A 576,716-nucleotide genomic window follows, 5' to 3' on the forward strand; every position below is an offset into this window, starting at 1 on the left:
GGGTGTGTGGCTGTTTGTAGAGAGAGTGGGGTAGGGTGACTGGGGAAGGGTGAGTGGGTGGAGGTAGGCAGGCTGGGGCTACGGTGTGGGTGGGGGTAGAGTGGATTTGGGTAATGTGGGTGGAGTAGAGAGAGTGGGTGGGTGTAGAGTGGGTGGGTGATGGAAGCTGAGAAGGGGGCAACAAATATGAAGAACAAAGCAGCTTTGGGAAGACTTGTCAAAAGTAGCCCAAAATAGACCAAACACAATCCAACCAGCTCATGTGGGAGTGGGGTGGGTTGGGGTCAGGGAGGAGAGTGTGCGGTGGGTGGTTGTAGAAAGGCAGTCTCAGGAGGACCAACAAACTGATCTGCCTTCCATTTAAGCCCAAAAATAGCTCACGTGTCAGTGACAAATAGCCCAATATGAAATCACTGTGCAGCTGGGAAATGGAAAGCCAGACACCCGACTTGCTTCTTACAAGGCTGCTGATTGGAGCAAATAGTGGGTAGTGCGGCAGAGGAAGCTTTAAAGAGATTTTTGTAATTTGGCAGTTTCATATCGTGGTCTTGCCTGCTATGCCAACCAGATATTCCCAGCTCAGAACCCCCATTCCCACTCACTTCTGTAACAATGGTTTAGTCCATTTTGTGGCACAAATGCCACACAAAATTGCCAAAATCAAAAAGACTGCCACTAAAGTAATAGGGAACCCTAGTACGCAGTCTGGAATTCTGCCGATTTTACATTTTATATGCACTGCCCGTCAATATGTTTCACTTTAAGATTTTTGCAAATAAATCTGTGACTATAAGACTTAGACGACTATGTCTGGGTGGCATTCTTGAGGATATGGCTGGCGGAGCTTAGTTTCCCTGTGTACCCCTTACTGGGGAGGGGAGATACACGGAAGGCCTGACTGCATGGGTAGAAGGTGGGGTGCCTGCATTGAGGGGGTGAGGACCTGCCTACATACAGGAAAAGCTGAGGGTGGGGGGTGTTCCCAGCTGTGGGAATGGGTGACAGGCGTGAAAGAGAACGCAGCTTGAAAGTCATTTAAAGGCACTGAAGGACCAATATGAGATAATGCCGGGGGCAGAGTAGGCTGCAGCAGATATAACCTCTGAAAGTACAGGATAAGAGAGACGGGGAAGGGAACAGCGTCTGGGAACGATATGAGGGCAATAGTCGAATGCGGGGGGTCTATGTGCCATCCACCCCTACTGTTACACGCTCATGGCTGATCGTTCAAAAGGGGTTAAAAGGTTTGCTTCTAATTAAATCGTCACCATACATAAATCTGCAGCTGGACTCACCATCCGAAGGCTTTGGGTGCATCAGTGTGAGTGGCAGCTCCACCGCGACGTCACTAAGAGAGAGATAAGAACAGTCGGTCACAAGCACGACAATCTATACACACTGCTGAACTTCAGAAGAGACTAAAGACCCTCGTAATGTCTGACAACGAAACCCAGCCATCGAGTGACCGCCGGAAGACCACACTGCTCTTCTAAAATCTGCCAAGTGATTCCAGAGACTGTGCACAGTGTGGGTGCTCTCACGCACTGCGGCCGCCATCTAAGCAACCTCATCATATTTGTCTACGGGAGACTGCGCCATCTGCTTTGCTTGTATGGTTGAAATGCCCTTAAATATGGTGTTAGCAGTGCAAAGGCCCACAGATATTGGTGCGTTCACCGTAATTCAGGGGTACTAAAAGCATTTTTTTTCTGTTCCGAAATGGCGAAAAACTTTCAAAAATGGCCGCCTGGGAAGGGAAAACAAAGTCCATTTTCCCTTTCCATGGCGGCCATTAAAAATAAGTGTGAAAAAGTAAATAAACAAAATGGCCACCATGGAAAGGGAGAAGGGAATACAAGTAGTGCCTTCTCCCTTTACTTGGCGGTAATTTAAAAGATTGGGAAAAATGTAAACAAAAAAATGGTGCCATGGAAAGAAGAGAAGGGACCTTATGTAGTCCCTTCTTCCTTTCCATGATGGCCTATCGCGGATCAGGAGCAGATGAGCTGGGGACAGACGTGTTCCCAGTGTGTCCGCTCCCGAAATGGACACCAAAGAAGGTAAGTGGGGTTGGGAGGGTGGGGAGGGAATTCCGTGGAATGAGGGAGTGGGGGTTGGGGGTGGAGGGATGGAACAACACTCGATCCCCGGCGGCAGAAGAAGGCAGCCTCCAGCCGTGTGGTGGCTCGGAGCGGGGGATTACCCCATCCATTCTGAGCCTCCTCATTGGCTGAGTGGCTGCCACACACCCCCACCAGGGACAGAAGGGAAGGAACATTGTGGGGGTGAGGGATTCCCGGTCGGATAATCCCCACATCGCAGCAGATCAAATGCGTGTTTAGAAAACACGTGACCCCTGTGCAGGTTACTAATACTGAAAAAAATACAGAAAATGTGTTAGTAAATTATATATGGTTAAATTTTGTAATATTTAAATGACTGCATTGTCTTTATAATGTAAGCATTTTCACTTGTAAAATTGGTTGAACTGGAACAATTTCAGCATAAACTCGCATGAGGTGCATTGTTTAAGTGAAAGGCTATTCCTTAGAAAAGTGAAAGCATGGTTCCATGTTTTAGTTTTCATTCTAAATAAGGTTGGATTGTCTTGCTGAAGGAAATCTTGCTTGGAAATTGAATTGCTATTTTTTTAAAGGTAGCGAAATGGCTTCGGCTATTTTCTGGCTGCTTCCGAACGTACAATGGCTCAAATGAAGTCAATATTGGTAGTTATTGACTGCATTCCGAGCATGCTGATTGGCTGAGAAGAGGTCAGTAATGACTTCCATGTGCTAATAATATTCACAGAAAAAATGTGCGTTACCTGGAAGTGAGGTCTCCAAGAATGCTGCAAGGAAATAAAAAGTCAGGTCATAAGAGGTAACCTCAATAAAAGAATGGTCGAGGGAAGATGGACATTACAGTTGACAAATGCTTATTGTTCTCTTTCTCACAGCTTTTTAGTTCTCTTGTTTTCCTTCTCTCCTTTGCACACTTGCACATCACTTTTACTTGGCCTTAGGCACAGCTCTGCCGTTTGGTCTCGCAATCCCTAGTATGAACTCACTAATGGTGCCTGGTGCCTGCTATACAGGTGCAAGCACTGAGGATAGGATAAGCCTACCTCCTTTCATCAATAAGAACACACAGGCACTTTTCACGCACTTTGCACACACTTTGCACACACTTCGCACACACTTTGCACACATTCCGCACACACTTCGCACACACTTTGCACACATTTTGCACTCTTCGCACCCACATAGTAAATGTTCACAGTAATGTTGGCGGAGTGCGCGACTATCATTAGGCACCTTCTGGACGGTCGCATGAGCAGGTTGAGCGTGTATCATGTTGTAAATTGTGATAAACTAATGAAAGTGGATGGAAGCATTGCTTAAAAAGAAAGAATGCAGGAGAGCCTCTTCCAAGCACTGACTTAGAACAACAGCTGGACACATGTTCTTGTCTTGAAGCTTTGCAGGAGATGGTAGGCCTAGGCCAACCACGGGAAGGGTATCTGGGATTGACTGAACTCACACAGGCTGATCCCTGTCTTCACATTCATCCGAAAGTTGAACCCTCTCAAGTGAGGAACACAGTCTTGCTTCTTTAGTGGCGTAGTCGGCAGGATGCGGAACTGCATGGACACACACCAATGGATTTTCTATTGTTATTATGCCATCCCATCCGCGTCGCCACTGTTGTATCTCATAAATGAAAGTGAAGGCTCACACAGGAGGCTAGCGGCTGGTATAAAAGATACTCCCTTGCTCATGATTCTTCAGCCAATCAGGTTATATTGAGCTATAATCATGATAAGAGGCACAGCCACTGGATCACGGACCAGCAGACTCTCCAGATCACTGACGCTTAACATACACACAGAGTTTCAGCCATCATCCCTCCTATCCGGGCTGAAAACCTGCCCTCACCACTAGCCACTAGCTAATGATAATTGACTCCTGGCCAGTAAGAAATGGCGTGCTCTGTGTAAGTGTAAAACCGAGGTGGAAAGTGACTTTGTATGGCTGGCTATCAGCTTGCAACTGGAAATGTTGACCTCTTCCTACTATAACATCTCTCACGCTGTCAATCACATATGTGCATGCAATGAGGATTGGACAGATTGCAAGGTAATCTATCAGCACTTTACTGACTGTTCCAAACACCTGCTGCTACATGGAAGGAGGCAGACACTTCTCTAATGGAGCTACAAAAAAATGGAATTGACTACCAAGCCACATTCCAGTAGCAGGACCAGCGCCAAAGCCATTGGGAACTTCCTTGAAACTGTACAAGTGTATACCTGGTGCACCAGTGTGTAGTTGCACATCCTTTTAAGGCTGTTCCTTTTCCATTGTTTGGTTTACAATTATTTCTACTCACGTACCCTGTGGCCATTTGGGGACAGCAAAAATGGGGAATCATGACGTATTCCGAGGACTTTATGCTACCTAAAGAAGGCGGCCTTTCAATGGTTGGATATCATTTGAGTTGTGGGGCGGGGGTTGTAGGTTTACAAGATCCGATTCCTTGAATGTTGGAGGACCATTGCCTAATACCGTAGGCAAGACTCAGTTGAAGTGTGTGAGGCTCTTCCTATGGTTAGTCTAGTAAGTGGGAATGAATCGGAGTCTTGGGCATTGAGCCCAGTGGTCCTGGAATGTGTGTGAGGCCATTCATATGGTTAGTCTAGTAAGTGTGAATGAATCGGAGTCTTGGGCATTGTGCCCAGTGGTCCTGGTTTGTGTTGAGGCCATTCATATGGTTTGTCTTGTACGTGTGAATGAATCGGAGTCTTGGGCATTGTGCCCAGTGGTCCTGGAATGTGTTGAGGCCATTCCTATGGTTAGTCTTGTACGTGTGAATGAATCGGAGTCTTGGGCATTGAGCCCAGTGGTCCTGGAATGCGTTGAGGCCATTCCTATGGTTAGTCTAGTAAGTGGGAATGAATCGGAGTCTTGGCCATTGAGCCCAGTGGTCCTGGAATGTGTTGAGGCCATTCCTATGGTTAGTCTAGTAAGTGGGAATGAATCGGAGTCTTGGCCATTGAGCCCAGTGGTTCTGGAATGTGTTGAGGCCATTCCTATGGTTAGTCTAGTAAGTGGGAATGAATCAGAGTCTTGGCCATTGAGCCCAGTGGTTCTGGAATGTGTGTGAGGCCATTCCTATGGTTAGTCTAGTAAGTGGGAATGAATCAGAGTCTTGGACATTGAGGCCAGTGGTCCTGGAATGGGTGTGAGGCCAAACCTATGGTTAGTCTAGTAAGTGGGAATGAATCGGAGTCTTGGGCATTGAGCCCAGTGGTCCTGGAATGTGTTGAGGCCATTCCTATTGTTAGTCTAGTAAGTGGGAATGAATCACAGTCTTGGACATTGAGCCCAGTGGTCCTGGAATGTGTGTGAGGCCATTCCTATGGTTAGTCTATTAATCCGGAATTAATCAGAGTCTTCGACATTGAGCCAGGTGGTTCTGGAATGTGTGTGAGGCCATTCCTATGGTTAGTCTAGTAAGTGGGAATGAATCAGAGTCTTGGACATTGAGCCCAGTGGTTCTGGAATGTGTGCGAGGCCATTCCCATGGTTAGTCTAGTAAGTGCAAATGAATCAGAGTCTTGGACATTGTGCCCAGTGGTTCTGGAATGTGTGTGAGGCCATTCCTATGGTTAGTCTAGTAAGTGGGAATGAATGGGAGTCTTGGACATTGAGCCCAGTGGTTCTGGAATGTGTGTGAGGCCATTCTTATGGTTAGTCTAGTAAGTGGGAATGAATTGGAGTCTTGGACATTGAGCCCAGTGGTCCTGGAATGTGTGTGAGGCCATTCCTATGGTTAGTCTATTAAGTCGGAATGAATCGGAGTCTTGGACATTGAGCCCAGTGGTTCTGGAATGTGTGTGAGGCCATTCCTATGGTTAGTCTATTAAGTGGGAATGAATCGGAGTCTTGGCCATTGAGCCCAGTGGTTCTGGAATGTGTGTGAGGCCATTCCTATGGTTAGTCTAGTAATTGGGAATGAATCAGAGTCTTGGACATTGAGTGCAGTGGTTCTGGAATGTGTGTGAGGCCATTCCTATGGTTTGATTTTGATTTTGATTTTGATTCATTTCTTACATGCACCAAGCAGCAATTGCATTCGGGCGCAGATGTTAACTATATGTTATGTTTAGCTGTGGAGGCTTAGGGTCACCATGGTTACTTAAGTTCATTTGAATAGGAATGTTTTTAATTCTTTTCTGAACGCTGCCAGTGTAGTACATGAACGAATGCCAAAAGGCAGCTGATTCCACAGCTTGGGGCCGAACACGGAGAACCTCCTGTCTCCTTTAGAGGTGTATTTTGTCCGAGGGACACATAGCAGGAGTTTGTCTCCTGAACGGAGGTCTCTGGTAGGCTAATGCTGGTGGATTCTCGTGTTCAGGTATCTGGGTGTGAGTTTGTGGTAACATTTCTAGACCAGACACGCCACCTTGAATTTAATACGGTCCTCCACCATCAGCCAGTTGAGTGCTTTCCGAGATGTGGAAACGTGGTCTCTTTTGCCCAGGTGGGCAGTTAACCTCACTCCGCATTCTGGGCCTTTTGTAGTCTTGACATTTGTTTCATAGGAATCCCTCTCATGAGACTGTTACAATAGTCAAGATGAGCATTTATCAAGGCTCCCACCACCACTGGCTGATCTTGGGGTGTTAAAAAAGGAAGTACGTTCCTAAGCAGGCGCAGGGCATAATAGACTGCTTTTATTTTTGCCCCAACTTGTGCTTCACTGGCCAAGTTTTCTTGCCAGATATAACCAAGATTTTTTACTTTCCTAGAGAATGGACGTTTTCACCTAAGATCTGTAGAGTTATGTGGGTTCCTTCCTCTCTATTTTTGTTCTCTGATCTGAACAGGATTACCTCCGTTTTGGCTGAATCCATTTTTTGGCATCTTGCATACACCGATCTATCCTTTCAAATCCTTCTGGCAGATTATCTGTCTCCACATAGATCTGCGTATCGTCGGCATAAGAGTGGAAACGTAGCCCGTGTTTCCTCAGGATGTCAAACAGTGGTCGAATATATAGGTTGAAAATCAGAGGTGAAAGCGCTGAGCCTTGGGGGACTCCACATCTCAGTTGTATTAACTCTGAGAGGAAGGCTCCCAGGGCCACCTGTTGAGATCTGTCTTGTAGGAAGGAATCAAACCAATCCACCACAACTTTTGCTGCCCTGCTTATACTTCCAATCCGTTGGAGTATAATTTTGTGGTTGATTGTGTCGAATGCTGCCGACAAATCGAGCATCAACAATATTGTGTTACTTCCTCTGTCCGTGGCTTCTAGTAGATCATCCTGGACTGCCAGTAAGGCAGTCTCTGTCCCATGATTCGGGCGAAATCCTGATTGGTGTTCGTCCAGAATGTCTCTATTGTCGACAAACTGCTGGAATTGGTTACAAACATTTTTTCAAGGATTTTAGTGGGCCAGCATAGATTAGCCACAGGACGGTAATTTTTTAGTATCATGGGGTCCAACTTGGGCTTTTTTTAGTAGCGGTTTTACCACCGCTTGCTTAAGTGAGCAAGGAACATAGCCCTCTGATAGGGATTTATTTACAAAAGTTGTTAAAAAAAAGGAGTGAGGTTGGCTGCTAAGCGAATGGCGGCACATGCTGGTATAGGAAAAGCCAAGTCCTTAGTGGGTTTTAATTTAAGTATTAAAGCTTCTATGTCTTCCTTCTCAATGGGTTGGAAGCGAAAGTTCTCCTCGGTTTATGGCTTTCTACCACTTCTCCCTCTTCTTCAGATTCTCCCCATTCTTCCACAGTTATCAATTCAGTTAGTCTAGTAAGTGGGAATGAATTAGAGTCTTGGACATTGAGCCCAGTGGTTCTGGAATTAGTGCCGCTCCGTCTGTTTCGACAGTGACGGGGAAGACTATTGAAGTCAATGAGGTCAGAAATCTGGAAATCAGTGAGCCCGACGGAAATGTGTAAGACCATTCATTTGGGGGAGAAGTGGTGCTCCTTGAAACCTATGAGGCCAGTAATGGAGACTGACAGTGACTCTATTGAAGTGTACATGGCTACTGATTGAGTGAGATCGATATCATTGTATACGAGGTTGGTGATGCGTAAGGAGTGATTGCCAAAAAAACCTAAGGGGGCTGTAATATGAGAATGGGTGCGACCCGTAGACGGGCATCAAGCAATAATCATGACATGATTGTGGCGTCTGAGGTCCAGGATGTGGCATTTCACTGGACCTCTCATTGTTCACCCTTCTTTACTGACAGCCGAGCTCCTACCCAAGCAGCAGAGCTAAGGTTGGCACTTACCCTCCTCTGGCCACCACCAGGTGCACCTTCACTTTGTAAGACACGAGGATACCCAGCACCTCCTTGTCCATGCCCGGCCGGATGCTGCAGGAGAGAAGGAGGCAAGGACATACATCATAAGGAGATGCACAGACAAGACCCACTCATCAGATCATCAGATCTTCCTCAGCTACTCAACTGTTCCCAAGAGCATTGCAACAGTGCACAGAAAGGTCTGATTGGCCGAAAAGATCCCTCGCCCCAAAAGCAGATATTCTTCAGCCACTCAGCTGTTCCTAAGAGCATCACAACAGGGTGCAGAAAGTTCTGATTGGCCGAAAAGATCCCTCGCCCCGAAAGCAGATATTCTTTAGCCACTCAGCTGTTCCTAAGAGCATCGCAACAGGGCACAGAAAGGTCTGATTGGCCAAAAAGATCCCTCGCCCAGAAAGCAGATATTCTTCAGCCACTCAGCTGCTGACAAGAGCACCGCAACAGTGCACGAAAGGTCTGATTGGCCGAAAGGATCCCTCGCCAAGATACCCACAGGGAATACACACAGAATCAAGAATTCAAGGCACTTGTCAAATTACCAACCGAGGAAGAAAGGGCTTCTAGGACTGTGGTGGGCCGAGAGATGGAACATGGGATTACGGAGTGGGATGGGCTGGTACACCGGGTTGAAGGTGTCTAGGAGAAGGTGGTGCACCGTTGAAGGAGCAACTCATGGGCCTATGGAACAATACTGCAGTAAAGGCTTTTCATACTTTATTTCCAGATTGGTGGTTCTGTAGAGTCATACAGTACTGCAATAAAGGCTTTAATTACATAGTGATTGGGGGTGTAGGGTAGCATGGTACTGTGGTTAAGGTTTTACTAGGGGGTGGAGGGTGGGACAGTACTGCAGTGAAAGCTTTACTTACAAAGTGAGGAAGCAAGTGTGCGATAGGACATTACATTGATTTGTGTATATCGTTCTTCATGCTGGGGACTAGCCTCTAAGTGTGGTACCTGGATTCAAACCTGTGACGCTCTGTATTGTCTTGCTTCCAAGACAAACACGTTGCCCCTGAGCTATCCTCCCACCCAACAGTACAACAGTGAATGGTCAATTTACTGAGTGATGGAAGTGGGGGAATAGACAGTACCACAGCAAATGGTAAACACTGGAGAAGGTGTGGGGTGGGGCACTACTACACCACAAGTGTGGTATGGGAAATGGTTACACTGAGGGCATCATTCATACGGTGGTGGTCTGTAGGGTAGCACAGACCTGCAAGGAAGGCTTTGGATAAACACTGGTGCAGATGTGAGCTGACGATGCACTGCAGAAATCGGTTGTCTCGGGAGGATAGCTCAAGGGCAACATACTCGCCTTGGATGTAAGACGACACGGGGCAACATAGGTTCGATCCCCAGGTCCGCGCTTAGAAACGTCTGGGTATTAAGCATGTTATAAATAACATATCATATCATATATTTATAATGGTGAGGTATGGCGTGGGGCATTACTTTAGTGAACACTTTATTTAAAGAGGGGTGTGTGTGGGGTGGAGCAGTACAGCAGTGAATGTTTTATCCAGCAGCAGAGGGAGGCAGCACTGTAGTAAAGTCTTCACGTGCACAGTAGTGGAGTTATGGGTCTATAGTGCAAGAAAGGCTTCACTTACACAGTGGTGGAGGCCAGATTTGTGTCTTCATGCTTGAGTTTGCCATCCAGAGCCAGTCCACGCTTTTCACGGTTGTTCGCCAGCATCGGTGTGACAGAAAAGGTCTTTGACAAGGTGGAGTTGGCAGCCACAGTATCACTGAAAGGAGCAGAAGGACAGCATTATTCCAAAACAACTCAGCATGATAGCTTGATGTAGAGAGGAAGTGGTGAAATTATAGCTTGAAGCAAGCAGGAAGTGGTGAAATGATAGTTTGATGCAGACAGGAAGTGGTGAAATGGTAACATGATGCAGAGAGGAAGTGGTGAAATGATAGCTTGATTTAGAGAGGAAGTGGTGAAATGACAGCTTGATGCAGAGAGGAATGGTGAAATATTAGCTTGATGCAGAGAGGAAGTGGTGAAATGACAGCTTGATGCAGAGAGGAAGTGGTGAAATGATAGCTCGATGCAGAGAGGAATGGTGAAATGATAGCTTGATGGAGAGAGGAATGTTGAAATGATAGTTTGATGGAGAGAGGAATGGTGAAATGATAGCTTGATGCAGAGAGGCAGTGGTGAAATGATAGCTTGATGCAGAGAGGAAGTGGTGAAATGATAGCTTGATGCAGAGAGGAAGTGGTGAAATGATAGCTTGATGGAGAGAGGAATGTTGAAATGATAGTTTGATGGAGAGAGGAATGGTGAAATGATAGCTTGATGCAGAGAGGCAGTGGTGAAATGATAGCTTGATGCAGAGAGGAAGTGGTGAAATGACAGCCTGAAGCAGAGAGGAAGTGGTGAAATTACAGCTTGATGCAGAGAGGAAGTGGTGAAATGATACCTTGACCAGAGAGGAATGATGAAATGATAGCTTGATGCAGAGAGGAATGGTGAAATGGTAGATTGATGCAGAGAGGAAGTGGTGAAATGATAGCTTGATGCAGGGAGGCAGTGGTGAAATGATAGCTTGATGCAGAGAGGAAGTGGTGAAATGACAGCCTGAAGCAGAGAGAAAGTGGTGAAATTACAGCTTGATGCAGAGAGGAAGTGGTGAAATGATACCTTGACGCAGAGAGGAATGGTGAAATGATAGCTTGATGCAGGGAGGAATGGTGAAATCATAGCTCGATGCAGAGAGGAAGTGGTGAAATGACAGCTTGATGCAGAGAGGAAGTGGTGAAATGATAGCTCGATGCAGAGAGGAATGGTGAAATGATAACTTGATGCAGAGAGGAAGTGGTGAAATGACAGCTTGATGCAGAGAGGAAGTGGTGAAATGATAGCTCGATGCAGAGAGGAATGGTGAAATGATAGCTTGATGCAGAGAGGAAGTGGTGAAATGAAAGCTTGATGGAGAGAGGAATGTTGAAATGATAGTTTGATGGAGAGAGGAATGGTGAAATGATAGCTTGATGCAGAGAGGCAGTGGTGAAATGATAGCTTGATGCAGAGAGGAAGTGGTGAAATGACAGCCTGAAGCAGAGAGGAAGTGGTGAAATTAAAGCTTGATGCAGAGAGGAAGTGGTGAAATGATACCTTGACGCAGAGAGGAATGGTGAAATGATAGCTTGATGCAGAGAGGAATGGTGAAATGGTAGATTGATGCAGAGAGGAAGTGGTGAAATTATAGCTTGATGCAGGGAGGCAGTGGTGAAATGATAGCTTGATGCAGAGAGGAAGTGGTGAAATGACAGCCTGAAGCAGAGAGAAAGTGGTGAAATTACAGCTTGATGCAGAGAGGAAGTGGTGAAATGATACCTTGACGCAGAGAGGAATGGTGAAATGATAGCTTGATGCAGGGAGGAATGGTGAAATGATAGCTCGATGCAGAGAGGAATGGTGAAATGATAACTTGATGCAGAGAGGAAGTGGTGAAATGATAGCTTGATGGAGAGAGTAATGTTGAAATGATAGTCTGATGCAGAGAGGAAGTGGTGAAATGACAGCTTGATGCTGATAGGAAGTGGTGAAATGATAGCGTGATGCAGAGAGGAAGTGGTGAAATGATAGCTTGATGGAGAGGAATGTTGAAATGATAGTTTGATGGAGAGAGGAATGGTGAAATGATAGCTTGATGCAGAGAGGCAGTGGTGAAATGATAGCTTGATGCAGAGAGGAAGTGGTGAAATGACAGCCTGAAGCAGAGAGGAAGTGGTGAAATTACAGCTTGATGCAGAGAGGAAGTGGTGAAATGATACCTTGACGCAGAGAGGAATGGTGAAATGATAGCTTGATGCAGAGAGGAATGGTGAAATGGTAGATTGATGCAGAGTGGAAGTGGTGAAATGATAGCTTGATGCAGAGAGGCAGTGGTGAAATGATAGCTTGATGCAGAGAGGAAGTGGTGAAATTACAGCTTGACGCAGAGAGGAATGGTGAAATGATAGCTTGATGCAGAGAGGAAGTGGTGAAATGATAGTTTGATGCAGAGAGGAATGTTGAAATGATAGTTTGATGGAGAGAGGAATGTTGAAATGATAGTTTGATGGAGAGAGGAATGGTGAAATGATAGCTTGATTTAGAGAGGAAGTGGTGAAATGACAGCTTGATGCAGAGAGGAATGGTGAAATGATAGCTTGATGCAGAGAGGAAGTGGTGAAATGACAGCTTGATGCAGAGAGGAAGTGGTGAAATGATAGCTCGATGCAGAGAGGAATGGTGAAATGATAGCTTGATGCAGAGAGGAAGTGGTGAAATGATAGTTTGATGCAGAGAGGAATGTTGAAATGATAGTCTGATGCAGAGAGGAACTGGTGAAATGACAGCTTGATGCTGAGAGGAAGTGGTGAAATGATAGCTTGATGCAGAGAGGAAGTGGTGAAATGATAGCTTGATGGAGAGAGGAATGTTGAAATGATAGTTTGATGGAGAGAGGAATGGTGAAATGATAGCTTGATGCAGAGAGGCAGTGGTGAAATGATAGCTTGATGCAGAGAAGAAGTGGTGAAATGACAGCCTGAAGCAGAGAGGAAGTGGTGAAATTACAGCTTGATGCAGAGAGGAAGTGGTGAAATGATACCTTGACGCAGAGAGGAATGGTGAAATGGTAGATTGATGCAGAGAGGAAGTGGTGAAATGATAGCTTGATGCAGAGAGGCAGTGGTGAAATGATAGCTTGATGCAGAGAGGAAGTGGTGAAATGATAGCTTGATGCAGAGAGGAAGTGGTGAAATGATAGCTCGATGCAGAGAGGAAGTGGTGAAATGATAGCTCGATGCACAGAGGAAGTGGTGAAATGATAGCTCGATGCAGAGAGGAAGTGGTGAAATGATAGCTCGATGCAGAGAGGAAGTGGTAAATGATAGCTCGATGCAGAGAGGAAGTGGTGAAATGATAGCTCGATGCAGAGAGGAAGTGGTGAAATGATAGCTTGATGCAGAGAGGAAGTGGTAAATGATAGCTCGATGCAGAGAGGAAGTGGTGAAATGATAGCTCGATGCAGAGAGGAAGTGGTGAAATGATAGCTCGATGCAGAGAGGAAGTGGTGAAATGATAGCTTGATGCAAAGAGGAAGTGGTGCAATGACAGCTTGTTGCAGAGAGGAAGTGGTGAGCAGCATCATTATGCGTTACTATTCAGGATTTTATCTTCCAGATCCCAGTGACCTGTAAACCTGCAACTGCTTACCCACAGACGCCCAGCTACACTGACGCAAACTATGTGACTATCTGCAAGTGTACCCTACTTATCCCCATACACCCCCAGCTATTAATATCATGGCCTCGATTTCGAGTTTAGGATGAAAGGCTCATTTTTAAATCACTTTGGGACAATGCACACAACTACAGATCAAACTCGACCGTGGATGGTTGGCGAAGGCGGTTTGTTTAGGGGGTTTTCAGACTGCCCACTGTTTTTAGATTGACTGTACCTCCATCAGAGGGTATTTCAAGAGTGCATTGCTGGAAAGGGGGTTGACACCCCTCACCTATGTCCAGCTGTGTGCCTGTAGACACTTGTGTATAGGCGCGTTATAAATGCCATATCATATCATATCATGCCATATCATATCATATCATATCAGTGAGTGAGTTCAGCCTAGTTGGGTTTCTTAGCACCTCGCTACTCACCCAATAGGTGGAAATAATGAGGACTGAGGACGTACCTGCAGAACTAGCAGCTGCTCTGATGTTTTGGGCAACCCCCCTTAGCCTATCACGACCACTCCCCCAGTACTCACTTGGTAAGCCTGATCTATATAGAAAGTTTGTGGCCAATTTGCTCCGTGTTAAGTATGAACTTTGCCTGAGACAGTGACGTCCACACTCCCTTCTACGCCATCTTGTACCTAGACGTAGGCACTTAAAGTAACGACAGATGCTGTGACCTCATATTGGCAGGTGGACCATGGTCAGAAGGTGTTAATAGAAGCACTGAACTGATAACGGCCTGGGTAGGATACTTGAAGCCCCGCAGAAACACATGAGTGTCTTCAGGTGTATAACTCTGAGCCCAGTATTGCCCGCACTTCTAAAAGCCTCACACTAAGGGACTGGATCCCATTGGTCGTTAGATCACATCCCCTCACCAGGTGGAGGGAAATTCACAATGATTAGAAAATGCTCCAAGTGAAGTGGCCTGCCTGGCCTGGGGTGACTTGCAGAGACTTTAGCAAGCAGCTTAAGTCCTATTGAGTTGTGGCCAGTCTCCCTGATTGTCTGGCCATTTCCCAGGCTCTGACGTCATTGCAACATCTCTGGAATATGGTTTATCCTGTCTGCTGGACTCCTCTTAGGGACAAATCCTAGCAGCCGTCCGCCTCGGCAGAAGCTGAGAATCCTATGGAAAATATTTTTACCTGATTTGAATTTTGATATGATTTCAATTTGGTTGTTTCGCGCTCCGGACGAACCAAAGCGTATGTAGGCGCCGATGGAAGAACCGATAGCTATATGCAAGCAGAAGCCCTAAAATGCAGAAAGAGCAACCGACAGACCCCTGAACAGTCAAAGATCCTAACTCACATGTGAATCAAATACCTGGCATCCAGTGCAGCGAAAATCACAAGAATCTCAATCAGCAAATAGCCACCGGGGGCCGGGATAGCCCTCTGAGTACTGCTACGGTGTGTGATGTGAAATACTGCTGTCCAGTGCAATATCACCACCGACAGTGTCCTTCTGGCCCTGAAGAACCTCAACATGACTGTGTCTTCTCAAAAGGTCACCATAGTCAGGAAATGATCCAACTTTCTTAAACATATCAGCCTGAAATAGCCAGGCCAGAGAGGTTCACACGTATCCCCAGGGATAATATCATTGAAACATTGACACCCAAACTGTGGACTATGGCCGGGGAAGTCCCTCAGCACTATAAATAGGGCCTTCCCCTTGCAGTCAGTGGAATGATCACAGTGGACACATATGGCCATGTCATTCCAGCTTTTGCGGGGCAGCTGGCACAGTCCTTTGATGTGTCATGCTGCAGCATGTACTACACATCTCAGGGGTGCCACAGTAGTCGCCGGAAGGCTTTCCAGAAGGGCATTGCCACCATCCAGGTTGGAGAAGACTAGGCTTGGACAGCAGATCTGAAGTACCTTTCTGGGATGAAGAGCTGGATTTTTCACCGTTGGTACCAAGCTGTTTGTGTCTTCCTTGCTCTATGCTGCTTGAAGGAGTGGTGTCTGTCAAAGCCATATGCAAGGGACTGTGTGCAGGTGTCCAGCTAGGGCGTGAAGCACTCACAGTTCATAGCCAAGAGCCAGAGCAGGATGTCAGGGTATTCTGTCTTGTTGGTTAGCAGTAGGAATTCGGGAGGGGTTAAGGTAGAGGTCAGCACTGCATATCAACGACTGGATCAATGTGAGTCAGGCTTTGAACCTATGGATGTTCTGTTATGTGGAGCCATCATGGATCAGAGCAGTTCCATGTAAAGGTTGAAGATCTCATGGTGAGAGGATACATCCTTGCAGGGACTCCAGAGGTGATTGGTAAAGTTGATGATCTGGGGTAATCTATTTGGACAAATTGGAGGTGGATAGCTAGACAGGATTTGTACTAGCTGAGGACGACCACACTGATCCCCATGCAGTGATGTGGATTGTCAGTGAGTGTCTGCTGGTGTACTGTGTTGAATGGTGCTGAAATGTCAAGGAGAATCAGGAGGCAAGAATAGCCATCATCGAGGATGTTAAGGGCACCTTCGATCACCTTGATGGTAGCTGTTTCCATGTGTGCATCTGCGTCTGAAGCCATTTTGGTAGTATTGAAGGAGGTTGTTGGCTTCGGTGGAGCAGTTGCGTGGCTACTGCTTTCTCAAGGATCTTACATAGGAAAGGAAGATGGGCGATGGGATAGTTGATGAGATTGTCAGGGTCCAGTGTTTTTAATGAAAAGTGCAAGGGTTTGTCTGGTCTTGAGGGTCTAGAGAAAGGTGCTTTGTAAGGGAGCTGTTGATGATTGTCAGTTAAGGGAGGAGTGCTTTAGTCAGAAGGGTCTTAAATATGTAGCACTAGAGGATGTCATCCCCATACAATGTGGCCATTAGGGATGCGAGAGTGGCAGTGAGTTCTTCCATAGTGAGTCTCCTGAGCGTTTTCCAGGTAGTAGTGGTTCTGCGAAATGGGATGTGTAGTGTTCTGTCAGTTGTAGCGCTGATGTCTGTGGGCTGAACTTGCTGATGAAGAAACAGTTGCAGTGAATATCTCGATGGAGCGTGGCACAGGTGGGTCGGGCAGAGGGTTGATGCAATGCTGTATGCATTGAAGCTGGCTCGGCTTTCATTGTTGGACTTGGCTATGTTTTTTCATGTTAGTTTGCTTTGGAGGTGGTAATCAGTCACTTTTTCTGATGGTTCTTTTGTTGAAATTGAGTGCTTGAGTGCGCTAGCGTGCGCAAGGTTTGAGGGTGCGTTGTTTCACTGCGGCATAGCAGTTGATGTTGGTTGTGAGGGTGGGGTTGAGTTCTTGGAGAAGCGAGTCGCAGTCCTACGAGATGTACAACTTTAGTGGCACAATCAACCAATCAGTGGCCTGCATGCAAAAGTGAGCATTGCCTAGTTGCTCACAGAAGAAACAGATCGTTCATTCTAATCTTATTTTTATTTATTTATTTTATTGTTAATTTATAACACGCTTAATACCAGTGAGTGGTTTCTAAGCGCGGGATCGAGATTCAAACCTTTGTTGCGCCACGTTATTTGAGCATAATCCTTTCCAAGACGGAAAGATATTTTGAGAATCAAAATGGCAAAATGGTTTGGATTCTAGCCAAAAGAAGCTCTAAAAAAGGAAATAATTTAATTCATCTAGCAATTTAAATTTGCATTTCCTTGGAGCTTTGTTTTGCAGTTTGAACTCTACCCTGCTATTCACAGCATTGCGAGCTGCATATAGCTCTTGCTGTGGCCCCCTCTACTTCCTGGAGGAGGCGGAGCCACGCTGCAACACGTGACGGATCAAGTGACTTATCCGGACCTTTTATTCAGCCGTGAGTCACCCTCGCGGCGTTAAGCCCAGCGGGGAAAAGCCCATCAGCTGTTGTGCGGCTGTTAGGCGCTGGTGGTGCCAGATTCACTCGGGAAGTGCGCCTATGTGCAGACTGTGGCAGGGAGACAAGAAGGCAGCAAGGTAACTGCAAGCTCTATTTATTCTGAAAAGACCTGTATATCAACCTGGTACTTCTGAAATCTTAGTAATTCGGCCTGGTCTTACTGACTAACTGTTCACAATGGCGGACTCCCCGCTCTCAAAGCTCTCGCCATATAGGACAGGGGTGGGCTGCTACCCCGAGGTAGCCATTATATGCAGCACTGCCTCATTCGAAAATATTTTACAAACAAATGTGGAAACGGCTGAGGAGGTGGTGAACGGATCAAGTATAGGAGAAGGGGAAGGCTCCCACACACAGCTTCACCTACAGCCCCAACAGTCTTCCAAGACCCCGGATACATCAGTGCCCCCCATAGAAATTGAAAATCGGGGACTTTTAAATAGCACGGTGGTCATTGACGATAGGGGCCAGAACGCGAAACCACAAATAGGACTGTCCCCCAAGGACACAGTGCGGGAGGTTTCGCCCAATTCGATTACCTTAAATTCTACTCTCTCCTCCCCAAAGGACTTGGGCGCAACTTATGATGATGAGACGGGTTCTCTAAGGCCAACCGCACCTCCTGTTGTGAACCCCTTTGTCTTCGGTTCCTTAAATGGGAACAAAAGAGATCAGCCTCCAGCAAAAAAATCGGACAACGGTTGGAAACCCTTTGGGATTTCCTTACTGAACACCGATTTCCACACAAACTATTCAAGTACGAACCAGCAAAACAGGGTGACTATTCGAGAGTGTCTTCTGGACCCCTCTACGCCACGGTCTAGATCCCAACAAATGACCACCCCAGGGTCGTACACATTTATCCCTGAGCGTAAGGGGTCATCACCAAATAAATGGGGGGGGTCTCTTGCCTCAGTCAACAAAAATTTACCTCAGGGACCCCCACAAAGATTCCATAAAGGAGTATTCCCCCAGCAAGCGCCGTTTCCAAGTAAACGGCAAAGAAGACAACCCTCTCCCACAGACGAGGATCTCTTGTCCGTCTTGGAATCAACTCAAGGAGATGCTCCTTCTAAAAAGGATCCCCAAATCGAGCCTGGAATGATCACAGCTTTTGCTCTTGTAATGGCCCCCTTTATGAAACTTATTGAGTCGCAAAATGATCAGCTTCGGGACTATACGACAACAATCGCAATGATGTTGTCTAAAATGATCTTTATAGAAGGCTTTGTTTCGGCAATTCAGTCGAAACTCGAAAAAAATGACGAACATACAACAAACATTTTGAAAAGTATCATCGAGCCAATCATAAAAGAAAAAGAAATAAGAAGATCGGAAAGGACAAGTCTCAGGTTAGGGAGTGCAGGTGGCCCGGAGAGTGGTCCGACTTCCCTGGAACAGACTCATAACCAGCAGGTGGTTCTGTCTACAAAGAGTACTTTTGAGGAACTTTCCACTACTAAATACAAGGACAGTTCTACCAACACAGACCCTCCTGTGTGGGCAATTAGCCCAGCAATGAAGGAGGGTAGGCTAGCACCGAAGGAAGGATGTTCAGCATCTTCCATTGCAACTAATACTCTGCCCCTGGTTACACGGGATCAGCTCGAGGCTCCAGTGCCAACTAGCAACATCAAATTATTTGACTTATTTAAGAAACCAAAATCAGGTTTATCCCTAATGAAGGAAGGTCTACTTAAAGTAAACAAGAAAGGCGACAAAAACTATGGGAAAATAGTCATACCAACAGACAAACCTATAGGACAGAGACCTTTGCCTACAAGAAAACCCACATTGAGATCTAAAATTGCAACTGGTCTATCCCTTCCAAGGAACTTGGCACTTACGTGCAAACTGCCAACTCATGAGAGACCAGTAATAAAAAAAACAGAAATTGCTCCTGCTGCCCGCCTAAAAGTAACTCCTGATGAGTCCCCTCGCCCACTGGACATCACGTCGACATATGACAACATGGACATCTCTCTCATGGACTTATCTGTTTATTCAGACATAAACACCACACGGGAGGGGGAGTCAGGATCGAATACCTCCGGAACAGAAAGTGGTATCGAGGAAGAAGATCCAGAAATATACAGCAAGATATAAGAAGTCGACCTTAAAGGGGAGATGAAGGCTCAGACAATAATAGACAGGGCGGTGCGGCTAGTGTCCTTCAAAAAGCCCTCAATGCCCACGTTATCGATTCCGAACTCGGTTTTCGATAAAAAACTGAAGTGGAAAACTAGAGAGTAGAGAAATATCGGCCAGCCCCACAGAAAAAGAGAGGGCAGACATACATCCATCTAACGCCTTGGTTTACACAACACTGGGAGACAGACAGAACATTCTTGTCCAGAGATCCCTGGAAACTACCAGTAATAAAGGAGTCAGCCCTGACGCGTCAAAGGAAACAAAAAGAACAGTGTCATGGGCAGAAACGATTGAGAGAAAACCGGCATGTGGGCCCAACAATCACAATGCCCACAATGGACCGGGGGCAAAAAATGCCAAGGAACATTACAGAATACTATTGGAAAGAACTCTAGGCTACGAAGACAACTTAATTATGAATCGGGCTAACGTTATGAGGCTCTTACAATCCCTGGATCTTCTGGAGGAATTAAAATCGAGGGATTTAGACTGGATCAAATTTCATAATGAACAGCGACACGACAGTGTGATTCTTCACACAAGTGATCAAAACACTAAAAATGTACTCTTAGAGTTGGGCCCAAAACTTAACTTATGTGGATTTGTGCTTGGGGAGTTGGAGGAGGAAAACAGATCCGACCGTGTAGCTACTCGGAAACATCTACTACACAACCACCGAAGTACCACTACCAAACCCTATAAGGATCATCCGATGAAAGCAGGAAATAGTGGTAGAGGGACCCGAGAGGTTGATAGTGGAGGAGACCAAGTGCATATTCAATCAGAAAAAGCAGGACCAAACTTGGTGAATAGTCAAGACGACTGGAGTTGGCTGGCTGGGGTCCTATCTGCTAAGTCATAACGCCAACACCCATCTATGAGTGCCCACTCCAACTCCAAACCAAAAGGGATAAAGATCATGAGTTGGAACACAAGGGGTTATGTGCATTTACTTGGCAATTCAGCAACACACCTGTCCTCTTACGACCTATTTTGCTTGCAAGAAACCTGGTTGTGTGATCTACCTCTTCTGGACAGGTTTGAGCTATATCTAAACCCCGCAACAAAGGGCACAAAAGGCAGACCGAGCTCGGGTTTACTGTTGGGGGTAAAGCGCACCAGTGGCATAAAAGTGTTCTCTTCTCTAAACAGAAACCCTTGGATCCAACTTACTAGGATTTCATCCACGTCAGAACCAGCTTCACTTACTTCAGACTGGCAGTTGCTTATATGCAACGTATACTGGGGCCCGACAGCCCGAGATGAGGACAAACTCATGGAAGTCCTACTGGAAGCCATGGACGACGCCGGGATTGAATGCCCACTACTTGAAATTCTGCTATGTGGTGACTTGAACATGGAATGTTACGACAAGAATCAGAGGAAAATAGAGTTCCTGCCTTTGAACGCCTCAAAAAAAATAACGAGAGGCGTGGTCATGGAGAAGGAACTACTAGCCAGAAATATACACTTGGTAAACGGTAACTTGGCGGGCGACAAACCAGCCGCCCGCACATGGAAACGGGGTGCCCAAACAAGTACACTGGACTATATGTTTGCATCAGAAAATCTCTTTGGCAAATGAATATCGTTGGAAGTGATCCCCACGATCCAGAGTGATCACAACATCCTGGAACTCAAATCTGAGGCCTGGAACAAGCTCTCGTCTGTACCAGGCAAACATCTACCAAACCAATTTCTTGAGTCAACTCCTGGTGGCAATAGACTACGCATGGGAAGAAAAGAGATGGCCCTGGTGCTGGATTCCTTAATCAAGGACCAAGGTCCCAACCTGATAGAATATGCTGAAACACTGAAGATCTTTCGCCCAAAAGTAGTCGCCAAGGAAATTCACCAATGCAAGCGGTACCACTATGATCACCAAGTAGTGACAAAAAAAAACTGGTAAAAAAAGCCAGGAGATTATGTGTTAAAACCAGAGCACCAGCTGACTTAGTCCTGTATACTAAAGCTAGAAACACCTACAGGAACTGGCTTAAGCAACACAAACATCAAATAATGCAACAAGACAGTGAGAAGATGCTTCACCTACTATCTACTAAAAACATCACTGGTATTTGGAAGTTGATCAATGAAATAAACATCCCTTCCGACTCAAAAATGGTAAATCCAATAGCCTCAGAAGTTTGGGAAACTCACTTTCGGAACCTTTACTCTATGGGGAAAATATGTGGTCCTGCCCCATTCTTACCATCGAATGAGCCCTGGGACTTTAAATTTGGAAAACAAGATATTCTAGACCTTATTAAACAATCCGATTCTTCAAGGGCTGCAGGACCTGATGGTCTCACCAACGACATCCTCAAAAGGGACCCGGAAAAATGGGCTTCGTTCATGCTGGATTTGTATAACAACATAACAAGACTAAAAAAATTACCTAAATCTTGGACGACGTCCATAATTGTGCCAATCTTTAAGAAGGGAGATAGGTCCGTGCCCACTAACTACAGACCGATTGCCCTTTTGGATGTCGTCGGCAAAATATTTGCAGCACTAATCTTGAAACATCTAAATGATTGGAGTCGGCTGGCAGACCATCTGGACCCTTGGCAATCAGGCTTTCGAAAGGGCATTGGAACATCCTTAAATGTGCTACTCATCAATATAATCAAATGCATGGTTAAGGCCAAGAAATATAAGAACATTTATATCGCGTCAATAGACTTGGAACAGGCATTCGATTCTGTTGATCGCGGAATGCTATGGCACAAATTAAGGAAATGGGGATGTCCGACCAACCTGAGAGAACCTCTCGAAGCACTACACACGGGGACAACCCTCAGAGTAAGGTTGGACAGACAGGGCAACCTCTCAAACAATGTGGTGGCCATGCACGGTCTTAAACAGGGCTGTCGGTTGGCTCCCGCTGTTTTTTGCCTTTTTATATCCGACATGCAGGAAGCTTTCGAAGCAGTGAGGTGTTTCCCCCCAAAAATCGCAGAGACCGTCGTGGGAAGGCTGTTATTTGCGGAAGATCTTCTGTTGCTAGACCAAACGGCCATCGGACTTCAGCGGCAACTAAAGGCACTCGAGTCATACACACAAGGAAACGGCCTCCGTATAAATCCAAAAAAATCAAAGATCCTGAGGCTAGGACCTATCATCGGCATGAAAAATCTAAGGTGGTACCTTTCCGGGGAAGAAGTACCAGTGGTTTCGTCCATGATATACCTTGGAGTAACCTTAAACAACAGCATCCAAGATGGTCCAGGTATCTGCAGGCCTAGAAGTAAAGTTACGAACTTAGCTTAGAAAGCTTTGTTAATCAAGCAACGATACTGTTCTTTTTCCCTTCGTCCTCTGATAGATTTCTACAAACTGAAAGTTGTGCCAATTCTCACTTACGCAGCAGAGGCGAATTTCTTCATCAATTCAGATGTTTGGAAACTGTTGGAGGGCCCATTCTGGAAAAGAGTATTGGGCTTACCGACATCAACTCCAATGGAAAGTGTGCGTAAGGAACTAGGCCTATCGTCCCTTTACATATCTACGGTCTGGAAATCCCTGACACTCCTCTGCAAATGTCTGCACCCCCAGGAAAGAAGTGGATTTGTGGCAATTAATGAAGCAATCAAAAGACAATTGATTCCGGTCCTAACCAAGTGGCAATTAATTTGTTTAGAAATCCTGAATACCATAGCACTAAAACCAGACAATCTCATGTTAAATCCGCTCATGGTAAAGAGAAAACTCTTGGACTGGGACTGGATAGCCACCCTGGACAGGCTCAGTGCTTTGCCATCAATCACCCAAGGCATGGACGAGCACTATTGCAGAGGCACATTCCACCCTTACTTGGATAAATTTCCCTCAAATACGGAAAGACAGCGGTTCTTAAAATTCCGACTAAACCTCTTCCACACAAGAGAAGTCTTAGGGAGAAGAACCAAAAAAGAGGAAAAACCCAGTTTGCTGTGTCAAGGCTGTGGGCAAGAGGCTGAAACCTTACAGCACCTAGTGATGAATTGTGTTACCTTAACTAAGTTCAGAGGGAAATGGTTGGGGACGCACCTTTCAAATTTAAGCACTTTAACCTTGCAGGACAGGTGGATAATTCTGAGAAGGGGGGAAAAAGTATCTACGACCCTGGCTATGTTGAACTTTATGAGAGAAACTTTTACAATTCTGGACATTTAGTTATTTTTCTTGAGTTATACTGTTCCCCCCCTATATATATATATATAATTGATGTAACTGTGTTTTTTTTTTCTTCTTCCTTTTTTTCAATTCTTTTCTTTTCTTTTTATCTCCACAATGCATTTAAAGTTTCCTTTGGTAACTAATTGATGCAATAAAATAAAAAAAATAAAAAATGTGCCCTTTTCAAAATGTTACAATGCCTATTTCTTATGATCAATTTCATTATATATTGTAGTCATAATAAGACTGTTACACTATTTTACTGAGCAAACACCATTATGAAAACCTATGATAAGCATATACATTATTTTACGATAGAAAGGTATCATTTCAAGATGGACGGTCTCGCACTCTTCTATCTTACTCTTTGGAAAGACCTTTAAGGGAAATGGGGCGAATGACAGCAGTGATGGTTCTTGGCTGCTTTGCATAATAGTAAAGAGTATTTTGGGAGCAAAGGAATTACAGCGTATCTTTATATTTGATTACTATGTCTTGCGATATAAGGGTTGTATGCTTGAGCCACTAAGCACAATGCCCAGTTGGCATTGTTACATTTTCCACATCACTCTCACTAGTGTGTTTATGAGGCCGGGCACATGCGCATTCACCCCGAGAGAATTTGATGAATTGGAATTGAAATACCAAGTGCAATATTGTAGCAGAATTTACTTTATAGATTGATTTCTACATGCAAGGTTCACTCCAACTCAAAGATGTCAATGTAGAAGGCTGTCTTCAGACAACCACTCACCTAATTTCCCAAGTCTGGATTTATGTCAAGAATAGCAATAACAATCATTTTGAAAATGGCCTCCTAAGGAATTTATTGATTGAATTATGGACATCAGTGTATAGAATTTTCTTCTCTGTATAAACTTGAGAATAAATACCATTGAAGACATTCAAACATCTGGAGTATTATGTGTTCTCCTGCAGGATGTCCCCCTTCACAAAGCTTTATTGGCTACATCTGGGGCAGATCTGTCCACTTTGGAGGAAATTTGGCTACAAGAGCTGAAGGTGATTTGTATCATCCTGCCCAGTGCCTCTTTTTCTGTTTTTGTTTTGTCTACCTGTAGCTTACTCTTTCGCGCTAAGTGTCTGTCCGCGCCCTTTTCTGACATGCTCTCTTAGTCTACCTGCCTCTCCATTTCTGATTCTCTGCTTCCAATTCACTTCTCACACTTTCTCTTCTGTCTCCATATCACTGTTTCTGTGTCTGTCTCTCATCCTTTGAATCCATCTTTTCTTGTCGGCATATCTCCCTCTTCTACTGTCTGACTGAGGTCTACATGCGACTGACCTGAAGGATTCACTGATGACTTCAAGGCCCACAGGTGCCTTTCAAAGGGCACTGAATTGGGGCATTTGCATTTCACTTTCCATCTGTCCCGTGATTGGTTCTAACCCACCCTACTGGATTTTGAGAGGCACCTCCCTATTGGTGATTCTTTTCCATCTCTTGTTGGTCTCTCTCCTCCCCTGTTTTGACCTTCGGCTCTCCTGACGGGCCGGTTAATCTCTAAACCTGTTGAGATCATGAATAGCGGCATAAGATGTGTTTTGAGGGTGACCTCTTTGCAGTCAAAAGTTGTGAACAATCCTTTGGAGGGTGATGGAAGCTTGCATAGAAGCTGATCACAGTGAGGTCTAGGGGGCACCAATTAGCAGTTTGGAGGGTGAAGATCATTTCAAGAAGGGTTACACCCTCTAAATAAGGGTGAGTTGAGCAGTATGTCTGTGGTCTCTTCTTTTCCTGAGGGCATATTCCCTTGACGGCCATGTTCCCTACCATCTTGGTAGCTTAGTCTAGCAACTTTTACTCACTTTGTCTCCTCGGCACACACAGTCTTGACGTATTTATCCAGGGAGAAGAGGACAACGTCTGTGACCTGCTCAACTGTAATGTAAAAATAAAGATATTAGCAATGACCAAAATACACATGACACATACAGGGAAGCTATACGGAAGCATCATTTGGACACTTCTGAATTTAGACAGAGACACCAATCAAGGGCCTCACTGTTGACTCATGGATTGGGTAAATGCCTTGCTGCATATTGCGCACGGCCAGGGGTTTTGTCTCAGCGCCCACTGCCTTTATTAGCTGCCCCCTACTTGTTGGTGCTATTGGGAAGGCCATGGCACAAGCAAGAGCACTTGGTTCTGAGTGTTTCCAAAATGGTTGGAATGTCCTGCAATTGTGCCGTTAACAGCATGCACTCCTACTCTGCATGCCCACACTCCATACCTCGCCACGTGTAACACGGCACATGGACTTCTGCTCTGTATGCCCTCACTCCATACCTCTCGACGTGTAACAAGCCACATTCACTCCTGCTCTGCATACCCACACTCCATACCTCGCCACGTGTAACACGGCACATGCACTCATACTCTGCATGCCCACACTCCATACCTCTCGACGTGTAACATGCCACATGCATTCCCGCTCTGCATACCCACACTCCATACTTCTCCACGTGTACCACGCCACAGGCACTCATACTCTGCATGCCCACACTCCATACCTCTCCACGTGTAACACGCTGCATGCACTCATGCTTTGCATGCCCACACTCCATACTTCTCCACGTGTAACACGCTGCATGCACTCATACTTTGCATGCCCACACTCCATACCTCTCGACGTGTAACACGCCACAGGCACTCATACTCTGCATGCCCACACTCCATACCTCTCCACGTGTAACACGCTGCATGCACTCCTGCTCTATTGACATGCTTGGTGGGATTCATTAGGGAGATATGGCTGTGATTTAATGTATCAGGGATGTGGCCTGGCATGCTTAATTGCCCTTCTTTGTTCAAGTTTAGGTGTATGGGCATGGGTATGGGGCAAGCTTAAGTGTATGGGTATGAGCATGTGGGGCGAGTTTAGGTGTATGGGCATGAGTATGTGGGACAATGTTAGGTGTATGGGCATGAGTATATGGGGCAAGCTTAGGTGTATGGGTATGAGCATGTGGGGCGAGTTTAGGTGTATGGGCATGAGTATGTGGGACAATGTTAGGTGTATGGGCATGAGTATATGGGGCAAGCTTAGGTGTATGGGCATGAGTGTGTGGGGCAAGCTTAGGTGTATGGACATGAGCATGTTGGGCAAGTCTAGGTGTATGGGCATGAGTATGTGGGGCAAGCTTAGGTGTATGGGCATGAGTATGTGGGGCAATCTTAGGTGTATGGGCATGAGTATGCAGGGCAGGCTTAGGTGTATAGGCATGGGTATGTGGGGCAAGCTTAGGTGTATGGCACATGAGTATGTGGGGAAAGCTTAGGTGTATGGGCATGAGTATGTGGGGCAAGGTAAGGTGTGTGGGCACGAGTATCTGGGGCAGGCTTAGGTGTGTGGGCATGAGCATGTGGGGCAAGCTTAGGTTTATGGGCATGAGTATGTGGGGCAGGCTTAGGTTTATGGGCATGAGTATGTGGGGCAGGCTTAGGTGTATGAGCATAAGTATGTGGGGCACACTTTGATGTATGAGCATGAGTATGTGGGGCACACTTAGGTGTATGGGCATGAGTATGTGGGGCAAGCTTAGGTGTATGGACATGAGCATGTGGGGCAAGCTTAGGTGTATGGGCATGAGTATGTGGGCCAAGCTTAGGTGTATGGGCATGAGGGTGTGGGGCAAGTTTAGGTGTATGGGCATGAGTATGCAGGGCAGGCTTAGGTGCATAGGCATGGGTATGTGGGGCAAGCTTAGGTGTGTGGGCATGAGTATGTGGGTCAAGCTTAGGTGTATGGCACATGAGTATGTGGGGAAAGCTTAGTTGTATGGCACATGAGTATGTGGGGAAACTTAGGTGTATGGGCATGAGTATGTGGGGCAAGGTAAGGTGTGTGGGCATGAGTATCTGGGGCAGGCTTAGGTGTATGGGCATGAGTATGTGGGGGAAGCTTAGGTGTGTGGGCATGAGTATGTGGGGCAAGACTAGGTGTATGGGCATGAGTATGTGGGGCAAGATTAGGTGTATGGGCATGAGTATGTGAGGCAAGCTTAAGTGTATGGGCATGAGTATGTGGGGCACACTTAGATGTATGGGCATGAGTACGTGGGGCAAGCTTAGGTGTGTGGGCATGTGTATGTGGGGCAAGCTTAGGTGTATGGGCATGAGTATGTTGGGCAAGCCTAGGTGTATGGGCATGAGTATGTGGACCAAGCTTAGGTGTATGGGCATGAGTGTGTGGGGCAAGCTTAGGTATATGGACATGAGTATGTTGGGCAAGCTTAGGTGTATGGGCATGAGTATGTGGGACAATGTTAGGTGTATGGGCATGAGTATGTGGGGCATGCTTAGGTGTATGGGCATGAGTATGTGGGCCAAGCTTAGGTGTGTGGGCATGAGCATGTGGGTCAAGCTTAGGTGTATGGCACATGAGTATGTGGGGAAAGCTTAGGTGTATTGGCATGAGTATGTGGGGCAAGCTTAGGTGTATGGGTATGAGTATGCGGGGCAGGCTTAGGTGTATGAGCATGAGTATGTAGGGCAAGATTAGGTGTATGGGCATGAGTATGTGGGGCAAGGTAAGGTGTGTGGGCACGAGTATCTGGGGCAAGCTTAGGTGTATGGGTATGAGTATGCGGGGCAGGCTTAGGTGTATGGGCATGAGTATGTGGGGCAAGATTAGGTGTATGGGCATAAGTATGTGGGGAAAGCTTAGGTTTATGGGCATGAGTATGTTGGGCACACATAGGTGTATGGGCATGTGGGTGTGGGGCAAGTTTAGGTGTATGAGCATGAGTATGTGGGGCACACTTTGATGTATGAGCATGAGTATGTGGGGCACACTTTGATGTATGAGCATGAGTATGTGGGGCACACTTTGATGTATGAGCATGAGTATGTGGGGCACACTTAGATGTATGGGCATGAGTATGTGGGGCAAGCTTAGGTGTGTGGGCATGTGCATGTGGGGCAAGCTTAGGTGTATGGACATGAGCATGTGGGGCAAGCTTAGGTGTATGGGCATGAGTATGTGGGCCAAGCTTAGGTGCATGGGCATGAGTGTGTGGGGCAAGCTTAGGTGTATGGACATGAGTATGTTGGGCAAGCCTAGGTGTATGGGCATGAGGGTGTGGGGCAAGTTTAGGTGTATGGGCATGAGTATGCAGGGCAGGCTTAGGTGTATAGGCATGGGTATGTGGGGCAAGCTTAGGTGTGTGGGCATAAGTATGTGGGTCAAGCTTAGGTGTATGGCACATGAGTATGTGGGGAAAGCTTAGGTGTATGGGCATGAGTATGTGGGGCAAGGTAAGGTGTGTGGGCATGAGTATCTGGGGCAAGCTTAGGTGTATGGGCATGAGTATGCAGGGCAGGCTTAGGTGTATGGGCATGAGTATGTGGGGCAAGCTTAGGTGTGTGGGCATGAGTATGTGGGGCAAGACTAGGTGTATGAGCATGAGTATGTGGGGCACACTTAGGTGTGTGGGCATGAGTATGTGAGGCAAGCTTAAGTGTATGGGCATGAGTATGTGGGGCACACTTAGATGTATGGGCATGAGTACGTGGGGCAAGCTTAGGTGTGTGGGCATGTGTATGTGGGGCAAGCTTAGGTGTATGGACATGAGTATGTGGGGCAAGCTTAGGTGTATGGGCATGAGTATGTGGGGCAAGCTTAGGTGTATGGGCATGAGTATGTGTTGCAAGCTTAGGTGTGTGGGCCTGAGTTTGCAGGGCAAGATTAGGTGTATGGGCATGAGTATGTGGGGCAAGCTTAAGTGTATGGGCATAAGTATGTGGGGCAAGCTTAGGTGTATGGGCATGAGTATGTGGGGCACACTTCGATGTATGAGCATGAGTACGTGGGGTAAGCTTAGGTGTGTGGGCATGTGTATGTGGGGCAGGTTTAGGTGTATGGGCATGAGTATGTGGGGCAAGCTTAGGTGTATGGGCATGAGTATGTGTGGCAAGCTTAGGCGTGTGGGCATGAATATGCGGGGCAAGCTTAGGTGTATGGGCATGAGTATGTGGGGCAAGCTTAAGTGTATGGGCATGAGTATGTGGGGCACACTTAGATGTATGGGCATGAGTATGTGGGGCAAGCTTAGGTGTATGGGCATGAGTATGTGTGGCAAGCTTAGGCGTGTGGGCATGAATATGCGGGGCGAGCTTATGTGTATGGATATGAGTATGTGGGGCAAGCTTAGGTGTATGGGCATGAGTATGTGGGGCACACTTAGATGTATGAGCATGAGTATGTGGGGCACACTTAGGTGTGTGGGCATGAGTATGTGGGGCAAGCTTAAGTCTATGGGCATAAGTATGTGGGACACACTTAGATGTAAGGGCATGAGTACGTGGGGCAAGCTTTGGTGTGTGGGCATGTGTATGTGGGGCAAGCTTAGGTGTGTGGGCATGTGTATGTGAGGTACCCTTCAATGTATGGGCATGAGTACGTGGGGCAATCTTAGGTGTGTGGCCATGAGTATGTGGGACAAGCTTAAGTGTATGGGCATGAGTATGTGGGGCACACTTAGATGTATGGGCATGAGTACATGGGGCAAGCTTTTGTGTGTGGGCATGAGCATGTGGGGCAAGCTTAGGTGTGTGGGCATGAGTATGTGGGGCAAGGTAAGGTGTGTGGGCACGAGTATCTGGGGCAAGCTTAGGTCTATGGGTATGAGTATGCGGGGCAGGCTTAGGTGTATGGGCATGAGTATGTGGGGCAAGATTAGGTGTATGGACATGAGTATGTGGGGCAAGGTAACGTGTGTGGGCACGAGTATCTGGGGCAAGCTTAGGTGTATGAGTATGAGTATGCGGGGCAGGCTTAGGTGTATGGGCATGAGTATGTGGGGCAAGATTAGGTCTATGGGCATGAGTATGTGGGGCATGCTTAGATGTATGGGCATGAGTAAGTGGGGCAAGTTTAGGTGTGTGGGCATGTGTATGTGGGGCACGCTTAGGTGTATGGACATGAGCATGTGGGGCAAGCTTAGGTGTATGGGCATGAGTATGTGGGCCAAGCTTAGGTGTATGGGCATGAGTGTGTGGGGCAAGCTTAGGTGTATGGACATGAGTGTGTTGGGCAAGCCTAGGTGTATGGGCATGAGGGTGTGGGGCAAGTTTAGGTGTATGGGCATGAGTATGCAGGGCAGGCTTAGGTGTATAGGCATGAGTATGTGGGGCAAGCTTAGGTGTGTGGGCATGAGTATGTGGGTCAAGCTTAGGTGTATGGCACATGAGTATGTGGGGAAAGCTTAGGTGCATGGCACATGAGTATGTGGGGAAAGCTCAGGTGTATGGGCATGAGTATGTGGGGCAAGGTAAGGTGTGTGGGCATGAGTGTCTGGGGCAAGCTTAGGTGTATGGGCATGAGTATGTGGGCTAAGCTTAGGTGTATGGGCATAAGTGTGTGGGGCAAGCTTAGGTGTATGGACATGAGTATGTTGGGCAAGCCTAGGTGTATGGGCATGAGGGTGTGGGGCAAGTTTAGGTGTATGGGCATGAGTATGCAGGGCAGGCTTAGGTGTATAGGCATGGGTATGTGGGGCAAGCTTAGGTGTGTGGGCATGAGTATGTGGGTCAGGTTTAGGTGTATGGCACATGAGTATGTGGGGAAAGCTTAGGTGTATGGCACATGAGTATGTGGGGAAAGCTTAGGTGTATGGGCATGAGTATGTGGGGCAAGGTAAGGTGTGTGGGCATGAGTATCTGGGGCAAGCTTAGGTGTATGGGCATGAGTATGCAGGGCAGGCTTAGGTGTATGGGCATGAGTATGTGGGGCAAGCTTAGGTGTGTGGGCATGAGTATGTGGGGCAAGATTAGGTGTATGGGCATGAGTATGTTGGGCAGGCTTAGGTGTATGGGCATAAGTATGTGGGGCACACTTTGATGTATGAGCATGAGTATGTGGGGCACACTTAGGTGTGTGGGCATGAGTATGTGAGGCAAGCTTAAGTGTATGGGCATGAGTATGTGGGGCACACTTAGATGTATGGGCATGAGTACGTGGGGCAAGCTTAGGTGTGTGGGCATGTGTATGTGGGGCAAGCTTAGGTGTATGGACATGAGTATGTGGCAAAGCTTAGGTGTATGGGCATGAGTATGTGGGGCAAGCTTAGGTGTATGGGCATGAGTATGTGGGGCAAGATTAGGTGTATGGGCATGAGTATGTTGGGCAGGCTTAGGTGTATGGGCATGAGGGTGTGGGGCAAGTTTAGGTGTATGAGCATAAGTATGTGGGGCACACTTTGATGTATGAGTATGTGGGGCACACTTAGATGTATGCGCATGAGTATGTGGGGCAAGCTTAGGTGTGTGGGCATGTGTATGTGGGGCACGCTTAGGTGTATGGGCATGAGTGTGTGGGGCAAGCTTAGGTGTATGGACATGAGTATGTTGGGCAAGCCTAGGTGTATGGGCATGAGTATGCAGGGCAGGCTTAGGTGTGTGGGCATGAGTATGTGGGTCAAGCTTAGGTGTATGGCACATGAGTATGTGGGGAAAGCTTAGGTGTATGGCACATGAGTATGTGGGGAAAGCTTAGGTGTATGGGCATGAGTATGTGGGGCAAGGTAAGGTGTGTGGGCATGAGTATCTGGAGCAAGCTTAGGTGTATGGGCATGAGTGTGTGGGGCAAGCTTAGGTGTATGGACATGAGTATGTTGGGCAAGCCTAGGTGTATGGGCATGAGGGTGTGGGGCAAGTTTAGGTGTATGGGCATGAGTATGCAGGGCAGGCTTAGGTGTATAGGCATGGTTATGTTGGGCAAGCTTAGGTGTGTGGACATGAGTATGTGGGTCAAGCTTAGGTGTATGGCACATGAGTATGTGGGGAAAGCTTAGGTGTATGGCACATGAGTATGTGGGGAAAGCCTAGGTGTATGGGCATGAGTATGTGGGGCAAGGTAAGGTGTGTGGGCATGAGTATCTGGGGCAAGCTTAGGTGTATGGGCATGAGTATGCAGGGCAGGCTTAGGTGTATGGGCATGCGTATGTGGGGCAAGCTTAGGTGTGTGGGCATGAGTATGTGGGGCAAGATTAGGTGTATGGGCATGAGTATGTTGGGCAGGCTTCGGTGTATGAGCATAAGTATGTGGGGCACACTTTGATGTATGAGCATGAGTATGTGGGGCACACTTAGGTGTGTGGGCATGAGTATGTGAGGCAAGCTTAGGTGTATGGACATGAGTATGTGGGGTAAGCTTAGGTGTATGGGCATGAGTACGTGGGGCAAGCTTAGGTGTGTGGGCATGTGTATGTGGGGCAAGCTTAGGTGTATGGACATGAGTATGTGTTGCAAGCTTAGGTGTGTGGGCCTGAGTTTGCAGGGCAAGATTAGGTGTATGGGCATGAGTATGTTGGGCAAGCTTAAGTGTATGGGCATGAGTATGTGGGGCAAGCTTAGGTGTATGGGCATGAGTATGTGGGGCACACTTCGATGTATGAGCATGAGTATGTGGGGCACACTTTGATGTATGAGCATGAGTATGTGGGGCACACTTAGATGTATGGGCATGAGTATGTGGGGCAAGCTTAGGTGTGTGGGCATGTGTATGTGGGGCAAGCTTAGGTGTATGGACATGAGCATGTGGGGCAAGCTTAGGTGTATGGGCATGAGTATGTGGGCCAAGCTTAGGTGCATGGGCATGAGTGTGTGGGGCAAGCTTAGGTGTATGGACATGAGTATGTTGGGCAAGCCTAGGTGTATGGGCATGAGGGTGTGGGGCAAGTTTAGGTGTATGGCCATGAGTATGCAGGGCAGGCTTAGGTGTATAGGCATGGGTATGTGGGGCAAGCTTAGGTGTGTGGGCATGAGTATGTGGGTCAAGCTTAGGTGTATGGCACACGAGTATGTGGGGAAAGCTTAGGTGTATGGGCATGAGTATGTGGGGCAAGGTAAGATGTGTGGGCATGAGTATCTGGGGAAAGTTTAGGTGTATGGGCATGAGTATGCAGGGCAGACTTAGGTATATGGGCATGAGTATGTGGGGCAAGCTTAGGTGTGTGGGCATGAGTATGTGGGGCAAGACTAGGTGTATGGGCATGAGTATGTTGGGCAGGCTTAGGTGTATGGGCATGAGTATGTTGGGCAGGCTTAGGTGTAGGAGCATAAGTATGTGGGGCACACTGATGTATGAGCATGAGTATGTGGGGCACACTTAGGTGTGTGGGCATGAGTATGTGAGGCAAGCGTAAGTGTATGGGCATGAGTATGTGGGGCACACTTAGATGTATGGGCATGAGTACGTGGGGCAAGCTTAGGTGTGTGGGCATGTGTATGTGGGGCAAGCTTAGGTGTATGGACATGAGTATGTGGGGCAAGCTTAGGTGTATGGGCATGAGTATGTGGGGCAAGCTTAGGTGTATGGGCATGAGTATGTGTTGCAAGCTTAGGTGTGTGGGCCTGAGTTTGCAGGGCAAGATTAGGTGTATGGGCATGGGTATGTGGGGCAAGCTTAAGTGTATGGGCATGAGTATGTGGGGCAAGCTTAGGTGTATGGGCATGAGTGTGTGGGGCACACTTCGATGTATGAGCATGAGTACGTGGGGTAAGCTTAGGTGTGTGGGCATGTGTATGTGGGGCAGGTTTAGGTGTATGGGCATGAGTATGTGGGGCAAGCTTAGGTGTATGGGCATGAGTATGTGTGGCAAGCTTAGGCGTGTGGGAATGAATATGCGGGGCAAGCTTAGGTGTATGGGCATGAGTATGTGGGGCAAGCTTAAGTGTATGGGTATGAGCATGCGGGGCGAGCTTATGTGTATGGATATGAGTATGTGGGGCAAGCTTAGGTGTATGGGCATGAGTATGTGGGGCACACTTAGATGTATGAGCATGAGTATGTGGGGCACACTTAGGTGTGTGGGCATGAGTATGTGGGGCAAGCTTAAGTCTATGGGCATAAGTATGTGGGACACACTTAGATGTAAGGGCATGAGTACGTGGGGAAAGCTTTGGTGTGTGGGCATGTGTATGTGGGGCAAGCTTAGGTGTGTGGGCATGTGTATGTGAGGTACCCTTCAATGTATGGGCATGAGTACGGCAAGGTAAGGTGTGTGGGCATGAGTACGTGGGGCACACTTAGATGTATGGGCATGAGTACATGGGGCAAGCTTTTGTGTGTGGGCATGAGCATGTCGGGCAAGCTTAGGTGTGTGGGCATGAGTATGTGGGGCAAGGTAAGGTGTGTGGGCACGAGTATCTGGGGCAAGCTTAGGTGTATGGGTATGAGTATGCGGGGCAGGCTTAGGTGTATGGGAATGAGTATGTGGGGCAAGATTAGGTGTATGGACATGAGTATGTGGGGCAAGGTAAGGTGTGTGGGCACGAGTATCTGGGGCAAGCTTAGGTGTATGAGTATGAGTATGCGGGGCAGGCTTAGGTGTATGGGCATGAGTATGTGGGGCAAGATTAGGTGTATGGGCATGAGTATGTGGGGCACGCTTAGATGTATGGGCATGAGTAAGTGGGGCAAGCTTAGGTGTGTGGGCATGTGTATGTGGGGCACGCTTAGGTGTATGGACATGAGCATGTGGGGCAAGCTTAGGTGTATGGGCATGAGTATGTGGGCCAAGCTTAGGTGTATGGGCATGAGTGTGTGGGGCAAGCTTAGGTGTATGGACATGAGTGCGTTGGGCAAGCCTAGGTGTATGGGCATGAGGGTGTGGGGCAAGTTTAGGTGTATGGGCATGAGTATGCAGGGCAGGCTTAGGTGCATGGCACATGAGTATGTGGGGAAAGCTTAGGTGCATGGCACATGAGTATGTGGGGAAAGCTCAGGTGTATAGGCATGGGTATGTGGGGCAAGCTTAGGTGTGTGGGCATGAGTATGTGGGTCAAGCTTAGGTGTATGGCACATGAGTATGTGGGGAAAGCTTAGGTGCATGGCACATGAGTATGTGGGGAAAGCTCAGGTGTATGGGCATGAGTATGTGGGGCAAGGTAAGGTATGTGGGCATGAGTGTCTGGGGCAAGCTTAGGTGTATGGGCATGAGTATGTGGGCTAAGCTTAGGTGTACGGGCATGAGTGTTTGGGGAAAGCTTAGGTGTATGGACATGAGTATGTTGGGCAAGCCTAGGTGTATGGGCATGAGGGTGTGGGGCAAGTTTAGGTGTATGGGCATGAGTATGCAGGGCAGGCTTAGGTGTATAGGCATGGGTATGTGGGGCAAGCTTAGGTGTGTGGGCATGAGTATGTGGGTCAAGTTTAGGTGTATGGCACATGAGTATGTGGGGAAAGCTTAGGTGTATGGCACATGAGTATGTGGGGAAAGCTTAGGTGTATGGGCATGAGTATGTGGGGCAAGGTAAGGTGTGTGGGCATGAGTATCTGGGGCAAGCTTAGATGTATGGGCATAAGTATGCAGGGCAGGCTTAGGTGTAGGGGCATGAGTATGTGGGGCAAGCTTAGGTGTGTGGACATGAGTATGTGGGGCAAGATTAGGTGTATGGGCATGAGTATGTTGGGCAGGCTTAGGTGTATGGGCATAAGTATGTGGGGCACACTTTGATGTATGAGCATGAGTATGTGGGGCACACTTAGGTGTGTGGGCATGAGTATGTGAGGCAAGCTTAAGTGTATGGGCATGAGTATGTGGGGCACACTTAGATGTATGGGCATGAGTACGTGGGGCAAGCTTAGGTGTGTGGGCATGTGTATGTGGGGCAAGCTTAGGTGTATGGACATGAGTATGTGGGGCAAGCTTAGGTGTATGGGCATGAGTATGTGGGGCAAGCTTAGGTGTATGGGTATGAGTATGCAGGGCAGGCATAGGTGTATGGGCATGAGTATGTGGGGCAAGGTAAGGTGTGTGGGCACGAGTATCTGGGGCAAGCTTAGGTGTATGGGTATGAGTATGCGGGGCAGGCTTAGGTGTATGGGCATGAGTATGTGGGGCAAGATTAGGTGTATGGGCATGAGTATGTTGGGCAGGCTTAGGTGTATGGGCATGAGGGTGTGGGGCAAGTTTAGGTGTATGAGCATAAGTATGTGGGGCACACTTTGATGTATGAGCATGAGTATGTGGGGCACACTTAGATGTATGGGCATGAGTATGTGGGGCAAGCTTAGGTGTGTGGGCATGTGTATGTGGGGTACGCTTAGGTGTATGGGCATGAGTGTGTGGGGCAAGCTTAGGTGTATGGACATGAGTATGTTGGGCAAGCCTAGGCGTATGGGCATGAGGGTGTGGGGCAAGTTTAGGTGTATGGGCATGAGTATGCAGGGCAGGCTTAGGTGTGTGGGCATGAGTATGTGGGTCAAGCTTAGGTGTATGGCACATGAGTATGTGGGGAAAGCTTAGGTGTATGGGCATGAGTATGTGGGGCAAGGTAAGGTGTGTGGGAATGAGTATCTGGGGCAAGCTTAGGTGTATGGGCATGAGTATGTGGGCCAAGCTTAGGTGTATGGGCATGAGTGTGTGGGGCAAGCTTAGGTGTATGGACATGAGTATGTTGGGCAAGCCTAGGTGTATGGGCATGAGGGTGTGGGGCAAGTTTAGGTGTATGGGCATGAGTATGCAGGGCAGGCTTAGGTGTATAGGCATGGGTATGTGGGGCAAGCTTAGGTGTGTGGGCATGAGTATGTGGGTCAAGCTTAGGTGTATGGCACATGAGTATGTGGGGAAAGCTTAGGTGTATGGCACATGAGTATGTGGGGAAAGCCTAGGTGTATGGGCATGAGTATGTGGGGCAAGGTAAGGTGTGTGGGCATGAGTATCTGGGGCAAGCTTAGGTGTATGGGCATGAGTATGCAGGGCAGGCTTAGGTGTATGGGCATGAGTATGTGGGGCAAGCTTAGGTGTGTGGGCATGAGTATGTGGGGCAAGATTAGGTGTATGGGCATGAGTATGTTGGGCAGGCTTAGGTGTATGAGCATAAGTATGTGGGGCACACTTTGATGTATGAGCATGAGTATGTGGGGCACACTTAGGTGTGTGGGCATGAGTATGTGAGGCAAGCTTAAGTGTATGGGCATGAGTATGTGGGGCACACTTAGATGTATGGGCATGAGTACGTGGGGCAAGCTTAGGTGTGTGGGCATGTGTATGTGGGGCAAGCTTAGGTGTATGGACATGAGTATGTGGGGTAAGCTTAGGTGTATGGGCATGAGTACGTGGGGCAAGCTTAGGTGTGTGGGCATGTGTATGTGGGGCAAGCTTAGGTGTATGGACATGAGTATGTGTTGCAAGCTTAGGTGTGTGGGCCTGAGTTTGCAGGGCAAGATTAGGTGTATGGGCATGAGTATGTGGGGCAAGCTTAGGTGTATGGGCATGAGTATGTGGGACAAGCTTAGGTGTATGGGCATGAGTATGTGGGGCACACTTCGATGTATGAGCATGAGTACGTGGGGTAAGCTTAGGTGTGTGGGCATGTGTATGCGGGGCAGGCTTAGGTGTATGGGCATGAGTATGTGGGGCAAGCTTAGGTGTATGGGCATGAGTATGTGTGGCAAGCTTAGGCGTGTGGGCATGAATATGCGGGGCAAGCTTAGGTGTATGGGCATGAGTATGTGGGGCAAGCTTAAGTGTATGGGTATGAGCATGTGGGGCGAGCTTATGTGTATGGATATGGGTATGTGGGGCAAGCTTAGGTGTATGTGCATGAGTATGTGGGGCACACTTAGATGTATGAGCATGAGTATGTGGGGCACACTTAGGTGTGTGGGCATGAGTATGTGGGGCAAGCTTAAGTCTATGGGCATAAGTATGTGGGACACACTTAGATGTAAGGGCATGAGTATGTGGGCAAGCTTTGGTGTGTGGGTATGTGTATGTGGGGCAAGCTTAGGTGTGTGGGCATGTGTATGTGAGGTACCCTTCAATGTATGGGCATGAGTACGTGGTGCAAGCTTAGGTGTGTGGCCATGAGTATGTGGGACAAGCTTAAGTGTATGGGCATGAGTATGTGGGGCACACTTAGATGTATGGGCATGAGTACATGGGGCAAGCTTTTGTGTGTGGGCATGAGTATGTGGGGCAAGCTTAGGTGTGTGGGCATGAGTATGTGGGGCAAGCTTAAGTGTATGGGCATGTGTATGTGGGGTACCCTTCAATGTATGAGCATGAGTATGTGGGCACACTTAGGTGTATAGGCATGAGTATGTGGGGCACACTTAGATGTATGGGCATGAGTACGTGGGGCAAGCTTAGGTGTGTGGGCATGTGTATGTGGGGCAAGCTTAGGTGTGTGGGCATGAGCATGTGGGGCAAGCTTATGTGTGTGGGCATGAGTATGTGGGGCAAGCTTAAGTGTATGGGCATGTGTATGTGGGGTACCCTTCAATGTATGAGCATGAGTATGTGGGCACACTTAGGTGTATAGGCATGAGTATGTGGGGCACACTTAGATGTATGGGCATGAGTACGTGGGGCAAGCTTAGGTGTGTGGGCATGTGTATGTGGGGCAAGCTTAGGTGTGTGGGCATGAGCATGTGGGGCAAGCTTATGTGTGTGGGCATGAGTATGTGGGGCAAGCTTAAGTGTATGGGCATGTGTATGTGGGGTACCCTTCAATGTATGAGCATGAGTATGTGGGCACACTTAGGTGTATTGGCATGAGTATGTGGGCCACACTTAGATGTATGGGCCTGGGTTTGCGGGGCAAGCATAGGTGTGTGGGCATGTGTATGTGGGGCAAGCGTAGGTGTGTGGGCATGAGTATGTGGGGCACACTTAGATGTATGGGCATGAGTACGTGGGGCAAGCTTAGGTGTGTGGGCATGTGTATGTGGGGCAAGCGTAGGTGTGTGGGCATGTGTATGTGGGGCAAGCATAGGTGTGTGGGCATGAGCATGTGGGGCAAGCTTAGGTGTATCGGCATGGGTATGTTGGGTGACCAAGTGTTTGTGCATCTACTGTATGCTCTCTCCACCGGTTGGTGTGTTGGTGGTGAATCTGTGGTAGCAAATCTGAGTGGCAGGTCAGAGATGGACGTTTTTATAGGGGTCATTGGGGAAGAGGTACTGGTGGATGTTTATGAGCACCTGGTCTGACATGGGGCGGGGCCTGGCCCTCCAAAGTGTGCACAGTCTATGCATCAGACTGATCACTAGATGAGTGGGGTGTTGGTGACCATTGGTGTTTACTGGCAGATGGGGCAAAAGGACTTAATATTGTCAAAGTTTCAGTGCTCTTTATAATTTGGAAGGGTTGGAACTGGTGTGTGATTATGAAGAAGTAATCTTAGCTTCTGGGGGGTTGCCGCCACATTAGAGGAGGGACTGTCAACTTGGCTGCATGGTTATGTATTTAGGGTTGCTTACACAATGACCACATTAGGTTTGAGGTCATTGTTCAAACCAGGATTTTAATGTTGTTCTTTGCTTGTGGGCATCTCTAACACGCATCACAACTAACATTTTCCACCAATTTAACTGGATCCTCATGTCAGCCCTGTTTATGCGGCTTAAAAAGTAGCATGATGCACTAGGTTAATCACGACAAATCTGGGCTTTGTGACCAGCAAACGTTGTGTGGTGTTTATTGTGGCGCTCCAGTGCTACGGGTCTACTTTTGTGGGCTCCTTATGGCTTGCTTTTTTATTTATTTGTTTCTATGTGAAACCTGGCTAGACCACAACCAAGGTACTGTTCCTTTTGTGCTACTACCTGTTCACTCATAGTGGGTGGGCCCAGGCAAGTGGTCTACAGCCACCTGGGGAATCTACTGTGGTGGCACAATTTCTTTAATGAAGGAACCCCCTTATATTCAGATAAAGAAGTATAAGTATGGTAAGTGTTTAATGAGAGCTTAGAGGTTTTAATTGGATGAATTCTATATCTTAGGAGAGCTTAGAGGTTTTACCTGGGCGAGTGATATATCCTACGAGAGCTTAGTGGTTTGAAGTGGATGAGTGATATATCTTAGGAGAGCTTAGAGGTTTTACCTGGGTGAGTGATATATTTTAGGAGAGCTTAAAGGTTTTAAGTGGATGAGTGATATATCTTACGAAAGCTTAGAGGCTTAAACTGGATGAGTGATATATCTTAGGAGAGCTTAGACATTTTAAGTGGATGAGTGATATATCTTTGGAGAGTTTAGAGGTTTTACCTGGGTGAGTGATATATCTTAAGAGAGCTTAGAGGTTTTACCTGGCTGAGTGATATATTTTAGGAGAGCTTAGAGGTTTAAAGTGGATGAGTGATATATCTTAAGAGAGTTTTTTGCTTGGATTGGATCTCGTTTGTACATTGGCGCTGGATCGGCTGATAGCCCGTTGTCCGATCACTGCGAGACCACAAGACCTCACTGAAACCAACCGGGTGCAGATACTAATTAGCAGTCCACTCCCAAACATCATCATTGAGACCTGCATGGGATATCCCCAAATATTCAACTGCCTTGAGAAAAACCATTGGTTGAAACACGTGTCGGCACTCCCAAATCATAGGCATGTAGCTTGATGACTTGCATTGTGAACATCGCACACATTAGAATATATGTCACACAAGTGACAACCAATGTTAACCAAGGAACATGCGTGACCAATTGACATAATTATAAATAAACCAAATCTTCTCAAATCTAAAAAGTGTTGGATAGTCATTGAAGAAGAAACCAATGTGCTGTCGTTGACAACGGGCTATCAGCCGATCCAGCGCCAACGTACAAAATAGTTCCAATCCCAGCAAAAAATGTATACTTAAACCTTGGATTGCAGGAGCTCTGTCCATTTAGAAACTCATATACAGGCTGCAGGACCCAACCAGTCTACCCCCAAACAAACAATCACCAACACGGAATCACAACCGAGCGCAGAGATCCACAGTTGCTACAAGCTCCAACTCCTTCTCACGTACATATCTTAAGAGAGATCAGAGGTTTTACCTGGGTGATTGTTATATCTTACGAGAGCTTAGAGGTTTTACCTCGGTGAGTGATATATCTTAAGAGAGCTTAGAGGTTTTACCTGGGTGATTGATATATCTCGCGAGAGCTTAGAGGTTTTACCTCAGTGTCTGACATATCTTAAGAGAGCTTAGAGGTTTTACCTGGGTGATTGATATATCTTACGAGAGCTTAGAGGTTTTACCTGGGTGATTGATATATCATACGAGAGCTTAGAGGTTTTACCTCAGTGAGTGATATATCTTGCGAGAGCTTAGAGGTTTTACCTGGGTGATTGATATATCTCATGAGAGCTTAGAGGTTTTACCTCAGTGAGTGATATATCTTAAGAGAGCTTAGAGGTTTTACCTGGGTGATTGATATATCTTGCGAGAGCTCAGAGGTTTTACCTCGGTGAGTGATATATCTTAAGAGAGCTTAGAGGTTTTACCTGGGTGATTGATATATCTTACGAGAGCTTAGAGGTTTTACCTCGGTGAGTGATATATCTTAAGAGAGCTTAGAGGTTTTACCTGGGTGATTGATATATCTTGCGAGAGCTCAGAGGTTTTACCTCGGTGAGTGATATATCTTAAGAGAGCTTAGAGGTTTTACCTGGGTGATTGATATATCTTACGAGAGCTTAGAGGTTTTACCTGGGTGATTGATATATCTTACGAGAGCTTAGAGATTTTACCTTGGTGAGTGATATATCTTAAGATAGCTTAGAGGTTATATCTGGATAATTGGAGTGTCTCAAGTGAGGTCAGAGATCTTCTGTCCCAGAATAGTTTAGATTGTGTGTAGATAATGGAATTGTCTCATGAGTGCTTAAAGAGTTAATTCCAAAGAGAGCGGGGCCTAATGAAGACCCAGAAACTCTACGTAGGTGAGTGACCCTGAGCTGGAAGAAGATATTGGTCTTCATACTTCATGCTCATTCAATCCTTGGCCCTTTCTGCCGATATTCCCAGAAGAAGTCAGAGAATCCTATAAGACTCTTGGCATTTTTAAGGAAAATATGACCTAAAACGGGAAAGCTGTGTTTTCAGAATCTGGACCCTAGGGAGAGATCAGAGATTTCATGGAAAACACACATGTTTAACCGACAGCCTTTGGAAAACTTGAGAGCGTCTAAGAATGGCATCTAATTTGGAACAGAGTGTGTCTCAAATTAGCAGAGACCTCTAGGCCCCATGGAAAATTAAAGGCTGCTATTTAAAGGGTATTATTAGGGTGACTAATTTAGTATGTGGCGGACACCTACAGGAGCACGTAGTTTGATACAAGGTTCCTAAGGAATCCGAGGAAATCTGCAAAGAATTCAAAAGCGCATCAGGGCTCAGGAGCAACTGCGTAACCACTGCCAATCCCAGAATGCATCCTAATATGAACTTTCTAAGAGGATGAACACGGCTCCTGAATCCCCTGTGGTGCAGAACGCTTTCTTCTTTTTACCTATTATTTTGATCTTCTTTACGATCTTGCCGGTGGTGTTGTTGATTTTCACATTGACGTTGATGGGCTCTCCATGATAATAGATCTATGGATCGCAAGGGAGGAAAACCAGAAGAAGCAGAGTGAGCAGCAAGAATAGGACGCAGGAAATAATGGACCTGATCTCCAGGGAAAGCCACAGGTCTGGTCCTATCTGGTAATGAGTTAGGCCAGAAGACGGCACGACCGTTACTCACCTCTTTATCCAGCGATGCCTCCAGGTGCAGGGGTCTGTCAGACAACATGAACTGGCGGGTGATCTCTGTCTTGGGGGCTACACCCAGGTTGGCTGGAGCAAATTGGACCTTTCGAATGACCAGCTGTACTGAGTTCCTTTGGAAAACGGAAACAGTGCTTGTATTAAGATTATGATCCCTGAGAAGGACACACAACACATACACAAATATATTGTGTCATCCCCAACACTTCATAGCCAATTATATGTACATGAGCACCCTAGGATCTTCAAAGCCACACACGTACTTATATGTCATGTAATTATCATTGTTTTTTATAACACGCTTAATAGAACCTGTGTTTCTCTGCATTGTCTTGCTTCCAAGACGAGCGCATTGCCACTACCTGTGTCGAATTTGTTTGTATGATACCTGTGCAGTGTGATGATGCACAGAATATGGGGACAGAGTCAGTTGGAGGTGGGCCTAGTTTGGGGATATATTTCTATATGTTCTGTTAATAAATCGTTCATTTAATCTGAAGTGGACCTTCTGTCCATGGAGGACCTGGCATTTATTGAGAAACTGTTAGGAAAGGGAATGTTATACGAAGGAAATATTGGCATATGAACATCTGCTATTAGCAAGCAATGAGATTCATCTTGAAAGGGGAGAAATTGGAAAGAGCAGCAAGAGTGCTGTCTCCCGAAGGTCTGTGGAGTAAAGTAACCAATCCAGGAAGTGAAAGATGTCAAGGGATACATAAAATGAAACAGAGGGTGTGATATCGGTGGCCAGGGGTTAAGAAGGATAGTGAAAGTAAAATTAGAGAGTGTATAATCCTGTCAAGTAAGCAAGAAATGAAAAGTACAACAAAGTCCCCAGTGACCTTTGAATGTACCAAGTATGTTGTGTGCGCGAATACGCGTTATAAGCTTGGAAAGGCCGATGAAAACGCCATTTCAGAACATTGCATAGCTCTGTGCATTCATTTGTTGAAATTGACTCATGTCATCTTGTATCCTGATAGAAAACGAAGAAATGACATAACGTTCATGGACAGCATTGTTCAGAGAGAAGGCTTCCCTAATACTTGACTTCTAGACAACTGTGTTCAGCTCTGCTATAATGAGGCGAGGCAATGCCTACAAGTTCATGGAAATAACATACAATGAGTCATCTATACCAGCCAGGCCCCAACAGAGATGTTCAAAAATGAAATAGGATAATTACACAGATGGCAAGAAATAAAGGAATGACGTGGACAGAGATTGCCAATGACACCGATGCTGCAATAGGTTTACAGCTCTCGCCAAAACAGGGGACATTTAAAGGGGCAGGACACACATGGAATAGATGAAAAATAGACAAGACCCGCCTTGATGATCTCATGAGCAAGTTAACAAACAAAAAAATACTAATAAGGAAATGTACTAAACACTGTGGGCATTAAGGCAGATGATATTAAGAAAAAAACTGAAAACCTTTTAAAATCACAAGGTTTCAAATAGCCATAATCATTGAATGTGGTCGAGAAACATCAACCAGTAACCACCTTAGACTGGAGGATATAGAATGTACGCAGTGCAGTTAAAAATACTTATCGAGCGATTCATCAATGTTGGCGCATCAGATTATCTTCAGGGCTTTAGTGTCTCTCTCTCTCTCTCTCTCTCTCTCTCTCTCTCTCTCTCTCTCTCTCTCTCTCTGTCTCTCTTTCCCTCCCTTATGCTTCTTCTAGCAGTCATGGGGATTTAACCTTTAAAATGCAAAAGAACACCATGGGACGAGTCCAAGCAAGTAGGAGTCATGTTCCCATAATTGGTGACTTGGATTATACCAATGGGCAAGGTCATTTCATTTCATGGAGCGGTGGCCATCCTGAGGACTCCATGAAGAGTCAAAAGGCGCTCGAATGTATCAGAACCTGAATGTTGATATAGAGCCACATCCCATCTCAGTGAGTTAAAGCAGATGAAGTACCAACCATAGTTGCCTTGGGGCCATTCGAAAGGAGCGCTGGCCATCTGAGGGAAAGTAGAAATTAGCGGTGGCCCCCATAAGGGCCTTAGAAAGGAACAGAGGCCACAGAAAAGAGTGATAGCCATCCTGGGGGACAATAGAAAAGAGCAGGGACCACACTAAGGGGCCATTAGAAAGGAGCGTTGGCCACCTTGAGGGCCATTAGAAGGAGTAGGGGCCATCCTGAGGGACATTAGAAAGGAGCAGGGGCCATTGGAAAAGAGCAGGTGTAATCCTGAGGGCCATTGGAAAGGAGCAGTGGCCATCCTGAGGGCCATTAGAAAGGAGTGGTGCCATCCTGAGGACCATTACAAAGGAGCAGTGGCCACCTTGAGGGCCATTACAAAGGAGCAGGGGCCATACTTAGGGCCATTAGGAAGAAGCAGGGGCCATTCTGAGGGTCATTGGAAAGGAGCTGTGGCCAACCTGAGGGCCATTTCAAAGGAGTGATGACCATCCTGAGGGACATTAGAAATGAGCAGTATCCGTCCCAAGGGCCAGTAAAAAAGGATCAGGGGCCATCCTGAGGGCCAATAGAAATGAGCGGTGGCCATCACGAGGGCCATTAGAAATGAGCGCTGGCCATCCTGAGGGCCAGTAAAAAGCATCAGGGGCCATCCCGAGGGCCAATATAAAAGGAGCGGTGGCCATCCTAAGGGCCATTAGAAATGAGCGGTGGCCATCCCAAGAGCCAGTTAAAAGGATCAGGGGCCATCCTGAGGGCCATTAGAAAGTAGCGGTGGCCGGGGGCGGTGTTGAGCAGCCTGCAAGATGGCTGCCTAGCTTTCAAGCTCCGTGCCCGACTGCTGTATATCCACCTTTATCAGCGGTTCCCTGTACCATCCGTCGATGGGAGTGAGCCCATCATCTTGGCTGCCCTCGGAACGACATTTTGATCCAAGTCGTGGTGAAAACCGTGACCTTTTCACCAAGCAGGGCTCTTTTTCCTCCCGACCCGGCTCCCCGCTCGCTGAGGCCTACTGCATCACGTGACGCTGCGGCGGGCTTGGCCCTAGCGTGCTGCTGTGACTGCGACTTCCTAAGCCTGGCGAAGCGGCTTCCTACCTCTGGTGACCTATGGAGCCGTGCAATATTGTCAGGGGGGAGGCCCCACCTGCGCACTTGACCCTCCAAAAACCGCCCGGGCGGTGCCCTCCTCCCGAGCCTCTCCTTATGGGCTGACCGGTGCCTGGAGCGGTTCCTATCCTGTGCGCCTCCTGGTTGCTTGCTGGCCCGCGGCTTAAAGATCCGAGCTACGCCCCTGCGGGTGAGGAGGTTGGGGGCTGTGGTTGTGGCGCGGCGCCCCTCCGGCTCTGGGGCCCTTATACTCGTCAACTGCTGTGGGGCTGCAGCCCTGGGGCGATAAACTGAACTGCTGGGGATCCAGCCCGACCATTGCGGACCCACCGCCCTTGAGGCCTACCCTGATTACATTGGGCCGCTCACACGAGGTGCCGGAGTTGCGGCCTACGTCCGAGCCTCCGTCTGAGCCTTTTCTGCCGCTGCAACTACCGGGACCTGTGATCCAGCTCTGGAACGGTGTCGCCCGGTGAGCAGTTCAGCACTACCCGTACACCGAATTTAGACTCCTGCTGGCAAAGGGGTGGGACTCCCCTGCCTGTCCCGATACTACTGCACCAAAGGGGCCCAAGGATTACGGTCCTAACAATTGGCAGGAGCTGCCCCGTGGTGCTTCATTGCACTCCCGTAGCATGCCAAGTAAATCACGCGGAACCGACAAGGCGGGAGCAATGGACAAATACGCTAAGTCGCTCCCCAGACAGGAGCAGGGGAGGTCACCTCTGAGCTGGGACGACTCTGACCCACCATCCAGACCCCTGCAGCCTGACCTCACCACCCTGATGGAAACTATGGCGAAAAACCTCACCTCATTTCACAAAGAATTGGACGACATAAATGCAAGTGTTGCTTCTATGCGAGCCAAATTGGACCAGTATGGCACCAGACTGGCGGAGGCCGAGACACGCATTGGGACCACCGAGGATGGCGTGCACACTCTTCAAAACACTGTTTCTGAACTAGTGCGGGATATGAGGCAAGTCAAGGCAAAGTGCGACGACTTGGAATCCAGGTGTCGCCGGAATAATCTCCGTATCGTGGGGGACCCGGAGTCCGCACTAAAGGGTAAGAAGGAGCAGGCAGTTGAGGATCTACTGAGAGAACTCTTGGGCAACCCCCAACTCTCCCCGTTCTTCACGATTGAACGCGCCCATCGGGCGCTTGCCCCACGTCCCAAACCGGGAGACTTCCCCAGGCCGATCATTGCCAAGGTTCTGAGCTTTCGGGACAGAGACCACATACTACGCTTGGCCCGGGAGAAAGGGGAACTGAAATTTGAATCCCAAACCATCAGAGTTTTCCCAGACTTTTCCATGGGTGTGCAAATGGAGCGTAGGCAGTTCAACGGTGTGAAAAAACTGCTCAGAGAAAAGAAAATTGAATACGCCATGCTATTTCAGGCACGCCTGAAGCTTACTCATCGCAACAAGTTGTACTTCTTCACGGTACCTGAGGAGGCAGTGAAATTCATCGAAGCCCACATTCCTCTCCCCGACCCACTCGAGGAGCCAGCAGCGGGTGACTGAAGAGGTGAACATTGACCCATACATGTGGGCCGCCATGGGCGCTACTTAAGCGCGCCCTTTACGCTTCCTTTGTGGTACTTATGAATCTCGCATCATCTATATCCTTTGTTAAGTGTAACCTATTGTTAAAGCTCCCGTAATGTACTAATTGTTACCGCTGCATAATACACGGTGCGCCGCACCAATCTCACATTCAAGTTGGGTTTACAGCAACAGTGACCCCCGTTGCAGCTGCAATGCCGAGTTTGACATGTTACGGCCGTTGTACGCGCCCCAGTTGGGCACGCAGCTGGGTGCAACCTTGTTCCGCAGGGCGTGCTCCTGCTGGGTATTGGGATGGGGTCTTATACACTGCTTGGTTGGGGAGGGCAGTGAGGGTGGGGGGTGGTAACGTTGAGGGATGTTATTGTGAAAATGGCAAGGAGCGTGTGGCTTGGAGGGTGGAAGATGGTGGCCCTGCATTGAAGATTACTACATGGTCAACAATCAATGCTACGCGGTGCTGGGATGTTCCTTAAGCTTGTAACATAGCTATTAGGCTAATGTCGTGGAATGTGCGGGGGCTCAGTAATTTCCCCAAGGCTCGTAGGATAACTGCATACCCATGCACTTGCGCACCTTTCTGCCTCCCTGGCGCCGGCATGGGGAGGCAATACATTCTACACAGTGTACTCCTCTCAATCCAGGGGGGTGCTAACCTTAATTCATAAATCAGTGGAGTTTACCTTACGTACTAGCCACATAGATCGAGAGGGTAGATATGTTATCCTCCACTGCCTGTTGGCTAACACGGAATGCCTACTGGTCAACACTTATGCCCCGAGTACAGACACCCCCGACTTTTTCGATGATATCAATACCCTACTTTCGAGATACATAGGGATCCCGGTTATCTGGGGGGGGGGAGGGGACATGAACCTCATACTGAACAATGAGCTAGACAGATTGGGCACTGCACACAGGACACTGTCTAGAGCCGCTCGTCGGCTCCAAGCACACATGGGCCCGGCTGGCCTAATAGATGTCTGGCGAGCACTCAACCCAATAGCTAGGGAATACACGTTTTATTCCTCTGCACACGACAGCCATTCCAGAATCGATCTCTTTCTCCTGTCAGCCGGGCTGATGGGGAGGAACCTCAGCATGCAGATCTTGCCACGCACAGTCTCAGATCACTCCCCAGTGACACTCGATATTACCCTACAACACACGCTACCTCGCCACTCCGGCTGGCGCTTCAAATCTGAGGCACTACATGACATAGTGTTCAAGGCCGACATCCTCGCAGACATCAACACCTTTTTTGACACCAATAAACGTCATGACACAACAGACGGGGTCCAGTGGGAGGCTTTCAAGGTGTACATCAGAGGGATGTGTATTTCTAGGGAAGCAGGGGTCCTGAAAGACATCAAGAACTCTCTACAAAGATCTGAATCAAAACTCAAGGAACTAGAGCATGAATACGCCTCTGCTCCCTCCCTGCCCAAGTTGGCACAGATACGGGCGGAATTGGAAAGCTTCGAGGCGCATGCCCTCAGGGAAATAAGATATTACGCATGACCCATTGCGGCTCGCAAATACGGCGAGGGGGAAAGACCCGGTCGAACTCTGGCCAGGCTGGCCCGAATGGAGGGGGGCAGAACCTGTATTGATAGCATTAGGGGCGAGGATGGCGTATGTCACTGGGCTGACCAACCCATTCTGGAGGCCTTTTGCGACTTTTATGCAACCCTTTACGCCCCGCAGAGTGAGCACAGTCCTCAGGATCTGGATCTTCTCCTCGATAATATCCCCATGTCCTATATATCTCCCGCCACCAAAGAGCAGCTTGACGCTCCCATCTCCCTAGATGAAATCACTGAGGCTATTTCCGCCCTCCCAAAAGGCAAGGCCCCCGGACCGGACGGCCTGACCGCTGAATTTTACCAAGAGCATGTCGCCCTACTGGCCCCGCGCTTGCATGAAGTATGGGACAATTCCCTTCGCCTTGCCACTCTCCCCCAGTCCCTGCGCGAGGCTATAATCACTGTACTCCCAAAGCCAGGCAAGCCCCCGGAGGAATGTGGCCCCTACAGACCTCTTTCCCTTATTAACACAGACACGAAAATGTTCGCCAAGATAATTGCGAACAGGTAGAGCGGCTTTGTCCCTGCCCGCTCTACCTCCTTAAATATCCGACGCCTCTTCAACGTCATGTCTAGATTTGGCCCTAACGCTAATGCGGTCGTGGTGACACTGGATGCCCAAAAGGCGTTCGACATGGTGTCATGGCAATACCTGTGGGCCGTGCTGGAAAAGATGGAAATTGGCCCACGCATGCTCTCCTATATCAAGCTACTGTACACAAACCCAATGGCCAGAGTCCTGGTTAATTCCCATATTTGGGCTCCCTTTGCCCTCCACAGAGGGACGAGCCAGGTGTGTCCATTCTCCCCCCTTCTATTTGCGATGGCTATCGAGCCAATTGCGGACAGTGTCAGAGACAAACACACTCGTAAGGGGATTCGTCTGCATGACACACCTGAAATTAAATCTTTGTACGCAGATGACGTGCTTCTGTATGTCAGGGACCCCTCGGTCCACTTAGATCCAATCATCCGAGAGATCATCAAAATGGGCACATTTTCGGGCTTCACTATAAACTACACCAAATCAGACATCTTCCCCCTCACACCGGCAACCCCCCAACCATCATGCGAATTCCCACTCAGGTGGGCCCCAGATGGCATCAAATACCTTGGGGTCCCTGGCTAGGGCTTCCCTCTTGGCAGACAACTACGGTGCTGCAGCGCAGTACGCGGAGGCAAAAATGGAGAGGTGGCGTAATCTCCCCCTGTCCTTAGCGGGAAGACTGTCCCTAATCAAAATGATTATAGTTCCAAAGCTCCTATACATATTCACCAACGTCCCACTCTGGCCCGGGAAGCACTATTTCACAAACTTGCACGCAGGGTTCGCCCGGTTCCTGTGGCATGCTGAGGCCGGTCGCAGGAAGTGGCAGCATATCACCTTACCATACGAGAGAGGGGGACTCAATGCGTCGGACATAGCACAATACTGGATAGCCGCACAGGCCCAACACGCGACCCATTGGTACAAACACCAAGACCCACCTCTGCATGTCAAACTCGAGATCCTGGCAACTGAGGAGATAAATGTTATGTCATTGATCCTCTTCCACTCGTACCAGTCTGACGCCCCGGCAGATCCAGTGTCCACCACTATCAGGGCATGGAGACATATGCTGCAACCCCATTCTAACCTCCGTCCGTACTATAAATGGCTTCCCATATGGTCATTCCCAGGCCTTGCCCCCACGCAGGATAGGCTCCTCATGCAACACTGGCAGGACTTGGGGTATCGGGCGCTCTCTGACCTGTTCCCAGAGGGGAAATTCATCACCCTGCAGACATGGAGCCCAGGACACTCAGGCTCACCACTGGAGTTGCTGCAGTACTTTAGGCTCAGAGCGGCTGTGCAGGACATGTGGCCCTCATGCCCGGACGAACCCCAAGAGTCCACCGAAATTTGCTACATTGCTAATTCAGCGGGGGATAGGGGCATGATATCCGCACTTTATAAAATGTTGGCTGAGCGCTCTGCGGAACCATCTTGCAAAGTTTGCGACGCTTGGAGCCAGGAACTGGGGTTGGTAATCACTGACGAGATGTGGGTCAAGGTGTGTGCGCACACGCGTAAGGTTTCCCTCAACTCTAGATTTAGATGCATACAATTCAAACTCCTTAATCGTCTGTACTACACTCCTCAAGCGGTTGGGAGGTTCGCACGGGATCAACCCCATGTTTGTCAGAGATGCAAATCCAGCGAGGCGGATCACGCCCACATGTTTTGGGCCTGCAGGGCGTTGGCCCCGTTCTGGGAGGCTGTGCTGGAGGCCCTCTCAGAGATGGTGGGATTCCGCATAGATCCTGACCCCTTGGCTGTGTTGTTTGGGAAGTGGGAGGGTGAGGGGGCTAGACGGGTTGTAAAATTCTTGAACATGGGAGCCATAGTGGCCAAGAGATGCATACTGCAGTGCTGGAAGCGGCGATCCCCCATACACTAGAAATGTGGCTTAAGGCTCTCACCTGGACACAGGTGTGTGAGGAGGACTATATCAACACATTGCCTGTGAATGCTCGCCCTAAAAACATATGGACTGAGTTTTGTAGCTACCTGAACGCTAAAGCTGATCTGGAACTTTTATCCTCGCCTCCAACGCCGGATCAGGCAGAGGTGGAGGCTGTACTGTGACTCTTCCCACGAGACTCGATCTGCTTTCTTTGAATGTGCCCGGTCTGACGCTTATGTATTGATTGTCTGTCCATACCCTTGTTTATGCAATATGCTTTTGTTGATGTAATATGTGATCCACCTGCTACTGCTTCTTGCCAATAAAGAGAAGTTTAAAAAAAACAGAAAGTAGCGGTGGCCATCCTGAGGGCCATTAGGAAGGAGCAGTGGTCATCCTGAGGGGCTTTAGAAAGGAGCAGTGGCCATTGTGAGGGGCTTTAGAAAGGAGCAGTGGCCATCCTGAGGGGCTTTAGAAAGGAGCGATGGCCATCTTGCCGGGCTTTAGAAAGGAGCAGTGGCCATCCTGAGGGGCTTTAGAAAGGAGCAGTGGCCATCCTGAGGGGCTTTAGAAAGGAGCAGTGGCCATCCTGAGGGGCTTTAGAAAGGAGCGGTGGCCATCCTGAGGGGCATTAGAAAGGAGCGGTGGCCATCCGGAGGGCCAGTAAACAGGAGCAGGGGCCATACTTGGGGCCATTAGGAAGGAGCAGGGGCCATCCTGAGGACTAAGAGAAAGGGGCAGTGGCCATCCTGAGGACTAACAGAAAGGAGCAGTGGCCATCCTAGAGCCACGAAGCCATGTAAATGGAGAAGCTGAAAGGAAGCAGGTCATTGGTTTGAGAGCGACCCTTAGCAAGAAGGAAGAGCATCTGAGAGACCAATTGCTATGTATTCTTGGCAAGAGAAGCTATTAAAAAGGTACATTTTTTAATTGTGGTAACATTGTAAACTGGCTATTTTTCAAAATATTACAAGGTGTAGTTCCAATGATCCCTTCCAGTGTATCTTGTATTAGTGAGGAAAGCACCTTATCAAAACCTGCAATGACCATAGAATTATCTTCTGATAGAAGGCCATCGTTCCAAGATGGACGCATCTAACGAATGTTGGCGCCAGTGTGGCTGGGGGAGGGGGGTGGTCCCTTAAACGCACCAGCAGATCCTGCATCGAGGGTCACAGTGTTCTGGGCCGTTCTCAAAGTTTCGGGAAGTCGGGGGATGTCTCTAGCGTGCCTTCCTCACTCAGAGCACTCTCATAGCTCGGACGCTCAACTGGTGCTGCACAATGACCCAGTGTGTCTTTTTCTAAGATAAGCTAGGGGATTTATCATGCATGCATGAACCACACTGGAACATTGCAGGGAAATAAAAGGACCACACACGCCCCTTATTTCGTAGAAAAGGAGTGCGTGCATGGTACTTCATGCAGTATCTTTGAAGACAGGTAGGGGAGCCTTCTCAGAGTGACTCCAAGAATCTCAAAGCTCCAGCAACTAATAGTATCTGGAAGATCTCGCTCTCTCTCTTTCACTCTCTCTCTCTTCCCCCCCTCCCCAGTGGCCACCCGGATGAGTAGCCAGGAGCGCTCCGGAATCTAAGGTATGAATCGACGTGCAAGCATTACCTCTTGTGAATCTTCTCCTCCAGGTTCTCCGCACAGAAGGCCTTCACCTCAAAGTCAACACCGCAAGACTGTGAAAGAAATGAAAGGCAAACTTCAGTGACTCGTAAAGATTAGAAAATGGGGTGTGCGGCAGCTGTGCCAATGGGATCCCACTTGGACACTCCCCCATGACTTGGGATCGGGGAATCAAAATAAGCCGGAATCTGAAGAGTACCAACGGATAGGTGGACCCAACGCAATTTCTACACACGTCCCGGCATCTGGCAGTTCACAAAGAGGAAGTCATATGGTAAAGTCATGGGCCTTCTCCATGAAAGGGCTGCACCAGCATCATCATTTCACCTGCTTCCTTTTAGCTGATTAACAAAGAACTAAGACTGGAGCAAACCCTGAGCTGCCTGCATCCCCACTGAGATGCCCACATCACCCCTGAGATGCCCGCATCACCCCTCAGATGCCCACATCACCCATCAGATGCCCACATCACCACTGAGATGCCCACATCACCCCTGAGATGCCCGCATCACCCCTCAGATGCCCGCATCACCACTGAGATGCCCACATCACCACTGAGATGCATCACCCCTGAGATGCCCACATCACCACTGAGATGCATCACCTCTGAGATGCCTGCATCACCCCTGAGATGCCCGCATCACCCCTCAGATGCCCGCATCTCCCTGAGATGCCCACATCACCCCTGAGATGCTCGCATAACCCCTGAGATGTCCGCATCACCCCTCAGATGCCCGCATCACCCTGAGATGCCAGCATCACCACTGAGATGCCCACATCACCACTGAGATGCATCACTCCTGAGATGCCCACATCACCACTGAGATGCATCACCTCTGAGATGCCCGCATCACCCCTGAGATGCCCGCATCCCCACTGAGATGCCCGCATCACCCTTGAGATGCCCACATCCCCACTGAGATGCCCGCATCCCCACTGAGATGCCCGCATCACCCTTGAGATGCCCGCATCACCCCTGAGATGCTCGCATCACCCCTGAGATGCCCGCATCACCACTGAGATGCATCACCCCTGAGATGCCCGCATCACCACTGAGATGCATCACCCCTGAGATGCCCACATCACCAATGAGATGCATCACCTCTGAGATGCCCACATCACCCCTGAGCTACCCGCATCACCCCTGAGCTGCTCGCATCATCCCTGAGATGCCCGCATCACCCCTGAGATGCCCGCATCACCCCTGAGCTGCCCGCATCACCCCTGAGATGCTCGCATCAGCCCTGAGATGCCCGCATCACCCCTGAGATGCTCGCATCACCCCTGAGATGCCCGCATCCCCACTGAGATGCCTGCATCACCCTTGAGATGCCCGCATCCCCACTGAGATGCCCGCATCACCCCTGAGATGCCCGCATCCCCACTGAGATGCCCGCATCACCCCTGAGATGCCCCCATTCCCACTGAGATGCCCACATCACCACTGAGATGCATCACCCCTGAGATGCCCGCATCACCCCTGAGATGCCCGCATCACCACTGAGATGCATCACCCCTGAGATGCCCACATCACCACTGAGATGCATCACCTCTAAGATGCCGGCATCACCCCTGAGATGCCCACATCACCCCTGAGCTGCTCACATCATCCCTGAGATGCCCGCATCACCCCTGTGATGCCCCCATCACCTCTGAGATGCCCACATCACCACTGAGATGCATCACCCCTGAGATGCCCACATCACCCCTGAGCTGCCCGCATCACCCCTGAGATGCTCGCATCAGCCCTGAGATGCCCACTTCACCCCTGAGATGCTCGCATCACCTCTGAGATGCCCGCATCACCCTTGAGATGCTCGCATCACCCCTGAGCTGCCCGCATCACCCCTGAGATGCTCGCATCACCCCCAAGCGGCCCGCATTACCCCTGAGATGCTCGCATCACCCCCGAGCTGCCCGCATCACCCCTGAGATGCCCGCATCACCACTGAGATGCATCACCTCTGAGATGCCCGCATCACCCCTGAGATGCCTGCATTACCCCTCAGATGCTCGCATCACCCCCGAGCTGCCCGCATCACCCCTGAGATGCCCACATCCCCACTGAGATGCCCACATCACCCCTGAGATGCCCACATCCCCACTGAGATGCCCGCATCACCCTTGAGATGCCCGCATCCCCACTGAGATGCCCGCTTCACCCCTGAGATGCTCGCATCACCCCTGAGATGCATCACCTCTGAGATGCCCTATCACCCCTGAGATGCCTGCATCACCCCTGAGCTGCTCGCATCATCCCTGAGATGCCCGCATCACCCCTGTGATGCCCCCATCACCTCTGAGATGCCCACATCACCACTGAGATGCATCACCCCTGAGATGCCCACATCACCCCTGAGCTGCCCGCATCACCCCTGAGATGCTCGCATCAGCCCTGAGATGCTTGCATCACCCCTGAGATGCTCGCATCCCCACTGAGATGCCCGCATCACCCTTGAGACACCTGCATCCCCACTGAGACGCCCGCATCACCCCTGAGATACCCACATCCCCACTGAGATGCCCGCAACACCCTTGAGATGCCCGCATCCCCACTGAGATGCCCGCATCACCCCTGAGATGCTCGCATCACCCCTGAGATGCCCACATCACCACTGAGATGCATCACCCCTGAGATGCCCGCATCACCCCTGAGATGCCCGCATCACCACTGAGATGCATCACCCCTGGGATTTCCCACACGCCCACTGAGATGCATCACCTCTGAGATGCCCGCATCACCCCTGAGATGCCCACATCACCCCTGAGCTGCCCGCATCACCCCTGAGCTGCTTGCATCATCCCTGAGATGCCTGTATCACCCCTGTGATGCCCCCATCACCCCTGAGATGCCCACATCACCACTGAGATAAATCACCCCTGAGATGCCCACATCACCCCTGAGCTGCCCGCATCACCCCTGAGATGCTCACATCAGCCCTGAGATGCCCGCATCACCCCTGAGATGCTCGCATCACCCCTGAGCTGCCCGCATCACCCCGAGCTGCCCGCATCACCATTGAGATGCTCGTATCACCCCCGAGCGGCCCGCATCACCCCTGAGATGCTCGTATCACCCCCGAGCTTCCCGCATCACCCCTGAGATGCTCGTATCACCCCCGAGCGGCCCGCATCACCCCTGAGATGCCCGCATTACCCCTGAGATGTTCACATCACCCCCGAGCTGCCCGCATCACCCCTGAGATGCTCATATCACCCCTGAGATGCCCGCATCACCCCTCAGATGCCCACATCACCCCTGAGATGCATCACCCCTGAGATGCCCACATCACCACTGAGATGCATAACCCCTGAGCTGCCCGCATCACCCCTGAGATGCCCGCATCACCCCTGACATGCTCGCATCACCCTTGAGATGCCCGCATCACCCCTGAGATGCCCGTATCACCACTGAGATGCATCACCCCTGAGATGCCCGCATCACCCCTGAGATGCCCGCATCACCACTGAGATGCATCACCCCTGAGATGCCCACATCACCACTGAGATGCATCACCTCTGAGATGCCCGCATCACCTCTGAGATGCCCACATCACCCCTGAGCTGCCTGCATTACCCCTGAGCTGCTCGCATCATCCCTGAGAGGCCTGCATCACCCCTGTGATGCCCCCATCCCCCCTGAGATGCCACCATCACCACTGAGATGCATCACCCCTGAGCTGCCTGCATCACCCCTGAGATGCTCACAAAAGCCCTCAGATGCTCGCATCACCCCCGAGCTGCCCGCATCACCCCTGAGATGCCCACATCCCCACTGAGATGCCCACATCCCCACTGAGATGCCCGCATCACCCTTGAGATGCCCGCATCCCCACTGAGATGCCCGCTTCACCCCTGAGATGCTCGCATCACCCCTGAGATGCATCACCTCTGAGATGCCCTATCACCCCTGAGATGCCTGCATCACCCCTGAGCTGCTCGCATCATCCCTGAGATGCCCGCATCACCCCTGTGATGCCCCCATCACCTCTGAGATGCCCACATCACCACTGAGATGCATCACCCCTGAGATGCCCACATCACCCCTGAGCTGCCCGCATCACCCCTGAGATGCTCGCATCAGCCCTGAGATGCTTGCATCACCCCTGAGATGCTCGCATCCCCACTGAGATGCCCGCATCACCCTTGAGACACCTGCATCCCCACTGAGACGCCCGCATCACCCCTGAGATACCCACATCCCCACTGAGATGCCCGCAACACCCTTGAGATGCCCGCATCCCCACTGAGATGCCCGCATCACCCCTGAGATGCTCGCATCACCCCTGAGATGCCCACATCACCACTGAGATGCATCACCCCTGAGATGCCCGCATCACCCCTGAGATGCCCGCATCACCACTGAGATGCATCACCCCTGGGATTTCCCACACGCCCACTGAGATGCATCACCTCTGAGATGCCCGCATCACCCCTGAGATGCCCACATCACCCCTGAGCTGCCCGCATCACCCCTGAGCTGCTTGCATCATCCCTGAGATGCCTGTATCACCCCTGTGATGCCCCCATCACCCCTGAGATGCCCACATCACCACTGAGATAAATCACCCCTGAGATGCCCACATCACCCCTGAGCTGCCCGCATCACCCCTGAGATGCTCACATCAGCCCTGAGATGCCCGCATCACCCCTGAGATGCTCGCATCACCCCTGAGCTGCCCGCATCACCCCCGAGCTGCCCGCATCACCATTGAGATGCTCGTATCACCCCCGAGCGGCCCGCATCACCCCTGAGATGCTCGTATCACCCCCGAGCTGCCCGCATCACCCCTGAGATGCTCGTATCACCCCCGAGCGGCCCGCATCACCCCTGAGATGCCCGCATTACCCCTGAGATGTTCACATCACCCCCGAGCTGCCCGCATCACCCCTGAGATGCTCATATCACCCCTGAGATGCCCGCATCACCCCTCAGATGCCCACATCACCCCTGAGATGCATCACCCCTGAGATGCCCACATCACCACTGAGATGCATAACCCCTGAGCTGCCCGCATCACCCCTGAGATGCCCGCATCACCCCTGACATGCTCGCATCACCCTTGAGATGCCCGCATCACCCCTGAGATGCCCGTATCACCACTGAGATGCATCACCCCTGAGATGCCCGCATCACCCCTGAGATGCCCGCATCACCACTGAGATGCATCACCCCTGAGATGCCCACATCACCACTGAGATGCATCACCTCTGAGATGCCCGCATCACCTCTGAGATGCCCACATCACCCCTGAGCTGCCTGCATTACCCCTGAGCTGCTCGCATCATCCCTGAGAGGCCTGCATCACCCCTGTGATGCCCCCATCCCCCCTGAGATGCCACCATCACCACTGAGATGCATCACCCCTGAGCTGCCTGCATCACCCCTGAGATGCTCACAAAAGCCCTGAGATGCCCGCATCACCCTTGAGATGCTCACATCAGCCCTGAGATGCCCGCATCACCCCTGAGATGCTTGCAACACCCCCAAGCTGCCCGCATCACCCCCGAGCTGCCCGCATCACCCCTGAGATGCCCACATCCCCACTGAGATGCCCGCATCACCCCTGACATGCCCGCATCACCCCTGAGATGCCCGCATCCCCAATGAGATGCCCGCATCACCCTTGAGATGCCCACATCCCCACTGAGATGCCCGCATCACCCTTGAGATGCCCGCATCCCCACTGAGATGCCCACATCACCCCTGAGATGCCCGCATCACCACTGAGATGCATCACCCCTGAGATGCCCACATCACCAAAGAGATGCATCACCTCTGAGATGCCCGCATCACCCCTGAGATGCCCGCATCACCCCTGAGCTACCTGCATCACCCCTGAGCTGCTCGCATCATCCCTGAGATGCCCGCATCACCCCTGTGATGCCCCATCACCCCTGAGATGCCCACATCACCACTGAGATGCATCACCCCTGAGATGCCCACATCACCCCTGAGCTGCCCGCATCACCCCTGAGATGCTCGCATGACCCCTGAGCTGCCCGCATCACCCCTGAGATGCTCGCATCACCCCTGACATGCCTGCATCACCCTTGAGATGCCCGCATCCCCACTGAGATGCCCGGATCACCCCTGAGATGCCCACATCCCCACTGAGATGCCCGCATCACCCCTGAGATGCCCCCATCCCCACTGAGATGCCCGCATCACCCCTGAGATGCTCACATCACCCCTGAGATGGCCGCATCACCACTGAGATGCATCACCCCTGAGATGCCCGCATCACCCCTGAGCTGCCCGCATCACCACTGAGATGCATCACCCCTGAGATGCCCGCATCACCCCTGAGATGCCCGCATCACCACTGAGATGCATCACCCCTGAGATGCCCACATCACCACTGAGATGCATAACCTCTGAGATGCCGGCATCACCCCTGAGATGCCCGCATCACCCCTGAGCTGCTCGTATCATCCCTGAGATGCCCGCATCACCCCTGTGATGCCCCCATCACCCCTCAGATGCACACATCACCCCTGAGATGTCCACATCACAACTGAGATGCCCACATCACCACTGAGATGCATCATCCCTGAGATGCCCACATCACCACTGAGATGCATCACCTCTGAGATGCCCACATCACCCCTGAGCTGCCCGCATCACCCCTGAGATGCCTGCATCACCCCTGACATGCCCGCATCACCCCTGAGATGCCCGCATCCCCACTGAGATGCCCGCATCACCCTTGAGATGCCCACATCCCCACTGAGATGCCCGCATCACCCCTCAGATGCCCACATCCCCACTGAGATGCCCGCATCACCCTTGAGATGCCCGCATCCCCACTGAGATGCCCGCATCACCCCTGAGATGCCCACATCACCACTGAGATGCATCACCCCTGAGATGTCCACATCACCCCTGAGCTGCCCGCATCCCCCTTGAGATGCTCGCATCAGCCCTGAGATGCCCGCATCACCCCTGAGATGCTCGCATCACCCCTGAGATGCTCGCATCCCCACTGAGATGCCCGCATCCCCACTGAGATGCCCGCATCACCCTTGAGATGCCCACATCCCCACTGAGACGCCCGCATCACCCCTGAGATACCCACATCCCCACTGAGATGCCCGCATCATCCTTGAGATCCCCGCATCCCCACTGAGATGCCCGCATCACCCCTGAGATGCCCACATCACCACTAAGATGCATCACCCCTGAGAGGCCCGCATCACCCCTGAGATGCCCGCATCACCACTGAGATGCATCACCCCTGGGATTTCCCACACGCCCACTGAGATGTATCACCTCTGAGATGCCCGCATCACCCCTGAGATGCCCACATCACCCCTGAGCTGCCCGCATCACCCCTGAGCTGCTCGCATCATCACTCCGATGCCTGCATCACCCCTGTGATGCCCCCATCACCCCTGAGATGCCCACATCACCACTGAGATACATCACAACTGAGAGGCCCGCATCACCCCTGAGATGCCCGCATCACCCCTGAGATGCTCACATCAGCCCTGAGATGCCCGCATCACCCCTGAGATGCTTGCAACACCCCCAAGCTGCCCGCATCACCCCCGAGCTGCCCGCATCACCCCTGAGCTGCCCACATCCCCACTGAGATGCCCGCATCACCCCTGACATGCCCGCATCACCCCTGAGATGCCCGCATCCCCACTGAGATGCCCGCATCACCCTTGAGATGCCCACATCCCCACTGAGATGCCCGCATCCCCACTGAGATGCCCGCATGACCCTTGAGATGCCCGCATCCACACTGAGATGCCCACATCACCCCTGAGATGCTCGCATCACCCCTGAGATGCCCGCATCACCACTGAGATGCATCACCCCTGAGATGCCCACATCACCAATGAGATGCATCACCTCTGAGATGCCCGCATCACCCCTGAGATGCCCGCATCACCACTGAGATGCATCACCCCTGGGATTTCCCACACTCCCACTGAGATGCATCACCTCTGAGATGCCTGCATCACCCCTGAGATGCCCACATCACCCCTGAGCTGCCCGCATCACCCCTGAGCTGCTCGCATCATCCCTGAGATGCCCGCATCACCCCGTGATGCCCCATCACCCCTGAGATGCCCACATCACCACTGAGATGCATCACCCCTGAGATGCCCACATCACCCCTGAGCTGCCCGCATCACCCCTGAGATGCTCGCATCAGCCCTGAGATGCCCGCATGACCCCTGAGATACCCGCATCCCCTCTGAGATGCCTGCATCACCCTTGAGATGCCCGCATCCCCACTGAGATGCCCGGATCACCCCTGAGATGCCCACATCCCCACTGAGATGCCCGCATCACCCCCGAGATGCCCCCATCCCCACTGAGATGCCCGCATCACCCCTGAGATGCTCACATCACCCCTGAGATGGCCGCATCACCACTGAGATGCATCACCCCTGAGATGCCCGCATCACCCCTGAGCTGCCCGCATCACCACTGAGATGCATCACCCCTGAGATGCCCGCATCACCCCTGAGATGCCCGCATCACCACTGAGATGCATCACCCCTGAGATGCCCACATCACCACTGAGATGCATAACCTCTGAGATGCCGGCATCACCCCTGAGATGCCCGCATCACCCCTGAGCTGCTCGTATCATCCCTGAGATGCCCGCATCACCCCTGTGATGCCCCCATCACCCCTCAGATGCACACATCACCCCTGAGATGTCCACATCACAACTGAGATGCCCACATCACCACTGAGATGCATCATCCCTGAGATGCCCACATCACCACTGAGATGCATCACCTCTGAGATGCCCACATCACCCCTGAGCTGCCCGCATCACCCCTGAGATGCCTGCATCACCCCTGACATGCCCGCATCACCCCTGAGATGCCCGCATCCCCACTGAGATGCCCGCATCACCCTTGAGATGCCCACATCCCCACTGAGATGCCCGCATCACCCCTCAGATGCCCACATCCCCACTGAGATGCCCGCATCACCCTTGAGATGCCTGCATCCCCACTGAGATGCCCGCATCACCCCTGAGATGCCCACATCACCACTGAGATGCATCACCCCTGAGATGTCCACATCACCCCTGAGCTGCCCGCATCAGCCCTGAGATGCTCGCATCACCCCTGAGATGCTCGCATCCCCACTGAGATGCCCGCATCCCCACTGAGATGCCCGCATCACCCTTGAGATGCCCACATCCCCACTGAGACGCCCGCATCACCCCTGAGATACCCACATCCCCACTGAGATGCCCGCATCATCCTTGAGATGCCCGCATCCCCACTGAGATGCCCGCATCACCCCTGAGATGGCCACATCACCACTGAGATGCATCACCCCTGAGAGGCCCGCATCACCCCTGAGATGCCCGCATCACCACTGAGATGCATCACCCCTGGGATTTCCCACACGCCCACTGAGATGTATCACCTCTGAGATGCCCGCATCACCCCTGAGATGCCCACATCACCCCTGAGCTGCCCGCATCACCCCTGAGCTGCTCGCATCATCCCTCCGATGCCTGCATCACCCCTGTGATGCCCCCATCACCCCTGAGATGCCCACATCACCACTGAGATACATCACCCCTGAGAGGCCCGCATCACCCCTGAGATGCCCGCATCACCCCTGAGATGCTCACATCAGCCCTGAGATGCCCGCATCACCCCTGAGATGCTCGCATCACCCCTGAGCTGCCCGCATCACCACCGAGCTGCCCGCATCACCCCTGAGATGCCCGCATTACCCCCGAGATGCTCACATCACCCCCGAGCTGCCGGCATCACCCCTGAGATGCTCGCATCACCCCTGAGATGCCCGCATCACCCCTCAGATGCCCACATCACCCCTCAGATGCATCACCCCTGAGATGCCCACATCACCACTGAGATGCATCACCCCTGAGCTGCCCGCATCACCCCTGAGATGCCCGCATCACCCCTGACATGCCCGCATCACCCCTGACATGCTCGCATCACCCTTGAGATGCCCGCATCACCCCTGAGATGCTCGCATCACCCCTGAGATGCCCGCATCACCACTGAGATGCATCACCCCTGAGATGCCCGCATCACCCCTGAGATGCCCGCATCACCACTGAGATGCATCACCCCTGAGATGCCCACATCACCACTGAGATGCATCACCTCTGAGATGCCCGCATCACCCCTGAGATGCCCACATCACCCCTGAGCTGCCCGCATCACCCCTGAGCTGCTCGCATCATCCCTGAGATGCCCCCATCACCCCTGAGATGCCCACATCACCACTGAGATGCATCACCCCTGAGATGCCCACATCACCCCTGAGCTGCCCGCATCACCCCTGAGATGCTCGCATCAGCCCTGAGATGCCCGCATCACCCCTGAAATGCTCACATCAGCCCTGAGATGCCCGCATCACCCCTGAGATGCTCGCAACACCCCCGAGCTGCCCCCATCACCCCCGAGCTGCCCGCATCACCCCTGAGATGCCCACATCCCCACTGAGATGCCTGCATCACCCCTGACATGCCCGCATCACCCCTGAGATGCCCGCATCCCCACTGAGATGCCCGCATCACCCTTGAGATGCCCACATCCCCACTGAGATGCCCGCATCCCCACTGAGATGCCCGCATCACCCTTGAGATGCCCGCATCCCCACTGAGATGCCCGCATCACCCCTGAGATGCTCGCATCACCCCTGAGATGCCCGCATCACCCCCAAGCTGCCCGCATCACCCCCGAGATGCTCGTATCACCCCCGAGCAGCCCGCATCACCCCTAAGATGCCCGCATTACCCCTGAGATGCTCACATCACCCCCGAGCTGCCCGCATCACCCCTGAGATGCTTGCATCACCACTGAGATGCCCGCATCACCCCTCAGATGCCCGCATCACCCCTGAGATGCCCACATCACCACTGAGATGCATCACCCCTGAGCTGCCCGCATCACCCCTGAGATGCTCACATCACCCCTGACATGCCCGCATCACCCCTGAGATGCTCGCATTACCCTTGAGATGCCCGCATCACCCCTGAGATGCTCGCATCACCCCTGAGATGCCCGCATCACCACTGAGATGCATCACCCCTGAGATGCCCGCATCACCCCTGAGATGCCAGCATCACCACTGAGATGCATCACCCCTGAGATGCCCACATCACCACTGAGATGCATCACCTCTGAGATGCCCGCATCACACCTGAGATGCCCACATCACGCCTGAGCTGCCCGCATCACCCCTGAGCTGCTCGCATCATCCCTGAGATGCCCGCATCACCCTTGTGATGCCCCCATCACCGCTGAGATGCCCACATCACCCCTGAGCTGTCCGCATCACCCCTGAGATTCCTGCATAACCACTGCGATGCATCACCCCTGAGATGCCCGCATCACCCCTGAGATACCCGCATCACCACTGAGATGCATCACCCCTGGGATTTCCCACACTCCCACTGAGATGCATCACCTCTGAGATGCCCGCATCACCCCTGAGATGCCCACATCACCCCTGAGCTGCCCGCATCACCCCTGAGCTGCTCACATCATCCCTGAGATGCCCGCATCACCCCTGTGATGCCCCCATCACCCCTGAGATGCCCACATCACCACTGAGATGCATCACCCCTGAGATGCCCACATCACCCCTGTGCTGCCCGCATCACCCCTGAGATGCTCGCATCACCCTTGAGATGCCCACATCCCCACTGAGACGCCCGCATCACCCCTGAGATGCCCACATCCCCACTGAGATGCCCGCATCACCCTTGAGATGCCCGCATCCCCACTGAGATGCTCGCATCACCCCTGAGATGCCCGCATCACCACTGAGATGCCTGCATCACCCTTGAGATGCCTGCATCCCCACTGAGATGCCCGGATCACCCTTGAGATGCCCACATCCCCACTGAGATGCCCGCATCACCCCTGAGATGCCCCCATCCCCACTGAGATGCCCGCATCACCCCTGAGATGCTCGCATCACCCCTGAGATTGCTGCATCACCACTGAGATGCATCACCCCTGAGCTGCCCGCATCACCACTGAGATGCATCACCCCTGAGATGCCCGCATCACCCCTGAGATGCCCGCATCACCACTGAGATGCATCACCCCTGAGATGCCCACATCACCACTGAGATGCATAACCTCTGAGATGCCGGCATCACCCATGACATGCCCGCATCACCCCTGAGATGCCCGCATCCCCACTGAGATGCCCGCATCACCCTTGAGATGCCCACATCCCCACTGAGATGCCCGCATCACCCCTCAGATGCCCACATCCCCACTGAGATGCCCGCATCACCCTTGAGATGCCTGCATCCCCACTGAGATGCCCGCATCACCCCTGAGATGCCCACATCACCACTGAGATGCATCACCCCTGAGATGTCCACATCACCCCTGAGCTGCCCGCATCACCCCTGAGATGCTCGCATCAGCCCTGAGATGCCCGCATCACCCCTGAGATGCTCGCATCACCCCTGAGATGCTCGCATCCCCACTGAGATGCCCGCATCCCCACTGAGATGCCCGCATCACCCTTGAGATGCCCACATCCCCACTGAGACGCCTGTATCACCCCTGAGATACCCACATCCCCACTGAGATGCCCGCATCATCCTTGAGATGCCCGCATCCCCACTGAGATGCCCGCATCACCCCTGAGATGCCCACATCACCACTGAGATGCATCACCCCTGAGAGGCCCGCATCACCCCTGAGATGCCCGCATCACCACTGAGCTGCCCGCATCACCCCTGAGCTGCTCGCATCATCCCTCCGATGCCTGCATCACCCCTGTGATGCCCCCATCACCCCTGAGATGCCCACATCACCACTGAGATACATCACCCCTGAGAGGCCCGCATCACCCCTGAGATGCCCGCATCACCCCTGAGATGCTCACATCAGCCCTGAGATGCCCGCATCACCCCTGAGATGCTCGCATCACCCCTGAGCTGCCCACATCACCACCGAGCTGCCCGCATCACCCATGAGATGCTCGTATCACCCCCGAGCGGCCCGCATCACCCCTGAGATGCTCGTATCACCCCCGAGCTGCCCGCATCACCCCTGAGATGCTCGTATCACCCCCGAGCAGCCCGCATCACCCCTGAGATGCCCGCATTACCCCCGAGATGCTCACATCACCCCCGAGCTGCCCGCATCACCCCTGAGATGCTCGCATCACCCCTGAGATGCCCGCATCACCCCTCAGATGCCCACATCACCCCTCAGATGCATCACCCCTGAGATGCCCACATCACCACTGAGATGCCCGCATCACCACTGAGATGCATCACCCCTGAGATGCCCACATCACCACTGAGATGCATCACCTCTGAGATGCCCGCATCACCCCTGAGATGCCCACATCACCCCTGAGCTGCCCGCATCACCCCTGAGCTGCTCGCATCATCCCTGAGATGCCTGCATCACCCCTGTGATGCCCCCATCACCCGTGAGATGCCCACATCACCACTGAGATGCATCACCCCTGAGATGCCCACATCACCCCTGAGCTGCCCGCATCACCCCTGAGATGCTCGCATCAGCCCTGAGATGCCCGCATCACCCCTGAGATGCTCACATCAGCCCTGAGATGCCTGCATCACCCCTGAGATGCTCGCAACACCCCCGAGCTGCCCGCACCACCCCCGAGCTGCCCGCATCACCCCTGAGATGCCCACATCCCCACTGAGATGCCTGCATCACCCCTGACATGCCCGCATAACCCCTGAGATGCCCGCATCCCCACTGAGATGCCCGCATCACCCTTGAGATGCCCACATCCCCACTGAGATGCCCGCATCCCCACTGAGATGCCGCATCACCCTTGAGATGCCCGCATCCCCACTGAGATGCCCGCATCACCCCTGAGATGCTCGCATCACCCCTGAGATGCCCGCATCACCACTGAGATGCATCACCCCTGAGATGCCCACATCACCAATGAGATGCATCACCTCTGAGATGCCCGCATCACCCCTGAGATGCCCGCATCGCCCCTGAGCTACCCGCATCAGCCCTGAGCTGCTCGCATCATCCCTGAGATGCCCGCATCACCCCTGTGATGCCCCATCACCCCTGAGATGCCCACATCACCCCTGAGCTGCCCGCATCACCCCTGAGATGCTCGCATCAGCCCTGAGATGCCCGCATCACCCCTGAGATGCTCGCATGACCCCTGAGATGCCCGCATCCCCACTGAGATGCCTGCATCACCCTTGAGATGCCCGCATCCCCACTGAGATGCCCAGATCACCCCTGAGATGTCCACATCCCCACTGAGATGCCCGCATCACCCCTGAGATGCCCCCATCCTCACTGAGATGCCCACATCACCCCTGAGATGCTCGCATCACCCCTGAGATGCATCACCCCTGAGATGCCCGCATCACCCCTGAGATGCCCGCATCACCACTGAGATGCATCACCCCTGAGATGCCCACATCACCACTGAGATGCATCACCCCTGAGATGCCCGCATCACCCCTGAGATGCCCGCATCACCCCTGAGATGCATCACCCCTGAGATGCCTGCATCACCCCTGAGATGCCCGCATCACCACTGAGATGCATCACCCCTGAGATGCCCACATCACCACTGAGATGCATCACCTCTGAGATGCCGGCATCACCCCTGAGATGCCCACATCACCCCTGAGCTGCTCGCATCATCCCTGAGATGCCCCCATCACCCCTGTGATGCCCCCATCACCCCTGAGATGCCCACATCACCACTGAGATGCATCACCCCTGAGCTGCCCGCATCACCCCTGAGATGCTCGCATCAGCCCTGATATGCCCGCATCACCCCTGAGATCGCCCCTGAGCTACCCGCATCAGCCCTGAGCTGCTCGCATCATCCCTGAGATGCCCGCATCACCCCTGTGATGCCCCATCACCCCTGAGATGCCCACATCACCCCTGAGCTGCCCGCATCACCCCTGAGATGCTCGCATCAGCCCTGAGATGCCCGCATCACCCCTGAGATGCTCGCATGACCCCTGAGATGCCCGCATCCCCACTGAGATGCCTGAATCACCCTTGAGATGCCCGCATCCCCACTGAGATGCCCAGATCACCCCTGAGATGCCCACATCCCCACTGAGATGCCCGCATCACCCCTGAGATGCCCCCATCCCCACTGAGATGCCCACATCACCCCTGAGATGCTCGCATCACCCCTGAGATGCATCACCCCTGAGATGCCCGCATCACCCCTGAGATGCCCGCATCACCACTGAGATGCATCACCCCTGAGATGCCCACATCACCACTGAGATGCATCACCCCTGAGATGCCCGCATCACCCCTGAGATGCCCGCATCACCACTGAGATGCATCACCCCTGAGATGCCTGCATCACCCCTGAGATGCCCGCATCACCACTGAGATGCATCACCCCTGAGATGCCCACATCACCACTGAGATGCATCACCCCTGAGATGCCCACATCACCCCTGAGCTGCTCGCATCATCCCTGAGATGCCCGCATCACCCCTGTGATGCCCCCATCACCCCTGAGATGCCCACATCACCACTGAGATGCATCACCCCTGAGCTGCCCACATCACCCCTGAGATGCTCGCATCAGCCCTGATATGCCCGCATCACCCCTGAGATGCTCGCATCACCTCTGAGATGCCCGCATCACCCTTGAGATGCTCGCATCACCCCTGAGCTGACCGCATCACCCCCGAGCTACCCGCATCACCCCTGAGATGCTCGCATCACCCCCAAGCGGCCCGCATCACCCCTGAGATGCCCGCATTACCCCTGAGATGCTCGCATCACCCCGAGCTGCCCGCATCACCCCTGAGATGCCCGCATCACCACTGAGATGCCCACATCACCCCTCAGATGCACGCATCACCCCTGAGATGTCCACATCACAACTGAGATGCCCACATCACCACAGAGATGCATCACCCCTGAGATGCCCAAATCAACACTGAGATGCATCACCTCTGAGATGCCCACATCACCCCTCAGCTGCCCGCATCACCCCTGAGATGCCCGCATCACCCCTGACATGCCTGCATCACCCCTGAGATGCCCGCATCCCCACTGAGATGCCCGCATCACCCTTGAGATGCCCACATCCCCACTGAGATGCCCGCATCACCCCTGAGATGCCCACATCCCCACTGAGATGCCCGCATCACCCTTGAGATGCCTGCATCCCCACTGAGATGCCCGCATCACCCCTGAGATGCTTGCATCACCCCTGAGATGCATTACCTCTGAGATGCCCGCATCACCCCTGAGATGCCCGCATCACCCCTGAGCTGCTCGCATCATCCCTGAGATGCCCGCATCACCCCTGTGATGCCCCCATCACCCCTGAGATGCCCACATCACCACTGAGATGCATCACCCCTGAGATGCCCACATCACCCCTGAGCTGCCCGCATCACCCCTGAGATGCTCGCATCAGCCCTGAGTTGCCCGCATCACCCCTGAGATGCTCGCATCACCCTTGAGATGCCCACATCCCCACTGAGACGCCCGCATCACCCCTGAGATGCCCACATCCCCACTGAGATGCCCGCATCACCCTTGAGATGCCCGCATCCCCACTGAGATGCTCGCATCACCCCTGAGATGCCCGCATCACCACTGAGATGCATCACCCCTGAGATGCCCGCATCACCCCTGAGATGCCCGCATCACCACTGAGATGCATCACCCCTGGGATTTCCCACACTCCCACTGAGATGCATCACCTCTGAGATGCCCGCATCACCCCTGAGATGCCCACATCACCCCTGAGCTGCCCGCATCACCCCTGAGCTGCTCGCATCATCCCTGAGATGCCCGCATCACCCCTGTGATGCCCCCATCACCCCTGAGATGCCCACATCACCACTGAGATGCATCACCCCTGAGATGCCCACATCAACCCTGAGCTGCCCGCATCACCCCTGAGATGCTCGCATCAGCCCTGAGATGCCCGCATCACCCCTGAGATGCTCACATGAGCCCTGAGATGCCCGCATCACCCCTGAGATGCTCGCAACACCCCCGAGCTGCCCGCACCACCCCCGAGCTGCCCGCATCACCCCTGAGATGCCCACATCCCCACTGAGATGCCCGCATCACCCCTGACATGCCCGCATCACCCCTGAGATGCCCGCATCCCCACTGAGATGCCCGCATCACCCTGGAGATGCCCGCATCCCCACTGAGATGCCCGCATCACCCCTGAGATGCTCGCATCACCCCTGAGATGCCCGCATCACCCCTGAGATGCATCACCCCTGAGATGCCCACATCACCAATGAGATGCATCACCTCTGAGATGCCCACATCACCCCTGAGATGCCCGCATCGCCCCTGAGCTACCCGCATCAGCCCTGAGCTGCTCGCATCATCCCTGAGATGCCCGCATCACCCCTGTGATGCCCCATCACCCCTGAGATGCCCACATCACCCCTGAGCTGCCCGCATCACCCCTGAGATGCTCGCATCAGCCCTGAGATGCCCGCATCACCCCTGAGATGCTCGCATGACCCCTGAGATGCCCGCATCCCCACTGAGATGCCTGCATCACCCTTGAGATGCCCGCATCCCCACTGAGATGCCCGGATCACCCCTGAGATGCCCACATCCCCACTGAGATGCCCGCATCACCCCTGAGATGCCCCTATCCCCACTGAGATGCCCACATCACCCCTGAGATGCTCGCATCACCCCTGAGATGCATCACCCCTGAGATGCCCGCATCACCCCTGAGATGCCCGCATCACCACTGAGATGCATCACCCCTGAGATGCCCACATCACCACTGAGATGCATCACCCCTGAGATGCCCGCATCACCCCTGAGATGCCCGCATCACCACTGAGATGCATCAACCCTGAGATGCCCGCATCACCCCTGAGATGCCCGCATCACCACTGAGATGCATCACCCCTGAGATGCCCACATCACCACTGAGATGCATCACCTCTGAGATGCCGGCATCACCCCTGAGATGCCCACATCACCCCTGAGCTGCTCGCATCATCCCTGAGATGCCCGCATCACCCCTGTGATGCCCCCATCACCCCTGAGATGCCCACATCACCACTGAGATGCATCACCCCTGAGCTGCCCGCATCACCCCTGAGTTGCTCGCATCAGCCCTGATATGCCCGCATCACCCCTGAGATGCTCGCATCACCTCTGAGATGCCCGCATCACCCTTGAGATGCCCGCATCACCCCTGAGATGCCCGCATCACCACTGAGATGCATCACCCCTGAGATGCCCACATCACCACTGAGATGCATAACCTCTGAGATGCCGGCATCACCCATGACATGCCCGCATCACCCCTGAGATGCCCGCATCCCCACTGAGATGCCCGCATCACCCTTGAGATGCCCACATCCCCACTGAGATGCCCGCATCACCCCTCAGATGCCCACATCCCCACTGAGATGCCCGCATCACCCTTGAGATGCCTGCATCCCCACTGAGATGCCCGCATCACCCCTGAGATGCCCACATCACCACTGAGATGCATCACCCCTGAGATGTCCACATCACCCCTGAGCTGCCCGCATCACCCCTGAGATGCTCGCATCAGCCCTGAGATGCCCGCATCACCCCTGAGATGCTCGCATCACCCCTGAGATGCTCGCATCCCCACTGAGATGCCCGCATCCCCACTGAGATGCCCGCATCACCCTTGAGATGCCCACATCCCCACTGAGACGCCTGTATCACCCCTGAGATACCCACATCCCCACTGAGATGCCCGCATCATCCTTGAGATGCCCGCATCCCCACTGAGATGCCCGCATCACCCCTGAGATGCCCACATCACCACTGAGATGCATCACCCCTGAGAGGCCCGCATCACCCCTGAGATGCCCGCATCACCACTGAGCTGCCCGCATCACCCCTGAGCTGCTCGCATCATCCCTCCGATGCCTGCATCACCCCTGTGATGCCCCCATCACCCCTGAGATGCCCACATCACCACTGAGATACATCACCCCTGAGAGGCCCGCATCACCCCTGAGATGCCCGCATCACCCCTGAGATGCTCACATCAGCCCTGAGATGCCCGCATCACCCCTGAGATGCTCGCATCACCCCTGAGCTGCCCACATCACCACCGAGCTGCCCGCATCACCCATGAGATGCTCGTATCACCCCCGAGCGGCCCGCATCACCCCTGAGATGCTCGTATCACCCCCGAGCTGCCCGCATCACCCCTGAGATGCTCGTATCACCCCCGAGCAGCCCGCATCACCCCTGAGATGCCCGCATTACCCCCGAGATGCTCACATCACCCCCGAGCTGCCCGCATCACCCCTGAGATGCTCGCATCACCCCTGAGATGCCCGCATCACCCCTCAGATGCCCACATCACCCCTCAGATGCATCACCCCTGAGATGCCCACATCACCACTGAGATGCCCGCATCACCACTGAGATGCATCACCCCTGAGATGCCCACATCACCACTGAGATGCATCACCTCTGAGATGCCCGCATCACCCCTGAGATGCCCACATCACCCCTGAGCTGCCCGCATCACCCCTGAGCTGCTCGCATCATCCCTGAGATGCCTGCATCACCCCTGTGATGCCCCCATCACCCGTGAGATGCCCACATCACCACTGAGATGCATCACCCCTGAGATGCCCACATCACCCCTGAGCTGCCCGCATCACCCCTGAGATGCTCGCATCAGCCCTGAGATGCCCGCATCACCCCTGAGATGCTCACATCAGCCCTGAGATGCCTGCATCACCCCTGAGATGCTCGCAACACCCCCGAGCTGCCCGCACCACCCCCGAGCTGCCCGCATCACCCCTGAGATGCCCACATCCCCACTGAGATGCCTGCATCACCCCTGACATGCCCGCATAACCCCTGAGATGCCCGCATCCCCACTGAGATGCCCGCATCACCCTTGAGATGCCCACATCCCCACTGAGATGCCCGCATCCCCACTGAGATGCCGCATCACCCTTGAGATGCCCGCATCCCCACTGAGATGCCCGCATCACCCCTGAGATGCTCGCATCACCCCTGAGATGCCCGCATCACCACTGAGATGCATCACCCCTGAGATGCCCACATCACCAATGAGATGCATCACCTCTGAGATGCCCGCATCACCCCTGAGATGCCCGCATCGCCCCTGAGCTACCCGCATCAGCCCTGAGCTGCTCGCATCATCCCTGAGATGCCCGCATCACCCCTGTGATGCCCCATCACCCCTGAGATGCCCACATCACCCCTGAGCTGCCCGCATCACCCCTGAGATGCTCGCATCAGCCCTGAGATGCCCGCATCACCCCTGAGATGCTCGCATGACCCCTGAGATGCCCGCATCCCCACTGAGATGCCTGCATCACCCTTGAGATGCCCGCATCCCCACTGAGATGCCCAGATCACCCCTGAGATGTCCACATCCCCACTGAGATGCCCGCATCACCCCTGAGATGCCCCCATCCTCACTGAGATGCCCACATCACCCCTGAGATGCTCGCATCACCCCTGAGATGCATCACCCCTGAGATGCCCGCATCACCCCTGAGATGCCCGCATCACCACTGAGATGCATCACCCCTGAGATGCCCACATCACCACTGAGATGCATCACCCCTGAGATGCCCGCATCACCCCTGAGATGCCCGCATCACCCCTGAGATGCATCACCCCTGAGATGCCTGCATCACCCCTGAGATGCCCGCATCACCACTGAGATGCATCACCCCTGAGATGCCCACATCACCACTGAGATGCATCACCTCTGAGATGCCGGCATCACCCCTGAGATGCCCACATCACCCCTGAGCTGCTCGCATCATCCCTGAGATGCCCCCATCACCCCTGTGATGCCCCCATCACCCCTGAGATGCCCACATCACCACTGAGATGCATCACCCCTGAGCTGCCCGCATCACCCCTGAGATGCTCGCATCAGCCCTGATATGCCCGCATCACCCCTGAGATCGCCCCTGAGCTACCCGCATCAGCCCTGAGCTGCTCGCATCATCCCTGAGATGCCCGCATCACCCCTGTGATGCCCCATCACCCCTGAGATGCCCACATCACCCCTGAGCTGCCCGCATCACCCCTGAGATGCTCGCATCAGCCCTGAGATGCCCGCATCACCCCTGAGATGCTCGCATGACCCCTGAGATGCCCGCATCCCCACTGAGATGCCTGAATCACCCTTGAGATGCCCGCATCCCCACTGAGATGCCCAGATCACCCCTGAGATGCCCACATCCCCACTGAGATGCCCGCATCACCCCTGAGATGCCCCCATCCCCACTGAGATGCCCACATCACCCCTGAGATGCTCGCATCACCCCTGAGATGCATCACCCCTGAGATGCCCGCATCACCCCTGAGATGCCCGCATCACCACTGAGATGCATCACCCCTGAGATGCCCACATCACCACTGAGATGCATCACCCCTGAGATGCCCGCATCACCCCTGAGATGCCCGCATCACCACTGAGATGCATCACCCCTGAGATGCCTGCATCACCCCTGAGATGCCCGCATCACCACTGAGATGCATCACCCCTGAGATGCCCACATCACCACTGAGATGCATCACCCCTGAGATGCCCACATCACCCCTGAGCTGCTCGCATCATCCCTGAGATGCCCGCATCACCCCTGTGATGCCCCCATCACCCCTGAGATGCCCACATCACCACTGAGATGCATCACCCCTGAGCTGCCCACATCACCCCTGAGATGCTCGCATCAGCCCTGATATGCCCGCATCACCCCTGAGATGCTCGCATCACCTCTGAGATGCCCGCATCACCCTTGAGATGCTCGCATCACCCCTGAGCTGACCGCATCACCCCCGAGCTACCCGCATCACCCCTGAGATGCTCGCATCACCCCCAAGCGGCCCGCATCACCCCTGAGATGCCCGCATTACCCCTGAGATGCTCGCATCACCCCGAGCTGCCCGCATCACCCCTGAGATGCCCGCATCACCACTGAGATGCCCACATCACCCCTCAGATGCACGCATCACCCCTGAGATGTCCACATCACAACTGAGATGCCCACATCACCACAGAGATGCATCACCCCTGAGATGCCCAAATCAACACTGAGATGCATCACCTCTGAGATGCCCACATCACCCCTCAGCTGCCCGCATCACCCCTGAGATGCCCGCATCACCCCTGACATGCCTGCATCACCCCTGAGATGCCCGCATCCCCACTGAGATGCCCGCATCACCCTTGAGATGCCCACATCCCCACTGAGATGCCCGCATCACCCCTGAGATGCCCACATCCCCACTGAGATGCCCGCATCACCCTTGAGATGCCTGCATCCCCACTGAGATGCCCGCATCACCCCTGAGATGCTTGCATCACCCCTGAGATGCATTACCTCTGAGATGCCCGCATCACCCCTGAGATGCCCGCATCACCCCTGAGCTGCTCGCATCATCCCTGAGATGCCCGCATCACCCCTGTGATGCCCCCATCACCCCTGAGATGCCCACATCACCACTGAGATGCATCACCCCTGAGATGCCCACATCACCCCTGAGCTGCCCGCATCACCCCTGAGATGCTCGCATCAGCCCTGAGTTGCCCGCATCACCCCTGAGATGCTCGCATCACCCTTGAGATGCCCACATCCCCACTGAGACGCCCGCATCACCCCTGAGATGCCCACATCCCCACTGAGATGCCCGCATCACCCTTGAGATGCCCGCATCCCCACTGAGATGCTCGCATCACCCCTGAGATGCCCGCATCACCACTGAGATGCATCACCCCTGAGATGCCCGCATCACCCCTGAGATGCCCGCATCACCACTGAGATGCATCACCCCTGGGATTTCCCACACTCCCACTGAGATGCATCACCTCTGAGATGCCCGCATCACCCCTGAGATGCCCACATCACCCCTGAGCTGCCCGCATCACCCCTGAGCTGCTCGCATCATCCCTGAGATGCCCGCATCACCCCTGTGATGCCCCCATCACCCCTGAGATGCCCACATCACCACTGAGATGCATCACCCCTGAGATGCCCACATCAACCCTGAGCTGCCCGCATCACCCCTGAGATGCTCGCATCAGCCCTGAGATGCCCGCATCACCCCTGAGATGCTCACATGAGCCCTGAGATGCCCGCATCACCCCTGAGATGCTCGCAACACCCCCGAGCTGCCCGCACCACCCCCGAGCTGCCCGCATCACCCCTGAGATGCCCACATCCCCACTGAGATGCCCGCATCACCCCTGACATGCCCGCATCACCCCTGAGATGCCCGCATCCCCACTGAGATGCCCGCATCACCCTGGAGATGCCCGCATCCCCACTGAGATGCCCGCATCACCCCTGAGATGCTCGCATCACCCCTGAGATGCCCGCATCACCCCTGAGATGCATCACCCCTGAGATGCCCACATCACCAATGAGATGCATCACCTCTGAGATGCCCACATCACCCCTGAGATGCCCGCATCGCCCCTGAGCTACCCGCATCAGCCCTGAGCTGCTCGCATCATCCCTGAGATGCCCGCATCACCCCTGTGATGCCCCATCACCCCTGAGATGCCCACATCACCCCTGAGCTGCCCGCATCACCCCTGAGATGCTCGCATCAGCCCTGAGATGCCCGCATCACCCCTGAGATGCTCGCATGACCCCTGAGATGCCCGCATCCCCACTGAGATGCCTGCATCACCCTTGAGATGCCCGCATCCCCACTGAGATGCCCGGATCACCCCTGAGATGCCCACATCCCCACTGAGATGCCCGCATCACCCCTGAGATGCCCCTATCCCCACTGAGATGCCCACATCACCCCTGAGATGCTCGCATCACCCCTGAGATGCATCACCCCTGAGATGCCCGCATCACCCCTGAGATGCCCGCATCACCACTGAGATGCATCACCCCTGAGATGCCCACATCACCACTGAGATGCATCACCCCTGAGATGCCCGCATCACCCCTGAGATGCCCGCATCACCACTGAGATGCATCAACCCTGAGATGCCCGCATCACCCCTGAGATGCCCGCATCACCACTGAGATGCATCACCCCTGAGATGCCCACATCACCACTGAGATGCATCACCTCTGAGATGCCGGCATCACCCCTGAGATGCCCACATCACCCCTGAGCTGCTCGCATCATCCCTGAGATGCCCGCATCACCCCTGTGATGCCCCCATCACCCCTGAGATGCCCACATCACCACTGAGATGCATCACCCCTGAGCTGCCCGCATCACCCCTGAGTTGCTCGCATCAGCCCTGATATGCCCGCATCACCCCTGAGATGCTCGCATCACCTCTGAGATGCCCGCATCACCCTTGAGATGCTCGCATCACCCCTGAGCTGCCCGCATCACCCCCGAGCTACCCGCATCACCCCTGAGATGCTCGCATCACCCCAAGCGGCCCGCATCACCCCTGAGATGCCCGCATTACCCCTGAGATGCTCGCATCACCCCGAGCTGCCCGCATCACCCCAGAGATGCCCGCATCACCACTGAGATGCCCGCATCACCCCTCAGATGCACGCATCACCCCTGAGATGTCCACATCACAACTGAGATGCCCACATCACCACAGAGATGCATCACCCCTGAGATGCCCAAATCACCACTGAGATGCATCACATCTGAGATGCCCACATCACCCCTGAGCTGCCCGCATCACCCCTGAGATGCCCGCATCACCCCTGACATGCTTGCATCACCCCTGAGATGCCCACATCCCCACTGAGATGCCCGCATCACCCTTGAGATGCCCACATCCCCACTGAGATGCCCGCATCACCCCTGAGATGCCCACATCCCCACTGAGATGCCCGCATCACCCTTGAGATGCCTGCATCCCCACTGAGATGCCCGCATCACCCCTGAGATGCTTGCATCACCCCTGAGATGCATTACCTCTGAGATGCCCGCATCACCCCTGAGATGCCCGCATCACCCCTGAGCTGCTTGCATAATCCCTGAGATGCCCGCATCACCCCTGTGATGCCCCCATCACCCCTGAGATGCCCACATCACCACTGAGATGCATCACCCCTGAGATGCCCACATCACCCCTGAGCTGCCCGCATCACCCCTGAGATGCTCGCATCAGCCCTGAGTTGCCCGCATTACCCCTGAGATGCTCGCATCACCCTTGAGATGCCCACATCCCCACTGAGACGCCCGCATCACCCCTGAGATGCCCACATCCCCACTGAGATGCCCGCATCACCCTTGAGATGCCCGCATCCCCACTGAGATGCTCGCATCACCCCTGAGATGCCCGCATCACCACTGAGATGCATCACCCCTGAGATGCCCGCATCACCCCTGAGATGCCCGCATCACCACTGAGATGCATCACCCCTGGGATTTCCCACACTCCCACTGAGAAGCATCACCTCTGAGATGCCCGCATCACCCCTGAGATGCCCACATCACCCCTGAGCTGCCCGCATCACCCCTGAGCTGCTCGCATCATCCCTGAGATGCCCACATCACCCCTGTGATGCCCCTATCACCCCTGAGATGCCCACATCACCACTGAGATGCATCACCCCTGAGATGCCCACATCACCCCTGAGCTGCCCGCATCACCCCTGAGATGCTCGCATGACCCCTGAGATGCCCGCATCCCCACTGAGATGCCTGCATCACCCTTGAGATGCCCGCATCCCCACTGAGATGCCCGGATCACCCCTGAGATGCCCACATCCCCACTGAGATGCCCGCATCACCCCTGAGATGCCCCCATCCCCACTGAGATGCCCACATCACCCCTGAGATGCTCGCATCACCCCTGAGATGCATCACCCCTGAGATGCCCGCATCACCCCTGAGATGCCCGCATCACCACTGAGATGCATCACCCCTGAGATGCCCACATCACCACTGAGATGCATCACCCCTGAGATGCCCGCATCACCCCTGAGATGCCCGCATCACCACTGAGATGCATCACCCCTGAGATGCCCGCATCACCCCTGAGATGCCCGCATCACCACTGAGATGCATCACCCCTGAGATGCCCACATCACCACTGAGATGCATCACCTCTGAGATGCCGGCATCACCCCTGAGATGCCCACATCACCCCTGAGCTGCTCGCATCATCCCTGAGATGCCCGCATCACCCCTGTGATGCCCCCATCACCCCTGAGATGCCCACATCACTACTGAGATGCATCACCCCTGAGATGCCCACATCACCCCTGAGATGCCCGCATCACCCCTGAGCTGCTCGCATCATCCCTGAGATGCCCGCATCACCCCTGTGATGCCCCCATCACCCCTGAGATGCCCACATCACCACTGAGATGCATCACCCCTGAGATGCCCACATCACCCCTCAGCTGCCCGCATCACCCCTGAGATGCTCGCATCAGCCCTGAGTTGCCCGCATCACCCCTGAGATGCTCGCATCACCCTTGAGATGCCCACATCCCCACTGAGACGCCCGCATCACCCCTGAGATGCCCACATCCCTACTGAGATGCCCGCATCACCCTTGAGATGCCCGCATCCCCACTGAGATGCTCGCATCACCCCTGAGATGCCCGCATCACCACTGAGATGCATCACCACTGAGATGCATCACCCCTGAGATGCCCGCATCACCCCTGAGATGCCCGCATCACCACTGAGATGCATCACCCCTGGGATTTCCCACACTCCCACTGAGATGCATCACCTCTGAGATGCCCGCATCACCCCTGAGATGCCCACATCACCCCTGAGCTGCCCGCATCACCCCTGAGCTGCTCGCATCATCCCTGAGATGCCCGCATCACCCCTGTGATGCCCCCATCACCCCTGAGATGCCCACATCACCACTGAGATGCATCACCCCTGAGATGCCCACATCACCCCTGAGCTGCCTGCATCACCCCTGAGATGCTTGCATCACCCCTGAGCTGCCCGCATCACCCCCAAGCTGCCCGCATCACCCCCGAGATGCTCGTATCACCCCCGAGCAGCCCGCATCACCCCCGAGATGCCCGCATTACCCCTGAGATGCTCACATCACCCCCGAGCTGCCCGCATCACCCCTGAGATGCTTGCATCACCACTGAGATGCCCGCATCACCCCTCAGATGCCCACATCACCCCTGAGATGCCCACATCACCACTGAGATGCATCACCCCTGAGCTGCCCGCATCACCCCTGAGATGCTCACATCACCCCTGGAATGCCCGCATCACCCCTGAGATGCTCGCATTACCCTTGAGATGCCCACATCACCCCTGAGATGCTCGCATCACCCCTGAGATGCCCGCATCACCACTGAGATGCATCACCCCTGAGAATCCCGCATCACCCCTGAGATGCCAGCATCACCACTGAGATGCATCACCCCTGAGATGCCCACATCACCACTGAGATGCATCACCTCTGAGATGCCCGCATCACACCTGAGATGCCCACATCACGCCTGAGCTGCCCGCATCACCCCTGAGCTGCTCGCATCATCCCTGAGATGCCTGCATCACCCTTGTGATGCCCCCATCACCGCTGAGATGCCCACATCACCCCTGAGCTGTCCGCATCACCCCTGAGATTCCTGCATCACCACTGCGATGCATCACCCCTGAGATGCCCGCATCACCCCTGAGATACCCGCATCACCACTGAGATGCATCACCCCTGGGATTTCCCACACTCCCACTGAGATGCATCACCTCTGAGATGCCCGCATCACCCCTGAGATGCCCACATCACCCCTGAGCTGCCCGCATCACCCCTGAGCTGCTCACATCATCCCTGAGATGCCCGCATCACCCCTGTGATGCCCCCATCACCCCTGAGATGCCCACATCACCACTGCGATGCATCACCCCTGAGATGCCCACATCACCCCTGAGATGCTCGCATCACCCTTGAGATGCCCACATCCCCACTGAGACGCCCGCATCACCCCTGAGATGCCCACATCCCCACTGAGATGCCCGCATCACCCTTGAGATGCCCGCATCCCCCCTGAGATGCTCGCATCACCCCTGAGATGCCCGCATCACCACTGAGATGCATCACCCCTGAGATGCCCGCATCACCCCTGAGATGCCCGCATCACCCCTGAGATGCATCACCCCTGAGATGCCCGCATCACCCCTGAGATGCTCGCATCACCCCTGAGATGCCCGCATCACGACTGAGATGCATCACCCCTGAGATGCTCGCATCAGCCCTGAGATGCCCGCATGACCCCTGAGATGCCCGCATCCCCACTGAGATGCCTGCATCACCCTTGAGATGCCCGCATCCCCACTGAGATGCCCGGATCACCCCTGAGATGCCCACATCCCCACTGAGATGCCCGCATCACCCCTGAGATGCCCCCATCCCCACTGAGATGCCCGCATCACCCCTGAGATGCTCACATCACCCCTGAGATGGCCGCATCACCACTGAGATGCATCACCCCTGAGATGCCCGCATCACCCCTGAGCTGCCCGCATCACCACTGAGATGCATCACCCCTGAGATGCCCGCATCACCCCTGAGATGCCCGCATCACCACTGAGATGCATCACCCCTGAGATGCCCACATCACCACTGAGATGCATAACCTCTGAGATGCCGGCATCACCCCTGAGATGCCCGCATCACCCCTGAGCTGCTCGTATCATCCCTGAGATGCCCACATCACCCCTGTGATGCCCCCATCACCCATCAGATGCACACATCACCCCTGAGATGTCCACATCACAACTGAGATGCCCACATCACCACTGAGATGCATCATCCCTGAGATGCCCACATCACCACTGAGATGCATCACCTCTGAGATGCCCACATCACCCCTGAGCTGCCCGTATCACCCCTGAGATGCCTGCATCACCCCTGACATGCCCGCATCACCCCTGAGATGCCCGCATCCCCACTGAGATGCCCGCATCACCCTTGAGATGCCCACATCCCCACTGAGATGCCCGCATCACCCCTCAGATGCCCACATCCCCACTGAGATGCCCGCATCACCCTTGAGATGCCTGCATCCCCACTGAGATGCCCGCATCACCCCTGAGATGCCCACATCACCACTGAGATGCATCACCCCTGAGATGTCCACATCACCCCTGAGCTGCCCGCATCACCCCTGAGATGCTCGCATCAGCCCTGAGATGCCCGCATCACCCCTGAGATGCTCGCATCACCCCTGAGATGCTCGCATCCCCACTGAGATGCCCGCATCCCCACTGAGATGCCCGCATCACCCTTGAGATGCCCACATCCCCACTGAGACGCCCGCATCACCCCTGAGATACCCACATCCCCACTGAGATGCCCGCATCATCCTTGAGATGCCCGCATCCCCACTGAGATGCCCGCATCACCCCTGAGATGCCCACATCACCACTGAGATGCATCACCCCTGAGAGGCCCGCATCACCCCTGAGATGCCCGCATCACCACTGAGATGCATCACCCCTGGGATTTCCCACACGCCCACTGAGATGTATCACCTCTGAGATGCCCACATCACCCCTGAGATGCCCACATCACCCCTGAGCTGCCCGCATCACCCCTGAGCTGCTCGCATCATCCCTCCGATGCCTGCATCACCCCTGTGATGCCCCCATCACCCCTGAGATGCCCACATCACCACTGAGATACATCACCCCTGAGAGGCCCGCATCACCCCTGAGATGCTCACATCAGCCCTGAGATGCCCGCATCACCCCTGAGATGCTCGCATCACCCCTGAGCTGCCCGCATCACCACCGAGCTGCCCGCATCACCCCTGAGATGCTCGTATCACCCCCGAGTGGCCCGCATCACCCCTGAGATGCTCGTATCACCCCCGAGCTGCCCGCATCACCCCTGAGATGCTCGTATCACCCCCGAGCGGCCCGCATCACCCCTGAGATGCCCGCATTACCCCCGAGATGCTCACATCACCCCCGAGCTGCCCGCATCACCCCTGAGATGCTCGCATCACCCCTGAGATGCCCGCATCACCCCTCAGATGCCCACATCACCCCTCAGATGCATCACCCCTGAGATGCCCACATCACCACTGAGATGCATCACCCCTGAGCTGCCCGCATCACCCCTGAGATGCCCGCATCACCCCTGACATGCCCGCATCACCCCTGAGATGCTCGCATCACCCCTGAGATGCCCGCATCACCCCTCAGATGCCCACATCACCCCTCAGATGCATCACCCCTGAGATGCCCACATCACCACTGAGATGCATCACCCCTGAGATGCTCGCATCACCCCTGAGATGCCCGCATCACCACTGAGATGCATCACCCCTGAGATGCCCGCATCACCCCTGAGATGCCCGCATCACCACTGAGATGCATCACCCCTGAGATGCCCACATCACCACTGAGATGCATCACCTCTGAGATGCCCGCATCACCCCTGAGATGCCCACATCACCCCTGAGCTGCCCGCATCACCCCTGAGCTGCTCGCATCATCCCTGAGATGCCTGCATCACCCCTGTGATGCCCCCATCACCCCTAAGATGCCCACATCACCACTGAGATGCATCACCCCTGAGATGCCCACATCACCCCTGAGCTGCCCGCATCACCCCTGAGATGCTCGCATCATCCCTGAGATGCCCGCATCACCCCTGTGATGCCCCATCACCCCTGAGATGCCCACATCACCCCTGAGCTGCCCGCATCACCCCTGAGATGCTCGCATCAGCCCTGAGATGCCCGCATCACCCCTGAGATGCTCGCATGACCCCTGAGATGCCCGCATCCCCACTGAGATGCCTGCATCACCCTTGAGATGCCCGCATCCCCACTGAGATGCCCGGATCACCCCTGAGATGCCCGCATCACCACTGAGATGCATCACCCCTGAGATGCCCACATCACCACTGAGATGCATCACCTCTGAGATGCCGGCATCACCCCTGAGATGCCCACATCACCCCTGAGCTGCTCGCATCATCCCTGAGATGCCCGCATCACCCCTGTGATGCCCCCATCACCCCTGAAATGCCCACATCACCACTGAGATGCATCACCCCTGAGCTGCCCGCATCACCCCTGAGATGCTCGCATCAGCCCTGATATGCCCGCATCACCCCTGAGATGCTCGCATCACCTCTGAGATGCCCGCATCACCCTTGAGATGCTCGCATCACCCCTGAGCTGCCCGCATCACCCCCGAGCTACCCGCATCACCCCTGAGATGCTCGCATCACCCCCAAGCGGCCCGCATCACCCCTGAGATGCCCGCATTACCCCTGAGATGCTCGCATCACCCCGAGCTGCCCGCATCACCACTGAGATGCCCGCATCACCCCTCAGATGCACGCATCACCCCTGAGATGTCCACATCACAACTGAGATGCCCACATCACCACAGAGATGCATCACCCCTGAGATGCCCAAATCACCACTGAGATGCATCACCTCTGAGAGGCCCACATCACCCCTGAGCTGCCCGCATCACCGCTGAGATGCCCGCATCACCCCTGACATGCCTGCATTACCCCTGAGATGCCCACATCCCCACTGAGATGCCCGCATCACCCTTGAGATGCCCACATCCCCACTGAGATGCCCGCATCACCCCTGAGATGCCCACATCCCCACTGAGATGCCCGCATCACCCTTGAGATGCCTGCATCCCCACTGAGATGCCCGCATCACCCCTGAGATGCTTGCATCACCCCTGAGATGCATTACCTCTGAGATGCCCGCATCACCCCTGAGATGCCCGCATCACCCCTGAGCTGCTCGCATCATCCCTGAGATGCCCGCATCACCCCTGTGATGCCCCCATCACCCCTGAGATGCCCACATCACCACTGAGATGCATCACCCCTGAGATGCCCACATCACCCCTGAGCTGCCCGCATCACCCCTGAGATGCTCGCATCAGCCCTGAGTTGCCCGCATCACCCCTGAGATGCTCGCATCACCCTTGAGATGCCCACATCCCCACTGAGACGCCCGCATCACCCCTGAGATGCCCACATCCCCACTGAGATGCCCGCATCACCCTTGAGATGCCCGCATCCCCACTGAGATGCTCGCATCACCCCTGAGATGCCCGCATCACCACTGAGATGCATCACCCCTGAGATGCCCGCATCACCCCTGAGATGCCCGCATCACCACTGAGATGCATCACCCCTGGGATTTCCCACACTCCCACTGAGATGCATCACCTCTGAGATGCCCGCATCACCCCTGAGATGCCCACATCACCCCTGAGATGCCCGCATCACCCCTGAGCTGCTCGCATCATCCCTGAGATGCCCGCATCACCCCTATGATGCCCCCATCACCCCTGAGATGCCCACATCACCACTGAGATGCATCACCCCTGAGATGCCCACATCACCCCTGAGCTGCCCGCATCACCCCTGAGATGCTTGCATCACCCCTGAGCTGCCCGCATCACCCCCAAGCTGCCCGCATCACCCCCGAGATGCTCGTATCACCCCCGAGCAGCCCGCATCACCCCTAAGATGCCCGCATTACCCCTGAGATGCTCACATCACCCCCGAGCTGCCCGCATCACCCCTGAGATGCTTGCATCACCACTGAGATGCCCGCATCACCCCTCAGATGCCCACATCACCCCTGAGATGCCCACATCACCACTGAGATGCATCACCCCTGAGCTGCCCGCATCACCCCTGAGATGCTCACATCACCCCTGACATGCCCGCATCACCCCTGAGATGCTCGCATTACCCTTGAGATGCCCGCATCACCCCTGAGATGCTCGCATCACCCCTGAGATGCCCGCATCACCACTGAGATGCATCACCCCTGAGATGCCCGCATCACCCCTGAGATGCCAGCATCACCACTGAGATGCATCACCCCTGAGATGCCCACATCACCACTGAGATGCATCACCTCTGAGATGCCCGCATCACACCTGAGATGCCCACATCACGCCTGAGCTGCCCGCATCACCCATGAGCTGCTCGCATCATCCCTGAGATGCCCGCATCACCCTTGTGATGCCCCCATCACCGCTGAGATGCCCACATCACCCCTGAGCTGTCTGCATCAACCCTGAGATTCCTGCATCACCACTGCGATGCATCACCCCTGAGATGCCCGCATCACCCCTGAGATACCCGCATCACCACTGAGATGCATCACCCCTGGGATTTCCCACACTCCCACTGAGATGCATCACCTCTGAGATGCACGCATCACCCCTGAGATGCCCACATCACCCCTGAGCTGCCCGCATCACCCCTGAGCTGCTCACATCATCCCTGAGATGCCCGCATCACCCCTGTGATGCCCCCATCACCCCTGAGATGCCCACATCACCACTGAGATGCATCACCCCTGAGATGCCCACATCACCCCTGAGCTGCCCGCATCACCCCTGAGATGCTCGCATCACCCTTGAGATGCCCACATCCCCACTGAGATGCCCGCATCACCCCTGAGATGCCCACATCCCCACTGAGATGCCCGCATCACCCTTGAGATGCCCGCATCCCCACTGAGATGCTCGCATCACCCCTTAGATGCCTGCATCACCACTGAGATGCATCACCCCTGAGATGCCCGCATCACCCCTGAGATGCCTGCATCACCACTGAGATGCATCACCCCAGGAATTTCCCACACTCCCACTGAGATGCATCACCTCTGAGATGCCCGCATCACCCCTGAGCTGCCCGCATCACCCCTGAGCTGCTCGCATCATCCCTGAGATGCCCGCATCACCCCTGTGATGCCCCCATCACCCCTGAGATGCCCACATCACCACTGAGATGCATCACCCCTGAGATGCCCACATCACCCCTGAGCTGCCCGCATCACCCCTGAGATGCTTGCATCACCCCTGAGCTGCCCGCATCACCCCCAAGCTGCCCGCATCACCCCCGAGATGCTCGTATCACCCCCGAGCAGCCCGCATCACCCCTAAGATGCCCGCATTACCCCTGAGATGCTCACATCACCCCCGAGCTGCCCGCATCACCCCTGAGCTCTTGCATCACCACTGAGATGCCCGCATCACCCCTCAGATGCCCACATCACCCCTGAGATGCCCACATCACCACTGAGATGCATCACCCCTGAGCTGCCCGCATCACCCCTGAGATGCTCACATCACCCCTGACATGCCCGCATCACCCCTGAGATGCTCGCATTACCCTTGAGATGCCCGCATCACCCCTGAGATGCTCGCATCACCCCTGAGATGCCCGCATCACCACTGAGATGCATCACCCCTGAGATGCCCGCATCACCCCTGAGATGCCAGCATCACCACTGAGATGCATCACCCCTGAGATGCCCACATCACCACTGAGATGCATCACCTCTGAGATGCCCGCATCACACCTGAGATGCCCACATCACGCCTGAGCTGCCCGCATCACCCCTGAGCTGCTCGCATCATCCCTGAGATGCCCGCATCACCCTTGTGATGCCCCCATCACCGCTGAGATGCCCACATCACCCCTGAGCTGTCCGCATCACCCCTGAGATTCCCGCATCACCACTGCGATGCATCACCCCTGAGATGCCCGCATCACCCCTGAGATACCCGCATCACCACTGAGATGCATCACCCCTGGGATTTCCCACACTCCCACTGAGATGCATCACCTCTGAGATGCCCGCATCACCCCTGAGATGCCCACATCACCCCTGAGCTGCCCGCATCACCCCTGAGCTGCTCACATCATCCCTGAGATGCCCGCATCACCCCTGTGATGCCCCCATCACCCCTGAGATGCCCACATCACCACTGAGATGCATCACCCCTGAGATGCCCACATCACCCCTGAGCTGCCCGCATCACCCCTGAGATGCTTGCATCAGCCCTGAGATGCCCGCATCACCCCTGAGATGCTCGCATCACCTCTGAGATGCCCGCATCACCCCTGAGATGCTCGCATCACCCCTGAGCTGCCCGCATCACCCCCAAGCTGCCCGCATCACCCCTGAGATGCTTGCATCACCCCAGAGCGGCCCGCATCACCCCTGAGATGCCCGCATTACCCCTGAGATGCTCGCATCACCCCCGAGCTGCCCGCATCACCCCTGAGATGCTCGCATGACCCCTGAGATGCGCGCATCCCCACTGAGATGCTCGCATCACCCTTGAGATGCCCGCATCCCCACTGAGACGCCCGGATCACCCCTGAGATGCCCACATCCCCACTGAGATGCCCGCATCACCCTTGAGATGCCCACATCCCCACTGAGATGCCCGCATCACCCCTGAGATGCTCGCATCACCCCTGAGATGCCCGCATCACCACTGAGATGCATCACCCCTGGGATTTCCCACACTCCCACTGAGATGCATCACCTCTGAGATGCCTGCATCACCCCTGAGATGCCCACATCACCCCTGAGCTGCCCGCATCACCCCTGAGCTGCTCGCATCATCCCTGAGATACCCGCATCACCCCTGGGATGCCCCCATCACCCCTGAGATGCCCACATCACCACTGAGATGCATCACCCCTGAGATGCCCACATCACCCCTGAGCTGCCCGCATCACCCCTGAGATGCTCACATCAGCCCTGAGATGCCCGCATCACCCCTGAGATGCTCGCATCACCTCTGAGATGCCTGCATCACCTCTGAGATGCTCGCATCACCCCTGAGCTGCCCGCATCACCACGAGCTGCCCGCATCACCCCTGAGATGCTTGCATCACCCCCGAGCGGCCCGCATCACCCCTGAGATGCCCGCATTACCCCTGAGATGCTCGCATCACCCCCGAGCGGCCCACATCACCCCTCAGATGCCCACATCACCCCTGAGATGTCCACATCACCACTGAGATGCCCACATCACCACTGAGATGCATCACCCCTGAGATGCCCACATCACCACTGAGATGCATCACCTCTGAGATGCCTGCATCACCCCTGAGCTGCCCGCATCACCCCTGAGATGCCCGCATCACCCCTGACATGCCCGCATCACCCCTGAGATGCCCGCATCCCCACTGAGATGCCCGCATCACCCTTGAGATGCCCGCATCCCCACTGAGATGCCCACATCACCCCTGAGATGCCCACATCCCCACTGAGATGCCCGCATCACCCTTGAGATGCCCGCATCCCCACTGAGATGCTCACATCACCCCTGAGATGCCCGCATCACTACTGAGATGCATCACCCCTGAGATGCCCGCATCACCCCGGAGATGCCCGCATCACCACTGAGATGCATCACCCCTTAGATGCCCACATCACCATTGAGATGCATCACCTCTGAGATGCCCGCATCACCCCTGAGATGCCCACATCACCCCTGAGCTGCTCGCATCATCCCTGAGATGCCCGCATCACCCCTGTGATGCCCCCATTACCCCTGAGATGCCCAAATCAATACTGAGATGCAACACCCCTGAGATGCCCACATCACCCCTGAGCTGCCCGCATCACCCCTGAGATGCTCACATCAGCCCTGAGATGCTCGCATCACCTCTGAGATGCCTGCATCACCCCTGAGATGCTCGCATCACCCCTGAGCTGCCCGCATCACCCCTGAGATGCTTGCATCACCCCTGAGATTCCCACATCACCACTGAGATGCATCGACCCTGAGATGCCCGCATCACCCCTGAGATGCTCACATCACCACTGAGATGCTCTCATCACCACTGAGATGCTCGCATCACCCCTGAGATGCCACATCACCCCTGAGATGCTCGCATCACCTCCGAGATGCCTGCATCACCCCTGAGATGCCCGCATCACCACTGAGATGCATCACCCCTGGGATTTCCCACACTCCCACTGAGATGCATCTCCTCTGAGATGCCCGCATCACCCCTGAGATGCCCACATCACCCCTGAGCTGCCCGCATCACCCCTGAGATGCTCGCATCACCTCTGAGATGCCCGCATCACCTCTGAGATGCTCGCATCACCCCTGAGCTGCCCGCATCACCCCCGAGCTGCCCGCATCACCCCTGAGATGCTTGCATCACCCCCGAGCGGCCCGCATCACCCCTGAGATGCCCGCATTACCCCTGAGATGCTCGCATCACCCCCGAGCAGCCCGCATCGCCCCTCAGATGCCCACATCACCCCTGAGATGTCCACATCACCACTGAGATGCCCACATCACCACTGAGATGCATCAACCCTGAGATGCCCACATCACCACTGAGATGCATCACCTCTGAGATGCCTGCATCACCCCTGAGCTGCCCGCATCACCCCTGAGATGCCCGCATCACCCCTGACATGCCCGCATCACCCCTGAGATGCCTGCATCCCCACTGAGATGCCCGCATCACCCTTGAGATGCCCACATCCCCACTGAGATGCCCACATCACCCCTGAGATGCCCACATCCCCACTGAGATGCCCGCATCACCCTTGAGATGCCCGCATCCCCACTGAGATGCTCACATCACCCGTGAGATGCCCGCATCACTACTGAGATGCATCACCCCTGAGATGCCCGCATCACCCCTGAGATGCCCGCATCACCACTGAGATGCATCACCCCTGAGATGCCCACATCACCACTGAGATGCATCACCTCTGAGATGCCCGCATCACCCCTGAGATGCCCACATCACCCCTGAGCTGCTCGCATCATCCCTGAGATGCCCGCATCACCCCTGTGATGCCCCCATTACCCCTGAGATGCCCAAATCAATACTGAGATGCATCACCCCTGAGATGCCCACATCACCCCTGAGCTGCCCGCATCACCCCTGAGATGCTCACATCAGCCCTGAGATGCTCGCATCATCTCTGAGATGCCCGCATCACCCCTGAGATGCTCGCATCACCCCTGAGCTGCCCGCATCACCCCAGAGATGCTTGCATCACCCCTGAGATTCCCACATCACCACTGAGATGCATCGACCCTGAGATGCCCGCATCACCGCTGAGATGCTCACATCACCACTGAGATGCTCTCATCACCACTGAGATGCCACATCACCCCTGAGATGCTCGCATCACCTCCGAGATGCCTGCATCACCCCTGAGATGCCCGCATCACCACTGAGATGCATCACCCCTGGGATTTCCCACACTCCCACTGAGATGCATCACCTCTGAGATGCCCGCATCACCACTGAGATGCCCACATCACCCCTGAGCTGCCCGCATCACCCCTGAGCTGCTTGCATCATCCCTGAGATGCCCGCATCACCCCTGTGATGCCCCCATCACCCCTGAGATGCCCACATCACCACTGAGATGCATCACCCCTGAGATGCTCGCATCACCCCTGAGCTGCCCGCATTACCCCTGAGATGCCTGCATCACCCCTGAGATGCTTGCATCACCCCGAGCGACCCGCATCACCCCTGAGATGCCCGCAATCACCCCTGAGATGCCCGCATTACCCCTGAGATGCTCGCATCACCCCCGAGCTACCCGCATCACCCCTGAGATGCTCGCATCACCCCTGAGATGCCCGCATCACCCCTCAGATGCCCACATCACCCCTGAGATGCCCACATCACCACTGAGATGCATCACCTCTGAGATGCCCGCATCACCCCTGAGCTGCCCGCATCACCCCTGAGATGCCCGCATCACCCCTGACATGCCCGCATCACCACTGAGATGCCCGCATCACCCTTGAGATGCCCACATCCCCACTGAGATGCCCGCATCACCCCTGAGATGCCCACATCCCCACTGAGATGCCCGCATCACCCTTGAGATGCCCGCATCCCAATGAGATGCCCACATCACCCCTGAGATGCTCACATCACCCCTGAGATGCCCGCATCACCACTGAGATGCATCACCCCCGAGATGCCTGCATCACCCCTGAGATGCCCGCATCACCACTGAGATGCATCACCCCTGAGATGCCCACATCACCACTGAGATGCATCACCTCTGAGATGCCCGCATCACCCCTGAGAAGCCCACATCACGCCTGAGCTGCCCGCATCACCCCTGAGCTGCTCGCATCATCCCTGAGATGCCCGCATCACCCCTGTGATGCCCCATCACCCCTGAGATGCCCACATCACCACTGAGATGCATCACCCCTGAGATGCCCACATCACCCCTGAGCTGCCCGCATCACCCCTGAGATGCTCACATCAGCCCTGAGATGCTCGCATCACCTCTGAGATGCCCACATCACCCCTGAGATGCTCGCATCACCCCTGAGCTGCCCGCATCACCCCTGAGATGCTCGCATCACCCCCGAGCGGCCCACATCACCCCTGAGATGCCCGCATTACCCCTGAGATGCTTGTATCACTCCCGACCTGCTCGCATCACCCCTGAGATGCCCGCATCACCCCTGAGATGCTTGCATCACCCCTGAGATGCCCGCATCACCACTGAGATGCATCACCCCTGAGATGCCTGCATCACCCCTGAGATGCTCACATCACCACTGAGATGCTCTCATCACCACTGAGATGCTCGCATAACCCCTGAGATGCCCACATCACCCCTGAGATGCTTGCATCACCTCCGAGATGCTTGCATCACCCCTGAGATGCTCGCATCACCCCTGAGATGCTCACATCACCACTGAGATGCATCACTCCTGAGATGCCCACATCACCCCTGAGCTGCCCGCATCACCCCTGAGATTCCCACATCACCACTGAGATGCATCACCTCTGAGATGCCCGCATCACCCCTGAGATGCCCACATCACCCCTGAGCTGCCCGCATCACCCCTGAGCTGCTCGCATCATCCCTGAGATGCCCGCATCACCCCTGTGATGCCCCCATCACCGCTGAGATGCCCACATCACCACTGAGATGCATCACCCCTGAGATGCCCACATCACCCCTGAACTGCCCTCATCACCCCTGAGATGCTCGCATCAGCCCTGAGATGCCGGCATCACCTCTGAGATGCCCGCATCACCCCTGAGATGCTCGCATCACCCCTGAGCTGCCCACATCACCCCCGAGATGCTCGCATCACCCCCGAGCGGCTGCATCAGCCCTGAGTTGCCCGCATTACCCCGAGCTGCCCGCATTACCCCCGAGCTGCCCCCATGACCCCTGAGCTGCCCGCATCACTCCTGAGCTGCCCGCATCACCCCTGAGATGCTCGCATCACCACTGAGATGCTCGCATCACCCCTGAGATTCCCGCATCACCCCTGAGATGCCCGCATCTCCGCTGAGCTGCCCGCATCACCCCTGAGATGCTCGCATCACCCCTGAGATTCCCGCATCACCCCTGAGATGCCCGCATCACCACTGAGCTGCCCGCATCACTCCTGAGCTGCCCGCATCACCCCTGAGATGCTCGCATCACCCCTGAGATTCCCGCATCACCCCTGAGATTCCCGCATCACCCCTGAGATGCTCGCATCACTCCTGAGCTGCCCGCATCACCCCTGAGATGCTCGCATCATCCCTGAGATGCTCGCATCACCCCTGAGATTCCCGCATCACCCCTGAGATGCCCGCATCACCACTGAGATGCATCACCCCTGAGATGCCCGCATCACCCCTGAGATGCTCGCATCACCACTGAGATGCTCGCATCACCCCTGAGATGCCTGCATCACCCTGAGATGCTCACATCACCCCTGAGATGCTCGCATCACCCCTGAGATGCTTGCATCACCTCTGAGATGTCCGCATCACCTCTGAGATGTCCGCATCACCCCTGAGCTGCCCACATCACCCCTGAGCTGCTCGCATCACCACTGAGATGCTCGCAATACCCCTAAGATGCCCGCATCACCCCTGAGATGCTCGCATCACCTCTGAGATGCCTGCATCACCCCTGAGATGCTTGCATCACCCCCGAGTGGCCCGCATCAGCCCTCAGTTGCCCGCATTAGCCCCGAGCTGCCCGCATCACCCCTGAGCTGCCCGCATTACCCCTGAGATTCCCGCATCACCCCTGAGATGCCCGCATCACCGCTGAGCTGCCCGCATCACCCCTGAGATGCTTGCATCACCCCGGAGTGGCCCGCATCAGCCCTGAGTTGCCCGCATTACCCCCGAGCTGCCCGCATCACCCCTGAGCTGCCCGCATCACCCCTGAGATGCTCGCATCACCACTGAGATGCTCGCATCACCCCTGAGATTCCCGCATCACCCCTGAGATGCTCGCATCACCACTGAGATGCTCGCATCACCCCTGAGATTCCCGCATCACCCCTGAGATGCCCGCATCACCGCTGAGCTGCCCGCATCACCCCTGAGATGCTCGCATCACCCCTGAGCTGCCCGCATCACCCCTGAGATGCTCGCATCACCCCTGAGATTCCCGCATCACCCCTGAGATGCCCGCATCACCACTGAGATGCTCGCATCACCCCTGAGATGCCCGCATCACCGCTGAGCTGCCCGCATCACCCCTGAGATGCTCGCATCACCATGCCCTTGAGCAACTCTTTGCGAATTGCATTTGCATGTGAGTCCCTCAAAGAAATTCCAGGCTCCAATTCAGGCGGGCTCCAATGTTAAGATTTGTGAATCAGCTATGCAGTAAGAATGCCACCTGGGGTATGTTTCACTGGTGGTATTCCACTGATAGCAATATGACCTAAAACTGGCAAAACCTATGTGTGGCTCTAAATCATTGATTCCAAGTATTGGCACCATTCTGCCAGTAGTAGTTTATGGTGCTGAGTGATGTGGTCAAGAACCCATCTCAGCAAAGAAGATGCAAGTAAAGGCTTTGAAAATCAAGTCAAATCCAAGCCGTACAATAAGACATTGGAATGGTCCCAATAGGTCAGAGGTCTGCAACCTTTGACTCTTCAGATGTTTTGGTCACTGGCCGCCCCAATCTCTCACTATTGACTATGCTGGTTAAGGCTGATGGGAGATGTAGTCCAAAACATATAACTTGCAGACCCCCAATAGACATGTGTAAGGGAGCGGATGCTCCATGGAGACTATGCCTTAGAGTGCACGTTTATTCATCAGAGACAAATGAGGGTTATCCCCAACAATGCACCTATACCTGAGACCAAATAAATGTACACACCCCGCTAGGGAATGAGACTGAGAGAATAATTGCAAGTAAAACAAATGTATATTAGGTAAATGCAAGCAGAGGAATCTGCTGCCCAAGAGTGCTCTGCCAAACAATACACGGGCAGCACATTATGAACCAATTCTCTCATGAGAATTGGGTGGACCATTTCTCTTTAGCAGTAGTGGAAGATGAGTGTAAACCTATAATGAAAGGGACGGGGAAGGATCTGATTCCACAGTGATATATGCCACTCTTCCTCGAACAGGGAATTCTACCACCATATGCCCTTGGCACTGCACAACGAGGGAGCCACATTATATCATGAAATGATCAACAAAGTTCCTTGCCCTGGCATTGTCCAGCGCCCAGATGCCTTTGGGTTGGGTGCGCTTTACAAACTGAAATAAATAAATAAATACATACATACATACATACATACATACATACATACATACATACATACATACATAAATAAATAAATAAATGGTCAGGACAACTGTGATGAGAAGCCGGTCCACACATGCACTGAAGAGGTGGTGAAAAGGGAGGAGACTGAAAGGCACCCAATAAAACTCGCCGTTGGATGTCAGTGGTGGAATGTCGCACCACGAGGGAGGTTCTGTGGTGAGCTTTGTCTTGTGGCACTCAAAATTTCCAAATAGGGAGCCCGGCCATAGTCATATCGGAAACACTTAAATAGACTAGCCCTGCTATCTTAGGAAACATGCAACGCACTAGTGAGGGCAGGACTGTAAACAACTCTGACACGGAAGCAGCACCTTCTGAATGCCAAGCCGGGTTTTAGATACCTCTGCCCCATCAATGGATGAGGTGCCTCACCCGGGCAACACAGAATAGGAGCAAAGAGGTTGAATATCTATTATCTAACGTATGCCAAAGGAAGGACATGTTCTGCAATCACAGGTGCAACCAATAACGCTGCTGAAGATCTGATCACACGTGGCATCGTTTATCACAGTAGAGGCAGAATGCTGGGCTAGCATTAGCACACCTCTACCAACCTACAGCCACGAAGTCCTCCCGACGGGAGACATTATTGTATGGGACATTAACACATAGGGCAGGCAGCTCACAGATGCAGGAGGCAAGCCTTCAGGCCCAGGATTTCGACCTAGTTATGAGAAGGCCACCTCACACAGCCCTCCACATTATAATCCTTATCACCCTTGAGATGCCCACATCCCCACTGAGATGCCCGCATCACCCCTGAGATGCTCGCATCACCCCTGAGATGCCCGCATCACCACTGAGATGCATCACCCCTGGGATTTCCCACACTCCCACTGAGATGCATCACCTCTGAGATGCCTGCATCACCCCTGAGATGCCCACATCACCCCTGAGCTGCCCGCATCACCCCTGAGCTGCTCGCATCATCCCTGAGATACCCGCATCACCCCTGGGATGCCCCCATCACCCTGAGATGCCCACATCACCACTGAGATGCATCACCCCTGAGATGCCCACATCACCCCTGAGCTGCCCGCATCACCCCTGAGATGCTCACATCAGCCCTGAGATGCCCGCATCACCCCTGAGATGCTCGCATCACCTCTGAGATGCCTGCATCACCTCTGAGATGCTCGCATCACCCCTGAGCTGCCCGCATCACCACGAGCTGCCCGCATCACCCCTGAGATGCTTGCATCACCCCCGAGCGGCCCGCATCACCCCTGAGATGCCCGCATTACCCCTGAGATGCTCGCATCACCCCCGAGCGGCCCACATCACCCCTCAGATGCCCACATCACCCCTGAGATGTCCACATCACCACTGAGATGCCCACATCACCACTGAGATGCATCACCCCTGAGATGCCCACATCACCACTGAGATGCATCACCTCTGAGATGCCTGCATCACCCCTGAGCTGCCCGCATCACCCCTGAGATGCCCGCATCACCCCTGACATGCCCGCATCACCCCTGAGATGCCCGCATCCCCACTGAGATGCCCGCATCACCCTTGAGATGCCCGCATCCCCACTGAGATGCCCACATCACCCCTGAGATGCCCACATCCCCACTGAGATGCCCGCATCACCCTTGAGATGCCCGCATCCCCACTGAGATGCTCACATCACCCCTGAGATGCCCGCATCACTACTGAGATGCATCACCCCTGAGATGCCCGCATCACCCCGGAGATGCCCGCATCACCACTGAGATGCATCACCCCTTAGATGCCCACATCACCATTGAGATGCATCACCTCTGAGATGCCCGCATCACCCCTGAGATGCCCACATCACCCCTGAGCTGCTCGCATCATCCCTGAGATGCCCGCATCACCCCTGTGATGCCCCCATTACCCCTGAGATGCCCAAATCAATACTGAGATGCAACACCCCTGAGATGCCCACATCACCCCTGAGCTGCCCGCATCACCCCTGAGATGCTCACATCAGCCCTGAGATGCTCGCATCACCTCTGAGATGCCTGCATCACCCCTGAGATGCTCGCATCACCCCTGAGCTGCCCGCATCACCCCTGAGATGCTTGCATCACCCCTGAGATTCCCACATCACCACTGAGATGCATCGACCCTGAGATGCCCGCATCACCCCTGAGATGCTCACATCACCACTGAGATGCTCTCATCACCACTGAGATGCTCGCATCACCCCTGAGATGCCACATCACCCCTGAGATGCTCGCATCACCTCCGAGATGCCTGCATCACCCCTGAGATGCCCGCATCACCACTGAGATGCATCACCCCTGGGATTTCCCACACTCCCACTGAGATGCATCTCCTCTGAGATGCCCGCATCACCCCTGAGATGCCCACATCACCCCTGAGCTGCCCGCATCACCCCTGAGATGCTCGCATCACCTCTGAGATGCCCGCATCACCTCTGAGATGCTCGCATCACCCCTGAGCTGCCCGCATCACCCCCGAGCTGCCCGCATCACCCCTGAGATGCTTGCATCACCCCCGAGCGGCCCGCATCACCCCTGAGATGCCCGCATTACCCCTGAGATGCTCGCATCACCCCCGAGCAGCCCGCATCGCCCCTCAGATGCCCACATCACCCCTGAGATGTCCACATCACCACTGAGATGCCCACATCACCACTGAGATGCATCAACCCTGAGATGCCCACATCACCACTGAGATGCATCACCTCTGAGATGCCTGCATCACCCCTGAGCTGCCCGCATCACCCCTGAGATGCCCGCATCACCCCTGACATGCCCGCATCACCCCTGAGATGCCTGCATCCCCACTGAGATGCCCGCATCACCCTTGAGATGCCCACATCCCCACTGAGATGCCCACATCACCCCTGAGATGCCCACATCCCCACTGAGATGCCCGCATCACCCTTGAGATGCCCGCATCCCCACTGAGATGCTCACATCACCCGTGAGATGCCCGCATCACTACTGAGATGCATCACCCCTGAGATGCCCGCATCACCCCTGAGATGCCCGCATCACCACTGAGATGCATCACCCCTGAGATGCCCACATCACCACTGAGATGCATCACCTCTGAGATGCCCGCATCACCCCTGAGATGCCCACATCACCCCTGAGCTGCTCGCATCATCCCTGAGATGCCCGCATCACCCCTGTGATGCCCCCATTACCCCTGAGATGCCCAAATCAATACTGAGATGCATCACCCCTGAGATGCCCACATCACCCCTGAGCTGCCCGCATCACCCCTGAGATGCTCACATCAGCCCTGAGATGCTCGCATCATCTCTGAGATGCCCGCATCACCCCTGAGATGCTCGCATCACCCCTGAGCTGCCCGCATCACCCCAGAGATGCTTGCATCACCCCTGAGATTCCCACATCACCACTGAGATGCATCGACCCTGAGATGCCCGCATCACCGCTGAGATGCTCACATCACCACTGAGATGCTCTCATCACCACTGAGATGCCACATCACCCCTGAGATGCTCGCATCACCTCCGAGATGCCTGCATCACCCCTGAGATGCCCGCATCACCACTGAGATGCATCACCCCTGGGATTTCCCACACTCCCACTGAGATGCATCACCTCTGAGATGCCCGCATCACCACTGAGATGCCCACATCACCCCTGAGCTGCCCACATCACCCCTGAGCTGCTTGCATCATCCCTGAGATGCCCGCATCACCCCTGTGATGCCCCCATCACCCCTGAGATGCCCACATCACCACTGAGATGCATCACCCCTGAGATGCTCGCATCACCCCTGAGCTGCCCGCATTACCCCTGAGATGCCTGCATCACCCCTGAGATGCTTGCATCACCCCGAGCGACCCGCATCACCCCTGAGATGCCCGCAATCACCCCTGAGATGCCCGCATTACCCCTGAGATGCTCGCATCACCCCCGAGCTACCCGCATCACCCCTGAGATGCTCGCATCACCCCTGAGATGCCCGCATCACCCCTCAGATGCCCACATCACCCCTGAGATGCCCACATCACCACTGAGATGCATCACCTCTGAGATGCCCGCATCACCCCTGAGCTGCCCGCATCACCCCTGAGATGCCCGCATCACCCTGACATGCCCGCATCACCACTGAGATGCCCGCATCACCCTTGAGATGCCCACATCCCCACTGAGATGCCCGCATCACCCCTGAGATGCCCACATCCCCACTGAGATGCCCGCATCACCCTTGAGATGCCCGCATCCCAATGAGATGCCCACATCACCCCTGAGATGCTCACATCACCCCTGAGATGCCCGCATCACCACTGAGATGCATCACCCCCGAGATGCCTGCATCACCCCTGAGATGCCCGCATCACCACTGAGATGCATCACCCCTGAGATGCCCACATCACCACTGAGATGCATCACCTCTGAGATGCCCGCATCACCCCTGAGAAGCCCACATCACGCCTGAGCTGCCCGCATCACCCCTGAGCTGCTCGCATCATCCCTGAGATGCCCGCATCACCCCTGTGATGCCCCATCACCCCTGAGATGCCCACATCACCACTGAGATGCATCACCCCTGAGATGCCCACATCACCCCTGAGCTGCCTGCATCACCCCTGAGATGCTCACATCAGCCCTGAGATGCTCGCATCACCTCTGAGATGCCCACATCACCCCTGAGATGCTCGCATCACCCCTGAGCTGCCCGCATCACCCCTGAGATGCTCGCATCACCCCCGAGCGGCCCACATCACCCCTGAGATGCCCGCATTACCCCTGAGATGCTTGTATCACTCCCGACCTGCTCGCATCACCCCTGAGATGCCCGCATCACCCCTGAGATGCTTGCATCACCCCTGAGATGCCCGCATCACCACTGAGATGCATCACCCCTGAGATGCCTGCATCACCCCTGAGATGCTCACATCACCACTGAGATGCTCTCATCACCACTGAGATGCTCGCATAACCCCTGAGATGCCCACATCACCCCTGAGATGCTTGCATCACCTCCGAGATGCTTGCATCACCCCTGAGATGCTCGCATCACCCCTGAGATGCTCACATCACCACTGAGATGCATCACTCCTGAGATGCCCACATCACCCCTGAGCTGCCCGCATCACCCCTGAGATTCCCACATCACCACTGAGATGCATCACCTCTGAGATGCCCGCATCACCCCTGAGATGCCCACATCACCCCTGAGCTGCCCGCATCACCCCTGAGCTGCTCGCATCATCCCTGAGATGCCCGCATCACCCCTGTGATGCCCCCATCACCGCTGAGATGCCCACATCACCACTGAGATGCATCACCCCTGAGATGCCCACATCACCCCTGAACTGCCCTCATCACCCCTGAGATGCTCGCATCAGCCCTGAGATGCCGGCATCACCTCTGAGATGCCCGCATCACCCCTGAGATGCTCGCATCACCCCTGAGCTGCCCGCATCACCCCCGAGATGCTCGCATCACCCCCGAGCGGCTGCATCAGCCCTGAGTTGCCCGCATTACCCCGAGCTGCCCGCATTACCCCCGAGCTGCCCCCATGACCCCTGAGCTGCCCGCATCACTCCTGAGCTGCCCGCATCACCCCTGAGATGCTCGCATCACCACTGAGATGCTCGCATCACCCCTGAGATTCCCGCATCACCCCTGAGATGCCCGCATCTCCGCTGAGCTGCCCGCATCACCCCTGAGATGCTCGCATCACCCCTGAGATTCCCGCATCACCCCTGAGATGCCCGCATCACCACTGAGCTGCCCGCATCACTCCTGAGCTGCCCGCATCACCCCTGAGATGCTCGCATCACCCCTGAGATTCCCGCATCACCCCTGAGATTCCCGCATCACCCCTGAGATGCTCGCATCACTCCTGAGCTGCCCGCATCACCCCTGAGATGCTCGCATCATCCCTGAGATGCTCGCATCACCCCTGAGATTCCCGCATCACCCCTGAGATGCCCGCATCACCACTGAGATGCATCACCCCTGAGATGCCCGCATCACCCCTGAGATGCTCGCATCACCACTGAGATGCTCGCATCACCCCTGAGATGCCTGCATCACCCTGAGATGCTCACATCACCCCTGAGATGCTCGCATCACCCCTGAGATGCTTGCATCACCTCTGAGATGTCCGCATCACCTCTGAGATGTCCGCATCACCCCTGAGCTGCCCACATCACCCCTGAGCTGCTCGCATCACCACTGAGATGCTCGCAATACCCCTAAGATGCCCGCATCACCCCTGAGATGCTCGCATCACCTCTGAGATGCCTGCATCACCCCTGAGATGCTTGCATCACCCCCGAGTGGCCCGCATCAGCCCTCAGTTGCCCGCATTAGCCCCGAGCTGCCCGCATCACCCCTGAGCTGCCCGCATTACCCCTGAGATTCCCGCATCACCCCTGAGATGCCCGCATCACCGCTGAGCTGCCCGCATCACCCCTGAGATGCTTGCATCACCCCGGAGTGGCCCGCATCAGCCCTGAGTTGCCCGCATTACCCCCGAGCTGCCCGCATCACCCCTGAGCTGCCCGCATCACCCCTGAGATGCTCGCATCACCACTGAGATGCTCGCATCACCCCTGAGATTCCCGCATCACCCCTGAGATGCTCGCATCACCACTGAGATGCTCGCATCACCCCTGAGATTCCCGCATCACCCCTGAGATGCCCGCATCACCGCTGAGCTGCCCGCATCACCCCTGAGATGCTCGCATCACCCCTGAGCTGCCCGCATCACCCCTGAGATGCTCGCATCACCCCTGAGATTCCCGCATCACCCCTGAGATGCCCGCATCACCACTGAGATGCTCGCATCACCCCTGAGATGCCCGCATCACCGCTGAGCTGCCCGCATCACCCCTGAGATGCTCGCATCACCATGCCCTTGAGCAACTCTTTGCGAATTGCATTTGCATGTGAGTCCCTCAAAGAAATTCCAGGCTCCAATTCAGGCGGGCTCCAATGTTAAGATTTGTGAATCAGCTATGCAGTAAGAATGCCACCTGGGGTATGTTTCACTGGTGGTATTCCACTGATAGCAATATGACCTAAAACTGGCAAAACCTATGTGTGGCTCTAAATCATTGATTCCAAGTATTGGCACCATTCTGCCAGTAGTAGTTTATGGTGCTGAGTGATGTGGTCAAGAACCCATCTCAGCAAAGAAGATGCAAGTAAAGGCTTTGAAAATCAAGTCAAATCCAAGCCGTACAATAAGACATTGGAATGGTCCCAATAGGTCAGAGGTCTGCAACCTTTGACTCTTCAGATGTTTTGGTCACTGGCCGCCCCAATCTCTCACTATTGACTATGCTGGTTAAGGCTGATGGGAGATGTAGTCCAAAACATATAACTTGCAGACCCCCAATAGACATGTGTAAGGGAGCGGATGCTCCATGGAGACTATGCCTTAGAGTGCACGTTTATTCATCAGAGACAAATGAGGGTTATCCCCAACAATGCACCTATACCTGAGACCAAATAAATGTACACACCCCGCTAGGGAATGAGACTGAGAGAATAATTGCAAGTAAAACAAATGTATATTAGGTAAATGCAAGCAGAGGAATCTGCTGCCCAAGAGTGCTCTGCCAAACAATACACGGGCAGCACATTATGAACCAATTCTCTCATGAGAATTGGGTGGACCATTTCTCTTTAGCAGTAGTGGAAGATGAGTGTAAACCTATAATGAAAGGGACGGGGAAGGATCTGATTCCACAGTGATATATGCCACTCTTCCTCGAACAGGGAATTCTACCACCATATGCCCTTGGCACTGCACAACGAGGGAGCCACATTATATCATGAAATGATCAACAAAGTTCCTTGCCCTGGCATTGTCCAGCGCCCAGATGCCTTTGGGTTGGGTGCGCTTTACAAACTGAAATAAATAAATAAATACATACATACATACATACATACATACATACATACATACATACATAAATAAATAAATGGTCAGGACAACTGTGATGAGAAGCCGGTCCACACATGCACTGAAGAGGTGGTGAAAAGGGAGGAGACTGAAAGGCACCCAATAAAACTCGCCGTTGGATGTCAGTGGTGGAATGTCGCACCACGAGGGAGGTTCTGTGGTGAGCTTTGTCTTGTGGCACTCAAAATTTCCAAATAGGGAGCCCGGCCATAGTCATATCGGAAACACTTAAATAGACTAGCCCTGCTATCTTAGGAAACATGCAACGCACTAGTGAGGGCAGGACTGTAAACAACTCTGACACGGAAGCAGCACCTTCTGAATGCCAAGCCGGGTTTTAGATACCTCTGCCCCATCAATGGATGAGGTGCCTCACCCGGGCAACACAGAATAGGAGCAAAGAGGTTGAATATCTATTATCTAACGTATGCCAAAGGAAGGACATGTTCTGCAATCACAGGTGCAACCAATAACGCTGCTGAAGATCTGATCACACGTGGCATCGTTTATCACAGTAGAGGCAGAATGCTGGGCTAGCATTAGCACACCTCTACCAACCTACAGCCACGAAGTCCTCCCGACGGGAGACATTATTGTATGGGACATTAACACATAGGGCAGGCAGCTCACAGATGCAGGAGGCAAGCCTTCAGGCCCAGGATTTCGACCTAGTTATGAGAAGGCCACCTCACACAGCCCTCCACATTATAATCCTTAAAGGGACACACTGTGCATGTATTCCTAAGTGCCACAAATGAATGATTTTCATATGGTTTAGGTATATTTATTTGTACAAAACAAGTAGTCAAAAATAGAAAGAGGGATACACATCTAGTCCAAGCACTACATAGCCCAAGTTTTCATATGAAAGATGCTTGGTATCCTTTGTAAACACTTTTAATAATGGCCGACACATGTTTCGCACCACTTGTTTATAAAATTATGCTTCTTCAGGGACTAATATCCTGTAATGTAATCCTTTAGCAGTTCTGTATTTCTTTCTCATCTATAATGCAATCTGACTGCATCTGCATAGACTCTGGCACAGCAAGCCACACCAGACTGGTATCTGCTCCCCTTGACCTAGGGAAGGAGCTGAAGACTCTGGCCTTCAAAGTACACCCCCATCTTCTGCCAATTACTGAATCACAGAAAACACTGCCCACCCCCACCACCCTCAAATTTCTCTACGTACCCCTTTTCTGATTAATATTCACTTTCTGTCTAGATCGGTGTGCGCTGTCTATGTATTTCTGAATTTACCATGATTCGATTTTTATATTTGATGGATTATAGATTGTATATTCTACAGAATAAATTGACATTTTCCACCTAGCCCTAGTATAGTGTGCTTCTGAAGACAGAAAGGGAACACCACCAAAGGCACAACAATTCTTTCTGTTCCCCTTCTTGATGTTCTGTTTTCTTCTTGCCTTCCCGCATTTGCTTGTTTCAGTCTCTTTTTGTTTTTTCTCCCTTTTCTTTGTCATTTTGTGCATCACCCTTCATTGCTCTTTTCTTAGAGGAAGGTAAGGTAGCGGGGGTTTCTGTGCGAAGCCACATACTCACAGCAGCCAACGGTTAGCATTTAGGCAACTAACATGTCTTGTGGACTACAACCCCCATCAACCCTAGCCAGCGTAGTGAAGGGTCAGGGGTCATGGGAGTCCATTCCAAAACATCTGGAGAGCTACAAGTTGAAGACACCTGGTTTAGAAGAACCCAAGACCTTATCTGCATCAGTGACCACATCCTGCACGCTTTCTTACCTTCCCCGTGTCGTCTGGACCCGGCTGCAGAGTGACCGAACATGGCAGGTTTGTTCCCATCTAGGAGAGAGAGAGAATGCAAACTGAAGAAATGTCCTCATAGGCGTCAACATAGCACACACCCTGGTGATCATCATCCATGTAGACCTGCTAAGAATGGCAAGGTTTCCCAGCAACAAGTCTACTATGCTCAAAAGAAGGCTTCCCTGCTAGCAGCCAGGATCTGAGTGTTCCAGTGCACGCATGGTGTCTAGGCTTCAGAGTATAGGCCTGCCAGTGTTCACACAGGGTCTAGGTGTTCCTGTACAGGCACATGTCCAGGCAGGGTCAAGACATACATGTCCTTGCAGATGCCTTCCTTCACCTTGGTGTGACCTAGATCTCCCTGTGTGCGCATCTCCTAGGCATGTCTGTTGTATGTGCACAGTCCAATGTTGCCTGTGTATGTCTTTTATATGTGCACAGTCCAATGTTGCCTGTGTATGTCTTTTGTACATGCATAGTCCAGTATTGCCTGTGTATGTCTTTTGTACGTGCATAGTGTGGTGTTGCCTGTGTATGTCTTTTGTACGTGCATAGTCTGGTGTTGCCTGTGTATGACTTTTGTAAGTGCACAGTCCAGTGTTGCCTGTGTATCTCTTTTGTACGTGCATACTCCAGTGTTGCCTGAGCATGTCTTTTGTATGTGCATAGTCTGGTGTTGCCTGTGTATGTCTTTTGTATGTGCACAGTCCAATGTTGCCTGTGTATGTCTTTTGTACGTGCATAGTCCAGTGTTGCCGGTGTATGTCTTTTGTACGTGCATAGTCCAGAGTTGCCTGTGTATGTCTTTTGTATGTGCATATTCCAGTGTTGCCTGTGTATGTCTTTTGTATGTGGAAAGTCCAGCGTTGCCTGTGTATGCTAGGAACTGGAAATGGCTCTCTACACCAGGAGTGCCTGTGTATGGACCGGGTCTGGGCGCATATACCTTGATGCTTGTGTACCTGTGTGCACCTCAGGTTCAGACCCCTTGTGAAAGAACACCACATAGTCCAGGTTTGTAGGTAATATGCCCTTGAAGGCGTGCTAATTATTTTCTTGTCCTACCTACATGGGACTCAGACTCCATTGGATAGAAGGTCCAATTCAGGCTTTTTTCTGCATGGTGCAGAGTGATATTTTCCTAACGCTGCAGCAATATCATGCTAGTACCAGGTATTTATGGGGAAGATTTGTGTAGCACATGTGTGCCATGTTATATGACATGTGTGTGACTGCGAGTCACAGCTGTTGGGTTATGCCGGAGCCTGCTTTTTTGCATAGTTCAGGAATTTGGAAAAATAACCCCATCGGTGGCACTGTTAGTGTTTGGAGATATGAGAGCACCCGGAGACCGCCCTTGGGTGGTAGCGATGCGCGGTATACATCAACATAACATAACGTAACATATGCATTTCGCCCTCAGGCTTAGACCTGCAGAACCAACCTTTTTGGTTTTCTTTAAGGAAATGCTGATTTTGGGGTAACCATACAGTACAGAGATCTTATGAACACACACTCAGTACACACATACTTTTTTGCGGACTATCTTCAGCATTCCCAAAATGTGGACTGGAGTGATCTGTGGTGAAGCTCCATGTATTGGTCTTAGGCCCCCGCGCCATGGGTGCTGAAATCCTTTAACAGCGGCGCCCCCATACTTCATCCCCTTGTCGCAGGTTATTGTTCATCTGTAGATTATGGTAAGAAGATGGTGCAGCAGTGGTCCTTACCCATTGTCAATTGCGACCATTCCGTTTTTAAATTAAATTTTGGGGGTGGATGCCAGGGGGCGAAAGGTAACCTTTCAGACGGGAAAGGGGAGGGTGAACGTTCTAATGAATTCTTTTGGGGGTAATTGATGGAATGCTGGCCTCTGCAGGGGAAGGGTGGACCTTACTGGGCTTAATGTATGAAACTTTCTTTGCCTTCTGGTTTTAGTATGTTTGATTTTGGATGTTAAGATAAAGGTTTAAGTAATTTAACCATATATCTTAAATAAAAACATAGAAATGATGCTGAGAAGTCTTGCATGGTGGCTTCTTTGGAGACCCACCTCCCGGGGGAAGGATCGACTTTTCAGATGTTCGTCCATGCCTGATCGTGATATCTGTATTTGTATTTATTTTACTTGTGTTGCGCACCTTGCCCTGGGGCATCTGGGCACAGAATTTGAAGGAAGTGGTTACAAGAGGTTTCTGGGCTGCTTCATTGCTGGTGGGGTGTCATACGGCTAAGGGTATATCACAGCTCTGTTACTGCCTCTGGTATCACACCTGCTCTTCACTGTGTATACTTTGCATTGGTGATCTAAGTGCCGCAGGATGGCCCATGTTACACTCTGCTGTATGAGGTGCACCTCCCTGTCCTGGGGGCTTCATAGAATATGGAACCCTTGCTTCTGCATTCATGGGAGGACCTCACGACCCTCCTAGCCAACACCTAGGTCCACTTGACATGTGACTGGATGACCTATCCGACCCCCTAGTTCCTCTCCTAGTTCCCTGTAGATCCACTGAGGCTAAATGTCACCCCATCCCCTGTCCCCATTGGAAGCTCCCCGGTCCCTTGTCTCTCTGCTTCCCTCACCATGTAGTTCACCTTATGACTTGTAAAGCGCTCCATTGCTTGCCGATGCTATGTGCACGTTCAATAAATATCCTAATAATAATACTAATAATTAAGAAGGGTGAAGGATTCCAGTGTGTTGTGAGTGAGAAGGTCCTAACTCTGAAAACACTGAAGAGAGAGGAACTTTTACTTCACTTTAGAATACCTGTAGAAGTAGGTAAATGTCCCTGCACAGACTCTAACTGTCCCTATGTGCGGGCGCACTGTCCCTAGTGGGCGGTGGTGGGCCGCCTATCTAGGTGAAAGACAGACAGAGGGCTGTGCCTATCTATGCCACCTGGTTAATACAAAACCAACCATTCGGATTCTATTTTTCAAAGATTTGATGGTTCTCAACTGGTCAAACTCAATTTTTAGTCTCGGCTGTTGTACCAACATCTAAAAAACCAATCTAAAAAGTCTTGGGAGGATAGCTCAGTGGCAACATGCTCGCCGTGGAAGCAAGACGGCACAAAGCCACACAGATTCGATCCCCGGGTCCGTGCTTAGAAACCTCTGGGTATTAAGCGCCTTATAAATAACCTATCATATCATATATCATACTGCTTTATTTTTCAGATGTGGGCGAGGGCTATTACATCTATTCGTATTCGCCCCTATGGGTTAATAGGTTGCTGAATAGCGTGATAGGGACACACTGTCTCGCGATGCTTGGGAACACTGGGATGTGGCAGCGTCTATACATGTTGGGCTCCACTGTCACGTGCCTGTGCCAGCTTGAACGGACCTTGATATCAGCGTCCCGATGTCATGGAAATGGAAGTGGGGCACTATACAAATTCCACTTAACATTACAGATCTGGCGAAACCCCAAGCTCATGCCCAACCTGCCGCACAACATTTACACTGCTCTTCCCAGCACACAGAGAACCACATTCCGACCGCTGCTCTGGTGTGTCTTTCTATGTGTTTTGCTTTGTTGGAAAGACACATCCAACGTAGTGAGTGGTGTCCATTAAGGTTTGGAAATGTTGGGTCATTAGAAATGGAAAGACTGCATAAGACTGCATGTTGTGTGGTACATTCACTACAAGCATGTAATCATACGCTTTTTCTTTCACTATTTCTTTAAGACTTGTCTTAACACTACCGAGTTAAAACCAAGATATTTCCTTAGGATACTATCACATTACTTTGCATGATGGTAATTGTAGGCGTGTGATTCCGGATGGGGGAAATGAAGCTACAAACATACTCCTTATGCTTAACACGTTACTATTACTATAGTTGGGTTGTTTCATTAAGTGATTTGTGTACCTTTCAAACCATATCTATAAAATGGGCTGTTATTTTAGTCATGTGTTTTTTTAAAACTTTCTTTACAAGCATATCACGTTCCTGCTATGGCTCTACCACATCTCTTCCCCCCCTCACTCCCGACAACTCCCCCTCCCCGAAACTCCTGTTGGAGAAGATATCCCAGAGTAAATGTTTCCCCTTTGGCAGTACCTTGAAGCAGAAAGGGTAGGCATGGGCTCCCAACTTCTTCATCAGCTTCTCTTGCAGTGGAGTGAGGGGTTCCTTGGTCTCTGGGGGGTACACCTGGGTAGCCAAGGAATAAAGATCCTTCCGGAAGCTCATCCCAATGAGGTCCAAGTCATCGCGGCCATAGCGGAAGGCACAGGTCAGAGTGACAAAAACTGGGGATAGGTGGGGAAGACGGGTCAAAGGAAAGATACAGGATGAGAAGAAAGGCTTGCCTTCTGAGAAGGTCACTGTATCAAACGCCAGGATTAGTATTTTATTATGACTGTTTCTCTTGATCCAGAGGTTTGTCGTATCCTGTACTTTCCCCAGTTCCAGGTACCTCTAGTTTCTGCTATGCTTCTAATATTGCCATACATTCGCCCAAAGAGCCCGATTCCTCTGGCACATTGCCCGTTCTTCTCGACGCTCCCACTCTTGGACCTCCCGCTCTGCTCTCCCACACATTATGTTTCTCGGTTTCTCCTGCATGTTCAAAGACTTATCCCTCTTGCTCTCTCTCCCTCTTCACAAAACTCTTCATGACTTAAGCCTCCCAACTTTCAGGGTAATTCATAGAATTTCGCAGAAAAGTGTCGCAAGCGGCTGGCGCAGAGTGTCCGCGTGCGATTGTCTGCGCCAGGCACGTGCGCTAAAACCGATTTCCGCGCACAGCGTATTCATGGATTTTAGGCTCCCAAACCAGCCGTGGCGCAGAGTATCGCAGCGACCCTGCAGCAGCGCCAGTAACGCCCCCAAGAACGCCCTCGCGCAAGGAAAAGCCATCAAAATCGCTAAATCATCGCAAAGGGCTGCGCTAACCCTGGACCAGTTCACAGGGCTGCCAAACAAGGAACGCAAAGCGGGTAACGTACATATCAGGGGTACGCGGGAAGTTTGACACGCGATTAGCCAGGGTACGTGTATTACAGGGGTACGCGGGAAGTTTAACACGCGATTGGCCAGGGTACGTGTATTAGAGGGGTACGCGTGAAGTTTTACACGCGATTAGCCATGGTACGTGTATTACAGGGGTACGCGGGAAGTTTAACACGCGATTAGCCAGGGCACGTGTATTACAGGGGTACGCGGGAATGATCACACGCGATTTGGCTGGGTAGGTGTATTACAGGGGTACACAGGAAGTTTTACACGCGATTTGGCTGGGTACGTGTATTACAGGGGTGCGCTGGAATTATCACACGCGATTTGGCCAGGTACGTGTATTACAGGGGTGCGCGGGAATTATCACACGCGATTTGGCTGGGTACGTGTATTACAGGGGTGCGTGGGAAGTTACACACGCGATTAGGCTGGGTGGGTCCTCACAGGTGTTCCCTGTACACCCTCCACGGCCCCTGCAGGCAGCCCACAAAACAGGGGACTACCCTGCACACCTGCTCATGTCTACCACCCCACCCCCACCCCCCAGCAGTGCAGGGGCACCCTCCACCAGGCCCCCACTCATGTCCCCTATCACCCCCACCCCCCAGCCACCAGGGGCAGCCTCCACCAGGCCCCCACTCATGTCTACCACCCCACCCCCACCCCCCAGCAGTGCAGGGGCACCCTCCACCAGGCCCCCACTCATGTCCCCTATCACCCCCACCCCCCAGCCACCAGGGGCAGCCTCCACCAGGCCCCCACTCATGTCTACCACCCCACCCCCACCCCCCAGCCACCAGGGGAAGCCTCCACCAGGCGCCCACCCATGTCCCCCTGCACCCCCACCCCCCAGCCACCAGGGGAAGCCTCCACCAGGCCCCCACCCATGTCTACCACCCTTCCCACCCCCCAGCAGTGCAGGGGCACCCTCCACCAGGCCCCCACTCATGTCTCCCAGCGTGCTACGTGTATTTCAGGGGTGCGCGGGAAGTCCCACTCGCGAATAGCCAGGGCGCGTGTATTTCAGGGGTGCGCGGGAAGTTCCACACGCGAATAGTCTGGGCGCATGCATTTCAGGGGTGCGCGGGAAGTTTTACACGCGACTTCAGCAGGGTACGTGTATTTCAGGTATGCGCGGGAATTCTCACACGCGATTTGGCTGGGTACGTGTATTACAGGGGTGCGTGGGAAGTTACACACGCGATTAGGCTGGGTGGGTCCTCACAGGTGTTCCCTGTACACCCTCCACGCTCCCCTGCAGGCAGCCCACAAAACAGGGGACTACCCTGCACACCTGCTCATGTCCCCCTGCACCCCCACCCCCCAGCCACCAGGGGCAGCCTCCACCAGGCACCCACCCATGTCTACCACCACCCCCACCCCCCAGCCACCAGGGGCAGCCTCCACCAGGCCCCCACTCATGTCTCCCACCACCCCCACACCCCAGCCACCAGGGGCACCCTCCACCAGGCCCCCACTCATGTCCCCTATCACCCCCACCCCCCAGCAGTGCAGGGGCAGCAGGCAGTCAGGCAGCAGCAGGTGGGAGCGTGCTCGGGCTCTGGGGGGCAGTAGTTCGGCCTTCCGGGCAGGAGCGTGGTATTCCGTGTGCGTACGCGTGGCCAGCTTGGTACGGAGTGATTTTGCACGTGAAAATCCTGCACGTCAGCGTGAAAACTGAGGAAAGGCCCTCAGCGCGTAAGCGCTTCTGTGACGTGACCCGCACAGGTGTTTCCCACACAGCACGTGATGACAGAGCACACGTGGAAAGACTGCACGTCAGAGTGTAATCGCGTGTGATTGGTGGAAATGGCCCTACACGCAGAAGTGACAAAGCGTGTAATTGGTGGAAATAGCCCTACACGCAGAAGTGACAAAGCATGTAATAGGTGGAAATGGCCCTAGCGCGTACACGCCGCGTAAGTGACGCTGGACGTGTGGGCCTGTATAAAAGGTACGTGTAGAACACGTTTTCCTTGTACGTGCTTTTCGTGGAGAGCGAGTGGGTGAATTCTGTACTTCTTGTCGTTTCACACGCGATTTACTTCACGGCGTTTCTAGTTCGTATTCCCTGTTACCTCTGACAGCTTTTTCCCTTTTTTCTCTTTTACTGGTTTACCTGGGCCTGTTCCCTCAAACAGTGTTCCCTTCTACTGTTGTCCTGTCTCCTCAGACAGCGTACAAATCTTCTTTTGGCGGGGGTGTTGCCAACCAAACGTGCTCCTTTTACACGCTCGTTTACCAGGCAGACGGTGAGTCACGCACGTATCTAACATCTGTGCTTGCCCCGTGTGTAGCCTACCCCTTCAGAGGTCATTCTAGGCTGCGTGTGACACGCATACGTTCATTCTTGTGTTTCTGGGTGCCACAGCGTAGTGCAGGTTTTTCTTTCTGCACACGTGGTCTAGGAGGGGTTGCGTGCACGTCATCTCCCTTTTTTGGGCCTCCTGTGCGTTGCGTGACCCGTCATCTTTCCCTAGGGGTTACATTCAGCCTTGCTAGAGCACTAGGGTACAATTACCATCTGGTACCCAACCCCTTTGACCCCCAATTGCCCAGGACAATAGTCTACATCCACTCCCATACGCACATTAACATCAGTGCCATGGCTGGGAGGCGAGGATACCGTAAGGGTGGCAAAGGTGGAAGAGCCACAAGTGGTGGCCGTGGTGGATCCGGTAGGGGACGTGGTCGTAACTTGCAGGGTGAGCCTGTCCCCCCATGTGTGGAGGACCAGTCAAGGGCACCCATCATCCCCCCCTCCCCCCCCACCCCCCTCCCGTTGAGGCTGAAGTGGCTGACACCATCCATGCTCAGCCCTTGTTGGACCAGCCCATTGTGGCACCAGACCAGGCTGACTCCATGGCTGACTTCCAGGTCAGCAGGGCTACGACACGTGCGCTGGTGCACGTTGATGCCATCATGCCACGTGGATCTGGGGCAGCAAGGTAATCTGCTGCACCAAGGAGGCAGGGCGGAGAGGCTGCAGGGGCAGCTGCGGCTCCATCCACCCCAGCCCTCACACACCCAGCCAGGACAGTGTCGGTCCTAGTCCATGCTGCTGACATTCCCCCTGACACCATCACACTAGAGCCAATGCCTGCACCAACTCCCATGCTGAGTGTGCAATCCCACACTCCTGATACAGAGTCCACCAGGGCTCCTGCCCCTAGTGTCCAGAGCGGCGCAGGACACTCAGGATCACCACCACCTTCCAAGCGGAAGAGGAAGAGTGCTCGTCCCGCACAGGCTGATGCCCCAGACACGGCTACACAGTCCGGCCCGTCCAGGAAGCCCAGCTTCACGGATGACGAACTGAATGCACTTGTCGAGTATGTGTCCGGACATGACAACGAGATGGTCATTGTTGCAGGATCCAAGACCACACCTGCACAACGCCAGGCACACTGGCAGACCGTTGCGGACATCGTAAGTGCCCTTGGAATCGTGAGGCGCACAGCCAATGATTGCTATAAGCGCTGGAATGACCTAAAGCGCAGGGCAAAGAGTAAGCTGGCCTCAAGTCATGCCGCAACTCTAGTGACTGGAGGTGGGTCTCCAGTAGTAGACATGGAACTCACTCCACATGAGTCAGTCGCTGGGACCTACGTCACGGAGGAACAGATCCAAGGCGTGGGAGATCTGGCTGATTACGAGGCATTGTCCGGTGAGTGCACATGCATGTGTGTGTCATCCATGTGCATGGTGTGTGTGTGAGGGCTTCTGTTCGGGTGCCAGGTGAGAGTGTGTGCGCCTGAGTCGTATGGGTCAGCCATGTGCTTCATGCAATCCTTCCTGCGCAGCTGCATTTGGCCATAGCAGTATCCCTTCTGCCAACAGTAGACATCTAGCACAACTGCACGCCAGTTGCCCTTGAAGTGTCACCTTGACACAACATATTTGCTTATTTTTCACTGTTCATTCAGTCTGTTTGTTTGCATTCCACCACTTTCACTAGGCATGTCGCTGTCCACTAGTCACATGTCTGACATGGGTATGGTAAAGTGGAGTGACTTTGTTACCTGGATATCATTTGTACACACATGTCCCTGTGCAATTTGACCATTTCAGACTGGCAGCTCCAGGTGAAAAATCTGACCTGTTAGAATTAGAAAAGCTATTACATGCGGGAACTGGACTGAATGAATAGGTGCTGCCCTCCTCTCCATCTTCACTCAATAGCAATGGTACATGCCATCTGTGTGATGGCATGTGTGTCTCACCTGCCAATCACAGGCCAATGTGTGATGCCACTGCCAGGCAGCATGCAGAAAATTTGTTCATCTTCCATCTTGGTGTCATCAGTGTGTGCCATTTGCCTGCACTACATACGCAGTGAGGGTGCATGCATGGGAGGGTTTTAGTCATGTGGGACATGTGTCAATCAAGTACTGGTTCTCTTGCTTCTCAGCCCTCAATGTGTGCCATGGTGCTAATGCCTGTTTCCATTTCTTTCTTTTCATGTCTTTGCAGGGGAAGACGCACCTGATACTGCTGGGGTTGTGGAGATGGTGCAGACCCAGGAGGTGTCCCAGGGCCGACCAACCACCAGTGAGGGACGTGGTGTGGTGGTGGGGGAAAACCCACAAGTGCTGCAGGTCGTGCTCTCAAGGGGTGTCTCTGGCTGCACCTCCCCCGAGCTGTACTCAGGTGTTGATTCGGATGAGACCTACGTGCCGTCGCAGGTGAGTGTTCCAGGGAGGGATTCTGTTCTGTCTCACCCACCTGCACCAGGGTCAGTACCCTCCATGGGGATGTCAGTGTTGGCAGCTACGCCTTCGGTGGTTACGGATGCAGGGTCACACTCCGCGACATCTGATCCTGTTCCTGGGCCAGCAGATCAGAGGGGGAATGCAGTCCTGCAGCCTCAGGCAGTGCCGGCACAGCAAGGCGCAGTTCGCCTTGCCCCAGACAGGTGTGGTGCCCGCCGACGTGGTGGCCGTACGCCACCCGGCAATACCGCATGGGAGCAATCCATTTACGGTATGGCTACCCAACAGGCTGCATCATCCGAGATGATGGCTCAGGCCATGGATAGGGTGGCCACTTCCATTGTCCCCCCAGAAAGGCTGATGGAGCGACTAGAGCAGGCAACCGACTCCATCTGCCAGTCACACAGGGAGGACATGTTGGGGTCCAACAGGGACAGGCGGGCGGCACTGGCGACTCTGCAGGAGGCCATCTCCATTGAGTCCCAGGGCCACAGGGAAGCCCTGAGGCAGGAGCTCCTACACCTCAGGACGACTCTTGTTGAGCTTGAGGCTTCAACACACCAAAGGACAGAACAGCAGCTGGAGCGTCTCACCCGTACGCTCTCAGCTGAGATGCAGGCAACGAGGGCGGAGGTCCGGGCATCCCGTGAGTTGTTGCATGGGGACCTCCGCACACTCATCCTCCAGAACCAGACCTACCACACCCGCATGCTTGCAGCCATGGAGGAGCAGACTAGGGCCTTGCGTGGGCTGCCTCCCATAGTGCAACCACCTCCGGATGCAGCTGCACAGGGTGATAATAGCGACAGCAGTGATACTCCCACAATAGGGTAGCCGTGTGGGCCATGAGCCCATGGAGGTGTTTTATCTTCCCAGGATCCACGCAGGTGGGTTCTGGTGTGCATCCTGTCCTCGGACCTCCTGGGTGGCCTCCCCAACCCCCCCGGGCCCATCAATGGCCATTTTTGATTGTTTCTTATTTTTATTTTTATTTTGATTTCTTTTATTCCCAATTTTTTTGGGACGATCTGTTGGCTTCGATCTGTTGGCTTCGATCTGTTGGCTCCGATCTGTTGGCTCCGATCTGTTTGCTCCGATCTGTTGGCTCCGATCTGTTGGCTTCGATGTGTTGGCTCCGATGTGTTGGCTTCGATGTGTTGGCTCCGATCTGTTGGCTCCGATCTGTTGGCTTCCGTGGTTCCTGTGGGCATACGCTGCATTGTGGCTGGGCACATGCAGGCTTGTAATGTATTTGGTTCAGATGCTTGGGTTTGAGTCACACACACCCCTCCTGCTTCCCGTTACCATGGGCTTGCAAAGGGTGTGCCCAAGTGACAGTGAATTACACAGTGACGTTGGACTCCCATGAGCTGTGTGGCCAGTCTGTAGTCAATACTGTGTATACATTCATAGTGCATATTGCTGTTGTGTTGTACACTGCATGTTGCATTGATGTGTAACTCTTCTTCTGTGTCTACCTCCCAATTTGCAGGTCCCTTCCTCAAGTCCACACAAGGACCTCTAGTCTGGAGATGGGGACCATGTTGGCAGCAGTGCACCTACAACTCTACATGGCGCCAACACTGCACAGTTGGTAGTGGTGGGAGTGCAGGCATTTCCAGGTGGTGAGACTACTAATATGTAACATTTGTGATGTCATGTTAATGGTACTACGTGCTCAAGTATGTTGTTGGTCCGGCATTGCTGTGAGCATATCAGGTGTTGCAGGTTTCTAATAGTGCCACTGTACATAGTGAGAGTGATGTCATGTTGTGGGGATTACTTTGTTTCCCTGCAATTAGCATGACATGGCACGGTGTGTCGTGTGGCAGTGCTGGGGTTGGGTTGGCTGACATGGCACTGTCCTCTTGTTGCATTTTGCAAGTGGGTATTCATTTTAGCTGCTTCAATGTGTAACTTCACAAAACTGCATTGGTGGTGTCTGTGTGGGTAGGGATGCACACATTGTGACACTTCCAGGTGAACAATCTCAGGCTGACATGGTATTCCCGGTTCATTCTCCAGACATTCATGATCAGTGTCAGGTTGAGTCATCATTGATTGTCAGATGGAATGTGCCAGGGCAGTGTGCACTCCACAGGGGTGTGATTTCTATGTGAAGTAATTAGCCACTAGCTGTGTACGGGCTGCCTCCCCCCGTGCCCTTTCCCCTCCCATGCGCAGCGGCTGTGCATGTGGTTGGGGATGTGGGGCCACCACCATGTCCACGGCCAGGCCCCGGCGTGTTGCAACGTTGTGCAGGACACATGCTGCCACTATGATCCTGCACACTACTGGGGGAGCGTATAACAGCTGCCCGTCAGAACGGTCAAGGGAGCGAAAGCGTGACTTTAGCACTCCGAATGTGCGCTCCACTATGCCCCTGGTTGTAATGTGGGCTGTGTTATATCTTACCTGGGGTGGCGTGGTGGGGTTCCGAATTGGCGTCATCATGTGGGGGCTGAGAGGGTAGGCACTGTCCCCTGTGGAGGTGGGGATTGGTATCATTGGTGAGGTTGTGACCTTGCTCAGTATCCAACATGCATGCATGTGCAGTGGCATACATACTCACCAAGCAGCCATGTATCGCCATGCCGCCCAGCTTCTAGGTCCCGGCTTAGGGTGGACATTCGGTAAATGAAGCTGTCGTGGGTGGAGCCGGGATAGTTGGCATATACTGAGGTGATGATTCCCTTGGCATTACATGCTACCTGCACGTTGATGGAATGCCAGTGCTTGCGGTTCCTATAGATGTGCTCAGATGCCCTGGGGGGACGTAGAGCCACATGGGTGCAGTCGATGGCACCTAGCACTTTGGGGAATCGTGCCACAGCGTAAAAATCCAGGGCGGCAGCATGCCTTTCTGCAGGTGTTCTGGGCAGGTATATGTGCCTGCGGACTGATGGCCGTGCAGTGATGATGTTCAAGACCTGGTGTAGGCAGCGTGACTGGGTGGCCTGTGACACCCCACCCACTATGGCACTTGTTCGCTGAAATGATCCAGTGGCTAAGAAGTGCAGTACATTGAGGACCTTCTCCAGGGGGCTGAGTGCTTGGGAGCACAGGGTGGGTGATGTGAGGTCATCCTCCCACTCACTCACCAGGTCCAGTATGATGTGTGGTGGAAACCTGTACCTCCCATACACCTGGTCATCAGGCATCCCGAAAAGGCTGGTTCTGTGTGTGAATATTCTGGCCCTGACTATCCTCCTCCTCCTTTGGTAGTCCACTGCCACTGCTGCTAGGAACGGTATGTTCATCCTGGCGTCTGAGCTTGTTATTGTTATAGTGCGCAAATTTATGCTTTGCGCGTGTTCTAGGCGAGCGTGTGACCCGCGCACCCCTGGAATCCAGTTCCCAGTCCAATAGCGTGTGGAAATTCACACGCACCACGGGATACAGCGTGTGACCCGCGCACCCCTGGAATCCAGTTCCCAGTCCAATAGCGTGTGGAAATTCACACGCACCACGGGATACAGGTTCGCTGACGTACTTGCGTGTGTAAGTGCCCGCGCACCCATTGAATACACGTACATAGGCCAATCGCGTGTACGCGCACTTTTGTCCAATTACACGCGATGACACTCTGACGTGCAGTATCTCCACGTGTGCCCCGTCATCACGTGCTGAGTGGGGAACACCCGTGCGGGTCACGTCACAGACGCGCTTACGCGCTGAGGGACTCTGGTCCAATAGAATCGCGTATGCGTGCTGACGCGCTTACGCGCTAAGGGCCTTTCCTCGGATTTCACGCTGACGTGCAGGATTTTCACGTGCCAAATCACTCCGTATCAAGCTGGCTATGCGAAAACACACGGAAAGACCACGCTCCTGCCCAGAAGGCCGAGTTACTGCCCCCCGTGCCCCGAGCAGCCTCCCACGTGCCATCTGCTGCTGCCTGCCTGCCTGCCTGCCTGCTGCCACCGTGCCCTGCCATTTGGTGCCTGCACATCAGCCATCTGCAGGGGTCCAGTTGCTGTGTCCACCCCTGCTGGAACTGAAGACTCCCGACTGGGATTACATCGCTCCACAGCCCAGCCCCAGGACCCAGTTGCCCACCCACACCTGCCTCTGGGGTTGCCATGTCGGGCACTTCCACATCTGGCACCAGTGGCAACCCCAGGCCAGAGGGGCAGAGGGGCACCAGCTTCACTGTCACCGAAGTTGGTGTCCTGGTGGAGCATGTCCTGGGGCAGTATGATGCCCTCTTTGGATCGTCCCGCGCCAGCAAGGAAGGACGGCAGAGGATCTGGGCCGACTGTGTGGTTGCCATCAACGCGGAGGGGGTGGCAACCCGCGACGTCCTGAAGATCAAGAAGCGCTGGGAGGACTTGAGGTCCAGGACCCTTGTGAAGGCCCGGCGCCTCGTGGAGGGGGGCCGGGGCCGCATGAGTTCCATCCAGATGAGGGTCCTGGAACGCGTACGCCCAGCGCTCCACGCCCAGATCCTTGAGAGGGAGGCCCGTCTGGAGTTGAGCGGTAAGTGTCCATGCATTACTGTGTGAGACAGGGCATGTTGCGGTGTGCTGGTTCTATGATACTTGCCTGTATGTGTGCCATAGGCCATGTATGCATGTATGTGTGCAGGGACATCATGGTAATGCATGTGCGAGCAGTGATGTGTGACCCACATGGTTGTTGCATGTGTTGAAATGCCGCATGGGGAGCCCTATGCAAATTTTGAACATGAGAGCATGCCAGTCTCTGTACCTGGACATGGGTGGGGGTGAGGGATGGGTGCTGATGCCAGGTACATATATGGTAGCCATGTCTGTGTGCCTGACCTGCGTGTCTGTGACTTGTGCATGCCATGGATGCATGACACATATGTGTGACAATGCACAGATTCAGTAAAGCAGCCAAATGACCCTTGTATCCGCTGTGTTTGGTGTGTTTGGGGCCAGATGGATGTGACTGAGGTGAAGTGTGTGCATGTGATAGGCATGAGCCATGATGCATGTGAGTTACATATCATTGAATGTTCCAAGAGTCCATTGGACATGCATGGAAATGTCCATGGCATGCACCATGCCTGTTACTGTGTGTGTATTGCCTGGACTGACCCATGTGTTGTGGAGGGACATGATGGAAGTGTACTTTGACAGTGGTGCTCATCTGCTATTGCTTCCTGTCTAGGGGACCATTGTACAGTGCCCTGATGCTTGTGTTCTTTGTCTCCCTCTACGCAGCGGCTAGTGAAGAGGAGGGCGGAGACGGCGCTGTGGAGCAAGGCGGCGGGGATGCCCCCACGGCTGCAGCGGAAGGGGTGGGTGAGCCCCCACAGGGGCCTGCTACGGTGGGAGACGGTGAGGAGCCATCCAGGTTGGTGGTTTGCACAGAGGAGGAGGAGGCCGCCACTGGGGCACACATGGGGCCTGGTGGGGGCATCCCTGCTGGTGCAAGTGGTGCAGTCCAGGGCCAGGGGCAGGAGGCAGCACAGGTCACCGTGGAGGGGCCTGTGCATGTCGCTGTCCCTGACCCTGTGAGTGCACCACCATGCACCAGCAGGGATGCCCCGTCCCAGGCCTGTCCGCAGGTAGAGGGGATGTCCATGTCACCTGACTCCCCTCCACCTGCGGACGTGGGAACCCCTGGCCGTGCGGAGAAGGTCCTGATTGGGGTCGCGATGCGCACGGCTGTGATTCGTGATGCCGTGCGTGCTTCCCGGGAGGAGCACGCACGGCATCACGAAGTGCACCGTGCCGACGTGGCCCAATTGGGATCGGCCATGTTCGGGGGTTTCCTGCATGTGTTGGCCAATGTGGCGGCCCTCTCCTCCTCTGTGCAGGCTATCCACCAGTCGTTCTCCTTGCCGTCTTCCAGCCCAGATGCCACCAGGGCCCCCTGTGGACCTGCCCCGACCAATGCAGCCAGCTCGGTGGGGATCCCATCCCTGCCACAGTCGGGAGTCAGTGATCCAGCAGGGGTGGACACCAGAGCAACTGGACCCCAGCAGATGGAGGATGTGACGGCATCATCGGGCAGGGCACGTGCACGACGGCGTCGGTGGTTTCCATCAGCCGTGATGCCGTCGTGCTGGCACAGGCAGTTGCGTCGGAGGCAGCAGCAGGCTCAACGTGGGAGGCATCATGGCTCGGGGCCATCAACATCAGGGGTGCAGGCATCGGCCAGAGGGCAGGAGAACCCTGGAATGGGAGTGGCTTCCGTGTGGGAGCGGTTGTGCCAGCGGATAGGTGCGGAGCGGCAGCGGGCAGAGGAGGAACGGCTCACGATGGTCAGGGCGGAGGACTCCATGCGGAGGGCGCTGAGGCGGGCTGAGTGCCTCGAGGGTCTTCGCAGGGAGTTTGAGCTTGACACTGCGTTAACCCTGCGGGACCTCGGGGCCAGGGAACATGTCCGCCTCCAAGCCATTGACCAGGAGTTCGATGATGCCCTGGCCCATGACAACAACCAGTGAGCCGTCCGAATAGCCCGCTGCCTTTGTATATAGTTGTATAGTTAGGTTTAGGTTTCCTTTGTTTTTTTGATTTTTTTTGGTAGCGATTGGACAATGCACCACTTTTTTGTATATAGTTCAGTTTTTAGTTAGTAGTCATAGTTAGGTTTAATTTGGTTGGGCTCATGGACCCAGGATGATCTTCTTCATGGTTCTTCGTTGGCTTATTTTTATTTTTCAGATTATTTTCTTGGACATTCATCTTGTTTTGTTTGATTTGCTTTGTATTTTTTCTTATTTCATTTCCATTATACTTGCTGTTCAATACATTATTTTTTTTATTCTTCAATGTGTCGTATCATCTCATTGCTTTCAGGCATGTCATGTTGGGTGTTTTGTCATTCACTTGCAGCCATTGTGTGTGACAGACATGTGTTCAATTGCATTATTTAAATTGGGGGTGTAACATGTAATTGCCTTTGATATGTGGGTGGGTGTGATAGTTGGTTGGGCCTTTTGGCAGGGGAGGATGGGCATTACGGACATGATTGGGGAATGTTGGGACCCAGGTGCAGGGGGGCATGGATTGGACATGGGTGGGGGCCTGCTGGCAGGTGCCCCACAGTGCTGGGGGGTGGGGGTGGTGGGAGACATGAGTGGGGGCCTGGTGGAGGGTGCCCCTGGTGGCTGGGGGGTGGGGGTGGTGGGAGACATGAGTGGGGGCCTGGTGGAGGGTGACCCCACAGTGCTGGGGGGTGGGGGTGGTGGGAGACATGAGTGGGGGCCTGGTGGAGGGTGCCCCTGGTGGCTGGGGGGTGGGGGTGGTGGGAGACATGAGTGGGGGCCTGGTGGAGGGTGACCCCACAGTGCTGGGGGGTGGGGGTGGTGGGAGACATGAGTGGGGGCCTGGTGGAGGGTGCCCCTGGTGGCTGGGGGGTGGGGGTGGTGGGAGACATGAGTGGGGGCCTGGTGGAGGGTGACCCTGCACTGCTGGGGTTTGGGGGTGGTGGGAGACATGAGTGGGGGCCTGGTGGAGGGTGACCCTGGTGGCTGGGGGGTGGGGGTGGTGGGAGACATGAGTGGGGGCCTGGTGGAGGGTGCCCCTGGTGGCTGGGGGGTGGGGGTGGTGGGAGACATGAGTGGGGGCCTGGTGGAGGGTGACCCCACAGTGCTGGGGGGTGGGGGTGGTGGGAGACATGAGTGGGGGCCTGGTGGAGGGTGCCCCTGGTGGCTGGGGGGTGGGGGTGGTGGGAGACATGAGTGGGGGCCTGGTGGAGGGTGCCCCTGGTGGCTGGGGGGTGGGGGTGGTGGGAGACATGAGTGGGGGCCTGGTGGAGGGTGACCCCACAGTGCTGGGGGGTGGGGGTGGTGGGAGACATGAGTGGGGGCCTGGTGGAGGGTGCCCCTGGTGGCTGGGGGGTGGGGGTGGTGGGAGACATGAGTGGGGGCCTGGTGGAGGGTGACCCCACAGTGCTGGGGGGTGGGGGTGGTGGGAGACATGAGTGGGGGCCTGGTGGAGGGTGCCCCTGGGGGGTGGGGGTGGTGGGAGACATGAGTGGGGGCCTGGTGGAGGGTGACCCTGCACTGCTGGGGTGTGGGGGTGGTGGGTGACATGAGTGGGGGCCTGGTGGAGGCTGCCCCTGCACTGCTGGGGTGTGGGGGTGGTGGGTGACATGAGTGGGGGCCTGGTGGAGGCTGCCCCTGCACTGCTGGGGTTTGGGGGTGGTGGGAGACATGAGTGGGGGCCTGGTGGAGGGTGCCCCTGGTGGCTGGGGGGTGGGGGTGGTGGGAGACATGAGTGGGGGCCTGGTGGAGGGTGACCCCACAGTGCTGGGGGGTGGGGGTGGTGGGAGACATGAGTGGGGGCCTGGTGGAGGGTGCCCCTGGTGGCTGGGGGGTGGGGGTGGTGGGAGACATGAGTGGGGGCCTGGTGGAGGGTGACCCTGGTGGCTGGGGGGTGGGGGTGGTGGGAGACATGAGTGGGGGCCTGGTGGAGGGTGACCCTGGTGGCTGGGGGGTGGGGGTGGTGGGAGACATGAGGGGGGCCTGGTGGAGGGTGACCCTGGTGGCTGGGGGGTGGGGGTGGTGGGAGACATGAGTGGGGGCCTGGTGGAGGGTGCCCCTGGTGGCTGGGGGGTGGGGGTGGTGGGAGACATGAGTGGGGGCCTGGTGGAGGGTGACCCTGGTGGCTGGGGGGTGGGGGTGGTGGGAGACATGAGTGGGGGCCTGGTGGAGGGTGCCCCTGGGGGGTGGGGGTGGTGGGAGACATGAGTGGGGGCCTGGTGGAGGGTGACCCTGCACTGCTGGGGTGTGGGGGTGGTGGGTGACATGAGTGGGGGCCTGGTGGAGGCTGCCCCTGCACTGCTGGGGTGTGGGGGTGGTGGGTGACATGAGTGGGGGCCTGGTGGAGGCTGCCTCTGCACTGCTGGGGTTTGGGGGTGGTGGGAGACATGAGTGGGGGCCTGGTGGAGGGTGCCCCTGGTGGCTGGGGGGTGGGGGTGGTGGGAGACATGAGTGGGGGCCTGGTGGAGGCTGCCCCTGCACTGCTGGGGTTTGGGGGTGGTGGGAGACATGAGTGGGGGCCTGGTGGAGGGTGACCCTGGTGGCTGGGGGGTGGGGGTGGTGGGGGACATGAGTTGGACATGGGTGGGGGCCTGCTGGCAGGTGCCCCACAGTGCTGGGGGGTGGGGGTGGTGGGAGACATGAGTGGGGGCCTGGTGGAGGGTGCCCCTGGTGGCTGGGGGGTGGGGGTGGTGGGAGACATGAGTGGGGGCCTGGTGGAGGGTGACCCCACAGTGCTGGGGGGTGGGGGTGGTGGGAGACATGAGTGGGGGCCTGGTGGAGGGTGCCCCTGGTGGCTGGGGGGTGGGGGTGGTGGGAGACATGAGTGGGGGCCTGGTGGAGGGTGCCCCTGGTGGCTGGGGGGTGGGGGTGGTGGGAGACATGAGTGGGGGCCTGGTGGAGGGTGACCCCACAGTGCTGGGGGGTGGGGGTGGTGGGAGACATGAGTGGGGGCCTGGTGGAGGGTGACCCTGCACTGCTGGGGTTTGGGGGTGGTGGGAGACATGAGTGGGGGCCTGGTGGAGGGTGACCCTGGTGGCTGGGGGGTGGGGGTGGTGGGAGACATGAGTGGGGGCCTGGTGGAGTGTGCCCCTGGGGGGTGGGGGTGGTGGGAGACATGAGTGGGGGCCTGGTGGAGGCTGCCCCTGCACTGCTGGGGTGTGGGGGTGGTGGGTGACATGAGTGGGGGCCTGGTGGAGGCTGCCCCTGCACTGCTGGGGTGTGGGGGTGGTGGGTGACATGAGTGGGGGCCTGGTGGAGGCTGCCCCTGCACTGCTGGGGTTTGGGGGTGGTGGGAGACATGAGTGGGGGCCTGGTGGAGGGTGCCCCTGGTGGCTGGGGGGTGGGGGTGGTGGGAGACATGAGTGGGGGCCTGGTGGAGGCTGCCCCTGCACTGCTGGGGTTTGGGGGTGGTGGGAGACATGAGTGGGGGCCTGGTGGAGGGTGACCCTGGTGGCTGGGGGGTGGGGGTGGTGGGGGACATGAGTTGGACATGGGTGGGGGCCTGCTGGCAGGTGCCCCACAGTGCTGGGGGGTGGGGGTGGTGGGAGACATGAGTGGGGGCCTGGTGGAGGGTGCCCCTGGTGGCTGGGGGGTGGGGGTGGTGGGAGACATGAGTGGGGGCCTGGTGGAGGGTGACCCCACAGTGCTGGGGGGTGGGGGTGGTGGGAGACATGAGTGGGGGCCTGGTGGAGGGTGCCCCTGGTGGCTGGGGGGTGGGGGTGGTGGGAGACATGAGTGGGGGCCTGGTGGAGGGTGCCCCTGGTGGCTGGGGGGTGGGGGTGGTGGGAGACATGAGTGGGGGCCTGGTGGAGGGTGACCCCACAGTGCTGGGGGGTGGGGGTGGTGGGAGACATGAGTGGGGGCCTGGTGGAGGGTGCCCCTGGTGGCTGGGGGGTGGGGGTGGTGGGAGACATGAGTGGGGGCCTGGTGGAGGGTGACCCTGCACTGCTGGGGTTTGGGGGTGGTGGGAGACATGAGTGGGGGCCTGGTGGAGGGTGACCCTGGTGGCTGGGGGGTGGGGGTGGTGGGAGACATGAGTGGGGGCCTGGTGGAGGGTGACCCTGGTGGCTGGGGGGTGGGGGTGGTGGGAGACATGAGTGGGGGCCTGGTGGAGGGTGCCCCTGGTGGCTGGGGGGTGGGGGTGGTGGGAGACATGAGTGGGGGCCTGGTGGAGGCTGCCCCTGCACTGCTGGGGTTTGGGGGTGGTGGGAGACATGAGTGGGGGCCTGGTGGAGGGTGACCCTGGTGGCTGGGGGGTGGGGGTGCTGGGGGACATGAGTTGGACATGGGTGGGGGCCTGCTGGCAGGTGCCCCACAGTGCTGGGGGGTGGGGGTGCAAGGGGACATGAGTTGGTGTTCATTAGTTCAAGGAGACATGTGCCTTTGCTGGGGGGCATGCCCATGGTGGGTGGGCTGCCTGCGGGACATGACCAGGGATGCAGGGTAGTCCCCTGTGGTGTGGGCTGCCTGCAGGGGCCGTGGAGGGTGTACAGGGTACACCCGGGAGGACCCACACTGTCAAATCACATGTGGAACTTCCTGCGCACCCCTGAAATACACGCGCCCAGGCTATTCGCGTGTGGAACTTCCCGCGCACCCCTGAAATATACGCGCCCAGGCTATTCGCGTGTGGAACTTCCCGCGCACCCCTGAAATACACGCGCCCAGGCTATTCGCGTGTGGAACTTCCCGCGCACCCCTGAAATACACGCGCGCCCAGGCTATTCGCGTGTGGTACTTCCCGCGCACCCCTGAAATACACGCGCCCAGGCTATTCGCGTGTGGAACTTCCCGCGCACCCCTGAAATACACGCGCCCAGGCTATTCGCGTGTGGAACTTCCCGCGCACCCCTGAAATACACGCGCCCAGGCTATTCGCGTGTGGAACTTCCCGCGCACCCCTGAAATACACGCCCCCAGGCTATTCGCGTGTGGAACTTCACGCGCACCCCTGAAATACACGCGCCCAGGCTATTCGCGCGTGGAACTTCACGCGCACCCCTGGAATACACGTAGCCCGCTCCCCCAGGCCCGATCGCGTGAGGAACTTCACGCGAACCCCTGTAATACACGTAGCCCGCTCCCCCAGGCCCGATCACGTGTGAAACTTCACGCGAACCCCTGAAATACACGTAGCACGCTCCCCCAGGCCCGATCGCGTGAGGAACTTCACGCGAACCCCTGTGATGCACGTACCCTGCTGAAATCGCGTGTTAGACTTCCCGCGCACCCCGGTATACACGCACACGTAATTTTTTGTCAGCGGGTGTCCGTGTTTGTGGGTACCCCTTTGCACGTCATTTTTCCTGGAGGGCCACAGTATGGGACATTCATCATGGCAGTATATAGGTGCTATTTGTTGGCGCACCTTTTGGCGCACATTTCTTACAGCCGCAGGGACGCTACCGCCTGCTTTCTTGTGGCGGTCGTGTTTGTGCCTGTGCGCTGGTTTGAGCGTGCGCTTTTTTGCCCTATTCTATTCCATGAATACGAGTTTTAGGCGAGCGTGTGGGCGTTCCGCGCACTTGTGCCCTGTACTTCCCCCGTGACGCCCACGTTTTGGCAAGTTGTTCCCCATTCCGAGTGTTACGCCCGTGTTCCGCCTACTTTTGTTGCGTGCGCCGCGCTATGTGCGAATTTCGCTGTGGCCTGTGCGATTTTCGCTGTGACCTGGCGCACGCTGTTAGATGGCCTGTGCGCCAACGTGCGCCGCGCACTTTTTTATCGCGCATCCGCTGGTTTTCTCGCGCACGGCCTTCCATGAATCGACGTGCGCTGCTTTTCGTGCGATTTTCGCAATTGCACTGCGATTTTCGCTATTCCACTGCGATTTTCGCTATTCCACTGCGAATCGCACGTTTTTGGCCACTTGCGCCGCGCTAATTATTCCATGAATCGGCCTGCAAATCTCTTTGCTGTGAGCTTTTTTCCCAGCACTTCGCAAAGAACGCAGAAATATTCAGATTGTGCGTAATTTGGTGGTAGTACTATATCTAAGTGCTGTTGATGATATTATTATGAAAACCACTTGTCCGCTGTGGTCACGGTTTATTCTTTGAATGGAGCTACCTATATCGGCCCCCACCCCCACCCCGCAAACTATAGCAATGCTATTCACATACGAAGCTTGTAATATTTTGGAACGTACCTTTCCTGTCCTTCAGGTATTCTGGGTCAATCAGGACGACGCCATCTGCAAAGGAACAGAAGAGGGGACACATGGGTGCTTGAATGACCATTTCACGCATACCCTTTGGGTGCACACAGATCTATAGCTCTAGACACTCAACAGGGTTATAGTTTCAATTTCATGCCTACTCTATCCCTGCCCTCTTTCTATGTTTTCCTCCTCTCCTGCTTTTCCATATTTTTGATAAGATTACTGAGTCCTCCCCTTTTTTCAAACTACTTTCTATGATTGGCTTTTTTTAAGCTCCTTTTGTCCTATTACTCTCTATGGTATCACATATAAGCTCCTAACTATGGTTTTAGCTCCACTTCTTCAGTCCGCCTCTCTCTATGGTTTCACCTCCAGCTTCATCAGTCAGCTCCTTTCTATGGTTTCACTTTCAGCTTCTTCCATCTTCCCCAACTCTATGGTTTCGCCTCCAGCTTTTTCAGTCTTCCCCGTCTATGGTATCACCTGCAGCTTCTTCAGTCAGCCCCCTCTCTATGGTTTCACCTCCAGCTTCTTCAGTCAGCCCCTCTCTATGGTTTAACACCAAGCTTCTTCAGTCAGCTCCTCTCTATGGTTTCACCTCCAGCTTCTTCAGTCTGCCCCGTCTATGGTTTCACCTCCAGCTTCTTCAGTCAGTTCCTCTCTATGGTTTCACTTTCAGCTTCTTCCATCTTCCCCAACTCTATGGTTTCGCCTCCAGCTTTTTCAGTCTTCCGCGTCTATGGTATCACCTGCAGCTTCTTTAGTCAGCCCCCTCTCTATGGTTTCACCTCCAGCTTCTTCAGTCAGCCCCTCTCTATTGTTTAACACCAAGCTTCTTCAGTCAGCTCCTCTCTATGGTTTCACCTCCAGCTTCTTCAGTCTGCCCCGTCTATGGTTTCACCTCCAGCTTCTTCAGTCAGTTCCTCTCTATGGTTTCACCTCCAGCTTCTTGAGTCCACCTCCTCTCTATGGTTTCACCTCCAGCTTCTTCAGTAAGCTCCTCTCTATGGTTTCACCCCCAGCTTCTTCCATCTGCCCCAAATCTATGGTTTCGCCTCCAGCTTCTTCAGTCTGCCTCATCTATGGTTTCACCTCCAGCTTCTTCAGTCTGCCTCCTATCTATGAATTCACCTCAAGATTCTGCAGTCAGCTCCTCAGTATGGTTTCACCACCAGCTTCTTTAGTCAGCCCCCTCTCTATGGTTTCACCTCCAGCTTCTTCAGTCAGCCCCTCTCTATTGTTTCACACTAAGCTTCTTCAGTCAGCTCCTCTCTATGGTTTCACCTCCAGCTTCTTCAGTCAGCCCCGTCTATGGTTTCACCTCCAGCTTCTTCAGTCAGTTTCTCTCCATGGTTTCACCTCCAGCTTCTTGAGTCCACCTCCTCGCTATGGTTTCTCCTCCAGCTTCTTCAGTAAGCTCCTCTCTATGGTTTCACCCCCAGCTTCTTCCATCTGCCCCAAATCTATGGTTTTGCCTCCAGCTTCTTCAGTCTGCCTCGTCTATGTTTTCACCTCCAGCTTCTTCAGTCTTCCTCCTATCTATGGATTCACCTCCAGATTCTTTGGTCAGCTCCTCAGTATGGTTTCACTACCAGCTTCTTCAGTCTGCCCCATATCTATGGTTTCACCTCCAGCTTCTTCATTCTGCCTCATAGCTATGGTTTCACCTCCAGCTTCTTCAGTCTGCCTCCTATCTATGGTTTCACCTCCAGCTTCTTCAGTCTGCCTCCTATCTATGGATTCACCTCCAGCTTCTTTAGTCTGCCCCCTCTTTATGGTTTCACTTCCAGCTTCTTCAGTCACCTTCCTCTCTATGGTTTTACCTCCAGCTTCTTAAATCAGCACCTATCTTTGGTTTCACCTCCAGCTTATTCAGTCTGCCCCTGTCTGTGGTTTCACCTCCAGCTTCTTCAGTCAGCCCTTCTCTATTGTTTCACATCCAGCATCTTCAGTCATCCACTCTCCATGGTTTCACATCCAGCTTCTTTAGTTTGCCACAACTCTATGGTTCTGATATGATATGATATTTTATTTGTATCGCGCTCATACACAAGTGTTTCAGAGCTTGACATTTTGCCACCAGCATCTTCAGTCAGCCCCTCTCTATTGTTTCACACCGAGCTTCTTCAGTCAGCTCCTCTCTATGGTTTCACCTCCAGCTTCTTCCATCTGCCCCAACTCTATGGTTTCACCTTCAGCTTCTTCAGTCTGCCCCGTCTATGGTTTCACCTCCAGCTTCTTCAGTCTGCTCCTCTCTATAGTTTCACCTCCAGCTTTTTGAGTCCACCCCCTCTCTATGATTTCATCTCCAGCTTCTTCAGTCAGCTCCTCTCTATAGTTTTACCTCCAGCTTCTTCCATCTGCCCCAACTCTATGGTTTCACCTCCAGCTTTTTCAGTCTGCCCCGCCTATGGTTTCACCTGCAGCTTCTTCAGTCAGCCCCCTCTCTATGGTTTCACCTCCAGCTTCTTCAGTCAGCCCCCTCTCTATGGTTTCACCTCCAGCTTCTTCCGTCTGCCCCCTCTCTATGGTTTCACCTCCAGCTTCTTCAGTCAGCCCCTCTCTATTGTTCCACACCAAGCTTCTTCAGTCAGCTTCTCGCTATGGTTTCACCTCCAGCATCTTCAGTCTGCCCCCTCTCTATGGTTTCACCTCCAGCTTCTTCAGTCAGCCCCTCTCTATTGTTTCACACCAAGCTTCTTTAGTCAGCTCCTCGCTATGGTTTCACCTCCAGCATCTTCAGTCTGCCCCCTCTCTATGGTTTCACCTCCAGCTTCTTCAGTCAGCCCCTCTCTATTGTTCCACACCAAGCTTCTTCAGTCAGCTCCTCTCCATGGTTTCACCTCCAGCTTCTTCAGTCTGCCACGTCTATGGTTTCACCTCCAGCTTCTTCAGTCAGCCCTTCTCTATTGTTTCACATCCAGCATCTTCAGTCATCCACTCTCCATGGTTTCACATCCAGCTTCTTTAGTTTGCCACAACTCTATGGTTCTGATATGATATGATATTTTATTTGTATCGCGCTCATACACAAGTGTTTCAGAGCTTGACATTTTGCCACCAGCATCTTCAGTCAGCCCCTCTCTATTGTTTCACACCGAGCTTCTTCAGTCAGCTCCTCTCTATGGTTTCACCTCCAGCTTCTTCCATCTGCCCCAACTCTATGGTTTCACCTTCAGCTTCTTCAGTCTGCCCCGTCTATGGTTTCACCTCCAGCTTCTTCAGTCTGCTCCTCTCTATAGTTTCACCTCCAGCTTTTTGAGTCCACCCCCTCTCTATGGTTTCATCTCCAGCTTCTTCAGTCAGCTCCTCTCTATAGTTTTACCTCCAGCTTCTTCCATCTGCCCCAACTCTATGGTTTCACCTCCAGCTTTTTCAGTCTGCCCCGCCTATGGTTTCACCTGCAGCTTCTTCAGTCAGCCCCCTCTCTATGGTTTCACCTCCAGCTTCTTCAGTCAGCCCCCTCACTATGGTTTCCCCTCCAGCTTCTTCCGTCTGCCCCCTCTCTATGGTTTCACCTCCAGCTTCTTCAGTCAGCCCCTCTCTATTGTTCCACACCAAGCTTCTTCAGTCAGCTTCTCGCTATGGTTTCACCTCCAGCATCTTCAGTCTGCCCCCTCTCTATGGTTTCACCTCCAGCTTCTTCAGTCAGCCCCTCTCTATTGTTTCACACCAAGCTTCTTTAGTCAGCTCCTCGCTATGGTTTCACCTCCAGCATCTTCAGTCTGCCCCCTCTCTATGGTTTCACCTCCAGCTTCTTCAGTCAGCCCCTCTCTATTGTTCCACACCAAGCTTCTTCAGTCAGCTCCTCTCCATGGTTTCACCTCCAGCTTCTTCAGTCTGCCACGTCTATGGTTTCACCTCCAGCTTCTTCAGTCATCCCCTCTCTATGTTTTCACCTCCAGCTTCTTCAGTGAGCCCCCTCTCTATGGTTTCACCTCCAGCTTCTTCAGTCAGCCCCTCTCTATTGTTTCACACCAAGCTTCCTCAGTCAGCTCCTCGCTATGGTTTCACCTCCAGCATCTTCATTCTGCCCCCTCTCTATGGTTTCACCTCCAGCTTCTTCAGTCAGCCCCTCTCTATTGTTCCACACCAAGCTTCTTCAGTCAGCTCCTCTCCATGGTTTCACCTCCAGCTTCTTCAGTCTGCCCCGTCTATGGTTTCACCTCCAGCTTCTTCAGTCATCCCCTCTCTATGTTTTCACCTCCAGCTTCTTCAGTGAGCCCCCTCTCTATGGTTTCACCTCCAGCTTCTTCAGTCAGCCCCTCTCTATTGTTTCACACCAAGCCTCCTCAGTCAGCTCCTCGCTATGGTTTCACCTCCAGCATCTTCAGTCTGCCCCCTCTCTATGGTTTCACCTCCAGCTTCTTCAGTCAGCCCCTCTCTATTGTTTCACACCAAGCTTCTTTAGTCAGCTCCTCGCTATGGTTTCACCTCCAGCTTCTTCCATCTGCCCCAACTCTATGGTTTCACCTTCAGCATCTTCAGTCTGCCCCGTCTATGGTTTCACCTCCAGCTTCTTCAGTCTGCTCCTCTCTATAGTTTCACCTCCAGCTTTTTGAGTCCACCCCCTCTCTATGGTTTCATCTCCAGCTTCTTCAGTCAGCTCCTCTCTATAGTTTCACCTCCAGCTTCTTCCATCTGCCCCAACTCTATGGTTTCACCTCCAGCTTTTTCAGTCTGCCCCGCCTATGGTTTCACCTGCAGCTTCTTCAGTCAGCCCCCTCTCTATGGTTTCACCTCCAGCTTCTTCAGTCAGCCCCCTCTCTATGGTTTCACCTCCAGCTTCTTCCGTCTGCCCCCTCTCTATGGTTTCACCTCCAGCTTCTTCAGTCAGCCCCTCTCTATTGTTCCACACCAAGCTTCTTCAGTCAGCTTCTCGCTATGGTTTCACCTCCAGCATCTTCAGTCTGCCCCCTCTCTATGGTTTCACCTCCAGCTTCTTCAGTCAGCCCCTCTCTATTGTTTCACACCAAGCTTCTTTAGTCAGCTCCTCGCTATGGTTTCACCTCCAGCATCTTCAGTCTGCCCCCTCTCTATGCTTTCACCTCCAGCTTCTTCAGTCAGCCCCTCTCTATTGTTCCACACCAAGCTTCTTCAGTCAGCTCCTCTCCATGGTTTCACCTCCAGCTTCTTCAGTCTGCCACGTCTATGGTTTCACCTCCAGCTTCTTCAGTCATCCCCTCTCTATGTTTTCACCTCCAGCTTCTTCAGTGAGCCCCCTCTCTATGGTTTCACCTCCAGCTTCTTCAGTCAGCCCCTCTCTATTGTTTCACACCAAGCTTCCTCAGTCAGCTCCTCGCTATGGTTTCACCTCCAGCATCTTCATTCTGCCCCCTCTCTATGGTTTCACCTCCAGCTTCTTCAGTCAGCCCCTCTCTATTGTTCCACACCAAGCTTCTTCAGTCAGCTCCTCTCCATGGTTTCACCTCCAGCTTCTTCAGTCTGCCCCGTCTATGGTTTCACCTCCAGCTTCTTCAGTCATCCCCTCTCTATGTTTTCACCTCCAGCTTCTTCAGTGAGCCCCCTCTCTATGGTTTCACCTCCAGCTTCTTCAGTCAGCCCCTCTCTATTGTTTCACACCAAGCCTCCTCAGTCAGCTCCTCGCTATGGTTTCACCTCCAGCATCTTCAGTCTGCCCCTCTCTATGGTTTCACCTCCAGCTTTTTTCAGTCAGCCCCTCTCTATTGTTCCACACCAAGCTTCTTCAGTCAGCTCCTCGCTATGGTTTCACCTCCAGCATCTTCAGTCTGCCCCCTCTCTATGGTTTCACCTCCAGCTTCTTCAGTCAGCCCCTCTCTATTGTTCCACACCAAGCTTCTTCAGTCAGCTCCTCGCTATGGTTTCACCTCCAGCATCTTCAGTCTGCCCCCTCTCTATGGTTTCACCTCCAGCTTCTTCAGTCAGCCCCTCTCTATTGTTTCACACCATGCTTCTTCAGTCAGCTCCTCTCTATGGTTTAACCTCCAGCTTCTTCAGTCTCCCTCATCTATGGTTTCACGTCCAGCTTCTTCAGTCAGTTCCTCTCTATGGTTGCACCTCCAGCTTCTTGAATCCACCTCCTCTCTATGGTTTCACCTCCAGCTTCTTCAGTAAGCTCCTCTCTATGGTGTCACCTCTAGCTTTTTCAGTCAGCTACTCTCTATGATTTCACATTCAGCTTCTTCAGCCAGGTCCTAAGTTCGGTTTCGCCTGCAGCTTCTTCAGTCAGCTCCTCTTTATGGTTTTGCCTCCAGCATCTTCAGTCTGCCCCCTCTCTACGGTTTCACCTCCAGCTTCTTCCATCTGCCCCAACTCTATGGTTTCGCCTCCAGCTTCTTCAGTCTGCCCCGTCTATGGTTTTTTCCTGCAGCTTCTTCAGTCAGCTCCTCGCTATGGTTTCTCCTCCAGCTTTTCGAGTCCACTCCCTCTCTATGGTTTCACCTGCAGCTTCTTCAGTCATCCACTCTCTGTGGTTTCACATCCAGCTTCTTCAGTCAGCTCCTCTCTACAGTTTCACCTCCAGCTTCTTCAGTCAGCTCCTCTCTATGGTTTCACCTCCAGCTTCTTGAGTCTACCCCCTCTCTATGATATCACCTTCAGCTTCTTCAGTCATCCCCTGTCTATGGTTTCACATCCACCTTCTTCAGTCAGTCCCTCTCTATGGTTTCACCTCCAGCTTCTTCAGTCAGCTCCTCTCTACGGTTTCACCTCCAGCTTCTTCCATCAGCCCCAACTCTATGGTTTCACCTCCATCTTCTTCACTCTGCCCCGCCTATGGTTTTTTCCTGCAGCTTCTTCAGTCAGCTCCTCGCTATGGTTTCACCTCCAGCTTCTTGAGTCCACTCCCTCTTTATGGTTTCGTCTTCAGCTTCTTTAGTCAGCTCCTCTCTATGATTTCACCTCCAGCTTCTTCAGTCATCCCCTCTCTATGGTTTCACATCCACTTTCTTCAGTCAGTCCCTCTCTATGGTTTCACATCCACCTTCTTCAGTCAGTCCCTCTCTATGGTTTCGCATCCAGCTTCTTCAGTCAGTCCCTCTCTATGGTTTCACCTCCAGCTTCTTCAGTCAGCTCCTCTCTACGGTTTCACCTCCAGCTTCTTCCATCTGCCCCAACTCTATGGTTTCGCCTCCAGCTTCTTCAGTCTGCCCCGTCTATGGTTTTTTCCTGCAGCTTCTTCATTCATCTCGTCGCTATGGTTTCACCTCCAACTTCTTGAGTCCACTGCCTCTCTATGTTTTCGCCTGCAGCTTCTTCAGTCATCCACTCTCTGTGGTTTCATATCCAGCTTCTTCAGTCAGCTCCTCTCTATAGTTTCACCTCCAGCTTCTTCAGTCAGCTCCTCTCTATGATTTCACCTCCGCCTTCTTGAGTCTACCCCCTCTCTATGATTTCACCTCCAGCTTCTTCAGTCATCCCCTGTCTATGGTTTCACATCCACCTTCTTCAGTCAGTCCCTTTCTATGGTTTCACATCCAGCTTCTTCAGTCAGTCCCTCTCTATGGTTTCGCATCCAACTTCTTCAGTATTGCCCCTCTCTATGTTTTCACCTCCAGCTTTTCAGTCAGTCCCTCTCTATGGTTTCATCTCCAGCTTCTTGAGTCTACCCCCCTCTCTATGATTTCACCTACAGCTTCTTCAGTCATCCCCTGTCTATGGTTTCACATCCACCTTCTTCAGTCAGTCCCTCTCTATGGTTTCACATCCAGCTTCCTCAGTCTGCCCCCTCTCTATGGTTTCACCTCCAGCTTCTTCAGTCAGCTCCTCTCTATTGTTTCACATCCATATTCTTCAGTCAGCCCCTCTCTATGGTTTCACATTCAGCTTCTTCAGTCAGCCCCTCTCTATGGTTTCACATCCAGCTTCCTCAGTCTGCCCCAACTCTATGGTTTCCCATCCAGCTTCTTCAGTCAGCTCCTCTCTATGGTTTCACTCCAGCTTCTTCAGTCTGCCCCTCTCTATGGTTTCACATTCAGCTTCTTCAGTCAGCTCCTCTGTATGGTTTCATATCCAGCTTCTTCAGTCAGCCCCTCTCTATGGTTTCACATCAAGCTTCTTCAGTCAGCTCCTCTCTATGGTTTCACATTCAGCTTCTTCAGCCAGCTCCTCTATAAGCTTTCTCCCCCAGCTTCTTCAGCCAGCTCCACTCTAAGCTTTCTCCTCCAGCTTCTTCAGTCAGCTCCTCTCTATGGTTTCATCTTCAGCTTTCTGAGACCACCCCCTTTCAATGGTTTTGCCTGCAGCTTCTTGGGTCGCCCCTCTCTATGGTTTCACATCCAGCTTATTCAGTATGCTCCCTGTCTGTGGTTTCACCTCCAGCTTCTTCAGTCAGCCCCTCTCTATGGTTTCACCTCCAGCTTCTTCAGTCAGCTCCTCTCTATGGTGTCACCTCCAGCTTCTTCTGTGGGCCCCCTCTATGATTTCACAGCCAGCTTCTTCAGTCAGCCCCTCTCTATGGTTTCACCTCCAGGTTCTTGATCCACCCACTTTCTATGGTTTCACCTGCAGTGTCTGCAGTCAGCCACTCTCTATGGTTTCACATCCAGCTTCTTCAGCCATCCACTCTCTATGGTTTCGCCTCCAGCTTCTTCAGTGAGCCCCTCTCTATGGTTTCACCTCCAGCTTCTTCAGTCAGCCCCTCTCTTTGGTTTCACACCCAGCTTCTTCAGTCTTCCCCAACTCTATGGTTTTGCCTCCAGCTTCTTCAGTCAGCCCCTCTCTATGGTTTCACCCCCAGCTTCTTCAGTCTGCTCCCTCTCTACGGTTCCACCCCCAGCTTCTTCAGTCAGCCCCTCTCTATGGTTTCACACCCAGCTTCTTCAGTCTTCCCCAACTCTATGGTTTCGCCTCCAGCTTCTTCAGTCTGCCCCCTCTCTATGGTTTCGCCTCCAGCTTCTTCAGTCTTCCCCAACTCTATGGTTTCGCCTCCGGCTTTTTCAGTCTGCCCCCTCGCTATGGTTTCGCCTCCAGCTTCTTCAGTCTGCCCCCTCTCTATGGTTTCGCCTCCAGCTTCTTCAGTCTGCTCCCTCTCTATGGTTTCGCCTCCAGCTTCTTCAGTCTTCCCCAACTCTACGGTTTCGCCTCCAGCTTCTTCAGTCTGCTCCCTCTCTATGGTTTCACCCCCGGCTTCTTTACTATGCTCTGTTCTCGGGGTTTAGTACCCTATATTCTTTGTCCTGCACCATCTCTATAGTTTCTCTTCCCAGCTTATTTCCACTGCTCTCTGTGATAAGGTCTTCTATTTGTGTTTTGTTTGTGCTCGATGGGGTGGTCACAGTCTGTAGTGTAAGGCTGGGTCCAGAGGCAGTATAACGGGGGACTTGCCTGTCCCATTAAGGGATCGCCCAGTGTGTTGTGCAGTGGTGGTCTCATGCCAGTATTCTTTTGCACTATGTACTCTGAGCAGTGGGGTAAGAAAGGCATGTCTAAAGGACTCCCCATCGCTGGTTTGGCTGCTTGAGTCCGGTTCTGAAGCATGGAGGGTGGTGTGGATGCCGCATACTGTTAGAAGAGCGTTGCAGGAGCACTGACTGCCTACTAGCACTTGATCCACACATGCCAATTACAAGATGGCATGCAAGGATTATGAAGGCTCGTCCAATTATGCAGCAGGGCTGTGGGCCCACGGCTTTTCCAGCTGTACACAATCAAGCAACCCCAATGAACCAGTCACCACTTGTGGAAGAAGGCTGGGTGGCCCGGAGAAAGGAAAATGGGCAGGCGAGGGTACAAGAAGGAAGGCTGGAGGGAACATCAAGGAGCTTCTGAGAACTTGGGAAGAGGAGGTGGGCCGAGGTTGTGAGGAAGAGAGGGGGGGTTGGCAGGAGTTGCAAGGTGGTGGTGGTGGAAAGAACATCCGAAAAGGGATTGACTGGAGTTTTGATAGTTGTGAGAAGAGGGTTCAGAGAAGTTGTGAGGAGGGAGAGAATTACAGTGGACGTTGCATGGAAAACCAGGGGAAAGACGAGAGGAGTATAGTAGAGGAGACAATAGGAATCCAGGAGAAGAATATGGGAAAGATTGAAGATAGGGCCGCGGTGGTACACTCGTAGAGAAAGAAGAGTAAGGAGGAGAGAGGAGGAGAAGGACAGGGCCCTTAGGAACCACACTGTTGTGAATCGTTGATTAGGAAGGGGAGATCAGGGATTTCGTGGGACCAACCTAGGGTGCAAGGCCCGGGAAAGATAACAGAGAGACCCAGGCTTGAAGCCAGAGTAAGAGAAGTAACTGAGACACAGCAAGGGCAAAGCGGAAGAGAGGCCCCTCTCAGTGTGAACTCATTTCTGGTCATTTGGGAAGTAGATGGGGTCAGAATGGTGGGGAACAGAGCCAGTCTGTGGCTGAGATGTGCTGAACAAGCCAAAGGAACGCCGGCTAGTCTAACAATTCCCGGGTGCAATTGTTCATCTTTCCCGAACCCCAGATCCAGACCGTGCAAGGACTGGTGTGCAGGTAAGCATGCACCTGGAGGGCCTTGTGATAGGCCCTCTGCATTAACTAGAATGAGAAGTAGATGAGAAGACCCTCCAGAACCAGATCACATGAAAGAAGCTAAAACCCCATGAATCTGGGTGACTTTGAAAGCACTGGTCTCCCCGGGAAGGCAAACGAGATTGGATCCCACGGAAGGATCCCCAATTGGTGTTGTTGTCTATTGTGTTGATTTCCACAAGAGCCTCTGCAGTGGGTGTTGTTGAACTCTATTGCATTGAGCTTAAAGGAAGCGTATCCCGTGTTAGGCTGAGCTCATGGATAAGTTGCCCTTTGGCTATTGAGAAATTTAATTAAGTTAGGAAATACGAGAAGCCATCCTCCCGCTGTTGTTGGAAAGTGTTTTACGTTGCCTTGTATCAGTTATTTGGCCACAGCCTGTTAATCTATTGCATTCTTCCATCTTGCCTTGCCTTGCCTTCCCTCCATCTTGCCTTCCCTTCCCTCCATCTTGCCTTGCCTTGCATTCCCTCTATCTTGCCTTGCCTTCCCTCTATCTTGCCTTACCTTGCCTTCGCTCCATCTTGCCTTCCCGTCCCTCCATCTTGCCTTACCTTGCCTTCCCTCCATCTTGCCTTGCCTTCCCTCCATCTTGCCTTGCTTTGCCTTCCCTCCATCTTGCCTTGCCTTCCCTACATCTTGCCTTGCTTTCCCTCGATCTTGCCTTGCTTTGCCTTCCCCCCAGCTTGCCTTGCCTCCCCTCCATCTTGCCTTGCCTTGCCTTCCCTCCATCTTGCCTTCCCTTCCCTCCATCTTGCCTTGCCTTGCATTCCCTCTATCTTGCCTTGCCTTCCCTCTATCTTGCCTTACCTTGCCTTCGCTCCATCTTGCCTTCCCGTCCCTCCATCTTGCCTTCCCCCCATCTTGCCTTGCATTCCTTCCATCTTGCCTTGCTTTGCCTTCCCTCCAACTTGCCTTGCCTTCCCTCCATCTTGCCTTGCTTTGCCTTCCCTCCATCTTGCCTTGCCTTCCCTACATCTTGCCTTGCTTTCCCTTGATCTTGCCTTGCTTTGCCTTCCCCCCAGCTTGCCTTGCCTCCCCTCCATCTTGCCTGGCCTTGCCTTCCCTCCATTTTGCCTTGCCTTCCCTCCACCTCGCCTTGCCTTCCCTCCATCTTGCCTTGCTTTGCCTTCCCTCCATCTTGCCTTGCCTTCCATTCGTCTTGCCTTGCCTTCCCTCCATCTTGCCCTGCCTTCCTTCCATCTCGCCTTGCCTTCCCTCCATGTTGCCTTGCCTTGCTTTCACTCCATCTTGCCTTGACTTCCCTCCATCTGGCCTTCCTTCCTATTCCCTTCTTGAAGGAACTTGTTTCAGTCATTTGGCCACAGCCTGTTAATCTATTGCCTTCTTCCATCTTGCCTTGCCTTCCCTCCATCTTGCCTTTCCTTGCCTTCCCTCCATCTTGCCTTACCTTCCCTCCATCTTGCCTTACTTTGCCTTCCCTCCATCTTGCCTTCCCTTTCCTCCATCTTGCCTTACCTTGCCTTCCCTCCATCTTGCCATCCCACCATCTTGCCTTGCCTTGCCTTCTTGCCTTCCCTCCATTTTGCATTCCCTTCCCTCCATCTTGCCTTACCGTCCCTCCATCTTGCCTTGCCTTCCCTCCATCTTGCCTTGCTTTGCCTTCCCTCCAGCTTGCCTTGCCTTCCCTCCATCTTGGCTTGCCTTGCCTTCCCTCCATTTTGCCTTGCCCTCCCTCCATCTTACCTTGCCTTCCCTCCATCTCGCATTGCCTTCCCTCCATCTTGCCTTGCTTTGCCTTCCCTCCATCTTGCCTTGCCTTCCATTCATCTTGCCTTGCCTTCCCTCCATCTTGCCTTGACTTCCATTCATCTTGCCTTGCCTCCATCTTGCCTTGCCTTCCTTCCATCTCGCCTTGCCTTCCCTCCATCTTGCCTTGCCTTGCTTTCCCTCCATCTCGCCTTGACTTCCTTCCATCTTGCCTTCCCTCCTATTCCCTTCTTGAAGGAACTTGTTTGACATGCTCCATAGGAAACACATTTTAGATACTGACCCACAGGTTCCACATGGTCCACGTGGTCGACGAAATCTCTCTTTCCCAAGTAGATAGATAGCTGATTGGCGCGCAAACAAAAACACAATCCAAAACTGTTAGTGCGATTACAAGGGCACACTGCACAAAAACATAGCACACATGTTCTTCTAAGAACACACATTCTCTTGTAAGGATGCACATTTTCTTCTAAGATCGTGCATTGTCTCTAGTTTTCTTCTAGACCCTCACACTATACTCTCTATTGTTCATAAACCATGCCCTGTGTTCTCAGAGCATATATTCTAGTCTAAGAGCACTTGTTCTAGTCAAATAACACCTGCACTCTTCTAAGAATGCAGATCTTCTTTTAAGAATGCACATTGTGTTCGAAGATTGCACATCCTCTTCTAAGACCACATATTGCAATCAAAGAGCACACATTGCAGTCTAAGACCACACATTGCAATCTAAGAGCACACATTGCAATCAAAGAGCACACATTGCAGTCTAAGAGCACACATTGCAATCTAAGACCACACATTGCAATCTAAGACCACATATTGCAATCTAAGAGCACACATTGCAATCTAAGAGCACACATTGCAGTCTAAGACCACACATTGCAATCTAAGACCACGCATTGCAATCTAAGAGCACACATTGCAATCTAACAGCACACATTGCAATCTAAGACCACACATTGCAATCTAAGAGCACACATTGCAATCAAAGAGCACACATTGCAGTCTAAGAGCACACATTGCAATCTAAGAGCACACATTGCAGTCTAAGACCACACATTGCAATCTAAGACCACGCATTGCAATCTAAGAGCACACATTGCAATCTAACAGCACACATTGCAGTCTAAGACCACGCATTGCAATCTAAGACCACGCATTGCAATCTAAGAGCACACATTGCAATCTAAGAGCACACATTGCAGTCTAAGACCACACATTGCAATCTAAGACCACGCATTGCAATCTAAGAGCACACATTGCAATCTAACAGCACACATTGCAATCTAAGACCACACATTGCAATCTAAGAGCACACATTGCAATCAAAGAGCACACATTGCAGTCTAAGAGCACACATTGCAATCTAAGAGCACACATTGCAGTCTAAGACCACACATTGCAATCTAAGACCACGCATTGCAATCTAAGAGCACACATTGCAATCTAACAGCACACATTGCAGTCTAAGACCACGCATTGCAATCTAAGACCACGCATTGCAATCTAAGAGCACACATTGCAATCTAACAGCACACATTGCAGTCTAAGACCACACATTGCAATCTAAGACCACGCATTGCAATCTAAGAGCACACATTGCAATCTAACAGCACACATTGCAGTCTAAGACCACACATTGCAATCTAAGACCACGCATTGCAATCTAAGAGCACACATTGCAATCTAACAGCACACATTGCAGTCTAAGACCACACATTGCAATCTAAGACCATGCATTGCAATCTAAGAGCACACATTGCAATCTAACAGCACACATTGCAGTCTAAGACCACGCATTGCAATCTAAGACCACGCATTGCAATCTAAGAGCACACATTGCAATAATAGAGCACCCCTGCTCGTCCAGGGGCTCCTATTCTATGGCAAGATGCAATGTCTTCTTTTAGGCTCTCCTGCTCCATTCTATCAATCTTCTCCTCGGGTGCATTTTACAATGGTAAATTAAGGCTTTTCATTAGTGCCTGTAGCGCCTCCCTGCACAGAAGCAGCCCTAGTGACTAGCGCCTTCTTCTATGTACAAGAAGGTTCGAGATTATCCTGCTAAAATAAAGGTTCTCTGTAAAGTGCCCTACTTCTGTTGAGAGGTAGAGCCATGCTACATTTTATGTCATATTAATGGCCATTTCTATAGCGCCTTTCACCATTGACATGGTCTCAACGTACTGTATCACCTACTTACAACATGAACACAAATGCAGCGAGTAAAGAGATCAGGTTGGAGCCATTTTTTTGTCAACTTTCCACCAGATCTCGTTTGTATCTTTTTTGTGCCAAGTACCTTCAACCTCCAGAAAGCTAAACACATTCTCCATAGAAGGAAGAGCATGGCTGCGATATGCACAAGAGTCTGTTTGGGCAGCAGGAGAAAGGGCACAAGCTAAATATAACCACATGTTTTTATTTAGTGCTTCGTACGAGCTTCCAAGCGCTGTAATTATAAGAGTTATCACTGCCCCATTTAATGGCACACACGTGATCGCCTTTGGAGGGGTGGAGGGATGAAGACAGCTGTCTGGTGCGAGTGCTTGAACCCCTGATCTCTCTTGCCTGATAGGTCAAGGTGTGCGATTCACCATCTTGTGCACAATTCCCAGACATGGAAGGCACTCACCTTTGCATTTGGACATGTCTTCTTGTAAACTCTGCACAGAAAAAGAAAAAGAAATGCAGACTTCATCAGTTATGGAGAGCGTGAGTGAGAAAAGGCATGCAACTCCAGATCGCCATCTGCTAGCACGGGTGGACTGGGACCCAAAAGGGGCCCTGGAAATGTATTTCATAGTGGCCCCATATTACACTGGGGGAGCGAATACAGGGAGCCCCCTCCCGAAGAAAGGTTTGAAAAAATGTGTCCAAACGGTGACTTTCAAAGCAAATGTGTCCCAATACATCAATTAAATAGGTCTTGAACACAACACAAACATGACAAAAGATCTGTTAAAAGTCAGGAGTGACACACTGGAAGCTTGATATCGAATTCTTCACTTCAATACAGATGTGGGGAGAAGGTGAAATGGAAGGAAGGATATGGTGTGGGCAGGAGAGCGGATCAGGGTACCCTCACAATAGATGGCCATGGTGCAGAGGCCCACCGGGCAACCCCTACAGCTCCCTGTAGGCCACTCCACCACTACCTGCTAACAGCCGAGAGGTAACCGACCCTAATGACACCTCGAGGTGTAACCATGTCCTGCAGGAGGTCCTCAGAAGGTGTTCTGGTGTCAGCCATCTTGATGAACGGTTCCCAGAAAGCCGCACTGCTCTTCAAAATGGACACGTCAGAGTGTGGCAGACTCCTGTCAGAGGCTGGACGCGCTCGATCGGGGTGATTTGGGAGACAGATGGATGAATGGGCGGATAGAGGGATCCGTGAGAGGCGGAGAACGTGGGTGGCAGTGGGCATGAGATGCAGAAGTGCTTTATGAGTTGGTAGATGGCTGGGGGAGTGAGGGGGTTGCTGGATGAGTGGGTGAGTGAAGAGTGAATGAATGTGTGCTCGATGACATACTATATGGCTAGAAGTGTAGATGGAGTGCTGTTAGGTAAGAATTGGTTCAGTCACAATGTGTGAGACTACACAACACTTATCTGCTTGGTATTAGGTAACCCACCTTTTAGTATAGGTCTGTACTACACAAGATGGTAGAGTGACTGAGCAGCCAGGCCTATCTCAAGAGGGGTAAATGTGAGTTGTAGAGCTGTACAAATGAAATCCGTAACTACAAGTAACCAAGTAACACTTACACCCAAGGTTTCTGTTATAAATAGTTATTTATTTAATTAACATCAGTTTTTATATAAGCATTCTTTAAAAAGGCAATTTGTGTAACAAAGTAAATAGACTTAAAATTACTTTTCAGAATCAAAACATGTTAGTGGATAATCTTTGGATATTTTTTTATTACGAGTATATAATCACCGAAGTGTAAAAATCACTTCGGTGAATATATACTCGTAATAAAAAAAATAAAAAATAAAAAAAATAAAAAATAATAATCTTTGGATATGCTTCTTACACACTTCCTACACCCTGAGGTGACTTCAATCACAAGGACAGTAATGGCATTTATATATCACACTAGTACACTTTGCAGATTCCGAGGTTGTAGAAAGGAAAATCTTAGGGAACTAAAAGGGTTAGAACAGCTTCTCTGTTAATGCGAGGATAACTAAATCATCCAATGAAGTCTAGATACGCTTTTCCCAGCAGTGTCAGTAAACAACAAGCCAGCACCTATGAGGGACAAACAATATTAAAGTCAATGGAGATAGAGGTCTTCAGGGAGCCAGGACAGCTAAAGTCGTTTGTGAAACAGTCTATGGATCTGATGCACTTCTTAGATCAAAGTCCTGGAAGAGTGTCTGAAGTGCTGGAGAGTCCATGCTCACCTGCCAGAGTGTGCAATGGGCTGGATAAGTGCATGAATGTCAGGAAGAGTGTGTAAAGTGCTGGAGAGTCCATGATCACCTGCAAGAGTGTGCAATGGGCTGGATAAGTACACAAAGGTCTGGAAGAGTGTGTTAAGTGCTAGATACGTACATGAAGGTCTGCCAGAATGTGCAATGGGATGGATAAGTGCATGAAGGTCTGGAAGAGTGTGTAAAGTGCTGCAGAGTCCATGCTCACCTGCCAGAGTGTGCAATGGGCTGGATAAGTGCATGAATGTCAGTAAGAGTGTGTAAAGTGCTGGAGAGTCCATGGTCGCCTGCAAGAGTGTCCAATGGGCTGGATAAGTGCATGAATGTCAGGAAGAGTGTGTAAAGTGCTGGAGAGTCCATGATCGCCTGCAAGAGTGTGGAATGGGCTGGATAAGTACATTAAGGTGTGGAAGAGTGTGTAAAGTGCTGGAGAGTCCATGATCGCCTGCAAGAGTGTGGAATGGGCTGGATAAGTACATTAAGGTGTGGAAGAGTGTGTAAAGTGCTGGAGAGTCCATGATCGCCTGCAAGAGTGTGCAATGGGCTGGATAAGTACATTAAGGTGTGGAAGAGTGTGTAAAGTGCTGGAGAGTCCATGATCGCCTGCAAGAGTGTGGAATGAGCTGGATAAGTACATTAAGGTGTGGAAGAGTGTGTAAAGTGCTGGAGAGTCCATGATCGCCTGCAAGAGTGTGCAATGGGCTGGATAAGTACATGACGGCCTGGAAGAGTGTGTAACGTTCTGGGTGATTGCAAGAACATTTGGAAGAGCTTGCAAAGTTCTGGATCAGAGCAGAAAGGCCAGGTAGTGGTGACATTGACATTGGTGTCTGAAGGAATAGAAAAAGTGCCCTGATGAAGACCTGGTTAAAGGTCAAAACAAGTGTTGGCTGTTGAATTAAATATTGTGTGTGTGATCAGGAATATTAGTTCTGTGTTCATTGGATCAAATGAAAGACATTTGGGTGTGGCGCAGGTGGCTCATTGGCGCATCATGGAAAGTGCCTTAATGTAAGACTTTGGCTTTGAGTCTCACACCAACTTAAGCCTCTGATTGCCACCACTGTATATATATATTTGAATAATTGTCTGCATAAGAAAGAACATTTAATTCATAACCAAGGTTAGGTAGAGTGCAACTTGGTCTCAGCCCTCATTCTATGCCATAATAAAATATGTAAGAGTTTAGGAAAGGTTAGAAAAATACCTCTGTGTTCTCAGGAGAAGATGAGGTTTGGGGGACAAGCATCAGGAAAAGTGTTTGTGCACTGACCCATTGGATTGCAGGCCACGGGAATGTATACATTACATGAGATATCATGGTTCAAGTATGTCAGAAAACTATGTGGAATAGGGAGGTGAGTCCGTTGAAAGGCCCTTGTGGCAGCCCTGCCTCTACAGACTGTTTGGACCCAGGCCATCCTTATATGGTTGCACTTGGTAGCTTCGTCACAGATTCATCCATGCCAGTACCTCTGCGCTCAGTGTCCGCGCTGTGCCTTGCGTCATCACGGTATGCTGTGAATGATGCGTCGCAAGCCACAGAGTGGCACGGGTGTGCCACAGCAGCAGAAAGGAGTGCAGAGACAGGAGAGAGGGTCGTCTCTCCTGCGGCTCGGCCACAAATTGATTTTCATACTCCAGTTGTCTGCGCAGGAATTCACTACAAATATATACGTTCAAGAGCATAAGTAGTGCGCCATCTTTCCTTGGTGTTACCCCAGTACACCACATGTTTTCTACAGTGGTGATGAGGATGGGATTAAGAGGTTCAGCATTAGTTTCTCTCTCACGATCCGACAACCAAAGACACACCAACACGGAGAGGACAGACAGACAGTTATATCATCTCAAGACAACATGCAAAGAATCACTTTGCCGCCTACGTTTCTACAGACTGCCGGTGAGTCAGCCATCCCCTGGGCCCAATGGAAGTCCCAGCTCTGTACATATCTAGAAGCAATAGATGGGACTGAGTCTGCCTCAGAAAGAAAGTCTCTGCTGCTAAGAAACGCACTAGGCATCGAAGACAAGGAATTTTTGCATTGGCGGAAGTAGGCAGAACCCCGATGGGTCAGCACTATGTGGAAACACCAGCCAGATCAGAAACCAAATTGAGAAAGGTCCCAAAAATAGTCCCTGAACGCCAGAACTTGTACACCAGGCTGCAATCTGCACCTGAATCAATAGCTGATTACGTCAGTACACTCAAGCAATTGTAGCACCGTTTTTTCCAGACAGGTAAGGACGGATCTACTGGAGCAATCTTGAACGAACGCACAGGGAGCTCATCAGTGCACTGGTGTGAAAATCCATAGTCAGGGAGTCTAGTGTTACACCCAGAGTCTCATCATTCCGAAAAGGTATTTATGGTACAACCATCAATGCAAAACTGATTGTGATCCTGTTTTATCCTTGCTAATTTTCACAGAGAAGCCACCAACATCAACTCTGTTTTAGCACCATTTAAACCCACCCAGTTACCACACATCCAAGATTCGATCAGGCAGTAAGTATTATTGATCTTTTCTTGATCCGTAATAAAATCGCAAGATAGTTCAATCAATAACTGTGTATCGCCTGCAAAGTTGGAAGATAAGATATTATGTTCAGACAATAGGTAAAAAAGTGGCTTCATTTCTACATTGAAAAGAGAAGGTGACAAGCAGGTACCCTGGGGAACTCTGCTAGTCAGAGTCTCTTCCTCTGACGCTTTGCCTCCTCAGCAGATTTTAGATAGCCTGTTTGACAGGAATGATGAAATACAGGATACAGAGTTGGCAGTGAACCCCAGGTTTTTGCTTAATCTATTGAGCAAGATCTCGTGGCCCAAAAGATCAAATGCTGCAGATAGATCCGACAGCATAAGAATCCCCCTCTGTCAATGATGTCAAACATCTGTGACTGGAGGTCAAACAAGGTGACTCTGTACCATGACCAGGATGAAATCCTGACTGACGATGGTGAAGGCTATTAGGCTCTTCAATACAATGCTGAAATTGGCGTGTAGCCATTTTGTCCACCACTTTAAGTAAAATCAGACTTTCATGGCTTGCTGTGAAGCTACAGGAGTTCTCATTCAGAGTTAAATATGTACCTGGGTGAATCACTCCGCAGGCTGACTGTCCATCCAGACTCCCACTGCTTTACAAACCTGATGATGAGTGGGACGCAAATGACTATGTAGTAGCATTCATTTAGGATGCAGAAGAGCACACCATTACAGCAAGTCAATGGCTACAGCAGACCAGAGAAGACAGCATTCTGTGGCAAGTAGCTGAATATGTAAAAACTGGTTGGGCGACTGAAAATAATCTTCCAGTAAAGCTAGGTCGGTACAGCAAGGCCCAAACAGAGATCACAGAGAAAGGGGGACCAAAACGCACAATTGGCACGCTAATTCCACTCTAATGCTCCCGTGTAAGTTGTTATGATTAGTTGATAAAGGGCTCTTGTGCAGTACACTATCCAAATGCAGGCTTTGGGAATAATATTGGTGGCTGGGCATGGATGGTAGTTAAAGAAAATGTTGGTTAGGAGTATGCCCGACTTTCGGTGTACTCTAGTCCTAGAATTCTGGTGTTGAGTGGGCAGCGTAGCTAGTACTCCTGACCCCATGAAATACAAGAAATAACAGGTTGTGTTAGTTAATTGTGCTCGCCCCAACACATTGTTGCAAGTGCAATTGTCCAGTACTCTTTTTTTCAGTGTGCTAGCTTTACTTTAGTCCACTCTTAAGAAAATACAGCCAACACGTGTTTGGACATTATGGCCCTGATTCATGGAATTATTTGCGTGTAAAACGGAGATTTGCGTGCCATTCTGTCCGCAAATCCCCATTTGTCAAAAAGGAATTTGCAAATGCCCGTTTTACATGCAAATAATTCCATGAATCAGGGTCTAAGTCTTTTTCAAGGCAATGGTCACTGAATGGATGTCCCCATCTACCTTGGCGAGTTCTTTAAATTGTTGCCTGAGCTAGCGAAACGTTTGTCTGCTTATATGCTTGTAATTTCAGTAAGTAGTGCTAGTGTTTGTACAGATTAGCACAAGTCTATAATCCTTAAGTGGATTGGATTCCCGATTAAGGGGACCCTTGGCTTTGCCAAGACTTAATGTCGAAACACGTGTAGGCTGTATTTTCTTAAGAGTGGATTGCAATAAAGCTAGAGCCCTGAAAAAGAGAATACTGGACAATTTCACTTGCAGCAATTTGTTGTGGCGCGCACGATTAACTAGCACAACCTTTTATACTTTGGGCATGGATGTGACATGGACAGATACATAGCATTTTGTACAGCATGCAAAGAAGATGAAAAACACCTCACAACTCACACACCACTCATGAAGCCGGTGGAATGGAATGGGAGACTTGGGAGAAGATAGGCATCGATTTCATCAGCTCATGGAACAAATTCTATGGAACAAGAGCATCTGCTAGCGTAGCACTGACGGACTATGGAACAAGAGCATCTGCTAGCGTAGCACTGACGGACTATGGAACAAGAGCATCTGCTAGCGTAGCACTGACGGACTATGGAACAAGAGCATCTGCTAGCGTAGCACTGACGGACTATGGAACAAGAGCATCTGCTAGCGTAGCACTGACGGACTATGGAACAAGAGCATCTGCTAGCGTAGCACTGACGGACTATGGAACAAGAGCATCTGCTAGCGTAGCACTGACGGACTATGGAACAAGAGCATCTGCTAGCGTAGCACTGACGGACTATGGAACAAGAGCATCTGCTAGCGTAGCACTGACGGACTATGGAACAAGAGCATCTGCTAGCGTAGCACTGACGGACTATGGAACAAGAGCATCTGCTAGCGTAGCACTGACAGACTATGGAACAAGAGCATCTGCTAGCATAGCACTGATGGACTATGGAACAAGAGCATCTGCTAGCGTAGCACTGATGGACTATGCATCCAAACGGATTCAAGCTAAATGTATAGGTTGGTCTCCGACAACGTCCAATTCGTCTCAAATGAAATGATCAGCTTTTTGAGCCATAACACTATAAAACATCTTCATTCAGCTCTCACCCACGAACAAATGGACAGATAGAAAGACAAAACAGAATGATAAAAGAGGCAATCCAAGAGGCCGAAGCTAGCAGAACTGATTGTTATGAAGCAGTCCAGAAATCAATATCGGCTCACAGAATCACAATCAACTGCACCACAGGAGCCACTCCATTCCAAATGATGAGATGATGAAAGGCAAATTCCAAATTAAACCCAGCCTGGACACATTAGAGACACGATAATCAAGGGATAAATGTCTCAGAAATACAAAACAAGGTGCTTCACATTCATCAATGATAGAAAGAATCATTCAACAGACAAAGTGCTGAAACTTCCAGGAATATCAATGTTGGAGACCTAGTGAAGACACGAATGCCCCAAAAGGACAAGACGCTTCTTTGAAGTACAGCAACCCTGTAATCCTCAATGGAGTACACCAGGACACTGTAACCACAGAAGGAGGCGGGAAGTGGTTCTGATTAGCAGTGTACCAAAGAACAAGGAGAAATGAAACTACAGCAAGAAGCTCCCAACCAGAAACTGCCAACGATACTCAACCAGAGAGAGTAGGGAACAGCAGATCACAGACTAAAAGAGGTGAGGTTGAACAGGACAAAAGTAACGAATCGGGAGAAGTCAGAGGGAATGCAAGAGAGGAAGAGGGAATAGCTGATCCTCAACCAGAAATAGACAGACCAAGAAGAAGATGCATGCCTGAACCTTTTAGTCAGTATGAACTTTAGTTAGTGACTATTGGGGATGATGCAGCATTATGCTCCGCGTCTGCACTGTGGGTCATCCCGGCACATTGTGGGTGACACAGCATGAGGCGTGGTTGGTGCAGGCATCTCGCAGCATCAGAAAGGTGTGTGGTGACAGCAGAGAAGAGAGTCCCTCCCGCGCTCCTCCACCAATTGATTTTGTACGCTAGGTGTTGGCGCAGGCGATCAGTAAAAAATAAATATGTTTAAGAGGTTAAGCAGTTTATCATCTTTGCTTGGTGTTACCCCAGTAAACCACCAGTTTTCTACAATTACCCAGACGCCCCGGGATGTGCCGAAATGGTATGTTTTTATACAGAAGACATCTGCTAGTGCGAGCGCTCCTCAGTGAGTCCTTGTAGCATTCCTGCAAAAATGAGTGTGCTTAAAAGTGCGTCCCATTTATTTTCCCACTCCGTGCCTTCTCTACTTATTTCTTGTTCTTTTCTTTCCTTTGAGCCTGCTGTCATCACACCACGTCCCCCTCCCCTTCATTCCTTGACCTGAAATCCTGGATTTGCTATGAGGTTTGAACCTGCACCGCTCCCCTCTGCACCTTTTTGGAATTTTGCTGGGTCATGATTTGTCGTAACAAACATATGTTTCTCTTGAACTGTGATTAGATCTTCCCTGGACATTTTGTCATTATATGCTGAGGCTGTAATTTAAGAACTATAGACTCTGGAGTGTGATGTTCGGTGTGTCCTCTCAGTTTGGTGGGGTGTGAGAGTTCAATCCACCTGGACCGTCTCCCCGTCTCCATTCCACTGCTGTTCTCCTCTCTCCAGTTCAATCATCCACCTGGAGCAGCTCCCTCTGCAGACCAACAGCCTTGGGGTTGGCCTATAGTTCTTGTTATTACTCGCCGTTTTTTCTTGTGGTGGACATCCCCTTATTTTTGCCACTCCAAAAGAGATTGGGAAAGGTCTGTGAGGGTTGGCCTTGCACTGCACCTAGATAACATTCCTGGCAGTTTGAGGAGCCAGTGTGCCATCATTCCCCAGGTACAAGGCCCCAGACACGTGGCTGCTATTGCCATGCCGTTAGATGCATGATAAACTGCAATCATGAATATGAACTTCTCCACCCCTCCTCTTCTTCCGGTTCGGATAGACATATGAAACAAACCCCACCTCCTTTAGGGGAGTTGATGAATGAGCTCTGTTACAGTGTGAGTTATGGGTACGCATGCGCGAGCCTCGTTTGGGCTCACGCATGCGTGTTGGCAGTAAACGCGTCCCGAACGGCAGTCACCGCCGGGACCTCATCAGCACAAGACACGTCTCCGCGTATCATTAGTATGCGTGCGTGTGTATGTGTATGAATGAGGCGGCCCGAGGCACCAGCTGACCATCACATTGGCGACGAGGACGGTCGCTCGAGGGAGGATTACTATTGCGCACGCGAGCACAAGCAACATCTATCTTTCATTGACGCGGCCCGAATCCGACGCTGACACGATCGTCGGCCATCTTGAATCGACCTGTGATGCAGTTGCGGCCCGCGAGTGTGCTCGTGCGCTGCCCACAGGTTAGCAAAGGAACAATTTTTGGAACTTTCGTGGTTCTCCTAGGAAGGGAGCCACGATCTTGGCCTGAAGGGCACATCTCTTCACGACAGCCATAATGAGCCAGCAACCCATGTCTGATGGCCCAGCTTGAGGGGGCTACTGAAGGAAGAGCCTGCTTTCCACACAATCAAGACATCCAGGTCAGTGGTTAGCAGTGAGGGGTCTAACCAGAAGAACAGGTTTGCGGCCTCAGTCATGTGTGTGAGGTGCCTGTGCGACCAGCGACAATGAGTGTCTCAGACGAGGAGACTGCATCACCTGCGTGAGGAGCACGTCGGCAGAATGGCACTCTGGCGCCCATGCCCAAGTTCAACACATCAGGCCCGCCCTCGAAGTTGGGGCCCAAGTGGATCGTATGGATTGAGAAGTTAGACATGTTCTTCAGAGCGACTGGGGAAGATGACGACGACGCCAAGGTCGCCACGCTGCTGTATTCAGCAGGAACTGAGGTGCTACGCATCTATGAGTCACTAAATATCCAAGTGGTAACGTATGCTACCGTCAAGACTGCTCTACAGAACCACTTCATCCCACTTTCGAATGTAGACTTTGACAGGTTCATGATGTGTGCGGAAAAGCAACACAACGATGAGTCCCTGGACCAGTTCTGTGCACGGCTGCGTCAGCTATCGAGCACGTGTAGGTGGGTCAATGAGGAGGTGATGATCAGGAACCAGCTGATACAAGGATGCAGCTCAAGTAAGTTACGGTGGCAAATTCTGCGAGAACCAGGGATGACTTTAGTCCAGATATTAGATAATGGCAGAATATATGAACTAGCAGAAAGCAGGGGAGCGAAAATGGACGCTGCCGTACGCCTGAGCAAAGGGGAGGAGGCATTCGCCCTAGGGAAATCCACCCCATCCAAGGCCCGCTGGAGCCAGAAGCGCCAGGATACGTCTCCTGCCCAGGGATCCCCTGCAGTGTGCCAATATTGCGGATATGACCTGCCGCACGCTGAGGACTGCCCTGTGAAGTCGAGGGCATGTGGGAGGTGCAACACACCAGGGCACTACACAATGTGCTGAGCTGCAGCTCCAGTGACAACACACAGGGGTCCTGCGAGGGTGAGTGGGAGCAACTTCAGGAGGCCGCGGAGCATAGCCACACTAGAGCAGGACACACAGAGCCTAAATATTGCTGAGGAGGAAGAAGATGACAATGACATTTTCTTCATATCGAATATTGCCACGGGAGCCAAGAAAAGGAGGCAACCCACCTATGTAGTGGACATTAAGGGCACCCCTACACCAGTCCTCATAGACACAGGGGCGTCGGTGTGTGTTCTGGCCACGGAGCACTACATGGCCATCCCGGGCCCACCGCAGCTGGACCAGTCAAAAGATAGGATTTACACATTCGGAGCCGACACGCCCCTGCCAATTCAAGGAGTATTCGTCGCGCCAGTTACACACGGCCCCAATGCAATCAAGGCTCGTTTTTATGTAACCGACGTCAGTCCCCACTCTCTCTCCTGAACTGCGCAGCGTCAGAGGCCCTCAACATCGTCCACTTTACGCTGGCAGTATACCCGGCGGACATTGAACAGCTCCTGAGCAGGTTTGAGAGCATTTTTCAAGGGGTGGCCAAACTCAAAGCGGCACCGGTTCGTCTACACATCGACGAGTCTATAAGACCTACCGCACTCAAACACCAGAGGATACCCTTTCACCTCAGACCGCAGGTGGAAAAAGAACTGCAGTCTCTAATTAAGATGGATATCATCGAGAGAGTTGAAGGGCCCACGCCCTGGGTTTCACGAATCGTAGCAGTGCCCAAACCAAAGCAAACGGGTGCTGTCCGCATCTGTGTGGCCATGCGGCTGCCCAAAGCGGCGATAAAGAGAGAGCACCACATTACCCCAACGTTGGATGATATCGTAAGCGAGTTGCAGGGGGCCAAAGTCAAGCGACACAGTTTTGGCGTGTCCTCTGCCGCTGAAGTGTTTCAGAACACGATAAGGGGTGCCCTGGCAAGCCTGCATGGGGTGCTCAACATGAGCGATGGCATTTTGGGGTTCGCGTCATCGCAGATGGAGCATATGAAGCGGCTGGAACTGACACTGCATAGACTGAATGAGCTAGGCCTGATGCTGCACCGCAGTAAGTGCAAATTCTTTAGGGATCGCATAGAATTCTTCATGTTCATTTTTCATGCTGGGGGGATCTCGCCAGACCCGGAAAAGGTTTGGGACATTCTCAAGGCCGCTGCTCCTGAGTCGGCGGCAGAAGTACGCAGCTTTATCGGAATGGTGAACTACTGCGGCCGCTTTATAAAAGGACTGGCGTCACTCTCGGAACCCCTCCGTGCTCTAACAAAGAACGACGTGCCGTGGACGTGGGACAGAAAAGAACAAGAAGAGTTCCATGACATCAAGAAGGCATTATCGGATCAGGACACCATGGCATACTTCGATCTCAACGTTGAGTCCGAAATTGTAGTGGACGCCAGCCCCGTGGGTTGGGAGCTGTACTGATACAGGTGGACGTACAAGGAAGTATGCGCCCAATTGTGTATGCAAGCAAGGCACTGTCAGAGACTGAAAGAAGATATTCCCAAATCAAGAGAGAGGCGCTGGCGATCTTGTGGGGCTGCCGGCATTTCCGCCTCTATATCCTTGGAAAGCCGGTGGTCGTGGTCACCGATCACAAACCGCTGATCCCGATCATGGCCGGGGCGTCATCAAAACCCCCACCACGCATTGAACACTGGATGCTGTCACTCATAGAATATGGAGTGAAACTACTCTACAGGCCCGGGACTAACAACCCCGCAGACTACCTGTCCCGCCACCCAAATAGCAAGCGGGAGCAAGGCCAAGGGGAAATTGTAGCATGCCAGGAGATCATACATAACATCGTGGAAGTGGCCATGCCGGTGGCGCTGTCGAGAGAGCGTCCAACGAAGATGAAATCTTCATGGTAATTCAGTCAGCCATCCGGAGTGGGGAGTGGAAGGAGGTCCTGAACAACAACGCGAGAAGGGAGGCAAGAGCCCAGAGATCTGCAGGCGCTGTGGAAGGTGAGAGACGAGCTATCCATCTCAGAAGAAGGCCTACTCCTACGAGGCAGACAGATAGTAATTCCCCATGCACTGGTCCCCAGAGTCCTCTAACTGGCACATACAGGCCATCAGGATTCCGTGAAAATGAAGGCGAGGTTGTGGCCAAAGGTGTGGTTTCCCGACCTTGAGGACCGGGTGGAAGGACATGTGCGGAGATGTTTACCGTGCCAAGCTGCAAGCCCGTCAGAAAGGGCCCCGCCCAAAGAGTTTATGGACAGGAGCGAACACCCCTGGGGGACAGTACACGCAAATTTTGGCTCAACTGGCAGAGGGATGTATTTCTTGGCCGTTGTAGACCAGTGGTCGAGGTACCCTGAAGTAGAGCTATTGGACTCCACTGCATGCGATCACACCCTTTTGGCCCTCGAGAAAATATTTGCGACCCATGGGTTCCCGACCTTCCTGTGTTCAGACAATGGGCCCCCGTTCATGGGGAACCAGTTTGCAAGATACCTGGAGGAAAGGGGGATGCAACACAGGAAGGTAACATCATTATGGCCCAGGGTGAACGGGGAAGCAGAGCGATTTATGAGGACACTGAACAAGGTATTTCGCATCTCAGCGAATGGAAAGGGCGAACTGAGAAGACATCTGTTCGAGTTCCTACGGGAATACAGGACCACTCCCCACCATTCAACAGGAGTTTCCCCAGCTGAAGCCCTGTTTGGACGCTGCCTAAGAGGAATAATTCCTGAAATGGAGGGACGAGCACCAGGCGTAATCAACAACGCCAGGGTACGGCAAGAAAGAGTGACCAGGAATGAGAAGGAGAGTGAGAGGAGAGGCCTATAGGAAAGAGAGGTAACGGTGGGTGACTCTGTGCTGGTCAAGAACCGCCACCCAGAGGGGAAACTGTCGCTTACATATGAGCCACAACCCTGGACAGTCACTCACGTAAAAGGAGCGATGGCAACAGCAGCCAGTGAAAGAGGAACCGTAACCCGAAACAAATCCTTCTTCAAGAAAGTAGATTTGAGTCCCAGGGAAAGGTCACCAGAGGAGACGTTAAGAGCAGAAGCAAGTGGAGGTGTCCCCGAGGCCGACATGCAGGTGGAACAACCGCAAAATGAAGTTGTACGCTGCCGACCTCCGGGAGCAGCAGCCGGTACCCGACGAGACAGGGGCGACAGCCCTCGGTACGATTCAAGGACTACATCATGGACTCAGGAGACTGAGCCTTTAGCAAACTAAAGTGAACGACCCCCGTTGAGTCCTGGTTAAGTTACATATGGTTAATTGTTTCTGTTTAAAGAAAAGGAGGGATGTTGCAGTGTTAGTTATGGGTACGCATGCGCGAGCCTCGTTTGGGCTCACGCCTGCGCGTTGACAATAAACGCGTCCCGAACGGCAGTCGCCGCCGGGACCTCATCAAGACAAGACACGTATCTGCGTATCATTAGTATGCGTGTGTATGTGTATGATTGAGGCGGCCTGAGGCACCAGCTGACCATCACCATCTCCACGTCTTGTGCTTCCTCCATGTATATTTCATTTTCTATGCTGCCAGGCGGCCTTCTTGCATTGTGTTTCTGACATGGTGTTCCTCCAGTCTTAGCTAATTGGATGGCAGCCGATTGGGCCAATCCATTGTTAAAAAATAATGACACCATGCTATACTGTTTTCACAACTTAACAGCAGCACTAGCTCCAGTTTTTGAACACTGTTATCAGACGCAAGCCTATTATAAGGAGCTATTGGAAATACCACAAGGAAATAAATACCTTCATTCACAGACAACATCTCCTGCTGTTAGTCACTTCTCGCTCTTGCTGTTCCTCTATCACCTTCCTGCTTACGTTATGCCACGCCGCAGGGTCCTTTACTTGTGCACTTCCCAATATGCTATCAATATGAAACTTTCCTGCTGATTACTCGCTACAGCACTGCGTAACTTTCACAGTTTCCAAAGAGAACGTTGGCACCCTGCATTCTTTCATGTCGCCAACTCTCCACTATCTTCATATTACGTCATAATTTGCTGTGGGGTTCCGGAGCTGTGCTGAGCTCCTTCTTTACTAAGCCGCCAACGGCCATCCACACCAACGCCCCCACTGGCTTTCAGTATGGATGACAACACTGTCCCATACATGTCAGATTTCCTGGGAGTTATTCCTGGGACTTGTTCTCAGCGATCCTCTCCTATGATAAAACCATTGTTGCTAACTATGCTTAACAACCATCAGCATCTTCAATTTACTTCCCCCTTTTCTTTGCACCCTTGGGTGATGCTGGCACTCTTCCCTCTTCTCTCCATTGGGGCTTTACTTCCCATTTTGGGGCTCCGCTTTTCCTTAAAATCTTCCCCCTCTTTCTTTACTTGTACCCCGAGTCAGCGCTGAGGCTTTCTTTCACAGCATTTCCACCTGCGCCTTGCCTCTGCTCCAAACTTCTCCTTTCTGGGGGCCTGCTTCACATTTGGGGCTTTTCTGCACTTGCCCCTGGTTTAACCCTCTGCCTTTGGGGCTGCCTCTACTTCACACTTCTGCTCTCTGGGCATGCTTCACTTTTGGGGCTTTTCTGCGCCCAGCCCCTGATTCAAATTTCACTTTTGGGGCTTCACTTCACTTCCCCATTCTGCTTCTGCTTCTAATTAAAACCTTCATGCCCCTTGTCTCTGAGCAGGTGCTTCCCCCTTCTCCTTGCCCTGGGTTGAGCTTCTACCCCTGGTTGGCGCAGACACCCCTGCTATGGGCTGCCCTGGGTGATGGGACTTACTTCTCTCTCCTTGGGGGGCAGTGGTTCCTCTCCTTCTTCTGCTGCTCCCCCCTCAGCAGTCTTCTTCTTCCTCTTTATCAGCACACGTGCCTTGTCGCCAGTGTAATAATGGTACATCTGTACATTCTTGTAGCTTATTAACAGGCTTTATTGTAAGTTACATTAAGCTAACAAGTAAGGGAACCACTGGGTCCCATCACCCAGGCATAACTGACATAAGGTAGAACACTCACGAGGCATTCACACATCAACATTCCACATGACATCACAGGGTCTCTCATTCACAAGCACGCACTTCACAACAGATTTCTTCCTGACCTTTCGACCTGAAATGATACAAACCAAATCAGTTGCTCTTCCATTGAGTAAGACAGTATGGGGGGCATTTTACAGTAATTGCAAATTGCAAATTGCATGCAGGGGATCGCCAACGTTAGCACTTGTGTGGTTTTGGGGTCCCTGTATGCAATTTTCTACATTTACAAAGTGTGGTGTAATTGTGAAAAGCAAAACAAGGCGAAAACGCTGTGTTTCCAAAACATTTTAACGCTGCCTGTGGTTTTTGCTTTGCAATTGGGGTTTTCTGATGGATTCCTAAGGAATCATCCTACTGTTTTGCCGGTGCATAGCGAGACACATTCCATACGAATCTATTGGGTTTTCACCCGAATTAAAATCTCATGCAGGCATAAAACTGGGTGCTCTTCGAAGATGGAGGAGGAAAGCCAAGCAGAGACGCAAACTCCACTTTGTGTACCTCCTACAACTGGAAAGGGGACGAAAATGGGCCACACTGTTAAATGGAGGCGGACACGTATTACGCCTCACTTTTAGACATCCTTTGAACAAACCACCCCGTAGAAAGTGGCCTCTCACGGATTGGTTCTACTCTCCTTTATCCTCTGCAGGCCTTACAAAATGTATGTAATACCCATAAGAAGGATCCTGAATTATGTGCTTCCCCACTTTTTCTGGGGTTCTGCCTTTCGATCAGGCACTATTGTACTTGATCGATCGTTCCATGTGAGAAGCAGCTATCTCTTGATGCCAAGATGGTGGCAGCTGCACCGTTCGAAAGACACACGTATCAATGACATGATATGTATAACTTGTGCCCAAGCCAAGACACAAGGATTATTACAGCCCATTCCTGTATCCAAAGAACCTTGGCATTATGCCTTACCAAGATAGTGCCTTTAATTTCCTGTGTAGGGTTACTAAATGCCATACAACCTGTTGCCTTAAATGTGTGTCATCTCTTCAGATTCCATGTTATTCCCTCTGCACTAATCTCAGAAAGAGGTTCTCAATTCACTTCTCGAATTGGGCGTGCACTCTCCTCTTACTTGGACATTGATGTGCGACTAGCCACTGCCTATCATCTGCTAAGTGACGGACAGACTAAAAGGCTAAACAAGACCTCTAGACCAATACCTTAGTTATTGTGCTCACCAGCTTCTGGGACGTTGCTATCCAGAATTCACATACAATAATGCTGTCAACACTTCTTATGTGACATCCCCTTTTTATGCCACATATGGCTGACATCCCCATAAGTTGTCTTTCCAGGTCCTGGCATCTTCTCTGGTAGCCACCTCACTTGAGATTGTAACTATTATAGCTTAAGTACATAAACCGGTCAGCTACAATCTAATATGCACCCAAGAAGTGTACAAGGGACAAGCCAGCAATCATCGTATGCCTTCTGCTAAATTGTCCATTGCAGACTGGGAATAGCTGTCCACACGATTCCTACAATTGCCGGTTCATTGCAAAATTTCGCCACAATATGTCGGACCATTCAAGGTTGCGAGGATCAAAAATCCGATTGCACTGGTCCTACAGTCATCATCCTGTTGGGGAAAACATAGTATTTCCTGTTTCCTTGCGGAAATACATAGACCTGGCATGTGCTTGCTTAAACGGTCTATCCCTGTGTCTGTTCCCTCCCAAGTGGATAATCAAGTGGTGGGCATTCTGGACTCACTTTGGGAATGAAATCAACTCCAATGCGTCATTGATCGGAAAGGTTATGGACCGGAAGAACATTTTGGGAAACGTACCAGAAAGGTTTTTGGTTTTACCACCATCATTCTGAGTGCCCTGACCCAGAGAAATCATTAGATGGGTGCTGTCTGGAAACTATGAAGATTAATGCCTCTGCAGATTACCTGCTATGTATGGTGGCATGGTGGCACTGAGCAGTTTTATCACAGCTTTGTTCGGGCTGTTTAGAGGGGACGACATTACCGAAAAAAACATGCTACGTGGAGAATATACACAGAAGACATCTGCCACCGAGACCATGACTCAACGACTCCTTGTAGGGTTGATGCACAGGATTGGGTTTGCTTGAAAGTGCCTCCCATTTTGGTTACTCTCCAACTCGCGACTGTTTTACCTTTTCTTGGTTATTTTCTTTTCTCTTTTCTCGTCCACTTTACCCCGTCGCTCCCTGTGATTGCTCGATCTGAACTCCTAGATCGACCTTTTGGTTTTGAACTCAGACTGCTCTTCCCTGCTCCATTTTGGAACTGTGCTGGGACTTGTTTTGTGGTAATGAATTTGGTACCTTTCCCTCGGGCTGTGATTGGACCTTCCCTTGGTTTTGTGTCATTATAAATCGGGGCTGAACATCAGGAATGTGGACCACCACCAGCGTTTGGAGCATCCATGTTTCTGCCTTGCGCAGAGTGTTCATCCACTCCTATCCATTTGGACCATCTCCCCACCTTTGTTCTATGGCTCTTCACCACTCGCCGGTTCAGTCTTCTGCCTGGAGTAGCACGCTCTGCAGATCAATAGCTTTGGGGATGGTCCTTGGTTATTGTTACACTCTGCTGTTTCCTTTCTTGTTGCGGCAGGTATCTGCTCATTGCTGCCGCTACGAAAAACATTGGGAACATTTTGTCAGAACTGACGTCGGACACCAATATCACACTGTGATAATAGACTCTGTTAGTGATTTTCGTTACTATGCCTGGATGAAGAGAAAGATAATTAATGTCTGCAACAGGGATGGCTAAAGTCTTGGTATGATGAAGAGCTATCATCACTGACAGTACACCCTCCATCCGGCAAGTTGGCTTTGGATCTTGCAAGAAAGATCGAATATCATCAACCGAGTTGTTCCATGGTTTCCGCTTTCTGCTTTCTGTTTTCCACTCCCCTGTTGATGTACCTGACTGCTCCGCGTACCGGTCACCTGGATACCCTCTGAACTAGGGCCCAGGCTCTTGCATGTACAGCTGCCCTCGCACTGCCTCTGGGCTCCCCCAGCACTTATGGGTCTGTATCTGCAACCCTACAGTCCCTTCCCTTTGCACTTATGAGCCATTGTTGGTTGCACTTATTGAGTTACCTGCACTTACCATTGTCTCACTAACCAAGGAATCACAGGCGAAACAAGGAGGCATCTCTTCCTAGTGTCTCACTTCTCAAAGGATCACAGGAGCAAGAAGGAGGCATCGCCTCACAGTGTCTTACTACAAAAGAGATTGCAGTAGAATCGTGGAGGCATCACTTCCCAGTGTCTCACTTCTCAACGGGATCCCATTACTAACAAGGAGGCATTATAACTCAATGGATTACAGAAGAATCACGGACGAATCACCGCCCTGTGTCTTGCTACTCGTATGATCATAGGAGCAAAAAGGAGGCAGGACCTCCCAGTGTCTCACTACAGAGGGGATCACAGGATTAACAAGGTTGTATTGCCTTGGGTGTTGCACTATTCAAGAAAAGTAGTAGAAGGGGTCCCCTTTTGCACAAGTCATAATTTTGACAGGTGGCCACGCCCCCTGCTTCTGGTCTTAGTCCCGCCCTCTTTTGATAGGCTTTGATATGAACTTAATATATATTTGATATAAAAAGGATATAAAAAATGTTTTATATTGATTTTATAGCCAATGTATATTGGAAATAAAGTGTTTTCTAATTTATATCTGTTTTGATATAAAGTGAATATAAATTTGATATAAAATCTATATATAGATGGGAGCAGCTGGGAGCGGCGCTCATCAATGTTGCTCGTTCAAGCTATGAGAACGAAGTGAGCTCTGAAGACAGGGACAGTGAATCTAGAGTTTTGCAGAGTGACGAATGATGATGTCACATAGGTGTTCCACCCACTGTGATAGGATGTGGTAAATGATATCAAGCAATTTTGATACCTGTTTAATATAAAAATTAATATTTCTTGATATAAACAATTACATACAAATTATAAAACATATTTTTTGATATACACATGTATATAAAAATAATATAAAATTTCATATTTTTTATATGAAATTCTGTATAAAAAATAGGTTATAGAATATACAATTTATTAAAAATCATTTTTATCGTGAATGCTATATAAAAATTAATATTGTTTTGTTATAAAATATTTTATATTTTTTATATAAACTTCCCCTAAAATGTTCATATAAAAATGTTTTTGATATACGGTTTGATATAAAAATGTATATCAATCTTATATGAACTGGGTCTGATACAGAGTATAAATAATGAAAAGCAGTTTGCTTCATAAGTAAAATGTGCTTACCAAAGCCTGTACAAAAGTTCAAACTATTGGCTTTGAAATAACTAAAGCAGTTGACATTATAAGTTAAGTGTGTTCACCAGACACCGCATCAGCAGAAAACACAGATCGTATTTATATTTAGCTCGCCGGAATACAGGATGTTCTGTGCCAACTGTATAAACACACCACCCATGAAAATACACACAAACATTGTTTAATATTAGATGTTGCTATGAGGATACAGAAAGCTAACTATTCTCAATATACAGTGCCACTCTGCAATTCCTGCCACGTATGCATGAAATCTGTGTGTTTTTATAAGAAAAAGTGGCACTGGGCCCGGGAACAGCTCGGACCCATGAAACAGCTCAAATTTGATTTGTTACAAAACTCATACATGAGTTCGTGAAATCTGTGGGTATTGATAGGAAAAAGTGGCACTGGGCCCAGGGAAACAGCTTGGACCCAGGAAACAGCTAAAATTAGATTTGTTACAAAACCCATACAGGGGTTCGGGAAATCTATGTGTGTTGATAAGAAAAGGTGGCACTGGGCCCAAGAAAACAGCTTGGGCCCCAGGAAACAGTTAAAATCAGATTTGTTACAAACCCTGTGCATGAGTTCATGAAATATGTGTGTGTTGATAATGAAACAACATTAAGCTTTCACTCTTTAAAAGCAATTATCTAAGACCAGCAGGGGTACTGTCAACCACAGTGTCAGAACGCCTGCCCGATGATCCCCTGCAGTGGCAACTAATTGATCTGGGACACTTGATTGCAACTCTGCCCAGGGCAGACTTGCTTTCGTCTGGATTTGATAATGGATCTGTAAACACTGGGAGAACCCCCTGCAAAGCCTGCTGATTAGAAACTGGGCCTGCTGTTTATTCTGAGTTTATTTCAACAACAGCAAAAAAGTGACTTTTGGGGATATTTCAATACTTTAATGTATTGTTTTTGTGGTTTGTACAATTTATGTGGTGTTATTCAAGCTTGATCAGGCTTTTGTTTTACTGTATTTATCGATAGGCAGTCCCTTTTTGTGACAGGCCATGAGGCAGGCAATGAGGCCGGCCCTTTCTGAGACAGATCATGAGGCATGACATGAGGCAGGCCCTTTCTGAGGCAGGCTGTGGATTTTTAAACTAAACATGTGCTTTTAATGACGTGTTTGAAAATGTATAGTTTGCTAAGAATGCTCTGTGGTCATGCATGTTGGCTAGGATAGCACATAGATGGATTCTATTTCTATGTGTGAAGCTTATTTTAAAGGACTGTTTTGGGGATTTTCAATATAGTGCTTTGGAAGAAGTTGAAAATGCGTGTAGATGGTTTTCAAAGTGTTTATGGCACCGCTACACAATCATTCAGACACTCACAGGATCAATCAGACACGTGTACAATCGTTCAGACACTTCAACATTAAAGATTGGAGCCTGCAACCCTTATTGCTGTTCCAAACATTAAATTAAACATTAAATAAACCCAGACTACACTTTTGGTGCACTTGTCTTTTTCTGATGCAGCATATTTGTATGCACAATGCCTTGTCTCAGCTTCACAGCTCCGATAGAGTTGATGAAATATTTCAAATACGTGCAATGTGATGTTGGTATTTGAGTATTTGAGTTTCTGCCAAAGATCACACATGTTGCGCAAATGGTACAGCCGTGATTTAGCGGTACAAAGTACTAGAGTTGATGATATTTTAAGGGTGGCAATATCAGGGTGTTATTCAGGGCTCAAGATGTTTGGGGATGTGTACTCTGTCTGCAAGGAAAGTGCAGAGTGCTGGCCCACATCTTTACATGTGAAAACTGCAATGTGTACTTTTAAAACACAAATGCGAGTTAGAAGTGTGCTAGGATTTTTAAATTATGGCTCGAATTTTTGCAGTATTTTATACAAACCTGACACGCCCCAAGATGCAGTGGATTCAATTTTATTTTTCTTTTGCCAAAGGTCACACCTTTGATGAAGTGGTGTAGCCACGATTCTTTTATATAAACAAATTGAAATTTCAATTTCTTGGGGACCATTATTTGGTTGGTACATTGGATTTAATATGTTGATGCTGACATTGCAACACACTGTATGTTGATACAGTAGTAACATTGTTTGTGAATATTGTAATGCGCTGATGTTCGCTGAGTGAAAGGTGATCTATCTTGATTCTATATTAAAAATGTTTTCCAACAACTGGATGTTACAGCAGGCCGCCCCTGAAAATAACAGCCTGCAGAGCTCAGCATTCGATGCCCATTAAATTTATGAACATTTCTACACCTAATTCAACAATTTCTGGATGTTTTGAGGGCCCGAGAATGGTGTTTGGGGGCCGGACAAACCATCATGGTCTCTGTGCTGTTCACGCGCTGTGTGTGGCATGTCGCATCTTGCAACCAACATACGCCGATGCCATGGATCTATGGTTGCCCATGGATATGGCTGATGGGTTCACGCAATCATCGAGGCTGGATCTGTGTAGCAAGAATTTGTGGAATGTGTCGCCGGAAGGGGCTGTTTTTCGGGGGCTTCAACCACAAAGGCCTGGGTTTGCCTCCGACAATGGAGAAAGGCTTTTGGGGTAGTTCAAGGACCTCCAGCAACAAGTGTCTTGGGAAGCCAGAGAGCCTGTAATTGCCCCATATTGTTTCGTTATTACCAAAGGACATGCAGCTGTGAGAATGCCACAGCCATCAAGATATCAATCATGGGACGATATAGATTCTGACCGCAAGAACCGGCACTACAGGATGTGATGATGCCACTACAGTATTTAAGTGTGAAGCATTGTCCTGTAGGTTTCAACCCCCTCACTATTTCACAGCGCCCTTGCCGTCTCTACCTTTAAATCATCTAGGTCATACAGGCGATGTACCTGTCTTAGCATCATCTAGGTCACATAGGCAATGTATCTTTCCTAGCATCATCTAGGCCACACAGGCGATGTACCCATCATAGCATCCTCAAGGCCACACAGGCAATGTACCCATCCTAGCATCATCTAGGTCACACAGGCGATGTACCCGTGGTGGTATAATCTAGGCCACAGAGGCGATGTACCCATCTGAGCATCATCCAGGCCACACAGGCAATGTACCTGTCCTAGCATCATCTAGGTCACACACGCGATGTACCCGTGCTAGCATCATGTAGGCCGCACAGACGATGTACTCGTCTTAGCATCATCTAGGTCACAGAGGCGATGTACCTATCCTAGCATCATCTAGACTACACAGGCAATGTATCCATCCTTGCATCATCTAGGCCACACAGGCAATGTACCCATCCGAGCATCATCCAGGCCACACAGGCAATGTACCCGTCCGAGCATCATCTAGGTCACACAGGCGATGTACCCGTGGTAGCATCATCTAGGCCACACAGGCGATGTATCCGTCCTAGTATCATTTAGGTCACAGGGGCGATGTACCCGTCCTAGTATCATCTAGGTCACACAGGCGATGTACCCGTGCTAGCATCATCTAGGCCACACAGGCAATGTACTCGTCCTAGCATCATCTAGGTTACAGAGGCGATGTACCCATCCCAGCATCATCTAGGTCACATAGGCGATGTACCCGTGCTAGCATCATCTAGGCCACACAGTCGATATACCCGTCCTTGCATCATCTAGGTCACATAGGCGATGTTCCTGTCCTAGCATCATCTAGGCCACACAGGCGATGTATCCGTCCTAGTTTCATTTAGGTCACAGGGGCGATGTACCCGTCCTAGTATCATCTAGGTCACACGGGCGATGTACCCGTGCTAGCATCATCTAGGCCACACAGGCGATGTACTCGTCCTAGCATCATCTAGGTTACAGAGGCGATGTACCCATCCCAGCATCATCTAGGTCACATAGGCGATGTACCCGTGCTAGCATCATCCAGGGCCACACAGTCGATATACCCGTCCTTGCATCATCTAGGTCACATAGGCGATGTTCCTGTCCTAGCATCATCTAGGCCACACAGGCGATGTATCCGTCCTAGTATCATTTAGGTCACAGGGGCGATGTACCCATCCTAGTATCATCTAGGTCACACAGGCGATGTACCCGTGCTAGCATCATCTAGGCCACACAGGCGATGTACTCGTCCTAGCATCATCTAGGTTACAGAGGCGATGTACCCATCCCAGCATCATCTAGGCGACACAGGAGATGTACCCGTGCTAGCATCATCTAGGCCACACAGGCGATGTACTCGTCCTAGCATCATCTAGGTTACAGAGGTGATGTACCCATCCCAGCATCATCTAGGTCACATAGGCGATGTACCCGTGCTAGCATCATATAGGCCACACAGTCGATATGCCCGTCCTTGCATCATCTAGGTCACATAGGCAATGTTCCTGTCCTAGCATCATCTAGGCCACACAGGCGATGTATCCGTCCTAGTATCATTTAGGTCACAGGGGCGATGTACCCGTCCTAGTATCATCTAGGTCACACAGGCGATGTACCCGTGCTAGCATCATCTAGGCCACACAGGCGATGTACTCGTCCTAGCATCATCTAGGTTACAGAGGCGATGTACCCATCCCAGCATCATCTAGGTCACATAGGCGATGTACCCGTGCTAGCATCATCTAGGCCACATAGTCGATATACCCGTCCTTGCATCATCTAGGTCACATAGGCGATGTTCCTGTCCTAGCATCATCTAGGCCACACAGGCGATGTATCCGTCCTAGTTTCATTTAGGTCACAGGGGCGATGCACCCGTCCTAGTATCATCTAGGTCACACAGGCGATGTACCCGTGCTAGCATCATCTAGGCCACACAGGCGATGTACTCGTCCTAGCATCATCTAGGTTACAGAGGCGATGTACCCATCCCAGCATCATCTAGGCGACACAGGAGATGTACCCGTGCTAGCATCATCTAGGCCACACAGGCGATGTACTCGTCCTAGCATCATCTAGGTTACAGAGGCGATGTACCCATCCCAGCATCATCTAGGTCACATAGGCGATGTACCCGTGCTAGCATCATCTAGGCCACACAGTCGATATACCCGTCCTTGCATCATCTAGGTCACATAGGCAATGTTCCTGTCCTAGCATCATCTAGGCCACACAGGCGATGTATCCGTCCTAGTATCATTTAGGTCACAGGGGCGATGTACCCGTCCTAGTATCATCGAGGTCACACAGGCGATGTACCCGTGCTAGCATCATCTAGGCCACACAGGCGATGTACTCGTCCTAGCATCATCTAGGTTACAGAGGCGATGTACCCATCCCAGCATCATCTAGGTCACATAGGCGATGTACCCGTGCTAGCATCATCTAGGCCACATAGTCGATATACCCGTCCTTGCATCATCTAGGTCACATAGGCGATGTTCCTGTCCTAGCATCATCTAGGCCACACAGGCGATGTATCCGTCCTAGTTTCATTTAGGTCACAGGGGCGATGTACCCGTCCTAGTATCATCTAGGTCACACAGGCGATGTACCCGTGCTAGCATCATCTAGGCCACACAGGCGATGTACTCGTCCTAGCATCATCTAGGTTACAGAGGCGATGTACCCATCCCAGCATCATCTAGGTCACATAGGCGATGTACCCGTGCTAGCATCATCTAGGCCACATAGTCGATATACCCGTCCTTGCATCATCTAGGTCACATAGGCGATGTTCCTGTCCTAGCATCATCTAGGCCACACAGGCGATGTATCCGTCCTAGTATCATATAGGTCACAGGGGCGATGTACCCGTCCTAGTATCATCTAGGTCACACAGGCGATGTACCCGTGCTAGCATCATCTAGGCCACACAGGCGATGTACTCGTCCTAGCATCATCTAGGTTACAGAGGCGATGTACCCATCCCAGCATCATCTAGGCGACACAGGAGATGTACCCGTGCTAGCATCATCCAGGCCACACAGGCGATGTACTCGTCCTAGCATCATCTAGGTTACAGAGGCGATGTACCCATCCCAGCATCATCTAGGTCACATAGGCGATGTACCCGTGCTAGCATCACCTAGGCCACACAGTCGATATACCCGTCCTTGCATCATCTAGGTCACATAGGCGATGTTCCTGTCCTAGCATCATCTAGGCCACACAGGCGATGTATCCGTCCTAGTATCATTTAGGTCACAGGGGCGATGTACCCGTCCTAGTATCATCTAGGTCACACAGGCGATGCACCCGTGCTAACATCATCTAGGCCACACAGGCGATGTACTCGTCCTAGCATCATCTAGGTTACAGAGGCGATGTACCCATCCCAGCATCATCTAGGTCACATAGGCGATGTACCTGTGCTAGCATCATCTAGGCCACACAGTCGATATACCCGTCCTTGCATCATCTAGGTCACATAGGCGATGTTCCTGTCCTAGCATCATCTAGGCCACACAGGCGATGTATCCGTCCTAGTATCATTTAGGTCACAGGGGCGATGTACCCGTCCTAGTATCATCTAGGTCACACAGGCGATGTACCCGTGCTAGCATCATCTAGGCCACACAGGCGATGTACTCGTCCTAGCATCATCTAGGTTACAGAGGCGATGTACCCATCCCAGCATCATCTAGGCGACACAGGAGATGTACCCATCCTTGAATCATGTAGGCCACACAGGTGATGCACCCATCCTTGAATCATCTAGGCCACACAGGCGATGCACCCGTCCTAGCATCATCTAGGCCACACAGGCGTTGCACCCATCCTTGAATCATGTAGGCCACACAAGTGATGCACCCGTCCGAGCTGAGTGTCTGAGAGCTGGTTGTTTGAATCTACATATTTATTCTTTGTTGCATTAAAACATTTGCTCTCTGCATTACCTGATTGTGCACAATCTTTTTTCCTTTCTGTATTAAATATGTCCTTCTATATAAATGTAATATTTGGTTCAACATCATCAAATGGATTGGCTCTTTATTACGTATTCCTTTTTATTATGTATAATAAAACCCATCACTGGTTGATTTTTTTAAAGTTATTGCATTCGGAGGGGTAACGCGAGGAAGTGCTGGGGGACAGCAATCTGATACGTGCTAGAGAAATAGTTTCTATGTTTTTAATCACACGTTGTAAGTTAAAACACAGGTCCTCATCACGAGTTGGGCAGTAGCCCTTAAATGCAGCGGTAACGCATTTAAGGGTCCGCCCAAACATGAGATGGCAGCATTTACCCCCAGCTGTAAGCTGGGGGTAAATGTGCTGGAAAAATGCTGATTTTTGTCACAATTACTGCACGGTAATATCGCCATTGGGCATTGTGCCGAAAATTGCCCATTGGGTCCAATGGACCCAATGGGGGAATACCATTACCGCCCAAACTTTTATCCGGGTGGCGGTAACGCTATTAGCCCCAGCAGTATCCCAGCGGTAATACTCGTGATGAGGCCTACAGAGTAGAACTCTGTTGCTTTTTTAGATGCTGGATTTTTTATTTTCACAGCTGATGCTACAAGCTCTTACCAGCCTTTAGTACATGTCAACGCCCCTTTTGTCTTAATATTTTTCAAACAACTTCATGCCCGCGTATGTTCGCCGATAACAGCTGAATATAAAGACACACAAATTGAAGCAACAATTTTAATTAAGATTTTATACACAATAGTTTGGGTTATCAGATGTTGTCCGAAGATCTGGTCTTCAACAAAATGGGCGGTAGCAGCCACTACATGGCATGTTCCTGCTGCACGTTAATTTTGGAAAAGCCAACCTTTTTGACAATTATAAGGCCTTGTTCATCTTACTAGGCTGCAAAATAAGTTGAGAACTCTAAACTTTTACAAGAATGCACACGTGAAATGGGTGCATTTTCTGCAAACTGGTGCTGAGAGGTAATTGTGCATGCAAACGCATCCTCCTATACATTGGCATTGTGAGACGGTAACAAGTTTGGGGCAGGAGGCCTGGGTCCATACGAAATAACACATAGTAATTATACATGTACAGCATATATGTAACTCTTAGGATGTGTGAGCTATGGGTGCTGGGGATGTTCACAATGAGAGCCAGGACTTTTTATTCTAATACTCTCCAGCCATCGAAAGCAAACACGATCAAATATTTCATAATCTTTTAATCTCAGAGGCAAAACCTTGAGCTGTTCGAATGAGTACAGGTGGTCATGTTCATGGTGACAAACCTTTATAAAGCTTTGGAGAGTGTTGTGCAAACAAAGTATACAACTCTATTAGCGCAGACTATAACGTGACAGGCCGAGTGATGCCATGTGCCACGGTAAAGCATATGTTTCATTTATTAAACATAGTGGTGATTTGTAATTGATATCAACCAATTTTTAAATCCTTTTTATATCAAAATATATTAAATTAAAATCAAAAAATGTCAAAAGGGGGCGGGCTAAGACCGGAAGCAGGGTACGTCAACATTTTGACTTGTGCAAAAGGGAACCCTGTCTACTAGTATGGGATCACAGATTATAAATGAGGCACCATCTGCCAGGCTCACTACTAAAGAGATCACAGAATCCTCAAGATGGCATTGCTTCCTGTTGACTCAGCACTGAAGAGATTGCATCATGGCGGCAGGACCTTGGGGGCCACACTATTCACTGGATCGCAGGACTATGTAGACGGCAGCATCTCCCATTATTCAACGCATTAATTTGTTTTCATGACCATGTTCAATATGCACCAGGTTGAGGGCAAGTTTCTTACAAATAACCCTCTTATCTTTTTTGGTAAAACTTGTTTATGGCTCATTTCTCACTGAGCAGCACCAAAGTGCCTGGAGTTCTTGCCAGTGGATTTTGCTTTTTGTTCTCTAATGTCTCCGCTGATTCCCTGGGCAGCCAGAATAAAACCCCCAGTGACGGTAGACCGGGATATCCTTATTCCCTGGATTATCCACTCACATGGTTGAAATCCAGTAAGAGTTTAGCAGTAACTGTGAAACCTGCTGTAATTCCCAATAGTGCATGTGTTAATGCTCCCCCAAAGTAAGAACTTCAACCATGCAACTCACCTGATTGGCCTGCTTTTGTGCGGAGGAAATTATGTAAATTTTTTTTTTGTGTTTGGGTTCAAACAATAAGTGTAAAAACCTTTCACTATTGCATAAAAAAGAGAATTAAAATACAATTTATCATTATATATATACTGCAGTAAATAAATAATTTCACAGCTTTTAAATCAATTTTCTCATCATCAACATTTCTTTCGTTAAAACCATAATCTATTAGATCATCCGTTGGATTGAGCATATTTGAGGTAGTTCTTAACATTTCAATGTTGCTCCATAATATGGCCAGGAACCCACATAGTGCAAGTATAAGACGTTGTCCTTGTCCCCCCATGAATGCATAGCATCACTCACAGTTAGTGTCCGAAGGTGTATTTTCATTTCCTCCTCCAGCGCTTGAATAAACCCTTAACAGATGTTTAATGGTTTCCCTGGTAAAACCTACATGTCAGTTTTCCCAAAACCATTTTCCCACGTATTCGTTCTTTCTAACTTAGGAAATTGATTGGTTTGGAAACGTAGGTACATAGCCTGCATTTTTGGGGATGGAAAAATTAGAATGTTTTTGAAATCTCCTCCCCTTTGGCGTGCAATTATGCATACTCTCTGTTAGGAACGATTTTATTTTATATGTAATTTTCTCTCCAGTGGTGTAACCCCCCAACTTTTTACTGCTGTTTAAATCCATTAGTCTGACTTTGCCAGGGGAGCATAGCCTTCTGCTGCACTCCTCTGGGCTTTCGCTCACTTTTTATGGGGAAACTGACATGCCCTTAAGACAGTCAGTGCTGGGAGACTTTGTTTCCCTTAGTCCTTTTTCAATGTTACAACTTTTCTGCAACATGTAACAAGTGTGGGTCTCATAGTCATTTCCAAAGGCCCTAGATACTCTGGAAGGATTTTTTAGGAGATGTGCAGATGTGTCATGGACAGGGCTGGGGGCAGCCATCTTTTTGCATTTTTTTTAACCCTTTCCTGCCAGGTAAACAGTGATTACCGCGTTTGGCACGAATAGGTCGCCTTGCTCAAAATGGCCATGCCACGAGGTTCTTTGTCCTGTCCTTTGGCCATCCTGCCCCTTCCCTAGGTCGAGCTGATCTGGGTCTGTCCTTATTTGGTCATGCATTTTCCCACAAAACGCCAACCTTTCGCAGGCTTCTGCATGCCTTGTGTGTGCCTCCAGGATGTGGACTGGGGTGTCTGTCCCTAATACACATCCTGGGTACCAGAGAGTCTGGAGTGCTGTGAATGCCTGGGACCACTGTGGTCCGTGATTGGTCCACGTATGGAGTGTGTGTTTGTGAGCAGATCTCCCACTGGATCCTCTTTGTTTTGGCACGAAGAAGAAGAGGCCCCAAACACCCATACCATGTCGATCTCTGGAGTTCTCACTGAACAAAGGATAGGATCCAAGTATCCTGAAACTAAGAATCCGAGTTGAGGAACCGCTGGTGACCCGCTGGACGGATTGGCACCCTGATCCCTCTGTCGTCCCGTGGGACCCCTCTGCATCTGGTCATCATAGAAGGTCTGCGAAGATGCTTCGACCCATTGGAATAGTGGGACCAACTATTCTCCGCACCTTCATCAAAACCTGCAAGTAAGCCTTCTCGGAAGTGTCCCTGGGCCAACCAGTGAGCTGACCAGCTTACACAGGACTTTTGCTCTGTCTCCGCTGCCATTTCGAGAAGGCCCTCAAAACCTGGTAAACTGCTAGCCCTTTGTCCGCAGCACCCTCGCACCCAATTTCGAACACTTGGCATTCCCAGGTCTGAAGTGAGACGAGAGCGCCAGGACCGGAGCCGACACGGTTACCGTGTTGCCCATCCGCGGTAACGATCTTTGCAGGTGCATTGCATTTGTGACCCTCTTGCCCCTGAAGCCTGCTGCAGTGAAACTGGCCTGATCCATCCATCAGGAGCAGAGAAATTGCCACTGACCCGTTTGGGAATCATCACTGTATCTTGGGCCTAAAAGCTGCAGAGCCGTCGCCGCATTTGAACCTGCAACCGAAGTGGACTCGACTGGCAAAGTTTGGTCCGGAGTGTGCCAGGGGTCGGTGAGTAATCGCAACCCTAACCGGTGGCCCCTAGCGCCTCCATCCATTTTTACGCACGAGTGGCCACTGAGGTCCCCTCTCCTTTCCACTGCTAGTGCAAACTAGTGAACTATTCCCGAACCTTGGAATCACCTCTGCCTTCAAGTGGAGGCCCTACTGGAAAAGTGGAAAAGTGGGAATCTATTCTTCATCGCCTCACCCACCTTCCTGAGCTGCTAGAGACCCCTGAAGAGACCCCGTTTTGCCCACTGGATCAACAGCGTGCGATTTCATTGGATGTAATATTGAGCATAAGGCTCCTCTCTTCTTAGGGCTTGGGCTGCCTCTTAGTTAGGTGTGTGTTCAATATGTTGAAGGGGACTAAAGACTATCTGCACTGCCTGTTTCTTTCCCTTCTAGGTTGTGGACATATTTCATACCTTTAACCCTTTAGACCCCATTGGTCCTGTATTGATAGTGTTGTGTTGGTTTGGTAGTATTGCTGTGATTCTTTTACTGTGTGTTGAGTTACAAAGGCCTTGTAATAAATGTGTTTATATTTTTGTTATATACACCTGTCTGGGTGTAATTCGTGTCCTTGCTCTTTGTGCTTAGTGAGGCCCTTCAGTCAACCTGAGACCTGGTCTTGACCGCAGACCATAGCTAACTTGATTGGTCTGACTTGTCCAAAAGGTTACCCTGTTCCATGAAACTAGGCTGGCCTTGAACATCTGCCCACCAGTTCAGATTTCAGAAATACATCTTAACACTATCCATAAAGAGAATACGTGCCCATCTGATCAGTAGTTTCAGGCAAGTCGTATTTGAAGAGCTTTTTCTTTACTGTAGCCATGTTAGTAATGAGCTCTTCCCTAGAAAAGCCAATGACTAGAAGTGTTTCAGTCATCTGTGCCTTACATTCTGTAATGGTAGAACATGAGCTTCTAATCTGGTCTTCCCCCAAATCTGGTAGAGGGACGTTGATGGCGGATTTAGTAATTTGGCAAACTCTGCCAGTTTCCTCCACTTGGCTCTAATGGCCAGGGAGATTAAACCAAACTCATGTCTGATAATGAAGTTTGGTACTGAGTTTGCCAATCCCAACGTTGTTTTCCAGAACATGTCTTGCATAGAAGTAATGTAAAGCCCCAGATCGCATAATGAAATGCCTAATTCATACAGCACAGTAGGTTCCACACTTAATAAGTAATATTGTAGCAAGGGTTTTAAAGAAAAATGTCACAACTAAGGGAACACCCGCTTCATTTTTGCCAACAGTAGAGTACATTTCTCCCAGAGAGAGTGTTTCCAACCCTCCCTAGAGCTTGTATTTCTGATGTTATAGCCCAAGTATCTCATAGACTGAACCCTCTCCAGGGGAGTTTCTCCCACGTGCCATAGCATGGTCATCGGCCTCCGCCTTGTGGTGAAGATCATAAACTTTGACTTTTGTCCATTCACATTAAGATTGTTCTCTACTGCATAGTTGTAGAAGAGGGTTAATTTCCTTTGCAGCCCAATTGGTGTCAAGTCAAACAAGACGATGTCATCTGCAAAGGCAATACAGTCAAGGGCTACGGAGCCTAATCTTACTGAATTGGTGGTAACTCCCTCCCAGACCTTTTTAAGGTCAGCCATGTAAAGATTGAACAGGGTTGGCGCCACAACACAGCCCTGCCGCAGACCAACATATGTGGACATGGGGTCTGTCCTGGCCCCTTCCCTGCTCAACCTGACCCTTAGTGTCATGTCAGTGTGTAGTAGTGCCAAGAGTTGTACCAGTCTGGTTGGAATGTTTGCTGCCAGAAGTCTCTTCCACAAGCTTGATCTACTTACAGTATCAAAGGCATTCGACATGTTGATCAATGCCATATAGTCTGTACCCACCGTTTGCCTTTTCACAGCTGCTAGCATGTGCGACATAGTCAGGGCATTTATGGAGGTCCCCATTCCAGCTCGAAACCCTATCTGATATTGAGATAGCAAGTTTTGTGATGCACTATGTCCCTCAATAGGAGGGTTCCAAATATTTTACTAGAGGAGTCTAAGAGAGCTATGGGTCTAAAATGATTTGGGTCCCTCTTGTCTCCCTGTTTCAAAACTGGAATAATGAGTGATTGTTTCCACATCTTTGGAACTGTGAGTGTTAGATTGACGTGTTTGAACAAGTCCCATAAGGGGTGGGCCCAGGCCTCCGGGTTGCTTTTAATTAACTCTGGAGGAATATTATCTGGCCGGGAGCCCTCGATGGTTTTGCTTTACTAATGGCTCATAAAACGTCTTCTACCTCCCAGGAAAGCTCAATCTGTTCTAACCCCACTTTGTCTAGCTGTAACTGGTCTACGTCGGCCTTGGGCAAAGAGTATTCTTTTGTACGTAATTCACTCATACTTGAGCCGTGATATTGCAATCTATGCAGTCCTGCAGCCCTTTGGTAGGACCCCCCATCAAACTCCAAAACTTGGGTGAGAGATTTGAGGGTATGTTTATACTCTAATGAGGTTTGTCTCTTTGCCTGTTGTAATGCAGGCGCGCTGATTGTGTTTTTAAGAGCGGTTTTAATAGCCTTCCTCTGAGGCTGCTTAGCCTCCCTAACCCTCATCTCATAGACCTGACTGTGTGTTTTAGTTCCCATCTTTTGACCCCTAGTAGAGAGAAGTTTCAGACACTCTAATGGTCTTTGATTGTAGTATTTTGCGTTTATTCTATCTCCCACTGGTTCCATCTTTGTTATCTCGCGTTCACTTATGGTCATGAAGCGTCTACACACCTTAGCATTCCATTTTACCAACAATCCGCCCCTCGCAGGTGTAGTGAATGCTACCCCATATTCCAGATGATGAGTGGAATCTGGTAAACCCATATTAAGGATTATTGGGAAATGGTCACTGCCAAGAGCGCCCCCACTCACCAAAGCATATGCTACCCAGGTCAGTGGACACATAAAGGTAATTGATCCAAGATCTCCCAGTTCCTCTACACCATGTGTAAAACTCAACTCAAATAGAGATTGATCCCCTGGCAAGCAAACCTGAATGTCCCGTGGTGATAAATATTGGCCCCACACTACCCCCTGCTGCACAGTTTGAGAGCTGCTCTTGTCAGTAGAGGGGAACACTCCTGGAGGCTGTGCTTGAACACAGGTTGCATTTATGTCCCCTGCCACAAGCACATACTCGTTATTACCCCTCCATAGCCATTCTGTAAACAGGACGTCTTGTTCCAAGTGTAAGTCAGAGAGTTGAGTTTTTGATTGACTCCAATATACGTTCACAACTAACAGGTTTGCTTTTAGACATGGGAGATAGATGTTAATAGCCATCAGATCTTTCGACCTAACCTCTATCTCAAAATGGGTACAGTTTAAATCGATAGCAATTGAGAGGCCACCTTTAGGTCGACCCCTGGGACCTCTATTTGCTGACTTGCAGTAAATGTGGTAGCCTTCCAGCTCAAAGGTTTTTAAGGCTGTAGTTGCTTGTAGTAGGATCACGCTAGCCGTCTTCAAGTCCGTTCCCGAGTGTCCATTTAATTTACATGTTCCAAGACATAGGGCCTCATTACAAGGTTGCCGGTCCGGTAAAATATATGCCGGTACGGAAATACCGGCATCAATTATCGGACCGGATCATTACGACCCGTGAGGGCGTAATCACCGGCACAGGAACCTCCATGAGCAGCATCCCAGATGCCGGTAGCAGCCTTGACAGACGCCTGCCGTGCCTTCAACACCAGCATGCCGCAGACCAGTTCACATTTCGAGGTGCACGGACATGCAAATACCGGCATGTGCATACCACTGATAACGGCAAGAATGATGCCATAAATACCGGCATCGTGGGGCTGTCGTTAACATGGATCAGGTGAGCAGAAACCTGCCACAGGTGTACCAAATCAGCACAGGTGCACACCATTCAACTCAGCCACAGTACAAAGACAGCACACCCACACACCACACCCCTCACAAAGCAAAAAGGCTACCCCTAGCACTAGCCCTGCTTGAGGTGGAGTACATGCAGGAACAGCTACTTTATGAGGAGGCAGTGAGACAGGCCATGCAGCAAATGCACAGGAGGAGGAGGAGGGCTAGAAGGGGACAGCACATGCCCAATGTGCAGGCCATTGCGCCCCGCAGGCGCCCAACAATCCCCCATCAACATGTCAGCCCATTCTCCCTAACCTCATCACAAATCCACTGGACAAGGACACCATCATCACACTAGTGAACCTCATACACGATGACCTTGTGAGTGTCATCAACATACGGACAGCCACCTCCCACCCCCTGCTTAAGGTTGTGTGCGTGCTACACTTTCTGGCAACCGGAACCTATCAGCACACAGTGGGGCAACTGCACGGGATTTCACAACCCTGCTTCTCCCATGTGCTGACGCAGGTACTTGAGGCACTCCTCAAACATGTAGGTGACCACATCAGCATGCCATGGACTGCAGCTGAGATCAATGCAGCCAAAGTCGCATTCCATGCCAAAGCAGGCCTGCCAAACGTCCTAGGTGCGATAGACTGCACACATGTAGAGTTGGTGGTGTGGTATGCCGTTGAGGTGGTATAACGCAACAGGAAGCAGTTCCATTAGATAAACGTCCAAATGGTGTGTGATGCCAGCAAAATCATCCCACACTGCTGTGCCTGATACCCAGGGTCGACACACGACGCACTGGTCCTGCGGAACTCAACGCTGCCCTGCTACATGGAGCGACATGCTGGACCCCACACATGGCAGCTGGGTGAGTGTGACCACAGGGGTAGACGCATTGATGTATTGATGATGGGAGGGGGGGGGTCATTTGCCAGCACTGGGAAGCTGCCTGCTGGGTGGGCCATGTGGGGGAAAATTGGGGGTTGGGGGTCATTTGCCAGCACTGGGAAGCTGCCTGCTGGGTGGGCCATGTGGGGTAAAATTGGGAGGCGGGGTCATTTGCCAGCACTGGGAAGCTGCTTGCTGGGTGGGCCATGTGGGGCAAAATTGGGGAGGGGTCATTTGCCAGCACTGGGAAGCTGCCTGCTGGGTGGGCCATGTGGGGCGTGTGTACAGATCACAGCATACCACCATGCTGGAGCACTGGTGCAGAAAAATTGAATCCCTGTCATTCCTGGCTGAACACAATAGACACAATCATGTTTGTCAAATGATGCAAATCATCACAGGTACCCTTTCTCTTGCCTACATGCAGGTGATGCTGGGTATCCACTGATGGGCTGGCTGCTGACCCCAATCAGACGTCCACGTAACCGACATGAAGAGGCATACAATCGTTCACATGCACGGACTCGCATGACTATCGAACAGACATTTGGGCTACTGAAGAGTTGGTTTCGCTGCTTGAGCAGGTCTGGTAGGGGCCCTCATCTATGGTCCTGAGAGGGTGGGGCATATCGTGAGGGCCTGTGCAATACTGCTCAACATGTGCATCCATCGCAATGTGCCCCTGCCCCAGGACATGGACATGTTGCCACAGGACGATGATGACGATGATCATGATGAGGATGCTGGCATCCCTCAGAATCACCATGGCCATGACGGACAGGTTACACGACAGGCATTAGTTGCAGAATATTTTGGATGAATACATCAGACATGGATATGGTTGTGGTACAAACTGAATGATGTGCACTGTGTTACATTACATACTTACAAACTCATTGAAAAATGGACGAACAAATGTATTTTCTTCAGACATAAGTGTATTGTTGTATGGTGAACTATTTACAAAATGTGAGGGATTGATCATGCATCTCTGTCCAATCATGATTGGTACAACTCCCAAAACAAACTTCCCCCCAAACAATGGCCCAACACACCCCACCCGAGTAACTCACATTTGCACCCACCCACCCCACAAAGTCCAACACAAAATCCAATTTGAACAGGAAATTACCAACAACATCCCTTCACCAATAGCTTTCCACTACCATGCAATGTCATGCAAGGCCTACTTGTGCCCCCTCTTCGGTGCTGGTGTTTGAGGCCCCATCAGCCTCGTTAGCCTCACTGAGCGTCGCATGGAGCTGCCATGTGCAGATGGGGTAGGTGTAGCACTTGCTGACTCAACCAGTGGCGTAATGATGTGCCGCTGTTCAGCAATGGCCGTGACGAGGAGGTTAATGGATTCAGCCATGGTGGACATTACCTTGTTGCCCTCACGCATCCTTCTGGCCAGTTGGTACACCACCTCAGTTGCCGGGTTTAGCATCCGTGAAGTGTTTCTGGTATTGTCCTGCATGGTCTGCTCGTGAGTTCGGCCTTGTTGATGTATCTGTTGAGAAGGACATACATCGCTTCCTGGCGCTCCTCGGTATGGGTGAGGCGGGTCTCGATGTTTCGTGTGTACACCATTCCGGGAAGGGGCAAGGGTGGTGGGCTGCATGGGCCGGGTGGGCTGAACCCAGGTTCCGCTTCATGGTGGACATTTGCCTCATCTCCAGGACCAGTGGCCTCCGTGCCGCTGCGTGCAGCTGTGAGACCACGTGCACTCCGCATGTCTGGGGTATGTGTTGGTGTGCCAGAATCCTCCAGGTCAGACATGCTTCCTATTGGTGGTAGGGGATTGGCAGGCATGCTCATTGTTGGTGACAGTGGTGTATCCACCATTTCCATTTGTGGAGATGCTGCTTCTGCCTCCTCTGTAGCTTCATCCATGCCTTGCATACTGGTGCATCGTGGCGGGTTGGCCACTGATTCTGGGCTGTGTTGCTGCTGCCACAGGCCTGCGGGTGTCTTAGCATGCTTTTTGAGGCTGGCAGGTGTGCGAGGGTGACAGGCGGGATGCACAGTGGAGGAAGTTGAGCCTTGTCTGCTGTCACAGCATGCTTTTTCCTGGCTGTTGGGGGCTTTTTCCTGGCTGCTGGTGGCTTTTTCCTGGCTGCTGCTGGCTTTTTCCTGGCTGCTGTTTTTTTTCTTGCTGCTGGTGGCTTTTTCCTGGATGCTGGTGGCTTTTTCCTGGCGGCTGGGGGTTTTTTCAAGCTGCGGCGACGTGCAGCAGTGGTGGGTGTAGTGGCGAGCTCGCCCTCGCTGCCGGAAGAGGTGCCTGTGGGCGACAATGCAGGGGTACCTTGTTGTTGTGTCATCATGCATGTGACGACCATCACACTTCGTTCAATTCATTGACATGTGCTTCCTTTGGTACATGGTGGGGCTAGTATGGAGCAGCACATATGTGTAGGGGTGGAGGGGTATTGGTACATCATGATATGTGTGCACGGTTTGGCATGTGCATGTTGTTTGGGTTGTTGTTGGGTTCCGTGATTGGTGTTGTGTATATGCAGCCCTGGGTTGTGCGCATGTGTGACCTGGCTGTGAGGGGGGGTAGAGTTATGCTTGTGTGGGTAGGGTCATTGGTATGCCGTCGGCCTGAATGAGGTAGGGGTGGGCGCACATGAATGGTGGCAATGGTGCATGCATTGTGGAAATGGGTTGTTGGTGCCATGCTGACACATGTCACAGGGGCCCTGTTGCGCTCAGTGGTGTGTGTTGACGCATGCTAACCATGGGTCTGTCTGCATGACAATGTACATGTGGCCTGTGCCTGTGGTGCACGTTGACATTCTCCGTAGTGTGATGATGTTTCGGTATGAGGGTCTGGTTGGTGTCTTGCAGGGCGGCAGATATCTGGTTTCAGTCATGCACAAGGCACTATTGGCAATAAGGGGTCATTAGTGGGTATGGGATGTTGGTCATAATCACTCAGCTGCAGCTCCAGACGTTGTTGAACCATGCTCGGCATCACTGACTCCCTCAATGCTGGCCATGTTCACGATGGAGGCACATCTTTCCTTCCATGGGTGGAGTTTCAGGGGTGAACGTGGTCCTTCACCAGTGGCCTGCCCCTGGCTGTGCTCGGCTGCGAGTAGATTGCGGACTCTGAGACGCAGGTCGTCCCATCTTTTGCCACAGTCCCTTATTGACCTCTGTGTAGTGCCCACCGCCTGACACTTTGTTGGCTGCTTCGTTCAAGATCTCCTTCTTGCGCAGCTCTGCTGCCCTGCGCAGGTCACCTCCAAATACCTTGTCCGCATTCTCAACAAGTGTGTCAGCAAGCATGTTGAGTTCTGGCTCACTGTACCTCGGTTTGCGGCGTCAGACGTTCCCCCGTGTAGCACACATGTCCCTTTGTGATCCTTCACTTCCAGCTCCTGTGTTCGACTCCTGTGTTTGGAGGATTGTAATGGATTGTGTTTTTAAAGATGACCGCCAGTGCATTTCCTGTTCCATCGCGATGACGTTATTTCCGTTTCCGGTATTGCCGGTAGCGTTATTTACAAATTGTAGGTGCCGGTGTCGGTGTGGACGGCATTGTTGGTGCCATTATGTGGGTTTTTGGTTCCTTTACCGTATGCCGTTGCTACTGTTACCGGCATGCCGTTTGGTACGGCTAGGACTGCTTGGAATCAACTGTTGATTCCTCTGGCAGTGCATGCTGGTATCGGTAGCTACGGCATGCCGTTAATAAGGAATGTTTACCTCCAAACTCGTAATGAAGGCCATAACTTTCAGGGGATCTCCATCAAAGACTTGCGTGCTTAGATTTGTTTTTCTTAAACATTTCAATTGCGGCTTCAAGCCAAGACCAGTCCTCCAAATCTGTTCTTGTTTCTACTGAACTCCCATTCTTTTTTCGATGTAACAGTCACCAGCTCTTGTACCAAAGGCGCGGGGGTCAGAAAAGCCTCAACATCCTCTGGTGTTTGTAGTTGTTCCGGATGATAGCCCAGGGTTTTTAGGGCTTCTCTATTGTTCCATAGGGTTTGAGCAAACAGGTTTGAGGCATAGTAACACACTGATCTCTCCGTGCCTTTTTTCGGGAAGGCTACCTTTTGGATGTCATCCGATCTCAAGGCTTGAAGCTCAGAAATAGCTTGAAATCCATTGATCATTTGGCCCCTGTTTCTGTGTAGTCGACTGCATATTCGTGGATCAATTTCTCACATTCTGATTGTTGCAGGACGGGACCCAACTTCTGATGCGGTTGACATATGGAAGCGAATGACCACTGGATCTAGATTAGGCTCAGCCAATGAAGTAGCAGGCAAACACGTCAGCACATTTTATTTTTGTTTTGATTCATTTATAAACGCGCACAAAGCCGAACTAAATCGTATAGAGGCGCCGATGGTATCGGAGAATGAGCACACAATACATAGAGAATTGGGAAAAAAAAGGAGGGCTGGAGAGGGGGGACAGAAGATTGGTCAGCTAAAGGTCACATTATCTAAAAAGAAAGGTTTTCGGAGCCCTATGAAACTTACAGACCGATTCCAAGGTCTTGATTTCTATGTGAATGCTATTCCAGAGCCGAGGGCAATAGACAGCAAATCTCCTGTCATCCCCCATCGAGAGCGGGAAATATTCAGCAGCAATTGAGCCCCTGAACGCAGAGGTCTGGACGGTTGATGGCGGCTAAGCTTATTTACCAAATAGGAAGGGCTAATCCCATTAAGGCTCTTATACATAAGGCATGCGATCTTAAGTTAATCCTGTCTTCCACTGCCAACCAGTGAAGAGAGCGGCGTGCATCAGAGACATGATCGTATTATTTGTTCAGGCCACAAGTTAATCTAACTGATGCATTCTGGGCCCTTTGCAATCTCTGGGGTTGTTTGGCGGAAATTCCAGCAAGGAGACTGTTACAATAGTGCAGATGTGGGTTTACCGGTGACCCCACCACCATGGCGTGGTCGCTGCTCGGAACATATGGCAGGACTTGTCGTAGCATACATAAGGAGTAAAAAAATGCCTGAATCTTGCACTAACCAGGATTCCACGTCCAAGGTTATTTTGCCACATACAACCAAGATTTTTTTTATCTTGTGGGCACATTTAAGATCAGCCCCCAACCAGTGAAACTCCTGGGGTCAATTTCCTGCCCTGAGAAGATGCTGTGGTCCAAACAGGGCAACCTCAGTCTTGGCTGGATTTAATTGCAGCTGGTTTGCATACATCCATTGGCTAACCTCCTCTAAACAGTGATTGATCCTAAGAAATGTCTGTTCTATATCCCTCAATTTGATGAAGACCTGAGTATCATCGGCATATGAAGGAAAATTAATCTGATGCATTCTCAGAATATTCAACAAAGGCTACGGGTAGAGATTAAAAAGTAAAGGCGAGAGGGAAGAGCCCTGAGGTACCGCACATCCAATGTAAGTGAGGTCAAAAAGAAAGCCCCCCATTTTCACCTGCTGATAGCGATCAGACAGAAAGCAAGCAAACCATTTCAAGGCATGATCGGAAATGATGCCAATTTCCTTCAAGCGGCTGAGAAATATAGAATGGCCGACAGCGTTGAAAGCTGTGGGGAGATCCAGCATTACAAGTAGTGAAAGATCTCCATTATCTGTGGCCTCCAACAAGCCATCCTGCACTGCCAGGAGTTCTGTCTCGGTCCCAAATCTAGGTCTAAAGCCCGACTCGAAAGAGTCCAGTAGAAGCTCCTTTTCCACAAAGGTCTGCAATTGATTAGCACCAACCTTCTCCAATAGTTTGCCCGGCCATGGAATACCAGCGATTGGGCGATAATTCTGCAAAAATGATATATCTAAATTTGACTTTTTCTGGAGTGGTGAGATAACATTTATTTTTAGATCTATAGGCACAGATCCTTGCTCTAGTGATTTGTTAGTAAAAGATATTATAAAAGGACCAATCTCAAATGCCAGCCCTTTAGTTGCGCAAGCTGGCAGTGGAAATAACAAATCATTTGTAGGTTTTATACTGAACGATCAATCCCACCACTTCGTCCTCCGACACTGTTTTGAACTCATAAGGCACTGAGCCCTCGGAAATCATCAACACTTCCAATGAGCCCTGTCCACCGGATCAGGGTTCTTATCAAAGGATAAGAGGCTGGTAGAGATGTCTCTTTGAATCTTTTCTATATTCTTCTTAAAGAATACGTTGAATATAATGGCCTGCCTCAACGATGGTTCCAGGGAAGAGGAGGTGCTTCTAGGATGACAGGGATTGGAGACAAGGTGATAGAGCTCTCTAGGATGATTCTCCGCAGCCTCAGTTTCTGCACGGGTATAATCTGATTTATCTCAAAGAAATTGCCTGCTTCTATACTTTTAATGCCATTTTGACCTGTGATGACTATCCTGAGTACTAGCCTCTCTCCATTTCCGCTCAGTAATTCTACTTTGTCTCTGTAAAGGCAGTAAATCCTGAGTAAACCATGGTTTGGTTTTTCTTGATTTAAGGATTTTCAGTGGGGCTGCTGTGGAACAAATATTTTCCAGATTGGCAGCACCGCAAGCAAGAAACTCATCGCAATGCAATGTCGTACCAATAGTAGCTAATGCTCGCCGTACTTCCACACCCAAGATGTTTGCTAAATGCCTAGCACTGCCAACTAGCGCTTTGGGAGGGTCATTTAAAGGCCGTGAGTGCTCAGCTTCAACACAAACAGCCGAGCATAGTGGTCTGACCAGTGAACTGGAACTGTATCCTCCAGGGTCACCATATTTCCACGTAGCAGTAAAATGGCAAGGCATTGGCCCATGGGAAGAGGAGGACGTCAAAGAGAGAAAGCAATGATTATCAATAATCTCCCACAATCACCCGGCACCCAAATTGGTTTGATTATCCAGACAGATATTAAAGTCTCCCAAAAACAAAATAACAAAATATCTTTGTATTTACTTCCATGTGTAGCAAGGAACAGATCTAGCTGTTCTAAAATAACATTTGCCGGGCCAGGGGGTCTATAACCAAAGACCACTTTCAGGGAAGAAGAGGGGTTAGTCCATATACCCCACTGACCCACTTGATATGATATGATTAATACCCAGAGGTTTCTAAGTGCAGAGATGGGGGTCGAACCTGTGTTGCTCTGTGTGTCTTGCTTCCAAGGAGAGCACGTTGCCGTTGAGCTATCCTCCCGAGACACCCCATCCCAGTGAAGTAACTCTAAGTGAGAAATCCATAGTGAGGACTTATATACGACAGCTATGCCTCCCCCTGGGTGTTCTGTGCCGTGAGCCATTGGCGACCTGGCATTAATCAAGGCAACCCTAATAGTTCCCTTGCCAACGCGTATCACGGGCTGTCCCTCACCCATTCTCAAAATCCCCAGCGTGTGTAATTTATCAACCGCGCAAAGGGGAAAAAGCCTTTGTCACATCATGACAAAACATAATAGTCAACACAATTTTAAAAAAGAGGCTATAGTTAGAAACTGTCTGGCCACAGGAGACCGGAGCGGTAAACCCTTCTCCAAACCACCAGCGTTTCTGGCCAACGGCCAACTTAGGCCACAACAGGCCAAAACAGGTGTTGCACAGTCCTGTTATGCATCGGCGCGGAGTGCTGACGTCGCAGGGTGCGCGCCCGCCCAGTCACTGCTGGGAAATGAAGTCCCCCGGGTCACGGAGTAGGTAGAAGGGGAAACGTTTACACGCAGGTGAACAATAAATCAAAGTGGCACCACAAGCATTAAGAGCACTAAATAGTTATGCGGTTAAAAGCCTAACTCTAATTTAAAATGCTAACATCACTAAAAGCAAACTAATTTCAACGTTAGAGCGAAAGCTGATAAGAACTCCTGTCAATTCATGCACATTGTGTAACAAAAGAACTAAGACGGTCCAGGCTCATTTGCGCTGTTGTTAGATGCAGGGGCATTCTGTGAGGGCATGGAATCTATGTTAGGTGCGTTAGGGTGCTCAAAAATACTGTTATTTTGGATAGCTTTTTCTTGTTCGTTGTTTTAGGAGCGACTCCCTTGGTACCTGAATTTATCGCCGGCGAGTTGCGGGCTGGCTCCCCTTGCTCTGTGGCCTCGCCTGATAGGGCTTTAAAGAAATGTTTTGAGTTATTTCGTTTATTGCCATTTGGGGCTGGAAGGTTTTTGGGGTTTTTCTTCTTTTGGAGTTTGCCTTTTCTTTTCTGTCTGCTCACTCTTATACATGGTCTCAGCCACTTCCCTCTTCTACTGAATTACTGATGGTGTGTACCTCCCTTTCCCCCACCAAACTGGGTACGCCCAATGAGGTTCCCTTTCCTTGAGACATAACCCAACTAACGGTGTCGGGCTGTCTGGGGATTCATTCATTGATGATCTTACAGTATCTTGTGACTCTATCTGGCCACCCCGTATTTCCACCCATGCCGTCTCTTGATGTTGGATTTCAGACCACTTCCTTTATCCATGCGGCAGACTTATGGTCAAGACCCCGAGTCGTGCAGTTACAGGTGGTTTCTGCATGAATAGCCAACACTTTTCTCAGCCCCTGGTCCCGTGAATGTAGCTTTAGGGCGTTTTCTTGCACCCCCTCTTTCACGTTGTCATATAGCCTCAGCAGAGATGCCAGTCCGAGATGGAGTGCCGTGATTTGTTCAGAGTTTATGTCACACTGTATTCCTCCCTTAGCTACCTTCTCCGTGCCATAGCAGGTTCCCTTCGGCGTTCATTGGTGTGAGGTTCCACTTCAGTGGGGGCGGCATTTAGATCTTCCATTTGGGGCTGCAGTCCCTCCTTCATCCCTCCAGACTCCTCAGTTGCACGGAGAGCTGCGCGCCCCTCTTCAGTTATGCTTAGTTTTTTATTTCGTAGTTTAGACATGTGTGTTGCTGCTCCGGCTGTAGTCACCGTGGTCTAGGCTCAAAGGGAAGAAAGTCAACCCTGCAGTCGCCCACTCACAATCAGTTGAGCTGTCAATAGACGCGGCGTGATTTTTTCCGTAGGCATTTTGTTGGAGCGTCTTGGTTTAAAGATCTGAAAAAACAGATCTGGGGAAGTCAACGTCTCTTACCCTTGGCTGAGAGCTGCAGAACAGGGTCCGCTTCCTACGCTCAACGAAGACCACCAAAGACCACGACTCTGCCACAACTCCGCGAATGCTCCGCGTTGTGAATGAGTCTTTATGGTATTGCTGCTCCTCTTCACTTTGCACTGTGAAAGTACTGCTCTCTGCGATGAAAGACCACCAAAGACCGCGACTCTGCCACGACTCCGCGAATGCTCCGCGTTGTGAATGAGTCTTTATGGTATTGCTGCTCCTCTTCACTTTGCACTGTGAAAGTACTGCTCTCTGCGATGAAAGACCGCCAAAGACTGCGACTCTGCCACGACTCCGCAAAATGCTCCGCGTTGTGAATGAGTCTTTATGGTATTGCCACTCCTCTTCAGTTTACACTGTGAAAGTACTGCTCTCTGCGATGCAAGACCGCCAAAGACCGCGACTCTGCCACGACTCCGCGAATGCTCCGCGTTGTGAATGAGTCTTTATGGTATTGCTGCTTCTCTTCAGTTTACACTGTGAAAGTACTGTTCTCTGCGATGCAAGACCGCCAACGACCGCGACTCTGCCACGACTCCGCGAATGCTCCGCGTTGTGAATGAGTCTTTATGGTATTGCTGCTTCTCTTCAGTTTACACTGTGAAAGTACTGTTCTCTGCGATGCAAGACCGCCAACGACCGCGACTCTGCCACGACTCCGCGAATGCTCCGCGTTGTGAATGAGTCTTTATGGTATTGCTGCTTCTCTTCAGTTTACACTGTGAAAGTACTGTTCTCTGCGATGCAAGACCGCCAACGACCGCGACTCTGCCACGACTCCGCGAATGCTCCGCGTTGTGAATGAGTCTTTATGGTATTGCTGCTTCTCTTCAGTTTACACTGTGAAAGTACTGTTCTCTGCGATGCAAGACCGCCAACGACCGCGACTCTGCCACGACTCCGCGAATGCTCCGCGTTGTGAATGAGTCTTTATGGTATTGCTGCTCCTCTTCAGTTTGCAGTGTGAAAGTACTGCTCTCTGCGATGCAAGACCGCCAAAGACCGCGACTCTGCCACGACTCCGCGAATGCTCCGCGTTGTGAATGAGTCTTTATGATATTGCCACTCCTCTTCAGTTTACACTGTGAAAGTACTGCTCTCTGCGATGCAAGACCGCCAAAGACCGCGACTCTGCCACGACTCCGCGAATGCTCCGCGTTGTGAATGAGTCTTTATGGTATTGCTGCTCCTCATCAGTTTGCAGTGTGAAAGTACTGTTCTCTGCGATGCAAGACCGCCAAAGACCACGACTCTATCACAAGGACAGTTCTATATGTGCTTTTACTGATAGTATTGCACGTGGTAATCCTGCATGCAATAGCATGACATTTCCTCATGGTGTCCTATTGGACTCCACAATGGGGTCTGCATGACTCCGGATCATGCATACCCTTACAGTTACTGCATGCTTACTGCATGCATGCCATAATGTGGTTTCAGTTTGACGATATTTCCAAAGGCAATGATCACCCTGGACCTATTGCACGAAAGACGCACAGGTTCCATACGGTCGCTCTTCACAGAAAGGGCCGTCACTGCAAGAGGTCTCAGTAAGAACTGTGTGTATTGCCTTTGTAAATACCTCCAAACTCAAATAAGGTAACAGCACACAGTAGGTGTTGCATGAGGAAAAGGGACGCCGGCAGGAGAGAATTGAATGCACCGGTCCTGTGTGATTTCATCAAATTCGTTTTATCGAAGTTGATTTCGGAGAATTCCTATTTTATGGTTGATTTTGCAGAAAATATATGTGCCCCCCCCCTGCACCCACCCCCTGCAACTCCCCCTTAATCCCGTACATTCATTATTATCCTAAAACCACCGCCCAGATATATTTACAGAAAAATACGAATAAACAATTCGACAAAATCCTCCTCAACGAATTCTGCTGCGGCCAAAACTGCTGTTACCTCTGCACTCAAAACTCAACTTGGCCCCTATTTTGCTCATGGTGCAAGCTTTGCCTTAAAGGCACCAAAGTATCAGAAGACAGCGGACCCAACATCACAGGTAATGCTTGAAGGATGCACTAGCAGAAGAGTATGCCATGAGCCAGTCCCACCTCACCCCAGCTGTACCCAGAGGGAAAGAGAACTACACCGTCCACGCTGATAAGCCATTGTGGAGGGGAGGGGGTTCCATGCAAGAAGTCTTGTGTTTCTATAAATGTGAGGAAGGAATCATCGGGAACAGCCCAACTCCCCGAGTGCATGAAGGACATGTTTATCAGGGGAGATCTATCTGCCCATTGCTACAGACCACGGCTTTTGAGATGTCCAACCCGATGAAGCAGTGTTCCTTGTCCAAGCTCCTGGTGTGCTGTGTTCTTATCGATGAAGCGGGGTTCCTTGTCCAAGCTCCTGGTGTGCTGTGTTCTTATCGATGAAGCGGGGTTCCTTGTCCAAGCTCCTGGTGGGCTGTGTCCTTATCGATGAAGCGGTGTGCCTTGTCCAAGCTCCTGGTGTGCTGTGCCCTTATCGATGAAGCGGTGTTCTTTGTCCAAGCTCCGGGTATGCTGTGTCTTTATCGATGAAGCGGTGTTCCTTGTACAAGCTCCTGGTGTGCTGTGTCTTTATCGATGAAGCGGTGTTCCTTGTCCAAGCTCCTGGTGTGCTGTGTCCTTATCGATGAAGCGGTGTTCCTTGTCCAAGCTCCTGGTGTGCTGTGTCCTTATTGATGAAGCAGTGTTCCTTCTCCAAGCTCCTGGTGTGCTGTGTCCTTATCGATGAAGCAGTGTTCCTTGTCCAAGCTCCTGGTGTGCTGTGTCCTTATCGATGAAGCAGTGTTCCTTGTCCAAGCTCCGGGTGTGCTGTGTCTTTATCGATGAAGCGGTGTTCCTTGTCCAAACTCCTGGTGTGCTGTGTCCTTATCGATGAAGCGGTGTTCCTTGTCCAAGCTCCTGGTGTGCTGCATCCTTATCGATGAAGCGGTGTTCTTTGTCCAAGCTCCGGATGTGCTGCGTCCTTATCGAAGAAGCGGTGTTCCTTGTCCGAGCTCCTGGTGTGCTGCATCCTTATCGATGAAGCGGTGTTCTTTGTCCAAGCTCCGGATGTGCTGCGTCCTTATCGATGAAGCGGTGTTCCTTGTCCGAGCTCCTGGTGTGCTGTGTCTTTATCGATGAAGCGGTGTTCCTTGTCCGAGCTCCTGGTGTGCTGTGTCCTTATCGATGAAGCGGTGTTCCTTGTCCAAGCTCCTGGTGTGCTGTGTCCTTATCGATGAAGCAGTGTTCCTTGTCCAAGCTCCTGGTGTGCTGTGTCCTTATCGATGAAGCGGTGTTCCTTCTCCAAGCTCCTGGTGTGCTGTGTCCTTATCGATGAAGCAGTGTTCCTTGTCCAAGCTCCGGGTGCGCTGTATCTTTATCGATGAAGCGGTGTTCCTTGTCCAAGCTCCTGGTATGCTGTGTCCTTATCAATGAAGCAGTGTTCCTTGTCCAAGCTCCTGGTGTGCTGCGTCCTTATCGATGAAGCAGTGTTCCTTGTCCAAGCTCCGGGTGTGCTGTGTCTTTATCGATGAAGCGGTGTTCCTTGTCCGAGCTCCTGGTGTGCTGCGTCCTTATCGATGAAGCAGTGTTCCTTGTCCAAGCTTCGGGTGTGCTGTGTCTTTATCGATGAAGCAGTGTTCCTTGTCCGAGCTCCTGGTGTGCTGTGTCCTTATCGATGAAGCAGTCTTCCTTGTCCAAGCTCCTGGTGTGGTGTGTCCTTATCGATGAAGCAGTGTTCCTTGTCAAGCTCCTGGTGTGCTGTGTCCTTATTTTGGGTTGTACCTGGGGTTCCTCCAAGAGGGAGGTGGGCAAATTCATCTAGGCCAACAGTAGGCATGTGGTGATGGTAAGGGTTCCCATGAACCCATTCAGAAACATGCAGACCATTCACTTAGTCCCCATTTTGGAACCCATAGGACTGCATGGGGAAATGCCACACTGCCGCATGCAGGATTCCCGCACGAGGTGATGCGGCACACAGTAACGCTTCTGTGCAGAGAACATTTCGTCCACATAAAATCAGGTGGTGTCGAAGAGTTTCAGAAATACAGGATCTTTTACTGTTGCCGACAACTCTTAATGAAGCCCAGGGAGTTTTCGTCTAGCCGAGGGGCTTGTGGCCATATCAGTACATTAATTCAATATTAGCCAGGTACAGACACAAGGGAGACGCAAGGGCAGAGGATGGGCAATTATAGCAAGCAAGCCAGTGCCCAGAAAGGGCAGTGCTGGATTAAACCCTGTAGGCAGTCGAAATTTCGGGGGCCCCTCGCAAATGATCTCCTAATACACTTTTAATTACCAGACAACAATTTTAATAACCAATTTTATTACAGTCTGTACATTACAGGTACGTAGTTTGCAACAGAATGGGCTCCTTACGGGTCTGGTGGTAACCGTGCAGGTGCTACCAGGGGGTTGCCGCCAGACCGGTAACAAATGACTGGCGCCTGACTTCCAGGTGCCATCGGGCTATTCCAAGTCCGGCGGCTGGGAAGTCAGGTGCCGGTATTTTCGTTAATCCCCATTCCCACTTCACGGGAATGGGGACACAGAAGTACCAGCATCGTTGTGAACGGTGCCGGTGCTTCCGTGATAGGTCTGCCTACATTGGCCGATGTGCCCAGCAGGGTCAGACCTGTTGGACATGGCGGCCCCGGCAGGCACACCTATAATATGCCGATCCACAAACAACTTTGCCGGTAAGCTTACATGCACCATTGTTCCCGGACCGGCATAGTCAGAATGAGCCCCGAATTGTTATGTGAATCTAATGTCTCTGGTTTATGTACTTTAAGTTGTTAATGGGCACATTAGATGAATGCAGTATTTTCTCTATAGAGTCTTTAATGTAAAGTTTTCGTTTCTTTTAGTTAAATCATTTTTTTCTATCTTTTGGAAACTATTTACAAACACTTGATTGTCATTTTCTTTCAAGAGCAAATCAATGTTATTTTGATCCATTGTCGGAGGGCCCAAAGAGGAGCGGGGCCCATAGGTTGGTGCCTGCTTTGCCTATTTGGTAATCTGGGACCGAAAGGGTCTATATGCCAAAGCAGGAAGGAATTGGGCAGATTGGTTGAGGCCAGTGGACCTTATCTGGAGTTGCATGTTATGCTTGCAGAATTGGGCATTAGGTAGATATTATGGTATTGAAATTAGCCTAGAAACAGGCAGCTGGCGGCCATTATCTGCCTACAGTCTCTATACGTATCATTGTTATAATAGTCGATTTATGCCCCCTGTAGATAAAGCAGCCCGCCCAGGCCTGCATTCTATGTGTACCCTTGATTAACGCAACTAAGGTTAAAGTCAAAAGACTCTTTTTTCTTTGAAACATAAAGTGTGGGTTTTCCTGGTTACTTATTAGCTCAGCCACCACCATCTGATGAAGAACTCTATATGACTTTGAAAGCTAATGCATTGTACCTTCTCAGCATGATATTTCAGTTAGTGCAATAAAGATATGAAGACTTGGATTTTTTGCATTAAGAAACAGAGAGAAAGGACAAGGAGCAGCGAGAAGAAAGTAGCAGAGAAAAGGTGGGGTCTCTGTGAGTATGTTAAAGTTATTCTTGTTCAAGTGCAGTCTAGACCTTACCGACATAGCTGGCTGTGTGTGGTCTCCTCGTGCCTTAATGCACAAGTGCTCGCGTGGCGCATTAAAGGGGCAGTGATTAATGAAAAGCTGGGACCACTGAGACCAGGAAGGCGGGCGAGGCGGGCGCACAGTCCAGGGTAAGCAGGAAACAGAAGGGAGGGCAAAGAAAGAAAGAAACACAGCGATGAGTAGGATAGGAGAGTTGGAAGGGTGGGCATGAGAAAGGGGAGCAAATACATATTAGAATCTACAAAAAGTAAGAGTTGCACACAGCAGTGCTTAGCTGGTGCCAGCGTTAAAGCAATACTTGTGATTGAGTCCAGTTAGGCTGAGCTGCCAATAGGGAAGCAGAATGGGACAGCTCTGGCTCTGTCACCCTAGGAGAGTAGACTTTGTGAGAGGATGGGGGTCCAAGCGTAAGTGGTGGGGTGTCCCACCCATCATTATAGGCACGGTGTGTGTCGCAGTCAATTCGCGGTGTGATGTTTGATATGTACTAGGAGGCCCTGCTCTGTCAAGATGGCTTCATCTCCACCTTCACAAAGGAGCAAGGGAAGCAGTTCAAGGGAATTCCACATGTTCACCCGAGAACAATAGTGTCTGTTCGTCTTTCCTGACACGCTCAGTGCTCTTGCTGGGCACAGCACTGATCTATAATCATTCTTTATAAAATATTTAGATGTAAAGACTGCATACCCAGACCGATCCCCTACTGAACCCAATAGTGATGTCACTGTATGTGGCGCATGATGGTGTACTTGTGTGAGCTCACTTGCGGTGCTGTAGCTAGCATTATAAAGGGACGACCTGTTAATCGGTGGGCGAAGGCACACCCCTGTGTAGATTGTGGCAGCATGGCTGTGACAGTGCAAGGTAGAGGACCTAGCAGCACAAACCTTATAAGGTTTTCAGGTGGACCCAGTGGACAGACTTTAATAAGTTGGGTCTACCGTTGGTTTTAAAACTGACCATATAGGCCTTGGCAATATGATGGACAAAGGTAGTGGATAACCCAGGAACAGCAGATGGGGAGAGGTTTTGATGTGGTCCAATGCTATTGGGAGCTGGACTGGGTTGTGTGGACAATTATTGCCTTTGTGTTTATTCTTGAATGTCCTCCTCTTGCTGGGTAGCTGAGACAGGAAAACCTGAATTTAGGGTCTTTTCCCAGCCTATTCTCATCTCTATCCAACTTGTTCATATAATGTTGCTTGCAGTCCAGTTTAAATCTACAATCGGATGCAGTGTCTCTATTGTGTCTTTGTCCAAGTTATTTCATGCTCTCAAGATTTTGGATGGTCATGAACCCTGAGAGCATCATGAAAGAATTTGGGACAGGAGGCGTAGCATGCCGCTCTCTTCCATCCATTCACAGTGCACTGTATGCGTAGGCATCCAGCCTGGGGGATGTTTTTGTGGATGGGTGCAAGGAAAGAGAAATGGAGGCAGACGGGCCCGTCCACCTCATGGCGCATATTTCTGTAGGGTGGTGTCACATCTTTAGAGAGTGCCACAGCTGTTTTTATAGGTTTCTATGCACCCCACCTGGCTGTTTGGGCAATAGACCAGAGCATACTTGTCTGTTATTACCACAGTCTCCCATTAGAACTATTTTAGCAGTGGCTATTAATAAAACCTTAACATTGATTAGGCATCTCTGTGGTGCAAAAAATACATAATGTTATATTTCAAAACACATTTTTTTAATATAAATTATTTTATTGTTTTATAGGTGCAAACAAACATAACATCGATTAATTAACACTTAGTCAATACATTAAACACACAGGTATACACTTCTTCACAAATCTTGAGTTCTTTCTCCTTTCCTTTTATACTGTAGATCTGTTATGCTCGGTGGCTTTTAGGATCGTCTCGACCGCATGCATGAGTTCTATTCTGGTAGTTCATCAGATTCTAGGCTCCTTTTTTCATGCCTTCAAGTGTCTTCCCATCTTTGCCATATCTTGGCTGCTTTCTCTGGGCATCCTCTTGTGGTGTACACTCTCGTTTCCATCGGTACACACATGTCCACATCCGTTACCCATTTCTCATATTGTGGGGGTAAGGCCGAGCCCCATAATTGGGCTAGGTTCCTCTTTGCAAGTCCAGGGGATGTTGCAAACATGAGTTTTTCGTATCGAGATAGCTCTATCTCTGCATCGATCCCTAGTATCAGGAGTTTGGGGTCCATCGGTATCTCGCGGCCAACCACCATTGATAGCCTGTCGCAGCATTTTTGCCAGTAGTCTTGTATTTGTGGACATTCCCACAGGATATGGAAGAAGGTCCCTCTCGTTAGATGGCATCATAGACAGTTGGGATCAGTCGCCCTTCCCCATTGATGCAAAGCCTCTCTGGGATAATATATTCTGTGCAAGACTTTTAGTTGGATCAACCTGATTCTGGAAGAGATTGCTGTCTCTTTGGGGTACACGAGGGCAGTAGTCCAGTCCTCTGATTGAATTGGGCCCACATCTCTCTCCCATTTCTCGTTAAATTCTGTGAGTTCCATTGTAGCGAATGAGTTGATTGCATTGTACATTGTAGATGTTATTTTATGATCAATTCACTCCATCACTATGTTCCTCTCGATCGGGGTACACTCTGGTACATTAGGGAGGTCTATCTCGCTTGTGATAAGGGCGTGTCTCATTTGCCTGTAGTGGAAGTATTCTGAAGCAGGGAGATTGAATTTGTCTTTTAGAGCTTGGAATGATTTTTTTTTTTAATTATTATTTGTATTTAACCAAATTGATTTTTACAAAAAAAAGAAATTGTAGGTCCACACTTCGTAGAAGTAGAAGAAAAAATTTCGCAATTTTGCCGTTTTGGTACTTTAGGACACCACTATTGATCAAGGTAGGGTCATTGGGCTAGAACCTAAGGGCTGGAGACTTACTCCCCAGAGTTCAGAGTTAGGTGAAGTGCTGCGAATTAGCTGTTTTTAAAGCCACAGTTAAAAATGTAGCTACCATCAGGCGGGACCAAACAGTCTCTTCTTCTAAAACAGAAAAGTCTGAAGTTAGTGGTGCTAAGTACGAGTGCCTTTCGGCTGTTAGAGCTGGACAGGATAAAAGGAGATGGCGAATAGTTTCGACCTGATCTGTGACTCCACACAGTCGGCAATTTGATCCCGTTGAACAAGCACGAATAGCCAGAATTTCCCTTGTGTGGAGGATGTTCAGTCGTGCACGCATAAAAGTTTTCCTGAGTTCTTTCTCTGGAAATTTTCAACGTACTTCAGTGGGACCTTTAACTGATTGAAAGCCAGAGGTAGATGATGTAGAGACTTGTAAAGTAATGTTTTTTCATTTGTATTTATCCAATCCTGGAGCTCTAGCTTCTTTTTAACCCGTCCAGGGTTCGTGAGTAAAGTTTCTTCTGAGCAGGCGATATCTTCTAGTGTTTTCTGCACTTTTTCCACCAATGCAGCTAATGGTTTGCAAGAGCCTTTCTTGATTTCAAGTGCCACAACCTGAAAAATTGGTAGCGAGCTTGGATCCAAAATTTTTCTGTATAACTGGACTGCGCTTTGAGCCACCACCGAGGCTAAGGACGGAAGACCCAAGTCCCGTCGAATAGCTGACATGGGGACAGATTTGGGCAAGCCCAATACTGATTTCCAAAAGAAACCCTCTAACTTGACCCAGATCTCTGGGGGCAAGTTTAAGTTCGCTGCCATACCATAAGTCATTGCTGGGATAACTTTCGCTTTGTAAAATTGGAGTGCCGGTGACCAAGAAAACTTTCCAAATTTAAGATCCAAAGCACGGGTTTGGGCCGTCAGATTTCTTATCTTCTCCCATAGTGAGTCCTGAAGGGATTTGGCATTTGGAGAATTGTCAAATTGAATACCCAAGTAATTAAAGTCTTTTACGACTTCGATTTTAGTCTTTTCCAAAAACCAAGATGGCTTGTTCTGGGTTTCTTTAATTGATTTCGAGAATGTCAGAATTTTTGTTTTCTTTTTATTGATTTGCAAGTTGTTTTGTTCCATATATGTGGTTAGGTTGGTCAATTGTCTCTGCAGTCCTACGGCCGTCTGATCGATAAGGACTAGATCATCGGCGTACCATAGTCTACACACTTTGCAATCAACAAGATGATCTTCGTGCTGGTGCGCTTTTTTGTGTGCTGCTGTCCAGCTCAGGATTTCACCTCTCAGGGTTGCCTTGTATGCTTCCCATATTATCCCCGCGTCCTCCACTGAGTCCTGGTTCAGCTCAAAGTATGCTGCGGTTGCTTCCTGAATTTTTTCTGTTAGTTCCGGGAATCCCAGGTAGTATGCATTCATTCGCCACCTCGGTGGCGGCTGAGGTCTCTCTGTCTCAAGCAGCATCGTGAGTGGGGAGTGATGTGAGATCCCTCGGGGTTGTAGTGTTGCCTCTATTACTCTATGTATGCTTTCGCCGGGGAGGAAAAAGTAGTCCAGTCTGGACATTGACGCATGTGCGCCCGAGTGGAAAGAGAATTGCCTCTCCTCTGGGTGAAGATCTCTCCATGCATGCTTCAGGCCCAGTGCCGCCGTGAAGGTAGCAAGCTTGGTTGGTAGTGCCGGGTTTCTACCCTTTGTATGCGTGCAGTCCTCACTGATGTTCATTACCTCATTGAAGTCTCCGCCCATTAACCAAGTATCCGTTGGACTGTTTACTATTATCAGTGTAATCTCCTCAATTAAAGCTGCCATGAGTGTCGGGGGTGAATAGACTGCCAGTATGGCTATGGTTTGGTTCCATAGTGTGCCTTGTATGAAAACAAATCTGCCTCCAGGGTCTTGGATTACTTTAGTTATGTCCATCGGGGTCCTTTTGTTTATCAGTATTAGCACACCCCTCGAGCCCATGGAGAACCCTGTGTGAATTGCTGTCCTATACATGGTTCTCTTGAAGAATCGGCAGTTGGTGCCCGCCAAATGTGTTTCAGTGAGCATTACTATATCTGGGTCTTGCCGCTTTATGTATTGCATCACTAGCCTTCGTTTTATGCTGTTTCCCAGGCCGTTCACATTCCATGTCATAAAGGCTAACTTTTTTGTATTATTTCTTGATGTGGCCCTTACTCCTTGGGTTTGGTGTTATGTACGAATGTCCTTCCCTTGCGATCTTCATGCATGCTGTGATGGTTGCAGCCTTGCTGGGCCATGTGGTTAGCGAATACCTGTGTAACACCCAACGCCCCCTCCCCATACCCTACCCCCAACTGAAGCATCTGTCGCCCATTGAACAAAACAATTAACCAATCAACCTAATCGCAAGTGCGTAGCTCTCTTTGGTATTGGAAATACCTCGGTGTGCACTTGCTGCTGTGGGGGGGTGTCGTGCTGGTCTGTGGTCCACCAGCATTCATTTTCCGGTTGCAATATGTGTCGACCAAAGTTCGTTTGATTTCATGCCGTATCTGTTTTCATCTTTCATCCGCCTTCATGGGGTGGCCTTTCTGGTGGTTCGTTTAGCCGTGACCTGTTTCTTCTCCACTCTTGGCGTTTGCGTGGATTCCAGTCTCCTTCCATATTTCTCTCTGCCCAGGTCCATGCCTCTTTAGGGTCAGTGAAGTGTATTGTCGTGCCATTGTGGTATATCTTCAGCTGAGCTGGGAACAGGAGACCATATTTCACATTCAGTGTTTGAAGGCGCTTTTTGAGGGGGTCAAAGGATTGCCTCATTTTCTGCACTTCGCTAGTGAAGTCTGTGAAGAAGCCGATCTTGGAGCCGTTATACGTTATGTCCCCCTTTGCCCTGGCCATTTGCAGCACTGCATCGCGGTCTCTGTAGTTAAACATCTTCGCTACTACTGTTCGTGGTTGCCCACCAGGTAGCGGCCTGCCCGTCGGAACTCGATGTGCCCTTTCTATCGAGAACAGTTTCGACAAAGTCTTGGGTTCAAATAGATTGGCAATCCATTGTTCTAGGAAGAGTTCCATGCTCTCCCCCTCAGCCTTTTCGGGCAGGCCAAGTATGCGGATGTTATTCCGCCTTGACCTGCCTTCACCCTCTTCCACCCTGCTCTCTAATACCTTTATGCGTTCCAGTGCTCTATTCATTTGCTGACCCATGCCTCTCAGTTCGTCTTCTGCAACCGATATACGGGTCTCCGCCTCTCCAGTGCGGGATGAGAGCTTTTGAAGATCGTGGCGTAATAGGGAGACTTCTGTGGAAATGCCATCCATTTTGACCTCCATAGAGGTACGTGAGTTGGAGATGGCGTTCATCACATCCCTTAGGGACAGATTTTCTTCAGGATTTTGTACATCCTCAGATCTGCCCGCTTCCGTTGGTGGAAGCATGGTGGCGGTTGTGAATTGCTCCATCGTGCTCTGATTGGTCCCTTTTTTCGTTGTCGTTCTATCTTTGCCCATTGCAGTTGTCGGCTGTTGGCTTGCTCTTGCTGTGTAAGGTGCAGGCTTTAGTGTTCCGAGTCAGCTTGCGGGGTAGCCTGCGCAGTGGCACTCGTGTTTGTGGGAGAGTTAGGAACCAAAGCGTGTTGCGCTCCTGTGGGGCTCTTTGTTATCTATGTAAGGACTCTCCTTATTGTGTGCCACCGGCTGCTGGGTTGGCTCGTGGGTCTTGCCTTCCTTTCCCCCCCCCTTGGTTATAGGGATTGTAGCAGTTCGAGTTCCGCTTGGAGGCTGAGCCCGGGGAAGTCCTGTTCAGTTGGATTGGTTGGGGGGGTTTCCTCCCTAAGTTTCCCTTCTACGGCTTGTATGGGCTTGTATGACCTCCCCTGTCCTCTTAGCTTTTGTTGGGGCTCTTTCCCCCGCGTTGCTTCTTGATGTGCTGGCAGCGCGTAGTGGGGTTTGGTTTCTTATAGTTTTTATCCTTTAATTCAGGATCTACCTTCTGCACCCCTCCCTGTCCAGTTCTTGTATGGCCAGTGTTGTAGTTCGTGTTGGGGAGGGAGGGATGCCCTGCCCTTATCATCCACCCGCCCCCACTCCAAACCGGCTTGATTATGCAGGATGTCAGCGGGCGCTCAACGTTGTACGGAGCGCCCGCAAGCCGCGGTTTGGAGCGGGAGGCTGTGTTCCGGGTGCGGTCATTCTCTCCAGGCGCCAGTCGCTGAGCAGGGGATCAGGTTGCAGCTGCTCGCTTCCACCGCAGGGCTGCCGAGCCCCGGATCGGGCTCCCTTGTCCGCCCCTTCTGTTTACGAGGGACACTCGTTTCGGGCGTCTGTTGGTCGCTTCAGGAGTGGCGATGCGGGACGCCTCCAACTTCTCCAGGTCTCCCAGCGCTCCGGCGTTGTTCTTCTCCGAGAGTGCTAGTCCGTTACAACCGCTCCTCTGACTTGGCGCGTAGCGGGCATCTTGGATTCACTTCAGTGCCGGTCGCGAAATTCTTTCCCCACAAATTTCTCAATATCTGTTCAGCGGAATGCTTCCCAGTTTCAGTCTATTGTAGCGACAAATGTCTACTTTTATTTGCTGTGACTGTTCGCCTTCGTTTCAACAGTTTTCTTCAGGATTTTGGAGGATTCTGCTGGCGGCCCGGGAGCTCACACGGATCACGTCTCCATGCTGAGCCCGCTGGCCACGCCCCCCTCAAAACACATTTTTGAATTAAATTCTTGTCAGGACAATCAATACCTTTCTTTCATTTTTATTGTTTTCTTTCATTTGCTGACACGTGTTTCGAGCACTCAGATCTTCATCAGGGCATATAATCATGTGGGATTAGTAACAATAAGTGCTTCTCATTATTTAACCTTGTCTTTCTTCTTTGTTGAATATTTAGAGAAGTGTCTTTGTATGTGTATACTTGCAGTATGTATAGGCACTAGTGTAGTGGGCAGTTTATTTCCTTTCTCTAAATGTATCTGCTTAGCAGTGGTATTGTAAATCTGTCATCTGTATGAAAGGAAGTTGGTGCCACTTGGTCTCTGAGAAGAGGGGCATCACTGTGGGAAGTGCAAGCAACCCGAATTGGAATGGCAACTTGAATGCTCAAATTGGCTACACTGATTGTTCTACCCAGGGAGGTGAGTGAAGGGCATGGTAGTGTTTTGATATAATTGGAAGGAGGCCCTCCACCCTGCACTTTCCGCTAGTACTAGTCACATTGACCGTGCTCAAGGCTCCCGGGATATTCCTGGTCTCCTTCTGTTCTCACATGGCACCAATGAGAGGGAGGATAAATGATCTTTGTTCATGTTCATTCAACCTAGGACTGCCCCCTCCTCTTCTGCCCACCCTGCTCCCCATGCCGTCTGGCTAATTCCACCCCACATGATCTTGGCGACATCACATCCCCCTCTTTTTAAACAAACAGTCAACTTTCAATCAATTTCTTCAATAAGTCTATGAGGTCTGTTCCTGGTCCTCTGGGGTCAACCAGGATGACTCACCTGGACTCTCACCGGGCTGGGGCCAGCCGAGGGGGTCCCAGATGCCGTTGCCAGACTCTTCTCTGTCTCCTTCACGTGGATCTTCGGAGTCTTCTGGGTCTGTCTCCTGGCGCTCTGTTCATAGCTCCACTGTTCAAGTGGTCTTCCTGAAATCTGAGGAGTTTTGAGTTATTTGGCAGTGTCCATCACCTGCAGTTATCAGAGATCGTAATTGTTAGTAGGGAAGTGTTGAACGCTGCAGTGTGCTTGTGGGTGCGAGGCTGTCTCACTATTACAGGCTTCTCGAGCTTGTCTCTTGGCATCAGCCTGGTACTTCATCCTTTCTTTGGCTTGGGCATCCAGGTCTCTCGTTTTCTGATCCTCTCGGTACACTTCCACCGGCCGAGTGACATGGGGCAGTCGTGTTCTGATGTTACGCAAACAGGATTTCTGAGGGAGCTTTTCCTCTGGTGCTGTTGGGTGTGTTTCTGTAGTCCCTCAGGTGTTGGTAGAGCACCTTTTCAACCGGTTCTCCTGTCCGGTGCGTGGTCTGGTAGTCCTTTTGATGTTGCTCATGAAGCGCTCCACCGTTCCATTAGCTTGGGGCCATAAAGGTGTTATTCTCCGGTGTTTGAAGCCCATATATTCAGTGAAAGTTGTAAAGTTTTGTCCTGTAAATGGGGGTCCACTTCCAGACTTCACTATTCGTGGGACGCCGTATGTTGTGAACTTCCTGTCAAGGGCTGGGATGGTATGATAGGCTGCTGTGGGGGTCACTGTTTGTATCTCTGAATATCTGGATTCATCCATGGCTACGAGTACATAGTCACCTCCATCGATGGGCCCAAAGAAATCAATGACATTCTCATCCCACGCTTTCTCTCGTAGCTCTTTCATTTCTAGGGGTGAAGGTCTGGTGTGTGGGTTCATGACCATGCACATGGGACAGTCCTGGGACAGTCCTTGAGAAGTGCTTGAACTTGGCCATTGAGATGAGGGAACCAGACATTCTGTCATAGGAATGCTTCGTGGATATTATGCATCTATGTCCCTCATGTGCAAGCTCTAGAATCTTCAGTCTTAGGGTTTGCAGTATTATCTTGGTTCCCTTCGAGAGTAAGCCTTCTTCTGCCCACGTTATTTCTTCCTTAACAAGCAGAAATCTCTCAATGTCCTGCCACACTTCAGGGGCAGGCACCCTCCCCCACAAGTCTAGCATGTTTCCACCTTCCTGACTTCAGACACTGCTGGATGATCTGAATTGCCTGGTCGTTCTCTAACTCATGAGCAATCTTAGTGATGTCATCTCCTTGCGGAGCAGCTGCCTGGACCACATAATGAATGTACTGGTCCACTATCGTGGGTCTCGTCTCTGCCGGGGGATGATCGTGAGGCGAGAGAGAATGTCTGCAGGATTTTCCTCTTTTCCAGGTCGATGTTTAATGCGTAAATGATAATCCTGGAGTCATAGACCCCATCTTGCAATTCTGGGAGACGTTTTGGCCTGGGGATTTAGGAATATGAACAGAAGGGACTGATGATCAGTCATAATGGTAAATGGCTTTCCACATAGAAATAAATGAAAGTGTTTGCAGGCCCATACCACGGCCAAGCCTTCCTTCTCGGCCTGGGAATAGGCCTGCTCCATTTTGGAGATGCTCCTGCTAGCGTATGAAAAGATGTGTTGTTTGTTGGGCGCCTCTGAATCCACTTGGGCCAAAATGGCCCCTACCCCCCACCGGGCTGTCATCGACCGTGAGCTCAATGTCTCTAGCAGTATTGAAATAAGCCATGTTTTCTGTTGACGAAATTCACTGACGAATGGCCTCGAAAGCTTCCTGGCAGGCCTCAGACCATATAAACGGGACCTGTTTCTTCATGAGCACGTGGAGGGGGTATCTCACTGACACAAAATACTGTATGTAGCGGGTGAAGTAACTCGCCAGTCCCAAGAACGAATGCATGTTGGATACGTTAGTAGGCGGAGTTGCGTTAGTGAGTGCGGACACCTTTTCCGGGTCTGATGTCATACCTTGGGCTGAGAACACATGTCAAAAACATTTTAGGGTTCCTTTGCAGAATTTACCCTTTTCCTTGTTGAGGGTGAGGTGGGTGGCTTCTAGTACCATGTATACTCTTGCCAGTGTGTTGCCGTGCTGGTCCTGATCCTTTCCAAACACCAGTCTATCATCACTGTAGGTCAGGCTGTTGGAAATGTGTTTGATGATGTTATAGATCTATCCCTGGAAGATTTTGGCAGCTGAGGACACCCCAAAACTGAGATGCTTATATCTGAAAAGCCCTAGGATGGCGACAAATGTTGTTATATATCGGGATTCCTCACATAATTCTAACAGGTGATATCCCTTGTTTAGGTCTTGCTTGGACAAGATCTAAGCTCCATTCAAGAGGTGGATCATGTCAGCGATTCTTCGCGTGTGGTGTCTTTCCCTCATGATCGCCTCATTTGGCATCCACACGTTGACACAAATCCTGATGTCGTCAGAATGCTTTTTAGGGACCCATGGAGGGGGTCCTGTTTCCGGTCCAATAATGTCGCATATAAGGGCACCAGCTCTATCGCCGGCCTGCCACTTTCTGACGTGTCCTTGGGCCATGTTTTCTACTGCAGCCACCAGGAAAACGACGAGCGGGTTCTCCACTCCTTCGTCGCCAGTGTCGGGTTGCCGGTGCTCAAGGCTCCCGTTATATTTATGGTCTCCCCCTGTACACACACTGTGCCACATGAAATAAGGCACAGACACAGTGAGAGGGATGATAAACGATCTTTAGTCATCTCCATTCAACCTAGGACTGCCACCTCCTCTTTCACCCACCCCGCTCACTGTGCCTTCCGGCTAGAACCGGTCAGCGTGATCTTTGAGACCACAGTACTTACTGCTGTCCGCCTCGAACAGTGTGGCAGTGCTGGCGTTGGCTCCCTTCTCTTGCTATCTGCCGTCAACCTGTAACAGCTGCATGGAACATGAAGTAACGCTCTAGGCTTCCTCCAACATGGCAACAACGCGCTGTAACATACTTTGCGTCTGACGTCATCAAAGATGGCGGCAATTACTTTGAGAACCAGGATCTTCATAAAAGGATTCTGTGAACAGTAAGCCTTGCGTTGCAACTCTCTTGTTGCTCTGACGTTCCTTCTCTCCATGTACACAGTCTCTACTGTGTTCTACTGTTCCTTCCCTACTGGTTTCAGCTCCCTCTCTTCCTATCTCCTCCCACTTCCACTCGTCATGATTCTCTCTCTTCTCCAAGTTACTCTCCGCAAGGATTCCTCCAAGGACAAGATTGTTCTCCTTCTTCATCCGTATTCAAGACTCTATGCAAGAGGTTTATTTATTTATTTATTTTTTTTATTGAATTTAGCTGAGAAACTCAACTTTTATCAAATACAAAGCTTAATTCATTAAATCTTCATTTCAAAGAACAGTACAGTTAAGAAAGAAATTTTACAAATTACTAAATCAAGAACACCTACATAAGCACATATTAAAAAAGAGGACGACATGTCCAGGCTTTGGATATTAACATAATATAAGACATCAATACGTTAAAAGTAAGATAAAATAAAATGCAGGTGGACTAACACATTTCCCCTTCTCTTAACCCTATATAGCTTCTGCGCATCAAAGTTTAAAGACCCTGCAACCAACCTATTTTTCACTGTGCAGTTCACAGCCTTACATTTAGGTCAGTATTCAATTTTAAGGCATTCAGAAAGTTATATGTTGCAATGCGGATACTAATGATTCTTGTAGCTAGAATAGTAGTCCATCTGTGCTCTTCTGCCATCCAGCCAAAAAGGGTTAGATGTTTCCAAAAACACTTGGCTCTGAGATCTATTAATGCTGGACATTCTACTATTAGATGTTCTAATGATTCTTTAATGCTTTTATTTGTGCAGAATCTACAAAAATTCAACTCATTCTCAATTTGTCGCCTCCTTAGCAACACTTCTCTTGTTGGAAACAAATTAAAGCGGAGACGTAAGATGCAAGATCGCACTTGCGGCGTTGGAGACCTGAATAAATAACTTTCTAGTTCTCCCAACTTTTTATTAGAAAAGGCACTGCTATTGAAGTCCTTATATCTAAGGCAGGGATTTTGGGTCTCAATCCAATCCCTCTTATGGATTTTATCTTTAGCCTTGGTTGGATTCATAATAAGGAGCTCTATGCTTATGTCAGCGTTGGCTAAGATTCGCAAAATGTATTTTGTCCAGGTAGTCGCAAATTTATGTGACGATGTTAACATATACTTGGACAAAATGGTAAGATTATCCATTTGTGTATGTACCAAACATTTGCGAAACAGGGCACATAATCGCCACTCATATTCCGCTAACAGCGACGTGAGGACCAGCTCGTGTCTTACCCACGGGCCTGGAACGCATGGAGGTAAACTTAACACGGCTCTCCAAAATTTAGATTCTAATGTTATTAAGAAGGCAGATTTAATTATGTTCAACGTTTCCAGACCATATAATAATTTGGGCAACACTTTTTGTCTCCAGAAAATAATTACACAACTGATTGAGAACTTGCCATATTTATATAGTAGAATTCTGGACTGAGAGATTGCTGACACCAGTTTATTCTCAAGGGCTCTCATCTGGGAATCCATTTGTGTGGTTCCATCAACCAAAATGCCCAAGTATGGATAGTTCACAGCCACCTCAACACTGATACCCTTAATCATCCAGTTCATTCTCGTCCTTTTAGTCGCTCTGGGTGCATAGTACACAATTTGTGTTTTCTTCATATTTATAATCAATTCATTATCATCCAAATATGATCCCACAGCGGTTAAGAGACGTTGTAAACCTATCAGTGTTTTAGAAATTAAGACTAGATCGTCAGCATACCATAAGGCCCTAAAAGCAAGGCCGTTCAACTTCGGGGAATCAGATGCAACATGATTAATGGTGTGCATCACATCATGTATAAAAAAGTTGAAAAGGGCAGATGCAAGAATACAACCTTGCTTTAAGCCTCTGAAGGTATTGATGGCAGCTGACAGCAAGCCTAATACCGATAGCCTCACCTTAATGGATGTCTGGGAGTGTAGATCATAAATAATGTCGCACAAAGTAGCGGGACAATTTGCAGTTTGAAGTTTTTCAAAAAGCTTGACACGAGACACCGAGTCAAAGGCTGAGCTGAGATCAATAAATGCAAAATAAATTGGTTGATTGAGGGTTTGGGCCTGCGTCTTCAAGGCATTCAGAACCTGTCTGGCTCGGATCGCGATGATGGAAATCTAACGTCCATTTGACAAAGTCTCTCAAGACCAGCCGAGAGAAGATTTTTCCCGGAGCGTCAAGAAGAGCAATAGGACGATAACTGGATGGAGAGCCTCTATCTCCCTTTTTAAAAATTGGCACAATCAAAGAAGTTTTCCAAGAAGTTGGAACTTCCCTGGAAAGTAGAATTTTTTGAAAGGTATTATTCAGAATGGCGGCCCATCTCGATGGGTTGTCCTTGAACATGGCATTACTCAAACCATCTGGGCCCACTGCTCTTGAAGAGGATGATTTTCTGATAAGATCTTCAACTATATTCTCAGAGCACTCTAATTGCCATGAACCTGAGCACTGTTGCACATAATTATGTTCATCAAATTTGGCGTCTGCATAAAGCTTTGTGAAGTGAGCCAGCCATGCAACTTGAGTCACCCCACTCAATTGGTCATTATTTCGGGTAGAAGTTGTCGTTTTATTCAAGAGTGCCCATATTTGTCCAGAATTTTTATTCTGGATGGTTTGCATAAACGACTCGCAGTCGGACTGGAAGAGCGTCGCTTTCCTCGCCCTCATCCAGTTACGGTAGCGGCATTTAACGCGCTTCTGAATTTCTCTGCGCTCTTTCGATGGTAATCTGAGACAGGCCTTCAGGTCTCGTCTATAACGAGCTCTGGTTTGTTGGACAACCCGATCAAAAGTATGCCGATGCGGATACTTTAGATTTTTATCAGTGTGGATGTTTTTCATACTGGATAACACCTCCACATATGACTCCATCCCGTTGCCCAAACACTCTCTCGTGCCCTTCTCAAGGTCATCAAGCGCCTTCCTAGACCATCTAAGTCGGGTTTTTTTAACATTGGTATCAAGAGAGTGTCGATACCACTGTTGTTTTTGCTCTGGCTCGTTTCGATTCTCCTGCCATACTACAGTTAATGGCAGGTGGTCACTTTCTTTTTGCTCTACAATCTTGAAATCCAAAATTTTAGAGAACAGTTCTTTTGTAACAAAGAGATAATCAATGATAGATTTAGATGTTCCTCTTTCCCACGTATGGTGAGGCGGGATATCTCTGGGAAACGCCCCATTTACCATAAACAGATTGTGGTCTAGTGTGAATTTTAACCATCGTGCTTGAGCAACAGAGATCTTCTTTACAGAAAAACAATCAAGGTTCAAACCCCCTACCACAATTGTAGCAATCACATTTTGATCTTGTGCAACCTTTTCTAGGATACTTACTAAATCTCTATAAAATAGATCATCAGAAATACCCACAGGGTTACGATACACATTAATTAGAGCAAAGGTAATGTTGGAGTCGGAGATCTTAACCAATTGAGAGAAATTATTAGGATCAGCCCATCTGTTTACACTCAAACCTTTGCTTGTCTTAACAGCCACCATAAGACCAGATGTCGGTCTTCCTTTGTTTCCCCCACGGCTGGCAAAAGTACAATATCATGATCATCCCATAAAGGCGGTTTTAAGAGCCAGGTTTCCTGAAGGACCACTATATCAAACTGATTTAAAAAAAGGTTTGAGGACCATTGAAGATGAGTATGTCCCCTTGTATTCCAGCTAACCAGAGTCAGGGGACTATAGTTAGGTTCTATTAATGGTTATGTCCTCGCATGTATCACGTCTACTTGGCGTGGTTTCTCAGTAGGACCACAGTAAGAACAAGAGCAGACGGCCAAGCATCCTTCAACTTCATACGCAGCTCGGCCTTTACGTTCTTCTATTAGACGTTTGGGGTCTTGAGCTATCAAGAAGCCCATCTTAAACAAATCCATTTTGGCCTTCCAAATCGAGTTCAAAACCAAGCCTGACTTAATGCACAAACGAATAATCAACAGATTCTGATCACATACAAATTCCACTTGATCAATATCATTTGACGACACATCTTGTAAATCATGCACATCCCCAAAAATATTAAGAACACTGGTTCTACATAAGTCGTATTTTTCAAAGGGCTCATCTCTACATTTCATGATCAAAGAATGACAATTTGCAAAGGTGTTTTTGTGTTGACGGGACCCTGATTTTTTGAACTGATTTTCTTGAAAACGTACTGATTTTGGTGTAGCCAGCATGTCAGTTTTATCGTGCGAAGCTGAGGTTACATGTGAACCTTGCGCGACAGCCAGATGATTATTAGTGCTAACAGACACTGTTGCTTTTGTGCAGTTCATTTGTCCAGCTTGCGAGATATCTTTTTTTGAATGTGTTGCTTCATATTTAGTTTTTACTAGGGCTCTAGATTCCATGTCATAGCACTCATCATGCTTTCTCATAGTTGCTACAGGTTCGCTTGTAGTAGCCTCTATGAATCTAGTATTTAGGTAAGCATCAACCGCTGCTCTAATTGAGGTCATTTGCCCCTGAATATGTGATTCTTCAGCAGTTTTGTGCCGAAGAAGTTGTTGGTCATGAGAATTGATTTGTGACAGAGATTGCGCTTGGCTATTCAGCGCAGAGGAGCTTACTTGCACCACTTTCCTAACGGGCTGAACCGGAATGGAATCAATTAAGTCAACGATTTCGTTAAGCGGGGCGTAATTCACATTATTTTTGTGATGACTATAAAGTGCATCATTCCTAGTTTCACCTCGATTGTTCCCAGCCCGAGTCTCTGTTGATTTAGAGGGTAGGCAATTCAAATCTTGTGACAATGCTGCAGCAGGAGTAGTGTCAGAAATTAATGTGGGTTGTGTTAGTACTTCACTCACAAAATCCCTTGAATCAGCTGTCCTCAGTGTTTTGGTGTTCGTTTTGCTTATAGACGCAACTCTTTTCGTGCGGGCTAGAGAAGTGGTTTTGTGATTGACATTCTCCACTCGTGATGTTGATCTAATATTACGAGGTTTTTTTCTCTTTACACTTCGATCTAAACTAATCCAAGAATCATTTATATTAATAGCCTCTGAGGAGAGCTGTTCTATCGGACATATTACATGTTCAAACAATGGGACGGCTGATACAAACTCATCTTGTTTAGAGCAGGTCATTTTTTTTGTTGTGCTTCATGTTGATTACCACTATTTTTAGTTGATGCCAAATCTAATGACATAGAGGAAGTCCATTCAAAGATTTGTTGTATTTGTTTAGCCTGGGACGTGATTTTTGAATCCAAGCCTTCAAAAAGCTTGAACAAGCTAGCCAATGTTGTGTTAACAGCAGCTAGTGTAATTTCTATAAGAGCAAGATTCTCCGTCCTATTCTCATGGTGACTTAGTTGAATTTGCCGACGAGGTGTTGGATATGCAAAGGAATCAGATATAGCCTTATGAGGGATTTCCACAATTTCTTCAAAGCTATCATGTTGATAGGAGTTTCCATGTATTGTGCTAATTTTACTGGTGCTAGCATGAATGGAGATATTTGGTATATCCATGATTGATTCATTATGTTCATTTACCGGCGAAAGTAATTGATTTTTAATAACTTGCTTACTCGGTGAATGAACCACAGTCAACAAGGTATTATCAGATATACTTAATATCGTACCATTACTATTAGCAGCCGGAGACAAAATTTGTGGTGAAACTAAAGATAGAGGTGTTTTTTCGTTCAAGTTGGAAAGGTGAGAACTAGTTCCCACCCCATCTGTCTCATGAATGGTTGGTCGAGTAGATAAGACCTGACTTGCTAAAGCGGATAAAGTTACCATTTTTGAAATATGATTGTTCTTGGGGCATTGGGATGTAGCTGAGGGCCCCTCTGGCTGAACAGTTGTCTTGCCAATAGATGGTTTTTTAGTTTCACACTGCCCAACATCAGACATGCATGCTTTCCGTTTAGCACAGAAAGCTCGAATGTCTCTATTTGGAAATGGAATGCGTTGAGCCGGTGTTAAAACTATTGTTTTTTTCGATAATCGGGATTGCGGTGTAACTTTCACACCCGCCGGTGTATTCATTAGGCCAATTGTTTCCGGCATATTTGTTTTTAAAGTATATATATTGGAACTCATACGGGGACTGAAGATGTCCGAGGAGAGAAAATAAAAATAAAAATAAAAAAATAAAATAAAACAAAACAAGTAAAAACAAGTAAAGAAAAAAGTAAGATGAAATTAGGTTTCAGAAAAATCACTCAAGATTCAGCAATCATGAATTAAAAAAACAAACAAGCAGCAAACAGGTTGAATTGAATTAAACTGCAAAACCTGTTATAGAGGCGTAGCTAAGGCAACCCGTACTCTCTGGATTGAGAGCACAATCTACACATAGAGTGTCTCCCCACGCCTCCCGCCGCACCGCGGTAAAGCGGGTCAAGCGGTACTTCAGCAAGGTACTTCTTGCTAGGTGCGCGCGCGCTGGTGCGCGTGCACTTTCAATATATAGCCAAGTCCAGCCCCTATAGTGGGCGAGTCCAAGTGAAGCAGGGAGTTCTGGTAAATGGAGTTCAGTCACATACAAACAGCGTGCCGAAAGCAGCGTTCCGAAGCGGGTCAAGCGGTACTTCAGCAAGGTACTTCTTGCAAGAGGTTTATGTATCCCCCCTTTTGGAGTTTTTTCCTTGGGGTTTTGCCTTCTACTGGCATTTTATCATTCCCATTGTCAGCTGTGGCTGCACGGGGGGTTCGGCCCTATCTCTTCTCCGACAAGAGCCGCTCAACAGGGCAGGTAAGGTTTGTTGCCGGGACCTTCCCTGATGTACGTGATCTTGGTGAAGAGTGCAGATGAGTGCAGATGAGTGCAGACAGGTGAACCAAGCTTGAGGGGCTTTCCCCCATCTCTTGATAAAAGGTCCGTTCCTGCCTTTTTGGATTCCAACGTGAGGTTTAGAGTTTTTTAGGCATGAGTCCACATTATTTCATGCCTTCAAGTTTCTGTCTGTGAGTGAACATTACATCTATCCTGCAGGGGGAGACTGAGTGGGCGTCTTCTTGTCTTCCCATCTCAAAGTTCTATGCTGGACCCTACCTTCTCCCATGTACACACCAGGCTTTTCCCTTTATATATGATTTGTCCTTTTTTTGTAATGAATATGTATTTAAATAGAGATCAATAACTGGCTGTAACTGGCATATCCCACGCCAATCTCGCACTCTCTTTACGCTCTTTGTATCTCTCTCTCTGATTCTCTATTTCTCACTCTTTGTCCCTCTCTATTTCTCTGGGCAAGAGTTCTGTTGTGATGTGCACATTTGCTAGAGCCACGCCAGCCCTTTCTGACAGCAGCGCAACCAGGGGGGATGACAACACATATATGGAAGGAGGTGAGGGACAGTGTGTTTAATGGTTGAATGGAAGCAGCAGCGCCAGAGGCCTACCTCGAGCTGGGGACTGGCCTGGTATTTGGAGAATGTATCACCTGGTACATTGCCTTTGCGTGCGTCCTGCAGGATTGTCACAACCACTCATAGGGTGCATTTTCCATACAGGGAGCAGCGAGGGAAAAGGTGGATAGGCTATGCTGGGGGCGCTGCACTTCTGACAGATCTTGCAAGAGATCAGGGGTGAATGTCTATTGCCAGCAAAAGGTGCTATTAAAACAAAGTCAAATGCATTTGTGGCACAATACGCTTACAATAAGGTAGTATAATTTTTAACAGAGTGGAGGATGTGAGTCCTTGAAAATGGAGGAGAGAATTTAATTTGAGGACTGGATGTTGTAGCGGAAGATAGGACCATAAGCCAGGGATGTGGACAGGACAGACGAGTAAAGGAATGGAAAAGTGGAGGAAGTGCAATTTGTAGGATTGGGGGAGGGGGAGAGGTGCAGTATGATTATCCAGGATGAGAGGGATAGAGGGAAGCTGGGTGATAGGAGTGACATGTGTGCTAGGCCATCAATTCTTCCCAGAAGGAGGAGGGCTTTCAGGTTGGATTGAAATGCAGGCAGAGTAGGAGTGGTACTTAGATGGAGAGGAAGAGCATTCTAGAGTAGAGGAGCGAGGAGAAGGAGAGAGCGGAAACGAGAGGGAGCGCAAGGGGCTCGAGTAGTGGCAAGGAGCTGAGCCGAGGATGACTGTAGTGTGCGAGGGGGAGAGTAGGGAGTGAGGTGAGCTGAGAGGTAAGTCCCTCTATAGATTTAAAGATGATGAGAAGGGGTTTGTACTTGGATCTTTGTTTCACGGTTAGCCAGCCGATTTGGTGACTGGCATGGGAGGTAGGAATGAAGCGAGGAAGGTTGAAAAGAGTGTGAACCGTGAAATTGAGGGCTTTGTCTAGTGGTAAAAAAGCGTAGTCGGGAAGGCCACATAGGAGACTGGCACAGTAGTCAATTTGAAAAAGGACCAAGGAGGAGATGAGAATAACATTTCTACTGTCTTAGTGAGCAAAGCACAGTATCAAAACCTAGAATATCCATATACATTATTTTCTGGTATGAGATTATCATTCTAAGATAGAGAGTCTGTTCATGGCTACTGTACTCTTTCGACAAATCCCTATGAAAAAGAGCAAGTGGAAAAATATCACCAATGAGGGTTTCTGGCTGCTTGGCATAAAATATTTCAGAAACATAAGAACGACCACAAATGTGTATACTTGGCAAATATATCTGTGGTAAAGAGGTTGCATGTTCGAATCACTAAGAGAATTATGCACATTGGGCTTGGTGCTCATTTCATTTTTCACAACACTCAACCTAATAATAAAGTATTTATACCATGCAGCGTACATACTCATTGAGAAAGCATGGATGTGAGGGTAAAATGGCTGCAACATCTGCCACACCATTGGGGCCCAAAGGCAGTTCTGCTTCTCATTTCCATAGATAAAGATCCCGGGGAACCACACTGTATTTAGGTTGCCAGGCAACAGTTTAGGTGGGGCTGTGCACATGCAAAGAAATGCCATGAAAATAACCACTTCCCATTGAATACAGTACATATGGACTTGTTCTTCTGAGCCCACAGAATCGGGTGAACAAGCATGATGTTTGAGAAGCATGACATCGGTGGAGTTGCGCTGTTTCACCCAGATTCTGGTGATTTCATGCATGCAGTGCTGAATAGCAGACTATCCTGACATGGCAACCTGCATCAAATCCAATGGAATACTGTGCATTAACAGCTCGCCACCCTGTGCCTACCCAGAGACAAAGTAGTGGAGCAATTAACAGACATCAATCCATTTTGTATCTGGGTGCCAAATGGCTTATCCCTCACTCCCATAGATCAATGTAGTACAATTCTGGCCCTCATTAAGAATTTGCCGGTACCCGGCGGGATATCCCGGCAAACTGCCTTTATTGTCTCTGCCGCCCGATATCCTGGTATTACAGGGAACAACAAAATAAACCACAAATAGCCTTGCACAACAGCACATGACGGCTATGCACCGAAAAACACACCTAAGCTCAGCGAACCTCCCTCACCCTCTTACCTTACAGATCCACCAGAGCTCCAAGGGACCATGCAGGTGGTGACAGTGCGTGGTATAAGAATCTTTAACATAACATAACATGTTAGGGGTGGCAGCGAGCCAGTAAGTTCCCATTCCCATGGAGTCCTCTTGGGATGGGATTGCCCGAATCACCCGCCCCCGGCATTACCGGGGCCGGTGATTCAGGCATTTCTTTTCCGGTAGGGGCCTGATCTACCGGCAGCACAGGCCTGCTGGGAGATCCGTGGCCCCAACTGGCAAACTTGAAGTGTGCCAGTCTGGAAGAAATGCCAGAGCCAGAATTACCGGCATTTTTCCCGGAATTGTGTCTAGACCGGCACACTTTTAATGAGGCCCGTCTTAATTCTACCACAGCATGTTTCTGGTTTTGAGAATTAGGGTATGAGCACTTGTCATCAGGAAGGGACTGTGAATGCCACATGCAAAAAAGGCTGAACACTCATGTCTCTCACACTTTAGTTTTCCAAGTCCCAGTTGTGTTCAATGTTTTGAAAGTACTTGTGAGCAGTGGAGATTTAAGGGTGTCTGATGGTGAATATGGATCTCAAGCAGAACTTCCCTGCTCATTGATTGTTGAGGTATCCAGGCATACTTTCGAAAACATAGTTCCGAATGACAAAAGTTTTGAAAAAAATGCATCGAAAAAATGCATTTTTTTGTAGGTAAAGTTTTTTCTTTTTACTAAAATGGGTTTTAAGGGGTAAAAAAACAGGGATTGGGGGCCCCATTAATTATTTTGTTTTAAATGCATTTTTTCGACGCATTTTTGTACGAAACTTTGCCATTCCAAACTTTGCCATTCCAAACTATGGCATTCGAAACTATCACTAGGAACCATTGTTGCAATGACCGATAAGGGAGCTAACAAACATGATCACTTTTTTCAAAGGATGTGATAGTTATCAGTAGAAATATACACCTACAAAACACTTCTATCATTTCTGGCATCACAATCACCTATAGATGAACTATAGATGTGAGTGACCCTGGAGTGTACGGCTGGAAGCACAGGAGTGTGGATGAAACTGAGAACATGAACTCTCACATTGAGATTGGACCGGAATCCTTGAGACTTGGGGTGAACACACGGTAACCTCTCAATAATGGGAGAAGCCTCTCATCAGATCTTGAGCTAAGATCTGCAACCTTGCAATGTATTTTTCTCAAGTCAACGACCACTGATCCCCAGGCCGCCAGCTGCCATGGTGTTTTCCCACATCTCCTGCTGTTTTTATTTATTTATTTATATAGCGCTGAAAGCCCGCGGGCATCAGAGCGCTTACGAGAAGACAAGACAACAGAGATTTAGGACGGGACACGATGTGTGATGGCCAGTTTTACATTATAATTCAGTAAGGAATGTTTCCAGGATTTATTTAAAAAGTAGTGTTTTCAGTTTTTTCCTGAAGAGGAGGTAGTTGGGTTCGATTTTCAGTGAAGTGGGAAGTTCATTCCATTTTTCAATACTCAGGGTCGGAAAGGCCTTGCCAAGGCCGTGCTTCTTTTGCGTTTTGGTGGTTTGCAGTTTACCTATGTTAGAAGATCTAAGCTGTCGGGGTGGCTCGTACCACTTGAATTGTTTCTTAAGGTAGACCGGAGCTTTTCCATATAAACAGCGATGAACCATGGTGAGAGATTTGAAGGAGATTCTCTCCTTCATAGCCAACCAATGGAGAGCCTTCCTTTCACCGGTGATGTGTTCTCTCCAAGTTCTTCCTGTGATCGTTCTGACGGCATTGTTTTGGATTGTTTGGCATCTTTTCAGACATTTATTGTTGGCTCCTAAAAGAAGCGAGTTACCATAATCTAGTCTAGACAGTATAGTGGCTCTAGCGATGGTCGTGCTGTTTTTTTGATCTAGTAATGGTCTGATTTTTTTTAGGAGAATTTGGTGGTAATGACAGTTTTTCTTAAGGTAGGCAGTGTGAGCTTCAGCCCCCAATGAAGCTTGAAGATACACTCCTAGGGTCTTCACTTTTACTGATATAGGAATTTGGATGTTCTTGATAGAGAACGAGGAGTAAGATGGACTCAATTTCTTTCTGGCCTGTGTAGAGCCGAATATCATAAGCTCGGTCTTGGAGCCGTTCAAGCACATCCAGTTTTCTTTCATCCAACACTCAATGGTGTTGTATAGGGATGAGAGTCTGTCGTTGTCCAATTTGTAGTCCCCACTGAGTTCAAACACCAGTTGGGTATCATCGGCAAAATTGGTAAAGAAAATACCCACCATAACATGGTGCAAAGGCAGCACATGTAGAGATTAAAGAGCAAAGGGTAAAAACTGGCCCCTTGAGGGACACCGCAGTCAACCAGTTTAGTGTTTGATGCTTTGTCTCCCCAGACAATCCTGGATTGCCTGTTTTGCAAGAATTAAGCAATCCATTCAATTGCCCCTGGTGAACAATTGCCTGAGTTTTCAAGGGCCTCCCAGAGCTTGGTGTGATCTAGCAGATCAAATGCTGCCGAGAGGTCCAATAATATTAATAGTCCTGATTTGCCTTTGTCCAAGATAGACAGCATTTCGGTCTGGAGGTCTAATGGCGCGGACTCGGTACTATGGCTGGATCTGAATCCGGACTGCTGTTGGTGTAGTAAGTTGTTTTCATCTACATAGCTTTGGAGTTGTTCAGTAGCTATTTTATCCATAATCTTTAATAGAAAGTTGCAGTTCGTGATAGGTCTGAGATTGGCTGGGTCCTGTTGGTTTAGTTCAGGTTTTTTTGGTAAAGGAGTGACCGTGACCGTTTTAATGATGTTAGGTACAGTTCGATCCCTGAATGATGCATTTACCATTCTTGTGAAGAAAGGGGCAAAGATGTCAGGGTTTTCTAGAATAAATTTAGGTGGTAGGACATTTTGCGAATATGAAGTGCGCCTCATAGAATAGTGTTTTCTTCATTACATCGAGTGTGATGGACCTGAATTGAAATTTTGGGATTTCTGTCTAGTTTTTGTTTTCTTTAAGGTGGGTTTTAAATGAAGTGTTTGTGGTCAGGCAGTTAATGATGGTTTCTCTGGCTTTAGCAATTTTGTTTTGGAATGCAGTGGAAACTAGTACTCACTTTGATCCGTCCGCCATGTTTCTCTGGAAAATTCAGGAGATTTCCTGGAGACGAAAAGAAAAAATGGAAGCGATGAGTCATGGCGGCAAGACAGGCAATAACTGCAAAAAATAGGTACTAGGTACAATACAGTCACCTTACCAAGGCATACATTAAATATTCTACTTGCCCCAATTTAGGATCAGGGGAACTGCAATAATACTTAGACATATTGTCCACAGTGCCAGTCTTCAATGAACGCCAGCACATCTGAGAATATTGTATAGTGTATCATGCCATACTGTAGTTTGGAATAAAATTATGATATGTGGGATGGTGGGGTGTGATGTGGCATGTCGTTATGTGGAATTACATGTTATGCTATGGTATGTCGTAGCATGATTTGGTGTAATGTAGAATGGTTTGATGTGGCAATGTATGTTATGCCCTGGCATTGGGCCTCACTACAAGTACAGCGGTGCATTACTGCACTGCCATACTACAATGTTGGCGTTGAAGTGGAGGATTTACCAAAAGGCTGGAGGTGAATCTGGTGCTTTACTGTTGAAAATTGGCAAAATCGGCAGAAAAACTCCCATGGCGTACTATGGACACCAATAAATGGGGACTAACACCGCCTTTACGACAAATACTGCACAGTAATACCACTGATGGTAATTGCGCCAAAAATTCCCCATTGGGTACAATGGACCCAATGGGGAATGGGGAGTTACTGTTACTGTCAAACCTGTTATCCAGCACTAATAGTGCCGGAGGTTCTGGCGCTAACACTATTAGCCCAGGTGGTATCCCGGCGGTAATACTGCCGGGCTGCCGCCCAACTCGTGATGAGGCCCCTGGTATTTAAAAATGATCAGGTCTGAACATGAATGTCATATAGCTATGAGAAAAATCCCAGTTGTACTGTCAGCCATTATTGTACCTTTAATAGGTGTGTGCTAGGACTCGATAGGAAACCACCTTCACTATCAGGAAACAAGTGTGTTCTACTGTTGGACTTGTCCTTAGACTACTTAGTCTAGTAAAGAGTCTGTCTGTGTTAATGAGCGCTGACCGGTACCAAAGGAGCTGCCAGTTGACTTGTTTTGCAGCTATTAGTTAATGCAGGACCACTTTTAGTGTATGGGTGCAGCTTTTGTGCAGGTAATGCTCTAAATCTTCCTCTTTACTGCTGAAATTCCACCAAACCTGTAATGATGTTTGGTAAGTTATGATTTGGTATGGTGTGGTATTGCATGGGATAGTATGTTATGTTATAGTGTGGTAACGTGTGGTGTGTAATGATGTGACATGGTATAACAGAATATGGGATTATGTGATGCACGGTGTGGTGACACATGGCCTTGTATGTTATGCTGTGGTTATGATATGGTATGGTGTGCTATTGTTGATGTGGCATCGCATGGTAAAGTTTGGTGTGGTGAGGTTTGGTATGTTAATTTATAGTGGAGTGAGCTGTCATTTGGTATGGTGCAAATGGGATGATGTGATGCATGGTGTGGTTTGTTGTGGCATGGTGTGTTGTGGCATGGTGTGTTGTGGTGTGGTATGGTGTGGTAAGTTATAGCATGGTATGGTGAGGCATGGCAATAGGTTATTTGGCTGTTTTGAGGCTTCATAGAGGGCTGAATATGGGAGGAGCTGGATTTACTCCAGAGAAGGAAGCCAAGGTTCACCTTACAGCAGGTGATTACCCCACTGTTGGCATCTTCTGCCAGCGTGCATTAAATAATGCCTTAAGGCACTGAATTCTTTTCAACATATAAACAAATGCTGGCCTGCATGCTTAAGCCTCGTGATGCTCTCATGGGGGTGTCCACCCAGGACAGAGTGCAAGTGGTCGATCCAGGCAGAGGCACTGTACCCACTCCAAGGGGCTACTCAGACAACAGTGCAGTGGCAGGTGCCCCAATAAGAACCAACCCAAAAGGGCCCACTGCACCACGAGGAGCCCAGTGTAAGGTATTCCCCATTGTCATATCTCCCCCACTTTCATTTGCCCTCCTCAGGGTCCTTAGTTTGCTCCTAGGTATTTCCCCCACTGTGATTGGCTCCAAGGTGCTCCGGCTGTAATTGGTCTCCTGCACGCCGCCAGCACCCTCCTGTGTTTCGGTGAAAAGGTGCTCCCCACGCAGACTCGCTTGCAGTGGAACTCTGCCCTTGACCGTTCCTGCTCACTTCGACCACTGACTCTGATCCTAGGCACATCCTTATGAGGACGCCCACAGAGGTGCTGTGGATAGACTACCCCAAATGCCAGCCTGTTTATCTTGCTAACCCCCTCACGAACTACTTTCCACATGCTCCATACATCGACTAAGCCACCCACTCATGCTACTTGAACAGCCATTGCCGACACACTAAAACCAGCAGAACTCCACACCTCTCCCACCAACTTGGACACAACATGTTCCCAACCAACCAATGCACCCTCACGCTCGGCGTGTACTCACACTATCTGAATCCAGGTAAGTCAAGTGCCCAAGACCCAAATCACCTAAAAACATACCCGCAAGCAGAATCCTGCATGCACAACACAACAGAGTTATGTTGCATTTTTCCTCTGTCCCTACTAACTAAACCTAACCCACCATTCTTGCTGCATATCGCATAGAGCCAAGAGGCTATGCAAATAGCAGCAAAGTGTAGTTTAAAACCGAATAACACATGTTCGAATCCCGATCTCGCGCTTAGAAGCCACTCGCAAGTATTAAGCGTGTTATAAATGAACAATTGAATAAATACTTTAGCTATTCAGCCCATGCTCAGATGCCAAGTGCCATTTTATGACAGGGGAATGCCTCATAGGCCTGCCAGAGAGTCCATGTGCCTATCAACCAAATCATAACGCACCTGTTGATGCAGTGCCCCTTGAAACTACGAAACATCATGGTCAGCCCTCTTCCCCCTGCTACAAGGAACAACTCACCAACAATAAGGTCACTCGCACATCGTGGCGTGAAATGCGGAGGAACACAGACACCCCCACCCACAAGGCCTCACGCAGTGTCCACCGGTTTTTCATCATCGAAGCCAAAACCACATATTAGTTGTCGCCTATCTCAGTGGCTACCAACAGCAGTAAACCTCTCTTCGTGGAAGTCAAACATTGCTCGAAACCACAACTGGACGACCTGGCAATCCCAGTGTCTACAGAACAATGCAACGCGAATCAAAACGTGTTCATCAGCAAGACAGATAACATACGACAATAGAATGGGACTGTAAACAATGCCTCCTGTATGCCCCAGCTACACAACCCTGACCACCTTCACTCACTCCACTCGCACCCCATGATCTTGCTGGCACTTAAACTGCATGTATACGGTTCCATGATATTAAATCGAGAGTTTTTGCTGACTTTCGAATTCTTCTTTTAAATTATTTGGGGTCCCCATTCCCTATTATCTAGTCCCTATTCCCCACACCTGCACCACAAAAATTAACTTAGCCACTCCCCCATATTTTTCTGTGTTTTTCAGCCAAAAATTCTCAGCAAAAAACTGTGAAAAAAGCCTGGTGATGTATAAAGGTCGTGGCCTGCATAGAAAGATGCCCTCCCTGATTCCACCCTGCAGCGGATAAGGAGGGTGAACCTTTACTTTAGTTTAGTTTTATTTAGTTATAGAGCGCAAACCCAACCCGGAGGCAACTGGGCTCAATTCGTACATGTTACAGTACAAACAGGCAGACATAGGGCATAATCATAGATCATCATCGGTAGCGACAAGCATACAGACATTTACAAAAGTATACACAATATGTTTCAGGTATTCAATTGTGCACTGAAGGATTGCATTTGAATTGGATCGTTGACCTACTTGAAAGTATCACCATCACCCGGAACTGCGAGCGAAGTTCTTGCCGTGAGCCTCCCTGCTTCCTGGAGGAGGCGGGGCCAGTCCGTGCCACGTGTCTGATCACGTGACTTGTGGCATCTACATAACAATTCTCGAGCAGCCCGAGCGACGTATTCAATTGTGCACTGAAGGATTGCATTGGAATTGGATCGTTGACCTACTTGAAAGTATCACCATCACCCGGAACTGCGAGCGAAGCTCTTGCCGTGAGCCTCCCTGCTTCCTGGAGGAGGCGGGGCCAGTCCGTGCCACGTGTCTGATCACGTGACTTGTGGCATCTACATAACAACTCTCGAACCGCCCGAGCGGCGTATTCAATTGTGCACTGAAGGATTGCATTTGAATTGGATTGTTGACCTACCTGAAAGTATTACCATCACCCGGCACTGAGAGCGAAGCTCTTGCCGTGAGCCTCCCTGCTTCCTGGAGCAGGCGGGGCCAGTCCGTGCCACGTGTCTGATCACATGACTTGTGGCATCTACATAACAACTCTCGACCCACCCTTGCGGCGTTAAGCCCATCGGGGTCAAGGCCACTGGCTGTTGTGCGGCTGTTTGGCGCTAGTGGCGCGATTACTGTTTGGGAGACTGCAGAGGTCCTTCCTCTTTGATCCCATCTGAACGCTTAATTTACCAGAGGCTCGGGCCGAGGTCCAGGGGTGATTCCCTCGTGTGTCCACAGGTAACTCACTTGTGTGCTAAAATAACTTGTAAAGGTGCAAGTCCTTTTAAGTTCCTTGTTAAAGCCCGAACTTAGCCCCACGTCTGAGAAGTCATGTATAACTTAACTGCAGGTATGCCGTGTGTGCAGGACAGAGTTATGTACGGGAATAATACTTGCACAACGCCGACTGGTGCTATGTCAAAACATTCTCTGAACACGCCGGCAACAGAACTTGTATCTAAATCCTGTGATAAGCCCAAAAAGCCTTACTCGAACCTAAAAAAAAAAAACATTACTTTGACGCCGATTAAAAAACTCCTGTTTCTAAACGTAACATTAGTAACTTTTATGAGAAGATCTCTAATGTTTCAATTGGAAGTGATGCTACGAGTCCAATACCCAAATCTAATGAACTCATTACTCTTCAACTGCCCATTGTTGTATCACAGAAATTATTCATTCCGTCTAGCAATCCTAATGTGCCTAACTTAGGTGTTACTATCTCTGATTCTACTATATTGGCCATACCACAGTCTCCTCAAAAAATTATTACGAAATGTACGCATATTTTTCCAGTAGCAGAGGAGGAATCCTTGAATGAAGTCGAAATAATTGCCCAGGATGATTGCGCAATGTCCAGTAATGCATCCCGTATGAATGTTTCTTTGGTGTGTGAAGTGAATGATGAAGTAGTGGAAGTGATCTCTAATGAGGTCCCTTTATTAGATGCATCGGTCCATGCAGACAGTAGAGAGCTGGAAAGCTCGAGAGTGTCAGTCCTGACGGATTACAATCGACCAGGCTCCATGGATTCAACAAGACATGTTGAGGACGTATCTTTTTTACAACCCACACCGCGTCGATGTCAATCCACCAGGAAACCTCTTGAGCCATCTGCTAACCCTGCTCTTCTGGAGATTACCCTAGGATCCATACATACCACTATATCCAGTCTGTTCAAATTGTTTGAGTCTTTAGACCATAAGATTGCTACCCAAGCCTCCAAGTTAGATCTAATTGGGGATTTGATGAAAAATGATTCTCATCATGTTACCAATACATCTATAACGAAAAATTGAATTCAAAGATTGTCAATTCTAGAGGCTCATTGTTTTTCTGGCCAAGCTGTTGAAGAACATGCTGGCTCCAGCTTTGGGCAGAGACTCGCAGCATTAGAATCTCTTCACAACTCTACTGTCATGACTGAATCAGTCCTGCCTCTATTTACAAAAAATATTCGTCCTGTGGAGAGTGCGGAGACTGAGTTGGAAAAGAAAAATGACTCCTGGATTAGTCTCGACTCACCCGAGAGAAGTGCATCCCAAACACAGAGTGATGTTAATATCCGTGAAGCGTCTAACAGGGTTACACAAAAAAAATGTCAGAAAACAACACTTAATAAAAAAAGCACAACTAACCCAGAATGAATGTTTATTTCCGGGTGGCGATAAGGGAAGAATAACGGATTACCATTACATCGCCGCAGCCGGGCTGCGGTTTAAAACACAAGGGTGTGACGGAATCCGAACTGCTAAGTGAGATAACACTAATATCCCGGATGCGCGGAGAAATCGCAGATTCGCGAGAAGAAAGAACGCAGTGTTTTTTCTGAATTAGTCGCAACAGGTAAAGACCAATTGGGAACCATATTTCTCGGTAACGCTAACAAGTATACACGCATTTAAAGCAGACGAGCAACGTGTATCTTGCTCTCTAAACAGGGATTGAAACGGTTGGTGGGGAAAGACTGAAAGGCTTGGACAGACCGTTACCAGCGCCTTTACCAACACGCAGATAATCCTGCTAACTCAGGAAGGAATCCTATTTGAGTTATTTGCAGGTATGTTTTTATGAGACTTTTGAATGATTAATTTAGACTCACATGACCCAGAGAGGTGACAATTCTATACATGCCTCTTTCACAGCTGGAGTTTCTTTAAACTCACAGAAGTACCCGGCCAACTGAACACATACTTTTGAGGGCTCTACAAACAGTCAGAGGTGAACCCCATGTTAAAAGTGATGAATCATGAACAATTATACTGAATTCCTGTACCTCGGAAGATCTGTTTACTGTGCGGGACACCGCGCCTTTTTGCAAAATGTCCCACCTCAGATCTTCTATGGGGTACAGACAATTCACTGATGTCAAGTATGAAGCCCTGGGGTTAATCTCTGGAACTGAATTCTATAACTTTGATTTGTTTTTAGGGGGGCTAATTTAGAACCCAACAGACAACAGCGTACATATCTGGTTGATGAGTGTAGAAGACACAGGTTAGTGTATGGAAGTCTAGAAAGACTCATATTTCCTTAAATTCTATTTACCTTCACAAGTATAGTGAGTATTAAAATATACTGACACATTTTAATTTTTTATTAATTTATAGGAAGACATACAATGATATCTAATACCTGAAGAAGGGCATCTAGCCCAAAACACGTAGTAATAAGCCTAGTGGAGCATGTTTAAATAAGCATCTTTAACAAGATTCCTGGTCCAGATATCGTGACATTGATAAGAAGTCTTACTAACATTGAAAACTGACTGACAATTACAATTTTGAGACACATTGATTTATTTTGTGTTGCATATTATTGTGATTTTGAACAGTGTTTACTTTTGGAATTTGGTTAAATTGAATTGTATTCTTATGTGAATGTTCATTTTTTGCAAGTGTTTTTTTGCAAGTGTTTATAATGAGTTTTAGGAATTATTTGATTTGTGAATAAGAAGACCATATGTTTACGATTTATGTGTTTCACATTCAATGACATTTACTGATAAAACAAATACCTTTGCAGTCTTTACTGTATTAGTAGTGCACCTATATGTGTCTCGGCGGGACTCTAAGGCACCATGTTTGCTAAATAAATTGCCACCAAGAAGTAAGAGGGTTCAATCTAAGCCTAAATCACAGCAAGTAATTACCACCGTCATAAGTTTGACAAATCCCGACTGCCCTAAATCAGTGTCAATAGAGGCAACCCGAGAATCCTTATCTAATAAAATGCTGCCCTCTTCGGCGGGACTGTCTGCAGGTGTAAACGAACCCAGGAGACCTGGCTCCATCCCAGTTAAGCACTCAGGGGTACAGGAATCTACTTTGGGTTACGCACCATTAAATTATCTCATTGAATTGTTGTCCTACAGTCCAGATACGGATACACTAGGTTATCCCCAAAAGCCTTCAGAATCCTTGACACATATACATTCTAGTGTGACGGTAGTGGGTGTTGAGAACCCTCCCGCCTCAACTGCTGCTCCACAACAAGGTTTTGGAAACCGGTTGAGTACTCTTAAAGCTGCAGTTGACTCCTACCTCCTGAAAAGATTGACGGAAGTGTTGCCAGAAATGACACCCATCAATTCACAGTCCCTTTGACCTAAAACAGTACATTTTAGCAATGAACAGATTGATGCTCCATTTAAAGACTCAAAAATGATAAGCTCCAAAATCTCCATAGCCTCAATGTCTGGTGGCTGCTCGGGGAATAGGGCTGTACAAAACTCTCAAAAAAATTCTGACACTCAGAAAACATCGCCTAAAGCTCATATGAGTGATAAGACAGACTCTAATGCCCAGAGATTTAAAATTGATCATACCCTGATTTTGAAATGCCGTGATGGGGCCTTTCCAAAATATGATCTATGTCGTGCTAGTGTGCTAAACATTTTTGGTGATGTTGGGGGATTGGAAGCTATTGCTTCAAGTGATATAGATCAAATTGAATTTCTGTGTGATAGAAATCTATCTGTTGCTCGTCTATGGATCAAATCGGGAGTAGTTCGCAACTCATTATGGAATGCGAGATTTGAACTATTTAACCTGGGCTTTTTATTAGCCCAGGATCCAGCGCGTCAGAACCTTCAGGAGTCTGATAACATAGAGTTAACAACAAACCACACAGTAGAACCAGTTTGTGTATGTCATTTTTGTGTGAGAGAAAATAGTCACAAGTTAACTCCATCCTCAATGTCCAACACTCATTCATAACCACGAACGGGGGAGGTATAAGTATTAAAATCTCTCTGGCCAGTTGGAATATGCGAGGCTCCTCTCACCTTCAATGGATTGCAAATAATCATTTGAATAACTATGATATTGTAGCCTTGCAAGAAACGTGGATGTTACATGCCCCCATATGGGATGACCATGATCTTGTTTTATTACCAGCTGAATACTCTGGTAAAGGCAGACCCACTTCCAGTTTGCTAGTGGCAGTGAAATCCAGCAGGGGACTTGGAATCTCCGCATGGAAATCCCCCAATAAGTTCATCCAATTAGTCAAGATCACGTTGGCCTAGAAACATACGCATTGATCAACTTATATCGAAACCCAGCTGGCATACTTGAAGATACATTTTACAGTACCCTGTCGACTCTTTTTGAAACAATTGCTACTGATAAAGAAGTTTCTGGTATTTTAGTAATGGGTGACTTGAATCTCTCATGCTTTGAGACTAACAAAAAGGGTGTAAACTCTGATAGTCGGAGATGGTCGTTATTCATGAATGATCTCAACCTAATGATGGCTAACGGTGCAATTCTTGGTGATATTCCCCCGATAAATACCTGGGAGAGAGGAAATTCCAAGTCCACTATTGACCATATTTTTATGAGTAACAAAATCTTTATGAATACCAGCAAATGTGCTGTTGTTAAGCAAGTACAAAGTGATCATCATTTATTATCTCTTTTTTGGACTATTGAAAATCAAAACTTGGCTGCCACTAAGCAATGGTATGAACAAGCTCTTACTGTCAATAATGGTAAGAATCGCTTTAGTTGGTCATGTGATAAGCTTTTAGCTCTGAATTCTGCTATCTTGAACAGTCATAGGATGAACAATGTCGAATCCTATGGTGACGTGTTAAACACCTTTAAGAATATTTACCCAGCGAAACATAAGATCTTTACGACCCATACCCATGGATTTGATTTGGCCCTTCATGAGCGGAAAAAGGCATATCGAAAAGAAATTAGATGCCTACGTAAAATACCTATGTATGACCAGATCAAAGCCATCAAATCAGCCAGCTGTCGCTATCGTAATTGGGTACGATCAAGAAAAGCGGCTCTATTTCAATCTGATAGTGAAAACTTCCTGACAGCATGCTACAATAAGAATTCTGCCCAGGTATGGAAATTATTAAACACATGCAAGGCTAATTCACAAGTGAATTCTCAACTTAATGGGGTGTCAGAAATGCAATGGATTAACCATTTTTCTAAATTGTATGCTGTTAGTAAGATGAACAGTTATAATTATAATAGGAGTTCGGTTAGCTGTTGGCGTTTGAAGTGCTCAGTAGCAATAGTTGAGGACTTCATTATGAAGTCGTCCTCTTCAAGGGCAGCGGGCCCTGATGGCCTCTCAAACTATATGTTTAAACAAAACTCAATTGAGTGGGCGAGTATTTTAAATAATGCCTTTCATCACATCATGCAAACAAAAACCATACCTAATTCGTGGCGTACATCCATAATAGTACCAAAATATAAAAAGGGTGACAGTAAGGACCCCAAAAGCTATCGTCCGATAGCGGTGCTGGATGAGCCGGGAACAATCTTTTCTAGGATGGTTTTAAGAGAATTCAATGATTGGACAGTGAATGCTGCCCTGCGTGATCCAGCTCAAACTGGGTTTGTTGCGGGTCTAGGGACCGCTGTAAACCTGATCACCTTGAATGCCATCAGGCACCAAGCTCAAATTAAGAGACACCCACTTTACTTTGCATTTGTAGACATACATTCCGCAATTCTTTCCGTACCTAGACCAAAACTCATGCATAAATTGATTCAAGCGGATTGTCCTCCAACCTTAACCGATATTATCTTTTTACTTCATTCTCAAACAAAGGTATTCATAAGACTGAATATGGAAGGTTTGCTTTCAAATGCTGTTGTTACAAATAGAGGACTGAAACAGGGATGTATTTTAGCGTCAGCACTTTTTAAAATATTTTATTAACGATGTTCGATGGATTTTTACCAAGCTTGTAGCTGATGCACCTAAGTTAAATGGTGTGAAAATCAATGCCCTATGGTACGCAGACGATATTGTTTTAGTCTCGAAAACACCAAGCGGATTGCACAATTTGTTAACCTCACTTTGTTCTTATTTTTGAGAAAATGAATTGGTTGTTAATAGCACCAAAAATCAAATTTTTACATATGTTCCGAAGGGCTTGCGAAGACAAAAAATAGTGTGGCAAAGAGAAAATACTATTTTACAAGTAGTTCCAAACTACATTTACTTAGGTCTCATTTTTGATGGTTGTCCATCTCACTATTCGCAAATTACGTAAAATAGAACAAAAGTTATCCACTGCCATATATCAAACTAGATTAATTGTCTCTAAGTATGGAAAATTTTCAATAAAGCCCGCCATCATATACTGGAGTCAGAACGTAGTGGCCACAATATTATACGGTCTGGAGACATATAGCACAATTCCACTGACTTTTTTTTAACTCATTGGAGGCCACATTTTGGTGTGCTACTTTACATTTACCACAAAGCATCCCAAGAGTGCTCATTCGCTATGAACTTGGTTTAATTTCGCTAACTGCAATGTATAATTGGTGTCTATGTACCTTGTTTCGGAAATGTTTGTTGACTTCATGTAACAATACTACATTAGCTATAGTTGCCAGCTATTTACTTAAATCTTCCGAAACGTTTCCGAAACAATGGTCTAATAATATTCTTGTTGTTATGCTGCATGCTGACATTTCTCTTGAGACCCTCTTATTCAATCCAGAGCGGGTTAAAAAAAAACATTTCTTAATGGATTGGATTGATACAAGGGCCAGCTGTTTACAGTACAAATATTTTTCAGTATTTGGTCCTAAACGTTACAGAGAAACTGCATCATACTTAAACCTAGCGCCATCTGCTGCAACAAGAAATGCAATATTGTGTTTACGATTTAATATCTGGCCTACTCGTGAGATCAAAGCCAGAAGGAAACAGATAGCTTTGGATGATAAATGGTGTCGTTTTTGTAAAGATGATACAGTCGTTGAGACATTGCAACATGTAATTATTGATTGCCCAGAATTTATAAATCTCAGGAGGATTCATTTGCTAAACATCTTGCGTATTTTGCACAGATTGACCATAAACATTGATGGGTAGCATTGGCAGCTACCGAATGTATGAGCATTAGATTAGCTACTATCAACTTTCTGGCAGCCCTGAAAATGGAATGATTGGTAATCAATTTCCCGTATGGATGCACTTTTAAATTGTCTTCTGAAGGTGTTCTTAAGGTCCTTGGAGAGTTTTTGTACACTCAAACGTTGTGATATGCTTGTTTTAATGGTGATTTGTTGTTGTAATTGAAATTGTAAATTGTAATTGTGCATTTCTTTTATGTAAAAAAATTTCTTCTTTTTTTATATTCATTGTTATTAGAATGAATTGATTGATAAAATTGTAATAATTGAAAAAGTTGATTTATTTCAACTATATTCAATTAAAAAAAAATACACAATATGTTCAGTTACATCAGGAATGACGATATCAGTAGAACCTAGTACTACTGTAGCAGGGCAAGAGACTGAATTTACACATACACAGTGTGAGACTGCATATGCCTAATCGGGATTCTGCAACCAGGTTTTAACCTTTTTGCGGATGCACACCCCTTTCTCAAAATAGTAAATGTCTCAATCATGGAAAACATCTTTGCAAGCACCCTAAAAACAGGACAAAGCTTTCTCCTTAAAAAACTCCCCATTGGTGACCCTGACTACCTTCCGAACTACCGACTGGTCATTAGCTTCTCATCCATTGAAAACATCTTTGAAAAGGCAGTTGCAAACCAACTCTATGGTCGGATTATCCAACATAGCCTGCTCTGCAATTACCAATCTAGGTTTCAGACCAAAATGTAGCACGGAAACAGACACAATCCAGGTCATAGATGACACCCTTCAAATCATCGACAATGGTGACTCATGCCTCCTGGTTCTACGCGACCTCTCTGCGGTGTACAACACGGTTGGCCACCTTACGGTGACAAACCTTCTAACAAACAGAAAGGGATTCTCAGGCACTGTTCTCAACTGGTTTGCATGTTTCCGTGGAATGAGATGTTGGGTTCATTGCGAAGTGATCACCATAGCCCCAAGTATAGCTTAAAAGATAACATGGGATATTATTGGCCTGCTCTGCGATTAATAATCTAAGTTTCAGACCAAAATGGAGCACGGAAACAGACACGATCCAGGCCATAGATGACACCCTTCAAATCATCGACAATGGCGACTCATGCCTCCTGGTCCTGTGCGACCTCTCTGCTGCGTGCGACACGGTTGGCCACCTTACAGTGACTAACCTACTCACAGACAGAAAGGGATTCTTGGGCACTGTTCTCAACTGGTTCGCATGTTTCCGTGGAATGAGATGTTGGGTTCATTGCGAAGTGATCACCATGGCCTGAGTATAGCTTAAAGATAATGTGGGATATTATTGGCCTGTTCTGCGGTTACCAATCTAGGTTTCAGACCAAAATGTAGCACGGAAACAGACTCGATCCAGGTCAGGATCTATATGATTATTACGCCGGCCGAAAATGCTGACTTTTTAAAAGAAAAACTTTACACCACATATATATGCGGGGGGAGACCCCCGCATCCCCCCATATTAATATTATATTCTATACCTCCCCCCACATATATATGTGGTGTAAAGGTGGTAAAAAAAAGTCTGCATTTTCGGCCATCGTAATTGTGAGGGCGACATTTTGGTACGATTCCTCCAGGTCATAGATGACACACTTCAAATCATCGACAATGGTGACTCATGCCTCCTGGTCCTACGCGACCTTGATTCCCAATTATATCTAAAAACCACTTGTAACCAAGATATCTCCCTTCCCAGGAATTGCCGCACCATCATCAAGCATCAGTGACAATCGTATCCCGGAAGCTGAATCCCACAGAGATGGAATTTTGTTTTACTCAGTTGGTAAACCCATCTAAGCAATAGACCATTAGAGGAGGAGCCAAGTACCCCCATCAAAAGCTCCACCCCCATGTTGTCTAAATGCTGGGAACCAGAAATGGCTACACAAGCAATGCCAGTGAGGATGCCTGTACCCAGTGCCTTACGTGGCACTACAAAATGAACCGGGGCTCATCAAGGGGGCGTGGCCTAACAGCTGCTGGCTCATTCGGTCACGCCCCTTGATGAGCCCTGGCTCAATGGGCTACAGGCACCCCTGCCAGGAAGCCTTTTGTGGAGATCAGCACCCTCTCTATGGAGAGGGTGCTGATCTCTGCATTTATTTTCTCTAGGCTTGCCTGGCAGGAGACAGCGCCTCGCCTATTCAGCCTTAATGGTGGCACTGGCCCTCACCAGCTGGGAAGGGGCAACATCATAATTAAGGCTAAAAGGGTGAGGCTGTTGGAAGCTGAGGCCGTTTTCCTAAAGACTGAAACGCCTTTGAATGTGCTAGAGCTTCAGGATTTAGAAAACAAGGCCTCTGCTTCCAGTGGGTTCACGTTTTCTCCATAACGGTGGCACTAGCCCATGGGCATCTCTTGCTTGAAGGGATGCCACGCAGGTACGGCGCCATCATTATGGCTGAAAGGCATTTTTTTTCTGAAGCTCTCGCTCACGAGCGAGAGCCTCAGGCTTTAGAAAAAAAGCCTTTTCGTGTAGTGGCCTGGGTTGGCAGGGGAGATTAGTGGGCCCCAGCAGGGCCCCACCTCAAAGCGATATTTAGGAGCCTGCCGCCCCTGGCAGGCCCCAGCACACTTAAAGCCCTGCCTGTACCACAAAGAATCTTCGAGACAAGGTATCCATTGAGAAAACCCTACATACATGCATGAAGAAATTGTGCTTTTCTGGCTGGGGGCCAGAAGAAGTGCGCATTTGAACAAGAAAGGAGACTGGTGATGTCATCCAAAGTAAGAACTGACGCTCATAGAAAAGACACTCAAGATGAGGAGATATAGACACTCTATAGAAGCTGAAGGTGAAGTATCAAAATTAAGCAACATTTCGGGAACAAAATGAAGATGATCGTGCATAGAAGCACTGAAGAAAATGCAAAGTCATTTTACACCTGTACAGATGCAGCGACGCACGTAGGGCAAAGTAATCATAAAGGCTGGCTACGTAGTGAATTAGATGCAGTGATGCCCCAATGTATACATATTGGAATGTACAGAACCTGGATATTCCACAATGCACTTTAGCAAGGCTTGAAACCCCATGATCAGTGTGGCACAGTTGGAAATAACTGATGGCGAAGGAAAATTTTCCAGAAAGGCTTGGCTGGCCGAGCAGTAAGAAGTGGAGGCCACAGTGAGTTGGGCGCCTGTCAAAAAGGCTACAACTAACGTGAGAAAAGAACAACCTTCTGTTTGAAGCAGAATGAAAAAACACTGAAGACATCAAGTGTTCATCATTTAATAGTATTAAATGCCGCAAAAGGCTCAAAAGAATGGTCTCCAGTCACATGATCAAGATCGAAAATAGCTTGGGTCAAGCTACGCCGAAACCAGAAGACACAACAATGCAACACTCCATTTATTTATCAGGCACAGACAGCTTCTGCAAGGCCAAGTTCAAAGCCTAATTGACTGGCAGACGGTAGGAGTGATGATAGATGTTCGGCTAATTGGTGGGGATGCAAGGACCACGCCAACCCTCCATGTACCTGGGATGCTAGTCTGTGTGCTGCTAGCATGTGGTATATTCCAGAAGGGTACAAGTGTGCCAACCAATTGTAGAGGGCCATGTAGTAGAGAGCCCTATAGTTTATGTAACCAATTCATCGTTGCATATTTAGTGATGATGAAGATGACTGTTTACTTGGGATGGGCTTATTTGGCCACCTGACTTTAGATACCCAATCATAACTCCTGGCTATGTAGAACGTAAACCTAGATGTTAATTAAGAGCCAATCTCTTTCCCAGATAAGTTTTCTTAGTTTGCCACGTAGTATGACGTCAGTGATGATTAATTTTTACTATAAAAGTTATGTTTTTTATAATATGTGTTGAGATGATGTCCGTGTACTCCCTTTTTAGACAACTGATATTCAAACAGAACCAAGATTTGCCAACTTCCTGAGTCATTTTGAGTATTGATTTTTGAGTAACTTCTGCATCCCCATACACCTCTAAGCATTGCTGCCTCGTCTTAAAAGACCCTAGGTCTGTGGGTTCACGTGCTAGCAGAGGTGATTGTTAAAGTCCCCATCGGCCCAGTAAGCTTTTAAGGGTCTCGAACTATTGTGTGTCCTCCGCCCTTTAGCTGGAGGACCGCAAGGCTCCCTGTGGATAGCGGTCAGTGGTAAAGAACTGGCAAGTCACTAAAAATAGGTGGGATGAGCCCCTCTTTTACAGAATCCCCCCCGGTTTCTACAGGCAGCTGAGCGGACCGAAGGCTACAGCGGAAGTTTAAGGAGGAGATGATCCAGAGGGTCAGGAGCTGAAAAAGAATGGTGATTAGATTGAGAAATATGGCAAAAGTACATTGAATGGGGAATGTGAAAATAGGGAGAAGTAAGAGAGGGTTGGTTGGGTACTAGGTTAATGAAAAGGAGTGTCAAGTAAGAGTATATGGACGAGGAGCGATCCATAAGATAAGCCCAAAGTTCTGCGTTCAGGAACTTCAGAAGAGGTTGTTTCATAACCGGAAGCGGATATTTAGGCGATGAACAAAATAGATTTTGTTAAAGGAAAATATCTAAACTCCCTATTAAGAGTCACATTAGGGGCAAAATAGTGGCCACAAGGCAGAAATATATGTGGGCCGGTGCCGGCAAGTTCGTTTGTGTGTATTGTATGTTATGTATTTTATGTGTAAAGGAAAAGGTGAAATGTCGAAGAGGGACAAGTAGCAGATAGGGTTTAAAGAGGCGAGAGTAAAAGATGATTTATTTATTTAGGCATTGAGAGTATTGATTGAGTTCGTAGATTGAAGTAAAGTGAGACATAGAGGTTTGGAGCGGCAACGATTGGTGCACGCTCATATTGTATTATTTTTCTGAAAAGCATTTTTCTGTGTACGGTAAGTATTGACAGTCCATTCAGGATGGAGGATGTTACTCCGCTCATACACTTGTGCAAACAGTTGCCAAACATGCACTTAAGCTTAAGCAGTACAGTGCAGAATGGGTTAAGGGCACAGCAGATAAAATGTTCATGCTATGGCCACAAGGGGGATCGCTGTCAAAGGCAGTTTTGCAACACATGACCACGTATTTGCATGCTGCGTACACATGAAAGCTTAGAGCTTTGGAAGATGTACCAGGAGGAAAGGGAATATCCGCCTCCTGAAAACTGGATGTTAAACCAGTGTAAAGAGGGGGGTGTTGAACCTCCTGCTCCCCTACCGCGCCTGAAGTAAACGGTGATAGTGCAAAAGATGAAAGAGTGTATCCATTAAGAGAGTTTAAAGCAGCGCCAGGATCTAGTAATCCAACGTATGAACCGACTGTTTGCAGCAGTGAGAGACCAGAGAAAGCTCCGGAAAAAGATGTGATCTCTAAAGTCCCATGGGACAAAGAGAAAAGTGAGTGACCAAGTGTGACCCTAGATATAGGAAGAGAAATGAAGAGATGGAAAGGAGAGAAAGATAAAACTGATGAGATGGCGCTCATACAGAACGAGTGGACGGGTGGTCAGATATTGCTCAAACTTGATGGAAAGAGCATGGAGGAAGTGAGGCAAAGGGAAGATCAGGACGAGCAAGATAAGAAAGACAGGGAACGAGAGAAACAATTGAAAGAAGATGAGTCTAAATGAAAGAGTAGACATAGGCGAGAACAAATGTATCAGGAAGAGCAATTAAGAAAGGAAGAAAGAGCAGAATCGCAAAAGCATATCAAGAGATGAGAACTAAAAATTAATTAAACAACAAAGGAAAAGATGATCAATTTGAGATTTCCCAGCAACGGGGTAAGGAGGAAAGTCTGTTTAGTATAGAGCACTGAGCTTTGTCTTTGAACAGGCTGACTCTAAACAGAGACGAGAAAGAGGACAGCCATACAAGTTGGGGACAAGATATGTCAGACGAAGAAAGGGAAACCTTCTGTGAGGAGGGAGCTGGTGCATGTGGGTCAGAGGGATGTTTTTAAATGGACAAAGAAGTTAGATGGTCAGATTTGGACCTACCTAAAGAAGGGACGCCAGAGCCTATGGTGTGTACAAAACAATCTAAAGGGCAATCCCATATTGAGAGGTGGGAATCGCCACCATACGTGAGCAGGTTAAGGTCATTGCCAGGAAGAAGGCGATCAGGAACCATTGTCCCTACTATGGATAGGCAGACCATGTATACGAGCGGAAACATTTTCATTGTCAGAAAATGCCATGAATGCTCAAGGGTTCTCTGGAGCTACGAGTCGAGTTCCTTTTACCAAGATATGTCTGTTCCATTTTTGTATTCGAGACAGACTCCAGTTAATATACTGGGTCGAGATTTAATGACAAAGTTAAACATGACGATCTCTTTCATCATGGCATTCACAGGGCAAATAGCTTTGCGAGGGAAGCCACTAGAGCCTGAGATTTTTCATTATGGGGTACACATTTTGTTAACATGGCTACCTGGTTTAGTGGATAAGGTTATAAGAATACCTGATGAATTTTTGTTCAGGGCACAGATACCTATGGATGGAGAGGGGTGGGACAGGTTTTACCCTTGGAACTACAGGCAGCCATAGTGTGAGGGGAATTGGTCATGCACGAAGGATGGGATAAGGGCAGGCAATGGGCAACAGTGATCACCATTGGGGAAGGATACAGATTGACTGATGTCACTGCCGAGGATATGTTTAGAGACGACCCGTCAGATGAGGAAGTGGTGTTTGAGATGAGCATCACTTATTGGATTAGGACAGAAACATTAGAAGTCCCACAGAGAATGGTGATAGTGCAGCAGCGTCCCACACTTTTTGATAAGGACATGGAAAAGGTACTGATCTCGTTATGGACTACGGGCCCCTATGACGTAGGCCTGTGGAAGGGGGTGGGAGAAGCCAAGATTAAGCTGAAGCCAGGAGCAATTTTACTTCGAGCAAGACAATATCCCATGTATCAAGAGGCAGATGAGGGGATTTTTAAGACTATATCGGCTATGATGGATCAAGGCATCTTAGAGACGCCAGAGTCACTTTGCAATACTGCGGTGTATCTGATCAAGAAATCAAAGGGGGGGGTGGTCATGGCATTTAATTCAGGACATGAGGTCGATTAACCAGATTGTAGAGGCAAAGTTTCCTCTAGTCCCAAATCCTGCGACAATTCTGTGCAGTATTCCTACAGAAGCACGATATTTCCCTGTGATTGACTTGTAAAATGTGTTTTTTCTCATTCCCGTTGCATAAAGACTCCCAAGATCTTACGTCATTTACGGTTCGTCAGATGAATCTGAAAAGTACACGTTTACCTCAGGGGTACTGTGAGTCACCATCGATTTTCAATATGGGCCGGCAGATGGACCTGAGTAATCTTGATTTGCCAAGCGTTGTGTTGCAGTACGTAGATGACATTTAATTTTGCATCATGACAGAGGAAGAGTGTAGATGAGACTTGATTCAGTTAATGATTATCCTAGCAGACAAAGGATATAAAGTGGACAAAGATAAATTGCAGTACTGCCAGGAAGAGGTGTTGTACATAGGACAGTCAATCTTGCATGAAGGGAGGAAGGTTACACCTGAAAGAGCAGAGGCGATTATGAAAACGTCAAAACCGCTCATGATTAAGCAGATGCACCAGTTTCTGGGACTGTGTAATTATGTGAGAGAATGGGCATTTGATTATAGTTCATGCACAACACTGTTGCTGCAAGTCCTAAAGAATGCACAGGGGAATAAGGAAAAGATTGAATTGACTGAAGATATGGAGGAGGGGTATGATGAGTTGAAAAAAAAAATTCCACAGCTCCAGTTTTAGAAATTCACAATTATTCTGAAGAGTTCTTTTTGTTTTCTCATACGAATGGAACAGTCATGACAGCAGTACTCATGCAGGGAAATACATTTGGGTACAAACCCTAAGCATATTACAGTGGGATTTAAGACTCAGTAATGAGGGGTCACATCCCTTGCAAGCAACCGCTGGCAGCAGCCGCTTTCTCCATTGAGATCTTCTGCAAGCATAGTAATGGGGTGTTCTATGGTATTGTTTGTTGAACATGCATTGTTTGCTGTTTTGGAGAAACCTAAGGGTACGCAGACATCCCAAAGAGCCTCTGCTTATGAGGTGGTTATATCAAATGCTGCCTTTAAAACCGTCAGGTGCAGAATAGTGAGCCATGCCACGTTTGTAGATGAACCTGTGGCAGAGGGTGAACATGTGCATGACTGCTTTAGTTATGAAGAGACATATGAAGACGTACTGCGTGTAAAAGAAAACATGTTACCTGCAGGAGAGACCCTCTTTATTGATGGTTCTTCGAAAATTGATCAAAGTAATGGGGAAAGACTGACTGGCTGAGCTGTAGTGAGAGACAGAGAGAATGGGGGATTTGACATTGTGGCAAGCAAAAGGCTGCCAACTCATTTTTCAGCACAGGCTGCAGAAGTGGTAGCACTTATTATCGCACTCAAGAAATACGAAGGAGAGGAAGTGATGGTGTACAGTGACTCTGCCTATGGGACGTCAACCGCGCATGCAGGTTTACCACGTTGGAAAAGGAGGGGCTACCTCCAAGCAGATGCACTCCAGTGCAACATGCCACGTTATTGAACAGACTTATTAAAGTACTACAGCTCCCAGCAGCCATAGCAATAGTTAAATGTGCAGCACATACTAAGAAAAGTAACTTTTTTTCACGCGGAAACCAAGCCTCAGACAAAGAAGCCAAAAGAGTTGCAACTTCTTCAGACATTTTGAGTTTTGACACTCCATATGTAAGCAAGGGAGAAATTATGGCTGTAATAATGAAAGAAGGTTTTAACCATTTGGCAACCTTCAGGAGGACAGCATCACATGGTTTATCCCAGGATGGAGCCTTTGCTACCTTCAGGACAGCATCACACGGTGTATCCCAGGATGTAACCTTTGCTACCTTCAGGACAGCATCACACTGTATATCCCAGGATGGAACATTTGCTACCTTCAGGACAGCATCACACTGTATAGCTCAGGATGGAACCTTTGCTACCTTCAGGACAGCATCACACAGTGTAGCCAAGGATGGAACATTTGCTACCTTCAGGACAGCATTACACTGTATATCCCAGGATGGAACCTTTGCTACCTTCAGGACAGCATCGCACAGTGTAGCCCAGGATGGAACATTTGCTACCTTCAGGACAGCATTACACTGTATATCCCAGGATGGAACCTTTGCTACCTTCAGGACAGCATCACACAGTGTAGCCCAGGATGGAGCCTTTGCTACCTTCAGGACAGCATTACACTGTATATCCCAGGATGTAACCCTTGCTACCTTCAGGACAGCATCACACAGTGTAGCCCAGGATGGATCATTTGCTACCTTCAGGACAGCATTACACTGTATATCCCAGGATGGAACCTTTGCTACCTTCAGGACGGCATCACACAGTGTATCCCAGGATGGAACCTTTGCTACCTTCAGGAGGATAGCATCACAGGGTATATCCCAGGATGGAACATTTGCTACCTTCAGGACTGCACCACAGGGTGTATCACAGGATGGAACCTTTCCTACCTTCATTGGGATAGCATCACACAGTATATTCCAGGATGGACCCTTTTCTACCTTCAGGACAGCATCACACTCTGTTTCCCAGGATGGAACCTTTGCTATGTCCAGGACAGCATTGCATGGTATATCCCAGGATGGAACCTTTGCTATGTTCAGGACAGCATTGCACAGTGTATCCCAGGATGGGTCCTCTGCTACCTCCAGGACAGCATCACATGGCATATCCCAGGATGGAACCTTTGCTATGTTCAGGACAGCATCACACAGTGTATCCCAGGATGGGTCCTCTGCTACCTCCAGGACAGCATCACATGGCATATCCCAGGATGGAACCTTTGCTATGTCCAGGACAGCATCTCATGGTATATCCCAGGATGGAACCTTTGCTATGTCCAGGATAGCATCACACAGTGTATCCCAGGATGGAACCTTTGCTATGTCCAGGACAGCATCACACAGTGTATCCCAGGGTGGGACCTTTGCTACCTCCAGGAGGATAGCATCACATGGTGTATCCCAGGGTGGAACCTTTTCTACCTCCAGGACAGCATCACATGGTATATCTCAGGATGGAACCTTTGCTACCTTCGGGATAGCATCACACAGTGTATCCCAGGATGGAACATTTGCTATGTCCAGGACAGCATTGCATGGTATATCCCAGGATGGAACCTTTGCTATGTTCAGGACAGCAGCGCACAGTGTATCCCAGGATGGGTCCTCTACTACCTCCAGGACAGCATCACATGGCATATCCCAGGATGGAACCTTTGCTATGTCCAGGACAGCATCTCATGGTATATCCCAGGATGGAACCTTTGCTCCCTTCAGGACAGTATCACAGGGTGTATCGCAGGATGGAACCTTTCCTACCTTCATTGGGTAGCATCACACAGTATATTCCAGGATGGACCCTTTTCTACCTTCAGGACAGCATCACACTCTGTTTCCCAGGATGGAACCTTTGCTATGTCCAGGACAGCATCTCATGGTATATCCCAGGATGGAACCTTTGCTATGTTCAGGACAGCATCACACTCTGTTTCCCAGGATGGAACCTTTGCTCAATGGAGGATCACAGACTGTTCATCCCTAAAACCTTCTCCGGCCAGCGGAGACAAGACTTTCATTCTTGGGACACAGGGTTTGGTGTAAATTACCAGAATCATAGAATTACTACGCCGGGTTTATTGCGGCAGGCGAAAATGCTGACTTTTTAAAAAAAATGTAACCCCATTTCTCCAAATATATATGTGGGGGATGGGGTAAAGTAAATAATTAATGTTGGGGGGAGTATGGGGTTGCGGGCGGTATCCCCCCGCACATATAGTCTTTGAAAAGGGGCTCTAAAAAAAGGAAAAAAGTCATCATTTTCGGCCGGTGCAGTAAACTGGTTCGCAATAATCAGATAGATCCTAAATGACCAAATTCTGTTCAGGACACCAAAGCTTTTTCTAATTCCGTGCCCCTGTTGAAGCAGCTTCTGTTTAGGTGTGTGTTAGGTACAAGTTCTAGACTGAGGAGAAAAAAAGAACGCCATACAAGTTCGCCGCCGTGCTTTGCCCATTCCACCCACCTGGCAGACAATCCGCCCCATCTCCCGCATCCCCCGCCGCAGTCGCGTTCCACTACTTCTCCTGGGCAATGCTGTGGGGCCTCCCAAATGGAGGCAGGGTAACTGCTGGTACCATCCAGCAAGCCTGGGAGAGGGCCTGCTCCCCCCACGATCCGGACCTGGCCCCTCTCCACTCCACCATTTAGACAGGAGACAGCAGTCTCCCCACTATCCGGACCTGGCCCCTCCCCACTCCACCATTTAGACAGGAGACAGCAGTCTCCCCACTATCCGGACCTGGCCCCTCCCCACTCCACCATTTAGACAGGAGACAGCAGTCTCCCCACTATCCGGACCTGGCCCCTCCCCACTCCACCATTTAGACAGGAGACAGCAGTCTCCACACTATCCGGACCTGGCCCCTCCCCACTCCACCATTTAGACAGGAGACAGCAGTCTCTCTCCAGTACAGAGCAAAGGAAGGGTGAGGTGAGAAACTCAACTCACCCTTCCAATAAGCAGCAGGGTGCTAAGCGCCCTAAGGATCTAACATAGGCAGGCAGAAAGAGCAGGAACATCCCCCACCCCGCCCCTGCCTGGGGGGCCAGACAGTCGGCTCTGCTGGCCTTGGGGGCTGGGTCAGCCCCAAAGAGATACACTTCCAGCTCAAACAGGCTGGAGGTGCACTGTGAACTCAGTGCCCTCCATTTCTTCCTCCTTTTCCGCAAAACCCTCCCACCCTAGAAAAGAAGGGAGAAGAACAAAGGAAAAGAGGTGCAGGGCACTGTACGGTGTCCACAACAAGTCGTGGGACAAGAAAGGCGGCACGGGCCAGAGGGGGCCCAAAAGTATATATCATATGGATATGTGATTATTGTTATTGTTTCCATAACCGTATCTGTAACAATACAATCCTATTGCCAACACTTGCAAACTGTGTGGTCCAACTCACTCTGCGGGGCGGGTGGGTCGGCTATGGCATTGTGCATGCATATGGCTCCAGCAGTTACACTGCAGCCACCCTTTCCCTATGCTTTCCTTTCCTCCTACTCTCTTTGTCTCCAGCCCCCAAGGATTGGAACCTTGTGGTCCCCTTTGCCAACAAACTAAAGCTCAAACAATTCATAGCCTGCATGGCCAGAGTGGCCTGGACGGTGTCCAGTCATTTCGTCGAAAATAAAAGATCGAATGACCATTTGGTCGAATACCAATTGGTCGGAAAAAAAAGGTCGAATTTTTTATTTATTTATTTATATATATATTTTTTCGTTTCGGTTGGTAAAAAATAAAAATAATAAAGAAAAAGGGGGGTTGGCGGGGGAAAAAAAACTAAAAAAAAAAAAAAAATCGACCATTTTTTCGACCATTTGGTATTCGACCAAATGGCATTCGATCATTTGGTTTTCGACCAAATGACTGGTAACCGCCTGGACACACCTTCCAAAAGCATGCACAAGTCCTCATCCACTCTGTGACCACACTATAAAAACCTTCCACGCCACCACATTGCCACCCTGCTCAGTTAACACCCCCCTGCGCTGGGCTCATGCCCCTTATTGGGAACTACTGTCCAGGTCTTCCTGCTGCTGGGAACGTCCTGCCTATGTCCCCCCTGAGCCCTGACAGAGGGAGACGGCCACAGCGGATCCTTGGCTGTCATGACTGCCCGATGACTGGCATAGTTGCCACTCTGATGAGCGCCCCACGCATCCCGTCTCTTTAGAGCTCACATGTGGCTCGCTGGCTGTTGAGAGTGCCTTCTTGCGATCACAGAGGCTCGTTGGCGGTCTCAACTGCTCCCAGGCTGTCACTGTTGCATCCTCTCTGGCTGTCACTGCTGGCAGTCACCGCAGTCGCTTGGCTGCGGCCACCATAGCTGCTTGTCTAACTACCACAGGTGCCCCTGGCTGTCTCAGCTTCCTCTCTCTGGCGGTCACACACACATAGCTGTTTCTCTAATTGTAACAGATGCCCCTGGCAGTAGCAACTGCCCACTGCTTGTCACTGATGTCCTCTCACTGCCACAGTTACCACCTGGCTGTCACAGCTGTCCTGCTGACTGTCACACCCACACCGAGCTATCACAACCCCCCTCTCTGGCTGCCACAGCTGCTTGTCGGACTGCAACACCTTCTCCTATGTGGCTCTCGTTGTCACAATCCACCCCCAGCCCCCGCCATACCCCCGCCTGCCCTCCCTCTGGCTGCCACAGTTGCTTGCCGTTGCCGGACTGCCACACCTTCCCCTATTTGGCTCTCCCTGTCACAGCCTCCTCTCTCTGGCAGCCACAGTTGCCTGTCAGACTCCCCTGCCCCACAACCTGCCTATTTGGCTCTCCCTGTCACAGATCCTCTCTCTGGCAGCCAAAGCGTCTTGTGATACTGCCGCACCTCCCTATGTTCGGCTCTGGCTGCCTCACCTTCCCGTGTTTGACTGTCACTGTGGACTCTGCCTCTCCAGCAGTCGCAACTCCCCTCCCCTCTGCCTGCCTCGCTCTTTGCTGTTCCAGAGCCCGACTCCCCATCTGTGCAGGCGCACAGCAGAGCTTGGAAGCTCCTCTAAGCCTCTTTTCTTGAGGCGCTTGGGATCTTGGCCTGAGCCTAAGTAACTAATTGCCAATTAGAGCTGTTAAGTGGCGGGCAGTGCCCTCCGTGCCCTTGGCGTGGGCCTACGTGCCATCAAAAGCCTCAGCACCACTGGACGCCCGGGGAGGAAGCCAAAGAAGCTGTCCGTCTTCAGAGACATTCAGATATATCTCCAGAGAGGAAGGGTCAGGATAGAGTCAGGCACACATCTTACCTGAAACATTCACAGCTCTGGGCGTGTCTGCGCTATGGCCTGTCCATCAGCCATTGCGGGTTATCTCCGGTCAGATAGCTCACAGGTTAAGCACTCTCCTCTTCGCAGCCTTTCTTCCGTCACAGCTTGATACATGAAGTACCATTGCCATTGGGTACTAGTAATGTATTACAGTGCCTAGAAGTCGTCGTAGACTGGCATGAAGTGCTAATGAAAAATCTTAAAAAATGCTTTGGTTAACATTTTATAGGAGTGCACACCCCATAATATCCAAATTGACACACAATCCCCCTGATTGGCCCATGCGAAACAATCCCCGCCCTCCAACTTGATATCACGCCACACCCTAGCGCCCCTGCCCCACTCTTCACCTCTGAGTGTAATCCCTAATCCTATCTCTTTTACCCACCACATGGCACTGTCTGCCGGCTATGGGCATCGTTTGGAGAGACCACCGTGTCCCACGTGACTCCCTTGACCAGTCCTAGTTGTACTTTGAATTCTGGTACTTGTAGTCTGCTATTCATTAAGTGAAAAGCAACAAACGAGGACTACTGGATACCTGTCTCTTCATGCTTTACCCGACAGATGGGATGCCAGTAGGTGGGCACTCGTGGCTGCACTTAGCATACGATGGCAGCACCTACACGTGGGAGGCTGCACGTGACATATTATGGCAGCACCTGGGCATGGTATGTGGGCCAAAGTTAGCATACATATCTGGCATATGAAGGCAACACCTACACGTAGGAGGCTACACTTGATATATATTATGGCAGCACCTGGGCATGGTATGTGGGGCCAAAATTAGCAAACATATCTGGCATATGAAGGCAGCACCTACACGTAGGAGGCAGGACTTGACATATTATGGAAGCACCTGGGCATGGTATGTGGGGCCAAAGTTAGCATACACCTGGCATACGATGTTATGCCCTATGTGAGTACCACTTGGATTCTCACATAAAAAACGAAATATACAGTGAGTTGCAGAAATCAGCAGGTGATTTTCAGTTTAAGAAAATGATTTTACTTTGTAACTTAGTGTTTATTGTAAAGCAATCTTATTTTTAGTTAAAATACCATGTTATCGAGATAAACATCACAGATTATTTTTTAAACCACAAAATCAAGAGATGATGTTCAGGGCTTCTATTTACTCCGAGGTTCCCATGATTTTAGCTAAAAAGAACTCTGCACGACTTGCTTTGATGACAGGAACTCCAACGCCTCTAAGTAAACTTTTACAATAGACCACATTCCACAATAAAACAGGTGTATAAACCGTACAATGCCTTTCATTGTAGCCAGTAGCAGACTAAGCTACTGGCTACAATGACGTGATGTGAAGCCATAAACAGACCCGAGTGATTCTCACTGGCTGTCATTGGGCCTTCGCCGCTCCGACCACATCACTGCACCCAGGTTACCCATCAAGGCCTGCACTGACTTTAAAACACTGTCCATTGCACATGCTGTAGCTACAAGAAAGCCCCCTCCCCTCTATCACAATAACAGCATTTCCCAGAAACATAACCCCTGCATTTGTCCATTTGGACCCATAGCCAATCAGCCACCATTTGCTCATTTCTCCGATGCACCTTGTTTTCTTACCAGAAATTAATTGGGAATGAGACAGTAGTTTCAAATGGCAAACTTGGCCGCAGTTTTATTTCCACAACAAAAGAATCACTGCACACATTTCGTAAAATCCAGTCTGTAAGTGTGGTGCTTGCTCCGTGTCCATGATCACCTGCTTCCCCCTATACTTTTGTATAGCATTCATGGTAGGCCCAACTCTCCCAACCCCTTGTGCCTGTGCCTACCCTGCCCATGCAGGTGTCCGTGGTTGAGGAGAGCGCCGTTTCTTTTTTGGGGGAAGCCGAGCCCTTGTTGTTACCACCAGACGTCCCTACCGTTAGGCTCCCAAGAGGCGCTGGTCCGAGAAGAGCGAAGACCCTTCTGGCTTCCTTCTGGCTCATTCGGAGTCTGTCTTTTGTGCTTGGTCGCCCAAACACCGCCTTGTCCCAGCCTGACCGTCCTGCGACAGCGACGTCCAGGTGTACCCATCTTTCCGTTCCTTTTCGTGGGGTGGGTGGGTGGAAAACAAAATCCTTCCTCGCGGCGGTCTGGCAGGCGTCCTACTGCAGGTGCTGGATGCTACTTGCTGTAGGACGCCTGCTCGTTATAAAGGGCGTCCCCCGCCTTTTTCCTTTGTTTGCCCTTCGCTGGCTTTGGGGGATTTTGGCGCCGTTCCGACCCCGGACCCTCCCCTTACCCAGAGGGAGGGGGGAAGGTTAGAGGATGCCCCTGTAGGGGTTACTGGGCCGCCTCCTCCATTTTTCCTTTGGTGGGTCCCGGTAGCTTCAAAATGTAAGCACTCTGCGATCATCCGTCAGCCTCGCGCGGCTCACTCCACGCTACAACAATATCAGAGCAGGAGGTGCAAGCTTCCGCATCACAGCACCCTCCCTCTGGAACTCTCTACCTCCGAACATTCCAAATGAATGCTCCTACCCAACCTTTAAAAAACTTAGGGAAACCTGGATGTTCATCAAATAAGAGTAATTGTCTATTGTGCACTTATTTTTATTATCTATGTCTGCTCCTACCGTTTTCTACTGCACACACGATGTGATAGCTCTGGGTTTGAGCATTGCACAAATGTGATAAACAAATAAATAAATACATACAAATACCTGTTTACTGAAGGGGGCCGCATGCACGTGTTTATGGACTCCATTTCAGCTAACAAAGCGCCACAGCAGGTCAATTCCTCTCGGACGTGTTGATGCCCCTTCACTGGTACCCCTTGCCACAATTAGCCAGGGCGTGCTGGGCAGAGTAAACAGAGACAGAGCGATGACTCCCCACTCTACACACTGAATGACTGCAAACAGTACCACACTCAGTGAGTGATTCGTCTCGTATTTCAGTTCTGGCGTGCAGACCCTATGACTATGTGCCGCCAATCTCTTCATTTTCTGTTAGATCACAGATCATTTTTCCAAATTCTGTGTCTTGCCTTTAAAGATCTTCATGGACTTTGGCCCCCACCAACTCTAAAATAAAAGTCCGTGCTATATCACAATTAGACCGCAACACTCAAAAGATCAGTTCCTAAATCTGTTTGCACATCGAGGTGACTGTAGATTTTAGGTGGTGGCCCTTCGGTGAAGTCATCAAGACCTGGCTTTCTGTTCATTCCTTTCTTCTTTTCTGTTTCCTTTAGCCGATGAGTTAGAACGTACGAGCCTTGATTAAATTAATTCTGTCTGTGGCGTGTTATTTAAGCAATATGACCCGAGCAGCGGGGGCATTACCGACTCAGGTAATGCCCCGGGGCCCATAGTTATAGGCCCGAGCGAAGCGTGACCGGGGCACTAAAAGCATTTTTTTCTGTCTCGAAACGCTGCTGTGTTTTGGGACAGAAAAAAAAAAACGACCAAGAAAATGGGCGCCAGGAAAGGGAAAACGGGAGTCTGTTTTCTCTTTCCATGGCGGCGTCTGCTCCTTAAAAAAAAAGAAGCAGAAGGTAAGTGGGGTTGGGCGGGCGGGAGGGAGCGGAAGGGGGGAGAAAAAAAAATGTACCTTCGTCCCTGCCAGGGGACGATGGAAGCCGCCAGCTGTGTGGAGGAAGAAGGTAAGTGGGGTGGGGTAGGGAGGAGGGAGGGAAGAAAAAAAAATGTAAAAAATAAAGGCTTACCCGAGTCCCCAGCGGGGGGCGGAGGCAGTCTCTCAGCCGTGGGGAGGCTCGGAGCGGAGTTGGCCCGGCTTCGAACCTCCTCATTGGCTGAGGGGCTGCCACGCCCCCCCGCCGAGGACAAGGCAGCTGGAGTCCTGGCCGAGAATCGAAGGATTCTCGGCCGGGTAAGGACCCGGCGAGAGCCAATCAGAATGCGTGTTGCATTCTGCTTGACTCTCGCCGGGTACTAATAATCAATGCAACACAATGCAATACAGTGCTGCGACTACCACCTGTGACTAGCACCTGTTCATCTAGCTGAGACTCACAATGCAATACAGTGCTGCAACTAGCACCTACGACTAGCACCTGTTCATCTAGCTGAGACTCACAATGCAATACAGTGCTGCAACTAGCACCTGCGACTAGCACCTGTTCATCTAACTGAGACTCACAATGCAATGGACTGCTGCGACAAGCACCTGTGCATCTAGCTGAGACTCACAATGCAATGCAGTGCTGTGACTAGCACCTGTTCGTCTAGCCTAGCTGAGACTCACAATGCAATGCAGTGCTGCGACTAGCACCTGTGCATCTAGCTGAGGCTCACAATGCAATACAGTGCTGCGACTAGCACCTGCGACTAGCACCTGTTCATCTAGCTGAGACTCACAATACAATGGAGTGCTGCGACTAGCACCTGTGCATCTAGCTGAGACTCACAATGCAATGCAGTGCTGTGACTAGCACCTGTTCGTCTAGCCTAGCTGAGACTCACAATGCAATGCAGTGCTGCGACTAGCACCTGTGCATCTAGCTGAGGCTCACAATGCAATGCAGTGTGCGACTAGCACCTGTTAGTCTAGCTGAGACTCACAGTGCAATGCAGTGCTGCGACTAGCACCTGTTCGTCTAGCTGAGACTCACAATGCAATGCAGTGCTGCGACTAGCACCTGTTCGTCTAGCTGAGACTCACAATGCAATGCAGTGCTGCGACTAGCACCTGTACGTCTAGCTGAGACTCACAATGCAATGCAGTGCTGCGACTAGCACCAGTGCGTCTAGCTGAGACTCACAACGCAATGCAGTGCTGCGACTAGCACCTGTTTGTCTAGCTGAGACTCACAATGCAATGCAGTGTGGCGACTAGCACCTGTGCGTCTAGCTGAGACTTACAATGCAATGCAGTGCTGCGACTAGACGCAATACAGTGCTGCGACTAGTACCTGTTCGTCTAGCTGAGACTCACAATGCAATGCAGTGCTGTGACTACCACCTGTTCGTCCAGCTGAGACTTCACCCACATTCAGCTGCGTCTCTGTGCCCAACAGCAATGTTCTGAAGACAGTGTTCAAATGAATTATGGAAAACCATACAGGACCAAAATCAAGTACACTTCTTAGTTTAGCCACACGATGGCAGCACATAAAGATGTTCAGCAACCGTTGCTGGGGAGGGAGTCCAGGCACATCCTCGGCTGAAGTGCTATTTCTGGGTATTGCTGGGACTCGGCCCGAACCAGCTCCGGCCCACTTAAAGCCATGCTCATTGGGTTATATATTTTTCATTGCTGGCCTATTTTTAAGGTCTAAGAGGCTATAGAGCGTGCAAAGATTATATTGCTGTAGCCTCATGGCAAAACCTTTTTCAAATTTGGAAGATTCCCTGCTCCATTTTCCGAACTAGACCTTGTTCACTGTGTCCTTGGCATGCAGTTTATAGTAATGGGAAACGTTTTCAGACTGCTACTTTCCCCTCATGTGCCAATTTTCACATATTTTGGTTTGTTGCACATGGTGGACAATGCCTCTATAAAAGAGAGAGTGAGAGCGAGAAAGAACGAGAGAGACAGAGAGAGAGAAAGAGAGGGAGATTGACAGTGGCAAGGTGAGAAAGGGACATGGCACTAGTCTGTAAGAGGCCAGTGATGTGAGTCCAGTTCTGCAGGTTATTTTGCCTCATATTAGGCGCTCTTCTCCCGACTGACCGACTCCTGTGTAAGCTCTCCTGCCACCTTACACTACACACACAATTCCCCCAAGGATGGCAGCCACAGAGCAAGCCATTAGCACATCAGCATTACTCGAGCCATGACTGTGCTCCCCCTCTTGAGCCTTATTGCGCTCCCCCACATCAGCGGCTAACAGGACTGCAGTCTTTCAGCTCTTGGGCCCTTCCCTTTGGAGAGCATCCGACTAACCACTAGAAAGCAGAAGTGGTGCACAGGAACCGGGCACCATTGACCGGCACCTATCAAGAGCACTGATTTGATACCTACCTCTCCCGCTATCCCACTCGTGCCCCCACACAGCTTTCTCACAGATCTATGTTCGGCAAAGCCAACAAAAGCACTATATAACATCAAGTCAACTGGACGTGATGCAAGGATCTTTATATATCAAGCTGAATGTATGTATGTATGTGTGTACCTTTGTCTGGTTATACAAATCCACACCGTTGAACCCACTGCTACCACATTTTGCATGGATTCCTCGATTTGTCCAAAGCAAGATTGTAGTCTATGTTTGGATGCAAACAAATCACTCCATAGACACCCTCATTTACTGATGCTCACCCCGATTCACTACGGTAGGTACTAGACGGAGGTAAAATTTGGAAAAGTGTCTGAAGCAAAATTTTCTATGTGTTTTTTATTCCTTTGAAATTAATTACTAATGTATACAGTTCAAAAGTGTTTATTAAAGCATTTTTAAAGGGAGTTAAAAAAATACATTTTTATTGTTATCACGCCACTCCAGGGTCGGACTGGGACAAGAAATAGGCCCGGTCACCCAAAAAAAGAGTGGCCCACGCCTCGCCTCAAAAAAGTGGCCCACCCCTCGCCTCACGACCCTTGACCTCTGATGACATCACCGGAAGTGATGTCATTTGACCCCACCTCAAAGTGACATCCCAGGAAGCGATGAAACACGATCTTTCACCCCTTTACAAAACTGGAAGTGGCATCAACTAGCATTGTTCCTAAGAACACTAAATTACTGTGAATCCAAGCAGACGTCCAAAGCCAAATGATATGTTTTTGTATAGCACTTACGCTTAAGGTCTTTCTTATAGAACAAATATGCATACAATATCATCCAACCTGTGTTGGTACTCATTTATCGACCTAACAAGGATGAAAGGCTTTTTGAAAAAAAAAGAAAAAAAAATGTGACAAGAAATATTTTTTTCACCAATTTTTCTTTCTTCCAAACCGGCCAAGGCATTGCCAGAAACCGACCCCTACTCCCCAGGGGCGATTTGGGCCCGGCCACGGGCCGAAAGGCTGAGGGGGCCAATCCGACCCTGCGCCACTCCAAATATGGGAAATGGCAAGGTTGCAGTTTACTTAAGTTCATTCAAGAGATGAGAGCACAGTCAATCAATCTTTCTTGGACATTGTTTCAAATGTGCTGAAGACATTGAGTGACTGAAACATGCCGCACAAAGAACAAACATCACTTGGAAAAATTCCATCTGATGCAAAGCGAAAATCAATATCAAGAGTTTCTGAAACACAACAACAAACAGCAGCATGACTTGCTGACATGAGGACAAGAGCAACATCCTCCAGGGCACATGAGACACCAGAGCAAACTGAAGCAAGACTTGCCGACAAGACGACAAGAACAACATCCTCCAGGGCAAATGAGACGCCAGAGCAAACTGAAGCAAGACTTGCCGACAAGAAGACAAGAGCAACATCCTCCAGGGCACATGAGGCGTCACTCGATCAGGGCACTGGCAACGCCTGGTACCACAGCTAGTAGGTAATACAATGCATACATTGCATTATTGTATCTTTTGGTTTTGGGAAGTGAAAATGCATTCTTACAACTGTAAAAAACCAGCTGTTTATCTTCTGAGTATAATTGAACCAATGTATTCAAGTCTCCTTGTCCTTCTCTTAAAAGTTGACAAACTCTATCGAGTCACAAGTCAGGGTTCTCAGGACAGAATGGGGAATTATGAGGTATGATTTTTCTCACAGGCTTTGTTTTAGGACCTGCAGTACCTGTGGGCGGACTTCTTGGTATTCAGGCCCGTATCTAAATTGAGCAAAGATTCGAACGGCAGCCACAGAATATTCGTAGAGAGAAGTTAAGCGAAGCAATTTTTTCATCTCTGCTATTTCTTGTTTTAAGAGTTAAGCATCCAGTCACAGGGCCTCATCACGAGTTGGGCGGAAACGCCGGCGCTATTAGCGCCAGATCATGGGTTTGGCGGAAGGGTTATTGCCCATTCCCCATTGGGCCCATTCGGGAATTCCTCATTCCCCATTGGGCCCAATGGGGAAAATTCGCGCTATTGCGCTGAAAATCAGCAATTTTGCAGCGGATTTCCCCCCAGCTAAGAGCTGGGGGGAATCCGCCAAAGCCATGATCTGGCGGACCCTTAAATGTGGCGGTAATAGCGCTACCGCCGCATTTAAGGGTTACCACCTGACTCGTGATGAGGCCCACAAAGTCGGCCCATCTGTGCAGCATAGCGATTTCGCTCCACATCGGGCACGGTTAAGACCCCTTTGGGGTATCGCTGTATTGAATCAATCTCAGGGGTTGTTCGACCAGCGAATCTACAGCTCATGGCATATTTTAAATGTTTTCAGAAGCCTCACAGGGACGTTCATGTGCACGCCTGTTACCTAACCATACCAGATAATGTCACCTTTGCCACATATATATCTAGACCTTGTAATAAGCCCATTAAGCTACTGGAGTCATGTGTTTCAATGGGGTTTATAAGAAAGGTAATATAAACAACAACATATTTCAGGTTGTCTTTGACCTATTTGAATGCAAATTTAGATTTAAGTTCACTAAAAGCTTATTCTTTTCAGAAATATTCAGTGCTTAGAATTTTGCATTTTGCACCCTTCATCTCTTTCACAATGTTGGGAGAGTGAACAGGGTAATATTTTCAACTATCTGCTAAAGGTGCCCATCTGTACGGGCACTTACCCTCAGGCAGCTCCTCAATAAGGCTGCTAGGTTCCACTCTTGGGGCAATTCTTTCTATGAATAAGTCTTTGTGCAGCGGGGTAAACGGGCACCCTTGCCTACTGCCGCTACATATTTGTATACTATGGGACAGTACAGAGTGCATTTTCAATTTTTCAGGGTAAATATAATTAGGTGGAATACATGGTGTAGAAATAGGAACATAAAAACCACTTTGGTAACACTAGGACCAACCAGGGCTAATACATGCAGTCAAATGCCTTTCCTGTGCCCAAGTCTAAAAACGCATGCAATCAAATGCCTTTCCTGTGCCCAAGTCTAAAAACGCATGCAATCAAATGCCTTTCCTGTGCCCAAGTCTAAAAACGCATGCAATCAAATGCCTTTCCTGTGCCCAAGTCTAATAACGTATTCAGTCAAATGCCTTTCATGCTCCCAAGTCTATAAACACATTCAATGAACTGTCTTCCTTGTGTCCAAGTCTAATAAAACATGCAGTAAAATACCATTCCTGCTCCCAGGTCTAAACATACATGCAATCAAATGTCTTTCCTGTGCACAAGTCTAAAAACGCATGCAATCAAATGCCTTTCCTGTTCCCAGGTCTAAAAACGCATGTAATCAAATGTCTTTCCTGTGTTCAAGTCTAATAACGCATACAGTCAAATGCCTTTCCTGTTCCCAGGTCTAAAAACGCATGTAATCAAATGTCTTTCCTGTGTTCAAGTCTAATAACGCATACAGTCAAATGCCTTTCCTGTTCCCAGGTCTAAAAACGCATGTAATCAAATGTCTTTCCTGTGTTCAAGTCTAATAACGCATACAGTCAAATGCCTTTCCTGTTCCCAGGTCTAAAAACGCATGTAATCAAATGTCTTTCCTGTGTTCAAGTCTAATAACGCATGCAATCAAATGCCTTTCCTGCTCCCAGGTCTAAAAACGCATGTAATCAAATGTCTTTCCTGTGTTCAAGTCTAATAACGCATGCAATCAAATGCCTTTCCTGCTCCCAGGTCTTAAAACACATGCTATCAAATGTCCTTCCTGTGCCCAAGTCTAAAAACGCATGTAATCAAATGTCTTTCCTGTGTTCAAGTCTAATAACGCATGCAGTCAAATGCCTTTCCTGCTCCTAAGTCTTAAAACACATGCTATCAAATGTCTTTCCTGTGCCCGAGTCTAAAAACGCATGCAATCAAATGCCTTTCCTGTGTTCAAGTCTAATAACACATGCTATAAAATGTCTTTCCTGTGCCCAAGTCTAAAAACGCATGTAATCAAATGTCTTTCCTGTGCCCGAGTCTAAAAACGCATGCAATCAAAGGTCTTTCCTGTGCCCAAGTCTAAAAACGCATGCAATCAAATGCCTTTCCTGTGCCCAAGTCTAATAATACCTCATGCCATCAAATGCCTTTCCTGTGCCCAAGTCTAATAATACCTCATGCCATCAAATGCCTTTCCTGTGTTCAAGTCTAATAATAACTCATGCCATCAAATGCCTTTCCTGTGTTCAAGTCTAATAATAACTCATGCCATCAAATGCCTTTCCTGTGCTCATGTCTAAAAGGGAACAAGGTGCATTGGCTCCCACATAGGTCAACTGTATGTTTCACTCTTCGGATAATGGCATTGGTCTGTATGAACATTTCAGTTTGGTCAGGGTTTATGAATTTGGGTAACAGCAGTGAAAATCGAATCTTAAGGTCATTGAAATTGCCTGGTTCTCAATCTCTATAGGGCAATCAAGGTCTCTTCGTGGTTTAATCAATAAACTACTGCCTGCCTCACTTATCAAAGGGTTAACCCCTCCCTGAAGCTAAGCACAACACCAAACATAAGGCAGCGCTGCCAAATGGGCTAACAGTGCACTGGCAAATGTTTTGCCAATAAGTGCTGAAAAGCCCTGAGTGCTCAGGGTTTTAATTAAGTGGGAGCGAATTGTGAATTCTGGAAACACCATCTTTTGATATCAGAGCTTCAGGAGACTGGAAATCCACCTCCAAATGAACATTAGCTTGACCTTAGCTTGACCTTAGCTTGGCCTTAGCTTGACCTTAGCATGACCTTAGCTTGACCTTAGCTTGACCTGAGCTTGACCTGAGCTTGACCTTAGCTTGACTTGAGCTTGGCCTTAGCTTGACCTTAGCTTGGCCTTAGCTTGGCCTTAGCTTGAACTCAGCTTGGCCTTAGCTTGACCTTAGCTTGACCTTAGCTTGGCCTTAGCTTGACCTTAGCTTGACCTTAGCATGACCTTAGCATGATCTTAGCTTGGTATTCCTTTTACTTGCCAATATCAAGAGGCCTGTTGGATGGTTTGTAACTTACAGGCGACTCACCTCTTGCCGTTATTGCAGTTTGAAACTTAGCGCGGCTTGGCCTTGTAAAGATTGACCGCGGTTGAGTATTTGCCCTCGTCTTGTTGTTTTGAAAATGTTGTTTGAGATGAAGCTATTTGGATTTTCTGAAGACAAAAGCACATCTGCTTCCATGTAGAAAGAGAAAAAGTCCGGGACTCAGTGCCACCAGTTTAACTGAGTCCCGGACTTTTTCTCTTTCTACATTCCATGTGGTGACGGTTAGGCTTTACTACCGTCTGAGTCCAGAGACCTGCGACACCCATTTACTCACAGATGCAATTGTATCAACACCCGTTTCTCTATTGTCTAAAAATTGGGATTGTAAGGTGTCGCCCTACGGAGCAGCTTTCTTTAAAGCCAAACTTCCTTTTTTCATATGTGCTTCCATGGTCGCTGCATTTACTATTACCTGATCACGGAGCAGAGAGCATGTCTCCTCTTCTAAGAACTCCCTCTCAAGGCTGCACCTAATGACGTGCCAATGGTAAGGTCAACTGGGGCCAGAGCAGATGCCACCAGGGCTGGAGGGGTGGCACATGCCGCCATTCAATATATTGGAGGAATGAGAAATGCCATTCAGTCAGATTTGATTGAAATGTGAAACATTTAGTATTGGGGTTGGGCAAGCTGTCATACATCAGTGAAATTGAGCCATTGTAATGATTTCCGCTATGACACAGATGTTGCCAATTTGTGGTATTCGGATAACATCTGTTCAGAACTGGGTCCGAAATCACCTGGAAATCACGCCAGGTGAGGAATTTCTTAACTCAAAATTTGGCCACCCAGGGGTAGAGATCTTCAAACATCTGCTGTGTTTGTTGTTGGATCATGGGTAGATAATATGGGCAGGGTATCATTCCCATATTGGAATCTTATAGCTAGCAGGAGGCAGGCCTCCTCCCAGCCATGAGACTTACTCCTCATCATGCCGGGGAGGCAGCCGGCATGATCCCAGCCATGAGACTTACTCCTCATCCTGTCGGGCGGCCGGCATGATAGCTCGTGGCAGGAGGCAAGCCTCCTCCCAGCCATGAGACTTACTCCTCATCCTGCCGGGGAGGCGGCCGGCATGATCCCAGCCATGAGGCTTACTCCTCATCCTGCCGGGGGGCCGGCATTATAGCTTGTGGCAGGAGGCAGGCCTCCTCCCAGCCATGAGACTTACTCCTCATCCAGCCGGGGAGGCAGCTGGCATAATAGCTCACTGGCGTGGCGGGAGGCAGGCCTCCTCCCAGCCATGAGACTTACTCCTCATCCTGCTGGGCGGCCGGCATGATAGCTCATGGCAGGAGGCAGGCCTCCTCCCAGCCATGAGACTTACTCCTCATCCAGCCGGGGATGCAGCCGGCATGATAGCTCATTGGCGTGGCAGGAGGCAGGCCTCCTCCCAGCCATGAGACTAACTCCTCATCCCGCCGGTGAGGCAGCCGGCATGATAGCTCATTAGAGTGGCAGGAGAAGAGTACCACCCAGACAGATCTTCAGGTGTTCTCCATGACCCGCCTGTCCTTCTCATCTCAATGGGGCAGCCGGCATGATCCCAGCCATGAGACTTACTCCTCATCCTGCCGGGCGGCCGGCATGATAGCTCATGGCAGGAGGCAGGCCTCCTCCCAGCCATGAGACTTACTCCTCATCCAGCTGGGGAGGCAGCCGGCATGATAGCTCATTGGCGTGGCAGGAGGCAGGCCTCCTCCCAGCCATGAGACTTACTCCTCATCCTGCCGGGGAGGGGGCCGGCATGATCCCAGCCATGAGACTTGCTCCTCCTCCTGCCGGGCGGCCGGCATGATAGCTCATGGCAGGAAGCAAGCCTCCTCCCAGCCATGAGACTTACTCCTCATCCTGCCGGGGAGGGGGCCGGCATGATCCCAGCCATGAGACTTGCTCCTCCTCCTGCCGGGCGGCCGGCATGATAGCTCATGGCAGGAAGCAAGCCTCCTCCCAGCCGTGAGACTTACTCCTCATCCCGCCAGTGAGGCAGCCGGCATGATAGCTCATTAGAGAGGCAGGAGAAGAGCACCACCCAGACAGATCTTCAGGTGTTCTCCATGTCCCTGCCTGTCCTTCTCATCTCAATGGGCCTTTTCTGGTTTTATTATTTTTTAATATGAGTGTGTCCTGTTTGCTCTTTGCTCTAATATGAGTGTGTCCTGTTTGCTATCTGCTCTAATAGGAGTGTGTCCTGTTTGCTCTCTGCTCTAATATGAGTGTGTCCTGTTTGCTCTCTGCTCTAATAGGAGTGTGTCCTGTTTGCTCTCTGCTCTAATAGGAGTGTGTCCTGTTTGCTCTCTGCTCTAATGTGAGAGTGTCCTGTTTGCTATCTGCTCTAATGTGAGAGTGTCCTGTTTGCTCTCTGCTCTAATAGGAGGGTGTCCTGTTTGCTAACTGCTCTAATAGGAGTGTGTCCTGTTTGTTCTCTGCTCTAATATGAGTGTGTCCTGTTTGCTCTCTGCTCTAATAGGAGTGTGTCCTGTTTGCTCTCTGCTCTAATAGGAGTGTGTCCTGTTTGCTCTCTGCTCTAATGTGAGAGTGTCCTGTTTGCTATCTTCTCTAATATGAGTGTGTCCTGTTTGCTATCTGCTCTAATGGGAGTGTGTCCTGTTTGCTCTCTGCTCTAATAGGAGTGTGTCCTGTTTGCTATCTGCTCTAATATGAGTGTGTCCTGTTTGCTCTCTGCTCTAATAGGAGTGTCCTGTTTGCTCTCTGCTCTAATGTGAGAGTGTCCTGTTTGCTATCTGCTCTAATAGGAGTGTGTCCTGTTTGCTCTCTGCTCTAATAGGAGTGTGTTCTGTTTGCTATCTGCTCTAATAGGAGTGTGTCCTGTTTGCTCTCTGCTCTAATAGGAGTGTGTCCTGTTTGCTCTCTGCTCTAATAGGAGTGTGTCCTGTTTGCTCTCTGCTCTAATGTGAGAGTGTCCTGTTTGCTATCTGCTCTAATGTGAGAGTGTCCTGTTTGCTATCTTCTCTAATATGAGTGTGTCCTGTTTGCTCTCTGCTCTAATAGGAGTCTGTCCTGTTTGCTATCTGCTCTAATAGGAGGGTGTCCTGTTTGCTATCTGCTCTAATAGGGGTGTGTCCTGTTTGCTCTCTGCTCTAATGTGAGAGTGTCCTGTTTGCTCTCTGCTCTAATAGGAGTGTGTCCTGTTTGCTCTCTGCTCTAATAGGAGTGTGTACTGTTTGCTCTCTGCTCTAATGTGAGAGTGTCCTGTTTGCTATCTGCTCTAATAGGAGTGTGTCCTGTTTGCTCTCTGCTCTAATATTTGTGTGTCCTGATTGCTATCTGCTCTAATATGAGTGTGTCCTGTTTGCTATCTGCTCTAATAGGAGTGTGTCCTGTTTGCTCTCTGCTCTAATATGAGTTTGTCCTGTTTGCTCTCTGCTCTAATATGAGTGTGCCCTGTTTGCTCTCTGCTCTAATAGGAGGGTGTCCTGTTTGCTATCTGCTCTAATAGGAGTGTGTCCTGTTTGTTCTCTGCTCTAATAGGAGCGTGTCCTGTTTGCTATCTGCTCTAATATGAGTGTGTCCTGTTTGCTATCTGCTATAATATGAGTGTGTCCTGTTTGCTCTCTGCTCTAATAGGAGTCTGTCCTGTTTGCTATCTGCTCTAATAGGAGCGTGTCCTGTTTGCTCTCTGCTCCAATAGGAGTGTGTCCTGTTTTCTCTCTGCTCTAATAGGAGTGTGTCCTGTTTGCTCTCTGCTCTAATATGAGTGTGTCCTGTTTGCTATCTGCTCTAATAGGAGTTTGTCTTGTTTGCTCTCTGCTCTAATATGAGTGTCTCCTGTTTGCTATCTGCTCTAATATGAGTGTGACCTGTTTGCTATCTGCTCCAATAGGAGTCTGTCCTGTTTGCTATCTGCTCTAATAGGAGTGTGTCCTGTTTGCTCTCTGCTCTAATAGGAGTCTGTCCTGTTTGCTCTCTGCTCTAATAGGAGTGTGTCCTGTTTGCTCTCTGCTCCAATAGGAGTGTGTCCTGTTTGCTATCTGCTCTAATATGAGTGTGTCCTGTTTGCTATCTGCTCTAATAGGAGTGTGTCCTGTTTGCTCTCTGCTCTAATAGGAGTGTGTCCTGTTTGCTCTCTGCTCTAATAGGAGTGTGTCCTGTTTGCTCTCTGCTCTAATAGGAGTGTGTCCTGTTTGCTCTCTGCTCTAATAGGAGTGTGTCCTGTTTGCTCTCTGCTCTAATATGAGTGTGTCCTGTTTGCTATCTGCTCTAATAGGAGTTTGTCTTGTTTGCTCTATGCTCTAATATGAGTGTGTCCTGTTTGCTATCTGCTCTAATATGAGTGTGACCTGTTTGCTATCTGCTCCAATAGGAGTCTGTCTTGTTTGCTCTCTGCTCTAATAGGAGTGTGTCCTGTTTGCTCTCTGCTCTAATAGGAGTCTATCCTGTTTGCTCTCTGCTCTAATAGGAGTGTGTCCTGTTTGCTCTCTGCTCCAATAGGAATGTGTCCTGTTTGCTCTCTGCTCCAATAGGAGTGTGTCCTGTTTGCTCTCTGCTCTAATATGAGTGTGTCCTGTTTGCTATCTGCTCCAATATGAGTGTGTCCTGTTTGCTATCTTCTCTAATAGGAGTGTGTCCTGTTTGCTCTCTGCTCCAATATGAGTGTGTCATGTTTGCTCTCTGCTCTAATAGGAGTGTGTCCTGTTTGCTATCTGCTCTAATATGAGTGTGTCCTGTTTGCTCTCTGCTCTAATAGGAGTCTGTCCTGTTTGCTCTCTGCTCTAATAGGAGTGTGTCCTGTTTGCTCTCTGCTCTAATAGGAGTGTGTCCTGTTTGCTCTCTGCTCTAATATGAGTGTGTCCTGTTTGCTATCTTCTCTAATATGAGTGTGTCCTGTTTGCTCTTTGCTCTAATATGAGTGTGTCCTGTTTGCTATCTGCTCTAATAGGAGTGTGTCCTGTTTGCTCTCTGCTCTAATATGAGTGTGTCCTGTTTGCTCTCTGCTCTAATAGGAGTGTGTCCTGTTTGCTCTCTGCTCTAATATGAGTGTGTCCTGTTTGCTATCTTCTCTAATATGAGTGTGTCCTGTTTGCTCTTTGCTCTAATATGAGTGTGTCCTGTTTGCTATCTGCTCTAATAGGAGTGTGTCCTGTTTGCTCTCTGCTCTAATATGAGTGTGTCCTGTTTGCTCTCTGCTCTAATAGGAGTGTGTCCTGTTTGCTCTCTGCTCTAATGTGAGAGTGTCCTGTTTGCTATCTTCTCTAATGTGAGAGTGTCCTGTTTGCTATCTGCTCTAATGTGAGAGTGTCCTGTTTGCTCTCTGCTCTAATAGGAGAGTGTCCTGTTTGCTATCTGCTCTAATAGGAGTCTGTCCTGTTTGCTATCTGCTCTAATAGGAGTGTGTCCTGTTTGCTCTCTGCTCAAATAGGAGTGTGTCCTGTTTGCTCTCTGTTCTAATAGGAGTGTGTACTGTTTGCTCTCTGCTCTAATGTGAGAGTGTCCTGTTTGCTATCTTCTCTAATATGAGTGTGTCCTGTTTGCTATCTGCTCTAATGGGAGTGTGTCCTGTTTGCTCTCTGCTCTAATAGGAGTGTGTCCTGTTTGCTATCTGCTCTAATATGAGTGTGTCCTGTTTGCTCTCTGCTCTAATAGGAGTGTCCTGTTTGCTCTCTGCTCTAATGTGAGAGTGTCCTGTTTGCTATCTGCTCTAATAGGAGTGTGTCCTGTTTGCTCTCTGCTCTAATAGGAGTGTGTTCTGTTTGCTATCTGCTCTAATAGGAGTGTGTCCTGTTTGCTCTCTGCTCTAATAGGAGTGTGTCCTGTTTGCTCTCTGCTCTAATAGGAGTGTGTCCTGTTTGCTCTCTGCTCTAATGTGAGAGTGTCCTGTTTGCTATCTGCTCTAATGTGAGAGTGTCCTGTTTGCTATCTTCTCTAATATGAGTGTGTCCTGTTTGCTCTCTGCTCTAATAGGAGTCTGTCCTGTTTGCTATCTGCTCTAATAGGAGGGTGTCCTGTTTGCTATCTGCTCTAATAGGGGTGTGTCCTGTTTGCTCTCTGCTCTAATGTGAGAGTGTCCTGTTTGCTCTCTGCTCTAATAGGAGTGTGTCCTGTTTGCTCTCTGCTCTAATAGGAGTGTGTACTGTTTGCTCTCTGCTCTAATGTGAGAGTGTCCTGTTTGCTATCTGCTCTAATATTTGTGTGTCCTGATTGCTATCTGCTCTAATATGAGTGTGTCCTGTTTGCTATCTGCTCTAATATGAGTGTGACATGTTTGCTATCTGCTCCAATAGGAGTCTGTCTTGTTTGCTCTCTGCTCTAATATGAGTGTGTCCTGTTTGCTCTCTGCTCTAATAGGAGTCTGTCCTGTTTGCTATCTGCTCTAATAGGAGGGTGTCCTGTTTGCTATCTGCTCTAATAGGAGTGTGTCCTGTTTGCTCTCTGCTCTAATAGGAGTGTGTCCTGTTTGCTCTCTGCTCTAATAGGAGTGTGTACTGTTTGCTCTCTGCTCTAATGTGAGAGTGTCCTGTTTGCTATCTGCTCTAATAGGAGTATGTCCTCTCTGCTCTAATAGGAGTCTGTCCTGTTTGCTATCTGCTCTAATAGGAGGGTGTCCTGTTTGCTATCTGCTCTAATAGGGGTGTGTCCTGTTTGCTCTCTGCTCTAATGTGAGAGTGTCCTGTTTGCTATCTGCTCTAATAGGAGTCTGTCCTGTTTGCTCTCTGCTCTAATATGAGTGTGTCCTGTTTGCTATCTGCTCTAATATGAGTGTGTCCTATTTGCTATCTGCTCTAATAGGAGTGTGTCCTGTTTGCTCTCTGCTCTAATGTGAGAGTGTCCTGTTTGCTATCTGCTCTAATATGAGTGTGTCCTGTTTGCTATCTGCTCTAATAGGAGTGTGTCCTGTTTGCTCTCTGCTCTAATATGAGTGTGTCCTGTTTGCTATCTGCTCTAATAGGAGTGTGTCCTGTTTGCTCTCTGCTCTAATAGGAGTGTCTCTTGTTTGCTCTCTGCTCTAATAGGAGTGTGTCCTGTTTGCTCTCTGCTCTAATATGAGTGTGTCCTGTTTGCTCTCTGCTATAATATGAGTGTGTCCTGTTTGCTATCTGCTCTAATATGAGTGTGTCCTGTTTGCTATCTGCTCTAACAGGAGTGTGTCCTGTTTGCTCTCTGCTCTAATAGGAGTGTGTCAGGTTTGCTCTCTGCTCTAATAGGAGTGTGTCAGGTTTGCTCTCTGCTCTAATAGGAGTGTGTCCTGTTTGCTCTCTGCTCTAATATGAGTGTGTTCTGTTTGCTATCTGCACTAATATGAGTGTGTCCTGTTTGCTATCTGCTCTAATAGGAGTGTGTCCCGTTTGCTCTCTGCTCTAATAGGAGTCTGTCCTGTTTGCTCTATGCTCTAATATGAGTGTGTCCTGTTTGCTATCTGCTCTGAGTGTGTCCTGTTTGCTATCTGCTCTAATATTAGGGCGTCCTGTTTGCTCTCTGCTATAATATGAGTGTGTCCTGTTTGCTCTCTGCTCTAATAGGAGTGTGTCCTGTTTGCTCTCTGCTCTAATATGAGTGTGTCCTGCTTGCTCTCTGCTCTAATAGGAGAATGTCCTGTTTGCTCTCTGCTATAATATGAGTGTGTCTTGTTTGCTCTCTGCTCTAATAGGAGGGTGTCCTGTTTGCTAACTGCTCTAATAGGAGTGTGTCCTGTTTGTTCTCTGCTCTAATATGAGTGTGTCCTGTTTGCTCTCTGCTCTAATAGGAGTGTGTCCTGTTTGCTCTCTGCTCTAATAGGAGTGTGTCCTGTTTGCTCTCTGCTCTAATGTGAGAGTGTCCTGTTTGCTATCTTCTCTAATATGAGTGTGTCCTGTTTGCTATCTGCTCTAATGGGAGTGTGTCCTGTTTGCTCTCTGCTCTAATATGAGTGTGTCCTGTTTGCTCTCTGCTCTAATAGGAGTGTCCTGTTTGCTCTCTGCTCTAATGTGAGAGTGTCCTGTTTGCTATCTTCTCTAATATGAGTGTGTCCTGTTTGCTCTCTGCTCTAATAGGAGTCTGTCCTGTTTGCTATCTGCTCTAATAGGAGGGTGTCCTGTTTGCTATCTGCTCTAATAGGGGTGTGTCCTGTTTGCTCTCTGCTCTAATGTGAGAGTGTCCTGTTTGCTCTCTGCTCTAATAGGAGTGTGTCCTGTTTGCTCTCTGCTCTAATAGGAGTGTGTACTGTTTGCTCTCTGCTCTAATGTGAGAGTGTCCTGTTTGCTATCTGCTCTAATAGGAGTGTGTCCTGTTTGCTCTCTGCTCTAATATTTGTGTGTCCTGATTGCTATCCGCTCTAATATGAGTGTGTCCTGTTTGCTATCTGCTCTAATAGGAGTGTGTCCTGTTTGCTCTCTGCTCTAATATGAGTTTGTCCTGTTTGCTCTCTGCTCTAATATGAGTGTGCCCTGTTTGCTCTCTGCTCTAATAGGAGGGTGTCCTGTTTGCTATCTGCTCTAATAGGAGTGTGTCCTGTTTGTTCTCTGCTCTAATAGGAGCGTGTCCTGTTTGCTATCTGCTCTAATATGAGTGTGTCCTGTTTGCTATCTGCTATAATATGAGTGTGTCCTGTTTGCTCTCTGCTCTAATAGGAGTCTGTCCTGTTTGCTATCTGCTCTAATAGGAGCGTGTCCTGTTTGCTCTCTGCTCCAATAGGAGTGTGTCCTGTTTTCTCTCTGCTCTAATAGGAGTGTGTCCTGTTTGCTCTCTGCTCTAATATGAGTGTGTCCTGTTTGCTATCTGCTCTAATAGGAGTTTGTCTTGTTTGCTCTCTGCTCTAATATGAGTGTGTCCTGTTTGCTATCTGCTCTAATATGAGTGTGACCCTTTGCTATCTGCTCCAATAGGAGTCTGTCCTGTTTGCTATCTGCTCTAATAGGAGTGTGTCCTGTTTGCTCTCTGCTCTAATAGGAGTCTGTCCTGTTTGCTCTCTGCTCTAATAGGAGTGTGTCCTGTTTGCTCTCTGCTCCAATAGGAGTGTGTCCAGTTTGCTATCTGCTCTAATATGAGTGTGTCCTGTTTGCTCTCTGCTCTAATAGGAGTGTGTCCTGTTTGCTCTCTGCTCTAATAGGAGTGTGTCCTGTTTGCTCTCTGCTCTAATAGGAGTGTGTCCTGTTTGCTCTCTGCTCTAATAGGAGTGTGTCCTGTTTGCTCTCTGCTCTAATAGGAGTGTGTCCTGTTTGCTCTCTGCTCTAATATGAGTGTGTCCTGTTTGCTATCTGCTCTAATAGGAGTTTGTCTTGTTTGCTCTATGCTCTAATATGAGTGTGTCCTGTTTGCTATCTGCTCTAATATGAGTGTGACCTGTTTGCTATCTGCTCCAATAGGAGTCTGTCTTGTTTGCTCTCTGCTCTAATAGGAGTGTGTCCTGTTTGCTCTCTGCTCTAATAGGAGTCTATCCTGTTTGCTCTCTGCTCTAATAGGAGTGTGTCCTGTTTGCTCTCTGCTCCAATAGGAATGTGTCCTGTTTGCTCTCTGCTCCAATAGGAGTGTGTCCTGTTTGCTCTCTGCTCTAATATGAGTGTGTCCTGTTTGCTATCTGCTCCAATATGAGTGTGTCCTGTTTGCTATCTTCTCTAATAGGAGTGTGTCCTGTTTGCTCTCTGCTCCAATATGAGTGTGTCATGTTTGCTCTCTGCTCTAATAGGAGTGTGTCCTGTTTGCTATCTGCTCTAATATGAGTGTGTCCTGTTTGCTCTCTGCTCTAATAGGAGTCTGTCCTGTTTGCTCTCTGCTCTAATAGGAGTGTGTCCTGTTTGCTCTCTGCTCTAATAGGAGTGTGTCCTGTTTGCTCTCTGCTCTAATATGAGTGTGTCCTGTTTGCTATCTTCTCTAATATGAGTGTGTCCTGTTTGCTCTTTGCTCTAATATGAGTGTGTCCTGTTTGCTATCTGCTCTAATAGGAGTGTGTCCTGTTTGCTCTCTGCTCTAATATGAGTGTGTCCTGTTTGCTCCCTGCTCTAATAGGAGTGTGTCCTGTTTGCTCTCTGCTCTAATGTGAGAGTGTCCTGTTTGCTATCTTCTCTAATAGGAGTGTGTCCTGTTTGCTCTCTGCTCTAATAGGAGTGTGTCCTGTTTGCTCTCTGCTCTAATGTGAGAGTGTCCTGTTTGCTATCTGCTCTAATAGGAGTCTGTCCTGTTTGCTATCTGCTCTAATAGGAGTGTGTCCTGTTTGCTCTCTGCTCAAATAGGAGTGTGTCCTGTTTGCTCTCTGTTCTAATAGGAGTGTGTACTGTTTGCTCTCTGCTCTAATGTGAGAGTGTCCTGTTTGCTATCTGCTCTAATAGGAGTGTGTCCTGTTTGCTCTCTGCTCTAATATGAGTGTGTCCTGTTTGCTATCTGCTCTAATATGAGTGTGTCCTGTTTGCTATCTGCTCTAATAGGAGTGTGTCCTGTTTGCTATCTGCTCTAATATGCGTTTGTCCTGTTTGCTCTCTGCTCTAATATGAGTGTGCCCTGTTTGCTCTCTGCTCTAATAGGAGGGTGTCCTGTTTGCTATCTGCTCTAATAGGAGTGTGTCCTGTTTGTTCTCTGCTCTAATAGGAGCGTGTCCTGTTTGCTATCTGCTCTAATATGAGTGTGTCCTGTTTGCTATCTGCTATAATATGAGTGTCTCCTGTTTGCTCTCTGCTCTAATAGGAGTCTGTCCTGTTTGCTATCTGCTCTAATAGGAGTGTGTCCTGTTTTCTCTCTGCTCTAATAGGAGTGTGTCCTGTTTGCTCTCTGCTCTAATATGAGTGTGTCCTGTTTGCTATCTGCTCTAATAGGAGTTTGTCTTGTTTGCTCTCTGCTCTAATATGAGTGTGTCCTGTTTGCTATCTGCTCTAATATGAGTGTGACCTGTTTGCTATCTGCTCCAATAGGAGTCTGTCCTGTTTGCTATCTGCTCTAATAGGAGTGTGTCCTGTTTGCTCTCTGCTCTAATAGGAGTCTGTCCTGTTTGCTCTCTGCTCTAATAGGAGTGTGTCCTGTTTGCTCTCTGCTCCAATAGGAGTGTGTCCTGTTTGCTATCTGCTCTAATATGAGTGTGTCCTGTTTACTATCTGCTCTAATAGGAGTGTGTCCTGTTTGCTCTCTGCTCTAATAGGAGTGTGTCCTGTTTGCTCTCTGCTCTAATAGGAGAGTGTCCTGTTTGCTCTCTGCTCTAATATGAGTGTGTCATGTTTGCTATCTGCTCTAATAGGAGTTTGTCTTGTTTGCTCTATGCTCTAATATGAGTGTGTCCTGTTTGCTATCTGCTCTAATATGAGTGTGACATGTTTGCTATCTGCTCCAATAGGAGTCTGTCTTGTTTGCTCTCTGCTCTAATATGAGTGTGTCCTGTTTGCTCTCTGCTCTAATAGGAGTCTGTCCTGTTTGCTATCTGCTCTAATAGGAGGGTGTCCTGTTTGCTATCTGCTCTAATAGGAGTGTATCCTGTTTGCTCTCTGCTCTAATAGGAGTGTGTCCTGTTTGCTCTCTGCTCTAATAGGAGTGTGTACTGTTTGCTCTCTGCTCTAATGTGAGAGTGTCCTGTTTGCTATCTGCTCTAATAGGAGTATGTCCTCTCTGCTCTAATAGGAGTCTGTCCTGTTTGCTATCTGCTCTAATAGGAGGGTGTCCTGTTTGCTATCTGCTCTAATAGGGGTGTGTCCTGTTTGCTCTCTGCTCTAATGTGAGAGTGTCCTGTTTGCTATCTGCTCTAATAGGAGTCTGTCCTGTTTGCTCTCTGCTCTAATATGAGTGTGTCCTGTTTGCTATCTGCTCTAATATGAGTGTGTCCTATTTGCTATCTGCTCTAATAGGAGTGTGTCCTGTTTGCTCTCTGCTCTAATGTGAGAGTGTCCTGTTTGCTATCTGCTCTAATATGAGTGTGTCCTGTTTGCTATCTGCTCTAATAGGAGTGTGTCCTGTTTGCTCTCTGCTCTAATAGGAGTGTGTCCTGTTTGCTCTCTGTTCTAATAGGAGTGTGTACTGTTTGCTCTCTGCTCTAATGTGAGAGTGTCCTGTTTGCTATCTGCTCTAATAGGAGTGTGTCCTGTTTGCTCTCTGCTCTAATATGAGTTTGTCCTGTTTGCTCTCTGCTCTAATATGAGTGTGCCCTGTTTGCTCTCTGCTCTAATAGGAGGGTGTCCTGTTTGCTATCTGCTCTAATAGGAGTGTGTCCTGTTTGTTCTCTGCTCTAATAGGAGTGTGTCCTGTTTGCTCTCTGCTCTAATAGGAGTCTGTCCTGTTTGCTCTCTGCTCTAATAGGAGTGTGTCCTGTTTGCTCTCTGCTCCAATAGGAGTGTGTCCTGTTTGCTATCTGCTCTAATATGAGTGTGTCCTGTTTACTATCTGCTCTAATAGGAGTGTGTCCTGTTTGCTCTCTGCTCTAATAGGAGTGTGTCCTGTTTGCTCTCTGCTCTAATAGGAGAGTGTCCTGTTTGCTCTCTGCTCTAATATGAGTGTGTCATGTTTGCTATCTGCTCTAATAGGAGTTTGTCTTGTTTGCTCTATGCTCTAATATGAGTGTGTCCTGTTTGCTATCTGCTCTAATATGAGTGTGACATGTTTGCTATCTGCTCCAATAGGAGTCTGTCTTGTTTGCTCTCTGCTCTAATATGAGTGTGTCCTGTTTGCTCTCTGCTCTAATAGGAGTCTGTCCTGTTTGCTATCTGCTCTAATAGGAGGGTGTCCTGTTTGCTATCTGCTCTAATAGGAGTGTGTCCTGTTTGCTCTCTGCTCTAATAGGAGTGTGTCCTGTTTGCTCTCTGCTCTAATAGGAGTGTGTACTGTTTGCTCTCTGCTCTAATGTGAGAGTGTCCTGTTTGCTATCTGCTCTAATAGGAGTATGTCCTCTCTGCTCTAATAGGAGTCTGTCCTGTTTGCTATCTGCTCTAATAGGAGGGTGTCCTGTTTGCTATCTGCTCTAATAGGGGTGTGTCCTGTTTGCTCTCTGCTCTAATGTGAGAGTGTCCTGTTTGCTATCTGCTCTAATAGGAGTCTGTCCTGTTTGCTCTCTGCTCTAATATGAGTGTGTCCTGTTTGCTATCTGCTCTAATATGAGTGTGTCCTATTTGCTATCTGCTCTAATAGGAGTGTGTCCTGTTTGCTCTCTGCTCTAATGTGAGAGTGTCCTGTTTGCTATCTGCTCTAATATGAGTGTGTCCTGTTTGCTATCTGCTCTAATAGGAGTGTGTCCTGTTTGCTCTCTGCTCTAATAGGAGTGTGTCCTGTTTGCTCTCTGTTCTAATAGGAGTGTGTACTGTTTGCGCTCTGCTCTAATGTGAGAGTGTCCTGTTTGCTATCTGCTCTAATAGGAGTGTGTCCTGTTTGCTCTCTGCTCTAATATGAGTGTGTCCTGTTTGCTATCTGCTCTAATATGAGTGTGTCCTGTTTGCTATCTGCTCTAATAGGAGTGTGTCCTGTTTGCTCTCTGCTCTAATATGAGTTTGTCCTGTTTGCTCTCTGCTCTAATATGAGTGTGCCCTGTTTGCTCTCTGCTCTAATAGGAGGGTGTCCTGTTTGCTATCTGCTCTAATAGGAGTGTGTCCTGTTTGTTCTCTGCTCTAATAGGAGCGTGTCCTGTTTGCTATCTGCTCTAATATGAGTGTGTCCTGTTTGCAATCTGCTATAATATGAGTGTCTCCTGTTTGCTCTCTGCTCTAATAGGAGTCTGTCCTGTTTGCTATCTGCTCTAATAGGAGTGTGTCCTGTTTTCTCTCTGCTCTAATAGGAGTGTGTCCTGTTTGCTCTCTGCTCTAATATGAGTGTGTCCTGTTTGCTATCTGCTCTAATAGGAGTTTGTCTTGTTTGCTCTCTGCTCTAATATGAGTGTGTCCTGTTTGCTATCTGCTCTAATATGAGTGTGACCTGTTTGCTATCTGCTCCAATAGGAGTCTGTCCTGTTTGCTATCTGCTCTAATAGGAGTGTGTCCTGTTTGCTCTCTGCTCTAATAGGAGTCTGTCCTGTTTGCTCTCTGCTCTAATAGGAGTGTGTCCTGTTTGCTCTCTGCTCCAATAGGAGTGTGTCCTGTTTGCTATCTGCTCTAATATGAGTGTGTCCTGTTTGCTATCTGCTCTAATAGGAGTGTGTCCTGTTTGCTCTCTGCTCTAATAGGAGTGTGTCCTGTTTGCTCTCTGCTCTAATAGGAGAGTGTCCTGTTTGCTCTCTGCTCTAATATGAGTGTGTCATGTTTGCTATCTGCTCTAATAGGAGTTTGTCTTGTTTGCTCTATGCTCTAATATGAGTGTGTCCTGTTTGCTATCTGCTCTAATATGAGTGTGACATGTTTGCTATCTGCTCCAATAGGAGTCTGTCCTGTTTGCTATCTGCTCTAATAGGAGTGTGTCCTGTTTGCTCTCTGCTCTAATAGGAGTCTGTCCTGTTTGCTCTCTGCTCTAATAGGAGGGTGTCCTGTTTGCTATCTGCTCTAATAGGAGTGTGTCCTGTTTGCTCTCTGCTCTAATAGGAGTGTGTCCTGTTTGCTCTCTGCTCTAATAGGAGTGTGTACTGTTTGCTCTCTGCTCTAATGTGAGAGTGTCCTGTTTGCTATCTGCTCTAATAGGAGTATGTCCTCTCTGCTCTAATAGGAGTCTGTCCTGTTTGCTATCTGCTCTAATAGGAGGGTGTCCTGTTTGCTATCTGCTCTAATAGGGGTGTGTCCTGTTTGCTCTCTGCTCTAATGTGAGAGTGTCCTGTTTGCTATCTGCTCTAATAGGAGTCTGTCCTGTTTGCTCTCTGCTCTAATATGAGTGTGTCCTGTTTGCTATCTGCTCTAATATGAGTGTGTCCTATTTGCTATCTGCTCTAATAGGAGTGTGTCCTGTTTGCTCTCTGCTCTAATGTGAGAGTGTCCTGTTTGCTATCTGCTCTAATATGAGTGTGTCCTGTTTGCTATCTGCTCTAATAGGAGTGTGTCCTGTTTGCTTTCTGCTCTAATAGGAGTGTGTCCTGTTTGCTCTCTGTTCTAATAGGAGTGTGTACTGTTTGCTCTCTGCTCTAATGTGAGAGTGTCCTGTTTGCTATCTGCTCTAATAGGAGTGTGTCCTGTTTGCTCTCTGCTCTAATATGAGTGTGTCCTGTTTGCTATCTGCTCTAATATGAGTGTGTCCTGTTTGCTATCTGCTCTAATAGGAGTGTGTCCTGTTTGCTCTCTGCTCTAATATGAGTTTGTCCTGTTTGCTCTCTGCTCTAATATGAGTGTGCCCTGTTTGCTCTCTGCTCTAATAGGAGGGTGTCCTGTTTGCTATCTGCTCTAATAGGAGTGTGTCCTGTTTGTTCTCTGCTCTAATAGGAGCGTGTCCTGTTTGCTATCTGCTCTAATATGAGTGTGTCCTGTTTGCAATCTGCTATAATATGAGTGTCTCCTGTTTGCTCTCTGCTCTAATAGGAGTCTGTCCTGTTTGCTATCTGCTCTAATAGGAGTGTGTCCTGTTTTCTCTCTGCTCTAATAGGAGTGTGTCCTGTTTGCTCTCTGCTCTAATATGAGTGTGTCCTGTTTGCTATCTGCTCTAATAGGAGTTTGTCTTGTTTGCTCTCTGCTCTAATATGAGTGTGTCCTGTTTGCTATCTGCTCTAATATGAGTGTGACCTGTTTGCTATCTGCTCCAATAGGAGTCTGTCCTGTTTGCTATCTGCTCTAATAGGAGTGTGTCCTGTTTGCTCTCTGCTCTAATAGGAGTCTGTCCTGTTTGCTCTCTGCTCTAATAGGAGTGTGTCCTGTTTGCTCTCTGCTCCAATAGGAGTGTGTCCTGTTTGCTATCTGCTCTAATATGAGTGTGTCCTGTTTGCTATCTGCTCTAATAGGAGTGTGTCCTGTTTGCTCTCTGCTCTAATAGGAGTGTGTCCTGTTTGCTCTCTGCTCTAATAGGAGAGTGTCCTGTTTGCTCTCTGCTCTAATATGAGTGTGTCATGTTTGCTATCTGCTCTAATAGGAGTTTGTCTTGTTTGCTCTATGCTCTAATATGAGTGTGTCCTGTTTGCTATCTGCTCTAATATGAGTGTGACATGTTTGCTATCTGCTCCAATAGGAGTCTGTCCTGTTTGCTATCTGCTCTAATAGGAGTGTGTCCTGTTTGCTCTCTGCTCTAATAGGAGTCTGTCCTGTTTGCTCTCTGCTCTAATAGGAGGGTGTCCTGTTTGCTATCTGCTCTAATAGGAGTGTGTCCTGTTTGCTCTCTGCTCTAATAGGAGTGTGTCCTGTTTGCTCTCTGCTCTAATAGGAGTGTGTACTGTTTGCTCTCTGCTCTAATGTGAGAGTGTCCTGTTTGCTATCTGCTCTAATAGGAGTGTGTCCTCTCTGCTCTAATAGGAGTCTGTCCTGTTTGCTATCTGCTCTAATAGGAGGGTGTCCTGTTTGCTATCTGCTCTAATAGGGGTGTGTCCTGTTTGCTCTCTGCTCTAATAGGAGTGTGTCCTGTTTGCTCTCTGCTCTAATAGGAGTGTGTACTGTTTGCTCTCTGCTCTAATGTGAGAGTGTCCTGTTTGCTATCTGCTCTAATGGGAGTGTGTCCTGTTTGCTCTCTGCTCTAATATGAGTGTGTCCTGTTTGCTATCTGCTCTAATATGAGTGTGTCCTATTTGCTATCTGCTCTAATAGGAGTGTGTCCTGTTTGCTCTCTGCTCTAATATGGGTTTGTCCTGTTTGCTCTCTGCTCTAATATGAGTGTGCCCTGTTTGCTCTCTGCTCTAATAGGAGGGTGTCCTGTTTGCTATCTGCTCTTATAGGAGTGTGTCCTGTTTGTTCTCTGCTCTAATAGGAGCGTGTCCTGTTTGCTATCTGCTCTAATATGAGTGTGTCCTGTTTGCTATCTGCTATAATATGAGTGTGTCCTGATTGCTCTCTGCTCTAATAGGAGTCTGCCCTGTTTGCTCTCTGCTCTAATAGGAGTCTGCCCTGTTTGCTCTCTGCTCTAATAGGAGTGTGTCCTGTTTGCTCTCTGCTCCAATAGGAGTGTGTCCTGTTTGCTATCTGCTCTAATATGAGTGTGTCCTGTTTGCTATCTGCTCTAATAGGAGTGTGTCCTGTTTGCTCTCTGCTCTAATAGGAGTGTGTCCTGTTTGCTCTCTGCTCTAATAGGAGTGTGTCCTGTTTGCTCTCTGCTCTAATTTGAGTGTGTCATGTTTGCTATCTGCTCTAATAGGAGTTTGTCTTGTTTGCTCTATGCTCTAATATGAGTGTGTCCTGTTTGCTATCTGCTCTAATATGAGTGTGACATGTTTGCTATCTGCTCCAATAGGAGTCTGTCTTGTTTGCTCTCTGCTCTAATATGAGTGTGTCCTGTTTGCTCTCTGCTCTAATAGGAGTCTGCCCTGTTTGCTATCTGCTCTAATAGGAGTGTGTCCTGTTTGCTCTCTGCTCTAATAGGAGTCTGTCCTGTTTGCTATCTGCTCTAATAGGAGTGTGTCCTGTTTGCTCTCTGCTCTAATATGAGTGTGTCCTGTTTGCTATCTGCTCTAATATGAGTGTGACCTGTTTGCTATCTGCTCCAATAGGAGTGTGTCCTGTTTGCTCTCTGCTCTAATATGAGTGTGTCCTGTTTGCTCTCTGCTCTAATATGAGTGTGTCCTGTTTGCTCTCTGCTCTAATATGAGTGTGTCCTGTTTGCTCTCTGCTCTAATAGGAGTGTGTCCTGTTTGCTCTCTGCTCTAATGTGAGAGTGTCCTGTTTGCTATCTTCTCTAATAGGAGTGTGTCCTGTTTGCTCTCTGCTCTAATGTGAGAGTGTCCTGTTTGCTATCTGCTCTAATAGGAGTCTGTCCTGTTTGCTATCTGCTCTAATAGGAGTGTGTCCTGTTTGCTCTCTGCTCTAATAGGAGTGTGTCCTGTTTGCTCTCTGTTCTAATAGGAGTGTGTACTGTTTGCTCTCTGCTCTAATGTGAGAGTGTCCTGTTTGCTTTCTGCTCTAATAGGAGTGTGTCCTGTTTGCTCTCTGCTCTAATATGAGTGTGTCCTGTTTGCTATCTGCTCTAATATGAGTGTGTCCTGTTTGCTATCTGCTCTAATAGGAGTGTGTCCTGTTTGCTCTCTGCTCTAATATGCGTTTGTCCTGTTTGCTCTCTGCTCTAATATGAGTGTGCCCTGTTTGCTCTCTGCTCTAATAGGAGGGTGTCCTGTTTGCTATCTGCTCTAATAGGAGTGTGTCCTGTTTGTTCTCTGCTCTAATAGGAGCGTGTCCTGTTTGCTATCTGCTCTAATATGAGTGTGTCCTGTTTGCTATCTGCTATAATATGAGTGTCTCCTGTTTGCTCTCTGCTCTAATAGGAGTCTGTCCTGTTTGCTATCTGCTCTAATAGGAGTGTGTCCTGTTTTCTCTCTGCTCTAATAGGAGTGTGTCCTGTTTGCTCTCTGCTCTAATATGAGTGTGTCCTGTTTGCTATCTGCTCTAATAGGAGTTTGTCTTGTTTGCTCTCTGCTCTAATATGAGTGTGTCCTGTTTGCTATCTGCTCTAATATGAGTGTGACCTGTTTGCTATCTGCTCCAATAGGAGTCTGTCCTGTTTGCTATCTGCTCTAATAGGAGTGTGTCCTGTTTGCTCTCTGCTCTAATAGGAGTCTGTCCTGTTTGCTCTCTGCTCTAATAGGAGTGTGTCCTGTTTGCTCTCTGCTCCAATAGGAGTGTGTCCTGTTTGCTATCTGCTCTAATATGAGTGTGTCCTGTTTACTATCTGCTCTAATAGGAGTGTGTCCTGTTTGCTCTCTGCTCTAATAGGAGTGTGTCCTGTTTGCTCTCTGCTCTAATAGGAGAGTGTCCTGTTTGCTCTCTGCTCTAATATGAGTGTGTCATGTTTGCTATCTGCTCTAATAGGAGTTTGTCTTGTTTGCTCTATGCTCTAATATGAGTGTGTCCTGTTTGCTATCTGCTCTAATATGAGTGTGACATGTTTGCTATCTGCTCCAATAGGAGTCTGTCTTGTTTGCTCTCTGCTCTAATATGAGTGTGTCCTGTTTGCTCTCTGCTCTAATAGGAGTCTGTCCTGTTTGCTATCTGCTCTAATAGGAGGGTGTCCTGTTTGCTATCTGCTCTAATAGGAGTGTGTCCTGTTTGCTCTCTGCTCTAATAGGAGTGTGTCCTGTTTGCTCTCTGCTCTAATAGGAGTGTGTACTGTTTGCTCTCTGCTCTAATGTGAGAGTGTCCTGTTTGCTATCTGCTCTAATAGGAGTATGTCCTCTCTGCTCTAATAGGAGTCTGTCCTGTTTGCTATCTGCTCTAATAGGAGGGTGTCCTGTTTGCTATCTGCTCTAATAGGGGTGTGTCCTGTTTGCTCTCTGCTCTAATGTGAGAGTGTCCTGTTTGCTATCTGCTCTAATAGGAGTCTGTCCTGTTTGCTCTCTGCTCTAATATGAGTGTGTCCTGTTTGCTATCTGCTCTAATATGAGTGTGTCCTATTTGCTATCTGCTCTAATAGGAGTGTGTCCTGTTTGCTCTCTGCTCTAATGTGAGAGTGTCCTGTTTGCTATCTGCTCTAATATGAGTGTGTCCTGTTTGCTATCTGCTCTAATAGGAGTGTGTCCTGTTTGCTCTCTGCTCTAATAGGAGTGTGTCCTGTTTGCTCTCTGTTCTAATAGGAGTGTGTACTGTTTGCTCTCTGCTCTAATGTGAGAGTGTCCTGTTTGCTATCTGCTCTAATAGGAGTGTGTCCTGTTTGCTCTCTGCTCTAATATGAGTGTGTCCTGTTTGCTATCTGCTCTAATATGAGTGTGTCCTGTTTGCTATCTGCTCTAATAGGAGTGTGTCCTGTTTGCTCTCTGCTCTAATATGAGTTTGTCCTGTTTGCTCTCTGCTCTAATATGAGTGTGCCCTGTTTGCTCTCTGCTCTAATAGGAGGGTGTCCTGTTTGCTATCTGCTCTAATAGGAGTGTGTCCTGTTTGTTCTCTGCTCTAATAGGAGCGTGTCCTGTTTGCTATCTGCTCTAATATGAGTGTGTCCTGTTTGCAATCTGCTATAATATGAGTGTCTCCTGTTTGCTCTCTGCTCTAATAGGAGTCTGTCCTGTTTGCTATCTGCTCTAATAGGAGTGTGTCCTGTTTTCTCTCTGCTCTAATAGGAGTGTGTCCTGTTTGCTCTCTGCTCTAATATGAGTGTGTCCTGTTTGCTATCTGCTCTAATAGGAGTTTGTCTTGTTTGCTCTCTGCTCTAATATGAGTGTGTCCTGTTTGCTATCTGCTCTAATATGAGTGTGACCTGTTTGCTATCTGCTCCAATAGGAGTCTGTCCTGTTTGCTATCTGCTCTAATAGGAGTCTGTCCTGTTTGCTCTCTGCTCTAATAGGAGTGTGTCCTGTTTGCTCTCTGCTCCAATAGGAGTGTGTCCTGTTTGCTATCTGCTCTAATATGAGTGTGTCCTGTTTGCTATCTGCTCTAATAGGAGTGTGTCCTGTTTGCTCTCTGCTCTAATAGGAGTGTGTCCTGTTTGCTCTCTGCTCTAATAGGAGAGTGTCCTGTTTGCTCTCTGCTCTAATATGAGTGTGTCATGTTTGCTATCTGCTCTAATAGGAGTTTGTCTTGTTTGCTCTATGCTCTAATATGAGTGTGTCCTGTTTGCTATCTGCTCTAATATGAGTGTGACATGTTTGCTATCTGCTCCAATAGGAGTCTGTCCTGTTTGCTATCTGCTCTAATAGGAGTGTGTCCTGTTTGCTCTCTGCTCTAATAGGAGTCTGTCCTGTTTGCTCTCTGCTCTAATAGGAGGGTGTCCTGTTTGCTATCTGCTCTAATAGGAGTGTGTCCTGTTTGCTCTCTGCTCTAATAGGAGTGTGTCCTGTTTGCTCTCTGCTCTAATAGGAGTGTGTACTGTTTGCTCTCTGCTCTAATGTGAGAGTGTCCTGTTTGCTATCTGCTCTAATAGGAGTGAGTCCTCTCTGCTCTAATAGGAGTCTGTCCTGTTTGCTATCTGCTCTAATAGGAGGGTGTCCTGTTTGCTATCTGCTCTAATAGGGGTGTGTCCTGTTTGCTCTCTGCTCTAATAGGAGTGTGTCCTGTTTGCTCTCTGCTCTAATAGGAGTGTGTACTGTTTGCTCTCTGCTCTAATGTGAGAGTGTCCTGTTTGCTATCTGCTCTAATGGGAGTGTGTCCTGTTTGCTCTCTGCTCTAATATGAGTGTGTCCTGTTTGCTATCTGCTCTAATATGAGTGTGTCCTATTTGCTATCTGCTCTAATAGGAGTGTGTCCTGTTTGCTCTCTGCTCTAATATGGGTTTGTCCTGTTTGCTCTCTGCTCTAATATGAGTGTGCCCTGTTTGCTCTCTGCTCTAATAGGAGGGTGTCCTGTTTGCTATCTGCTCTTATAGGAGTGTGTCCTGTTTGTTCTCTGCTCTAATAGGAGCGTGTCCTGTTTGCTATCTGCTCTAATATGAGTGTGTCCTGTTTGCTATCTGCTATAATATGAGTGTGTCCTGATTGCTCTCTGCTCTAATAGGAGTCTGCCCTGTTTGCTCTCTGCTCTAATAGGAGTGTGTCCTGTTTGCTCTCTGCTCCAATAGGAGTGTGTCCTGTTTGCTATCTGCTCTAATATGAGTGTGTCCTGTTTGCTATCTGCTCTAATAGGAGTGTGTCCTGTTTGCTCTCTGCTCTAATAGGAGTGTGTCCTGTTTGCTCTCTGCTCTAATAGGAGTGTGTCCTGTTTGCTCTCTGCTCTAATTTGAGTGTGTCGTGTTTGCTATCTGCTCTAATAGGAGTTTGTCTTGTTTGCTCTATGCTCTAATATGAGTGTGTCCTGTTTGCTATCTGCTCTAATATGAGTGTGACATGTTTGCTATCTGCTCCAATAGGAGTCTGTCTTGTTTGCTCTCTGCTCTAATATGAGTGTGTCCTGTTTGCTCTCTGCTCTAATAGGAGTCTGCCCTGTTTGCTATCTGCTCTAATAGGAGTGTGTCCTGTTTGCTCTCTGCTCTAATAGGAGTCTGTCCTGTTTGCTATCTGCTCTAATAGGAGTGTGTCCTGTTTGCTCTCTGCTCTAATAGGAGTCTATCCTGTTTGCTCTCTGCTCTAATAGGAGTGTGTCCTGTTTGCTCTCTGCTCCAATAGGAGTGTGTCCTGTTTGCTCTCTGCTCCAATAGGAGTGTTTCCAGTTTGCTCTCTGCTCTAATATGAGTGTGTCCTGTTTGCTATCTGCTCCAATATGAGTGTGTCCTGTTTGCTATCTGCTCTAATAGGAGTGTGTCCTGTTTGCTCTCTGCTCCAATATGAGTGTGTCATGTTTGCTCTCTGCTCTAATAGGAGTCTGTCCTGTTTGCTATCTGCTCTAATAGGAGTGTGTCCTGTTTGCTCTCTGCTCTAATAGGTTTATGTCCTGTTTGCGCTCTGCTCTAATAGGAGTGTGTCCTGTTTGCTCTCTGCTCTAATAGGAGTGTGTCCTGTTTGCTCTCTGCTCTAATATGAGTGTGTCCTGTTTGCTCTCTGCTCTAATATGAGTGTGTCCTGTTTGCTATCTTCTCTAATATGAGTGTGTCCTGTTTGCTCTCTGCTCTAATAGGAGTGTGTCCTGTTTGCTCTCTGCTCTAATATGAGTGTGTCCTGTTTGCTCTCTGCTCTAATAGGAGTTTGTCTTGTTTGCTCTCTGCTCTAATATGAGTGTGTCCTGTTTGCTATCCGCTCTAATATGAGTGTGACCTGTTTGCTATCTGCTCCAATAGGAGTGTGTCTTGTTTGCTCTCTGCTCTAATATGAGTGTGTCCTGTTTGCTATCTGCTCTAATATGAGTGTAACCTGTTCGCTATCTGCTCCAATAGGAGTGTGTCCTGTTTGCTCTCTGCTCTAATATGAGTGTGTCCTGTTTGCTATCTGCTCTAATATGAGTGTGTCCTGTTTGCTCTCTGCTCTAATAGGAGTCTGTCCTGTTTGCTCCCTGCTCAAATAGGAGTGTGTCCTGTTTGCTATCTGCTCTAATAGGAGTTTGTCTTGTTTGCTCTCTGCTCTAATATGAGTGTGTCCTGTTTGCTATCTGCTCTAATAGGAGTGTGTCCTGTTTGCTCTCTCCTCTAATAGGAGTGTGTCCTGTTTACTCTCTGCTCTAATAGGAGTGTGTCCTGTTTGCTATCTGCTCTAATATGAGTGTGTCCTGTTTGCTCTCTGCTCTAATAGGAGTCTGTCCTGTTTGCTCTCTGCTCTAATAGGAGTGTGTCCTGTTTGCTATCTGCTCTAATAGGAGTTTGTCTTGTTTGCTCTCTGCTCTAATATGAGTGTGTCCTGTTTGCTATCTGCTCTAATAGGAGTTTGTTCTGTTTGCTCTCTCCTCTAATAGGAGTGTGTCCTGTTTGCTCTCTGCTCTAATAGGAGTGTGTCCCGTTTGGTATCTGCTCTAATAGGAGTTTGTCTTGTTTGCTCTCTGCTCTAATATGAGTGTGTCATGTTTGCTATCTGCTCTAATATGAGTGTGTCCTGTTTGCTATCTGCTATAATAGGAGTGTGTCCTGTTTGCTCTCTGCTCTAATATGAGTGTGCCCTGTTTTCTATCTGCTCTAATAGGAGTCTGTCCTGTTTGCTATCTGCTCTAATAGGAGTGTGTCCTGTTTGCTCTCTGCTTTAATAGGAGTCTGTCCTGTTTGCTCTCTGCTCTAATAGGAGTGTGTCCCGTTTGCTCTCTGCTCTAATACGAGTGTGTCCTGTTCGCTCTCTGCTCTAATAGGAGTGTGTCCTGTTTGCTATCTTCTCTAATATGAGTGTGTCCTGTTTGCTCTCTGCTCTAATATGAGTGTGTCCTGTTTGCTCTCTGCTCTAATAGGAGTTTGTCTTGTTTACTCTCTGCTCTTATATGAGTGTGTCCTGTTTGCTATCTGCTCTAGTATGAGTGTGACCTGTTTGCTATCTGCTCCAATAGGAGTGTGTCCTCTTTGCTCTCTGCTCTAATATGAGTGTGTCCTGTTTGCTCTCTGCTCTAATAGGAGTGTGTCCTGTTTGTTCTCTGCTCTAATAGGAGTGTGTCCTGTTTGCTCTCTGCTCTAATAGGAGTGTGTCCTGTTTGCTCTCTGCTCCAATAGGAGTGTGTCCTCTTTGCTCTCTGCTCTAATATGAGTGTGTCCTGTTTGCTATCTTCTCTAATATGAGTGTGTCCTGTTTGCTCTCTGTCTAATAGGAGTGTGTCCTGTTTGCTCTCTGCTCTAATATGAGTGTGTCCTGTTTGCTATCTGCTCTAATAGGAGTTTGTCTTGTTTGCTCTCTGCTCTAATATGAGTGTTTCCTGTTTGCTACCTGCTCTAATATGAGTGTGACCTGTTTGCTATCTGCTCCAATAGGAGTGTGTCTTGTTTGCTCTCTGCTCTAATATGAGTGTGTCCTGTTTGCTATCTGCTCTAATATGAGTGTGACCTGTTTGCTATCTGCTCCAATAGGAGTGTGTCCTGTTTGCTCTCTGCTCTAATATGAGTGTGTCCTGTTTGCTATCTGCTCTAATATGAGTGTGTCCTGTTTGCTATCTGCTCTAATAGGAGTGTGTCCTGTTTGCTCTCTGCTCTAATATGAGTGTGTCCTGTTTGCTCTCTGCTCTAATAGGAGTCTGTCCTGTTTGCTATCTGCTCTAATAGGAGTGTGTCCTGTTTGCTCTCTGCTCTAATAGCAGTCTGTCATGTTTGCTCTCTGCTCTAATAGGAGTGTGTCCTGTTTGCTATCTGCTCTAATAGGAGTGTGTCCTGTTTGCTCTCTGCTCTAATAGGAGTGTGTCCTGTTTGCTATCTGCTCTAATATGAGTGTGTCCTGTTTGCATTCTGCTGTAATAGGAGTGTGTCCTGTTTGCTCTCAGCTCTAATATGAGTATGTCCTGTTTGATATCTGCAATAATATGAGTGTTTCCTGTTTGCTATCTGCTATAATATGAGTGTGTCCTGTTTGCTCTTTGCTCTAATACTAATATGAGTGTGTCCTGTTTGCTATCTGCTCTAATAGGAGTCTGTCCTGTTTGCTGTCTGCTCTAATAGGAGTGTGTCCTGTTTGCTCTCTGCTCTAATAGGAGTGTGTCCTGTTTGCTCTCTGCTCTAATAGGAGTGTGTCCTGTTTGCTCTCTGCTCTAATATGAGAGTGTCCTGTTTGCTATCTGCTATAATAGGAGTGTGTCCTGTTTGCTCTCTGCTCTAATATGAGTGTGTCCTGTTTGCTATCTGCTCTAATATGAGTGTGTCCTGTTTGCTATCTGCTCTAATAGGAGTGTGTCCTGTTTGCTCTCTGCTCTAATATGAGTTTGTCCTGTTTGCTATCTGCTCTAATATGAGTGTGTCCTGTTTGCTATCTGCTCTAATATGAGTGTGTCCTGTTTGCTATCTGCTCTAATAGGAGTGTGTCCTGTTTGCTCTCTGCTCTAATATGAGTGTGTCCTGTTTGCTATCTGCTATAATATGAGTGTGTCCTGTTTGCTATCTGCTCTAATATGAGTGTGTCCTGTTTGCTATCTGCTCTAATATGAGTGTGTCCTGTTTGCTATCTGCTCTAATATGAGGGTGTCTTGTTGGCTATCTGCTCTAATATGAGTGTGTCCTGTTTGCTATCTGCTCTAATATGAGCGTCCTGTTTGCTATCTGCTCTAATATGAGTGTGTTCTGTTTGCTATCTGCTCTAATATGAGTGTGTCCTGTTTGCTATATGCTCTAATATGAGCGTCCTGTTTGCTATCTGCTCTAATATGAGTGTGTCCTGTTTGCTATCTGCTCTAATATGAGTGTGTCCTGTTTGCTATCTGCTCTAAAATGAGGGCGTCCTGTTTGCTATCTGCTCTAATATGAGTGTGTCCTGTTTGCTATCTGCTCTAATATGAGGGTGTCTTGTTGGCTATCTGCTCTAATATGAGTGAGTCCTGTGTGCTATCTGCTCTAATATGAGTGTGTCCTGTTTGCTATCTGCTCTAATATGAGCGTCCTGTTTGCTATCTGCTCTAATATGAGTGTGACCTGTTTGCTATCTGCTCCAATAGGAGTGTGTCCTGTTTGCTCTCTGCTCTAATATGAGTGTGTCCTGTTTGCTATCTGCTCTAATATGAGTGTGTCCTGTTTGCTATCTGCTCTAATAGGAGTGTGTCCTGTTTGCTCTCTGCTCTAATATGAGTGTGTCCTGTTTGCTCTCTGCTCTAATAGGAGTCTGTCCTGTTTGCTATCTGCTCTAATAGGAGTGTGTCCTGTTTGCTCTCTGCTCTAATAGCAGTCTGTCATGTTTGCTCTCTGCTCTAATAGGAGTGTGTCCTGTTTGCTATCTGCTCTAATAGGAGTGTGTCCTGTTTGCTCTCTGCTCTAATAGGAGTGTGTCCTGTTTGCTATCTGCTCTAATATGAGTGTGTCCTGTTTGCATTCTGCTGTAATAGGAGTGTGTCCTGTTTGCTCTCAGCTCTAATATGAGTATGTCCTGTTTGATATCTGCAATAATATGAGTGTTTCCTGTTTGCTATCTGCTATAATATGAGTGTGTCCTGTTTGCTCTTTGCTCTAATACTAATATGAGTGTGTCCTGTTTGCTATCTGCTCTAATAGGAGTCTGTCCTGTTTGCTGTCTGCTCTAATAGGAGTGTGTCCTGTTTGCTCTCTGCTCTAATAGGAGTGTGTCCTGTTTGCTCTCTGCTCTAATAGGAGTGTGTCCTGTTTGCTCTCTGCTCTAATATGAGAGTGTCCTGTTTGCTATCTGCTATAATAGGAGTGTGTCCTGTTTGCTCTCTGCTCTAATATGAGTGTGTCCTGTTTGCTATCTGCTCTAATATGAGTGTGTCCTGTTTGCTATCTGCTCTAATAGGAGTGTGTCCTGTTTGCTCTCTGCTCTAATATGAGTTTGTCCTGTTTGCTATCTGCTCTAATATGAGTGTGTCCTGTTTGCTATCTGCTCTAATATGAGTGTGTCCTGTTTGCTATCTGCTCTAATAGGAGTGTGTCCTGTTTGCTCTCTGCTCTAATATGAGTGTGTCCTGTTTGCTATCTGCTATAATATGAGTGTGTCCTGTTTGCTATCTGCTCTAATATGAGTGTGTCCTGTTTGCTATCTGCTCTAATATGAGTGTGTCCTGTTTGCTATCTGCTCTAATATGAGGGTGTCTTGTTGGCTATCTGCTCTAATATGAGTGTGTCCTGTTTGCTATCTGCTCTAATATGAGCGTCCTGTTTGCTATCTGCTCTAATATGAGTGTGTTCTGTTTGCTATCTGCTCTAATATGAGTGTGTCCTGTTTGCTATATGCTCTAATATGAGCGTCCTGTTTGCTATCTGCTCTAATATGAGTGTGTCCTGTTTGCTATCTGCTCTAATATGAGTGTGTCCTGTTTGCTATCTGCTCTAAAATGAGGGCGTCCTGTTTGCTATCTGCTCTAATATGAGTGTGTCCTGTTTGCTATCTGCTCTAATATGAGGGTGTCTTGTTGGCTATCTGCTCTAATATGAGTGAGTCCTGTGTGCTATCTGCTCTAATATGAGTGTGTCCTGTTTGCTATCTGCTCTAATATGAGCGTCCTGTTTGCTATCTGCTCTAATATGAGTGTGTCCTGTTTGCTATCTGCTCTAAAATGAGGGCGTCCTGTTTGCTATCTGCTCTAATATGAGTGTGTCCTGTTTGCTATCTGCTCTAATATGAGGGTGTCTTGTTGGCTATCTGCTCTAATATGAGTGTGTCCTGTTTGCTATCTGCTCTAATATGAGTGTGTCCTGTTTGCTATCTGCTCTAATTTGAGCGTCCTGTTTGCTCTCTGCTCTAATATGAGTGTGTCCTGTTTGCTATCTGCTCTAATTTGAGCGTCCTGTTTGCTATCTGCTCTAATATGAGTGTGTCCTGTTTGCTATCTGCTCTAATATGAGGGCGTCCTGTTTGCTGTCTGCTCTAATATGAGTGTGTCCTGTTTGCTATCTGCTCTAATATGAGGGCGTCCTGTTTGGTATCTGCTCTGAGTGTGTCCTGTTTGCTATCTGCTGTGAGTGTGTCCTGTTTGCTATCTGCTATAATATGAGGGCGTCCTGTTTGCTGTCTGCTCTAATATGAGGGCGTCCTGTTTGCTATCTGCTCTAATATGAGGGCGTCATGTTTGGTATCTGCTCTGAGTGTGTCCTGTTTGCTATCTGCTGTGAGTGTGTCCTGTTTGCTATCTGCTGTGAGTGTGTCCTGTTTGCTATCTGATATAATAGGAGTGTGTCCTGTTTTCTATCTGCTCTTCTGACCAGTTCATGTTTTCCCGTGTAGGGATTCCACTTTTGTTCTTTTGATCTTTAGATTTTTCCTTTTCACTGTGATTACCTTTGATCTTGACTCAGGGCGTAGGTCTGTGGCCAATTGGGTCAACGGTCTTGAGAACTGATTTTGAATTTGGGATCATTATCTTGGGGGGCGGGGTGAGCTCTTGGAGAATTTGACTGGTCGGGACTGCAAGGGTAGCACTTCTCCTTCACAGTAGGGACTGGAAGGGTAGCACCTCTCTTTCACAGTCTGGACTGGAAGGGTGCCACTCGGGACTGGAAGGGTAGCACCTTTCCTTCACGTTCGGGACTGGAAGGATAGCACCTCTCCTTCAGGGTCGGGACTGGAAGGGTAGCACCTTTCCTGCACGGTCAGGACCGGAAGGGTATCACCTTTCCTTCAGGGTCGGGACCAGAAGGGTATCACCTTTCCTTCAGGGTCGGGACCAGAAGGGTAGCACCTTTCGTTTACGGTCGGGACAGGAAGGATAGCACCTTTCCTTCAGGGTCGGGACCGGAAGAGTACCACCTTTCCTTCACGTTCGGGACTGGAAGGGTACCACATTTCCTTCAGGGTCAGGACCAGAAGGGTAGCACCTTTCCTTCACGGTCGGGACTGGAAGGGTAGCACCTTTCCTTTACGGTCGGGACCGGAAGGATAGCACCTTTCCTTTAGGGTCGGGACCGGAAGGGTACCACCTTTCCTTCACGTTCGGGACTGGAAGGGTACCACATTTCCTTCAGGGTCAGGACCGGAAGGGTAGCACCTTTCCTTCACGGTCGGGACTGGAAGGGTAGCACCTTTCCTTCAGGGTCGGGACCGGAAGGGTACCACCTTTCCTTCACGTTCGGGATTGGAAGGGTACCACATTTCCTTCAGGGTCGGGACCGGAAGGGTAGCACCTTTTCTTCAGGGTCGGGACTGGAAGGGTAGCACCCTTCCTTCACGGTCGGGACCGGAAGGGTACCACCTTTCCTTCAGGGTCGGGACTGGAAGGGTAGCACCTTTCCTTCATGGTCGGGACCGGAAGGGTAGCACCTTTCCTTCACGGTCGGGACTAGAAGGGTATCACCCTTCCTTCACGGTCGGGACTGGAAGTGTAGCACCTCTTCTTCAGGGTCTGGACTGGAAGGGTACCACCCTTCCTTCACGGTCAGGACTGGAAGTGTAGCACCTTTCCTTCAGGGTCTGGACTGGAAGAGTAGCACCTCTCCTCCACGGTTTGGACTGGAAGGGTAGCACCTCTCCTCCACGTTCGGGACTGGAATGGTAGCACCTCTCCTTCACAGTCGGGACTGGAAGGGTACCACCTTTCCTTCACGGTCGGGACCGGAAGGGTAGCACATCTCCTTCACGGTCGGCACTAGAAGGGTAGCGCCTTTCCTTTACAGTCAGGACTAGAAGGGTAGCACCTCTCCTTCACGGTCGGCACCGGAAGGGTAGCACCTCTCCTTCACAGTCAGGACTGGAGGGATAGCACCTTCCCTTCGCGGTCGGCACTGGAAGGGTAGCACCTTTCCTTCACGGTCGGGACTGGAAGGGTAGCGCCTTTCCTTTACAGTCAGGACTGGAAGGGTAGCACCTCTCCTTCAGGGTCGGGACTGGAGGGATAGCACCTTCCCTTCGCGGTCGGCACTGGAAGGGTAGCACCCTTCCTTCACGGTCAGGACTGGAAGGGTAGCACCTCTCATTCAGGGTCGGGACTGGAAGGGTACTACCTTTCCTTCACGTTCGGGACTGGAAGGGTAGCACCTCTCCTTCAGGGTCGACACTGGAAGATTAGCACCTTTCCTTCATGGTCGGGACTGGAAGGGTAGCTCCTCTCCTTCACGGTCAGGACTGGAAGGGTAGCTCCTCTCCTTCACGGTCGGGACCGGAAGGGTAGCACCTTTCCTTCACGGTCGGGACTGGAAGGGTAGAACCTTTCCTTCAGAGTGGGGACCGGAAGAGTAGCACCATTCCTTCATGTTCGGAACTGGAAGGGTAGCACCTTTCCTTCAGGGTCGGGACCGGAAGGGTACCACCTTTCCTTCACGTTCGGGACTGGAAGGGTACCACATTTCCTTCAGGGTCAGGACCTGAAGGGTAGCACCTCTCCTTCAGGGTCTGGACTGGAAGGGTAGCGCCTTTCCTTCACGGTCGGGACCGGAAGGGTACCACCTTTCCTTCAGGGTCGGGACTGGAAGAGTAGCACATTTCCTTCAGGGTCGGGACTGGAAGGGTACCACCCTTCCTTCACGGTCGGAGGTAGCACCTTTCCACCAGGGTCGGGACTGGAAGAGTAGCACCTCTCCTACACGGTTTGGACTGGAAGGGTAGCACCTCTCCTCCACGGTCGGGACTGGAATGGTAGCACCTCTTCTTCACAGTCGGGACTGGAAGGGTACCACCTTTCCTTCACGGTCGGGACCGGAAGGGTAGCACCTCTCCTTCACGGTCGGCACCGGAAGGGTAGCACCTCTCCTTCACAGTCAGGACTGGAGGGATAGCACCTTCCCTTTGCGGTCGGGACTGGAAGGGTAGCGCCTTTCCTTTACAGTCAGGACTGGAAGGGTAGCACCCTTCCTTCATGGTCAGGACTGGAAGGGTAGCACCTCTCCTTCAGGGTCGGCACTGGAAGGGTAGCACCTCTCCTTCAGGGTCGGGACTGGAGGGATAGCACCTTCCCTTCGTGGTCGGCACTGGAAGGGTAGCACCCTTCCTTCAACGTCAGGACTGGAAGGGTAGCACCTCTCCTTCAGGGTCGGCACTAGAAGGGTAGCACCTTTACTTCATGGTCGGGACTGGAAGGTACCACCCTTCCTTCACTGTCAGGACTGGAAGGGTAGCACCCCTCATTCAGTGTCGGGACTGGAAGGGTACCACCTTTCCTTCACGTTCGGGACTGGAAGGTTACCACCTCTCCTTCAAAGTCAGTACTGGAAGGGTAGCACCTCTCCTTCAGGGTCGACACTGGAAGATTAGCACCTTTCCTTCATGGTCGGGACTGGAAGGGTAGCTCCTCTCCTTCAGGGTCGGCACTGGAAGGGTAGCACCTTTACTTCATGGTCAGGACTGGAAGGTATCACCCTTCCTTCACGGTCAGGACTGGAAGGGTAGCACCTCTCATTCAGGGTCGGGACTGGAAGGGTACCACCTTTCCTTCACGTTCGGGACTGGAAGGGTAGCACCTTTCCTTCATGGTCGGGACTGGAAGGGTAGCTCCTCTCCTTCACGGTCAGGACTGGAAGGGTAGCTCCTCTCCTTCACGGTCGGGACCAGAAGGGTAGCACCTTTCCTTCACGGTCGGGACTGGAAGGGTAGAACCTTTCCTTCAGAGTGGGGACCGGAAGGGTACCACCTTTCCTTCACGTTCGGGACTGGAAGGGTACCACATTTCCTTCAGGGCCAGGACCGGAAGGGTAGCACCTCTCCTTCAGGGTCTGGACTGGAAGGGTAGCGCCTTTCCTTCACGGTCGGGACCGGAAGGGTACCACCTTTCCTTCAGGGTCGGGACTGGAAGAGTAGCACATTTCCTTCAGGGTCGGGACTGGAAGGGTACCACCCTTCCTTCACGGTCGGAGGTAGCACCTTTTCATCAGGGTCAGGACTGGAAGGGTAGCACCTTTCCTTCATGGTCGGGACCGGAAGGGTAGCACCTTTCCTTCACCGTCAGGACTGGAAGGGTACCACCCTTCCTTCACGGTCGGAGGTAGCACCTTTCCATCAGGGTCGGGACTGGAAGGGTAGCACCTTTCCTTCATGGTCGGGACCGGAAGGGTAGCACCTTTCCTTCACGGTCGGGACTAGAAGGGTAGCACCTCTCCTTCAGGGTCTGGACTGGAAGAGTAGCACCTCTCCTACACGGTTTGGACTGGAAGGGTAGCACCTCTCCTCCACGGTCGGGACTGGAATGGTAGCACCTCTTCTTCACAGTCGGGACTGGAAGGGTACCACCTTTCCTTCACGGTCGGGACCGGAAGGGTAGCACCTCTCCTTCACGGTCGGCACCGGAAGGGTAGCACCTCTCCTTCACAGTCAGGACTGGAGGGATAGTACCTTCCCTTTGCGGTCGGCACTGGAAGAGTAGCACCTTGCCTTCACGGTTGGGACTGGAAGGGTACCACCTCTCCTGCACAGTCTGGACTGGAAGGGTAGCACCTCTTCTTTAGGGTCGGGACTGGAAGGGTAGCACCTTTCCTTCAGGGTCGGGACTGGAAGGGTAGCACCTCTCCTTTAGGGTCGGGACTGGAAGGGTAGCACCTCTCCTTCACGGTCGGGACTGGAAGGGTAGCACCTTCCCTTCACGGTCGGGACTGGAAGGGTACCACCCTTCCTTCACGGTCGGGACTGGAAGGGTAGCACCTCTCCTACAGGGTCTGGACTGGAAGGGTAGCACCTCTCCTTCACGGTCAGGACTGGAAGAGTAGCACCTCTCCTCCACGGTTTGGACTGGAAGGGTAGCACCTCTCCTCCACGGTCGGGACTGGAATGGTAGCACCTCTCCTTCACAGTCGGGACTGGAAGGGTACCGCCTTTCCTTCACGGTCGGGACCGGAAGGGTAGCACCTCTCCTTCACGGTCGGCACCGGAAGGGTAGCACCTCTCCTTCACAGTCAGGACTGGAGGGATAGCACCTTCCCTTCGCGGTCGGCACTGGAAGGGTAGCACCTTTCCTTCACGGTCGGGACTGGAAGGGTAGCACCTTTTCTTTACAGTCAGGACTGGAAGGGTAGCACCTCTCCTTCAGGGTCGGGACTGGAGGGATAGCACCTTCCCTTCACGGTCGGCACTGGAAGGGTAGCACCCTTCCTTCATGGTCAGGACTGGAAGGGTAGCACCTCTCCTTCAGGGTCGGCACTGGAAGGGTAGCACCTTTACTTCATGGTCGGGACTGGAAGGTACCACCCTTCCTTCACGGTCAGGACTGGAAGGGTAGCACCTCTCATTCAGGGTCGGGACTGGAAGGGTACCACCTTTCCTTCACGTTCGGGACTGGAAGGTTAGCACCTCTCCTTCAAAGTCAGTACTGGAAGGGTAGCACCTCTCCTTCAGGGTCGACACTGGAAGATTAGCACCTTTCCTTCATGGTCGGGACTGGAAGGGTAGCTCCTCTCCTTCACGGTCAGGACTGGAAGGGTAGCTCCTCTCCTTCACGGTCGGGACTGGAAGGGTAGCACCTCTCCTTCACGGTCAGGACTGGAAGGGTAGCACCTCTCCTTTAGGGTCGGGACTGGAAGGGTAGCACCTCTCCTTCAGTATTGCGACTGGAATGGTAGCACCTTTCCTTCATGGTCGGGACTGGAAGGTACCACCCTTCCTTCACGGTCAGGACTGGAAGGGTAGCACCTCTCATTCAGGGTCGGGACTGGAAGGGTACCACCTTTCCTTCACGTTCGGGACTGGAAGGTTAGCACCTCTCCTTCACGGTCGACACTGGAAGATTAGCACCTTTCCTTCATGGTCGGGACTGGAAGGGTAGCTCCTCTCCTTCACGGTCAGGACCGGAAGGGTAGCTCCTCTCCTTCACGGTCGGGACTGGAAGGGTAGCACCTCTCCTTCACGGTCAGGACTGGAAGGGTAGCACCTCTCCTTTAGGGTCGGGACTGGAAGGGTAGCACCTCTCCTTCAGGATTGCGACTGGAATGGTAGCACCTTTCCTTCATGGTCGGGACTGGAAGGTACCACCCTTCCTTCACGGTCAGGACTGGAAGGGTAGCACCTCTCATTCAGGGTCGGGACTGGAAGGGTACCACCTTTCCTTCACGTTCGGGACTGGAAGGTTAGCGCCTCTCCTTCAAAGTCAGGACTGGAAGGGTAGCACCTCTCCTTCAGGGTCGGCACTGGAAGATTAGCACCTTTCCTTCACGGTCGGGACTGGAAGGGTAGCTCCTCTCCTTCACGGTCGGGACTGGAAGGGTAGCTCCTCTCCTTCCTGGTCAGGACTGGAAGGGTAGCGCCTCTCCTTTAGGGTCGGGACTGGAAGGGTAGCACCTCTCCTTCAGGGTTGGGACTGGAAAGGTAGCACCTTTCCTTCACGGTTGGGGCTGGAAGGGTAGCACCTCTCCTTTAGGGTTGGGACTGGAAAGGTAGCTCCTCTCCTTCATGGTCAGGACTGGAAGCGTAGCACCTTTCCTTCACGGTCGGGACTGGAAGGGTAGCACCTCTCCCTTAGGGTCAGGACTGGAAGGGTAGCACCTTTCCTTCAGGGTCGGGACTGGAAGGGTAGCACCTCTCCTTTAGGGTCTGGACTGGAAGGGTAGCACCTTCCCTTCACGGTCGGGACTGGAAGGGTAGCACCTTTCCTTCACGGTTGGGACTGGAAGGGTAGCACCTCTCCTTTAGGGTCGGGACTGGAAAGGTAGCTCCTCTCCTTCATGGTCAGGACTGGAAGGGTAGCACCTTTCCTTCACGGTGGGACTGGAAGAGTAGCACCTTGCCTTCACTGTCGGGACTGGAAGGGTACCACATCTCCTGCACAGTCTGGACTGGAAGGGTAGCACCTCTTCTTTAGGGTCGGGACTGGAAGGGTAGCACCTTTCCTTCAGGGTCGGGACTGGAAGGGTAGCACCTCTCCTTTAGGGTCGGGACTGGAAGGGTAGCACCTCTCCTTCACGGTCGGGACTGGAAGGGTAGCACCTTCCCTTCACGGTCGGGACTGGAAGGGTACCACCCTTCCTTCACGGTCGGGACTGGAAGGGTAGCACCTCTCCTTCAGGGTCTGGACTGGAAGGTTAGCACCTCCCCTTCACGGTCAGGACTGGAAGAGTAGCACCTCTCCTCCACGGTTTGGACTGGAAGGGTAGCACCTCTCCTCCACGGTCGGGACTGGAATGGTAGCACCTCTCCTTCACAGTCGGGACTGGAAGGGTAGCACCTCTCCTTCACGGTCGGCACCGGAAGGGTAGCTCCTTTCCTTTACAGTCAGGACTGGAAGGGTAGCACCTCTCCTTCAGGATCGGGACTGGAGGGATAGCATCTTCCCTTCGCGGTCGGCAGTGGAAGGGTAGCACCCTTCCTTCATGGTCAGGACTGCAAGGGTAGCACCTCTCCTTCAGGGTCGGCACTGGAAGGGTAGCACCTTTACTTCATGGTCGGGACTGGAAGGTACCACCCTTCCTTCACGGTCAGGACTGGAAGGGTAGCACCTCTCATTCAGGGTCGGGACTGGAAGGGTACCACCTTTCCTTCACGTTCGGGACTGGAAGGTTAGCACCTCTCCTTCAAAGTCAGTACTGGAAGGGTAGCACCTCTCCTTCAGGGTCGACACTGGAAGATTAGCACCTTTCCTTCATGGTCGGGACTGGAAGGGTAGCTCCTCTCCTTCACGGTCGGGACTGGAAGGGTAGCACCTCTCCTTCACGGTCAGGACTGGAAGGGTAGCACCTCTCCTTTAGGGTCGGGACTGGAAGGGTAGCACCTCTCCTTCAGGATTGCGACTGGAATGGTAGCACCTTTCCTTCATGGTCGGGACTGGAAGGTACCACCCTTCCTTCACGGTCAGGACTGGAAGGTTAGCGCCTCTCCTTCAAAGTCAGGACTGGAAGAGTAGCACCTCTCCTCCACGGTTTGGACTGGAAGGGTAGCACCTCTCCTTCACAGTCGGGACTGGAATGGTAGCACCTCTCCTTCACAGTCGGGACTGGAAGGGTACCACCTCTCCTTCACAGTCGGGACTGGAAGGGTACCGCCTTTCCTTCACGGTCGGGACCGGAAGGGTAGCACCTCTCCTTCACGGTCGGCACCGGAAGGGTAGCACCTCTCCTTCACAGTCAGGACTGGAGGGATAGCACCTTCCCTTCGCGGTCGGCACTGGAAGGGTAGCACCTTTCCTTCACGTTCGGGACTGGAAGGTTAGCGCCTCTCCTTCAAAGTCAGGACTGGAAGGGTAGCTCCTCTCCTTCAGGGTCGACACTGGAAGATTAGCACCTTTCCTTCATGGTCGGGACTGGAAGGGTAGCTCCTCTCCTTCACGGTCAGGACTGGAAGGGTAGCTCCTCTGCTTCACGGTCGGGACTGGAAGGGTAGCACCTCTCCTTCACGGTCAGGACTGGAAGGGTAGCACCTCTCCTTTAGGGTCGGGACTGGAAGGGTAGCACCTCTCCTTCAGGATTGCGACTGGAATGGTAGCACCTTTCCTTCATGGTCGGGACTGGAAGGTACCACCCTTCCTTCACGGTCAGGACTGGAAGGGTAGCACCTCTCATTCAGGGTCGGGACTGGAAGGGTACCACCTTTCCTTCACGTTCGGGACTGGAAGGTTAGCGCCTCTCCTTCAAAGTCAGGACTGGAAGGGTAGCTCCTCTCCTTCATGGTCAGGACTGGAAGGGTAGCACCTCTCCTTTAGGGTCGGGACTGGAAGGGTAGCACCTCTCCTTCAGGGTTGGGACTGGAAAGGTAGCACCTTTCCTTCACGGTTGGGACTGGAAAGGTAGCACCTCTCCTTTAGGGTTGGGACTGGAAAGGTAGCTCCTCTCCTTCATGGTCAGGACTAGAAGGGTAGCACCTTTCCTTCACGGTCGGGACTGGAAGGGTAGCACCTCTCCCTTAGGGTCAGGACTGGAAGGGTAGCACCTTTCCTTCAGGGTCGGGACTGGAAGGGTAGCACCTCTCCTTTAGGGTCGGGACTGGAAGGGTAGCACCTCTCCTTCAGGGTCTGGACTGGAAGGGTAGCACCTCCCCTTCACGGTCGTGACTGGAAGGGTAGCACCTTCCCTTCACGGTCGGGAGTGGAGGGGTAGCACCTTTCCTTCACGGTTGGGACTGGAACAGTAGCACCTCTCCTTTAGGGTTGGGACTGGAAAGGTAGCACCTTTCCTTCAGGGTCGGGACTGGAAGGGTAGCACCTCTCCTTTAGGGTCGGGACTAGAAGGGTAGCACCTCTCCTTCAGGGTCTGGACTGGAAGGGTAGCACCTCCCCTTCACGGTTGTGACTGGAAGGGTAGCACCTTCCCTTCACAGTCGGGACTGGAAGGGTAGCACCTTTCCTTCACGGTTGGGACTGGAAGGGTAGCACCTCTCCTTTAGTGTCGGGACTGGAAAGGTAGCTCCTCTCCTTCATGGTCAGGACTGGAAGGGTAGCACCTTTCCTTCATGGTGGGACTGGAAGGGTAGCACCTTGCCTTCACGGTCGGGACTGGAAGGGTACCACCTCTCCTGCACAGTCTGGACTGGAAGGGTAGCACCTCTCCTTTAGGGTCGGGACTGGAAGGGTAGCACCTTTCCTTCAGGGTTGGGACTGGAAGGGTAGCACCTCTCCTTTAGGGTCGGGACTGGAAGGGTAGCACCTCTCCTTCACGGTCGGGACTGGAAGGGTAGCACCTTCCCTTCACGGTCGGGATGGAAGGGTACCACCCTTCCTTCACGGTCGGGACTGGAAGGGTAGCACCTCTCCTTCAGGGTCTGGACTGGAAGGGTAGAACCTCTCCTTCAAGGTCAGGACTGGAAGGGTAGCACCTTTCCTTTAGGGTCGGGAATGGAAGGGTAGCACCTTTCCTTCAGGGTCGTGACTGGAAGGGTAACACCTCTCCTTCAGGGTCTGGACTGGAAGGGTAGCACCTCTCGTTCAGGGTCTGGACTGGAAGGGTAGCACCTCTCGTTCAGGGTCTGGACTGGAAGGGTAGCACCTCTCCTTCAGGGTCTGGACTGGAAGGGTAGCACCTCTCCTTCACGGTCGGATTGGAAGGTTAGCACCTCTCCTTCAGGGTCGGGACTGGAAGGGTAGCACCTCTCCTTCAGGGTCGGGACTGGAAGGGTAGCACCTCTCCTTCACGGTCGGATTGGAAGGGTAGCACCTCTCCTTCAGGGTCGGGACTGGAAGGGTAGCACCTCTCCTTCAGGGTCTGGACTGGAAGGGTAGAACCTTCCTTCAAGGTCAGGACTGGAAGGGTAGCACCTTTCCTTCAGGGTCGGGAATGGAAGGGTAGCACGTTTCCTTCAGGGTCGTGACTGGAAGGGTAACACCTCTCCTTCAGGGTCTGGACTGGAAGGGTAGCACCTCTCGTTCAGGGTCTGGACTGGAAGGGTAGCACCTCTCCTTCAGGGTCTGGACTGGAAGGGTAGCACCTCTCCTTCAGGGTCTGGACAGGAAGGGTAGCACCTCTCCTTCAGGGTCGGGACTGGAAGGGTAGCACCTCTCCTTCAGGGTCGGGACTGGAAGGGTAGCACCTCTCCTTCACGGTAAGCTTGGCTCGAGGACCTGCAGAGAAGGTCTCTGCTGGAGCGAGTCATTCCGCATAAGCAGAGGAAGCGTCATTTGTATGAGGAGATCTGGATTAGATTTCTGGATCTGACATAGACGCATATCATGTTTAGTTTGCCTGGCCTGTCTGTACTATTGTAATACAAATGTTTCAATAAAAATGTGATTACAAGAAACCTTTTAACCAGTAAAACATACGTTTTCGTCTCTTTTTACAAATATGGACACGTCAAATGAAAAGTCATCAGAAATAAGGCAATCCCTTAGACGTTTCTCGGTCTCTTGGCCTCAACCCATCACTGCCTCTTCGAGGCGCATACGATTGTCAGGCCCTATATGTCAGAACAGAGTGTACCTGGGTCCGCTAAGCACTTTGCAGTGGTCTACAAGGCACATGGCTGTTTCTACCACAGGGTGTGATGACGTGACTAGTTTCTTGCCGGGTTCTGGTGCTCATTGGGTGACTCCGATGACCAAGTGCCTTCCCGCGCCAGTGGAGGATGGGCCATGGGCAGCCTGTAACTCTCCCCATTCCTCACTAAAGTCAAGGAGAGAAAAACTAAAAGATTCACTTTAAATAGAGTTAATTGCCTTGACACTATCTTAGGAGCAATTGTTCTGATATGGTTCCTGTCCAACTCGCGCTCAGGTAGAAGCCGCAGCGAGACTCTTCATGACCGCTGGAGCTCCACGCGTGATTCAACGCTCCAAGTTTGCACTTTTACTGCTGCCGGCTACACCACGGCTGACGGAGTCTTGACAATTTGTGGTTCTCCAGCCACATGATTACCTGCAGGTTGATACAGTGTTGCCAATTTACTGATTTCCAACAACGGGTTTGCCTACGGAGTGTTGACTCGCCAAAGATAGAATGAGAAAAACTCACTGAAAAGCCATCCTTCCTATAAAGCCTTACCCACAGATGTTCCAGCATGCAATCCACACTCGGGGACATAGAAGACCTGGGTCCTTCACGGAAGCGGGAAGAGGAAAGTGCGATCCGAGATGGTGGATAGGCCAAACAAAGGATTGCTCCAGCCTTCTAAGCCCAAAGTGAGGCCAGGTGCACTCAGAAGCAGCAACCAATCCTACTCTGCCCAAATTATAGAACACAGGTGCAGATACTCACCTAAGGACCAGCCCGGAAGGAGGGGTCACCTCCCTACATGAACGCCAGGTCAGTCAGTCAGTGCGGATTGCAGGAGCAGGAGGCTTCCGTTTGGTAGTGATTGGAAAATAGAGAGTTGCAGAAAGTGGAGGCCGGAGAGAGACAAGGTTGGGGAGTTGGCAGCAGTGGAGGGGAGGAGGTGGTAACATCAGGGGGTGAAGATGGTACATTGAAGAAAAGAGGTTAGATGAGTTTTGGGAAGTGGTGCAGTGAAGGAGAAGGTTGCAAGACCAAGGGGCAGAAGGAGATGGTACCATCCGGTGGTGAAGATGGTACAGAGGAGGAACACATGGAAGTGTTTTTAGCATCAAGTAGTGGCAGTGGTACAGCGTAGAAGGCCGTAATAACACCAGGAGGAGCTGGTAAAACCAAGTAGATGGGATATGGTGTACAGGAGGAGGTGGACATGTCATCCATAGCTCCCGGCCCCCTCACCTACGTCATACTGGAACAGCTGCAGAAGAGCCGTATGTGGGACACCAGGCATAATCCCAATAACGCATTGAGTGTATCAGAGACAACATGCACTCAGACAACCATATAAAATGCACCCTCACACTGAGAGGGTGGAAGGATGTCTGCACACACCATTGGACATCATAGAGCTATAATTGAAATTTGACAAGGGCAGAGTGACGTCCTGGAGGAAAGATACTGAAACGATATGCAACTACTCAAAGATTAAATATGTAACTGAAGTAACAAGAGAAATATGTAATCGAATATGAAGGAATCATATATGCAAAGAAGATAAAGTAACCTGCTGACTAATAAGTGCCCCTCGCCATAGGAGATGTAAAGAGTTTGCTAGTAGCTGCAGTGCTTTCCGGGAATAACAATAAATTATGACCGCCATGATGGGTCCTCGTTTAACAATGTAAGGGCCCAAGTCTGCGATGCATTGCGTAAAACATTCCCAGATACTCCAGGCTTGCATTTAATAATGCAGTGTATGATGGGAGAGGAGGAGGAGGCTGCGCAGTTCATTCTTAGGGGGACCTGTGGAGATCAGAAACGGGCACGGCGCGGGACCAATCCACCGCCCTGTTTTATTTTATTATCAAAAGAGGGCTCCCAAAGGAGGTGCAGAAAGTCTTGGATAAAATGGCTGGGATAGAAGCCAAAGGCTGGCCCGTGATTCAGAGCATCATAGTAGATCATTGTAGGAGGATCGAAGAGAGAGAAAAAGAAATAGCACAGAGGAGGTTAGCAGACGAAGCAAAGCTTGTTCAGAATAAATTGGTGAAGGTCGCTGCGATTAACGCAGCCCTACCCGCGGAAAGACAGGAAGGAGGGGAGGAGGGGCCAGGAAGTACACCAGCAAGGATGGCAGCAACCTGGTCTACAGACGGACAAGAGCAATGGGCGGGAGAAGAGCAGTACAAAGGTCCCCAATGGCAGGGCAGACCTGCAAGAGGACGAGGTGGGTACCGGGGACAAAGAGGAGGCTTCGGAGGACTGGGGAACAGAGGGTTTGGAGGGCAGGGCATGCAGGGAGGGAACCAAGGGTCTTGCTGGAACTGCAGAAGGTGGGGACATTTTTCCAGAGAATGTAGAATTAGACCTATGGGGTACTACCAAGGACCCCCTCCCATGGGAAACGAACAGCAATTTGTTCACCCACATCCGGGTAGTCCCTACAGGTTACCAATGGGTGATGGCGGACGACAAGAGCAGTATTATAATGAATGCCTGCAAGGACCACAACAAATGCAACATAGACAACAAACACAACAGCAGGGTATGCAATCACAAGTAGCACACCAGAACACGATGGGAAACACACACACTAACATTTTTGCTACCACAGCTAATGGCGCACCGGCCCGATTCCGTAGTACAGCGGTAGTGGGAGACAGCATTTTCTCTGTCCCAGGAACAAACACATACCCCGATTAGGAACAGCCCACAAAAAGCACTTGCGTGTCCAGTCCTATCAACTACCCTACGTGCAGAAGAGGAACCACTGGTGGGGGTGGAGATAGGCAACAAACAGTTCATCTTCATGGTGGACTCAGGACCGGAAAAATTGTGCCTCATGGAAGGCCGGTTTCCTCTCTCAGGGAAAAATTTGGAAACGCAGGGATTTTCTGGGGCTATCTTGAAAGTTCCTTACATGAAAGATTTGTATATAACAGTGGGGGGAAAAACAGTTCGAGCACCCCTGCTGTATCACGAAGATTCGCCCATAAATTTGCTGGGGAGTGACCTCCTTAGTATGCTTAACATGACCATCTCCTTTACAGAAAGTTGAAAAGTGTACTCCACTCCTGGATTATGTCCCGTGTGAGCGATGCGGATGATCAGTACCATGGTAAACGAGGTTGCAGTAAGGGGGGTGCCCACGGATGTTGACATGTTTATCTGCGGGATACAAGTTCTGGCCAGAGCGATACCAGAAATCACCCGAAAGGAATGCGGGGTGCCATCTGATTTTGTTTTCCGCCCTGTAACAAACCTTGAGATAGTGCCTGGCATTATTCTCTCAATTGACCTACAGTGGGTGCAAGTATCAGGCAGACATATTGTAGCAATAGGACTGGACACGCATGGATGTGAGTGGAGGACAGTGTTATGCATAGACCCAAACGTAGCGCTAAAAGATTTGACTGATGAAGAACTATTTACTGACAGTGACACTGACAGAGAAATAATAATGGAAATATGTGTGCCGTGTGACATAATGATCCAACACAGAGAGATATATAACCTCCTCCTGGCCAGCGTCAGTATACCACCTTCCACATTTGATCAAGATATGGAAAAGGTACCACCAGAAGTATGGACAACAGGGCCCCATGATGTAGGACTCTTACAAGGAGTAACGCCCATAAAAGTCAAGCTAAAGCCAGGTGCAATACTGCCCAGAGTGAAGCAATATCCTCTGTCCAGAGAAGCCGAAGAGGGAATAAAAGAAACAATAAGTGCGCTACTGCAACAAGGTATAATTGTGCCATCAAATTCACCATGCAATACTGCGATTTGTCCAATAAAAAAAGGGGTGGAGCTTGGAGGATGATCCAGGATCTCCGCCCACTTAATGACGTCATACAGAAAGAGTTCCCTCTAGTGCCAAATCCTGCATCCATATTATGCAGCATCCCAAAAAATGCCACGTGTTTCACAGTTGTGGATTTGAAGAATGCCTTCTTCTCAATACCACTTGACCCCAGTTGTCAGTACTTAACAGCATTTACCTTAGGGGGAAACCAACACAAACATTACAGACTACCTCAGGGAACTGTGAAAGTCCCAGCATATTTAACAGAATTGTGCATGAAGACCTCAGCAATGTTGATGTAAAAAGCACAATAATTGAATACGCAGACAATCTCCTTATCTGCAGTGAAAGTGAAAAGCAATGTAGAGCAGATTCAATAATATTACTGAACCTGTTAGCAACAAAAGGGTACAAGGTGGACAAGGGGAAACTGCAATACTGCCTAGCAGAAGTTTTGTATCTCAGACAACTGATCTCAAAAGATGGTAAAAGGATTATACCAAATAGGGCAGCAGCAATACGTCACACATTGATACCCAGGACAGTGAAGGACATGCAGAAATTTCTCTGCATATGTAATTACTGTCGTGCTTGGATATTAGATATGCCGCCTACACACGCCCCCTTCTCCAAGCACTTAAAGAAGCCCAAGAGAACAGCACCCCTATCAAATGGACACAAGAAATGATGACGCAATATTTCAAATTACAGGACCTCATCACGCACGCACCTATTTTAGCGAACCCGATTATGATTGAGAGTTGTATCTCTTTTCACACTGCAATGGAACACTAATGACAGCAGTGCTCACACAAAAACAAGGCCACAAGCCATTAGCCTACTATAGTAGCACCTTAGATTCAGTGATGCAGGGCCATTTCACATGCGAACAAGCTCTTGCAGCTGCAGCCTTCGCTATAGAAAAAAGCGCCACCATAGTGATGGGCTGCTCTGTAACACTTTACGCTGAGCAGTCACTCTATACCATACTCGAGAGATCAAAGTCCACTCTCAATACACAAAGAGCAACTGCATATGAAATAATAATATCAAGCCCAAATGTATACGTAGTTAGATGTAAAACTGTAAACCCTGCCATATTCATCACAGAACCCTGCACAATAGTAGACATGCAGGCATACGATTGCACTACAAAAGAGGGGGAAGAGGATGACATCCCAAAAGCAAGTGAAAATGCCCTGGAAGGAGGTTTGTAGATGGGTCAGCATCTATTGATTGTGAAATGGGAGAAAAGCATGTAGGAGCAGCTGTGGTAAGGATTGAAGGGGAAGAGTATGAAGTGATAGTGCAGAAGCGCCTCCCCTCACATTTTTCAGCACAGGCAGCGGAACTCATTGCATTAATTGAAGCAATGCGTACAGCTAAAGGGTCTGCAGTGACAATATACTCTGACTTGGCATACGTGACAACAACAGTACACTCGGGCTTGTCACAATGGCGATGCAGAGGATTTAGGAAAGCAGACAGTTCCCCCATACAACATGCAGCATTACTGAATGACCTAATTGAGGCACTAGCAGAACTGTCAGCAGAAGCCTCGGTAAAATGGCAGGCACATACAACAAACACAGACGTGATCTCGTTTGGAAACGCGGCAGCAGACGCCGCTGCGAAAGAAGCAGCCTATTTTAACATCCCTCCAGCAATGGAATACCTAGTAAAAACACCTGCACTAGATGATAAGGTGGAAGGGTATAACTCTACACCCGTACTGCAAATAATAGAGTTGCAAAGGCACGCACCACCTGAAGCGCAGGAGCTATGGGAAAAAAGAGGGTGCAAACAGTCCCCTACAGATTTGATATGGCGACAAGAGACGACATATTTGTAAACAAAGGGGTTGCCTGGTCAAACCCTGGTCCTCCAGGCTAGTTGTGCGATGGCAGTCGCATTAATCAGGAGCATAGGACACCCGTGCATGCAGACAAACTTACACAGACAGGGCGCCGTACATGCAGATGCTACCATTTTTGAAATACATCTACTAAAACAAGAGATATATTTTGTGAAAAAACGAATGAAGATAGGATACCTGATAGGCGTGCCACAAACTGATTTCTGTGTCTTGTGTGCCAATTAGGCTAAGAAGAAGCCCTCTCCATCGGAAAAATGATATGAGATTTTGAAATGAATAAGAAAAAAAAAGCAGACACGCCGTCTTTTGCTTTTTTTCGACTGGTGAAACTCACCCTACTTGGTTACAGGGGAATGATAAAAATTCCCTATTACAGTCCTGAAGAAAGTTGCATCATCAAGAGGACAAATTTGTGATGTTCTATTAGTCAACCGAAACATATGTAGACTATTATTTCTGTGCAATTGTTAAAACACAGAAACTACCATCTGCCACTGAAGTGGAGGACATTTACATAAGAAATAGATGAATTGTTGGCCAAGGGGTTAACGAGTTACATGTGATTTAGACATTTAAAAAAAAAACAAAGAATGAATGGTAGGAATGATTGAGAGTGAGTGAGTTGATTTTTGTGAAAAAATATTTTGTGATATGTGATTTTAAATTTGATATTTTATATATGTTTATTATACTGAAATGAATATGAAGTTAATGAGTGACATTTATTGGTTTTTCTAAAAAGATAAATGTAAAACGTATACCATTCCCTATCCCACTGGTCCATTGGGTTTGTTTTGCGACAAGAGACGACAGGCAAATGTTGTAATGCCCATAGAATTGTTACAAATACCATTTCAACAGCTGGATTTTCCAACACACGTGCTGCAGACATCCAGGAAGAGTGGTTCATCCCCAATTTGCAAGAACACATTGGCCCTCATTACAAGTCAGGCGGTGGACCATGGTGCTATTAGCACCATGGTCCATGCCGGATTCCGCCATGGTGGATGACGGAATTACCGCCCCATTCCAAGGTGAGTGGGGCGGTAATTCCCCATTCACCATTTGCCCTTCCCCATTCCCATTTTTGCCCCATAGGGCATAATGGGGATGGGGAAGGCGCTAATTACGGCACCGTAAATTACGGTGCCGTAATTAGCACCAAGGTCGCTTAGCGTCTTGGACTTTAACGCCTGCAAAAAGCAGGCGTTAAAGTGCTAATCAGGCGTTAAGGGTTAACGGCGCCAACGGCGCCGTTAAACCCTTAACGCCTGACTTGTAATGAGGGCCATAGACTATGCCGGCATGGGAGAATGATGTAACGGGGCAAGATACCTCATAGTAATAGTGTTCCCCTTCTCAAGATGGGTGGAAGTTTTTGGTTGAGAGAGGTATTTTCCAGGTGGGGAATATGTGATGTGATCCGTTCGGATAACGGCACCCACTTTGTAAATGACCTCTTTAAGGAAGTGACAACATTGTTGGGAGTGACGCACAAGGTTTGTTTGATTTATCACCTGCAAGCTAACGGAATTTATAGAAAAACTCAACGGCCTCCTCAAGAGTAAATTATTAAAACTGTGTCACACACTTAAGAAAAATTGGGTTTGTTGCTTGCCCTTAGCACTGTTCCAACTCCGGACACAACCAAGTAAGGACCACCATTTGAGCCTGCACGAAATAGTGATGGGAAGGCGCATTCATACGCCACTATTCCCCATAAGAAGAGCATCAGATGCTCATAGAGCTGCCACAGTGCTAGGGGATGAATTCAAGGAATATCTCACCCAATACATTATGTATCATATCATTCTTCCTCTGAGATCACTGTCCTGTGTGTGAACCAGCCTGAACCATGACTTGTAGCTCATTTATCTCCACAAACCTGCTCCCTCACCCCTCACCCATGCTGTTGGAAAATTACTGCTTGTGTAACCCTGTGGCCTCCTAAGGTATTCTCTTGATGTCACAGAAGTGTGTCCCTGTGTGCTGACCACCCCAGAGGGCCCCCAATAAACTCAGACCTCTTTCACAGTATATCCTGTCCTAAACTAACATTTGTCACTCCACCCTCAGTTTCTCCCAGATGTGCCAGACAAGCCCAGTCTCCAGGTCATCACAGAAAGTAACACCCCCGCACCTTCCACCTTATGAATGACACGGGCTGTGCGGAGTATAGCAAGACAAATAGCACCTGCATTCACTCAAGAGAATGAAACGGATACAACCACCCCGCCCAAGACAGCCCCACAGGACAGTTAATGCTTGGTGAAAATGTATATGTTCGCAGTTTCGTGCGGAGGTGGAACTCCCCACGATTTCATGGCCCTTATGAAGTAATTTATTGCACCCCCTCGGCAGTAAAAGTTCAGGGTTTAAAGTACTGGGTACATCTGTCAGATGTAAGAAAGGCACATGAAAGTACACCACCCCAGAGTGAGCAAGACCAGAGTCAGTAAATTGCAACCCCTTAGAGATGAAACACAGATCACAAAGTGTAAAGGACAACAGGGAAAGATGAGCCAGAAAAATAAAGTATGAGCAATGATGAAGAATTATTGCAATTAAATGTAAACAAATATGTATGCTCTCTCTCTCTCTGTCTCTCTCTCTCTCTCTCCCCCTCTCGCCACATCTCACTTTTTCTGTGCCTCCCTATCCCTATCACTCTCTCTATCTCTCGCCCTTGCAGTGTGTCTTTACATCTGACACTTTCCACTCAGCACATTTTTCTTTAAAGATGCCTCTCCCTCGCTCTCTTCTCTCATGAAGTCCAACATTTCATATTCGTGCTTTAAAAAATTATATATTAAATATGTAAATGAAAATAATAATGATTTGTGATTGAAATAAAGAAAAAGGTTGATTATTTGTGTACTTAACCCTTTTATATCGCCCCTTCAGGTGGAAATATGATGGAAAGGAGGGCCCTCACTAACAACGCCACAGATGTAGATAGCGATAGAGTAGACGTTAGCAGTAATAGAAATTACAATTATGACTGTGGTCTCTACTTTGTGGCTATCGTTTTTACAGTAATGCCTTGGCCTGTATTGGAGTGTGTCATTTATATTAGGGGATATAAAGGAGGGGGCGAGTGGGGTACATCTAATACAAGATGGGTCAAGGCTCATTTGGGATGCCTTTAACGTTATATTGAGCCACAATGCTTCCGTGAATGCTACCTTAAACACTTTGCACAAAACCCAAACTGTCAAAACCCACGTTTTTACATACACTGCCATGAGTTATGATGTTGATACTGTGCCAAATGAGTATGATGTTGATTATCCTATGTTGGGTACTTCAGAATCGCCATATGTAAATATGCACACAACTGAAGAACCTACCTCTGATGGTGATAAAATGCACTTTACATCCTATGTCCCAGTTACCCTAACGTACCCAGTGTCACACTTCCTGCAAAGTGGGAGTGAGCAAAATGATGAGATATGGACAAACATTTTTCCTATAGGACATCAGAAGGTGAAAAAGTTACACAATGGTCAGGGGGGGTAAAAGACGAAAAAGGGGGGCGGGAGGGAAAGGTTATGAGGCATACCATGGTCTGGGATTAGATGAAATTGAAGACCCCCACCCCACGGATCAGTCCAACAAATGGTATTCAGAGATGAGTGCCACAGCTAAGCAAGCAACAAATGATAGCTGTTACGTTTGCTCTCTCATACGCATTGCCCCTGGCACACCCAAAGTCCTTATAACCCAAGAGATACCCATGTCGGATGTCCAGTGTCTAATCCATTTAGCTTTATGTAGAATTCGAAGTACCTTCCAGGCACACACGGTAACGGTACAAATGCTGCAGAACGAAAAAACTTGCACAAGCAAACATCAACGAGTGATGTGTTTGAAAGAACCATTGTTTATCATCAAAGGGACAATGTTCAGAGAAAACAAATGGCAAGACACATGTAAAGCTGAAGCGCTGCGAGGACAGAAGAAAACATTCAATGGGTCAAACGAACATGTACTGCAACATGTTCCCAGCACATTGCCAAACTAACGTGGGCGACAGCATTTGAAAAATGATCAAGATACAAAAAGAGATCCAACACGAACTTTGTTTTCATGGTGAAGGAAAGGTACGAATGGGCGTTAATAAACACTGCAACATGAAAATTATCATTCCAGACATGAAAAAGGGAACAGTAGCCTTAATGGACACTTACTGGGTGTTTGGCAAACAAGCGTACCTACACCTCCCGCCATCATGGAGAGGTACCTGTGCCATGGCAACTCTACACTCAGCTTTAATGGTGATTCCGGAAAGTCATGTCCAATGAGGGAAGGTGCCAGTCGACACATCACCGGCACGCCTGTCAGCAACCAGAGAGCCCTTCACATACGACATCCTGTCTGAAGATGAGTTACAGGACAGAGTCTGTTCAAGCGATGATCATCAAATTACATTTCCAGTGAATCGTCAAACCTACTGGCAGAGATTCCCGATCAGTACAAACTTTTCAATTCCACAGAAAAAGATTTTGCCTCACTGCTCATGCCAGGAGTCCAGGCGCGAACAAGCACAAAATGGCTGCAGATCGTGTGTTGGGAATTGATCCACCTGGCCAACGACACAGAAAAGGGCATTAGCTTCATTAAAGTGGAACTTCGCACCTTGCGGTTGATGACCATGCAAAACCGGTGCGTCCTGGACCTCCTCAAAGCATTGGACGGTGGTGTTTGCTGAAAAATAAGGAGTGCATGCTGTACATTCGTACCTTCTGCAGATGCGGACAATGGGACCCTGTCCCATGTGATCGCGGCGGTGCATAACTTGGGTGAAAGGATGAGAAAAGAAGGAGGAATCACCCCAAGCAACTGGTTCGATGGCATGTTCAACTGGGTACCTTCCTGGTTCAGAGTGATGATGAAAACTTTTGTCCCACTCATCGTTTTCCTGTTACAAATTGTTTATGTGTGTCAGGTAGGCGTTTGTTGTTGCGCAAATTCAATGCCTAGTTCTGCTATGATGATGGTGATGATGGGGCAACCAACAAGGGTACAAACAATGAAGGATGCCCACATACAGACAGGAGAGTCTAATCCCCCCAAATACAGGATGACAGTAGTATATTGTTACCCCGGGGACAGGGTGGATAATTTGTGTTACACCACAATAAAAGAACCAAGAGAGTTACAATGGTACAAGGAGGTGTGGGTGGATCTGGATGGGGATGGGGGAATATAGTATGTTAGAAGGGGCCAAAGTTTAGGAGGGGTATGCAGGGCCTGGATGCGAATAAAAGGGACACCTGCTTGGGACGAGGCGGTAATTGAGGTGGAATACTACCAGAATGCAAACAATGATAAAAAGTAATTTGTTACTTTAGATGTAATGAAAGGGGGGAATGTAAGGAAGGAAGGGGCGAATTAGCCCCCTCATACATTCTGCACGAGATGAACCGCTTGCTCTTGCACTAGTGGGGGACGCCCCCATTGCCCTTTTGCTGCCATGAAGAATAAGGCCTCAGCTGGAGCAGAGTTATGACTATGGCAAGACACACTTGGACTCCATTGTGTGAACCATCGACTCCATCTTTGGACTAGGCCGCGATTTGGCACTACGAAGTCTCCTCTCCCCTCTGCAGCACCGCGCACAGCGAGCACCAGCTGCCCCCACCTTTTCTGCACCCCCCCAAGTTCCTTTCTCACGGATGCACTGAAGCTTACTGCAACAATGAACATTATGTATCTTATCATTCTTCCTCTGAGATCACTGTCCTGTGTGTGAACCCGCCTGAACCATGACTCGTAGCTCATCCATCTCCACAAACCTGCTCCCTCACCCCTCACCCATGCTGTTGGAAAATTACTGCTTGTGTAACCCTGTGGCCTCCTAAGGTATTCTCTTGATGTAACAGAAGTGTGCCCCAGTGTGCTGACCACCCCAGAGGGCCCCCAATAAACTCAGACCTCTTTCACGGTATATCCTGTCCTAAACTAACATTTGTCACTCCACCCTCAGTTTCTCCCAGATGTGCCAGACAAGCCCAGTCTCCAGGTCATCACAGAAAGTAACACCCCCGCACCTTCCACCTTATGAATGACCCAGTGTGAAATGATGGAGTTATTTATGTACGACTTGTAAGCCTCTAAGATTTACTCAGAGGTATATTGATGCTTATTCTTTAGTATACGCCAAGAATAAGTGTTCATGCCAGTTTAGCAAGTTTCAACCGCATCTCCAGCTTGACCCGACATTCACCCCTCCTGGACAAGTCCAGCTGAACCACGTGAGGCTCACCCTCCCGCCAAAGGAGCAGCCAATCCTGACGAAGCAGCACCTACAGGCACCTGATTTTAGTTACATTTCTGTCTAGAACAAGAACCTGCAACCTTTCCAGATGTTTTGGACTGCAATGACCATCAGCCCCTGCCAGCACTGCCAATGGTGAGAGATCATGGGAGTTGTAGTCCAAAAGACCTGAAGAGCCACAGGTTGTAGACCCTTGGCACAGACATAGAGAAGACTGGTAACAGATGCTTGATTCCTATCAGTAAAGGCCAAAGGTTGTTAGATCTTTGATGCAGACTTCATAATTAAGTATGACTGCCTTTGTTATTTCTGTTATTTTATTGATATTTATAAATTGTAATTGGTTATTTATAATGTGCTTAATGCTCAGAGGTTTCTAAGCGTGGGCCCGGGGTTTGAACCCGTGTTGCTCTGCGTTGTCTTGCTTCAAGGCGAGCGCGTTGCACCTGAGCTATCCTCCCAAATTCAGGCGTGTTTTCGACAAAGTGTTCTACAGATTAAGAAAAAGGGTATGTCAAATTAGCACTGGCGGAGATACAATGATGTCACAAGAAAGACAGGAAGGAAGTTATCAGACAGGGAGGAAAGAAGGTGAGCTTTCAGAGAAGCGGATATCTAAGGGCAAGGAATTCCAGTGTTTAGGGGCAAGATGGGGAAAGGGAAGGAATCTAGAAAGAGGGCAGAGAGCACTCCGGGACAGGGCGGGGATTAAGATATGGAGAAGGAAGAGATTGGTTAGGGGGGTAGAGATAGAGAGTGGCTAGGCCGTGGAGGCACTTGAACACAAGACAAAGGAAGTGAAAGGGAGAAAGTAAGAAGAGAAGACGAAATGGAAGAAGGAGCACATAAAGGGAAGAGAACGTGAATATTAGAATTAAAGAGAAAAGAGGCTTCCGGTGAGAAGAGGGAAGTCCAAAGAAAGGGACTGAACAATAGTCAGGGCGAGTACAGAATAGGGTTCCAATGAGAAGGATTGTGGCAAGAAAAGGCAAAGAAGTTTGGATGCGGCGAATGTTATCAAGGCGGGAACGGCAGATACAGGCAGCATTGCAGCTATGAAGAGGGAAGGGGAGGGAAGGGCCAAAACGGACACCAAAGTCACAGCAGTAACACTTGGCTTTTCTCGGGAGGATAGCTCAGGGGCAATACGCTCGCCTTGGAAGCAAGACGATGCGGAGCACCACAGGCTCGATCCCCGGGTCTGCGCTTAGAAACCTCTGGGCATTAAGCATGCTATAAATAACCTATCATGTCATATTTCTGGAAGCACCGATTCTTACGCGTTCATATGTGACCCACAGCCCTCCCTGCAGGCTCAACGTGTTGGCAATGAAAGACTGAAGGCACAGCATTTTGGTCAGGCTGCTTCCAGTGCTAAAAGTCTCTTCTGCCACATGACATTATACCCAGTTAACTTCTGATGCCCAGTCCAGCTGGAGCACGCTTATCCAGTTCTTCTTCTTCTTCTTAATTATCGGAGGCGTGGCCGGACCCACGCAGGCGCTTCCCCATCCTATAGGATGATGTGCACCGTACCCACTAATTATTATTTGGCTCCATTTAAGCTCACAACTCCTCCCACCTCCCCGTCTGCCTCACAAAATCCAACATCACACTACTCCTCCTCCTGCCTCTCTCCCCATCACCTCCCAGTATAGTCCTCTCACTCATCTCAGCCACACCCAACGCAGTCAACCGAACCCTCATCAATTCTCTCTCTGCAACATGTCTTTCACCTAATCAAAAAATGTCCCACCGTTTCAGGCACCTCACATACCGCACAGTCCCTTGATTCACGCTTCCCTATTCGAAATAGACAGTCATTCAGCCCCACATGACCTATCCTCAACCGATTCAGCATCACCTCCTCCCCCCTCCTCCATTCTGAACTCCCTGCATCCACCTTCACCGTCACTTTCCCACGAACACCGAACATCCACCTGCCCTTCACCCCACTCACCCACCTCTCCTGCCGTCTCACCATCACAGCCTTCACCTCATCCACACTCAAAGGCAACCTCACATCAATCGCTCCCCTCCTCATACCCTCACCCGCCGCCAAATCCACCAACTCATTTCCCAAAATGCCACTGTGACTGGGAACCCACGCCAACTCCAAATCCATACCTGGCTTTTAATTCTGTTTCACTTTGTAGCTCCGCCTACATCTCGCCCCAGCTTCTGCTGGGCCCATCCAATAGCCACTCAAATGTCTGCTCTCAAGCTCAGCACGTGCCAATCAATTGAGCCGCTCGCTCACGGTGGCCTACGGTGGCCGCAGCAGATAAATCTTTCCAAAAGTTCAACGAGGGCCTGATTCACAGAATGTTCTCCCATGGGGTTAGGCCGCTTCTGTGAATCAGGCCCCGAGTGTGTAAAGCGGCGGGCGGCCCTTGGGCATGCGCCAGCGTTCTTTATGTTTGTGTATTTAGTTATAGGGCGCTCACAGGGGGCGCTGTTTGAATTTATAGGGTCTTTGTCATCGACGCACTTATGAACCAACGACTTAAAGAGCCTGGCTGGAACCAGCACCCAGTGACGATGAGGAAGGCTTGGGTAATGTGAACGTCACAGGCAAGACTCAAGACAATCCTTGCAGTATTATTTTGAAGGTCAGTTTATGACAGAGCAATTTCGGTAAGCTTTGTGCAGAGGCACAGCACTGGCGATTGGGCCGGCTCTGGCCTGATCCGAGATCCGGCACCAGATGTGTAGTCGGATGTCGGGATCCGGCCAGAGTCAGTGGTGAGGGGGGGAAGAAAGCGCCCTGTGCAAACTAACTTCCTATGGTGATCCTGTGCAAGGGGTCACTAGAGGAAATTACAGTCCTCAGCCACGACCTGGTTTATTGATTTATTTATGCAATGTTTGTCGGATACATGGACACAGAGTTTTTAATTTATTTATGCAATTTCTGTCGGATACCTGTATCTGACGAAAATTGCATAAATAAACATACAGTTTTCCGACAAACATTGCATGAATAAATAAATACCCCTATTAATATTGAAACTATCACACACGATGCAGCCACCCAACTGCTTTCAGAGGGGATCTGCAGGAGCTGTTCAGGGTGTGGTTCAAGTAAAAGCAAACGTTGCTTATGGCGATCAGAAATCACTCTGTTTGAATAGTAGCCAAGGGGGAGTTTTTTTCTTAAATAAAATGGGATGCAAATTGTGCATTTTAAAGAATATTTACTCAGCAACACTGGTCATAACTACTATCCGCATAGTGAAGTCACTCATCACCAGTGCCATGGAAGTGGTTTAAAGTGGAACTGATATATAGTTTGGAAAAGAAGCAGCATGAAAGAAATGGTACCTTTTGAAACTATTATTTTGGACATTTTCTTTGATCAGAGGTCAACTGCCAGCTCCGCCCCGCTAAACCCTGCCTCTTCAGGCAGCGCCCCTCCTCCTGACCCCCCAAACTGAGAGGCAGAATCAGAGAAGTCAGGGACAGAGGGCCAGATTCACAAAGCTCTTTTGGGGCGCAAGTGAGGCGATACGCCAGTGCCGCGCATCGCCTCACTTGCGCCCAAAAAAGGATCAGCCAAATTCTCAAATGGCATCACAATGAGAAGAGGCATCACTTTGGAGGACGGGGGGGGGGGCGGTCTATAGCCCCGGGTCTTTTGGCTGTAGCCCCGGATAGAAACTCAGGGGCTACAACCAAAAGGCTAGCTAGCCCCGAGTCCCGACATTAGCGCAGATCTTTTCCCGACCCGGCGACTCCGCTGGCAATGAGTACATCTTAGATGCGCTCCTTCAGTTGCCCTTCCCCCCACCCCCTTGCACATTTGCGCAAATAGGAGGGCGTTTCCGGGCATTTTAAAGTGCATCCCGGATTCACAAATGGGATGCGCTTTTAAATGGCCTGAAATGATGGTCATCCGCCTGCGCCAATTAAAAGAGGCGGGGGAGGCGCAAATCATGGCAGGGTCATTTCTGGCCCTGTCATGATTTGTGTTTGAAGTGTTTCAACCGCCGAACCGTGACTCTCACACTAGCATTTCCATCTCCCAAATGGGGAAGGGATTTTTTTGTATTGTTTCATGTCACTGTGAAACGAGCTCCTAGGGAGGGCGTGCATGCAAAGGGCCTGGCCAGTGCATCTATGCGCTACAGTCCAGGCCCTCCTGAAATGCTCAGGTCATTTCGGCTATGAACCCAAAGGGAAGGAGCGCATTCCCTGCGCCCCTTTTCCTTTCCTCATATGTGTGAACCGGACCCAGACGGCTGTAAATTGGGAGAGGGCGAGCCGTGAGTGGCACAGGAGCCCTCAAGGGGGTGTCCCGCTGGAATTGGAGAGGCAACAACAGTGCAGGGGGCGCAGGCGATGGGGTCTGGCCATAACAGAAGCAGGGAGAGAGCGGGAGGTGCCGGGGGAGTTACTGGGGAGTTGGGAGGGACCCACAGACATGATCCCGGGAGGGGAAATGGAATTTTTCCAAGGCAAGGAGGCTGGAAACCGCGGGAAGAGAGAAGCACGAATGCACTGGCTCAAAGTCACTTTGCACCACGCTAAAAATTCCATAAATCAAGCCCATTGTCTTTAGAAGAGTGGAGAGGGCGGAGCACCTAAGCCCCCCTGGGCTGTGTGGCTTGCTCTTATTTAGGGAAAATGTTAGAGTGCTACCAACTTGAAAGCTGCCCATGACCATTCTTTTAAAATCCTGTTAGCCATCAGGAAGGGATCCAAAGTCGTGGTACCTAAAGGTCCAACAGCGTCTTCACCCAACAGTTCTGCCGATGGAGAATGGTGACAAATTGCTAGGCAGTGCAGCATCCTAGCGCCAAGAAGGGATATCTCGGTGAAAATGCGCTTCACAAAAACCCATAACATAGCACGGCACCGCCGCATAGCGGTCCCACACGGATGGCGACTGTCAAATAGTGATTCTGAATAATCACAAGTCCCCAAACACACACAATAGGCTTCATTCTGGGTTAACCGTAAAAAATGTTGCTATTTTAAATATCCCCTATTTAGTTCTAGCGCTTTAGTGGCACTTGTGCGCCACCTTAAGCCTACACTGGTGGACAGGAGTACAGCTAGTAGGGAAATGGGATATGAGTAGGGCCACATAGCTTGTGGATGTTAGTTGGGTATTTACCCACCAGTTGACTGGCCATGTCCATACTGATCCATAAGGCCATTTCCATCCACTACAAGCCCCTCCCCATCTAAAACACATCCTGCTGGGTACTCTTTGAGCTAGGAAACTGTAAACTTGGGCCTGCCAGTGTCCTTTCTATGCAGTCTGCTGACAGTTAATGACTTAATTAGAACTGTAAATGCACTACTGTTGTAATAAAAATGTCTTACTCAAGCGCGCTTTCGGCTTCTTGATTTAGACCTGTTACTTTCACTAAAGACCAGCTAAAAACAAAGCCATTAGTTTCGGCTTCTGTATGGGTATTAGATAGGCATTGGTCAGGCACTGCTATCAAAAATCCAGGTAATCACACCATTTTCCAGCTGTTGCCATCTTATAACCAAGCAGTACGATTATGGCAGTTCCCAGCAAATGCATATCTCGTTCCTACGCAAAAGCCCAAACTGTTGCTTTGTCGATGCTTGTTTTATAGGCTCACTTGTGACCATTTGACCATCTCGACAGCGTCCACTGTCACAGGGGCCAGAGAACAGAGGGGCCCGCCTGTGCCTGCTGGGGCCCACTGTAGGCTATGAACTCATGAACACTTCAAACAGGACGCAGAAGCTGTGTAGGGCCACAGATGGCCATCATACCGTCCTTCACAGAATTTGAGACTCAGCTGTTTTGGAATAATGATAAACTATGACAGACTCATAGAGGGTCTGTGGTTCACTTATGAGTGCCCTATACATTTCAATGTATTACTAGAACGCCCGATTTCACAACAAAATACAGTTACAACTAAGTTGAAAGGAACATGATAAAAACCTGAACACTGCGCACTACATTTACAAGTAAAATCCAATGACCTTCTTAGTGCCTTGAGGAAGCACTGGGTGCGAAACACGCGTCAGCCAGAGAAGGAATTATAAAACCGCTTTGGACTGATTGGTTAAGAAAACATTTTTCTTTAAACTAAACATTGATTGGGATGGACCTGACTACTGTCTTTTTCTAAAAACAAGAGAAATACTGTTGATTGCGAGACACAAATGTTCAAAAGCGCTTAAAAAACAACAATAAAATAGAAATAAAAGTAGTGACAAAATTCAAACAGAGAACTGTCTCAACTTTCATGTGCTTCAAAGACGGATTTGTACGTAAAAATAAAAAAAACAAATAATTGTGTTTGATTTTGTTTCACTCAATAATCCCGTTGAAGTGTGAGTTTCTCCAGACGTGTGATTTTCTTGTCTAATCTTTTACCGTACGTTCCAACACCTGTACCGTGGCAATGTCAAGCACCCTGAAGCAGCTTTGAGTCCCATGTGGCGCTATACCTAATATAAATACCCAATATGTCGATACATGCATGGTGATCTGCAACACACACATTACCTGCAAAGTAGCAGCCACTTCAGCTGGAGCTCTCCGATGGGCAGGTCAATGGTCACCTGGTGGTGGGTGCCTCGGGTCTTATACTGCCCCCACCCTACGGGTGACCCCCCGCCACCCCTATGCCAGCTGATGGGCTGTTCTCATGGGTGGGTCCACGTGTGCTCTTTTGCTGAGAAATCCTATTAGTTCATCAGCTGTATGGGAAGTCCACAGAGTGGGTTATAAATACCTGTTCGGAGCTCAGGGCAGCAAAAGGAGCTTAAAGGGGGGATTAAGAAGGGAGGTGAGCTAGGGATGGGGGTTGCGGGGTGCGTGCCTCCCATCTGTGTGATTTTACACCGGAGAAGCAGTGACTTTTGCCTGGCCTGAATATCTAACACATGACACACATTTGTGTCCATTTTTTGATTGAAGGGGGCGCTGGCAACAGGTTTGACCCCCCTCTAAATAATTGCTTATAACTCCTGTTCTGCAGCGGATCTAATGTTGAAAATGGTTGATCAAACCGGATCTAACAAAACAGATCATTTTTTGTAAAAAGATCATGTTTGCAGGGGGGGGTAACCCAGTTGAGGTGGGAGCCTGGGAGTCACAATCTACGCCAAGCACAAGTCTTCGGTGCAATGACCATGAGGGATACAGGGGTTTCCCCCAGAAAGTTCTGATCCAGTCTTTGGTGCAATGACCATGTGGGATACAGGGGTTTCCCCCAGAAAGTTCTGATCCTAGTGCCATGGAATGGGGTACGAGATGCCTCAACCCCACAAAATGAAGATCTAGCTCACACTTCAATTTTGAAACTGCACTTTTTACAATGCGGATCAGGGGCAAAGTGTGCATTCACAGCGCGGCGGAGGGTGGTCCAAAAGGGGCCATAAAGTACTCACTACTATTTGTGATTAATAGTGTTTGTATTATTTAGAAGGAGAAAAGAAAGACCAAGAAAATCCTTTGCATAATAACAAGCAGGGGTCTGCAACCTTTGGCTCTCCAAATGTTCTGAACTACAACTCCCATCTGCCCTAGGTAGCATACTCTGCTGAGGGGGTCATGGGAATCGTAGTACAAAACATCTGGACAGCCACAGGTGCTAGACCTTTGTGATAAAGGGTTGCTTCGACTGTCCCGGCTCCCAAGTAATCCAACGTAAATCCCCCCACCCCCTTCCCCCAGGGCAAGGACACCTGAATGAGGTGGAGTGGAGTCAAGGAGGTGGATCGGAGTCACGTGTCCAGGATCATCCGGCACGGCATGGATGAGCAACCTCACTCGCCACCCATAAGGAGGCACTCAACCATAAGGAGACTCTCAACTTCTCCCACTCACGGGATCTTACCACCCAGTGCCTATTGACCACTCACATAACAGTACATTTATAAAAACCCGCGCCTGTGACCTGGGGAATATGCCAACTGGTGCAATGTACCCACACCATGTGCAATATTTCACGCTTTCACCGATATCCAGAGGATACTTTAAAAAAGGACTCCCAACCAGATGATAAATAAAGAGTGGGGGTCCAGTTTGCTGTCATTCATCGACCACGCTGGTAGCTGCGCAAGGACCATGCAGGAGCACCACTACCCCCAGCGTTCCTACAGATCCCAGGCGGCCAGTGATCAGGCTGATAGCTCTTCAAGGACCATGCAAGGAGAAACACCACCCCCAGCGTTCCTACAGATCCCAGGTGGCCAGCGACCACTCTGATAGCTACTCAAGGACCATGCAAGGAGCACCACCACCCCCAGCGTTCCTACAGATCCCAGGTGGCCAGCGACCACGCTAATGGCTGCTCAAGGACCATGCAAGAAGCAACACCACCCCCAGCGTTCCTACAGATACCAGGCGGCCAGCGACCATGCTGATAGCTGCTCAAGGACCATGCAAGGAGCACCACCACCCCCAGCGTTCCTACAGATCCCAGGCGGCCAGTGATCAGGCTGATAGCTCTTCAAGGACCATGCAGGAGCAACACCACCCCCAGCGTTCCTACAGATCCCAGGCGGCCAGCGACCACTCTGATAGCTGCTCAAGGACCATGCAAGGAGCAACACCACCCCCAGCGTTCCTACAGATCCCAGGCGTCCAGCGACCACGCTGACGGCTGCTCAAGGACCATGCAAGGAGCACCACCACCCCCAGTGTTCCTACAGATCTCAGGCGGCCAGCGACCAATCTGATAGCTGCTCAAGGACCATGCAAGGAGAAACACCACCCTCAGCGTTCCAACAGATCCCAGGCGGCCAGCGACCAAGCTGATAGCTGCTCAAGGACCATGCAAGGAGCACCACCACCCCCAGCGTTCCTACAGATCCCAGGCGGCCAGCGACCACTCTGATAGCTGCTCAAGGACCATGCAAGGAGCAACACCACCCCCAGCGTTCCTACAGATACCAGGCGGCCAGCGACCACGCTGATAGCTGCTCAAGGACCATGCAAGGAGCACCACCACACCCAGCGTTCCTACAGATCCCAGGCGGCCAGCGATCACTCTGATGGCTGCTCAAGGACCATGCAAGGAGCACCACCACCCCAGCGTTCCTACAGATCCCAGGCGGCCAGCGACCACGCTGATGGCTGCTCAAGGACCATGCAAGAAGCAACACCACCCGCAGCGTTCCTACAGATCCCAGGCAGCCAGCGACCATGCTGACGGCTGCTTAAGGACTATAAAAGGAGCACCACCACCCCCACCGTTCCTACAGATCCCAGACGGCCAGCGACCAAGCTGATAGCTGCTCAAGGACCATGCAAGGAGCAACACTACCCCCAGCGTTCCTGCAGATCCCAGGCAGCCAGCGACCATGCTGATAGCTGCTCAAGGACCATGCAAGGAGCAACACCACCCCCCAGCATTCATACAGATCCCAGGCAGCCAGCGACCAAGCTGATAGCTGCTCAAGGACCATGCAAGGAGCAACATCACCCCCAGCGTTCCTACAGATCCCAGGCGGCCAGTGACCATGCGGACGGCTGCTCAAGGACCATGCAAGGAGCAACATCACCCCAGCATTCCTACAGATCCCAGGCGGCCAGCAACCAAGCTGATAGCTGCTCAAGGACCATGCAAGGAGCAACACCACCCCAGCGTTCCTACAGATCCCAGGCAGCCAGCGACCACGCTGATCGCTGCTCAAGGACCATGCAAGGCACCACCCCCAGTGTTCCTACAGACCCCAGGCAGCCAGCGATCACGCGGATCGCTGCTGAAGGACCATGCAAGGAGCAACACCACCCCCAGCGTTCCTACAGATCCCAGGCGGCCAGTGACCAACCCCCAGCGTTCCTACAGATCCCAGGTGGCCAGCGACCATGCTGATAGCTGCTCAAGGAGCACCACCACCACCCCCAGCGGTCCTACAGATCCCAGACGGCCAGCGACCATACCGATGGCTGCTCAAGGACCCTGCAAGAGGCAACACCACCCCCAGCGTTCCTACAGATCCCCGGCGGCCAGCAACCATGCTGATAGCTGCTCAAGGACCATGCAAGGAGAAACACCACCCCCAGCGTTCCTACAGATCCCAGGCAGCCAGTGACCACTCTGATGGCTGCTCAAGGACCATGCTAGGAGAAACACCACCCCCAGCGTTCCTACAGATCCCAGGCAGCCAGTGACCACGCTGATGGCTGCTCAAGGACCATGCAAGGAGCAACACCACCCCCAGCGTTCCTACAGATCCCAGGTGGCCAGCGACCACTCTGATAGCTACTCAAGGACCATGCAAGGAGCACCACCACCCCCAGCGTTCCTACAGATCCCAGGCGGCCAGCGACCACTCTGATAGCTGCTCAAGGACCATGCAAGGAGCACCACCACGCCCAGCGTTCCTACAGATCCCAGGTGGCCAGCGACCACGCTAATGGCTGCTCAAGGACCATGCAAGAAGCAACACCACCCCCAGCGTTCCTACAGATACCAGGCGGCCAGCGACCATGCTGATAGCTGCTCAAGGACCATGCAAGGAGAACCACCACCCCCAGCGTTCCTACAGATCCCAGGCGGCCAGTGATCAGGCTGATAGCTCTTCAAGGACCATGCAGGAGCAACACCACCCCCAGCGTTCCTACAGATCCCAGGCGGCCAGCGACCACTCTGATAGCTGCTCAAGGACCATGCAAGGAGCAACACCACCCCCAGCGTTCCTACAGATCCCAGGCGTCCAGCGACCACGCTGATGGCTGCTCAAGGACCATGCAGGAGCAACACCACCCCCAGCGTTCCTACAGATCCCAGGCGGCCAGCGACCACTCTGATAGCTGCTCAAGGACCATGCAAGGAGCACCACCCCACCCAGCGTTCCTACAGATCCCAGGCGGCCAGCGATCACGCTGATGGCTGCTCAAGGACCATGCAAGGAGCACCACCACCCCAGCGTTCCTACAGATCTCAGGCGGCCAGCGACCACTCTGATAGCTGCTCAAGGACCATGCAAGGAGAAACACCACCCCCAGCGTTCCTACAGATCCCAGGCGGCCAGCGACCACGCTGATGGCTGCTCAAGGACCATGCAAGAAGCAACACCACCCGCAGCGTTCCTACAGATCCCAGGCGGCCAGCGACCATGCTGACGGCTGCTTAAGGACTATAAAAGGAGCACCACCACCCTCAGCGTTCCTACAGATCCCAGACGGCCAGCGACCAAGATGATAGCTGCTCAAGGACCATGCAAGGAGCAACACTACCCCCAGCGTTCCTGCAGATCCCAGGCAGCCAGCGACCATGCTGATAGCTGCTCAAGGACCATGCAAGGAGCAACACCACCCCCCAGCATTCATACAGATCCCAGGCGGCCAGCGACCAAGCTGATAGCTGCTCAAGGACCATGCAAGGAGCAACATCACCCCCAGCGTTCCTACAGATCCCAGGCGGCCAGTGATCATGCGGACGGCTGCTCAAGGACCACGCAAGGAGCAACATCACCCCAGCATTCCTACAGATCCCAGGAGGCAAGCAACCAAGCTGATAGCTGCTCAAGGACCATGCAAGGAGCAACACCACCCCAGCGTTCCTACAGATCCCAGGCAGCCAGCGACCACGCTGATCGCTGCTCAAGGACCATGCAAGGCACCACCCCCAGTGTTCCTACAGACCCCAGGCAGCCAGCGATCACGTGGATCGCTGCTGAAGGACCATGCAAGGAGCAACACCACCCCCAGCGTTCCTACAGATCCCAGGCGGCCAGTGACCAACCCCCAGCGTTCCTACAGATCCCAGGTGGCCAGCGACCATGCTGATAGCTGCTCAAGGAGCACCACCACCATCCCCAGCGGTCCTACAGATCCCAGACGGCCAGCGACCATACTGATGGCTGCTCAAGGACCCTGCAAGAGGCAACACCACCCCAGCGTTCCTACAGATCCCAGGCGGCCAGCAACCATGCTGATAGCTGCTCAAGGACCATGCAAGGAGAAACACCACCCCCAGCGTTCCTACAGATCCCAGGCAGCCAGTGACCACTCTGATGGCTGCTCAAGGACCATGCTAGGAGAAACACCACCCCCAGCGTTCCTACAGATCCCAGGCAGCCAGTGACCACGCTGATGGCTGCTCAAGGACCATGCAAGGAGCAACACCACCCCCAGCGTTCCTACAGATCCCAGGTGGCCAGCGACCACTCTGATAGCTACTCAAGGACCATAAAAGGAGCACCACCACCCCCAGCGTTCCTACAGATCCCAGGCGGCCAGCGACCAAGCTGATAGCTGCTCAAGGACCATGCAAGGAGCAACACTACCCCCAGCGTTCCTGCAGATCCCAGGCGGCCAGCGACCATGCTGATAGCTGCTCAAGGACCATGCAAGGAGCAACACCACCCCCAGCGTTCCTACAGATCCCAGGCGGCCAGTGACCATGCTGACGGCTGCTCAAGGACCATGCAAGGAGCAACATCACCCCAGCATTCCTACAGATCCCAGGTGGCCAGCAACCATGCTGATAGCTGCTCAAGGACCATGCAAGGAGCAACACCACCCCCAGCGTTCCTACAGATCCAAGGCGGCCAGTGACCATGCTGACGGCTGCTCAAGGACCATGCAAGGAGCAACACCACCCCAGCGTTCTTACAGATCCCAGGCAGCCAGCGACCACGCTGATCGCTGCTCAAGGACCATGCAAGGCACCACCCCCAGCGTTCATACAGATCCCAGGCGGCCAGTGACCATGCTGACGGCTGCTCAAGGACCATGCAAGGAGCAACATCACCCCAGCATTCCTACAGATCCCAGGCGGCCAGCAACCAAGCTGATAGCTGCTCAAGGACCATGCAAGGAGCAACACCACCCCCAGCGTTCCTACAGATTCCAGGCGGCCAGTGACCATGCTGACGGCTACTCAAGGACCATGCAAGGAGCAACACCACCCCAGCGTTCCTACAGATCCCAGGCAGCCAGCGACCACGCTGATCGCTGCTCAAGGACCATGCAAGGCACCACCCCCAGTGTTCCTACAGACCCCAGGCAGCCAGCGACCACGTGGATCGCTGCTGAAGGACCATGCAAGGAGCAACACCTCCCCCAGCTTTCCTACAGATCCCAGGCGGCCAGTGACCAACCCCCAGCGTTCCTACAGATCCCAGGTGGCCAGCGACCATGCTGATAGCTTCTCAAGGAGCACCACCACCACCCCCAGCGGTCCTACAGATCCTAGACGGCCAGAGACCATGCTGACGGCTGCTCAAGGACCCTGCAAGAGGCAACACCACCCCCAGCGTTCCTACAGATCCCAGGCGGCCAGCAACCATGCTGATAGCTGCTCAAAGACCATGCAAGGAGAAACACCACCCCCAGCGTTCCTACAGATCCCAGGCAGCCAGTGACCACGCTGATGGCTGCTCAAGGACCATGCTAGGAGAAACACCACCCCCAGCGTTCCTACAGATCCCAGGCAGCCAGTGACCACGCTGATGGCTGCTCAAGGACCATGCAAGGAGCAACACCACCCCCAGCATTCCTACAGATCCCAGGCGGCCAGCGACCAAGCTGATAGCTGCTCAAGGACCATGCAAGGAGCAACACTACCCCCAGCATTCCTGCAGATCCCAGGCGGCCAGCGACCATGCTGATGGCTGCTCAAGGACCATGCAAGGAGCAACATCACCCCAGCATTCCTACAGATCCCAGGTGGCCAGCAACCATGCTGGTAGCTGCTCAAGGACCATGCAAGGAGCAACACCACCGCCAGCGTTCCTACAGATCCCAGGCAGCCAGCGACCACGCTGATCGCTGGTCAAGGACCATGCAAGGCACCACCCCCAGTGTTCCTACAGACCCCAGGCAGCCAGCGACCACGCGGATCGCTGCTGAAGGACCATGCAAGGAGCAACACCACCCCCAGCGTTCCTACAGATCCCAGGCGGCCAGTGACCAACCCCCAGCGTTCCTACAGATCCCAGGTGGCCAGCGACCATGCTGATAGCTTCTCAAGGAGCACCACCACCACCCCCAGCGGCCCTACAGATCCCAGACGGCCAGCGACCATGCTGACGGCTGCTCAAGGATCCTGCAAGAGGCAACACCACCCCCAGCGTTCCTACAGATCCCAGGCGGCCAGCAACCATGCTGATAGCTGCTCAAGGACCATGCAAGGAGAAACACCACCCCCAGTGTTCCTACAGATCCCAGGCAGCCAGTGACCACGCTGATGGCTGCTCAAGGACCATGCTAGGAGAAACACCACCCCCAGCGTTCCTACAGATCCCAGGCAGCCAGTGACCACGCTGATGGCTGCTCAAGGACCATGCAAGGAGCAACACCACCCCCAGCGTTCCTACAGATCCCAGGTGGCCAGCGACCAAGCTGATAGCTGCTCAAGGACCATGCAAGGAGCAACACTACCCCCAGCGTTCCTGCAGATCCCAGGCGGCCAGCGACCATGCTGATAGCTGCTCAAGGACCATGCAAGGAGCAACACCACCCCCAGCGTCCCTACAGATCCCAGGCGGCCAGTGACCATGCTGACGGCTGCTCAAGGACCATGCAAGGAGCAACACCACCCCAAGCGTTCCTACAGATCCCAGGTGGCCAGCGACCAAGCTGATAGCTGCTCAAGGACCATGCAAGGAGCAACACTACCCCCAGCGTTCCTGCAGATCCCAGGCGGCCAGCGACCACGCTGATCGCTGCTCAAGGACCATGCAAGGCACCACCCCCAGTGTTCCTACAGATCCCAGGCAGCCAGCGACCACACGGATCGCTGCTGAAGGACCATGCAAGGAGCAACACCACCCCCAGCGTTCCTACAGATCCCAGGCGGCCAGTGACCAACCCCCAGCGTTCCTACAGATCCCAGGTGACCAGCGACCATGCTGATAGCTGCTCAAGGAGCACCACCAGCACCCCCAGCAGTCCTACAGATCCCAGGCGGCCAGCGACCATGCTGACGGCTGCTCAAGGACCCTGCAAGAGGCAACACCACCCCCAGCGTTCCTACAGATCCCAGGCGGCCAGCGACCATGCTGATAGCTGCTCAAGGACCATGCAAGGAGAAACACCACCCCCAGCATTCCTACAGATCCCAGGCAGCCAGTGACCACGCTGATGGCTGCTCAAGGACCATGCTAGGAGAAACACCACCCCAGCGTTCCTACAGATCCCAGGCAGCCAGTGACCACGCTGATGGCTGCTCAAGGACCATGCAAGGAGCAACACCACCCCCAGCGTTCCTACAGATCCCAGGTGGCCAGCGACCACTCTGATAGCTACTCAAGGACCATGCAAGGAGCACCACCACCCCCAGCGTTCCTGCAGATCCCAGGTGGCCAGCGACCACGCTGATGGCTGCTCAAGGACCATGCAAGAAGCAACACCACCCCCAGCGTTCCTACAGATACCAGGCGGCTAGCGACCATGCTGATAGCTGCTCAAGGAGCACCACCACCACCCTCAGCGGTCCTACAGATCCCAGGCGGCCAGAGACCATGCTGACGGCTGCTCAAGGACCCTGCAAGAGGCAACACCACCCCCAGCGTTCCTACAGATCCCAGGCGGCCAGCGACCATGCTGATAGCTGCTCAAAGACCATGCAAGGAGAAACACCACCCCCAGCATTCCTACAGATCCCAGGCAGCCAGTGACCACGCTGATGGCTGCTCAAGGACCATGCTAGGAGAAACACCACCCCCAGCGTTCCTACAGATCCCAGGCAGCCAGTGACCACGCTGATGGCTGCTCAAGGACCATGCAAGGAGCAACACCACCCCCAGCGTTCCTACAGATCCCAGGTGGCCAGCGACCACTCTGATAGCTACTCAAGGACCATGCAAGGAGCACCACCACCCCCAGCGTTCCTGCAGATCCCAGGTGGCCAGCGACCATGCTGATGGCTGCTCAAGGACCATGCAAGGAGCACCACCACCCCCAGCATTCCTACAGATCCCAGGTGGCCAGCGACCACGCTGATGGCTGCTCAAGGACCATGCAAGAAGCAAAACCACCCCCATTGATCCTACAGATCCCAGGTGGCCAGCGACCATGCTGATAGCTGCTCAAGGAGCACCACCACCACCCCCAGCGTTCCTACAGATCCCAGGCGGCCAGCGACCAACCTGATAGCTGCTCAAGGACCATGCAAGGAGAAACACCAACCCCAGCATTTCTGCAGATCCCAGGCAGCCAGCGACCATGCTGATAGCGGCTCAAGGACCATGCAAGGAGCAACACCACCCCCAGCATTCCTACAGATCCCAGGCGGCCAGCAACCAAGCTCATAGCTGCTCAATGACCATGCAAGGAGCAATATCACCCCCACCGTTCCTTCAGATCCCAGCCGGCCAGTGACCATGCTGACGGCTGCTCAAGGACCATGCAAGGAGCAACACCACCCCAGCATTCCTACAGATCCCAGGCGGCCAGCAACCAAGCTGATAGCTGCTCAAGGACCATGCAAGGAGCAACACCACCCCCAGCGTTCCTACAGATCCCAGGCGGCCAGTGACCATGCTGACGGCTGCTCAAGGACCATGCAAGGAGCAACACCACCCCAGCGTTCCTACAGATCCCAGGCAGCCAGCGACCACGCTGATCGCTGCTCATGGACCATGCAAGGCACCACCCCCAGTGTTCCTACAGATCCCAGGCAGCCAGCGACCACGCGGATTGCTGCTGAAGGACCATGCAAGGAGCAACACCACCCCCAGCATTCCTACAGATCCCAGGCGGCCAGTGACCAACCCCCAGCATTCCTACAGATCACAGGTGGCCAGCGACCATGCTGATAGCTGCTCAAGGAGCACCACCACCACCCCCAGCAGTCCTACAAATCCCAGGCGGCCAGTGACCACGCTGATGGCTGCTCAAGGACCCTGCAAGGAGCAACACCACCCACAGCGTTCCTACAGATCCCAGGCGGCCAGCGACCATGCTAGTGGCTGCTCAAGGACCATGCAAGGAGCAACACCACCCCCAGCGTTCCTACAGATCCCAGGCAGCCAGTGACCACGCTGATGGCTGCTCAAGGACCATGCTAGGAGAAACACCACCCCAGCGTTCCTACAGATCCCAGGCAGTCAGTGACCATGCTGATGGCTGCTCGAGCAACACCACCCCCAGCGTTCCTACAGATCCCAGGTGGCCAGCGACCACTCTGATAGCTGCTCAAGGACCATGCAAGGAGCACCACCACCCCCAGCGTTCCTACAGATACCAGGCGGGTAGCGACCACGCTGATGGCGGCTCAAGGACCATGCAAGGAGCAACACCACCCCCAGCGTTCCTACAGATCCCAGGCGGCCAGCGACCACGCTGACGGCTGCTTAAGGACCATGCAAGGAGCACCAACACCCCCAGCGTTCCTACAGATCCCAGACGGCCAGCAACCACGCTGACAGCTGCTCAAGGATCATGCAAGGAGCAACACCAACCCCAGCGAACCCTACAGATCCCAGGCGGCCAGCGACCACGCTGACAGCTGCTCAAGGACCATGCAAGGAGCAACACCACCCCCAGTGTTCCAAGAGATCCCAGGCGGCCAGTGACCAAGGTGATAGCTGCTCAAGGACCATGCAAGGAGCAACACCACTCCCAGCGTTCCTGCAGATCCCAGGCAGCCAGCGACCATGCTGATGGCTGCTCAAGGACCATGCAAGGAGCAACATCACCCCCAGCATTCCTACAGATCCCAGGCGGCCAGCGACCAAGCTGATAGGTGCTCAAGGACCATACAAGGAGCAACACCACCCCCAGCATTCCTACAGAACCCAGGTTGCCAGTGACCATGCTGACGGCTGCTCAAGGACCATGCAAGGAGCAACACCACCCCAGCGTTCCTACAGATCCCAGGCAGCCAGCGACCATGCTGATCGCTGCTCAAGGACCATGCAAGGCACCACCCCCAATGTTCCTACGGATCCCAGGCAACCAGTGACCATGCAGATCGCTGCTGAAGGACCATCCAAGGCACCACCCCCAGTGTTCCTACAGATCCCAGGCGGCCAGCGACCATGCTGACGGCTGCTTAAGGACCATGCAAGGAGCACCACCACCCCCAGCGTTCCTACAGATCCCAGGCAGCCAGCGACCACGCTGACAGCTGCCCAAGGACCATGCAAGGAGCAACACCATCCCCAGCGTTCCTACAGATCCCAGGCAGCCAGCGACCACGCTGACAGCTGCTCAAGGACCATGCAAGGAGCAACATCACCCCCATCATTCCTACAGATCCCAGGCGGCCAGCGACCAAGCTGATAGGTGCTCAAGGACCATGCAAGGAGCAACACCACCCCCAGCGTTCCTACAGATCCCAGGTGGCCAGTGACCATGCTGACGGCTGCTCAAGGACCATGCAAGGAGCAACACTACCCCCAGCGTTCCTACAGATCCCAGGCAGCCAGCGACCAACCCCCAGCGTTCCTACAGATCCCAGGTGGCCAGCGACCCTGCTGATAGCTGCTCAAGGAGCACCACCACCACCCCCAGCGGTCCTACAGATCCCAGGCGGCCAGCGACCACGCTGACGGCTGCTCAAGGACCATGCAAGGAGCAACACCACCCCCAGCGTTCCTACAGATCCCAGGCGGCCAGCGACCATGCTGATGGCTGCTCAAGGACCATGCAAGGAGCAACATGACCCCCAGCATTCCTACAGATCCCAGGCAGCCAGTGACCATGCTGATGGCTGCTCAAGGACCATGCTAGGAGCAACACCATCTCCGGCATTCCAACAGCTCCCAGGCAGCCAGTGACCACGCTGATGGCTGCTGAAGGATCCTGCAAGGAGCAACACCACTCCCAGTGTTCCTACAGATCCCAGGCAGCCAGTGACCACACTGATAGCTGCTCAAGGACCATGCAAGGAGCAACACCACCCCCAGCGTTCCTACAGATTCCAGGCAGCCAGTGAGCAACACCTCCCCCAGTGCTCCCCCAGCGTTCCCCCAACGTTCCTACTGATCCCAGGCAGCCAGTAACCACACTGATAGCTGCTCAAGGACCATGCAAGGAGCAACACCACCCCCAGCGTTCCTACAGATCCCAGGCAGCCAGTGAGCAACACCTCCCCCAGCGTTCCCCCAGCGTTCCTACTGATCCCAGGCAGCCAGTATCGATGCTGATGGCTGCTCAAGGACCGTGCAAGGAGCAACACCACCCCCACCATTCCCACAGATCCCAGGCAGACCAGCGACCACGCTGATAGCTGCTCAAGGACCGTGCAAGGAGCACCAGCACCCCCAGCGTTCCTACAGATCCCAGGCAGCCAGTCACCACGCCAATAGCTGCTCAAGGACCATGCAACGAGCACCACCACCCCACAGCCTTTCTACAGATCCCATGCAGCCAGTGACCACACTGATGGCTGCTCAAGGACCATGCTAGGAGAAACACCACCCCAGCGTTCCTACAGATCCCAGGCAGCCAGTGACCACGCTGATGGCTGCTCGAGCAACACCACCCCCAGCGTTCCTACAGATCCCTGGTGGCCAGCGACCACTCTGATAGCTGCTCAAGGACCATGCAAGGAGCACCACCACCCCCAGTGTTCCTGCAGATCCCAGGCAGCCAGCGACCATGCTGATAGCTGCTCAAGGACCATGCAAGGAGCAACACCACCCCCAGCGTTCCTACAGATCCCAGGCGGCCAGTGACCAAACCCCAGCGTTCCTACAGATCCCAGGTGGCCAGCGACCATGCTGATAGCTACTCAAGGAGCACCACCACCACCTCCAGCGGTCCTACAGATCCCAGGCGGCCAGCGACCATGCTGACGGCTGCTCAAGGACCCTGCAAGGAGCAACACCACCCCCAGCGTTCCTACAGATCGCAGACGGCCAGCGACCATGCTGATGGCTGCTCAAGGACCATGCAAGGAGCAACACCACCCCCAGCATTCCTCCAGATCCCAGGCAGCCAGTGACCACGCTGATGGCTGCTCAAGGACCATGCTAGGAGAAACACCACCCCCAGCGTTCCTACAGATCCCAGGCAGCCAGTGACCACACTGATGGCTGCTCGAGCAACACCACCCCCAGCGTTCCTACAGATCCCAGGTGGCCAGCGACCACTCTGATAGCTGCTCAAGGACCATGCAAGAAGCACCACCACCCCCAGCGTTCCTACAGATACCAGGTGGCTAGCGACCACGCTGAAGGCGTCTCTAGGACCATGCAAGGAGCAACACCACCCCCAGCGTTCCTACAGATCCCAGGTGGCCAGCGACCACGCTGACAGCTGCTTAAGGACCATGCAAGGAGCACCACCACCCCCAGCATTCCTACAGATCCCAGGAGGCCAGCAACCACGCTGATAGCTGCTCAAGGATCATGCAAGGAGCAACACCACCCCCAGTGTCCCTACAGATCCCAGGCGGCCAGCGACCACGCTGACAGCTGCTCAAGGACCATGCAAGGAGCAACACCACCCCCAGCGTTCCTGCAGATCCAAGGCAGCCAGCGACCATGCTGATAGCTGCTCAAGGACCATGCAAGGAGCAACACCACCCCCAGCGTTCCTACAGATCTCAGGCGGCCAGCAACCAAGCTGATAGCTGCTCAAGGACCATGCAAGGAGCAACATCACCCCCAGCGTTCCTACAGATCCCAGGTGGCCAGCAACCAAGCTGATAGCTGCTCAAGGACTATGCAAGGAGCAACACCACCCCCATCGTTCCTACAGATCCCAGGTGGCCAGTGACCATGCTGACGGCTGCTCAAGGACCATGCAAGGAGCAACACCACCTCAGTGTTCCTACAGATCCCAGGCAGCCAGCGACCATGCTGATCGCTGCTCAAGGACCATGCAAGGCACCACCCCCAGTGTTCCTACGGATCCCAGGCAGCCAGCGACCACACGGATCGCTGCTGAAGGACCATGCAAGGCACCAACCGCAGTGTTCCTACAGATCCCAGGTGGCCAGCGACCACGCTGACGGCTGCTGAAGGACCATGTAAGGAGCAACACCACCCCCAGCGTTCCTACAGATCCCAGGCGGCCAGCGACCACGCTGACAGCTGCTCAAGGACCATGCAAGGAGCAACACCACCCCCAGTGTTCCTACAGATCCCAGGCGGCCAGCGACCACGCTGACAGCTGCTCAAGGACCATGCAATGAGCAACATCACCCCCAGCGTTCCTACAGATCCCAGGCGGCCAGCGACCAAGCTGATAGGTGCTCAAGGACCATGCAAGGAGCAACACCACCCCCAGCGTTCCTACAGATCCCAGGCGGCCAGCGACCAACCCCCAGCGTTCCTACAGATCCCAGGTGGCCAGCGACCATGCTGATAGCTGCTCAAGGAGCACCACCACCACCCCCAGCGGTCCTACAGATCCCAGGCGGCCAGCGACCACGCTGACGGCTGCTCATTGACCATGCAAGGAGCAACACCACTCCCAGCGTTCCTACAGATCCCAGGTGGCCAGCGACCATGCTGATGGCTGCTCAAGGACCATGCAAGGAGCAACACCACCCCCAGCATTCCTACAGATCCCAGGCCGCCAGTGACCATGCTGATGGCTGCTCAAGGACCATGCTAGGAGCAACACCACCCCCAGCGTTCCTACAGCTCCCAGGCAGCCAGTGACCACGCTGATGGCTGCTCAAGGATCATGCAAGGAGCAGCACCACTCCCAGTGTTCCTACAGATCTCAGGCAGCCAGTGACCACACTGATAGCTGCTTAAGGACCATGCAAGGAGCAACACCACCCCCAGCGTTCCTACAGATCCCAGGCAGCCAGTGAGCAACACCTCCCCAGCCTTCCCCCAGCGTTCCTACTGATCCCAGGCAGCCAGTAACCATACTGATAGCTGCTCAAGGACCATGCAAGGAGCAACACCACCCCCAGCGTTCCTACAGATCCCAGGCAGCCAGTGAGCAACACCTCCCCCAGCATTCCCCCAGCGTTCCTACTGATCCCAGGCAGCCAGTAACCATACTGATAGCTGCTCAAGGACCGTGCAAGGAGCAACACCACCCCCACAGTTCCCACAGATCCCAGGCAGACCAGCGACCACGCTGATAGCTGCTCAAGGACCGTGCAAGGAGCACCAGCACCCCCAGCGTTCCTACAGATCCCAGGCAGCCAGTCACCACGCCAATAGCTGCTCAAGGACCATGCAATGAGCACCACCACCCCACAGCCTTCCTACAGATCCCAGGCAGCCAGTGACCACGCTGATAGCTGCTCAAGGACCATGCAAGGAGCAACACCACGCCCACCGTTCCTACAGTTCCCAGGCAGCCAGTGACCATGCCGATAGCTGCTCAACGACCATGCAAGGAGCACCACCACCCCACAGCCTTCCTACATATCCCAGGCAGCCAGCAACAACTCTGATAGCTGCTCAAGGACCATGCAAGGAGCAACACCACCCCCGGCGTTCCTACAGATCCCAGGTGGCTAGCGACCACTCTGATAGCTGCTCAAGCACCATGCAAGGAGTAACACCACCCCCAGCCTTCCTACACGGCTTTCAGCTGCACTCCACTGGGATTTAGCTCATTGTTACTGGTAAACTTTGTTTCTCTTAGTCTTTTGGCTTTGTTGCCACTTGTGGGTTACATTTTTATCATTGCACAAAATACCTTACAGTACCACGCACTGATGCCATTGTGTTTAATGGCCCTATATACCCTCTAATGAATTTTTGGCGATTGTACAATGTGCCTTGGAACAGACTGGTGGCAGCAGTAGCTTTTTCTCATATTTGTATAACGTTTTACCTAGCCTTTCAGCATTTACCACGTTTACCACGTCTGGCTCCTGACTGTGGCTAGTGTCTAATACAGCCGTAACACAAGATTTGGCCATTTTGTCCCATGGCCTTGCCCCCCCCCTTCCAGGGCTGGGATTGTTGTCCCAGTGGAGCCCTGCTTTGCACCTGATCTCAGAAGACCTGTGAAGGTGCTTTGAACCCTTGGAGTAGTGGGACCAATCACGCCTAGCACCCGTCTGCCGAATTCCGTCGTCCCAGCACTTTTGGGCCACGAGTTTGAAGGCTGCATCATACTGTAAGAGTTGGGTCCCCCTACGTCACTGTGCGACAATGACGGTCATTGAAGATGGTTTTCCTGTGTTCTTTCCAGTGCCCTGAGTCCTGCTGCATCTGTGCTTTCTTCATTCAAATCAAGAGTAACAGCTCCTGTCCCGGGACTGGACCGGTATAAGCACCCACAGTGCCTGTGCATCTGGAAGCCAAACAGAGGGTAGGAATTTGTACCTCTGGTGACCACTTCTATACCTGCCAAGACTGGACGAAACCCGATAAGGGCGCTGAGTAGTGAAGTCGCTTACCGGTGGCCCTTTGTTCACCCAAATGCATTTACGCATTGAAGGTCATTTTGCAATCGCAATTGGTTTGGTTGTGAGCCTTACCTGATGGTAAGCCTGCTCATGCAGGCTCGCGCCGCTTCTTTCTTTTAGGCCACCATGGAAAGGGAGAAGGGACTAAATGTAGTCCCTTCTCCCTTTCCCTGGCGACCATTTTTCTTTGTTTACTTTTCTTTCAATTTACTTGAATGGCCGCCATGGAAAGTGAGAAGGGGCTACATGTAGTCCCTTCTCCCTTTCCATTGTGACCATTTTCTTTGTTTACTATGGCTGCCACGGAAAAAGAAAATGGACTATGTTTTCCTGTCCGCGGCAGGCATTTTTAAAACTTTTTTTAAACTTTTTTTTCCGGTTGTGAAACGCGACACGTCTCGCAGCCGGGAAAAAACCCATCATTAGTACCCCGGTCTAATGGGCCGGGGTACTAATGGCAATAAGCCCCTCGGCAGCAGGCCATTACTGCATAAGGTAATGTCCTGCAGTCTCGGGGCTTATTGCCTTAGTACGTTTTTGTGTACTACTGTCTAATTATAATTCTTGGTGTTTCCCTGTGTGTGCTCATTGGATCACGCTCACTCCTCTTGAGATTTAGCCTTAACTGCTCTTCAGCTACCATGAATTGGTCTGGCTATCTTCCCAGAAGTGTCCACTGTTCATTTAACAAGGGTGGCCTCCTAAACATCTTTCCACCAGGCCAGAGTTTAGAAATCCATTCTAACAATGGCCAAGAAGGAAAGTAACCTGGGTAGAAGCACAGGAAGAGATGGGGAAAGAAGAGTCGGCTGAAGATGATCAACCCACAGTCATCATGGTGAACAGCACGGAAGCCAGAAGGGAGAAACCTCACTGCCCCATCAAAGTGGGTGGCAATGAAACCAGATTGATGGCTGATTTGGGGTCAGATCCGGCCATATTGCCCATTCACACCTACAAGGAAATGGTGGGAGAATAAGACGCAAAAGTTACGAAGATGAAGCACTGACCCAAGGTGTTGGAGGTGCCACAGTACGCCTGCTGGGGTACATAAAGGTAGACAAACATTAACGAGAGAATGCTTCTTGAAGAAGGGACCAGCAGTGCTTGGGTGGGCTGACCAGGTAAAATTGAAAATAACGCTGGTCCCAGTACAGACGGTAAAGTCATTTCTATATGAGCAGGGCGATCATTGCTTTCAAGAGAAGAGTTCCAGAGATTGTTTTCAGAAGGTCTGGGAAGAATAAAGAACTATGTGCATAAAATTCAGTTGAGCGAAGGTGAAGCGCCAGTCAGACCAGTCCCAGCAACCGCGAGGGCGGCATTACAGAGTCAGGTCCTCAAGATGGTAAAATAGGCCACGATTGAAACAGTTAAATCATCAGAATTGCTGAGTCCTGTCGTTCTCGTCAAAGCACAGCAACCCAATGACATCAGGTTCGGCATAGACCTGCGTGGCCTCAATTTGGAGATAATCACCAACAGCTACCCATTGCTAGTATCAATGAATTGATCTTGATGATGGAGGAGAAGTATTTTTTAAATGCCCGAATCGTTTCGGTTAAGCGGAATGCATTCAGGCATTGAAGCTGTGACTTGTTCAACTTCTGTCCCATTAGGGGAAACTTGGCAGATGGACCTACACCTTGGTTACATATTGGTAAATCAGAACGCTATCTCCGCCATGGAACGGGAACTTATATTACTGCTTCTTACACAGCGTTCCCGCTCACGCTAGAAGTACTCTTGCATAGAAGCAGATGGTTGCTGCACGTCTGGTTTATCAGGGGATACTTGACATAAGAACCTACGGACAGGTCGCACTCCGGAAATCTTGATCACGTAGTTGGGAGCGCGAAGCAAGGCTCTAGATATATGGGGCGCGATATAGATTTTACCCACTGAGGTATTTTGGAAAGTGCTAAGATGCCGACACAAGAAGGAAGTTGCTATTGTTCAAATCGAGGAAACATGACACACTGTTTCAAACTTTAACTGGAGGAGGCACGACGACATTCTTGACACATTCTTAGTTATATCTGTTATTTATGGCCCCGCCTTGAAAAAGACCTAAGCAGGTCGAAACACGTGTTGGCTACAAATAGGGCCCACTTTATGATTTGAGGGAATATTACAGTCATCTCTATGAACAACTGTGTTGTATTAAATTCCCGCCCAATTTGGGCTCAATCTGATGTTTTGTGATCTATATCAACTTCATTGCTACAGTTGTCAGTTATGTTTACGAGTTGATTATTAGTTTTTTCATTTAACTGTGGGGTCAGCGCGCTTCCTATACATACCAGTTCAGTTACGTTTTTTTGTTTTAAATCTTTTTATTGCTTTATATAACAACATAACATTTATTATATTCGCTGCACGTTGAAAAAATCTTAGGTAACCCCCCCTTCCTCCCTTCCCTCCCCGCACCCCAAGACCACTCTTAGCCCTTTCAGTTCCGCCTTCACCAGTAGGTCATTACGAACTGCTTGAATCTTCGTTAGAGGATGCTTCCACTCTAGGATGGAATAGTGTCACCGTGAGCGCCACCCATTGCTGCAGATCTTCACTAGTGTCCTGTTTCTGTTCGCGCTGCGTGTTCTCCCAGACACCTGTTTCTGCGGCCGACCATTTCCGGAGGTCCTCCCACCACAGTGTTACGCTTGGGGTTTTTGGGCTTTTCCACCCCATCGCTATGCACCTTTTAGCCAGGATGTACATCAGGTCCTTAAGTTTGTTTAGAGGTTTGCTCTTCTTGTTCTTCTTGTATCTGCCCAGAATGCACGCCTTTGGCTACGTTGCATTGAAGAACTTTGCAGCCCGGGATTGGCTCACCTCCTTCTTAGCAGATAGAACTCAGCCAGTGGCGTCTCCTCTGTTTGACTAAGCCCTGAATCCTGTGACATGTGGGTCCCGCAGGGATCATCATTGAGCCCCCTACTGTTTAATCTTTATATACGACCTTTAGCACACCTTATTAAATCAGCTGATGTCATTTTCTATATTTATGCGAAAGACACACAAATGATCTTTCAAGTCGGCGAGGCTGCGTTTTCTCATGCAGAGAAGGTGAAGATGTATCTAGAACAGATTAGTAGGTGGCTGTGTCTACATGGACTCAAATTCAATGTTCAAAACCCAGAAATGTTGATCAGTTCTCCCCCCTTGGTTAGCCTAGGATGTAATCATCTCCAAGTGCCAGCGGCATGAGCTTAGACGGCTCGATTTTGGCCGTTACCAATTGGAAATCGCCCAGCAGTGCTCCCGAAGATTAAGACCTGGAGGTTTGGCTGGACTTCTCTCTGTCTTTGGACAGTTAAATCTCTCCGGGGTTTAGCTCTTGTTTCTTCCACCTTCAGTTCTTAAAAAGCCTTTTAGACTTCTTTGCTCTTCCACATAAAGTCCAGCTAGTGAATGCTTTTATTTCCAGCAGACTCGATTTCTGTAATACCATGTATTAGGGCCAGATAGTGAATGCTTTTATTTCCAGCAGACTCGATTTCTGTAATGCCATGTATTAGGGCCAGATAGTGAATGCTTTTATTTCCAGCAGACTCAATTTCTGTAATGCCATGTATTAGGGGCAGATAGTGAATGCTTTTATTTCCAGCAGACTCGATTTCTGTAATGCCATCTATTAGGCCAGATAGTGAATGCTTTTATTTCCAGCAGACTCGATTTCTGTAATACCATGTATTAGGGCCAGATAGTGAATGTTTTTATATCCAGCAGACTCGATTTCTGTAATGCCATGTATTAGGGCCAGATAGTGAATGCTTTTATTTCCAGCAGACTCGATTTCTGTAATGCCATGTATTAGGGCCAGATAGTGAATGCTTTTATTTCCAGCAGACTCGATTTCTGTAATGCCATCTATTAGGCCAGATAGTGAATGCTTTTATTTCCAGCAGACTCGATTTCTGTAATACCATGTATTAGGGCCAGATAGTGAATGTTTTTATATCCAGCAGACTCGATTTCTGTAATGCCATCTATTAGGCCAGATAGTGAATGCTTTTATTTCCAGCAGACTCGATTTCTGTAATGCCATGTATTAGGGCCATATAGTGAATGCTTTTATTTCCAGCAGACTCGATTTCTGTAATGCCATCTATTAGGCCAGATAGTGAATGCTTTTATTTCCAGCAGACTCGATTTCTGTAATGCCATCTATTTAGGCCTCCCCGAAATGGTGCTCAGCCGTCTTCAGAGAATTCAGAATGCGGCAGCTAGGGTTGCTCTAAAGTTGGGTCAGAGAGATCATATAATCCCTGCTCTGCAAGCATCACACTGGCTTCCTTTGGAGGGATGAGGAGCATTTAAGGTAGTATGTATAGTCCCCAGAGCCTTGCTGTCCCATACTCTGGTCTTTATTGAGACTAAAATGGTTTGGTATGTTCCCAGAGGAAGGCTAGGCTTGGCCTACGCTAATCTACTATCGGTCCCGAAGATCAGAGTGGTGAAGTGGGGGTCGATCATTCTCGGTCCAAGCGGCACACCTGTGGAATGCTTTACCCACAGCTCTGTGGGCCATTGAGAACCATCTAGATTTCAGGCATACGCTGAAGACTTTTTTATTTCCGACTGGATAGGGGTCTTTGTTAATGGGGGAGGGTGATGGTGGTGGTTGGTTAGGGACATTCTGTGATTTGTTTGTTCAGTGCCGTGAGGCCTTCTTCACGGTGTGTGTTTGCGCTTAATAAAATACTGCCCCATACCATACCAGTACCCACAAAGCCCTTAAGTCTGTGAAGGTACCCTTTCTAGTTTCCATCTGCATTACGGCGAAACCTATTGCGAAACGCTCATAATCGCTTCACAGTATAAATGCTGCGAGTAAAGCTCTGCATCAGAGAAAGAAGAAGCTGGTCCACCCAGAGCCAACCCCGTCCTTGAGAGATACAGATTGTATTTCAGGTGAAGCCCCAAAACTCTTGCTGGAATCAGACCTCTGCCTACTTATTGTTATCTCAGCCTGCTTCGCACTCCACTTCCCTACCCACGCGGAAGTGAGGTAAACCACCCCAATAGTCAAGGAGCTGACTGAAAATATTCTTCAGGCCAACAGACAATATGGAGAGAAGTGTAGAGGCACTGGTGGGGGAAGGTCACACCCTGGAGAACAGTGTTGCTGTCATTAGTTGCACTTCCTGGGTAGTTGAAGACTGCAGTGACTCAGCCACTTCACACCGCTCAACCTTCTCCGCAGGTACAACAAGAATAAATATAAGGGGTAGATGCTGCGGAACATATCATCAACTCTGAGCATGTGGCGGGCACCTCAGGGTAGGGTAGGAGGCACTGGGGGAAATACCTTGCCCCTTTACTGACAACGGATCTTCATGTGGCATATCAGATCCTGAACCCTGATGGGGAAACCAGGCAGGGGTCTGCAAATGTTGGGTCTCCAGATACTTTGGATTACCACTCTCATCATCCCTTGCCGGCATAGACAATGGTGAGAGATCATTGGAGAACCACATGTTGAGGGTCCCTGGGCAGTGTAAAGACAGGGATTGTAGAGCATCTGGGAAGAATCCAGTGCACCAAAGACAAAATCTGAGGGTACTGCAACTGAAGTGTTTAGAACTCTTGCTGCAGCTCTCTGATATGAATTAAGACCAGTTTAGCAAATGTCTATATGGGAAGAACCTGAACATGGTGAAGACAGTGCTCATACTGGAACAATTTACCAACTCCCTCCCTCCTCTACAAGCACACCTACAGCTACAGCACCCCTCTACAGACTGGGCAGACACCAACATGCCTATGCCCCAAGACATGTGCCCTATAGTGGTCATTCTAGTCAAGAGGGGAGAACCCCCTGCCCGATGGTAAAGGGTTCCAGCTCCAGCCCTGGGACACTCATTCCATGTCCTCCCAGACCCCAGAATCCCAGTGACTCAGATGGAGGCCCATATCTTTACCTGGGAGGGAGTGCAGAGGGAGCAGGGACTAACTGTTAGCAGCATGGGTCATATAGCTTGTGTCTGTCTTGATACCAACCAGCGCGAACCTATTGATATAAATGTACCCATGGAAGCCTTAGGGGTATATAAGGCTCAAGCCTGGTAGCTGTTCTTTATGCTGCCTTCGCAAGAGGTGAAACTGTCTTCATGGACATTTTGGTTCATCTAACCTTCAAACCTACTATATGTAGAGGTGGGTTTACAGCCAATTCAGTATGTGGCATGGTTATTGATATTGATATTGATATTTTATTTCTATCGCGCTCAAACACAAGTGTTTCAGAGTGCGACCAGGCAAGGGAGGGCAACAGGGGAGAAACAAAAACAATGATCTTACTAGGCCTAGTGACATTGAGAATGCGCAAGTGTATGGTAGAGGGGGAGAGGGAGAAGTGCATGGAGGGGGGAACCAAAAGGAGAGTGTGGAGCAAGGAGGAAAAAGAAACATAAATAATAATTAATAAATTAATAAATAAAAAGGCAACAAACAGAGGGAATGCAGCCAGCAAGTGGCAGTGCTGGGTTTAAGGCAGCAGGCTGTGTAGGTCTGATAAGTGCAGGAAGAACAAAACAAAGAGGTGGGGGCTGCATGGGTACAGATACAGACCCCAGTGCAAGGGGTGGCCCGGAGGCAGTGCGTGCGGGTGGCAAGAGGAGCAGGTACCTGGGCTCGGAGGAAAGAGGGTGGCCAGGTGTATGGTGCCGAGGGAGAGTAGAATCCTCAGGGGAGGGGGGGCAAAGGCAGAGCAAAGAGGAAGGTCTTGAGGTGCTTCCGGAACCAGAGATGGTTCTCCTCAAGTTTTAGAGTGGCAGGGAGGCTGTTCCAGAGGGAGGCCCCAGCCAAAGACAGAGATCTACCCCCAGCTTGTTTCTTTGAGAAACAACTAATCCTGAGGGAGTTAGAGGTAGAGGAGTGGAGTGCTCGAGATGGAAGGTATTTGCAGAGGGATAGCTGAAGGTATGTTGGACGCAGGCCCCAGAAAGCCTTGTGGACAATGCAGAGGGTTTTGAATTTAATCCTTGCATCCACTGGGAGCCAATGGATAGATTTCAGAGCTGGAGCGATACGATCCCAGGGCTTGAGGCCAAGGACAAGTCTTGCAGTCCTGTTCTGGATAAGTTGCAAAGGGCAGAGAGTAGAGGTAGGTAGATTAAGAAAGAGGCTGTTGCAATAGTCCAACTTAGAGAACCAGAGCTTGGGAGACAGTGAGCTTCTGGGGGAATGAGAGGAAAGGAAGAGTACCTCTGAGGAGGTGCAGTAGGAAGTTTTGCTTTTTGATGCATCAGCGATGTGGGCAGAGAAGGAGAGTTTGGAATCAAAGGTGACACCAAGGTTCTTGGCCTCGCAGGTGGGGATAGGAGGAGGGCCAAGAGAGGCCGGCCAGAGAGTGAGGGGAAAGGAAGATGATGGTGTGCCGATGAGGAGGATCTCAGTCTTGCTGGTAGTCAGACAAAGATCGTTGGCGGCACACCAATCTTGAATGGCAGTTAGGCAATCAGTGATGAGAGAGGTGGAGGAGGTGGCCGAAGAAAGCCTGAAAATGAGTTGAGTGTCATCCCCCAAGCACTGGAAGTTTGAGCAGAAAATGGCAATTCAGCAGGCGAGAGTTGCCAGGTATTAGTTGAAAAGCCACGGCGAGTGCTTAGACCCCTGGGGAACACCACAGGTGGAGAGGAAGATAGATGATAGGAAGGACCCAAGTTGGACCTGGGAGGGTTGATCAGAGAGGAAAGAGGTCAACCAGGCCAGAGCCTGGTTGGTGATGCCCGGGTTGTCACAGAGATGTTGAGCAGGATTTTATGGTTGACTGTGTCAAAGGCAGAGGAGAGATTGAGTAGGAGGAGGACAGAGGGAATGCTAGAGTCAAGGTTGGAAAGCAGATCTTCACTGGTTAACAATGACTGTGGTTTGGCTACCTGTTAAGGTAAGAGAAGCGCTCCAGTTCTATGCAAAGGTCTTATCCCAATCCAGGAGGCAAGGAAAAGGTGTACAGTGGAAGTGGACGGCTTTCATCAAATCACTTTTATAGGAACTGGAGCTTGGAGGTCTATGGGATGAGATCTGCCATATGTCCCGTGGCGATTGCATAAGGATCAAATAAGCTTTTGAAAACTGGTATATAGGACACCTACTCTCAGGACCTAAGCTGGAATAGAAGCACACTAAGGTAACTATGCATAAAGACATCATGGGCTTGCTAGATATATTTGCGTGGGATCATAGGCCCTCGAAGACATTTTGCTCCTGTTTCGCGCTTCAGATTCGACATTTTGCCATTGGCAAGTGTTGTGGCCAAATGGCAAAAGGCAACTTTAAACAATTGCACTTTATGCACTTTGGGTATAGAAACGCTTGTTAATTTTCATTTTATGAGTCCTTTTCATACCAATTTAAGGAAAACAATTCTCATCCAATCATAAAACATAGGATATGGCACTCATTTGATGCATTGGTCTTTTTAGATCCTTTAATGATTTAGGTGTGATTTATTCGTAATCTAGTTTTCCTGATTGTGCCAGAGCTTGCGCAAGAGACACACAATGATGTTCTTCTATAAAAGAGACTATGAACGTTCGACTTTCATATGCATTTTTTGCACTTGCAAGTACGTTTTTGTAAAATGAAATGTATTTTTTATGTAATTGTTTTTGTAATAAGTGAACACATTTAATAAAAAAATAAAAACAAAACATTTATTTAAAACTGTATGATATGATGATGCTGTTTATGTTATTGCTTTGCTATGTGGCGGGTGCTCAGTAGAAGGACAGCGACTAGTATAGTGGAGAAGACTGTTTTTATCAATTATATAATCATTATATACCTCATCGCACAAACAGAGAACCTTGAAGTGCTGAAAACCGTTTTGGACACACGCACTTATCCACTCTAACCACCGACCAACTTCATCTTGGAATGTGCAACATTGGCCATGATGGAACATTTCTTTCTCTTTAAAAAGCAAATCTATAAACAGAATAAAGGGGTGAGTATGGGTGCCACCTTTGCCCCAGACATGGCTAATCTGTACATGGGAAATTGTGAACAACAATTTGTGTCATCTGATATTTACCTGTTTGTGACCTACATTGTGGTATGGAAGAGGTATAGCAACGATATGTTCCTTATATGGAGAGGTTCGGTTGAACAACTTAAAGAATTTCACGAATGGGTGAATGCATGTGACAGTAACATCAAGTTCACAATAGAGTGGAATGATAATTGTGTTAATGTCACGGGATGACACCCTGTAAAGAGAGGCACAGGACACCCAGGAAGGGTTTCGGGTGGTTGTGCCGAAGTAAGGTGGACAGATAAGTACACACACAGCTGAAAGTAATGAGAACGAAGAGTAATCAAGTGTAGCAAGGAATAAAGTACTACAGAATGCATTCTCTCTAGGGGTGTATGCAGATATAGGAAAAGAGTATTCCACGGACCTTAGGAAAAACTCTAGCCTTCTGCACAGTTTGCTATAACAGAGGCCCACGCTGTTAGCTCATGGCTTGGAACAACAGCTATGGGTGTCTGTAACGTAGAAACGAGACAAGGGAAGGGGCAGAGGTTGCCTGATGGAAACCAACAGACAAGCTCTGTACAAAAGGGTCTACAAACAGTACAAGAGAAGATACTTACAGACAAATCCAGGAAAATGAAGTTGATAGCAAACTAGCAGAAGGAAATGAAGGGAAAGTCGTGTAACAGGATTGGATAGCAGAGGACAGTAAGGAACAAGGTTGAGAGCTCAGAGGAGCAGGAAAGCAATAAGCAAACCCACAGGAGCAGGGCTGTAAGATAGAGAGCCCAGAGGGAATGGGCTTAGGGCAGCGGAGTAAAGCAGGCTGCACGGCAAGGAGCCCAGAAGGGCCGGGCAGCAAGGAGTGAGCCCTGGGGGCAGGGCCGCTGATCGTAGAAGGCTGCAGAGGACTGTAGAGGGCTGCTAGGCTGAGAACCCAGCGGACAAAGGTATGTAGCAAGCAGCGGAGCGTGATCGGCTGCAAGGTAGAAAGCCCCGAGTACAAGGGCTGTTGGTAGCTGAGAGAAGCAGGCTGCGTGGCAAGGAGCCAGAAGGACTGGGCAGCAAGGAGTAAGCTCAGAGGAGCAGGGCCGCTGACTGTAGAAGGCTGCAGAGGACTGTAAGCTGCAAGGTAGGAAGCCCAGAGGACAAGGGCTGTAGGCAGCTGGAGTGAGGCAGGCTGCAGAGCGGGGAGCCCAGAGGACAAGTGCTGTAGGCAGCCGGAGTGAGGCAGGCTGCAGAGCAGGGAGCCCAGAGAACAAAGGCTGTAGGCAGCCAGAGTGAGGCAGGCTGCAGAGAAGGAGCCTGGAAGACCAGGGCGGAAGATGGCAGCTGAGCGTGATCGGCTGCAAGGCAGAAACCCGGAAGGGCACAGGCGGAGGCTGGAAAGCAGCAGAGCGTGATCAGCTGCAATGTAGAGAGCCCGGCAGGGCACTGGATCCAAAGCCGGAGTAAGGAGGAACTGCATACAAGATCCGTAGCTCGAAGCAACAAGGTGCCGGAAAGACTCCTAATGCAAGAGACTGAGCCCCTGCAGGCAGCAGCTTTTATACTGCCCTGCCCAGCCCAGCACAGAGGCAGGCTAATTGGATGCACCTGGATCAGCACACCTGCAAACAATTGGCCACCTTCCTCTCTGTTCCTGAGCTGGTGGAAGCAGAGGAGATCCCTAGGGCTTCTGGGGATTGTAGTTCCGAAGATGGCGAATAGGAATGGCCAGGAAAAGATGATTATAGCCAAGTGCATTGTGGTAAGTGTAGTTTGTTGGGAAAAATAGAAAAGCACCAAAGTCTCGCAAATGGAAAATAAAGTCCATATTGATCGTAAATGTAAGCGCCCATGGCACAGGCATGACAGTTAACTTTCTGGATCTAAAGATTTCCAATGCTACAGGGGGATTACGTACTACCCTGTTTAGAAAGCCAATGGATAAAAATAATCTTCTCCATTATACTAGCTTTCACCCAATGGGGTTGAAGACAAGTGAAACCTCGGTATTCTGAGGAATTTTTCAGAAAAAAATGATTTTCAAATACATGCAGATCAATTAAGATTGCAGGAAAGAGGTCATCCACAGAAATTGGTTAAGAATAATTATAAAAGGGCAGTCAATACTGATATAGAAATTTGCCTTAGACCACAGATGAAGACCAGTGTAAATAGACTGATTTGTGTTACTACTTTCAGTCCTATCAGTAATGCAGTGAAGAACATTATCTACAAAGATTGGCATTTGGTTAAACAGTTTGGATCCCTGGTTAAGAAACCCATGTTTGCATTTTACAAAAACTTCAATTTAAAGCAAACATGAGTGCATACAACAGAGATGTCAGGGAAGAGCCAACATTGCTCAATGCGGGAAATGTGTCACCTGTCATTTTACGGGAACAAAACACACATTTGAGGAAGGACCAATCAGGTGGGAACTTCGTACGCACACAAATTGTCAAACATAAAATTCCATATATAACATCAGGTGTCTGTGCGACTTATTGTGTGGGACAGACTACCCGCCCGGTCAAACACAGTATATCAGAACATTGCTCTTGCATCAGAACTAAAGCAAGGGACAAATGGTCCAGGTTTGAATATAATTTGGTGTTGCGCACACCACATACAAGGGGGGAATTCAGAGTTGACTGGCATCACTGTGTATATAACAGCAGTGTATAGAAGAAGTGAATGTAATGGGCCACGTATGAACACACTTCGGCACTCAATATATCTACATCACTAATAAAAGGCTGATCTGATATGTATTATTACATGTAGTATTGAAGTGCCATCCCGTAGTGAAACAACACCTCTGTGAGGTTAACATACCCAGAGACACAAGTGCTGGAGACGGGTATGAAATTAGTGAGACCAGCAGTCCCATTTCTCTTTCCATGAAGGGAATAGACAAATGTAAGGGCTGATCAACATGGCACACGTTTTTAGACAGCTTTAGAAGAAAAACGCCACACACATAGAGGTAACTGCACACACCCTGATATGATGACACCAAGGAAGGGCAAATAGTGCAATCACAGCCGAGTATTGTGAGTCATGTAGAATGCCACAGTTGAAGACACCAACTCAGGCTGGAGTTGGTAAACAGGTTGGGAGTTGTTGTCAGGAGACGACCGTTGTCTACTTGGTCCTTATGGCAATGATGGAAGGGACACTGTATTTGTACTTTACTTATGCTTCCAAGATGGCGCTGCGAAGCGTCATGGACTCATACCAACTACAGTGGTCTAGTCCACACGGGAAGCAAGACATCGATGACCTACTCCGGAAGGCAGTGAGAGTTTATCAGGAATAGCAAGTCGGTAAGCGGAGGTGTCGCTTCATTCTTTGGTGCTTTTCTAATGTGATCTTACTTTTCTTGTTCTCTGTATCTTCTGACTTTCCCCGAGTCCCAGTTGCAGTCTTGATGCTATGCTTTATGTCCAACTTCTCTTGAGGCGCTTCGTCTCCAAAGTAACTCTCTCTCTCCTGCCACCTGCGGCTTGCGATCTATTGTGCTTCTCCCGGCTCCCGATCTTACTATTTCTGGATCTCATAGTCCTGCGTGTACTTGACACGGTTACTCCTTGAATTCCTTGTCCTTATTCCTTCCAATTCATTGTTCTTGGATTCTCTCTCATTACCTGCACTGCCTGATCCTGACTTCCTGCTTTTGGAACTTCTTCCTGGACATCAGCACAACTGCCAATCTGCAAGTCCACTCCATCTTGGAGCACCTACCAACGTCCTCTGCAGCTACGCCTTCCGTCAGTGAGGGTTTTTCATCCCTATGAGGGTTTACTCCAGCTGACATCCTGAACGGCACTTAAGTCCCCTGTAAGCTTCCAGGGTCTTAAACGCTGTTTTGGGCCGATGAGCATTCTTTGCAAGCTGAAACCCATACAAACACGTCAGTGCATGCTTACTTCTGACAGTTGTTTCATGTTGGTAAACAGGGCCGAGTAACTGTTGCGGGCGGTGCCACATACTTGTAGATGCAGCTATGTAGAATGTACGGGTGGAGAAAGAGACGCCATGTCTGATCCGCTCATCCACGTATACAAGATGAGGCACCCGCTCTGGTGAGTGGGGGGTTGCTTGGCGGCGATGCTAAGAGTGCACCCGCTCGAGATACTAAACGGAATTGCTGTTTCTAACCAGGAGCAGCCCGGGCAGAGTAAAAGACACCACCCACTCGATAGTAACTACATGGCAAGCGCAATGGGTACATATATAGGGACTGCAGTATGCATTGTGGACTGGGTGTTTTTTCAGCCTAAAGAAATAAATAGCTTGAGGCTCCTGCTAGAAAGTGTTGATGTGTGACATAACAGATTGGGATTTTAATAAGGTGCCATACTGAATGTCCCACAGATTGACTGTTGCCCAAAACATTATCAGACTCATAGAACGGGTAGAAGGACAGGAGTTGAAGTGCTCCATATCTGTGCCACATAAACACGCTAAACTGCAGAAAGGGGAATTCATTTTCGCCCACGAATAAGTAAGCATACACCAGCAGCTAACCACTAAACAGCTGAGCATGGTCTACGGATGTAATGATGGGCAAACAGCCACCTCCATCTGTACTATTTGGTTCTTCTAGCTAATAGATCCTAGGGTAAAGAGGAAGTAACTTCGGGGCTTCCCGTCCAAAGAGACCGATGCAGTAGAGGACGCGTCACACAATATGAGATGTCCCAAGTGGCTTTTGAACAGTCGAGAAATTGGTAAGGAAATATATTGTCCAAGTCCGAAAGTGAGCAGGTAATGTTGAGAATGTTTCTCCATGGACGTTTACCTTTTCCTATCCACCCTGTATCTTGCACCCATAGAGGGAAAGACATTGAAAAACAGCATGTCCAGAAAGACACCTGGTTGTGAAAATTCAAGCAAGATTTTGCGACAAATAGAAGGTATGCAATAGTGTGATTAAATTAATTTATATTTGAAATTGGAGAAAATGATTTAATCAGTCAAGTGAGTAGAGTACAGACAGAACTTCTAATGTAGCTATATTTGTTTTTTTGTAGACACCCTGAATACCGAAGTTTAGTAGGAGTGGTACATGAGTTAGATGCCATCCTTGTCCTGATGAAGGCCAGTGCAGTATTTAGTCAGAGCCCAGTGCTGATGACAACCGGCTGAACACTTGTCGACGAATAGTCAAAATAGATACATCAAATGTTATTAGGTTGAAGTGGTTATTAACAGTGTATTGAGGTTGTGAGTGTGTGCTTCTGGTTATCAGTCCAGATGTGGTATTATAGCCTGGAGGTTGCGTGTGGAGGAAGGAATGGATGTGTGTGATGAGTTGGATATGAATGTATTCAGGAGAATCAATTACGTGCCAGCAGACATTAAGTGTAGTACTGTATCTTTATAAAATTGTTTATATGAATTGTTTTAAAAAATAAGAAGAATAAAGTGAGATGATTGAATCATTTTGGAAAAATGAATAGGTGTGTAGCCCCCCCTGTCCTTGGTCTGGGAGGGGCGAGTGTTAGAATAGATTTCCATTTCATGTGTAATTTTCAATCCAGTTTTGTACCCCCAACGTTTTGCTGCTGTTAAACACCAGAGGAGTCCAGCCTTCTGCTGCACTTCCCTGGTATTTTCGTTCATTTTATTATGGGGAAACTGACATGCCCTTAAAACAGTCAGTACTGGGAGACTTTGTTTCTCTTAGTCCTTTTCCAATGTTGCAACTTTTCTGCAACATGTAACAAGTCCACAATGTACGTTCCAGTATAGTACACTTGGGTCTCCCTGTCATTTCTAAAGGCCCTAGATTCTCTCCAAGGATTTTTTTGGAGAAGTGCAGCTGTGCCTTGGACAGGGCTGGTGGCAGCTTATCGTTTCATGTATGTTCAACCCTTTCCTGCCAGGTAAACTGCGTTTACTGCATTTGGCACAAATAGGTGGCATGGCTCCAAAATGGCCATGCCAAGAGGTTCTTTGTCCTGTCCTTTGGCTCTCTTGCCCCTTTGCCTTCCCCAGGTCGTGCCGACCCGGGTCAGTCCTTATTCGGGCATGCATTCTCCCGTGAAACACCAAGCGTTTGCGGGCTTCTGCAAGCCTTGTGTGTGTGCTTCCAGGATGTGGGCTGGACTGTCTGGTTCCAATACACATCCTGGGTGCCAGAGAGTCTGGTGTGCTGTGAATGCCTGGGACCACAGTGGTCCGTGATTAGTCCATGTATGGGATGCCTGTATGTGAACAGATCTTCCATTGGGTCCTCTTCGTTTTGGAACGAAGGAGATTTTGGATAAGAGAAGGCTCCAAACACCCACACCATGTCGATCTCTGGAGTTCTGACTGAACGAAGGATAGGATCCAAGTATCCTGAAACTAAGAAGCCGAGTCGAGGAACCGCTGGCGACCCGCTGGAAGGTTTGGCACCCTGAACCCCCTGTCGTCCTGCCGGACCCCTCTGCATCTGATTGTCTTAGAAGGTCTGCGAAGGTGCTTCAACCCATTGGAATAGTGACACCAACTATTCTCGGCACCTTCATCAAACCCTGCAAGTATGCCTTCTCGGAAATGTCCCTGGGCCAACCAGTGGGCTGACCAGCTTGCGCAGGACCTTTGCTCTGATACTGCCGCCGTTTTGAGGAGGCCCTTGAAACTTGGTACATCGCAAGCTCTGTGTTCATGGCATACTCACACCGAATTTCGTACAGTTGATATTCCCAGGTGTGGAGTAAAGAGATAGCGTCCGAACAGGAGTACACGTGGTTACTGTGTCGCCCAGCTGTGGTGACGAAATTTGCAAGTGCTTTGCAGCTGTGACCCTCTGTACCCTGAAGCTTACAGTGAAACTGGCCTGATCCATCCACCAGGAGTGGAGAAATCACCACTGTCCCATTTGGGAATCAACGCTGTAACTTAGTTTCTGAAAGCCGCAGAGCAGCAAGATTGACGCATTTGAACCTGCAACCGAAGTGGACTTGACTGCCAAAGTTTGGTCTGGAGTGCACCAGGGGTCAGTGAATAATTGCAAACCTTACCGGTGGCCCCTAGCAAATGCATCAATTTTTACGCATGAGTGGCCCCTGAGGGCCCTCTCCATTCCACTGCTAGTGCAAACTAGCGAACTATTCCCAACTCTTGGAACCTGCTCTGCCCTGAAGGGGAGACCCTCCACAAATAGTGGGAACCTATTCTGCATCACCTCACCGATCTTTCTGAGCTGCTACAGCCCCTACAAAAGACCCTGTTACGCCCATCTGCACTACGCCATGCGCCAGCATTGCAAGTACATTTCAGCACTAGGCTCCTCTCATTGTAGGGACTGGACTGCCTTTCAGTTAGGATAGTGTTTGTTGCAGAACTGCCTAAAGACTATTTGCACCCCCTGCTGCCTTCCCTTTTTTAGGTTCTGGGCCCATTTCGTGCATTAACCCTTTAGGCACCTTTGGTCTTGTATATATGTATTTTAGTAGGAACGTGTTGGCTTAGAGGTGTTACTGTGAATATTACTGTGTGTGGAACCTCAACGGCCTTGAATAAATGTATTTGTATTTCTAATATATATAACCCTGACTGGGAGTGATTTGTAAGTGTCCTTTACTCTGTGCGCTCATTGAGGTCTTTCAGTCACCCCCACCCCTCTTGAGACCTAGTCTTGACCGCCGCGATCCCTACCCTGATTGTTCTGGCTTGTCCAGAAGGTTATCCTGTTCCAAGAAACTAGGCTAGCCTTCTGAACCTTTGACCACCAGGTCAGAGTTCGAGTTCAGAAATCCTTTTTAACAGTATGTCTAGTTCTTTCAGGTACAATTGGTCTTGATCAATGTTGTGTATAAATATGAACTATACTATAGCCATGTTTTAGTAGGACCGGGGTAGACTTGATAGAAGCCATTATTATTTAGTATTGACCGGCCGCAGCACACAGTAACATTGAATTTCTGCTGACATAAAGAAACTGTGGATCAGCTCACCAAGGTTGAGAAACGAAGAAGCTCACAGTAGCTACTTATTTGTTGCTAAGGGAAAGGTTTCTCATGGGACGAGAGCTCCAGCTAGACCCTAGGTGCAGTCCCACACAATAAGTTTCAATGGCACTGTGGTGGGTACTGAAGGCCTTGGCAGCAAATACAATGGTAAAAGAGGATTAAATAGGAGACACAGAAATTCCCCAACAGTGTCCTGCAAAGTTCGTTTCTGATTAAAGCTGGCACAATGCACAGGAAGAGGCAAGGGGGGATCGGGAACGAGTCAGGGGACTGGGATATGGTGTTTCAGGGGCTGTAACAATGTCTGCGGCTCATGCTATCTCCAAACGCAGGGTCCAATTAGCTTGTAGCTAATATCTATTTGTATGTCGACTTGCACCAGCCAATTACAACAAAGTGATTTTCTGCTCGTCAGCTTAAGTGATGTAATTAAGGGGTGGGATATTTTGGTATCATGGCATCATGAAGCGGTGGCAGAGGGTTTTGTTCCAGGAAATGTTTTCACCAATTAGCATTAACAACTGTTACGGGCCCCTTAGGGGCTCAGTTTGCGCTGGCCAATCATTTATTTTGACCCGCCCCAAAATGTAATTAAGGTTTTGCTGTATAATTAGTGTTTTAGCAGTTGGCAGGGTTGAGAATTCCTTCACCCACTTCAGTTCCAGTGGACTGTCTGAATTTCTTCATCAAGTTGTTTCTCTAATAAAGCAGTGTTCATTCTTGCACTTGTATACTCGTGTTTGAGTTACTATTTTGTACTTTATTTGGATTACAGACCAAAGAAGCCATGCTTTACCTCACTCATGATGTCACAGAAGACTAAGGGCCTTTTTTGCTCCTAACTGCGGCACACATATCTGCCGGCCGATTACATCAGCAGCATCCTTCGACATTTAAACCGGGAAGTGAGGGCTTTCCAACATGGCTGCTTCGCTCAGCGGTTCTAACAGCGGATCTTCGCCAACTAGCTGATTGGCTGCTCTTCACCTCGTTGGGAACACAGCCCCCAGACCCGGCAAGTGATTGCTGGGCCCCTCGAAGGGCCTCTTCAAAGGCTGAGGTCCTCACCCTGTCGGGCCCTGTTTGGGCCTGGGAGGACTCAGAGGACATCCTGCCATGACCTTGATCCCCCGCCGACCATGTTCTACATCTATTGGCAGGCGTCCTGCTCTTGACACCTCTACCTGCCACTGCTGCAATGGCTGGCCGTAGACCACCTCCATCTCTGAGGGGTCACCAGGCCCTCTCATATAAAGCGCCACTGGCTGAGTACTTTGTCCACACTCCTGACTCCGCTGGCGTGCACTGCTTCCTCCCTGAAATGCACGCATCCATATTGCCCCCCGCCCCCTTGCTTGGCATGCATCCAGGATTCGGTTGACCGCTGGGCCACACTTTCCTTCATTGGATGACACCCAGCCATGTTTCCATTTTAACTGTCCTGCTACTTTCAATTGCCTGTGCCTTTATGTGCCTCTGCAACTGTTTCTCTTATCCACCTACCTGTTTCTTCATACTACCACCCACGCACAGGGGATCATAGCATAATTCCCTCACTGCAGGCAGTGTGTTGTGCTCTCTATGCTGTCCTTGATCCACCTCGCATTGTCGATCAAATGCTTCCTTGGTATGATATGATGTGGCATTTATAACACGCCTGTACACAAATGTTTCTAGGTTTCACTTGCTTCATTTCCTTGTTCTGAAATCGAGATTATGCATCGCCATTGATGATCTGCTGCACGATCTTCCAACGAAATCAAGATCTGAAGACCTCTTTACCTCCTATTCCACACACCGGACTCTTGCTGCCTTTACATCTGTGCACTCACTGCTTCCTGCTGCATTTTAGTGCTTTGCTTTAAAGTCGATTCTAGGCGTGTTTTTGAACTTGTGCTGTGTGTGTTCTCTGCTGAATTTCAGTGTTTTGCTCTAAAGTAGAATCTAGGTGTGTTTTTGAACTTGTGCTGTGTGTGTTCTCTGCTGAATTTCAGTGTTTTGCTCTAAAGTCGAATCTAGGTTTGTTTTTGAACTTGTACTGTGTGTGTTCTCTGCTGAATTTCAGTGTTTTGCTCTAAAGTCGAATCTAGGTTTGTTTTTGAACTTGTACTGTGTGTGTTCTCTGCTGAATTTCAGTGTTTTGCTCTAAAGTAGAATCTAGGTGTGTTTTTGAACTTGTGCTGTGTGTGTTCTCTGCTGAATTTCAGTGTTTTGCTCTAAAGTCGAATCTAGGTTTGTTTTTGAACTTGTGCTGTGTGTGTTCTCTGCTGAATTTCAGTGTTTTGCTCTAAAGTCGAATCTAGGTTTGTTTTTGTACTTGTGCTGTGTGTGTTCTCTGCTGAATTTCAGTGTTTTGCTCTAAAGTAGAATCTAGGTGTGTTTTTGAACTTGTGCTGTGTGTGTTCTCTGCTGAATTTCAGTGTTTTGCTCTAAAGTCGAATCTAGGTTTGTTTTTGAACTTGTGCTGTGTGTGTTCTCTGCTGAATTTCAGTGTTTTGCTCTAAAGTCGAATCTAGGTGTGTTTTTGAACTTGTGCTGTGTGTGTTCTCTGCTGAATTTCAGTGTTTTGCTCTAAAGTCGAATCTAGGTTTGTTTTTGAACTTGTACTGTGTGTGTTCTCTGCTGCATTTTAGAGTTTTGCTTTAAAGTCGAATCTAGGTGTGCCTTTGAAACTTTGCCACCTTGTGCATCTCTTGTTTTAGGCTCCTCCTTCTCCGTGCCTGCTTAGCTGCTAGGCTGCCTAGTAAACGTTCTATAAACAAACAAAGAGGTACCCACGCTTATGACAACCATCGCTCTTGCCATTAATTACAGTTATTTTTGAAAATAGAACAAATGTGCTTCAAGAGTCACATAAAACCAAAGAGTCTTTAGAGTGCAAGCTTAATTTCATACAAAGAAAAAGTGTTTTTTTGTTTAAATTCTTTGAACTTATAAATCTTTTTTACATAAACTTGGTAGAAATATTGGAAAAAGAAAAAACAGAAGACAAAACATTCAAAATATGTACATGCATCACAAAGAACCAACCATTATTATAGAACAATTAAAACGGTTTTTACCAGGCTAGTTGGGTACAATGCAGGAGGCAGATTGCAGCTGCAGAGGAACTACTGGGGTGTATTAAAAATTACCCTGGTAGGTTAGTGGAGGGTATTGGCATAATTAATTAATAAGCATGACCTTATTATCTGCCTACGTGTAAGAGAAATCAGAAACCAGTTAACAATGATGTTCCTTGGGTAAAAGAACCAGGTATGGAGACACGTTTCGGCGTGCCAGTATGTGTGGCATCTGTGATTAAGCCTTCCTCAGGGCAGGTATGTTGGGTCACCCTATAGGAGGCAGAAAATAGAACAATATTGGCGAATCAAAAAAAAGAAAATAAAAAACTAAAGTCATTCAATGGGACGTATTCTAAGGTTAAAACACTGAATCATGCTGCTGATCCAATTTGGGGTCCGCAGACTACTCACCCTGTATAAACATCAGGGAGAGGAGGAGTCTGTGGTGCAATTCTCAAATATGTTGGGATTCTTTCAAAACTCAGTCTGACATTGGTTATTTTAGACCATCAGTGTGTCGTGGCATGCGCTCTAACTCACTGTGGAGTAAATTCAAAAGGAAACAGGAGAGAGGGAACAAAGAGAGAAAAACCTGTGTAAAAAACAGGGTTGTTGCTGGCACAAGTTGAAGACACCAAATCTGAAAAATGTTAAAACATGGATAAACTATAGTACCTGGAGTGGTATGAATGTAGAAGACTGATTGCAGGGTGTCAAGGGTCGCCAAGGATAAATGGTGGTCAAAGGTGCGTTTGCAAAAGGCTCAGTGGGAACTGTGTGTCTGAACCGCAATGGAGAATTTTAATCTGACACAAGACGAGCCGGGGCTGGAGAGAAAGGGTAGGGAAGGGTGGTTTACTTCCTCAAATAAATATTGTCTTTTGCATATGCACAATGAAACATTTAAAAGCATAAAGACAGGTTTATGAGATTGTGTTACAATGGGCACTTACCTAATCATGCATGTACCTAATACATGCAGATAGGAGGAGTATTGATGTTTGGCAGGGTATAGATTAGGTGGATAGTCAGGTCGGCATAAAAAAACAAACACTGCACGGCATCAAGTCTTGCACTGTGAAGCTCCTCGGTCTGGTCCCTTCTCACCTCTAAACCCCACCTCATGCCTCTCTCTATCCCTCCTATCTATTCCAACTGCTACTCCATCTTCTATCCTACCTCTCTTACAAAGTCTGGAAGAGAAAGGCTCCCCTGAATTCTAATCCAGGCCTACCTATAGATGACACCTATGTCAATGCTACTTCGAGGCAGACTATTACAGACATCCTCTTTTCTGTCTCTTCTCCTGACTTATGGACTCATCACTTGATCTCCACTCTTTCCCCTTTCTCCTCTTCACCCATTAATGGTGGAACTAGATGGCAAGTACTCTTGGCATACTTCTCATCTTCTAGGTGGATCATTAATGTCTACCACAATGGCACTATCATGGGCCAAGGCTCTCAACCTACTCTTCTCCTCCTTGACCAGCGCCGGCCCTCTCTCATTTACTTCCACCCATTCCCTGCTACCCCTTCCTCTTCCTCTCCCCCAACCTCCCTACCATCTACAACTGGTGTACCACCCCTCTGCTCCTCCCTCGGAAAACTTTAAAAGGTGGTAACCATCTTTACTTAGCCACTCTAAATGCTTGCTCTGCTGTCAAACATTCCTCTGACATCTGTCGCCTTCTTAAAGACTTTGACCTAGATGTCTTCCCTCTTACTGAGACGTGGTTCAATGCCAGCTCTTTTACTGCTCTTGACACTCTCCTTTCTGAGAGCTACAAAATCCTCTCCAAGCCCAGACCCAACAGACCTGGAGTGGGAGTGGCTTTGATTTGGGTCCCTGCTTCCATTATACCTACTCAATCCTACTCCTCTTTTGAATGCCTCATCTGTAGGCTCAGGCTCTCTCCTACTCTCTCTTTCACCCTCACCACTATCTACAGCCCCCCTGGGCCTATTTCTCTCTTCCTCTCTGAATGGGCCAAGCTCCCTCTTCCCGCTCAACCTCCTCTTCCAAGCACCTCCTCCTTGATGACTTCAGCATCCACCTCGACTGCCTTGAATCATCCACATCTCAATTCTGTGACCTCTGTTACTCCCTCTTTCTCTCCATTCTTCTTTCCGGCCCGACCCACTCTGCCAGTCACACTCTTGATGCCCTAATTTCTGGTGATATCCCCATCTCAAATTCAGTCACCACCCCCTTCTCCTAGTCTGACCAATCTCTCATTCTTTCCTCCCACCTGGGGCCCCTTGGGAAACCCCCTCAGCACTGCCAGCCTCATTCGCCGTTATCCGAACGATGAAGCGAGTGTCAGTCAGTGCGTTTGCCTCCACCTTCATCCCCCCTTTGACTCCCACTTCTGACTCTCCCTCTGACTCTGTCCTTACTAACCTGCACATCTCCATTTCTAAAACCCTTGACATTCTTGCCCCTGACATGAGGATTCTCCTAAACCCTGCTTCCAGGAACAACAGCTGGTATGACTCTGATCCAGCAGCACTGAAACGCAAGTGCAGAGTTGCTGAACAGAAGTGGCAGACCGTGGGTTTACCCTCTGACAAACTGGCCTGCCTTCTGCTCCAAAGGCAATATGATTTCTCTATTTACTCGAAAAAACAGGCCCACATTCAAGCCTGCATCTCTTGAGCCACTAAGAACATGGCCAAACTTTTCAACATCTGCAAGGAACACACCAATGCAGCTGCAGTCTCCACCTTTTTCCTACCTTCTGTCATGATCACAAGGGTTAAGGCCAAATTCCCCCACAGCACCACAAGAGTTAAACCCAAGTTCCCCATAAACACCACTGTGGCTACCATTGGGGTTCAAGGCAGGAGTAAGGACAGCTGCAACACCAGGGAAGGCTGGACTGCACTGCTGTGTTGCACAGGCGTCACACAACATATGCTGCTGCAGTGCTAACATAGGCACAGCACAGCAATCATCACACCAGCAGTCCACCTCCAAGGTGGCCACCTTACTATGGCACATCCAGAAACCCATCATGGCTGCCAAAAATCCCTAAAGCCAATGGCAGGCCAAGCATTCTAGTCGAGCAGGGAGTGGCTCAGGGCTATATAAACTGCACCCTGAGGCCCACTCCCTGCTTCGCGTTTGTTATGCTCACCACAACAGCATCTGAAGGATTACTGCGTTACTGCAGCCTTGGATCTGCGCAACATGGAAAGAAATCAACAAGACATCACAGAATGAGGACAACAGGACATTACACGTAACCCGCCATTCCTGCTCTGCAAACACTTACCTGGGCCTCAGTCTACGTGGCTGGTGCTCACCTTCCCTCTGCTCCACCTCCGCCAGCACTCCGCCAGGAAGAGAAAGCAAAGAGAGAAAGACATTTTCACTGGAAGGTAACACAGCGCTAACAGTTAACAGCACTAAGAACTCAGCAGTAAGATATAACAGCAAGCAAGGCAGACAGAACCACAAGAACACATAACCACAACTGTGGAAAGAGACAATCGTTTCCTGGAGAGGAACCCATTTCTCCAAGAGACTATTGACCCTTGTTTCTTCCGCCACCAAGAATGTTGCAGCAGGTCTGGACAAGCGAAGTGAAGGAACTGGCCACTGGTGCTTCACAATGGCTGACCCCAATTAGCAGCGTTCTACCAATCACCAAAAGGATCTGGCACCATGTCGGGGGAAGATCCCACACCATATCAAGAGAACAGCTACAATACCACATTCAAAACTTTCAGCCCCTCCTTCCCTAAACACGACAGCGATATATACCTACTGTACGTCTTTGTGGGTAAGAGAGGTGTGGAACACTCAACTCATGAAGAGGTTCAGACGCTCCTGTAGGGCATCAGGTAAGCATTACAGAACGCGAAGCCATGGTTGTAAGCCTTGCCTGAGCGCCATGGAGTCCTCCGTGATAGATCAGTTAGGTGCGGTACTAGGGGAGCTCAGATCGGACGTGCACGCAGCCCGATCAGAGACCAATGCCTTAAGGAGGGAGTTAATAGCCAATAGGGACTGCACTGAAGAGCTGGCCAAACAACTCACAGAGATACAAGTTCCGTTACCTGGACGACCTATTTCGCAATCACCTCAACCAGCACCCATCCAGGTGTTGGCACCCGCTTCTCTCCCGTTAGTCCCAACTTAATGCTTCACTGGGGACCCACAATAGTACGCAGTATTTATGAACCAGTGTCAACGCAATTTTCTTTGAAACCAGGAGATTTCCCCGATGACCAACCAAAAGTAGCTTTTGTCTTCTCTTACTTTGGTAGACATGCGGCTAAATGGTTGATACCATTAGTTGACGGGGATGATTCTGTCCTGCGCAATTTTCTGGGGTTTCTAGGGGAACTAGAAAAGCTCTTTGCCCGCAAAGCAAAGGGACAAGCCCTCGATAACGAGCTACTGTCCCTCAAACAGGGGTCACAGGACCTATTAGCTTACATCGCCATGTTGAACAGGTTGGTGGTGGAGACAAATTGACCAGAGGAGACACAAACTATGCTCTTTTACAGGGGGCTTTGAGGGGAGCTCAGGGACATCTTAGCTCACGTAGTCATCCACCCGACCATTGTCCAGAGTACATAGATGTGGTTGTTCAGTTGGACCACTAGCTGCAAGAACGTAAGAATGACTGTTTGTGCTCTGAGGCACGCCCATTATATATCTGTCCCCGAGACAACACCACACGCCATACTGAGAACCCGCCAGAGACCATGCAGTTGGGCAGCGTTAGAGGACCATTCACCAGAGAATAAAGGGACAAATGCAGACAACAACAGCTATCCCCGTATTGTGTCAAATCTGGCCACTTTCTCAGAGACTATCCAGTTAAACTACCTAGGAAAACTGTAGAGGCGGTAGATACCACCACTACTTCCAATACAAAATAATTGGAAAACTGCGCAACCTGACAAGAATAGAGGCCGGCTTGTTGAGCAAGGAAGAGGCATCCACGTTCTTGCATCTAGCTGTACCCGTTGTGCTCATTTGCTCTCAACAGACACAGAAAATGCATGCTCTCAAGGCAAATGTGGATTGTGGGGCTATGGGCAGTTATATGGATTACGCTATGGCCAGTCGGACGGGTGTTGCCTTACATCAGAAAGCTACCGTAGATAATGTGGTAGCTGTAGATGGCACACAGTTGACCTCCGGGCCTGTGAGCCAGTGTACTGAAGAGGTTGTGCTGCTGTGCCAGAATGGACATCGGGAATGCATTGTGTTTGATCTGATCAATGCCCCACAGTTCCAACTCATCTTTGGCATACCCTGGCGAGAGTCCCACAATACAAGCATTGATTGGTGAGCCAGAACTCTGACCTTCGCTCCTGATTGTGTGAACACCTGTTACTATACTATAAACCCTCCCCTGGTGCCCACTCTCTGGCCGCAGTGCCGCCAAAAAACCCCTGAGGTTGTGTTAGGCATTGTGTGAACATTGCCATCTGAATACAAGGATTACCAGGATGTTTTTCAGACAGAACAAGCAAACACCTTGCCTCCACACAGGCCCTACGACTGTCAGGTGCACAAATACCCTGCATTCGCATCTATGCCATGACAGAACAAGAAAGTGAACATCTCTGTAGCTATCTGGACTAGAACTTGGCAAACGGGTTTATACGACCTTTGTAATCACCTGCAGGGTCGCCCCCCTTCTTTGTTCAAAAGAAGGAGGGAGACCTGCATACCTGTATAAATTACAGAGCCCTAAACCCAATCACAGTAAAAAGAATGATACCCACTGCGTTTGATAAGTACTTTTGGTCCAAGTGAGGGACGCTAACATCTATACGAAACTGGACCTTAGATGGGCATACCATCTTGTACGGGTCAAAACCGGTGATGAATGGAAGACCGTCTTCGCACCAAATATTCTGTTATGCCATCCGGTTTATGCAATGCCCCTGCAGCAGTCCAATACTTTATGAACAACGTGTTATGGGAACTCATGAATGTCTGAGTGATCAAAATCATTGACACCTTGATCTATTCTTCCTTGCCTGCAGACCATGCACAACATGTAAGAGCAGTCCCTGAGAAGCTATGCCAGCATAAGTTCTATGAAAAACTGGAGAAGTGTTCCTTCCATGTCACTGAAGTTGAGCTTCTAGGTTTCATCTTGACGCCTGTGAGAAACTTGAGGGTATTCTCCCACGCAGACCTTGAGAATCTCTTATTCAGGTGGCCAGGGAAGGGTTGATGCTCTCAAATCCCAACCCTGGGGCGGACGAACAAGAGGGGATCACCTGAGTAGGGGAGCCCGGGGTTGTGCTTGAGGAAATAACTCAGGTGAGACACAGTATTATACAGTATTATACCGGGGAAAAAAGAGAGGAGGATGAGATCCTTGAGACCTCTGTAGGCTGTAGCACATCTGCCTCCCTTGCTCCCAATTAATCTCTCTTGACCAGATCCAATGACCCCTTTGTATATGACAAATCCCCTAGCAACCCAAACCCTGTTGCATTTGGAAACTATCTCTCCCAGAATCCCTGCTTTCCTGTGTCCTACCTGAATACTCCCAATCATTCTCTTCCCGTCACTCTGATTATTATTTCCCGAACTCCCAGTTTGTTTTGACAAAACACTTCCGTTCCTACGATCTCCCCTATTCAATTCACAAACCCTACAAAAATCACCTTTCCGAGTTGACCAACAACCCCCTTTGTTATGACACCTTTTCCCCATCCTTCCCCCGTAGGATATTTAGAAGCTCTACCCCGCCTTTTCCGACACAAACACTTTCTTACACCGTGAAAGATAATGGACTAACACCAGAGCCGTTCACCTGACATGTCCTAACACAAGGGTCAGACAGAGTCAGGCAATTGACAATAACTGCACACACTCAACGCCCTTTTCCATTCACCCCAGGGATAAAAGGCACACCTTGAGCAAGGCTAACCACATGAGGAAGCAGCTATTCCAGACTGGCAGTTCAAACAGAGAAGAAAGGTGGAGAGACCCGAAAGGATAACAAGGAGGGAAGTGCTCTTGCCCATTTCAACCCATACCAGTGAAGCCTCTGTGAAAGAAATCATAAGACCAGGATTTACAGCTGGCGTGTGGTGCAACAGATAACAGCAGTGAACAGCGTCCTCCTGCATTGATAACCCAGGGGGTGAGACACGATTGCTACCGTGGTACTGTCCTTGACTCCGGAAGCAAGACAAGCGAATGGGTTCATCACAGCCGGTGAGTCGGAGAAAGCTGCTAGCAAACCGGACTGTGTTGATCCCAATGTTTCAAACGGTAACATTGTATGAACTTGTGAATAAAGAATGTATATGTGTTGGAGCTTGAAAGAAAGTCCAGTGAAGGACCAGCTGCAGAGTGGTCAGGCACCACGAGAGGACTCTTTGAAGGACGCTGCTGGTCCCCTTTGTTGAAACTACAAAGACCAGGAAGCCCTAGGAGAAGCTGGTTTGAGGAGTCAGAGCGGTCATACATGGGTCGATTCAAACCCCTTGTACAATCGAAAGTCTCTGGGCCTCATGACGGTTCTGGCGGTAACCGTACTGGTAAAACTGGCAGGTAGCCGCCGGACCGCTAATGAATTACCGGCACCTGACTTCCCGGTTCCACTTGGCTATTCTGAGTCTGGTGGCCGGAAAGTCAGGCACCGGTAATTTAGTTAGTCCCAATTCCCATGGAGTCCCATAGGATTTCATGGGAATGGCGACATGGGGGCATCGGCACTGTTACAACAGTGCCTATGCTCCCATGAGAACTCTACGGGCGCGTGGTGTCCTGCCCGGCAGGTCTGAACGTGGTGGGTGGGATGGCACCAGCCTGCAGAGTTGTAATGTGCCGTTCCGGAAACAATGGTGGCAGAAGGCTTACCGGCACCGTTGTTTCCGGACCAGCACAGTTGTAGTGAGGCCCTTCTGACACGTTGGCAAAGGGAAAGCTAAGGAGAGGGAATCCCACATTGTGATTAAGCAAAGTGAACTGTGTATTTGGCAAATATGAACCCGGCTGAGGGATGTCTGCGAATTGGGGTGAACAGTGATACAGCGGTGAACATTGTGTCGACAAGAGTGAACCCGGCTGAGGGATGTCCACAGTGAATAATTGTTTAAAAAGACATTAAGACTTTTCAATGTTATAAGTTGCTGATATTGTGAGTGAAAGGCCATAGTGAACCCGATGGAGGGAGGCCCACGTTACACGAAGGATCAGAGCCCGGCAGAGGGGGATCCTAAGATGAAGAGTAATCGCCCTGTGAAGATTTACCAAAGGAACTTTTGTTTGTTTGTTGTTTATGGTCCAGCAGGCCTTCCAAGGCAAGAGACATGTGTATAAAAGAGACTTGGCATCAGAAGGTTCTGGTATCGTTGAAAGGAACTGTAAACCTTGTGCAGGAGAGGCCCAGGAGTGTGCTGTGTTCAGGAGTCCCACCTTGTCCCGTGCTAAAAACGTGGGGAAGGAAGACCATAGCCATACCATCCTGACTTATCATTTTGTGAACACTTCTTTCTTTTCTGGTGAACATTATCCCACACTATCTTGTAATTTAGCAGTAAGAATTGGCAATAGGTTTCTTATTACAGGCCCTTTTTATCTGACAAGACGCCACTAGGACTGCCCTATTAATTTTTGATGGTCGTAGCTTGCTCCCATCTTAGATTTAGGTTTAGATTAGCCATTTTTCTCACCCATTTATACAGTTTAATAAACACCTTTGAACTGTGATCACTTCTGTCTGTCTTTACTGTTGCCACCATGTGTTCTGTATGGATAATCGTAAGCTTGAAGCAATTCTCCATGTCGCCCACCTCTGTCAAAACCGTCCAAAGCTTCTTAGGGTTTGCTAATTTCTATCTGCGATTAATACCCAACTTTTCTGATATAGACCATCCCGTCACATCTTTACTCAGAAAAAATAAGACCTTTTCCTGGACCCCAGATGCCGAACGAGCATTCAACGTCCTCAAAGACCATTTTACCACGGCATCGGCTCTGCAACACCCAAAGCTGGAACTCCCCTACGTGGCGGAAACCGATGCCTCCAACCTAGCCGTGGGCACCGTCTTATCCCAGCGCAATCTAGTCACTCAACAGCACCACCCAGTAATGTTTGGATCCAAGACGTTCACACCTGCAGAGCACAACTATGCCATAACAGACAAAGAACTATCGTCCATCAGGGCCGCCTTCGTGGAATGGCTGCATTACCTCTTGGAGGCACAGCATCCTGTTGCGGTAATCACAGGCCACGGAAATCTGCAATATCTTGGCACATTCCACTCAACAGCTAAGGTGGGGTCTGTTTTTCACGGAATACGATTTCGTAGTTACCTACTGACACTGAGTACGCAATGGGAAAGCCTATACCTTGTCTCACATAGGATGCAGTGAGGAAGGAAACAACGCTTATGCAGCCCCTGACCTTGTGGCCATAGTCCCGGAACACAAACTGCTGGGGACCCTGTGCACCACTCCACCCGATGTGGAATCATTACAAGAGGCGATAAGATGGGTGAGGACACCAGAAGAACTATAAGGTTGGATTGCGCTGAATCCACCACTATGAGAAAACAGAAATGGCTTCCCCATCATGGCAAGTGGTTATATCTACCTGATACAGCTATGCAAGTACAGATGATGCAAAACTACTAAGATGCATTGATTGAAGGCCACCCTGGAATCACCAAGACCCTCGCAACAATCCAACAACACTATTGGTGGCTAACCAGGCACAAAGACTTGAAGCATTTGTTCAGACCTGTGACGTATGTGCGCAAAACAAAACACAGAAAAGGAAACCTCAAGGTCTTCTCCACCCGTTACCATTGTCTCCAGCTTCATGGCACACAATATCTCTGGATTTTATCATACACGTATTCCATGTAACGACTTCAACACCATATTGGTTGTGGTCGACCTTCTGTCCAAAATTTAACATTTCATAGCACTAAAAGGACTACCAAATGCAGGAACCTTAGCCCAAGTTTTTCTTAAGAACATAGTCAAGTTACATGGGTTCCCATCCGTGGTGATCTCAGACCGGTGAAGCCAATTTGTCTCTTGTTTCTGGAGGAGGTGCTGTACCATGGCCCAGATCGAAGTTTGTCTATCAACCAGTCATCATCCCTAAAGAGATGGGCAAACCAAAAGGACAAACCAGACTCTAGAGCAATATCTCCGCTGCATGTTCACTTACACTGATTCGAACTGGGTTTAGCTTTTATGGGCAGCAGAGTCTTTTATTTATGTATTTATTTCATTTGTAAAACGCCTCAGCCCTTGGTCATCAGTATGCTTACAACAACACACTACACAGTGCAACAGGGTTTACGTCATTCTTAGTTTTACATGGACAACATGGACAACATCTGCAAACCTCTGCATATGATCCACCTGAAGCCCTGAAAATGCCAGCTGTCACATCACTGCATACCACTATTCAACACACATAGAAGCAAGCTGCTTACACTCTAAAGAAATCTAAAGAGACCTACAAAATGTTTGCAGACCAAAAAAGAGAAGACGCCCTCGTGTACCAAGTTGGGGATTAGGTATGGTTGGCTATCGGGCATATTCAACTAAAAGTCCCAAAAAAAGTCCATCCACGATACATAGGTCCCTATCCTGTTGTCTCACTAATTAGCCTGGTAGCAGTCAAATGAATGCTGCCGTCCTCCTTACATATCCACCCTGTGTTCCATGTTTCTGTGCTGAAACCTGTCCAACCCGGAACCCATAGCTCAATGACACAACCACCTCCGATCTCAGCTGGAAACAATGGGCCTGAGGATATGGTACATGCGATACTAGACTTCAAATATGTAAGGGGTATGCTATACTATGATAGACTGGAAAGGGTATGGTGTATTAGACAGGACATGGGAACCAGCTTCCAATGTACATGCACCACGGTCCAACCCGGAACCCATAGCTCAATGACACAACCACCTCCAATCTCAGCTAGAAACAATGGGCCTGAGTATATGGTACATGCGATACTAGACTTCAAATGTGTGAGGGGTACGCTATACTATGATAGACTGGAAAGGGTATGGTGTATTAGACAGGACATGGGAACCAGCATCCAATGTACATGTACCATGTTTAGTAGCCTTGTTGCACAGAAATCAACCAGACATGCCTCAGCCCTGTAGTAATGTCCTGGGGCAGGGGTCTTGGGGGGGAGTGCTGTCATGATCACAAGTGTTAAGGCCAAATTCCCCCACAGCACCACGAGTGTTAAACCCAAGTTCCCCATAAACACCACTCTGGCTACCATTGGGGTTCAAGGCAGGAGTAAGGACAGCTGCAACACCAGGGAAGGCTGGGCCGTTCTTTTGCGCTTCTGGCGTAGGCGGCACAAAACATACGCTGCTGCAATGCTGCTTTGTTTCCATAGCATTTGCCCGGATATGAAGTCTGCCGGATTGTACTCTTTTCCTGGCTTTTGAACGATTGTGATGTTAAAGTCCTGCAGCCTTAGCCCCCACCTCTCAATTCTGCGAGACATTTTGCAATGAGGGTTTCCATAGATAGTGACTAGGGCTTGGTGATCAGTAACCACTGTGACTGGCTTTCCCAGCAAGAACATTTGAAAGTGTTCACATGCCCAGATAACTGCTAGCCCTTCCCTTTCTGGTTTTGAGTATTTTCGTTCAACATCCGTTACACTTTTGGAGGTGTCAGTGACAATGGCTCTTGGGTTGTCTCTTCCTGTTCTATGTTGGGCCAGGATTACACCCAGACCTACCGGGTTAGCATTCATCTTTAGTTCCGTGCACTTGCTGGATCAAAATAGGCCATGCCCTCAGCCGGTCTGATGTCTTTCTTTATTTGTGCGAATGCCTCTTGACACGATCGGTCCCCACAATATTCCTTTCCCTGTTTGGTGAGCTCACTCAAAGGCATGCTGATAGCAAAAAAATCCTTCAAGTATCTGCTGCAGCAACTGGCCATACCCAGAAACAGCCTCCCTTCGGTTACATCTTGTAGGGGTGAGATGTCTGCAATTGCGGTCACTTTTCAAGGATCCGGCCTCTTTCCATCTTGCGAGAACACACATTCAAAGAACTTGAGGTGCTTCTTGTGAAATGCACACTTCCCGGCGTTCAGTGTTAGCCCCACCTGAGAGAGCCCCAGACATACCTGATGTAGTGTTCGATCATGTAGTTCGCGATCCACAGCAAAAACAAAACTATCGTCGCTGTAATTGAAGCAGTTTTTGATGTGTCTAATTACTCTCCTGATGATGCTCTCCTGGAAGATTTCGGCAGCCGACGATATCCCAAAGCCCTTGTGAGCTGCAAATGTAGTTATGTAACGTGATTGTTCATCCAATAGTATCTGGTGGTACTGTGAGAAACCTGAGGGTGTTCTCACTTATAGACCCCAGGGATTCTTTGTCCAGGTGGCCAGGGCACAGCCATCGCCTTTGGAACCAGACCCTGGGGGTGGACCAGTGCGGCAGGATCACCTCGGCTGAGGTCCTTGGGGACTGCTGGAGGAATGCCATCAAGCGAGACATGGTATCCCCCCATTACACCACACCCCTACCCCACACTTCCTCCACCTTGATAGGTTGTTGTAAGTCATGTCCTGTTACCCCCTCCCCTAATACAACCTGTACCAAGACAAGAGGGAGGTATACAAGAACAAGGAAAAGGGAATTACACATGCTACCCCATAATTTACAACAAGGTGATTGTCCCATTATTTCTGACAGCAAGTTATCCACTTTTTCCAAAAACCCTAGAAAAGACTACGACTCCCATAATTCCTTCCCAGTGCATTTTCCAGAAAACACTAAGAAGAAGAAGAGGGAAAAGAGAGCAATGAGGATTACCCATAGGAACCTATAAACCAGGGATTCCTATGGGCAGTTGCCATTTTGTCCCGGTAAGGAAGCCAGACAAAGTCAGGCCTCCCTTAACAATCATTCCCACCTGAAACTAGATGAGCCTCCCAGACAGTATAAAGACAGAGCACATAGGCCCCCTCTGGGCGAGCTCGAGATGCTGGATGGAGCACAGAGGCCAGGAGGAACATTTGAGCTGAAGAGACCCTGGAAGGACTGAAGGACCAAAGACTGCTTAATTGCTGGGCCTGTGAGTACAGGGGAGACTGCATTGTGGCGAGGGAGTGCCAATTTAAGGGCGCCAAAACCAGGGGCAAGTGGGGGTTTCCTGGCACTGTCCATACCAGAGCTCCTCCCCTGGGCAAAACAGGGAGGACCAGGCCTTTGAGAGGCAGGTGGTAGGACCCTGACATCAACAAATATCCCCTTGAACTCCTGCATCTCCCAAAATGCCAAAATGCTGTTTTGGGGGAGCTAGCAAGGTGGGAGCAAAGAAAAAGGAAAAGTGCATTCTGGGACTTGAAGTCCAAATACATTAAATCGAACAAATTAAGAGGGGTCCGAACCTGGCTGATGAAGACCCATGTGTGAACTTTAATGAGGGGGTCTGGGCCCAACTCATAGAGACCCCTGGAGAGGACAAGAAAGGAATGCACACAGCCGGTGAGTTGGCAAGCGACATGAAAGACCGGTGTGTGTTAAACAAAGATTGAAGCTGCAACAATAGATTGAACAATTGAAGGCTGCACGCATGTGGATGAGACGTGGAGGAAGGCAGACCTGTGATGTGCTTTGAGTTACTGATAGATGTGAAGCCAGCGATACTGAGTGGCGGAACTGTCCGGCAAAAGAAAGTAGTCCATTTGAAAGTCTCCAGCAAAAAGGTGAAATGTTTTTGTTAAGAAGCGATAAAGTGAATGAACTATAAAAGTGAAGTGATTAAAATTAACCCCGGGGAAAAAGGGTAAAGTAAATGGTGAATGTTGAACTTTTGTGCTTATGAAACAGAACTACCCAGACAAAGAGACACTGGGGCAAATAGCACAAGAGTGTGAGCTGAAAGGGAAAGTCAAAGTGGTTATGCAGAGGTCTACAGTAAACGCCTCACACATTCGAAAGTCTTCGACATCCGGAAAAGGTCTGAGCCTGACTTAGGGAGACAAGAAGTGTGATAGGTAGCGAAGTAAACTTGGGGAAGGGAACTCCTACAAGTGTTGTGTTTGAAAGGTCTGAGCCCGACTGTGGGAGACCTGAGTGAACTTTTTGCTTTGAAAGGTCAGAGGCCAGTGGGGGAGACCCACAAGAACTTTTTACTTTGAGAGGTCTGAGCCTGATTGCGGGAGACCTGTGTGAACCTTTTGTTGAATTGTGTTTTGAAAACTGGAACAAGAGACGTTAACGTGGAAGGCCACGTTTTGAACTGCCTTTGTTTTGAGAACCTGAGCCAGAGTGTGTCATCCTGTCTACGGGGGCCCCCTTACTCCGTGCTGTCCACGTGGGGAGGAGAGCTGACTCAGCCATCTTGATCTTTTATGTTAGAACACTGGTATTCCTTTACATACACCTTTTCTCATGCACCCATTTATTGTGGTATAATGGTAGGCAATAGGTTTGTTTAGTACAGGCTATTTTGTTTTGACTGACACAACTAGGACTGTTTTATTTTATTATTTGATGGTAGAGCATGCTCCCATCTTTAGAGATAGAGCCAGGCAGGATTTTATCCAACCCTTTTGCTCAATAAACACCCTTGCGAGACCCACGGGGTGGGACTGCAAGCAATTTCTATAATGTCTTCTCTCAATAGGCATTCAATCTCCTTCTCTACCTGCAGTTGTAGGTGAATGGGTATTAGTTGAGGGTGCTGTGCTACTGAGGTACTGACCCATCTATGTGAAGGGTAACCGGGTCTCCTTTTAAACATCTAATTCCCCTGAACAACTCTGGAAATCGTTGCATTATTGACACTCCATGTTGCATGGTATACATCGCTGCAGCGATTTTGATTTCATTTACAGAAGATGACTTCCCACTTATCCTTGGAGGACATGCAACTCTGCCATGGCTTGTCACTCTTTGTATCTTAATTGTATTGAGAAGTTTCCATGGTTTGTAATGGACCGCTGGCGGCCCACTGGAATACTTTCAACTCTGATGGTATCAACTTGAGCGGATGCGCCATTTTGCGAAATTCCGAAATACAAATTATGTTTAGCATAGCTCCTGTGTCAATGATAAACTTGGCGGGTGTTGATCTACCGGGATTTTGATGTCTCCTTCCGGGGCAGTCACCATATCATTCATCATATATGCATACTCATGCAGTCCTGCTTCCTGCACTGCAGGAGGTGATGGAGACCTCCCAGTTATTTGCTGGACATGGCTCACTGGATCTCTTTGCGCATTGACGTCTGTTCTGGGCCCGGGCGTGCGCACACTGTATTTTGGTCTGGCCCGACTGCTGCTGTTTTCTTGCGCCCGGTGTGATGGTGCATTACATACTCTTTCCATGTGAATTTCCCATCCACAGTTTGTGCATGTATGTCCAAATGCATTGCACTGCGTGCCTTCCATGTGTGGGAATGGTAGACCACACCTATAACATTTTCCTGTTGAGCCATACCTTCTGACCAGGGCAATGCTAGAGTTGTTGCCTCTTCCTCCTTGACTGATGTAATATGGCTGCTCTTTTTCCTGTCCCTTGCTTGTCTCGATCTTCGTGGCCTGGGAATCGGCTCTCGCTTCGGTGCTTGCCATTTGCAAGATGGTGGCAAGGGAAGAGGTTCTCAGAGTAGTTTCTTCCCGAACGTGGTCTATAGGCACCCTCCAATGATCCTCAGTCTAATGGCTTCTTATTTGAAAATGTGTGAAAGTCACAGTGAGCTACCAATGTGTGCAGTCGAGTTGCAAATGCATCCATGGACTCACCTGTCATTTGACATGTTGTGTTGAACGTATGTCTATCATGGTCTATGTTGCCCTGAGGCTCAAAATATGTACACAGTGCCTCCTTGAGTCCCTCATATGTCTTTACTTCTTCAGGCGAGAATGTAGGGATGAGATCTTCAACTTCATCTCCCACTAAGTTTATGAGCAATCTCCTGGAAAACGTATCTGGCGCCTTCTCGTCGTATGCGGTCATGTAGTTCTCGAACCTTTGCAGCCATCATTCCCATCGCCGTCCCAAGGCTTTCTGGTCACCAATGTCAAAAGGGCCTGGCCGGCGAAAAGCAGCTGCGCAGGGCCCTGCCTCCTGGGACATTTCACTTGACGGCCTTTGACCTTCTCTCTCTTCACTCCCGGACATGTTGGCTTCAGACCTTAAACTCCAGGAAGGGGGGGTGCTCACCAGCTTTCTATATTGAGATTTGTATTTGTTTTTATTTTGAAAGAAGACTGCCTTTATTGACTTTCTTTCAACAAAAACAGCAATACCATAAAGCGCGAGATTGCGCGTTTTCATTGGTCTCAGTCACGCGTGACAAGGTACCTCATCATGCTGCTTTAACCGTGTCCTTCCCGGACACGACATAAAGCAACAAGACATCACGGAATGAAGGACATTCCAAGTAACCTGGTGCTCCCGCTCTGCAAACACTTATCTGGGCTACAGTCTCCATGGCCGGCACTCATCTACGCTCAGCTCCGCATCCACCAGCACACCTTCAGGAACCTGCATCAGAAAAAGCAAAGAGAGAAAGACATTATTACAGGAAGGTAATGCATCGCTAACAGTAAACAGCACTAAGAACTCAGCAGTAAGATATAACAGCAAGGAAGGCAGACAGATCCACAAGAACACATAACCACAACTGTGGAAAGAGAAACTCGTTTCCTAGAGAGGAACCCATTTCTCCAAGAGACTATTGACCCTTGTTTCTCCCGGCACCAAGCATGTCGCAGCAGGTCAGGACAAGTGAATACCAGTGGAAGAAACTGGCCACAGGTGCTTGACAATGGCACAACCCAATTAGCAGCATTCTACCAGCCACCAAAAGGATCTGGAACCATATCAGGGGAAGAACCCACACCATATCAAGAGAACAGCTACAGTACCGCACTCAATACTTTCAGCCTCTCTTTCTCTAAATACGACAGCGGTATATACCTACTGTACGTCTTTGGGGATGAGAGAGGTGTGGAACACTCAACTCATCAAGAGGTCCAGACGCTCCCGCAATGCTTCAGGTAAGCGTTACATCTTCCCAGCCTTCTGCACCGCTTTGACCTCCCATTTCACATCAAAAACACAGGATATCTTGTCCTCACTCTCCTCCAGCCCCAGCTCCACTCCCACACCTGCCCCCCTGCCTCCCTTGGCTCCCCTCCTCCCACCCCTGTACTCTCCTCCCTCCTGCCCATAACACCAGATGAGGTCTGTAAAGTTGTCCACTCTATGAAGATCTCCTCCAAACATGTGCTCCCATGCTCCTCCAGAACCATTAAGGACAACATCTCCTCTTCCTCTCTCGCCCCTGGCCCTTGCTGGCTTCTGTAACCATTCTCTTGCCACTGGCTCTTTCACTCTATCCCTTAAGCACTCCCTTGTGCACCCTCTCTTAAAAAAGCTGTCTGCTGACACTTCCTGCCCATCTTACTATTGCCCTATCTTCACTAACCCCTTCCTGGGTAAACTCTTGGAGAAGCTGGTCCTGCCCCAACTGACCCTCCATACTGAACTTGTTGGTTGCCTTCATGACCATCCATCTGTATTCCAGGCATCCAGAGACACAGAACCTGCTCTCCAGAACACCTGTGAAACCATGCTTGCAAATCTCGACTCTAACTCTCCTGCTGTTCTCATTCTCTTTGATCGCTCCTCTGCCTTGAAAACGGTCAACCATTCTATCCACATAAAACAACTCTATGATACCTTCTGCATCACTTACCAGGTACTGGATTGGCTGACCTCTGTCCTCACTAACCATCCTTCCCAGCTGCATCTGGGCCCTCTCTCCTCCACCACCACACTCTCTACATGTGGCACCCCCCAGGGCTCTATCCTATCACCTTGGCTCTTCAATATCTATCTTGCTCACCTGATTTTCTCCTTCTCTCCTCATTTCCAGTGTTATGCTGATGACATACAGCTTTCCTTCAAACTTCCCTCTACTAGCTCCTCCTCTCTCATCCCTGACAGTCCGCCATTCAGGCATGGTATGCAGTTAATGATCTGTGTCTTAATGCTAGTAAGACAGAGATTCTTCTCAAAAGAACACCTGTGCCCTCTATTTCTCCCACCCTCTGGCCACCCTCTCTGGGCCCTCTAACCCCACCATCCTGTGAGGCCCAAAACCTTGAGGGTCATCTTCGACGCCGCTCTCTCTTTCACCACTCACATCATGGATGTTACCAAGAAGTCCCACTGCCAGCTCCACCTCCTTAGAGGCAATCTCGTTTTCCTTACCTTCCCCCAGAAGCTCAATGTCTCCAGAGCTCTGAACTACTGCAACAGCCTCTTTCTCGATCTCCCTCTCTCCTCCTTATGCCCCCTCCAGCTAATTCAGAATAAGGCTGCAAGATTTATCCTTCGCCTCAAGCCCGGAGACCGTATCTCTGCAGCACTAACATCTTTCCACTGGCTCCCTGTGGCGGCAAGGATCACATTCAAGACCCGCTGCAGCATCCGCAAGGCTTTCTGGGGTCAGGGACCACGCTATCTCCAACCTTCCCTTCCTAAATACTCCCCTGCTAGAGCCATGTGCTCCTCTAACTCCAACTCTTCTCCTAGCAGAGAGTGGGGGAAGGTTTCTCTCCTTGGCTGTTGCCTCCCTTTGGAACAGCATCCTTGCCAGACTTGAGCCGGACCTCCCTAAATTCCGGAAACTGCTCAAACCTGTGCTATTCTCTACCTCCTTCCATTTTTCCCTTCCTTGTTTATTGCCCCACTGATGCTGACACTGGTGGCCAGATTTTCACGAATCTCACAGGATACCATGCCCTTCTCCCCAGTTAATACAAGCATACCCCGCCCCAATGCACGGCCCTTGCGGGCCCAGCCTGGTGGCTCTGCACCCCACCTGGGAGTCGCCTGCACTAGCACTTAGCCTGAGGCTTCTGCCTCGGCTCCTCTTGCACTTCCCTCCTGGGCCTCCCACCAGCACTTGTCCACTCCCCTGCCTCCCAAACCCTTTCTATCCCTATCTCCTGAACTTCTCTTCACTGCACAGACGTCCGAATGTGTCATGATCTCTGCTTCCAAAAGGTCAGGGTTTTCCCAACTCCCTTGGAAGCAGATCCATAACCCAGGTTCCGAGTGCCAACCAGTCCCAATTGGGACCTTTTGGACCCAGTCCTGGCGCCAGTGGCACCAGGCTCATAAATATGCCCAGTCCCAGCGCTGGAAGCGCCGGGCTCATAATGCTTGGGTGGACTTACCTGCAGCAGACCATGCTGCTTACTTGCCTGCCAGTTGAGCCTCACATCCTCTTCTGTTTGGAACTACTTTTCCTGTTGGGTGGGGCAGGAGCCACTCCCTAGATTCAGAACACTGGAACTCTTCTGGAAAGCAGGAACTCTTTTCTTACCTAGGCGTGGCTGTGGAAGGAGACACCTAAGCACTACAGGAGGCTATTTAAACCACACCCGATGGATGAATCTTGCTTTGCGTTATTCTGCATCCTCTGCAGCAGAACGCTCATCGTGTCTTCTGCATCTGATCCTGGGCCTAAGGAAAAAGGCTTACCATCCTGAATCCAGTCTTCAGCAACACCTATAAAGACAAGAAAGAACAGGTTAGCATTACGGTCTTCAGTGACAGCTCTTCACTTACCTGGTCCATCGGCTGTCACCAGCGCCTCGCGCTGCATTCCGGCATCTGAAAGACAAAGGCTTACCTACTCTTCGTTCGCTCCGGAGGTCTTCACACTGCATTCCGGCATCTGAAAGACAAAAGCTTACCAACTCTTCGCACGCTCCGGAGGCCTTCGGCGCTGCATCCCGCATCTGAAAGACAAAACAAGGTGTGTTTAAAGACATTGGGGAACTTTAATACTCACGTGCCATTACTCCTTTCCACATCCAACCCAGTGGGTATTCCGGCACCCTGCAGCCGCTCCGAACTTGTACCTGCAAAATAAAAGACAGAGCGCATCGTGAAGCAGGCAACAAGCGCTTACTTACGTGCTTCCAGGCACTTCTATTCATCACACGGGCTCCATCTTCAACTCACTTCAGCCAGTCATCCGCCATCGCCGGAACCCTGCAAAACAAGAGACATCATTCCTAAAGACTTTTAAAGACATTAGAATGACTCGAAACTTACCGTTCGAGCAGTAAACGACGGACAGCAGTCCTCTGAAGTCAAGAGGCCTGCTCCCCTTATCCAGTGAAGAAACTGGTTACAGCACCCTGCCCTGAGGCAGATGGAGAGCACGGCGTTCACTTACCTAAGGTGAGAGCGTTAACCTTTGGGTTCTACAGGAGAAGAGAAAGGGAAGAAGAGAGAGACATTCAATAACCCAGTTCATTATTCCCATATTTTCTATCTGCAGACATCTTACCCTTCGAGTCAGACATACAGTGCACAGAGGTCCAGCCCAAAGAGCCAGCCGTGTGTTACACATCACCTTTGAAGATACAGTATACGCCCAGTCAAGACCGGCGCATCTACGGGAATCAGGTGAGCGTTACAGAACGCAAAGCCTACCGCAAAACTCCCGTCCAGGCGCTATGGAAACCTTGGATACCGACCAGCTAGCCCAGTTACTTGGGGAACTAAGGGCAGAAGTGCATGCAGCCCGTCAGGAAACGAACGCTCTAAGAAGGGAACTGATTATTTCCAAGGAGCGAACAGATGATCTCGCTAGACAATTGCTACAGTCACAAGCCGGACAGACCCCGTTACCCGCATCTGGGGGAAATCTTCCTTCTACATCCTCTATGAATCCAGTGCAGATCAACCTACCTGGGAATGTACCTCTGGCTCCGCCCGAACGATTTTCTGGTGACCCAAAGAGGTTTGCAGTATTTATCAATCAGTGCCGGTTGCATTTCTTATGCCGGCCAGCAGCCTTTCCAACTGATCAAGCTAAAGTAGCTTTCGTGCTTTCGTACCTTAGTGGCAATGCGGCAGACTGGTCGATCCCTCTAGTAAATCAAGATGATCCGGTCCTCCATGATTTTCAAGCTTTTCAGCTCAGTATGGAAAAACTGTTCGCAAGACATTCACAGGGGCAGGCCTTGGACAATGAGCTTCTTTTGTTGCGACAAGGTAATCAAGACCTTTTGGCTTATATTGCGTCTTTCAACAGACTGATAGTGGAAACTCAATGGCCTGAGGACAAAAGGATTACGCTGTTTTATAGAGGTCTAGTGGAGAGCTCAAAGATGTGTTAGCCCAAGTAGTGAATCCCCCACAAGATTGTTCGGACTATATAGACTTAGTCGTTCAAATAGATCACAGACTGCAGAACAGGAAGGCCGATCGTTCCAAGTTTGATGCTCGAGTATTTTCCAAGCCGCCAACTCCTTCCAAAGGAGTAGACTCCGGGGAACCCATGCAAATAGGGGGCCTGAAAGGTCCTCTAACACAAAAGGAGCGGGAAAGGAGAAAACAGTTGCAATTATGCCTCTATTGCGGAAACTCAGGGCACTTTCTTCGAGACTGTCCGATGAAACCTGCCAAGAAGGCAGTAGGAGCTGCAGTTACCAAAGTTACAAACTCTGAGCAGGGAAACGACCTCGCCCGACAAGAATAGAGGTCCTCTTGCCGAGCGTGAAAACCAGTTCCGTGACCTCGCATTTCGTGATACCTATGGTCCTCATTAGCCCTGATAATCCGGATCGATTACATGCAATTGAAGCTTACGTCGACAGCGGTGCCATCGGCAATTATGTGGATCATGAAATGGTTTTGAGGATGAATCTAACTCTTTGTCCCAAGGCTGTAAAGGACGTCATTACTACGGTGGATGGTACGGAGATAGCCTCCGGGCCAGTAACGCATACCACTCAAGAGGTGACGCTAGTAAGTCAAGATGGACACCATGAGAAGATCGTGTTCGATGTGATCAAGGCCCCTCAGTTTCAGATTATTCTAGGAATACCTTGGTTAGAGAAACACAATCCTCTGATCGATTGGCGAGCAAGAACGGTCCAGTTTCCAGAATGTGTCTCTACTTGTCACCCTCCACCTGGTGTTGCACTGGCAGCAATTTCTTCAGAGACTCCCCAGTTACCTCCCGAATACCTAGAATACCAAGATGTTTTCCGGAAGGATCAGGCTAACTCTCTACCTCATCATAGGTCTTATGACTGCCAGATAGACCTGATACCTGGATCTACTCCTCCTTGTAGTAGAATGTATGCCCTCACCGAGCCTGAGAACCTTCACCTTCGACAATACCTGGATCAATACCTGGCAAATGGGTTTATTCGTCCTTCCAAGTCCCCTGCTTCTTCAGCTTTGTTCTTCGTTCCAAAAAAGGAAGGAGACCTTAGAACTTGTATAGATTATCGCTCCCTGAACCAGATCACCGTTAAGAATAGATATCCGTTACCTTTGATCCCTGAACTCCTGGACCAAGTCAGAAAAGCATGCATATATACAAAGCTGGATCTTAGAGGAGCTTACCACTTGGTGCGAGTAAAAGAGGGCGATGAATGGAAGACGGCCTTCCGCACCAAGTATGGGCTATTTGAATATCAGGTCATGCCCTTCGGACTTTGCAATGCCCCGGCCGCCTTTCAATATTTTATGAACGATGTCCTCAGAGAGCTCATAGATGTGTGTGTTGTTGTTTACATTGACGACATCCTCGTTTATTCTTCATCGGAATCTGAACATCGGAAACACGTGAAAATGGTCCTCGAAAGATTGCGTCAACACAAACTTTTCGCTAAGTTGGAAAAATGTGTTTTCAACGTGACTGAAGTTGAATTCTTGGGATTCATATTATCACCTGGCGGAGTGCGTATGGATTCAAAGAAGGTCGATGCAGTTCTCAAATGGCCATCACCATCCTCCGTAAAAGGTGTGCAAAGCATGTTAGGCTTCGCTAACTTTTACCGCAGGTTTATCCCCGAATTCTCTCGAATAGTCCAGCCCATCACTGCCTTGTTAAAGAAAAACAAACGTTTTGAATGGTCTACCGAGGCGGAAAAAGCTTTCCAGGATTTGAAGACTAAATTTATCTCTGCACCAATCTTAAAACACCCTCGCCCCGAACTCCCCTACATCGTGGAAACTGATGCTTCAAGCCTTGCCATGGGGGCAGTTCTTTCACAAAAGGACCCGGTAACCAATCAGTTGCATCCCGTGGCATTTTGGTCCCGCAAATTCTCGCCTCCTGAAATCAATTAACGATTACTGACAAGGAACTTCTGGCTATCAAGTCTGCCTTTAAGGCTTGGCGGCATTATCTGCTGGGGGCCCGACACACCGTTACTGTGATTACGGATCACCGAAACCTGCAATATTTGAAAACCGCAAAAGCCCAATCCTCTAGACAACTCCGTTGGGCATTATTCTTTGCCGAGTTTGACTTCATAATTACCTATCGACCTGGTACAAAGAACGGTAAAGCTGATGCCCTTTCTCGGATGGGAGTGGAAGAACACTTGATCAACCCTAAACCTGTACCAATCATTCCCGAACAAAGAATTCTGGGTGTAATCGCCACAGAATCCATAGAGGAAGTTAAGGATAAAGCCAGGCAACTTGTAACTCCAGCAGACATACAGAATTGGCATCTGCAGGGAAAGGACTTTGCAGTAAAGGACAACTTATTGTATTTCCAAGAACGATTATACCTACCCAGCACAGATTTACAGAAAAAAGTAATCTCTTGTTATCACGATTCTTTAATGGAAGGACATCCCGGTATGGCCAAGACCTCAGAAAAGATATTTATTTCTCATTTTTGGCGAAGTTGCTGTCGGTCGGCTCAAATTGATGTGAGACTATCGACCAGTCACCACCCTCAGACCGACGGACAAACCGAGAGGACCAATGAAACTCTGGAACAGTATTTACGCTGCATGCTGCAACAAACTGAAAAAACTTGGAAAGACATCCTTTGGATAGCCGAATATGCCTACAATAACTCTGTCCATTCGGGAACTGGGAAAACCCCATTTTTTCTTTTGTACGGCAGTCACCCTCGAACCTCGGAGTTGGATCCCCTCCAAGATCTTGAAACACCAGCAGTAGACTACCTGCATTCTACAATCACCCAAGCCTTTAAGGAAGCTGTTTCTCACCTTCAAAGGGCTAAAGAACAATACAAGAAAGGAGCAGATCAACATCGGAAGGAAGCCCCTCAATATCAAGTAGGGGATCAAGTCTGGTTATCCACCAAATATCTACCTCTAAAAGGGCCACGCACATTCAACCCAAGATACCTTGGTCCCTATTCCATCACTACCATAGTAAACCCAGTAGCGGTCAAGTTGGACTTGCCCCCGCACATGAAGATACATCCGGTCTTCCACGTCTCTCTATTAAAACCCGTGCAACCTCAAACCCGACTAACTAAATCTCCAAAACCTATCCTAGTTGATGGAGAACTCGAGTTTGAAGTCAAAAGCATTCTGGACTCCAAGATCTCCAAATCTAAACTATTTTACCTAATTGACTGGAAAGGCTACGGCCCCCAAGAGAGATCCTGGGAACCTGCTGAATATGTCCACGCTCCTCGCCTAATCAAAAGATTTCACCGAACATTTCCTGACAAGCCAAAACCCCCGGAGAAGCCCGGTTTGGGAGGGGCCTTGAGGGGGGGTACTGTCATGATCTCTGCTTCCAAAAGGTCAGGGTTTTCCCAACTCCCTTGGAAGCAGATCCATAACCCAGGTTCCGAGTGCCAACCAGTCCCAATTGGGACCTTTTGGACCCAGTCCTGGCGCCAGTGGCACCAGGCTCATAAATATGCCCAGTCCCAGCGCTGGAAGCGCCGGGCTCATAATGCTTGGGTGGACTTACCTGCAGCAGACCATGCTGCTTACTTGCCTGCCAGTTGAGCCTCTGATCCTCTTCTGTTTGGAACTACTTTTCCTGTTGGGTGGGGCAGGAGCCACTCCCTAGATTCAGAACACTGGAACTCTTCTGGAAAGCAGGAACTCTTTTCTTACCTAGGCGTGGCTGTGGAAGGAGACACCTAAGCACTACAGGAGGCTATTTAAACCACACCCGATGGATGAATCTTGCTTTGCGTTATTCTGCATCCTCTGCAGCAGAACGCTCATCGTGTCTTCTGCATCTGATCCTGGGCCTAAGGAAAAAGGCTTACCATCCTGAATCCAGTCTTCAGCAACACCTATAAAGACAAGAAAGAACAGGTTAGCATTACGGTCTTCAGTGACAGCCCTTCACTTACCTGGTCCATCGGCTGTCACCAGCGCCTCGCGCTGCATTCCGGCATCTGAAAGACAAAGGCTTACCTACTCTTCGTGCGCTCCGGAGGTCTTCACACTGCATTCCGGCATCTGAAAGACAAAAGCTTACCAACTCTTCGCACGCTCCGGAGGCCTTCGGCGCTGCATCCCGCATCTGAAAGACAAAACAAGGTGCGTTTAAAGACATTGGGGAACTTTAATACTCACGTGCCATTACTCCTTTCCACATCCAACCCAGTGGGTATTCCGGCACCCTGCAGCCGCTCCGAACTTGTACCTGCAAAATAAAAGACAGTTAGAGCGCATCGTGAAGCAGGCAACAAGCACTTACTTACGTGCTTCCAGGCGCTTCTTTTTTTTTTTTTTTTTTTTTTTTTGCGTTTAATTGTTTTACAATTTTTGCAAAAACTTTCTGTCGGCTGTTGTTTTTCCGACATTTCTATTGCGAATCCTTGATTGGTGAAATTGAAGTTCTCCCTGTTTCTATATTTCTTTCTTTAAAGTCCATGTTTTTTTTTTTTTTTTTTTTTTTTCTTTGTTTACTCTCGACTAGCTGTTGCTACTGTCAATGTTGTGGATTCTCCACTCATTAGCATGTTCCACCAATCTTCGTCACTGGTGGTAAGATGTTTCATTTTGTGTGGTCGTAGGTAGGTCGTTCTGAGACTATTTGTACCTGAGCAGTAAAGAAGTAGGTGTTGCACTGTTTCGCTTTCTAGGGTGTCACAGTACCGACAGTTTTTATCTCGAACCTGTTTTCTGAGGTGTAAGATTTCTTTCGTCTTTAGAATATTCAGACGTGCTCTCAGAAAAATTATACGCAGAGGTTTGTCTGGAAATTGTTTTAGATAATTCCTTGTCTCGTCTATCCTTTGTATGTTGATTGTGCGGTGACTCTGTGATGTGTGTTTCTCTGCTTTTTCCAAGGTCTCGATCCAATCATAGATTTTTAATTTTTTCTTGATTTTTTCTGGGGTGCGTTCTATCTCCCATTCCGAACATCCGATTTTCTCTGAGTGCTGTAATAAGTTTTTGTACCATTTTATCAGCATGTTGTTTTTTTGGTTCGTCATTTCTTGGTAGATGATATCCAGAATAATAGGTCGTGGAGTTCTTAAAATTTTTCCCAGGAACAGGAGTCCGTTTCTGATTACTACTGATTCCAGTGATTGAAGACATAGTTCTCTTCGGATTACTGCTGTTGGGGTTGAATTGGGTAGTCGCAAGACTTTGCGCCAAAACGCGCCTTCCAATTTTTTCCACAGTGTAGGAGGAAGATGAGGCATTGCTTCAGCCCCATAAGTTAGTGCTGGAGTGACTTTTGCTTTGAAAAATTTTAGTACTGGGAGGATGGTGAATTTTCCAAATTTCCTTTCCAGGAGTGTTGCTTGTGCAGCCAATGTTTTCATCTTTGAGATAAGTTGTTCTTGCATCGATAGTTCTATTTGGCTGCGGGATATTTTCACTCCTAAGTATGTGAAGGTTTTCACTGTCTCTAGCTTCTCTGAGTTGGCAAACCATTGTGGTCTTTTAGTTGGCCTGGATGATTTTTCTAAGATCATGATTTTAGTTTTGGCAGTATTCAGATCCAAGTCATTCTTCTTTAGATAGCTTACAAGACTGTCTAGTTGGCGCTGCAGTCCGATCGGTGTTTGATCCAGCAGAAGGATATCGTCCGCATAGAGCAGTCTTGTCACTTTCGACTCTCCTATTTTTGGAGGGAAGGAGCGTTTGTCGATTTCTGCATCCATTATGTCAGCCATGTACGCCTTATAGAGGGCCGGAGCTAGAGGGCATCCTTGTTTGACTCCTCTTGCTGTTCGTATACTTTCTGATAGTAGGCCAGCTTCGTTCAGGCGAACTCTGAATGAGGTGTTACTGTACAGCGCTTTGATAGGGTTGAGGAGTGAAGTAGGGCACCTTTGTTTTTCCAGTTTGCACCATAGTAAAAAAAGAAAAAGGCAAAGTGCGTGACCACCTCTGGTTGAGCTGCGTATGAATCCCATTCCAATTGGATGATGAAAGACGTGCCCTTCGACGTCTGATAGGTTAGTGCAGACCAACCTCTCTATGCTGACGTGACACTAGCTGCCGAGGTGTCGGTCTCGAGCAGCCCTACAACCAGGCGCTTCTATTCATCACACGGGCTCCATCTTCAACTCACTTCAGCCAGTCATCCGCCATCGCCGGAACCCTGCAAAACAAGAGACATCATTCCTAAAGACTTTTAAAGACATTAGAATTACTCGAAACTTACCGTTCGTGCAGTAAACGACGGACAGCAGTCCTCTGAAGTCAAGAGGCCTGCTCCCCTTATCCAGTGAAGAAACTGGTTACAGCACCCTGCCCCGAGGCAGATGGAGAGCACGGCGTTCACTTACCTAAGGTGAGAGCGTTAACCTTTGGGTTCTACAGGAGAAGAGAAAGGGAAGAAGAGAGAGACATTCAATCACCCAGTTCATTAATCCCATATTTTCTATCTGCAGACATCTTACCCTTCGAGTCAGACATACAGTGCACAGAGGTCCAGCCCAAAGAGCCAGCCGTGTGTTACACATCACCTTTGAAGATACGGTATACGCCCAGTCAAGACCGGCGCCTCTACGGGAATCAGGTGAGCGTTACAGAATGCCACATGGCCTAGTAGGACCACAACTGTATATTTACTGTTTTGCCAATGTTATTCTTTCCCCTGTTCCCTTCTCATTTAGCCTTGTGACGCTTCGAAACACAACTCTGTTTTATAGGCTTTCCAGCACTCTGATACGCCTGGGTTTGGCGCGCTCTACAAATGTTAAATAAATAAATAAAAAATGCTCGATTCAATAAAAATAATAAAAATAAATCACAGATGACACTAACGATAATCAGGAACCACAGATGACATCACCATTGCCGCCAGATATGACATTCTTGCCTTCATTACCCACGTGGTCATTTACACTTCTCTATATTCAAATATTAAACCATTCATTCATGTACTCATTCTTCTCTTGGTTTACAGTGAATATAGTGCCTTGATGCCTTATCCTCACTTCCCTATTCACACCAGGACAAAGACCCACATGCAAACATTTCCAAGTCTCATGTAAGTAATTCATCTAGTCGCTGGGTTTTAAGTGGGCCAGAGCTAGCCCTGGCAGTTTCTAAATATTGCCCTTGAGCCAGGGCTCTGCCAGGGCTCTCCGAACTGAACTTTCTTCAAAAATATGAGTGGCCGTACTGCTCTTTGCCAGTAGACGTCCCCTTCAGTAATGTTTCGAATCACAACATCAGTGAAAGAATTGTGAACTGCGGTACTTTTCAAACAGGAAATTATAAGAGAATATATTGTTTGATTTTTTCCAAACATTGTATTAAAGCTTTCTCATTAGAATGTCTTTGATAAGTATGTATGAATAATGGATTTCCTTCAGAAGAACTGTGGGATTGCATGGTGCACTGACTTCTTTTGACTTGATGTTCCATTTCATATTTGAATATGTATCCTACCCCCATCCTGCGTGAACTATATTGGCGTCCACTCCAAGCCAGGATACTGTTCAAGACTGCGTGCATCATCTACAAAGCAGTCACGAGTAGCACTCCAGCGTACCTGGCGGCCAAGCTCCACATATCGGGGGATGCACGCTCTTCACGCAGCAAATCGACCAAACGGCTTGCATCACGATGTGTCTGCAACGAGAGGACCCCCAAACAATCCTTATCTTGTCATGCACCCACCCTCTGGAACTCGATCCCGGTGTCAGTTCGGAATACCCCCACAATTCTCCAATTTCGCCAATCTCTCAAAGTTCTGCGCTACTGTTAAAAGATGCCAGCCCAAATGCCACCTACCCACACTCTGTACAGCACTACTCTGCTCCGGATCTAGGTCCTTGCTTTAAACATTAAAATAAAATAAAAATAAAAAGATATTTATTTTGATCAAAATGTTTACACATTAACCATATTTAAATACATCTTTTAAACCAGAATTGTTGCCCTTTCATTGCCCATATGTACACGTGATTGGGTCTGTTAGCCACTCCCTTAATTACATAGGCCACGCCTCTTTTACATCTTTATTAGCTACTTGGGATTTGAGGCTGCACCAGACCCTTTTTAGGCCCCGCCCCCAAATATTGCATCACGAGGCTTTATAGACCCCTCGATTTCTTATCTCACTTAAAGTACTGTCTAGTGCTCAGTTTTTCATGCATTCTGCTAGTTTTTCAAGCTGAAAAGTGACCAATAGTACTTTGTATGCTGGGACTTGTAGTACCATCTTTAATGGGGTAAAAGTGACCCATGAAGTCCCTGAATGCAGGTGCTTTTGGTATGTTAATGGGTCTTATATAACGCGGCTTTCAGTATTGTATGGCCCCTTGGTTTAAATCTATGACTGTCTGAAACTGGCAGCTCTGTTTTTCCTTTAAAAACACAGTGCTGAAATGCAAAGGCAAGGGATGGATGAAATGCTGTCCCCTGAGAAGGAACTGCCCGGGAGCCCTGCCGTGGCTCCATGGACGGCCCTGCCCCCCTGAGCCAGAGTTGAGGTGTCCGTTTGACCTTGCTGGTACATAATCCGTGCTAATCTTTGACAGGACAACCTGCCGCCCTGTTTCTGATTAAAGGGATGAGAAGCGCAGGGCCCAGGGGGCCGGCCTCTGGGGATTAGCCCTCTCGCGGGGCAGCAGGTGTGGGGTCTTTCTGACAGCGTGCACTCGTCGAGGTCACGTGTGGGTCGGAGAAGAGAGACACAGGGAGGGCCAGGCAGTTCTTGGGACTACCTCAGAGCAATCCCTTTCCACGGACTATGGGTGATGCCGCACTCTCAAACATAGCTCCTCGGTTTCTAGACAATACTCGCGGCGCTAGAGACCGCACACACACACAATAGCGAAACGCTAAAGGTTGTGGAAGAGATTTTTCTGTCGGAAGCACAGAAATGAAGTTCCAAATTGGAAGCAAGGCACTAAGCTAAGAGAATAGTGAAGAGAGCTTTTAAAAGACCAATGCATAACAGCTGAGAAGCCCTGCTTGAATCCCAAGACAAATCTCAAGAAAAGAAAGGAATAGGCTTTGTGAGTACTTTTTCTCCCATGTCTAATCAAATAAACAAGATGATTAAAAAACACTGCGACATCCTTAAGAGTGGAGAATGCCCATTGGAACCTCGGGTGTGTGCATTTAAAAGAGGTGCGAATTTAAAAGACTTATTAACCAAAAATGATATCACTGAAGCGGTGCAACCCCAAATGAGTGTAAGAGAATTGTGGGGTATGCCTCGCTTGATAGGACACTCACCATGTGGCCACTGTGTCAACTGTGGCCTAACACGAAGGAGTACAGAAGTAGATCTAGGCCTTAAACAACCATGGGTGCAACGTAACTTCACTAATTGCAATTCTAGCAATGTGGTGTACGTAATTTGGTGCCCTTGCCACAAAATCTATATAGGTATGACTACCAGAAAAGTCAAAACCCGAATCTCGGAACATACGAGCTGCATTAGAAATAAAGTGGTTCTAGCGCCCCTAGTGAACCATCATACTAGTGAAGATCTGAGATGGTCTGGTTATTGCAGGTTCCATCAATGCCACAAAGAGAATCCATGAATAGTACTCTATATGCCAAAGAACAATGGTTGATTTTCTTGTGCGATACAGCTAACACAGGGTTAAACGAACAGGTGGAATGGCTTACCCTGTCACATAGATAGGTTAGTTGTTTAACTACCAAAATATAAGTACCATGCATATGTGACCATTGGTCGAATGACCTATCCAATGTAATAGGAGGTAATATTGGCAATAGTGTTTCTGATTGTAAATATTAGCGCGTGTGCACCTTAAACAACAGCTGTTCTAAAATGGTATGAACTCCGAGGGATGTAATTACTATGTCCTGAAAATGGAAAGGACCTTGATTATTATCATATAAATATAGATATTTGGACCAGAAGCACCGCTCCTTTTTGATGTTTAGTCACATCCTGTTCTTTGGCGATATATGGAGCATTTCGTACCAGCACATCTGAGCTTAAAGTGCTATTGAGGAGTGTTACTTTATACGGCGAGGATCTACGCCGTGAGAATAATCAACCTATCGGGAGGCCGCGTCTTTCACTTATGTAGAGGCAGCACAAGTTTGTAATAGCATAGTGCTGCATCTACCCTACGACACACTGTTCGACAAGACGCTCGCGAGCCAGACACTGAAAAGGTAAGCGCGTAACACGGGTCGTTGGCCGTGTATGTCTTCGTGTTTTTGTACTAAGCCAAATTGTCTATGCTTCACGAAGGGAGCGAGCTGATTATGGTTACGACGACGGGGTCGAGTATTTTATATATGAGACCTTTTTGTTTCGAGATTGCACTATTGTTGTTTTACGAGTGCTCTTTGAATTCTCGCGGCGGTCGATTAGTTTTTAAGTGATCACACTATTTATGAGCTGCTACTGCAGAGTTACACAGCATATTAACATACAGGGTGAAGTAGGATTTGTTGAAGAAGTGTACTAGATGTTTACTTTGACACGTGGTACTAGATGTATTTACGTGGCTGCGTGACGTTGTTGTGTTTCAGGTTTTCAGTGACTATGGCGAATACCTGTGATTGGAGGGTGTACCTGTAGTTCTTGTGATTCACTCTAAATAATGGGAATCGGCACAAAGTTCCAGAGTGTGCCCAACAGAATGACGAAACTAAAATAAAGTCGAATACACAAATCGACAGACAATCTACAAGTAAGTCGTTATAAGCTTATAATGTTTCCCCACAAACTTCACTGATTCAAAGGCCTCTGATTGTTTAAGAGTCTATTAGACCGATTAATTATCACAATTTAGTGCTTTAAAGTCCGCCGTAAATACTGAAGGGCCCATAGTTTAACATAGGGCGTTAATTTGAAGTAGTAACTGGATATGTTTTAAATACATTTTGAGAAGAACGATACACAGTGACTTGGGAAAAAGATGGTGACGGACAGTGAGCTGGGCAGGTTTTGGTTTAACGTACAATTTGTTTCACCAGATGGAAGTCTATTAAAAAGACACGTCTACTGAACCGATGAATGTGTGATGACACCACATTCTTATGGTAAGCCTTGGTATTACGAAGTATATAACTTTAGTGAGTAGGCTTTAAATAGTGACAGTGTAATTAACAGCTGTTTTGGTGTGTTGTTGTTTTTCCTTAGGATTCGAGCAGACAATCAAATTGTGGAACCTTTTAGAGATATGAAACAGAGTCCTTACTGTTTTCTTCTGCAATGTCAAGTTTTCCCCTGATGAAGTTCTGATGAATTTTTCAATGTTGATGGCAGAATGAAACATGCCAGGCATTTATACCCTGTATTATTAACAGGTTGTCGAATATGAACATTTTTGTTGCAGTATTAGAACCTAGTGGTTCTTCCATTAGGATTCATAGAACCAATGCATTTGTAAAGGTGACGTTTTATCCTTGAGATAGGACTATCATTTTCTCGTACTTGACTGCAGATTTGTTCTTGTAAATATGTAATTAACTGTCTGGTTTTTTAATTGAGTTTATGCTTCAGAATTGTTTACAAATTAGATCTGTGTGTTGACCCTGAAAATTGTTCACACATGTATCTTTTTTAGATCAAATCTTTTAAGCTACTGTTTAATTTTAGTTTTTTAGCTTGATATTGTCCTTGTGACCTAATAAATTTGAAATATTTTTTCTATATAAAATGTTTTGTATTAATGTTGGACTAAAATCTGGTTGCACAAACTTGTATTGTCTGCTACTTTAAGGTTTGACACCTCACCGGCGACTGAGATTCTTTTGGTTAAGGAACTTACGTGAGTAGCAATTAGGGGACGAATTTCAGAGCCATTAAACATACCCCATTGTCATTTATAGTTTATTGTGGAAAATATTGGCCCTCATTCCGAGTTTGGAGGTAAGGTAAAAACGATGCCGGTAAAGGATTACCAGCATCGTCTACCGCTACGGGCTATTCTGACCAACCAGACCGCTATTAATGGCATCATAAAGTATGATGCCGTAAATAGCGGTCTGGGAGCGCGCACGCGAGTCACCATGCCGGCATTAGCGGCATGGCGTAAACCGGAGAAGATCACAAGTGAGGCGGACATGCAAATAACTGCCTCATGAAGGTGGAAAAAGTGCATACCGGTATGGTGTAAATACCGGCATCGCTGACCAGGTGTAAAGAAACCTGAGCAGTGTTTCCAAGTGCCACAGGTGCACACAATCATCACAGGTGGAGGCAATGGAGTCAGGGTCAGTACAAAAGGAGCACACCCACACACCACACCCCCTCCCACACCAAGATGATACCAATAGCAGTAGCATTACTGGAGCTGGAGGACCTGCTTGCAATGCCTCAACATCAACAACAACAACACAACAGCCGCCACCACAGAGGAGATGCAGGAGGAGAAGGAGGGTGAGACAGGCCCAGCATGCCCCACCAGTGCAGCCACCGTTACCATGCCGGCAGGCCCCAATCCCTCACATCAGAGCCACTCCCTTCAACCTAACCCCTGAGCAGATCCACACCCTGTACCGGCTTGACCAGAACACCATCACCACCAAAGTGAACCTGATACACGACGTAATAGTGAGCCTCATAGAAATACGCACCATCATCCCCCCTCTACTGAAGGTAGCGTCTGTGCTCGACTTCCTTGCCTCAGGCACCTACCAGCACACAGTGGGGCACATGCATGGCATATCACAACCCTTATTTTCCCAAATTCTGAGCCAAGTGCTGGATGCCCTCCTCAAGCACACAAAGGACTACATATCCCTACCACGGATTCCCCAGGAGATATTCGATACAAAAGTTGCCTTCCATGCACTGGCAAGCATGCCAAATTGTGTAGGTGCCCTCGACTGCACCCACGTGGAGTTGGTGGTCCCGCATGCCATGGAGGTGGTGTATTGCAACTGCAAGCAATACCACTCCATCAATGTGCAGATGGTATGTGACGCCAGCAAGATCATCACACATTGCTGTGCCCGATATCCCGGATCATGACTCTTTGGTCCTGCGGAACTCCCCGCTACCACGCTTCATGGAGCGACATGCTGGACGACGTGCCTGGCTGCTTGGTGAGTTGCCTGACTGGGCCATGGCAGTGCATCGGGGTTGTGAGGTGGGTGGATGCATTCTCCACCTGGGTGGGAAGGGGGGTATGCATACTCCACCTGGGTGGGAAGGGGCGGATGCATACTCCACCTGGGTGGGAAGGGGGGATGCATACTCCACCTGGGTGGGAAGGGGGGGTGCATACTCTACCTGGGTGGGAAGGGGGATGCATACTCCACCTGGGTGGGAAGGAGGGATGCATACTCCACCTGGGTGGCACCTGGGTAGGAATGTTGATGTCAGTGCACGATGTGCACATCACCGAACACTGTGCCCCAAAGCATCAGAAACGGTACATGACACCCAAATCCCATAGGGATGAAGTAAGGCCGACAACTATCACTACATGACTAACAGGTAACCAGCCCACATCCCACAACACATGCACCACTCATCAGCGGCCCTCACACACCATAAGGCCATCCCGCACCATGCAGTGCATATGCACTATGTTGCTGTCTCCAGCATATCACCACCCAGGACAATCATCCCTGGGAGTGCATTGAACTGAGCCAACCAGGGATTCCACGGTGTGCACTGGTTCGGCACACCCATACGAGTGCTGCATGTCACCATGGAAATGATCAGTGCAGAATGCCCAATATAGAACAGACTACAGCCAACGCTCCCTACTACTAAATCTCACAGAACACAACACATCACAAATTTTACTCCAACACTGCTGTATGCATACACGATGCACGTGCAACAAGATGTCAGTGCACACCATGAATCATCTTGAAGATGCAACCCACATCATTAGTCCATTGCACAGGACACATAGCGGGACCTGAAATGTGGTCAATGCATCCAGGGACATGTGCACGTGGGCACAAATTAGCTGCAGTCATGTGAGACTAGTACAGTTGTCCAACATGAATGTGCAAACATTTACCTTCATTCCCCTCTCGTGCAGGTGATGGTGGCTATCCCTTGAAGCCATGGCTCCTGACCCCTGTCCGAAACCCACAGAACAGGCACGAGGAGGACTACAATCGTTCAGCCACGAGAAGGTGGCCAAGATCACCATGGCATGTGTAATGCTGCACAATATGTGCATCCGCCGGAACGTGCCCCTGCCCCCTGACATGGAACAGCTACCACCTGATGATGATGAAGGGGAGGAGGAAGAATTGGCAGGACATCATCATGGTGCCGATGCACAGGAGGGACGTGCTGTGTGGCAGTCATTGATCGCATACTATTTCTGACACACAAGTCAGCAGAGGGTGACATAATGTTAAGACATAGGGCACTGGGTGTGGGGATACATGTACACTATTCACTGTGCAAGATTAAATAACACATGCACAATGATGAATGTCCACTCTGGTTCTTTTTTTGTAACACAACCGGTGTATTGAAAGTAATAATATTAATGTGAATAACAAACCCTCCACCACCCTCACCCCCTCCCGCTCCCCCCACAACTCCCCAACACACGCTCACCCCCCTCCCCCGCCCCATCCCCCCACATCTCCCCAACACACCCTCACCCTCCTCCCCCCACAAATCCCCCACACACCCTTTTCCCCTCCCTCTCCCCCCACAACTCCCACACACACCCTCACCCCCTACCCCCACAACTACCCCACACAAGTCCCATAGGGTCCACGGAGCCCACATGATGCTGCCAGTACAGTCACTCAGTGCTCCCGGAGCCAGGTGGAGGCATGTCCCGTCGGCGCAGCGCACGTAGCGACCGGCGGAGCGGGCTAGTCTGTGTAGAGTTGCTTGTGGACGGTGTGTCCTCATGCTGTGGATGTTGGCCGGGAAGAGCTGCCTCCAAAGCATCGGCTATGCGGCCGAGCACCTCGCAGAGGCGGTTTGTGTCTTCAGTGACAGACTGGCCCAGTGCCCTCAAATCCGCCCGCCACTCCTCCCTGGCCTGCCGATTGTCCTGCACAAATTCCGATATTAGGGCAGAGAGCTGGACAGCCCGCTGTGCTCCTGCGGCTGCACAAGTGGCCCTGCTGGGGATATGGCTGGCATGCCCAGCCGGCTCATCCTCGCCGGGACTGTTTACGGGACTGAAATGTCCCTGGGTCTGTTCTTGCCCAGACTGCTACGGTGAGTGTCACTCATGGATACCTGGGGGGATGCCAATTGTGCTGGGGTGTGTACAACATCCACTGAGTCGTCCTCAATGGTGCACTAGATGTAATCGGGGCTGTCGTCGACTGCGAGGGGGGCCATGGCTGCCACCTCCCCAGCCACACTGGACTCTTCCGACCGTGGCGTTGGACAGGTCTGCAGGCAGTGCAGTGAGGGGTGGGGGTGGTGTGCCCTCCACGGGCCTTGTTGTTGCTGGTGGCATGTGTCCCTGTGTTGGCTTTCCTGCTGCGACCCGACTCCCCCTGGCTTGGCCCCTGGATGTGGAGGGACGGTTGCTGTCCTGTGCAGGGGTGGTGTCCTCCTCACTGTCATGCTCACTGCCTGTGGGGGTGAAAGAGAGGGACGGCATGAGTGATGTTTGGAAAGGCATCATACATACATTGGTACGATTGCACATCCACACAATTGTGGGTAATAGGCATTTGGGTTGGGAACGACGCGTCATTCCATACATTGGTGGTAAATGCAGCCATATGTCGGTGTCACTCATGTTGGCCAGGTACTGTGCTGTCTGACATGCTCACATTGTAGGTCATGCACAGTGTGTGCCCCATGGGATTTCCTAGTTTGTGTGGTATGTGTCATGTACGTTATGGCCTTGCACCAGGCATCGGCATGTGTCTCACTTGCTTCGGCATACTTTACAGGGAGTGTGTGTGTGGCCGACCATGGTGTCACTCTTAGGACAGACATTGGCATTGACTTTCATCACATTTGGCTTAGTAGTTTTTACTTTGGACACTCACCTCCATCAGCAGAAGTAGTGGCGCCACACTCCATCTCTCCGACGCCTTCTATGGATTCTGGGCCTATCATGCTTGCACAGGTTTCCTCCCACGGTGTGAGTTTAATTGGAGAACTTTGTCCTCCTCCGGTCTCCAAGGCCTGGGCACGGTTTGCCGAAAGAATGTTCTGCACCCTCAGCCGCAGGTCATCCCACCTTTTGTGGCAATCCTTGACCGTGCGGGGGGTGTTGCCCACTGCACTGACCTTCTGCCAGACTAGTGCCCAAATTTCCTTTTTCCGCAACATTGCCTCCCTCCTCATGTTGCTATTGAACACTATCCCTGCATGCTCATGCAGGGTGTCTACGAGCATTTGTAGTTCATCCCGGCTGAAGCGCTCCTTTCGGAGGCGGGCAGATCCCTTCTTGGGTGCTTTAGGCATTTTTGGCAGGTAGGATGTGCTTTTTGGAAGTTCACCAGAGTCCCAGGGGTCCTGTGTGGTGAAGATGGCAATGGATTGTGTTTTTAAAGATGGCCGCCATGCTCCTTCCCGTTCCCCTGTGAGGATGCTATTTCCGGTTCCGCTATTTAACGGTGACTGTACCGCTAATGCCGCTTTGGACTATGGTGGCAGTGTTATCTACGGTGCACTTCATGCCGGTAAGGGCTTTTTGGGGCCCTTTTGCGGCATGGCGCTAGGTACCTTACCGGCATGGCGCAAAGCTTGTACCCGCAAAATCGTAATAATCCGCTATTAGCAGGCTGCTGCCAGCTCGGACACGCTATTTAACGCCATGCCAGTAAGGGACGGTACTTACCTCCAAACTCGGAATGAGGGCCATTCTCTTAGCAAAAGTGGGGCGATGCCCCTGGCACAAGGCAAAGGGCCTCATTACGACTTTTGCATAATGGGTTAACGGGCTCCGCTAATGGAGGCGGACCCGTTAAACCCATTACGCAAAATTACGAGGTCCCCTCGCGGGAGCCGGTAAGGACGCCTGGTAAAAAGAGACGCAGTTCCCGGGTCCCGCGAGGGGACCAGGGAGCTAACAATGGGCCGGTCGTAATCGCCCCGTTGTAAGCTCCCAATCCCATTCCCATTGAGCCCTATGGGGGCTCAGATGGGAATGGGGAAGGTCCGGGCCCGGGTTCCCAGAGGGAGGAATTACCGGGCCCTCCAAACTCGGTATGGCCCAGTAATTCCCCATTCTGGGAACCCGGACCCGGTTTTGGTGGCAGCCATGCCTCCAATAGCGGCATGGCTACCGCCAAAGCCGTAATGAGGCCCAAAGAGTCTGGGAGGCTGCCGCCATTCCAGCAACTCGAGGGCTGCCGCCATGCAAGACAGTCGCACCCCGAATATGCTGACGCTTGGGGCTTCATTATGTGTATTAAGAAGGTGGTTTCTAAATGCAACTTGTTTTTTTGATATAGCCTCATGGTGGGTTCACTTCACGTGTCGTATCTACCGCAGGGGGTAACTAGGAAGGGAAATATACAAAAATGTCGCCCTCATTTGTGCTCCCCCACAGTCATTGCGACTTTGGGGGTGCACAAAATACGACTCCCATTACTGCACCCAAGCGGTGGACGGGTTGTGGGGGTGTCCACCGTTCTCCTTGGGGGCAGTAACGGGATTGGGGGGCTGCAGGGGTGTCCGCCGCTTACCATTGTGGTAAGTGGTGAACAAGAAAGGTAAGCTCCGACCCAAGCAAGTGGGAGGAACCGACGCCGCAGGGAGTCGGCGACGCACACAGAAGTGTGCCGAAGTAAAGGTAAGTGGGGTGTGGGGGTCGGGTAGGGGTGAGCAGGGATGGGGACGTGGGTAAAGTGATCTATTTGATCACTGCGCCCCGCTGTCATTGGCGTTGACATTTCCGTTGGCGCAGTTAGAGGCAGCGCAGTGTTCACATAGATTCCTAGAAAGTAGCATATGGGGTAAATATGCATTATTAACTCTATTCGGTGCTCTCTAGGAACCTGTGGCGGTCCAATGAACACAGGACATCAGGATGGAGCAAGGTGGTTTATTGAGCACCTTGAATAATACAGAGTGTAGCTGCATTCACAGTTTAGTCCTTATAAGGTGAGTGCAGTTGGCTTCACTGCACTGAAGTATCGGTCTCTGTCTCAATGTCTCAACTATGCACACGAGCTCCCACAAGGCTTCATCCATTGGCCATAGAATTACGCTCTGTGAGGTAAAGGAGCAGTGCCAGGGTGTCTGGCTGCTTCATGGAGGCTTCAGGCCTCACCTCGGGAGGAGCGCTGGGGCAGGACTGTCTGCCTCCCTGCTCGCTCTGCGTTTGGCGCGCTACCACAGGGCTTCATCCATTAGCCATAGAATTACGCTCTGTGACGTAAAGGAGCAGTGCCAGGGTGTCTGGCTGCTTCATGGAGGCTTCAGGCCTCACCTCAGGAGGAGCACTGGGGCAGGACTGTCTGCCTCCCTGCTTGCTCCGCGTCTGGCGCGCTCCCACAAGGATTCATCCATTAGCCATGGAATTACGCTCTGTATGGTAAAGGAGCAGCACCAGGGTGTCTGGCTGCTTCATGGAGGCTTCAGGCCTCTCCTCAGGAGGAGCGCTGGGGCAGGACTGTCTGCCTCCCTGCTTGCTCCGCGTCTGGCGCGCTCCCACAAGGATTCATCCATTAGCCATGGAATTACGCTCTGTATGGTAAAGGAGCAGCACCAGGGTGTCTGGCTGCTTCATGGAGGCTTCAGGCCTCTCCTCAGGAGGAGCGCTGGGGCAGGACTGTCTGTCTCCCTGCTTGCTCCGCGTCTGGCGTGCTCCCACAAGGATTCATCCATTAGCCATGGAATTACGCTCTGTATGGTAAAGGAGCAGCACCAGGGTGTCTGGCTGCTTCATGGAGGCTTCAGGCCTCTCCTCAGGAGGATCGCTAGGGCAGGACTGTCTGTCTCCCTGCACGCTCTGCGTTTGGCGCGCTACCACAAGGCTTCATCCATTAGGCATAGCATTACACTCTGTGTGGTAAAGGAGCAGCAGCAGGGTGTCTGGCTGCTTAATGGGGGCTTCAGGCCTCACCTCAGGAGGAGCACTGGGGCAGGACTGTCTGTCTCCCTGCACGCTCTGCGTTTGGCGCGCTACCACAAGGCTTCATCCATTAGGCATAGCATTACACTCTGTGTGGTAAAGGAGCAGCAGCAGGGTGTCTGGCTGCTTAATGGGGGCTTCAGGCCTCACCTCAGGAGGAGCGCTGGGGCAGGCCCAGGCCTGTCTGCCTCCTTGCCCGCACCGCGTCTGATGCTTTTCTTTCCCTCTTTCGCGCTTCCCGCGCATGTCCTCGCGAGATCTCGGAGCCCTGCGATCTCGCGGGAATGCATCCACACAGCACCTCATGCATGCGATACATAGTCCGTGCATCTCCTGCTCATAATAAATTGCTATATTATAAACAGGAGATATTTCCAAACCAGCTTTTTCTTCCATTGGCACCATATTTGGGAGGTCCTTTGTTGTAGACCCTGCGCTTTGTTCCATGACAGCCATCAGTCCCAAAAGCCTCTGAGTGGAGTGCCCTTGGGTTTAGGGGCGCTGATGTGAACCCCTGTGCTGCTTCATGCAGTGCAGGGCACTGGCCCCGCACCCTACACCAGAAGCCAGATTAAATCAGTTGCACTCCTCTCTGTGAATTTTGGATCAGAATTTGTACCAACCGATAAAGAATGTCTTTTTGGTTTTGTCACAAATCATGGCCATAGACCAAAGCAGTGCTAGCGAAAGGAGAGAAGGGGGAAGGGGTGTTGAGAAGCAGGATCGTTGTTGGCATGGCAACTGGCGATACTATTAACATGAAATTGCACATTATTTTGTGTTTTCTGCTGTTCTGCATGCTTTCTCTTGCCAACAAGTATCAATAAACAAAAGAAAACTCTGAAGACCTGTAATCTATGGTCTTCTCACGGTGAGAGACTCACATCCTAGACCTACTCCCCGATTCTACTCTGTCATCCTCCTCCCAGTCTCTCATCCTACTCCCACTGCAAATCCTAGTCCCTCATCCTACTCCCACTGCAAATCCTAGTCCCTCATCCTACTCCCACTGCAAATCCTAGTCCCTCCTCCTACTCCCATTGCAAATCCTAGTCCCTCATCCTACTCCCATTGCAAATTCTAGTCCCTCATCCTAGTTCCTCATCCTAGTCCCTCCTCCTACCCCAAGTGCAAGTCCTAGTCCCTCCTTCTAGGCCCTCATTCTAGTGTCTCATCCTAGCCCTAATCCCTCGTACTAGTCCCTCATCACTGTTCCTCGTCCTGGACCATTATCTTGTTCTCTCTTGCTACACTCTTGTCTAACTCTCTCATCCTCATTCCCCCATGCCACCTACTAGTCCCATGTTATAGTCCCACTTCCCAATCCCTCAACCTAGTGCCTCATTCGAGCTCTCGTCCTAGACCCCTGCCCACGTCCTAGTCACTTGTGCATCAGTAGTCCGAGTGCTAGCCTCTCTTCCGAGTCCTACTCCTCATCCTAATGTGCGTTTCCAAATGTTTAATTGAGTGGCTGTTTAACCAAATGTGTGCCCATCAGTTTGCTTTCATTTGGCATCATGTCACAGAGAGGGCAGGTGTAAATAAAAGAAAATTACAGCACTTGCTCTCAGTACAGTCACAGTTTTTGTCCAGGTCCCAACCAATCTCCTAGTCCCAGCCACAGCTCTAGTCTTTGTTCTAGTCCTCGTTACAGTCATGGTTCTCTGCGCAGTCCAAGTCCCCGTGAAGTCTTAGTGCTAGTCTTTGTTACAGGTCTAGCCCTACTCTTAATTATATTCATTGTACTCGTCACAGTGCAAGTCCTCATCACTGTACCAGACCTCATCAGTCCTAATCTTTTTCACGGTCACAGTACTTTTTACAGCCTTATTCCTCATCAAAGTCTTAGCCACAGTCCATCCCATGTCACATTCTGAGTCCTCATAACAGTTCTAGTCCTCCTCACAGTCCTAGGCTATGTCACAGTTTTAGCCCTCATCACAGCCTTAGCCCTTGTGTTAGTCCAAGTCCTCATCACATTGCTCATCACAGTCTTAGTCAATCATGCAGTTTTTGTCCTTGCTAGGGTGCTAGACCTAGTCACAGTCCTAGTCATAGTGACAGCCCTAGTCACCATCTGAGTCCTAGTCTTAGTCCTTGTCCAGGTCCTAGACCTAGTCACAGTCCTAGTCCTCACCACAGACCTAGTAACCAACACAGTCATAGTTCTTGCCACAGTACTCGCCCTAGCCCTCATCATACGCATCACCAAAGTCTGAGTTCTTGCAACGGCCCTAGTCCTCATCACAGTTCCAGTTTTCATCACAGTCTTTTCCTCATCATAGTCACATACCTAGTCCTTGTCACTGTGCCAGGCCTCATAATCCTAGTCCCCCTCACAGTCCTAGTTCTAGTCACAGTCCTTGCCATCATCACAGTCCAAGTCCTTGTCAGTTTTAGTACTCCTCACAGACTTCTTAAATCCTAGTCATTGTCATAATTTAAGTGTCAGTCCTAATCAATTATATAGTCTTAATCCTCATTTTAGTTTTCTTCACAGTCCCAGTGTTCTTGAAATGCCTAGTCCTCATCAGAGTCTTAGTCCTCCTTACAGTATTTGTCACAGTCCTACTATTCCAACAAAGTACTAGTCATAATCACAATTCTAGTCCTTGTCTCAGTCCTAGTACTCGTGACAGTCCTAGTTACGGTTCATCACAGTCCTAGTCCACGTCAGTTTCTGTGTCCTAGTCACAGCCTAAGTCCTAGTCCTCCTCACATTCTTGTGACAGTCCTAGTGACAGCCTTGATTACAGTGCTCCTCCTCTTCACTGTTCTCGTTCGTATCAAAGTACTAGTCCTAATTACAGCCCTAGACCTTGTCACAGTCACGGGTTTCAACGCAGTCCTAATCCTCACCATAGTCCTAGTTTTCATCTAATCAATCCTAACCCTTGTGGCTGCCCTAGTCTTCATCACATGCCTAGGCAGTCCTACTCCTCATCAAGGTCATAGTTATAGTCATCATCACATCTTCTTCTGTATCACAAACATAGAGCTTGTCCTCGTCTCAGTCCAAGTCGCACTCTGGTTATGACCTCACGCATACAGGAGATTGTTGGTGGGGACCCAGGATTGGTTCATTAAGGTAGGCTTAGCCTACACCAATCACTGGGGCCGTTTGGCTTTAAAAGAGGGTTGAGCCCCTCCTTTGGCAGATCATCTGAAGACTTTGCAAGGAGCAACAAGAAGAACTCATTTGGACCCTGGCTGAAGGTACAGTCTGTCTCACAACTTCAGCCAGTGAAAGAAGGCCAGGATTTCCAAAGAGGGAATCAAGATTCCTCCCCTAAACATCTCCCAGGGAACGGAGGGAGATACTGAATTCAGAGGAACCTCGTGCAGCTCCATAACCGGTACCCAGCCAGCACACAGCGTGCCATGCTAGGCTCTGCATGCAGGCTTCCTAGGTAGGAAGTGCCAGAGAGTATCTGAGCCAAACCAACGACAAGGCCTTTGCCTGCAACAGTCTCCTCAGCTTTAGGCTGCCTGCCTTAAAGGACGGCACAGGCCCAGCGAAGAAGCTAGGAGGAGTTCATCAACAAGCATCAACCAACGTTCTCCTAAAAGGACATTTTTGAGCCAGTCGAGCCCCTTAAACTGCAACCAACTGCACCGCTGACTGTTGTCACTCTGCAGTCGTTAACGTCGTCCGAGACCAGTGCTTAAGATCCGCCAACCAACACTGAGACAATGATTCCTGATCCCGATCCGCTGTGTAGGCCAGCCTGCAACCATCCATCCAGTGATAATAATAAAGTAGATATTTGTATACAACATTGACTGGACAGTCCCTTTTATTATTGGGTAATAATTATATTTTCGCTGTGTTGTAACTAACCAACGATCCAATTCTTGCAGAGATAAGTCTGCCGTTCCGTCCACGTTACCAAAATTGGACAAGAAGGTTTATAATTTGCTTGTGTTTCCAATCTGTTCGGATCACTTCTGGTGTGGGGCTGATTGGTGGTTTAGAAACCGATATTCATCCCTGGGCCACTGGTGCCCCGGAGGTTGATTCGCTACATTGGTGGCAGGCAATTGGATCTAGTTGAAGCCTCGTGCACCACTTAGTCACCCAACAATAAAAGTACTGTTGCAGGCAACGTTTAGACACTGCTAGGTATTTGTAAGGACCATGCGAATGTTACACAACCTTTATAAAAATCGACCCGATTATTCGAGTGGGCGATTAGACTTTGTGAGGCCTGCCATGGTAAGCACTCTATGGGGAAAGGAGAGGTATGGCATAACATAGTGGAGTGGGCAGAGGCAATAGAGGCTGGATTGTGCCAGTTGCAGGTGTTGTTCATTGGTACAACACGGTTTCTTACCATCTTGGATGGGGTAGGACAGGCCCATTCAGGCAGGTGAGAGAAAGAGGTACCCATTTAAGATTCCCACAGACTACAGTTCCAGGTTTCTCTTGATTGAGGTTGAGGTGTCCATGAGACATCCAGTGGTTGATTTCTTGGAGGCAGTCACTACGTCACTACAAACTGGGGTATTGGAAGTGGAGTGGCAATTGAGTCTTAAGATGGCGTTTACGTAATTGGAAGGGTTGTATGAAGCATTGGGCCAAGATGATAATGGTGTTAAATAGTAAAGTAAAACATTTGCTACTCCATACCTGAGTGGGGTAAGTTGTGTGGGAAACGCGATACAGTCAATAGCGTGCTTCAGTTGGCATAGAAGGTCACGTTCCTGTCCAGTGCAGTGTTTTTATGACTAGGTTCCAAGGCCTTGTTGTTGGTGTTGACCATGTGACAGGCTGCTGACAGGTTTAGGAAGGGGAACATCTCAGCACTGCAGTTGCCCTTGCCTATTGCAAGCAATTCCAAACCAAGATAAGAGTGTAATCTCAGCCCTGAGGTGGTCATAGAACCCACATGCCAACCATACAGCATGGAGAACAGGCAAAACATTTGCTTGCCACAAATTCTAGGGGGAATAATGGTTTGCTTTATTTCCGCAGTATGGGTATTTATTGTACACATCTGCATCAGGGAGATAGCTTGTACTAGAGGAAGCTTGCACCAAGGGAAGCTTGACGGAAAGGAAGAGCACAGGCGAGGCGGCTGAGGAAAGAACGACCCTCGAATAGTTTATAATTAGACTATTTTTTACCACTTTAGAGCTCTGTACCCTTAGGAAGGCACTAGGCCTTCGTACTCATTCATCGGTCCGCTGCCTCCGCACTCCTCAGTGATATGCAATATCCTGATAATTTACAGTAAGGGATTATTTATTCCATAAAATATTATTGCCTGATCCAAAGCGGTGTGTGAGGAGTAACGTAGACAAGGCAGATGCTATATAGAACAGGGGGGGGCCATGCGACGTGCTTTTAACACCATACCTTGTTTCCGATCATTGGCTCAGGGTGCCACGTGCATTCCAGATGATCTCACATCCGTTCCTGATGTGGCCAAAGGTGTCAGAAACAGCCAATGGTGGAGGTGGTTTTAAGGGAGCCCTTATAAAGACATTGGGCTTCATTACGAGTTTGCTGGTCCAGAAACAAGGGTGCCGGTAAGCTCACCGGCACCCTTGTTTCTGGATCGGCAAACTCTGAGCCTGCCTGCCGTGGCGGCGTTGCCAGACAGGTCTGACCCTGCCGGCGCTGTGGCCATGGTAGGCAGATTGTTCATGGAAGCACCAGCACCGTTGCTAACGTGTACCCACTCCCATAGAGTCCCAACGGACAATTTACCAGCGCCTGACTTCCCGGGCCGCCGGACTCATAATGAGCCGGTGGCACCAGGAAGTCAGGCAGCAGGTAAAATATTACGGATCGGGCGGCAACCCACCTGTAGCACTGGCAGGGTTACTGCTGGACCCGTAATGAGGCCCATTATGTGGTAAACTGTAGATTTAATAATGCAAGTATACTGTAGATAAAGTACTGCAGTCTTTTGAACAAAGTATAATGCAGATATGATTGTAAAAATGGTGCTTATACTACTATATATATACACACACACACACACACACACACACACACACACACACACACACACTAGTAAATATACAACAGATACTGATTTTTACTACCCTATCTACTGCAAGAAGTGTACGGTAGATTTAATTTCACGCAACAACATATCTACTACAGTAAATACGCTGAGAGTAATGTAGAGAACATACTACAGAACTGGTGTAAATATGTTGCACTGAATAATATCACATGTATGCATGCACATACATTTCAACAGTTATCTACCCTATAATATAATATCATAAGTGATGGTTTCGTGTAACGTTTTTTGGTAAAAAGTTTTGTAACGTTTTTTGTAACGGTTGGCATTGGGTTCACAGTGTCTCCTACAGACATGGGACTGGTGTCATTCCGTTCCACATTTAGCCCTCTTCAATGGTATACTGTTCAAATCTGCAATTCCTAAGGCGTTTGGAGTGTATCAACTGCTGAAGTTGTGTATGAGTGGCAATTCTGTGTAAAGTTTTTTGTAACGCTTTCACTTGGGGTCATTGTAAATCCTACAGACATGGGTCTGGTATCATCCCGTTCCCGATTTTGCCCAATTTAATGGTATACTGTCCAAACTGCAATTCCCGAAGCGCTGAAGTCCATTCACTGGAGTTTATTCACTGATGAAGTTGTGTATGAGTCACAATTTCGTATTTTGTATTTGTATTTGTATTTTTCGTGTAACGTTTCATGTGAATCTGGTGTCATTCCATCCCGCATGCACCCAACGTTGGTGTTATCCTGTCTAAATCTACAATTCTAAGGCATTTGAAGTGTCTTAACTGATAGTGACGGATTAAGTTGTGTGATGAACTTGTGTAAGGGACAGTACCATGACGCTTTGACTTGGGGTCATTTATGCCCTAAAGATATGGGTCTGCTGTCATTCTGTCCAACTTTGCTGGTATACTTTGTGAGAAACCAAAGGGTGTCTCACTATCTAGACCCCAGGGATCTCTTGCTCAGGTAACCAGGGCATGGCCATCGCCTTTGGATCCAGTCCCTGTGGGTGGACACGAGCGGGAGGATCACCTGGGTGAGAGGTCCTCTGGGGGTGAGACATCTGATGGCAAGATGCAGTATCCCCCTCTTCATAAGACACCCCTACCCAACACTTCCTCCACCTTTATAGGTTGTTTCAAGTCTTGTCCCATTGCCCCTCATCAATTCCAACAGGTACCCACATCAAAGGGAGACGTAGGAGAACAAACACAACACCCTATATCTCACAACAACAAAATCGTTCCCCTTCTTCTGACAAGATTTTCACCACCTCTCAAAAAAAATACAACTCACACAATTCCTACCGCCACTGTAGAAATCCCATTTAGCAAACCACTGGGACGAAGAAGAGGCGCGAGGGAGCTATGAAGATTACCCATTGAAACCAATGCACCAGGGATTCTTCTGGGCAGTCGCCATTTTGTCCCGGTAATTAGGCCAGGCCTGGTCAGGCCCCCCATTACAATCATTCCCACCTGAAACCTGTTATCTCTCCCAGGAAGTATAAAAGGTGGAACACACGGACACACTTTGAGTGAGCTGGGGATGCTGGATGGTGCACAGAGGCTGAGATGAGAGAATTTGAGCTGGAGAGACCCTGGAAGGCCTGGAGGAAGAAAGACTGCCTAACTGCTGGGCCTGTGAGTACAGAGGAGGCTGCACTGTGGAGAGGGAGTTCTAACTCCAGGGAGCCAAACGAGGGGCAGCTGGGGGTTACTTGCGAGTGTCCACACCAGAGCTTCTCCCCTGGTCAAAACAGGTGAGCCATCAGCCATCTTGCTCTTTTATGTTATAACACTGATTTTCCTTTATATACACATTTTCCTTTGAGGGGCAGTGGGTGAGACCCTGACCTCAACAAGTTATCCCCTTACCTCTTGTAGCTCCCAAAACCCCAGAATGCTCTATAGGGGAGCTGACAAAGTGGGAGCGAAATAAGAAAAGTGCATTCTGGAAAACTTTGCAAATCAAGAGGGGTCTGAGCCCAATTGAGGGAGACCCATGTGAGAAACTTTAAGGAGGGTTTGAGCCCGGCTGATGGAGACCCCCAAGAGGACAGAACGAAATAGAACAGTGCCTCCAACATAGCATTCGGAAGATAACAGCAGCCCTCCCAGGTGAACGGCCGAGTTGGGGAGGTGAAGCCGCAGCTGTGGTATCGTCCTTAGCTCCCAAATCAAGGATACAAGCAAAGAAACCAACACAGCCAGTGAGTTGAAGTGAGCAAGAGATGAAGAATAGCAATACAGTATAACAGAGTGGTCCGGCATAGCGACAGTGTCCAGTCGAAAATCTCTGTTGAGCGAGTGCTGATGTGAGCCTAAAGAATGCATAATGGGCAAGATTAACCCTGGCAAAAGGGGAAGTGAAAACGTGAATGCTTAACGAGAAAGATTTCTTTGAATTTTTGTGCTTATGGTACTAAACTACCAAGACCAAGAGACACTGGAGCAAATAAAATAAGAGTGTGAGCTGGAGACAGTCGAAGTGGTCCTGTGGAGGTCTGTAGCAAAAGCCTCGCACATTCGAAAGTCTTCAACATCAGTGAAACGTCCAAACCCGATTGAGTGAGACCAGAAGTGTGATAAATGAGGGGAAGGGAACCCGTAACGAATGTGAATTAAGCTTCGGGAAGGGAACCCCTGCAAGTGCTGTGATTGAGAGGTCTGAGTCTGACTGAGGGAGACCTATATGAACTATTAAAGCTTTGTGATGTCCGAGCCCCATGGAGGGAGATCTACGTGAGCTTTTTGTTGGACTGTGAAAGAACTTTTGGAACGCTAGAAAAGTGACTCTAATGTGGAAGGCCAGGCGGGCCTCGATCCACATTTTGAACTGCCTTTTTTTTAGAACCTGAGCCAGAGTGTGTCATCCTGTCTACGGGGGCCACCTTACTCCATGCTGTCAACGTGGGGAGGAAAGCTGAATCAGCCATCTTGATCTTTTATGTTATAACACTGATTTTCCTTTACATACACATTTTCCATGCACCCATTTATTGTCATAGCGTAAGGGTGGGCAATAGGTTTATTTAGTGTAGGCCACTTTATTTTGACAGACATGACTAGGACTGTGTTATTTATTATTTGATGGTAGAGTGTGCCCCCATCATTGGATATAGGGCCAGATAGGAGTTTTTCCAACCCTTTTTGTTCAATAAACACGCTTGAACCTTGAATCTCTTGTGTCTGTCTTCACTTGTGATACCATGCCTCCCTTACATATGGTGTCATTCGTGGCATGCAACCCAATTGAAACAAGTTGGGGAGCCCACCCCTACAAAAGGAGACCAACCGTGAAACCCCATGCCTTGCCAAGAGTGTTAGGACGAGAGCAGAGCAGTTACAGCTCTCTCAAGAAACATTCTAAGTCCTTTTCCTTTGAAGAAAGACAATATACTCAAACCACCTTTTCCATCAATGGGGAAGATCTATGGAAAATTCATGGGAACCCTCTAAAACCAACCCAAGCCACATTGTGGGAACGCAGTTTTTTCCAATGACCATAACAAACCTTAAGGAACCAGATAAGACCTTTTTTCCTACACCTGGGCTCTTTTCCATTAATAAGTGAGTTGCCCAACCTCAGAGACTCAACCTTTAGAATGGGGGTTACCTTCCATCCGTTAAATCCCCAGGTGATCCGTCCTGAAAGGAAAACGGTGGAGGGCAATGTTTATCCTCGCATATATCTCCAAAAACATGTAGTACCAGGGAGAGATAAGATTGTGATCTCTTTAGGACTACATATCAGTTTTCCCATCACCATGATGGTCTACATGATGCCCTACGGTAATAGAGAGTTAACAATACTACCTCTCTTTGCTTATCGAGATGACATGAGATTAGTTCTAGTCAACCTCACTGCCAATCTCAAAAATATCTGTACGGGAGAGATACTGGAAACCCAAGTCTACGAGACCCCTTGGGAATCACTCAGTGGGGAAACTAAAGTAAAGACTGGAGACAATACCACCCCTGAAAAGATTTTGTATCCTCTAATGACAAAAGGGAAAGAGGCCTTAGTACTAAAATGACCCCTTTTTCCAGGAACTGCGGCAGTCTCCCTTATAGAAAGAGGGCCCACGACTAATCCTGAGACCTCACTAAACTGCCCCACATTTAAGTCTTCTACTATCTGCTTAGAGGTTATAGAATGCATCTATTTAGAGCTCTGTCTATTCTGTGGGGATTTCGACCATGACATGAGCCTCTGCCCCCAGAACATGGAGGAAGAACTAATGAGGGCCTAGGAAGCAGAGGGAGATACTCTAGCACCATGGAGACCTCCTTATGAGTTTCCCTCTCCAGCGACGCCCCACACCAATTCCAACGAGATAGAGAGACCTATGGGTAAGCCCAAATCACAGCTGGAAGAGGATCAATATATTGCCGATTTCCCGCAAGATTGCAAAGATCATGTCAAAGGGATGATCACAGGGAAAGACTCTTTCAAAACCCAAACCAACATACCCACTTTGGGCTACATGCTGGATTGCTTGGACCATAACTCTGGTTGTTCCCCAGGAGTATCTCCAGGTGAAACACCCTGGCCCTGCCAGCATAGGGGAAGGGTATGTGAGATACCAAAGGGTGTCTCACTGTCTAGACCCTGGGGATCTCTTGCTCATGTAGCCAGGGCACGGCCATCGCCTTTGGATCCAGACCCTGGGGGGGGGGCGAAGAGCAGGTGGATCAGCTGCCTGGGTGAGGGTTCCTTTGGGAGTGGGGGTGAGACATCTGATGGAAATACACGGTATCCCTCTCTTCACAACACACCCCTACCCAACACTTCCTCCACCTTTATAGGTTGTTTTAAGTCTTGTGCCATTGCCCACTTCCTAATTCCAACAGGAACCCACATCAAAGGGAGGCATAGGAGAACAAACACAACACCCTAAATCTCACAACAACAAAATTGTTCCCCTTCTTCTGAAAATATTTTTACCACCTCTCGAAAAAACACACAACTCCCACAATTCCTACCTCCACTCTAGAAATCCCATTTTCCAAACAACTGGGATGAAGAAGAGGCGCAAGGGAGCTATGAAGATTAACCATAGAAACCAATGCACCAGGGATTCCTCTGGACAGTCGCCATTTTGTCCCGATAATAAGGCCAGGTAAGGCCAGGCCTCCCTTTATTACCTTTCCCACCTGAAACATGTTAACTCTCTCCCAGGAAGTATAAAAGGTGGAACACACAGATCCACTTCGAGCGAGCTGGGGATGCTGGATGGTGCACAGAGGCTGTGAGCAGAGAATTCGAGCCGGAGAGACCCTGGACAGCCTGGAGGAAGAAAGACTGCCTAACTGCTGGGCCTGTGAGTACAGTTGAGGCTGCAGTGTGGAGAGGGAGATCTAACTGCAGGGAGCCAAACTAGGGGCAGCTGGGGGTTACCTGGTAGTGCCGAAACCAGAGCTCCTCACCTGGGCAAAACAGGAAAGCCCAGGACGTTGAGGGGAAGGGGGTGAGACCCTGACCTCAACAAGTTATTGTAACGCTCACCTGGTATCCACGGGGACATCACTCAGCCTGTTCTGATTTCTTACGACCTCAAACCCTTCCCTGGGGTCTATTCGACTGGAGACTGGGCCTGAAACACAGGGTTGGTAGAGTTTAACTCCCTATTGTCTCCGTGTGCTTGAACCCCTTCTTCCCCGGGGTCCAACCCTTCCCTTTGATCCACAGATCACCTTGTTTTCTTGGATAGTGTGCTCTCAGTCCTGCTTTCAGAGCAGGGGCACGTTGATTGATGCGGGCTCGTTGCTGCCTAGTTACTTCACTGGCAAGAGTCCGACAGGTAAGTATAATGAGTCTTTTGAACAGTTCTCTAACTTCGTTCCTTTCCTTCCTTAGATGATGGCTGGCATCCGGGGATGGCGGCCTGCTGCTGAGATGAGTAGCGCTGAAGGTGAGTGAGAGCTCGATGCGCGATGCACCCCTTTCGTATTTGCATTAAACTGAGTTATTTTCCCGTTTCTTTTAGGTGCCGCAACATTTTCAGCGTGGATGCCGGTTATGAAGAACAAATGCGGTGGATAAGCGCGGTATGCGGCGCCTCTAGATGTTTCCACGCTAACCTGGAGTGTCTTTTCCCTATTGCAGATGGATGAGAAGTTCCAGAGATAGAGTTCCCCCGTAGCGGCTGGGATTCAGGTAAGCGTTTGAAGCTCGTACAGTATTTAAAAATAAGCGAAGATTTGCAGAATGCTTACTAATGCATTTTTTCTGTTCTTTTCCCTTTTCCTTAGGAAGCGGCGTGCAGGGATGGGAATGACACCGCCGAAGATGCCTGCAGAACAGAAGGAGCGATGAATGATGGGCAGAAGCCCCGCAAGGTAAGGCTGTTCCTAACGGTGTTCTTGTTCTTGCAGGAGCTGAGCGCAGAAGAAAGATGCAGGCCTACTGGAGACCGAGCCGAACACGGTGAGTGTCACGCTGCAGGTGCAGAAAACGCAAAGCATGTTTCTCAGCCTGGGTGTGGCTTAAATAGTCTCTGGGTATCCCAGGTGTCTCTTGGCTGAACCACACCCAAAAGACTAGACCGCACATGCAGTTCTGGGAACCGACATATGTGGGGGCATCCATCTTGTCCCCATCAATGCACTACAAGTCCAATCCCTAATGTTATCCTATAGGAGTGAGTGAGTCTGGTCCCACAAGCGCCAAGTCTGACTCCAAGTGGGTCTTTGGGGGGATGGAGAGGCCCTTGAGGGCCATGTAGGTGATCGTGGCCTGGCTCCAGCCTAACATCTTGGAGGGCTGGGGACATGAGGGGCAGGAATCATGACAGCTATCCCCTTTACTTCCTGCAGCTCCCAAAACCCTGCACTGCTGTATAGGGAGCTGAAGAAGTGGGAGCGAAATAAGAAAAGTGCATTCTCAGACATGAATTCCAAAGACTTTAAAACTTTGCAAATCAAGAGGGGTCTGAGCCCAACTGAGGTAGACCCATGTGGAAACTTTAAGGAGCGGTCCAAGCCTGGCTGATGGAGATCCCTGAGAGGACGGAGCGAAAAAGAACAGTGCCTCCAGCATTGCATTCAAAAGATACCAGCAGCCCTCCCAAGGACGATACCACAGCTGCAGCTTCACCTCCCCAACTTGGCTCTCAAATCAAGGATATGAACAAAGAAATCGACACAGCCGGTGAGTTGAAGTGAGCAAGAGACAAATAATAGCAATACAGTATAACAGAGTGGTCTGGCATAGCGACAGTGCCCAGTCGAAGGTCTCTGTTGAGCGAGTACTGATGTAAGCCTAAAGAATTTGCAATGGTCAAGATTAACCCCGGCAAAAGGGAAGTGAAAAGGTGAATGCTTGAAAAAGATGCCTTTGAACTTTTGTGCTTATGGTACTTTTGTGCTGATGGTGCTGAACTACCAAGACCAAGAGACACTGGGGCAAATAACATAAGAGTGTGAGCTGAAGAGAAAGTCATAGTGGTCCTGCTGAGGACTGTACTAAAAGCCTCACACATTCAAAAGTCTTTGGCATCCGTGCAAGGTCCGAGCCTGATTGAGGGAGCCCGGAAGTGTGATAAGTTAGGGGAAGGGAACCCCTAACAAATGATATTTAAGCATGGGGAAGGGAACCCCTGCAAGTGCTGTGATTGAGCGGTCCGAGCCCTGCTGAGGAAAACCTATGTGAGATTTTTGTTGAACTGTGAACTTTTTGTTGAACTTTGAAAGAACTTTGGAACGCTAGAAAAGTTACTTTAACGTGGAAAGCCATGCGGGCCACAATCCATGTTTTGAACTGCTTTTGTTTTGAGAACCTGATCAAGAGTGCGTTATCCTGTCTACGGGGGCCCTCTTACTCTCTACTGTCCAACGTGGGGTGGAGAGCTGACTCATCCATCTTGATCTTTTGTTATAACACTGACTTTCCTTTACATACACTTTTTCCATGCACCCATTTATTGTAATACCGTGTGGGCAGGCCATAGGTTTATTTAGTGTAGGCCACTATATTTTGACAGACATGACTAGGACTGTGTTATTTATTATTTGATGGTGGAGCGTGCTCCCATCATTAGATGTTGATGGCCAGATAGGGGTTTTTCCAACCCTTGTTCCATAACCACCCTTGAACCTTGCATCTCTTTTGTCTGTCTTCACCTGTGATACCATGCCTCCCTTACAACTGTCCAACTTTTGGATTCCCCAAAGCGGGGGTTGTGAACGAAGCGAGCTCTTGGTGGGGTGCCCTTACAAGCACCCAAGCCGCTGAGTCCAATGTGCAGCAGCCGCCAGGGGTGGAGAGCGAGCGACACAAGCCCCTCACAGGGCTTGGGCACTGAAGGCGCCAGGGGGCCAAGTCCCCGGTGTTTGGAGCCAAAGGTGCCAGGGGGCAGAGCCCCCTTAGTTCCCAACATAATCTTCGAGCAGAATTACTAAATCTTTGTCATTCGTGATCGTATTTGCAAAAGAATTAATAGGATGTTTTTCTTGTTTTTTTAACCGTCTCTACGCCACCCCTTACAACAATCCCACTCCTCCAGATTATTTCTCAATACCCAATTAAAAGAAGGCAAATTAGAAAGCCAAATTAAACTTTTACGAATTACACATTTTTTGGTGAAAAACGTATCCCTGTTAGAAACTGGGTGCTGTTGATACATTCTGTTGGACATTTTAAACCTCAGACATCATGTCTCCTCAAACATATGGTGAATAAGAATAAGTAGGACCTATAGAAACACACACACCCACAATTATACACCCCCATACACACTCTCTGTCTCCCTCTCTCTCTCTCTCTCTCTCACACACACACACACACACACACACCAAGAGCCTCTGAGAGTAAATGATTTCTCCCCAGATGAAAGCTGAAGATGGATTAGTGCAAATCTTTACTTGACTCTACTAGAGAACAACGCAATATATTGTTAAACATATACCATGGAGACCACACATTATGATCTCCTCTCTCAGTTACAGAGTTAGTGACCATAGAGTTAAGTTTACATGACACTTTTCATAGAAAAATGAGAAACATCTTGCGCTGTAGCTTTCGTCCCTATCCATTTCGGTCACCTCGTTCGCCAGGGACCCGATCTTGTCGCATCCGAATGCGCGTCTCAACTTTGGTGACGTTGCATCGACATTTAAATGTCGAACTAGAATTTGGAGATATAGATGTTTTTTCAACAGGTTTTCAAAAGCAAAATCACCCTTTTGGATGAATATCCCAAAATTGCTGTTTCAGCTTCTGGCCCCCATCTAGCCTTGCCAGGGCCTGCTGCAGGGCAGAACCGAGCCTTCCTTATCCACTTTAAAATCCACCAATCAGCACTCTATCCGACCATGAGCTGAAGCTGATTGGCTGCCAGATCCTTCCACAGAATAGGGCCATATCTGTGAATAAGAATGGGTCTCATTACTAAAATAAGAAATTCAGGTAAGACTACTGTGGTTATGTTGTGCTTCATGCAGGTCCGCTTCTAAGCACTGTAACAATCAGTCTCATTATTATTACTCGATCTATCCATGCCAGGAGGGGAGGGGCTGAAGCGGTAATAGTGAGCGTCGCTTGCCATTGCTCCATTCCCAAGGCTAGATGTAGCGCCCCAACTATCCAACTGGCTGCAGTCTCTGTAGGAACTCTATTATTTATTTATTTATTGTTTACTTGTTAGGTGCTTATACAATACGAAAATACTGTTTCAAAGCGCTATACTATCAGCGTTTCAAAGTTACTATACACTGCATACATACTACAGTGTGGAAACCAGTCTGCAATCTTCTGCAGGGTGCTAGCATATGTTAAGAGTCATCATTCATGCATGTCAGCCCTATTTTTATTTTGTTTATTTCTTTTTTTGCATTTTTATAGCGCTCACACAGCCCGGGGGCACCGAGGCGCTGTTACAGGAATATGTCAGTTGCGTATTTATAATGCGTTTAATCTTAATACCCAGAGGTTTCTAAGCGCGGACCTGGGGATCGAACCTGCATTGCTTCCTGTCATCTGCGGCTGAGCTATCCTCCTGCCCTATGATATGTACTACACACCTATAAAAATACTACACTATTTGCTACAAATAAGAACAGAGTGCTCTAATGTTCTACAGATCACCCCGGGACACTCTAGGATATACTGCAGTATACTGGAGACACAATTCATGCACTTCAGATCCCTTTTAATTTTACTGCTTATAGCGCCAACCTAGCTGAAGAGCAGTGGAGCGCTTTACGACAGGATTGTGCCAGAATTGGGCTTGGCATTTCATACAGTAACGCAGCACTGTTGGTGGAGGGAGAGAGGCTGTGTATGTTATCGCAATGAGTGCAGTTTAGTTGTGAGTACTGCAGTAAACGATAGTATTTATCATCATGTTTGTTTATTTCAGATGTGCATAAAAAACAGTCCATAAAAACAGTGCAAGATACAAAAATACATTCCAATTATAACCCAGTAAAACGGATCATCGTGTAAACCTCGCAGGAATAGATACTGCAGTGCTCGAGCCGTCTTTTACGGTAGCTATCCCAACACCCTGTGGAATTATTGAGTCTGCTACAGTGTCCTGCAATGTACTGTGGGGCATATTGTACTGTCCTGTAGAGTATTTTTGTAAGGGCGCCTTCCACGACTGACCACACCCTTCGAGGCGTTGCCCCAGCCGCCGCTCCCAGACTTGTCGCTTGTGTAAGAAGGATTTTCAGGAAGGTGGGAGCAGGCAGTGAGGGGTAAGAGAGGTCAGGGCACACGGCCATGAGGCAGGTGAGAAGGGCCTCAAAGAAAGTGCAGTCCAGTCCCAGTGAATGCGCCCTAAGCCTCAGCGTGCACAAAGACTGATTAGTGGCCCGGGGCTGGAGCAGACCGCGGCTGCGCGTTCTGCCACATGGGGGGATGCTGGCACCAACATCTGAAATATTCATAAGCAGCCAGGCCTAATCACATTCTATTATCAAGCGTCCCCTTGCCATGGGCGAGAAGGCCACCCAGTCCTGTTTATTCATGGAAACACTACACGCCCCAGAGGCTCGGGGGTGGGGCTGGGGGGGGGGTGGAGAGGGGATTGAGGGGATGGCTAGAGAGGGGGGCAATCTTTACCCCTTACCCTTGTGCCAGCACCTTGATTTATATTGAAATAAGGGACAGTAGAACCCCATAACTCACTGACACCTGAGGAACTCAACTAGAACAAAAGACAACAGATTGGTGTCACATGAGGACTGATGGGCACACTGCCCGTCTATCAATCATGCTTCTAGCCCTCTGATGAGCCGCACGTCCACCAATCATTCTCCTATCCCTCCGATAAGTTGCACGTCCACCAATCATGCTTCTATCCCTCTGATGAGCTGCACGTCCACCAATCATGCTTCTAGCCCTCTGATGAGCCACACGTCTACCAATCATGCTTCTAGCCCTCTGATGAGCCGCAGGTCCACCAATCATGCTTCTAGCCCTCTGATGAGCTGCACATCTACCAATCATGCTTCTAGCCCTCTGATGAGCTGCACGTCCACCAATCATGCTCCTATCCCTCCGATGAGCTGCACGTCCACCAATCATGCTTCTATCTAATCATGCTTCTATCCCTCTGATGACCCGCACGTCCACCAATCATGTTTCTAGCCCTCTGATGAGCCGTACATCCACCAATCATGCTTCTAGCCCTCTGATTAGCTGCACGTCCACCAATCATGCTCCTATCCCTCCGATGAGCTGCACGTCCACCAATCATGCTTCTATCTAATCATGCTTCTATCCCTCTGATGACCCGCACGTCCACCAATCATGTTTCTAGCCCTCTGATGAGCCGCATGTGCACCAATTATGTTTTTAACCCTCTGATGAGCCGCACGTCCACCAATCATGTTTCAATCCCACAGATGAGCCGCACGCCCACCAATCATGCTTCTATCCCTCTGATGAGCCGCACGTCCACCAATCATGCTTCTATCCCTCTGATGACCCGCACGTCCACCAATCATGTTTCTAGCCCTCTGATGAGCCGCACGTCCACCAATCATGCTTCTATCCCTCTGATGAGCCACACGTCCACCAATCATGCTTCTATCCCTCCGATGAACCGCACGTCCACCAATCATGCTTCTAGCCCTCTGATGAGCCGCACGTCCACCAATCATGCTTCTAGCTTTCGGAGGAGCCGCACGTCCACCAATCATGCTTCTAGTCCCCTGATGAGCCGCACGTCCACCAATCATGCTTCTAGTCCCCTGATGAACCGCACGTCCACCAATCATGCTTCTAGCCCTCTGATGAGCCGCACATCTACCAATCATGCTTCTAGCCCTCTGATGAGCCGCGTGTCTACTAATCATGCTTCTAGCCCTCCGATGAGCTGCACGTCTACCAATCATGCTTCTAGCCCTCTGATGAGCCGCACGTCCACCAATCATGCTTCTAGCCCTCTGATGAGCCGCACGTCTACTAATCATGCTTCTAGCCCTCCGATGAGCCGCACGTCTACCAATCATGCTTCTATCCCTCTGATGAGCTGCACATCCACCAATCATGCTTCTAGCCCTCTGATGGGCCGCACGTCTACCAATCATGCTTCTAGCCCTCTGATGAGCCGTACGTCCACCAATCATACTTCTAGCCCTCTGATGAGCCACACGTCCACCAATCATGCTTCTAGCCCTCTGATGAGCTGCACGTCTACCAATCATGCTTCTAGCCCTCTGATGAGCCGCACGTCTACCAATCATGCTTCTAGCCCTCTGATGAGCTGTACGTCCACCTATCATGCTTCTAGCCCTCTGATGAGCTGCACGTCTACCAATCATGCTTCTATCCCTCTGACAGCCGCACGTCTACCAATCATGCTTCTAGCCCTCTGATGAGCCGCACGTCCACCAATCATGCTTCTAGCCCTCTGATGAGCCGCACGTCTACCAATCATGCTTCTAGCCCTCTGATGAGCTGCACGTCTACCAATCATGCTTCTATCCCTCTGATGAGCTGCACGTCTACCAATCATGCTTCTAGCCCTCTGATGAGCCGTACGTCCACCAATCATGCTTCTATCCCTCTGATGAGCTGCACGTCTACCAATCATGCTTCTAGCCCTCTGATGAGCCGTACGTCCACCAATCATGCTTCTAGCCCTCTGATGAGCCGTACGTCCACCAATCATGCTTCTAGCCCTCTGATTAGCCGCACGTCCGCACGTCTACTAATCATGCTTCTAGCCCTCTGATGAGCCGCACGTCCACCAATCATGCTTCTAGCCCTCTGATGAGCCGCACGTCTACTAATCATGCTTCTAGCCCTCTGATGAGCCGCACGTCTACTAATCATGCTTCTAGCCCTCCGATGAGCCGCACGTCCACCAATCATGCTTCTAGCCCGGTGATGAGCCGCACGTCCACCAATCATGCTTCTATCCCTCTGATGAGCCGCACGTCCACCAATCATGCTTCTAGCCCTCTGATGAGCCGCACGTCCACTAATCATGCTTCTAGCCCTCTGATGAGCCGCACGTCTACTAATCATGCTTCTAGCCCTCCGATGAGCCGCACGTTCACCAATCATGCTTCTAGCCCTGTGATGAGCCGCACGTCCACCAATCATGCTTCTATCCCTCTGATAGCCGCACGTCCACCAACCATGCTTCTAGCCCTCTGATGAGCCGTACGTCCACCAATCATGCTTCTATCCCTCTGATGAGCCGCACGTCTACTAATCATGCTTCTAGCCCTCTGATGAGCCGCACGTCTACTAATCATGCTTCTAGCCCTCCGATGAGCCGCACGTCCACCAATCATGCTTCTACCCCGGTGATGAGCCGCACGTCCACCAATCATGCTTCTATCCCTCTGATGAGCCGCACGTCCACCAATCATGCTTCTAGCCCTCTGATGAGCCGCACGTCCACTAATCATGCTTCTAGCCCTCTGATGAGCCGCACGTCTACTAATCATGCTTCTAGCCCTCCGATGAGCCGCACGTTCACCAATCATGCTTCTAGCCCTGTGATGAGCCGCACGCCCACCAATCATGCTTCTATCCCTCTGATAGCCGCACGTCCACCAACCATGCTTCTAGCCCTCTGATGAGCCGTACGTCCACCAATCATGCTTCTATCCCTCTGATGAGCCGCACGTCCACCAATCATGCTTCTAGCCCTCTGATGAGCCGCACGTCCACTAATCATGCTTCTAGCCCTCTGATGAGCCGCACGTCTACTAATCATGCTTCTAGCCCTCCGATGAGCCGCACGTCCGCCAATCATGCTCCTATCCCTCTGATAGCTGCACGTCCACCAATCATGCTTCTACCCCTCTGATGCGACTGCTCAAAGATAACAGCGGCCTGCAAGTAACAACAATTCATTTACTTATTACAAAAAATATTTACTTATTTATTTGTTTCGTCAACAATTCAAATCCCTGACACAACATCATGTGTTTATTTGCAATAAATCAGAAGTGCATCTGTGCTGATATTCAATCATTTTCACTCACACTGTCATTCCAACAGCTAACATCACTGTCACTCATTCAACTTCAGCCACACTACAGATATCTCATCCGAAAGTGCTAGGGATGTGCTGCAGTGCTCACAGGCACACACATGCTCTTTATCATACAAGCTCCTGGCACGCAATATGTGGATCCCGCTTTCAACCCACACACAAAGGTCAATCGTGTGCTTGGTCCATGCATCCACAGAGACCCCAAATACTCGCCAGAGTTCCTCTCTGCATTCCCGGCGGGAAGAGAAGCAATGAAGACCAACAGGGAGACCCAGAGATACCCAAGAAGCCCACTGGGCAAAGCAAGCCACACGGGAGGCTAAGGATAGCATCGGGGCAACGCAGAGCAGCAGAGGTTCGAACCCCGGATCCGTGCTTAGAAGCCGAACTCAGGTATGGTACTAGGCACGTCAATAAATAAGGATCCGGCCCGTCGCCCTCAGAAGACGCCTCAGAGCCTGCATAAGCAACAGCACGACGTCGCTACCGCACGAATGAAACTAACCTCTTAACCACCGCCGGGGGCGTAGAACGGAGAAACCCCTTTACCCCCCTCCTTACCAACCTGCCTCACAGGTGGGCACAAACACGTACCTTGGCCTTCCCCGCCCGGTAACACTCACATGGAGAAAGTGGGCAGGGCTAATCCCCCATTTAAAGACTCTTACCTGTAAAAACACATCCCAGGGAGGAGAGGATTGGGCAAGTGGCGCTGTGGAACGCTGTGCAAGCAGGACATAGGGAGGGAGATTTCAGGGGCAGGTCAGAGGAGGAGGGGAGTGGCAGTTTGTGGGGGAGTTTTATGCATCAGGCGCAGTGTTGGCCTAGGAGTGAAAGGGGCCCTTCAGTGTGACTGACTGTGCATGTGGCTGCTGAGAAGAAATGAGTGCAGGGGGTGAAGGTGAAGTGCATGTTATAGGGTAAAAGGAGAGTGTTTGTATAGTAGTGGTAGAAGGAGGAGAGTACTAGTAGTAGGAGTGGACGCGTGTTGGGTATAGGAGAGGAGAGTAGTAAACGTGGAGTGAGAGGAGAGGTATCATCAAAGCGCGGAGGAGAACATGGGAGGATTGCACCTCTAAGGGGCGTACAACCGGTGGGAGCAGTAAAGTGGAGGGGAGTGGTATTAGGAGAAGAGGTGAGAGGGCGTGGCAGAAATGCCCTGAAAACCACAGATAGGGTGCAAGGCGCTATCCAAGCTCTTGTCAGAACACTTAACCTTTCTCTAGAGCAGGGAAAGCTAGAAGGTCCCTCAGGGACTACAGTGAGGCAACCCCCCACCAGAAGAAGACAGAAATAAGACTTTAGGGGTTACCGGTCAGTAGCACTAACAATGGATTATGGCTGCCTGGTCATGGGAAGAAACCCTATCGGAGACGAGAGAGGGATGACCGCAGGGCCACAGAAAATAGCAATAGAAACCCTTGAACTGTCGGTATGCAGCTGGTAATTTCGGTGGGATATCGGGAAACTACTGAACCGTCTCCTGATATCCCGGTGTTACTAGGATATTATGGGTGCCAGAGACGCTAGTAACTCCCCATTCCATGGAGTCCCAAATGAGGTTGCCCAAATCACTGGCAGCGTCATTAACGGTGCTGGTGATCCCATCATTTATCTGCCGTAGGGGCCTGATGTACCGGCAGGTCAGGCTTGCCGGTAGATTAGTGCCCCTTCCTGGCAGACTCGGAGTTGGCAGGTCCGGATAGGTGCCGGCATATGTTGTTACTGGCACCTTATTTCCAGACCGGCCAACTCCTAATGCGGCTGAAAGTGTTTTGTAGGCCACCTGTATACGTTGAATATTTCACATACTCTTTGGAAGTGTCCAATCTTCTGACATTTATTTATTTATTTGTAAAGCGCTGCAAGCCCACGGGGATCAGAGCGCTGACAAGAAGACAGGACAACGAATAGTGATAAACAGGACACAAGTAAATTGACCGATTTCCTCAAAGAGATTTAGCCTGTTCCGCTGAGTTAATTGAAAAGTAATGTTTTCAATTTTTTACGGAATGAAATGTAGTTGGACTCGAGCTTCAGTGAGGTGGGAAGTTCGTTCCATTTTTTTATACTTAGAGTCGGAAAGGCTTTTCCAAGTCCATGCTGCTTTTTTGTTGTGAATGTTTGCAGTTGGCCTGTATTAGAGGATCTGAGCCGCCTAGTTGGGGCATACCAGTTGAAGTGTTTCTTAAGGTAAGCTGGCGCATTACCGTGTAAGCAACGGTGAATCATCGTGAGAGATTTAAACGTGATTCTTTCTTTCATGGCCAACCAGTGGAGGGCCTTCCTTTCGCCAGTGATGTGTTCCCTCCAAGTTCTTCCTGTGATGGTCCTGATGGCGCTATTTTGAATCACTTGACATTTCTTCACGCAATTGCTGTTTGCTCCTAGAAGTAGGGCATTACCATAATCCAATCTGGATAGTATTGTAGCCCTAGCGATGGTCGTGCTATTCTTTTGGTCTAATAAAGGTCTGATTATTTTTAGTAATATCTGGCGATATTGACAGTTTTTCTTTAGGTAAGCTGTGTGGGCTTCAGCACCTAATGAAGCTTGAAGGTATACTCCTAAGGTCTTCACTTTTTCAGAGATCGGTATTTGGGTGTTTTAAATGGAAAATGAGGAGTAGAGTGGACTCAATTTTCTTCTGGCCTGGGTGGAACCGAATATCATGAGCTCGGTTTTAGAGCCGTTTAGACACATCCAATTTGCTTTCATCCAGCATTCTATGATGTTATATAAAGATGAGAGCATGTCACTGTCCTTGTCGTAATCCCCACTAAGTTCTAAGACCAGCTGGGTATCATCAGCAAAGTTCGTAAAGAATATACTCATTTGGGAGAGCATGGTACAGAGGCAGTGCATGTAAAGGTTAAAAAGAAGTGGGGAGAAACTGGCTCCTTGTGGGACGCCACAGTCTACCGGTTTGGTATTAGATGTTTTATTTCCCCAGACAATCCTCGATTGCCTGTTTTGAAGGAATGAAGCTATCCATTCGGTTGCCCCTGATGAGCAATTTCCTGATTTTTCCAGGGCTTCTCAGAGTTTCGTGTGGTCCAGCAAATCAAATGCTGCCGAGAGGTCCAACACTATCAGTAGGCCTGATTTGCCTTTATCTAATATTGACAGCATTCCTGTCTGAAGATCTAGCAGAGCAGATTCTGTACTATGGCTGGATCTAAATCCCGACTGCTGTGGGTGTAGTACATTATTTTCACCCACGTGATTTTGTAGTTGTTCTGTAGCAACCTTATCCAAAACTTTCAACAGAAAATTGCAGTTGGTTATAGGTCTAAGGTTGGCTGGGTCTTGCTGGTTGAGGTCCGGTTTCTTTGGCAGGGGGGTGACCGTAACAGTTTTGATGATGTTGGGTACTGTTAAGTCCCTAAAAGAAGCGTTAACCATTCTTGTAAAGAAGAGGGCGAAGATAGCTATGTTGTCCAAAATAAATTTTGGGGATAATACATTCACATGTCTTTCCTGACGCCGGGCATTCTTTGGTGTTTGATTCAAGCCTGCGCATTCCACACCTGAAACACTCTCTCCTGTGTTGGGGCTCATTTGTGCTTCTATATTTTCCTCTTTTGAGATCGTCTCCACTTTTGTTAGCGCTGTCTTTTCTAGACGCTTTGCGCCTAACGTCATTCACTCTTATAGTTTCTTTGGTAGAGTGCGGTTGAGCTTGTCACTTTGTTTGACTTCGGTGGCTGCGAGATATTTACTTCTCTCCGCAAATTTCACTGGAAGCAAGTTTCCTAAGGCGTTTATCTGCATTTCCTTTTTTTTCCTTCTCCTGACTGCACACTGACCCGCCTTTAATCACCTGGGAGCGTTTAAGATTGGATTCCTCGTAGAGTGCACAGTGAGTGCTGTTGAGCTGTTTGGCTGCACCGCTGAGCCGTAGACGATAACTAAGCCTCTCTGCACAGCCTCAAGCGGATTCATTATACCCGCACTCTTTGTGCATTCTCAAGAACCGGTGAGTGGATTGGTTTGACTTGTACTTACTGAGTTGATTCGAGACTTGTATACATTGGGAGGGAATGTCATTAAGCTTGTCATAAAGACATAAAAAATCATACGCCTATATGTTAAAAACCATGATGCCATCAACGGTGGTATCCACGTCAGTGGATTCATCAAGCGTACCTGTGTGGAATAGTATAGATAATTCAGCTCAACCTAATGGTAAACCTTGGACGTCAACCCCGCTCCAACGCTTTTCTTCTGATATTCGACTATATTTGAACTCCACTCTAGCAATAGCATGCTGGAGGGCCCATGATATGACTCCAGTGCTGAAGGGGCAAGTTATGGAGTAAATTTGCCTTTCAGTGATATTCCGGATACTGCCTCGTTAGCAGGTGCCGCGTTGGAGGAGCAGAATATAGTTCCGGCTCCTAATGCAATGAACCCGCAGAATGTAACTATACTATCGTCATGGCCGAAGACACGTAGTAAGTCACTGATGGAGCTAACTGAACCATCAGCTCTTCCACCTTCTACATCAACTCTCATTCAGGCTCAGGTGCACTGCACTAAGAAGGATTACCTTTTGGAGAATCAACTTGGGGCTCACCAGAAAGAGCCCCAAAACTGGGCGGTGAAGCGGATACTATCCTGCAGGCCCCACACGGGCCCCTGATCATGGTATCACCATAAAAGGTTTTGGTATGCGTGGGCGAGGATCAACAATTGCTATTCCCATCGGAGGAAATGCTGACAGCCACTGGTGCCTCGACTCCACAAGTGAAGTCTCCACAAGATCTTTAAATGTCTGCAACACCGGTTTAATACTCAAAGTCCATAGATAACTTGCTAGAATCTTCAGTACTGTTTATTCAGGTGTCCAGTCAACTCGTCGAAAAAAAACTGGTCGACTGCAATTTGGTCGACGCAATTTGGTCGAAAACCAAATGGTCGAATTTTTTTATTTATTTATATATTTATTTTTTGGGTTTTCGTTTAGTTAAAAAAGGGGTTTTTAGAGAAAAAAAGGGGGCTGGGGGGGGGGACCCCCCCAAAAAAAAAAAAAAAAAAAGGGTTAAAATAAAAAAAAAAAAAAATCGACCTTTTGGTTTTCGATCAAATTGGTTCGACCATTTGTCTGGTTGACCAATTTTTTTCGACCAAATGACTGGCAACCGTTTATTCAACCCACTGCGCAATGCTCATTTGGCCTCATTCCGGGTCCTACTTCCCCAATGTAACTGACCATGTCATCAATGCTTATTTCCATGGTGGCTCTGATTAAACTATACAAGTCTTTAATTATAAAGATTTTTGAGCAAGCAGACACTTAATTCTAAAATATCTCTTATTGAGGATATGTTACCAACTAGTACAAGACAACCATTTGTGCTGCAGGAAACCCCATATTCATTCAATCATCCATTGGTGATATAAGTCTCTCGAGGAAGAAAAACTAGTTTTCAAGGGAAATCAGGTCCACTGTCTCCCAATGTAACCAACCAAGGAGAGACTAGAGTCACCACCCGGGGAACCTGCGGCAACAGTGGATCCAGTAACAATGATTGTGGCACATTTTCATGCATGTACTCTCCTGTCTCCTCGTGATCTGGTCACCTGAGACTCTAAATTCGGCATCAAGTCCTATTCCAGATTTACAACACACGGAATTCGATGATGACATTTCCATGACAGAAGATCTATTGAACATTACCACTCATTCTTTAATAACAATAAATGCTCCAGACCCAGCATGGTCATCACTGCTGCCTTTGAATGCATGCTCCCTTTATGAATGTACTCTCAACAAGAACAGTTCTATGATGAACTCTCGGGCTCATAATCAGGAGGATTAATCGATTCCCTTCTACACACTGGAACAAAAGAGAATGGGGCTATTGCAAAGCCCCCCAGAACCCCATAGAGGATCATTCCCCACAGCAAGTGAAGCCATCTGTTTGGGGAAGACCCATTCCATCGAGTTCCTGTAAAGAGATTTCTCAAGATACGGAGAGCCTCTCTTGTTGTTAAATTAATCAAGATGCTGTTGCCATACCATCTGTGCAGCTGGGGCTCAGAGGGACTACACAATAGCTAATTCACGTTCCTCTTCTGAGATTAAGCCTGTACATCATTGTTTACTGTTGGAACCTCTGGTGGACTCACATTATTATTACAATTTGCGGTACCGTAATTACCACCTCCCCCATTCCCATTGAGCCCTATGGGGGCAAAAATGGGAATGTGGAATTACCGCCCCGCCAACTTTGGAATGGGGTGGTAATTCCGCCATTCACCATGGCGGAGTTGGTAAAATACCGGCGTCAACCATTTTTCTATTTTAATTTTTTTTAAATTATTTTAAAACAAACACACCAAACATTACAATTTTTTAGGACATAATCAATATCAAAACATCACAATACAGTGTCATTTTCCGTCCTCCCCCCCTTCCTCCCCACAAACTCGAGCCGTCTCAACCGCATTGTCCACATGAGCATCTTCAGGAATCTCTGTGCTTGTCGACTCATCTGAGTCTTCCGTTTCATGGGTGACCTGGTGGGGGTTTGCCATAGAGGTCACTAGCTGCCTCCAGGCTATTAGGGGCCCCACTTCCTCCTCTCCCCCCCTGGTGGCAGCTTCGCACCATACCGCTGTTTCTGCAACCGCCCATCTCAAGAGGTCCGCCCACCATATCTCCACCCTGGGCCTATGGGCCGCTTTCCAGTCCATTGCGATTCTGCACTTAGCCAAAATATAGGCCAGGTCTTTCATCTTACTGATATGCTTTGAATGACGTGACCTGGGAAAATTCCCAAGCATGCAAGCCCAAGCAGACCCTACGTCCAGCATCACTCCCCCACCGGCCATTTTCATCTTTATTTCTTCCCAGAATCTGTGCACCTCAGGGCAAGCCCAGAACATATGCAGTAGTCCTGCCTCCTCCTCCCCGCACCTGGGGCATTTTTGTATAGCCGGGCCTTCAAACCTAGCTATTCTACTGGGAGTCAGATAAGCTCTATGAGTGACGTACAGCTGGATCTGCTGGAGTCTCGCATTCCGGGACACCTTTTTATGGTACCTTTGGGCTCTGTCCCACTGTCCCTCTGTCATGGGTTCTCCCACCTCCTCCTCCCAGTCATACCTCAATTGGAGCAGCTCCTTCCCCGTCTTCGCCCTCAGGAGCTCATATATCCTAGATATTTCATGCCCACCCTCCGAGACGTCATACATCGTTTTTAGGGCGGCATCAGGTTCTTCCACTAGCACCGTCTCAGACCACCTCCCCCTTACCCATTTCATGAGCCTGGTATAAGTAATGAATTGGCCTCTATGCACCCCTGTCTCCTCCTGCAGCCTCTGGAATCCCAACGCCTCCCCCTCCTGCCATATGTCTCCAAGGGTGGCCAATCCCACTGGTTCCCAATATTTACGGATCGCTTCAAACAATTGGGAGTTGTCCCCGCATAGCACCGCCAGCGGGGCCTGCTGAGAAAGTGGGTCTGGGTCGCCCACCGTTTTCCATGTCCTGCGCCAGACTTCCCAGCCCAGCTTCAATAGTCTCCCCATCCTCACTATTTTAGTTTTATGCAGCCACACTGTCTCCCTCAAGAAGTAAGGAGCTGATTCACCTTGTAAAAGCCTAGCTTCTGCCGAGTCTTCCGCAGACAACCACCTAGACACATACAACAGCTGTCCCACTAGGTAATACAGCTCGAAATTCAGCAGGTTTATGCCCCCCTTATCACATGTATTCTGTTGTTTCCACATGGCCACCCTATTCCTGGAGTTGCCCCATAGGAAGCCCCTGCACATACCATGAAGTGCCACAAAAAAGCGTCTAGGGATCAAGTACGGGACATTTACAAAAAAGTGCAAGAGTCTGGGCAGGACTACCATTTTGAGTAGAGCTGCTCTCCCCATCATGGGTAGGGGTAATCTAGACCAGAACACCATGCTATTCTTAACTCCCTCCATCCATCACTTTCTCTTTTCAGGAGGAACAAACTAGACTTCCCGGGGTTCACCGATATGCCCGAGAGGGTGGCGTAACGATCCATCACCTCCAACACATATTGCAGGTTCTCCTCCGGGTAGAGCAAATAGAGGAGCACATCGTCTGCATACAATGATATCAGGTGTGTGCCCCCTGTCGTGCGGATCCCCACCTCTCCGTGTTGTTCCCGCAGGCATATTGCCAGCGGCTCTAATGCCAGGATGTATAACATGGGTGACCAGGGGCATCCCTGTCTGGTCCCTCTGCTGAGTTGCCATTTATCTGAAATTGTGGTTCCAGATTTAACTCTTGCCATCGGGGTGCTATATAACATCTGAACCCATCTAATATATCCTGGTCCCATACCGTATCCTTTCAGGGTCGCTTTCAGCCACGGTCACCGCACTGAATCAAACGCTTTAACCGCGTCCAAAGACACGATAGCCATCTCGCCCGAGTCTCCCTCGGTTTGATCAATGATATGGTGTAGCCTCCTGTGGTTTTCTGTGATATTTCTACCGGGGACATAACCCGTTTGGTCTGGGTGGTTCAACTTGATAATTACCCTCTTTAGCCTATTGGCCAGTACTGCCGTGAGTATTTTGCTATTCTGATTGAGCATAGACAAGGGCCTATAGGATCCGCATTCGGCATCCGGCTTGCCTGGTTTAAGGATCGGGATGATCACCGCCTCGCGGAGGGATGCCGGCAGTTCCCCCTGTTCATAGGCTTCATTAAACATGGCCAGCAGCAGCCCATCCGACCCAGGCGCTTTACATGTAGGCAGGTGTTGGATCACCGCCTCCAGTTCATCCGAGGTGATGGGGCGTCTAAGTCTGCACGTTCTAGATCATCTAAGGTGGGCAGCCCTATATCCTCTATCGTATCCAGTATTTCTTGGCTCATGTTGAAGTGGGAGAATGGAAGACCAGGCTCCCGTCCTTCACCTCTCGCGCTTGGCCTAAAGGGTCACGGCCCAGGCACCCACCACGAGAAGAGTTTGCCCATCTACCAGACGACCAAATACCCTGGTACAGGAACATACGGATGTGTCCATCTGCCTGCCTAACAGCCCGCCCTGGCCATGCCGACACCTGCGGCGCGGATCAACTAGACTAAAACCTACACGTCGTTAGAGATGCCATGACGACCTAGCCAACGGTCAGCACACCGGTACAAATATACACACTGGACACTCCCGCACCAATCTACACGAAGAATATACTCAGTGCTATGACGTAGGCGACAGACATACTCACGGACGTGCATCTTTATTATTTTCCACATAGACTTTCAAAATGCAGAAACGCAAGACGCATCATGAACTCATCTAAAAAGCTTGCTTACGCTTCTCCTAAACCCAGGTGCCACAATGAGAAATACAATGAAGACACGATACTGGTCATAAGACAATATGGTACTGTAACCTAAAGCGCCTGTGCACCAAACGGTTCCACCTATACACCAGGCCTAAGTAGGCCGCAAGCAAGAGCTTCCATGGACGTTAAAAGAACAAGAGTCAGGTTGCTGATCCTGCAGAATGAGCCCGGCGAAGCAAACAGCCAAGGTCGCAATGTTGCAAACCCACATTCCGGAAGCAGACCATCAAGGGCACGATGTTGCAACCTCGCACGCCGCACACCAACGTTAAAGTCACACCTGCAAATTAAACCAGGCACACAGGGGAAAAACAATATTAATTGTGCAGAATTCTGCCTCAAATACGGTCCCACCTCACGTGACCAAGCCGAACCTGACAGGATGCCAAGCCCAGGAGAAAGAAGGCGTCTGGATCCCTCGCTACAAGACATAGGCAGATACAATTAAAAGGCTCAATGGACATCTGCGACAGTGGGAGTAGTCGGTCTTCCAGCTATGAATAAGTCCTCACATTGTCTGTACGTACCCATAGTGAAACATTGTTGCAAATGACAGGTACACCGAGAGCTGGGAACAGCGATGGTCCCAGGCTGGGAAGCTCGCGGGCGCACCAATCAGAACATGGGGCTCCTATCACTGACGCCATTAACATTAACCAATCATCAGGGGTCTTCATGTAACAATTCTCATGTATCTAATTGTAGGGACAACCCAGATATATCACCTGACTAACCCTTGTCCACTAATATTGTTCTCTATACGTGTGCTATACTAACCCTACCACTCGAGCAACCAATTAAGAGTGGCGATAGGTTTTTTGCTAACTTTCCAAGGTGACGCAAGTAGCGCGTCATACTAAGGTAAAAAGGGCCTGCGAGCCCTACGATTGTGTGTGTGTCAGGACAGACGCGTACGCTCCTTGACCCATCCCTGCCGTTTTTGTCTAATAAACAGCAGAGTCACCTTGCTTCTTGCGTGTGTCTCATACTCTATCTCTTTTGGATATACGGGAGGAGTTGGGGCCTCCCTGCCCGGAGGTCTGCGGACGGCCCGGCCGACCCCGGCAGAATTTCCCCCCCGACAAGTTGGAGGCACTGCTGAGATCTGTTTAAGATCCACCTTTTTATTTTTACTTTTTCCAGGCACTCCCGTTGCGAGGAGGCCCGGCGGCACGGCCCCCTCTGCCGTTGCCCCCTTCTGAGGACTACAGGACCATCACGGAGCTGCGAGAAGACCGGACAGCGCAATCCGGATATTGGCCCTCGGGAGCCGGTTGAGAAGTATCCCGCCCGCGGTTGGCGAGTGTCCAGACGTGGTCCAGACGAGGGGAGGTGGCGAGCCGCTTGGAGGGGTGCACGCAGTCGAGCGGCCCCGCATCAAGAGAACTTGGTGAGCATGCCACGCACAACAAGCAATGTGAGATTGTGAGGGAGGGGGGAGGAATTAAATACGGGAGGTGGGAGGTGTTGCACAGGTGCGCGGCGAAGGTTTGACAATCTAGTGTTGGCAATGGAATGAATGGTAGTGGAACGAGTGCGAGAGCAGTCGGCTACGTCACGCGAGAGAGGGGGCGGAGCAGGAAAACATCACGTGCGGCCGCTCATAGACACTGATTGGCCTAGGTCGCGATTACGTGTAAGGGTGGGTGTGTGTGGTTTCCTGCGATTTGGCATTTATTGATCAATGAGTAGATGAGGATCCCTATTGTTCGAGCAAGAAACTCGATAGGTAGATGACGTTTCCCTGTAGGCGGTAGCTAGTTAGTTACCCAATACGGAAGATAATTGGCTGGTTAAGCCCTCCTGTTGAGGGGCGTATCACACGCAAGGCGACGCAGCGTGCGCAGTCCGATTATATTATTGATTTGATTACCTTGTTCCAGGAGTGACAGGAAGACAGCTGTAGGGTTAACGGGGGTAGATTGCAAGTGTATTTTGAACTTAAAGAATATATGAAGAACTTACCAGTAGCTCGAAGATATCGGTGACGTCACCAGTAGGGCTTTCATAGGATATCGCGAGCACAAGGCATCTTCGTTTTGAGAGTGGTGGGGAAGAGAACTGTGGTAAGGGAGTGGAAACGGAGATAAACGGTAAATGAGTTGATCGGGGAAAGGCGAAACGGGGGACGTGGCTGCGCACGGAGAACGCCGGCCACGGCAAGTGTAGAAGGGGGAGGAGCACGTGAAAATAGGACGACTGTATAAGAGCGTCATAAGGGGTACGCAGCCGCAGGGGGCTACGTGCGCCTCGGCCGCAGGGGCCCGTAAAGGTGTTGTATAAAGAAAGGAAGACTGAAGAAAATATACAAATGTAAAATACCCTATTTTTTATAATTTTCCTTAGCGGACTATCGTAAGTCCCCAGACTTACAGGGCCAGGTAAACGATATAAAGTTGTATATTGTAAACTGCCAGTGAGGTAAACTGCTACCAGATAGGGGAAGGGTAACAAGTGGAGCGCTACTATGTCATAAGGGACAGGATCGGGAGGGTGGGGGAACACCCTCACTACCCCACTACAACACATATGCACAACACTGCCACCACATAGGGAGAAACTGATTAAGTACAGCATAGAATGGACCCAGGGGACGGATAACAAAATGCTAACACCGTGGCCGCCTAATGGCAGCTTTGATCCATATGCCCAAAATTCACTGCTAAACCATCTGCACAATACATACAAGGGGAAGAAGTTGGCAAACCATGTGGAGGTGTTTAACTTATGGAGGATGTTCCAAGGGTCCCGACCAGGACCAAATGGAATGTTCACTATGGGGGAAATACCGGAAGAGAAAGAGATTAAGGAGGAAGGAGAGGATGGGAAAAAGGGGAGTGAGGACCCAAAGAACACGGGGAACGGACGAGAGGGAGGAGAAAAGAATAATACATCAGATGACATAAAAAAGGAACCGAGCAACGAGATACCCATAGCAAGGGGAGTGAAAACAGAGGGAGGGGGGTTGTACCCTTTAAGAGAATTAGGAGAAATAGAAAGAGGACAGTTAAGGGCGGCTGAGGGATACTCGAACCCGGCATACAGCCCTCCACCATATGTGGCTCATAGGAAGATGCCAGCAGGGGAGGGGAGGACTGGAGAAGACCAGACTGTGGAAATAGGAAATGATGAGTGGGTAGCTGCACAGATATTATTAAAACTACGAGGTTCGTTAACAGGAGAAGAGAAGGAGGTAGTAAAGAAAACAGACGAGGATAATGCCAGGGAGAGTGAAATGAGGGGGGTAGAGCTATTACGACAAAAGGAAGAGATTTTGGAGGAACGACTAGCAAAGCTGAGGGATGAGCAGAATGAATTGATCAAACAGCTCGAGAGGGAGGAGAGAGAGCGAGGAAAAGGAAAGAAGGTAAGAACGAATTGGAAAAAATAAGGGAACGGAATGAGGAGCAAAGGAGAGAAGCTGAAAGGGTAAAAGCAGCAGCAGAAAGGGTATCAAGAGTAGTGCTGCGAGAAAAGAAAAGGAAAGAAGAAGAAAAGGAAAAAGAAATGGCAATGTGGAAGAGGAGATTACTATCAGAAACAACTAAGAAATATGAAGAAGGTAGGGTGATAGAGAGTATAGTAGAAAGAGAAAGGGTGAAATGGGAAAGGAAGAAAGAGGATGAAAGAATATTGGAACAGATGAGCAGTGAAGTGATGGAGGAATTAAAAAGGAAAAGGGAGGAAAATAGTAGGGAGATGGAGGAGAGAAATGAAGGAGAAAGAGAAGATAGGAGAAGGGAGAGTGAAGAATGGGGGTATGTATATAGAAACACAGAAGTAGCAACAACATCAGCACAAAGGGGAGCGGGTAATAAAGGAGAAAAAGGAGAACTGGACCTAATAGACTTACAAACAGTAACGATCAAGGGGAAAAAGACCGAGTGGGGGGTGCCGTTTATGACTGAATTTTGTAGTGAGGAAGAAGGAGTGGAGAAGGAAGGAAGAAACAGTGAAAGGGAAAGCTTAGATAAACTATACATCACCCGGACCAACACAGACTCCCCATGGATCAGTAGGAGAAAGAATGAGCTGGAGAGAAGTGAGGAGGGAGAGCAAGGAATAGCGGAAAGACAGACACATGAGGCCGCACCATCCCCATCCCCATCACGCCCTCCCACATCGCACCCTACATGCTCAACCACTTCACGCTCGTTACGCAAAATAAAACTCGCGCCCTTCACAGACGAACTGACACCCTATGCATGTCGGCTTAGAGACCTCCCTAGTCGCAGGCAGGACAGACGAATACACATGCCCACATTAAATACAGGAAACGATGGAAGAAGGGGAAAAGATGGAGAAGAAAGAGTTACGAGAAGGGGAAATACGGACGAACTTGAAGATGTAGAAGAAAGGGAGGAAGAGGAAGGGTGTGAGGACTCAATATTATGGAACACAAAGGGTGAAACGATACATAACTTAATGCCACTTTTAGAGAGAGGAGGGGTTAGACCACAGTATGTCCCTTGGAAGCATACAGATAAAGAAAATATAAAATGCAGGCTCCCATCATTAAGTGGAGGTGCGGGTAAGTGGATATATGAAATGGAAAAACACACCGCAGGACAGAAACTGGCAGTGGGAGATGTAAAGGGCCTTTTAATATCAATATTAGGGGATAGAGCGGATGAAATTTGGAAGAGAGCGGGATTCCATGGGGTAACAATAACAAACACATCGCATGATGGGGCACCATTCGCAAACTGTAGACATGCACTATGGCAGGCCCTGAGGGTGCAGTACCCAGACACATCAGACATAGGAGCAATTACCTCTCGCAAGATGCGTGAGAATGAAGATCCTGTTGATTATATCCAGGAGATCCAAGAGAAGTGGCACATGGAAACTAGAGAGCAATGGGATAAAACACCAGCAATATTTTATCATATACTAGTACAAGGGCTCCCAGAAGGAGTTCAGAAACAACTAAAGAAAGTAGTGGGAATGGAAGCAAAACCATGGCCAGAAATACAACTGACTATAGTGCATCATTGCAGGACATGGCAAGGAAAAATGAAACAAAAGGAAGAGGACAGGAAAACGGAAGAGGCTAAACTAGTACAGAAAAAGCTTACTAAATACACAAAGGAAGGGGCACTAATAACTACGCCTACAACAATGACCCAAAGCCCCACACAAGTAGTGGCTGCACAAGATTCCGCCCAAATACCACCTTCACAGACTGTAACACAACAGGCGCCGCCACTGCAACCATACACAACCAACATGGGAGGAGGACACCCAATGCAAGGAGCTGGGTATTATAATTACAACAGGGGGAGAGGAGGATTTATGAGAGGGAGAGGATACGGATATAACACCCAACAGCAGGTGGGAGGACTTAGAAATTCCTACCCCACAGGGCAACCAGTATACCAGGACAACACAGGGAGCTTCCCATGGCAGAGTAGGGAACCACCGGTGTGTTGGAGTTGTGGACTATTATGGCACATGTCACGCACGTGTAGAGTTAGACCAGGAACACCATCATGGAGTGAACAGGGACAACCAAGGCCCTCACAGGAACAGCAGGGCCTACATCAACAGCAGACGTTGCAACAAGGAAATGAACAACAACAACAAATAACACAACAACAGCCACAGACATATTCACTGCCACAACAACAGGTAGCGATAACACAACAACCCCAAGCACAACAAACACAACTGGGTAGGGTGACGGTCTTGGGACACAACCCTTACACAGGAAATGGCCAATCATTGTACCCTCAATAGGACAGCCCACAGACGGCCTTGGTGTGTCCCATCCTGTCAGTAACACCTAATAGTGCGGAGGAGCCACGCATAGAGGTAACGATAGGTGACAAAAAATTATCATTCCTTGTTGACACCGGGGCGACCCGGTCTTGCATAAGGGAAGGTAAATTTAAGATGTCAGGCGAAGCCATGAACACCCAAGGATTCTCTGGGGCTAGAGGGTTGGTTCCCTTTACTGATAACATTCCCTTATCCATTGGAGATTATGATCTGTCAGTTCCACTTCTATATTATAGTGCCTCACCAGTAAATATACTGGGGAGAGACATAATGAACAGGTTGAATATGACGATCTCCTTTACTGAGGACGGCATAATTTGCTCTACTCCAGGGATTAACATGCTCACAGCACGACAGATTATGCAAGCATACTGCGGACAGACAGCGATTAGGGCGGAGCCAGTAGATGGCAAACTATTCCAGTATGGAACAGATATGGCATTTGCATGGATGCCAGGGATAGAAGGGAAAATATGGAGGTGGCCAGCAGCCTATCTGTTCAGACCAGAAACACCTGTTAATGAACCAGAAGGAAAGGTGGTTTTAATGGACATTGAGAGCATTATTGCAACAGCTGATTACATTGCTGTACATGCCCAAGACAGAGAAGGAAGAGCATGGAGGGCCGTGATAGCATTAGCAGAAGGATGTAGGCTCACCCAGGTGTCAGATGAGGAGCTGTTTTCAGATGAAAAGGAGGAAGGTGAAATGGTGTTTATGATGAGTGTAGAAATATGGCTAAGAGTGGCTTACAAACAAGTAGCACAGAAAATTGCAATGGCACTTGAGGCACCCGCATGCACCCAGTCCCCTTCTTTAAGGAGGATATGTCAAAGGTACCCAAATCATTGTGGACTACTAGCCCCTATGACGTGGGGTGCATAAAAAGCATAGGGGGAGTAAGGATAAAATTGAAAAAAGGTGCAATACTCCCCAGAGTGAAACAGTACCCACTGTCAAAAGAGGCAGATGAGGGCATATATGAAACCATAACGGCCCTTATAAATAATGGCATATTGGTCCCCTCAGAATCACCATGTAACACGGCTGTGTACCCAGTGCTCAAGGCTAAAGGGGGGTCTTGGCGCTTCATACAGGATCTCAGGCCCTTGAACAACATAGTAGAAGCAGAATATCCCGTAGCAGCAAACCCGGCCACAATATTGTGTGGCATTCCAAAAGAAGCATCACGATTTACTGTGATCGACCTTAAAAATGCTTTTATCTCAATACCATTGCACCCAGACTCACAAGATCTGACGAGCTTCACTTACAGAAACACAAAGTGGAAGCATACCAGATTGCCACAAGGGTATTGCGAATCACCCTCAATTTTCAATAGAGTAATACAGATGGATTTGGGTAACATTGAAGTGGAAAGCACAGTGTTGCAGTATGTGGATGACATAATAATTTGCAGTACAAACGAAAGAAAATGCAGAGAGGACTCCTTAAAGATGTTGACAATATTGGCTGAAAAAGGTTACAAGGTAGACATGGAAAAGATACAGTACTGCCAAGAACAGGTACTTTACATTGGTCAACTTATATCCCAACATGGAAGAAAGATTGCACCACAAAGAGCACAGGCCATTTCAAGCACTCCAATGCCACAAACTGTGAGGGAACTACAGCAATTCCTGGGGCTGTGCAACTACTGTAGAGCATGGGTATTTGATTACAGTTCGTACATAGGACCCCTGCTTGAGGCGTTAAGGAAAGCTAATAAAGGGGAGAAAAAGCTGGGGTGGACGATGGAAATGAAAGAAGCTTTTGATGAATTGAAAGATGCGATATCAACTGCTCCAGTACTGGCATCCCCAGACTATGAGCAACAATTTTTTATATTTTCACATTGCGACTCAGCAGTAATGAAAGCAGTGTTGGCTCAAAAAACAAGCATGGGCTACAAACCAGTAGCATTTTACAGCGGCCACTTAGATCCTGTGATGTTAGGTCACTTCCCTTGCGAACAAGGTCTCGCTGCAGCTGCTTTTGCAGTGGAAAAAGCATCAGCAATCACCATGGGGTGCCCAACTACACTGTTTGTGGAACATGCACTATTTGCAATATTGAATAAACCTAAGTCCACCCTAACCACGCAGAGGGCATCAGGTTATGAGATCATTTTATCCAGAGCTGAACTATCAATTGTTAGATGTAGCACGGTCAACCCTGCAAGGTTCCTAGCAGAAGTAATTGAGGAGGGAGATTATGCTCATGACTGTACGCAAATAACTGAAATGTACTCATGTACTAGAAAGGTTGAAGAAAACGCACTAGAGGGAGGTGAGCTCTTGTTTATTGATGGGTCATCAACTATCGATCAAAGGGATGGGATAAGGATAACTGGGGCAGCAGTGGTAAAAATGATGGAGGTACCGGTGTGTGTGGCTATGAAATGTGTACAATTACCACAGCATTACTCCGCTCAAGCAGCGGAATTGGTTGCACTGATCTTGGCGTTGAAGGAAAGCTTTGACAAACGAGTAACCATATACTCCGACAGTGCATATGTTACATCCACTGTCCACTCAGGGCTGTCGAAATGGAGAAGAAGAGGGTTTAGGAGAGCTGATGGCACTCCAGTGCAACATGCCCTCTTATTGGCTGAACTAATTGAAGTAATAAATGACCCCCAAGAATTAGCCCTAGTAAAATGCACCGCACACACCAATGGTGAAGACCACGTCTCAAAGGGGAATGCAGCAGCAGACGCACATGCGAAGTATGCTGCATACTTTGGTGAGATATGGAACCCCCCAGAGTCACAGAGAGGGAGAGGGACGTGAATGGCTAAGGAGATGTTGATAAGAGAAGGGTACACCCATCTCCCAGCCACGCAGATTATGGAGCTACAAGCGGCTGCACCAATGGCCAAAAAAGAAATATGGGTAAAAAGAGGATGCACAATGTCACCAACCGACGCACTATGGCGCCAGGGTGGCACTGGAAAGGTTGTAATACCATTGGCACTTTTGAACACCGCCCTGAGCCAACTACATCATCCAGCCCACACAGGCAAGGAAGTAATTGCAGCACGAATTAGAGAAGATTGGTTCTGCCCCGAGTTAAATTCTCATGTGTCAAATTTTATAAGCAATTGTCTCACATGTCAACAGTTTACGGCCGGCCATACCCTAAAGGTGATAAGAGGTACTATACCCCGGCCAGAGGGACCTTTCCGGCATCTCCATATTGACTATGTTGATATGATCAACATATGTCAAGGAAATAGGTATATGATTGTAGTAGTATGCCCATTCTCTAGGTGGATTGAAGCAGGGCCCTATTCACACCCAGATGCATTTAGAGCAGCTAAATTCCTAGTGAGGGAGGTCTTCCCTAGGTGGGGAGTGTGCGAGGTGTTAAGGTCAGACAATGGCCCACATTTCGCAAACGAAATGTTCCAGCACATCACATCCTTGCTGAACATAAAGCATAAATTTGCATGTGCATACCACCCACAGGCCAACGGTGTATGTGAACGCCTGAATGGCCTATTAAAGGAGGCAATTGCAAAGATACAGCAAACAACAAAGAAGAGTTGGTTATATTGCCTTCCATTAGCCCTATTTGAGCTAAGGAATAGACCAGGGTCCGACCACCACCTCACCCCACACGAGGTGGTTACCGGACGTCAAATGCGCCTTCCCCTAACGCCAACATCAAGAGCATTTACCGACCACGAAAGCACAGCGAGTGTTCTTGGTGATGAAATGTACCAATATGTGTCTTCTTTGATTACTAGTGTAGTGTTTGTGTCTCAACATCTCGAGCGCACACGGGGCGGGTCTAACAGCAATCAACAAGAAGACGCGGATAAAGAATTGGAAAAGGAAAAACTGTGCGAAATTGCTAAAGGTGACCACGTGCTACTTCGCAATTTCAACAGGAAATGGAATAGTCCGCGATTTACTGGCCCCCATCTGGTAGAGGAGGTATCAATGAGAGCAGTAAAGCTACAGGACAAGCGTGCCTGGAACCACCTACACGATGTAAAGATCTACAAACTCCAGACCCGCCCCAGCGCCACCGACAGGTCCATTGGGAGAACAGCAACAACATCACCAACGGAGGAAGAGAATTCTACCACAGCCAACGACCCAATTGTTCCCATACCCTGTCAGTCCCCAGATTCCCCAGAGACAATAACTGAAGAAGAAAGGGGTGATCCCCATACTGCCCACCCCATGGTCACACGCTCAAAGAGTAAAGATATTTCCGCCAGTTGAGCCCAAACCCCCTGCCCATTGACCCCTACCCCCACAGCAGTAATAACTGAGCTGAAGGACATTGCCTTGCACACGTACACATGTAAACACGTGAATGCTCTCTTTTCTTTTCTTTTCTCTCGCACATGCAGGAACTGCGTATTATTGTATTACTAAGAAAATAGATACCTAACAAATTCACTGCCCAGGAGTAGATGGTACCCCCAGACGATAACTACCCGGAAGAATTGTCACACCAATTTGTATATGAAATAAAAAGGCCAACGTACCTGAAAAGGAGAAGGGTACGAGTCTACTACACAGCATTCCTTTTGGCCATAGAATATTCAATGCCCCAACTCCATCCATACTTGCCTGTCCTAAGAGATAGATCGCTTAGAGTAGCGTGGGAACAGCTCTTCGCCTGGGCACTGAATGACTATTTGATAGGGAGAGCTTAAAGAAAAAAACAACAACTAACATTTAATAACCAGCATTTTGAGAATTTTCAGGCGGCAACTTTAACGTCGCAAGAATACGCTGCCAGGACTGCAGCAATGTAAGAGCAAAATGCCGGTGAAATTAGCATATGTAATAAAAATAATAGGGATTTTGATGATCACCGGGTTCTTGGCTGCCTCTGTATGGCAGTACAGCTATGCTTTCAATATTATTGCTGTACCCAAACCTAATACACCCCCATCCCCAGCTGCAACAGGTGTTACGTCAGGTGATACTAGTAAAATTGCACACAAGCAAAGTAGAGTTAAACGCAGCACATACTCAGATAATAAAGGTATTGATAATTATATACAAGATTCAGCACACGTCTCAAACAACATATGGTACCAACACATGACCCGCATTGGTAAGCAGACAACAGAGGACAGCTGCTACGTTTGCTCATTAATACCATACGCCATGAGCGCTTCTCGAACATTTGTTGCCACAGAAATAGATGAAAAGACAGCACGATGCATAATATACTTGGCACTGTTCCAAACGAAGGGAAGATTCCAAGGGACAGTGGTGCATATGGTGTGGAAAACACGAGACTCATACCCATATGAAAACAACTTCCTCAAGACTTATTTGAGTTACCACAAGAGCAGTCTACATGCTGAAGCATTCAAATACATAACAAGTGGTCCTGCAAAAGGGGAAACAAAGAAAGTAACACTGCAGTATCTACCATGTGATTGGTACGCCACTGAAGTTCCTGGTAAACCAGGATGTTGGGAGAGGCCACTGGTGACGATAACAGGGAAGGTGTACCTGGACAACAATTGGGAGATAGGAGTGATTGGCAGCAACATGGTAACAAAAGAAACTATCTCAACTATCGAGGCACACAACCACAGATGTTGGACGACGTGGAGCAAGTACGTACCCATGCTCACGTGGGTGGAGACGGATGAAGACCCAATAACAATACTGCCGCTGACTGCGCCTAAGGTATGCTACCAACATAAAGGAGAGGTGGACGTAGGATACAACACCAACTGTGCAAGCGTGATGGAGTTACCTGAGGGGGGAGCAGGAACAGCAGTAATGATGGATCATTATTGGGCCTGTGGAGAAAAGGCATACCATACACTGCCTCCCCTGTGGAATGGTGTGTGCACAATGGTGCACGTCAATGTACCATCACTAGTGGTACCCCAGAAGCATGTGAATGTGGCGAACTTTCCCAAAATGGATGAAGGGGACAAGAGAAAGAAGAGATCTGCACCACCTCAGGAGGAACAAGGGAACAGGACCAACGGCAATGATACTGTCCTAAATAGAAGGAAAAGACAAGGAGAACCTCTGACAGGAAATTACCTATGGGGAAGGTCGGAAACGGCACTCACTTCAATTCCGCCAGAACACAGATTAATCAGCAGAGCAGCAATGTTCTTCTCCTCAATAATACATCCGGGACTGCAGGCTTACGCAAACGCAAAATGGCTTCAGATAACTAGATGGGAACTAATGATGACCATCAATTCTACAGTAAATGGATTCAACGCAATAAAAGAGGAGCTGCGAGCTGTAAGGATGGTAGCACTCCAGAACAGATATGTATTGGACCTCCTCACAGCCATGGAAGGAGGAGTTTGCGCAAAGATAGGACAATCATGCTGCACGTTCATTCCTGCCAACGATGCTGACAATGGTACACTGACAGAAGCAGTTTCACAATTGGCCCAGATGCACTCCAAAATGATGGATGAAAGTAAAGGTGTGAATAAGGATGAGAGCTGGTTTTCACTATTATGGTCATGGATGCCATCTTGGCTGTCTGATGGACTGAAAATTATAGTTGGTTGTACTATTTTGGCTGGAGCTACACTGATCATAATAAGATTTTGGAAGGCCCGGAAGGCACGCACCACTGACGAGTTGCTTGAAATGGTCGGTATGCACCCCTTGATGCCAGCAGATGACGGCCAACACACAGGCATAATAATACAAGAGAGAGAGAAGTTGCGCAACCAGATCATCACCAACCATCTGGACCCACCATCGGTGAAGATCGAGAACCCAAGAAACCCCAGGAGCTACATAGGGAAATGGGTATACTGTACTCCTGGAGGAACCTGTGAATATATGTATTGGTCATTTGAAGATCATGTAAACCACTATGGACATTTAGGAGGAGTAACTAAGATATGGAGAGTAAGAGGAGATAATGAAAAGGATATGTTTGTGGTCGACAAGTCGACCAGAGGGGGGACTGAAGTGGGAGAATGGAAGACCAGGCTCCCGTCCTTCACCTCTCACGCTTGGCCTAAAGGGTCACGGCCCAGGCACCCGCCACGAGAAGAGTTTGCCCATCTACCAGACGACCAAATACCCTGGTACAGGAACATACGGATGTGTCCATCTGCCTGCCTAGCAGCCCGCCCTGGCCATGCCGACACCTGCGGCGCGGATCAACTAGACTAAAACCTACACGTCGTTAGAGATGCCATGACGACCTAGCCAACGGTCAGCACACCGGTACAAATATACACACTGGACACTCCAGCACCAATCTACACGAAGAATATACTCAGTGCTATGACGTAGGCGACAGGCATACTCACGGACGTGCATCTTTATTAATTTCCACATAGACTTTCAAAATGCAGAAACGCAAGACGCATCATGAACTCATCTAAAAAGCTTGCTTACGCTTCTCCTAAACCCAGGTGCCTCAATGAGAAATACAATGAAGACACGATACCGGTCATAAGACAATATGGTACTGTAACCTAAAGCGCCTGTGCACCAAACGGTTCCACCTATACACCAGGCCTAAGTAGGCCGCAAGCAAGAGCTTCCATGGACGTTAAAAGAACAAGAGTCAGGTTGCTGATCCTGCAGAATGAGCCCGGCGAAGCAAACAGCCAAGGTCGCAATGTTGCAAACCCACATTCCGGAAGCAGACCATCAAGGGCACGATGTTGCAACCTCGCACGCCGCACACCAACGTTAAAGTCACACCTGCAAATTAAACCAGGCACACAGGGGAAAAACAATATTAATTGTGCAGAATTCTGCCTCAAATACGGTCCCACCTCACGTGACCAAGCCGAACCTGACAGGATGCCAAGCCCAGGAGAAAGAAGGCGTCTGGATCCCTCGTTACAAGACATAGGCAGATACAATTAAAAGGCTCAATGGACATCTGCGACAGTGGGAGTAGTCGGTCTTCCAGCTATGAATAAGTCCTCACATTGTCTGCACGTACCCATAGTGAAACATTGTTGCAAATGACAGGTACACCGAGAGCTGGGAACAGCGATTCTCCAGCTGAGCGTGGAGAGCGGTCGCCGGTGGCCTGAGGGGATCAGCAGGCCTGGAAAGCCCTGCCTGGGCCTCCGTGAGTGTTGTTTCTGTGCTTTTTTTTTTTTAAAAAAAAAAGGAAAATAGAAAGTTGAATTGTTTCCCTCGCGCTCCTAGCGCGGTGTTTGGCCTGCTCCTGCTCCCCCCTCCCACTTCCTGGTCTTCCCCTCCCTCCCCGCCTCCCTGCCCGCCCACCCCCCCCTCTGATTGGCTGTGTGCCTGCCTCCCCTCTGGCCTACTCGACGGCCGTTCCCCACGCTCGCTTCTTTTCTCCAGCTGAGCGTGGAGAGCGGTCGCCGGTGGCCTGAGGGGATCAGCAGGCCTGGAAAGCCCTGCCTGGGCCTCCGTGAGTGTTGTTTCTGTGCTTTTTAAAAAAAAAAAAAAAGGAAAATAGAAAGTTGAATTGTTTCCCTCGCGCTCCTAGCGCGGTGTTTGGCCTGCTCCTGCTCCCCCCCTCCCACTTCCTGGTCTTCCCCTCCCTCCCCGCCTCTCTGCCCGCCCACCCCCCCCTCTGATTGGCTGTGTGCCTGCCTCCCCTCTGGCCTACTCGACGGCCGTTCCCCACGCTCGCTTCTTTTCTCCAGCTGAGCGTGGAGAGCGGTCGCCGGTGGCCTGAGGGGATCAGCAGGCCTGGAAAGCCCTGCCTGGGCCTCCGTGAGTGTTGTTTCTGTGCTTTTTAAAAAAAAAAAAAAAAAAAGGAAAATAGAAAGTTGAATTGTTTCCCTCGCGCTCCTAGCGCGGTGTTTGGCCTGCTCCTGCTCCCCCCACCCACTTCCTGGTCTTCCCCTCCCTCCCTGCCTCCCTGAATGCCCACACCCCCCCCCCTTCCTCTCCTTCTGCCTATAACCTCCCCACCCTTCTGGGCAGCCCTCTGCCCGGCAGCCCCCGCGGCTAAGGGCCCCAGGCCAAGGGCGACTCCTACAGTGCGGCTCCCTGTGTGTCTGCAGGTGTCCGCAGGGGACGCCAGGCGCCAGCTCCTCCGCTCTCTGGCCCACCCCTCCTCACCTTGCACACCTCATCCGCATGATGCCTCGCCCCCTTATTCCAATTGTTTGGTAAACTATGGTGCTTTTTCTCCCCTCGCAGGATTCTCAAACTTAGGTGGCCCTGACCTACTAAGCATTACTGTTTGCTCTGCATTGTGTTCAACTAGGGTGCTTTTTCTCCCCTCGCAGGATTCTCAAACTTAGGTGGCCCTGACCTACTAAGCATTACTGTTTGCTCTGCATTGTGTTCAACTAGGGTGCTTTTTCTCCCCTCGCAGGATTCTCAAACTTAGGTGGCCCTGACCTACTACGCATTACTGTTTGCTCTGCATTGTGGTAAACTAGTGCCCTCCACTCACTTCCTGTTCTGCATACTCGTGTCGTCCGCCTCCCCTCTTACTCCATGGTGCTCTCTATCTCGCCTATCTACTCTAACTGCTTCTCCATTGACTATCCTGCTCTCCTCACTAAATCCGGTAGGAAAAAGTTTAAAAAGGACATCCTGGTCTCCAACCCAGGCCTCCCTATCGCTGACACCTACACGAGCGCCTGCTCCAAGGAAACTCTCACTGACATTCTCTTTTTCGTGCCTTCACCTGAACTATGGACCCTTCACATGGTCGCTGTGCTCTCTCCTTTCTCCACCTCTCCCATTAATGGTGGCACCCGTTGGGATGTCCTCTTGGCCCCTTTCCACTCCTCTAAAGCCATCATTAATGTCTATGCTAACGGGACCGTCTTGGTCCAAGGCCCTCAGGCCAACCTTCACCTCTTTGATAGACGCTTCCCATGCCTCATCAACTTCCTCTCCGCTCCCGCTGTCCCCCCTCCTCTGTCCTCGGCTACCTTGCCTCTCCCCTCCCTCCCTGCCCCTTCTCTTGCTCCCTCTTCAACTCCTTCTCCAACACCTCCGCAGGGCGTACCTCTGATCTGTACCCCTCCCCGGAAGTTTTTCAAGGGTGGCAACCTTCTCCACATTGCCACTCTAAATTCTCGCTCTGCCATCAAGCACTCCTCTGATATCTGTCGCCTTCTTGAGGAACTGGACCTCGACGTCCTCGGTCTCACTGAGACTTGGTTCACTGCCAGCTCTGCCACCAGCTTCGACACACTCCTACCTGACGGCTACAAGATCCTCTCCGTGCCCAGGCCTAACCGTTCAGGGGGTGGTGTTGCCCTTATCTTCCCTGAGTGGATTCCTGCCACTGTCACTCCTACGCAGACCTACTCCTCTTTTGAATGTCTTGTCTGCCGACTCTCTCTCTCTCCTAGCCATTCCCTTACCGTGGCCACTATCTATCGGCCACCTGGTCAAATTTCCTCCTTCCTCTCTGAGTGGGCTGACCTCTCCTCCTCACTCCTGTCCTCAACCACCCAACTCCTCTTTCTCGGTGACTTCAACATCCACCTCGATGCCTCCTGTCCCCCCACTGGTCTCTTTCGCGAACTCTGCAACTCTCTCTCACTCTCTATTCTCCCGTCTGGGCCTACTCACTCTGCAGGGCACACTCTTGATGCTCTGATCTCTTCTGACCTTCCCCTCTCCCTCCCTCTCTCCACTCCTCTCTCCTGGAGTGATCACTTTCTCCTATCCTCCTACCTCTCCCTCCCTAACCCACAGGCAAAGCCACCCTCTTCACTGCCACCCACCTTCTCGGTCATCCGACCCATGAAGCGCGTGTCAGTTGAGGCTTTCGCTGCTACCTTCTCGCCCCCTTCTCCCCCTTCGGCTGACTCCCACCCTGACACAGCCCTCTCCATGCTCTATTCCTCTATATCTGACACTCTCGATATCCTTGCCCCCGTCATGAGAATCCGCCTGAAGCCCAAAGCCAAATGTAACTCCTGGTATGACTCGGATCTCGTCACCCTAAAACGCAAGTGCAGGGTGGCAGGGAGGAAATGGCGTGCTTCATGTTCATCCTCTGACAAACTGGCCTGCCGCCTGCTCCAAAGGCAATACCGGCTCTCCGTTCTCACCAAGAAGAGAGCCCTTATCCAAGCCCGCATCTCTGAGGCATCTAACAACTCGGCCGAACTCTTTAAAATCTGCAAGGAGCTGGCCAACCCTGCTGCAGTCTCTACCTCTCCTGTCCCCTCCCAGGCCCTTTGCACTGCACTGGCCTCGCACTTCATCTCAAAAACTCAGGACATCCTGTCCTCGCTCTCCTCCTCTCACCTCCCTCCCTCTCTTCCCGGATCTTCCTCTTGCTCTCTTGCAGCCGCCCCTCCGCCCCCCTTCTCTGCTTTTCCACCTTTTTCTGCTGATGAGGTTTCCAGACAAGTCCGATCTATGAAAGCCTCGTCTAAACAGGTTCACCCCTGTTCCTCCAAAACCATCAAGGACCACATCGACTCCCTGGCTCCTGCCCTGGCTGACTTTTGCAACCACTCATTCGCCTCTGGAGTCTTCCCATCCCCCCTCAAGCACTCCCTTGTGCACCCCCTCCTCAAGAAACCCTCTTCCGACCCCTCCTGCCCGGCCAACTATCGCCCAATCTCCATTACTCCCTTCCTGGGCAAGCTCCTGGAGAAACTGGCCATCTCCCAGCTTAACCTCCATGCTGAATATGTTGGTAATCTTCATGACCATCAATCCGGCTTCAGAGCGGCCAGAAGCACGGAAACTGCTCTCCTGAACATCCGTGAGGACCTGCTCCTGAACCTCGATTCCAACACTCCCTGTGTTCTCATTCTGCTCGATCTCTCCTCTGCCTTTGACACTGTCAACCATGCCATCCTGCTCAACCGTCTCCGTGATAACCTGGGTATCACTGGTCAGGCTCTGGCATGGCTGACCTCTTTCCTTTCCGGTCGACCCTCCCAGGTCCAAATGGGCTCCTTCCTCTCCGACATCTTTTTCTCCACCTGTGGTGTCCCCCAGGGATCCAACCTCTCTCCCTGGCTTTTCAACCAGTATCTGGCACTCCTTGCCCACCGCATCGCCGCTCTCTGCCCCCACTTCCAGTGCTATGCGGACGATACCCAGCTCATTTTCAGGCTACCCTCGGCCTCCTCCTCTTCTTCCCTCATCTCCGACTGTCTGTCTGCTATCCAGGAATGGTGTGCCGCCAATGACCTCTGCCTTAACGCCAGTAAGACTGAGATTCTACTCATCGGCACACCCACTCCCTCCTTCCCTGCAGCTCTCTGGCCGGCCTCCCTTGGCCCCCTTCCTGCCCCTACCTGCAAGGCTAAAAACCTCGGGGTCATCTTCGACTCCACACTCTCCTTCTCTCCTCATATATCTGACGTCTCTAAGAAGTCACACTACCAGCTGCACCTCCTCAGAGGTATTCTTCCCTTCCTCTCCTTCCCCCAGAAGCTCACTGTCTCCCGAGCCCTGGTTCTCTCAAGGCTGGACTACTGTAACAGCCTCTATCTTAATCTGCCTGCCTCCACTCTCCGCCCTCTGCAACTTATCCAGAACAGAACTGCGAGACTTGTCCTTGGCCTCAAGCCCAGGGACCGTATCTCTCCAGGACTGAAATCTCTTCACTGGCTCCCAGTGGCTGCGAGGATTAAGTTCAAAACCCTCTGCATTGTCCACAAGGCCTTCTGGGGCCTGGGGCCTAAATACCTTCAACTCTCTCTTCCTAAATATCTTCCTTCACGAGCCCTTCGCTCATCCGTCTCCAACTCCCTCATGGTCAGCCGCTTCTCGAAGCAACGAGCTGGGGGTAGATCTCTCTCCGCAGCAGGGGCCTCCCTCTGGAACAGCCTTCCTGCCTCCCTGAAACTTGAGGAGAACCATCTCCGGTTCCGGAAGCACCTCAAAACCTTCCTCTTCGCTTCTGCCTTTTCTCTCCCTCTCCCCTGCTAAACCTGCTTAACTCCCCACTGAAATTCTGCACTAAACCTGCATCTTGGCCACTCTCAGCGACCTCGGTCCAGGGCCCAGCCACTCTCCACTTGCACTGCCTCCCTGGCTCCCCCTGCACTGTGGGACTGTCACTGTATCCCTACAGCCCCCTTCCTAGCACTTGCTCTACACTTACCTCGCACTTGCCACCAGCTGGCCCTTTTATTTATTATTTATTATTTATTATTTTATTACGCTACTTACCGTGTACTGCACTTTCCCCCCCACCTCCTCCCCCTGCACTTTCTCCTTTTCCCCCTACCTCTGCACTTGCGCGATCTGAATGACACCTGGCCTAGTAGGATCGTTTGTCTGTCTTCCCCTTGTTTCCCTCCCTCCCTGCCTCGTCGCGCCTTGAAACACTTGTGTATAGGCGCGTTACAAATACCATATCATATCATATCATATCCCAGGCTGGGAAGCTCGCGGGCGCACCAATCAGAACATGGGGCTCCTATCACTGACGCCATTAACATTAACCAATCATCAGGGGTCTTCATGTAAGAATTCTCATGTATCTAATTGTAGGGACAACCCAGATATATCACCTGACTAACCCTTGTCCACTAATATTGTTCTCTATACGTGTGCTATACTAACCCTACCACTCGAGCAACCAATTAAGAGTGGCGATAGGTTTTTTGCTAACTTTCCAAGGTGACGCAAGTAGCGCGTCATACTAAGGTAAAAAGGGCCTGCGAGCCCTACGATTGTGTGTGTGTCAGGACGGACGCGTACGCTCCTTGACCCATCCCTGCCGTTTTTGTCTAATAAACAGCAGAGTCACCTTGCTTCTTGCGTGTGTCTCATACTCTATCTCTTTTGGGATATACGGGAGGAGTTGGGGCCTCCCTGCCCGGAGGTCTGCGGACGGCCCGGCCGACCCCGGCAGAATTTCCCCCCGACAATGTCCTCCCCTGTGTCCTCATATAATCGTCTATAATACTTGAGGAACTCCTCATTTACCCTCTCCAGGGTATTATGGATTTGACCTTCCGCGTCCCTGACCTCCCTAATCACCGGGCAGGCGGTCTCATTTTTGTATAACCAAGCCAATAATCTACCCAGTTTATCCCCCCCTGTATGTAGCCTCTCTTTATATTTCTTATAGTTTAGTTTGCAACATCTGTCCCAGAGTTCACTACAAGCTAACTGTAAGTCCTTTATTTTAACGCTGATCTCACGGGTGGTCCCCTCACTTTGTATCAGACCCTCTAACTCTTTTTCTGTCTCTTGCAGTTCCCGTTCGATACCCCCTTGGAGCCCTTTAGTTTTCGATATAGCCACACCCCGCACCACCACCTTAAATGCCTCCCATACTGTTCCCACTGAGCATACGCTGCCCATGTTAATTTCGAAGTATTCCTCGATGGCCTCCCTCAAATCCTCTCGAAATCCCGCATCCTGTAGAGCCTCAGTTCTGAGCCTCCACGTCAGGATCCGTGCTCTTGGGGGTTGATGTCGCCACTCTACGACCAAAGGCGAGTGGTCAGAAAGTACCTGGGCCTTGTATTCCGCCCCATCATTTCCCCCGCTATCACGGCAGAGGCAAACACATAATCCAGCCTTGTGTGCAGGTCATGTGGCGCTGCATAATGCGAGTATTGCCTGGCTATTGGGTGTAGTCTTCTCCACACATCTTCTAGGCCGAGGTCTGTCAGCAGTGTCCTCAGCGCTTTAGCCCCTGGCGCCGATTTTTCTGAATTGCCATCTGACCTGTTTATCCTGGGGTTCAGAGTGCAATTGAAGTCTCCTCCCCACACCAAGGCGCCTCCCACCAGGGGGCTAATTTTATTATATAAAGACCTAATATATGCCGCTGTATCATGGTTAGGGGCATACAAATTTATGATATTCACCTCTCTGTTCTCTACGAGTCCTGCCACCACCACCATTCTGCCTTCTGGGTCTATTGTCGAGCTAAGCAGCTGATATGGCACATGCGGTGCCACCCATGTAATCACCCCTCTTGCATATGCCGAGTATGTGGCCCCTGTGACATTACCCCCCCATTTTCTCCTGATCACCTCCAACTTCTCCGTGGTGAGGTGGGTTTCCTGTAGCAAAGCTATGTCAATCCGCATCCTCTTTAGGTACATCATGACCTTATTACGTTTAAATAACTATTGAGGCCCCGCACATTCCAGGTCACAATTTTGAGATTACCCGATGCCATTGATTTGTTCGACATTTCCATGCAGGCTCTTACACAAACTAAAACTCCCTCCCCCCCCAATTCAAACTTCCTACTACTACAAACTCTCCACACACCCCTTCCCTCCGCCCTCCCGCCTCCCTTCCCTTCCCCAACAAAGCCCTCCCCAACTGTTGCCCAGCTCCATCCCTGGATCTCAGGCATCCCCGCATCTAGCTCTTTCTGGTAAAAACCCGTACTCACAGCTCAGCAGGGTAAGGCAGCCCTATTGGCTACCTTGTTACTAATTCCCGGGGGTAGGTAACCGCAATCCTGCTGCCCCTATTTGTTTAAAGTCGCTACGCCTAACGCTCCCATGTTTACGTGCGCCAATATAGCCCACATTATAGTGTGCCAAAGTCATTACGTTTGAGGGCCGCACCTCATCCATCAAGTGTATAAAGCTCTATGTGAATGCCCTCCCTTCTATCTTTGCAGTTTACATAATACAATGTCTTCACTTATTATGCTCTTGGCCGTCTTGTCCGTCATCTGGTGCCTGGCAGCCCTGCGAGTCCAACCACACTGCGGTTTCCTCCGGGGTGTCAAAAAACAGTGCTCTACCCTTGTGCAAAACTTTCAACTTGGCTGGGTACAATAACATGTACCTAATGTCCGCTGCACGCAACCTTCTCTTGACCGCCACATAACTGTATCTCTGTCTTTGTACCAGCATGGTGTAGTCAGGGTATGCTGTGATCATAGAGGAGGCTCTCTCTATCCTCCCGCCCTTGCGAAAAAACTCCAGGATCTTCTCCCTACCTCTGTAATTTAAGATTTTTGCGATTATCGGCCGTGGGGGGGGGGGCTCCGGGCCTTGGTTTTCACATCAGGGCTTGGTGTGCTCGCTCTACCGTGAACCCCTGAGAGAGTTTGTCCGCTCCCACCTCCTGCAGGATCATGTTCTCCACGTAATTCGTAGGGTCTTGGCCTTCTTCTCCTTCCGGCAGGCCAACCACCCGGATGTTGTTCCGTCTCGCCCGTCTTTCTGCTTCCTCCATCCTGTTCTCAAGGTTGGCAACCTGTTGTTTGAGCACATGGACCTCCTTTGCGTTGTTTGTGCTCACGTCCGTGTTAGTCTTCACAGCGCTCTCTAGGCCACTAGTTCTTTCCGCCAGCGCCCTGACGTCCTGCCGCAGGAGGGTAACTTCAATTCCCATGGCATCTATTTTGTTCTCCAGGGCCGTCCGTAATTCTGCCATTGCCGTGGCCCACCTGGTGCTTAGGTCCGTTATTGCCGCTAGGACTTGTTGATTTTCCCCTGCAGGGGCATCATCTCCAGATGCCTCCCCCGTTTTTTGTTCTTGGGTCAGAGGGGTCCGCTGAACCTTGGCAAAGGTGTCCATAGTGGGTTGTTTACTCCTGGCTTTCGGCCCCTTCACCGACATCTTGCAATACCACTTTGAGTCCTGTATCAGCCCTTCTATGTGCCAGTATATTCCGTATCTTGCCTGGGGGCTCTCAGTAGACCATGCTATGGGGCGGCCCTCAAGAGCAAAACACGGAATGGGCTGTGTCCTCCCACGTCTCCTCCGCAACCTTTATTTGATTGCAAAGTACAGGGGCCCGTATTTCCTTGCCTCTTTTCCCCCCTCCTTTCCCCTTAGCAGCGTGACACTTTGGGCTCCCTGTGCATGTTGGTCTCAATCTTCTGCTGAGGCTGCCTGTGCTTGGCAGTCCATGGGTATCCACCTCAAGTGCGCTTTGCGTTGCGCGTTGCCCTGCACAGGGGTCAAGTGCCACCATGTAGCTCAGCATCTGTATTTGCTGAATGTGTCAGCCGTGGGTGGGGATAGTTTCCAAATGCGTAATGCCCCAGGGCCAGCTCCCAGCACGCTTCAATCCATTGCTGTCCCAATGTCGGGCGGCCCCGATTGCATCCATGTTCTGATGCAATCGGTGCACGCAACGCCCAGCCGTGTGCACACAATGCCCAGTTACAGTGCAGGGGGACTCAATCCGTCTCCCTGCTCTGTTCGTCACGGCCTCAGTGCGCCGTTCCATATGCCACATGCATGGTCATGTTGGTGCTGGCCGAGTCCCTCTGGGCCACACTATCTTACAGCTCATGCAGCCTTTCGTTATACTCTCTCCGCATCCTCCGCCTTCGCACACTTCTCTTCAGGCAGCACCCGGCGGTCGTCACACTCCACTCAGCCTCGCTGAACAGCTGAGAGCCGTGCTAGTGTATAACGCTTGTTGATACACTGTATCTGTCTGCGGGCGCTTCTCTCATATAGGCCCGGGGGCACTGCTTTCTTTTTCTCACAATCCGAGCAGCTTCCGACTCCTGCTGCTGTAGGCAAGCGTTCTCGCGCGCCGCGTGGGTTCAGCTGGGTCCTGCAGCCTCTGTAGACTGCCGAGAGCTGTGTTGGCAGCCAGTGTTGCTAGTGTAGTCAACTCCGGTTGCTCTATATTTCTGGGCCCGGGGGCGCCGATCTTCTGTTACGGCACAAAGCAATTCAGCCGACAGCGTTCCGAATTATCAGCGAGTCTCGATCTGTAGCGGGGCCTCGATGACGCTCCCTTTGTTGTCCGCCATCTTGGCAACAACGTATTCACCCGGCCGTAGCTTTTAAAGTCAATTATCTGCCGATCCGCAGATTCGTATGACTTGGCTTTCAAGGTTCTTGCAATGTATACATTCCGACGGCTGGTCCTTCAGTTTCAAGGCTCAAACAGCCTATTTTAGCGTAGTTTCGCATATGAAAGACGGATCATCAGGAGCATGACACAGGAACACGACCTAGTCCATGGCTAGTTAGCCATGCCCCCCATACCGGCGTCAACCATGGCGCTAATAGCGCCATGGTTAACGCCAGGGTCGTAATGAGGCCCTATGTGTTTACAAGCCCCGCTGGGACAGGCGAGAGTAATAGAATTTATTAAGGATCCTCTGGAATTTAGGGACCGAGAGTATTGGTCTTGGCTTCCAGAGACCTTGGGTAATCATTCAAGAAAGTATTAGCTAGTTTGACGAAATAATAATAGATACTTTAAGATTTTGTCTTGGAATACTTGGCCCATAAGCATTTGCTTCAGCAAGATTTGGGTTCTTTGGATGTACTTTTTTACAAGAGACATGGTTTACCTCCGCTCGGGCTATGGATGGATATTCACTTATTCTGTCCTGTGCAACAAAGGGTTTAGGGGCCGCCCTTCTTTGAGTCTATTAACAGCGGCACAGAAGGATTGTGGTCTCTCTTTACGTGCTGGGGCAGCCCCTAATCCCTTTGTTCAGATAATGACATTGGTGTGGAATAAGAGTTATTCTGGGGATCTGGGACTTTTGTACTGCTTAACCTGTACTGTAACGTGGCCGGCATTGCTGTAGATATGTTTTTGGACTCGGTTGCAGATACTTAAGATCTGTGATTACTAGATCCCAGTGTTACAGCGACAATCATTGCAGGAGATCTTAGTCTTAGGTGTATGAATAAAACTGGGCACAGATTCACAAATAACTGATCGAAGATCTCAAGCAAAAGCTAAAAGTTGGATTTCCTTGATGGAGGAGAGAGGGTTTCTCATGGGCAATGGGAATGTGAGAGGAGACATGCCTCCTTGTTCAACATGGAGACGCGGGGACCGTTCTGCAATATTGGACAACTTCTTTGTCACATCTGACTCACACGTTTTCCCTTTGACAAGGAGGGATCATAAATTAGTTTTGACCACCTGAGAATTCCCATTAGTCTCTCTAGAATCAGATTATTGTACCACTACTTTTACTGTTAACGCTGGTGGAAATCATCGTTTTAGAATGATGAAAAAAGCACTATCCGAGATTAATGAGCAATTTATGGGGATTTTTGCTTCTAATAACTATGAGGTTAGCGGTTCTCCAGATACTCATATACATGTGCAGAATCTGTTTGTTCAGAAAAAGGGCCTTTCTAATAAACCCTCATTTGCCCATAAGCATGTTCTTGCTGTGCAGGTCTAAAGCTATAAAAGAAAATTAAGATCTGAAATTAGAAATGTTCCAACTAGTGATGCCTTGGCAAAACCTTTAAAAATGAAGCCTCTAAAAGTAAGATTTAAAAACGGTCTCAAGTCCCATAGAATGATGTTGAACCAAAATGATGCAGAACATTTGCTGGGGGCATTGGACTCAAAAGAGTCATCAGAAATATGGGCCCTTTCGAAAGACAACAGCTCGCAACAGTCAGCCTTACAGCTTAATCCTATTTCAGAAGAGACTTGGGTGACCTATTTCTCTGGTTTATTTGCGCATCTGCCTTTGACAGATAACTCCCTTGATCCACCTTTTGAGGGTGAATGGATTCTCCCCTTTCATCTGAACGACCTCATTTTATTGATTGCAAAATCAAGTAAGTCCTGGGCCCCAGGCCCAGACGGATTTACAAAGGCAATGTTTAGGACTCATCCCCTACCTTGGGGAAGAATTTTGGGACACTGTTCGATCGGATCCTGCCCTCTAAATATATACCATCTTCTTGGAGGAGGTCGGTCGTTATCAGGGCGATCGGACGAACCCTCAGAATTATTGTCCGATCGCCCTCCTCGATGCCTTTGGAAAGGTTTTTGCTGCATTGGTTTTGAGACACTTGATGGCTTGGGTTAAGGAGTCTTTCTCCTTTGACCATTTTCAATCAGGCTTTATATCCGGTCTGGGCATCTCTCTGAATATGTTTGTTCTGAGTTTGCTTAAGAAAAGAGCTCTTCTTACCCGGCAACTGATCTACCTTGCGGTTATTATTTTGTGCATGGCGTTTCACTGTGTAGATCACAATCTATTATGGTTGAAACTTCCAACGATGAAATTGACCTTCATGCTTGTTAACTATCATCAGAAATCTATACTGTCAAACGTCCATGCAAAGGCGATTAAATCGATCTGGTCAACTTTCACAGCCAATCCCCACCCATAGGGGACCATAGCAGTGGTGCATTTTGGTCCCTGCTTTGTTTAACCTTTTCATAGCTGATTTGGGTAGGGCACAAGACTTTCCTCCTAAGTTTGGTGACCAACCTATCCAATGGTTGCTTTATGCGATAATCTGGTCCTTATGGACCAGACACCAGTAGGTTTGCAATGGAAACTGCCAAAACTGGAGGCTTACCCTGATGCTTTTAGAGTTAACGTTGAAAAATCAAACATCTTGAAATTTAGGGCGAAACATGAACACAAATAAATTGTTTCTATATTCTTTGCCCGTAAGCCTTCACGAATACAGGTATTTAGGGGTATGCATGAACAATGATATTAATGAATCCCCTATATAAACCATATGCGCCATAAGGCCAGGACAGCTGCGGCACAGGGCTTGATGATTCATCGAAGGTATGGCCTCTATTTTATGAGCCCTATGCTAATGTTCTACAAGCAAAAGCTCGTCTCTACAATGAGTTATGGGCCGGAGTGTACGCTGGAATCGTTGCACCTGACTTGGAACGGGATTGAGGGAGTTTCTTGGAAGAGCTGAAAGGGTTTGTCCTTTCTAAGAAAGTGTTTATTAGCCCAACCAAATTCAATCCTGCCTATTGACAATGATATGCTTACGACAGAGGCGGATCAAGAGACTCCCTGGAAGGTGGAATGTTTAGAGCTTATGAATTTAGCAGACATTTCAATGGAGAGCCTCTTGATGACTCCAGATAAGGCCAAGACTACACTCTGGCTTCATGACTGGTGAGAGATCAGGTTCATTGCAAAACCTAGAACGTGTGTGAACATTTCAAAGAGGAGAATAAACCGATTGGTTTATTACCAAGATATTTGGGAAAATTCCCAAGCCCTTTGTACCGCACTTGGTTCTTGAGAGTGCGGCTGAATCTCTTCCCAACGAAGGGAGTGCCGGGAAGGGAGTGCCGGGAAGGGAGTGCCGGGAAGGGAGTGCCGGGAAGAATCCACAAATGGCCCAGAGAGGAAAGATGTTGCCGATTCTGCGAGGTGGTTTCTGAAATAGAAACTTTCTTTCAGACATCTGTTGGCCGGCTGCCGTAGCTTAAGGGATACAAGAGTCCAATTGTTTGACACATTTATTTTTTAAGGATCATAGGATTGTATCTGAGGACACAGCTATGGCGATTAATTTTACCGGGCATTATGTTACCTTAGTTTTGGCCACTATCACATTTCTGGAGACGTTTGGACTGGTAGGCTGACTAAGTTTTAAAGGAGGATGTTGACATTTTTAGATGTTGTATGATCTATGTTTTTACTTTCATTGTTGCTGCTTAGTTCACACGATGAAGACGGATTACTGTTCTTATCATAAAATGAAATGTTATTAAATTCCTGGATGCTTCGGCGTGCGTGCGCTCTATAAATGTGATTAACATAACATAACATAACATAACATAACATAACATAACATTATTGTTGAATGCACTATTATGGTCTTAAGGTGATATTACATTTTTGTAAAGGTTGAATCATTCAGCCATAAACAAAATTAAAAAATTGTTTCTTTCTGCTGTTTGCTTCTCTTCCTTTTGTCGGTGTAATGTACTCTCCACTGCATCGTGTGCCCGAGTCAGCAATTCTTCCAGCACCGGATTCTCTACCCCAGCTTTTCCTCTTGCATCTCTTACTCCGAAACCCTCCCACCAGTGCATCTCTCAACATGCTGTCTGGTATTTCTCCAAGGCAACCTTTCTCTAGCTCTCTCAGCAATGTGAGGTAGTCTTCAACAAGTACCTTTCACCTGGTTATCTTTTCATTATCATGTAGTCTGTGTCTCAACTCATCAATTTTGCTTTCACCTCTTTTTTAGTTTGGACAATTAGTTGGCACTTGCACCACCCATAAGCCAAAACTATTGCACTAGAGTACAGATAGGGAGAAATGGCATATGAGGAAGGACACACAGCTCGTAGGTGTTGTTTGAGTTTTTGCCCTCCTTATTGACTACCCACGACCATGCTAATCCCTTAAGCCATTACCACGCAGTTCCTGCCCCTCCCTTCCCAAAACACCTCCTCATGGGAACTCTTTGAGCTTGCTTTATTCAAGACTGACCATCAAACCTTGCACTTGAAGTGCCTGCTAGAGTCTTTTTTAAAGCAGTCTTTTGAGAGTTAATGACATAATTGGAGTTGTAAACCCGCTACTGGTGTAATAAAAATGTCTTAACCAGGTCTACCTTCAGCCACTCAATGTATAACCCTATGCATGTCCTTCACTGAAGTCCTGTTTAAAACAAGCATTGGAAAAGCCAACCGTTTTGGCTTGTGTATAAGTATTAAGCATTTGCCAGGCACTGCTATTAGATGCCCAGGCGCTCGCACCATTTAGGAACTGCTACCATCAATGGGCAGTTAATTCCACTGCGGGTGTGCCTGGCAAGAGCCTTTCCCATGCTTACACAAATGCACCCCCCCCCCTGTTGGCATTGCCACTGCTTGTTTGGTGTCCTGATGGTTTCCTCATATGTACTTTGTGTGCTGGAGCCATCATTTTCCTTTTTTGTTGGTAAGGTTTGGAATATGTGTTGTCCTTCTATCCCTGGTGCATTTATCAGTACTGCACTTGTTTTTGCAACCCTGACACTCCCATGCATACTTCAAAGCTGTGCGACCACTGTCGCCATGGTGTTTCTGGCATAGGTAGCAAGACAGGTGGAACTATAACTTGCTGCGCCATTGTCTTGTATTCTACAGTTTCCTCTTTTCGTCTTCCTTGCTTTGGTTGCTCGTGTGGTGTTACTCCTGTTTTTCTGGGGATTTTAACTCACGATACTGTCCTCTGTCACCATTTGTGTAATTATTCTGTTGCTGCTATGCAAAGAAACGTGTTTTACTCCCTCATTTTGCTTGTCTGTATTATTTATTAAGATATCGTACATACACAAAGGCCTTTGCTCAGGACTAAAAGGGGGCCTGGCTAGCTGGGACGGAGCCCTGGCAGTCTCCATAAAGTGTGCCTGAGCCGGGGATCTGACAGGGCTTCTCCCGACTAGCTCTAGAACCACCAACCCTCTTAGGCTGCCCTCTCACTGAAAGAGTTGCATGGTTAAAGGGTTGCCGTCAGTGCTTCTGATTAGAATAAAAGGAGAGGAAGTTCCCTTGTCTCTCCTTGTATCTCATAATTAGAGGCACTGAGTCCACAGACAGCACTTTAACCATGCAGCTATGTTCAGTTAAAGGGTTGCCTGAGGGAATTTGCTCCGCTCTCAAAGAAACAAAAGGAGAGGCGCTTGGACTCTTCTTCTGTTTCTACATCGCATGCTCTGACCCCCGCAGTTCACCTGCCGGCAGGGAAATACAAAAATCAAGGAGAAATAGTACTGCTACTGGCCAGGTCAATCCCCACTGTTTGTCAATGAATGAAACAACTATATCATAGTAATGGGAATCCTGGTATTGTTGGTACTAATGTGTGAAATCTCTAAGTTTATTGCCCATGAGATTGTGCAGAAAGAAGAAGAGGGTCGAACAAGAAAACTCACATACAACAATGGTTGTGAATAAACGTGGTTTGTATTAAAATTGAAAACATTCAAACATGGAAGAGAAAACATTTACAGACAATTTACATGTAACCAAATTAAATAATCTTAACATAAATAAATAATGAAATCAAAAGTCACAGTTTTGCTTCAGTACACAGATCAATTCGAAGTACTGAACAAGTGGCATGGCATGGATAAATGGTGAAATCAAAGAGACTGTGCTTCAGTGCATGGGTAGGTATAGAGTACTAACCACACACCGTCCAGGCTTTTTTTTAAGTGCTTGCTAAATATAAAGTATAGTGCATAGCCCATGATTCTAAGTGTACGTCATGATCCATGTATGGCACATGTGGAAATCAACTTGTATTCAAAGGTAGCTTTTATTCAATAAAGCATCTCATATTGCAGGTGCCCAAAACATCTCATATTACAGGTGCCAACGTGACGGGGGGACTGTAATCAGATTCTTAGTATCAAGTACAGGCCTGACAATAGGTAGTTTATAGACCCCAAAAGTACTTATTGGTGCAAATGTCTCCCTTGCATATTGTACACGTTTCGGCGGAGGAAGTATCCAACTCCAAATACATCAGCCGGATAGGTATTATTCTACAAGAACCGCCTTCATCAGGGCAAATAGGTGGCCCCTGTAGTAAAAAAAATGAAACACAGGAAAAGAATCATAAATACGAGATTCTTGTGTATCAACACCTTAGTTCTTTCTGGACATAGCTCGGTTAAATAGTACCTACAACTGTGTTGTGCAAGGAGAACCGTATGTGCGGTTCTGTTAAAAACATTAAGTAGAGTGAAGGGCACAGTAATGCAATAACAAGGGAGCAATCGCATGCTATTGAGATTATATGTGGTGGTGGAAAAATATACCTGACTCACCACTGAAACCTTGTCATGAATCTCGCTTGTGAGGCAGGCTCCCAGGACAGGTTGGCCAGACAGTCAGCACTGTTGTGCCACTAAATGTGAAAAAGTTTGGCTGGAACCAGTCTTTGCACTTGAGTAGCCAAATGGCTGGCTTGCTCTGAAATGGAGGCAGGGTCTGAGCCTGTGATTAAGAAACTAAAAGAAGAGGTGCAGTGCACTGAAAGAAATGATAGCTCTGCTCCCCGCCTCTCCTTCTTGACTCCCACTACCTGCGTGCCAAGCAATTGCCAACCCCTTCTCCTCATTCCCTGCATCCATACTTAGGCCATGCCCGCAACTAGAGCTCTCTTGATCCTTCCTTCCACTTAAAGCAATGCATGTGCTTTTACTCTGCACAGAGCTGACTTGTCAGTCCCGGCTTCCGATTTACCAGTGCTTTGGCTTTTTCGCGCCACTCCCCTTATCTGTCCATGAAGTAAGAGGTTGGCACCGCCAGTGCCGGGCCTCTTGCACCATTAGTGTTGGATGGTCAGCGATGACCCTTCTTAATGTGTAAAGGGTTTTTGTGAGAGATTTACTGGCATGGAGGCAGCAACCCGAGCCACAATCTTTCATGCAGAAGGTTTCCTTGTTACTAAGAAAAAAAAACACCCACTAAAGACTACTGGCACAACTGCAAAAGATACACACATCCCAAATGTCTTGCTGAGTAAGGCACACATCTCAATCTGCACCATGCTTCAATTGGCCTTTAACATGCTCAATGAAGGCCAACAGGAGGGCAGGATTCAGACGGTGTAACCCCAGCACCCGCGTGATAAGGCCTCTTATTCAGCATTTCTGAAAAATATAGAAAAACCTTTTTTTTTAAAAGTGTCTGGTCTTCACCAAATTAGCTTAAAGCGAGTAATTGAAGACACTAGTCCAGCTTGTTACCACCACTAGGAATGCCCAACACTCTTTCCCAGCAAATTGCCCAGTCTTCCTAACTCTATGAGGGTATTCATTTTCTATGTAAATTAAAAAAATTGCAAATATAAGGGCGATTGTTGGACATGATGGCTACATTCCTAGCCACCGCAAGTGTGTCGAATGGATCTGTTTTCGATATTCCAAACACTGATAGCTTAATTACTGGTTTGGTGGTAATTCGGCAGTAAATCTGCCAAATTACAGCCAAACTCAATTACCACTGCCACCACTTGGTTCCGTGGAGTTACCACAGGATTACAAGGGGTGGTAGGGCAGAGTAATTGCCCATTTCTGGAGTATATAGGACTCACGGGGATTTATGGCAGATCTACCGCCAGCAACAAGCTGGAGATAAATCCGCCACTTGCGCTCCAAATCTCAGCGGATTGGCCATGCAGTAATTCTGCTGCCGGGAAATCTGCCAAAATCTATGATTTGGCAGGGTGGGAAAAACGGTGGTAATTCTGTAACCTCCAAAAAAAGGCAATAGTGCAATTACGACAGCTTTTTATCCCACACAGCTGAACGTGTACCGAGGCCCTTTATTCTGAGCATGTTAGAACAGATGTATGTATGTGTTTGGTTTCATAAAAAAGCAAAGATAACACAAGAAATGAAGCGCTGCTCAACAAGGGGGGACAGTAATAAAGGACAATAAAAGACATCTAATTACAAGAATAGAGTTTTAAAGGTACTGTTCAAATGAGAAAAGGAAGGGGAAAAGAGGATTTCTGTCAGGAGATACCTGTTACAGAGTGAAAGGCAGACCCGACCTGGGTTGTGTAGGTTGCGCAGCTGTGCTTCTGTAACTTTTCTCTCTGATCCCAGTTGAGCAGTTGCCGATTAACCATATAATTGCTGCCATCAAAACTACTAATTCCACTGAGTATTTTACCTAGTAAGTACGCACAAGCAGAAGCCATAACAATGCCAGTCTGGAAATAAACAATTGAAGAAGAGAAGTAAACTAGGAAAGAAGTTACCAATTCAAAGATGGCAGCGACCCTCCATCCTACACTTTAGGGATTACCTATTGACCCTAATCTTAAAATCATTCCACTCAACCCTACTTATCCCTTTTCAGAACAACAACCTCCCCTTATCCAAAAATCGACAGCACCCTCTACTTGTTACCTCTGGGGCACATACGTTGCTTCCCATCTAGGTTCACACTTTATACCTGGCATGCATACATATATACATATTTTATTTATAATGTTATATTATTTACAAGTGAATCATACAGTTAAAAACACTCATGTCAACTAAACAAACTTTTAACATTCACTTCATTAAATTAAATTTCCCTCATAAAATCTCACATCCTCAAAATAATCTATAATCTCTACCTTCACAAATCTTTATGCAGGAGCAAGACTGTAGCCAATATTTTCATAACAGCAATGATCAACCTAGTCTGATTGCCAATCAGTACCCAATCCCACCATTCACTTTTAGTCAAGGTTTTCCCCAAAGTACTCAATTCCTCTAAAAAGTAGCATCTAATCGCTGATAGGGCTTCAGAATGCATTATTAAATGCTCCAGGGTTTTGATCAAAAGAGACAATCTGCAGTACCTACAGGCTACAGTATCCACCCAAGGCCTTTTCCTTCTGCATTATTCTTCTCTGGTCTTTAAAATATTTAGGCGACATCTAAGCAGGATGTCCCAGTATTTTGACGAAGGACATTTTTTCAAATACATTGGCAGTACATTAACCACCCCCATATCCACCTGCACAAATGTTCTCGATTTCATATCATTACATAGATGTCCAGTCCCTAATCAGCACTTTCTTCTTAACCGCCATGGGATTGTGCAGAAGCGTCTTTACCTGCACCTGCTTATCCTGCAAAAAGGCTTCCACTTTCATCCTCCACCTTTCTAACGGCCACTTTACCAGGCCTTTGTCCAGAGCCAGAATCTCGAAGGGCTTCAAGTCCTCCAACAGGAAGCATTTCCTGTATAAGGACATGATTTTCCAAGCCACCATTGATTTCAATGAGTGTAACCTTAATTTCAACCTTACTACACACAGGCAGGCAGACTATCAGGGAGATTTAGGACCTTACACCAAAAATGTCCCTCCATTTTCTCCCAGCAATCACACGATAGGCGAATACTGCCTCGGCCCCATACGTGAGTATCTGTGCAACCTTTTGTTACATACATATATAATGTATCACCATCATCATTTGATCCCATTGACAAACGCCTAATTAAACCAAGTTTAACTGCATTCGGGAGGTTTGAGCATCATTAAAAACCGCATAGTCCTTTTTAATGCTCATGCCTAATGCAGAAATGTGAAAACACAGACAGCATGTCAGTAAAATGTACCAGTTTAATTGCACTCATGCATTATGGACAAACTAACAATTATAAAAGACTCTACTGCTGTCTTCCGTGCAAGTCTGGGCTTTGAGCCAAGTTATCAGTTGTTTTGGTACATTAGAAGAATATAGTAAACAAAGAGTCTGGGTTGCGATCCAGTGGCAGTTTTGTTTATGTAAATAGTACCCAATGTTCCAGTAAAGTATAAACAATGTCCTGATGGACGACAAGGAACTACATTTGACTACCGGGTAAGAAGCTATACAGAGTGAGGATCTGGGTTGGGTGGCTCAGAGCTGTTCAAGATCATCGGGAGATGATGTCAGAGTAGGCACTGGAAGCAGAGCTGAGCTAAGGCCTTAGCAAGATGGATACCCTTCTCTGTTCTGGCTTATGGAGGAAGGAGGGGCACAATTTAGCTCTCATTTTGCTGCTGAAGGTGGATTTGATGTTTTGATGATTTTTCCATGAACCGTTGTATTGTACAAACCCAACAAGCCTTCCTCCAGCTATTTGCTTACAGCTCCCAGCCATTAACCATCACAGAGAACTGTTGTGATTATGAAAGATGGTTTTACCCATTTTTATATCACATGTTCTCTATTCCATAGTGCTCCTCTAGAGTGTATTGACTGACAATTCCTTGATGATCCTGTGGTGTTTGTCCATGATGTCCAAACCCAAACCCTTACTCGCCCTCCTGACCCACATTTACTCCCCCCCTTCCCAGGTTGATTTTGGCAACCTACACCACCACCACTGCAACCGTATACCTGATCCGCCTAGAAATATCTTCAAGTCCTCCAACAGGAAGCATTTCCTGTATAAGGACACGATTTTCCAAGCCACCATTGATTTCAATGATTGTAACCTTAATTTCAACCTTACTACACACAGGCAGGCAGACTATCAGGGAGATTTAGGACCTTACACCAAAAATGTCCCTCCATTTTCTCCCAGCAATCACACGATAGGCGAATACTGCCTCAGCCCCATACGTGAGTATCTGTGCAACCTTTTGTTACATACATATATAATGTATCACCATCATCATTTGATCCCATTGACAAACGCCTAATTAAACCAAGTTTAACTGCATTCGGGAGGTTTGAGCATCATTAAAAACCGCATAGTCCTTTTTAATGCTCATGCCTAATGCAGAAATGTGAAAACACAGACAGCATGTCAGTAAAATGTACCAGTTTAATTGCACTCATGCATTATGGACAAACTAACAATTATAAAAGACTCTACTGCTGTCTTCCGTGCAAGTCTGGGCTTTGAGCCAAGTTATCAGTTGTTTTGGTACATTAGAAGAATATAGTAAACAAAGAGTCTGGGTTGCGATCCAGTGGCAGTTTTGTTTATGTAAATAGTACCCAATGTTCCAGTAAAGTATAAACAATGTCCTGATGGACGACAAGGAACTACATTTGACTACCGGGTAAGAAGCTATACAGAGTGAGGATCTGGGTTGGGTGGCTCAGAGCTGTTCAAGATCATCGGGAGATGATGTCAGAGTAGGCACTGGAAGCAGAGCTGAGCTAAGGCCTTAGCAAGATGGATACCTTTCTCTGTTCTGGCTTATGGAGGAAGGAGGGGCACAATGTAGCTCTCATTTTGCTCATTGAAGCACAACCAGTGCCCCCTGTGGCGAGAAGTTTGAGCATAGACTGTTGTTGCTGCTAACTGTTTTTGTTGCCGCCGTAAGAACCAACAGAAAAAAGCCAAAATACCTGAGTGGGTGCCCAGTCATCAAATGGCCACCAATGGTGGCAAGGTACATATAATACACCACTCTACTGGCTGTAGGCATAGCTAACCACGCATCAGTATACAGCAAGGACTACGACATGCTGTTTACATAAATCCCCTGCCTACTTATACTGGACTATTCCTCAACACCTCTGACAGCAGAATGCAGAACAGTCCTACGATAAATTTGGGCACGCTGAACACATAGCTAGTCTCTAGCACTGGCGCCACCCTACTCTTCTCAGCACCCATCCACATGTCTGACCACATGGGTTGCTTTTCTACCAGAGCCTTGCCAGCCCTGCTAAGCCTTTCTTGGCCAAATGCATGCATGCACCATAATCGTGCCCCAGTACCGCCAACACTCTGGACATCGGTCCTTCGAGGGCATTCCCACTAACAGCGCATTGAGACCGTAACAATGGTAACATTGGTGCTATATAAATGACAAGTACAATACATTACATTGCAATAGAATTTCTTTAAAACAAGACAATGGTATATCATCTGAAGGTGACGCCGATTTAAAATGCATAGGGGCCAACACCACTTCAGAAGAATTGGTGTGACAAAAGGAATAAAAGGATGGGGGTCTTCATTTTATCTTCCCTCAAACATACATTACAGTCTGTGATGATTGTACTGATTTTTGAAATTTGTACAATGAAATAATTGGACAAATTGTTGCATCTGTTTTGCGAGGTATCGAAGGCACCGATCTAGGGGAAAGTAAGTCTTTCACGGTTTGAAAAAAGTTGTTCAGAGGTATTTACGGCAGATTCAATGGCTGTAGTAAAGTAAGTGCTTTTTGCCATCTTTATCACCGTATGATATTTTCAGCTTTTTGAATATTAGTTTAAGTGAGTGATCAAAAATTGCTTGCCACTTGCATTCTGCCCTATGTTCTAACGCTACCTAGTGCATGAGGTTCAGCAGTAAACCAAGGGGCGGATGGCCGGGTGGTTTTATGGAACCATTTTAAAGGCACTAGGTGCTCAACTGCATCCGAGTATGCTGCCCTAAGCCGTGTTAAAGGTAAAGAACGGGGTAAGGGGTCAGGTAAGGGGTCAGTTGCTTACTAATGGTAATTAGATGCCACTTGTTGAGCTAACCGATTGGCCTCAATTCCCTTCCAAATTCTCTGCAATATTTTTGACTGGATAAGTTGGGGCCGTGGTCGAGGCAGCACAAGCTCAAAAGGTATCATATGATATGACCTCTTAACAAGAGCATCCTCTTGTTGTACCGTCGACTGGTCTGAGTTATTTAGAGTCATGCAGACCCTTCAGTTATTCCCCTTTGTGGAGACCAAGTGGATTTCACAGGAATTGCATATTACCAAATATGCTACTTACTGCATGTGGTAACGATGTGCTGTCTTCCACACAAAACCAGGTGGCCTTTCATTTGAATTTGGGGGTGTGGTCAAAGCACCAGTAATCCTGCTGCTGACACTCCCCTTTCCCTCCCAACCCCCCACCCCCACACACCGCCAAACTCTTAATGAGCTCTTGAGATTGCAGACATATTGGTACCAATTCTCTTGCTTCTGAATTTAAAGGATAGTTCCGGGACTTTTTTTTTATTGTCCCTACGGTTCGGCCATGTGTTTTTAAGCATAAATCGGTAGATCGTAGAAAACTTTCCTATGGACCTTACCCGACTTTTCGTCCATTAACGCACTCGAAATCAGCCGCCATTTTGTGATAATCCTATCACTTGCCGCATCGCCCTGGCTGACCTGCTTTTGCGGCACTAAATCAAATCCCCCGCCCCTGAAACAGACTTTATCAAAACATTCATATTCCCCACCTCTCTCCGTGACGTGACTGTGCTGCGTAGGCAAACGCGCCCAGGCGTCTTCTACGCGACTCCACACAGAACCCGGAAACCAACACAGATCAGCTCACAACACAGCGCGCCACAATTCGGAATATGAAACTGTACTTTTAAATCAAACCGCAAGATTGTAAATTTGGTAAAGTACATTTATTGGACATCAAATGTTTAGAGAATATTTAGCGATTTGCATTTTTCTTTGCTCTCGATCCAAAATAGTTCGTCTTGAGGCAAGCGATGTTCGTGTGCAGTACACAGGGTGTTGGTTTACGATAAAATAAGCTCTTCGGTCGCACTGATAATCGCATGGCTGTTCCAACAACGAGGCACTATGCCACCACAACGGTCTGTATGTTGCATCTAGCCGTTAGTACCGCGTAAGGGCATACTTGTACTTGGCGATCGTCCCATAAAATGGTCAGGGTGGTCACGTTGTTCACGCGGAGAAGCAACTGGCGGTTGTAGAAGCCATCCGCCGGTGTCTGGTACTCGTGACACATACAATAATGAAGGATGTACCTGTTTTAAAAACATAAAAAATGAAATTAGTCTCACCATCAGATCTTTATTAAAATTATTCATTTTATATATTAGGTCGGGAAATTATTTCATAGCTAGGACAGTGCAACAGGGTATTATACGTCAAGGGGGGGCTGTAGGATACTGAGACAGTCCCCCAGTGCAGGGGTTGACAGGGAGGCAGTGCAGGTGGAGAGTGGAAGGGCCCAGGACCGAGGTCGCAGACAGTGGACAAGTTGTAGCAGGGGAGAGGGAGAGAGAAAGCAGAAGCAAAGAGGAAGGTTTTGAGGTGCTTCCGTAAAAGTAGATGGTTCTCCTCAAGATAGTGCGCGGTACAAAACAATATGCCACATAGAACGAACAAGTACAACTTAACCCGTCTTTAAAGCTACTGTATAGTAATTAAATTGCGGTATAAACTCATCTAAAGAGTTACTTACATTATGTTTGCATTTTCCATTGTGTCTGTGCGTAGGGCAACCCCGAAATACCACTCCTTCTATGCCGACGTTATTTCTTCTAATGAACGAACATTAAATGGCTTTCGTTTCTGAAATTATATTCATTATCGTTTACGTTATTGCACCACACCCCCAAAAAGAAGTCTTTCGGGATGGTCCCGGCCTGTCAAGGTCAAATAACAATAGAACCTTATACTGCGTCGTGGGCCATTCCGGCACCCAGCAAAAAATCAAAGCAGCTGACCTTCACTTTGAACGAGCACACATTCCTAGTTAGCTACATTCAGTGTAAGGCCATCTCACAGGACTTGAAATTTACACTCCATCTTTGCATTTTGTCTGCGTGCATTTGCAGCCTCAGAGAACCATAAATACGGAGACATTCTATATTTTTTGAAAAATGATTGATATTACTGTTTGGTTTAATTTAATGCGCAAATGAACAAGGTTGGATAGACACATTGCATGTACACTGAGCAATCACTTTTATTTACACATTACATAGATACACATATTCAATGGGCCTGCAACATGAGGAGACTCGAGAGAACAGACAATCAAATTACAATCATTTAAACCGTGATGTGTATTTCTCAATGAGCTCTGCTTTAGGTGGACATGGAACAGAGGCAATGTTGGGTGGCAATGCAGTTGTCCCCTGCGCAGGTTCGTTCACAACTCCATGTATGTGCCTATCTAGGACATCAACAATAAGTCTCTCAATAAACTCATATTGCATATCCTGAAACACTGGTTTGATCACCCATTGTTTACTTCTTTTAGTGAAGGCCTTACTGTAGCGAAGCGTCCCTAAAGTTCCGGTCGTCCTACTTTGTTGACGGCCAACATTATGGTTACGTGCCAAGACCGCTAGAAGAGTCCGATTTATCATGCCCTCCATGCCAAAATGCAATCGTTTTGGCCTGTACTTTAGGCACATATTGTGGAACACCTCCAAATCTCCTGTGTGGCAGAATTCCGTGAGTCCCCTCAAATCTCTTGTTATAGTTTTATCAAATACAATCTTTTCAATGGCTTTGTGAGTGGGTGATGAAGGAATCAACCACTTCTTCTTCCGTGCCTCCTCTGTGGACAAATGGCCATGTTCACAATTGTGGAAATGTTGGTTTGTGGTCCAGCGGTGAACGTTGCGACAGTGTAGCATTACTGACCGCCATTTTTCCAGTAGAATTTCCAACGACCCTCCACATGTTTTTGAGCTCCACCAAAGATGGTTGCTGATTGACTTGGACCACTGTGAAATACCTTGCATATCTTTTTTTTTACCTGCAGCCGACATTTTTTTATTGATTGTTTTTGCAAGATGCCAAACGTCAAATTGGTGATTTATATTTTTGTACTCTTCCCTCATTGTCTTGGCAATTGAAACGTGTCTGTCCGTGGCTATCAGGTCGATCACCATTCCCTGCGATTGTAGTTCTTGCAATGATGCTACAAAGCCAACTTTCTCCATGGCCACTGAGGATGTACTTTGTGACACCTGCACGACCACCGAACTCACAATTTTCTTACTTTCCATGTCCTGAAAGTGGTAGGTGCAGTACTTGGCTGAAAATCCTGGGCTGTAGCACTGTCCATCACCGGCTAGCCTGAACCGTTTGCCCGCGAATGTACTACCAATAGACATTTTTTCCATTCTCCAAGCTTCGCTAATGGCTGGAAATAGTTAATCGGTTTGGTATTTGTAGAACTGAGTTTTCGCAATGAAATGGATTCCCACAAACTGAAAGAAAGACTCTAACTTTTTAAAACTTGAACCACTAAAAAGTGCAGCCACTGCACAAAGTAGATTGCCTGCTGGCAGTTGCCCCAGCATGGGTTGTGCAGACCATGAGAAAGGATGATATTTTGTACAGGTGGCATGTATTTTAAGGTTAGTGCCTCGAATAGCACGAGTCACATTATTCAATGACTCCCCACATACTTCCCCACCTACCGAATGCCCACATTTCATCCGAATAATAATATCAATCAAACAACTATCGAATACAATGAATTTGGCCTCTTTCCTTATACTGTCACTCTGCATCCCAGCTGGTTCGGCCAGTAACGTTGAGGACATGTCACTCACATGAAAGGTAGAATCTCTGATATCGTCTTCCGCTATGTTCAGTGATATTGATGGTGTTTCATTGTCGTCCACTTCATTCTCTTCCATTGCAACATCTGTTCCTTCTCCGGCGATGGGTGAATAAAACAATTTCTTCAACTTTCTCGCGGTCTTAGTTTTTGCGGGTGTGGATTCTGTGAATTGATCTCCGACTGCATCCGAACTACCAGGAAGACATTCACTATCAATGGCTGGTGGTGGTATAGCTCCGTTGTCAATCACTTCATATTCTTCCGATTGGCACGATGCATCTCCAGTCTCAAGTCCCTGCCAAAAGGTTTGACAAGCAACATCTCTCGTTCGCTTCACTGTCTGTGTAGATCTAGTTCGTACACCCACTCGCAACTAGAGGACAGATTGGAAAAGGGATGTTCAGTTTAAACACAACTTACAGTATTGAACTATTAACAGTGAAAAACAACATAATATAGTGACCAGGACACTAACCTTCTTTTGCTTTCTTTTCTTTGAAACTTTCTTGCCTCGAACTTCAACATCAGGACGCCGTTGCTCCGACTCGTGTGTGCATGTCTCCACTTCCTCTTGCGCTGCAACGACTATATTTTCATGATAAGCACATCCATCACGCACTGACGCTCCATCGACTCCCTGAAACATAGAACTTTCATTAGTATGCATAATAATATTGAAAACACAAAATGTACTTGGGGACCAATACCCACGTACATCTCAATAGCAAAACACGAATGAACGCTTTGTGTAGAACATTCAAACGACAATTATTCACGCATTGTTGATCTAGTTAGATGGAACTGTCAAGATCCATACCTCGGGCTCCGCATAGACTTCCATTGATGATATTATTGAAGATGACGCTTCAGCAACTCCCTGAAACACAGTAATTGCATTAGTATGGTTTTCTATTTTGTTAAAAAGAACATAAACTTTGTGCAGGCGTCAACGGCTCATCTAAATAGACCGGCACAAAAGATCAGTTGTCTAACATAAGTAATGGATATCTAAATATGATTCGATTTGCTCGATCGTTGGAAGTGTCACCACCCAGAGATCTGCATCAACTACTAGGGGTGATGTTCTTGTAGAAGAAGCTCCGTCATCTCCATGAAACATAGTACTTGCGTTAATAAAGAAGGAAGTATAGCGGATGTAATCACGTCATATGATTTCGCTTGATCGAACTGTCAGTATCCATACCTCGAAATGCATAAGAACATCAAGGGACGATGTAACTGCGGTGCACACTTCTGCAAGCTGTTGCGCCGACCCGTAACTGCATGCTCCCCCTTCTTCTTGGACTAATGCTCCATCGACTCCCTGAAACATCGGACTTTCATTAGTAATGAACACAATATTGAAAAAAGAAGACACATAGGAGGGCGACGACAGAAGGACATATCAATGGCTAAAAACGAAAGAAACATTGTGTGTAACAATCACGCTACAAGAATGCAAGATCTGATGATCTCCATCGATGGAACTGTCCGGAAACGTACCTCGAGCATCTGAGTGACATCAACGGTTCTCGTCAATGCGTTGGACTCCTCAGCATCTCCCTGAAAGACAGTACTTGCATTATTTTGGATAACAATAATTATAACTGAAAACAAAGACTAGAGGACGAGTACAAGGGTGTACCATTAGGTAAAATAATCACACGATAAATTAAAACTATTGATTTACATGCCTAAAACAAGTCAGTGGCAGAATAGCTAAGTAAGATTACCCGATAGGCGCTTGAAGTGGCTGATGACTGCAATAACGACACGGATGGAGAATCTTCCGCCTTCATATTGAGTGGATACATAAATGGGGAAATTATTGTTAGCTAATGCTACACACTACCGCAAGGCCGAGAGATAAATCCGTAAACTTGACTCACCAGTGGAGGGATGTGGACGAATAGAGTGGAAATAGCGGTTGAGAGCAATTTTCGCTTCGCTCGCGGTGTGTTCTTCTTTATTAGCAATGATGTGGAGTACATGTCTGAGCTAAAGTGCCTGCTGCAGATGCGGTATCGATCACCCCTCTTGTCCGCAAAGACTTCTAGGACTCTACTTTCAAGCTCAGACGGTGGATATCCGCAATATCGGACCCATTCTCTTATCTGATCTATTGTCTTAGGGAAAACATGCATTATAGTACCTTCAGATTTGTTATGGGTCTTCAAAGGGCAACCGCCAATGGAACAGGCAGGCATTGTGGAAAGTTCTGAAAAGTAAAGATCAACAATTCTCTATGAATACCAATGTGTTAAAAAATTAAATGACACATAAAAGGTTCAATGCAAGGTTCGTTTTGGTTGTTGGAACTATACACGTTATTCACATGCGGATAAGTATTTGAATAACTTTAAAAAAATAGAAAAATAATTTGACTAAACTGAGAACATGTGACTAGTTCCTTGCATGTACTGTCTTGAACGAAAAGAAAACATGGATGCAATTTGATGACTACTAGCAAATAGATATAATTTAAAAAAATTGGACGCAAAATGATTATGGTACATGGCCTTACCTTGACGAACAAACAGTTAGATGCAGGGATCAGAGTAGTTTCTTGTCGTAGAACAGGGAGCAGTTCACAGGTTGCAAACTGACGAGTTTGCTCGAAGTGGTCACGGAAGTTCACAGAGAGGAAGAGCAGATAACCAGCACCTTCACGGGTTGACTAGCAAAGCGCAAAGAAGTTCTCATTAGAAATATGAAGTGGGTTATAAAGAATTCGAAACAGGGGTGTGTTTGTGAATGAATGACGTGAATATGTCGTGGCATTATGCGGTTTGCAGGGGGGCGTCCAGCGTGAGGGGGGATGCTTGGCAGGAGACACGGGGTCTGGAGGTAGACATGGGAACAACAACCCATGCTCTATAGACCACTTTGAAGTGTACATGGTCTTTGGCACCTCTTGGCCTTTATCGCTCCCTGACAGCTCCACTTGCCAGCGCAAGTACCCCGATGCGAACTGCCTTTGATAGGGCGGGGGGGTGGATTGGGGCAGTGGTCGTGCAGACAAGACTCGTTTGACGCAGGGCCTCACCAAGGAGAGGCCATCTAACTGCATGTAAGAGGCAGGCTGCAGGATCTAGTACATGGAAGGCAGGGGGTGAGTTTATAAATACCTCACCCTCCCAGGAGAATATATGGGTGCAGTTCACCCTGGAGACCCTGGATGCCTAGGCAGTTAGTCAGCAGCAGGCTGGCCTGTGGTGGCAAGGTGGCACGGGCCAGAGGGGGTCATCTCTGTACCCGGTGCCCAAAAGGATGATTTATTATGATCAACCATATTGATTATTTACCTATAACCATGTTTTGTATCAATAAAATCCAACGGCCTTTTATTGCCAACGCTTCAACAAAGTGGTGTGGTAACAACCATTGTTAAAATATATGTTGGGTTTTATTTTAGATCTTAATTTCAATTGAACATAAATAATAAACATTACACATTGTAAAGTTCCGGTTGCAGCACATCCAGGGAAAATCCGCGGTATTGTCCACTGTCGCTGGGGAAATGTTGTCTAATGGCAAGTACCGCACAGGCAGGTATTACTCTCCGAACGCGGTGTCCGAGCCTCCCGTGAAGCCACCAAGTGAAGCAACGATAGGCCACCAGCCTGTACCACCTGTGAAAAAGAAAGATGCAAACTGTATTAAAATGACAAAACTTTCTTATCAATGTTGATTCAGGTAAAAAATGTCATTCTGCTTTGAAAAAAATTCTATCTAGAAAATGCACAATATGGAACCAAGTGGCATCACTGACATCACAACCAGACTATACTTACTCGTTACTCGGATTACGCGGAGGAACAGTGCCGCGAAGTTCGTGCATAAGCACCATCATCATCCTCAACACGGTCCGTGAGAGGCAGGCTTCCCTGAACTCTGGCAGCTCGGTGATGCATTGCGGACTTGGCTCGCCTTCCGAAATGTAGGCCAAGCACCCGGAATTTTCACGGCAGCAGCAGTTCTCCTCCTCAGTTGGCATTAGCTCGCACCGATTGCACGTGCACCAGGTGGAGACGCCGTCCATGCGACATGGTCCAGGCTCTTCATCCGTTGACTGGTCCTCCCAACTGCCGTCCGAATCTACATCGTTTTCGCGTGCTTGCCTTTCCAGTAGTTCCTCCTCGGTGTACTCGGGCTCGTACATATACGGCATTATTGTAGCCATTGTGTGGTAAAGAAAGTAAAATAATTTACAGAGATGGTACAGGTGTTCACAAGGCCTAGAAGCGGCGAAGGTAGCTGACCAGAGCACAGAAACGAGTCACAGAATACTCAAAGTAACACAGAGAGAGTAATGGAATCGAAAATCTGCTGCTGTGTGTTGTGAAACGGTGTGTTTATACTTATTGGGGAAAGAGGCGTCCTGCCATTTCCATGGCGACACTTCATTAGCTGAGGCGCAGCGATTGTTGACACGAGACGTGCTTTGGCGTTGGGAAATGGGCGGTACGCGTCTGCTGATGACAGGCTCAGGGGATTTGATTTAGTGCCGCAAAAGCAGGTCAGCCAGGGCGATGCGGCAAGTGATAGGATTATCACAAAATGGCGGCTGATTTCGAGTGCGTTAATGGACGAAAAGTCGGGTAAGGTCCATAGGAAAGTTTTCTACGATCTACCGATTTATGCTTAAAAACACATGGCCGAACCGTAGGGACAATAAAAAAAAAGTCCCGGAACTATCCTTTAATGAATTTAGCAGGTGACACTTGGAAACTCCTCCAGTGAGTACTGGGGGCCAGGGAAACACTGGCTCAACTAAGAACTGGACAGATGTAGACGACCCTTGACCTCGGTAAGTGACTGGCAGCAGCGATGCGCACGTGATGAAGGTGGAGAATGTTTCTAGTGAAATTCTTCGATAGATACTTTATTGTTATTGTCTGAGTTGGTGTCGTGCGCCGTCCTTGGAAATCTATGGCATCATTGGAAACACATGCCTTGAAACCAGATTATCGGTCTAGTCTTCCCCTAAAATGGCTGCTGCCTCTATAAGGGTGGGAAGAGCCTAGACTGGAGTGCGTTGTATCTGTTTACTTTCAGTATCACGCTTGCCGGTTCTCATACCGTTTTCCTTGCTACCCACCAGTATCTGTTTTGCTAGTTACTTTTACATTTCTTTCCAGATTATTCCTGTCTTTGGTTTGTTTGTCTTTACATTGTTTGTTAGGTGATATCAGTTATTTCAACCTTCTCTGTTAACCCGCCTTCGGGTTCCTCCCCTTTCAGTATATTCTCTGTTTGTGACTCTTCGCGTTACTTTGCCTCTTTTACTTTCTTTCTTATATGGTGTACAAAAATAAATCAATAAAATGAAAGCATAACAAAATAGCAAACATGAAATGAAAAGCATGTGCAAAAGAAGAGTAAATGAAAAGTATAACCAATACAAAGAAATCCAAAAGAAAAATAGTCCAAACTCTCCCGCCACCAATGCAAATCCAAAGGAAACGTTAAAAAAATCCATTGATCCATGGTGAAATCAAAAGAAAAAGTTCAAAATAATCCATTGTTTAACTATGCACAATCCATTTTCCAAAAATCCATTAATCCATGTTCAAAATCAAATCAAAAGTTAAAATCAATCCAACGTCCAACTATGTACAATCAAATTTCCAAGGGTGCATGAGCCCAACGAAACAAATGAAACCTATCTAATAACCTACCTAACAAAAAAACTATTTACAAAAGTGTGGGGCATAGTCCAAAAGCCCCAAAATAAAGAAAAAAACACTAAACTAACACTAAACTATTTACAATGGCGACGGGCAAGTCCTGCGGCTCACTCAGTGATGTTTTCGGCCAGGGCATCATCGAACTCCATGTCTATTTGCTGGAGGCGGGCCTCTGTCCTGGCACCGAGGTCTTGCAGGGAGGCACTCATGGCCTGTTCCAACTCCCTGCGAGTCGCCTCGAGGCACTCTGCCCGCCTCAACGCCGACGCATGGAGAACTCTGCCCTGACCATGGTGATCCGCACCTCTTCCGCCCGCCGCCGCTCCGCACCTATACGCTGGCCCAACTGCAGCCACATGGAAGACATATCCATTCCAGGTTCCTCCTGCCCTCTGGCCGATGCCTGCCCCCCTGATGTCGATGGCCCGAGCCATCATTGCTCCCACCTAGAGCCTGCTGCTGCTGCTGTCCATGTGCCGTGTCTGATGATGCCGGCACATCCTCCATCTGCTGGTCTCCAGTTGTTGGGGTGTCCACCCCTGCTGGACCACCGACTACCGACTGTGGCAGGGATGGTATCTCCACCAAGCTGGCTGTCTAGGTCCACAGGGGGCTCTGGTGGAATCTGTGCCGGAAGACGGCAGGGAGAACGACTGGTGCATAGTCTCCACAGAGGAGGAGAGGTCCGCCATAGTGCGCGTCACATGTAGGAACCCACCAATCAGGGCCCCTCCCAACAGTGCCACGTCGCGACGCTGCTGTTCGTGATGGCGTGCGTTCTCTGCCCAGGAAGAATCCACGTCATCCCGAATGTCACGCGTGCGCAACGCAACACCAATCAGGACGGAGCCCATACGTTCATTGGACCCCTCGTCCGCAGGTAGTGGAGAGGCAGATGACATGGCACTCTCCCCTACCTGCGGACGGGCCTGGGACGGGGCATCCCTGCTGGTGCATGGTGGTGCAGTCACAGGGTCAAGGACAGGGACATGCACAGGCCCCTCCGCAGTGACCTGTGCTGCCTCCTGACCCTGGCCCTGGACTGCACCACTTGCACCAGTGGTACTACCCCAGTCAGGCCCCATGTGCGGCTCAGTAGCGGGCTCCTCCTCCTCTGTGGAGACCACCAACCTGGATGTCTCCGTACCGTCTTCCGCCATTGCAAGCCCCTGTGGGGGCTCACCCGGCCCTTCCTCCACAGCCGTAGTGGCAGACGCGGCACCATCCCTCTCGCTCCCGGATGATGGCAAGTCCTGGAAGGGTGGCTGGGCCTTGCGTCGCCGCCCAGTAGAGGCATCCCCGCCGCTTGGCTCCACAGCGCCATCTCCGCCCTCTTCTTCACTTGACGCTGCGTAGAGGGAGACATAGAACACAAGCATCAGGGTACAGTACAATATTCGCCTAGACAGGAAGCAATCACACACGAGTGGCAGTGTCTAACGTCACTTCCATCCCATCCCTCCACAACACATGGGTGAATGCACGCAACACACATGCATAAACAGGCACAGCGCCTGCAATTAACATCAGCATCCATGTACGAGGGCCTCTATTAATCAAAATGTTGCCTTCAAACTCACATGCATCATGGCTCACACTGATCCCATGCACACACATCCCGGAGGGTCATGCATCATGCCTTATACACCACAGACACATTGGATAGACACAGTGCATACAACGGTGACCGCACTGAATGAGTGAATGTACACATCATCACGGACATGTGTCATGAATCCATGGTGTATCAAAGACAGACACACTTCTCAGACACACACATGTGCACCATACATGTACATGACAGCAGCACCCATCCCTCACACCCCCACCATGTGCAAGAACAGACACTGGCATGCTTTCATGTGTGCATTAGCCATACAGCTCCCCATGTTGCATTGGAACTCATGCACCAACCATGTGGTTCGCACATTACTGGTCTCACATGCATGAACATGATGTCCCTGCACACACACATCCATGCATGGCCCATGTCACACATACAGGCAAGTATCAGACTACCAGCACACTGCAACATGCCCTGTCTCACACAACAATGCTTGGCCACTTACCGCTCAACTCCAGACGGGTCTTCCTCCGAAGGATCTGGGCGTAGAGCGCTGGGCATACGTGTTCCAGGACCCTCATCTGGATGTCACTCGTGCTGACCCGGCCCCCCTCCGCGAGGCGCCGGGCCTTGTGGAGGGTCCTGGACCTGAAGTCCTCCCAGCGCTTCTTGACGTGCTTGATGTCGCGGGTTGCCACCCCCTCCACATTGATGGCAACCACTACGTCATCCCAGATCCTCTCCCGTCCTTCCTTGTTGGCAGGTGATGTTCCGAAGAGGGCATCATACTGCCCCAGGACATGCTCCACCAGGACACCAACTTCCTTCACACTGAAGCTGGTGGCCCTCTGCCTCTCTGGCTGGGGGTCGCCAGTGGTCTCAGATGGTGTTTACCCCCGAGGCAGGTGTGGGTGGGCAACTGGGTCCTGGGGCTAGGCTGTGGAGCGATGATATCCCAGTCGGGAGTCTTCTGTTCCAGCAGAGGTGGACACAGCAACTGGAACCCTGGCTGAATTGCAGGCACCAAATACCAGGGTATGTGGGCAGCAGGCAGGCAGGCAGCAGCAGATGGCAAGTGGGAGCGTGCTCGGGGATCTGGGGGGCAGTAATTCGGCCTTCTGGGCAGTAGCGTGGTCTTCTGTGTGTTGTTGCGTGGCCAGCTTGATACGGAGTGATTTGGCACGTGAAAATCTTGCACGTCAGCATGTAATTCGAGGAAAGGCCCTTAGCGCAAGCGCGTCAGCACACATAGGCGGTTTCATTGGCCCAAAGTCCCTTAGCGTGTAAGCGCATCTGTGACGTGACGCGCGCAGGCGTTTCCCTCGTGACGTGGGCATAGTGGCTCATGGCGTGTGAAAAAACTGCACGTCCTCGTGTGAATGCGTGTAATCCGAGGAAAGGGCCTACGCGTCTGTGACGTGACGCTCACGGGTGTTTCCATCTACACGGGTGCATGTTTATCGTACACGTCCAAAAACTGCATGTCCGAGTGTCAGTTTGTGTAATTGGAGGAAAGGGCCTTAGCGCGTATACGCATAAGTGACGTTGTACGTGTGGGCCGCTTTAAAAGCTACGTGTAGGACCCCATTTCCTTGTACGTGCTTTTCGTGGAGAGCGAGTGGGTGAATTCTGTACTTCTTGTCGGTTCACACGCGATTACTTCACAGCGTTTCAAGTTCGTACTCCCTGTTACCTCTGACAGCGTTCATTTTTGTTTGTTAGGCCTGTTTCCTCAAACAGCGTTCACTTCTCTTTTGTCCTGTCTCCTCAGACAGCGTACAATTCTTCTTTTGGCGGGGGTGTTGCCAACGCATTTTTTTCACGTTCTTTTCCCAGGCAGACGGTGAGTCGCACATGTATTTACCAACTGTGCTTGCCCCATGTGTCGCGTACCCCTTCAGAGGTCATTGTAGGCTGCGTGTAACACGCATACACTTATTTTTGTGTTCCTGGGTGCCACAGCGTAGTGCGGGTTCATTTTTCCACGCACGTGGTCTACGAGGGGTTGCGTGCACATTATTTCTTGTTTTTGGGGTGCCTGTGCGTTGCGTGACCCGCAATCTTCACCCAGGGGTCACAGACAGCCTTGCTAGAGCACTAGGGTATGAATTCCATCTAGTACCCTACCCTTTTCACCCCCAATTGCCCAGGACAATCGTTTACTGCTACTCCCATATGCACAACAACATCAGTGCCATGGTTGGGAGGCGACCAAGCGGTAAGGGAGGCAAAGGTGGCCGACCTCCAAAAGGTGGGCATGGTGGGCGTGGTAGGGGAGCGTGGCCAGGATTTGCAGGGTGCCCCTAGACCCCCATGTGTGGAGGACCAATCAGGGACACCCATGCCCCCCCCATGGTTGTGGGAAACGTAGCTGACACCATCCCAGCTCAGCCCTTGTGGCACCTGAACCGGCACAGGATGACTCCCAGGCTGACTTCCAGGTCCAGGTCAGCAAGTCTAAGCCACATGTGGTGGTGCAAGTTGGTTTCACCAGGCCACGTGGATCTGGGGCAGCAATGTCATCTGCTGCCCCAAGTAGGCAGGGTGGGGAGGCTGCAGGGGCAGCTGCAGCTCCATCCACCCCAGCTCTGAGTCTCCCAGTCGGGACAGTGTCAGTCCAGGTCCATCAAACCGACGTTGCCCCTGCCAACATCACACTTCAGCCAATGCCTGCACCAAGACCTATGGTCATTATGCCTTCACACACTCCCTGTACCCAGTCCACTGGCACTTCTGCCTCTACTGACCAGAGCGGCGTAAGCCACTCAGGCTCCGCTCCACCTTTGAAAAAGAGGAAGAAGGGTGCTCTGGCACTACAGGCTGAGACTCCAGACACGGCTACACACTCCAGCACATCAAGGAAGCCTAGCTTTAATGACGCAGAACTTGATGCACTTGTGACCTATGTGTCGGCACATAGCCGCGAAATGGTGGTGACTGCAGCGTGCAAGACCACACCTGGTCAACGTAGGGCACTCTGGCAGACCATCGCGGACAGCATAAGTTCCCTTGGATTTGTGAGGCGCACAGCTGATGATTGCTACAAGCGGTGGAATGACCTGAAACGCAGAGCAAAGAACAAGCTGGCCTCAAATCATGCCGCTACTCTGGTGACTGGCGGTGGGTCTCCACCAGAGGACAACAAACTCACTGAACATGAGTCTGTTGCTGGGACCTTCGTCACCAAGGAACAGATCCAAGGCGTGGGAGAGCTACCTGATTACGACGCATTGTCCGGTGAGTGCCCATGCATGTGTGTGTAATCCATGTGTATGTTGTTTGGGTGACGGGTTCTGATTGAGTGCCAGGTGAGGGTGTGTACTCCTGAGTGTTATGGGTCACCCATGTGCTTCCTCCAATACATTAACGTGCCTTTGATTTGGGTATGACAGTATCCCTTCTGCCCACAGTAGCCAATTAGCCCCACATTACTGCTGTTGTCCTTGAACTATCATCTTGCAAAAACATTGTTCTGATTTTTACTGTGTTCATTCAGGCTGATTGTTTAGATCATCCCATTTTTCATATGCTTTTTTCATCCCTAATGCCACATATGTGACATGCTTCTGTCATTGTTTACACCCCACATTGTGCCACTTTAGTTACCTGGTTATGTGAATGATTAGACCATTCAGGGCGAGGGAGTATTGGCGTGCTGACATTTATTTTTAGGGCCTGTTTGCATGTGGAACATGATAGTTTTTTCCTGTCATGTTGAAGTGACCAACCATTGATGTGTACATCTGCCTACAATCACTGTTTTATTGTACACTGGATGTGTTGCAGTGTGTGGCACATGCATATTTTGCAACAATATTCTGCATTAATCTTCTCATCATGTCCATGTGACATGGATGTGTGACAGTACTCTGACATATCGCTGTATTTGTCTAATTTACCATGGCGATGCTACATGACATCTGTGTGCTGGCATGTGTCATGTATGTGTATTGGACATGCCACTCACAGGCTGATGTGTGATGCCAGTGCTACACAACATGCTGCAAATCTGTTGCTTTTCCATCTTGGTGTCCTCAATGTCTGCCTTTTTTACTCCCCTTTAAACTCTTTGACAGTGCATGCATGCCAGGGTTATAGTTATGTGGGACATGTCTAAACCATGTACAGTATCTCTGTCTTGTCAGGCCTATGTGTGTGCTATGGTGCTCATGCCTGTTTCCATTTCTTGTATTCCATGTTTTTGCAGGTGATGACGCACTTGATGCTGGTGAGATTCAGGAGATGGTGCAGACCCAGGAGGATTCTCAGCCACAACCAGGCACCAGTGGGGGACGTGGTGTGGTGGTGGGTGAAAACCCTTTGTTACTGCAGACCATACTGTCGAGGGGTGTCTCTGGGTGCAGCTCCCCAGACCTCTATTCAGGTGCTGAGTCAGGTGATGAGACTTATGTGCTGTCGCAGGTCAGTGCTTCTGGCAGGGATTCTGTTCTGTCCAACCCACCTGCACCAGGGGTAGAACCCTCTATGGGGATGTCAGTGTTGGTAGGTCCACCTTTGGCAGTTACGGATGCAGGGTCAAACTCCACAGCATCTGATCCTGTTCCTGGGCCAGCAGATCAGAGGGGGAATGCAGTCCTGCAGCCTCAGGCAGTGCCAGCACAGCAAGGTGCAGATCGCCTTGCCCCGAACAGGTGTGGTGCCCGCCGACGCGGTGGCCGTGCGCCACCAGGCAATACTGTATGGGAAAACTCCATGTACGGTATGGCAAGCCAACAGGCAGCATCAGTAGAAATGATGGCTCAGGCAATGGAGAGGGTGGCCACTTCCATTATCCCCCCTGAAAGGCAGATGGAGCAATAACAGCAGGCAACAGACTCCATTTGCCAATCACACAGGGAAGACATGTTGGCATCCACCAGGGACCGACGAGCGGCACTGGAGGCTCTGCGCGAATCCACATCAATAGAGTCACAGGGCCACAGGGAAGCCCTGATGGTAGAACTCCATAACCTCAGGCAGAGTCTGCTTGAACTTGAGGCTTCCCGAAATGTTAGGGCAGAACAGCAGCTGGAGCAGCTCACATGTTCACTCTCAGCTGAGCTGCAGGCAACGCGTGAGGAGATCCGGGCATCACGCGAGGCCATGTGTGCAGAAGTGCAGGCAACCCATGAGGTGCTGCATGGGGAACTCTGCACTTTAATCCTCCAGAATCAGACCTTCCAGACCCGCATGCTTGCTGCCATGGAGGACCATACCAGGGCTTTACGTGGGCTGCCTCCCATAGTGCCACCACCTCCTGAGGCAGCAGCAGAGGGTGAAGAGAGTGACAGCAGTTCTCCCACAATGGCATAGCTGTGCAGGCCATGAGCCCATGGAGGTATTTTTTTTTCGCAACATCCACGCAGGTGGGTGTTGGTGTGCACCCTGTCCTCGGACCTCCTGGGTGCCCCCCCCCCCATGGCCATTTTTGATTTTTTTTTTGTTTACAGTGGGCCTCATTGACCCAGGCGGTAAGTTACCGCCTGGGTCGTACCCTTACCACCATGGTGTAAACTACGTTTACACCATGGTGGATGGCAGATTTACCACCCCATTCCAAGGTGAGTGGGGCGGTAAATCCCCATTTCCCATTTTACCCTTCCCCATTCCCATTTTTGCCCCATAGGGCATAATGGGAGTGGGGAAGGCGCTAATTACGCCACCGTAAATTACGGTGGCGTAATTAGCACCATGGTCCCTTAGCGCCATGGATTTTAACGCCTGCAAAAAGCAGGCGCTAATATCACCATGGCGCTAAGGGACCTTGTAATCAGGCGTTAAGGGTCGGCACCGTTTACGGTGCCGTTAACCCCTTAACGCCTGATTCGTAATGAGGCCCAGTGTGTTGCCTTGTGTGGCTCCCGTGGGCATCCACTGTATTCCGGCTGGGCACATGCAGGCTTGTCCTGAGTTTGGGTTAGATGCTTGGGTTCGTGACACATACACCCCTCCTGCTTCCCGTTTCCATGGGCTTGCAAAGGGTGTGACCAAGTGACAGTGACTTACACAGTGACACTGGGCTCCCATGAGCTGTGTGGGCAGTCTGTAGTCAATACTGTGTGGACATCCCTAGTGGGTATTGTTGTTGTATTGTACACTGCATGGTGTATTGATATGTGCTTGTGCATCCATGTCTTCATCCTAATTTGCAGGTTCCTTCCTCATGTCTTCACAAGGCCGTCTCCTTTGCAGATGGATTTCATGTTGTATGCAGTCCACTGACACATTTGTGTGGCAGCAACACTCTGGAGTTGGAAGGGGTCGATGTGCTGGCTTATTGAGGTTGTATGACTTACATTACTTTGAGTTTGTACTGTCAAATTTTGGCATTGTTTCATGCTGTGTTGCTGTATTATGTTGCTGGTAAGTATTTGGTCATACGTGCTGTTTGTCATTGATTACTGGGAGCATATTGTCTGTGGGCAGTTTCCATTTGGGACAGTGCACTTTGTGACACTTGTGTCTTGTGTTGTGCATTGCTTTGTTTGCTTTCACATTGCAGGACATGACATGGTGTGTTGGGTGGCGGAGATGGGGAGGGGTTGGGTGACATGGCGCTATTTTCATGTTGTATTTTGCAAGGGGGTAGTCATTCATGCAGCATAAATGTGTGTTTTTTTGTGACACAGCATTGGTTGTCTTTCGGCAGGTAGGGATGCACACAATGTAACACTTCCAGGTGACCAATCTCAGGCTGGTATGGTTATGACAGTTGACTGTCCCTTATGTCATCATCATTGATTGTCAGCTGGTATGTGCCAGGGCTGTGTGCATTCCACAGGGTTGTGATTTTAGGTGAAGTAATTAGCCACCAGCTGCGTACGGGCTGCCTCACCACATGCCCTTTCCCCTCCCATGCGCAGCGGCCGTGCTTGTGGTTGGGGATGTGGGGGCACCACCTTATCCACCGGAAGGCCCCGACGTGTTGCAACGTTATGCAGGACACATGCTGCCACTATGATCCTGCACACTACTGGGGGCGCGTATAGCAGCTGCCCACCAGAGCGGTCAAGGGAGCCAAAGTGTGACTTGACCACTCCGAATGTGCGCTCCATTATGCCCCGGGTTGCAATATGGGCTGTGTTGTATCTTACCTCGGGTGGTGTGGTGGGGTTCCGAATTGGCGTCATCATGTGGGTGCTCAGTGGGTAGGCACTGTCCCCTGGGGAGGTGATGATGGGTATCATTAGTGGGGTTGTGACATTACTCAGTATCTGACATGCATGCATGTGCAGGGGCATTTATACTCACCAAGCAGCCATGTATCGCCATGCCACCCAGCTTCTAAGTCCTGGTTTAGGGTTGACATTCTGTAAATTAAACTGTCATGGGTGGACCCTGGATAGTTGGCATATACTGAGGTGATGATTCCCTTGGCATCACATACAACCTAGCACATTGATGGAATGCCAGTGCTTGCGGTTTCTGTAGATGTGCTCAGTTGCCCTGGGAGGACATAGAGCCACATGGGTGCAATCAATGGCACCAAGCACTTTGGGGAAGTGTGCCACCCTGTAAAAATCCTGGATAACAGCCTGCCTTTCGGCAGGTGTTCTGGGCAGGTATATGTGCCTGCGGACTGATGGGCGTGCAGTCATGATGGCCAACACCTGGTGCAGGCAGCGTGACTGCGTGGCCTGTGACACCCCCCCACTATGGCACTTGTCTGCTGAAATGAACCAGTGGCCAAGAAGTGCAGTACATTGAGCACCTTTTCCAAGGGGCTCAGTGCTTGGGAGCACAGGGTGGGTGATGTGAGGTCATCCTCCCACTCACTCACCAGGTCGAGTATTATATGAGGTGAAAACCTGTTCCTCCCATACACCTGGTCATCAGGCATCCCAAAAAGGCTGGTTCTGGGTGTAAAAATTCTGGCCCTGACTATCCTCCTCCTCCTCCGGTATCCCACGACCACTGCTGCGAGGAACGGTATATTCATCTTGGCGTCTGAGCTTGTTTGTTGTTTGCGCGCACTTTAATGCTGCGCGGGTCCATGTACGCCTGCTTCCTGCTGGCGTACGTGTTTCCGGATTAGCGCATCTTTTTTGGCGCAGGTGTTAGCCCCGTTCGATTCCATGAATACGTTTTGTAGGTGCGCGTGTGGGCGTTCTGCGCATTTGCCTCCTGTACTTCCCCCGTGATGCCCACATTTTCACGCGTTGTTCCCCATTCCTCGTGTTACGCCCCGTGTTACGCCTACTTTTGTTGTGTGCACTTCGCTATGTGCGCTTTTGCTGTGCGCGTAGCGCACGCTGTTTGAAGACGTGTGCGCCAGCGTGTGCCACGCAGGATTTTAGCGCACATCCATGGATTTACACGTGCACGGACTTCCATGAATCGCTGTGCACGGGTTTCGCTGCGATTCGCACGCTTTCGCACGCTTGCGCGGGAATTTTCAGCGCACATTAATTCCATGAATTGGCCTGTAAATCAGGAAAAAATGTGGTGCTATAGATAGAACTAAAGATATATTTTTCAACACAGAAGATACAGAATTTATAATCAATAAAACAAAATCATATAGGGCTCCCAGACCTGATGGTATCCCTAATCTCATATTTTAAAGTAATCTCAGATATTGGGCACATATTTCCGCACAAGTGTTCCAAACAATTAGATGCACAGGATTTTTACCCACAAATTCGAAGGCTACTATTTTAATTCCGGTATATAAGAAAAGTGTGCGTGATGACCCTTTCAATTACAGACCTCTTGCCCTAACAGATGCCTGCCCGAAAATGTTTGCACAAATAATTTTAAAAGAGAGAAATAAATAGATACAAATATATATTATTCAAGCAACAGTCGGGCTTCCATCAGGGAATGTCAGCCATGTATGTGTGGAAATTATAGTATCTAAAAATATAAAACTTAGGGAAAAATGGATCACTTTTTATTTGTTATATTGATTTTAAAGGAGCTTTCGATATGGTGTATCGAGAATGTTTATGGACTAAACTGCAAAAATAGAAATTAGATCCCATTGTTCTTTATTTCATACAGAGATTCTACACTGATAATGTGGCATAAATACGTCTGAATCAGGAGGGAGTGCTGAGTAAGGCAAGTAAGACTAATGTGGGACTAAAACAAGGGTGTTTTCTGGCCCCCACCCTCTATAATCTATATGTGTCAGATATGGGTCCAAAAATAGATAGTTCTAGGAATTTCCCACAGAAAATTGGGGCTGACCATCTTGCATGGCTCGCGTATGATACCATATTAATGGATAAAACCCAAATTGGACTACAGCCTATTATGGATGGGCTCTTGGAATATTATAAAAAGAATAACCCTGTAGTTAACTTCCATAGAACGAACATTATGGCGATTGGGCCCAGAAAGAAAAAGTATGGCAACTTCACATGGTCACTAGATTCTCATAAAATAGATACTGTACATTCATATATATATATTGGAATGTTTATATGAGATACTTTGAATGTGAGATCTTTGGAGACCTATATACGAGAGAAAATAGAAAAACAATTTATTGCAGTACTACATTTTGTGAGAACTAAAAGTGGTTACTCCATTGAAGGATTAATTAAATTATACAAATCTTGTTTGATTTCATGTGTGAGTTATGGCCTCGAACTATTCACTGTAAGAGAATCCTGTTTCTTTAAAAAAGTAGAAGGGAAAACATGGAAGAACGTTTTGGCTTACCAACTAATACCCCTGTACAAGGTTTAGACTGCGAATTGGGATTATTATCATTAACTGCACAGAAGAAGATATTGATGGGCTTAACCTATATTCGCATGATGAACAGAATTGATGATCAGAACTGTATATATTCCAATTTTTAAAATATACTACAGAAAGACAACAGTGACGTTGCACTTAAGCAATGGAGAGAAGATGTATTTCAGTTTTTTGAAGATATAGGATTCTACGTGGATGCTGGGAGTCATACAACTATAAATGAAAATCAAATTAAAAAAATCACCAAAATTTGGGATCATAATAACCACATTACATTTTTGGGTAAATATACAAAAATATGGTGATTACGTCAAGCAGGCATTCCCAGCGGTGGCTCACTGCAATTATCTGATAAATCCCTATCATATGGATGTCAGAAGATTCATAATGTTATTAAGATATGAATTATTGCAGACTTTGTTGAGAACTGGTGTATGCAGAAATATACCATATTTGCAACAGTTGTGTAGATTATGCAATTGTGAAATCGAAAGTCCCAGACATCTCTTAACGAAAAGTGAAGAATTGTATGTGATACATCGAAAGGGGTATCTCAATATTATATACATACTGGGTAATTATCCTAATGGTCAAATATGGAGCCTATTGTATTCCGGGTATTGCACAATATAGAATTTTACTATGTACCATATGTGGATGAACATTTTAGAATGTTTCCAGGAATTTGTATAGGGTCATTATTATTAACATATTTTATGTAATAATTCAAAATAAATAGAGTGTATTAATTTTGAAATTCACTATTTTAGGATGCTTGGAAATGTTTTGCATTCAAGAATCTGTTTTTTATGTTTTTTTCTTATTTTATTGTATAAAATGTAAGATGCAATCTTTTTGATTGTGTTATAAGGTTTATTTAACCATAACAACACAAATAAAAAAAAAAGCCAAACAAAAAGTACGACCCTACACATCTCAGAATTCCAAGAAAGAACAGGATTGGATAATGTTTTTACCCAGGGCAAGGAATACTTGAGACTCAGAGATCTGCCACAACACCCCTGACTTGGAGACACTGTATAAACCCCACCTCAAACAGTGCTCTCACTTTAAAGATCATCTCGTGCAAAAAGCAGTGCACAGATCAGATCTCCCGTGCCTCTCCAGACTGTTACACCCATATCAGACACTCATGTGAATTCATACTTTTTCCCAAAACAGACTTTCCTTTTTTAATACACACCAACATACCCTATTCCATTCGTGAGGAAGCATTGCATTCTGGGGCATGTTTGCTCCAAATCCAGAACTTGAAGCCCCCGAAAGACAACAAAAAACGGACTTGACTGCCATAGTTAATGAATGGGGCATGGTGACATGCACATTCTCATCCAGTGGTGTAGCCAGGGATGGCACTTTTCAAGAGCGTTTTCTGGTCAAGGTTGGGGGTGGCCGTGAGCAGGACCCTTTCTTTGGTTGAGACACGTTTGTAACTACATAGGTTTAGCTAAAATCATCAGCTATAAGCAGCACCCGAAGCTGGGATAGCGGTGTGCCTCTTCTGTGCAGATTTGTTTATGTGAATAATTAATTATCAGTGGGATGTGGCCATTTTGTAAATTCTCTTGTTCTGTGCTGTCGGTCCCAAGCTGCTTTAATGTGATGAACAGGGCCTGCAATGGATTAGTGATCATATCCTGCACTAAAGCCATTATGTTAACTAGCCATTCTGGATAACCCTCTAACTACCCACCTGCAGCATAACCAATTATCCTACTCCCTCAGGCACTCTGCCTCCCTATGTCTATCAGTCATAGTCAGCATTTACTGCACTTTTACAAGGTAGCCATCCTGCAACCAGCATCATTGTGTACGTTAACCACACTTTGCATCGTGCCAGTGATGTTGGCCAACCACAGTTTGCATTGGAGCATGTAGGGATGGGATAGTATTGTGAATTGTCTAACATGCACAACAACCACATGGAATTGCAAAGGCAATCACTGATCTCGTCTAGATAGAATTGTGAAGATAAACTTGAGTCACATCTAGATAGTATTCTGAAGATTAGCATGTGTCACATGTAGATAGAATTGTGGAGATTAGCATGCCTGACATCTAGATAGAACTATAAGAGATTAGCATGCGTCACATCTAGATAGAATTGTGGAGATTAGCATGTGTCACATCTAAATAGAATTGTGGAGATTAGCATGCGTCACATCTAGATAGAATTGTGGAGATTAGCATGCGTCACATCTAGATAGAATTGTGGAGATGAGCATGACTCGGATCTAGATAGAATTTTGGAGATTAGCATGCGTCATATCTAGATAGAATTGTGGAGATTAGCATGTGTCACATCTAGATAGAATTCTGGAAATTAGCATGCGTCACATCTAGATAGAATTGTGGGGATTAGCATGTGTCACATCTAGATAGAATTGTGGAGATAAGCATGCCTGACAGCTATATAGAATTATAAGAGATTAGTATGTTTCACATCTAGATAGAATTGTGGAGATTAGCATGACTTGGATCTAGATAGAATTGTGAAGATTAGGTTGCGTCACATCTAGATAGAATTGTGGAGATTAGCATGACTCGCATCGAGAAAGAACTACGAAGAGTAGCATGAGTCATATCTAGATAGAATTGGGGAAGTTTAACTTGCTGCCACATCTAGATAGTGATGCCATAAACCAACCCCACTAACAATCTCACCACTCTGCATACACCTCTCAAACTCAAACCAAACACAACCATTCCTCTAAGCACAACAATCCGCACACACTTCACTATACATCAACAACAAAAAAAAACACAGATAGTCGCGCTCAACAGCACATGACAGCAACCAATCAAAAAGGACACTTAAGCTCAGTGAACAACAGTGTTAACCGAACTGATGCTGCCAAAAGCACATCACAGCTCTCTTGCTCTTCTACCGCTCAGTCCTACTAACCCATCCCACCCTCTTTCCCTTTTAGATCTGCCATGGGACCACTCTGTTGGTGATAGTTTGTGGTCTAAATATCCTTTAACATTAACATCTATGAATTCTCAAATCTATGTGTGCTTTCTGATTGTCTACCATTTTGTGAAACCTAGGCCTTTTCTCCCACTATAAAAGACAAAGAGGCAAAACCAGCTAACCCAACTCTAAAACATCAACTTTCCACATGCACTTGTAATACAAAAACACTCACAACCACCTCTCTGCACAGCAATCTGCACGTACTTCGCCACATTGCAACAACAGACTAACAACACATAACCCAGCACAACAGCACATGAGAATTCTCACCGACCCAAAAACCGCACTGAAGCTCAGCGAACATTGCAAACCAAACTGATGCTGCCAACAGGACATTACAACTCTTACTTTCCTATTCCTACTACACCCTACTAACTATCTCACTCTGCCCTTTTTTCGCACCGTCCTTTTCAGATCCACCAGAGCGCCTGGGGACCACTCCGGTGATGGCGGTGAGCGGTACAAATACCTTTAATATTAACATTATAGCTTCAACAATATTAATGTTAATATTAACATTATAGCTTCGACCAGCGGAGCAGGATGTTTGGCCGCGACCATTTCACGCACAACTTTTTGGAGAGTTCTATTTAGGTGCAAGTCCTGTTTTGGCATGCCCTGTTTGGACACAGCCGGCAGGGCTCTGGGACATTTGACGCCGGAATGTTTGGGCGCGAGTTTGGAGCTGTTACAGGTGCAATAAATGCTATTACAGTGGATGGATTGAAGAGAACTGGAAGAATGAGAATACCTTTTATCCCTGAGCTTGCTGCTCTCTTTTACACATCGTCAATGCGGACATGTAGCCTCTTTCCTATAATGGGCAAAGGGCTGGTGCACCGTCGCCCTCCCGCGACGTACCTCCCTGCCATTACAGACAGGCTGACATTGCACACCATTCCGCATCAGTCAATTTTATGGGTGATGGGGATCTGCACCCAGAGCGGGGTGTATCACACTGCAGGCATAGGTGCCTCATCACAGTGATGAGTGCATCACTGCAGGCATAGGTGCCTCATCAAAGTGAGGAGTTCATCACTGCAGGCATAGGTGTCTCATCACAGTGAGGAGTGCATCGCTGCTAGCTTAGGTGCCTCATCACACTGAGGAGTGCATCACTGCTGTCATAGCTACCTTATCACAGTGAGGTTTACATCACTGCAGGCATAGGTGTCTCATCACGGTATGCAGTGCATCACTGCTGTCATAGCTACCTTATCACAGTGAGGAGTGCATCGCTGCTAGCCTAGGTGCCCCATCACAGTGAACCCCGCCTCACTGCAGGCATCGGTGCTGCATCACGGTGAGGAGTGCAACTCTGCTAGCATAGGTGCCTCATCACAGTGAGGAGTGCATCACTGCAGGCATAGGTGCCTCATCACAGTGAGGAGTGCATCACTGCAGGCATAGGTGTCTCATCACAGAGAGGAGTGCATCGCTGCTAGCTTAGGTACCTCATCACAGTGAGGAGTGCATCACTGCTAGCATAGGTGCCTCATCACAGTGAGGAGTGCATCACTGCAGGCATAGGTGCCTCATCACAGTGAGGAGTGCATCGATGCTAGCATAGGTGCCTCATCACAGTGAGGAGTGCATCGCTGCTAGCATAGGTTTCTCTTCACCGTGAGGAGTGCATCGCTGCAAGCATAGGTGCCTCATCACAGTGAGGAGTGCATTGCTGCTAGCATAGGTGCCTCATCACAGTGAGGAGTGCATCACTGCAGCATAGGTGCCTCATCACAGTGAACCCTGCATCACTGCTGTCATAGATACCTTATCACAGTGAGGAGTGCATCGCTGCTAGCATAGGTGCCTCATCACAGTGAGGAGTGCATCACTGCAGGCATAGGTGCCTCATCACAGTGAGGAGTGCATCACTGCTAGCATAGGTGCCTCATCACAGTGAGGAGTGCATCGCTGCTAGCATTGGTGCCTCATCACTGTGAGGAGTGCATCGCTGCTAGCATAGGTGCCTCATCACAGTGAGGAGTGCATCGTTGCTAGCATAGGTGCCTCCTCACAGTGAGGAGTGCATCGCTGCTAGCATAGGTGCCTCATCACAGTGAGGAGTGCATCGCTGCTAGCATAGGTGCCTCATCACAGTGAGGAGTGCATCACTGCAGACATAGGTGCCTCATCACAGTGAGGAGTGCATCACTGCTAGCATAGGTGCCTCATCACAGTGAGGAGTGCATCGCTGCTAGCATTGGTGCCTCATCACTGTGAGGAGTGCATCGCTGCTAGCATAGGTGCCTCATCACAGTGAGGAGTGCATCGTTGCTAGCATAGGTGCCTCGTCACAGTGAGGAGTGCATCGCTGCTAGCATAGGTGCCTCATCACAGTGAGGAGTGCATCGCTGCTAGCATAGGTGCCTCATCACAGTGAGGAGTGCATCACTGCTAGCATAGATGCCTCATCACAGTGAGGAGTGCATCACTGCAGGCATAGGTGCCTCATCACAGTGAGGGTTTGCATCACTGCAGGCATAGGTGCCTCATCACAGTGAGGAGTGCATCGCTGCTAGCTTAGGTGCCTCATCACAGTAAGGAGTGCATCACTGCTGGCACAGGTGCCTCATCACCGTCAGGAGTGCATCGCTCCTAGCATAGGTGCCTCATCACCGTGAGGAGTGCATCACTGCTAGCATAGGTGCCTTCTCACAGCGAGGAGTGCATCACTATAGGTGCCTGATCACAGTGAGGAGTGCATTGCTGCTAGCATAGGTGCCTCATCACAGTGAGGAGTGCATGGCTGCTAGCATAGGTGCCTCATCACAGTGAGGAGTGCATCGCTGCTAGCATAGGTGCCTCATCACAGTGAGCAGTGCATCACTGCTAGCATAGGTGCCTCATCACAGTGAGGAGTGCATCACTGCAGGCATAGGTGCCTCATCACAGTGAGGAGTGCATCGCTGCTAGCATAGGTGCCTCATCACAGTGAGGAGTGCATCACTGTAGGTATAGGTGCCTCATCACAGTGAGGAGTGCATCACTGCTAGCATAGGTGCCTCATCACAGTGAGGAGTGCATCACTGCAAGCATAGGTGCCTCATCACAGTGAGGAGTGCATCGCTGCAAGCATAGGTCCCTCATCACAGTGAGGAGTGCATCGCTGCTAGCATAGGTCCCTCATCACAGTGAGGAGTGCATCGCTGCTAGCATAGGTCCCTCATCACAGTGAGGAGTGCATCGCTGCTAGCATAGGTGCCTCATCACAGTGAGGAGTGCATCACTGCAGGCATAGGTGCCTCATCACAGTGAGGAGTGCATCGATGCTAGCATAGGTGCCTCATCACAGTGAGGAGTGCATCGCTGGTAGCATAAGTTTCTCATCACCGTGAGGAGTGCATCGCTGCAAGCATAGGTGCCTCATCACAGTGAGGAGTGCATTGCTGCTAGCATAGGTGCCTCATCACAGTGAGGAGTGCATCACTGCAGCATAGGTGCCTCATCACAGTGAACCCTGCATCACTGCTGTCATAGATACCTTATCACAGTGAGGAGTGCATCGCTGCTAGCATAGGTGCCTCATCACAGTGAGGAGTGCATCACTGCAGGCATAGGTGCCTCATCACAGTGAGGAGTGCATCGCTGCTGGCATAGATGTCTCATCACAGTGAGGAGTGCATCGCTGCTAGCATAGGTGCCTCATCACAGTGAGGAGTGCATCACTGCAGACATAGGTGCCTCATCACAGTGAGGAGTGCATCACTGCTAGCATAGGTGCCTCATCACAGTGAGGAGTGCATCGCTGCTAGCATTGGTGCCTCATCACTGTGAGGAGTGCATCGCTGCTAGCATAGGTGCCTCATCACAGTGAGGAGTGCATCGTTGCTAGCATAGGTGCCTCATCACAGTGAGGAGTGCATCGCTGCTAGCATAGGTGCCTCATCACAGTGAGGAGTGCATCGCTGCTAGCATAGGTGCCTCATCACAGTGAGGAGTGCATCACTGCTAGCATAGATGCCTCATCACAGTGAGGAGTGCATCACTGCAGGCATAGGTGCCTCATCACAGTGAGGGTTTGCATCACTGCAGGCATAGGTGCCTCATCACAGTGAGGAGTGCATCGCTGCTAGCTTAGGTGCCTCATCACAGTAAGGAGTGCATCACTGCTGGCACAGGTGCCTCATCACCGTCAGGAGTGCATCGCTCCTAGCATAGGTGCCTCATCACCGTGAGGAGTGCATCACTGCTAGCATAGGTGCCTTCTCACAGCGAGGAGTGCATCACTATAGGTGCCTCATCACAGTGAGGAGTGCATTGCTGCTAGCATAGGTGCCTCATCACAGTGAGGAGTGCATGGCTGCTAGCATAGGTGCCTCATCACAGTGAGGAGTGCATCGCTGCTAGCATAGGTGCCTCATCACAGTGAGCAGTGCATCACTGCTAGCATAGGTGCCTCATCACAGTGAGGAGTGCATCACTGCAGGCATAGGTGCCTCATCACAGTGAGGAGTGCATCGCTGCTAGCATAGGTGCCTCATCACAGTGAGGAGTGCATCACTGTAGGTATAGGTGCCTCATCACAGTGAGGAGTGCATCACTGCTAGCATAGGTGCCTCATCACAGTGAGGAGTGCATCACTGCAAGCATAGGTGCCTCATCACAGTGAGGAGTGCATCGCTGCTAGCATAGGTCCCTCATCACAGTGAGGAGTGCATCGCTGCTAGCATAGGTCCCTCATCACAGTGAGGAGTGCATCGCTGCTAGCATAGGTGCCTCATCACAGTGAGGAGTATATCACTGCTAGCATAGGTGCCTCATCACAGTGAGGAGTGCATCACTGCTAGCATAGGTGCCTCATCACTGTGAGGAGTGCATCGCAGCTAGCATAGATGCCTCATCACAGTGAGGAGTGCATCGCTGCTAGCATAGGTGCCTCATCACAGTGAGGAGTGCATCACTGCAGGCATAGGTGCCTCATCACAGTGAGGAGTGCATTGCTGCTAGCATAGGTGCCTCATCACAGTGAGGAGTGCATCACAGCTAGCATAGGTGCCTCATTACAGTGAGGAGTGCATCGCTGCTAGCATAGGTGCGTCAACACAGTGAGAAGTGCATCACTGCTAGCATAGTTGTCTCATCACAGTGAGGAGTGCATCGCTGCTAGCATAGGTGCCTCATCACAGTGAGGAGTGCATCACTGTAGGTATAGGTACCTCATCACAGTGAGGAGTGCATCACTGCAGGTATAGGTGCCTCATCACAGTGAGGAGTGCCTTTCTGCTAGCATAGGTGCCTCATCACAGTGAGGAGTGCATCGCTGCTAGCATATGTGCCTCATCACAGTGAGGAGTGCATCACTGCAGGCATAGGTGCCTCATCACAGTGAGGAGTGCATCGCTGCTAGCATATGTGCCTCATCACAGTGAGGAGTGCATCACTGCAGGCATAGGTGCCTCATCACAGTGAGGAGTGCATCACTGCTAGCATAGGTGCCTCATCACAGTGAGGAATGCATCACTGCAGGCATAGGTGCCTCATCACAGTGAGGAGTGCATCGCTGCTAGCATAGGTGCCTCATCACAGTGAGGAGTGCATCACTGCTGGCATAGGTGCCTCATCACTGTGAGGAGTGCATCGCTGCTAGCATAGGTGCCTCATCGCCGTGAGGAGTGCATTGCTGCTAGCATAGGTGCCTCATCACTGTGAGGAGTGCATCGCTGCTAGCATAGATGCCTCAACACAGTGAACCCTGCATCAATGCAGTCATAGATACCTTATCACAGTGAGGAGTGCATTGCTGCTAGCATAGGTGCCTTATCACAGTGAGGAGTGCATCACTGCAGGCATAGGTGCCTCATCACTGTGAGGAATGCATCGCTGCTAGCATAGGTGCCTCATCACAGCGAAGAGTGCATCGCTGCTAGCATAGGTGACTCATCACCGTGAGGAGTGCATCGCAGCAAGCATAGGTGCCTCAGCACAGTGAGGAGTGCATGGCTGCTAGCATAGGTGCCTCATCACAGTGAGAAGTGCATCACTGCTAGCATAGGTGCCTCATCAAAGTGAGGAGTGCATCACTGCTAGCATAGGTGCCTCATCACAGTGAAAAGTGCATCACTGCTAACATAGGTGTCTCATCACAGTGAGTAGTGCATCGCTGCTAGCATAGGTGCTTCATCACAGTGAGGAGTGCATCACTGCTAGCATAGGTGCCTCATCACAGTGCGAAGTGCATCACTGCTAGCATAGGTGTCTCATCACAGTGAGCAGTGCATTGCTGCTAGCATATGTGCCTCATCACAGTGAGGAGTGCATCGCTGCTAGCATAGGTGCCTCATCACAGTGAGAAGTGCATCACTGCTAGCATAGGTGCCTCATCACAGTGAGGAGTGCATCACTGCTAGCATAGGTGCCTCATCACAGTGAAAAGTGCATCACTGCTAGCATAGGTGTCTCATCACAGTGAGGAGTTTATCACTGCAGGTATAAGTGCCTCATCACAGTGAGGAGTGCATTGCTGGTAGCATAGGTGCCTCATCACAGTGAGGAGTGCATCGCTGCTAGCATATGTGCCTCATCACAGTGAGGAGTGCATCACTGCTAGCATAGGTGCCTCATCACAGTGAGGAGTGCATCGCTGCTAGCATAGGTGCCTCATCACAGTGAGGAGTGCATCACTGCAGGCATAGGTGCCTCATCACAGTGAGGAGTGCATCGCTGCTAGCATAGGTGCCTCATCACAGTCAGGAGTGCATCACTGCTGGCATAGGTGCCTCATCACAGTGAGGAGTGCATCGCTGCTAGCATAGGTGCCTCATCACAGTGAGGAGTATATCGCTGCTAGCATAGGTGCCTCATCACTGTGAGGAGTGCATCGCTGCTAGCATAGGTGCCTCAACACAGTGAACCCTGCATCAATGCAGTCATAGATACCTTATCACAGTGAGGAGTGTATCGCTGCTAGCATACGTGCCTCATCACAGTGAGGAGTGCATCACTGCAGGCATAGGTGCCTCATCACTGTGAAGAATGCATCGCTGCTAGCATAGGTGCCTCATCACAGTGAGGAGTGCATTGCTGCTAGCATAGGTGCTTCCTCACTGTGAGGAGTGCATCGCTGCTAGCATAGGTGCCTCAACACAGTGAACCCTGCATCAATGCAGTCATAGATACCTTATCACAGTGAGGAGTGTATCGCTGCTAGCATACGTGCCTCATCACAGTGAGGAGTGCATCACTGCAGGCATAGGTGCCTCATCACTGTGAAGAATGCATCGCTGCTAGCATAGGTGCCTCATCACAGTGAGGAGTGCATCGCTGCTAGCATAGGTGCCTTATCACAGGGAGGAGTGCATCACTGCAGGCATAGGTGCCTCATCACAGTGAGGAGTGCATCGCTGCTAGCATAGATATCTCATCACAGTGAGGAGTGCATCGCTGCTAGCATAGGTGCCTCATCACAGTGAGGAGTGCATCACTGCAGGCATAGGTGCCTCATCACAGTGAGGAGTGCATTGCTGCTAGCATAGGTGCCTCCTCACTGTGAGGAGTGCATCGCTGCTAGCATAGGTGCCTCAACACAGTGAACCCTGCATCAATGCATTCATAGATACCTTATCACAGTGAGGAGTGCATCGCTGCTAGCATAGGTGCCTTATCACAGGGAGGAGTGCATCACTGCAGGCATAGGTGCCTCATCACAGTGAGGAGTGCATCGCTGCTAGCATAGATATCTCATCACAGTGAGGAGTGCATCGCTGCTAGCATAGGTGCCTCATCACAGTGAGGAGTGCAACACTGCAGGCATAGGTGCCTCATCACAGTGAGGAGTGCATCACTGCAGGCCTAGGTGCCTCATCACAGAGAGGAGTGCATCGCTGCTAGCATAGGTGCCTCATCACAGTGAAGAGTGCATCGCTGCTAGCATAGGTGCCTCATCACAGTGAGGAGTGCATCGCTGCTAGCATAGGCCCCTCATCACAGTGAGGAGTGCATCGATGCTAGCATAGGTGCCTCATCACAGTGAGGAGTGCATCGCTGCTAGCATAGGTGCCTCAACACAGTGAACCCTGCATCAATGCAGTCATAGATACCTTATCACAGTGAGGAGTGCATTGCTGCTAGCATAGGTGCCTTATCACAGTGAGGAGTGCATCACTGCAGGCATAGGTGCCTCATCACTGTGAGGAATGCATCGCTGCTAGCATAGGTGCCTCATCACAGCGAGGAGTGCATCGCTGCTAGCATAGTTGACTCATCACCGTGAGGAGTGCATCACAGCTAGCATAGGTGCCTCAGCACAGTGAGGAGTGCATCGCTGCTAGCATAGGTGCCTCATCACAGTGAGGAGTGCATCACTGCTAGCATAGGTGCCTCATCACCGTGAGGAGTGCATCACAGCTAGCATAGGTGCCTCATCACAGTGAGGAGTGCATCACTGCTAGCATAGGTGTCTCATCACAGTGAGAAGTGCATCACTGCTAGCATAGGTGTCTCATCACAGTGAGGAGTTTATCACTGCAGGTATAAGTGCCTCATAACAGTGAGGAGTGCATCGCTGCTAGCATAGGTGCCTCATCACAGTGAGCAGTGCGTCACTGCTAGCATAGGTGCCTCATCACCGTGAGGAGTGCATCACAGCTAGCATAGGTGCCTCATCACAGTGAGGAGTGCATCACTGCTAGCATAGGTGCCTCATCACAGTGAGAAGTGCATCACTGCTAGCATAGGTGTCTCATCACAGTGAGCAGTGCATCGCTGCTAGCATAGGTGCCTCATCACAGTGAGGAGTGCATCACTGTAGGTATAGGTTCCTCATCACAGTGAGGAGTGCATCACTGCAGGTATAGGTGCCTCATCACAGTGAGGAGTGCATTGCTGCTAGCATAGGTGCCTCATCACAGTGAGGAGTGCATTGCTGCTAGCATATGTGCCTCATCACAGTGAGGAGTGCATCACTGCAGGCATAGGTGCCTCATCACAGTGAGGAGTGCATCGCTGCTAGCATAGGTGCCTCATCACAGTGAGGAGTGCATCACTGCAGGCATAGGTGCCTCATCACAGTGAGGAGTGCATCGCTGCTAGCATAGGTGCCTCATCACAGTGAGGAGTGCATCGCTGCTAGCATAGGTGCCTCATCACAGTCAGGAGTGCATCACTGCTGGCATAGGTACCTCATCACTGTGAGGAGTGCATCGCTGCTAGCATAGGTGCCTCATCACAGTGAGGAGTGCATCGATGCTGGCATAGGTGCCTCATCAATGTGAGGAGTGCATCGCTGCTAGCATAGGTGCCTCAACACAGTGAACCCTGCATCAATGCAGTCATAGATATCTTATTACAGTGAGGAGTGTATCGCTGCTAGCATAGGTGCCTCATCACAGTGAGGAGTGCATCACTGCAGGCATAGGTGCCTCATCACTGTGAGGAATGCATCGCTGCAGGCATAGGTGCCTCATCACAGTGAGGAGTGCATCGCTGCTAGCATAGGTCCCTCATCACAGTGAGGAGTGCATTGCTGCTAGCATAGGTGCCTCATCACAGTGAGGAGTGCATTGCTGCTAGCATATGTGCCTCATCACAGTGAGGAGTGCATCACTGCAGGCATAGGTGCCTCATCACAGTGAGGAGTGCATCGCTGCTAGCATAGGTGCCTCATCACAGTGAGGAGTGCATCACTGCAGGCATAGGTGCCTCATCACAGTGAGGAGTGCATCGCTGCTAGCATAGGTGCATCATCACAGTGAGGAGTGCATCGCTGCTAGCATAGGTGCCTCATCACAGTCAGGAGTGCATCACTGCTGGCATAGGTGCCTCATCACTGTGAGGAGTGCATCGCTGCTAGCATAGGTGCCTCATCACAGTGAGGAGTGCATCGATGCTGGCATAGGTGCCTCATCAATGTGAGGAGTGCATCGCTGCTAGCATAGGTGCCTCAACACAGTGAACCCTGCATCAATGCAGTCATAGATATCTTATTACAGTGAGGAGTGTATCGCTGCTAGCATAGGTGCCTCATCACAGTGAGGAGTGCATCACTGCAGGCATAGGTGCCTCATCACTGTGAGGAATGCATCGCTGCAGGCATAGGTGCCTCATCACAGTGAGGAGTGCATCGCTGCTAGCATAGGTCCCTCATCGCAGTGAGGAGTGCATCGCTGCTAGCATATGTGCCTCATCACAGTGAGGAGTGCATCGCTGCTAGCATAGGTGCCTCATCACAGTGAGGAGTGCATTGCTGCTAGCATAGGTGCTTCATCACTGTGAGGAGTGCATCGCTGCTAGCATAGGTGCCTCAACACAGTGAACCCTGCATCAATGCATTCATAGATACCTTATCACAGTGAGGAGTGCATCGCTGCTAGCATAGGTGCCTTATCACAGGGAGGAGTGCATCGCTGCTAGCATAGGTGCCTCATCACAGTGAGGAGTGCATCGCTGCTAGCATATGTGCCTCATCACAGTGAGGAGTGCATCGCTGCTAGCATAGGTGCCTCATCACAGTGAGGAGTGCATTGCTGCTAGCATAGGTGCTTCATCACAGTGAAAAGTGCATCACTGCTAGCATAGGTGTCTCATCACAGTGAGGAGTTTATCACTGCAGGTATAAGTGCCTCATCACAGTGAGGAGTGCATTGCTGGTAGCATAGGTGCCTCATCACAGTGAGGAGTGCATCGCTGCTAGCATACGTGCCTCATCACAGTGAGGAGTGCATCACTGCAGTCATAGGTGCCTCATCACAGTGAGGAGTGCATCGCTGCTAGCATAGGTGCCTCATCGCCGTGAGGAGTGCATTGCTGCTAGCATAGGTGCCTCATCACTGTGAGGAGTGCATCGCTGCTAGCATAGATGCCTCAACACAGTGAACCCTGCATCAATGCAGTCATAGATACCTTATCACAGTGAGGAGTGCATTGCTGCTAGCATAGGTGCCTTATCACAGTGAGGAGTGCATCACTGCAGGCATAGGTGCCTCATCACTGTGAGGAATGCATCGCTGCTAGCATAGGTGCCTCATCACAGCGAAGAGTGCATCGCTGCTAGCATAGGTGACTCATCACCGTGAGGAGTGCATCGCAGCAAGCATAGGTGCCTCAGCACAGTGAGGAGTGCATCGCTGCTAGCATAGGTGCCTCATCACAGTGAGAAGTGCATCACTGCTAGCATAGGTGCCTCATCAAAGTGAGGAGTGCATCACTGCTAGCATAGGTGCCTCATCACAGTGAAAAGTGCATCACTGCTAACATAGGTGTCTCATCACAGTGAGTAGTGCATCGCTGCTAGCATAGGTGCTTCATCACAGTGAGGAGTGCATCACTGCTAGCATAGGTGCCTCATCACAGTGCGAAGTGCATCACTGCTAGCATAGGTGTCTCATCACAGTGAGCAGTGCATTGCTGCTAGCATATGTGCCTCATCACAGTGAGGAGTGCATCGCTGCTAGCATAGGTGCCTCATCACAGTGAGAAGTGCATCACTGCTAGCATAGGTGCCTCATCACAGTGAGGAGTGCATCACTGCTAGCATAGGTGCCTCATCACAGTGAAAAGTGCATCACTGCTAGCATAGGTGTCTCATCACAGTGAGGAGTTTATCACTGCAGGTATAAGTGCCTCATCACAGTGAGGAGTGCATTGCTGGTAGCATAGGTGCCTCATCACAGTGAGGAGTGCATCGCTGCTAGCATATGTGCCTCATCACAGTGAGGAGTGCATCACTGCAGTCATAGGTGCCTCATCACAGTGAGGAGTGCATCGCTGCTAGCATAGGTGCCTCATCACAGTGAGGAGTGCATCGCTGCTAGCATAGGTGCCTCATCACAGTGAGGAGTGCATCACTGCAGGCATAGGTGCCTCATCACAGTGAGGAGTGCATCGCTGCTAGCATAGGTGCCTCATCACAGTCAGGAGTGCATCACTGCTGGCATAGGTGCCTCATCACAGTGAGGAGTGCATCGCTGCTAGCATAGGTGCCTCATCACAGTGAGGAGTGTATCGCTGCTAGCATAGGTGCCTCATCACTGTGAGGAGTGCATCGCTGCTAGCATAGGTGCCTCAACACAGTGAACCCTGCATCAATGCAGTCATAGATACCTTATCACAGTGAGGAGTGTATCGCTGCTAGCATACTTGCCTCATCACAGTGAGGAGTGCATCACTGCAGGCATAGGTGCCTCATCACTGTGAAGAATGCATCGCTGCTAGCATAGGTGCCTCATCACAGTGAGGAGTGCATTGCTGCTAGCATAGGTGCTTCCTCACTGTGAGGAGTGCATCGCTGCTAGCATAGGTGCCTCAACACAGTGAACCCTGCATCAATGCAGTCATAGATACCTTATCACAGTGAGGAGTGTATCGCTGCTAGCATACGTGCCTCATCACAGTGAGGAGTGCATCACTGCAGGCATAGGTGCCTCATCACTGTGAAGAATGCATCGCTGCTAGCATAGGTGCCTCATCACAGTGAGGAGTGCATCGCTGCTAGCATAGGTGCCTTATCACAGGGAGGAGTGCATCACTGCAGGCATAGGTGCCTCATCACAGTGAGGAGTGCATCGCTGCTAGCATAGATATCTCATCACAGTGAGGAGTGCATCGCTGCTAGCATAGGTGCCTCATCACAGTGAGGAGTGCATCACTGCAGGCATAGGTGCCTCATCACAGTGAGGAGTGCATTGCTGCTAGCATAGGTGCCTCCTCACTGTGAGGAGTGCATCGCTGCTAGCATAGGTGCCTCAACACAGTGAACCCTGCATCAATGCATTCATAGATACCTTATCACAGTGAGGAGTGCATCGCTGCTAGCATAGGTGCCTTATCACAGGGAGGAGTGCATCACTGCAGGCATAGGTGCCTCATCACAGTGAGGAGTGCATCGCTGCTAGCATAGATATCTCATCACAGTGAGGAGTGCATCGCTGCTAGCATAGGTGCCTCATCACAGTGAGGAGTGCAACACTGCAGGCATAGGTGCCTCATCACAGTGAGGAGTGCATCACTGCAGGCCTAGGTGCCTCATCACAGAGAGGAGTGCATCGCTGCTAGCATAGGTGCCTCATCACAGTGAAGAGTGCATCGCTGCTAGCATAGGTGCCTCATCACAGTGAGGAGTGCATCGCTGCTAGCATAGGCCCCTCATCACAGTGAGGAGTGCATCGATGCTAGCATAGGTGCCTCATCACAGTGAGGAGTGCATCGCTGCTAGCATAGGTGCCTCAACACAGTGAACCCTGCATCAATGCAGTCATAGATACCTTATCACAGTGAGGAGTGCATTGCTGCTAGCATAGGTGCCTTATCACAGTGAGGAGTGCATCACTGCAGGCATAGGTGCCTCATCACTGTGAGGAATGCATCGCTGCTAGCATAGGTGCCTCATCACAGCGAGGAGTGCATCGCTGCTAGCATAGTTGACTCATCACCGTGAGGAGTGCATCACAGCTAGCATAGGTGCCTCAGCACAGTGAGGAGTGCATCGCTGCTAGCATAGGTGCCTCATCACAGTGAGGGTTTGCATTACTGCAGGCATAGGTGCCTCATCACAGTGAGGAGTGCATCGCTGCTAGCATAGGTGCCTCATCACAGTGAGCAGTGCGTCACTGCTAGCATAGGTGCCTCATCACCGTGAGGAGTGCATCACAGCTAGCATAGGTGCCTCATCACAGTGAGGAGTGCATCACTGCTAGCATAGGTGCCTCATCACAGTGAGAAGTGCATCACTGCTAGCATAGGTGTCTCATCACAGTGAGCAGTGCATCGCTGCTAGCATAGGTGCCTCATCACAGTGAGGAGTGCATCACTGTAGGTATAGGTTCCTCATCACAGTGAGGAGTGCATCACTGCAGGTATAGGTGCCTCATCACAGTGAGGAGTGCATTGCTGCTAGCATAGGTGCCTCATCACAGTGAGGAGTGCATTGCTGCTAGCATATGTGCCTCATCACAGTGAGGAGTGCATCACTGCAGGCATAGGTGCCTCATCACAGTGAGGAGTGCATCGCTGCTAGCATAGGTGCCTCATCACAGTGAGGAGTGCATCACTGCAGGCATAGGTGCCTCATCACAGTGAGGAGTGCATCGCTGCTAGCATAGGTGCCTCATCACAGTGAGGAGTGCATCGCTGCTAGCATAGGTGCCTCATCACAGTCAGGAGTGCATCACTGCTGGCATAGGTACCTCATCACTGTGAGGAGTGCATCGCTGCTAGCATAGGTGCCTCATCACAGTGAGGAGTGCATCGATGCTGGCATAGGTGCCTCATCAATGTGAGGAGTGCATCGCTGCTAGCATAGGTGCCTCAACACAGTGAACCCTGCATCAATGCAGTCATAGATATCTTATTACAGTGAGGAGTGTATCGCTGCTAGCATAGGTGCCTCATCACAGTGAGGAGTGCATCACTGCAGGCATAGGTGCCTCATCACTGTGAGGAATGCATCGCTGCAGGCATAGGTGCCTCATCACAGTGAGGAGTGCATCGCTGCTAGCATAGGTCCCTCATCACAGTGAGGAGTGCATTGCTGCTAGCATAGGTGCCTCATCACAGTGAGGAGTGCATTGCTGCTAGCATATGTGCCTCATCACAGTGAGGAGTGCATCACTGCAGGCATAGGTGCCTCATCACAGTGAGGAGTGCATCGCTGCTAGCATAGGTGCCTCATCACAGTGAGGAGTGCATCACTGCAGGCATAGGTGCCTCATCACAGTGAGGAGTGCATCGCTGCTAGCATAGGTGCATCATCACAGTGAGGAGTGCATCGCTGCTAGCATAGGTGCCTCATCACAGTCAGGAGTGCATCACTGCTGGCATAGGTGCCTCATCACTGTGAGGAGTGCATCGCTGCTAGCATAGGTGCCTCATCACAGTGAGGAGTGCATCGATGCTGGCATAGGTGCCTCATCAATGTGAGGAGTGCATCGCTGCTAGCATAGGTGCCTCAACACAGTGAACCCTGCATCAATGCAGTCATAGATATCTTATTACAGTGAGGAGTGTATCGCTGCTAGCATAGGTGCCTCATCACAGTGAGGAGTGCATCACTGCAGGCATAGGTGCCTCATCACTGTGAGGAATGCATCGCTGCAGGCATAGGTGCCTCATCACAGTGAGGAGTGCATCGCTGCTAGCATAGGTCCCTCATCGCAGTGAGGAGTGCATCGCTGCTAGCATATGTGCCTCATCACAGTGAGGAGTGCATCGCTGCTAGCATAGGTGCCTCATCACAGTGAGGAGTGCATTGCTGCTAGCATAGGTGCTTCATCACTGTGAGGAGTGCATCGCTGCTAGCATAGGTGCCTCAACACAGTGAACCCTGCATCAATGCATTCATAGATACCTTATCACAGTGAGGAGTGCATCGCTGCTAGCATAGGTGCCTTATCACAGGGAGGAGTGCATCGCTGCTAGCATAGGTGCCTCATCACAGTGAGGAGTGCATCGCTGCTGGCATATGTGCCTCATCACAGTGAGGAGTGCATCGCTGCTAGCATAGGTGCCTCATCACAGTGAGGAGTGCATTGCTGCTAGCATAGGTGCTTCATCACTGTGAGGAGTGCATCGCTGCTAGCATAGGTGCCTCAACACAGTGAACCCTGCATCACTGCAGGCATAGGTGCCTCATCAAAGTGAGGAGTGCATCGCTGCTAGCATAGATTCCTCATCACAGTGAGGAGTGCATCGCTGCTAGCATAGGTGCCTCATCACAGTGAGGAGTGCATCGCTGCTAGCATAGGTGCCTCATCACTGTGAGGAGTGCATCGCTGCTAGCATAGGTGCCTCATCACAGTGAAGAGTGCATCGCTGCTAGCATAGATGCCTCATCACAGTGAGGAGTGCATCGCTGCTAGCATAGGTCCCTCATCACAGTGAGGAGTGCATCGCTGCTAGCATAGGTGCCTCATCACAGTGAGGAGTGCATCGCTGCTAGCATAGGTCCCTCATCACAGTGAGGAGTGCATCGCTGCTAGCATAGGTCCCTCATCACAGTGAGGAGTGCATCGCTGCTAGCATAGGTGCCTCTTCACCGTGAGGAGTGCATCGCTGCTAGCATAGGTGCCGCAGCACAGTGAGGAGTGCATCACTGCTAGCATAGGTGCCTCATCACAGTGAGCAGTGCATCGCTGCTAGCATAGGTGCCTCATCACAGTGAGGAGTGCATCACTGCAGGCATAGGTGCCTCATCACAGTGAGGTTTTGCATTACTGCAGGCATAGGTGCCTCATAACAGTGAGGAGTGCATCGCTGCTAGCACAGGTGCCTCATCACAGTGAGCAGTGCGTCACTGCTAGCATAGGTGCCTCATCACAGTGAGAAGTGCATCACTGCTAGCATAGGTGCCTCATCACAGTGAGCAGTGCAGCGCTGCTAGCATAGGTGCCTCATCACAGTGAGGAGTGCATCACTGCAGGCATAGGTGCCTCATCACAGTGAGGGTTTGCATTACTGCAGGCATAGGTGCCTCATAACAGTGAGGAGTGCATCGCTGCTAGCACAGGTGCCTCATCACAGTGAGCAGTGCGTCACTGCTAGCATAGGTGCCTCATCACCGTGAGGAGTGCATCACTGCTAGCATAGGTGCCTCATCACAGTGAGGAGTGCATCGCTGCTAGCATAGGTGCCTCATCACAGTGAGGAGTGCATCACTGCAGGCATAGGTGCCTCATCACAGTGAGGAGTGCATCGCTGCTAGCATAGGTGCATCATCACAGTGAGGAGTGCATCGCTGCTAGCATAGGTGCCTCATTACAGTCAGGAGTGCATCACTGCTGGCATAGGTACCTCATCACTGTGAGGAGTGCATCGCTGCTAGCATAGGTGCCTCATCACAGTGAGGAGTGCATCGATGCTGGCATAGGTGCCTCATCAATGTGAGGAGTGCATCGCTGCTAGCATAGGTGCCTCAACACAGTGAACCCTGCATCAATGCAGTCATAGATATCTTATTACAGTGAGGAGTGTATCGCTGCTAGCATAGGTGCCTCATCACAGTGAGGAGTGCATCACTGCAGGCATAGGTGCCTCATCACTGTGAGGAATGCATCGCTGCAGGCATAGGTGCCTCATCACAGTGAGGAGTGCATCGCTGCTAGCATAGGTCCCTCATCGCAGTGAGGAGTGCATCGCTGCTAGCATATGTGCCTCATCACAGTGAGGAGTGCATCGCTGCTAGCATAGGTGCCTCATCACAGTGAGGAGTGCATTGCTGCTAGCATAGGTGCCTCAACACAGTGAACCCTGCATCAATGCATTCATAGATACCTTATCACAGTGAGGAGTGCATCGCTGCTAGCATAGGTGCCTTATCACAGGGAGGAGTGCATCGCTGCTAGCATAGGTGCCTCATCACAGTGAGGAGTGCATCGCTGCTAGCATATGTGCCTCATCACAGTGAGGAGTGCATCGCTGCTAGCATAGGTGCCTCATCACAGTGAGGAGTGCATTGCTGCTAGCATAGGTGCTTCATCACTGTGAGGAGTGCATCGCTGCTAGCATAGGTGCCTCAACACAGTGAACCCTGCATCACTGCAGGCATAGGTGCCTCATCACAGTGAGGAGTACATCGCTGCTAGCATAGGTCCCTCATCACAGTGAGGAGTGCATCGCTGCTAGCATAGGTGCCTCATCACAGTGAGGAGTGCATCGCTGCTAGCATAGGTCCCTCATCACAGTGAGGAGTGCATCGCTGCTAGCATAGGTCCCTCATCACAGTGAGGAGTGCATCGCTGCTAGCATAGGTGCCTCATCACAGTGAGGAGTGCATCGTTGCTAGCATAGGTCCCTCATCACAGTGAGGAGTGCATCGCTGCTAGCATAGGTCCCTCATCACAGTGAGGAGTGCATCGCTGCTAGCATAGATGCCTCATCACAGTGAGGAGTGCATCGCTGCTAGCATAGGTCCCTCATCACAGTGAGGAGTGCATCGCTGCTAGCATAGGTGCCTCATCACAGTGAGGAGTGCATCGCTGCTAGCATAGGTCCCTCATCACAGTGAGGAGTGCATCGCTGCTAGCATAGGTCCCTCATCACAGTGAGGAGTGCATCGCTGCTAGCATAGGTGCCTCTTCACCGTGAGGAGTGCATCGCTGCTAGCATAGGTGCCGCAGCACAGTGAGGAGTGCATCACTGCTAGCATAGGTGCCTCATCACAGTGAGCAGTGCATCGCTGCTAGCATAGGTGCCTCATCACAGTGAGGAGTGCATCACTGCAGGCATAGGTGCCTCATCACAGTGAGGTTTTGCATTACTGCAGGCATAGGTGCCTCATAACAGTGAGGAGTGCATCGCTGCTAGCACAGGTGCCTCATCACAGTGAGCAGTGCGTCACTGCTAGCATAGGTGCCTCATCACAGTGAGAAGTGCATCACTGCTAGCATAGGTGCCTCATCACAGTGAGCAGTGCATCGCTGCTAGCATAGGTGCCTCATCACAGTGAGGAGTGCATCACTGCAGGCATAGGTGCCTCATCACAGTGAGGGTTTGCATTACTGCAGGCATAGGTGCCTCATAACAGTGAGGAGTGCATCGCTGCTAGCACAGGTGCCTCATCACAGTGAGCAGTGCGTCACTGCTAGCATAGGTGCCTCATCACCGTGAGGAGTGCATCACTGCTAGCATAGGTGCCTCATCACAGTGAGGAGTGCATCACTGCTAGCATAGGTGCCTCATCACAGTGAGGAGTGCATCACTGCAGGCATAGGTGCCTCATCACAGTGAGGAGTGCATCGCTGCTAGCATAGGTGCATCATCACAGTGAGGAGTGCATCGCTGCTAGCATAGGTGCCTCATTACAGTCAGGAGTGCATCACTGCTTGCATAGGTTACCTCATCACTGTGAGGAGTGCATCGCTGCTAGCATAGGTGCCTCATCACAGTGAGGAGTGCATCGATGCTGGCATAGGTGCCTCATCAATGTGAGGAGTGCATCGCTGCTAGCATAGGTGCCTCAACACAGTGAACCCTGCATCAATGCAGTCATAGATATCTTATTACAGTGAGGAGTGTATCGCTGCTAGCATAGGTGCCTCATCACAGTGAGGAGTGCATCACTGCAGGCATAGGTGCCTCATCACTGTGAGGAATGCATCGCTGCAGGCATAGGTGCCTCATCACAGTGAGGAGTGCATCGCTGCTAGCATAGGTCCCTCATCACAGTGAGGAGTGCATCGCTGCTAGCATATGTGCCTCATCACAGTGAGGAGTGCATCGCTGCTAGCATAGGTGCCTCATCACAGTGAGGAGTGCATTGCTGCTAGCATAGGTGCTTCATCACTGTGAGGAGTGCATCGCTGCTAGCATAGGTGCCTCAACACAGTGAACCCTGCATCAATGCATTCATAGATACCTTATCACAGTGAGGAGTGCATCGCTGCTAGCATAGGTGCCTTATCACAGGGAGGAGTGCATCGCTGCTAGCATAGGTGCCTCATCACAGTGAGGAGTGCATCGCTGCTAGCATATGTGCCTCATCACAGTGAGGAGTGCATCGCTGCTAGCATAGGTGCATCATCACATTGAGGAGTGCATTGCTGCTAGCATAGGTGCTTCATCACTGTGAGGAGTGCATCGCTGCTAGCATAGGTGCCTCAACACAGTGAACCCTGCATCACTGCAGGCATAGGTGCCTCATCAAAGTGAGGAGTGCATCGCTGCTAGCATAGATTCCTCATCACAGTGAAGAGTGCATCGCTGCTAGCATAGGTGCCTCATCACAGTGAGGAGTACATCGCTGCTAGCATAGGTGCCTCATCACTGTGAGGAGTGCAGCGCTGCTAGCATAGGTGCCTCATCACAGTGAAGAGTGCATCGCTGCTAGCATAGATGCCTCATCACAGTGAGGAGTGCATCGCTGCTAGCATAGGTCCCTCATCACAGTGAGGAGTGCATCGCTGCTAGCATAGGTGCCTCATCACAGTGAGGAGTGCATCGCTGCTAGCATAGGTGCCTCTTCACCGTGAGGAGTGCATCGCTGCTAGCATAGGTGCCGCAGCACAGTGAGGAGTGCATCGCTGCTAGCATAGGTGCCTCATCACAGTGAGAAGTGCATCACTGCTAGCATAGGTGCCTCATCACAGTGAGCAGTGCATTGCTGCTAGCATAGGTGCCTCATCACAGTGAGGAGTGCATCACTGCAGGCATAGGTGCCTCATCACAGTGAGGGTTTGCATTACTGCAGGCATAGGTGCCTCATAACAGTGAGAAGTGCATCGCTGCTAGCACAGGTGCCTCATCACAGTGAGCAGTGCGTCACTGCTAGCATAGGTGCCTCATCACCGTGAGGAGTGCATCACTGCTAGCATAGGTGCCTCATCACAGTGAGCAGTGCATCACTGCTAGCATAGGTGCCTCATCACCGTGAGGAGTGCATCACTGCTAGCATAGGTGCCTCATCACAGTGAGCAGTGCATCACTGCTAGCATAGGTGCCTCATCACAGTGAGGAGTGCATCGCTGCTAGCATAGGTGCCTCATCACAGTGAGCAGTGCATCACTGCTAGCATAGGTGCCTCATCACAGTGAGGAGTGCATCACTGCTAGCATAGGTGCCTCATTACAGTGAGGAGTGCATCACTGCAGGTATAGGTGCCTCATCACAGTGAGGAGTGCATTGCTGCTAATTAGGTGCCTCATCACAGTGAGGAGTGCATCACTGCAGGCATAGGTGCCTCATAACAGTAAGGAGTGCATCGCTGCTAGCATAGGTGCCTCATCACAGTGAGGAATGCATCACTGCAGGCATAGGTGTCTCATTACAATGAGGAGTGCATCACTGCAGGTATAGGTGCCTCATCACAGTGAGGAGTGCATTGCTGCTAACATAGGAGCCTCATCACAGTGAGGAGTGCATCGCTGCAGGCATAGGTCCCTCATCACAGTGAGGAGTGCATCGCTGCTAGCATAGGTCCCTCATCGCAGTGAGGAGTGCATCGCTGCTAGCATATGTGCCTCATCACAGTGAGGAGTGCATCGCTGCTAGCATAGGTGCCTCATCACAGTGAGGAGTGCATTGCTGCTAGCATAGGTGCTTCATCACTGTGAGGAGTGCATCGCTGCTAGCATAGGTGCCTCAACACAGTGAACCCTGCATCAATGCATTCATAGATACCTTATCACAGTGAGGAGTGCATCGCTGCTAGCATAGGTGCCTTATCACAGGGAGGAGTGCATCGCTGCTAGCATAGGTGCCTCATCACAGTGAGGAGTGCATCACTGCTAGCATATGTGCCTCATCACAGTGAGGAGTGCATCGCTGCTAGCATAGGTGCCTCATCACAGTGAGGAGTGCATTGCTGCTAGCATAGGTGCTTCATCACTGTGATGAGTGCATCGCTGCTAGCATAGGTGCCTCAACACAGTGAACCCTGCATCACTGCAGGCATAGGTGCCTCATCAAAGTGAGGAGTGCATCGCTGCTAGCATAGATTCCTCATCACAGTGAGGAGTGCATCGCTGCTAGCATAGGTGCCTCATCACAGTGAGGAGTACATCGCTGCTAGCATAGGTGCCTCATCACTGTGAGGAGTGCAGCGCTGCTAGCATAGGTGCCTCATCACAGTGAAGAGTGCATCGCTGCTAGCATAGATGCCTCATCACAGTGAGGAGTGCATCGCTGCTAGCATAGGTCCCTCATCACAGTGAGGAGTGCATCGCTGCTAGCATAGGTGCCTCATCACAGTGAGGAGTGCATCGCTGCTAGCATAGGTGCCTCTTCACCGTGAGGAGTGCATCGCTGCTAGCATAGGTGCCGCAGCACAGTGAGGAGTGCATCGCTGCTAGCATAGGTGCCTCATCACAGTGAGAAGTGCATCACTGCTAGCATAGGTGCCTCATCACAGTGAGCAGTGCATCGCTGCTAGCATAGGTGCCTCATCACAGTGAGGAGTGCATCACTGCAGGCATAGGTGCCTCATCACAGTGAGGGTTTGCATTACTGCAGGCATAGGTGCCTCATAACAGTGAGGAGTGCATCGCTGCTAGCACAGGTGCCTCATCACAGTGAGCAGTGCGTCACTGCTAGCATAGGTGCCTCATCACCGTGACGAGTGCATCACTGCTAGCATAGGTGCCTCATCACAGTGAGCAGTGCATCACTGCTAGCATAGGTGCCTCATCACCGTGAGGAGTGCATCACGGCTAACATAGGTGCCTCATCACAGTGAGCAGTGCATCACTGCTAGCATAGGTGCCTCATCACAGTGAGGAGTGCATCGCTGCTAGCATAGGTGCCTCATCACAGTGAGCAGTGCATCACTGCTAGCATAGGTGCCTCATCACAGTGAGGAGTGCATCACTGCTAGCATAGGTGCCTCATTACAGTGAGGAGTGCATCACTGCAGGTATAGGTGCCTCATCACAGTGAGGAGTGCATTGCTGCTAATTAGGTGCCTCATCACAGTGAGGAGTGCATCACTGCAGGCATAGGTGCCTCATAACAGTAAGGAGTGCATCGCTGCTAGCATAGGTGCCTCATCACAGTGAGGAATGCATCACTGCAGGCATAGGTGTCTCATTACAATGAGGAGTGCATCACTGCAGGTATAGGTGCCACATCACAGTGAGGAGTGCATTGCTGCTAACATAGGAGCCTCATCACAGTGAGGAGTGCATCGCTGCAGGCATAGGTCCCTCATCACAGTGAGGAGTGCATCGCTGCTAGCATAGGTGCCTCATCACAGTGAGGAGTGCATCACTGCAGGCATAGGTGCCTCATCACAGTGAGGGTTTGCATTACTGCAGGCATAGGTGCCTCATCACAGTGAGGAGTGCATCGCTGCTAGCATAGGTGCCTCATCACAGTGAGCAGTGCGTCACTGCTAGCATAGGTGCCTCATCACCGTGAGGAGTGCATCACAGCTAGCATAGGTGCCTCATCACAGTGAGGAGTGCATCACTGCTAGCATAGGTGCCTCATCACAGTGAGAAGTGCATCACTGCTAGCATAGGTGTCTCATCACAGTGGGCAGTGCATCGCTGCTAGCATAGGTGCCTCATCACAGTGAGGAGTGCATCACTGTAGGTATAGGTTCCTCATCACAGTGAGGAGTGCATCACTGCAGGTATAGGTGCCTCATCACAGTGAGGAGTGCATTGCTGCTAGCATAGGTGCCTCATCACAGTGAGGAGTGCATCACTGCTAGCATAGGTGCCTCATCACAGTGAGGAGTGCATCACTGCAGGCATAGGTGCCTCATCACAGTGAGGGTTTGCATTACTGCAGGCATAGGTGCCTCATCACAGTGAGGAGTGCATCGCTGCTAGCATAGGTGCCTCATCACAGTGAGCAGTGCGTCACTGCTAGCATAGGTGCCTCATCACCGTGAGGAGTGCATCACGGCTAACATAGGTGCCTCATCACAGTGAGCAGTGCATCACTGCTAGCATAGGTGCCTCATCACAGTGAGGAGTGCATCGCTGCTAGCGTAGGTGCCTCATCACAGTGAGCAGTGCATCACTGCTAGCATAGGTGCCTCATCACAGTGAGGAGTGCATCACTGCTAGCATAGGTGCCTCATTACAGTGAGGAGTGCATCACTGCAGGTATAGGTGCCTCATCACAGTGAGGAGTGCATTGCTGCTAATTAGGTGCCTCATCACAGTGAGGAGTGCATCACTGCAGGCATAGGTGCCTCATAACAGTAAGGAGTGCATCGCTGCTAGCATAGGTGCCTCATCACAGTGAGGAATGCATCACTGCAGGCATAGGTGTCTCATTACAATGAGGAGTGCATCACTGCAGGTATAGGTGCCTCATCACAGTGAGGAGTGCATTGCTGCTAACATAGGAGCCTCATCACAGTGAGGAGTGCATCGCTGCAGGCATAGGTCCCTCATCACAGTGAGGAGTGCATCGCTGCTAGCATAGGTGCCTCATCACAGTGAGGAGTGCATCACTGCAGGCATAGGTGCCTCATCACAGTGAGGGTTTGCATTACTGCAGGCATAGGTGCCTCATCACAGTGAGGAGTGCATCGCTGCTAGCATAGGTGCCTCATCACAGTGAGGAGTGCATCACTGCAGGCATAGGTGCCTCATCACAGTGAGGGTTTGCATTACTGCAGGCATAGGTGCCTCATAACAGTGAGGAGTGCATCGCTGCTAGCACAGGTGCCTCATCACAGTGAGCAGTGCGTCACTGCTAGCATAGGTGCCTCATCACCGTGAGGAGTGCATCACTGCTAGCATAGGTGCCTCATCACAGTGAGGAGTGCATCACTGCTAGCATAGGTGCCTCATCACAGTGAGGAGTGCATCACTGCAGGCATAGGTGCCTCATCACAGTGAGGAGTGCATCGCTGCTAGCATAGGTGCATCATCACAGTGAGGAGTGCATCGCTGCTAGCATAGGTGCCTCATTACAGTCAGGAGTGCATCACTGCTGGCATAGGTACCTCATCACTGTGAGGAGTGCATCGCTGCTAGCATAGGTGCCTCATCACAGTGAGGAGTGCATCGATGCTGGCATAGGTGCCTCATCAATGTGAGGAGTGCATCGCTGCTAGCATAGGTGCCTCAACACAGTGAACCCTGCATCAATGCAGTCATAGATATCTTATTACAGTGAGGAGTGTATCGCTGCTAGCATAGGTGCCTCATCACAGTGAGGAGTGCATCACTGCAGGCATAGGTGCCTCATCACTGTGAGGAATGCATCGCTGCAGGCATAGGTGCCTCATCACAGTGAGCAGTGCGTCACTGCTAGCATAGGTGCCTCATCACCGTGACGAGTGCATCACTGCTAGCATAGGTGCCTCATCACAGTGAGCAGTGCATCACTGCTAGCATAGGTGCCTCATCACCGTGAGGAGTGCATCACGGCTAACATAGGTGCCTCATCACAGTGAGCAGTGCATCACTGCTAGCATAGGTGCCTCATCACAGTGAGGAGTGCATCGCTGCTAGCATAGGTGCCTCATCACAGTGAGCAGTGCATCACTGCTAGCATAGGTGCCTCATCACAGTGAGGAGTGCATCACTGCTAGCATAGGTGCCTCATTACAGTGAGGAGTGCATCACTGCAGGTATAGGTGCCTCATCACAGTGAGGAGTGCATTGCTGCTAATTAGGTGCCTCATCACAGTGAGGAGTGCATCACTGCAGGCATAGGTGCCTCATAACAGTAAGGAGTGCATCGCTGCTAGCATAGGTGCCTCATCACAGTGAGGAATGCATCACTGCAGGCATAGGTGTCTCATTACAATGAGGAGTGCATCACTGCAGGTATAGGTGCCACATCACAGTGAGGAGTGCATTGCTGCTAACATAGGAGCCTCATCACAGTGAGGAGTGCATCGCTGCAGGCATAGGTCCCTCATCACAGTGAGGAGTGCATCGCTGCTAGCATAGGTGCCTCATCACAGTGAGGAGTGCATCACTGCAGGCATAGGTGCCTCATCACAGTGAGGGTTTGCATTACTGCAGGCATAGGTGCCTCATCACAGTGAGGAGTGCATCGCTGCTAGCATAGGTGCCTCATCACAGTGAGCAGTGCGTCACTGCTAGCATAGGTGCCTCATCACCGTGAGGAGTGCATCACAGCTAGCATAGGTGCCTCATCACAGTGAGGAGTGCATCACTGCTAGCATAGGTGCCTCATCACAGTGAGAAGTGCATCACTGCTAGCATAGGTGTCTCATCACAGTGGGCAGTGCATCGCTGCTAGCATAGGTGCCTCATCACAGTGAGGAGTGCATCACTGTAGGTATAGGTTCCTCATCACAGTGAGGAGTGCATCACTGCAGGTATAGGTGCCTCATCACAGTGAGGAGTGCATTGCTGCTAGCATAGGTGCCTCATCACAGTGAGGAGTGCATCACTGCTAGCATAGGTGCCTCATCACAGTGAGGAGTGCATCACTGCAGGCATAGGTGCCTCATCACAGTGAGGGTTTGCATTACTGCAGGCATAGGTGCCTCATCACAGTGAGGAGTGCATCGCTGCTAGCATAGGTGCCTCATCACAGTGAGCAGTGCGTCACTGCTAGCATAGGTGCCTCATCACCGTGAGGAGTGCATCACGGCTAACATAGGTGCCTCATCACAGTGAGCAGTGCATCACTGCTAGCATAGGTGCCTCATCACAGTGAGGAGTGCATCGCTGCTAGCGTAGGTGCCTCATCACAGTGAGCAGTGCATCACTGCTAGCATAGGTGCCTCATCACAGTGAGGAGTGCATCACTGCTAGCATAGGTGCCTCATTACAGTGAGGAGTGCATCACTGCAGGTATAGGTGCCTCATCACAGTGAGGAGTGCATTGCTGCTAATTAGGTGCCTCATCACAGTGAGGAGTGCATCACTGCAGGCATAGGTGCCTCATAACAGTAAGGAGTGCATCGCTGCTAGCATAGGTGCCTCATCACAGTGAGGAATGCATCACTGCAGGCATAGGTGTCTCATTACAATGAGGAGTGCATCACTGCAGGTATAGGTGCCTCATCACAGTGAGGAGTGCATTGCTGCTAACATAGGAGCCTCATCACAGTGAGGAGTGCATCGCTGCAGGCATAGGTCCCTCATCACAGTGAGGAGTGCATCGCTGCTAGCATAGGTGCCTCATCACAGTGAGGAGTGCATCACTGCAGGCATAGGTGCCTCATCACAGTGAGGGTTTGCATTACTGCAGGCATAGGTGCCTCATCACAGTGAGGAGTGCATCGCTGCTAGCATAGGTGCCTCATCACAGTGAGGAGTGCATCACTGCAGGCATAGGTGCCTCATCACAGTGAGGGTTTGCATTACTGCAGGCATAGGTGCCTCATAACAGTGAGGAGTGCATCGCTGCTAGCACAGGTGCCTCATCACAGTGAGCAGTGCGTCACTGCTAGCATAGGTGCCTCATCACCGTGAGGAGTGCATCACTGCTAGCATAGGTGCCTCATCACAGTGAGGAGTGCATCACTGCTAGCATAGGTGCCTCATCACAGTGAGGAGTGCATCACTGCAGGCATAGGTGCCTCATCACAGTGAGGAGTGCATCGCTGCTAGCATAGGTGCATCATCACAGTGAGGAGTGCATCGCTGCTAGCATAGGTGCCTCATTACAGTCAGGAGTGCATCACTGCTGGCATAGGTACCTCATCACTGTGAGGAGTGCATCGCTGCTAGCATAGGTGCCTCATCACAGTGAGGAGTGCATCGATGCTGGCATAGGTGCCTCATCAATGTGAGGAGTGCATCGCTGCTAGCATAGGTGCCTCAACACAGTGAACCCTGCATCAATGCAGTCATAGATATCTTATTACAGTGAGGAGTGTATCGCTGCTAGCATAGGTGCCTCATCACAGTGAGGAGTGCATCACTGCAGGCATAGGTGCCTCATCACTGTGAGGAATGCATCGCTGCAGGCATAGGTGCCTCATCACAGTGAGGAGTGCATCGCTGCTAGCATAGGTCCCTCATCGCAGTGAGGAGTGCATCGCTGCTAGCATATGTGCCTCATCACAGTGAGGAGTGCATCGCTGCTAGCATAGGTGCCTCATCACAGTGAGGAGTGCATTGCTGCTAGCATAGGTGCTTCATCACTGTGAGGAGTGCATCGCTGCTAGCATAGGTGCCTCAACACAGTGAACCCTGCATCAATGCATTCATAGATACCTTATCACAGTGAGGAGTGCATCGCTGCTAGCATAGGTGCCTTATCACAGGGAGGAGTGCATCGCTGCTAGCATAGGTGCCTCATCACAGTGAGGAGTGCATCGCTGCTAGCATAGGTGCATCATCACATTGAGGAGTGCATTGCTGCTAGCATAGGTGCTTCATCACTGTGAGGAGTGCATCGCTGCTAGCATAGGTGCCTCAACACAGTGAACCCTGCATCACTGCAGGCATAGGTGCCTCATCAAAGTGAGGAGTGCATCGCTGCTAGCATAGATTCCTCATCACAGTGAAGAGTGCATCGCTGCTAGCATAGGTGCCTCATCACAGTGAGGAGTGCATCACTGCAGGCATAGGTGCCTCATCACAGTGAGGGTTTGCATTACTGCAGGCATAGGTGCCTCATCACAGTGAGGAGTGCATCGCTGCTAGCATAGGTGCCTCATCACAGTGAGCAGTGCGTCACTGCTAGCATAGGTGCCTCATCACCGTGAGGAGTGCATCACAGCTAGCATAGGTGCCTCATCACAGTGAGGAGTGCATCACTGCTAGCATAGGTGCCTCATCACAGTGAGAAGTGCATCACTGCTAGCATAGGTGTCTCATCACAGTGAGCAGTGCATCGCTGCTAGCATAGGTGCCTCATCACAGTGAGGAGTGCATCACTGTAGGTATAGGTTCCTCATCACAGTGAGGAGTGCATCACTGCAGGTATAGGTGCCTCATCACAGTGAGGAGTGCATTGCTGCTAGCATAGGTGCCTCATCACAGTGAGGAGTGCATCACTGCTAGCATAGGTGCCTCATCACAGTGAGGAGTGCATCACTGCAGGCATAGGTGCCTCATCACAGTGAGGGTTTGCATTACTGCAGGCATAGGTGCCTCATCACAGTGAGGAGTGCATCGCTGCTAGCATAGGTGCCTCATCACAGTGAGCAGTGCGTCACTGCTAGCATAGGTGCCTCATCACCGTGAGGAGTGCATCACGGCTAACATAGGTGCCTCATCACAGTGAGCAGTGCATCACTGCTAGCATAGGTGCCTCATCACAGTGAGGAGTGCATCGCTGCTAGCGTAGGTGCCTCATCACAGTGAGCAGTGCATCACTGCTAGCATAGGTGCCTCATCACAGTGAGGAGTGCATCACTGCTAGCATAGGTGCCTCATTAGAGTGAGGAGTGCATCACTGCAGGTATAGGTGCCTCATCACAGTGAGGAGTGCATTGCTGCTAATTAGGTGCCTCATCACAGTGAGGAGTGCATCACTGCAGGCATAGGTGCCTCATAACAGTAAGGAGTGCATCGCTGCTAGCATAGGTGCCTCATCACAGTGAGGAATGCATCACTGCAGGCATAGGTGTCTCATTACAATGAGGAGTGCATCACTGCAGGTATAGGTGCCTCATCACAGTGAGGAGTGCATTGCTGCTAACATAGGAGCCTCATCACAGTGAGGAGTGCATCGCTGCAGGCATAGGTCCCTCATCACAGTGAGGAGTGCATCGCTGCTAGCATAGGTGCCTCATCACAGTGAGGAGTGCATCACTGCAGGCATAGGTGCCTCATCACAGTGAGGGTTTGCATTACTGCAGGCATAGGTGCCTCATCACAGTGAGGAGTGCATCGCTGCTAGCATAGGTGCCTCATCACAGTGAGGAGTGCATCACTGCAGGCATAGGTGCCTCATCACAGTGAGGGTTTGCATTACTGCAGGCATAGGTGCCTCATAACAGTGAGGAGTGCATCGCTGCTAGCACAGGTGCCTCATCACAGTGAGCAGTGCGTCACTGCTAGCATAGGTGCCTCATCACCGTGAGGAGTGCATCACTGCTAGCATAGGTGCCTCATCACAGTGAGGAGTGCATCACTGCTAGCATAGGTGCCTCATCACAGTGAGGAGTGCATCACTGCAGGCATAGGTGCCTCATCACAGTGAGGAGTGCATCGCTGCTAGCATAGGTGCATCATCACAGTGAGGAGTGCATCGCTGCTAGCATAGGTGCCTCATTACAGTCAGGAGTGCATCACTGCTGGCATAGGTACCTCATCACTGTGAGGAGTGCATCGCTGCTAGCATAGGTGCCTCATCACAGTGAGGAGTGCATCGATGCTGGCATAGGTGCCTCATCAATGTGAGGAGTGCATCGCTGCTAGCATAGGTGCCTCAACACAGTGAACCCTGCATCAATGCAGTCATAGATATCTTATTACAGTGAGGAGTGTATCGCTGCTAGCATAGGTGCCTCATCACAGTGAGGAGTGCATCACTGCAGGCATAGGTGCCTCATCACTGTGAGGAATGCATCGCTGCAGGCATAGGTGCCTCATCACAGTGAGGAGTGCATCGCTGCTAGCATAGGTCCCTCATCGCAGTGAGGAGTGCATCGCTGCTAGCATATGTGCCTCATCACAGTGAGGAGTGCATCGCTGCTAGCATAGGTGCCTCATCACAGTGAGGAGTGCATTGCTGCTAGCATAGGTGCTTCATCACTGTGAGGAGTGCATCGCTGCTAGCATAGGTGCCTCAACACAGTGAACCCTGCATCAATGCATTCATAGATACCTTATCACAGTGAGGAGTGCATCGCTGCTAGCATAGGTGCCTTATCACAGGGAGGAGTGCATCGCTGCTAGCATAGGTGCCTCATCACAGTGAGGAGTGCATCGCTGCTAGCATAGGTGCATCATCACATTGAGGAGTGCATTGCTGCTAGCATAGGTGCTTCATCACTGTGAGGATTGCATCGCTGCTAGCATAGGTGCCTCAACACAGTGAACCCTGCATCACTGCAGGCATAGGTGCCTCATCAAAGTGAGGAGTGCATCGCTGCTAGCATAGATTCCTCATCACAGTGAAGAGTGCATCGCTGCTAGCATAGGTGCCTCATCACAGTGAGGAGTACATCGCTGCTAGCATAGGTGCCTCATCACTGTGAGGAGTGCAGCGCTGCTAGCATAGGTGCTTCATCACAGTGAAGAGTGCATCGCTGCTAGCATAGATGCCTCATCACAGTGAGGAGTGCATCGCTGCTAGCATAGGTCCCTCATCACAGTGAGGAGTGCATCGCTGCTAGCATAGGTGCCTCATCACAGTGAGGAGTGCATCGCTGCTAGCATAGGTGCCTCTTCACCGTGAGGAGTGCATCGCTGCTAGCATAGGTGCCGCAGCACAGTGAGGAGTGCATCGCTGCTAGCATAGGTGCCTCATCACAGTGAGAAGTGCATCACTGCTAGCATAGGTGCCTCATCACAGTGAGCAGTGCATTGCTGCTAGCATAGGTGCCTCATCACAGTGAGGAGTGCATCACTGCAGGCATAGGTGCCTCATCACAGTGAGGGTTTGCATTACTGCAGGCATAGGTGCCTCATAACAGTGAGGAGTGCATCGCTGCTAGCACAGGTGCCTCATCACAGTGAGCAGTGCGTCACTGCTAGCATAGGTGCCTCATCACCGTGAGGAGTGCATCACTGCTAGCATAGGTGCCTCATCACAGTGAGCAGTGCATCACTGCTAGCATAGGTGCCTCATCACCGTGAGGAGTGCATCACTGCTAGCATAGGTGCCTCATCACAGTGAGCAGTGCATCACTGCTAGCATAGGTGCCTCATCACAGTGAGGAGTGCATCGCTGCTAGCATAGGTGCCTCATCACAGTGAGCAGTGCATCACTGCTAGCATAGGTGCCTCATCACAGTGAGGAGTGCATCACTGCTAGCATAGGTGCCTCATTACAGTGAGGAGTGCATCACTGCAGGTATAGGTGCCTCATCACAGTGAGGAGTGCATTGCTGCTAATTAGGTGCCTCATCACAGTGAGGAGTGCATCACTGCAGGCATAGGTGCCTCATAACAGTAAGGAGTGCATCGCTGCTAGCATAGGTGCCTCATCACAGTGAGGAATGCATCACTGCAGGCATAGGTGTCTCATTACAATGAGGAGTGCATCACTGCAGGTATAGGTGCCTCATCACAGTGAGGAGTGCATTGCTGCTAACATAGGAGCCTCATCACAGTGAGGAGTGCATCGCTGCAGGCATAGGTCCCTCATCACAGTGAGGAGTGCATCGCTGCTAGCATAGGTCCCTCATCGCAGTGAGGAGTGCATCGCTGCTAGCATATGTGCCTCATCACAGTGAGGAGTGCATCGCTGCTAGCATAGGTGCCTCATCACAGTGAGGAGTGCATTGCTGCTAGCATAGGTGCTTCATCACTGTGAGGAGTGCATCGCTGCTAGCATAGGTGCCTCAACACAGTGAACCCTGCATCAATGCATTCATAGATACCTTATCACAGTGAGGAGTGCATCGCTGCTAGCATAGGTGCCTTATCACAGGGAGGAGTGCATCGCTGCTAGCATAGGTGCCTCATCACAGTGAGGAGTGCATCGCTGCTAGCATATGTGCCTCATCACAGTGAGGAGTGCATCGCTGCTAGCATAGGTGCCTCATCACAGTGAGGAGTGCATTGCTGCTAGCATAGGTGCTTCATCACTGTGAGGAGTGCATCGCTGCTAGCATAGGTGCCTCAACACAGTGAACCCTGCATCACTGCAGGCATAGGTGCCTCATCAAAGTGAGGAGTGCATCGCTGCTAGCATAGATTCCTCATCACAGTGAGGAGTGCATCGCTGCTAGCATAGGTGCCTCATCACAGTGAGGAGTACATCGCTGCTAGCATAGGTGCCTCATCACTGTGAGGAGTGCAGCGCTGCTAGCATAGGTGCCTCATCACAGTGAAGAGTGCATCGCTGCTAGCATAGATGCCTCATCACAGTGAGGAGTGCATCGCTGCTAGCATAGGTCCCTCATCACAGTGAGGAGTGCATCGCTGCTAGCATAGGTGCCTCATCACAGTGAGGAGTGCATCGCTGCTAGCATAGGTGCCTCTTCACCGTGAGGAGTGCATCGCTGCTAGCATAGGTGCCGCAGCACAGTGAGGAGTGCATTGCTGCTAGCATAGGTGCCTCATCACAGTGAGAAGTGCATCACTGCTAGCATAGGTGCCTCATCACAGTGAGCAGTGCATCGCTGCTAGAATAGGTGCCTCATCACAGTGAGGAGTGCATCACTGCAGGCATAGGTGCCTCATCACAGTGAGGGTTTGCATTACTGCAGGCATAGGTGCCTCATAACAGTGAGGAGTGCATCGCTGCTAGCACAGGTGCCTCATCACAGTGAGCAGTGCGTCACTGCTAGCATAGGTGCCTCATCACCGTGAGGAGTGCATCACTGCTAGCATAGGTGCCTCATCACAGTGAGCAGTGCATCACTGCTAGCATAGGTGCCTCATCACCGTGAGGAGTGCATCACGGCTAACATAGGTGCCTCATCACAGTGAGCAGTGCATCACTGCTAGCATAGGTGCCTCATCACAGTGAGGAGTGCATCGCTGCTAGCGTAGGTGCCTCATCACAGTGAGCAGTGCATCACTGCTAGCATAGGTGCCTCATCACAGTGAGGAGTGCATCACTGCTAGCATAGGTGCCTCATTACAGTGAGGAGTGCATCACTGCAGGTATAGGTGCCTCATCACAGTGAGGAGTGCATTGCTGCTAATTAGGTGCCTCATCACAGTGAGGAGTGCATCACTGCAGGCATAGGTGCCTCATAACAGTAAGGAGTGCATCGCTGCTAGCATAGGTGCCTCATCACAGTGAGGAATGCATCACTGCAGGCATAGGTGTCTCATTACAATGAGGAGTGCATCACTGCAGGTATAGGTGCCTCATCACAGTGAGGAGTGCATTGCTGCTAACATAGGAGCCTCATCACAGTGAGGGGTGCATCGCTGCAGGCATAGGTCCCTCATCACAGTGAGGAGTGCATCGCTGCTAGCATAGGTGCCTCATCACAGTGAGGAGTGCATCACTGCAGGCATAGGTGCCTCATCACAGTGAGGGTTTGCATTACTGCAGGCATAGGTGCCTCATCACAGTGAGGAGTGCATCGCTGCTAGCATAGGTGCCTCATCACAGTGAGCAGTGCGTCACTGCTAGCATAGGTGCCTCATCACCGTGAGGAGTGCATCACAGCTAGCATAGGTGCCTCATCACAGTGAGGAGTGCATCACTGCTAGCATAGGTGCCTCATCACAGTGAGAAGTGCATCACTGCTAGCATAGGTGCCTCATCACAGTGAGCAGTGCATCGCTGCTAGCATAGGTGCCTCATCACAGTGAGGAGTGCATCACTGCAGGCATAGGTGCCTCATCACAGTGAGGGTTTGCATTACTGCAGGCATAGGTGCCTCATAACAGTGAGGAGTGCATCGCTGCTAGCACAGGTGCCTCATCACAGTGAGCAGTGCGTCACTGCTAGCATAGGTGCCTCATCACCGTGAGGAGTGCATCACTGCTAGCATAGGTGCCTCATCACAGTGAGCAGTGCATCACTGCTAGCATAGGTGCCTCATCACCGTGAGGAGTGCATCACGGCTAACATAGGTGCCTCATCACAGTGAGCAGTGCATCACTGCTAGCATAGGTGCCTCATCACAGTGAGGAGTGCATCGCTGCTAGCGTAGGTGCCTCATCACAGTGAGCAGTGCATCACTGCTAGCATAGGTGCCTCATCACAGTGAGGAGTGCATCACTGCTAGCATAGGTGCCTCATTACAGTGAGGAGTGCATCACTGCAGGTATAGGTGCCTCATCACAGTGAGGAGTGCATTGATGCTAATTAGGTGCCTCATCACAGTGAGGAGTGCATCACTGCAGGCATAGGTGCCTCATAACAGTAAGGAGTGCATCGCTGCTAGCATAGGTGCCTCATCACAGTGAGGAATGCATCACTGCAGGCATAGGTGTCTCATTACAATGAGGAGTGCATCACTGCAGGTATAGGTGCCTCATCACAGTGAGGAGTGCATTGCTGCTAACATAGGAGCCTCATCACAGTGAGGAGTGCATCGCTGCAGGCATAGGTCCCTCATCACAGTGAGGAGTGCATCGCTGCTAGCATAGGTGCCTCATCACAGTGAGGAGTGCATCACTGCAGGCATAGGTGCCTCATCACAGTGAGGGTTTGCATTACTGCAGGCATAGGTGCCTCATCACAGTGAGGAGTGCATCGCTGCTAGCATAGGTGCCTCATCACAGTGAGCAGTGCGTCACTGCTAGCATAGGTGCCTCATCACCGTGAGGAGTGCATCACAGCTAGCATAGGTGCCTCATCACAGTGAGGAGTGCATCACTGCTAGCATAGGTGCCTCATCACAGTGAGAAGTGCATCACTGCTAGCATAGGTGTCTCATCACAGTGAGCAGTGCATCGCTGCTAGCATAGGTGCCTCATCACAGTGAGGAGTGCATCACTGTAGGTATAGGTTCCTCATCACAGTGAGGAGTGCATCACTGCAGGTATAGGTGCCTCATCACAGTGAGGAGTGCATTGCTGCTAGCATAGGTGCCTCATCACAGTGAGGAGTGCATTGCTGCTAGCATATGTGCCTCATCACAGTGAGGAGTGCATCACTGCAGGCATAGGTGCCTCATCACAGTGAGGAGTGCATCACTGCTAGCATAGGTGCCTCATCACAGTGAGGAGTGCATCACTGCAGGCATAGGTGCCTCATCACAGTGAGGAGTGCATCGCTGCTAGCATAGGTGCCTCATCACAGTGAGGAGTGCATCGCTGCTAGCATAGGTGCCTCATCACAGTCAGGAGTGCATCACTGCTGGCATAGGTGCCTCATCACTGTGAGGAGTGCATCGCTGCTAGCATAGGTGCCTCATCACAGTGAGGAGTGCATCGATGCTGGCATAGGTGCCTCATCAATGTGAGGAGTGCATCGCTGCTAGCATAGGTGCCTCAACACAGTGAACCCTGCATCAATGCAGTCATAGATATCTTATTACAGTGAGGAGTGTATCGCTGCTAGCATAGGTGCCTCATCACAGTGAGGAGTGCATCACTGCAGGCATAGGTGTCTCATCACTGTGAGGAATGCATCGCTGCAGGCATAGGTGCCTCATCACAGTGAGGAGTGCATCGCTGCTAGCATAGGTCACTCATCACAGTGAGGAGTGCATCGCTGCTAGCATATGTGCCTCATCACAGTGAGGAGTGCATCGCTGCTAGCATAGGTGCCTCATCACAGTGAGGAGTGCATTGCTGCTAGCATAGGTGCCTCATCACTGTGAGGAGTGCATCGCTGCTAGCATAGGTGCCTCAACACAGTGAACCCTGCATCAATGCATTCATAGATACCTTATCACAGTGAGGAGTGCATCGCTGCTAGCATAGGTGCCTTATCACAGGGAGGAGTGCATCACTGCAGGCATAGGTGCCTCATCAAAGTGAGGAGTGCATCGCTGCTAGCATAGATTCCTCATCACAGTGAGGAGTGCATCGCTGCTAGCATAGGTGCCTCATAACAGTGAGGAGTGCATCACTGCAGGCATAGGTGCCTCATCACAGTGAGGAGTGCATCACTGCAGGCCTAGGTGCCTCATCACAGTGAGGAGTGCATCGCTGCTAGCATAGGTGCCTCATCACAGTGAGGAGTACATCGCTGCTAGCATAGGTGCCTCATCACTGTGAGGAGTGCATCGCTGCTAGCATAGGTGCCTCATCACAGTGAAGAGTGCATCGCTGCTAGCATAGATGCCTCATCACAGTGAGGAGTGCATCGCTGCTAGCATAGGTCCCTCATCACAGTGAGGAGTGCATCGCTGCTAGCATAGGTGCCTCATCACAGTGAGGAGTGCATCGCTGCTAGCATAGGTGCCTCTTCAGCGTGAGGAGTGCATCGCTGCTAGCATAGGTGCCGCAGCACAGTGAGGAGTGCATCGCTGCTAGCATAGGTGCCTCATCACAGTGAGAAGTGCATCACTGCTAGCATAGGTGCCTCATCACAGTGAGCAGTGCATCGCTGCTAGCATAGGTGCCTCATCACAGTGAGGAGTGCATCACTGCAGGCATAGGTGCCTCATCACAGTGAGGGTTTGCCTTACTGCAGACATAGGTGCCTCATAACAGTGAGGAGTGCATCGCTGCTAGCATAGGTGCCTCATCACAGTGAGCAGTGCGTCACTGCTAGCATAGGTGCCTCATCACCGTGAGGAGTGCATCACTGCTAGCATAGGTGCCTCATCACAGTGAGCAGTGCATCACTGCTAGCATAGGTGCCTCATCACCGTGAGGAGTGTATCACTGCTAGCATAGGTGCCTCATCACAGTGAGCAGTGCATCACTGGTAGCATAGGTGCCTCATCACAGTGAGGAGTGCATCGCTGCTAGCATAGATGCCTCATCACAGTGAGCAGTGCATCACTGCTAGCATAGGTGCCTCATCACAGTGAGGAGTGCATCACTGCTAGCATAGGTGCCTCATTACAGTGAGGAGTGAATCACTGGAGGTATAGGTGCCTCATCACAGTGAGGAGTGCATTGCTGCTAGCATAGGTGCCTCATCACAGTGAGGAGTGCATCACTGCAGGCATAGGTGCCTCATAACAGTAAGGAGTGCATCGCTGCTAGCATAGGTGCCTCATCACAGTGAGGAATGCATCACTTAAGGCATAGGTGTCTCATTACAATGAGGAGTGCATCACTACAGGTATAGGTGCCTCATCACAGTGAGGAGTGCATTGCTGCTAGCATAGGTGCCTCATCACAGTGAGGAGAGCATCACTGCAGGCATAGGTGCCTCATAACAGTAAGGAGTGCATCGCTGCTAGCATAGGTGCCTCATCACAGTGAGGAATGCATCACTGCAGGCATAGGTGTCTCATTACAATGAGGAGTGCATCGCTGCAGGCATAGGTCCCTCATCACAGTGAGGAGTGCATCGCTGCTAGCATAGGTGCCTCATCACAGTGAGGAGTGCATCGCTGCTAGCATAGGTGCCTCATCACAGTGAGGAGTGCATCACTGCAGGCATAGGTGCCTCATCACAGTGAGGAGTGCATCGCTGCTAGCATAGGTGCCTCATCACAGTGAAGAGTGCATCACTGCAGGTATAGGTGCCTCATCACAGTGAGGAGTGCGTCACTGCTAGCATAGGTGCCTCATCACAGTGAGGAGTGCATCACTGCAGGCATAGGTGCCTCATCGCAGTGAGGAGTGCATCACTGCTAGCATAGGTGCCTCGTCACAGTGAGGAGTGCATCACTGCAGGCATAGGTGCCTCATCACAGTGAGGAGTGTATCGCTGCAGGCATAGGTGCCTCATAACAGTAAGGAGTGCATCGCTGCTAGCATAGGTGCCTCATCACAGTGAGGAATGCATCACTGCAGGCATAGGTGTCTCATTACAATGAGGAGTGCATCACTACAGGTATAGGTCCCTCATCACAGTGAGGAGTGCATCGCTGCTAGCATAGGTGCCTCATCACAGTGAGGAGTGCATCACTGCAGGCATAGGTGCCTCATCACAGTGAGGAGTGCGTCGCTGCTAGCATAGGTGCCTCATCACAGTGAGAAGTGCATCACTGCTAGCATAGGTGCCTCATCACAGTGAGCAGTGCATCGCTGCTAGCATAGGTGCCTCATCACAGTGAGGAGTGCATCACTGCAGGCATAGGTGCCTCATCACAGTGAGGGTTTGCCTTACTGCAGACATAGGTGCCTCATAACAGTGAGGAGTGCATCGCTGCTAGCATAGGTGCCTCATCACAGTGAGCAGTGCGTCACTGCTAGCATAGGTGCCTCATCACCGTGAGGAGTGCATCACTGCTAGCATAGGTGCCTCATCACAGTGAGCAGTGCATCACTGCTAGCATAGGTGCCTCATCACCGTGAGGAGTGTATCACTGCTAGCATAGGTGCCTCATCACAGTGAGCAGTGCATCACTGCTAGCATAGGTGCCTCATCACAGTGAGGAGTGCATCGCTGCTAGCATAGATGCCTCATCACAGTGAGCAGTGCATCACTGCTAGCATAGGTGCCTCATCACAGTGAGGAGTGCATCACTGCTAGCATAGGTGCCTCATTACAGTGAGGAGTGCATCACTGGAGGTATAGGTGCCTCGTCACAGTGAGGAGTGCATTGCTGCTAGCATAGGTGCCTCATCACAGTGAGGAGTGCATCACTGCAGGCATAGGTGCCTCATAACAGTAAGGAGTGCATCGCTGCTAGCATAGGTGCCTCATCACAGTGAGGAATGCATCACTGCAGGCATAGGTGTCTCATTACAATGAGGAGTGCATCACTACAGGTATAGGTGCCTCATCACAGTGAGGAGTGCATTGCTGCTAGCATAGGTGCCTCATCACAGTGAGGAGTGCATCACTGCAGGCATAGGTGCCTCATAACAGTAAGGAGTGCATCGCTGCTAGCATAGGTGCCTCATCACAGTGAGGAATGCATCACTGCAGGCATAGGTGTCTCATTACAATGAGGAGTGCATCGCTGCAGGCATAGGTCCCTCATCACAGTGAGGAGTGCATCGCTGCTAGCATAGGTGCCTCATCACAGTGAGGAGTGCATCGCTGCTAGCATAGGTGCCTCATCACAGTGAGGAGTGCATCACTGCAGGCATAGGTGCCTCATCACAGTGAGGAGTGCATCGCTGCTAGCATAGGTGCCTCATCACAGTGAAGAGTGCATCACTGCAGGTATAGGTGCCTCATCACAGTGAGGAGTGCGTCACTGCTAGCATAGGTGCCTCATCACAGTGAGGAGTGCATCACTGCAGGCATAGGTGCCTCATCGCAGTGAGGAGTGCATCACTGCTAGCATAGGTGCCTCGTCACAGTGAGGAGTGCATCACTGCAGGCATAGGTGCCTCATCACAGTGAGGAGTGTATCGCTGCTAGCATAGGTGATTCATCACAGTGAGGAGTGCATCGCTGCTAGCATAGGTGCTTCATCACAGTGAGGAGTGCATCGCTGCTAGCATAGGTGCCTCATCACAGTGAGGAGTGCATCGCTGCTAGCATAGGTGCCTCATCACAGTGAGGAGTGCATCGCTGCTAGCATAGGTGCCTCATCACAGTGAGGAGTGCATCACTGCAGGCATAGGTGCCTCATCACAGTGAAGAGTGCATCGGTGCTAGCATAGGTGCCTCATCACAGTGAGGAGTGCATCACTGCAGGCATAGGTGCCTCATCACAGTGAGGAGTGCATCGCTGCTAGCATAGGTGCCTCATCACAGTGAGGAGTGCATCACTGCTAGCATAGGTGCCTCATCACAGTGAGGAGTGCATCGCTGCTAGCATAGGTGCCTCATCACTGTGAGGAGTGCATCGCAGCTAGCATAGATGCCTCATCACAGTGAGGAGTACATCGCTGCTAGCATAGGTGCCTCATCACAGTGAGGAGTGCATCACTGCTAGCATAGGTGCCTCATCACAGTGAGGAGTGCATCACTGCAAGCATAGGTGCCTCATCACAGTGAGGAGTGCATCGCTGCTAGCATAGGTCCCTCATCACAGTGAGGAGTGCATCGCTGCTAGCATAGGTCCCTCATTACAGTGAGGAGTGCATTGCTGCTAGCATAGGTGCCTCATCACAGTGAGGAGTATATCACTGCTAGCATAGGTGCCTCATCACAGTGAGGAGTGCATCTCTGCTAGCATAGGTGCCTCATCACTGTGAGGAGTGCATCGCAGCTAGCATAGATGCCTCATCACAGTGAGGATTGCATCGCTGCTAGCATAGGTGCCTCATCACAGTGAGGAGTGCATCACTGCAGGCATAGGTGCCTCATCACAGTGAGGAGTGCATCGCTGCTAGCATAGGTGCCTCATCACAGTGAGGAGTGCATCACAGCTAGCATAGGTGCCTCATCACAGTGAGGAGTGCATCGCTGCTAGCATAGGTGCCTCATCACAGTGAGAAGTGCATCACTGCAGGCATAGGTGCCTCATCACAGTGAGGAGTGCATCGCTGCTAGCATAGGTGCCTCATCACAGTGAGGAGTGCATCACAGCTAGCATAGGTGCCTCATCACAGTGAGGAGTGCATCGCTGCTAGCATAGGTGCCTCATCACAGTGAGAAGTGCATCACTGCTAGCATAGTTGTCTCATTACAATGAGGAGTGCATCGCTGCAGGCATAGGTCCCTCATCACAGTGAGGAGTGCATCGCTGCTAGCATAGGTGCCTCATCACAGTGAGGAGTGCATCGCTGCTAGCATAGGTGCCTCATCACAGTGAGGAGTGCATCACTGCAGGCATAGGTGCCTCATCACAGTGAGGAGTGCATCGCTGCTAGCATAGGTGCCTCATCACAGTGAGGAGTGCATCACTGCTAGCATAGGTGCCTCATCACAGTGAGAAGTGCATCACTGCTAGCATAGGTGTCTCATCACAGTGAGCAGTGCATCGCTGCTAGCATAGGTGCCTCATCACAGTGAGGAGTGCATCACTGTAGGTATAGGTTCCTCATCACAGTGAGGAGTGCATCACTGCAGGTATAGGTGCCTCATCACAGTGAGGAGTGCATTGCTGCTAGCATAGGTGCCTCATCACAGTGAGGAGTGCATTGCTGCTAGCATATGTGCCTCATCACAGTGAGGAGTGCATCACTGCAGGCATAGGTGCCTCATCACAGTGAGGAGTGCATCACTGCTAGCATAGGTGCCTCATCACAGTGAGGAGTGCATCACTGCAGGCATAGGTGCCTCATCACAGTGAGGAGTGCATCGCTGCTAGCATAGGTGCCTCATCACAGTGAGGAGTGCATCGCTGCTAGCATAGGTGCCTCATCACAGTCAGGAGTGCATCACTGCTGGCATAGGTGCCTCATCACTGTGAGGAGTGCATCGCTGCTAGCATAGGTGCCTCATCACAGTGAGGAGTGCATCGATGCTGGCATAGGTGCCTCATCAATGTGAGGAGTGCATCGCTGCTAGCATAGGTGCCTCAACACAGTGAACCCTGCATCAATGCAGTCATAGATATCTTATTACAGTGAGGAGTGTATCGCTGCTAGCATAGGTGCCTCATCACAGTGAGGAGTGCATCACTGCAGGCATAGGTGTCTCATCACTGTGAGGAATGCATCGCTGCAGGCATAGGTGCCTCATCACAGTGAGGAGTGCATCGCTGCTAGCATAGGTCACTCATCACAGTGAGGAGTGCATCGCTGCTAGCATATGTGCCTCATCACAGTGAGGAGGGCATCGCTGCTAGCATAGGTGCCTCATCACAGTGAGGAGTGCATTGCTGCTAGCATAGGTGCCTCATCACTGTGAGGAGTGCATCGCTGCTAGCATAGGTGCCTCAACACAGTGAACCCTGCATCAATGCATTCATAGATACCTTATCACAGTGAGGAGTGCATCGCTGCTAGCATAGGTGCCTTATCACAGGGAGGAGTGCATCACTGCAGGCATAGGTGCCTCATCAAAGTGAGGAGTGCATCGCTGCTAGCATAGATTCCTCATCACAGTGAGGAGTGCATCGCTGCTAGCATAGGTGCCTCATAACAGTGAGGAGTGCATCACTGCAGGCATAGGTGCCTCATCACAGTGAGGAGTGCATCACTGCAGGCCTAGGTGCCTCATCACAGTGAGGAGTGCATCGCTGCTAGCATAGGTGCCTCATCACAGTGAGGAGTACATCGCTGCTAGCATAGGTGCCTCATCACTGTGAGGAGTGCATCGCTGCTAGCATAGGTGCCTCATCACAGTGAAGAGTGCATCGCTGCTAGCATAGATGCCTCATCACAGTGAGGAGTGCATCGCTGCTAGCATAGGTCCCTCATCACAGTGAGGAGTGCATCGCTGCTAGCATAGGTGCCTCATCACAGTGAGGAGTGCATCGCTGCTAGCATAGGTGCCTCTTCAGCGTGAGGAGTGCATCGCTGCTAGCATAGGTGCCGCAGCACAGTGAGGAGTGCATCGCTGCTAGCATAGGTGCCTCATCACAGTGAGAAGTGCATCACTGCTAGCATAGGTGCCTCATCACAGTGAGCAGTGCATCGCTGCTAGCATAGGTGCCTCATCACAGTGAGGAGTGCATCACTGCAGGCATAGGTGCCTCATCACAGTGAGGGTTTGCCTTACTGCAGACATAGGTGCCTCATAACAGTGAGGAGTGCATCGCTGCTAGCATAGGTGCCTCATCACAGTGAGCAGTGCGTCACTGCTAGCATAGGTGCCTCATCACCGTGAGGAGTGCATCACTGCTAGCATAGGTGCCTCATCACAGTGAGCAGTGCATCACTGCTAGCATAGGTGCCTCATCACCGTGAGGAGTGTATCACTGCTAGCATAGGTGCCTCATCACAGTGAGCAGTGCATCACTGGTAGCATAGGTGCCTCATCACAGTGAGGAGTGCATCGCTGCTAGCATAGATGCCTCATCACAGTGAGCAGTGCATCACTGCTAGCATAGGTGCCTCATCACAGTGAGGAGTGCATCACTGCTAGCATAGGTGCCTCATTACAGTGAGGAGTGAATCACTGGAGGTATAGGTGCCTCATCACAGTGAGGAGTGCATTGCTGCTAGCATAGGTGCCTCATCACAGTGAGGAGTGCATCACTGCAGGCATAGGTGCCTCATAACAGTAAGGAGTGCATCATTGCTAGCATAGGTGCCTCATCACAGTGAGGAATGCATCACTTAAGGCATAGGTGTCTCATTACAATGAGGAGTGCATCACTACAGGTATAGGTGCCTCATCACAGTGAGGAGTGCATTGCTGCTAGCATAGGTGCCTCATCACAGTGAGGAGAGCATCACTGCAGGCATAGGTGCCTCATAACAGTAAGGAGTGCATCGCTGATAGCATAGGTGCCTCATCACAGTGAGGAATGCATCACTGCAGGCATAGGTGTCTCATTACAATGAGGAGTGCATCGCTGCAGGCATAGGTCCCTCATCACAGTGAGGAGTGCATCGCTGCTAGCATAGGTGCCTCATCACAGTGAGGAGTGCATCGCTGCTAGCATAGGTGCCTCATCACAGTGAGGAGTGCATCACTGCAGGCATAGGTGCCTCATCACAGTGAGGAGTGCATCGCTGCTAGCATAGGTGCCTCATCACAGTGAAGAGTGCATCACTGCAGGTATAGGTGCCTCATCACAGTGAGGAGTGCGTCACTGCTAGCATAGGTGCCTCATCACAGTGAGGAGTGCATCACTGCAGGCATAGGTGCCTCATCGCAGTGAGGAGTGCATCACTGCTAGCATAGGTGCCTCGTCACAGTGAGGAGTGCATCACTGCAGGCATAGGTGCCTCATCACAGTGAGGAGTGTATCGCTGCAGGCATAGGTGCCTCATAACAGTAAGGAGTGCATCGCTGCTAGCATAGGTGCCTCATCACAGTGAGGAATGCATCACTGCAGGCATAGGTGTCTCATTACAATGAGGAGTGCATCACTACAGGTATAGGTCCCTCATCACAGTGAGGAGTGCATCGCTGCTAGCATAGGTGCCTCATCACAGTGAGGAGTGCATCACTGCAGGCATAGGTGCCTCATCACAGTGAGGAGTGCGTCGCTGCTAGCATAGGTGCCTCATCACAGTGAGAAGTGCATCACTGCTAGCATAGGTGCCTCATCACAGTGAGCAGTGCATCGCTGCTAGCATAGGTGCCTCATCACAGTGAGGAGTGCATCACTGCAGGCATAGGTGCCTCATCACAGTGAGGGTTTGCCTTACTGCAGACATAGGTGCCTCATAACAGTGAGGAGTGCATCGCTGCTAGCATAGGTGCCTCATCACAGTGAGCAGTGCGTCACTGCTAGCATAGGTGCCTCATCACCGTGAGGAGTGCATCACTGCTAGCATAGGTGCCTCATCACAGTGAGCAGTGCATCACTGCTAGCATAGGTGCCTCATCACCGTGAGGAGTGTATCACTGCTAGCATAGGTGCCTCATCACAGTGAGCAGTGCATCACTGCTAGCATAGGTGCCTCATCACAGTGAGGAGTGCATCGCTGCTAGCATAGATGCCTCATCACAGTGAGCAGTGCATCACTGCTAGCATAGGTGCCTCATCACAGTGAGGAGTGCATCACTGCTAGCATAGGTGCCTCATTACAGTGAGGAGTGCATCACTGGAGGTATAGGTGCCTCGTCACAGTGAGGAGTGCATTGCTGCTAGCATAGGTGCCTCATCACAGTGAGGAGTGCATCACTGCAGGCATAGGTGCCTCATAACAGTAAGGAGTGCATCGCTGCTAGCATAGGTGCCTCATCACAGTGAGGAATGCATCACTGCAGGCATAGGTGTCTCATTACAATGAGGAGTGCATCACTACAGGTATAGGTGCCTCATCACAGTGAGGAGTGCATTGCTGCTAGCATAGGTGCCTCATCACAGTGAGGAGTGCATCACTGCAGGCATAGGTGCCTCATAACAGTAAGGAGTGCATCGCTGCTAGCATAGGTGCCTCATCACAGTGAGGAATGCATCACTGCAGGCATAGGTGTCTCATTACAATGAGGAGTGCATCGCTGCAGGCATAGGTCCCTCATCACAGTGAGGAGTGCATCGCTGCTAGCATAGGTGCCTCATCACAGTGAGGAGTGCATCGCTGCTAGCATAGGTGCCTCATCACAGTGAGGAGTGCATCACTGCAGGCATAGGTGCCTCATCACAGTGAGGAGTGCATCGCTGCTAGCATAGGTGCCTCATCACAGTGAAGAGTGCATCACTGCAGGTATAGGTGCCTCATCACAGTGAGGAGTGCGTCACTGCTAGCATAGGTGCCTCATCACAGTGAGGAGTGCATCACTGCAGGCATAGGTGCCTCATCGCAGTGAGGAGTGCATCACTGCTAGCATAGGTGCCTCGTCACAGTGAGGAGTGCATCACTGCAGGCATAGGTGCCTCATCACAGTGAGGAGTGTATCGCTGCTAGCATAGGTGATTCATCACAGTGAGGAGTGCATCGCTGCTAGCATAGGTGCTTCATCACAGTGAGGAGTGCATCGCTGCTAGCATAGGTGCCTCATCACAGTGAGGAGTGCATCGCTGCTAGCATAGGTGCCTCATCACAGTGAGGAGTGCATCGCTGCTAGCATAGGTGCCTCATCACAGTGAGGAGTGCATCACTGCAGGCATAGGTGCCTCATCACAGTGAAGAGTGCATCGGTGCTAGCATAGGTGCCTCATCACAGTGAGGAGTGCATCACTGCAGGCATAGGTGCCTCATCACAGTGAGGAGTGCATCGCTGCTAGCATAGGTGCCTCATCACAGTGAGGAGTGCATCACTGCTAGCATAGGTGCCTCATCACAGTGAGGAGTGCATCGCTGCTAGCATAGGTGCCTCATCACTGTGAGGAGTGCATCGCAGCTAGCATAGATGCCTCATCACAGTGAGGAGTACATCGCTGCTAGCATAGGTGCCTCATCACAGTGAGGAGTGCATCACTGCTAGCATAGGTGCCTCATCACAGTGAGGAGTGCATCACTGCAAGCATAGGTGCCTCATCACAGTGAGGAGTGCATCGCTGCTAGCATAGGTCCCTCATCACAGTGAGGAGTGCATCGCTGCTAGCATAGGTCCCTCATCACAGTGAGGAGTGCATTGCTGCTAGCATAGGTGCCTCATCACAGTGAGGAGTATATCACTGCTAGCATAGGTGCCTCATCACAGTGAGGAGTGCATCTCTGCTAGCATAGGTGCCTCATCACTGTGAGGAGTGCATCGCAGCTAGCATAGATGCCTCATCACAGTGAGGATTGCATCGCTGCTAGCATAGGTGCCTCATCACAGTGAGGAGTGCATCACTGCAGGCATAGGTGCCTCATCACAGTGAGGAGTGCATCGCTGCTAGCATAGGTGCCTCATCACAGTGAGGAGTGCATCACAGCTAGCATAGGTGCCTCATCACAGTGAGGAGTGCATCGCTGCTAGCATAGGTGCCTCATCACAGTGAGAAGTGCATCACTGCTAGCATAGTTGTCTCATCACAGTGAGGAGTGCATCGCTGCTAGCATAGGTGCCTCATCACAGTGAGGAGTGCATCACAGTAGGTATAGGTACCTCATCACAGTGAGGAGTGCATCACTGCAGGTATAGGTGCCTCATTACAGTGAGGAGTGCATTGCTGCTAGCATAGGTGCCTCATCACAGTGAGGAGTGCATCGCTGCTAGCATATGTGCCTCATCACAGTGAGGAGTGCATCACTGCAGGCATAGGTGCCTCATCACAGTGAGGAGTGCATTGCTGCTAGCATATGTGCCTCATCACAGTATGGAGTGCATCACTGCAGGCATAGGTGCCTCATCACAGTGAGGAGTGCATCACTGCTAGCATAGGTGCCTCATCACAGTGAGGAGTGCATCACTGCAGGCATAGGTGCCTCATCACAGTGAGGAGTGCATCGCTGCTAGCATAGGTGCCTCATCACAGTGAGGAGTGCATCACTGCTGGCATAGGTGCCTCATCACTGTGAGGAGTGCATCGCTGCTAGCATAGGTGCCTCATCGCCGTGAGGAGTGCATTGCTGCTAGCATAGGTGCCTCATCACTGTGAGGAGTGCATCGCTGCTAGCATAGATGCCTCAACACAGTGAACCCTGCATCAATGCAGTCATAGATACCTTATCACAGTGAGGAGTGCATTGCTGCTAGCATAGGTGCCTTATCACAGTGAGGAGTGCATCACTGCAGGCATAGGTGCCTCATCACTGTGAGGAATGCATCGCTGCTAGCATAGGTGCCTCATCACAGCGAAGAGTGCATCGCTGCTAGCATAGGTGACTCATCACCGTGAGGAGTACATCGCAGCAAGCATAGGTGCCTCAGCACAGTGAGGAGTGCATCGCTGCTAGCATAGGTGCCTCATCACAGTGAGAAGTGCATCACTGCTAGCATAGGTGCCTCATCACAGCGAGGAGTGCATCACTGCTAGCATAGGTGCCTCATCACAGTGAAAAGTGCATCACTGCTAACATAGGTGTCTCATCACAGTGAGCAGTGCATCGCTGCTAGCATAGGTGCTTCATCACAGTGAGGAGTGCATCACTGCTAGCATATGTGCCTCATCACAGTGAGGAGTGCATCACTGTAGGTATAGGTACCTCATCACAGTGAGGAGTTTATCACTGCAGGTATAGGTGCCTCATCACAGTGAGGAGTGCATTGCTGCTAGCATAGGTGCCTCATCACAGTGAGGAGTGCATCACTGCAGGCATAGGTGCCTCATCACAGTGAGGAGTGCATCGCTGCTAGCATAGGTGCCTCATCACAGTGAGGAGTGCATCACTGCAGGCATAGGGGCCTCATCACAGTGAGGAGTGCATCACTGCTAGCATAGGTGCCTCATCACAGTGCGAAGTGCATCACTGCTAGCATAGGTGTCTCATCACAGTGAGCAGTGCATTGCTGCTAGCATATGTGCCTCATCACAGTGAGGAGTGCATCGCTGCTAGCATAGGTGCCTCATCACAGTGAGAAGTGCATCACTGCTAGCATAGGTGCCTCATCACAGTGAGGAGTGCATCACTGCTAGCATAGGTGCCTCATCACAGTGAAAAGTGCATCACTGCTAGCATAGGTGTCTCATCACAGTGAGGAGTTTATCACTGCAGGTATAAGTGCCTCATCACAGTGAGGAGTGCATTGCTGGTAGCATAGGTGCCTCATCACAGTGAGGAGTGCATCGCTGCTAGCATATGTGCCTCATCACAGTGAGGAGTGCATCACTGCAGTCATAGGTGCCTCATCACAGTGAGGAGTGCATCGCTGCTAGCATAGGTGCCTCATCACAGTGAGGAGTGCATCGCTGCTAGCATAGGTGCCTCATCACAGTGAGGAGTGCATCACTGCAGGCATAGGTGCCTCATCACAGTGAGGAGTGCATCGCTGCTAGCATAGGTGCCTCATCACAGTCAGGAGTGCATCACTGCTGGCATAGGTGCCTCATCACAGTGAGGAGTGCATCGCTGCTAGCATAGGTGCCTCATCACAGTGAGGAGTGTATCGCTGCTAGCATAGGTGCCTCATCACTGTGAGGAGTGCATCGCTGCTAGCATAGGTGCCTCAACACAGTGAACCCTGCATCAATGCAGTCATAGATACCTTATCACAGTGAGGAGTGTATCGCTGCTAGCATACGTGCCTCATCACAGTGAGGAGTGCATCACTGCAGGCATAGGTGCCTCATCACTGTGAAGAATGCATCGCTGCTAGCATAGGTGCCTCATCACAGTGAGGAGTGCATTGCTGCTAGCATAGGTGCTTCCTCACTGTGAGGAGTGCATCGCTGCTAGCATAGGTGCCTCAACACAGTGAACCCTGCATCAATGCAGTCATAGATACCTTATCACAGTGAGGAGTGTATCGCTGCTAGCATACGTGCCTCATCACAGTGAGGAGTGCATCACTGCAGGCATAGGTGCCTCATCACTGTGAAGAATGCATCGCTGCTAGCATAGGTGCCTCATCACAGTGAGGAGTGCATCGCTGCTAGCATAGGTGCCTTATCACAGGGAGGAGTGCATCACTGCAGGCATAGGTGCCTCATCACAGTGAGGAGTGCATCGCTGCTAGCATAGATATCTCATCACAGTGAGGAGTGCATCGCTGCTAGCATAGGTGCCTCATCACAGTGAGGAGTGCATCACTGCAGGCATAGGTGCCTCATCACAGTGAGGAGTGCATTGCTGCTAGCATAGGTGCCTCCTCACTGTGAGGAGTGCATCGCTGCTAGCATAGGTGCCTCAACACAGTGAACCCTGCATCAATGCATTCATAGATACCTTATCACAGTGAGGAGTGCATCGCTGCTAGCATAGGTGCCTTATCACAGGGAGGAGTGCATCACTGCAGGCATAGGTGCCTCATCACAGTGAGGAGTGCATCGCTGCTAGCATAGATATCTCATCACAGTGAGGAGTGCATCGCTGCTAGCATAGGTGCCTCATCACAGTGAGGAGTGCAACACTGCAGGCATAGGTGCCTCATCACAGTGAGGAGTGCATCACTGCAGGCCTAGGTGCCTCATCACAGAGAGGAGTGCATCGCTGCTAGCATAGGTGCCTCATCACAGTGAAGAGTGCATCGCTGCTAGCATAGGTGCCTCATCACAGTGAGGAGTGCATCGCTGCTAGCATAGGCCCCTCATCACAGTGAGGAGTGCATCGATGCTAGCATAGGTGCCTCATCACAGTGAGGAGTGCATCGCTGCTAGCATAGGTGCCTCAACACAGTGAACCCTGCATCAATGCAGTCATAGATACCTTATCACAGTGAGGAGTGCATTGCTGCTAGCATAGGTGCCTTATCACAGTGAGGAGTGCATCACTGCAGGCATAGGTGCCTCATCACTGTGAGGAATGCATCGCTGCTAGCATAGGTGCCTCATCACAGCGAGGAGTGCATCGCTGCTAGCATAGTTGACTCATCACCGTGAGGAGTGCATCACAGCTAGCATAGGTGCCTCAGCACAGTGAGGAGTGCATCACTGCTAGCATAGGTGCCTCATCACAGTGAGGGTTTGCATTACTGCAGGCATAGGTGCCTCATCACAGTGAGGAGTGCATCGCTGCTAGCATAGGTGCCTCATCACAGTGAGCAGTGCGTCACTGCTAGCATAGGTGCCTCATCACCGTGAGGAGTGCATCACAGCTAGCATAGGTGCCTCATCACAGTGAGGAGTGCCTCACTGCTAGCATAGGTGCCTCATCACAGTGAGAAGTGCATCACTGCTAGCATAGGTGTCTCATCACAGTGAGCAGTGCATCGCTGCTAGCATAGGTGCCTCATCACAGTGAGGAGTGCATCACTGTAGGTATAGGTTCCTCATCACAGTGAGGAGTGCATCACTGCAGGTATAGGTGCCTCATCACAGTGAGGAGTGCATTGCTGCTAGCATAGGTGCCTCATCACAGTGAGGAGTGCATTGCTGCTAGCATATGTGCCTCATCACAGTGAGGAGTGCATCACTGCAGGCATAGGTGCCTCATCACAGTGAGGAGTGCATCGCTGCTAGCATAGGTGCCTCATCACAGTGAGGAGTGCATCACTGCAGGCATAGGTGCCTCATCACAGTGAGGAGTGCATCGCTGCTAGCATAGGTGCCTCATCACAGTGAGGAGTGCATCGCTGCTAGCATAGGTGCCTCATCACAGTCAGGAGTGCAACACTGCTGGCATAGGTACCTCATCACTGTGAGGAGTGCATCGCTGCTAGCATAGGTGCCTCATCACAGTGAGGAGTGCATCGATGCTGGCATAGGTGCCTCATCAATGTGAGGAGTGCATCGCTGCTAGCATAGGTGCCTCAACACAGTGAACCCTGCATCAATGCAGTCATAGATATCTTATTACAGTGAGGAGTGTATCGCTGCTAGCATAGGTGCCTCATCACAGTGAGGAGTGCATCACTGCAGGCATAGGTGCCTCATCACTGTGAGGAATGCATCGCTGCAGGCATAGGTGCCTCATCACAGTGAGGAGTGCATCGCTGCTAGCATAGGTCCCTCATCACAGTGAGGAGTGCATTGCTGCTAGCATAGGTGCCTCATCACAGTGAGGAGTGCATTGCTGCTAGCATATGTGCCTCATCACAGTGAGGAGTGCATCACTGCAGGCATAGGTGCCTCATCACAGTGAGGAGTGCATCGCTGCTAGCATAGGTGCCTCATCACAGTGAGGAGTGCATCACTGCAGGCATAGGTGCCTCATCACAGTGAGGAGTGCATCGCTGCTAGCATACGTGCATCATCACAGTGAGGAGTGCATCGCTGCTAGCATAGGTGCCTCATCACAGTCAGGAGTGCATCACTGCTGGCATAGGTGCCTCATCACTGTGAGGAGTGCATCGCTGCTAGCATAGGTGCCTCATCACAGTGAGGAGTGCATCGATGCTGGCATAGGTGCCTCATCAATGTGAGGAGTGCATCGCTGCTAGCATAGGTGCCTCAACACAGTGAACCCTGCATCAATGCAGTCATAGATATCTTATTACAGTGAGGAGTGTATCGCTGCTAGCATAGGTGCCTCATCACAGTGAGGAGTGCATCACTGCAGGCATAGGTGCCTCATCACTGTGAGGAATGCATCGCTGCAGGCATAGGTGCCTCATCACAGTGAGGAGTGCATCGCTGCTAGCATAGGTCCCTCATCGCAGTGAGGAGTGCATCGCTGCTAGCATATGTGCCTCATCACAGTGAGGAGTGCATCGCTGCTAGCATAGGTGCCTCATCACAGTGAGGAGTGCATTGCTGCTAGCATAGGTGCTTCATCACTGTGAGGAGTGCATCGCTGCTAGCATAGGTGCCTCAACACAGTGAACCCTGCATCAATGCATTCATAGATACCTTATCACAGTGAGGAGTGCATCGCTGCTAGCATAGGTGCCTTATCACAGGGAGGAGTGCATCGCTGCTAGCATAGGTGCCTCATCACAGTGAGGAGTGCATCGCTGCTAGCATATGTGCCTCATCACAGTGAGGAGTGCATCGCTGCTAGCATAGGTGCCTCATCACAGTGAGGAGTGCATTGCTGCTAGCATAGGTGCTTCATCACTGTGAGGAGTGCATCGCTGCTAGCATAGGTGCCTCAACACAGTGAACCCTGCATCACTGCAGGCATAGGTGCCTCATCAAAGTGAGGAGTGCATCGCTGCTAGCATAGATTCCTCATCACAGTGAGGAGTGCATCGCTGCTAGCATAGGTGCCTCATCACAGTGAGGAGTGCATCGCTGCTAGCATAGGTGCCTCATCACTGTGAGGAGTGCATCGCTGCTAGCATAGGTGCCTCATCACAGTGAAGAGTGCATCGCTGCTAGCATAGATGCCTCATCACAGTGAGGAGTGTATCGCTGCTAGCATAGGTCCCTCATCACAGTGAGGAGTGCATCGCTGCTAGAATAGGTGCCTCATCACAGTGAGGAGTGCATCGCTGCTAGCATAGGTCCCTCATCACAGTGAGGAGTGCATCGCTGCTAGCATAGGTCCCTCATCACAGTGAGGAGTGCATCGCTGCTAGCATAGGTGCCTCTTCACCGTGAGGAGTGCATCGCTGCTAGCATAGGTGCCGCAGCACAGTGAGGAGTGCATCACTGCTAGCATAGGTGCCTCATCACAGTGAGCAGTGCATCGCTGCTAGCATAGGTGCCTCATCACAGTGAGGAGTGCATCACTGCAGGCATAGGTGCCTCATCACAGTGAGGTTTTGCATTACTGCAGGCATAGGTGCCTCATAACAGTGTGGAGTGCATCGCTGCTAGCACAGGTGCCTCATCACAGTGAGCAGTGCGTCACTGCTAGCATAGGTGCCTCATCACAGTGAGAAGTGCATCACTGCTAGCATAGGTGCCTCATCACAGTGAGCAGTGCATCGCTGCTAGCATAGGTGCCTCATCACAGTGAGGAGTGCATCACTGCAGGCATAGGTGCCTCATCACAGTGAGGGTTTGCATTACTGCAGGCATAGGTGCCTCATACCAGTGAGGAGTGCATCGCTGCTAGCACAGGTGCCTCATCACAGTGAGCAGTGCGTCACTGCTAGCATAGGTGCCTCATCACCGTGAGGAGTGCATCACTGCTAGCATAGGTGCCTCATCACAGTGAGGAGTGCATCGCTGCTAGCATAGGTGCCTCATCACAGTGAGGAGTGCATCACTGCAGGCATAGGTGCCTCATCACAGTGAGGAGTGCATCGCTGCTAGCATAGGTGCATCATCACAGTGAGGAGTGCATCGCTGCTAGCATAGGTGCCTCATTACAGTCAGGAGTGCATCACTGCTGGCATAGGTACCTCATCACTGTGAGGAGTGCATCGCTGCTAGCATAGGTGCCTCATCACAGTGAGGAGTGCATCGATGCTGGCATAGGTGCCTCATCAATGTGAGGAGTGCATCGCTGCTAGCATAGGTGCCTCAACACAGTGAACCCTGCATCAATGCAGTCATAGATATCTTATTACAGTGAGGAGTGTATCGCTGCTAGCATAGGTGCCTCATCACAGTGAGGAGTGCATCACTGCAGGCATAGGTGCCTCATCACTGTGAGGAATGCATCGCTGCAGGCATAGGTGCCTCATCACAGTGAGGAGTGCATCGCTGCTAGCATAGGTCCCTCATCGCAGTGAGGAGTGCATCGCTGCTAGCATATGTGCCTCATCACAGTGAGGAGTGCATCGCTGCTAGCATAGGTGCCTCATCACAGTGAGGAGTGCATTGCTGCTAGCATAGGTGCCTCAACACAGTGAACCCTGCATCAATGCATTCATAGATACCTTATCACAGTGAGGAGTGCATCGCTGCTAGCATAGGTGCCTTATCACAGGGAGGAGTGCATCGCTGCTAGCATAGGTGCCTCATCACAGTGAGGAGTGCATCGCTGCTAGCATATGTGCCTCATCACAGTGAGGAGTGCATCGCTGCTAGCATAGGTGCCTCATCACAGTGAGGAGTGCATTGCTGCTAGCATAGGTGCTTCATCACTGTGAGGAGTGCATCGCTGCTAGCATAGGTGCCTCAACACAGTGAACCCTGCATCACTGCAGGCATAGGTGCCTCATCAAAGTGAGGAGTGCATCGCTGCTAGCATAGATTCCTCATCACAGTGAGGAGTGCATCGCTGCTAGCATAGGTGCCTCATCACAGTGAGGAGTACATCGCTGCTAGCATAGGTCCCTCATCACAGTGAGGAGTGCATCGCTGCTAGCATAGGTGCCTCATCACAGTGAGGAGTGCATCGCTGCTAGCATAGGTCCCTCATCACAGTGAGGAGTGCATCGCTGCTAGCATAGGTCCCTCATCACAGTGAGGAGTGCATCGCTGCTAGCATAGGTGCCTCATCACAGTGAGGAGTGCATCGTTGCTGGCATAGGTCCCTCATCACAGTGAGGAGTGCATCGCTGCTAGCATAGGTCCCTCATCACAGTGAGGAGTGCATCGCTGCTAGCATAGATGCCTCATCACAGTGAGGAGTGCATCGCTGCTAGCATAGGTCCCTCATCACAGTGAGGAGTGCATCGCTGCTAGCATAGGTGCCTCATCACAGTGAGGAGTGCATCGCTGCTAGCATAGGTCCCTCATCACAGTGAGGAGTGCATCGCTGCTAGCATAGGTCCCTCATCACAGTGAGGAGTGCATCGCTGCTAGCATAGGTGCCTCTTCACCGTGAGGAGTGCATCGCTGCTAGCATAGGTGCCGCAGCACAGTGAGGAGTGCATCACTGCTAGCATAGGTGCCTCATCACAGTGAGCAGTGCATCGCTGCTAGCATAGGTGCCTCATCACAGTGAGGAGTGCATCACTGCAGGCATAGGTGCCTCATCACAGTGAGGTTTTGCATTACTGCAGGCATAGGTGCCTCATAACAGTGAGGAGTGCATCGCTGCTAGCACAGGTGCCTCATCACAGTGAGCAGTGCGTCACTGCTAGCATAGGTGCCTCATCACAGTGAGAAGTGCATCACTGCTAGCATAGGTGCCTCATCACAGTGAGCAGTGCATCGCTGCTAGCATAGGTGCCTCATCACAGTGAGGAGTGCATCACTGCAGGCATAGGTGCCTCATCACAGTGAGGGTTTGCATTACTGCAGGCATAGGTGCCTCATAACAGTGAGGAGTGCATCGCTGCTAGCACAGGTGCCTCATCACAGTGAGCAGTGCGTCACTGCTAGCATAGGTGCCTCATCACCGTGAGGAGTGCATCACTGCTAGCATAGGTGCCTCATCACAGTGAGGAGTGCATCACTGCTAGCATAGGTGCCTCATCACAGTGAGGAGTGCATCACTGCAGGCATAGGTGCCTCATCACAGTGAGGAGTGCATCGCTGCTAGCATAGGTGCATCATCACAGTGAGGAGTGCATCGCTGCTAGCATAGGTGCCTCATTACAGTCAGGAGTGCATCACTGCTGGCATAGGTACCTCATCACTGTGAGGAGTGCATCGCTGCTAGCATAGGTGCCTCATCACAGTGAGGAGTGCATCGATGCTGGCATAGGTGCCTCATCAATGTGAGGAGTGCATCGCTGCTAGCATAGGTGCCTCAACACAGTGAACCCTGCATCAATGCAGTCATAGATATCTTATTACAGTGAGGAGTGTATCGCTGCTAGCATAGGTGCCTCATCACAGTGAGGAGTGCATCACTGCAGGCATAGGTGCCTCATCACTGTGAGGAATGCATCGCTGCAGGCATAGGTGCCTCATCACAGTGAGGAGTGCATCGCTGCTAGCATAGGTCCCTCATCGCAGTGAGGAGTGCATCGCTGCTAGCATATGTGCCTCATCACAGTGAGGAGTGCATCGCTGCTAGCATAGGTGCCTCATCACAGTGAGGAGTGCATTGCTGCTAGCATAGGTGCTTCATCACTGTGAGGAGTGCATCGCTGCTAGCATAGGTGCCTCAACACAGTGAACCCTGCATCAATGCATTCATAGATACCTTATCACAGTGAGGAGTGCATCGCTGCTAGCATAGGTGCCTTATCACAGGGAGGAGTGCATCGCTGCTAGCATAGGTGCCTCATCACAGTGAGGAGTGCATCGCTGCTAGCATATGTGCCTCATCACAGTGAGGAGTGCATCGCTGCTAGCATAGGTGCATCATCACATTGAGGAGTGCATTGCTGCTAGCATAGGTGCTTCATCACTGTGAGGAGTGCATCGCTGCTAGCATAGGTGCCTCAACACAGTGAACCCTGCATCACTGCAGGCATAGGTGCCTCATCAAAGTGAGGAGTGCATCGCTGCTAGCATAGATTCCTCATCACCGTGAAGAGTGCATCGCTGCTAGCATAGGTGCCTCATCACAGTGAGGAGTACATCGCTGCTAGCATAGGTGCCTCATCACTGTGAGGAGTGCAGCGCTGCTAGCATAGGTGCCTCATCACAGTGAAGAGTGCATCGCTGCTAGCATAGATGCCTCATCACAGTGAGGAGTGCATCGCTGCTAGCATAGGTCCCTCATCACAGTGAGGAGTGCATCGCTGCTAGCATAGGTGCCTCATCACAGTGAGGAGTGCATCGCTGCTAGCATAGGTGCCTCATCACTGTGAGGAGTGCATCGCTGCTAGCATAGGTGCCTCATCACAGTGAAGAGTGCATCGCTGCTAGCATAGATGCCTCATCACAGTGAGGAGTGTATCGCTGCTAGCATAGGTCCCTCATCACAGTGAGGAGTGCATCGCTGCTAGAATAGGTGCCTCATCACAGTGAGGAGTGCATCGCTGCTAGCATAGGTCCCTCATCACAGTGAGGAGTGCATCGCTGCTAGCATAGGTCCCTCATCATAGTGAGGAGTGCATCGCTGCTAGCATAGGTGCCTCTTCACCGTGAGGAGTGCATCGCTGCTAGCATAGGTGCCGCAGCACAGTGAGGAGTGCATCACTGCTAGCATAGGTGCCTCATCACAGTGAGCAGTGCATCGCTGCTAGCATAGGTGCCTCATCACAGTGAGGAGTGCATCACTGCAGGCATAGGTGCCTCATCACAGTGAGGTTTTGCATTACTGCAGGCATAGGTGCCTCATAACAGTGTGGAGTGCATCGCTGCTAGCACAGGTGCCTCATCACAGTGAGCAGTGCGTCACTGCTAGCATAGGTGCCTCATCACAGTGAGAAGTGCATCACTGCTAGCATAGGTGCCTCATCACAGTGAGCAGTGCATCGCTGCTAGCATAGGTGCCTCATCACAGTGAGGAGTGCATCACTGCAGGCATAGGTGCCTCATCACAGTGAGGGTTTGCATTACTGCAGGCATAGGTGCCTCATACCAGTGAGGAGTGCATCGCTGCTAGCACAGGTGCCTCATCACAGTGAGCAGTGCGTCACTGCTAGCATAGGTGCCTCATCACCGTGAGGAGTGCATCACTGCTAGCATAGGTGCCTCATCACAGTGAGGAGTGCATCGCTGCTAGCATAGGTGCCTCATCACAGTGAGGAGTGCATCACTGCAGGCATAGGTGCCTCATCACAGTGAGGAGTGCATCGCTGCTAGCATAGGTGCATCATCACAGTGAGGAGTGCATCGCTGCTAGCATAGGTGCCTCATTACAGTCAGGAGTGCATCACTGCTGGCATAGGTACCTCATCACTGTGAGGAGTGCATCGCTGCTAGCATAGGTGCCTCATCACAGTGAGGAGTGCATCGATGCTGGCATAGGTGCCTCATCAATGTGAGGAGTGCATCGCTGCTAGCATAGGTGCCTCAACACAGTGAACCCTGCATCAATGCAGTCATAGATATCTTATTACAGTGAGGAGTGTATCGCTGCTAGCATAGGTGCCTCATCACAGTGAGGAGTGCATCACTGCAGGCATAGGTGCCTCATCACAGTGAGGAGTGCATCGCTGCTAGCATATGTGCCTCATCACAGTGAGGAGTGCATCGCTGCTAGCATAGGTGCATCATCACATTGAGGAGTGCATTGCTGCTAGCATAGGTGCTTCATCACTGTGAGGAGTGCATCGCTGCTAGCATAGGTGCCTCATCACAGTGAGGAGTGCATTGCTGCTAGCATAGGTGCCTCAACACAGTGAACCCTGCATCAATGCATTCATAGATACCTTATCACAGTGAGGAGTGCATCGCTGCTAGCATAGGTGCCTTATCACAGGGAGGAGTGCATCGCTGCTAGCATAGGTGCCTCATCACAGTGAGGAGTGCATCGCTGCTAGCATATGTGCCTCATCACAGTGAGGAGTGCATCGCTGCTAGCATAGGTGCCTCATCACAGTGAGGAGTGCATTGCTGCTAGCATAGGTGCTTCATCACTGTGAGGAGTGCATCGCTGCTAGCATAGGTGCCTCAACACAGTGAACCCTGCATCACTGCAGGCATAGGTGCCTCATCAAAGTGAGGAGTGCATCGCTGCTAGCATAGATTCCTCATCACAGTGAGGAGTGCATCGCTGCTAGCATAGGTGCCTCATCACAGTGAGGAGTACATCGCTGCTAGCATAGGTCCCTCATCACAGTGAGGAGTGCATCGCTGCTAGCATAGGTGCCTCATCACAGTGAGGAGTGCATCGCTGCTAGCATAGGTCCCTCATCACAGTGAGGAGTGCATCGCTGCTAGCATAGGTCCCTCATCACAGTGAGGAGTGCATCGCTGCTAGCATAGGTGCCTCATCACAGTGAGGAGTGCATCGTTGCTGGCATAGGTCCCTCATCACAGTGAGGAGTGCATCGCTGCTAGCATAGGTCCCTCATCACAGTGAGGAGTGCATCGCTGCTAGCATAGATGCCTCATCACAGTGAGGAGTGCATCGCTGCTAGCATAGGTCCCTCATCACAGTGAGGAGTGCATCGCTGCTAGAATAGGTGCCTCATCACAGTGAGGAGTGCATCGCTGCTAGCATAGGTCCCTCATCACAGTGAGGAGTGCATCGCTGCTAGCATAGGTCCCTCATCACAGTGAGGAGTGCATCGCTGCTAGCATAGGTGCCTCTTCACCGTGAGGAGTGCATCGCTGCTAGCATAGGTGCCGCAGCACAGTGAGGAGTGCATCACTGCTAGCATAGGTGCCTCATCACAGTGAGCAGTGCATCGCTGCTAGCATAGGTGCCTCATCACAGTGAGGAGTGCATCACTGCAGGCATAGGTGCCTCATCACAGTGAGGTTTTGCATTACTGCAGGCATAGGTGCCTCATAACAGTGAGGAGTGCATCGCTGCTAGCACAGGTGCCTCATCACAGTGAGCAGTGCGTCACTGCTAGCATAGGTGCCTCATCACAGTGAGAAGTGCATCACTGCTAGCATAGGTGCCTCATCACAGTGAGCAGTGCATCGCTGCTAGCATAGGTGCCTCATCACAGTGAGGAGTGCATCACTGCAGGCATAGGTGCCTCATCACAGTGAGGGTTTGCATTACTGCAGGCATAGGTGCCTCATAACAGTGAGGAGTGCATCGCTGCTAGCACAGGTGCCTCATCACAGTGAGCAGTGCGTCACTGCTAGCATAGGTGCCTCATCACCGTGAGGAGTGCATCACTGCTAGCATAGGTGCCTCATCACAGTGAGGAGTGCATCACTGCTAGCATAGGTGCCTCATCACAGTGAGGAGTGCATCACTGCAGGCATAGGTGCCTCATCACAGTGAGGAGTGCATCGCTGCTAGCATAGGTGCATCATCACAGTGAGGAGTGCATCGCTGCTAGCATAGGTGCCTCATTACAGTCAGGAGTGCATCACTGCTGGCATAGGTACCTCATCACTGTGAGGAGTGCATCGCTGCTAGCATAGGTGCCTCATCACAGTGAGGAGTGCATCGATGCTGGCATAGGTGCCTCATCAATGTGAGGAGTGCATCGCTGCTAGCATAGGTGCCTCAACACAGTGAACCCTGCATCAATGCAGTCATAGATATCTTATTACAGTGAGGAGTGTATCGCTGCTAGCATAGGTGCCTCATCACAGTGAGGAGTGCATCACTGCAGGCATAGGTGCCTCATCACTGTGAGGAATGCATCGCTGCAGGCATAGGTGCCTCATCACAGTGAGGAGTGCATCGCTGCTAGCATAGGTCCCTCATCGCAGTGAGGAGTGCATCGCTGCTAGCATATGTGCCTCATCACAGTGAGGAGTGCATCGCTGCTAGCATAGGTGCCTCATCACAGTGAGGAGTGCATTGCTGCTAGCATAGGTGCTTCATCACTGTGAGGAGTGCATCGCTGCTAGCATAGGTGCCTCAACACAGTGAACCCTGCATCAATGCATTCATAGATACCTTATCACAGTGAGGAGTGCATCGCTGCTAGCATAGGTGCCTTATCACAGGGAGGAGTGCATCGCTGCTAGCATAGGTGCCTCATCACAGTGAGGAGTGCATCGCTGCTAGCATATGTGCCTCATCACAGTGAGGAGTGCATCGCTGCTAGCATAGGTGCATCATCACATTGAAGAGTGCATTGCTGCTAGCATAGGTGCTTCATCACTGTGAGGAGTGCATCGCTGCTAGCATAGGTGCCTCAACACAGTGAACCCTGCATCACTGCAGGCATAGGTGCCTCATCAAAGTGAGGAGTGCATCGCTGCTAGCATAGATTCCTCATCACCGTGAAGAGTGCATCGCTGCTAGCATAGGTGCCTCATCACAGTGAGGAGTACATCGCTGCTAGCATAGGTGCCTCATCACTGTGAGGAATGCAGCGCTGCTAGCATAGGTGCCTCATCACAGTGAAGAGTGCATCGCTGCTAGCATAGATGCCTCATCACAGTGAGGAGTGCATCGCTGCTAGCATAGGTCCCTCATCACAGTGAGGAGTGCATCGCTGCTAGCATAGGTGCCTCATCACAGTGAGGAGTGCATCGCTGCTAGCATAGGTGCCTCTTCACCGTGAGGAGTGCATCGCTGCTAGCATAGGTGCCGCAGCACAGTGAGGAGTGCATCGCTGCTAGCATAGGTGCCTCATCACAGTGAGAAGTGCATCACTGCTAGCATAGGTGCCTCATCACAGTGAGCAGTGCATTGCTGCTAGCATAGGTGCCTCATCACAGTGAGGAGTGCATCACTGCAGGCATAGGTGCCTCATCACAGTGAGGGTTTGCATTACTGCAGGCATAGGTGCCTCATAACAGTGAGGAGTGCATCGCTGCTAGCACAGGTGCCTCATCACAGTGAGCAGTGCGTCACTGCTAGCATAGGTGCCTCATCACCGTGAGGAGTGCATCACTGCTAGCATAGGTGCCTCATCACAGTGAGCAGTGCATCACTGCTAGCATAGGTGCCTCATCACCGTGAGGAGTGCATCACTGCTAGCATAGGTGCCTCATCACAGTGAGCAGTGCATCACTGCTAGCATAGGTGCCTCATCACAGTGAGGAGTGCATCGCTGCTAGCATAGGTGCCTCATCACAGTGAGCAGTGCATCACTGCTAGCATAGGTGCCTCATCACAGTGAGGAGTGCATCACTGCTAGCATAGGTGCCTCATTACAGTGAGGAGTGCATCACTGCAGGTATAGGTGCCTCATCACAGTGAGGAGTGCATTGCTGCTAATTAGGTGCCTCATCACAGTGAGGAGTGCATCACTGCAGGCATAGGTGCCTCATAACAGTAAGGAGTGCATCGCTGCTAGCATAGGTGCCTCATCACAGTGAGGAATGCATCACTGCAGGCATAGGTGTCTCATTACAATGAGGAGTGCATCACTGCAGGTATAGGTGCCTCATCACAGTGAGGAGTGCATTGCTGCTAACATAGGAGCCTCATCACAGTGAGGAGTGCATCGCTGCAGGCATAGGTCCCTCATCACAGTGAGGAGTGCATCGCTGCTAGCATAGGTCCCTCATCGCAGTGAGGAGTGCATCGCTGCTAGCATATGTGCCTCATCACAGTGAGGAGTGCATCGCTGCTAGCATAGGTGCCTCATCACAGTGAGGAGTGCATTGCTGCTAGCATAGGTGCTTCATCACTGTGAGGAGTGCATCGCTGCTAGCATAGGTGCCTCAACACAGTGAACCCTGCATCAATGCATTCATAGATACCTTATCACAGTGAGGAGTGCATCGCTGCTAGCATAGGTGCCTCATCACAGTGAGGAGTGCATTGCTGCTAGCATAGGTGCCTCAACACAGTGAACCCTGCATCAATGCATTCATAGATACCTTATCACAGTGAGGAGTGCATCGCTGCTAGCATAGGTGCCTTATCACAGGGAGGAGTGCATCGCTGCTAGCATAGGTGCCTCATCACAGTGAGGAGTGCATCGCTGCTAGCATATGTGCCTCATCACAGTGAGGAGTGCATCGCTGCTAGCATAGGTGCCTCATCACAGTGAGGAGTGCATTGCTGCTAGCATAGGTGCTTCATCACTGTGAGGAGTGCATCGCTGCTAGCATAGGTGCCTCAACACAGTGAACCCTGCATCACTGCAGGCATAGGTGCCTCATCAAAGTGAGGAGTGCATCGCTGCTAGCATAGATTCCTCATCACAGTGAGGAGTGCATCGCTGCTAGCATAGGTGCCTCATCACAGTGAGGAGTACATCGCTGCTAGCATAGTTCCCTCATCACAGTGAGGAGTGCATCGCTGCTAGCATAGGTGCCTCATCACAGTGAGGAGTGCATCGCTGCTAGCATAGGTCCCTCATCACAGTGAGGAGTGCATCGCTGCTAGCATAGGTCCCTCATCACAGTGAGGAGTGCATCGCTGCTAGCATAGGTGCCTCATCACAGTGAGGAGTGCATCGTTGCTGGCATAGGTCCCTCATCACAGTGAGGAGTGCATCGCTGCTAGCATAGGTCCCTCATCACAGTGAGGAGTGCATCGCTGCTAGCATAGATGCCTCATCACAGTGAGGAGTGCATCGCTGCTAGCATAGGTCCCTCATCACAGTGAGGAGTGCATCGCTGCTAGAATAGGTGCCTCATCACAGTGAGGAGTGCATCGCTGCTAGCATAGGTCCCTCATCACAGTGAGGAGTGCATCGCTGCTAGCATAGGTCCCTCATCACAGTGAGGAGTGCATCGCTGCTAGCATAGGTGCCTCTTCACCGTGAGGAGTGCATCGCTGCTAGCATAGGTGCCGCAGCACAGTGAGGAGTGCATCACTGCTAGCATAGGTGCCTCATCACAGTGAGCAGTGCATCGCTGCTAGCATAGGTGCCTCATCACAGTGAGGAGTGCATCACTGCAGGCATAGGTGCCTCATCACAGTGAGGTTTTGCATTACTGCAGGCATAGGTGCCTCATAACAGTGAGGAGTGCATCGCTGCTAGCACAGGTGCCTCATCACAGTGAGCAGTGCGTCACTGCTAGCATAGGTGCCTCATCACAGTGAGAAGTGCATCACTGCTAGCATAGGTGCCTCATCACAGTGAGCAGTGCATCGCTGCTAGCATAGGTGCCTCATCACAGTGAGGAGTGCATCACTGCAGGCATAGGTGCCTCATCACAGTGAGGGTTTGCATTACTGCAGGCATAGGTGCCTCATAACAGTGAGGAGTGCATCGCTGCTAGCACAGGTGCCTCATCACAGTGAGCAGTGCGTCACTGCTAGCATAGGTGCCTCATCACCGTGAGGAGTGCATCACTGCTAGCATAGGTGCCTCATCACAGTGAGGAGTGCATCACTGCTAGCATAGGTGCCTCATCACAGTGAGGAGTGCATCACTGCAGGCATAGGTGCCTCATCACAGTGAGGAGTGCATCGCTGCTAGCATAGGTGCATCATCACAGTGAGGAGTGCATCGCTGCTAGCATAGGTGCCTCATTACAGTCAGGAGTGCATCACTGCTGGCATAGGTACCTCATCACTGTGAGGAGTGCATCGCTGCTAGCATAGGTGCCTCATCACAGTGAGGAGTGCATCGATGCTGGCATAGGTGCCTCATCAATGTGAGGAGTGCATCGCTGCTAGCATAGGTGCCTCAACACAGTGAACCCTGCATCAATGCAGTCATAGATATCTTATTACAGTGAGGAGTGTATCGCTGCTAGCATAGGTGCCTCATCACAGTGAGGAGTGCATCACTGCAGGCATAGGTGCCTCATCACTGTGAGGAATGCATCGCTGCAGGCATAGGTGCCTCATCACAGTGAGGAGTGCATCGCTGCTAGCATAGGTCCCTCATCGCAGTGAGGAGTGCATCGCTGCTAGCATATGTGCCTCATCACAGTGAGGAGTGCATCGCTGCTAGCATAGGTGCCTCATCACAGTGAGGAGTGCATTGCTGCTAGCATAGGTGCTTCATCACTGTGAGGAGTGCATCGCTGCTAGCATAGGTGCCTCAACACAGTGAACCCTGCATCAATGCATTCATAGATACCTTATCACAGTGAGGAGTGCATCGCTGCTAGCATAGGTGCCTTATCACAGGGAGGAGTGCATCGCTGCTAGCATAGGTGCCTCATCACAGTGAGGAGTGCATCGCTGCTAGCATATGTGCCTCATCACAGTGAGGAGTGCATCGCTGCTAGCATAGGTGCATCATCACATTGAGGAGTGCATTGCTGCTAGCATAGGTGCTTCATCACTGTGAGGAGTGCATCGCTGCTAGCATAGGTGCCTCAACACAGTGAACCCTGCATCACTGCAGGCATAGGTGCCTCATCAAAGTGAGGAGTGCATCGCTGCTAGCATAGATTCCTCATCACCGTGAAGAGTGCATCGCTGCTAGCATAGGTGCCTCATCACAGTGAGGAGTACATCGCTGCTAGCATAGGTGCCTCATCACTGTGAGGAGTGCAGCGCTGCTAGCATAGGTGCCTCATCACAGTGAAGAGTGCATCGCTGCTAGCATAGATGCCTCATCACAGTGAGGAGTGCATCGCTGCTAGCATAGGTCCCTCATCACAGTGAGGAGTGCATCGCTGCTAGCATAGGTGCCTCATCACAGTGAGGAGTGCATTGCTGCTAGCATAGGTGCCTCTTCACCGTGAGGAGTGCATCGCTGCTAGCATAGGTGCCGCAGCACAGTGAGGAGTGCATCGCTGCTAGCATAGGTGCCTCATCACAGTGAGAAGTGCATCACTGCTAGCATAGGTGCCTCATCACAGTGAGCAGTGCATTGCTGCTAGCATAGGTGCCTCATCACAGTGAGGAGTGCATCACTGCAGGCATAGGTGCCTCATCACAGTGAGGGTTTGCATTACTGCAGGCATAGGTGCCTCATAACAGTGAGGAGTGCATCGCTGCTAGCACAGGTGCCTCATCACAGTGAGCAGTGCGTCACTGCTAGCATAGGTGCCTCATCACCGTGAGGAGTGCATCACTGCTAGCATAGGTGCCTCATCACAGTGAGCAGTGCATCACTGCTAGCATAGGTCACTCATCACAGTGAGGAGTGCATCGCTGCTAGCATATGTGCCTCATCACAGTGAGGAGTGCATCGCTGCTAGCATAGGTGCCTCATCACAGTGAGGAGTGCATCGCTGCTAGCATAGGTGCCTCATCACTGTGAGGAGTGCATCGCTGCTAGCATAGGTGCCTCAACACAGTGAACCCTGCATCAATGCATTCATAGATACCTTATCACAGTGAGGAGTGCATCGCTGCTAGCATAGGTGCCTTATCACAGGGAGGAGTGCATCACTGCAGGCATAGGTGCCTCATCAAAGTGAGGAGTGCATCGCTGCTAGCATAGATTCCTCATCACAGTGAGGAGTGCATCGCTGCTAGCATAGGTGCCTCATAACAGTGAGGAGTGCATCACTGCAGGCATAGGTGCCTCATCACAGTGAGGAGTGCATCACTGCAGGCCTAGGTGCCTCATCACAGTGAGGAGTGCATCGCTGCTAGCATAGGTGCCTCATCACAGTGAGGAGTACATCGCTGCTAGCATAGGTGCCTCATCACTGTGAGGAGTGCATCGCTGCTAGCATAGGTGCCTCATCACAGTGAAGAGTGCATCGCTGCTAGCATAGATGCCTCATCACAGTGAGGAGTGCATCGCTGCTAGCATAGGTCCCTCATCACAGTGAGGAGTGCATCGCTGCTAGCATAGGTGCCTCATCACAGTGAGGAGTGCATCGCTGCTAGCATAGGTGCCTCTTCACCGTGAGGAGTGCATCGCTGCTAGCATAGGTGCCGCAGCACAGTGAGGAGTGCATCGCTGCTAGCATAGGTGCCTCATCACAGTGAGAAGTGCATCACTGCTAGCATAGGTGCCTCATCACAGTGAGCAGTGCATCGCTGCTAGCATAGGTGCCTCATCACAGTGAGGAGTGCATCACTGCAGGCATAGGTGCCTCATCACAGTGAGGGTTTGCCTTACTGCAGACATAGGTGCCTCATAACAGTGAGGAGTGCATCGCTGCTAGCATAGGTGCCTCATCACAGTGAGCAGTGCGTCACTGCTAGCATAGGTGCCTCATCACAGTGAGGAGTGCATCACTGCTAGCATAGGTGCCTCATCACAGTGAGGAGTGCATCACTGCTAGCATAGGTGCCTCATCACAGCATTGTCAAAAACAGCTGTTTGAGGAAATATTGAGAATTAATCGTTTTGCAAACTCTGTTTTTGTGATTGAACCCTTTGCAGCTCGCAACTGTTCCTTTTAACAATATACTTTTTTTCTTACTTTCTGATGCATGATTATTAAATGCATCCAGCAGCAAAATAAATTTAAAAAGCTGACAGCTCAATATCAAAAAATGCACGATTAATAAATGCATTCATCAGCGAAATAAATTTAAAAAGCTGACAGCTCAATATCTATCTGTGTCTGAAATTCCTTCTTGTGCATCTTTCACATTTAAAGTGTTTATGTACTGATTTTGACATAATAGAAATAATCCAGGTCTACTTTAGCACAATAGTAGTCCCCAGTAAACGCTACACGTCAGAACAGACCCCCATTGTTGACCTAGTATCTTTAGCCCAATGTTCTGTCGTATTCGGGCTATCCCTTCAGTTACCAGTATTTAGATATAGCACCACGCTATAATAGGGAGTTCCTCTAAAAATAAATTTGTTTTGTCAAAAACAGCTGTTTGAGGAAATATTGAGAATTAATCGTTTTGCAAACTCTGTTTTTGTGATTGAACCCTTTGCAGCTCGCAACTGTTCCTTTTAACAATATACTTTTTTTCTTACTTTCTGATGCATGATTATTAAATGCATCCAGCAGCAAAATAAATTTAAAAAGCTGACAGCTCAATATCAAAAAATGCACGATTAATAAATGCATTCATCAGCGAAATAAATTTAAAAAGCTGACAGCTCAATATCTATCTGTGTCTGAAATTCCTTCTTGTGCATCTTTCACATTTAAAGTGTTTATGTACTGATTTTGACATAATAGAAATAATCCAGGTCTACTTTAGCACAATAGTAGTCCCCAGTAAACGCTACACGTCAGAACAGACCCCCATTGTTGACCTAGTATCTTTAGCCCAATGTTCTGTCGTATTCGGGCTATCCCTTCAGTTACCACTGCTAGCATAGGTGCCTCATCACCGTGAGGAGTGCATCACTGCTAGCATAGGTGCCTCATCACAGTGAGCAGTGCATCACTGCTAGCATAGGTGCCTCATCACCGTGAGGAGTGTATCACTGCTAGCATAGGTGCCTCATCACAGTGAGCAGTGCATCACTGCTAGCATAGGTGCCTCATCACAGTGAGGAGTGCATCGCTGCTAGCACAGATGCCTCATCACAGTGAGCAGTGCATCACTGCTAGCATAGGTGCCTCATCACAGTGAGGAGTGCATCACTGCTAGCAATGGTGCCTCATTACAGTGAGGAGTGCATCACTGGAGGTATAGGTGCCTCATCACAGTGAGGAGTGCATTGCTGCTAGCATAGGTGCCTCATCACAGTGAGGAGTGCATCACTGCAGGCATAGGTGCCTCATAACAGTAAGGAGTGCATCGCTGCTAGCATAGGTGCCTCATCACAGTGAGGAATGCATCACTTAAGGCATAGGTGTCTCATTACAATGAGGAGTGCATCACTACAGGTATAGGTGCCTCATCACAGTGAGGAGTGCATTGCTGCTAGCATAGGTGCCTCATCACAGTGAGGAGAGCATCACTGCAGGCATAGGTGCCTCATAACAGTAAGGAGTGCATCGCTGCTAGCATAGGTGCCTCATCACAGTGAGGAATGCATCACTGCAGGCATAGGTGTCTCATTACAATGAGGAGTGCATCGCTGCAGGCATAGGTCCCTCATCACAGTGAGGAGTGCATCGCTGCTAGCATAGGTGCCTCATCACAGTGAGGAGTGCATCGCTGCTAGCATAGGTGCCTCATCACAGTGAGGAGTGCATCACTGCAGGCATAGGTGCCTCATCACAGTGAGGAGTGCATCGCTGCTAGCATAGGTGCCTCATCACAGTGAAGAGTGCATCACTGCAGGTATAGGTGCCTCATCACAGTGAGGAGTGCGTCACTGCTAGCATAGGTGCCTCATCACAGTGAGGAGTGCATCACTGCAGGCATAGGTGCCTCATCGCAGTGAGGAGTGCATCACTGCTAGCATAGGTGCCTCGTCACAGTGAGGAGTGCATCACTGCAGGCATAGGTGCCTCATCACAGTGAGGAGTGTATCGCTGCAGGCATAGGTGCCTCATAACAGTAAGGAGTGCATCGCTGCTAGCATAGGTGCCTCATCACAGTGAGGAATGCATCACTGCAGGCATAGGTGTCTCATTACAATGAGGAGTGCATCACTACAGGTATAGGAGCCTCATCACAGTGAGGAGTGCATCGCTGCAGGCATAGGTCCCTCATCACAGTGAGGAGTGCATCGCTGCTAGCATAGGTCCCTCATCGCAGTGAGGAGTGCATCGCTGCTAGCATATGTGCCTCATCACAGTGAGGAGTGCATCGCTGCTAGCATAGGTGCCTCATCACAGTGAGGAGTGCATTGCTGCTAGCATAGGTGCTTCATCACTGTGAGGAGTGCATCGCTGCTAGCATAGGTGCCTCAACACAGTGAACCCTGCATCAATGCATTCATAGATACCTTATCACAGTGAGGAGTGCATCGCTGCTAGCATAGGTGCCTTATCACAGGGAGGAGTGCATCGCTGCTAGCATAGGTGCCTCATCACAGTGAGGAGTGCATCGCTGCTAGCATATGTGCCTCATCACAGTGAGGAGTGCATCGCTGCTAGCATAGGTGCCTCATCACAGTGAGGAGTGCATTGCTGCTAGCATAGGTGCTTCATCACTGTGAGGAGTGCATCGCTGCTAGCATAGGTGCCTCAACACAGTGAACCCTGCATCACTGCAGGCATAGGTGCCTCATCAAAGTGAGGAGTGCATCGCTGCTAGCATAGATTCCTCATCACAGTGAGGAGTGCATCGCTGCTAGCATAGGTGCCTCATCACAGTGAGGAGTACATCGCTGCTAGCATAGGTGCCTCATCACTGTGAGGAGTGCAGCGCTGCTAGCATAGGTGCCTCATCACAGTGAAGAGTGCATCGCTGCTAGCATAGATGCCTCATCACAGTGAGGAGTGCATCGCTGCTAGCATAGGTCCCTCATCACAGTGAGGAGTGCATCGCTGCTAGCATAGGTGCCTCATCACAGTGAGGAGTGCATCGCTGCTAGCATAGGTGCCTCTTCACCGTGAGGAGTGCATCGCTGCTAGCATAGGTGCCGCAGCACAGTGAGGAGTGCATCGCTGCTAGCATAGGTGCCTCATCACAGTGAGAAGTGCATCACTGCTAGCATAGGTGCCTCATCACAGTGAGCAGTGCATCGCTGCTAGCATAGGTGCCTCATCACAGTGAGGAGTGCATCACTGCAGGCATAGGTGCCTCATCACAGTGAGGGTTTGCATTACTGCAGGCATAGGTGCCTCATAACAGTGAGGAGTGCATCGCTGCTAGCACAGGTGCCTCATCACAGTGAGCAGTGCGTCACTGCTAGCATAGGTGCCTCATCACCGTGAGGAGTGCATCACTGCTAGCATAGGTGCCTCATCACAGTGAGCAGTGCATCACTGCTAGCATAGGTGCCTCATCACCGTGAGGAGTGCATCACGGCTAACATAGGTGCCTCATCACAGTGAGCAGTGCATCACTGCTAGCATAGGTGCCTCATCACAGTGAGGAGTGCATCGCTGCTAGCGTAGTTGCCTCATCACAGTGAGCAGTGCATCACTGCTAGCATAGGTGCCTCATCACAGTGAGGAGTGCATCACTGCTAGCATAGGTGCCTCATTACAGTGAGGAGTGCATCACTGCAGGTATAGGTGCCTCATCACAGTGAGGAGTGCATTGCTGCTAATTAGGTGCCTCATCACAGTGAGGAGTGCATCACTGCAGGCATAGGTGCCTCATAACAGTAAGGAGTGCATCGCTGCTAGCATAGGTGCCTCATCACAGTGAGGAATGCATCACTGCAGGCATAGGTGTCTCATTACAATGAGGAGTGCATCACTGCAGGTATAGGTGCCTCATCACAGTGAGGAGTGCATTGCTGCTAACATAGGAGCCTCATCACAGTGAGGAGTGCATCGCTGCAGGCATAGGTCCCTCATCACAGTGAGGAGTGCATCGCTGCTAGCATAGGTGCCTCATCACAGTGAGGAGTGCATCACTGCAGGCATAGGTGCCTCATCACAGTGAGGGTTTGCATTACTGCAGGCATAGGTGCCTCATCACAGTGAGGAGTGCATCGCTGCTAGCATAGGTGCCTCATCACAGTGAGCAGTGCGTCACTGCTAGCATAGGTGCCTCATCACCGTGAGGAGTGCATCACAGCTAGCATAGGTGCCTCATCACAGTGAGGAGTGCATCACTGCTAGCATAGGTGCCTCATCACAGTGAGAAGTGCATCACTGCTAGCATAGGTGTCTCATCACAGTGAGCAGTGCATCGCTGCTAGCATAGGTGCCTCATCACAGTGAGGAGTGCATCACTGTAGGTATAGGTTCCTCATCACAGTGAGGAGTGCATCACTGCAGGTATAGGTGCCTCATCACAGTGAGGAGTGCATTGCTGCTAGCATAGGTGCCTCATCACAGTGAGGAGTGCATTGCTGCTAGCATATGTGCCTCATCACAGTGAGGAGTGCATCACTGCAGGCATAGGTGCCTCATCACAGTGAGGAGTGCATCACTGCTAGCATAGGTGCCTCATCACAGTGAGGAGTGCATCACTGCAGGCATAGGTGCCTCATCACAGTGAGGAGTGCATCGCTGCTAGCATAGGTGCCTCATCACAGTGAGGAGTGCATCGCTGCTAGCATAGGTGCCTCATCACAGTCAGGAGTGCATCACTGCTGGCATAGGTGCCTCATCACTGTGAGAAGTGCATCACTGCTAGCATAGGTGCCTCATCACAGTGAGCAGTGCATCGCTGCTAGCATAGGTGCCTCATCACAGTGAGGAGTGCATCACTGCAGGCATAGGTGCCTCATTACAGTGAGGGTTTGCCTTACTGCAGACATAGGTGCCTCATAACAGTGAGGAGTGCATCGCTGCTAGCATAGGTGCCTCATCACAGTGAGCAGTGCGTCACTGCTAGCATAGGTGCCTCATCACCGTGAGGAGTGCATCACTGCTAGCATAGGTGCCTCATCACAGTGAGCAGTGCATCACTGCTAGCATAGGTGCCTCATCACCGTGAGGAGTGTATCACTGCTAGCATAGGTGCCTCATCACAGTGAGCAGTGCATCACTGCTAGCATAGGTGCCTCATCACAGTGAGGAGTGCATCGCTGCTAGCATAGATGCCTCATCACAGTGAGCAGTGCATCACTGCTAGCATAGGTGCCTCATCACAGTGAGGAGTGCATCACTGCTAGCATAGGTGCCTCATTACAGTGAGGAGTGCATCACTGGAGGTATAGGTGCCTCGTCACAGTGAGGAGTGCATTGCTGCTAGCATAGGTGCCTCATCACAGTGAGGAGTGCATCACTGCAGGCATAGGTGCCTCATAACAGTAAGGAGTGCATCGCTGCTAGCATAGGTGCCTCATCACAGTGAGGAATGCATCACTGCAGGCATAGGTGTCTCATTACAATGAGGAGTGCATCACTACAGGTATAGGTGCCTCATCACAGTGAGGAGTGCATTGCTGCTAGCATAGGTGCCTCATCACAGTGAGGAGTGCATCACTGCAGGCATAGGTGCCTCATAACAGTAAGGAGTGCATCGCTGCTAGCATAGGTGCCTCATCACAGTGAGGAATGCATCACTGCAGGCATAGGTGTCTCATTACAATGAGGAGTGCATCGCTGCAGGCATAGGTCCCTCATCACAGTGAGGAGTGCATCGCTGCTAGCATAGGTGCCTCATCACAGTGAGGAGTGCATCGCTGCTAGCATAGGTGCCTCATCACAGTGAGGAGTGCATCACTGCAGGCATAGGTGCCTCATCACAGTGAGGAGTGCATCGCTGCTAGCATAGGTGCCTCATCACAGTGAAGAGTGCATCACTGCAGGTATAGGTGCCTCATCACAGTGAGGAGTGCGTCACTGCTAGCATAGGTGCCTCATCACAGTGAGGAGTGCATCACTGCAGGCATAGGTGCCTCATCGCAGTGAGGAGTGCATCACTGCTAGCATAGGTGCCTCGTCACAGTGAGGAGTGCATCACTGCAGGCATAGGTGCCTCATCACAGTGAGGAGTGTATCGCTGCTAGCATAGGTGATTCATCACAGTGAGGAGTGCATCGCTGCTAGCATAGGTGCCTCATCACAGTGAGGAGTGCATCGCTGCTAGCATAGGTGCCTCATCACAGTGAGGAGTGCATCGCTGCTAGCATAGGTGCCTCATCACAGTGAGGAGTGCATCGCTGCTAGCATAGGTGCCTCATCACAGTGAGGAGTGCATCACTGCAGGCATAGGTGCCTCATCACAGTGAAGAGTGCATCGGTGCTAGCATAGGTGCCTCATCACAGTGAGGAGTGCATCACTGCAGGCATAGGTGCCTCATCACAGGGAGGAGTGCATCGCTGCTAGCATAGGTGCCTCATCACAGTGAGGAGTGCATCACTGCTAGCATAGGTGCCTCATCACAGTGAGGAGTGCATCGCTGCTAGCATAGGTGCCTCATCACTGTGAGGAGTGCATCGCAGCTAGCATAGATGCCTCATCACAGTGAGGAGTACATCGCTGCTAGCATAGGTGCCTCATCACAGTGAGGAGTGCATCACTGCTAGCATAGGTGCCTCATCACAGTGAGGAGTGCATCACTGCAAGCATAGGTGCCTCATCACAGTGAGGAGTGCATCGCTGCTAGCATATGTGCCTCATCACAGTGAGGAGTGCATCACTGCAGGCATAGGTGCCTCATCACAGTGAGGAGTGCATCGCTGCTAGCATAGGTGCCTCATCACAGTGAGGAGTGCATCACTGCAGGCATAGGTGCCTCATCACAGTGAGGAGTGCATCGCTGCTAGCATAGGTGCCTCATCACAGTGAGGAGTGCATCGCTGCTAGCATAGGTGCCTCATCACAGTCAGGAGTGCATCACTGCTGGCATAGGTACCTCATCACTGTGAGGAGTGCATCGCTGCTAGCATAGGTGCCTCATCACAGTGAGGAGTGCATCGATGCTGGCAAAGGTGCCTCATCAATGTGAGGAGTGCATCGCTGCTAGCATAGGTGCCTCAACACAGTGAACCCTGCATCAATGCAGTCATAGATATCTTATTACAGTGAGGAGTGTATCGCTGCTAGCATAGGTGCCTCATCACAGTGAGGAGTGCATCACTGCAGGCATAGGTGCCTCATCACTGTGAGGAATGCATCGCTGCAGGCATAGGTGCCGCTGCTAGCATAGGTCCCTCATCACAGTGAGGAGTGCATTGCTGCTAGCATAGGTGCCTCATCACAGTGAGGAGTGCATTGCTGCTAGCATATGTGCCTCATCACAGTGAGGAGTGCATCACTGCAGGCATAGGTGCCTCATCACAGTGAGGAGTGCATCGCTGCTAGCATAGGTGCCTCATCACAGTGAGGAGTGCATCACTGCAGGCATAGGTGCCTCATCACAGTGAGGAGTGCATCGCTGCTAGCATAGGTGCATCATCACAGTGAGGAGTGCATCGCTGCTAGCATAGGTGCCTCATCACAGTCAGGAGTGCATCACTGCTGGCATAGGTGCCTCATCACTGTGAGGAGTGCATCGCTGCTAGCATAGGTGCCTCATCACAGTGAGGAGTGCATCGATGCTGGCATAGGTGCCTCATCAATGTGAGGAGTGCATCGCTGCTAGCATAGGTGCCTCAACACAGTGAACCCTGCATCAATGCAGTCATAGATATCTTATTACAGTGAGGAGTGTATCGCTGCTAGCATAGGTGCCTCATCACAGTGAGGAGTGCATCACTGCAGGCATAGGTGCCTCATCACTGTGAGGAATGCATCGCTGCAGGCATAGGTGCCTCATCACAGTGAGGAGTGCATCGCTGCTAGCATAGGTCCCTCATCGCAGTGAGGAGTGCATCGCTGCTAGCATATGTGCCTCATCACAGTGAGGAGTGCATCGCTGCTAGCATAGGTGCCTCATCACAGTGAGGAGTGCATTGCTGCTAGCATAGGTGCCTCAACACAGTGAACCCTGCATCAATGCATTCATAGATACCTTATCACAGTGAGGAGTGCATCGCTGCTAGCATAGGTGCCTTATCACAGGGAGGAGTGCATCGCTGCTAGCATAGGTGCCTCATCACAGTGAGGAGTGCATCGCTGCTAGCATATGTGCCTCATCACAGTGAGGAGTGCATCGCTGCTAGCATAGGTGCCTCATCACAGTGAGGAGTGCATTGCTGCTAGCATAGGTGCTTCATCACTGTGAGGAGTGCATCGCTGCTAGCATAGGTGCCTCAACACAGTGAACCCTGCATCACTGCAGGCATAGGTGCCTCATCAAAGTGAGGAGTGCATCGCTGCTAGCATAGATTCCTCATCACAGTGAGGAGTGCATCGCTGCTAGCATAGGTGCCTCATCACAGTGAGGAGTACATCGCTGCTAGCATAGGTCCCTCATCACAGTGAGGAGTGCATCGCTGCTAGCATAGGTGCCTCATCACAGTGAGGAGTGCATCGCTGCTAGCATAGGTCCCTCATCACAGTGAGGAGTGCATCGCTGCTAGCATAGGTCCCTCATCACAGTGAGGAGTGCATCGCTGCTAGCATAGGTGCCTCATCACAGTGAGGAGTGCATCGCTGCTAGCATAGGTCCCTCATCACAGTGAGGAGTGCATCGCTGCTAGCATAGGTCCCTCATCACAGTGAGGAGTGCATCGCTGCTAGCATAGATGCCTCATCACAGTGAGGAGTGCATCGCTGCTAGCATAGGTCCCTCATCACAGTGAGGAGTGCATCGCTGCTAGCATAGGTGCCTCATCACAGTGAGGAGTGCATCGCTGCTAGCATAGGTCCCTCATCACAGTGAGGAGTGCATCGCTGCTAGCATAGGTCCCTCATCACAGTGAGGAGTGCATCGCTGCTAGCATAGGTGCCTCTTCACCGTGAGGAGTGCATCGCTGCTAGCATAGGTGCCGCAGCACAGTGAGGAGTGCATCACTGCTAGCATAGGTGCCTCATCACAGTGAGCAGTGCATCGCTGCTAGCATAGGTGCCTCATCACAGTGAGGAGTGCATCACTGCAGGCATAGGTGCCTCATCACAGTGAGGTTTTGCATTACTGCAGGCATAGGTGCCTCATAACAGTGAGGAGTGCATCGCTGCTAGCACAGGTGCCTCATCACAGTGAGCAGTGCGTCACTGCTAGCATAGGTGCCTCATCACAGTGAGAAGTGCATCACTGCTAGCATAGGTGCCTCATCACAGTGAGCAGTGCATCGCTGCTAGCATAGGTGCCTCATCACAGTGAGGAGTGCATCACTGCAGGCATAGGTGCCTCATCACAGTGAGGGTTTGCATTACTGCAGGCATAGGTGCCTCATAACAGTGAGGAGTGCATCGCTGCTAGCACAGGTGCCTCATCACAGTGAGCAGTGCGTCACTGCTAGCATAGGTGCCTCATCACAGTGAGGAGTGCATCACTGCTAGCATAGGTGCCTCATCACAGTGAGGAGTGCATCACTGCTAGCATAGGTGCCTCATCACAGTGAGGAGTGCATCACTGCAGGCATAGGTGCCTCATCACAGTGAGGAGTGCATCGCTGCTAGCATAGGTGCATCATCACAGTGAGGAGTGCATCGCTGCTAGCATAGGTGCCTCATTACAGTCAGGAGTGCATCACTGCTGGCATAGGTACCTCATCACTGTGAGGAGTGCATCGCTGCTAGCATAGGTGCCTCATCACAGTGAGGAGTGCATCGATGCTGGCATAGGTGCCTCATCAATGTGAGGAGTGCATCGCTGCTAGCATAGGTGCCTCAACACAGTGAACCCTGCATCAATGCAGTCATAGATATCTTATTACAGTGAGGAGTGTATCGCTGCTAGCATAGGTGCCTCATCACAGTGAGGAGTGCATCACTGCAGGCATAGGTGCCTCATCACTGTGAGGAATGCATCGCTGCAGGCATAGGTGCCTCATCACAGTGAGGAGTGCATCGCTGCTAGCATAGGTCCCTCATCGCAGTGAGGAGTGCATCGCTGCTAGCATATGTGCCTCATCACAGTGAGGAGTGCATCGCTGCTAGCATAGGTGCCTCATCACAGTGAGGAGTGCATTGCTGCTAGCATAGGTGCTTCATCACTGTGAGGAGTGCATCGCTGCTAGCATAGGTGCCTCAACACAGTGAACCCTGCATCAATGCATTCATAGATACCTTATCACAGTGAGGAGTGCATCGCTGCTAGCATAGGTGCCTTATCACAGGGAGGAGTGCATCGCTGCTAGCATAGGTGCCTCATCACAGTGAGGAGTGCATCGCTGCTAGCATATGTGCCTCATCACAGTGAGGAGTGCATCGCTGCTAGCATAGGTGCATCATCACATTGAGGAGTGCATTGCTGCTAGCATAGGTGCTTCATCACTGTGAGGAGTGCATCGCTGCTAGCATAGGTGCCTCAACACAGTGAACCCTGCATCACTGCAGGCATAGGTGCCTCATCAAAGTGAGGAGTGCATCGCTGCTAGCATAGATTCCTCATCACAGTGAAGAGTGCATCGCTGCTAGCATAGGTGCCTCATCACAGTGAGGAGTACATCGCTGCTAGCATAGGTGCCTCATCACTGTGAGGAGTGCAGCGCTGCTAGCATAGGTGCCTCATCACAGTGAAGAGTGCATCGCTGCTAGCATAGATGCCTCATCACAGTGAGGAGTGCATCGCTGCTAGCATAGGTCCCTCATCACAGTGAGGAGTGCATCGCTGCTAGCATAGGTGCCTCATCACAGTGAGGAGTGCATCGCTGCTAGCATAGGTGCCTCTTCACCGTGAGGAGTGCATCGCTGCTAGCATAGGTGCCGCAGCACAGTGAGGAGTGCATCGCTGCTAGCATAGGTGCCTCATCACAGTGAGAAGTGCATCACTGCTAGCATAGGTGCCTCATCACAGTGAGCAGTGCATTGCTGCTAGCATAGGTGCCTCATCACAGTGAGGAGTGCATCACTGCAGGCATAGGTGCCTCATCACAGTGAGGGTTTGCATTACTGCAGGCATAGGTGCCTCATAACAGTGAGGAGTGCATCGCTGCTAGCACAGGTGCCTCATCACAGTGAGCAGTGCGTCACTGCTAGCATAGGTGCCTCATCACCGTGAGGAGTGCATCACTGCTAGCATAGGTGCCTCATCACAGTGAGCAGTGCATCACTGCTAGCATAGGTGCCTCATCACCGTGAGGAGTGCATCACTGCTAGCATAGGTGCCTCATCACAGTGAGCAGTGCATCACTGCTAGCATAGGTGCCTCATCACAGTGAGGAGTGCATCGCTGCTAGCATAGGTGCCTCATCACAGTGAGCAGTGCATCACTGCTAGCATAGGTGCCTCATCACAGTGAGGAGTGCATCACTGCTAGCATAGGTGCCTCATTACAGTGAGGAGTGCATCACTGCAGGTATAGGTGCCTCATCACAGTGAGGAGTGCATTGCTGCTAATTAGGTGCCTCATCACAGTGAGGAGTGCATCACTGCAGGCATAGGTGCCTCATAACAGTAAGGAGTGCATCGCTGCTAGCATAGGTGCCTCATCACAGTGAGGAATGCATCACTGCAGGCATAGGTGTCTCATTACAATGAGGAGTGCATCACTGCAGGTATAGGTGCCTCATCACAGTGAGGAGTGCATTGCTGCTAACATAGGAGCCTCATCACAGTGAGGAGTGCATCGCTGCAGGCATAGGTCCCTCATCACAGTGAGGAGTGCATCGCTGCTAGCATAGGTCCCTCATCGCAGTGAGGAGTGCATCGCTGCTAGCATATGTGCCTCATCACAGTGAGGAGTGCATCGCTGCTAGCATAGGTGCCTCATCACAGTGAGGAGTGCATTGCTGCTAGCATAGGTGCTTCATCACTGTGAGGAGTGCATCGCTGCTAGCATAGGTGCCTCAACACAGTGAACCCTGCATCAATGCATTCATAGATACCTTATCACAGTGAGGAGTGCATCGCTGCTAGCATAGGTGCCTTATCACAGGGAGGAGTGCATCGCTGCTAGCATAGGTGCCTCATCACAGTGAGGAGTGCATCGCTGCTAGCATATGTGCCTCATCACAGTGAGGAGTGCATCGCTGCTAGCATAGGTGCCTCATCACAGTGAGGAGTGCATTGCTGCTAGCATAGGTGCTTCATCACTGTGAGGAGTGCATCGCTGCTAGCATAGGTGCCTCAACACAGTGAACCCTGCATCACTGCAGGCATAGGTGCCTCATCAAAGTGAGGAGTGCATCGCTGCTAGCATAGATTCCTCATCACATTGAGGAGTGCATCGCTGCTAGCATAGGTGCCTCATCACAGTGAGGAGTACATCGCTGCTAGCATAGGTGCCTCATCACTGTGAGGAGTGCAGCGCTGCTAGCATAGGTGCCTCATCACAGTGAAGAGTGCATCGCTGCTAGCATAGATGCCTCATCACAGTGAGGAGTGCATCGCTGCTAGCATAGGTCCCTCATCACAGTGAGGAGTGCATCGCTGCTAGCATAGGTGCCTCATCACAGTGAGGAGTGCATCGCTGCTAGCATAGGTGCCTCTTCACCGTGAGGAGTGCATCGCTGCTAGCATAGGTGCCGCAGCACAGTGAGGAGTGCATCGCTGCTAGCATAGGTGCCTCATCACAGTGAGGAGTGTATCGCTGCAGGCATAGGTGCCTCATAACAGTAAGGAGTGCATCGCTGCTAGCATAGGTGCCTCATCACAGTGAGGAATGCATCACTGCAGGCATAGGTGTCTCATTACAATGAGGAGTGCATCACTACAGGTATAGGTGCCTCATCACAGTGAGGAGTGCATTGCTGCTAGCATAGGTGCCTCATCACAGTGAGGAGTGCATCACTGCAGGCATAGGTGCCTCATAACAGTAAGGAGTGCATCGCTGCTAGCATAGGTGCCTCATCACAGTGAGGAATGCATCACTGCAGGCATAGGTGTCTGATTACAATGAGGAGTGCATCGCTGCAGGCATAGGTCCCTCATCACAGTGAGGAGTGCATCGCTGCTAGCATAGGTGCCTCATCACAGTGAGGAGTGCATCACTGCAGGCATAGGTGCCTCATCACAGTGAGGAGTGCGTCGCTGCTAGCATAGGTGCCTCATCACAGTGAGAAGTGCATCACTGCTAGCATAGGTGCCTCATCACAGTGAGCAGTGCATCGCTGCTAGCATAGGTGCCTCATCACAGTGAGGAGTGCATCACTGCAGGCATAGGTGCCTCATTACAGTGAGGGTTTGCCTTACTGCAGACATAGGTGCCTCATAACAGTGAGGAGTGCATCGCTGCTAGCATAGGTGCCTCATCACAGTGAGCAGTGCGTCACTGCTAGCATAGGTGCCTCATCACCGTGAGGAGTGCATCACTGCTAGCATAGGTGCCTCATCACAGTGAGCAGTGCATCACTGCTAGCATAGGTGCCTCATCACCGTGAGGAGTGTATCACTGCTAGCATAGGTGCCTCATCACAGTGAGCAGTGCATCACTGCTAGCATAGGTGCCTCATCACAGTGAGGAGTGCATCGCTGCTAGCATAGATGCCTCATCACAGTGAGCAGTGCATCACTGCTAGCATAGGTGCCTCATCACAGTGAGGAGTGCATCACTGCTAGCATAGGTGCCTCATTACAGTGAGGAGTGCATCACTGGAGGTATAGGTGCCTCGTCACAGTGAGGAGTGCATTGCTGCTAGCATAGGTGCCTCATCACAGTGAGGAGTGCATCACTGCAGGCATAGGTGCCTCATAACAGTAAGGAGTGCATCGCTGCTAGCATAGGTGCCTCATCACAGTGAGGAATGCATCACTGCAGGCATAGGTGTCTCATTACAATGAGGAGTGCATCACTACAGGTATAGGTGCCTCATCACAGTGAGGAGTGCATTGCTGCTAGCATAGGTGCCTCATCACAGTGAGGAGTGCATCACTGCAGGCATAGGTGCCTCATAACAGTAAGGAGTGCATCGCTGCTAGCATAGGTGCCTCATCACAGTGAGGAATGCATCACTGCAGGCATAGGTGTCTCATTACAATGAGGAGTGCATCGCTGCAGGCATAGGTCCCTCATCACAGTGAGGAGTGCATCGCTGCTAGCATAGGTGCCTCATCACAGTGAGGAGTGCATCGCTGCTAGCATAGGTGCCTCATCACAGTGAGGAGTGCATCACTGCAGGCATAGGTGCCTCATCACAGTGAGGAGTGCATCGCTGCTAGCATAGGTGCCTCATCACAGTGAAGAGTGCATCACTGCAGGTATAGGTGCCTCATCACAGTGAGGAGTGCGTCACTGCTAGCATAGGTGCCTCATCACAGTGAGGAGTGCATCACTGCTAGCATAGGTGCCTCGTCACAGTGAGGAGTGCATCACTGCAGGCATAGGTGCCTCATCACAGTGAGGAGTGTATCGCTGCTAGCATAGGTGATTCATCACAGTGAGGAGTGCATCGCTGCTAGCATAGGTGCCTCATCACAGTGAGGAGTGCATCGCTGCTAGCATAGGTGCCTCATCACAGTGAGGAGTGCATCGCTGCTAGCATAGGTGCCTCATCACAGTGAGGAGTGCATCGCTGCTAGCATAGGTGCCTCATCACAGTGAGGAGTGCATCACTGCAGGCATAGGTGCCTCATCACAGGGAGGAGTGCATCGCTGCTAGCATAGGTGCCTCATCACAGTGAGGAGTGCATCACTGCTAGCATAGGTGCCTCATCACAGTGAGGAGTGCATCGCTGCTAGCATAGGTGCCTCATCACTGTGAGGAGTGCATCGCAGCTAGCATAGATGCCTCATCACAGTGAGGAGTACATCGCTGCTAGCATAGGTGCCTCATCACAGTGAGGAGTGCATCACTGCTAGCATAGGTGCCTCATCACAGTGAGGAGTGCATCACTGCAAGCATAGGTGCCTCATCACAGTGAGGAGTGCATTGCTGCTAGCATATGTGCCTCATCACAGTGAGGAGTGCATCACTGCAGGCATAGGTGCCTCATCACAGTGAGGAGTGCATCGCTGCTAGCATAGGTGCCTCATCACAGTGAGGAGTGCATCACTGCAGGCATAGGTGCCTCATCACAGTGAGGAGTGCATCGCTGCTAGCATAGGTGCCTCATCACAGTGAGGAGTGCATCGCTGCTAGCATAGGTGCCTCATCACAGTCAGGAGTGCATCACTGCTGGCATAGGTACCTCATCACTGTGAGGAGTGCATCGCTGCTAGCATAGGTGCCTCATCACAGTGAGGAGTGCATCGATGCTGGCATAGGTGCCTCATCAATGTGAGGAGTGCATCGCTGCTAGCATAGGTGCCTCAACACAGTGAACCCTGCATCAATGCAGTCATAGATATCTTATTACAGTGAGGAGTGTATCGCTGCTAGCATAGGTGCCTCATCACAGTGAGGAGTGCATCACTGCAGGCATAGGTGCCTCATCACTGTGAGGAATGCATCGCTGCAGGCATAGGTGCCGCTGCTAGCATAGGTCCCTCATCACAGTGAGGAGTGCATTGCTGCTAGCATAGGTGCCTCATCACAGTGAGGAGTGCATTGCTGCTAGCATATGTGCCTCATCACAGTGAGGAGTGCATCACTGCAGGCATAGGTGCCTCATCACAGTGAGGAGTGCATCGCTGCTAGCATAGGTGCCTCATCACAGTGAGGAGTGCATCACTGCAGGCATAGGTGCCTCATCACAGTGAGGAGTGCATCGCTGCTAGCATAGGTGCATCATCACAGTGAGGAGTGCATCGCTGCTAGCATAGGTGCCTCATCACAGTCAGGAGTGCATCACTGCTGGCATAGGTGCCTCATCACTGTGAGGAGTGCATCGCTGCTAGCATAGGTGCCTCATCACAGTGAGGAGTGCATCGATGCTGGCATAGGTGCCTCATCAATGTGAGGAGTGCATCGCTGCTAGCATAGGTGCCTCAACACAGTGAACCCTGCATCAATGCAGTCATAGATATCTTATTACAGTGAGGAGTGTATCGCTGCTAGCATAGGTGCCTCATCACAGTGAGGAGTGCATCACTGCAGGCATAGGTGCCTCATCACTGTGAGGAATGCATCGCTGCAGGCATAGGTGCCTCATCACAGTGAGGAGTGCATCGCTGCTAGCATAGGTCCCTCATCGCAGTGAGGAGTGCATCGCTGCTAGCATATGTGCCTCATCACAGTGAGGAGTGCATCGCTGCTAGCATAGGTGCCTCATCACAGTGAGGAGTGCATTGCTGCTAGCATAGGTGCCTCAACACAGTGAACCCTGCATCAATGCATTCATAGATACCTTATCACAGTGAGGAGTGCATCGCTGCTAGCATAGGTGCCTTATCACAGGGAGGAGTGCATCGCTGCTAGCATAGGTGCCTCATCACAGTGAGGAGTGCATCGCTGCTAGCATATGTGCCTCATCACAGTGAGGAGTGCATCGCTGCTAGCATAGGTGCCTCATCACAGTGAGGAGTGCATTGCTGCTAGCATAGGTGCTTCATCACTGTGAGGAGTGCATCGCTGCTAGCATAGGTGCCTCAACACAGTGAACCCTGCATCACTGCAGGCATAGGTGCCTCATCAAAGTGAGGAGTGCATCGCTGCTAGCATAGATTCCTCATCACAGTGAGGAGTGCATCGCTGCTAGCATAGGTGCCTCATCACAGTGAGGAGTACATCGCTGCTAGCATAGGTCCCTCATCACAGTGAGGAGTGCATCGCTGCTAGCATAGGTGCCTCATCACAGTGAGGAGTGCATCGCTGCTAGCATAGGTCCCTCATCACAGTGAGGAGTGCATCGCTGCTAGCATAGGTCCCTCATCACAGTGAGGAGTGCATCGCTGCTAGCATAGGTGCCTCATCACAGTGAGGAGTGCATCGTTGCTAGCATAGGTCCCTCATCACAGTGAGGAGTGCATCACTGCTAGCATAGGTCCCTCATCACAGTGAGGAGTGCATCGCTGCTAGCATAGATGCCTCATCACAGTGAGGAGTGCATCGCTGCTAGCATAGGTCCCTCATCACAGTGAGGAGTGCATCGCTGCTAGCATAGGTGCCTCATCACAGTGAGGAGTGCATCGCTGCTAGCATAGGTCCCTCATCACAGTGAGGAGTGCATCGCTGCTAGCATAGGTCCCTCATCACAGTGAGGAGTGCATCGCTGCTAGCATAGGTGCCTCTTCACCGTGAGGAGTGCATCGCTGCTAGCATAGGTGCCGCAGCACAGTGAGGAGTGCATCACTGCTAGCATAGGTGCCTCATCACAGTGAGCAGTGCATCGCTGCTAGCATAGGTGCCTCATCACAGTGAGGAGTGCATCACTGCAGGCATAGGTGCCTCATCACAGTGAGGTTTTGCATTACTGCAGGCATAGGTGCCTCATAACAGTGAGGAGTGCATCGCTGCTAGCACAGGTGCCTCATCACAGTGAGCAGTGCGTCACTGCTAGCATAGGTGCCTCATCACAGTGAGAAGTGCATCACTGCTAGCATAGGTGCCTCATCACAGTGAGCAGTGCATCGCTGCTAGCATAGGTGCCTCATCACAGTGAGGAGTGCATCACTGCAGGCATAGGTGCCTCATCACAGTGAGGGTTTGCATTACTGCAGGCATAGGTGCCTCATAACAGTGAGGAGTGCATCGCTGCTAGCACAGGTGCCTCATCACAGTGAGCAGTGCGTCACTGCTAGCATAGGTGCCTCATCACAGTGAGGAGTGCATCACTGCTAGCATAGGTGCCTCATCACAGTGAGGAGTGCATCACTGCTAGCATAGGTGCCTCATCACAGTGAGGAGTGCATCACTGCAGGCATAGGTGCCTCATCACAGTGAGGAGTGCATCGCTGCTAGCATAGGTGCATCATCACAGTGAGGAGTGCATCGCTGCTAGCATAGGTGCCTCATTACAGTCAGGAGTGCATCACTGCTGGCATAGGTACCTCATCACTGTGAGGAGTGCATCGCTGCTAGCATAGGTGCCTCATCACAGTGAGGAGTGCATCGATGCTGGCATAGGTGCCTCATCAATGTGAGGAGTGCATCGCTGCTAGCATAGGTGCCTCAACACAGTGAACCCTGCATCAATGCAGTCATAGATATCTTATTACAGTGAGGAGTGTATCGCTGCTAGCATAGGTGCCTCATCACAGTGAGGAGTGCATCACTGCAGGCATAGGTGCCTCATCACTGTGAGGAATGCATCGCTGCAGGCATAGGTGCCTCATCACAGTGAGGAGTGCATCGCTGCTAGCATAGGTCCCTCATCGCAGTGAGGAGTGCATCGCTGCTAGCATATGTGCCTCATCACAGTGAGGAGTGCATCGCTGCTAGCATAGGTGCCTCATCACAGTGAGGAGTGCATTGCTGCTAGCATAGGTGCTTCATCACTGTGAGGAGTGCATCGCTGCTAGCATAGGTGCCTCAACACAGTGAACCCTGCATCAATGCATTCATAGATACCTTATCACAGTGAGGAGTGCATCGCTGCTAGCATAGGTGCCTTATCACAGGGAGGAGTGCATCGCTGCTAGCATAGGTGCCTCATCACAGTGAGGAGTGCATCGCTGCTAGCATATGTGCCTCATCACAGTGAGGAGTGCATCGCTGCTAGCATAGGTGCATCATCACATTGAGGAGTGCATTGCTGCTAGCATAGGTGCTTCATCACTGTGAGGAGTGCATCGCTGCTAGCATAGGTGCCTCAACACAGTGAACCCTGCATCACTGCAGGCATAGGTGCCTCATCAAAGTGAGGAGTGCATCGCTGCTAGCATAGATTCCTCATCACAGTGAAGAGTGCATCGCTGCTAGCATAGGTGCCTCATCACAGTGAGGAGTACATCGCTGCTAGCATAGGTGCCTCATCACTGTGAGGAGTGCAGCGCTGCTAGCATAGGTGCCTCATCACAGTGAAGAGTGCATCGCTGCTAGCATAGATGCCTCATCACAGTGAGGAGTGCATCGCTGCTAGCATAGGTCCCTCATCACAGTGAGGAGTGCATCGCTGCTAGCATAGGTGCCTCATCACAGTGAGGAGTGCATCGCTGCTAGCATAGGTGCCTCTTCACCGTGAGGAGTGCATCGCTGCTAGCATAGGTGCCGCAGCACAGTGAGGAGTGCATCGCTGCTAGCATAGGTGCCTCATCACAGTGAGAAGTGCATCACTGCTAGCATAGGTGCCTCATCACAGTGAGCAGTGCATTGCTGCTAGCATAGGTGCCTCATCACAGTGAGGAGTGCATCACTGCAGGCATAGGTGCCTCATCACAGTGAGGGTTTGCATTACTGCAGGCATAGGTGCCTCATAACAGTGAGGAGTGCATCGCTGCTAGCACAGGTGCCTCATCACAGTGAGCAGTGCGTCACTGCTAGCATAGGTGCCTCATCACCGTGAGGAGTGCATCACTGCTAGCATAGGTGCCTCATCACAGTGAGCAGTGCATCACTGCTAGCATAGGTGCCTCATCACCGTGAGGAGTGCATCACTGCTAGCATAGGTGCCTCATCACAGTGAGCAGTGCATCACTGCTAGCATAGGTGCCTCATCACAGTGAGGAGTGCATCGCTGCTAGCATAGGTGCCTCATCACAGTGAGCAGTGCATCACTGCTAGCATAGGTGCCTCATCACAGTGAGGAGTGCATCACTGCTAGCATAGGTGCCTCATTACAGTGAGGAGTGCATCACTGCAGGTATAGGTGCCTCATCACAGTGAGGAGTGCATTGCTGCTAATTAGGTGCCTCATCACAGTGAGGAGTGCATCACTGCAGGCATAGGTGCCTCATAACAGTAAGGAGTGCATCGCTGCTAGCATAGGTGCCTCATCACAGTGAGGAATGCATCACTGCAGGCATAGGTGTCTCATTACAATGAGGAGTGCATCACTGCAGGTATAGGTGCCTCATCACAGTGAGGAGTGCATTGCTGCTAACATAGGAGCCTCATCACAGTGAGGAGTGCATCGCTGCAGGCATAGGTCCCTCATCACAGTGAGGAGTGCATCGCTGCTAGCATAGGTCCCTCATCGCAGTGAGGAGTGCATCGCTGCTAGCATATGTGCCTCATCACAGTGAGGAGTGCATCGCTGCTAGCATAGGTGCCTCATCACAGTGAGGAGTGCATTGCTGCTAGCATAGGTGCTTCATCACTGTGAGGAGTGCATCGCTGCTAGCATAGGTGCCTCAACACAGTGAACCCTGCATCAATGCATTCATAGATACCTTATCACAGTGAGGAGTGCATCGCTGCTAGCATAGGTGCCTTATCACAGGGAGGAGTGCATCGCTGCTAGCATAGGTGCCTCATCACAGTGAGGAGTGCATCGCTGCTAGCATATGTGCCTCATCACAGTGAGGAGTGCATCGCTGCTAGCATAGGTGCCTCATCACAGTGAGGAGTGCATTGCTGCTAGCATAGGTGCTTCATCACTGTGAGGAGTGCATCGCTGCTAGCATAGGTGCCTCAACACAGTGAACCCTGCATCACTGCAGGCATAGGTGCCTCATCAAAGTGAGGAGTGCATCGCTGCTAGCATAGATTCCTCATCACATTGAGGAGTGCATCGCTGCTAGCATAGGTGCCTCATCACAGTGAGGAGTACATCGCTGCTAGCATAGGTGCCTCATCACTGTGAGGAGTGCAGCGCTGCTAGCATAGGTGCCTCATCACAGTGAAGAGTGCATCGCTGCTAGCATAGATGCCTCATCACAGTGAGGAGTGCATCGCTGCTAGCATAGGTCCCTCATCACAGTGAGGAGTGCATCGCTGCTAGCATAGGTGCCTCATCACAGTGAGGAGTGCATCGCTGCTAGCATAGGTGCCTCTTCACCGTGAGGAGTGCATCGCTGCTAGCATAGGTGCCGCAGCACAGTGAGGAGTGCATCGCTGCTAGCATAGGTGCCTCATCACAGTGAGAAGTGCATCACTGCTAGCATAGGTGCCTCATCACAGTGAGCAGTGCATCGCTGCTAGCATAGGTGCCTCATCACAGTGAGGAGTGCATCACTGCAGGCATAGGTGCCTCATCACAGTGAGGGTTTGCATTACTGCAGGCATAGGTGCCTCATAACAGTGAGGAGTGCATCGCTGCTAGCACAGGTGCCTCATCACAGTGAGCAGTGCGTCACTGCTAGCATAGGTGCCTCATCACCGTGAGGAGTGCATCACTGCTAGCATAGGTGCCTCATCACAGTGAGCAGTGCATCACTGCTAGCATAGGTGCCTCATCACCGTGAGGAGTGCATCACGGCTAACATAGGTGCCTCATCACAGTGAGCAGTGCATCACTGCTAGCATAGGTGCCTCATCACAGTGAGGAGTGCATCGCTGCTAGCGTAGGTGCCTCATCACAGTGAGCAGTGCATCACTGCTAGCATAGGTGCCTCATCACAGTGAGGAGTGCATCACTGCTAGCATAGGTGCCTCATTACAGTGAGGAGTGCATCACTGCAGGTATAGGTGCCTCATCACAGTGAGGAGTGCATTGCTGCTAATTAGGTGCCTCATCACAGTGAGGAGTGCATCACTGCAGGCATAGGTGCCTCATAACAGTAAGGAGTGCATCGCTGCTAGCATAGGTGCCTCATCACAGTGAGGAATGCATCACTGCAGGCATAGGTGTCTCATTACAATGAGGAGTGCATCACTGCAGGTATAGGTGCCTCATCACAGTGAGGAGTGCATTGCTGCTAACATAGGAGCCTCATCACAGTGAGGAGTGCATCGCTGCAGGCATAGGTCCCTCATCACAGTGAGGAGTGCATCGCTGCTAGCATAGGTGCCTCATCACAGTGAGGAGTGCATCACTGCAGGCATAGGTGCCTCATCACAGTGAGGGTTTGCATTACTGCAGGCATAGGTGCCTCATCACAGTGAGGAGTGCATCGCTGCTAGCATAGGTGCCTCATCACAGTGAGCAGTGCGTCACTGCTAGCATAGGTGCCTCATCACCGTGAGGAGTGCATCACAGCTAGCATAGGTGCCTCATCACAGTGAGGAGTGCATCACTGCTAGCATAGGTGCCTCATCACAGTGAGAAGTGCATCACTGCTAGCATAGGTGTCTCATCACAGTGAGCAGTGCATCGCTGCTAGCATAGGTGCCTCATCACAGTGAGGAGTGCATCACTGTAGGTATAGGTTCCTCATCACAGTGAGGAGTGCATCACTGCAGGTATAGGTGCCTCATCACAGTGAGGAGTGCATTGCTGCTAGCATAGGTGCCTCATCACAGTGAGGAGTGCATTGCTGCTAGCATATGTGCCTCATCACAGTGAGGAGTGCATCACTGCAGGCATAGGTGCCTCATCACAGTGAGGAGTGCATCACTGCTAGCATAGGTGCCTCATCACAGTGAGGAGTGCATCACTGCAGGCATAGGTGCCTCATCACAGTGAGGAGTGCATCGCTGCTAGCATAGGTGCCTCATCACAGTGAGGAGTGCATCGCTGCTAGCATAGGTGCCTCATCACAGTCAGGAGTGCATCACTGCTGGCATAGGTGCCTCATCACTGTGAGGAGTGCATCGCTGCTAGCATAGGTGCCTCATCACAGTGAGGAGTGCATCGATGCTGTCATAGGTGCCTCATCAATGTGAGGAGTGCATCGCTGCTAGCATAGGTGCCTCAACACAGTGAACCCTGCATCAATGCAGTCATAGATATCTTATTACAGTGAGGAGTGTATCGCTGCTAGCATAGGTGCCTCATCACAGTGAGGAGTGCATCACTGCAGGCATAGGTGTCTCATCACTGTGAGGAATGCATCGCTGCAGGCATAGGTGCCTCATCACAGTGAGGAGTGCATCGCTGCTAGCATAGGTCACTCATCACAGTGAGGAGTGCATCGCTGCTAGCATATGTGCCTCATCACAGTGAGGAGTGCATCGCTGCTAGCATAGGTGCCTCATCACAGTGAGGAGTGCATTGCTGCTAGCATAGGTGCCTCATCACTGTGAGGAGTGCATCGCTGCTAGCATAGGTGCCTCAACACAGTGAACCCTGCATCAATGCATTCATAGATACCTTATCACAGTGAGGAGTGCATCGCTGCTAGCATAGGTGCCTTATCACAGGGAGGAGTGCATCACTGCAGGCATAGGTGCCTCATCAAAGTGAGGAGTGCATCGCTGCTAGCATAGATTCCTCATCACAGTGAGGAGTGCATCGCTGCTAGCATAGGTGCCTCATAACAGTGAGGAGTGCATCACTGCAGGCATAGGTGCCTCATCACAGTGAGGAGTGCATCACTGCAGGCCTAGGTGCCTCATCACAGTGAGGAGTGCATCGCTGCTAGCATAGGTGCCTCATCACAGTGAGGAGTACATCGCTGCTAGCATAGGTGCCTCATCACTGTGAGGAGTGCATCGCTGCTAGCATAGGTGCCTCATCACAGTGAAGAGTGCATCGCTGCTAGCATAGATGCCTCATCACAGTGAGGAGTGCATCGCTGCTAGCATAGGTCCCTCATCACAGTGAGGAGTGCATCGCTGCTAGCATAGGTGCCTCATCACAGTGAGGAGTGCATCGCTGCTAGCATAGGTGCCTCTTCACCGTGAGGAGTGCATCGCTGCTAGCATAGGTGCCGCAGCACAGTGAGGAGTGCATCGCTGCTAGCATAGGTGCCTCATCACAGTGAGAAGTGCATCACTGCTAGCATAGGTGCCTCATCACAGTGAGCAGTGCATCGCTGCTAGCATAGGTGCCTCATCACAGTGAGGAGTGCATCACTGCAGGCATAGGTGCCTCATCACAGTGAGGGTTTGCCTTACTGCAGACATAGGTGCCTCATAACAGTGAGGAGTGCATCGCTGCTAGCATAGGTGCCTCATCACAGTGAGCAGTGCGTCACTGCTAGCATAGGTGCCTCATCACCGTGAGGAGTGCATCACTGCTAGCATAGGTGCCTCATCACAGTGAGCAGTGCATCACTGCTAGCATAGGTGCCTCATTACCGTGAGGAGTGTATCACTGCTAGCATAGGTGCCTCATCACAGTGAGCAGTGCATCACTGCTAGCATAGGTGCCTCATCACAGTGAGGAGTGCATCGCTGCTAGCATAGATGCCTCATCACAGTGAGCAGTGCATCACTGCTAGCATAGGTGCCTCATCACAGTGAGGAGTGCATCACTGCTAGCAATGGTGCCTCATTACAGTGAGGAGTGCATCACTGGAGGTATAGGTGCCTCATCACAGTGAGGAGTGCATTGCTGCTAGCATAGGTGCCTCATCACAGTGAGGAGTGCATCACTGCAGGCATAGGTGCCTCATAACAGTAAGGAGTGCATCGCTGCTAGCATAGGTGCCTCATCACAGTGAGGAATGCATCACTTAAGGCATAGGTGTCTCATTACAATGAGGAGTGCATCACTACAGGTATAGGTGCCTCATCACAGTGAGGAGTGCATTGCTGCTAGCATAGGTGCCTCATCACAGTGAGGAGAGCATCACTGCAGGCATAGGTGCCTCATAACAGTAAGGAGTGCATCGCTGCTAGCATAGGTGCCTCATCACAGTGAGGAATGCATCACTGCAGGCATAGGTGTCTCATTACAATGAGGAGTGCATCGCTGCAGGCATAGGTCCCTCATCACAGTGAGGAGTGCATCGCTGCTAGCATAGGTGCCTCATCACAGTGAGGAGTGCATCGCTGCTAGCATAGGTGCCTCATCACAGTGAGGAGTGCATCACTGCAGGCATAGGTGCCTCATCACAGTGAGGAGTGCATCGCTGCTAGCATAGGTGCCTCATCACAGTGAAGAGTGCATCACTGCAGGTATAGGTGCCTCATCACAGTGAGGAGTGCGTCACTGCTAGCATAGGTGCCTCATCACAGTGAGGAGTGCATCACTGCAGGTATAGGTGCCTCATCGCAGTGAGGAGTGCATCACTGCTAGCATAGGTGCCTCGTCACAGTGAGGAGTGCATCACTGCAGGCATAGGTGCCTCATCACAGTGAGGAGTGTATCGCTGCAGGCATAGGTGCCTCATAACAGTAAGGAGTGCATCGCTGCTAGCATAGGTGCCTCATCACAGTGAGGAATGCATCACTGCAGGCATAGGTGTCTCATTACAATGAGGAGTGCATCACTACAGGTATAGGTGCCTCATCACAGTGAGGAGTGCATTGCTGCTAGCATAGGTGCCTCATCACAGTGAGGAGTGCATCACTGCAGGCATAGGTGCCTCATAACAGTAAGGAGTGCATCGCTGCTAGCATAGGTGCCTCATCACAGTGAGGAATGCATCACTGCAGGCATAGGTGTCTCATTACAATGAGGAGTGCATCGCTGCAGGCATAGGTCCCTCATCACAGTGAGGAGTGCATCGCTGCTAGCATAGGTGCCTCATCACAGTGAGGAGTGCATCACTGCAGGCATAGGTGCCTCATCACAGTGAGGAGTGCGTCGCTGCTAGCATAGGTGCCTCATCACAGTGAGAAGTGCATCACTGCTAGCATAGGTGCCTCATCACAGTGAGCAGTGCATCGCTGCTAGCATAGGTGCCTCATCACAGTGAGGAGTGCATCACTGCAGGCATAGGTGCCTCATTACAGTGAGGGTTTGCCTTACTGCAGACATAGGTGCCTCATAACAGTGAGGAGTGCATCGCTGCTAGCATAGGTGACTCATCACAGTGAGCAGTGCGTCACTGCTAGCATAGGTGCCTCATCACCGTGAGGAGTGCATCACTGCTAGCATAGGTGCCTCATCACAGTGAGCAGTGCATCACTGCTAGCATAGGTGCCTCATCACCGTGAGGAGTGTATCACTGCTAGCATAGGTGCCTCATCACAGTGAGCAGTGCATCACTGCTAGCATAGGTGCCTCATCACAGTGAGGAGTGCATCGCTGCTAGCATAGATGCCTCATCACAGTGAGCAGTGCATCACTGCTAGCATAGGTGCCTCATCACAGTGAGGAGTGCATCACTGCTAGCATAGGTGCCTCATTACAGTGAGGAGTGCATCACTGGAGGTATAGGTGCCTCGTCACAGTGAGGAGTGCATTGCTGCTAGCATAGGTGCCTCATCACAGTGAGGAGTGCATCACTGCAGGCATAGGTGCCTCATAACAGTAAGGAGTGCATCGCTGCTGGCATAGGTGCCTCATCACAGTGAGGAATGCATCACTGCAGGCATAGGTGCCTCATCACAGTGAAGAGTGCATCGGTGCTAGCATAGGTGCCTCATCACAGTGAGGAGTGCATCACTGCAGGCACAGGTGCCTCATCACAGGGAGGAGTGCATCGCTGCTAGCATAGGTGCCTCATCACAGTGAGGAGTGCATCACTGCTAGCATAGGTGCCTCATCACAGTGAGGAGTGCATCGCTGCTAGCATAGGTGCCTCATCACTGTGAGGAGTGCATCGCAGCTAGCATAGATGCCTCATCACAGTGAGGAGTACATCGCTGCTAGCATAGGTGCCTCATCACAGTGAGGAGTGCATCACTGCTAGCATAGGTGCCTCATCACAGTGAGGAGTGCATCACTGCAAGCATAGGTGCCTCATCACAGTGAGGAGTGCATCGCTGCTAGCATAGGTCCCTCATCACAGTGAGGAGTGCATCGCTGCTAGCATAGGTCCCTCATCACAGTGAGGAGTGCATTGCTGCTAGCATAGGTGCCTCATCACAGTGAGGAGTATATCACTGCTAGCATAGGTGCCTCATCACAGTGAGGAGTGCATCTCTGCTAGCATAGGTGCCTCATCACTGTGAGGAGTGCATCGCAGCTAGCATAGATGCTTCATCACAGTGAGGAATGCATCACTGCAGGCATAGGTGTCTCATTACAATGAGGAGTGCATCGCTGCAGGCATAGGTCCCTCATCACAGTGAGGAGTGCATCGCTGCTAGCATAGGTGCCTCATCACAGTGAGGAGTGCATCGCTGCTAGCATAGGTGCCTCATCACAGTGAGGAGTGCATCACTGCAGGCATAGGTGCCTCATCACAGTGAGGAGTGCATCGCTGCTAGCATAGGTGCCTCATCACAGTGAAGAGTGCATCACTGCAGGTATAGGTGCCTCATCACAGTGAGGAGTGCGTCACTGCTAGCATAGGTGCCTCATCACAGTGAGGAGTGCATCACTGCAGGCATAGGTGCCTCATCGCAGTGAGGAGTGCATCACTGCTAGCATAGGTGCCTCGTCACAGTGAGGAGTGCATCACTGCAGGCATAGGTGCCTCATCACAGTGAGGAGTGTATCGCTGCTAGCATAGGTGATTCATCACAGTGAGGAGTGCATCGCTGCTAGCATAGGTGCCTCATCACAGTGAGGAGTGCATCGCTGCTAGCATAGGTGCCTCATCACAGTGAGGAGTGCATCGCTGCTAGCATAGGTGCCTCATCACAGTGAGGAGTGCATCGCTGCTAGCATAGGTGCCTCATCACAGTGAGGAGTGCATCACTGCAGGCATAGGTGCCTCATCACAGTGAAGAGTGCATCGGTGCTAGCATAGGTGCCTCATCACAGTGAGGAGTGCATCACTGCAGGCACAGGTGCCTCATCACAGGGAGGAGTGCATCGCTGCTAGCATAGGTGCCTCATCACAGTGAGGAGTGCATCACTGCTAGCATAGGTGCCTCATCACAGTGAGGAGTGCATCGCTGCTAGCATAGGTGCCTCATCACTGTGAGGAGTGCATCGCAGCTAGCATAGATGCCTCATCACAGTGAGGAGTACATCGCTGCTAGCATAGGTGCCTCATCACAGTGAGGAGTGCATCACTGCTAGCATAGGTGCCTCATCACAGTGAGGAGTGCATCACTGTAAGCATAGGTGCCTCATCACAGTGAGGAGTGCATCGCTGCTAGCATAGGTCCCTCATCACAGTGAGGAGTGCATCGCTGCTAGCATAGGTCCCTCATCACAGTGAGGAGTGCATTGCTGCTAGCATAGGTGCCTCATCACAGTGAGGAGTATATCACTGCTAGCATAGGTGCCTCATCACAGTGAGGAGTGCATCTCTGCTAGCATAGGTGCCTCATCACTGTGAGGAGTGCATCGCAGCTAGCATAGATGCTTCATCACAGTGAGGATTGCATCGCTGCTAGCATAGGTGCCTCATCACAGTGAGGAGTGCATCACTGCAGGCATAGGTGCCTCATCACAGTGAGGAGTGCATCGCTGCTAGCATAGGTGCCTCATCACAGTGAGGAGTGCATCACAGCTAGCATAGGTGCCTCATCACAGTGAGGAGTGCATCGCTGCTAGCATAGGTGCCTCATCACAGTGAGAAGTGCATCACTGCTAGCATAGTTGTCTCATCACAGTGAGGAGTGCATCGCTGCTAGCATAGGTGCCTCATCACAGTGAGGAGTGCATCACAGTAGGTATAGGTACCTCATCACAGTGAGGAGTGCATCACTGCAGGTATAGGTGCCTCATTACAGTGAGGAGTGCATTGCTGCTAGCATAGGTGCCTCATCACAGTGAGGAGTGCATCGCTGCTAGCATATGTGCCTCATCACAGTGAGGAGTGCATCACTGCAGGCATAGGTGCCTCATCACAGTGAGGAGTGCATTGCTGCTAGCATATGTGCCTCATCACAGTATGGAGTGCATCACTGCAGGCATAGGTGCCTCATCACAGTGAGGAGTGCATCACTGCTAGCATAGGTGCCTCATCACAGTGAGGAGTGCATCACTGCAGGCATAGGTGCCTCATCACAGTGAGGAGTGCGTCGCTGCTAGCATAGGTGCCTCATCACAGTGAGAAGTGCATCACTGCTAGCATAGGTGCCTCATCACAGTGAGCAGTGCATCGCTGCTAGCATAGGTGCCTCATCACAGTGAGGAGTGCATCACTGCAGGCATAGGTGCCTCATTACAGTGAGGGTTTGCCTTACTGCAGACATAGGTGCCTCATAACAGTGAGGAGTGCATCGCTGCTAGCATAGGTGCCTCATCACAGTGAGCAGTGCGTCACTGCTAGCATAGGTGCCTCATCACCGTGAGGAGTGCATCACTGCTAGCATAGGTGCCTCATCACAGTGAGCAGTGCATCACTGCTAGCATAGGTGCCTCATCACCGTGAGGAGTGTATCACTGCTAGCATAGGTGCCTCATCACAGTGAGCAGTGCATCACTGCTAGCATAGGTGCCTCATCACAGTGAGGAGTGCATCGCTGCTAGCATAGATGCCTCATCACAGTGAGCAGTGCATCACTGCTAGCATAGGTGCCTCATCACAGTGAGGAGTGCATCACTGCTAGCATAGGTGCCTCATTACAGTGAGGAGTGCATCACTGGAGGTATAGGTGCCTCGTCACAGTGAGGAGTGCATTGCTGCTAGCATAGGTGCCTCATCACAGTGAGGAGTGCATCACTGCAGGCATAGGTGCCTCATAACAGTAAGGAGTGCATCGCTGCTAGCATAGGTGCCTCATCACAGTGAGGAATGCATCACTGCAGGCATAGGTGTCTCATTACAATGAGGAGTGCATCACTACAGGTATAGGTGCCTCATCACAGTGAGGAGTGCATTGCTGCTAGCATAGGTGCCTCATCACAGTGAGGAGTGCATCACTGCAGGCATAGGTGCCTCATAACAGTAAGGAGTGCATCGCTGCTAGCATAGGTGCCTCATCACAGTGAGGAATGCATCACTGCAGGCATAGGTGTCTCATTACAATGAGGAGTGCATCGCTGCAGGCATAGGTCCCTCATCACAGTGAGGAGTGCATCGCTGCTAGCATAGGTGCCTCATCACAGTGAGGAGTGCATCGCTGCTAGCATAGGTGCCTCATCACAGTGAGGAGTGCATCACTTCAGGCATAGGTGCCTCATCACAGTGAGGAGTGCATCGCTGCTAGCATAGGTGCCTCATCACAGTGAAGAGTGCATCACTGCAGGTATAGGTGCCTCATCACAGTGAGGAGTGCGTCACTGCTAGCATAGGTGCCTCATCACAGTGAGGAGTGCATCACTGCAGGCATAGGTGCCTCATCGCAGTGAGGAGTGCATCACTGCTAGCATAGGTGCCTCGTCACAGTGAGGAGTGCATCACTGCAGGCATAGGTGCCTCATCACAGTGAGGAGTGTATCGCTGCTAGCATAGGTGATTCATCACAGTGAGGAGTGCATCGCTGCTAGCATAGGTGCCTCATCACAGTGAGGAGTGCATCGCTGCTAGCATAGGTGCCTCATCACAGTGAGGAGTGCATCGCTGCTAGCATAGGTGCCTCATCACAGTGAGGAGTGCATCGCCGCTAGCATAGGTGCCTCATCACAGTGAGGAGTGCATCACTGCAGGCATAGGTGCCTCATCACAGTGAAGAGTGCATCGGTGCTAGCATAGGTGCCTCATCACAGTGAGGAGTGCATCACTGCAGGCACAGGTGCCTCATCACAGTGAGGAGTGCATCGCTGCTAGCATAGGTGCCTCATAACAGTGAGGAGTGCATCACTGCTAGCATAGGTGCCTCATCACAGTGAGGAGTGCATCGCTGCTAGCATAGGTGCCTCATCACTGTGAGGAGTGCATCGCAGCTAGCATAGATGCCTCATCACAGTGAGGAGTACATCGCTGCTAGCATAGGTGCCTCATCACAGTGAGGAGTGCATCACTGCTAGCATAGGTGCCTCATCACAGTGAGGAGTGCATCACTGCAAGCATAGGTGCCTCATCACAGTGAGGAGTGCATCGCTGCTAGCATAGGTCCCTCATCACAGTGAGGAGTGCATCGCTGCTAGCATAGGTCCCTCATCACAGTGAGGAGTGCATTGCTGCTAGCATAGGTGCCTCATCACAGTGAGGAGTATATCACTGCTAGCATAGGTGCCTCATCACAGTGAGGAGTGCATCTCTGCTAGCATAGGTGCCTCATCACTGTGAGGAGTGCATCGCAGCTAGCATAGATGCTTCATCACAGTGAGGATTGCATCGCTGCTAGCATAGGTGCCTCATCACAGTGAGGAGTGCATCACTGCAGGCATAGGTGCCTCATCACAGTGAGGAGTGCATCGCTGCTAGCATAGGTGCCTCATCACAGTGAGGAGTGCATCACAGCTAGCATAGGTGCCTCATCACAGTGAGGAGTGCATCGCTGCTAGCATAGGTGCCTCATCACAGTGAGAAGTGCATCACTGCTAGCATAGTTGTCTCATCACAGTGAGGAGTGCATCGCTGCTAGCATAGGTGCCTCATCACAGTGAGGAGTGCATCACAGTAGGTATAGGTACCTCATCACAGTGAGGAGTGCATCACTGCAGGTATAGGTGCCTCATTACAGTGAGGAGTGCATTGCTGCTAGCATAGGTGCCTCATCACAGTGAGAAGTGCATCACTGCTAGCATAGTTGTCTCATCACAGTGAGGAGTGCATCGCTGCTAGCATAGGTGCCTCATCACAGTGAGGAGTGCATCACAGTAGGTATAGGTACCTCATCACAGTGAGGAGTGCATCACTGCAGGTATAGGTGCCTCATTACAGTGAGGAGTGCATTGCTGCTAGCATAGGTGCCTCATCACTGTGAGGAGTGCATCGCAGCTAGCATAGATGCCTCATCACAGTGAGGAGTACATCGCTGCTAGCATAGGTGCCTCATCACAGTGAGGAGTGCATCACTGCTAGCATAGGTGCCTCATCACAGTGAGGAGTGCATCACTGCAAGCATAGGTGCCTCATCACAGTGAGGAGTGCATCGCTGCTAGCATAGGTGCCTCATCACTGTGAGGAGTGCATCGCAGCTAGCATAGATGCCTCATCACAGTGAGGAGTACATCGCTGCTAGCATAGGTGCCTCATCACAGTGAGGAGTGCATCACTGCTAGCATAGGTGCCTCATCACAGTGAGGAGTGCATCACTGCAAGCATAGGTGCCTCATCACAGTGAGGAGTGCATCGCTGCTAGCATAGGTCCCTCATCACAGTGAGGAGTGCATCGCTGCTAGCATAGGTCCCTCATCACAGTGAGGAGTGCATTGCTGCTAGCATAGGTGCCTCATCACAGTGAGGAGTATATCACTGCTAGCATAGGTGCCTCATCACAGTGAGGAGTGCATCTCTGCTAGCATAGGTGCCTCATCACTGTGAGGAGTGCATCGCAGCTAGCATAGATGCTTCATCACAGTGAGGATTGCATCGCTGCTAGCATAGGTGCCTCATCACAGTGAGGAGTGCATCACTGCAGGCATAGGTGCCTCATCACAGTGAGGAGTGCATCGCTGCTAGCATAGGTGCCTCATCACAGTGAGGAGTGCATCACAGCTAGCATAGGTGCCTCATCACAGTGAGGAGTGCATCGCTGCTAGCATAGGTGCCTCATCACAGTGAGAAGTGCATCACTGCTAGCATAGTTGTCTCATCACAGTGAGGAGTGCATCGCTGCTAGCATAGGTGCCTCATCACAGTGAGGAGTGCATCACAGTAGGTATAGGTACCTCATCACAGTGAGGAGTGCATCACTGCAGGTATAGGTGCCTCATTACAGTGAGGAGTGCATTGCTGCTAGCATAGGTGCCTCATCACAGTGAGAAGTGCATCACTGCTAGCATAGTTGTCTCATCACAGTGAGGAGTGCATCGCTGCTAGCATAGGTGCCTCATCACAGTGAGGAGTGCATCACAGTAGGTATAGGTACCTCATCACAGTGAGGAGTGCATCACTGCAGGTATAGGTGCCTCATTACAGTGAGGAGTGCATTGCTGCTAGCATAGGTGCCTCATCACAGTGAGGAGTGCATCGCTGCTAGCATATGTGCCTCATCACAGTGAGGAGTGCATCACTGCAGGCATAGGTGCCTCATCACAGTGAGGAGTGCATTGCTGCTAGCATATGTGCCTCATCACAGTATGGAGTGCATCACTGCAGGCATAGGTGCCTCATCACAGTGAGGAGTGCATCACTGCTAGCATAGTTGCCTCATCACAGTGAGGAGTGCATCACTGCAGGCATAGGTGCCTCATCACAGTGAGGAGTGTATCGCTGCTAGCATAGGTGCCTCATCACAGTGAGGAGTGCATCACTGCTGGCATAGGTGCCTCATCACTGTGAGGAGTGCATCGCTGCTAGCATAGGTGCCTCATCGCCGTGAGGAGTGCATTGCTGCTAGCATAGGTGCCTCATCACTGTGAGGAGTGCATCGCTGCTAGCATAGATGCCTCAACACAGTGAACCCTGCATCAATGCAGTCATAGATACCTTATCACAGTGAGGAGTGCATTGCTGCTAGCATAGGTGCCTTATCACAGTGAGGAGTGCATCACTGCAGGCATAGGTGCCTCATCACTGTGAGGAATGCATCGCTGCTAGCATAGGTGCCTCATCACAGCGAAGAGTGCATCGCTGCTAGCATAGGTGACTCATCACCGTGAGGAGTACATCGCAGCAAGCATAGGTGCCTCAGCACAGTG

At 49.9% G+C, this 576,716-nt stretch overlaps 1 protein-coding gene across 1 annotated transcript; it reads right to left on the minus strand.

Moving 5' to 3' along the window:
* Positions 1 to 1,212: 1,212 nt before the first annotated feature.
* On the minus strand, positions 1,213 to 310,374 carry ARR3 (arrestin 3). Its single transcript, XM_069612469.1, has 15 exons — positions 310,226 to 310,374; positions 216,609 to 216,652; positions 142,733 to 142,763; positions 140,375 to 140,435; positions 127,876 to 127,920; positions 109,656 to 109,846; positions 105,555 to 105,614; positions 53,549 to 53,616; positions 43,245 to 43,380; positions 43,009 to 43,093; positions 25,582 to 25,654; positions 9,966 to 10,103; positions 8,317 to 8,400; positions 2,825 to 2,848; positions 1,213 to 1,348 (listed from the first exon to the last, which is right to left on the minus strand). Exons 2-15 carry the CDS (start codon positions 216,623 to 216,625, stop codon positions 1,228 to 1,230), a joined length of 1,134 nt encoding a protein of 377 aa, XP_069468570.1. The 5' UTR covers positions 216,626 to 216,652; positions 310,226 to 310,374; the 3' UTR covers positions 1,213 to 1,227.
* Between the last annotated feature and the right edge of the window lie 266,342 nt (positions 310,375 to 576,716).

This window comes from Ambystoma mexicanum, chromosome 5p, assembly GCF_040938575.1.
Source record: "Ambystoma mexicanum isolate Mex_15411 chromosome 5p, UKY_AmexF1_1, whole genome shotgun sequence".
Lineage (NCBI taxonomy): Eukaryota > Metazoa > Chordata > Amphibia > Caudata > Ambystomatidae > Ambystoma > Ambystoma mexicanum.

Bases quoted from the DNA above. Each gene is read 5' to 3' on its own strand.
- ARR3 (XM_069612469.1), bottom strand. The intron at 43,381-53,548 runs GTAATGCTTGCA...CGTTTTCCAAAG, and splicing joins GAGGAGAAGATTCACAAGAG to GAACTCAGTACAGCTGGTCA. The intron at 1,349-2,824 runs GTAACGCACATT...TCTCTCTCTTAG, and splicing joins CTTGGAGACCTCACTTCCAG to TGACGTCGCGGTGGAGCTGC.